Genomic DNA, 576716 nt, shown 5'->3' with positions numbered 1-576716 from the left:
TTATTTGCAAAATGGGACTCTAGATGGAGCAGTTCCCTCTATTAGGACTTTCCACTGAATTAGTGACTATGGAAGATGCCTGACAGGGCTGTGTTTGCTGTCTGTTAGGAAACAGAACCAGATGATCCGCCAGTTACAGAATCTAGCCTGACTCTCTGGGTGGGACCCACGTAAAGAGGAGAAGGCAGAAGAGAAAGAGGAGAGTGAGGAAAGAACTTTGAACAGGTGTCCAGAAACTTGGCGTGTACTGTAGTATATGATAGACGGTGTAAATTCTAGAATCTGATTTCTGAGGTTTAAATCCAGACTCTATCATCTATTAGTTATAATCTCCGTAAACCTCAGTTTTCTCATCTTTCAAATTAGGATTATAATCATACCTAGCTCATAAAATGTATTTAAGGATTAAATAAATATAGCCCTGTATGCGGCATAGCACACAGTAAGCGCTGAATAAATATAGTTCCACTACTGCTGGTAAAGATGACCTATCATCTGATAATGTAAATCCATAGCATCGGTTAGATAGAATGATGTTGAAACCAACTGGAAAAAAAAACAAACAAAACAACACTATATTGACCTCTCCTCTGAAGAAAACCATGGAAATGCACTCAACAGGCAACTTTGTACTCATTCAACGCAGAAACCCAGGGTAAGAGGCCATTCTAGGCTTGTTCTGTGAAATCATTTTCTTCTCTTCTTTTTAAACTTTCATTCTCAGTCCTTTTTCCCTTTGCTTCCTTTTTACCTCTATTTTGTGCTCTGTTTTCTAGTCCTTTGAAACCTTTACTCCTCTCCCCCTGTGAGAATCCTGTCCAGACAGACTAAGCAATCTGTTTCCTCTGGGTTTTAAACACTGGGGACCCAAGAGGGAAAAATGTTTCCTTTGGGTGGGCGCCAAGAAACGTCAGGGAGGGGGGAAGACTTTTTAATGACACAATAAGAAAGAAAATATTGAGGTTTCATTTTAATTGAACTTTTCTTAAACTCACTACTTTTTAGTAGGTGAAAAAAAAATATCAACAGATGAGAACACTGGGAACCAAAATACACAGAGCTCTGGCTTTGTGCACAGAAGTGGAAAAAGCAAAATGGGCAAATGGAAACATAATAGAGACATCTTAGGGGCAGAGCTGCCCACTAAAAATCAGAGCTGAGTAGCTCTGCCTTTATCACTTCTTTTCCATGATTAGTGAAGGTCTTGTTTGACTGGCTGGTAAAATTGGCAAGACAACGAACAACTTCATTACTTTCAATGTATTTTCCATCTGTTGGATCCATTGCAGTGCTTTGGGGAACGAGTTTATAGATTGCCACACCCCAATTAAATCTGGCCTAAGGCATCTGTTTACCATTTTGGGTGATACCAGAAATAGCTCCTCTGTCACTGTTTATTAAGTATTTACTATGTGCCAGGCATTGTGCTAACCACTGTGTTCACATGACCTCATGTAAACCTCTCAGCAGCTCTAGGAAGTCGGTATTGTTATCTCTATTTTACATACGGGCAACTTCAAGGCATTTACTTGGGTCACGTTGTGAATGAGTAGTAGAAACGGGATTTTAACTCAGGCTGGTAAGACACCAAACCCTGCACTTAAACTGGAGCATCGCATGCCGCCCCATTGGTCCAGTTCACTACCTCTGTGCTTGGGAAGGCTCATTATCTTAGGATTTTTTAAGACAACTAGTGGAGTAGCTGGGAAGAAGAACTACTTATGTATGTGCATGTGTCATATATTTCCTTAATAATGGATAGCATCATTGTTGTAGTAAATGAATCATTGTGGGACTTAGAAACATCCAATTCTCCCACTATTCCTGACTAAAAGAATGCTTCTGCTCCTTCTGAGACCTCTCTTGTCTCCGCGTTATCCAGGTTTTCCTGATTCACATCTGTGCAGATCACCAACTTTTACCTCCCGGCTGGGCCCCGGATTATCATATGTATGCCAGGTACTGAGTACAGATTATCAGTTTGAAGCATACCTGGCATATTATTGGTACTTTAGAAATGTGACCTATTATCATCATGTCACTTCTTTGAATGGGGATCATATTACCATTTGAAGAACTGACTTCTGTCCTTGCTGATGGGTTTGCCGGAAAGCACGGATATTATGAGACTGCCAAGGAGGCTTTGCTTTTTTCCAGACCACTCTGCAAAATGCTTTTACTTGATTTGCTCATTAATGCCTGGAAAAGGCTCCCTCTCTGTCCACAGATCCCTTTATCTCTTGGCACCTTCTGAGGAAGGCGAGGGTGTGTGCGCTACCCTCTCTGTTCCACTGTGATGGGGAAGATGCTTCCAAGGCTGGTGGTAACAAGAGCCACCTCCTGACTGTGGTCCAAGCTATGAATGGATTTTGTTTCTCCCACTGTGGGAAAATGCATGTCCACTGAAATCCTCTGGGACGTAGCGACTCGGAAATGCTCTTGTTTAATGTTGAGCTTAGGCCGGGGGTGTGTATGTGATGGTATCAGTCCCAAATGGATCTGCCTTTTCCATCTAGGCTGGATTTTCCATCTAGGCTGGAGGATATCTACTCATGAAGAATCGATCTCCAAACTCCACACCCCTAAAGTCACAGAATCTTCACAGTGATCAGCCTAGGAAACCATCCAGCACCACACCCCCATTTAACAGGTGAGGAAAACTGAGACCGAGATGGGGTAGGTCAACACCCCAGCTACTATCTTTCCCTTGATATTTTGTTTTACCAAATTTATCTTTCCTGAATTACAGAGATTCCCCATTTATCTCCAATAAATCTCCAAGTGAAAATTCCTCAGTCTTTATCACTTGTCTTGATAACGTATGAGGGGTGGCAGGGAGTTTCCATTTCTATATTTTTGAATATTTCCTTTTCTCACCTAACCTTTTTTTTAAATATTTTTATTGCAGTATCTTCACACACCATGCAGTACATACAAAGTATATAACCAATGGCTCACAATATCATCACATAGTTGTGTATTCATCACCATGAACATTTTCAGAACATTTGTATCTACCCAGTTTTTACCCCTACCTGCCTATGTTGGTTTGAAAAGATTACGTATCCTAGAAAAACCATGTTTTAATCCTAATCCCATCCTGTGGGAGCAACCATTTCTTTTAATCCCTATTCAGCACTGTAGGTTGGAAGCTTAATTAGATTATCTCCATAGAGATGTGACTCACCCAGTTGTGGGTATTAACCTTGAATTAGAGGGAGATGTGACTCCACCCATTCCAGGTGGGTCTTGATTAGTTTACTGGAATCCTTTAAAAGCGGAAACATTGTGGAGAGAGACCTGCAGAGCCACCAGAACCATGAGAGCCCATGCAGCCAGAGACCTTTGGAGATAAAGAAGGAAAAGGCCACCAGGGGGCTTCACGAAACAAGGAGCTCGGAGAGAAGGCTAGCAGAGGTTGCTGGGTTCGCCATGTACCTTTCCAGTTGAGAGAGAAACCCTCAGTTTCATTGGCCTTTCTTTTTTTTTTTTTTAAAGAGGGAGGAAGGGAAGGAAAGACAGAGAGAAGGAAGGAAGGAAGGAAGAAAGGGAAACATCTTCTTGTTTTATTATATTTTGTTTGTTTGTTTGTTTTTCACATGGGCTGGGGCCGGGAATCGAACCGAGGTCCTCCGGCATGGCAGGCAAGCACTTTGCCCGCTGAGCCACCGCGGCCCGCCCTCATTGGCCTTTCTTGAGTGAAGGTAACCTCTTGTTGGTGCCTTCATTTGGACATTTTTATAGACTTGCTTTAATTGGGACATTTTCTTGGCTTTAGAACTGTAAACTTGCAACTTTAAATTCCCCCTTTTAAAAGCTGTTCTGTTTAGGGTTTATTGCATTCCAGCAGCTAGCAAACTAGACAACACTGCCCCTAGACCCACCTCCTATTTATTTATTCTATCCTTATTTTTTACTTATCTTTCCATAGCCAGGATAAAGGGAATTCTCAACTAATCTTAATTCTACTATTCTTTGAGAGACATTCTTACTTTGGGAGGTCAAAAATATTAAATATTGACAATTTTATATCTTTCAATCTAACACCTAAAATGTGACAAATACAATGACTGTTTCTAGGTCTCTGTAGCCATGGATACAGTAAGATTTGTTTCTTGCTTCTTTGTTTTCTTAGTACACAGCATACTTTAAACTAACTACAATAAAGTCAAATGAGTCACTGTGTAAACTAGAAATACATAGTTGCATACCAGTGTTTATAGCAGCATCATTCACAATAGCCAGAGGGTAGAAATATTCCAAGTATCTGTCAACAGATGAACAGATAAACAAAATGTGGTATATCTATACAATGGAATATTACTGAACTGTAAAAAAGGAATAAAGTTCTGATACATGCTACAACATGCGTGAATCTTGAAAACAACACTCAGCGAAACAAGCCAGACACCAAAGGACAATTATTGTATAATTCCACTGATGTGAAATTTCTAGAACAAGCAAATTCATAGAAGCAGAAAGTAGATCAGAGGTTACCAGTGGTGGAGGAATGTGGAATTACTGCTTAATGGGTACAGATTTTCTGTTTTGGGGGATGAAAAAGTTTTGGTAAATGGATTGCATTGATGGTAGTACAACATTGTGAATGTAATTAACACTACTGTACTGTGTCCTTAAAAATGGCTAAAATGACAAATTTTGTGTTATAAAAAAAAGATTAATCAGACTGACTTTGTAAAGAGCAGTAAGACCTGCAGGGATACGGGCTAATGGTACATAAATAATCCCCTTGGATTTCAGCCTCTCGCATCACCCCTATTTGGGGGTCCCCAGTGCTGCCCTGCCTTGTCTGACACTTACACTGTAAGGCACCAGGATGAAGAAAATCAGTCTGCTAAAGAAGTCCAAGGCTGCTGCACAGTGGAACAGGGAACAGCAAATTAAACCTGCCACAACACGTAGCTGAGCTGTGTGTCTGGTGTCTGGGAATGACACAGCAACTCCGCCAGGGGACCCTTCACTTGCCAGAGGCCAGAGGTCCTGGTCCATCCTGACATTCGCTCCTGGTCTTCTGATCCAGAGCAGCTGCCCCTTCATATGTAAAAACAAGTGGAGTTTATGATACCAGTGTGTTAGTGACAGCATAACCGAAGGTGCAAGAAGTGTCACTCAGAAGACACTTCTGATTCTACATCCATGCCCTAAAAGAAAGCCCCAACCCACGAGGACAAGTGGTTGACAAGGCCAGTGTGTGACTCCGACCACTTTTCACTTAGCCACCCGGGCAGAAAATCACAGCAAATCTCCGGCCCGGTCGCCCATTCCTTGTACCAATGCATCCGTAGAACAGCCCACCGGGAGGACTCCCACAGCGAGGGGAAGGTTTTATGAGTAAAGTGATTAAAAGCTGCTTTAAGCCCAGCTTTAAAAAGTGCGAACAAAGCAGTAATTCAGAGCCAGTTTCCTCAGGAGCCCTTAGGCCATTATTTCAAGGCGGAGGTGGGGAGGGTAAGAGCGGCTCCGGGGAGGGAAGGGCAGGGGGGCGGAGGCGTGGGCTCAGGCCCACCTCGCTGTGCCATTCGCTGCTTGCGTCACCCTGGAAACCTCACCAAGACTCGGTTTCCTCACCTGTAAAATGGGAGACACCTAAGTCAGAGCTGTTTTGAGACACAGGGGTATCTGGCTCGTCAGTCTTTCGTAAAAGCTCACGGAACAGCACCAGGCAGGCAGCAGGAGGTCGGTAAACAACAATAAGAACGAACACGTCTTTAGTGCTTGTTCCGTGCCAGGCATTGTTTTAAGAACTTTAAGTGTATCACCTACTTAATCCTCTCAACAACACTAAAGCAAGCACTAATATAATCTCCATTTTATAAGTGAAGAGATTGCAGCATAGCAACAAGTTCCCGGATCTAGTAAGTGAAGGAGTTGGAACTCAAACCCAGGCCATAAGTCTGAGCCCAAAGCCTCTGCACTTCACCCATAAATAGTGGCTACTGTTAGTCCTGAGAATGATCCAAGGAGGGAGATGGTACCAACAAACCAACTTCCTTCCTTCTTCCTCTAATTCCCAACACCCCAAAGAACCTGCTTTCCTACACACCGAGAGGTTCCCAGGCCTTTTAGGAGCCCCAAACCCTACAGGGACTGTCTAAGCCAAGCTAAATTATTCTAACCCAAGAGGAGAGCATATCAGAATCTTTTCAAGTTTTACTCTGGGCGCTGAGCCTAAACTTTATTTTGTAACTGATTTACCCTACCCAAAAGCCAGCCTCTGCTACCTTCTGTGAGAACTGGTTAGACTCAAGAAATACTCGGCTGACCAACCAGAAAATTAAGAAAGTCATCAGGCCCTGAGGCCTAATCCTTAAATGCCAAACAATGTAGAACAATGAGTCACTCTTTCAATATAGAAATAGTTGTCATCCAGTGTTTACGTTCTTGAAGAACAGGTCATAGTGCAATGGTTAAAAACAAAGCCTGGTAGCCTCAGTTCCAGTCCCAGCTCCAGCTGTGTGACTTTGGGAAAGTTTCTAAACCTCTCTGTGGTACAGTCTCCTGGTTTTTAACATGGAAACAATAACAGACCCTACTTCATAAAGTTGTTGTGAGGATTAGTGTATTAATATACGTAAACACTTTAGAACATGCCTGACACATAAAAATTTATATAAATGTTAGCTTTTATCATTATTAACTAATTCTATTGTGTTTCAAGCCCAGGTGTATAGGTTTTGCAACAATGTCTCTAAAGAATAACTTTGCTGATGTTTTATTCCTTTTGAAAATAGTTTCCCTATTTTTACCATCTTGCTATCAGCCACCCATCCCCTCGTAAACTCTCTCCCCACCATCTCATCCTTTCCTTAAAAGCAAAGGAAATTACATTTAAAAGCCTCATGGAATTACAACACTCAACATGCTCATAAAAGTCAGGAAATGCAAAAGTTAAAATCCTCTGAAGACATTTACTCAGAATCACGGCTCTGATATAACATTTCAGAGGGCTCAGCATAGCTTCCTGAAGCTCTTGAGGCCTTCACTATCTGCCGCCTTCTCACCAGCTCCTTCTATCTTCCAAAATGCCTCCTATGGCCATCAGCTGGCCTGTTCACTTACCATTTCAAAGTAATACGTCCCTTGCTTCAGATTCAACGCAAAGCGAAGGTTCTCAGATTTAAGCCAGCAACAGAAACCCCTGGAGGGTTTGTGAAAACACCCCTTGCTGAGTTTCTGATTCAGCAGGTCTGGGGTGGAGCCTGAGAATCTGCATTCCTAACAAGTTCCCAGGTGGTGCAGATGCTCCCGGACCAGCCGGCAGGGATCACACTTTGAGAACCACTGCCACAGGCATTTCCCTCCTCTTCAGAAAGACATCCCCCCTCCACCTCAAATTCAAGTACATCACATCCCATAGACTCCACCTACTACACCAAAGATGGAACCAAAAAATCTGTTCATGTACATATATTGTACCTCAATGTTTTAAGAAATGAAAACAATTTTTGTTCAAACTCCAACACAGCCTCGACAAAACAAGACCTACCTCATTTCAGCTGCTTCCCTTATTCAAGCCACCCACCCTTTCTCCTACAGCCTCTCTGCCTGTATCTTTACGGAGGATGCTCAGGATTGTGCATATGTTTATGTATCTCCAGCCCTTGTTGTTTACATGCACACATTTATGTTTCTTCTTCTCCTCCGTTAAACTATGAAGTCTTTGACTGTCTTCTAATCTAAGACTCCAGAGCAATTAATGCAGAACACACATGGGGGTTAATAAATGCAGTTGACTGATCAGTGTTGACTATTTTATTGGATCTTGGAAGCAAAGTGAACAACATTGCCAGGAGAACCTTAAACTTTACATCAGAGACCAAAGATTGGCAACATTCATATAACCAAAAGATGACTGTTTTAGTTTTCCAAGCCGCTTAAAACAAATACCATGAAATGGTTCGTTTTGAACAATAGGAATTTATTAACTTACAGTTTTGAGGTTAAGAAAATGTCCAGATCGAGGCATCATCAAGGCGATGCTCTCCTCCTGAAGACAGGCTGCCAGTGACCCTTGGCTCCTCTACCACATGGCAACGCACATGGCAGCGTCTCTCCCTTCTCTTCTGGGTTTCCTTGATTTCAGCTTCTTGCTTCCATGACTTTTTCTCTGTCTCCCTCTCTCTGTATTCACTTTGTTTATAGAGGAATAGTCTCATCAAAGGGTCCTATTTACAATGGCTTTACACACGCAGAAACGGATTAGATGTAAGAGCATGTTTTTCTGGGGGTACATACAGCTTCAAACCACCACAATGACTTTCCACTCACATATAAATACATGATATGTTGCCCATCAGCATTTCAAATACTTTGATGCCATTCTCATAAATAACATTGGTGTATCTTCTTCTTATATTGATACCAGAACTGGCCATTTAACATGGCAGAAGTTGTTGCATTCTTATAGAAAATTTCAAGGAAGGGATGACTTCGAGGAATATTACTGTAGCTGCAATCAACTTGTACTTTATGGGACGTCTGTGACTGTGAACCAACTACATTTCAACCTATTCAGAGTTAAATACAGGTAGGATATTAGCCCCCAAAGCCATTAATGAGACTATTTTCCAAGAGCTAATACTAAATCCAGAAGTTATTATTATGAATTGATTTATAAAGCACATGAACTTAAATGATCAAAGGGTTGAGATCTGTTTGATCTACTGAACAATGAAGAGTTGAACATGCACCAAGTTAAAGACACAGTATATTATCAATCTTTTCCAAGCAAGCAAAGATTATCAGAAAGCCAATCAAAAATCAAGGCTACCTTTCTCAATGTCCTCTGAGGTCTAGAATATTCATTAACCATAATGACACTAGAGGTCAAATATTTACCCAATTCTGTTGAAATAAGTCAGTGTTATACCTAGCCTCAATTGATGGGACAATATGTGGCCTCTCGGTAGATTTTTTTTAAGGATTTGATGCTACATCTAACCTTCTACTGATCTTACTCTTTTCTGATCATTGAATTAAGGAGGTTTTACCTGGTGCATTCTGAACACTCAGTTTCTTTAAGCTTAAATCTTTCTAAAGTTCAACCAGGGACCAATAATGAGTTCTAATGGAGAATAAGTATAGGTTGTTTCTGAATTTTAAAGAAAAAGTGATTTCATGCTATTGTTACTTTCATAATAAAACTTAGTGACATATGGGTTGATTTCTTTTCCTGGTTTGATTCCCACTACTGCTTTTATATATCCAAATCAGGTCGTGTTTTATAAAAGAAGCCGAATTCCTGCACTTTAGCTGGACTTTTCTTACACATACCACATAATTACAGGCAGTACATTTTTCCACCTTGCAATTAATTAATCTTTCCCCCCAAAGAAATTAAGACAATAAGGGATAATTGTCTTTAAAGGTTAAAATCACATTTTTGCCACATCACACATAGATGTCGAGCCAGTCAGACCCTTGGCTTTTTGGGATGGCTTTAAAACCAAAAAGGCAGGTGTTTCACATTAAAATATGCCATGAGCAGCCAGGGCGAAGAAAATCTGGAAAATAATCCTGATTCTCCTCTGCTATTATAGAAGCCAAGTTAAAACTGACTTCAAAGGAAACTGTTCCATATTAGGACCAATTATGACAAGATGAGAATTCAATCTAATTCAGCCAGCGCTAACAACTGTGGATAATGTGAAAGTAAGAGTCAACATAAACCAGGTTTTCAAGGAAAAAAACAGTAAAGGTCAAAAGCTTTTGTGGTAATGTGCTTTTCATCTTTCAGTATTTTGCTGTGATTTATTTTCTAGACTGCATTGAGTTTCCAGTTAATAGACTCCACCTAGATTTTGGAATCAGTAAAAGCTAGTAATCAGTGGTGTAATTAAGTAAAATATGGTTCTGTTAATAAATATAGATATTTTTAAAGCTAGTGATTTACAAAAATTCTTGGTGAGAAAAATTCTTAGTAAGAAAAAAATATCTCTATATATATATATATATATTAATCTTTTTGTTTGTTTGCTAAGTTTAACTCTGTGGGAGGTTTAAAAAAAATGAATCTTAAGTGAAAAGACCTAGAAGTGAGCCCATTTTCTGCTGGCAACTTAGCATCTTTGCCAATCGGTGAAAGTTCCTTTGCCACAAAGTAAGGTTCATAGAGGGCTTTGAGTTCTTCACCTACAAGTTAACATGGGTTGTTTTAGGTTGAATCTTCCACATTTTTTTTTGCATGTCCCATATTTGTACCCTTTTTTTTCAGTTGCTGTTTACTGCAAAATCAATTTTGTCTCCATATAAAGTCTTCTCCAGTTCCCAAATATATAATTTAATCCATCAGCAAACTTTCAGAGTCTCCTCAGCTATAATATTTCTATGTATTTCTGAAGACATGTTTCTTTGAAGTTTAATGCTTTTAAGAAAACATAGAGTCTGCTCAAATTCTATGGTGTTGCTCTGGACTGCCCTGGGCTACGTCAGGCCATCCTACAAATTCATGTTCACTCCTCCACTGTGCTTGTTCTACATCCAGTCCACGAGTGTTTAGTAAGTGCTCACTCTGTACTAGATGTGGCACCAGGGAAAAAGGGTACCTAAAATATAAAGCCATCATTGCTTTTCACGGGCTCACAGTTGCATGGATGAAAGCACACTTTTCAGAAAATTACAATTCAGTTCAGGAGAGTTAGAAAAATGGTACGTGCAGGAATTTTTTAAAAAGAAGCCATCTTGAAAAAAAAGATAGCATCTTGAAGGATGAATAGGAGTTCAGTTAAGTAGAAAGGATGGCAGCAGAATGGAGTTTCCAGGCAAAGTACAGGGCAAATCAAGTTATTAATCAGAAGTTGACTAAATTAGATGACAAAATTAGAATGAGAGAGAGACTACAAATGGGGGTGGGGCCCAGAATTCTTGCACTTTATATAAACACTGAAGTGGACACTGACAGAACTCTGAGCTATCTAGCTGGGTCACAGCTCTCAGAGACCAGATTACATCTGTTCTCCAGTTCTATGTCTCTCTCCTTAGAGAGTTACAGGATTTATCTCTATGAAATTCACTTTTTTATACCAGCCATGTGCCAGTTTGAAAGGATGTATGTACCTAGAAAAGCCATGTTTTTATGCCTTTACAAAATCCTAACCCATTCTGTAAAGGCAGCCATTTCTTCTAATCCCTATTCAGTACTATATGTTTGAAACTGTAATTGGATCATCAACCTGAAGACGTGACTCAATCAAGAGTGGTTAAACTGGATTAGGTGGAGATGTGTCTTCACCCATTCAGGTGGGTCTTGATTCGTTTATTGGAATCCTATAAAAGAGGAAACATTTTGGAGAAAGCTGGAGATTCAGAGAGAGCAGAGCAGAACGACACAGTCATGAGAAGCAGAGAGTCCACCAGCCAGCGACATTTGGAGATGAAGAAGGAAAACGCCTTCTGGGGAGCTTCATGAAACAGGAAGCCAGGAGAAGAAGCTGGCAGATGACATCGTGTTCGCCATGTGCCCTTCCAGATGAGAGAGGAACCCTGACCGTGTTCACCATGCACCTTTCCACTTGAGAGAGAAACCCTGAACTTCATTGGCCTTCTTGAACCAAGGTATCTTTCCCTTGGACATTTCTATAAACTCGTTTTAATTGGGACATTTTCTTGGCCTTAGAAGTGTAAACAAGCAACTTATTAAATTCCCCTTTTTAAAAGCCATTCCGTTTCTGGTATATTGCATTCTGGCAGCTAGCAAACTAGAACAGGCCACATACCCTTTCACGAGCTATTATTTCTTTTCTTTCAAATTTATGCTCTTTATTTCCTGATGCTCATAAATGCAGGTGATAAAATGCATGCATATTTAACAGCAACTACAAAATGTTCCTCCACATGTAGTCCATTTTAACATTTATGATTTAGCTCTATCCTCTCACCTTGTGATGGTACAGAGGACTGTGTCAGTCTTCTGATAACAGCTACCATGTGCCATACACTCACTATCACCAGTTTCCTCTACCTCATTTAATTTTCCCAACAGCCCTATAAAGCATACGTATCACTTGTATCACATCACCTAGATGTGGAAATGGAAACCCGGGTAAACCACTTGCCCACAGCCACACAACCAATTGGTGGCAAGAAGCACACTTGACCCCAGGTCATCTGACTTCTAAGTCCATGGATCCAATGCTGAGAGCAGTGGTTCCAAACACCAGGTCTTGAACTGGGGCCAGGCATTAAGGATGGATATGTTCTCAGGCCTATTGCAAAATCAAAAACCAAAATAGTGACCTTTTTGTTTTTTTGCATGGGCAGGCACCAGTAATTGAACCCGTGTCTTCGGCATGGCAGGTGAGAATTCTGCCAGTGAGCCACCGTGGCTTATTACATATAAAGAATGATTCTTCATGAGACTGTTTTACTTTTTTGATGTCTATCCACTTTCTTTTACGAAATCATGAGATTGAAGATAGTGATTGGTTTCTTTACAATGCCCTTCATTACCGAAATAAGCAAAAAGTTGACACCCAAATGTCAGTTTTCTAATTTAAAAATAAATTTTGCATTCCAAGAAATTCAAAACCTAAAACTTACTCCTAGGTCAGAGAATAGTTTCCTCCTAAGGTCCATGTTTATCTTCTGTGGTCCACATCGCTGACCATTGTAATCTTCAACTTTAAATATTTCCTTGCCTGCTCTTTAAGGGCTGTGACTTCTGTCACCCAAACTTGGACCCATTTGTTAAATGGACTGACATTTACAGGAGGAGAGTAAGGGAATAGATAATACAATAGCTTTCTTCTGCTGTGGTTTCCACAAGAGTGAAAAGTCTGGCCTGTTCTTACCATAACTGGCTGGAAACATTCCACATTGGAGATGTCAAGTCATAACAATGTGGGGGCGGTGGGGAGGACCCGCTTTGCTCTCAGAATTACACAGTTCTTCTATATAAAGACATTCTTAAAAGCTGCTTGCAATATCCTACACTAATTTCCTCTGGTAAGGCATCTCGTACAAAGGGGTCTTATAAATGGTTTAAATGTGATTGGATGTAAAAGCACAGTAAACCTTCTGTCCAATGCTCTTGAGGGTGGATGCCACAAACAGGGGCTTCCTTCATAAGAGCTCCTTGCAAATAGCTGACTTGAAGTTCTGTGACCAGTAATAACCTCCTTAAAAATAGACCACTTATACCATCTGTTCAACAGCGCCCTACAAATTATACCAGGAATGCATGGCTTTTCTACCCTTGGCAGATGTCTTCCAAATTGACAAAAGGATAAACAGAGGGAGGAGGCAATGGTTGGGTGGCACTTGCTCCTTCAGTGCTGCCACCAGTTCCGCCATTGTGTGGTTTCTGTCTTCGCTCAGCATCTCACTCAGCGGGAGCAGGTCTGGTATGGGGAGAAGCAGAGCCCAGTGTCAGTATTTCCAAGCCCAAAGGAATCAAAGTTAGACCATCAAGAGATACAGACACTGCAGGACAGGATTAGTTAAGTTAAAACGAGCAGCTTGAGGACCTAGAATGAACCCTCAGAGCAGGCGTGGCCAAAGAGGGTGTTGGTTAGGGTGTCTTGGTCTTGTGTGCTGAACCAACTGCGATGAGACATGAGCACAGAGTGGTAGAGGGCTCAAAATAATGTTTTTAACATAAGGTAAATATGTATTAGGGATCACTACTTGAACAGGAGGTGAAAATGGCTTTCACTCCTTCCCTCAAAGTGTCAACTTTAGTATGCCTGCACAGGGAGAACTGGATTTGCAGAGTGGAGAGCTATCCAACCTAGCTCACATCCAGTGAGATGTGGTGAAGCTCAGATCCCATTGAGAGCTTCAGAGAAAGTAACTGGTCACACACGAGTATCAACTGCAGCAATTAACTCACCCAACTGAGGTTACACTGAGCCAGGTAAGAGGCATACTATTCATAAAAAATGGGAACGCTGACTTCTAGCTACTCCAAATCCTGGATGATTTATTGTTCTTCCTTTCAGAAGTTCTTTCCTTCAGATCCAAGGCAACATTGGAAACTATTAGAAAATACACCTGTTAGGATGCAGAGATAAAGGTATGTAGTGAAGAAAAAGAACAGATGGGAACAGAGTTGTTTGGACACTTGTCTCAGCTAAATCCAAATTCAATTCCTGAATGTTGCAATCTGCCCACAAATGATGGTCTGGCTAAAGCTTCTGGACATTTCTCTGTGATATTGCAGAACCCTAGTTGGGTAGTTGTATTCAAATGGTAAAAGAAGAGGTCTTTAATTCATTAGGTATAAGAATCATGACCGCAGGAAAACTCTAAGGAAAGAGTCTAGAAGCTTAATTGACAGTTTCCTTCAAACTTATCACACCTCTTTTCCTTTCATTCTGTTTTCCCAACCCCCACCTTTTTGTTCTTTTTTTATAACTTATTCAGGCATTTTTTTTCTTTGGGACCTACAGAGAATATATCCCTTATAAACTCAGAAAATAACTACTCTTGAAAATGTCTCAAGGCAAAATTCTTCCAACTTCAATAATCATGTAACAAACTCCTATGATAAGCAATGCATCCCATTATGTGCTTAAGAGGATACAAAACCACACAAGTACTGTTTATTAATCACCTATGCTGCATAACAAATTATCCCAAAATTTAGCAACTTAAAACAATAAACATTTATTATAACCCACAGTTTCTGTGGGTCGGGGATCTGGGTATGGCTCAACTATGTGGTTCTATGTCAGGGTCTCTTCCAAGGCTGCAAACAAGGTGGACAAAGGAGCTATGGTCATTTCAAGGTTCAATTGGAGGAGGCTCAACTTACAAGCTCACTCATATGTGCCTTTCCACGGTCCTCACCAGAGGATAGCCTGGAATTCTATAAAATGGAAGGGATGAGAATCTGTAAAGTAGTGGTGGGGAGGAGGACAAATAAGTGAGCATGCCCAGGAGAGCAAGAAAACGTGATCAAGATGGGAGCCAATCTTTTAACCACCTTGTCTTGGAATTGATATCCCACCCCTCCTGTCATAATTTATTCATTAGAAGTAAGTCAATAAGACCAACCCATCCTCAAGGAGAGGGGATTACCAGGAGGCAGGAATCCTTGGGGGTCATCTTAAAAGCTGCCTATCATACCCTGCCAGACCCCGTGTCTTGCACAAAGATAGAAATGTACAGATAACAACACATGCAAGGAAGTTCTAATAAGTTCTTTCAACAACAGTGGAAGGGAAATGCTCTGAAATGGCATGAAATGTAGAGTAAAATTTCAGTTGGGAGATGCTAAGAAGGCTTCTCAAAGAAAGCAAAATTTGAGCTGGATCTCAGGCTTCAAAAAGAGCATTTCAGGCAATCAGGACAGCTTGAGCAAGTGGTCTGGACTTGAGCATGCCTCAGAGTCATCGGAGGGCTTTCTTAAGCCCACCGATGACTGGGGCCCAACCCAGAGTTTATGATTCAGCAGGTCTGGGGTAGAACCTGAGAACCTGCAGTCAGGTGATGCTGATGTTCTCACTCCAGGGACCCCACTTTTGAGAAACAAGGGCTCGGGCAAAAGCATGGAACTGAGGGTCTATTTGGAAAGTAACAAACAGTTCTTTTTATTTGTCAGTTTGAATTGATTTGATTAGTTTCCAGGTCCTTTTAGAGTCAGTGGAAGTAAAAGGCATGAGTCTATACTTTCTATAAACTTTTAGTTCTGGGAGGGATCCAGAGACTCTAAACTCATCATCTCACCAATGAGGGAAGTGAGAGTAGGGGAGGAGTTCTAACAGACAGTAAGAGTCTCCTTTAAAAGCAGATAGTTTCTCATGGTTCCTCTATCTAAGAGCTCCTGAAAGAAATAGACTCAAGCACTTTTCCGCTGGAGTCTGAGTGCCTTTTCTGTGCAATAAGCTAAAGAGTTTGTGATTGATCCTCCCAACAGAATACTCACCCTCTACAAAATGTGTATGCCATCCTTTGGTATGGAAGGGGGACTGAAAGCGCTCTCAGAATGCCTCTCCATCCATTTATGCAAGTCTCCACTTGCAAATGGATTGATGTAACCCCTACCTTGCTTATAGGTGATGAGGAGGCTTCCCCATGCTCTACACTCTCTTAGAATCCACTGTCATTTTTCTGTCACAGTGCCTCGCGTGTACAAATCTGGTTGCCTGAACCTCTTTGCAAAAATTGGATTTGGAGTGCTGTTCTTTTTTAAAATCTAAAATCATTAGTTATAAACAAAACAAAACAAAACAGAGAATGTAAGTGCAAACTGGGATGAACCCATCTTGACCTTCTTTGGAAGGAGGGTAGTGAAACCTTGGAGTCTAGTCTTTGCAATGTGTGCACAACATTAGCTTGCTGCCTTTGTGCTGTTGTCTGGGTTTTTGTCACCTTTTACTTGACTGTACTGAAGTAAACAGTACGAAGACATTAAAAGAAGTGAGGGGACTCCCGCTTGCACATTCAAATACAAGTGTTGCAGTCATTACTACCATGCCAGACTTCCTTCACCCTCGCTGTTTGCTCAGTTCACTGCCCACCACCCTACTCTGACATGTATTCCTGCACCCCAAAACAGAAACAAAGATTCTAAGGGCAACCAAACTGTGACCCCCTTTCTGCTTGTGGTTTCTGTGTAAACTTACTTAAGCACAGGTGCCTCTTTAATTGTGACATTCTGGGAAGTCCAGAGCTCCCAGCCCACACTTTCAGTGCCTTTACCAAGTTAACCACAAATTGTTTTCTCTTCTCCCACTGAGCACCATTTAATCGCTGTATCTGGTGTACAATGGAAGCAATGAACCGCAGACAGAAGGAGAACACATCTTGTAAGCGAGCACTCGGGTCAGGACTCTGCCTTCCCCATTGCCCAGCTCTTTGTACTTAACAACTCGGCTTCAGGTTCCTCCTTTTGGGCCTCGATTTCCTCAGTGTAAAATGGAGTCATTGTTAGGCTCAGGGACTCTCTCTGAATGCTTAGAGCACCTGATTCTATTCCTGGGGCACAAAAGATGCTGAATAAATGGTAGGCATGATGGAGTGGGCAACAGATTATATACATGATTTTTCTCCCAAAGAAGCTTACAATCTTCATATATGTTGTATCACCTTGATTTTGCTTTTCATTGGCTTAGAACAACTTTTGTGTATCATCCTCTCCAGACCAGCTAAACTAGAAAAAGCCAAATTTCCCTGAACACCAGTCCAGGGTCTGGTTCTGGCTGAAAACCTCTGCTATTCCACCAGAGCACTCAGACTGCTTTTCCCAACCAAGACAAAGTTATTAACAGCCACGTTATCTTATAAGTCATTAGTAAGGAACTGTCAGAAAGAGATCATTCCCCGCATCTTTGGGGATTTGATAAGAAAAAGAGAATTTAAAATTGTTGGAGCTGAAGCCATCAACAAATGACATATATTCATCTGAAACAAAGACGACTTAAAAAAAAAAAAAAAAAAGAATCTATGGGGCACACAGACGCAGAGAGACACTTAGGCTGTAAAATCTTCCCCATCTCCTCTGGGGAGGCTCATGCTTCCGCCTGCCGTTCATCAGCCTCGATTTTGATGGGGCGATTTTTAGCCAGCTGCCTCGATCATTTTGGCACAGACAGAAATCCTTTAAAAAATGTTACACTTCATCAAAGTGTATCATGAGACTTCACGGCCATTATCTCAATGGCCGCTCTGATGTGCTACAATTGGCAGAGACACAAACGGTAGGGGGTGTATGAGAAGAAAGCTAGCGTTTCATGTGGAAAGCTGGCAAGCCTTGCCAAGCTTCTGTCAACAACTCTGCGGTCTGATCCGATGCACCGAGCGTGCTGATGATGCTCTTGTTTCTGGAGGAAGTAAACAAGAAAATGAATTCCACCGCACAACACAGCCTCTTTGTATCTTCAGAATGGTGTGACTGGACCTGGGCCAGCTACGTTGAAAGTTTGGCCATTTATGTCATCCAGGGCCCCAGAACTGATGGAGCCTTTGATTATGACTTGGACCCAGTTATAAGACCCTTCAGGGGCAGCCACTCAGCAAATAAAGGCATTGATTGGTTGTTGGGTCAATTTTGCCATAAGGGTACAGAGCATGGCTCTTTTGAAAAGCCTAATGGATTAGCTACACAACCAGTCCCACTGAAGGCCTTATTTTTTCAAGTAACTTCATGACGGTTTTCCAGCTTGGCAGGCAACTTGTCCTCCAGAGCGAGCTTCAGAGCGGTTCTTGTTATCAATAGTGGGGCTCAAAGGATTAGACACAGCGGGCAATTTAATGAAAACAGCTGTTGAAACAACAATTAAGGCAAACAATAGTTTGCATGGAAAACTATTAATTATGTAAAGTTATGCAGAAAGTGGAATACTCTTTTATTCATAGCCTTCTAAAGCTACTGACAACGTTTGAGCCTTCCATTCCATGGCTCTTAAGTGTCAGGAAGTGGGGGTGCTTGTAGGAAGACTTCATTGCCTGTGGGTTGAATGCAAGCGAGCTCAAGGCTGCCAGTTTGCCTCAAAGCGAGTCATGGGTAAAATATTCAGGAAAAGAAAAATCAGTTAATGCACACAACCTTGGGTGCCTCAGGTTTTTTCATACAAATTCAGAGCCATAATTTCATAAGTATTAGATATTCGATTTGAGCCTTAGCAGTTGGGATTCTACTTTTTCTTTTTTTGTTGTTTTGTTTTTTCACTATTTCTATCACATGCCCTTCTCAAGTCTCCTAAGAAGGCGACTGTTGGGAATTCATGGAGTCTCTTGTTATTTGGACTAAGTAGGTGATAATTACCTTGTGATGGTCCAGCTTGAACTCTAAAACATTCCTCTTCCACCTCCTTTCCCTTCTCTCCTAAAGGAACAGCTCATCTCTCTATCCACTTCCTCCACTTGCAGAGGCTTTTAAATTCATTGCTTCTCTCTTTGCAATTTCCATCCTTGACTAACAGTGCTGGGAATTGACTTATGGCCCTTTGACTACCATGTGTTCCACATCTCACTTTCCTCCCTATATGGGAATCACCAAGCCAAAAAGTCCCATTAAAAAGGTTATTAACTGTATACATAAACATTGCCTCCTGCCTACAGTTAGATTGATTTCTGGTCACTTCCAAGTAACTGGTTCTAACACTCTTTCCAGCAAAGCCAACACCTTTTATTTGACTATATTGTTTTAGAAAGGCCATTGGGAATTTAGCTAATTTCATGCTGGAATTTATTAAGTGGGATTTGACACTCTTTGATAATTCCAATAAACCATTAGTCAAGTCTCACTCCCTTCAGGGAAGGAATGAAAGTTTTATTAGTCATGGGGTCTCTATTCTAAACATGTCACCTGAATTTAGTAGTGCATCTGTGCTGAAATGCAACTGACTTTGTGATGGAATAGAACTTTCCCTGAAACTACAAGGAAGCTTCATTGACTATCAACAGTAAGAGAGCATCTTCCTTTTTTTTTTTTTCCAGAAAATTTCATTGGGTTGACATATGTATTTAGAAGTAATTCAACGAATTTAATTTATTGGCAAATGAATGTTAATAAAATGAACAACACATACACACAAACACACAGCTTCTCTTTAAAGTACTTGGTTTAATCCTTTCTCCTACCCAGGGTATAAGAATATAGAATATTCTCATTTCCTTCTATAGGTAGTCAAAAAATCTTGAAAGATCGAATCTCTAAAAGGCCCCAGAATATAATCGAGTGTGCAAATGGAATTCATTACTCTGGTCACAAACAATAATCCAGTTAACACGTATGTGTGTAATGCCTTTTTAAATCATTCTAAACTCAAAACTGCATTCATCTTAAAGTATACCTCAAAGTCAAACTTTGTTCCAGCATACTACAGTTCACACCTTGCACCAGAGATCACAAAACAGCATCAAGATTGCAAAAGCAATTATTCCCGTTATCCAGATGTGATTTTTCAATCATCCTAGGAATTTTTTTTTTTTTTTAGCAGTTCTTATTCCATGGCACTGCTCACAGCTCTCATGCTGGCACAGTGCTTACCTCTCTTCATTATTAATTCAGCTCATGGAGCTTAATTGGACAAGGCTAGAGCGAATTTGACAAACATCACAGCAGCAGAAAAAGCAATCACTCTTTCAAGATGAAAATTTGTTTGATGTCTTACTGTGTAACTCATTTACGCTCCTCAGGAGTCATGTGACCTGAATGTTAATCAGCCATTGATTGGTTTCTCTCCTTGGACAGTCACGTGACTCGAATATTAATGGGCTGGCACTCCGCTGCTGTACTGTTAGGGAACCGTGTGATTGGCTGCCAGGTTAAGATACAGGAGATAAGTGGGTGCTTGATGAGCACTTGACAGAACTTCACAGAAAATTAAGGCCCTAAAATAGCATGAGAAAGTCTTGTCAAATCAAGCATGATTATCATTGAATGCTTAAGGAATTCATCATCTGCATGAAATTGATACACTTCAGTACCAGCAGGCCCTGTAGTCAGCAGGGACTCATCAGATTTTTATTTATATGTGTTCACCAAATCACATTAATTCTGAGAGCTAAAACATGCTAAGGATGAAGGTTATTTTCTGTTCAATCTAATTTATCTATGACAATAATCATCACTAATAATGTGTCAAATTGGATTGCAGTCATTTTATGCATGCATGCTGATTTGGAAAATAGTGTTAAACCGTCCCGCAGTAATTAACAACCGGTAAAGGTATGCAGGGCCCCAAGTAATCAGCATATCTAGATGGAAAATTAAGTTTTATAGAATGGATTTATAGATACATATCCTTATTTAATTCAGAATATAAATTATTCCTGGTAAAAGCCGGCATCATTTTTATAACACCATTAAGGCCAATAACCATAGAGGGACTCGCACCCTTAATTTGTTCTATCCTTCATTTTTTTCTCTCGTTTTCCATGGTTAACTTTCTAATGGGTGTCACTTCCTTGTTGGCAAGTCCTTCTTTTAGCAGGGTTTGGTAGAGCTAAGAGAGGAATGAATATGCATTGGTTTAAGTGTTAATCATGGATGAAGGAAGCCACATCATGCCTCTTAATACACAATGCTTTGTAATTATTGGTGGGGGCTGGGAGGTAGGCAGGGGCACAATACAAAGAGGGGGGAGGAGCTAGACTTTGCCCTTTTGGTGTTTCTCTGTGATTTCTTCTCACAAAGGGACAATAGGAAATTTTGCAGATTAACTCATAAGGGATTAATGTTTCTTGGGGAATCATTTCAGCTTAAATTGCTTTAGTTGAAATACCTTTTATGGAATAGAAGGGTTTTTGTGTTTTGTGTGTGTGTGTGTGTTTGTGTGCGTATGTGTTTTAATAACCTCCTGGTTTTTAGGGCATTATTGGAGGGGCGCAATAATGAAATCTTAAAGAGATGTTTATACCCTTTGGCGAGCTCGGCTAAAACATTTGGAGAATTATACCTCCCAAATAAAGGGGGAAATATATCCGTGTCAACTGTTATTTCTTTCTCATAACCCTCCTGGCCCCCGCTCCATCCTCCTCTCTTAATCTCCTATGCCACCAGTTCTGCCCCCATTCCCTCCCCTCTCTCAGGAGCTCTTTTTATTGATTAAATGAATCTGCTCCAAAGGCTGGCTCCCAGGCTCTTTGATCTAATCCGATCTGATTTTATCCTATCGCTTCAGCAGGACATCGGGGAATTAACAATAAGCAGCTTTACCACAAGTGTTTAATAACTCGACACAATCTTCTTAGGGCTCGAGCTGTTCATGTCCCCATCTAGAACACGGGCGAAGAGCATAACAGGCTGGGAGACCCCCCCCAACCCAAGGAATTTTCATGCACTGTGAAACTAATCGCTTCAAGTTCCTCCATAAATCACACAGAGCAGATTTCAGCATCTTAACAAATTGGGGGGGAAAAAAAAAAGCAAAACAGAACAGTGGAGCAGGCTGGGGGTGGCGAGAGGACTCTCTGCCCATCAGCTCAAAGGGGGTGGGAGAGAGGCCGGGTGTTCAACTATTGCAGTGTGGGAAGGGGGCAGATGTAAAAGAAATTCTGTGCTCTCACTCAATATGTTTCTCATCTACTTAAATTCTAACATGAATAAAATAATTTGGGCAGGCTCAAACCTAACAAAGCTCCGAGCCCACAGTGACCTTATTTTTCCACCCCCCACCCCACCCCCACTGTGATGGCATCCATGTGGCTTTAACAGCAGGCCTCTTATTGTTCCTGTGACAGCTCTTAAAGGGTGTCCGAAGCACATGATTACACAAGGGTGGTGCATCGCACGTGATGCACAGGGCCGAGATATTAGGCTGACCGGTTGTGTCCCCTGCATGCCAAATCTGCTGAAAGGGGCGTCTTACAATGATCACTCAATGACAAACAGCCGTTCTGGATATGACTTTTTTTTTTATTTAATTTTTAACCCAGAGGCTGTCCGCATAGATGCATCCCTATCTCTATATTGCAAAGGCAGGACGTGTTTAATATCTCCCATCCCTCCAAAAACACATTATCACCCTCTTTTCTGAATATCCCAAGTACAGTGACAAAAGATGATTCTCCCCGCCTGGAAGGCAGAAATTTCAATGCAGTAGCTCACTCTTCTGCCAGCCAGCCAAGACAGAGCTGGGCCTCGGTGAGAAACAGGGAGGGGAAATGGGCTTGTGGAAAGTTGCTGGATTATTAGTGCCTTGGGGAAAATATCACTCCAGCTCTAATCTAAAGTAAAACATCTTTTAGTTGCTCTATTTAATACCCACTGTACATCAGAATTACCTATAAAAACATGTTTCATAGTAGAGAAACGGGCCTCTCTCTCCTCTTCTCTGTCACTGCTCTCTCCATTACCCTCGCAGTTCTGAGATTTCTCGCTACATCAACAGAGTAACGAAGTGCCCTGTTACTGAACATCTCAGGGCAGAGGGAATTTTATGGCTCCAGTTCAAGCCAGATTACTATTTCTAAGGTGGTCTCTTCTTTCCATATCCCCAGGACCCAGGGTATTTGCAAATTCACTCAGACACAGCTGGACGCTTTATTAGTTGCTTTCCTACTCAGTAAAAACATTTATTTTTAAGGCCTTCTCCACCCAATCCATGCAGCGTTTCCCATCACTCTCTCTCTCTCCAAGCCCAACATTTAGGCCCCCCCGCTCCCAAACCCTACTCTGATTTTATGATCTACTCAATATGGAATGGAACGCCAGTATGAGTGGTATTATTATTTCCTCTTTAGAAATGCCTTCTTTTCTTCCCCCCTCAGATAAACTATGTCATAAGCGAAAAATCCCTGTGAAGTTTTCCAAAGAACTCTGTGCTGTTTCCAGACCCTGGAACTATAATTATGCCTTGCGTAATTAAAACAGAAAGAGCGCATCCCCTGCCAACTGCCAGTGCCCCTGTTTACATCACAAAGAGATAGCGAAATGTACTCAAGACGGTTCCAGCCAAAGCAATTGAGAGGGCTGCCTGAACCCAGCTCTACTTTCTAAATATTGTTCCTGGGTGAGGAACGGTGAGAGGCAGGGAGAGGGAAAAGAGGGGAGAGGAACCGAGCCAGAGGCCTGTTTGCTTTTCCCGCCTGGGCATGAAGTCATCGGGTTCAGTGACTTCGGGGTTGGAGTGGACTGAAGCCGGGTTGTACATTTAGTCCAGGTGCTTTTACTGGGGAGCTTCAGATCCGTCATTCCTCAGCAGGGTGGCCTTAGGATATTCGGAATCTCTGCAACTCACACACAAAGGGTCACAGCCATTAGGCCACAACATAAACATATTCCTGACATTGAGCGGTACAAAGAGGTTTGCTGTTTGTGGCGTCGGTCAGTTCATAAGCTCTTCTTTCTTCAGAGCTATCCTCGTAGCTTTTCTGTCACAACTGGAACACACAGAGAGAGGGAGAGAGAAGAGGGGCATCGAGTCAAAAGAAAAAAAAAATCAAAGCCACAAGTTGCAAAAAAAACCCCCAAAAACCCTATAAAATAAGAACGCATTATGGTTTTGTATACTTTCGAGATGTAGCCAAACTAAACCATTAAATGAGGATTTTGTTTCACAAAGTCTGCTTACTATTCAACCGCGAACCCACTATACCAAGAATGTGGTGCCAACCAAAATATGTCAAGATTAGTAGTACTCAATAAAATCTCAAAACCAAACGACACACAAGCTGTATTTCATGATTAGAGCGCTTCCTTATGTCAAGGAACATACACATTAGCTTGTTTAAACACAGCGACGGGCTGTCAAAAGCAAAGGAAAGGGAACCCAATGTTTACCAAATCCATTCAGAAGATACTCCATGCTCCTACCTTCATAGCAGGAGGCACGGACACCATCCAACAAATCCTTGCAGCAACTGAGAAGGAGAGATGCTGAAGGGGAGAGAGACGGAGAGACCACCTCCCGTGTATAAGGTAACCACAGGAGCACAGAGCTGGGATTAGGCCCTAAAACGCTCACTCTTCTGCCAAATCACCGAGGGTGCTGACTTGAATTTGTAGAGCCCAGAAAAGCCATGTCCTTTAATCCTCATTCAGTGTTGCTGGGTGGGAGTTTTTAAGTTATCCATGGAGATGTGACCCACCCAATTGTGGGTGGTAACTTTTGATTAGGTGATTTCCATGGAGTTATGTCTCCATCCATTCAAGGTGGGATTGCTTACAGGAGTCCTTTAAGAGGGAATCGTTTTGGAAAGAGCTACAGAGCCCACACAGCCCGAGATCTTTGGAGATGCAGGAGGAAAATGCCCCCGGGGGAGCTTCATGAAACAAGAACCCTGGAGAGAAAGCTAGCAGATGTCACCATGTTCATTACAAGCCTTTCCAGTTGAGAGAGAAACCCTGAACGTCATCGGCCTTCTTGAACCAAGGTATCTTTCCCTGGATGCCTTAGATTGGACATTTCTATAGCCTTACTTTAGTTGGGACATTTTCACGGCCTTAGAACTGTGGACTTGCAACTTAATAAATTTCTCCTTTTAAAAGCCATTCTGTTTCTGATATACAGCATTCTGGAAGCTAGTAACTAGAACACCAAGTTACCCAGTAAGAGTTTCAAGGGAAGGGGGGCAGATATTACAAAACGCAAATACCTTCTCTCTTTCTCATGAGGGGAATCTTTTTTTTTTTTTTTTTTTTTGTTAATCCTAAGAACTAACACTTGCATAACACTTGTTTTTCATACATGGGCAGGCACCGGGAATCGAACCTGGGTCTCCAGCATGGCAGGCAAGAACCCTGCCTGCTGAGCCACTGTGGCCCACCCTGAATAACACTTCCACACAGCAGGCTTATATATCTATTTCCTCACTGAATCCTCTCCACCATCTTGGTCATTTATATAGTATTATCCTCATTTTATAAAAGAGAAATCCAAGTCTCAGAGAGATGAAGGGACCTGCCCAAGCAGCTACATGCAGAAACAAGGAGAGCCAAGATGTAGGGTTTCTGTCTCACACCTCCAAACCAAGTGGGAACCTCACAATATGATGCTGTCCCTCTCACTGCAGAGTCTCTTTTGTACCGAAATGCTGGAGTTTGCACAGGAATCTAAAAATGGAGAGGGGGTAATTATTTCATTCTCCCGCTGTCAACAGCAATGAGTGCTGGGTGCTTCTACCTGGCAGGGGAATGGAAGGCTGCTCTTTCATTTACAAAAATACAGTCATAAGGAATGTGATTATTTGGGAACACTTGAGACGGCTTTTAGATGAAAAGGAAATTCCAGAGCCTGCTTCATCCATTAGTTGTGTGCTCCTTCACTTGCATCAGCTGCTGTCCCTTCAACCTGGTGAGCCAGCTGCCCACCGATGCCGAGACAGCAGTGGGGGCTGCTCCCACAGGCAAACTCTTAGCTGTGGCTGCCTCCATCTTTCCCACCCATCTGCTCCTCTCCCACACACCCAGACACATCTCTTGTTCTCATGAACCCTCTCGCTGCCTCATGGAGGGGAGGTGGTCACTGCATCCTTGCGACAGTCACATAAGCCTTGGGTTGTGGTATAAAAGAAGTAGAATCCAGACCAGCATCTCATCTGACGTTTTATACAGTATGGCCACTCCTGGGTTGCCCCTTGAGCTGCAGAAAGGAATCTGGCAAAGCCTAAATGATGTAGTGGTGTCACTTCTCCAACATTCCCTTCAGTTTGATGAGAAGCTAAGCCTTTCGAGATCTGGGTGTCACCATGCATTCTAGCCTCAGACCCACCCCCAACCCCATGATGCTCACCCACAGACCCCTACCTTCGGCCACCCCTGGCAGACGACTTCCCATCGGCACAGCTATAGGGTCGTGCCTGCTGACCTGGAATACCTGTCCCTCGAGCATAGTGGCCTGGCAGACTCTGCTTCATATCCAGCGTTCAACTCAAATGTCAGGTTCCCTCCTCCATGAGGGTCTTCCTGGCTAACCACAGTCACCAAACCATTCATGTGAGATTATGTGGGAGCTGTGACACCCCTCCACTGTGGCTATCTGATGAGATGGCCTGCCTGTCTCCTGAACAGACAGCGAGTCCTGTGAATCAGGAGCCCTCTCTCACTGATCCCTCCAGCCTAGCACAACACCCCTCAGAGAGAAGGTACTCAATTCATGTTTGATGAGGAGACAAAAGGGGGAATGGAAGGAAACAACAACTATATTAACCACAATCACTGAGCCCCACTGACTGCTTGCTATGTGCTGTATTTGCTAAGTATTACAGTTTATTGACCAACTTGATCGTCCCAATAACACTGTGAAGTAGATAATATTGTTGTCCTCATTTTAATTCTGTGGACAAAGGCATACCAAGATAAGTCACCTGCCCAAAGTCTGGGATGTGAACCCAGTCATCTGCATCAGAGCATACACTTTTCAGAAAATGCTTCCATGACGGAAAAAAACAAGGAAAGGAAGAAAATAAGAAAGGAACAAAAGAGCAGAAGAAATCACTAGTTGTGAAAATTTAGACAAGCACATATCTTTTTTTTTTTTTGTAGGCTGTATGGGGGGAGGGGCCACATTTCATTCTATTTCCATATGAGTATCGCGTTATTGTAGCACCATTTGTTGAATTTTTGTTTGTTCGTTTCTTGTTTGTTTGCTTGTTTGGGGGAAGTGCTTGGGCCAGGAATCAAACCCGGGTCTCATGCATGGCAGCAAAAATTCTACCACTGAACTACATTCACACCTAGACAAGACACTTTTACTGTTTGAAACTCGATTTCCTCATCTGCCTAGCTCAGGAAAGGCTCAAGTGAGAGAATACAGACAAATGCATTATATTGCTAAATGCTGTCAACCACGGAGCTTTATTTTCAGTGGCCAGAAAGCAGGCAAGTAACTACAGGCCTATGGCTTTAAGGCTGGATTAGTGGGTAGAGACATTTTGCATGGTGGATAATCCTGAGGAGATACATTTCAAGAAAAAAGGAATGAGGATGAGAATTGGAAAGATACACTTGTCTGCTCTTCTGCCTCCCTCCAAAGCCAAAAAGTAGCACCACCTTTCTGCAGAACTCTAAGGGATGCCACTAGTTGCAATGGGGTGCAGACTACCCCTGGAGTTAGGCATTCCAGCTGCTCTCCTCGAAGGTTCTGTGAGAGTGCCCTGGCTCAGAAACCGCAGGTTATGGCCGTGAGAATCCTACAAATTAATACTATATTAAAATTTCAGTTTAGCAATCCAGCTTGGAACTTATAATCAGAGCTGGGGTTGCAATGCTACCTGCAGGGCAGAGAGACTTCTGTTCTATTTCCACCTGGATTTTTCTGTTGTCATTTTGTTAAATACTGCCTTCGATGGAGCACCATCATATCTCTCTTTTCTTCATTTCAGAAATGCACTGAGCCTGAAACAATGGGCCCGGGGCACCTGGGAAGGAGACATATCCAGCTGTTGTACAGCTGAAAAGACTCCTCTTCTTTGTAGGCTTTCAGATGACCTGCTTACCTGGGGAGCAGAGTGGTTACAGCCCTTGGAGGAAACCAAGTGTACACAGAGAGGCCATGTCTAACCTAATCCTCTCCAGTCACTGTAATCAACCCCGTAGTGTCACCCGGGAAAAGGTTCTTGATTATCTCCCTGTGGCATTATGTCCATCACAGAGCTGATAGTAAACTGATGGATTATCAAACAAGATTACAGCTTCAGCAAATAAAATCATGTTTTGTTTTAAGAGAGAAAATGCTTACTATCCCTATCTGCCTGGCTAAATATTTACATATCACAGGTTTTCTAGGGTCCCTGTTCTTTCAAATCTGATTTAAAAAAAAAAATTTTTTTTTAAACAAAAGAAAAATAACACAGAGGTTAAGTTAACAAAGAGGGAACACAGTGTGCTTTTGACACTGAGTTAAATGAACCTGCGGGAGGAAACAGGTACTGCTAAAAGGAACTAAGTAAATCAAAGCCCTCCATGCCAGTGAGATCAATGGGTACATATGACAAAAGAGAAGAGCCTTTTTCCGAATATGTCAGGAGGGATTCAAATGCCTACTTTTAAAGGGAACATAAATGGAAGATCATCGAAATATGTGTGTTTTTGTGTGTATGTGTGCACACTTGTAGGGAGAGCAGACTTGTATATTTCTCCTTAATTGCTATATTATTCCTTGCCCTGCCCCATTTTCCCCAACATCTCCATTTACAGCAAGGCCTAGGAGAAATGACTAGTGAAAGATCCCACAAGGTAGAGACCAACCTCCTTTCTGTGGCAACTCTCTGCTCTAAACCAGGGCTGCTCTCCCAAAGGAAAGGAATAGCAGAGGGATTTTTTTTTTAAGGAGCTGAATGTATTAAAATTGACAGGATCTGAAGTTACATTACTATTTGGTTTAAGACTCATAGACCAAGTGGGTGTAACTTAAAATAGGAAATGGGCTTATAAAATGCCTATCTTTTTTTAAAAAAGAGAGAGAGATGGAGAAATTGGTTTGGAAATTGTACACTGGTTGGTTAAGATTTGTTGCAGTCCCAGGAAAGAGCACAAAGCCCTGATAACAACCAACATGGCTAGTTGCAGAGCACGCTATTTTAGACGATCTGACGTCCTTCCATGACTGAGCAATCTTGTAAACATGGAAGGAACAAACAGATACGATTTGCTGCGTGTGAAATCCTGGGAAGCTTTTGGTTCCAGGGACTTTTCATCTCACATGCACAAAACAGCACTAGGCTGATTTTTATGGCCAAAGAATTTCAGTTCAGTAGACTGGGGAGGTCAGCAAATGTGGAGAGAAAGGTGTTCCTTGCCTATTCTGCTTTGTTGTCAGGGGATACCTGGTCTTTGAGGTAAGTCAACCAAAGCACTGCTGGGGTGAAAACGTGCTACCTCTCGGGTGCTTACTATGCACTCAATAAAGTGATGAGTAAAAAAAATAATTAGCATAACACATAATAGAAATGTAATGCCGTAGTCCTTTTTTATAATGGTAAGCCTTCTATAAAATGTCTCAATCATAAACTGGTGGAATCATTACTTTTCTCCTTTAATGATTAGAAGGTTGAAAGGAGAGAGAAACTTAAAAATACAAGTAAGACAATAAACAAAGCATTTCAAATTGTATACAAGTCTATCTAAACATCTCTCTCACAATCTTTATTCCTATTTCCAGAAGGATTCTTTATCTATCCTCCCAACCCTTTTTCTATGCTTTAAATATATGTACACATATAGGTATATATATATTGATATGTACCTCTACCAATATATGGTTTCATTTGTTCAATATATTACATAAATGAGGCCATAATGTCACACATGGTTTTGCCACTTTCTTTTTACCTCTAACATCTTGTGTCAAAGATCCTCTCATTTCGCTTGGCATTCAAGTGTATGGGTGTTCCATAAATTATTATGGATTCTCCCATTGATGGAAATGTAAGTTGTTTCTGATTTGGGGCTATTTTAATGAATAATGCCATAAATGTTCATGTGCCTCTTTGTGCAGTAGTGGAAATCTTGGGTTGAAAGAAATGTCTGATTTGAATTTTTATAGGTACCTGACAAAAAAGACTATCAAGTTGCACTTCAACCTGCAGTATATATTAGTTTCTATTTTCTTATTCCCTCACCAAGGCTGGCTATTGGCAAACTTTTAAAATATCTGGCAATTTGATGGGCAAAACTTACTTTCTGTTATTCCTTTATCTACGAATTGTCTGTTTGCTGTACTTCTTAGGGGGACTTTTAATTGAATTTTAGGAACTCTATATGCTATTGATAATAACCCATTTTGAGTTATATATGCTGCAACCATAATGTAGGTCATAAACTTTTTAATTGTTGTCTTTTATTCTATACAAGTTTTAAATTTTGTGTTAGAATCTATTCTTTTTTCTTAATGGCCTCTGAGTTTTGTGCCTTACTTCAAAAGGAGTTCTCCAACCATCTTCAAAGCCAGCACTGGAGAATCTTCCGCACATTAAACCTCTTTCATGCTTCAACTCTTTCTGACTTTAGGAACTGCACAGTCTTTTTAAAGGTCCACTTGATTAGGTCAGGCCCACCCAACGTTCTCTCTTTTGATCCACCCAAACTGGGGAGCTTGATTGCACTTACAAAATCACTTTTGCTATACAATGTAACATAATCACGGGAGCAATATTTCATTATATTCACAGGTTCCATGCACAATCAAGAGGGATGAGTTACACACATATGAAGGTCATTGGGGAATCATCTTAGAATTTTGCCTGCCACAGCACTTCCCAAGGGTCTTAGACGATGCCCATGCAGGTCAGAGGGCCCTAAAGCTTAAGCTTCATCAGCTTCAAGGTAAATTCATTTTTGAATCAACTCTGCATGTATTTATTTTTATATTTATATCTTTAATGCAACTGGCATTCATTTTATGTATCTAACAGATAGGACTCTGAGTTTATTTTCTTTCCGTATCAGTAGCTACTGTTTTCAGCACTAGTTTTTTTAGTCAGTCCATACTTTGTGATATCATTGGAGAAGTCAACTTTTCCATACAGTAAATAACTACATATGCTTAGGTCTGTTTCTGGACCCTCTGATGACTACTGCAATTATCTGTGTATCTCTTCCTGAGTCCATTAACACCATTTCAATTCCTATGGCTGCATGGCATGTTTTAATATTTTGTAGACCAAGTCTTCCTCCATTATTCTGTTTTCAGAATCTTCATAACCCACATTTCACATTTTCTCTATCCTTAGAAATTTTTACTATATACCAAGGATACAAATATTAATTTTATAATATGTGAGGTATAAAGAATAACAATAAAATAAATACAAATGCAACCTCCACTCTATGTTTTGTCCTCAAAATAAATTTTAAAGCCACCGAATCTAGTTACATTAAAAAACAGTTAGAATTATAATTGGGGCTGCATTGAATTTATAGATTAAATGGAGAGAACTGACATTTTAAAAGTAAGTATTCCTAAACTGGAACACAGTAGTGCTCTTAATTTTTTAGGAAGTCTTTAATGACCATCAGTTAAATCTTATGTTTTTCTTCATATAGATAGGTATATTTCCTAATAGTTTTTATTGCTTTTGCGCATAAGGTGTTTTATGACGTTTTCTGATTACTTATTGTGGCAATAAAGGGAAGTAACTGATTTTAACAAGTTGATATTGTATTTTTTATTAAGTATTCTGAAGAGTTCTAATATTTTTCAGTTGACTTTTTTGGCAATTTTTAGATAGACAATATATAAAATATAATGAAACATTTTGCCTTTTCCTTCCCAATATTACACGTATTTCTTATTCTTGTCTTAAAGCTTCAGCTAGGACCTCTATTATAAATTTAAGTAGTGGTAGTAATGACAAACATTCTTGTCTTGTTTCTGTTTTTAATGGTGTGCTTCCTTTATTACATTTCAGAATTTTGTATTTGCTCGAGATTTCTAGAAGATACCCTTTACTAAATCAATGACGTTTCCTTCTATGACTAGCTTAGAATTCATTTTGTCTTGATTATTTAAAATCACAAACAGATGTTGACTGACATCAAATGTTTTTTAGCACTACTGATATGAACAAATGGATTTTCCTCTTTAACTTTTTTTCTTTTTTTTCACATGGGCAGGCACCAGAAATCAAACCTGGGTCTCCGGCATGGTAGGGGAGAACTCTGCCACTGAGCCACCGTGGCCTGCCTTTAACATTTTAATGTAGTAAAATATTAATAGATTTCCTAGTGTTTCACCATTTATTGCAGCCCTCACATTGACACCACTTGGTAATAATGAACTCAATTCGATTATATTTGACACGGAGTTTTATATTTATGTCCATACGGTACCATACCTGGCTTTTAGTCATTTTGTGTATGTGCAGTCATTGTCAGTTTTGGAATCCCAACTCTGTAAAATGAGTTGGGATGGTTTCCATCTATTTAGTTAAAATAGGGATTAATTAGTTCTTAAATGTTTTTAAAATTCCATAAAATTGCTCAGGCCTGGTATTCTTTAGAGGGTAGGTATTTCTTGTTACCTTGTCAATTTCTCTTATGATTATTCTTCTCTTTGTGTTTTCTATCACTCTTGAAATAATATTTTCCTAAAAAATGCCCATTTCAGAAAGGCAATATACTCACAATTTTTTTTCAATTTCCTCTGAACCTATGGTTACATCATTTCTCATGTTTTGGACTGTATTTATTTTCTCTTATTTTTCTTGATCAGGCTTACCAAAGGTTAGCCTACTTCATACGCCACTTCAAAGCAGCTTTGAATTTCATGGACAAAGTCCATTGTTTTGTGTTTTTGTGTTTCCTATGTCAGTTTATTATTTCCATTCTTGTACTTTTAGATTTATTTTACTGCTTATTTTGTAGATGACTGAGTTGTTTTTTTAGAATCCTTATTATTTTCTAATAAGTGAATTGAAGCTATGAAAGTCTAAGTGCTGCTTTAGCCACAATCAACAAACGTTAATGGATAGTGCTTTCCGTGTTATTAATTGATAAATGGTTAATAGTTCCTGTTTTTACTTCCTCTTTCACCCAAGTTATTTAGAAGGGATGTATGTTTTTTTTCCAAAGGGACAGATTAGGGCTGGAGGTTCTCCTTTTGTTGTTATTATTCAATTTTACTGTGTTTTTCTCAGACAAGGCAGACTCTATGAATTCTGCTCTTTGGAATTTATGGAGCTTTTCCTGGTTGACTAATACATGATCAAATTTTATAAATGTTCCACAAATATCTGAAAATAATGTGAATTATCTCTTTGATGAATACAAGCTATATAAATATATAAAATGTGTATATGTGTTATATCAGGACTACTAACTGTGTTTTTAAAATTCTGTCCATTGGATTTATTAGTTTTTGAGAAAGTTTTATTAAACTCTCCTACTATGACTGTGGGTTTGTCCATCTTTTCTTTCTTTCTTTTTTTGCTTTATATTTCATAACTTTGTATTGTATACAATTTCATGACTGTTTCATGTTCTTGTCAAACTTTTCAGATTATTTTGTTTGGGTGTCATATATTCCAACAGCATAAAGTTGGATTTTTTTTTTTTTAGCCAGTCTGAAAGTCTCCGTTGTTTAAAGGAGGAATTTAAGTCATTCATATTCAGTGTGACTACTTATATGTATTAGTTTGTTTCTGACCATCTATTTTTATGTTTCCTATTTATCATTCTTTTGCATTTGGTATCTTTTCTGTCTCTGTTTTTTTGTTGGATTAATCTAGTAGTTCCATTTTTTTCCTTCTTTTTCACAGTGTTTAAAATATAAGCATCCTTTTTCCTATTCTTAGGTTTGCTTCAACATTTTTAACACTCAGATTTAAATATACTTTTTTTTTTATCAATGTCTAGAAATAATCAGAACTTCTATTACCCATCTCAGCAAGGCAAGACTCTTAATATATCTTCAAATCCGGCTCCACTTCTATTACCTATTCTCTAATCCTTGTCCTTTCAAGTCTCCCATTTACAGGTTGGGATTTTAGTTCAGATATTAACAGCTGTTTCTATCTTATGTATTAATAATTGATATAATTATTAATTATATAATATGAAAAGATATAACTTCAATATTTTTTGATGCACATCTCTCTCATTGCTTTATTCATTTGGTTGTTCTTGTTTTAGGGCAATGTTTTGAGCATTACTTTCAAAGACAGTCTGTGACTTATAAATTTTCTTAGTCCTTTCATGTCCAAAAATATCTTTACTTTATCTTCCCACTGGAACACTAGTTTGATTGCCAAAGAATAAAATTTAGTATTTTGACTTTCTATACTAGTCGCTGGTTTCAAAAGAGTGTGAAAGGAAAAAATGTGTTAAATTCTGCTTGAAAATAAAAGTACTCAGGGTGATGTTTAATACGTGTAAGAATTGTCTTTTTTTCCTTCTAATTTTGCCTGGCACTGAGAAGCAAAGAAACTGACACTGAAAATGTGATATGTTTTTATATGCTTCTATGTAAAATGATCTGCTACAGTGAATGGATTAACAAAATAGGAAACTGCAAAAGCTTCATAAACCACCTGATCTTTTCCAAAAGCATAGGAACTATATTCACTCATGAAGGGGTCTGATTCAGGGTAAGTTAAACACTGTTTAACACTGTTTTCTACAATAGTTTACTTTTTGGGGGGTTGGGGGGGGAGTGCATGGTCCAGAAATCAATCATGGGTCTCCCGCATGGGAGGCGAGCATTCTACTACTGAACCACCCATGCCTCCTGTTTCCTACAATAGTGTACTTTCATTCAAACGTTTAGCTATTGAAAATAGGTAATGCTTGTAAGAAGGAAACCAGACCCTGCCAATGTGTTCGTATTTCTTCAAATTTTACTCTAAAGTTCCCTGTTGCTTTTACAATATTTTCCCATTAGAATCATTGGATTTTATGACTTTAATAGACAGCATTTTTCTAGAGAAACATCTACTCATATAGAATTTTATTACAATCAGTGTTCTTTGTTACTTTTGTCAATGGAAAACTTAGTGCCTGGAATCACAAAACATAATCCAAAAGGTAAAATTTGCCACATAAATTTCATGGGATGTTATGAAGAAGGAAATGCTATCTCAGAAAGACTAGTTTTACACATTAGAACGTGTTAAATGACAAAACACATTTTATCTCTCCTTCTACTCTTCTCACCACCATCTCCTTTCCCTCAAATGTCTTTGTCATTGGAAAAGGAGGGCACTAGCTTCACAGAATCTTATTCAAACCAAAGAGAACTTTGTAACATATTCCAAAAATCTTCTGCTGAAAGCACATCCATTTCAGGTCACCCACCAGAGAGCTTCCTGAATAACTAACAGTGTCCAAAATAGAATGCACAAATCATTGTTGCTGGAAGGTCACAAAGAAGCAACTTTGTATGACATAATTTTATTAGACAAATTAATCAAGGAATGTGAATATAAGTAGTTTGTCTTTGGCTATGGAGGGAAGGTTGGGAGAGGCAGTGAACTTAAGGGGACTTAAAGACCATTTTCTGCATACTTGTGTACTATTTAAAACTTCTACAGTGAGAATATAGTCTTATTAGATATATGGCAAAAATAAGAAAAAAAATCACAAACAAAAAAATGTTAACAGTAAAAGTACCATTAAAGATGACCTAGTCCCAAAACCCTCTATTGTAAAAAAGGGAAAATGAGACTAGAGACTATAACTGATACACCCCAAGTCACAAAGTAATCCAATTTATAGGAGGAAGGGGGAAGGATGGCATAGAGTTGCTCTTAAAATAGAGCAAGGCATCCTCTCTTGAGAAAACAAGAGATGCCAGAGCCTGAGGGAAAATTCTGCTCAATTACTGGAGGAAATAAGGAGATATATCCAAATCAGGGGATATGGATCTGGGCTTCAGCCACAGACTCAATCCAAGGATTTAGAACCCGGGATATGGAAACCAGCCAAGATATCAGCATCAAGCTGGACCACCTGCTTTCTTCCAACAACTTTTAGAGATTGGGTGCTTCTTTTGTGAGTTTATTTAGTGGATCACTTTGTGGTAAATGGCCAGGGGGATGGGGTAGTAGCTGATGGCAGAGGGCTAGCTAGAATACAAGGACTGTACGTCGATTCTAGTTTCAGGACTGTTGTATTACTCCATCATGTATGAAACACCAGTATTAAGAACTTCTCATGCCCTCTGAGTAATGGAAAAGCATATACAAAAAGTTACAGACCTATGGGTAAAAGGAGTTACGCCTCTTCAACTGGAGCTAAAACCAATCACTAAGGACTGTATTTTCTTATTTCCCTATAACCCAACAGTATTATTTTCATGTGAGTGGGACTAAGTCTCAGCATATCTTTTGGGCCACTATATGGCAGCTTCCAAAATAGACAGTGTTTCTGGAGGGATCCAGAAGAGATGGAAAATTTAAGGACTTGGGCATAAATGTTTCTGGTAACCATCACAATTCCCAATCAATGTATATTTTTCTATCCGCAGATAGAAAAAAAAATGGTATCTTATAAAAAGACAAAATAATACCGTACAATTATAAATACCAAAGTAAACTGTAGTTCACATTTACTGAAAGTCTAAACAAACTTCTTGATAATTAATCTCCAGAATGTTTAAATCTGCTGCCGGCATGTGCACATAAATTATAATAAAGAATGTCAGTATGCAATTTGATTCAAAGTGCTTTTTTAGTAAAGTACATAATGATGCATGCTGAGGAGATGCAGGTATATTTAATTAGATATAATTAAAATAATGATGTGTGTTTAAAATAATGATATATTAAAAAAATTTTAATGCAAGTGGCTGAAGAACCTGTAATAAAAAGTCAAAGCAGTAACTACTTTTTGATTACCTGATTATTCACAGAGCTAATATCATTCATTTAACAAGAAATGCAGGTAATGCTACAATGATGACACACTGGAGGGCTGCAGGGAGCCATGTCAGCAATGCAGACCTCTGCTTCCCCCTCTTCAGAGTAGTTTCCTTCTCACTCTGTTCTCCTCATATCAATACTCTTCATCTAAAAGAAGTTTGTCCAAAAAAGGGCAATATATTGACAATTGTTGAATCTGGGCATCAGGTACATGCGGTTTGGTGTATTTTTCCCTCGAATGCCGTGTTTCTTTGAATGTTCTATAATTGAGGATGAGGGGGGAGAAGTTCTCTCTACCTGAGAACTGAATCTAGGCTTTATAATTTTATAATGTTTGATAACTTTGCTTCTTCCCCAGGTGTGGTAGTTTGAAGCTATTACGTACGCCAGAAAATCATGCTATTAAATTTAATCCATTCCTGTGGGCGTAGACGTATTGTAGGTGGGACCCTTTGATTAGGTTATTTCAACTGAGATGTGACCCAACTCATTCAAGGTGTGTACTAATCCTCCTACTGGAGCCCTTTATAAGAGGATAAAAGCCACAAAGAAACTAAGAGATGAAATTGAGAGAAGTTTAGAGAAAGGCCTCAGAGAAGCTAAGAAAGGAACCATAGAAAACAGAGAGGAGGCCACTGAAGCCAGAAGTTGAAAGCAATGAAACCCAGGGCAAAAGGATGAGATGACACCGCCATGTGCCATCCCACGTGACAGAGGAGACCTGGATGCCAGCAGCCTGTCTTCAGAGAAGGTATCCTCCTGTTGCTACCTTAATTTGGACATTTTTCATGGCCTCAGAACTGTAAATTTGTAACCGAATAAATCCCCATTGTAAACGCCAACCCACTTCCGGTATATTGCAACTTTGGCAGCTTTAGCAAACTGAAACACCAGGCAAAGATCATAATTTATTATTTTGACTGTGTATACACTGGTTCTACTACATGGGGCCTCAGAAATTTCCTTCCAATAAATGGAAAAACAGCAGGTAAATAAATGCACATTTCTAACTCTTAGCCCTGGTAAATAATGCCCCTATCTCAGCTTGTCTCCCACCATCTTGAGTTATTCTTTGCTGACCTTTTCTTGTTTTTCATCATTCTGCTTCAAGTTGAATCAATGAGTCATAATTACCTCATTACTTTTCAGAGCCTGGTCCTCATCCAGGATTTCCCAGAGGAACAGCTGATGAGGCAGTGCCCTCCCGTCCAGACATCTCATTTCCTTCTGTCCTCTGCTGAACTGCTGTAGCCTGAAACTGAGCTCAGTTCATCTACCGGCAGGGTTGTACAGGCAATTAGTGTCCTTGAACCCCAAGCTCCATAATTCATGGTCAGATCTAGAGAGAAGCAAGTGGCTTGGTTGACTTTTTAAATTCCTGCTTTTATGATTAAGCTTCTGTGATCAAAAGGGGAAATTAGGCAATAATACGTATAGCATTTCTTAAGGATAAAAACCGTAAGCTTTGCACTTCCTATATTTTCCCCCATACTTCTTATGTTTAATAGTTGTTAAATTAGAACCAAGTTTTCACTAGTCTGGAAACAGCTATTCTGGATTCTAATGAGTTGAATTTTGTCCCCCCAAAAGGCCTGTTCAAGTCCTAAGCCTGAGTCCAGTAGATGTGATCTTATTTCAAAATAGGGCCTTTGAAGATGTAATATTAGCTAAGATGAGGCCAAACTGGAGCAGGGGGGACCCTCATCCAATATGACTTGTGTCCTCATAAGAGAGGAACAACTGGACACATCCAGAGAGGCACAGGAAAGGAGAAGGCCATGTGAAGAGACAGAGAGAAAAGATGATCATGTAAGGAGAAGACAGATGTAGCTCCAAGCCAACGAGCTCAACAGTCACCAGAAATCAGGAGAGGGGCATGGAAGGATTCTTCCCTGGACTTTAGAGGAGCATGGCCCTGACAGCACCTGGATTTCAGACTTTTAACCTCCAGAACCAAGAGACATTAAGTTCTGTGGTATTAAGGCAACCAGTTTTTGCTATTTCCAGCAGTCCTAGGAAATTAAAACATGGTTCTTTGGAGGTCATTTGAAAAAATATGACAATTCCTCCACTAGCAGTTTTATAGCTTCATCTTAGAAGTGAATGTGAGCCAAGTGTATCTTCTCTGAAGGAACCCCCAAATTCATGGAACCTCCAGAAAACAATATACAGTGAAAATATAGGTCAAGAAACATTTTGGCATTATTTTGCTTACTAGCAATTCAATTTCAACTTATATGGGCCATGATCCTAAACTTTTGATTACTCAATGGTAATCAGAATTACCGGTTTATGAATGGATGGCATCCTTTCTTTTCTCATTCTTGTTTATGTTCTGTTCATCTTCTCATTAATTTATTACTCACTATCAACTTTAGCAAAGACGGGAGAAATAAATAAAGGTAGAAAAAAAAAAACACAAGCTAATCTATTACAATCATTTTAGTATCTCTGTATTAAGCTTATTCAGAGGGAAACTGGAAACCATTGACCAAAATATAATCTCCGGGGTTCATAGACCCATACAATCATTCTTTCCCCAGCACTAAAAGCAATGAAGGAATTGCTTTTGTATGCAACTTTAGCAAGATAACCATGAAATCCAATTCTCAAATACTGTGACTGAATTTTTATATGATTTTCCAGCTAACATGGCTTATATAAACAAGGACACTATGAATATATCTAAAGATCCTATCTGGGAGTATGAGAAATTATAGATACTCTACATCCCACAACTGTGTTTGCATTTGAATTCCTGCATGTTATATAGGTCTCAAAAGACGGGTACGTCTTCTCTCAGGAAGTCTTAACATCGCCAAGTTAGCTTTCTTGACTTTTCTCCCTATTCCCTCTCGTTTCCTTCTCACCTATCCACTATCACTGACCCAGATCTCCACCACCAGATTTATACAAGGCAGAGAATGGGGAAACACACTGAGAACAAGGAAGCTTAGGAGGAATGAAAAGAGCCAACAGAAATTTGACTGGAGCCCAAATTTGGAGATTATGCCTCAGGCTAAACACAGAGCAGCCAAATTTTAGCAGTTAGTGGAATTTTCTTCAATGTCAAGAAGCAGGAGCCAAATTTTAGAAAGTCATCATTTTCTCAAGACTTAGAAAAAAAAAGATAGGCTTGATTATGCACATATTCCTGGAATGCTTCTAAATTAGAACTGATGTTCGTTCCCCCATTGCATGGGGTTTATAGGTCAAAACGCAATCAAGTTTAGGAGCTCCTAGCTCCAGGCTACAATTGCAAATGGGGTAAATACAAATTTCCAAATCACATCTTCAGTCTGCCCCATCCATTCTCCTCTACCTAGTTTGGGAAGGCCATACTTCGACAGGCAAATGACAAGTTCATATTCTTTGAGGCACTGTAATCTAAAGGTCTCTTATTTTCTAAATTTTGAAAAGAAAAGGAAAGGTATACAGGGGGGTAACTATGCAAGAGAAAAAGGGAGGGGAATTTATATATATGTACAGTGTTACATACCATACTAAGAAGCATGACTCTCCCTTTACAGGGAGCTACAACACATTTTCAGATAGGATATTGTTGAGATCAGATTTATTTTAGAAAGATTGGAAGATGCCAATTTCTCCCAAAATAATATATAAATTTAATACAATTAAAATAAAAACTTCAAGAAGATTTTTTTAATTTGATAAAATTTTATTTTGAAATAAATTTTATTTGAAAAATGAAATGGTAGAAAAAAGTTAATAAATCACTGTCCTTCCCCTGACCCCCCCCCAAAAAAAAGCAGCAATGAGGAGGACCTACCAAATATTAAAATCTATTAGAAAGCTACTAGATTAAAAACAACAGGATATTTTTTTCTGGAATAGCCAGATTGATGGAAATGAACTGAAAATCCATAGACAGACCTAAAGTATATATAAAAGTTTAGTATATGACAGAGATGGCACCTCTCCCTGGATTGGGGAGGTAGGGAAACATTGGATTTAGTTATAAATAATGTTGCAAAAACTGGAAAAAATAAAGTTTAGATCATTGTCTCATATCTCACATCAAAGAATTAATATTAAGAATTCAATGATAGATTAAGAATTCAATTATAAATCATAAAACCACAAAACTATTAAAAGAAATTACACACAGTCAACAATACCATTCCAGGGAAATCTCTTTTAAAAATTAGATACACAGTGAGTGAAACAGATAAATATCGAAAGATGTTCAACATAACATTATTTGTAAAAGCAAAACAACCTGAATGTCTATGAAGAGGAGATTAATTAAATAAATTATAGTACAGCCATAAAATGGAATAATATAAAGCATCAAAAATGCTATAGATATGTATCCATTCATTTAGAAAAATACCCACAATCTATTTAATAAAATGGCAGATTACCAAACTGAATTATGTTCAAACATCTGCAAGAATAAAAACAAAACCAGATTGAATATGTATGCATATAATCATAGAAGAAAGTCTAGAAGGATACACATTGAGTTTTCATTGCATGATAGGATTTTGGCTATTTAAAAATGAGAATGTATTACTTTTGTATTAGAGATAAAACATAAAAGAATTTGCCTAAGCATTAGCTTTTTCATGAGGTTTCAGATATTAACTCATTCATTCAGTCATTTATCAACAAATATTTCCCAGGTACCTTCCATGTGCTAGAATTTTGCCAGTTACTGGGGAGAAAGCTGTGAATAAGGAGTTTAGTCTAGTGGCTGAGCATGCCAATTTTAAAGATAAAATTACGAACATTACAAATTGTTATCAAAAGGATGAAGCATGGAGTGCTCTAAAGGCACAGAGGAGAGTCACGGAATTCAACCTCATGGAATCAGGGAAGGGGAGCAGCAGTAGAAGTCAATGCAGCAAAGAGAAATCTAGGGTGGCAGGGGGTAAATGAGGAGAGGGAGAGAAGGGGTAAATGGTCCAAAAAGAGAAAAGAACATATTCAAAGACCCAGAGGCACACAAGGACAAGGCATAATGAGGAACTACATGACACTCAGTACAACTGAGACTAGAGAAGAGGGAGTGATTACAAATTTCAAGCCTGCAGCTCTAAAGAGAATCCAGGCCATGATGGGTCTGTGTGCCAAGATGGACATTTTGAAGTACTGTAGCAGAGCCAAAACAAGAGAGACAGAGATAGCGGGGGTGTCAAATGGGGCAGGCCACAGATGAGTCTAGAAATAGAGAGATGCTCAGAGAGGATCTCCGATATCCTGTTAAGGAGTTGGACTCCATGCTTAGGGAGATGGGGATTTATTAAAGAATTTTCAGCTGGACAATCACCGCTCCAGTTACAGCCTGGAGAAAAACTGGAAGGAGGCTGAATAAGAGACTCAGAGCTGTTCACTAAACCAAGAAAGAAGTAATGATGGACTGAATTAAGAGTAATGGACCAAAGGGACAAGTTCAAGAGCTACTTGGGAGAGAAAGTTGATATGAATTGGTGATTCATTAGCTAAAGGGACAGGAGGAGTAGGAGGTCTAAAGAACAACTTCCCTTGACCACTTGGAATAATGCCATGACATTCAGTGGCACTGGAAATCCAGGAGGAGGTACAGATTAAGAGAGAAAGGTTAAATGTGACATTCTGGATATAAAAAGGCTCTTGAAAAATCTAAATTGCCAGCTGTCAAACCCTGTTTCTGGGGGGGGAACATCAGCATGCCAATAAATCTTTAATAATAATCTTTCCCTAATTTGGTGAAAAAAATAGTAATTAATAGGTAGGATTTTCTTAAAATTAAGCTCTTCTCATATAATTACTATTTTGTTTAATTTTGGCATCTGTTTCTGCTTGTCCATAACTATTTGGCGCAAGACAATATTCTATGCTTAGTGATTGTTTGAGATTAGGCTGTGCAGGAAGCAGAGTCTGAAACAGAGTTTAATGTGAAAGATGTTCATTAGGATCAACACTTGTGGGAGGGAACTGCCATCAGGGCTGGGCAGAGGCAGTAGTCAAGTGCAATATGGGCCCCATGGCAGCCTTGGCGAATCCTACAGGGGCCCTGGAGCTCAAATATCTCACGTTGGACATTTACATCCTGTATTGGTCAGGGTTCTCTAAGGAAAGAGGACCAACAGGAGGTATCTGTAAATATGAGATTTTATAAAACTGTCTCATGCAACTGTGGGGATGCACAAGTCTAAATTCTGTAGGGCAGGGTGCAAGCAGGCAAGTTTAATGAAGGTCTTCAACAAATTCCCCAGGAGAGGCTTGCTGGCTGGAGGATGAAAATTCTCTTTGATTGCTGAAGTTATCACTTCTCCTTTGAAAGCCTTCATCCAACTGGATCGAACATCTCTCATTGTGAAAGACACTCCCCTTCTTTGATTGTAGATGTAACCAGCCATGGATACAATCAACATACTGATGATTTAAGTCCACGAAATGTCCTCACAGTAACAGTTAAGCTGGTGCTTGCTTGACCAGGCAACTGGGCACCACCACTTGGCTAAGTTGACACATGAACCTAATCATCACGGGCTACCCCTTGTCAACTCAGCAGCTGTACACATCACATTAAACCATAGTTAATCTCTAAATAGAAAATTATAACAGACATATTTTTTGCCTAAAACTACTGAACTGTCCTGTGTACAACTGGAAATGTACTAAATCGCTCCAGAATAAGGGGCAAGTCCCTGGGTAATATTCACTTTTAAACATAATATCCTATAACTTAAAATACTATGACATGAGCAATACAAATTATGTCATGTGATAAGGGATAAGCTAGAGAAGAAAACAAAGGCAATAGTTTTTTATACAAATACAAACATGTTCAAAACAAAACAAGGAAGAAATATTCAGACCATCATAGTCTTCGTTTCTGTAACTGGTCATGTGGTTGCAATTCCTATTTATCATTACCTTCTTCTACTACCCATTCCATGTTCCCTTTACCCCAGCAAGCATCTCAGCTGGCCATGCTTCTTTGACTGGTGGGGTGACCCAAACCTTCATTCCTGAAGTTTCAGAGCCATTAGCAGTCCTGCCTAGACTGGACTGTTGCAGGTTTCCATTGACTTTTATGACAGGGCATGGTAGTATTAAGAGATACTCCAGGGGATCTCTTGTATTCTGGGGAAACTCTTCTTTACCTCCATTGTATAGCTGCAGTCCTATTTTTCCTTGATAGTCAGGATCAATCATCCCAGCCAGTACAGTAATCTCATTCCTTGCTTGTTGATTCAGTGGCATGAGAATCCCAAAGTGGCCAGGTGGCAGTCTTACATTCCTGTTCAATAGAATCACTATTGTTGTCTCCTGGTAGGAGCACTCCTCCTTTTGGAACTAAGACCTATAGACCAGCAGAGCTTAAAGTTGCAGAGACAGGAAGCAAAAATTTTTCCAGTCAATCGCTAGGGCGAACTGTGAGTGATACCACTCCCATTTCCACCCCTTGATTCCTGGCTATGGGAGAAACAGCACTATTGAGTGGGCACTGATTCAGGTCAGAGCCTCCTGGAGAACACTGCCTCAGCCCTGCAAGGTACTGCCACCTAGCTGGCACTGTAACTGAGTCTTCAAAAGGCCATTTCACTGTTCTATTAATCCAGCTACTTCAGAATGATATGGGACATTTGTAAGACCAGAGAATTAAATGAACATGTGCCTATTCCCACACTTCAGTTGCTATGAAGTGGGTTCCCTGATCAGAAACAATGCTGTGTGGAATACCATGACAGTACATAAGGCATTCTTTAAGCCCACAGATGGTAGTGTTGACAGAATCACTGTGTGCAGGGAAGACAAACCTATATCCACAGTAGGTGTCTATTCCAGTTAAAACAAATTGCTGTCCCTTCCATGATGAAAGTGATCCAATGTAATCAACCTTCCACCAGGTAGCAGGCCGATCACCTTAGGGAATGGTGTCATATCATATCAATGAGTGTGGGTATCTGCTGCTGGCAGATTGGGCACTCAGCAGTGACTATAGCCATCTCAGCCTTGGTGAGTGGAAGTCCACATTGCTGAGCCCATGCATAACCTTCATTCCTACCACCATGACCATTTTGTTCGTGAGCCCACTGGGCAATGACAGGAGTGGTTGGGGCAAGAGGCTGACTGGTATCCAAAGAATGGGTCATCTTATTCACTTGATTATTAAAACTTTCCTCTACAGAAGTCATCTTCAGGTGACCAATTCACATCAGACACAAATATCTTTGTTTTTTTTTCGGCACTCAAAAAGGTTTACCCACATACATTTTCTCCAGACCTCTCTGTCACCAATTTTCAAATCATGTTCCTTTCAAATCCCTGACCATACAGCTCAAACCATTAAGCAACAGCCTATGAGTCAGTATAAAAACACACCTCTGGTCAGTCCTCCTTCCAAGCAAAATGAACAACCAGATACATCACTCAAAATTCTACACACTAGGAGGAGTCCCTCTCACCACTGTCCTTCAGGGACATCTCAAATAGGGACTGCAGTGCTGCAGCTGTCCACTTTTGGGTGGTTCTTGCATATTGTGCATAACCATCTGTAGACCTGGCCTGAGTTTTCTCTTCCTCAGTCAATTGATTATAAGGAACTCCTCAAGAGGCCATAGCTCTGGGTTGGGAAAGAGAAGGTGATGTGGCAGGAATGGGAGCCATGGCCATTTGGCCCACTTCCTCATGTAAATTACTTGTGCCTTCAGGACCCTCTCGAGCCCTATCTCATACACACCATTTCCATTTTATGACAGAATGCTGCTGTGCATGCACAACTTTATGGCTTGGTGGGTCAGATTACATCAAGCTCATGATAGGCATCTCAGGTTTCATGGCAACTTGGTGGCCCATGGTTAAGCATTCAGTCTCTATTAAGGCCCAGTAGCAGGCCAAAAGATGTTTCTCAAAAGGAGACTAATATCTAGGATGGCAAGGCTTTACTTCAAAATCCCAAGAGTACGTGTTATGATTCACCTATAGAGGGTTTTCTAGGGAAATATGGAGGTATCTATAAATATAAGATTTTATAAAGGTGCCTCATGCAACTTTGGGAATGCACAAGTCTAAATTCCATAGGGCAGGATACAAGTTGGCAACTCCAGTGAAGATCTATGATGAATTCCCAAGGAGAGGCTTGCTGGAGGTGGGGATGAAAATTCTCTTTGGCTACTGAAGTTACTACTTCTCTTTTAAAAGCCTTCAACTGATTGGATTACATGTCTCTCAGTGAGGAACACCCATCCCTTCATTGATTCTAAATGTAATCAGCCATAGATGCAATCAATTACAAGTGATTTAAATCTACAAAATGTCCTTGCAGTAACGGTTAGGCTGGTGCTTGCATGACCAGACAACTGGGAACCATCACCTGGCCAAACTGGCACATAAACCTAACCATCACACATCCATCTCAACCAACTGTTAGATGTGGGCCACTCCCAGAAGCGCATGACCTCACACAAGGTACTTTTCTGTGGCAGAGGCTATTCATGAAGGGATTGCCAGCTAAATGCTGCCTGCTGACCACAGTCCCAGCAATGGTGTTCACTGAATGCAGATCAATGCCTCCATGTCACACAAAGTGACTGTAAGGTTGTTATTTCAATATATCAAGATCCTCAGAGGACACCCTGATGGCCAGGAGCTGATGCCACTCTGAGCAAGTTTACAACCTTCTTTTCTTACTCTCTTTCAACAAACATCAACCGAGTACTTTCTCCAGGTCAGGCACAGTGTTAGACACTGGCTCAGTGATCAACAACACTGGCGCAGCCTTCATGGGAATGATGATGTAATGGGGGAGACAGTTTTTAACAAGAAAAAACACAATCTGCAATTAAAGTACTTTTCCTAGATCTCAGTGCTCTTGAAAATAAACAAGGTGAATAACCTGGAAATAGAGTAAATAGGAGCAGTCTTGACACAGAGTGCCGAGGGAAAGCCCCCAAATGGCCATTTGAAGAGTAGATCAAGAACATTTCAGACAAACTGCAAATTAAAATCACAATGAGAGACCACTACATTCCTACTAGTATGACTAAAAAAAAAAGGAAAAGAAAGAGTACTGAAAAAAATCAAGTGCTGACAAGGAGGCCGAAACTCTTGTCCATTTCTGTTTGTGAATACAAAATAGTTAGCTGTTTTGGAAGAGAGTCTTTCAATTCCTTAAAAGGTTAAATACAGAATTACTGTATGACCCAGAAATTCTACTCCTAGATATATACCCAAGAGAACCAAAGACATGTGACTATATAAAAACTCGTACGTGAACATTCAAAGAAACATGATTCATAAGAGCCAAGAAGTAGAAATAACTCAAATGTCCATCAATTGATGAATGGTAAACAAAGTGTGTGGTATAAAAATATAAGGGAATAACTTTTTGGCAAAAAAAAAAAAAAAGAAGGGAAGCACTGATACATGCTACAACATGGATTAACCTTGAAAACATTATGCTAAGTGAAAGAAGCCAGTCACAAGAGACCACATTGTATATGATTTCAATTATATGAAAAACCCAGAATAAGCAAATCCATAGAGACAGAAAGTAGATTAGTGGTTGCCTGAGACTGGAAATGGGGAGTGACTGAATATGGGGCTTCTATTTGGGGTGATGAAAATGGTCTAAAATGTTTTATGGTGATGGTTCCATAACTCTGTGAATATACTGAAAACCATTACACTGTACACTTCAAATCAGTGAAATGTATGATATGTAAGTTACCCATTAATAATGTTGGTGTGGTGGACCAACGGAGGAGGGGGCAAGCTAGCTGTGGCTGCGGACAGAGGAGGAGACCCCCAGCGTGAGGTGGCTTCAAAGGGCCGGGCGGACTGGCTAGCCGACGTGGCCACGGGGGAGACGGTGAGGAGTGCGTGAGACCTGGGCCAGGAAGTAAGAACTATGGTCCCGCAGAACCTGGGCACCTTTTGCCTGTTGCTGCTGTACCTCATCGGGGCCATGAGCACCAGGTTTTTTTTCAGTATATTTTGTCATTTTTGGTGAAACATCTTAAAATACTACAAAATGTACTCCTCCAAGGCAAGATTTCTATAAGATTTTGGGGGTACCTCGAAGTGCTTCTACAGAGGATATTATAAAGGCCTGTAGAAAACTAGCCTTGCAGCTTCATCCAGATCAGAACCCTGATGATCCACGAGCCCAAGAGAAATTCCAGGATCTGGGTGCTGCTTATGTGGTTCTGTCAGACAGTGAGAAACGGAAACAATATGATACATACAGTGAAGAGGGATTAAAAGATGGTCATCAGAGCTCCCACGGGAAATTTTTTCACATTTCTTTGGAGACTTTGGTTTCATGTTTGGAAGAGCCCCACGTCAGCAAGACAGAAATATTCCATGAGGAAGTGATATTATTGTAGATCTAGAAGTTATTTTGGAAGAAGTGTATGCAGGAAATTTTGTGGAAGTAGTTAGAAACAAACCTGTGGCAAGACAGGCACCTGGCAAATGGAAATGCAACTGCTGGCAAGAGATGCGGACCACCCAGCTAGGCCCGGGGCGCTTCCAGATGACCCAGGAGGTGGTTTGCGATGAGTGCCCTGATGTCAAACTAGTGAATGAAGAACGAACACTAGAGGTAGAAATAGAACCTGGAGTGAGAGAGGGCATGGAGCATCCCTTTACTGGAGAAGGTGAGCCTCACGTGGGTGGGGAACCAGGTGACTTACGTTCCGTATCAAGGTAGTCAAGCATCCAATATTTGAAAGGAGAGGGGATGAGTTACATACAAACGTGACAATCTGACTCGCTGAGTCACTGGTTGGCTTTGACATGGATATTACTCACTTGGATGGTCACAAGGTACATATTTCCCAGGATAAGATCACCAGACCAGGAGCCAAGCTATGGAAAAAAGGGGAAGGGCTCCCCAGTTTTGACAGCAACAACATCAAGGGCTCTTTGATAATCACTTTTGATGTGGATTTTCCGAAAGAACAGTTATACACAGGAAGCAAGAGAAGGTATCAAACAACTACTGAAATGAGGATCAATGCAAAAGGTATACAATGGACTGCAAGGATATTAAGAGGGAATAAAATTGACTTTGTTTAAAATAAGTGAATCAGCAATATTTATTATCTGCAGGTTTTTTTGTGTGTATGTTTTGTTTTTACATTAATTCTGTAAATTTGGCTTAAATTTTTCTTCTTCTAATGATCGTCATGAAATGAACAAGAGGGTTAAGAATTTATCGAGTGCATTCAGAAAAGAATGACCAGCTAAAGGTTTAATAATACCTCTCCCTTTGGGGTTTTAATGTCTGGTGCCGTCACCTGAGTTTTAGGAATTAAAGCCTCAAGAGGACTCAATGAGCAAAAGAAACACAACAGAGAGGGTTGAAGCTAATTGTTAGCTGTTTCATTCAAAATGCCAACTGAAGAAGTTTGTTTTTAAATACATTTTCTTGTTACTTTTTCTTGACTCCTGTTTCTTGTTGGTTTAACTGTACTGTTGTCTCTTCCATCTTCATTTTGGTTAATTTCCATTGATCTACTCATTTCCCACTTTGATGCCTGAGAGCGTAGTGTTGCCCTTCCATGAAGCAGGATGGATGCACAAGCATGAAAAAGAATAATGAAGATCCAGTCCCCACCCTCAATTAAACACACACTGCATCTTCTAGAAAGGATCTTTAAAAATTGAACAGATCAGTGACAGAATACTCGCCTTCCATGCAAGAGACCCAGATTCGATTCCCAGACCATACACCTAAAAAAAAAAAAAAAAAAGGACTGAACAGATTAGAGATTGGGGTAAATGAACCAAGGTTACACAAACACCTAACTGTCCTTGAGAAAATATATTTCTTCTCACTTCATTTGGGAATAGCAAAATCTTTATGGATACTTCACTCTTTCAAAAACACTTTTCATTTACACAGTCTGTTGCCCTCATCATTAGAATGCCTTTGATTCATTTTAGGACTAGGAATACCTTTGCCTCTGAAAGCGAATTTAAAGAAAAGTTGCCAGTTACATTTGCCCTTTCCCTTAGCATCTGGTTCAGATGGTATGTGACTTGACGCTTGAACGTCTTGCATTCTTCTACACTATCCAGTTATATCATACACTACTTTTCATGCACTTTTGCCTTGGCTGTTAAATATTTCAAACTGTTAAAAAAAATAATAATAATGCTGGCGTAAAATAAATACCTGTTACGGGCTCACAAACATTGAGTTTGGGATCCAAGGGGAATTCTCTATCTCCTATATATTACCTCATGGAAACTTAACTACTCTACCAACTTATAAACTTAGCTTTGGAAGGTAAGTAATCATTTACATGGTTATCAGATATGGTAGAGATAACACCAGATTTAAATGAAGGCTTTGATCTCAACCCCAGCTCTGTGGGGTATTGTGAGAAGAGTCACTTCACCTTTCTGATTACCCATCTAAAAGGCTGGGGATGATCATACTCCTCGGTAAGCTGTGGTGGAGGTTGTTGTGATGGAGGTCAAAAAACTCATACAGCTGAAAATTCTCTCCATAAAGGCCTATAGAGAAACCCGTTCTTACAGGCTGAGAAATCAGGTTTACCACTCTTCTCACAGATACCAATATTAAAGAAGACTTTGGCAAAGGGGATTACAGGCACAAAAGAGAGAAACCCTCCCTCACTACCTTTTTTGAATTCTTCCTTCTGAGCTCAGCTTAAAGCAGGGAGGCTTCAGTATGAACATGAGTTAAGTTTGATATAACCAGTGGAGTCTGACTTCTACTGCACACTATTGATCCTCAATATGCCTAAACCAATCAAAGAGAGGTGGAGCACAGTATTGCAGGCACAGGCTCTGAAGCCAGAGAGACATATTCATGTTCGTGTTATGGGATCAAGATTTGTTCTAGTTTGCAAGCTGCCGGAATGCAATATACCAGAAACAGAATGGCTTTTAAAAAGGGGAATTTATTAAGTTGCAAGTTTACAGTTCAAAGGCCCTGAAAATGTCCCATTTAAGGCAAGCCTATAAAAATATCCAAGTTAAGGCATCCAGGGAAAGGCACCTTGGTTCCAGAAGGCCGATGAAGTTTAGGGTTTCCCTCTCAGCTGGAAGGGCACAGGGCGAAGCGTGCTAGCTCTCTCTCCTGGCTTCTTCTTTCATAAAGCTCCCCGGGGGGGGGGGGGTGTTTTCCTTCTTCATCTCCAAAGTTCTCTGGCTGTGTGGGCTCTAAAGTTTTTTCCAAAATGGTTTCCTCTTAAAGGGGTCCAGTCAGCCATCCCACCTGGAATTGGTGGAGATGCATTTCCATGGAAACCATCTAATCAAAGTTTACCATCCACAATTGGGTGGGTCACATCACCATAGAAAATTAAAAAAGATCCTACCCAGCAATATTGAATGAGGATTAAAGAATCTTGCTTTTCCAGGGTACACAACAGATTCAAATAGGCACAAGATTCTCAACATTTCTGTAATTCAATGTACTCATTTCTGTTGCTGCTGTAACAAATTATCATAAATTAGTAGCTTAAAACTTCACAAGATTTATTCTCTCACAGTTCTGGTGGTCAGAAGTCCAAAAAGGTAGGCTTTATAGCAGTGACCACTTTTAGAAAAGAGTATCAAGTGACCCTGTGATGTGGCTACCATTTTAGTTAAGATATACAGATATATACCTCCTTCCTTTCAGCATAACTTCACTTTCTCTCAGCAACCAAAGAAAAAAAGAGGAAAAGCAAACTACTGAGAAGGGCTCTTTCCTATGCTCCCCATTCAAGAGTGCCTGCCAAACCAATTAATACCTCCTGAATGTTATCTCCCTGCTATGTTAATGTTATGTTAATAAATGCAATTAAGATAACATTCAGGAGGTGTTAATTGGTTTGGCAGATGTACATGAATAAGAAGCACAGATATTTTGCTTTCCCCTATTTATGGAGGCAGGAAGTGACACAGAGTTGGACAAAAGGAAACTTAATTTGCCTCCAGTCTCTTTTGATACCATTTATGCCTTTTCTGTTAAGTAATATATGGGATTTTTATAAATGCTAATTTAGAGGGTATTAGAGAGATGAAATGATTGTCAAATGTTGCAAAAACACGAAAATTGTCTTTTGTCAAAAGAATTAACTACATAGTGTTTATTCCCTTTAAAAAGCTATAGATGATATATATGTGTATATGGTGTGTGTGTATATATAATATATATATATACCACACTCTTTTTAATGTTTCTATAGCATATATGCAAATAAGTTTGCATACTAATCTATGAAGCAGATTGTTCCAGGAGACTAACTTCTAGAATATTTCTGATATAATTTTTTTCTTTAATATCATTTTGGTTTGATAATACTGCTGAAATGCAATATACTAGAAATGGAGTGGCTTTTAGAGAGTGATTTAATAAGTTACAAGCTTACAGTTCTAAGGCCATAAAAATGTGCAAACTAAGGAACCAGAGAGAGATATCTTGACTCAAGAAAGGCTGTTATCTGTCAGATGGGGAGACATGTAGCTGGCATCTGCTGGTCCTTGTTCCTGGTTCTATTGCTTCCAGCTTTTGATTCCAGTGGTTTCTTCTCTAAGCATCTGTGGGCCTTCATGTAGCTTCTTCTGGGAAAAACTCTGGGTTCTGACTAGTTTAGCATCTCATGGGAAAGCACACAGCAATGCCTGTTGAGCTCTGCATTCCAAACATCCTTATCTAAGCATCTGCTCACTCTGATGGCACTCCAAGCATCTCCAAATGTCTGCATCTCTGTCAGCTCTGAGCTCTTTCTCTTTCTGTGAACTCTCTTAAAGACTCCAGGAAACTAATTAAGAATCACCTTGAATGGGCGGAGTCCATCAAATCAAAGGGTTCAACCCACAATTGAGTGTGTTACATCTCCACAGAAACAATCCAATCAAAAGATCATACCCCAGTCAAAGTTTCCACCCTGAACAGTAAGTCTGTCCCAATAAGAGTGAATTAGAAAAAGAACATGGCTTTTCTGGGGTACATAGCAGCTCAAATCAGCATAATATTATTTCAGCAATTTAAGAGTCAATGCTTCTTTTATGATAACTTACAAGATGGTAGCTTTTAGCTTTGTGTTTGGATATTATGCACATGTTTTTTACGCACAGCATATATACATAAAACACTATACCCTACTTTGCAAAACAGAGGTTTCTCTGAAAGAAGTCTAAATTTATACAAACTCAGAGTAAATAGATGTTACATTGTCTTGCCATCAAGGACAATGTGTTCATTTCTGGAAACTGGCACTGCTAGTACATCTCTTTACCTATGGCAGCTTAGTCTTCCAGGACTTTACTGGGACACACCTGTAATAAGAGTTCTACTAAGATCTGGGATCTGAGAAGATGTCAGAGTACAGACCCAGCAAAGTTCCCTCCAATCCCAGAGGGCAAATTATTAGTGTCTATTCTGTCAACTAAATGGGGGAAATAACTGAGACTTTATTCAAGATATTATTCAGACTGGACTTAAATCGGAATTGCATTTTAAAGCACCTCAATTTTAAGACACCATCTTCTGTAAAATGAACCAGCTCTTTAATAAGGGTATTCCATGGGGGCAGGAGGAGGAGAAGAAAGAGGAGGAAAGGGAGGAAGAAGAAAGAAGAGAAGGAAGAGAAAGGCTAATTAAATTTTATATTTATTGCAAGATTGAAGTTCAATTTGAGAAATGCTAAAATGTGTACCTGCAATTAAAGAATACTGTATATTACTTAGAAAAAAGGTAAGAGTGGATAGCTAGAAATAGTCACTGCTTTGTTTCAAGTGGACTGTCTTGAGCCAGTACCTGCTGTGCAATTTCTGAGACTTCACCATTCATTGAGAAATATGTACACATTTCCTTCCAACATACTCAACTGCAGAACTTAACTGGATCTCTGTCACATTTCTCAATCTAAATTCCTTGGATTTTTAACACAGAATAATGAGAATGTGCCTAGCTTTCAACCCACAAGTTATGGCAATTTTTTAAATGATAAAGGAGTACAGTGGCTCTCTAGTGACAATAAGCTATGAGCTGAAGCTGGTTATGAAATGCCTTCTAACCCACATTCACTTGTATGTGCAAATGTGTTTGGGATATTTTCCAATAAGATAGAATCATTATGGCTCAAATTCTTTAGGTTATATTCTCCTGGCTCTCCTCCAGGCTAAGAAGGTGGAGGAACACTCTCAAACACAGCGGTGCTGACTCAGTGTCTTGGGGTGGTCCCCACTGAGGCTGTGGGATTCAGTTGTTGTTGGGGTTGCAGTGAAGCCTTGACAATCTATTTCCAGACTTGTGGCTGTCCCTTGAGATAAATGTTTCTCACACTGGGCACCTCCATCCACACTGCTCCAAGGGCTTAGGTTTTCTGAAGATGGGATCATGCAATGAAATCTCATTCTCAAAGCAGTGCCTTTTAGTCCATGGGTCAGCAAACTCTGTCTTTAAAAAAACAAAAACGAAGGTAAAATTGGGTAAAATTTTTACATCCGTATTCTGTAGCAGAGAAAGCAAATCAATTTTATCTGAGCGATTGTTAGTAGCTGTCAGAGATTATGTTAAAAAAGAATCCTGGCAGTGGCAATCATGCATTGGAAGGGTATCCTGGAGCACATACCACGTATTAGGGATCCTTACTCAATGGGTGAAACTGAGATGTAACTACCTACATGTTCAACTGGAATATAAGAGCAAACTCAAAAGCATTTAAATAGGGGAGTCTTGGTGGTATTCGAGAGCATTTACATATTCCACCTCTAGCTGGAAGCAGATGGAGGTTGGCCTTGTATTTGTCAGAGTCCTTGATTTTCATAAAAGAACTCCTAACCTTGCAAATTAGGAAGGAGTATCCTGCACTCAACTGAATCAACAACTAGAACAGCTGCTTTTCCTGTCAGGAAGGAAAACCTGAAACTTACTGATATTCAATATTAGCAGGAACTAAACAAATATTTCTTTAGTGAATAAATGAATCTCATTTGGTGATCTTATCTATTTTTATATATATTGTTAAAAACATCTATTTTAGCCTCATTTCTCCTTCCAATGGACTTTGGAAAGCCAGTGTTCCTTTCCTGAAGAGTTTGTGACCAAAGGCTCAAGTCAGGTATTTATGAAAGGAAGGCCTCTATGAGATTCCAGTGGGGTTGCTTGAAATATTTCATTGATCTTCTGATACTTTTAATATACATACCTAACTTTTCACAGTTAACTTTAGAGCTAATGTCTTACCATTTCAAGTGAAAGGTAGAAATCTTGCAAGCACATAGGTCCCCTTATCCTCCTCCTTTATACTGCAAGCATCATGTGTAGTATATCCACTTATACTGACAACCCCATCAAACAGTATTATACTTTGCCATCAGCATTCATACAGAATACAAATTCTTATTTTAAAGGATTTAAGAGGAGGAAAATACTCTATATTTTCACCTAGATATTTACCTACAGGTCCATGTTTCGATCTAGTATGGCTTCACTCCTACCCAGAGAATCTCCATAAGGCATTTCTTTTAGAGCAGGTTTTCTGGCAACAAATTCTCTTAATTTTTCTTTGCCTAAAAATGTCTTTATTCCACCATCATTCCAGAATGATATTATTGCTGGATGCTGAATTCTGAATTTACAGTTCTTTTCCTTCAGCATTAAAAAAATATCATTCTACTCTGTTCTGGCCTCCATGTTTTCTGATGAGGAAGACATTCAAATGGTCATTTCCCTGTATGTAATGCATCATTTTTCTCTGATTGCTTTTCAGATTCTTCCTAAAATTTATCCTTGGTTTTGAGCAGTTTGATTTGTCTTGATAAGGTTTTCTCTGAATTTACCCTAGTTAGGACTTGCTGAGCTTTTTCAATTTGTAAATTTATGTCTTTCACCAAATTTGTGAATTTTTCAGCCATTATTTATTTGAACTTTTTTTTTTTTTTGCCTCCTCAATGTCTTTTTTTTTTTGGCATGGGGAGGGCCTGGGAGTTGAACCTACATTTCCAGTATGGCAGGCGAGAACTCTGTCTGCTGAGTTACGGTGGCCCACCCTGCCCCACCCTGCCTCAATGTCTTTTTTGTCTCCTTCAGTGACTACAATGATTCAAATGCTAGATGTTTTGATATTGTTCTGCAGGTCTGAGATTCTGTTTATACTTTTTCAATTTGTTTCTTCATACTCCTAGCTCCTGGAAGCTCCTTTTCCTGGTCCTTTGGCTAAAAAACTGGAAATCCCTTCAGAGATGTAGCTTCCTCCCTTGCATGCAGTTGTGTGCCAATGGGTCCCCCTTTTTAAGGCAAAACAGCAAGAAAAAAAGAGGGATAATAATAATGGGCACTCCTCCCATTGTCTTCAGATCATGGGAACACTCTTTCCAGGTTTCCTTGGCCAGAGAGAAGGCTTTTCTCTCAGGAATTGAGGTCCCTGTGCGGCCATCATTTCTACCACAACCACTCCACTGTGGCTACAGTTGGCAGAGCAGCACAAAGGCCGGGGCTTGCCCTGGGACAGAGACAGGAGACGGAAAAGAGAAGACACACTCAAAAGGGTGGGATCTCCCCCAAATTTCCCATCTCACATGGGTTCCTTTTTCTGATTATCTGGCCGGAAATTTCTTGCAGGGTTTCTTGCAGGGTTACTGCTGTCCATGCCTACTGAGCCTGTCAATTTCTAGAATTTGGGCTACCTTTAAATCAAAGCCGGTAGATATATGAAGGGATAAAGTAAAAAGGAAACTCATGCCTTTGGTCATTCTTCAAGTTTTGACTTTCTTTCCCAATCTCCCTGCTGTGATTCACTTTTTAGCATCCTCACATACTTGTCTTATATATTCTGTACCTGGTTTTAACTTGTGATCAGTGGGAAAGGTAAGGGATAATGAATCTATACCATCTTAGAACCAGAACCCATATCGTCACTCTTTTCCCCGTATCTCTGACCTTACCTGTGCTGTCAAGTCCTCAAGCACTACTGCAAGGAGGTTAGAGCTCACCGCTCTGAACCAAAGAAGACCTTAATGCCCATTACTTGGCTATTGGTTCATCCAATTTGCAACCTTTTGTGGTAACCTTAACTCATTTGCTCATACTTAAATGCCAAAACCCCAAAGCATTACATACATTTCTACTGGAACCCATATACTCCTTGTACCTGAAAACTAATGTCCCCTGTAGCTCAGCTCATTTGGCCAACACTTTGCTAAGATCCTGGTCTTAGTGGCTAAGAGATTTCAAAAATAATCAAGAGGTTATCCTGGAGGTTATTCCTACGTATTATATAGATATCCCTTTTTAGTTTATGGTGTATTAGAGTGGCTGGAAGGAAGTTCCTGAAACTGTGAAGCTGTGTTCCAGTAGCCTAATACTTGAAGACAATTGTATAACAATACAGCTTTTACAGTGTGACTGTGTGATTGTGAAAACCTTGTGTCCGATGCTCCTTTTATCTAGGGTATGGACAGATGTGTAAAAACTATGGATAAAAAATAAATAAATAATGGGGGAGCAACGGTTAAAATAAATTGGGTAGATGGTAATACTAGTGGTCAATGAGAGGGAGGAGTAAGGGGTGTGGTATGTATGAGTTTTTTCTTTTTTATTTCTTTTTCTGGAGTGATGCAAATGTTCCAAAAAATTATCATGGTGATGAATACACAACTTTGTCATGATATTGTGAGCCATTGATTGTACACCATTATAGAATGTTTGTATGTTAAGAATGTTTTTTATATTAAGATTTATCAATAAAAACATTTTTAAAAGATCTGGTCTTAATTTGGGCATATTTTTCAATAGTGAAGTCAGGAGTGTTTACTCTGTAATCTACTGTTTTCAGGCATCAATGTTTTCTGGTAATTTATATTAAATTCTGATTCATGGACAAGTTAAAAGTAACACTGATGTTCCTCTAGTTCAAACTGCTATTTCACAACAGATGGATAAACACGCTACAAAGGTGACATGATCCACTGACACTTGCCCACACAGTCAATTTAATGAAGCCATATCAGGCCTTTCCTAATGTGTTCCAAGCTCTTCTTGTTATACCATTCTTTGTTCAATAAGAAGACATGTCTTTTGTGGAATGTTGTGTTGTCCTTTCCTACCTTGGGCTTTTGGTAGCAGTTCTATTTCTAAGCCACATCTCCTACTTTGTCTTTGAAATCTTGGATTTTCACTTTAGTTTCCACCAAATGATATGTTTATATGGCTCCAAATACCTCTTAAAAGGTTAGGTTTAAATGAACATACTAGAATTTGTGACTAAATTATTTGAGATATTGGTAAGAGATACTTGCATGAAGATGCCTCTATATTTTTAGAACCCTTTGCCAACTTAAATAGCTATGACCATTATACCCAAAGGATGATAGCTTTTCTGAATTTTTGTCAGGTGTCACACATAGCTCTTTGCACTTTCTTTTGAGTGCCGTTGGCCACTGAATGAAGTACAATAGAGTGAACACAGTTGGTTCCAATAGAAAATTTTCTAGAATAATAATTCACAGTATACTTTTGGGGTTTCAAAAGGCTCTTACCTCCATTATCTCTTCGGATCCTCATTACAATGCTATGGTTGGCAGGGCACATACATTTATTTCAATTATGGAAATTAAGAAAATGACACAGAGAACACTTAAGAGATCTGCTCTGATCAGTGAATGAGCCAGGTCCCCATCCTGCTCTTATGATCACAAAACTCGTATTTTTTCCCATTCCATTGTACTGTCCTCTTGTTCTTTCAAAAGTTCTATCCTCTGGATTCTATCCTTCTTGCCTTGTCAAGGATTTAATGCTACTATGTTTTCTCTCTTTTTTATACTCAATATCTCTTCTACTGAATCATCTCTATTTCTACAAAAGAATATGCTTAATATTTATTCCATTTTAAAGAGAAAAAAACATTCATTTGACCCCACATTCCTCTTCAGCTTCCACGCCACGTTTCTGCTCTTCTTCCTAGCACAGCATATATGTGCTGTTGTCATATCCTTACCCATCCACTTTAATACTCTACAATCTGGGCTCCCCCCGAATACATCATTGAAACTTGCCTTGTAAACTTCATCAATAACTTCCACATTGACCAATTCCAAAGGGTCATCTTACACACACTTTCAGCAAAATCCCACAGAGTTAACCAGCTCCTCTTTCTTTTGGAAAATACACTGCTTTCTGCTTAAGTGACACTATAATTGCTTGATTTTCTTTCTATGTCTTTGGGTACAATAACCATTGCTGGTCCTTCCTTTAATCAGCAGGTAAATGGTGAAGTGTCCTACAGCCTAGTCCTGGGCCTTTTCTTTTACCTAATTACATAATGTTAGATACTATTTATTCACTGAGGAGTCTCCAAAATATCATATTTCATTGTTTTTTTTCTTTTTCCCTTCTTTTCTCTCTATCTTTGTTTTTGTTTTGTTTTGTTTTCTTTTTCTTTTTCTTTTTTGTTGCAATTTAACAACTTTGAAATAAAGTAGCGTCTTACAAATAATGGGATCTTTTGAGTGCCGTTGGCCCAGATACAGTTGTACTACAGTTATCACTGCCTAAGCACATGTAAACGTTATTGTCATGTGGAAAGGCATGACTAATCAACACAATCCTTCAATATGTCAGTGAGGATGGAGTAGGAGTCCTGGTTATTGCCCGAAAGTCTTTATTGACATCTTCATTACTAGCGTCAAAAGTTACAGGATAGGTGTCAATGTCTTAGAAAAAATTCCTGGCGACAATAATAGACTACTGTTTTAGTTTCCTAGGCTGCTCAAAACAAATACCATGAAATGTGTCAGGTTAGACCATGGGAATTTATTAATTCACAGTTTTTTGAGGCTGGGAAAATGTCCAAATCAAGGTACCATCAAGGTGATGCTTTCGTCCCGAAGATGGGCCACCAGTGATCCTTGGTTTCTCTCTCACATGGCAAGTCACATGGCAGCATCTACTGGTCTCTCCATTCCTTTTCAGGTTTTGATGACTTCCACTTCTTGCTTCTGTGACTTTCTCTTTGCCTGAATTTCATTCTCTCCTAAAAGACTCAAGTAAAACAACGAAGACCCATCCTGATTGAGGTGGGCTACAGCTTAACTGAAGAAACCTCATCAATAGATCGTACTTACAATTGGTTCACACCTACAGGAATGGATTAACTTTAAAAACATGTTTTTCTGGGGTACACACAGTTCCATACCACTACAAGTACTCTGAAGAAATACCATATCCCCCATGTTTTTGAAGCACATATGATAATACTGTGTAAAACCACAGATGTCAATAACTCTGAGTCAAAAAATTATCCAGAAGATCTGAACTCAATAGAAGAAGTTTTAGAAATCTTAACTGATTTATTCAACTAACATTCCATTTTATATTTATGAGTTTTATATGATAAAAATTTAAGTCTAACTAATTCTAGAAAACTTTTCTCAATAATTATAAAACAAAAATTGTAGGTGAAAAGAAAGCATTGCCTCAGCTTAATTGCAGCATTTTCTTTCCTTCTTAAAGGTACATAAAATATTGGTGTGTCTTATAATGAATGTGATCTTAGATTCAATGGTATATGTTATATCTCTATCCTTGAACCCCTTTGCTAAGCTCTGAACTTGTACATCAGACTACCATCTTGATATATCCACCTAGTGATCTAACAGACAGTTTAAACTTAAATCCCAAACAGAACTCAAAGTTCTTCACATCTCAATTACCACTGAACCAGTTGCTCAAGCCCAAAACTTTGGTAACATCTCTTATTTCTCTCTTGCCCTCACACATCACATCTAATCCATCAGCAAGCCAGCTTCAACTAAAAAACATATATCGAACGTGTCTACTTCTCTCCTCTGAATTCTTATCTCCCTAAATTCGGGTCACCACCATTCTTTGCCTGCACTATGGTCACAATCTCTTTCCACTCAGTCCCCATATACACCACTACTCACTCAGCAGCCAAAGTGGTTGTTTCAGGAAGGGAAGGGGGAAGGGAAGGGAGGAAATATTTGGGTGGAAACTAGATCTGAATTTATTTTTAAAACTTTGAAATATTTTTTATCATTGTGTGCATTTATCTCTTATTTTATTCTCCTCTCTTAAACCCAGAGTTAAGCCTTATCTTAAATTTGGTATCTATCTCTCCAAGCATGTTTTCCTTTTTTTGTAGGTGTGTATATATCCCTATATATATATATATAGATATTCTGTGGTAAAAGATGATCTAACTGTATTATATTTACCACAACCGGTAAAACCTAAGGAAGTTGCTATGGGTGATTTGCCATTTAATATCTGTTTCTTCATCAACCAAAAACTCTTAACTTTACTAATCATGCTTTCAAAAACTAATATTTCTGAACTCTATTTAAAAAAAATCTTTATATGAGCCTAAATTACAAAGTAATGAAATCACTTCTGAGAATATCATATGCTTCCACACAGTATGATGGAAATGTTGATTATATATTTTTTACTTTCTTCATCTTTATGTCCAGATACTTTAAATCTCTTCTATCTGAAGCAAATAGTCTGAAATAGGAAAAATTAAAGTTTAAAATATCTTTTAAGATCAAGACAAGAACTTTATCTCCCAGGTTTTTAGTAAAAAGCAAATTTATTTTTAAAAAGAAAATCCTTTATTTAAAATTATGTAGAAAAGAAAATGTTATTTTTCAAAGCCTTTCATCTAGTCAAGTTTAAGGTAATGAAAAAAAAATTCCCATCCTTATCTGGCACTGGAGCCATCAAATTTCCATTTTATGTCAATTGGATAAATTTTCTTTCATTCTGCTTCCCACGATTTTGTCCTTTTGAGGCAGGCAAACAACTCAGCCTCGGCAATATTGTCTCCCATTTAACAATCTATTTCAGTCTTATTCTTGCCCGTTAACAATGACCTCGAGCTGCTGACACATTTTCAGCGTGTGTGTGGCTGTGTATGAAATGTTGCTATTTTTCTACACGGCTCTCCCCTTTGATCATCAACCTTGTCTTGTCTCTCACTCTTTCTTGCAGCTCTAATTGTTTTTCCTTATTTGAAACCATCTGAAAAAAAGGAGGTTCTAGGAGAATATTCTCCCTTTCAGTCCTTGCTGGCAGTTCAGCAGAAACCATGATTTTATGTAAAATCTTCCAATTTTAAAATGTTGGCAACTTTTTTAAACTTTTCATTCTAGAATCACATATTCAACTCAAAACTTCCCATTGTAACCACTTTCAGCAGTTCAGTGGTATTAATTACATTCACAATATTGTGTGTGCTATCATCACCAACCTCCACTACCCAAACTTTTTCATCACTTCAAACTGAAATTCTGTACTCCTTAAGAAATAACTCCCCAATCCTCTCACCCCCTAACCCCTGATAAACTGTAATTTACTACCTGGCTCTATGAATTTGCTTCTAATGGATGTTTCACATAAGTGAAATCATACAGTAGCTGTCCTTTGGTGTCTGGCTTATTTCATGCAACAAGGTTCATCCATACTGTAGCATGTATCAGAATTTTATTCCTTTTTACAACTGACTAATAGTCTATCGTGTATGTAGCCCACATTTCATATATATACCACATCTGTTGACGAACTGACAATTTTTAAAAATTCCTGAGTGAACAAAACAATCATTGTCCACTAGCCAAATTTATCCTACAGACCTCCAGTTTGGTCTACCATAAACTATGTACTATGGTAGGCTCCAGGTATACATATAATTAAATATAGAGTCTGTGGAGGGCACTGTGATTCACTGTCCATGATACCCCTTTGTAGTAGGTGGAATTATGCACCTCAGAAAATTCGAGTCCTTAATCATAGTTCAATTCCTGTGGGTGCGAACCCACCATAAATAGGACTTTTGAAGATGTCACTTTTATTTAAAATGTAGCCAACCAAATCAGGTTGAAACTTAATTCTATTACCAGAGGCCTTATAGAGAAGGAGAAATCCAAAAGGAGGAACAGAAACTGGAAGAGAAAGGAGAAGACAATGTCATGTAACAGGAAAGTCAAGGAATTCCAATCCTGCCAAAACACCACCAACCCCATGAGAAAACAAGTCTTCCAGCTTCCAAAACTGAGACAATAAATTCCTGTTGTTTAAAGCCATCTATTGTGTAGTATTTGTCATAGCTGCCAGGAAACTAAGACATCCTTCACAAAACAACCACCTGCTATCCCAGCTGCTGGGAGTCTCGTCAACAGAGAGCCGTCAGCTGTCAGCCTCTTCAGGATGGCATCAGATGCAGTGCTGCCTTGCCCAAGGTCATGCCCCTACCCCAGGTGCCCCACATCCAATGACTGATGGAAGCAGAGATGTAAAGGCCTGGCCACCCCACTCCAGTTTGGAACAACTGTGAAAGGCTATTCTAACTTCAGAGTTCAACATGGCTTCAGCTGAGGAAGTTGTTGGATCTGATCAGAGCTTGACTGCTCCCTCAGCCCACTTCCGCTCCCATTCCCTCCCTTCCAAAGGTGTTGATCCCAAAGGCACTCCCACATAAATATCTTGTACACCAAACTCCAGCTAAGAATCTGCTTCCTGTGGAATCCTATCTGTAACACAGTGCTCAGACTCAAGGGGCAATCTGTATGAAGAATCAAGTAGACAGATCATTTCAATACCATGGGATAAATTATAGGATAGACACACAAGCAAAGGGCTATGGGAATAGAGGAGAAGGGCATCTACCTCAATCGGGGGGTTCAAGTTATGTCTTCCTGATCTTCAGATCTTCAGATGACCTTTGCAGGTTTATTAGGCAATAGCTAGATAAAAAGGGGGGAACAAGTACTCCAGGTAGAAGAAATACTAAAACACTAAAAGCAAACACCACCACAAAAGTGGATGGTGCAAAGAGAAGGTGGCACTGGTGGGAGTGAGTTTCTGTCTTTAAGATGCAAAGCTAACCCAGAGAGTGACTTCTCAAGACTGATATTGCTTCAGAAAGAAGCTTGGAGGCAGAGGAAAGAAAGAAAGAAGGAATGGCCATTCCCAGATTCTCACTATGAAACAGTGACATGGAAACTGTGCAGAGGCCCAATTCAGGAATCATCACAGGAAGGACTTAAATTCAGGCAAGATTTGGAGGCTGAAATTGGTCTGGTAATGTCAGCAGGGATTGCGTGTAGGGCCACATTTGGACGCACTGTCAGCTCTGTGTAAGCCAGGATTTTTAAAACTCCACATATAAGTGGAATATTAATGTACAAGAATAGTTGGAAAGTTCTGGAAAAGAAATCAGATAAGGAAAACTTGTTCTACTTATGGTAGTGAATCTATGTTTCTGGCCTGCAAATATTAATGATTTGGAATAGAATGGAAAGTTCAGAAATTGATACAGTAAGAAATAAAGGTGGTTTTTCAACAACTAAAAAAAAAAAAAGCAAAACAGCAGATGGTTACCCAGGAACAGGTAGTAACAGAGTTTGGTACTAACAGTTCAAAATGTAAATTGGGGATTGACATGAGAGGAAGCTGGAGAGGAAAGTTGTAACTTAAGAGCTTGGTCTCAATCCAGTAGATAATTGGAATTGGATATTTTCCTTTTAACTCTTTGAACATTTGTTCTCTCTTTCCTCCAACAAGCTTTACAAATTGGTCTTTCATGGAGCCTATTTTCATTCAACAGACATGGTTTGAGAAACGTCATTTACTCTTAACATAATTCCAGATTCAGACATGAACTGGGGAAGTCCCAGATACTGTGCCAAACATTAAGGACACCCAAATCAATAGGCCAAATCCTTGATCTCGAGGCTTGCTCTTGCGAAGCTTATGTATGTAGCGTAGAAGCTTAGCCTAGCTGTAGATATGCCTAAGAGTCACCTCGGGAGGAACCCTTTTGTTCCTCAGATGTGGCCTCACTCTTTAGGCCCATCTCTGCAAGTGAAACTATTGTCCTCCCCACTACATGGGACATGACATCCAGAGGTGAGCATCTCTGGAAGCATGGGAGATGACTCCCAGGGATGAGCCTGGCCCTGACATGTGAGATTACAAATGCCATCTTGACCAAAAGGGGTAAAAGAAGTGTAAAAACTAAGGTATTGGTGACTGAGAGAGTTCAAATACAGTCAAGAAGCTACTCTGGAGGTCACTCTTATGAAAGCTTCAGTTAGACATTACTACTTATCATAACTTGTCAGCCCCCAACCAAAACCATTCCTGCCAATCCTAAAGAACACCTAGGGCATTATAAAAGATTCTACAGAGGTTTCATGCACTAGGGCAACTTTCCGGAAACCTGCAACCTCCAGATGGATCCCATGCAGCCTGAGACCTTTGGAGATGAAGAAGGAAAATGCCTCCAGGGGAGCTTCATGAAACAAGGAGCCTGGAGAGAAAGTTAGCAGACGTCACCATGTTCCCCATGTGACTTTTCAACTGAGAGAAAATGCCTGAACTTCATCAGCCTTTCTCAAGTGAAGGTACCCTTTTGTCACTGTCTTAATTTGGACATTTTTATAGCCTTGCTTTAATTGGGTTATTTTCATGGCCTTAGAATTGTAAACTTGCGACTTATTAAATTCCCCTTTTTAAAAGCCATTCTATTTCTGGTATATTGCATTCTGGCAGCTAGCAAACTAGAATAGAGGAGTATAACAGAGAAGATGGGATTTAACAAATGAGTATGACAGCTGAATCATTATATTGATATCTCTTTTCATCTCCAGTGTCTTGGAACAGCTAGAAGAAAAAACAAAAAATGGAACTGTAACCCATTCCAAACTTTAAAATCTTTTCTATAACTACTTGTTAAAATGTACTCAGAAATTTATTGCTTATATATATATATATAATTCACACTAAAAAATAAAAAGATCCAGACATGAACATCCACTTAACATCTCCACCTGAATTGACCCCAGGCACCACAAACTCAGTGTATCCCAACTGAGTTCATTACCTGATCCTCCCACATCTCATCTTTTTAAATTCCCTACTCTGGTCATATTAGCCCTATATACCTGTGGTAGTTAGATTCAGGTGTCAACTTGGCCAGGTGAAGGCACCTAGTTCTGTTGCTGTGAACATGAGCCAATGGTATGTGAACCTCATCTGTTGCTGATTACATTTGTAGTCGGCTAGGAGGCGTGCCTGCTGCAATGAATGACATTTGACTTAATTGGCTGGTGCTTAAATGAGAGAGTGCAACGTAGCACAGCCCAAGCAGCTCAGTATACCTCATCTCAGCCCAGACTTTTGGAGATGCAGAAAGAAATCACCCTGGGGAAAGCTGTTGGAACCCAGATGCCTGGAGAGGAGGCCAGCAGAGACCATCCTGTGCCTTCCCATGTAAGAAAGAACCTCAGTGGAAAGTTATCTGCCTTTCCTCTGAATAACTAACAAAATAAATCCCCTTTTATTGAAAGCCAATCCGTCTTTGGTGTGTTGTATTCTGGCAGCTAACAAACTAGAACACTACCCAATGTCCAAACCAGGGTCCCAGGCGTCAATCTTGATTCCTTTCTCTTCCTCACCATCCAAGGTGAATCCATCAATGTGTCCTATAAATGAACCCACCTTAATATATTTTGAATCACTTCTTATCCACTGCTATCTCCTTAGTTCCATGAAAGTTGTTACTAATTGACTGATATGCCTCCAGTCTTGCCCCTGTACAAGTTGATTTGCCAAACAGAGCAATCCTCCCAAAACACAAATCAGCTCATACCAACTTCAGCTTAAAGTCATTCAGTGGTTCCTCATTGCTGGAGATTGAATCATATCCCCAAGAAAAGACATGTTCAAGTCCCAACCACTGGTCCTGTGGGTATGAACTCATTTGTAGATAGGACTTTGAAGTTGTTATTAAAGGTATGTCCAGACTGAATGAGGGTGGGCCTTAGTATAAGATAGTTAAAGTCCTTATAAGCAAAGGGAATTGGACATGGAAGAGATAAGGCACAGGGAGCAGCCAGAAACTGAAAGTCAATGGAGCCTGGAAGAGAAAGGAGAAGTCACTGCCATTTGCACTGCCATTAAAAGGAAAAGTCAAGGACTAAGGATGGCTGGCAGCCAGTGCCAGAACACCATAGTCTTCAGGGAGAAAGTGTTGCCTTACTGACAACTCAACTTTGGATTACTACGAGCCAATAGTCTCCTGTTATTTAAGCCAAACTATTTTATATTTGTTTTAGGAGCCAAGAAACTAAAGCAAAATATACCATCTTCGGGAAAATCCTAATATGTTCTCTCTTGCTTCTAGAACTTGTAAATAGCATAGCCTAAAATATCTTTCCTGCCCATTTCTCCTCTCCTTCCTTCTACTTGGTTAACCTGTGTTAGTCCTTCAGGGTTTAACATAGGTGTTACTTTCTCCAGGAACTGTTGGGGACAATTAAGGTAGCATGTATAAAATCCACCCTCAGCGATGCTGGAAACATGCAACATGGCCGCCAGGGCAGAAACAAAGAACAGCCTAAACTATAATCAGCCTTCTTCACGGAAGTAATAGTAGCTCGCGCCTAAAGTTTGCGCCAAAAGTACTAACTATACATCTGCCCTCTGCCCTAGCAACAGCAGCCACCAATCCCAGATCACCACTGTCCCTACTAGCCACCCCCTCTCCTTCTAGAGTATATATACCCAGCCTCCTCAATAAACTTTTACAGCTTGATCAGAATATTTGTCTTGTTGCCGTTCTTCGCGTCTCTTTGTCCCATGCCATTCTTCCCTCACAGGAGTTCGAGCTTCAGTTGATCGTCCCGCGGGCCGGGACAAGGAACTTTTCTCTGACACCTTTACCTCTTCCACAAGCTAAGTGACTTGTTTACACTGATCAATCTATATGTACCTCTCTTTATCACAAGATTACAAATGAAGGCAGGGAACATGTCTTATTAATTGCTGAATTTCCAAACACTTAGCATAATATTTGGAATAGTCCTCAATATATATTTTCTAAATAAGCAAATGAATGAAACAAGTTTGGTTTCTAAACACTCACTCTTTTAGCAATGCAGGGTATAGCTTCAAGACGGAGGGTTGTTAGAAACTGTATAGGAGGTAATTATGACCTGGATCATGAAAATGGGAATAAAAATGGAGGAAAAAAGAAGCCAGATGGAGAAATATGCCTTGGAGGTGAAATCAGCAGAATTGGTGACTGGATGCTAGGGTGAGGAAAAATGTGTGGTCTGAAATGATTATTGGAATTCTACTTGAGCAAGGGGATAATAATACTTCAACTGTGATACAAAATAAAGAAGGAGGAACAGGTTGAATAGGGAAGGCATAAACTGATGAAAATTATAAATTCATTCAGGAATGAATGGGAGATCCAGGTGGAGTACTTGGAAATCTGCATATGGGATAAGTAAAGGAGTAGAAACCATATATGAGTTGGCCGGGAGGATTAGTTAATATTAAAGGACATTAAACACAGTGTCCTGGGAACACAATTTTGTTCAGATTGTACTGGATCTCTTCCTTTTGCTCCTCCAGATTCTCTCTCTCCATTTGCCCTAGGAGACTGATCCGTATGGATTACACCAAGGGGCTTCCTTGTCCCTGGTTTTGTTTGGGTTTAGTTAAATGGGGGAGACCAGCAGGTGATGGAAGGGAGAGAAGTGAGTGAAGCCTGGGTATTTACTCCCAAGATTGCTCCCTACAATTACAGCTCCTTTCAAGTGAACCTCTTCATACAACTACCTCTCCAGCTTCCAGTGACTGGACTTTGCCCCATCAGGCCTAGGAGAGGTACTGAAGCCCCAGAATTACCAGCCTAGGGTACTTTCCCAACCTTTCTTGCTTTTCCTAAATAACCGTACTTTGTAAATAAACAGTCCCTTTATTAAACTCTTCTCAATTACTCAGCTTGCCATTTATTTCCTCCCCGTGATGGTTGGTTCTGTCATCAACTTGGCCAAGTGAGGAGGCCCAGCTGTCTGGTCAGGCAAACACTGGCCTGACCTTGCTGCAAGGATATTTCATGGATGGCTGATAAACCAGAAGGCTGGTGTATTAAATCATCATTCAGTTGACTGCAGCTGTGGCTGACCACATCCGCGATCAACTAAGGTGCACCACTCACAACAAGGTAATCCAATAAGTTGAAGTCTCTTAAGGAAGAAGAGAGACTCTTTCACTGCTTCTTCAGCCAGCGAGCCTCTCCTGAGGAGTTTGTCCGACCCTTCACAGTCTGCCCTGTGGATTCTGGACTCTTCCATTTCCACAGTTGCATGAGATGCCTTTATAAATCTCATATTTACAGATATCTCCTGATGGTTCTGTTTCTCTAGAGAACCCTAACTAACACACTCCCGAAAACCTGAGTGATACACAGAGACTGCTAGGAAAGAAAAGACAGGCAAATTATCTGAAAACTTAGCTCTATTAAAGTTAGACTTAGTGGATTACCTTTCCAAAACAGTCTTCTCTGACAACTAAAGGAATAATTCCAATAGGGGAAATTCAAAGCACTTAGGATAAACAAGAAAGTGGCTGTTAGCTAGGATGACTCTAATGGGAAATTAACTTGTAAATGCTCAAAGATTAAATTCTAAAGAGGCACCTTCCAAGGGGACCCACAAGAGTACATATGAGCCACTTGTGGGTCCTATGGTGGCAGAGTCTTATGATAACATTGTAAGAGACAGTGATGCCACGGCTTACAAAATAGTTGGGTATAAAATACTGCTGGGTGGAGAGAATGGGTTTTAAATGATTGCACCCCAGCCAACACAACAGGTCCAACAGGTTGGCATTTGAACAGGGAAAGGCAATGCAGGACTAGTAGAGGAAAGTCAGTGTCTACTCCACGGAACCACAAACAAGTGATACTTAGATGTTTTGAGGTATTAAAGGTGGGGGTTTTGGCATACATGTAGAACTTGAACATTATTTTTGAAACATTAAAGCCAGTCAGTGGCCTTTCATTAGGCTCTTCAAATCATATAATACAGGCCACTGTCAGCTCTGTCCCAGTTCTGTGATATTTCCATCCATGTTTGTACCTTTGTGTCCTTTTTACTACTTACAGTTTATGATTCACTTTCCAAAATGAACCCCTAATGCAGCTTCACTTACTCAAGGCAGCTATTATCATGCTATACCTCCTCAGGATCTTTACATCACCACCTTATTCAAGGTGAACAGACTGCAAATTGGATGTGTTTTTCGGTGACTTAGCCAATCAACCATAGCAAAAGGCAGGGGGAAAAAAATAGTAGGGGCCACTTAGGAACAATTAAAAGGCAACATGCTTAGAAAAAGACCTATTAGTAATGCAAATATGCAATAATTTTTCATGATATTAAGATCATGAGAATTATAATCAGGCCATTAGCACTTTGCATTGACTTCTGCAAAGAAAGGTAGTAGACCTAGGACTGCTTATTTCATGTCAACAAAGTACATCAAATTGAAGAGAAATCCCAATTTGGAAATAACTCTCTCTTTTAACTTACTTCTCAACTGACTAACTTCTTTTACTATATTATATCCCTGACAATGTCATTTGTTCGCTCACTCAACAGATACAAACTGAGCACCTTCACTGCCAGGCATCATGGTAGCCCCAAAGATGAAAGCATTTTGGTTGCTCCTTCCAAAGAATTCACAAGAAGCCTGTCCTTGAAAGGTGACTTCAATAGGCAGTCTTTATCATCAAGTTCTCTGGAACCAAAATCTGGCTCCACATGATTTGCATTCCTTTTTTTTCCCTTCAAAAGAGAAATTTCTGTTCTGTCTTTGAATATGTATAGGAAATGATTATGCTTTCCTGCCACCCACCACGACAGTCATTTTTAGGCAAAGATATTCCATTACGTTCAATCACTCTCATATGACTTGGTGTCCAGATCACTCATGACCTTGGTTATTCTCTTCTGTGCACATACAAGTTTGTCGAAGTCCCTCTAAAAGTGAAGAGCCCAAAGTGGAAACTATATCCAAGGCATGTTCTGCAATGATCTAGGCACTGTGCCTTTTTATTTTTACTTATGCAGTTATCATTTGGCTTTTTAAAAACATGCCAATCAGCTGTGGTGCTGTGCTTTGAAATTTATAGTTTTTTTGTATATAGGTTATTTTCACACAAAACAAGAAGGAAAAAATGTCGATTGTGATGATTAAAAAAGTATTTAAGCCTTTTAGCCTCCTATATTCTAGAGCAGCTAGAAGGAAAAATATGAGAGGATATTATGGTAGCCCATGATAAACTCTGGAATCTGTCCTGTAACCACTTGTTGAAGAGTGCTTTGAAAACTATTACTTTTTCATTTCTTTGCTTTGTATATATGTTTTACCATACAATAAAAAAATAGTTAAAAAATAAACAACAACAACAAAAAAACACCCCAATCATACTGTCATGTGCATATGGACTTTGGATGCAGACCCAAGTTTGCTTTAATAGATAGTTCTGTAATCACATGAATCCTTATAAAAGCAAAAACTTCTTCCAGCTGTGGTCAAAGGAAGAGGTGACTATAGAAAAAGGTCAAAAAGATAAAACATTGCTGGCTTTAAAGATGTAGGAAGGAGGCCACAAGTCAAGGAATGTGAGTAGCCTCTAAAAGCTGGAAAAGGCAAGGAAGTAGATTCTGCCCAGAGCCTCTGGAAAGGAAAACAGGCCTGTCAAAATCTTGATTTTAGTTCATTGAGACGTGTCAAAATTCTGACCTCCAGAACTGTAAAATAATAAATTTGAGTTGTTTTAGGTCACTAAATTTTACTAACTTGTTAACACCCCTCTTCATTCTCTTCCTTATTCCTCCTTTTCTTTGTCTTCTTCTTTTCTAAATACATACTTGGAGTTGTCATATATTTTTCCTCATGTTCAATTTGACCAATTAGGGCTTATTTTGGCTGACACAGAGACCAGTGTAAGATAAGTCTGGAAAGTTGAGTCGGAGGAAATCGTCAGTTTAATCTCCTAATAACAAATTATCCTTATTTCTTCATTAATGCTGATTGCAAAGAAATGTCTCCATAACAAAGCTTTGTTAGAATTGTTATAATAACCATAAATACATGACATTTCTTTAAATAAGCTCTAAAGTTCATCTGGTTTTCACTCTTTCAAACCTATGATGTAATTCATTACAATTAGGTATGGCTTTACTGAAAATATTCCATACCAGTGCAGCACATACAATAATATTGTGGAAACTATATTTGTGAACCAGAGCCCAACTATATCACTGTTGGGGATTGAATCATGTCCCCATCCTTCGTGAAAAGAATCTTTAAAGGTTTTATTAATTAAGGTGTGCTCAATCTGAATGAGGGTGGGCTTTAATACAATATGGCTGACTGAAATCCTCATAAGAAAAGAAAACTAGACAAAAGAAGAGAGGCCATGGAGAGCAGCCAGAAGCTGGAAACCACTGGAACCCAGAAGAGAAAGGAGAAAACACCAAGTGCATTGCTACAAGAAAGAAAAGCTAAGGAACCCCAAGATTGCTGGCCAACTAAGAGTTACCAACACCAAGAGGAAGCAGGCCTTCTAGCCTCTGAAAACATGAGCTGATAAATTCCTGTTAAACCAACTCATTGAATAGTATTTGTTTTAGCATCTAGGAAATGAAGAGGGTCCCTTATCAGCTTTATGACTTTCAGGGATCACTTCCATCTCTATGCCTCCGTTCTCATACCTGAAAAAATAAGAACAGTAGACTAGATAATCTGTATGTTCTCTTTTTCTGTCTAAATTGCTGTGTTCTCTCAGAAGACAGACAAAAAAAAATCCTTGTTTCTTTGCTGAAGTATAAGCTGACTGAAGTACTGTACTTCAGTCCTTTGTTCTTGCCAGTCCCTCTACATGAAATCTACTCTCCTCCTTTATTTTTTTCTACCACTTACATGTCTAGCTAGTAATATCCTACTTTGCTTTCAAGTCCCAAATCAAATACCACTCATGAAAACTTCTTGATCACAGCATCAGGGGTTAATCTACTCTCCTGTAGGCTTAATCACATGCTGAGTTATTATTCTTTTTGTTGTAAAGTCTTGCCACTCCAACAGGCCTGCAGCATCCCAAGGATGGGGATTTTGTTCCATGCTGTTTGCCAGTAGTAGGTGTGAGTAAATATCCCAGTTGGCATGCTGTAACAAAAGTGGTGCCCCACTCCTATCTGAGGCCCATCCTCTTCTTATCTTCTGGATTCATCTTGTTAGCTAGAATGACTCGAATGGGAAATTAACTTGTAAATGCTCAAAGATTAAATTCTAAAGAGGAACCTTCCAAGGGGACCCACAAGAGTACATATGAGCCACTTGTGGGTCCTATGGTGGCAGAGTCTTATGATAACATTGTAAGAGACAGTGATGCCACGGCTTACAAAATAGTTGGGTATAAAATACTGCTGGGTGGAGAGAATGGGTTTTAAATGATTACACTCCAGCAATACAACAGGTCCAACAGGTTGGCATTTGAACAGGGAAAGGGAATGCAGGAATAGTAGAGGAAAGTCAGTGTCTACTCCATGGAACCACAAACAAGTGATACGTAGATGTTTTGAGGTACTAAAGGTGGGGGTTTTGGCATACATGCAAGACTTGAACATTATTTTTGAATATATCAAAACTGGTCAGTGGCCTTTCATTAGGCTCTTCAAATCATGTAATACAGGCCAGTGTCAGCTCTGTCCCAGTTCTGTGATATTTCCATCTGGATTCTTAATGAATCCAGAAGATAAGATGGCTTGGTGACATCCCCTCCATTTCTTTCAACTTTACCTTCCCTACCAGCCTCAGCCCATCAGCTCAACTATCTTCCACTTAAAAAAAATTCTTCCCTTGGCTCATATCCAACTCTAGCTACATACAGCCTTGGATCTCTCACTGCCAAATTTCATGAAGCTGTTTGTGGCCTTGCCCACATCTATTACCTCAGATTCATTATCTCCCACTCATGATGCTTCTGTCCATCATGGGCTAACTTCCAACAATCACTCCAACTGAATGTACTTCCCCAAGGTTACCAAAGCCCTTCAGGTCACCACACCTAATGGACACTCATTATACTTACTTTCCAGGCCAAAGGTCATACGACTGACCACGGCCTCCTTCTTGAATAATCTTTTCCATGGCCTTCTATCCTGCAGTTTTCCTTCTCCTTCCCCTTCAGTAGATGCTCCTTTACTCTCGGTTGCCAGCTCCACCTGTTTTGTTGGCTCTTACACAATTATCTTTCTTAGAGTTATACCCTCGACCTTCTTCTGCACTCTGGCTGCAGGGTCTCCCTAGAGATTCTTTCCATCCCCAAGGCTCCCACTGTCATGCAAAAGAACAAATAAGAAAGGTGCTGGCTTTGCTGTCTAGAAGTTAATATTGTAATGCAAAGAGACAGACAATTGACAAGAAAACAAAAAAAATAATTTCAGATGATGATCAATGTAATGAATGAAATAAGTAACCGGGAGGAAAGATACATTGGGAAGGGTGTTCAGGAAGGGATTCTCTGAGGAGGTTACATTTGAGCTGACAGAAGAACTGATTACAATGAGCCAGTTCTGAGACTAGCTAAGGAAAAGCATTCCAGCAAAGAAAACTAATGGGTAAGAAGATCATAGATGGAAAAACTTCTGTCCACTGAGACTGCAAGGACAAAAATGGTAAGTGATGAGGTTGACTGGGGTCAGGTCAAAGGGCCTGGTAGGCTAAAGTAAGGAGCTTAGATTTTCATCTAAATGCAAAGAACAGTTATGGACAACTACAACAGGCTTCTAAAACCTTCTAAAAACGGTATTATATACCCTATAATTCCACTGGAGTGTTCTTCAAAATATAGGTCTGATCGATCACTGCCCTGCTTAAATCTCTTTAATGGCTTCCCCATTTTAGGATCCATTGAAAGGGCATTCCAAGGGCCAGTCATACTCGGTATAGTCATGGCCCATGTCCAGACTCACCCTTGCCCTCTGCATAATAACCAAGTGGCCATTGATTCAGGTCCTGGGACACATCAAGCTTATGGCAAACTTTATATCAGCCCTGTCTAACAGAAATATAAAAAGGCACCACAAATGTGAGCCACATATGTAATTTAAATTTTCTAGTCATATTAAAAAAGTAGAAAGAAACAGGAGCAATTCATTATAATAATGTATTTTATTCCAGTCAATTCCTGTGGGTGTAAGTAGAATCTTTTGATGAGGCTACTTCAATTAAGGTGTGATCCACCTCATTCAAATGGGACTAATCCTATCACTGGAGTCTTTTATAAGCAGAATGAATACAGAGAAAGAGAGAGAGAGAGAGAACACACAGGCCACAGAAGAAGGAAGAGGAAATCAAAGAATCACAGAAGAGAAGGGAGAAACCAACAGACACCTTTATGTGCCTCATGATGTGGCAGAGAAGCCAGAGGTCACTGGGAAGAAAGCATCTCCTAGATAATGTCTTGATTTGTACAATTTCTTGGCTTCAAAACTGTAAGCCAATAAATCCCCATTGTTTATGTCAAGGAAACTAAAACAGGTATGTTACCTTTTTTCCCATTTTAAGTCTTTGAAATCCTGTGTGTTTTACACTTAGAGCACATTTCAATTCAGACTAGCCCCATTTCAAGTGCTCAAGAGCCAATCTGCAGCTGGTGGCTACCACACTGGACAAGGCAGACCTGGCCCTCAGTACCTGCTACTCCCTGTTGTGACCTCATCTAACATCCTCCCTGTCCTAGTTTGCTAGCTGCCAGAATGCAATAGACCAGGGACGGAATGGCTTTTAAAAGGGGAATTTAATATAAGTTGCTAGTTTACAGTTCTAAGGCCGAGAAAATGCCCCAATTAAAGCAAGTCTACACAAATGTCCGATCAAAGGCATCCAAGGAAAGATACCTTGGTTCAAGAAGGCTGATGAAGTTTAGGGTTTCTCTCTCAAGTGAAAAGGCACATGGCAAACACAGTCAGGGTTTCTTTCTTGGCTGGAAGGGCACATGGCGAACATGGAGTCATCTGCTGGCTTTCTCTCCTGGCTTCCTGTTTCATGATGTTCCCCAGGAGGCATTTTCCTTCTTCATCTCCAAAGGTTGCTGGCTGGTGGACTCTGCTTCTTGTGGCTACATTGTTCTGCTCTGCTCTCGCTAAATCGCTCTCATTCTCCAAAATGTTTCCTCTTTTATAGGACTTCAGAAACTAATAAAGACCCACCTAAATGGGTGGAGACACATCTCCCCTAATCCAGCTTAATGACCGCTCTTGATTGGGTTACAACTCTAGGGAGATGATCTAATTGCATACAGTATTGAACAGGGATTATTCTGCCTTTACAAAATGGGATTTTGATTAAAACATGGCTTTTCAAGGGTACATACATCCTTTCAAACCAGCATATCCTCTACCTCCTTGCTTCACCAGATAATGTCTACTCACCTCTCACAAATCAGGACGGCCTTTCTTGACCCTCTGAACCAGGGAAAATCCCCTTGCTCTGTCCTTCTAAAGCACCCTGTGATTTTATTTCATAAACCTCAGAAGCTTATATAATTATGTTTTCTCTAACCCACTATCAGCTCAATGAGAACAAGAGCCATATCTGCCTTGTCCCAAGCTATTTCTACACAGTGCCTGATTACATAAAAGTTACTCAAGATATATTTGATTAAATAAATTTAAAACAGCTTTCAAAGTACAGTCAGTTCTCATTATTTGCTGTCGTTAAGTTCTACAAACTCACTGCGAACACTGAATTAGCAAACAACAGACCATTGCAGGGGACGTAGAAGGTTAGGTTCCTGTGACCCTCTGGTCACAACAATTTTGTCATCTGATCAATAAATAACCTTGCTTTATGGTTAGATTCCTATGACCTCTGATCACAACATTTTTGTCATCAGATCAATAAATAAGTTTGCCTTATAAGGTTTAATAAGGTTTAAAGATATCTTATTTAATATAATCTGTTGATTCATTAATGATGAACTCACATCCAAAAGCACTATAACTCATGCCTCAATCAAAGTTTATGTAACACGTTTTCTCCATAGGCACATCGTGGCCATCTTGCACTGAGGGGCACTAGACAGCCCCTTCAGCATTACAACTAAGGGCAATTTTAAACAGCAAAATCTCCTACAAAGAAAGCACAAAATTATAAAAGCCATGGCACTAAATATGCCACAAAAGGATACTTGTTACAGTCTGAGAGCTAAAGCAAAAACACAGAGCATCACCTTGTGCAACCTTGGCTGTGAAAATGTGCACAGGGCAACTCAACTTTTTCCCCACTCAATGCATGTCTGCAAAAGATCGCCACGAGTATTGATTTCAGGGTTACAAATAAATCACAGGTAGATGATTTCAATTTTGAATAGATGGTTTTGCAAATGCAGGATCTGTGAATAATGAGGATCAAGGGTAATTGAAAACAGTTCCTCACCATGGGGTTTCCATTACTAAATTTGCTTAACAAATATAGCCTAATTAACAGGATTTTACTGTGGTGCTTAGTGCAAGGGATCATCTGATTAAATAGCAAAGACCAGAGACATAAGACCTCTTGGTAGGGTTAAGAGATGTAGGACATGATGTTTTAAATTAAAAAAAAAAAATTTGTTTTGATTGATTGATTGATTTTTGCCAGAGTAATATGTTTCCAAAATTCAAAAGGGACAGAAGTATACAATAAAAAGTGTTTTTCATCCATTCCTCTTTCTAAGCCATCCTCAGAGACAACTGTAGACAATAACTGTGTAGAAGACTGTTGTCATTTTCTTACATATATTTCTCCTGCCCATTGCTCATGGATAAACATAATTTCATAGACTACATTTTTCAGTTTTCTCAATAATTTGAAGAATTAAAATGCTAATAATCTTTTCTTGGGAGAGACACCCTTTGGGTTATGGTGTGGTCTCAGTCATGCTCTAGAAAATTAACGTACTTCTGTGCTCCAATTAAAATGAAGAAGCAACAGAATTTGGAATTGTAATTTTTTCATTCAATTATGCTTACCTGGGGTCCTCTCCTTAAACATTATTCATCACTAAATGGAATAATAAAATTCCTTATACTAATCTGTCACTAGCCACAAAAGGAACACAATAGAACCAAGTAAATACCCAAATCTGTCATTTTATGTGAGGTAAGTCTTGAGTATTACTGCACTCATTTCAAAGATAGGACACGTCAATACAACACACCATGATAAAGGCTGAAAGGTTATAGGGCAAACATGCTAGGCCTGCTGCCACTGATTTTTATTTATATTCCACTCCAGTATTCACAATCACAATGCCTTATATCTCTGTGGGTTCAAAAAAAAACCATCAACAGATGCTGCAAAAGAGAACCAGGCCCAGAAAACAAAATATTCTCAGGGCCTATTTGCCCCCAACCCTTCCTGTTCTCTTTTCCCCTATCTTTGGTCACTTGGGTCGCTGAAGAAGGGGCTCTGAAGGGAATCATAATTATTATTTATTTTATGATCACAAGAATTCAGGTATGAAAATGTAGTTATTTGCTAAAGGCACATTTTAAAAATCACTCAAACTTTTCATATTTGAGGTTTTTTGGTTTTTTAAAATGTATTTATTAATTAAAAAATTAAGAAAAAACAAAAACATTAACATATCATTCTGTTCTACATATATAATCAGTAATTCTCAATATCATCACATAGTTGCATATTCATCATTTCTTAGAACATTTGTGTCAATTCAGAAAAAGAAATAAAAAGACAACAGAAAAAGAAAGAAAATGGTAACAGAGAAAAAAAAAGATTATACATACCATACCCCTTACCCCTTGCTTTCATTTATCACTAGCATTTCAAACTAAATTTATTTTAACATTTGTTCCCCCTATTATTTATTTTTATTCCATATGTTCTACTCGTCTGTTGACATGGTAGATAAAAGGAGCATCAGACACAAGGTTTTCACAATCACACAGTCACATTGTGAAAGCTGTATCATTATTCAATCATCCTCAAGAAACATGGCTACTGGAACACAGCTCTACATTTTCAGACAGTTCCCTCCAGCCTCTCCATTACATCTTGAATAACAAGGTGATATCTACTTAATGCATAAGAATAACCTCCAGGGTAACCTCTCAATTCTGTTTGGAATCTCTCAGCCATTGACAATTTGTCTCATTTCACTCTTCCCCCTTTTGGTCGAGAAGGTTTTCTCAATCCCTTGATGCTGAATCTCAGCTCATTCTAGGGTTTTTCTCAATCCCTTAATGCTGAGTCTCAGCTCATTCTAGGATTTCTGTCCCACGTTGCCAGGAAGGTCCACACCCCTGGGAGTCATGTCCCACGTAGTCAGGGGGAGGGTGGTGATTTCATATTTGATGTTTTAATGGTATATTTTACAAGCTTTTTACAAAAGGAATTTAGCAAAATGAAAGCAAGAACTTCAGAAATGTCCACAGAAGGGAAGAGCTTAGAAATATCATTTCCATGAATACCTCTTAAGGAAAGAATCATAAACATGGAAAATTCCAAGCATAAAGATGTTCATCACAAAGTTATTAATAATAGCAAATAACTGTCATATGCCCAAAAGGAAAAGTAATAGTAAATAATAATTTTCAAATGATGTTTACTAAGATTATATGCTAATTTGGAAGAAAGCTTATGGTACAGAGCAAAAAAATCAAGATATAGAATTATGAATATAGTATAAAATGATTAATAAAACAAAGACCAGAAGGAAACAAACAAAATCCCGTGTTCATTAGACTATGGGTCATACTTCAGTTTCTACTGTCATTAATTTATTTAGCGGGTATTTACTGGGGGCACACTGTATGCCACGTCTGTGGGTAGAACAGTTAACAAATAGGTAAAAAAAAAATCTTTGCTCTGGAGAAGCTGACACTTCAATGGAGGATATACACTAAAAATGCATAAATAAGTATATTAAATAATATTTTTGAAGATGATAAGTGATGTAGAAACGATGCATAGAGAGAGAATGGGAAGCGCTGGGGTGGGTAAGGGGCTGAGATTTTATACGGATTGGTCAGGGAAGGCAACCTTGATGAAGTGTGTTCTAGTTTGCTAGCTGCTGGAAGGCAACACACCAGAGATGGATTGGCTTTTAATAAAAGGGGATTTATTTCATTAGTTCTTCAGAGGAAAGGCAGCTAACTTGCATCTGAGGTTCTTTCTTACGTGGTAAGGCACAGGGTGATCTCTGCTGGCCTTCTCTCCAGGCCTCTGTATTCCAACAACTTTCCCCAGGGTGATTCCTTTCTGCATCTCCAAAGGCCTGGGCTGAGCTGCGAGTGCTGAGATGCAGATGTAATGAGCAACAGATGAGGTTCACGTACCATTGGCTCATGTCCACAGCAACAGAACTAGGTGCCTTCACCTGACCAAGTTGACAACTGAATCTAACTACCACAAAGTGTTATTTGAGAAAAGACTTGAATCAGATAAGAGAAAGAGGCATTTGATGATATGGAGAAGAACCTTCCAAGCAGTGGCAACAGGCAAATGCAAAGACAGGCCTGGAGTGTTCGAGGAACAATGAGAAGTCTAGTTAGTGTGGCTGCAGTGGGGAGAGTAAAAGGGACAATAGTAAGAGAGGAACTCAGAGAGGTAACAGAGGGCCAGATGGTATGAGGCCTTGTCAGCCATGTAAGGGCTTTAGCGGTTACTCTGAGCAAGATCAAGATGATGGGCCATAGGAAAGCAGGGAGAAGTGCAATGACATGATCTGACATCTTTTAACAGCCTCCCACTGGTTGCTGTGTTGAGATGGACTGAGGGTTTGGCAGGAACAGAAAACCAGTGAGGAAGCTCTGACCATAACCCAGGAAACAGAGATGATGGTTTAGAAGAGATGCCCGCAGCAGAAGTAAAGGGAAGTGGCCGGATTCTTGATATACTTTGAAGATAGAGCCAGTAGGATTTGCAATACATAGGATGCAGGGTGTCAAAAAAAGATCTATCAAATTAACTCAACTGATATGTTGAAAGCAAGCGATATCATTCTGAACAGGAAAGTGTGAACACAAGTTTCCATCCAAGTAACTCGAAAATAAGAAATTCCAAAAGACCTATTAGAACACACAAAATAATTCTGACCACAACCCTATGTGTTTTGATACTTAATTCTTATAAAATAATTATTTTCCCTTTTTTCTTAAGATTCTTAGCATGAATGCCATAATTTAACTCATTGAGATATAAAGCGCTTCCTGACAATTAGTTCATAGAAATAGAAACCCTTAAATCCTTTTGGGCCATAACCTGCCCAGTGACATGTCCTCTGTCCCCGATCACCTGGGCTATATGCCTGACCCAGTAGAGGAAGCTATCTTCCATAGCATCCTCTCCACCATTCAGCCAAAAGTGACCGCTGAAGCTGATAAGTAAAGTCAGGTTTACTTTTTTGATTGGTATTAAAGAGTGTGTATAACCTTTGAAAGGAAAAAGTTTTCTCCTCTATTGTTGTTAAGTGGTTATGCCTCAACTCACAAGCTACCAGAAAATTCAACCAATTCTGTAAGATTTCCCCAGATCTATCTGACAGGCAAGTAAATGATGGAGGTAAGAGATATTTAACCAGAGAAATAAAATCAGTTATCTTCATGAATTTTTTTCCTCACTCTCCAGTTTCTGGCTGGAAGCTTGATGGTCTAAGGCATGACATTTTCATCACCACTCAAAAGACCATACTGTACATTCTCTGCATTTTTGTTACCTCTTCTACAACATGAACCAAAAAAGAGCCAACAGTTAACATGCTGCATCTATACTGTGAAATTTTGCATTGGTTACACATTCTCTTATATTTTTTTTTAGTAATTTCTTACATATAAGCCTTGACATAGAAATCAACTGCTGACCTCCTAAGACTTCTTTTCTAGATCTATACCAGTAAGGTCCCCACTTTGTAGGTCCTCAACAATTATCATTGCCACATCACTCACGAACATGAAAGAGCACTCAGCACAAAATAAACACTGGTTTAAAATACACACACACAAATGTGGGAAGTTGGTGGAGTAGGAAGCACCAGGAATCAGTCCCTCCACCAGAACTATTAAACAAGCTGGAAAAGTCTGAACTATTTCAAAACTCCATAGTATAGAAGAACACTGTACAGCATCCAGGAAAGAACAGGAAGAAGAGGTTGGGGAAATATAGTAAATGCCAGCAAACTGCTCTCTCTGTGCAGCTGTTAATGTTACCCATTCCCCATCCTTGCAGTAGGCAGCAGTAGGATGGTATAGCTGATGTGAGAGAGGGTCATAAAAATCCACTTCCCCAAGATGTGGTGTGTACAGCCAAATTGCTAATCACTGCTTTTGATTAGCTACTTTGGTTTGCTGGAGACTCAGTTATACAGGCAGCCATTGTTTCAACTCACCAGGGACAAAGGCAGAAGAGGAGATGTAAACACAGCACACTTTCACAGAGTTACTGAGGGCAGTTCAGGGCAGCATTGGCGGGCAGGAGCCAAGTCAAGAAAGCGCAGCTTTGGGGGTCCATGGAAGAAGCTCACAATTAGGTTAAATGCCAATTTCTTATCCTAGAAAACATGGAGCAAGAAGGCAAAGGGTTAAAATATTTAAAGCGTGGAAAGAAAACAATTGCAAACCAAGAATTTATATCCAGTGACTTACTTTCAAAAATGAGGGAGAGATTAAGACCCTCTCAGATAGATAATCAAATGCTGAGGGAGTTCGTCACCACTAGATCCTCCCTATGAGGAAAGCTAAAGGGAACTCTTCAGACTACAAGGAAAGGACACTAGACAGTGGTTCAAAGAGGCATAAAGAAATAAAGACTGCCAGAAAAGGTAACCACTGGGGTAATTACAAATGCTAAGAGCTATTATTGTATTATACTTTTTTACACGTAACTCCGCTTCGTATACCCTACAGGTGCTAAATTGCAAATGCATAAAAAGTAATGATAAATCGATGATTTTGGACATACAATGTACAAGATATAATTTGTAAAAAGTACAAAAAAGAAAAGGTGTGGGATGGTGGGGTATAGGAATAGTATAATTGTATGCTATTGAAGTTAAATTGGTATCAAATTAAATGATTCTATATATTTAGGATGTTAAATTTTAATCCCATGGTAAAACAAGGAAAAGATATGAAAACTATATCCAGATAGAAATGAGAAGGGACTCAATATGGTACAATACAAAAAAAAAAATCAAATAAATATGGAACTAGGCATTAAGGAAAGAATTGAGGGACAAAAATGGTATAAAACTTATCAAGACAGAATAACAAAATTGCAGAAGAAAGTCCTGCATTATCAGCAGAGACTCTGAATGTAAGGTTAAACTCTCCAGTTGTGGTGGTTTGAAGCTGTTTGTACCCCAGAAAAGCATGTTCTTAAATCTAATCCATTTCTGTGGATATAAAGTTATTATCAGTAGGATCTTTTGATGAGGCTATTTCAGTTACGGTGTGACTGACGTCATTCAGGATGGGACTTAATCCTCTTACTTGAGTCCTTTATAAATGGGATGAATACACAGAGAGCAAAAGAAAGCCATGGAAGCAAGAAGTTGAAAGCAACCAAGTCTGGAAAAGAAGGGAAAGACCAGCAGATGCAGCCAGGGCCTTGCCATGTGGCATGGGAGCCAAGGATCACCAGCAGCTGGAATTCATGAAGAAAGCGTTGCCTTGATGATGTCTTGATTTGGACATTCTCAAGGCCTTAAACTGTAAACTGATAAATTTCCATTTTTCAAAGCTAACCCATTTCACGGTATCTGCTTTGAACAGCCTAGGAAACTAAAACACCAATGAAAAAAGCTGAGATTGGAGAATACATTTTTTAAAAAAAGCATGACCCAACTATATGCCGTTCACATGAGACTCACTTGGAATCCAGAGATATAAGCAGGTGGACAGTGAAAGAGTGGAAAAAGTATACCATGCAAGTAATAACTAAAAGAGAACTGGGGGCAGTGTGATGGCGGCTCAGTAGCAGAATTCTCACCTGCCATGCTGGAGACCTGGGTTCAATTTTCAGTGCCTGCCCATGTAAAAAAAAAAAAAAATATATATATATATAGAACTGGGGTAGTTGTACCAATAACAGATAAAACAGACTTCAAGTCAAAAACAGTTAAAGTGATAAAATGGTCATTATATACTGAAAAATGGGTTACTTTAACAAGAAGATATAAAAAATATATGCACCTAACAGCAGATTCCCAAAATATATGAAGCAAATACTGACAGATTAGAAGGGAGAAACCAGCAGTTCGATATGAATAATAGAAGCTTACATACAACTGCGCAAGGCAAAGAAATAAAATGCATCAAAATCAGAAATCAGACAGGAAGAAGTAAAACTTTCCCTATTCACAGATGACATAAATGATCCTACATACAGAAAATCCTGAAAAATCCACCACAAAGCTACTGGTGCTAAAAAGTGAATTCATCAGTGGCAGGAAACTAGAGAAAGACTGCAAAATCCATCGCGTTTCTGTACAGAAGCACTTAGCAATCAGAAGAAGAAAACAGGAAAAAAAAATTCCATTCACAATAGCAACTAAAAGAGTCAAATATCTAAGAATAAATCTAACCAATGGTGTAAAGGACGTGTATACAGAATACTACAAAACACTGCTAAAAGAAATCAAAGAAGACCTAAATAAATGGAAGGACATTTGTGTTCACGGATTGGAAAACTCAATATCATTAAGAAGTCAATACTACCCAAAGCTATTTATAGATTCAGTGCCCTCCCAATCAAAATTCCAACAGCCTTCTTTGTAGAACAGAAAAGCCGATCATCAAATTTATTTGAAAGGGCAGGGGGCACCAAATAGTTAAAGTCATCTTAAAAAGAAAGATTGAAGTTAGAAAACACACATTTTCTGATCATAAAACTTATTACACATTCATAGAAATCAAAACAGCATGGTCTAGCATGAGGACATACATACAGACTAATGGAACTGAATTGAGAACTCAGAAATCAACCCTCATATTTATGGCCACCCGACTTTTGACATAGGAGCAAAGATCACTCAACTGGGAAAGAATAGTCTCTTCAACAAATGGTGCTGGGAAAACTGGATCTCCATTTGCAAAACAAAACAACAACAACAAGTAGGACATCTACCCTCAAACCTTGTAAAAAAAAAAATCAACTCAAATGGACTGAAGACATAAATATAAGAGCCAAAACTATCAAACCTCTAGAAGAAATCACTGGGAAGCATCTTCGGGACTTGTGTTAGGCAACGGTTTCTTAGACTTTACACCCAAGACACAAGCACCAAAAGACTAAATAGGTAAATGGAACCTCATCAAAATTAAAAACTTTTGCTCCACAAAGGACTTTATCATGAAAGTAAAATGACAATCTACACAATGGGAGAAAATACTTCGAAACCAATTACCCAATAAAGGTTTAATATCCAAGATATATAAAGAAACCTTTCAAATTAACAACAAAAATATAAGCAATGCAATTTTAAAATGGGCAAAAGACTTGAATAGATATCTCTCCAGAAAAGATACACAAATGGTCAGAAAGCACATGAAAAGATGCTCAGCATCATTAGCCATCAGGGGAATGCAAATCAAAACCACAATGAGACACAGAAAATAACAAGTATTGAAGAGGATGTGGAGAAACAGGTTCACTCATTTATGGCTGGAAGGAATGTAAAGTGGTGTGGCCACTGTAGAAGACAGTTTAGCAATTCCTTAGAAAGTTAAGCATAGAACTACCATATGATCTGGCAATCTCACTTCTAGGTATGTACCCAAAATAACTGAAAGCAGGGACTCAGACAGATATTTGCACACCAAGATTCCCAGCAGTTTTATTCATACTTGCCAAAAGATGGAAGCTGCCCAAGTGTCCATGAACCGATGAATGGATAAGCAAAAATGTGATAAACACACAGTGGATATTATTCAGCCATAAAAAGGAATGAAGTTCTGATACATGTGACAACATGAATGAACCTTGAAGACATCATGTTGAGTGAAATAAGTCAGACAGAAAGGACAAATATTGCATGATCTCACTGACATGAAATAATTAGAATAAGCAAACTCATAGAGTCAGAATCTAGAATATAGGCTACAAGGGATGGGGTGGAGATAGGAAATATGGACTTAAGGGTTAAAATGTACAGAGTTTCTATTTGGAATGGTGGAAATGTTTTGGTAATGGATGGTGATGATGGTACCACGACATTGTGAACATAATTAACAGCACTGAAATATACACCTGAATGTGGTTAAAAGGGGAAATTTCAAGTTGTATATATGCTACTAGAATAAAAATGTTTTTAAAAAAATCCATGGAACTGCACAACACAGTAAACCCTGTGTTAAACCATACAATAGTACAATTCTAAAAATGTGCTTTTATTCCATTGTAACAAATGCACCACACCAACGCAAGGTGTTAATATTAGGGTGATACACGCTAACCTTGTATTTGACGCATGATTTTTCTGTAAACCCACAACTTCTCTAATTAAAAAATAAAACAACTACATGAACAACAACAAAGCAACTCACACATACACACACTAAGTGAGCAAAGAAATAAAATATACATTCCATAAAACTCAGACTCACTCTCCTTTTTCCTAAAAGCATTTTGGAAGCTAACCTAATATATGGTATAGAGCTCTGTTTTCCAAACTTACATGATGCTTTGACCTAGTCTTTCAAGGAAACACATTCTCATGGACTCCTGGTGTCACCCTAAATTATTTTTACTATAACGACATTTTAATATGTGTAAACATAAAACTGGATATAAAGTACTTTTACCTATAGATCTTAACACTAGATAAAATTAAAGCCAAGTTGTGGGACAACAAACGCAGAACACTCCTAAAATGTCACTTAGCAATGATAATTTAATGGGATGAATGCAGAAAAGCCAATGGCATTGTGAGTGTGGGACTGCTGCCCGAGTGCAGGTCCCTCAGAGCCCAGCTTGCCTACCGCGTGGCATGCAGGGACTCAACGCTACCACAGCTTATCTCTATTTAAATTAGGCAGAACCTTCATTTGTACATCATGTGATGAAGTCATGTGGCCTTCACTTAGTGAGAACACAATATTCACAGAGTAACTGCCTGTGTATTCTTTCCTTCTTTTTTTTAATCATTTGCCTATGACAATTCGAGTGGCACTCCTCGGAACCAACAAAATCTTAAACACAGCCAAACATGCCGGCTCTTAAAGCAGGTGGCAGCTCTCTGTGTAAAAGCTGATCATCCCAATGAACCCAAATATGCTTATATTCATTTATTATTACCATCAAAATAAAAACACAAAATTAAATTCTTACGGGGAACTTGAGGCCCCTTGAGAATGACTGAAGACTTTCAAGGATCTTCAGGCCGTAATTGGAGAAATATGAATGAAGTAAGAAAAGTCCTTGACATATTCTCAAAAAACCTAGATAAACAGCCCAGCCCTGAAAACGTACACACAGGCCTGGGATATTTACCACATAGATTTGTGTCTTAGTTTCGCAGGGCTGCTGTAATAGTGCACCCCAAACTGGATGGCTTAACACCACAATAATTTCCTGTCTCAAGGTTTCAGAGGCCAGAAAACCAAAATCAAATTGTGGGCAGGGCCAAGCTCCTTCTTAAACCAGTAGGAGAGAATCTGTTCCAAATCCCTTCCCTGACTCCGGTGGTGCCATGCCACCAAATCCATGCCTTCTCTGCCTCAGTTGTCCCGTGGTGTTTTTCCACCCATCCGTCTGTTTGTCTGTGTCAAAAGTTTCCTCTTCTTAAAAAGACATCAGCCACACTGTATTAAGGGCACACCCTAATCCAGTTTGACCACATTTTAACTCGCCTATTTCAAGGCGTAATGTCCCTTTTTCCAAATGACATCACTTTCTGAGTATACTGGGGATTTGAACTTCAACATATCTTCTGGGGGGTGGGAAACAAATCAATACATAACAATTTCTTAGAAAGATTAAATAACATCATAGAGATTATGTTGTTCGTAAAATTATTTTTATAGCATGTGAAAAGATGCCCTGACCAGGTTTCCTAGAAAACAAAGTAAGAGAGTAAATGACGGGCCAACACTTAATGGGGAGCCCAGTTCCAGGGAAGCAGGAGTGAAGTAAAGGGGCGTGGGCTGTTGTTCAGTTATCACTATAAGCAGGTATCTCAACCTTCTTTTGCCCCTCTCTGGGTGCCTTAGTTGTATCAATAACACCTAGAAAAATACTAGTCTGCAATGTAGCATTTAAATTATACACTGAGTTATACTGTTTTTAAAAGAAAGCCAAACCCTCCCCTCAAATTCTTCCCATAAACCCTTAAATTCTATTCCTAAAGGCCATTTGTTCTGTGTGGTGGTTTTAGCACAGCCCTATGACCCGATTATGGTCACATGTACATGAAAGCATATTTGCAGGAACTAGGTTCCTGCTTTGAAATGCAAAACATGAAAAATGCAAACATGATTGCAACTATGTAAGCATGGTGTCTTAAAGGAATGGCCCTAATCAAGGCAAAACCCTGTATAAATGTGAATGAATGAATGCATGAATCCACTAGGAATAAGCTAAAAAGAAGTGAAATGTATGATGTGGCTAACTGCTCTTGGCTCACCGTGAATGTTAATCTCATTTAATGTGTAAGAGACAAACAGGGAAAAGTATCACTAAGCCTGTTCTATGTCCCAGCATTCTTTCTACGAGCCATTTTGTAATTTTCACTTCCAGAATCTGTGTCTGTTCTTAGATATTCAATAACCCCTCTTATAAGCTGCTGCGGTTAGGCATGAATTAATGAACACTTAATACGCAGGGTGCTGACAGTATATTGCTGGCAGATAGAGTCAGGCGAGGAGGGTGGTGGAGAGGAGGCGCGTTTCAAGATGTTACATGAAATAACAACATGGAGCTGAGTAAATGGGCCACCAATTTATGAGCCCTTCAGACCCCAACCAGGAAAATGTTCACGCTGCCCAGGGAGGGCTTCGAACATCCCACCCACCCTCACAGCCATCAGAGAGGCAGCCACCGGAGCAGATGGACCCCCATGAGGCTCTGCAGACTGAGCTCCTTCAGGTCAAAGGTCACAGTGAAAACACAACTGTTCCAATGAATTAGCCAAGGTGAGACACAGAAATAGGAGCCTCAAGGTAAAAAGTGGACATCTTGGCCCAGAACAAACCAAACCAAACCAAATAAGATGAAAACAATGAGGAGCATCCAAAAGAGAATCCAGTTCAAACAAGCACAGGAAATTAGTTTAGCTACACTGATTTGTAGTAGTTACTGCCTCTTTAGGGATTGAGGTGAATATAAGAATCTACCAATTTCCCTCACACTATAGTATATATAAGTATGAGTGTAAACTACTACAGATTTAACTTTTGTTAGAGAGTAGGCCAGTCATTTTCAACTGAGTCTTCTTTGGGATCTCAAGTTAAATAAATATATATAACCCCACACCTTCATATCTGAATTAGTTCTGTTTTTGTTTTTTTAATTTTTATTGTGGTAACATAGAGACAACTCAACTTTGCCATTTCGTGTTCCCATGTGTACAGTTCAGTGGTATTAATTATATTCACCATATAGAATTACCACCACCACCATTACCAACATTTTTATCACCCTAAATAGAAATTCCATATCCATCAAGAACAAGGCCCCGTTCCCATCCTCACCCACCCCCAGGGGCTCATAAACTTTAATCCACTCTCTGTCTCTATGTATCTGCTCTAGTTATTTCATCCAAGTGAGAACGTACAACATCTATCCTTTTGTGTTTGGCTTATTTCATGCAACACGAAGTTGTCGAGTTTCAACCGTGTTGTAGCATTGTTTTAGTTTGCTAGCTGCTGGAATGCAACACAGCAGAGATGGATTGGCTTTTAATAAAAGGGGATTTATTTCATTAGTTCTTCAGGGTAAAGGCAGCTAACTTGCATCTGAAGTTCTTTCTTACATGGGAAGGCACAGGGTGATCTCTGCTGGCCTTCTCTCCAGGCCTCTGGGTTCCAACAACTTTCCCCAGGGTGATTTCTTTCTGCATCTCCAAAGGCCTGGTCTGAGCTGCGAGTGCTGAGCTGCGAGGGCTGTGCTAGGTTGTGCTCTCTTATTTAAGCATCATCCAATTAAGTCAAACGTCATTTTTTGCAGTAGGCCTGCCTCCTAGCTGACTGCAGGTGTAATGAGCAACAGATGAGGTTCACATACCATTGGCTCATGTCCACAGCAACAGAACTAGGTGCCTTCACCTGACCAAGTTGACAACTGAATCTAACTACCACAAGCATATATCAGAACTTCATTCCTTTTTTAAGACTGAATAATATTTCAATGTGTGTACACACCATCTTGGCTCACCCATTCATCTACTGCCAGCTACTTGGGTTATTCCCACCTATTCACTACTCTGAACAATGCTACTGTGAATACTGGCACATGGATTAGGCTTTTAATTTCTGACTTTGGATCAAGACTCTGGTTACCAGGGGTGTAAATCTCCCTGGCAATATGGAACAGGCCTCCCAGAGATGAGCCAGGACCCAGCATCATGGGACTGAAAAAGTCTTCTTGACCAAAAGGGGAAAGAGAGAAATGAGGCAAAATAAAATTTCAGTGGCTGAGAGATTTCAGAGTCAAGAGGTTATCCCAGAGGCTATTCTCATGCATTATACTGGTATCCCTTTTTAGTTTATGGTGTATTGGAGTGGTTAGAGGGAAGTACCTGAAACAGTTGAAACATGTTCCAGTAGCCTTGATTCTTCATGATGACTGCATAACCATACAGCTTTTAAAGTGTGACTGTGTGATTACGAAAACCTTCTGGATGACACTCCCTTTATCCGGGGTATGGAGAGATGAGTAAAAAAATAAGGACATAAATAAATAAATAATGGGGGTGGGGGATAAGGGGTAAAAAAAAATGGGTAGGTTGCAATACTAGTGGCTGATGAGAAGGAGGGATATGGAACATATGGTTTTTTTTCCTTTTTTCTTTTTCTGGTGTGAGGCAAATATTCTAAAAATGATTATAGTGATAAACACACAGCTATGTGATGATATGGTGAGCCACTAATTGTATACTTTGGATGGACTGCATGGTGTGTGAAGATATCTCAATAAACATTTTTTTTTTAAAAAGGACGCTGGTTGCCGAGATGGCCAAAATTTTAAAAATTAATTTTTAATTAAATTTTAAAAAATCAGATAAGAAACCTTTTTCAGGACAATGTGCGAGTATACTACATATTAATGGATGTTATCTACTTCGCTTGCCTAGGACGTCCCCCTCCTTCTGGGAAGGAAACCCCTTCTCGGAGATACCCCCTTGCACAGTCCAATCATGTGGCTTGGTGGGGAGGGACAGCGCAATGTATGACCCTGCCCCACAGACTGGTATTGACTGGTCTCGGGTAGGGACCCTGCCTAAAGCCAGCACAATCACAGCAGTCCCTGTAATTTTTCTAGCTGGAATGAAGAAATAGAGTCCGTTCTCCCTTTGTATTTTAGCCTACAACATGCGAATTCAAGATCCACAATGAGAGAGAATGACTTGGAGAAGCGGGGAGGGTCAGACCTGGAGCCCCAGAGAGGGGTATCTTGATAGCACTTGGGACCCTGCTTCCAGGTTTGTTTTGTTTTGTTTTTTTAAATCTCTGACTGTTTCCTTGTCTTTCCCACAGACTGATTTTTAACCCCTCCTTCGATTGACATATCTCAGTATCCTCTCAATACGTTCCTAGCTGTTTCCTAAATGAATTTAATTTGGGTTTTGGTTGCCAGCAACCAAGGGAATCCTGATTAAAACAATATACTGTTATTTTCTCACTCCTCAAAGGATGAACGTGAAAATGGGCAATAGCTAAAGGACTTTGGGGTGATCCCCAGTTACATCTTCATTTGCACTAAACTCCCTAGGTGACTTGCCACAACGTTTAGTCTCAAGGGTTAGGCTGATATCAAAGTGAAAAAATCCTCAGTTTCCACATTGTTGCTGCACAGCAATGAAAGGGCAGTCACTATGGGAGACAGTGGGAAACAGTGAGGATTTTCAAAGAGGTCTTCTTTGTTTCATTCTTTCATTATTATTATATTTTTAAAAATCCTTTGCTTGTAAACCATTTGCTCCACAGGCAGTGCAGCTGGGGAGCCCTGGGTGGTCCTAACTCCACCAGGATGGCTGGAAGTGACTTGTCTCCTGGTCGTTGCCCCTAGCTAAATAGGGTCCAAGGCTAGGAGAAATCAAAGAAGTTGTTTTTACAAAACAGGCTTTTTTTTTCTGCATGCTGTGCAAGGACATTACAGGACTGTCTGGCTGGAAGCTGGGACGTCTGAATCAACTGTAGCAGGAAAGAAATGGCGAAAGAAGATCCTTTTGCTTAGCTTGCAACTTTCTCTGCTGCTACCACCAAACCTACCTCCAAATGAGAGTGGAGACATCAGCCCCCATCTGGCTCAGAACAACCTTTTGAATCTCTTCTTGCAGAATGGATTTGGGAGGCAGAAAGCTTTCATTTGGTTGATTGGCTTTGCCCTCTTGAAGGAAACATCAATACCACACAGCGCTGCCATCAACAGCCCCACCAGGTGGGTGATTGGCAGATGATGGGAATAGACAGCACCACCCAAAGTGAGTGAAGGCAAAATAAGACTTGACCAGCCGAGCAAACCCCCTGTCCCGTCTCCCAACTGGCCACTACCCACACAGAGGCAACATCACGAAGGATGAGTCTGGTTCACATGTGGGGGGATGAGCTGGGGTCAGGCAGGACAGGCATGGCCCTCCCAGCTGCTGTTGTTTGTGGAGCAGACTGTTATTTTTAAAAAGAAAACCTGGAATCCTCACCACTCCCCACCACTCCTCCCCAATCTCCTACACAATAGGGTCTTCCTCCACTATTTTGTCCAGCAAGAAAGTAAAAGCACTGTAGTTAAATGATTGGGGCTTCTTCCTTCTCTTTTCTCATGAATATGAGCTTTACTCTGAACACTGGCCTGCTTTTAGCCAAGAGAAATCTATAGGGCCGGATTTTTAGCGATTATGTGTATGTGGTCCTTAGCAAATGCACATTAAGAGTCACAGGAAGAAATGCTCAGAAACAAACACTTTTACAGTGGGCGTGCTCTCCTATGTCATGGCAAAAGGACCATGCCCACAGAGAGGAGCCCTGTTAGAGGTTACACGAGTTAGGATAATTTTTCAGTGTGTCATTGAGTTAGCTGAGTGAGAACGGATATTATTTTTTCCTTAATCATTAAAAAAAAAAACTTTTTCTGAGTATGAAAATCAGTCAGCGTTTTTTATTACCCGAACTCTATTCAGATCTACTTTTTATTTCTTAATCAAAGATTTCACAGTATTTGGGCAGAATCCTGCGGACTGTTTTGTAAATGGGCTTTCATGTATGCTGTTACTTCTAAAATCCAGACTTTATAGAGCCAGATGTACATTGTTCCCTTTACAGCATCTCCTAAGGAGGCAATAATAATGCTGAAATTGTTTAAAGTATTTCTGGATCCTCCTTAAACACGGCCTACAGAAAGAGCGTGTGCTTTAAAGGGAACCAGATCTGGGTTTGAATTCTCTCTTTGCCACTCATTTGCTGCCTTATCTGATAATTAACTCCTCAGCCTGTCTTTCATCCATAAAATGGGGTTAGTAATACCTACCTTTCAGAGTTGTTGACAGCTTTAAAGGACATGCTGGTATTGCATTAGAAACACAGAGAGGCTAAATAAATAGTTATTCTAAATAATGCTTTCAGAGCAGGCAATGCTCTTTTAAATATCCTCAGTGTTTACAATTTTGGTTTTCAGGATTTTTTAAATGGCTTAAGTTTATTTAGAGCTTGTCTCATGGGAAAGGCGATCAAGATGGTTTAGGTCAGAAACTGCTTCTCTCTCACGTAATGAAGCTGCTTTAGTTTTACTACTCGAAAATTGGTTCTGAAGGAAATTTTAAGAGATCTAAAAATGGTCATCATGGTTTTCCGTGGTGATTTTCAGCTTCCACTGAGTACAAACAGCTATATCTACTACTGCCCTCTCTATCCCATGGAAAGTCTCAGAGCAGAGGTCACCCAACCAGGGATGCTTGACCTTCTATCCATTTGGACGCTAGCACTTGTCACCTTCCCAGACCTGGTTTCAGGTAACACATTTCCAAGGGCTGGACTCCAGACTAGGTGTCCAAGAAAGATGAGCGTTCCTTTCTTGAGAAGCCGTTCTTACCTTCAGCTTACAATACTGGCTGAATTTATTCCACTAGACTCTTCCCAAGTCCCCAGTCCAGATGAGCTGCCATGCTGAGCCCTGTCTATGTGCTCTGCTCTCCTGGGCATGCTGATTCTCCTTCTATTTCAAATAACTTCTGCTATACAGGGGGATAACTCTTCTGTGGAAATTAAGTCAAGTTCTTATTGGAAGCAACAGAATCAAACTGGATGTTTTCATTACAAGGGGCTGGGGTGGAGACGGAATGGGGAGGTAATGCTTTAATTGCAGAGAACTTCTATCTGGGCTGATGGAAACGTTTTGGAAATGGATGGTGGTGATGGCAGCACAACACTGTGAATGTAATTAACAGCACCGAAATATCTATTTGAATGTGGTTAAAAGGGGGAAGTTTTAAGTTGTATATATGTTACTAGAATAAAATTTTTTAAAATAAAACATAAAACAGTGAACCCTATTAATACGATGGACTATAATTAATAGCACAATTATAATAATGTTCTTTCATGCGTTATAGCAAATGTATCACACTAATGCAAGGTGTTAATAATAGGTTGGTATACAGGAACTCTGCATTTTAAGCATGATTTTTCTGTAAATCTACAATTTCTTTAACTAAAAAAAAAGTAGTATTCTTAAAGAATACTGGGACTCGACAGAGGAGCAGAGAAGGTGTTCTAGCTTGCTAGCTGCTGGAATGCAATATACCAGAAGCAAAATAGCTTTTAAAAAGGGGAATTTAATAAGTTGCTAGTTTACAGTTTTAAGGCCGAGAAAATTCCCAATTAAAACAAGTCTATAGAAATGTCCAATCTAAGGCATCCAGGGAAAGATAACTTTGTTAAAAAAGGCCAATGAAGTTCAGGGTTTCTCTCTCAAGTGGAAGGCACATGGCGAACACACTCAGTTTCTCTCTCATCTGGAAAGGCACATGGTGAACACAGAGTTCCTCTCTTATCTGGAAGGCTCATGGTGAACATGGCATCATCTGCTAGCTTCTTCTCCTGGCTTCCTATTTCATGCTCCCTGGGAGGCATTTTCCTTCTTCATCTCCAAAGGTCACTGGCTGGTGGACTCTGCTTCTTGTGGCTACACCATTCTGCTCTGCTCTCTCTGAATCTCCCTCATTCTCCAAAATGTTTCTTCTTTTATAGGACGTCAGAAATTAATCAAGACCCACTCAAATGGGTGGAGACATGTCGCCACCTAATCCAGCTTAACAACCACTCTTGATTAAATCACATCTCCAGGGAGATGATCTGATTATAGTTTCAAACATACAGTATTGAATAGGGATTATTCTGCATCCATGAAATGGGATTTTGATTAAAATATGGATTTTCTAGGGGACATACATCCTTTCAAACCAGCACAGAAGGCTAGACAACCAGGGTCAGTAAATGGGCAGGAAAAAGAGAAACTAAATATTGGCCAGAGGCAGAGCCAGCATCTTGCCAGAACTCTGGTAACGCCACTGCTGCCACCACCGCTGAATGCTGGACCCCATGGCTCAACCTACCACCTCGACGCTGTGCATCAAATGCTGCCTCTGTCGTGGCTGCTGCTGTTACAGACATTCCATAGATGTGTCCTCTAGTGAGTATGCTGCTTTGCAGAAATAGTTCCTGCCTCAAAGGGATCAATTTGATTGGACTCTCCTAGGTTCTATGCCAGTTTTCTAGCTGCAAGAGACTCTGAGAAAGTATCTGGCATCTATCACAAGTGGCTAAAAACCAAGTATCCACTATACGTGTGTGTAACTAACTATGCACGAACATGGCCTCATCTGCCATGCCTGCTCTTTGAAGAGGACACGCATTTCAATGCAGTAAGTTGGCATCTTGAGGTTTTTTTAAATTTGGAACACTTTTCTGGAAAGCTATAAAAGAGGTCAAACCCTTAGACTCAGAAATTTTACTACTCAGAGTCTATAATTAGGAAATAATGTAAAACAGACTAAGATTTCTTCAAATATTATTTGTTGCATTATTATTTACTATTACAAACAAGTGGGGAAAAACTAAATGTTCAACAGAAGATGATTGTCTGCAAAATTAAGGTACATTCACATAATGGTACATCATGCAGACATTAAAAGTTGCAATTACATCAATTTTAAAGAGAAAAGAGATAAAAAGCAGGATATAAAATACCTACATAAAAGACAAAATTATATACAGAATAGTCTCAAGCATGTTAAAATATTGATAGACAGATATGTTGATAGACTGAAATTATAAATAAACCATGCTTACCACTGGTGGAGGTTATAAAAATATTGAATACTTTCTTATTTCAACCTTCTGCATTTTTCAGAAATACTGACTGTATTTCTTAGATAGCGTTAAGAACAATTTTTTTTAAAAGCCTGTTTTATTTCCTTATGGCCAGTCCTAATATAACAGTGTATCAATTAAGCTAGATCATTCAAGAATTTAAAAGATTAAGAACCAGACAACTAAATGCAATGACACATACAGTTATAAAAGTCCCTTTTATGGACAATTTGGGGCATTTGAATATGGGCTAGATATTTAATGATGTTAGGGAAGTACTTTCGGAAATGTATGCTGAAGAATTTGTTCAAACAGCCACCAAGTGTTAATTTAATTTTAAAAGGGCAACAAAAATAAAGGAAATATGGCAAAACATTAAGAAGAGAGACACATAAAATATTCAAAAAGGTTGAAAGTAACTGGATGGAAAAAAGGAAAAGAATGGGGAAAAAAGGTGGCAAATATTGACCAGAGAAAAGATGGAATTGCTATCTTATTATCAAAATGGTCTTTAAAGCAAAAGTATCTCTAGAGATAAAGACACTTCGTTATAAGTAAAAGGTCACATTCACCAGAAAATGTACCTATTCTAAATTTTTTATTCACTTACTATCCTATCCTCAAAACATATATAGCAAAAACTGAAGAAAAAATGAATCCATTCTTTTAGTGGGAGATTTTAACACACTTTTCTCAGCAAATGATAGAATGAGCAGTGAAAATAAGAGGGAAAAAATAAGCAAATCAGTAAAGATACAGAAGACTTGAACAAGGTAAACAACATAAATGACAAAGAATACGTCTCACCAACAGAAATCATACCTTTTCTAGTGTACTCGGAGCTTTGTAAAATTAACACCTACTGGCCACCAAAGAATATCTCAGCCACTTTCACACGACAGAAATCACACGCAATACATTCCCTGACCTTCGCAGAATTATGCTCAGACATCAAATAGGAATAAACAGGTTACCAATACCATAAGCAAAAAAGGTAACTAGAAAATTTACAAATATGTGGAGATTGAGCATAAAATTTACAAATATGTGGAGACTGAGCATATAATTCTAAATACTCTGTGGGTCAAAGAGGAAATCACAAAGGACACTATAAGATATTTAAAAAACTGAATGATAAAGAATAAGTCATCACCTCTGAGATGTTTTATGCCACATTCCTACTTTGCTAAATCAGAGATAGTTTTTGCTTAAAATAACAATTCTTTTCTTATCCAAAAAAGAGCTATATGTGACAAAGCAAAAAAGAAAAAAAAATCAAGGTCAACTTCCAGAAACACCAATCCTAACCTCTTCAATAACAAGGGCCAAATCTTCGGGTGAGTATTTAATTTGGCCAGCACTACACAATTTGGGCAAGGAAATTAGTCCAACTAAGAAGTTTGAATGCATTTCTACTATGCATGTGATGGTGCTAATCCAGGTTCACTTAACCAGTGCTTGTATCTGCTGGAGCAGAGAGCAAGAAATAACTAAAACCTTCTGGCTGGCTGACAACATATGACAATACAGGAAATGTCATCCCAGACAGATAAAGCAGGACAGATGAGGAAAGACACTCAAAGAACTTAAACCAAGCATTTTAGTAAGCAGCACCAGAAGGAAAGAGTGCCTTGATCGGGGATTTAGAAAGAAGACGTTGAGTGTCTCAGTTCAGGCTGCACATTTTCAGCCAGGGGAATCTGTTCTGCAAGCAGAGGCCCTAATTGGGCTCCCCTGATGGATTACTCGGTGACCTTGAGCCAGGCATTAAGCACATCTCATTTCCACCTATGAGGATGTATAGCAAACAAAATAACAAACGTGAATGTGCTTGGTAAACTGTAAAGGGCTGCATGCCTGTTACTGATGAGTGATGTCGCGGCACCGTCCCCACTGAACATTTATTGAGGTCACGGCATAAGCACAAACACTCCTGGAAAGCTTTCAAAGTAACGTGATTAGAAGCAGAGTATTCCTCACTTCTATACGATACGCTCCCCCTTCCCAAGTTCTACTTTTTTGTAAATTCTACTGCAATAAGAACATCAGCGACCGTGTATTGAACATTTCGTTGCAAAAGACTGTGGGTATAGGGCAGTGCGACGGAGGCTCAGTGGCAGAGTTCTGGCCTGCCATGCCAGAGACCCGGGTTCAGTTCCTGGTGCCTGCCATGCAAAATAAATAAATAAATAAAAAGGTCATGGGTTACTTTCCACATACTATTGCTTACTTCTAATTCACATTAACAGTGCTTCAAGGTAGAGGGTCTTCAAATTCATCGTCTGAGGACATCAGGGACAGGTGAATGGAGGGACGTTTAGTCCCAGGGTCGAAGTGAGGATGGTGGCAAGATGAGAAGTAGTACAAAATTTGAGGCTTCGTTTAAAAAAAAAAAAAGTGGAAGTGAAGAGACAAGCATGAATATTTCAAGAAAAGTCTCTGGGTTATTCTGTCTTCTTTGGCCTTTAGTGGAGGACTGCTGAGCTAATTAGTTTGGTTATGTCTTGTGAATACAGACCCTGCACTCAAATTCAGGCCTCTGTCCACAAAGCTCAGGTTTTCGTCACTATATTTCAATGGCGTATTATATAGGTACAAATTCAAATTTATTTTTATTTTGTAAACACAAGTACTAAAAGATTTTTGTAAAGAGCTTAGAAAGATATCACAAATTCATTTATTAGAAGCTTCTAACATGAATCAGTCAAGCCTCTAGAAATAACTTTGAGGTTATAGAAAATATAGGGCCTACAGAAACAAGTTAAATCACAGAAGAAATTGAACAATTCCAGAATACTGGACACTCTATGAGACAAACAACCTGGACTCTACACAAAAGCCAATATCATTAAAACACAAAATAAAACAAAATGGGTGGGGATAGAGTTCTGTATTAAAAGCAACAATATATTATTCATTCATATTATTATATATTATATATACACATTATTCACTGGACATTCACAATAGCCAGAGTTCCACCGAAAAGGCGAAACAGCCCAAATGCTCATCAGCAGATGAATGAATAAACAAAATGTGGCATATCCATATAGTGTAATACTCTTCAGCCATAAAAAGGAATGAAATTCTGAGAAATGTTACAACAGGAATGAACCTTGAAAATTTTATGTTCAATGAAATAAGCCACATGCAAAAGGACAAATATTGCATGGTTCCATTTACATGAAATAAGTAGAATAAGCAAATTCATAGAGATAGAAAATTGGTTAGAGATTCCCAGGGGCTGGGGGGGAAGGGAGAATGTGAATTTACTGTTTAATAGGTGAAGAGCTTCTGTTTGTGGCGAGGAAAAAAGTTTTAGAAATGGAAGGTGTGCATGATAACACAGTATCATAAAAGCAGTGCCACTGTATTGCACGCTTAAATGTAGTTAAATTGGCAAATTTTATTTTCAATTCATTACCACAATAATAAATAAATAAAATTTAAAAGAGAGACTCCAGAGGTAAAACAATCAAATGTGTGAACACTGACTGGTAAATCTGGAGGGGGTGGGCAATAAAAGACTTTCTTGGAATGATAGAGGGAATCAGAATATGGAAAAGACATTACATAGCACTATAAATACAGAACTGAGAGATTCTTGTTCGCTCTTGTATCCTAGGGTCTAGGTGCAGTGCTTGGCCCATGGAAGGGTCTACAAACAATTGCTTAAAGAAGAAAATAAGACAAAAAAGAAGGAAAGAAGAGAAGGAGGAAGTAAGAGAAGGAAAAGGAAGAGAGAGGAGGGAAGGACAGAAGGAGGGAGGGAACGTGGGCTGCCAGAACAAAGGAAGACCCATCCCCAACGCCACCACCCAGGAATGCCAGCAGGAGTCCTTCGGTGGAGACTTCCCAGGACATTTTTTACCACCCAGATAAATCCATTTTTTAAAGTATGTGTGTGGTGGTTTGAAGCTGTTATGCACCCTAGAAAAGGGTGCATCCAATGATCTTTTAATCCATTCCTGTGTATGCAGACCTGTCGTGGGTGGGACCTTTTGGTGAGGTTCTTTCAGTTGAGATGTGACTCCACCCCATTCAAGGTGGGTCATAATCCTTTTCCTGGAGTCTGTTACAAGAAGATAAAAGAGAGAAAAAGCCCAGTGAAGCCCCAGAGAAGCTGAGAGAAAAGGACACACCCACAAAAGCTGAGAGAGGAAGCCAGAGAAGCCAGAAGCTGGAAGCAATGAAAACTCAGGAGAGAAGGACCAGCAGACACCAGCTATGGGCCTTCCCATGTGACAGAAGTGTCCCCGGTGCCAGTAGCTTTTCTTCAGACAGGGTATCATCCTGTTGGTGCCTTCATTTGCACATCCTCATGGACTCAGAACCATAAATTATTAAGTTAATAATTACCCATTATAAAAGTCATCCTTCACACACTACATTTACTTTTCAGAAATGTAAAACCTTCATATGGTTCCTAGGACAGATAAGTCCTGAAACCCAGAGCAGCCAGTCTCTCCAAGAACATCAACCAGTTCCATCCCCTATCCTATACTGTCGACACCCCTTTCAACATGAAAAAGTCAGAATGGGCATCACCCAAATATCCCTAAAGATTGGAAGAAGGATCAAAGGAGAAGGAAGAGTTATAACAGAGAAGATAGGATTTAACAAATGAGTATAACTACTGAAACATTATATTGATATTTCTGTGGTACAGTGGTAGAATGCTTGCCTGCCATGTGGGAGACCAGGGTTCAATTCCTGGCCTATGTACCAAAAAAAAAAAAAAAAAGAGGCATTACATTGATGTTTCTGTTTAGTTTCTAGTGTCTTGGAGCAGCTAGAAGGAAAAACCTGAAACGGTGGAACTGTAATCCATACCAAAATATGAAATCTGTTCTATTACAACTTGTTCAAATGTACTTTAAAATGTATTGCCTTTTTGTATATATATATATATACACACACACACAATATATATATATCTCACAGTAAAAAAAAAGTTTTAAAAAAAAGCCATCCTATTTCTGATATATGGCATTCCTGGAGCTTTAGCAAATCAAAACAGTGTGTTTCTAGAATCATCAGATTTTAGAACAAAAAGAATGCTGGAGATCATGCACACCCTTACATAGCTGAAGAAACCGAAGGCCAGAGAGCAAGGTGAACGAGTCAAGTGGCAGAGTACTGGGTGAAGGGGGCCCCATCCTCTGAGCAGCTCTCCTTCCTTCACACTGCACTGTCTTACTTCCAGCATTAGCAAAACTATTACTCCATCTATTGTGATTTAAATGTAAACTCAATTACTACCCATGCTTAGTTACTCATAAAATTTCCTTTTACTGAAAGTAAAAGTTTGCCCTGCAACAGTTTTGATGTCAAGCTTGTCAAAGTGAAATTTCCTAAAGGACAAGAAGGTAAAAGTAAATACTGGATGTCATGAATTGCGTTAGGAACTTCAAGAGATATTTTTTTATTTCATTCTCCCAACAGTACTGTAAGGGAGGGATTATACTTTATAGACAAGGTTTATTCCCCATGACCTGCCTCTTTAAGGCTGGATGGTAAAGACAATTTCAGCTTAGAAAAAGAAGAGAAAGGGAAGGAAAGAGAAAGAAAGAAAAAAAAGAATAACAAAACTGGAATACCTCCATGAATCCTGTGAGCATTTAATAACCATTTCTTGATTAAACAGAATAATTACACATATAGTCCTGTGCTGATGAAAATTAATGAAAAGAAAAGAAAATTATGTGTAATAAAAAATTGGCTTGGTAAATTAAAATGATGCATCCAATGATAAATTAGTTAATAGGTAAAAGACCCAAAAAATAATTAGGATACAAGTATCCATAAGTTGAGAATTTATAATAGGAAAGCATATACGTGGAGCATAATTCATTAAATAGAAGATACAGATGCTAACTCAACTCTTTTCAAGCTCAGTAATATTATGAGACTGTTTGCCATTCCTCATGCTAAGTATTACCTTAAAAAAAAAAAATCCTCTCTCCCAAAATAAGAAAAAAGGGAATAAGGACTGAAAAAAAGGTGAAAGGAATGGTAAAACCTAAAATTTAAGAAAATAGTCCGTAAAAGGTTAAAGTAATACTTCTTTTAAAAAGAATGGCCTAGCATTACCGATAATGAATTAAATTTGAACCTAAAAAGAACCACATTTGTTCCAAGATTTTAAATGAGCAAAATTCTAAATGTACGTCAGGAAGGACTTTAAACCAGCATATTTTCCAGCCTCTCAGTCCTTTTTTAATCATCTCAGGATGTTAGAAACAATCAAAAGTAGTTAACACTTAACATACATTTGAATGTATTTTTCCTCTTAAAATCTTGAAGAAATATTATTTCTACCTTTATTACACAGGCACAAATGAAGTGGACAATTGAAGATAAAGTTCATTTTCTTCTGAAAGACAAAAGAGACGCAGGCATTTTAGAGAGGTACTGCAAGAGTATTCAGATAAATACTTTAATTTCAAGTTTTGCCTTGAAAAGGCTAAAAGTTTAAAACCTGAATTACTTAGGCAAGAGTTTGCCAGCTGTTCATTGTTATACTGTAATAAAACTAGAGGTTTTAATAGAGCACGACACTTAATAAAATAATTGCATTTAAAATAATGATTATAATAAATAGGCCTAACCATTTATCTTTAAAATATATACATTTTAACTGGAAAAATGAAAATCCTATTCTTACGAACTTAAAATTGAAGTGATTATCTTATTCTGTCAATTAACAAAAATTAAACTTTAAGAATTATACTCAAAAGTTTTACAGTTACATGTATTTAGAATCATGATCTATCCTTACATGTGAAAAGCATCAAAAATACCAGTTATTTGACTGCTCATGGGATTTTTCTACATAGCTATTTAATTATATGTTCAAATATAGAGTTCTAGAATCAGGTTGGACACTCATCTTCAGAGCATGGAAGGCTATGTACCTCCTATCAGCCAGGGACATCTTAACTCAAAGATGATGTGCTGTGCACGTGACATTAGGATAACCTCCTCCACTGGCATCTGACAGTCCACCCTTAGGTGAAGCAGTCTCATCTGGGGAGAGAGGGACTGGACCAAGCATCAGAACCAGGGTTCTAGTCTCAACTCTGCCATAAGGATCCTGGGTAGTACTAGTTCCCCTGTGATAGCCTCAGACTGCTCAATTGTAAAATAAGGGGACTCAACTACACCAGTGGTTTCCAAACTTGTTTAAAAATCCACAGATCACTTTTCTGCAAACAGAATCTTACATGGTATCTGTTGTGGGTTAGTTACAACAGTCCTAATTCCTGGTACCTATGCACGTGACCTTATTTGAAAATAAACTCTTTGCAGATTTAATCAAGTGAAGAGGAGGCCATGCCAGATTAGGGTGGTCCCAAATCCAATGACTGGTGCCTTTTTTAAAACTTGGAGGGAAATTTAGACAATGAGAAACACACGTAGGGAACATGACAATGTAAAAGCAGAGACAGTTTTAAGATAAATGCATTCAACAGAATTTTCTTTCTAACTATAGACACTTAAACTCATGATCATGCTAAGGACCCATGGGACAGGTCACTGAAAGGCAAATGGGTTGGGGGGGTGGTATTTTAGTCTGTAAGCTGCTGGAATGTGATATACCAAAAACGGAATGGCCTTTAAAAAGGGGAATTTATTAAGTTGCAAGTTTACAGTTCTAAGGCTGTGAAAATGTCCAAATTAAGGCATCCAGGGAAAGGTATCTTGGTTCAAGAAGGCCAATGATGCTCAGGGTTTCTCTCTCAGCTGGAGAGGCACATGGAAATATCTACTAGCTTTCTCTCCAGGAGCACTGAACAGCTTCCCTGGAGGCATTCCTTCATCTCCAGTGGTCTCTGGCCATGTGAGCTCTGTTGGCTCCATAGCTTTTTCCAAAATGGTTCCCTCTTAAGTGGCTCCAGTAAGCAACCCCACTTTGAATGGATGGAGACACATCTCCATGGAAACTAATCAAAAGTTACCACCCACAATTGGGTGGGTCATTATCTCCATGGAAACAATAAAAAAGATCCCACCCAGCAATACTGAAAAAGGATTAAAGGACATGGCTTTTCTGGGAACCATAATAGCTTCAGTCCAGGACAGGGTGTATAGGTACAGAAGGTAAATTTGATTTTCTCACCAACATGCACCTAGGGATTCAGTGGAGAAATGGCTAATGCCAGGGATAAGGCAGGAAATATTTAAGATGAGCCAAATGCTACAGAAAGTAAAGAGGGGCTCAAAGCATCATGGAAACATGTCTAAAAGATAAGCCAAGTTGAAGGGCTTCCCACTGGCCAAGCTGGGAAGATCTGAGCACCAAAATAGCAGAAATGGAATACAATCCACCAATTAACATAAGAACCTATCAGTCCATACTTACAGATAATAAAGAGTAAATTAAAAAGTAAGTAAGGGAGGGGCGGGCCACGGTGGCTCAGCAGGCAGAGTTCTCACCTCCCGCGCCAGAGACCTGGGTTCAGTTCCCAGTGCCTGCCCATGCAAAAAAAAAAAAGTAGGTAAGGGAGAAGAGAAAGCTCTTACAGAATGCCAACTTAGAACTACAGAAGGAATGATGGGTTCAATATCATCAATGCATGCCAGAAGGAGTGAGGGAAAATACAAGAAATAAGTCTCAAAGTCTCTCTCCACAGATTACTTAAATTACAAAGAGAAAAGCAGTAAATTTAAGTGGAGAAACCACCTTAAACAAGTGATCAAAGCCAACATTTTAAATATTAAGACAAACCCAAAGCATGTACTTTCAGATAGCAATGCACTGACAAGGACATAAAGTGACTTCAAAAAAATACGTAACCTGTGTCGAAATAGGAGAAAAGCTAAACCCAAACCCAGAATGAAGGACTTTCTATTAAAAAAAATTTATTGGCCCATATTTTTCAAAAACTGTCAAGATAAGAAATTAAAGAAAGGCTGAGAAACTGTTCCAGATGAAAGGAAACAGAAGAGACATGACAATCCAATACAATGGCTGATCCTGGACTGCACGATGGACTGGAGAAAAATTACCTTACACCTAATTACTGGGACAACTGAGAAGACTTGAATTTGAACTTGGACTGAGAACTAGTATTGTAGCAATACTGACTCTGCCACCAGAACTATGGCTATTAAAAAGACTGTCAGGGGAGGGGGGTGCAAGGGTAGTTCCCACCTGCCATGTGGCAGACTTGGGTTCGATTCCCCGCCCACGCACTTCCCCAAAAAAGGTCAAAAAAAAAAAAAAAAGTTCAACAAATGGTGCTGCAATAAAGGGATACTCAAATGGAAAAAGAATGAAATGTGACCCCCGCCATATAGCATATAAAACAAAAAAACCAAGAGATTTTCAGGGTGCACAGGCATTCCATGGTAGAAGGCTCACCTGCCATGCTGGAGACCCAGGTTCAATCCCCCACCCATGTACCACCACTACCCGCCCCCCAAAAAAAAGCAAGCTAGGAAAATACACTAAAATATGTAGGGGTAAAGGGGCACAATATCTCCAACTTACTTGTAAATTGGTTCAGGAAATAAAAAGAGAGGGTATGCAATATAGATAGAGTGATAAAGCAAAATGGGGTAATATACAGATAATTATGGAGCCTGGGTAAAAAATTCCTTGTACAATTCTTGAAACTTTTATATAAAGTTGAAATTATGTCAAAATAAAAAGTGGCCAAAAAATGTTAAAAAGAAAAGTTTGCTGGGACTGACCTGGGAACCCACAATGTGCTAACCCCCAACTTGAGTGTACGATCTGTACAGAGTAGGAGGTACAGGATGCAAACATGTATGACCTGCCAAGTGGATTGGTGTTTGCTGATGAGGTAAGCTTGATGGTAAAAGAAAGACTTTATGTAAAAGTCTTCTACTGAATATTAGACTTAACCTTTCTTGATATGCGAGGGAATAACTGTTGCTGAACCATCACATTGGAATGAATAGGAACAAATTCAGCTAGGTTTTGCTTTCGCCCTTCTAATTTAAAGTCAATATTTTAATAATCCCTTTGACTCTCCAGTTGGCTGCTCTCTGCCTGCAAATGGACCACTACCAATATGTAATTAAAGGAGAATAACAAATAGGAGATAGATTACACAGGTGCTGACTTACAAATGCAAATGTTGTGGCAAAAGATTAAGCTCCCAGGAGGCTGGAGGTGCATATCTTTGCTTATTGCCATCATAATTCATTAATGGTCAAAGTAACGCTGAGATCAATATTCCCTCAGTCATGAGAATGAGAAAAAATGATCACCACCAAAACAAGATACAAAGACAGTCTCAAAATGTTTCTCCCTCCATAATTAAGAAACCGGTCACAGCCATGAATTTTAAAACACAACAGATTTTCTTGGTTGCTATACATTCGAGAGGTGGCACAGCTCCAAGGAGCTTAAAAAAGAATTGCTGTTCCCCTAGATTGGACCATATGTAAATATATATATATATATGTAAAATAAAAAGGAGAGAGTTCTATATGCTTATTTTATTAGCTCTTCCAGAACAAATATTTTCCTTGAATTCATTTTGTTTTTCATTTTGGTGGTAAGGCATTGGAAGAAGAGATATTGGAACATTGCAATACCATAGAAGGCAATATAGCATGTGATATGTCCCAAGAAGCTCAGTCCTGAAATACCCTTGAAGAGAATGTACCAACTAGCCTTTTGTAAGACCCATGCCTAAACCAGGGGTTCCAATGCAGATTGCTGGGCCCCAGTGCAGGGAATCAAATTTAGTAGAGCTGGGTTTGGAACCTGGGAATCTGTATTTTAACAAGTATTGCATGGACCATTTGTGAATTTACTATAATACAGAGATGGTCATATTATCCTAGTAAGTGTACCTTATAATAAATTAAACGATGCAGAGGAAATCAAAACAATAAATAAAAAATAATAAAGAACTGCATAATTTCAAAGCAAGCAGGCAGGGTGAATGGCAGCTGTTCTTATCTGTGTGGCTACAAGGCATGCCACTTTAGCATTAATCAGAAGTACAGTGAAATTAGAAATTACATACTTTTTAATAATGGGAAGTTGAATATGACAAATTTGGTGAATGGTTCATATACTCTGGGAGCAGGCTTACCTTGGTCATTTCCTTAACATTGCACTAAGTTGGCTCCACGAGTTACGTGATTGCCTTTTTTGGACCTTACGTATGAGTTAACATCATTGAGAGTGCTTTGTGAGCCATGCTGTTACTTAAATGCATGGAAACACCCAGAAACTATTAAAATGTGGCTCTCATGTTGTTGAGGTTTAATTTTTACAGTTAGAATTTAGAAATAGCTTTTATCCTAAAATGAGGTTGTCTAAGCTTCCATTCATTCAGTGCAAACAAAAACACAATCCTGAGACTATAGTCTTTTGGAACAGAAGTTTAGAAGTAATAAAACATCAAGGCCCACATGGTCATGAAAAATAAGCTTTAAGTTTGGACTGAGTACACTGTAAAATATTAGAGATAATTCTCAGAAAATTTACAAGAGCATTAAAGCATATATGACTTTAATAATCTTATAACTGGGTTTGGATGATGAGTGGGATAAATACCATGGTTGCAAGATCAAAAACATATCCTTAAGCTACCGAGACTATCAACACCTGTGCAGTGACAGTGCCTTCCCATGACCTTACATGTAGGTCTATGAAAAATTCTTTGATGGTGTATTGGTTTGTTAAGCTGCCGGGATACAATATACCAGAAATGGAACAGCTTTTTAAAAGGGAATTTAATAAGTTACAAGTTAACAGTTCTAAGGCCATAAATAAGTCCTAACTAAGGCATCCAGAGAAAGGTACCCTTGGCTCAAGGCAGGCTGATGTGGAAAGGCACGTGGCTAGGATCTGCTACTCCTTGTTCCATGTTTCATTGCTCCCAGTTTCTGGTGCCAATGGCTTCCTCTCTAAGCATCTGTGGGCCTTCACTTAGCTCCTGCAGGATGCAACTCTGGGTTTTGGCTTGCTTCGCATCTCATGGGAGGCACATGCGACGTCTGCTGGGCTTGACCCATGTTTAAGCATCTGCTCTCTCTGTCGGCGCTCCAAGCATCCCCAAACTTCTGTGTCTCTGTCAGCTGTGAAGCGACTGTTCTCCAAGCGTCTGGTATCTGCTCTTCCAAACATCTGTGCCTGCATCTGCACCTGCGGTTTTGCCAAAACGTTTCCCCTTTTAAAGGACTCTAGTAAACTAATCAAAACCCACCTTGAAGGGGGGGAGTCACATATCCATCTATCAAAAGGTCAAACCCACAATTGTGCACTTCACATCTTGTTCTAGTTTGCAAGCTGCTGGAATGCGATATATCAGAAATGAAATGGCTTTTAAAAAGGGGAGTCTATTAAGTTGCAAATTTACAGTTCTAAGGCTGTGAAAATGTCCAAAATTAAAGCAAGGATACAGAAATGTCCAATCTAAGGCATCAGGGAAAGATACCTTGGTTTAAGAAAGCTGATGAAGTTCAGGGTTTCTCTCTCAATCAGAAAGGCATGGGACAAAGTCTGCTAGTTTTCTCTCTAGGCTTCTTGTTTCATGAAGCTCCCCTGGGGCGTTTTCCTTCTTTACCTCCAAAGGTCTCTGGCTGTGTGGGCTCTCATGGTTCTGAAGATTTTTCCAAAATGTTTCCTTAGCACATATCTCTATGGAGATAATCTAATCAAAAGTTTCTGCCCTACAATTTTGAATCAGAATTAAAAAAGAAAGAACTGCTCCCACAAGATTGGACCAGGATTAAAACATGGCCTTTCTCAAGTATATAATAGATTAAAATTGGCACAGATGGCCTCAAGGTACAAACAATAAGGGTTTAGCTCTTTTATGTTATCTTCCTCTTCATCCCAGCTCCTCCCAGTGTTGGGTCACTTTATCATTATTTTTAAGTTTTGTTTTGGTTAGTTACCCTTGTAACTTTAACAAGTCACACCTCAATTTTTTCATTCCAAAAACATGAGTCAGTATCTTGACTTCCCATAATAGAAGTGGAGGATAACAGTGATCCTACTTTCCCTTCCAAATTCCTTCACTTTCTGTGTCTGCTGCACTTTTACATAGTGGAAACTAAAGTTTGCCCATTCTGCTGCAACATAAGCAGATCACACCTCCGTTGTCCTTAGGTTGACCGTAAAAGTTTAAAGCCAACACAGTACTTACATTATTACGACTACATCAACATTGTGAACTGCCAAGCTTTTCTACACATGCAATATGGAAACCCCTGATCCACTCAAGGAGAATGTTTTTAACACCATGTACTGGTTATTTTCTTACACTTCATAAATTACTAAACATAATATGTTTTAATATTCTTCAAAATTGGATCCTAGCATTCTCACTTAGCTTTTTGTTTTTTCTGAAATTCTTAATTGCTTACCTTTTTTAATGACTAAATATACACACTGTATCATACTCAAGGTTTTCTTTGTTCTCTTAATCATACTATGCACTGCCTGGAGTTCTCTTTTGCCCCAGAGACCTTCCCTGCTGTTCCAAAATGCACGATCCTGTATCATACTCGACCTTTCCTTTCCTGTATTAGGAAGACCCCTTACATCCTCATTTTGCTGGGATACATACTCAAGTAACTTTTTAAGAAAGGGGTCCTGGGAAGTAAACGTTTGAAGTCCTGGCTATATTTACTCCAACAGTTGATTGATAGTTTGGCTGGATATGTAAATTAGTTTCCAGTTCAATTTTCCCCAGAACTGAAAGTACTGTTCCATTGTCTTCTAGCAGCCAAAGATGTTAATGAGAATTTGGCTGCTTGATTTTCATTTCTCTGTGTGCGATCTGATTTTTCTCTTTGGAAATTTTTAGAAACTTTCATTTATTCTTACAGTTCTAAAATTTTACAAAGTTGTGCTAAGTGGGTTACTTCCCCCACATATTGCAGTTGGCACTTAGGGGTCTCTTTTCATCTAAAGGCATGTGTATTTTTCTGGGAAATTTCCTTCTATAATAATTTCCCTTATATAATTTCCTCTGTTATTCCTTTCTGGATCTCATATTAGCTGTTAAACCTCTTAGAGTTTTTTTTTTTTTTTAATATGGGCAAGCACTGGGAATCAAACCCAGGTCTCTGGCATGGCAAGCGAGAACTCTGCCTGCTGAGCCACCATGGCCCACCCTAGATTTGTTTTTATATCTCCTCTTTTCACTCATATTTCCCATCAGTAGGAAAGAATGCTACTTGTACCCTAACATCCATTCTCTCCTTTCTCAACTATAACAGAATGCTGACATTTAGCTTGGCACATCGCTTACAGAATACATTTCTCAGTGTCTTTTATAGATAAATGTGGTTGATCTAGTTTGCTAGCTGTTGGAATGCAATATACCAGAAACAGAATGGCTTTTAAAAAGGGGAATTTAATAAGTTGCTAGTTTACAGTTCTAAGGCTGAGAAAATGTCCCTATTACAACAAGTTTATAGAAATGTCCAATCTAAGGCATCCAGGGAAAGATACCTTGGTTTAAGAAGGCCGATGAAGTTCAGGGTTTCTCTCTCAAGTGAAAAGGCACATGGTGAACACGGTCATAGTTTCTCTCTCATCTGGAAAGGTACATGGTGGACACAGCTATGTCTGCTAGCTGCTTCTCCTGGCTCCCTGTTTCATGAAGTTCCCTGGAAGACATTTTCCTTCTTTATCTCCAAAGGTCTCTGGCTGGTGGACTCTGCTTCTTGTGAATATGTCGCTCTGTTCTGCTCTCTCTGAATTTCCTTCATTCTCCAAAATGTTTCCTCTTTTATAGGACTCCAGAAACTAATCAAGACCCACCCAAATCGGTGGAGACATGCCTCCAACTAATCCATCTTAACAACCACTTTTGATTAAATCACACCTCCAGAGAGATGAACTAATTACAGTTTCAAAGATACAATATTGAATAGGGATTTGAAGAAATAGCTGCCTTTACAAAATGGGATTAGGATTAAAATATGGTTTTTCTAGGGTACATACATCATTTCAAACCAGCACAGTGGTCTTTTAACTAAGTCTTGGCCAATAAAATTAAGGCTGATATATTGGTGGGGCTTCTGGTAATGCTTCCACATTTTGGCCTCTTAGAATGCAGATATGATGACTGGTACTCAAGCAGACATACTGAGTCTTAAATTGCCATATAAGGACGGTGAAGCAGCAAGATAGAAAAGGCTGGGTTTCTGATGTTCCTGGAGATTACATGAGTCCCAGACTGCATATCTCCAAGCTCCTTTTATATAACAGAGAAATAATATTTTATATCTCTATTAATTATAGGGGCTGGGGTTTATTTTATGTAGCAGAACTACTCCAAAGATACCATCCCTTGCTCTTTTTGTTATACATTTTATGATAAATTTGACTTTATCTTTCACTTCTTTTATTAATTTTTGTTGTTGCTGTTGTTTCTAGGAATTGTGATTTTAATGTCTAGGAGCTATTTTCTGTTCTGTCTTCTTTTTTAAAGTATCCTATTTGTGCTTTATTTTGTTAATATCTTCTTAAATCTTAATCAAAACTTCTTGAGTCTCTCTTGAGTTGTTACCTGTGAAAATATAAAGCACAAAATGCCTTTCTGCTGCTACTACATAACTAGCAGATCTTGTCCCATCTTTTTCCTGGGAAGGAACAGTGATGGGAGGTTTGTGCCTTGGGCAGGCTGAAGCCAACAGACAGACTTCATTCTGGTATAAGCAGGTGAGGAGTAAGCTGCCGGGCTACAGGCTTCCCATTCCAGCATGAGAAGGGGTGCTCTCTGAAGAGCCCAAGCAGAAGTCATGGCTTTCTTACAGAGGGAAGAAGGGGACTTGGTTTTTGCCTGAGGGTAAAACTCCTGATGCTCTGGATGAGGGGTGGCAGGAGCAGGATACAGTGACTGGGAATGGATAAACCGTCAATCAATCTCCCTGCTTCCATCACTACTTCTTACCCTGCTTACTGCCATACCCTCACTCCCAAGCCCGAGATCCACAGGTGGAATGAACCCCACCTCGAAGGCACCAAAAGGTATGTTCTAATCTATGGCTTTTTCCTGCTTTGTTTTGCCTGTCAAAACACCTCCTTCTGCCTGTTTTACAGCTTCCAGAATGTGTTAAAAATCACTTGTCCATTAGTTCCCTTCTTTCTGGTAATGGTTCATTCTTATTTTTTCATATCCCTAAACTTTTATTTCAGAGGGGCTTCAGGAGGGAAGGGTATGGTCATCAAACTGTCATTTTAACTGAAAAAAAAAGTTCTCATTCTAAAAAGCATCAGAATAGGTTAAATGTATTTTTTTCAATTTGAAGAGGGACTTTGGATCAGTCTGATTTTGCTGCAGGAAGACATATGCCCTCAAGTGACACATCAGCCCTGGGGAAGGGAAGTGTGGGTGGGTGTCAGGGATGGTTTTCTTTACAGACAGCTGTGCAATATTATGATGGTATACACAGGAACAAATATTTGAACCTGTACATTTCGGTGCCAGGATTTTTCACCAGGGCTCTCTGAGAAGAGAAGTAATAAGAAGTTGAGAAGGAAAAATTGCACAAGCACAGCCCTCTTCCTAGGGAAGCCCCACTGTGCATTCCTATCTGATCTATTTATAGATCACACCGGATTCCCCAAAGCCTAGAATCAGCTGGTGGGATGACAGCCATGGACATTTTAGACATCACTGTGACTTAAGTATGCTTTAAAATATATGGTACAAAATGTCAAATCTATTGAAGGATCTATCTATCTATCTATTTCTCTATCTATCTCTCCGTCTATGCAAAACGATTGCAACCTTTCATTCTAGCCCATTTTCCCCATCTTTCCCAGCCTCCCTAGTGATATGGTAAAATAGTGGGATCGTGTGATCAAATCTTTCCAAAGAAATGTGAATAGAAGTGATAGTAGCTTTTCTAAGCCTGGTCCTGTTTACAATCTTGCCATAAACTCTTCTCCACACTTTCTTCTCTTCCTCTGGCTGCTAAAATGCACAAAGATAAGACCCTAGGGAAGGCACAACATGTCAGTAGAAATCTGGGTCCCCCAGCAAGCCACCAACTTGAAAACTCACCTAGAAATGTCATGGAAGCAAAAATATATTTCTATTGTGTTACGTTCCTCCACCCCAAAAGTTAATTTAAAAAAAAAATCAAGAGGACTAAATGAAGGCATATTGGAAATATCTGAATGACTTCATGATATCCTGTTGCTTTAAAAGTCAAAACCTCTTTCAGAAAAGCCAGGGGTGTTACTGAAAAACAAATAATAACAAGAGAGAGGAACCCAAATCCTCAATAAAGTAGTTAAAACCAACCAACCAACCGAGCATTTAAAAACAATCACACAGCCTGAGACTTCCAGGGGTTCACCCGAAACTAGACAGGCAAAAATCCCACAAAGTGTTTACTAAAAGATTATTACAGAACACAAATGAATCGTACATCAACCCAAGCTATGTAATTTTAAATAACTAAATAACATCAGCATAAAGAATCCATAACTCATTTTACTAGTCTTTCCTGCAATCAAGTTCTCCCCTAAACTGAAATAAAGTTACTCTTGCTACTCTATAAATCTTCTTCGCTACTGCCATCTTCCTCATCCATATCAATCAATGAAAATAATAATCATTATTAATAACTGTGCCGGCCTGAAGCAGAATCTTTGTTTTCACTACTTCGAGTGTCACATCCAAACTCACGGCCACCCCACTGTGTAGTTCTCAGTAGCATCCTTTTGGAGGGTTGTTGCTGAAAATGTCAGAGCATAGAATTAAAAAAATAAATAAACAAACCTTTCTGAAGTCCAATTGTAGGTATCGCTTTTCCCTCTCTGCCGGGCTTATCATTCCAACATAGGTAAAAATTAAATTAGTCTGGCATAATCTGCACTTCACAAAATCACGTTGATTACTAACCAGTACCTTTTGCTTTTCTAGGTAGCTGCAAATTGATTGTTTGATGATTTGTTCTTGTCTCTTCCCAGGTATCCAAGATAAACTGAAGAGTCTGTAATTACTACAGCTGTCCTTTTCCCTGTTTTAAAAAAACAGGTACTCCATCTGCCGATTCCACTTGTCAGGACCTTCGCCCATCCAACCCTCGTTTTCTAAAATAAAGGCTGGTGGTCTCGCAATTACATTTGCCAATTCCTTAAGTGCCCTGGGATGCGAGTAATCAGGCCCTGCTGATTTGAATGTACCAGGCTTTCTGAAGTGCTCTTCAATCACTTCTTTCCTCTTGTTTGCCTTTGCACCTCCAATGTGATAGCACTTAATCTGGTTTAGTATCCTTATCACTGCTGATTAAAACATACACACAAGTGAGAAACAGTGAAAGCCTTTGCTGTTACAATAGTTTCTGTTCAGTAGAAGAGTGGTCCCAGTGGTTGCATTTTGCATTCTGTAACTTCTTCCAATAGCCCTCCATCCATCCTTTCATCTTCTCTCCTTCCCTTCTTTCCTTCCATCTAAATTTCTTGAAGATGTGAGGTAAGGAGAAGGAAAAGAGAAGAAAAAGAGAAGGGATGGACTCTTTGTGACAGACACATTTACTAATCAGCAAATATCCACATGTTCCCCATGTTTTTCGGCCTGCTTATAGTTGGGGCAAGGGACATGTGACAAGTTGTGGCCGATGGGTACTTCAAAGCTATGAGTTCTCTGTGCTCTCTTTTCTCCTGTCCCAATGTCCTGGGATGATTTACAAACAAAATGCAAGCAGCCTGGAACCGTGAGTCACCATGGGAAAGCCTGGACAGCCATCATAACCACAGACGACTCTTGGCATAGCTCTGAGATTTGGGGGTTTGTTTTTGCAGGACAGGCTTCAAAAACATAGTACCAACTTTTGGATTGGTCAGATTATGCTAGGTTTTGGCAAGGGAAGAAATTAGCCTAGAAATCTAAGTGGATTAACACAATCAAAATTTATTTCTTACTTATGGTAGATGGCAACTGGTGTCCAATGACTGTTACCTCCTGGTAACTGCGCCCTTGTCTACTCATGTCCTATTCTGACTCTGTACTGGTCCCATGACCCACTTCATTTGTTTTTGTTTTGTTTTGTTTTTAAATATTTTATTGGGAAATCTTCACACACATACAGTCCATACATAGTATACAATCAATAACTCAAAATATCACAATAGTTATGTACTCAGCACCATGATCATTTTTTGAACATTTGCATCACTCCAGAAAAATAACTAAAAAGAAAAAACTCATACATCCCATACCCCTCACCCCTCCCTCTCATTGACCACTAGTACTTCCATCTACCCAATTTTTGTCCTTTATCCCCCCTATTATTTATTTATTTTTTATCCTTATTTTTTTACTCATCTGCCATGACTCACTTTAACCCAGAAAATGTAGCAGAAGCGCCACTGTGAACGCTCTCAGTCTAAGCCTTAGAAAATCCTGGCAGCCTCTGATGCTGCATTTGAAGCGGCTCACCATGTAAGAAATCAGATCACCCGACTGGAGAGAGAGGCACGTGGAGATGTGTGGAGAAGTACTGAGGTCCAGAACTAAGCAAGGAAGCCATCTTCGGTTCATGTCCAGACAAGCCTCCCCAGAACTCCAGCCCCAACCACCAGCTGACTCCAAGCACAAGAAAGGCCCCAGGTGAGACCAGCTGAAGAACTGCCCGAGTCCGGTCAACTGACGAAAATCATGTGTGAGAACAATAATTCGTTTTTAAGCCACTGTTTTAGGAGGGCTTGTTAGGCAGCTAAATGAAACATGGCACAGGTCCAGGGTGAGTGAATGAGGCTGGACTCCACACAGGTAAAACAGAACCAGGTTGATGCAGGTTGCACCATCTTATACCTGCACCACTGGGAATAAAAAACCTTCCTGAACTGCAGAGGCAAGGGAAGGCAGACTTGGGGAGCTGCATACCAGCTCATAGTCCAATGGCCAAGGAGAAATATGGGGGGATGCATAAAGATTCCATGAGCATTAAATGTCTCAGCCACAGATCTTACCACCTAAAATTTGTCCTTTTTTCCTCCTTGTATTATGACACTTTCTTTCCAGGTACCACGCAACTAGTTTTCTGGAATCTGTAAATTTGTGAGCTCCTGTGGCTCACATGGGTTGACTGCACCTAATGCCTCCCAACTCTGCATTCTGTGATGCCATGCTTATAACCTGAAATCAGCAATATTAGAAATATTTATACTTCCGAAATTGGCAAATGCTACAAATCAGGGCTTCCCCCCAGTGCTGGAGAGCTGGTTGGTAAACATTTACCAGAACACAACTGGTTGCACAGGACCCCAAAATAAACCTATTCTTTGGGTTTTCCCTATATCGATACTCATTCGTTTATTATGTTGGCAGAATTTTTTAAACTAGCCATCAATGTCTCATCTTTCTACTTCATATTTCAAATAATAGACTGAACCTATGAACTGAAGATATTAGTACTAACCCGAGTAACCTGTGTTTTAACAATTTTAAAAAGACGACAGTTTGAAGTTTTCTTATATAGCCAGAATGTGCATATTTCAACAGGCAGACATTAGGTTAACATTTGCTTTAATACAGTATCGGAAACCCTGCTATAGATTCGGTTTAGAATGTTACCTCTTTTCAGCCTGTAGCAACAAGAATTTCATCCTTACAGTAATTATTGCATTTAAAGTACGACTGGTTTACCTGCTGATTTATTCTCAGAGCTTCAGTATTTTGAAGGTCTTTAGAGTTTATAAGACTAAATTATTTCTTTCAAGCCTTGCTGCAAGAATTAATTCAACTCCCTATTCTAGTCCACCATCTCTTCCTCTCCCAGGCCTCACCCTCCACGTGCACAATCAAGAGAAAGGTCATCAAAAAGGTTCAAGGTTTTATTATGGGATATGAAGCAATAAAATTTCAAATAGCACCTTGGAGGACTAAGGAGTTAACACATCTTTCAGCAATGCCTACTTCACAGCTCTGCAGTATTGTGGACCCTGGAAAACCTGCCTTATTATTTATTAAAAGAATGAGTGGGTCCAGTTGGAGCAGAAAAACTCATTTACTGAGCAAGAGAGGGCATGCTTCAAATGCATTTGAAAATAAGATGACCATGTGAAGTGATGGCTGCACAATTCTGCGAATATGCTAAAAATCTTTGAATTGTAATACTTTAAATGAGTAAAGTGTAAAGTATGTAAATTGTATCTCAATAAAGCTGTTAGGAAAAAAAAGAAAGAAAGAAAGAAAGAAAAGAAGATGACCACATCAGAAACCTTTCATTGCAAACAGGAGATATGAACTGGATCCACGCCTAATTATACAATGAAATAAAATGTGGGATGGTTCTAGAATAAAGGTTGCAAATCATCTTTAAGATGCTGCTTACTACATAGAACCCAGCAAGATCACCTATGGAAAAGTTTCAAATTTATCAATTAAGGGCAGGAGAAAAAAGAAAGAATTCTTATCATACCCAACACAAGGCCAGTTACTTATAGCAACTTTGATAATTTTCTGGGAAATCTAAAACCTTTGATTTTTTTAGAGACTATCTCATGTCTTAAGGATCTTTTGTTTACAAGTATGACCAATCACATTTTCTAAAGATGGTCTCACTAATATATTCCATCCACATGCTTGTCTAATAATTCCATCAAGAGGTGGGATCCCCTTGAACCTGGGTGGATCTTGGTAATTGCCTTCACAAATAGAATGAGATGGAAATGACACCACATGACTTCTGAGTGAGGCCTCAAAGGCCATATGCCTTTCACCTGGACCTCGCTGCAGGTAGGTCCCATGCCTTTGGAGCCTTGAGTCTCCATGTAAGAAACCACCATGAAACCCTGAAATCACCATGATGAAGACACCACAGATAGAGTCCCATGGAGCCTCAGGTCTTCCAGTTTTCTGCCACTTAAGTCTTCCCAGCCCAGGCACCAGATATGTTTGAGTGAGACGTTAGATGATTTCAGCACCCAGCCTTCACACTGCCCTGGCCAGCACTAAGTTAAGGTAGAAACAAACTGACCCTGCTAATTCCCACTCAGATAGCAGATTTATAAGCAAAATAAATGTTCTTATTTTCAACATCTAAGTTTTTGGGGTGATTTGTTATACAACCATCGAGCTGTAACGGCAACAGAAAGCCCTTCAAGCTAGCATTATCAAAATGGTGAAGGAGGTTATAGTATAAAGATTTAGGAGTATCGAATTATGATGGTTAAGTTCATGCGTCAACTTGGGGAAGTTATCGTGTCCAGTTTTTTGGTTAAGCAAGCATTGGCCTGATTGCTATGGTGAAGGTATTTTGTGGATTTAAACCATCAGTAAGGTGATTGCATCTATGACTGATTACAACTACAATCAACTAAGGAGACTGCTTTCAACAGTGAGAGAAATCACATCCAATCAGCTGAAGGCCTTAGAAGGAAAACTGATAATTTCAGCAGTCGGAAGGAAGAATTTCCATCTCAACTTCAGTGAGCTAGCTTCTTCTACGGAATTCATAGAAAACCTTTATCAAAGTTCCCAGCTTGCAGCCTGCCCTATGGAATCTGGAATTAGCCATCCCTATAGTTACATGAGCCAGTTCCTATAATAAATCTCATAATATGTACAATATAGTATTGAATAGGAATTAGAAGAAAACATTGTTCCCCCAAGATTGATTAGGATTAAAACATGGCTTTTCTAGAGTACACAAATCCTTTCAAACAGCACAGAAGGGAAGCCCTGCCTCACACGCTTGACCATGTTCTGTGCATGACAATAGGTAGTGTATTAGTTAGGGTTCTCTAGAGAAACAGAATCAACAGGGAACACTTGCAAACATAAAATTTATAAAAGTGTCTCACATGACTGTGGGAATGCAGAGTCCAAAATCTGTAGGGCAGGCTGTGAAGCCGACGACTCCGATGGAGTGTCTGGATGAACTCCACAGGAGAGGCTCACCAGCCGAAGCAGGAATGGAACATGTCTCCTCTGAATCCTCTTCAAAAGGCTTCACTTGATTAGATTAAGCATCACTCATTGTAGAAGACACTCCCCTTTGGCTAATTATAAATGGAATCAGCTGTGGATGCAGCTGATGTGATCATGATCTAGTTCCATGAAATGTCCTCACTGCAACAGAGAGGCCAGCACTTGCCCAACTAGATAAACAGGTACCACAACTTGGTCAAGTTGACACATGTCCCTGACCATGACAGGTAGTGTGAACTGTAGTCACTTTCTTTCTATTTCCTCCACCGTTTTTCAACCTGAAGGCTCTTCTCTCTCTTCTCAATGAGACTGAGTTCTATATCGATGGGATTGAAATCCCTCTGCAGGGTTCCTCTACAAGCCTTTCACAATAACTGTGCATCCCTTCAGCGTGAGGTGGATATTTTCTGGAATGTCGAGAATGGTCTTCATTCTTGCAGTAGATGTGGCAAAGCAAAACTGAGGATTCCTGGTGAACTTTGACAATTTTCCCATTACTAAAAATTTCCCTTTGCTAACTAAGCTATGCTGTTAGAAGTCATGATGGAGGTTACCCCGGTGGGAGGGGGAGACTGGGCTGGAGTGAAGGGAGGTCTCCTAGGTGCTGGTAATGTTTATTTCTTTTTCTGGGAGCCGGATACATAAATGTATTCTAGTTTATGAAAATGCATGACGCTCCGCACAGATGATATATGCAATTTTCTATATGTGTATTATACTTCAATAAATTTTAAAATATATTTCATTAATTATAAGATATTGTTCAAATTAGTTTATCACATGCTGCTGTTCAATCTGTAGAAGTATATATATTTGTGCATATATATGTTTAGTAATGCAAATACTATCTTGTATAAATATATTTCTTTGTTACTGTGCAAAATCTATCATAACATTTTTTTTTTTCAGGATTTTACAGAAACATACCTCTCATAGAAAATTAGGATCCTAAAATAGTCGGTGTTTCAGTTTACTAAAGCTGCCAAGATGTAATATAAGAGAAATGGGTTGGCTTTTACAATGGGGATTTATTAACTAACAATTTACAGTTCTTAAGCCATTAAAATGTCCAACTGAAAGCAACAACAGGATGATACCTGGACTCTGAAGGCAGGCTGCTTACATCCGGGATACCGCTGCCACATGGGAAGGCACATGCTGGTCTTTCACTCCCAGGTTTAATTGCTTTCAACTTCTGATTCCAGTGGCTTCCTCTCTGAGCTTGTGTGTGTCCTCTGTTAGCTTCTCTGGGGCTTTTTTCTATGAGCTTCTCTTAATTTCATCTCTTATAAAGGACTCCTGAAAAGATGAAGACCTACCCTGGGGCGACTCCTCAAATGAACTAACCTAACCTAAAGGTCCCACAATAGGTCTGCTCCCACAGAAACAGATTAAAAGAACATTGCCTTTTCTGGGGTACATATCAGCTTCAAAACCACCACACTTGGCTGATATTCAAATTGAGAGGTGGTGGCATGATAAAGGGCTCTGGAGTCAGACTGGGCTCAAATCCTACCACATACTCTTTACAACCTTATAAAACTCATTTGCCCTCAGCTTCCTTATCTGTCAAATGGAAATACTTAAAATGCCTACTTCATTGGAGTGTTGTGAGAATTAAAAGAAATAATATATGTAAGGCGCTTAGAAATGGGGCCTGCCCCTAAACACTTAATAAACTCCATTATTATTGTTGTTGTCCTTACTGTTATTATTCACATCAGCATTATCATTAGACAACCCAAAATAAAAAGAGGAAGCATCTCTGTTTCTACCTTTTACTACTGTACCCACTACAACTCAACAGAACCCACTTTGGTTCAGCATATGCTTATCAAATGCCCCTAGGTGCCAGGTGCAATGCTTGGTGCCAGGTGCAGGCAGATGCTTCCAGAATATTTGTGGCTGTTCCAGAGTTATCCCATCGCAGAGCTTCAAAACTCGGGAGGCATTTCTGTGCTTTCACAGCATTCTCTGTAAGGTTCTGCGGTTCATTTCTTTCTGCATTCACTGCTAGTGCTATTCAAACTTTCACAGATTTCAGTGGAGCCAAAGGCAAATCCTCTGGGTAGGTTTCCCCAAGAGGGACCTGGCAAAGTAAAAAGGTGAGGCAGGATGAATTTGTTGTTGGAGTGGTTTTTGTTGAGGTTCTGGTTGTATTGTGTTCTGTTTTACAACAGTACCGGTCTACATGAAACAGAAATGCACTCTGTCATCTTTTATAACACTAGTATTCTTTTAAGTAAAGATAAGGAGATGGGTCAAAAGAAAATGGCTATTAAACAATACTTCAGTTCCTAGTAGAATTCTCTCCACAATGAGGTACCTATAGAAACATCCCATTGGGCAGGTCTTCGGAGGTTATTTGTAACCAAGGCAATCTGCAGTGGACAGTACTGAAAATGAAGTTACCTCCTTCTGAATTGGAGATCACCATCATCTCTTGTGACTCCTATTTTACATCTTATGTCTGGCACTGCACCAACAGATGACTGAGAACTTCCTGAATTGGAATTTGTGAACAATGCAAGGGAAGTATTACTTCTTATTAGGCAAGTCCAATGCTATAACAATTGTCAAAAGAAAAGCAAAGCAAAACAAAATCCCCAAATCTAAAGCTGTGGTTTTCATTATTTGCTCCCTCCCTTCTTCCCTTCCTAAACAAGTGGTGTGCCAGTTTGAAAGGATATATGTACTCTAGAAAAGCCACGTTTTAATCCTAATCCCATTCTGTAAAGATAGCTGTTTCTTCTAATCCCTTTTCAGCATTGTATATTTGAAACTGTAATTAGATTATCTCCTTGGAGATGTGATTTAATCAAGAGTGGCTGTTAAGCTGGATTAGGTGAAGACATGTCTCCACCCATTCAGGTGGGTCTTGATTAGTTTACTGGAACCCTACAGAAGAGGAAACATTTTGGAGAATGAGAGAGAACAGAGCAGTAGGACATAGCCACAACAAGCAGAGTCCACCAGCCAGTAACCTTTGGAAATGAAGAAGGAAAATGCCTCTTGGGGAGCTTCATGAAACAGGAAGCCAGGAGAGGAAGCTAGCAGATGATGCCGTGCTCACTATGTGCCCTTCGAGGTGAGAGAGAAACCCTGACCATGTTCACCATGTGCCTTTCCAGATGAGAAAGAAACTCTGACTGTGTTCGCTATATGTCCTCTCACTTGAAAGAGAAACCTTGAATGTCATTGGCCTTCTTGAACCAAGATATCTTTTCCTGGATGCCTTTGATTGGACATTTCTATAGACTTGCTTTAATTGGGACATTTTTTCGGCCTTAGAACTGTAAACTAGCAACTCATTAAATCTCCCTTTTTAAAAGCCATTCTGTTTCTGGTATATTGCATTCTGACAGCTAGCAAACTAGAACAAGTGGCTTCCTGAGATCAGCCTGATATATATGCCTTTTCCTTTTCAAGTACAGACTTGGGTCTTGTGCAGCTCAGGGTCTCTCCTGTCACATCCAGACAAGTGTATAGCTACTGAACAGGGGAAGCAGAGTGAAGGAAAGGAGGGAAGTAACCCAGCAGTGAGCCCACCCCCTTCCATTCAGGGGTCCCCTGCAATGCACTTTTGGTGAGTGGGAGGTGAGGCATCTTCCCCGTGGTCATTTCTAGGCAGGGTCATGAAGCGGTTAAGGGCTTGGGCTGGGGGCCAGGTCCTTCGTTTGGATCCTGGCTCAGCCACTTACCTTGAAGAAGTAATGTTACTAACTGGCTCCCGTTTTACGTCACAGAACAAATTTTCTTATTATATAAGTCAGCTAATGAACTAAGATTTGTTTGGTAGCTACAAAGTAGTTAATACTATTTTTTTTTAAATTTTTTTATTAATCAAAAAAAGAAAAGAAATTAACACAACATTTAGAAAACATTCCATTCTACACATGCACTCAGTAATTCTTAGTATCATCACATAGATGTATGATCATCATTTCTTAGTACATTTGCATCGATTTAGGAAAAGAACTAGCAAAACAGCAGAAAAAGATATAGAATGTTAATATAGAGAAGAGAATTAAAATAATAATACTAATAAAATGTATATATATATATATATAAAAAGGAAAAAGAAAAAACAAAAACAAAAGATACAAACAAACAAACAAAAAACTATATTTCAGGTGCAGCTTCATTCAGTATTCCAACATAGTTACATTACACTTAGGTATTATTGTGCTGTCCATTTTTGAGTTTTTGTATCTAGTCCTGTTGCACAGTCTGTATCCCTTCAGCTCCAATTACCCATTATCTTACCCTGTTTCTAACTCCTGCTGGTCTCTGTTACCAATGACATATTCCAAGCTGATTCTCGAATGTTGGTTCACATCAGTGGGACCATACAGTATTTGTCCTTTAGTTTTTGGCTAGACTCACTCAGCATAATGTTCTCTAGGTCCATCCATGTTATTACATGCTTCATAAGTTTATTCTGTCTTAAAGCTGCATAATATTCCATCGTAGGTATACGCCACAGTTTGTTTAGCCACTCATCTGTTGATGGAAATTTTGGCTGTTTCCATCTCTTTGCAATTGTAGATAATGCTGCTATAAACACTGGTGTGCAAATGTCCGTCTGTGTCTTTGCCCTTAAGTCCTTTGAGTAGATACCTAGCAGTGGTATTGCTGGGTCGTAATCCATTCTGCCAGTCTATGTCTTTTGATTGGGAAATTCAGTCCATTAACTTTTAGTGTTATTACTGTTTGGATAATATTTTCCTCTACCATTTTGGCTTTTGTATTATATATATCATATCTGACTTTCCTTCTTTCTACACTTTACTCCATACCTCTCTCTTCTGTCTTTTCGTATCTGACTCTAGTGCTCCCTTTAGTATTTCTTGCAGAGCTGGTCTCTTGGTCACAAATTCTCTCAGTGACTTTTTGTCTATAAATGTTTTAATTTCTCCTTCATCTTTGAAGGACAATTTTGCTGGATATAGAAGTCTTGGTTGGAAGTTTTTCTCTTTTAATAATTTAAATATATCATCCCACTGTCTTCTAGCTTCCATGGTTTCTGCTGAGAAATCTACACATAGTCTTATTGGGTTTCCCTTGTATGTGACAGATTGTTTTTCTCTTGCTGCTTTCAAGATCCTCTCTTTCTCTTTGACCTCTGACATTCTAACTAGTAAGTGTCTTGGAGAACGCCTATTTGGGTCTATTCTCTTTGGGGTGCGCTGTACTTCTTGGATCTGTAAATTTAGGTCTTTCATAAGAGTTGGGAAATTTTCAGTGATAATGTCTTCCATTAGTTTTTCTCCTCCTTTTCCCTTCTCTTCTCCTTCTGGGACACCCACAACACGTATATTTGTGCGCTTCATATTGTCATTCAGTTCCCTGATCCCCTGCTCAAGTTTTTCCATTCTTTTCCCTATAGTTTCTGTTTCTTTTTGGAATTCAGATGTTCCATCATCCAGTTCACTAATTGTAGCTTCTGTCTCTTTAGATCTACCATTGTAGGTGTCCATTGTTTTTTCCATTTTTTCTTCTTTGTCCTTCACTCCCATAAGTTCTGTGATTTGTTTTTTCAGATTTTCTATTTCTTCTTTTTGTTCAGCCCATGTCTTCTTCATGTCCTCCCTCAATTTATTGATTTGGTTTTTGAAGAGTTTTTCCATTTCTGTTCGTATATTCAGCATTAGTTGTCTCAGCTCCTGTATCTCATTTGAACTATTGGTTTGTTCCTTTGACTGGGCCATATCTTCAATTTTCCGAGCGTCATCCATTATTTTCTGCTGGTGTCTGGGCATTTGATCAGATTTCCCTGGGTGTGGGACCCGGCTGGTTGAAAGGTTTTTCTGTGAAATCTCTGGGCTCTGTTTTTCTTTTCCTGCCCAGTAGGTGGCCCTCATGGCGCTTGTCTGTCTGCGGGTCCCACCAGTAAAAGGTGCTGTGGCTCCTTTAACTTGCCAATTCGAATCTCGCAGTCGGCCCGGGAAACCGCGCGTGGAGGGGGGGTCGCCGGCCGCTGCGGCTTGGGGGAGTGCCGGTCCAAATTGCCCAGCTGGCCCGAGACGCCAAGTGTGGCGGGAGGGCCCCGCTATCCAACGTTCCCAGTCAGACTGGGGAGCCACGTGCGTGGAGGGGACCCCAGTCGCCAGCCGCCCTGGCCAGGAAAACGCGCGCCCCTCGGGTATCTCACCGCAGCGGATTCTCCCTGCCCCTTCAGCCGTTCCAGAATGGGGTACGCTGTCTTTTTGGTCTCTGTCGTGGCTCCAGGAGCTATTTCGTATTGTTTCTGTTTCTTTAGTTGCTGTTCTGGAGGAGGAACTAAAACCCGCGCGTCTTACTAAGCCGCCATCTTCTCCGGAAGTCCCAATACTATTTTTAAAGGTTGCTTATATATTTGTAAGACGTCAAGATGCCTGTAACTCTAAAAGTTAAGTTTTTGAAATTCTAAGAAAAACAATTAACTTGCCCCCACTTTTATAAGTTAAATTCCATTGCCGCACACTTTACAACACCATACAAAATAGTTTCGTAAAATCACAATTATGATTAGCTAATATTTATCTTAAATTAAAGCTATAATTATATAATTTTTAACTTTTGAGTACTGACTCTTCTCTACAAACAAAGAGACTTGAAATATACACTGATTTTGTAATGAAATAAACTGAGTTGTACTTTGAGCTCTCCTTCAGTAAAGGTAACCAAAATTAACATTTAACCAGAGTAAATGTTAATTAAATTAAGGAAAAAAAGAAGAAATTTAACCCTTTTGTGCCTCAGCTTCTCTATCTGTAAAATGGGGATAGCAACAGTATTCCCTAGAACTGTGAGATTAAATGAGCTAATACCTGTAAAACATTTAAACAGGGCCTGGCACATACTAACTACCCAATAAATAAATAGTAAAACATTATTTATATGACAGGATTATTTCCCAGACATAATTATGATACAACACCATTATGCTATATTGTCCTCGTGAAACCATTATAGGAAAAAATTACCAAATCCTTTTGCTGTTTTAGTTACTAAACCCTTTATTAGAAAATCCAAGATAAAACACCTTGGGCTAATTTTATAGTGAAGACTAAAGTGAGGTTCCAGGATTCTATTTTACCAGCAATCCTACTTCTAAGATCAGCTTTCAAAGGAATTTTCAGATCTGCAAAGACTAGGTACAAAGAAGCTCACTGCAGAATTACTTATATAATAAAAACTGGACACAACTTCTGTTTCATGTGGAACAATCTGAGAATGATTAAATAAGTTGTGGCAAAGCTATACGACAAATATTATATAGACATGGAGACGATAGCTTTTGAAGAATACGAAAGGCTCATGAAAAAATGTAAGTAGAAAAGCAGGACTCCAAACTGTGTACAATGGGATCACAATTTTTGTTACTATATACTATGTATCTTCATTTGCAGAGTAAACAAAACTTTAGGGAAATGCATCAAAACGTTAACAGTGAGGTTTCTGAGGGTAAAAGGTATTTATGCTTGGGTTTTGTTTATACTTTATATTTTTTGGTGTCTTTTACGGTTTACATGTGAAGACAAATTATTTTAACATTTGGCAAGTCATAAGACCAAAACACTGAAATAAAGAATCTTTCAGGAGATATACAGTGGATAACAGGAACTAGGGATTGGATCTGTGTTTCCTAAGCTGCTTCTAGTTTTGTTTTTTTTTTAATGTGAAATAACTCCATATTATAGAGACAGGCATTTGCTACCTGTGCTAGTTTGAGGCTGTTTTATATCCCAGAAAAGACCATGTTCTTTTAATCCATTGCTGTGTGTGCAGACCTGTTGTGGGTGGGACCTTTTGATTAGGTTGTTTCAACTGAGATGCGACCCAGCTCATTCAAGGTGGGTCTTACTTACTGGAGTCCTTTATGAGAGGATAAAGGACAGAAAAAGCTGAGAGCTCAGAGAGAAACACCCAGAGAAGCTTGGAGAGAGCTGAGAGAGAAAAAGCCCGGGAGGAGTTAAGAGAGGACCCATGGAAGCTCAGAGAGGAAACCACAAAACCTGGTGCAAAGGACCAGCAGACGCCAGCTACGTGCCTTCCCATGTCACAGAGGCGTCCCAGATGCCAGTGACTTTTCTTTGGGGTTTAGGTATCATCCTGTTGATGCCTTGAGTTGGACATTTTCACAGCCTAAGAACTTCAAATTGCAAGTTAATAAATCCCCATTGTAAAACCAACCCATTTCTGGTATATTGCATTTCAGCAGCTTTCGTAGACCAAAACCGTACCCCTGAACTTTTCTGGTCTCTGGAAAGAAATGCTATGAGAAATCTCCTAGTGTCAGTACATAAATATACATAGATAGATATGGGTGAGGGCTGTTGGGTAGGATAGAAAGGGCCTCGTAAGATATATTAGGATACAATTGGGCATTGACTAATCACAACCTTTTGTTTTCACAGCCTTGGGTAGAAGCATCCTTGGCCCAGGGCAAAACGTAAGAGAGCCATCTATCAGCACTTTGAGAAGAAGTTTTAAAAAAGAAAAAATCTGCCTTTAAAAAAAGAAAAAGATAGGTATCAGAAGAAAAAGAGGAGATCAGAAGTGTGCAAATAGCAAAGTAACACAATTCCCTAAGGCAACCAAGATTTTGCCTGTAGAACCTTGTGAGTAACCTCCAGTTCTGAGTCCCACCACCTAAGAAAGATTGCTAAGAAGAACCAGATTTGGAAATGGCTTGGGGAACAGCAGGGACCTCTAGTTTACATTTTACGCCACCTAATAACCTTCAGTCAGAGAGTTCCTGGCACTGCAGAACCTACACCCTTCAGCTGTGTGCCTGAGCCTGAGCGCTGGGAACGGGAGGAAGCCTTTCAAGAATTACACCTTGGCCTGAGAGGAAAGATTAATACAATTAAGATTATTTATGGTGCAGGAGTGATTTAATAATATTTTTCAAGGACCCAAAGGGTTTATGTAGAGGAACTGCTGTTTTAGTAACTAAATCCTCTTGGATGGACTCCAAGATAAACCAGACTTGTCTGGCTTCCGCCCTGAGCCCCTCCACCTCTTCCAGTTTCTCTTGGCAAATAATCTCTTCCACTTTACTGGAGGGCAATGGTCAAGGAGGTGACCTTCCTGGCTGCTTTATCTACCCTCATCTCCACCTCAAAATATTTCTCAGCATCTCTCTTTGTTCCTTCAAATCTCAAAGGAAGAATCGTGGGGGAGGGAAGTAACATTTATTGAATGCCTTCTACTGCCAGGAGCTTGCAGACAGATTGCTTCATTTCATTTCCACAAACACCCTGTGAGGTAGGCATAATTATCCCTATTTTACTTGTTAGGGGGTGGGGGAAATTATATTCTTTTAGCAGCTGCTGTGGGAATTCCTCTTGAGGAGGGAGCCATCTTTGTGGGAAAGTGCCTTGATCACTCTCTTCGGCTATGAAGAGGGGATGTGGGGACATGTGCGTCGACGTGGTGGGGAGAGAGGGATTTGTGGGCACTGCACTCAGAAAGAAGAACGAGGGAAGAGGTTTAGAAAAAGGCTGAGCATGGCACAACATCTCCCATCCCCAAAAGCATAACTCTTAAAATATCGGATAAGTTTACTAAACTCGTGAAATGCTTGCTGAAGGGGCTTGTTGGCCTGGAGTGAAATAGAAGCCACATGTGTTTCCCCTGAGATGGAGACAGACATCGCAAAAAGAAAATAAGCCCCACTTGACATCTGTGCCACATAAAGATGGGGAAACTGAGGCTCAGAGAAGTTAATTAACTTATACTGAAGTCACAGAGGATCACTAGTAGACACATTATTGAACTCAGTTCTGTTTATCTCCAATGCCTATGATTTTTACTCTATTCCATGTAGGAAAGTGAGGTGCTTTTCCTTCTCCAATGCCAACTTTTCCACTGGTGTGCTCCAGGCAATCATAGCAATAATAGTGAATATTTGTTAAGCACCTAGTATATTACAGGCATGGTTGTACATATTAGCTCACTGGATGTCACAATACTATACATTTTAAAGTATAATTGCTCACATTTTGAAACACGGAAACCGCTGCATAGAGAGGTTAAGACCCCCGCTTGCGGTCCCACTGGTGAGGGTGCAAGGATAGTTCAGTAGGAGAATTCTTGCCTGCCACGCAGGCGACCTGAGTTTAATTCCTGGCCCATGTACTTCCAAAAAAAAAATTCAACTAATGGTGCAGCAATAAAGGGATAGTTACATGGAAAAAGAATGAAATGTGACCCCCACTATACAGCATACACACATGAAGAAAAGAAATAGAAATCCCAGACTATACATGGTGAAACCGGCAGCTGCATCACAGCCCAAGGTCTTAAGGACTCTGACTTGCTCTCTGTCTCATCCCTTCTCAACTCCTTGAGGAATAAGTCCTCTGACTATCCCACCTTTCTGTGACTGGGTGATTCTCTGCTGGTGGACCCTGGGCCGCACCCTGGGATGGGACCTGGTGGGATTTGTAGAGGTCCAGGCAACACTGAACCCAGAAGCTGCTGTGATGGCTGCGGGTCCAAGATGCAGTCACAGCTAGGGCGGACTGTTTACCTTGGGGGTCGGCAACTCCTCTGTAAAGGGTCAGAGAGTAAATATCTTAGGCTTTATGGGCCAGATGGTCTCTGTGGCAGCTACTCAACTCAGCTGGTGCAGTGGGAAAGCAGCCACAAACATAAACAGATAAGCACGTCATCTTCTAATAATACCTCATTTATGGACATTAAAGTGTAAATTTCATATAATTTTCACATGTCACCAAATACTGTTCTTCTTTTGGCTTTTTTTAAAAAAAAACATTTAAAAAATGTAAAAACCATGCTTATTGTGAGAGTCACAGAAAAACTGAAGACAGGCTGGTTTGGGCCCACAGGCCATAGCTTGCTGACCTCTCATTTAACTAAGTCCTCCCTCCTCTAGAGCTCTTAATGCAGCTGGGATGAGTCCAGGCTGAATATTCGTTTGCTTGGGCTTGGATCCCTATTCTCCTTTGTCTCTTTCCTCTCTGCCTGTAAAAACACACTCAAGACTCTGCTCATTGCTCTCTCATTAGGAGCTCTCCACCAATCACTTTAAAAAATAATAATAATATTATTATTATTATTATTTTATTGTGGTAACATATATATATATATATACATAAATAGATATCTTGAATTTTGCCATTTTAACCATTCTGAAGTGTACCACTCAGTGGTATTAATTGTATTTACAGTGTTGTGCTACCATCACCACCATCCATTGGCAAAACGTTGTCAACACCACAAACAGAAGCTCTGTACCCACTAAACAATAAGGTTCCATTCCCCTCTCCCTCCAGTCCCTGCTAACCTCTAATCTGCTTTTGGTCTCTATGAGTTTACCCATTCTAAAGATTTCGTATAAAAGGAATCACACAATATTTGTTTTATTGCGTCTGGCTTACTTCACTTCACATCATGTTTTCAAAGTTCCTGCTATAACCTCACAACTTTTCCTGCCAAACTGAAAGAAAAGTAGTTGTCTTCTGTCCCTGGAGAAGGTAGCCACAAAATAAGACGGTAGCCACCATGGCTGAGCAGACAGACCATGGGCAAAGCGAGGCCCCAGAAGCAACATGAATAGTGTTTCTTAAAGGCTATGAAAAGATCTGTGAGTAGTATGCTTCAGATGGCCCAAATGACAGAGGGAAAGGGTCTGTTCCATAGAAATCTCTAGGTAGGGTGGAGAAGACACTGATTGCTAAGAAGGTGATTCCAAGAAAGGAACCCTAGAGCCAGAAATGGAAATACCCTTCTTATCTCAGAGAACAAGGCCAGAGGACAACAGACTCTGCGACAGTTGAAGGACAGGAATACAACTCATCCCAGGGCCAGAGAATGGCTAAGTCTGGACTGAGAGAGAAGACTGAAATTCAATGACTAAGGAAAGACAGAATCAAAATAATTACTAGCATTTATTGACCACTTACTATGTCTCATGTCCTACACTTGGCGATCCTTCACATATATTCTTACTTAGCCCCTTCAATGCACTGGTAAAATAGGCATTTAAAAAGTCTTGCATTCATTTTTCAAAAAAATTAATATTTATTGTGCATCTCCTATATTCCAGGCACTGTGCAAAATGCTGACGATAGGTGAGTAAAAAAAAAAAAAAACAGATAATGTATCTGCTCTCTTGATGATTACAGTCTAGTAAGGGGGACTGACAAGTTTTTTCTGTAGTGGGCCAAACAGTAAATAGTTTAGGCTCTACAGGCCATACTCTCTCTGTTGTAACAACTCAACTCTGCCTTTGTAGTGCAAATCAGATCATAGATAACACGTAAACAAATGAGCATGGCTGTGTTCTAATAAAACTTTATTTACAAAAAGAGGCTGCCAAAGCCCCCTTGGGGGAATGGTGAGAAAGGAGGAAAACTCAGCTTCCCCAAGTGGAGAATTCTTGATATTCTCACAAGCAGTGGAGACAACCAAAGCAATAGGTGGAGCCCTCAATCTGGGGTTTTGTTCATACGAAACTTAACCTTGCAAAAGATGGGCTAAGCCTCCTTTAAATTAGGCCTAAGAGTTTCCCCCAGAGAACCTCTTTAGTTGTTCAGATATGGCCTCTCTCTCTCAGTCAACATGACAAGTAAACTCACTGCCCTCCCCCTCTCTATGACTCTCAGGGGTGTGGAACTTCCTGGCAACATGGGACAGAAATCCTAGAATGAGCTGGGATTCAGCATCAAAGGATTGAGAAAACCTTCTCGACCAAAACGGGGAAGAGCGAAATGAGACAAAATAAAGTGTCAATGACTGAGAGATTCCAAACAGAGTCGAGAGGTTACCCTGGAGGTTATTCTTACACATTATATAGATATCACCTTTTTAGTTAACAGAGAGGCTGGAGGGAACTGCCTGAAAATGTAGAACTGTGTTCCAGTAACCATGTTTTTTGATGATGATTGTATAACGATACAGCTTGCACAATGTGGCTGCGTAATTGTGAAAACCTTCTGTCTGATGCTCCTTTTATCTACCTTATCGACAGACAAGTAAAACATATGGATTAAAAATAAATAAATACAGGGAGAACAAATGTTAAAGTAAATTTAGTAGATTGAAATGCTAGTGATCAGTGAGAGGGAGGGATAAGGGGTATGGTATGTATGAATTTTTTTCTGTTTTCTTTTTATTTCTTTTTCTGAATTGATGCAAATGTTCTAAGAAATTATCATGATGATGAATATACAACTATGTGATGATATTGTGAGTTACTGACTGTATGAATGATCATATATGGTAAGAATGTTTGTGTTTGTATATTGTTATGTTGAATAAATAAATAAATAAAGAGGCTACAAGCCAAAGTTAGCCTCAGGGTGCTGACCTCTGATCCAGGAGAGAAGGCAAATATTAAGCAAATAATCATACAAATGCATGTAAAATATCAACCATTAGTGCTATCAATTAACGGTTCCTGATAATTAAAAAAAAGCCTGTAATAGGAGGGATTTTTATGTATTAAAGCAGGTCAGAAATCTATGGAAGTGTACCTTAGAGTTAAATACAAGAGTTAATTAGACTCTGAAATCTGTTCTACAACTAAATGTTGCAATGTGCTTCGAAATTTATTGCTTTTTTGCATACGTTATTTTTCACAAAAGAAAAAAGAAAAAAAGTCAACTGTGATGATAAAAAAATATTTATTCCTACTAGCCTCCACTGTTCTAGAGCAGCTAGAAAGAAGAATCTGAGATGATGGTATGGTAGCTGTATTGGTTAGGGTTCTCTAGAGAAACAGAATCAGCAGGAGATATTGGTAAATATAAAATTTATAAAAGTGTCTCACATAACCATGGGGATGTATAGTCTGAGGTCTGTAGGGCAGGCTGCAAGCTGGCAGCTCTAATGAAGTCCTCAAAGAACTCTCAGGAGAGGCTGGCTGGGCAAAAGTGGGGATGTAAGAGTCCAAGGTCTGTAGGGTAGACCATAAGCTGGCAGCTCTGATGAAGGTGCTCAATGAACTCTCAGGAGAGGCTCGCTGGCTGAAGCAGGAAGAGTGATTACCTCTTCTGAGTCCTCCTTAAAAGCCTTCTGATCATTAGATGAAGTGTCTCTCATTGCAGAAGACATCTGCAATCAGCTGTGGATGCAGCCAACGTGATCATGGTTTAAGTCCATGAAATGTCCTCATAGCAGCAGACAGGCCAGCACTTGCCGGACCAGACAACCAGGCACCACCACCTGGCCAAGTTGACACATGAAGTTGACCATGATAGCAGCCCATGACAAACTCTGGATCTGTCCTGTAACTACTTGTTGAAGAATGCTTTGAAAACGACTGCTTTTTTTCTTTCTTTGCTTTGTATATATGTTATATTACAGAATTTAAAAAGTTAAAAAAAAAAAAGAGAGAGAAAGAGGAAAACAAGACAGTTCCAGACAGAGGAAACAAAACGTGCAAAGGCTCTGTGGCAAAAGAGAGTGGAACAAAAGTGAGACTGAAAGAAAGTTTAGGCAGTTGGAACAGAAAGAGTGAAGGTTAGTGAATGGGAGCTGAGGCTGAAAAGGCAGGTAGTGGGCAGACCATGTAAGATCTTGGGGTCTTGTTAGGAAATTGTGTCTTTATTTAAATGAAGAAACTGCTGCACAAGAAGTTAAGTGGCATCTTTAAGGCAGTATAGCCAGTAAAAGATGGCGCTAGACACCCGGTTTATTTACCTCCAGAGCCCAACTTCTGTATCTATTCACTTTGGTTTTAATTTTATCTCGTGTCTTTACAAGTTTCCCTTTGTGAAATTCAAAAATCTCTCAACTAAATTAAAAGGGGAGGGAACTTTGTTCACACCTACAGCGGAAGAACTAGCTGAGCCTGGAGACCAGAAGGAAGCCAGTAGAAAAGTCCGTTATAGAGAAGAAAGCACAGGGATTGGGGATAGCTCTGTTCCATCCAAGAAAAGAAATTTTGGATTCTCTTTTCATCTCAGCTGACCTCCTATACGGAGTCTTATTAAATGATTCTTTATACTACATGCCAAATAATGGTCTTCAAAAGAGAGCCCGCCATTGGGAACAAATGCTAAAATAAATTCAGTGTGAAATGCCAGTGATCAATGAAAGCGAGGGGTAAGGGGTATGGTAGGTATAATCTTTTTTATTTCTTTCCTGTGTTCATTTTATTTCTTTTTCTATTGTCTTTTTAATTCTTTTTCTGAATTAATGCAAATGTTCTAAGAAATGATGAATATGCAACTATGTGACGATATTGAGAATTACTGTATATGTAGAACGGAATTATATGTTAATGTTTTTGTGCTTAATTTTTTAAATTAATAAATAAAATCTAAAAAAGGTTAAAAATAAAACAAAACAAACAAACAAAAAAGATAGCCTACCATTAAAAGGAAAGAAATTCTGATGCATGCTACAACACTGATGAACCCTGAAAACATTATGCTAAGTGAAATAAGACAACCACAAAAAAGAAAAATACTATATGATTCCACTTATTTGGTAGACAAAATCACAGAAGCAGAAAAGAGATTAGAGGCTAATGCGGAGTTACTGCTTAATGGGTACAGAAACAGAGTTTCTATTTGGGGTGATGGAAAAATTTTGGAAGTAGAGTGGTGATGGTTGCACGACATTATGAATGCAATTATTGCTATCATACACTCAAAAATCGTTTCAAAAAGAAGAGCCCAAACTCCTTAAAGTTTCTTTAAGGAGAAACTCCTTGAAGTCTCTTCTTGATCTAGCCTCTACCTAATCTCTCCAGCTCTGTCATCAATACCTCATTTGCTATTTTCTCCTCTGTTAAAAATGAGATGACTTGCTGTTCTCCTAACTTTCCGTTCTCCTAACTTTCCCCCTTTAATTCCATGCTCTTTCTCTCTGCTGGAAGAGGAATTTGGCCCCCCTGACCCTGGGCCTTTGTCTTCCCTTTAAGAATCAATTTAGGAATTACTCTTCAGGTTTCGAGTTCTGTAGGAAGACTTCCCCGAGTTCCTTCCCACCCGTTGCGCTCCTCCTCTGTGTTCACACAGTTCCAACGTTCTAATCTACTGTCTGTCGCCTGTCTTCTCAACTGGACTCTGAGTGTGTGAGCTCTGTGATATTAAAAAATATGTGCTAGGCACCTGGTATTTTCCATATAGAGGCTAACTTAGTATAGGTATCCCACTTGTTTCGTCCTCTTAAGTATCCTTATATTTCTATCCTGTAGAGTCGCTAGCTCCTATCAGCAGTTCTCAAAGGGTAGTCCTAGGTCCAATTGCATCAGCATGTCCTGGGAACCTGATAGAAACGAAAATTCTCGGGCCTCGGCTATTCGAAACTCTGGGGTCCAGCAGTCTATGCCTTAACAAGCCCTCCAGGTGATTCTGATGTGAGTTCAAATTTGAGAACCACTGGCTTACAGCAAGTAATTGCTCATTAAATTCTCGTTGATTCCCTGAGGAAGGTAACCAGTTATTTTCAATCCGGAAAAGGAGTAATTGAAGAAATGACACCTAAAGCTTTTACTCAGCTAGGTTTTTAGAAAAAGAATTTTCTGACAAGGTATTCCAAAGACATGGTATTTCCACGGTATTCAGAAAAGGCTTTCTCGTATGTGTTTAAAAAGGAGATCGATTCTCCTCTGTCCAAATCCAGGTTTAGGTGTGGTCTTGCTGAAAGGCAGAGGTTTGGATGAGATAATCTTACCTCACCAGCTGCCTTCCAGCACTCAGGTTCTCTGCTTCCAGAATATTATACGTACTCTGAAAGAAATATGAGTTAGGGAGCAGGGCAATATTGTTAGGGGACTTTGGGCTTTCAATCCACAAGGAAGCATATGCTTTTTCCTCCTCCCAAGGTGAGTCTTTGCCAGCCTATACTCATAAAAAGAGATGACCAGAACTTCTCGAGCAAGGTAATTGTTTGTTTTAGGTCATAAAAAAATGAATCCTTGCTTTGTTTTCAAAGGAACACGCTCTTCATGCAATCTATACAAACTGAATGACAAGTAGGTGAGGTCCAAGTTTGGAAAGATAAAACTTCATTTGTTGATTTTTGGCCTAGAACTGAAACAATGGACAAAGGAGTGGCTTGTTGGTAGAAGCTCTATAAAACACAATAATATTAGTCATGTAAACAGAAGAAAATAGGAGAGGCTTCATGAGATAAATTACACCAAGTCACCACGTTAGGGATTAAAATATTCTGAGTAAGCAAACACTAAACAGTCCAAAAGAAAGGATAAAGGGAAGAGGGATAACTTCAGATTTAGAAAACAATGGGTTCTTCTATCTAAGCTGCCAGACAAGGGGAGTTTTTAGAGGCTGCCTAGGGGGACCGTGAGCACCGATTAAGAGCCCATTTTTCATCCCCGCAAAAATTCACTCAGTACTCAAACCACTAGCAGACAAAGCCAATACATTCCTCTTCTTTTCTTCCCTATTCTTTCTTCCCCCTTCACAACTGCAGAGCAATCATTTTGCTATATAAGTTTATGAAGGGAATAAAAGGGCTCCCAGGTTTCCAACTTTCAATTTGCATTCCCAGGATTTGTTAGCCTGGCTTCCAAGGTGTGACTCGGTCACTGTTTTCAAAGGGGGAAAGCAGCCAGCTTCTCAACGTCTGAACGCTGTCCGTGGACCGGTGTGAAAGCAACTGTTCCATAACCATTTTTACAAGAACGTTGGAACAAGTGAAGTATAGCATGTGAATCTGTCCTGTTTAAACTAATGGCCGCTGCCATATCTTGAGTCAATATTATAAATTTATATAGTTGTCTTCTTTAAAGGGAACATCTACATCTAGGAAGAAATAAAACTTTTTCAAAGCTTAGAATGGTAAACTCTCTCTTGTCCACACTTCCCATAAACTTTTCGGCAGTGGCGATGACCACAAGGTTGCCAAAAGCCAGAGAGCATTTAAAAATAATAATAATAATAATCACCATAACCAGATGAGAACAGCTCATGCCAGGTCACCAGCTGACAAGGCTCAGCATCAAAACTGAGCCTGGGTATTTTCGAAATAAACTTTTGTTGGCTTTCTTGTTTCTTTTAAAATCAATACCTATTCACTTGTTATGGCAAATTTACAAACCGCAAAAAAAAAATTTTTTTAATTAAAATAGCCAGTGATCAAACCACCTAATTAAACCATTATTTCCTTCTGAGTTCTTTTTCTGTGCACATACAAAGAGATACATACAAATATACACCATTTTTATCCAGTTTTAAATCATACTGTACACACCATGGCGTAATCTACTTTTTTTCATTTAACAATTATAACATTTTCTTTCCAATACAAACTTGACAGCAAAAGTTGTAAATTGGTGGCTCACACTGTGTTCACCTGTGGGGAGCTGAGGGGCAGGGGATCCCCTGAGAAAGGGTCTGTGATGTGCAATTTGCCGCAGTCCCTAGTGCTCCCTATTGTGCTTCATCTGAGTTTGTCAGTTACTACTTAAACTTTCACTTGCATGGTCTTTATTTTTTTAATGATAGAATTAAGAGGAAGTGAAATAATTCTTCTAAGTTTCCACATTCTATCCAGCCTACTTCACTCCCTGCTGTTCCTGCTTGACACCAAGAGTCAAGATCCTTTTTCTAAAGCACGATTTGTAAAGGCTTTAGAAAATACAGTGTTATATAACTGTTACATCAGCTATACAACCAAACCACTTTTGTTGGACATCCAAGTTGAAGTCCACTGATATTATCAATAATGCTGAAAGGAACATAATTTTTACGTGAACGGAAACGATAAGTTCCTCGAAGTAGACCTGCTCTGAAAAAGGGGAGGAATATTTTTTAAACTTCTGATGTATACTTCCAACTGCCTTTCAAAAAAGTTGTATTAAATACAACGCTACTAACAGTGAATAGCTTACCTTCTTTCTCTGATTCCCCATGCCACAGCATTACTCTACTTTTAGGTAAAATTTTTGCCAGTTTGAGGCGTTAAAACTGGTATTTCATGTATGTTTTAATATCTATTTCATAATCTTTTTTTCACATACAGATTGATAATTATATTTTCTTTGGCAACTGCCTATTCATGTGTTTGCTCATTTTTCTATGGAGATATTCATAGTTTTCTGAAAGAATTAGAAAAGTTTAATATATTAATGATATTAAACTTTACTCAATAACATATGTTACAAGATTTCCCCACAATATCTCACTGCATTTAATAATTTATCGCATTTCCTTAGTGTGCTGAAGTATTTAACGTTAATGTAGTCAAATCTGGCAATACTTTGTTTTCTTCCTTGTTAACCAAAGGAAGAAAAACAATGTTCTCTCTCTTATCATCAGGTAAAAATTTACCTACGCTTTCCTCTTGTTCTTTCACAGCTTCCCATTTTCCATTTAAGCCTCTGTTTTCCCTCTTGCCCTCTCAGCAACATTTCACCCATGTTCCTGGTGAAACGCTCCTGTCCTTTGCTCTCTCACATCTCCCTTTCTGACTCTTATCAATTTCCTGTCGTTGCTCCTCCTATTTTCAGCATCCTTTAGATGAGTATGTCTTAAATGAATGTGTGCTTTAAAAAACCATTTGGAGAACTTCCTTAAAATGCATCTCCTGCATTCTGAACTCGGAGAGAATTTTCCTGCAAAGTCATACAATGACTTATTCAGTCTCTTATGCATGTGTTTTCCACCTGTATCATCCACGTCATCTACATCTCCTACATCCTCTCTATCTGTACCTGTCTCCACATCTACACACAGGTCTACAGCCAGTTCAGTTCAATGCAATACTCACTGAACATCTCCAACTCCGTGTCTCCCGGTCACCCCAAACTCAATCTCAAATAGAATTCACTACCTCTCCACTCAACACTGCTCCTCCTCTAAGCACTAAATGGCTTTCTGACACACAAGAGGTTTCCCTGTCCCAGATCTGAATCAGCCCTTTCTCCAACGACCCCTGGTACCTTTTAGTGGATAACGAGATTTAGAAAGTAAGATCTGGGAATACTTATAATTACCTTGTTTTACTTTGAATTTTTTCCTTAGGACACAGTTCCAACAGTGGCATCTATGGGTTAGAGAAGATGAAATATTTTATGGCTACTAGTTCAGTGCTGCCAAAGGTACAGTCAGCCTTTTCTTGGGCTGTTGTATACCCTTGTCTACTCCTTCCCCAGCTAGTGTCAGTCGCCAATATGAAAGCTGTAGGTAGCATCATCCAACACTGTCCTCTTAAGATTAGAGGTTCAGGGAAGAGTTTTGACGTACAGCTCCTACTACTTTCCTCCCCAGTCCTCCAGGGTTCTCTGCTGAACAGGAACCAAATGGGGAAGGAAGAATGAGCTGGACAAATGTTATAAGGAGCTCCCACTCTCATCCCCTCCCCAAAGCAGCACATCTCTGGGTCATTTCACAGGAAGAAGTGGCCAACGGCAGGACTCCACAGCGAGGCCTCTCACTTCCATCTACACCCTCGGTCTAAGCAGCACCAGAATGTAAAAGAAAGGTTAGTCTGGTCCTTTAGGATGGCAGGGAATAAAAAAAGAGGCAGACAGAGCATGGTTTCTGATCTTTAATGAACAGTAATGGTACCCACCCATAAATATGGCCCAGATTAGGATATTATGGAGGGGGATAAAGAGAATGGGAGGTGTTCTGAAAGACAGCCAGGAAGAAGGTAGGAAGATGGGGAAAAACATGAGGGCAAAAAGCACTCCTAGAATTATCATTTGCAATGAGAGGGAGTAGAAATTTGCTCTTTGATCTACTACCAGGCAAACTCTCCAGCCAAGCCAGGCTTACACTCCCTTTCCATGGTAAAGCCCATATCTGCCCACTGAATGAATTCCTAGAGTGACTTAAGAGGCCCTTGGAAGGTACAGGTCTTGCTCTAAGTGCTTTCAATTTCCTCAAGGACTAGAAGTGAAGAAAAAGATGTACATACATAAATCACTGCAGATATTGGTCAACTTGGCAAATCTTGTACCTGTCCAAAATGTGCCAATGCTGTGCTGCCACTATCACCCATGAATTCAAGAGAGAGCTCTTTTTTTCAGTACTTTTATGATGCTCCTGGGTAACAGGAGCGTCTAACATCTCCAAATTAGATTTTCCTAAATCCAGCTCCTTCAATGATAATCAGAGGTTAGGCCTTAGTTCACAGTAATCTGTAATTTATAGGCAAGGTAGCATGCATTCTGGCTAAGAATACTGACTCAAGAATGGCTCTACTGTGCCACTCTCACTAGCTGTGTGACTTGGAACAAGCTGTTAACTCTCTGTGCTTCAGTTTCACCCATATGTAAAATGGAGATAATACTAGTGCTGACTAATGTTACTGTGAGAATTGAATGAGTACATACATAAAGCACCTAGAAGAGTGAACTCAATAATTTTGGTTAGAAAATGATGATGATAATGATGGTGGGCCACTAAAAGACACCTACCTCCAACTTGCCATAGTACCTGAACTTTCCGCCCCTCTGACCACTCCTTTAGTTAGAAATGATCTGCAAACTATGCTCCAGGTAATGCTAGCGCTCCTGGAACTGGATCAAATTTATTGCTAAAATTTAACACTGGCTGCCTTTTCCCACCTCCCTTTCCCATCAAATGAAGACCAATTTATATTAACAGATAGAACTTTCTAAATTTAAATGGTTTCTCCATAAGTTTTTTTAATGCAATTTTATTAGATACATTCACACACCATACAAACCATCCGAAATATGCCATCAGTGGCTTATAGTAGTCCCATAAGTTCTTAAACCTTTGGAACTAATGAATGCTGAGATGAGAAACAAATATTCTTGGAAAAGCTCAGAGATTATTTTTCATGAACATGTACTCAGTACTCATGGTATTTATTTTAAACTGGCTAGATATAAAATAACTATTTTCTGCTAATAAAAATTAGTCTTTATTTGTATTAAATAGTTAACTACTTAGTTATTTGGTTGTGCTTTAAGAGCATAATATTAAGGGTTAGTGCTACCTGAACAAATCTGCGACGTATCAAAAGCCTTCATGATGTCATCTCCATGGGTCCATTAACTTCTACAGGGCTTACTGACAGTAGTATTTGTTTGACCCTTAGCATATGTGGTCTTAAAGTTTTTATTATTAGTCATCATTTAAAGTGTAAGTTTTGACTTCCTAATTCCTCTCCATGCTCTTTGCAGTGAGGAATTAATTTTTATATATTTCCTGATGTCCCCAATGCCTAGAATGGAACCATATTTTGAAGACATTTAAATATACATATTGGTTAATAGCTTGTTACCTGGGAGGGATTACGCTTCAAGACTTTAAGTTCCATTAACTTCCCTGCCCCTTGCTCCCCCCACCCCCAACTCCCCCACATAAATGGGACACGGGATAGCTAAATCTTAACAAGAAAGGACTCAGCAAATGTCCACTTAGGAATGTGTCCTAGGCGGATAGTGAGAAATCTACAGCCAGAGTTTCCTGTGTAGGGTTGGTGTGACTTAAAAAGAGAGAGCTTCGCCTAGAAATTCCATGCACTGAAGGCCTGTTGAAGGTTATACCTAGCAGTATATACAAAAAAGTACAAATTATTAGTACTTTTCTGGGTCCCAAAGCCAATTTTTGAAGAAGAGGTTTCCCCACTGACTTCCTATACATTTAGAAGGACTGTTTCTCTTACTTCCTATATAGACTACTGAATTAAATCTAGCAGGGGATCCTTATTAGGCCTCTGTTGAGACTGTGGAATTATACAGCATCTAATAAGAATACTTTCTAAGAAATGTAAATGATAAAGTTCAAAGAAGGAACCTGTCAGGCTCTTTTTGTAATGGAAATAAAATTCCCAACCCTAACCTCTCCTACCCAGCAACATCTGCCTCCCACATGTCCTCTCACCATCTTGGCTGCTATCCTCAACCAAAAAGGATGATGGCAAATGAGAACATTTTACTCCTATAACAGAATTTCCTAACTCCTAGCCAAGTGCAATCATAGACCTTCTTAAATCCATGATGGCTCTAATGCATATTAATGTAATATTATAAGAACATGGCATATTGAAAAAGAGGAGTAAATTTCAAAGACACTGGCTAACAACTGATTGACTGCAAATTCTATATGTACTTCTCCATTTGACCCTGAAGGAATTGGTATATTAAGTGAAATTTAAGAAAAACTAAGTGTCACTTTCTTCTTCCCCTCCTCCAACCCTGAAGCTAGAACTGTTCACATCATAAAGACAGGCTCTGTCCATCCTTCCCAAAGAGAACTTCTCCTTAAATGGCTGCAGTGGGGGAGTGGGGACTAGCTATGTAGACCCTAGTAGACTTGACTTATTAGATAGCAATGCTGAGCATACTATATTTTGTAACTCCTGAGGATTAACAATCTGAGTAGCCAAAGCTGTTAACCTGATGGTCTAACTTTTCCTTACTGTAAAAAGCCAAATCTAGACAGGAAAATTACTTCTCTTTTTTTCTCACTCTCCTTATAAATGAAGATTTTTTTTTTTTTGTCTTTCTAAAGTAGTCCTGATTTCAAATAAAGAGAGACACACAGAAGAGGTTCTAAAGAGTCTCTCAGTAGACAGGATTGTTGAATTTAAGGATAATTGAGTTTGACTTCTATCATACAACAGCAACACCCAGCCATTAGGACTCCTATTTAACCAAGGCTCATCAATTCTCACTAAACATTATTCACAGGATTGAGACCTTGGCCATCACTAATAAAATAATGTTAAAGGAAAGTCTTCAGGAGGAAAGGACAAGTTCTTGGTTTAGAAATAATCCTAGGCCACATTCCTAAAGCTGAGTATCTAATTGACTTCCTAATTTCTGTATGTGTTTCTCAAGGTCTTTCCAACACACCACTTCATACCCATTGGGTGAGACGGCACGACCTTCACGGGGAACAGATCTGAGACTGGATTCTATTAACCTCTCACTGGTTAGCAACATTTTTTCTATTATATCATCTGAATGGGATACTCAGAGCATGCAGCTACTAAAAATGGCTTGCACTGTTTATGATTTGTTTTCGCAAAGCTCCTACCCCCAAATTGCATTTCTGTTTCAAAAAGATATGTTACTTGTGCTCTTTTATCATGACTGTGAAACAGATTATGGATGGATGAGCATGGGGGAGGAAGCCCCTCAAGGCTGGTGGCTCCTTGCCTCTCCTTGACTGAGATTCATTTATCCTGTCCACGAGAAACATGGTGATGATGTACTTCTGCACTCTGGGAACCCATGTTCCATTTGTGGAAGGGGTGCTTACCACCCGAGCTCCTGGTGACCTAGGATAGGGCTTCCCCAGGCCTCAGGGTAAAAAGGGAAGAGGAACAAGTTCTTCAGGCCAAGCATAGTGTTAAGTATTTTTTAAGTGCTACTTTATCTCCGTTAATCTCTTTCAATCCAGCCAACCATCCTGAGAGATCTGTTAACATTCTAATGTTATAGGCGAGGAAACTGAAGCTCAAAGAGAGGAAGTGGTTTGCCCCAGGTCATACAGGAAGAGGTAGGAGGGGATTCCAATTCAGGATGGGGTCCTGAGGCCGGTGCCCTTCTCATTACATCACTGTAAAGTCGGGGTGTCTGAGCAGGGAGGTGGGATGAAGGATGCAATGGGCTGTTGAGGGACATGATGGGAATGCTGAGAGTGGAAGAGGGAAATTCAAGGACAGAAAAGCGCTGGCAGAGAAGAGGGTGGCAAGAGAATTATTAAAGATGTTCTCTGAAGAGCTTTGAATTCTCCAGACTGTGAGTTCCCTGAAGACAGGACTTAAGATTTAGCATTGCAAAAACTGTAAAGGAAAGAAAAAGGTCCCTTAATGTTACCGAGCAGATTGGTGTCGCTATTTTTCACGAGAACACAGTCTGGGGGCCAATGACTTCATAAGTCAGAGGGTTAATAACTTGAATTGAAAAATTCCATAATGTAATTTAAAGCGGTGCTTTCAAATTGTGTGTTGTAACCTGTGTATGTATGTGTGTGTGAGAGGACTGGGTTGATATTCTTAAAAATGTATTTCTTACTATGACTCATGGGAAAGATGTGGGAAAGCCAATGATTTCAAGAGAGCTTCAGAAGACAGAACAAATGCATGATATTAAACAGGCCAAATGATTGCAGGCGTGTCATCAGTACCAAGACTGCATGCCTACTGTAAACAGGGTCATTCCAAACCATTAGTTGTTACAGAACTATATCCGTCGCATCCCCTCTCTTTTGGCATGGGCAGGCTCCGAGAACCGAACCCGGGTCTCCAGCTCAGCAGGCAAAGAATTCTGCCACTGAGCCACAGTTGCACCGCCCCCTCTCACCGTTTTTTAAAAATCATTTATGAAGTTATAAATCAGGGCAGTTGCTTTTCTGCCCTAGTTAAAATTAAGACGTGCAGACTCCCTCACTCCTCTGCTCTGGCTGCCTAACAGAGTTCTTTCTTCATCTGCTGAACTGCATTTGGGCTACAGAGCTGAAGGAAAGCTCACTGCTGAAGGTGGCTGCATTTCTCTGGAAGAGGACAGGAATCCAGAGCCCTGAGGCAGCCGTTTAGCTCGGTCTGCAAGAATATAAATTCTTAATGTCACAACCTCCTCTCAAGTCAGAAGAGAAATCCGATGCAGTTCTGTGGGCAACAAGCATATATGTGCTTTTCTATCAGTAGATTCAGAGGTGATATGACCTAGTAAGAGTGGGATGGGGAATGGCAGGCTGGAGGCTTAGCTCCCTACTTACCTGCCAGAGTGGCTGCTAGTGCCCTTTGGAGTGCCCGGGTTCCAGTCCCAACCCTCCCCCGTGCAACTCTGGGCAAGTCCATGGCCTCGGATTCCTTGTCGATAAAATAGGGATGATACTAGCACCTGCTTAATAGAAATGATGTGAGGATCAAATGAGATAATACAAACACGTCACGCCCTTAGAACAGTGGCTGGCATGGAACAAGTGCTCAATTACACAATGGCATGCTCAAGGGTAAGAAATGCACAGGATGAGAAGGCACTCGAAAACTGGGGCATGGAGAAAGGAATCCTCCGGTTTTTTAACATATCTTTTTTTTTTCCCCCTTTTTTAATTCTCAGTAATTAAAAATGTAAGAACGAGGACAACCTCCTCTCTCCTGCAAAGGCAAATAACTTCTCTAGAAATACTCACTCCAGTTACCTGAAGATACCTGTCTCCATAGAAATGTTAATTGAAAAGCCAGATTTCTTAAGAAAGGTATTATTCCTTGAGGCAGGCTGTTTACATTAATCAACATTTCTCTAATACTTGTCAGTGTTTTGTAACACTTTCTCAAGTGCCAATTGTAGCTTGCCAGTTCTTCTGAAGTGCGCACACTGTGAGTAGGGGGAAGGCAGAGTGGCAACTCTGTTCCCTTGGGGCTATTTCTATCTTGGTGAAGGGGAAGTACTTTTTATCATTTTCATTTTACATAATCATTGATTATGTGGATGATGGCTACAAATACTAGCCAGACTGATTAGTCACTGTGTGTAAAAGTCCTCCTTTCCCTTTATTTTTCATATGTGCAATCCCTTTAAGGCACTCACATCTCTCATCGGAAATTGTGGATTTCACCTATTCACATTCAAACAAGATTCTGTTTACTGATGCCACAGGAATTTCTCCCCTCAATAAACATAATGGTGATAGGAAAAACAAAAACATGCTAAACAGCTACGATTAAAGGGAAAAAAAAAAAAAGGAAAGATGGAACATCCCAACAGTCAACCCTCAAATAATGCCTTGTTACTTTTCTAGAAAACTATTTAGTAGGCTATGATAAATATGTGCCTCAGTGATTCTGGGTGAGCATCACATCCGTGTCCAAAGTTTAGGGCTATTTTAATTTTTTTTTTCAAGATGACTATTTAACGCTTAGTGCACAGACCTGTAATTTATTTCAGCAATATATTTCAAATATTAAGGAAATTCTAAAATCAAAACCAATGTATGGCTTTCCCTGCTAGCTTCAAGTGAGGAAAAGGCCAGCAAAACCACTACTTATAATGGGAATGAAGAAATTAAAATAAAATGTTTTTGTTAGTGTCTTATTCTTAACATATAAACAGTTTCCCTCTTTATTTTATAGGTTAAGCCAGTAATTCTAAGTTTGATGGCCCACAAAACAATGCATTAGAGGATTGCTAATGAAATGCCCTAATTTATCTAGATTTCCATTTTATATTAGTTAATAACTAATGGACATTTGGGGCTGTAGAAAAATAAACACATAAAATAGCTTAAAGAAAATAAAATAACTGAAAGAACCCGAGAAACACGGTATAATATATTGGTTTTCGGTACCACAGCTTTTCTTTGATCGGAAAAGAAAATGAGCTCACATTTTTTTGGGCTTTTTTCACTAGAAACATTGTAAGCCAATCTTTTAACTACGAATAAAATGCCATTTGACACCTGAAGAAAAAAGGCAATGGGCTAGAATCGCTTTCTCAAATATTCAAATGAAACATTTCAAACATATAGAAAAGCTGAAAGAATAGTGAAATGAATAGTTCTACACTGTCCCTAAATTCTATAACTGTCAACTTTTGCCAAATTTGCTTTCTCTTTCTCTATTTCTACAAACACACTTTTTATTTGCAGTTGCAGGTGTCATTTGAAGTTGTAAGTTTCACCATGCGTTTTCTCAGAGTAAGTACATCCTCCTGCATAACCACCATATACTCACATCTCAAAAGTAATTAACCATTTTTCCTTATCACCCAATATCCAGTACACATTAAAACTGCCCCAAGAATGCCTTCCATAATATGTTCTTGAGCCTGGAGCCAAGGTATCGCATATCGCATTTTCATTATATCTTTGTTTTTATCTCACATAGTCTTCCTCATTTTTTCTCCCCATGACACTGACTTTGTAAAGAGCCAAGGCCAGTCGTCTTGTGGAATGTCCCATATCCCGAATTTGTGTCACAACTTGTTCACGTAGGCCTAGACTTTTCATTCTAGAAACCTTGAAGGCATCTGCAAGGTGCCTTCTAACTCTCTAACCCCAGAGTTCACCGCCCTCCACCTAGGGAGGTGACCTAGAGATTACTGATTAGCTGCACTCCAGCTTTAACCCTTTAAAGAAATTCCTAGCTTCAGTAAGAAAAGTTATGTAAATGATACTGCCAAAGCAAAAGCTTTTCATTTACAAGAAAAGGTGTCGCAGTTTAATGTTGATTTCATAGCAAGCCCTTGGCCTGAAGCCAAAGATGGGTCAGTGTAGAATATATTAAGGAACCAGGGTCTGCTCTTGTTATGCAAACATGTAGGAAGCACCATCAAAGGTGCTTCCCTTTACTTCTCTTTTGTCTATATAATGTCCTTCTGCCTCTGCTGAGCTAAAACGCTCAACTAAAGGAATTTTAAAGTCTACTGTCCCAACTCTTATCAGACTTTAGAACGGGTTGAAAAAGAGGTGGGGAGTGGGGTGAGAAGTGGGCTAACTTTACTGGGTACCACGATTATGCTCTGAGCTCCAGGCACTAAAATCGAAGATACCCCCAAACACCGCCCTTTGCTTTTCCAGGACATCTCACGGGTGAATGCAGAAAGCTCTGACACAGCCGTGCTTTTTTCCTGAACTATTCCAAGGGAAGTAATTGTGAATCTATTCCACTGGCATGAAAACCCCAAATTAGGCTATATTAACACAAAGGAAATGTGCCATATATGTGTATAAGATGTAGACAGGGGCATTACCAGGCAGATGAACATGCTACAGTGGCCTTTATGGCTCCAATTCTAGGATTGTTTATGAATACATGCTACTTTGGATTAAAAACATAGACCCAAGAAACACAGACTCAAATAAACAAAGGCTGAGCCCCCGGGTTACCTGGTCGTGTTGGGTCGGCCACTGACGCAGTCTGGCCTCTTCAAATAATGTGATTGGCCAGCTGAGAAGTTTATCCCGCTGGTGCCTCAAATCCTCAAACAGTTTATTTGAATACAGAGTGAATGGCTAATCTACAAGTTTTGAGGCTTCACCAAGGTAAACAAATGGGTGGGCTGTGAAAGTAAACATTTCATTTCCTCCCAGGCTCATCCCTGTCTTCAAAATTCCTCTCCCTCGCTCCTTTCTCCACCCTCAGCCTTCCTGTTCCCAAGCTTGGTCTCTGGAATCCTATAAAAATACTGAAATTGCAAAGGAGACATTTTTAATTATAAGTACTACAGTAATGAATTCAAGTACACTCGTTTATCATAAAGGGCTTCCCCATCTGTCTCTAAAGTATGCTTAAAAGTGTTGTGTATTTGATAACATTAGCACCAAGCATCTTTCACACTTTAAAGCTCAGCGTTTCAGAAGTTCGCTGCACCCTCCCCTCAAACATCTCCCCCCCGCCCCCAGCAAGAAAGCACAGTGGTGGCTCCAGAAAGCACATTTATCTGCCTTTTTAGAGTGCCTGTGCGGTCTCTTTTCCTAATTTATTTGCACTCCAATCCTTTAGGATAGCACTGCAATAGATCAGGGAACTGGGCTGTCTACTTCTCCCCACCCTGACAGAGTGGGGAAAACAACTTCCCCAAGTCCCACAAGTTCTTCTGGCCACTATACAAATTGTTCTTGAGCATGGAGGGTTTCCAAAAGACCTAATTAGCAACTCACAGCAAACATTTCTTTGCATTAGCTAATGATCCGGCTACACTTGTAAGCAAACAGAACCAACATATCTAATCAATGCTGGAAAACCAACCAAATGCCTATTAAACATCTGGATGTAATTTTCTGGTTAGAACAAAATGAAAACACATGCAGGTCCCTTTGATCTGCATCTTAACAAAGAAATTGTTGATAAAAAAAAGCATACTGGCCAGTCAATGTGTCATTTTCATAAAGCCTGCTCGTTTCTCTTCAAATGCTCCCAGTTTAATTTAGTTGGTTTCCTGCGATCTCTAATTTTACCATATTGTGTGAAACCACAAGAGATTCTTTGGATGTGATTTTATTTGAGGTTTTACTGCTGCATGGATCTGCTACTGATTTTTTTTCCTTCTCTGCCTCCCCTTCCCCCTCCTTTTCCTTTGGTAAATGGATGGAGCATAAAAGGTTATAAAGCAATGCTGGGAACAAATTCTTCTGTATCCTACATTCTTAGGCTTAAAGAAAACCACTTCAAAAAAAGAGAGACAAATGAAGAAATATATAAGCAATATTCTAAGCTGAAAAGAAGAGGATTATGATAAGGGTAATCTTTTTTTTTAAATGGCATAATTATTTCAAATAAAAATGAAATAGGTTTAAAAGAAGATGCAAAATCTCTCTAATTAGCACACACAATTTTTCCTGTTGTATCAAGTACGTATATTACCTAATATCTGTAAGTTTTTATCATTATTTATGTTCTTGGCAACTTAAAAATTTGCTCTTCAGCAACAAATACATGAAGATAAACCCACATCGGAGACAAAATGAGCAATCTGGGTACTGCCCCAGTGAAGATGGTAGAGTGAGCTGCTTCAGGGCCCCGTGCCCCTATGGAAACTTTCAACAAACATGAGCTAGCAGAGCATCTTTGTCAAAGCTCCAGAAAACAGTTAAGGGACTGCAGTAACAGGGTGAGACCCAAACCAAGAAAAAAGTAGGGTCCTGTGGCTCCCTGGCCGGTCCCTCCTGGACCCCTCGTCAGCTCAGCACAGAGCCCGCCTGGACTCCCAGGGCAGCCCCCTGGTCCTAGATCCAGAGGGAGCAGAGGAGCCCGCCTGCATGTCTGGTGGTGGCCTGAGGGTCTCGCCGTCCCAGAACTTGCCCTGTGTGTAGAAGGTGGTTCATCAAGCCCTTCTACAGGACACTGTGGGAGAGCAGTCAGATTGCAGTGCCGGTGGCAAGGGACTGCTGGCGGTAAGACACATAGTGCAGACGGAAATTATGATAAGGAAACAAACAGGGCTGAAGACCAGGGTAACAGAAACTAAGAATTCCCCAGAGGGGTTCAACAGCAGATTGGAACAGGGCAGAAGAAATCAGAGAACTTGAAGATAAGATATGTGAAGTCATTCAGTCTGAGAGGCAGTAAGAGGAAAGAATGAGGAAAAGTGAAAGATGCCTGAGGAATCTATGCGACACCCATACACATGAGGTAATCCCAGAAGGAGAAGAAAGACAAAGGGGCAGAAAGAATATTCAAAGAAATAATGGGTGAACACTTACCAAATTTAACAAAAGACATGGATATACATACCCAAGATGCTCAACGAACTCCAAACAGGATGAACCCAAATAGACCCACGCTGCAGCATATTATAATGAAACGGTTCACTGGCAAAGATAAAGAGAGAATTCTGAAAGCTACCAGAGAAAATTGGCAGGCCATGTATGAGGGAGCCTCAGTAAGATTAAGTGCTGATTTCTCATTGGAAACCATGGAGGCAAGAAGGCAGTGGGATGGCATATTTAGAGTACTAACAACAAAAAATTGCCACCTAAGAATTCTATATCTGGCGAAAGTGTCTTTTTAAAATGCAGGAGAGATTAAGACATTCCCTGTAAACAAAAGCTGAGGGAGTTGTCAGCACTAGACCAGAATTACAAGAGATGCTCAAGAGAGCTCTGGAGGTTGAAAGGAAAGGACAATAGACAATAGGTCACAGCTGCTGAAGCGATAAAGCTCACCAGGGAGGGTAACAACCGGGTAAAGATAAATGCCAGTGCTCTTGTATTTTTGGTTGGTAATTCCACTTTTTACTTGCTAAAGGATTTAAAAGGCAAAGGTAAAAATGTAATGAGATATCAGTGGTTTTGGACTCATAATATATAAACATGTAATTTGTGAGAAGAATTACATAAAGGTGGGGGACGGTATATACTATGGCATCGAAGCAAATGAGATTGTTATAGATTTAGGATGTTAAATTTTGTGGTGAGTACAAAAAAAAATCAGAGAATATGTAAACAGAGAGACAGAAATTAGAGTGCAAGTGGCCAGGGGTGGAGGATAGAGGGATTGGAGATTTAAAGTATAACGGGTATAGGGATTCTGTTTTGGGAGACAGGAAAGTTTTAACACAGGAAGGTGGTGAAGGTACCACAATACTGCAAACGTGATTAATCTCATTGAATGATATGTATGGGAGGGGTTGGGATGGGAAATTTTATGTTGCATATATGTCTCCACAATTAAAAAAAAAAAAAAAGACAGATCAACTAAAGACACAATGACAAATGCAATACACGATCCTGGATGGAATCAAACAAGCAAAGAGAAAAAACTCATAGGATATTTTCAGGACATATGAAAAAATTACAATATAGAGTCTAAGCTTTAAATCAGTGTTAATTTCTTGAACATGATAACTGCACTCAAGGTGGTTATGTAAGTGAATATCCTTGTTTTAAGGAAATGTACATGGCAGTATTAAGTGGTAAGGGAACATGATGTATACAAACCTATACTCAAGAGTTCATAAAATGGATTGGACAGAAAGATGCAGAGAGGGGACAGAGGAGGGAAAAACAATGACGTGGCAAATGTGACAAAATGTTCAAATTGGTGGACCTGAGTTCTCTGTATGAGGTTTATATTATTTTTGTAACTGTCCTGTACGTTTGAAAGTATTTCAAATAAGTTTTAAAAAAAAATTGCCGGCAATCTTTCTGTTTCTTTTGCAGAGGATAAACAGGGTACTGCTTTTACTTCAGGGACAATTTCCTATGGAAGCAGCACACTTAATATTATTTCTTGTAAAAACATCATCAACATACGATTATGTTGAAGGTAAAGAAGATTATGGTTAACGTACTTCAAATAGATGACTAAAATTATAGATTTCATGAGTAGGACTGTTTTCTTTTAAACAGGCTGTAGGCAATCTGCACATATATGATTTATTTAAAACAGAAGATTAAGGCTACTTGATTGTTTAAACACCATCATTTATAATGCAGTTTGATGAGAGTTTTGTAGTATAATTATTACAGCATGGCAATCAGGGAGAAAATATGACCTTGAAAAGGGCAGAGCTTTCTCCCTCTCTCAAGGAGGATGCTCTGTATGAGACAGAAGCCATCGAAATGAAAAAATATTCATGCAATTAAAGGCTTTCCAATTTTAAATTCAGTATATTCATTCTTTTCTCCACATACTACATTATAAGGAAATCAGAAGGTAGTAAGGAAGCACTGGTCAAAAGAGAAATCCTCAATTTTTACCAAGGCCAAACTGGGAAAGGTGGCAACCACATACGTGTTCTGTGAAGAGCTGTATGACAGAATATTTAAAGTCAGTGTGTTAAAACTGATTTTGAACGGGGTGGGTGGGAAGAGAAGTAGCAACACTTTTGCTACTGCCCCAAAACATGTCATTTTAATGTCTCTGCTTATACTTAATTGCTAGTGTTTACCAGTAAGTTAAGATACCCATCAGGCAAAGCTGGGTAAGTAAGCCAGGGAGATGTCTCAGACTGCTATAGCTGTCCCAGAGTCCACAGGCATTTCTGTGGCACAAAAGAACTTTCTACCCAGTCCTCAGATTATGAGATGAAGTCATCACAGACTGGCCCATGTGGCCCAGCCAGAAAATAGATGAAGATTTCAAAGAACACAGGTTGCCCAAGGACAAAGCTTAGTTCCACATGGATCATATAATTTTAAAAAGTCCTGTATGTGGAGCAAACCTGCCGCTGTCATCACCAAATTAACCACGGAAAGAGAGGCAGTGCTTCTCTTTCATTCTCCAGGTTAGCAAAAGAATAATATAGTCTCCTTCCCAAATTTAATGAGAGCACTGCAAAGTATACTGCCAAATTTAAGAATTTACTACTGCCTTGCATATTGAATAAAACTACTCTATTTTTCACTTGTAATTGATAATTGGGATTGATGCAATTATAGAGAAATCAATGTCATACATATTTTAAAACAATTGCAACTGTGAACTGTATTACTTAAAATGATTCTTTCAATATTTCAGGAAGAAGTTTTCTGTAAAAGCAAATCTTTGAATGAAATACATTTATGTATGTGCTTTCCCATATGTCTCTTAAAAGTAAAATAACATGGGGCTGGCCACGGTAGCTCAGCAGGCAGAGTTGTTGCCTCCCACACCGGAGACCCGGGTTCGATTCCCGATGCCTGCCCATACAAAAAATCAAAGTAAAATAATGGGGATGTAGAAGTTATTGATACCAAAAATATGTTTACTAGGTTCCAATGTTAAGAGAAATGCTTGTCATGTAGGTCCCAATACACACAGTTTCCACGGGTCACATGGAAATAGCTTAACCGTACTGTTCAAAGTATACATTTTCTATGTGATCTATTTAGAGAGACAAAAACTGGGGACTCTTTATTTTACTTACACATTGAGTCCCGTTTATTTAAAAATCTCAAAAATCCCTTTTAACTCAAGTTTCGCTGCGTAAGAATTTTAGCCTCGTCCTTTACCCACGTCTTCCCCTCTGGCTCCGAACACAGATCAGCCCTGGGGTACCATCCAAATTATGGGGGTGGGGATGGAGGTGGGTGGGACAGGTTTTTCAGGTCTCAATGCTGGTTTATTTCATTGTCTCCCTTTGTTCCCAGGAATTGGAAACAGACTCGTGGTCATGTGGCTGCGAGACTCCTAAAACTACGATTTTTTTTCCCCCTCATCACAGCAAAGCCAGGACTTTGAAGACAAGGACCCGAGATTTCGCGCCCCGGGCAGAGTATCGCATCTGCGCTTTGGTACACTCCTGCCTTACCTAGGCATACCTTTGAGAATCCCTCCCGCCAAACGAAGGCAGGCCGACCCTTTGGCAAAGCGATTTGATACCCGCCAATAAAAAACGAATCCTACCACCTTGGGCAAAACGTGGTGGGCACCATGGTGATGTCTTAAGGGCTGGCCTACGCACGCAATGCGTTGACCATTAGGCAGTTTCCACCAGGGCACAGTCCATTCCTTCTCATGCGTTGCTGAAAAGGTAGTCTAGGAAAAAAACAAACCTCAGAGAAATTTTTGAATATGACCTCACATTCCAAAAGGGTAGCATCAAACAAGAGGCTAGCACCGAAAGACGCATTTTAACTCAAAACTACCAAAGCAGCACCCCAATAAGCAACGCGACTAGTTCTTGAGTTACTTTCGTCAAGATCTGAGGATTTTCATAAAAGAAAAAGTGAACAAGTGGCAGCATTTTTGCAAACTGAACAAGTGGCAGCATTTTTGCAAACTCGAACCCCAGTTCGGCGGCAGCAAGCTCGCGAGTCCCCCAGCCCCCCCCCCCCCACCCCGCTCGCGCGCTAAGGCGCGCTCCCTAGGCAGCCCCACGTTACTTTGATTGACAGCTGAGCCCCGCTGCTCTCCTTCCCACCGACCTTCCCATCCTCCGTGCCAATCTCTGAGTCTCGCCGCTTTTCATTGGCTGGCTTCGGCGTCCGAGGCTCCTCCAGGAACACTTCCTCACCAAGCCTGAGAGGACGCGGCTGGGTGGAGGAGGGGTGGTGGCAGGGGAGACAAGGGAGACGGCGGAGATGGAAGCAAGTGGGATGGGAGGGATGAAGGAAGGGACAGCCTGGCTGGCCTTGCGCTGCCATAGGCTCTGGGGGAGCCGCGCGTCAGTACCCCACGTTGGGCACGGCGCGCGCGATTGGCTGACGCGGGCCTTTCTGCTGCCCGAGCCCCGCCCGAGCCCACGTCCCCCGTCGGCTCTGCGCTCGCGACCCCGCCCGTACGGGGCTGGGCGGGGCCGGCTCTGGTTAGCTCCGGAGTGTGAAACCGCGTGTTAATGTAACCGGCGCGAGAGGCGCGGGCGGCGGCGGCGGGACCGGCGGCTGCAGGAACAGCAGTGGCGGATACCCCGTGCCTCGCGCCCCCCAGGCGACCGACTGCGCCACCTCCACCCCCTAAGAAGCCAGGCGAGATCTCCGCCACCAGCCGGGACCTCCGCCACCAGCCCGGACCTCCGCCGACCGGTGGTGACCAAAGCTCCACTGGCCACCGGTGCCGCGACTACTCCGGACTCGCCCGCGGAGTTTTTCCGCCGGGGAGGAGGCTGGGCGGTGGAGTGCATGCCTGCTATTCTCCCCATTCTCTCGTGGATGTCGTCCCTGGGGTCGTGAGAGAACTTTGCAGCGGGCTGGAGCGCCCTTTGCGGAGAGGCAAACGAAGGGAAGGGGAGGACCGAGGAAAGGGCTTCGAAGAAGGGTCCGGAGTGGCTAGTCCGGCCCTTCGGGGCGATCTCGCGCGGGGCGCAGTGCCCTGATGCTTCGTGGGCCCGAGGAGCCGTGGGTGGTTGCGGGGCTGCACTCCACGGAATAGCCCCGTCGGGCCAGGAGGGTTTGTGCAACCGCGGAGGACACCGAGTGCTGGTTGCACGGGGCGTGCCGAGCTGCCTCCCGGCGCGCCCTCCGCACTTTCTCCGCCTCGGCGTCATCCCGTGTTTCCCAGCCCGGGCTGAGGCTGCGCATCGCCGGGCGCGGAGCCTCCGCGGCGATCCGATCCTAGCTGTCCGCGGTCCCCTGGGAGCCCGCGAACGCCCGGCCAAAGGCCCTATAGTTGCCGGGTTTGTGTGGGGTTAACCGGAGGCGCCGCTCCACCTGCACCTCCTCACCCGCCGCCGCCGCTGCGGGGAAAATCCGGAGAGAGGCGGACTGGAGAAAAGCAAAGAAAAGCAGCCCGCCTGGATTTGTTAGCTCGGGACCGGCGCTGCGCACGCTGATCGCCGAGGGGAGCGCGGCGGGAGTCAGTACGCCCTCACCTCCCCGCCCCGGCGGCCGAGGCCCGCCGGTTGGAGCGCAGCCCCCGCGCCCTCTCCCAGGGCGCTGGCGTCGTCGCGCAATTTCTTGGAACAGCTGAGCCCTGGGCGCCCCACGATGTGGCCCTGAGCGCGGGAGCCCGCAGCGGCGGGAGTAGGAGTAACCGCGGGCGCGGAGCGGCGGTGCGCCCCTCTGAGCGCGCCTGCGTGCGTGGTCATCGCCCCCCACCCTTCCGCCCCCTGCGCGCCCCGCTTCTGCTTGGCTTCCTGGCTTAATTTTCCTCGGTGGGATTAAAGTTGGAAATTGAGCGAAGAATTGAGTTGCCCAGGAACAGAGCCGCGGCCTCCGCCAGAGCTATGTTCCCGCAGAGCCGGCACCCGGTGAGGAGCGGCCCAGTGTGTGTGTGTGTGGGGGGGGTCAGGGTGCTGTTTCCCGAGCAGTAGGGAGACGGGCGGCTGCCAGGTCTCCTCACCCCCAGGGGTGCAAAACTGGGGAGGTCCAGAGCCCTGGTTCCCCGGGGTGCAGAGTGGCCTGAAACTCCGGATCCCCCCCCCCTTTTCTTTCGGCCCCCTCCTATTTGACGTCTAGACTGGGTGGAAGGGGGCGCCGGGGGAGGCTAGGGTTTCTGTCCTGGCAGGCACATTCTCCCCAGTCCCCGAGCCCGGGGGGGGCGCCCCCCCTTTTGTTTCTTGTCTCGCTTATTTGCATGTCAATGCGGCCCCCGTTCCGGCGCTCCTGGAGGTGGCCCCGGCGACTCTGGGAACTGAGAACGTAAAGGGAGTTGTTTTTCTTCTCCGGCCCCGGGAGTCATTATCGCCCCTGAGGGGGAGGGGGAAGGCGACGACAACAATCTGGTCTGGTCCTACCCGGTCTTCTGGGAGCTGCCCCTCCCTCCGGCCGGGTGATGTGGGCACACTTAATTACGACCCGCCCTGGAAGCGGTTCCTAGCCTCTTTAGAAGCTGGGGACTGGGGGAGTGTCCTTCTCTCCCCTTCCCAGAGTGAAACGGAGAGGCGAGTTCGGGGCTTCAGTATCCGCCTCTTCTAACTTTATTTTTTGTTTATGTCCCACCCACTTCTCCCTTTTCTGACTTACTGCTTTATGTGTACATCCACCCGCACCCCCAATTCTCGGTGCCCCTCGCTTGTCGCCCCCAGACGCCGCACCAGGCTGCAGGCCAGCCCTTCAAGTTCACTATCCCGGAGTCCCTGGACAGGATCAAGGAAGAATTCCAGTTCCTACAGGCGCAGTATCACAGGTGCGTGTCGGCGGTGGCGGGAGAGTGGTTGTCAGGGCATTGGTCTCTGGTGGCCGCATGCCCCTCTGCCCAGCCGGATGGCGGCGGCTGTACTTAGTACTTGCGTCCAGGCGGTGGCGTGTGGAGTTGCAGTTAAGACCTGTCATTTCAAGTTCCCCTCTTTCTTGGCTCTTCCCGGGCCTCCTCTTCTTCTCTTGTCTCCTCCTCCTCCCATTGTTTCCCTTTTACCCTTTTGCTGCTGTTCCAAAGAATCCTTTTTCGTGTATTTGGGAGTTGCATAAGAACCGTCAATATTTGCACTTAACTTATTTATTTTGCAACAGGCTAGGCCTGAAACATTGATTCAGTCGATGCCTCAGCCCTGGAGTGTGGGTTCCTGGAGGCAAAACCAGTGTTGAAATCACTGTTTGCCATACTTGGGAATTAGGTTGTCTGAGGCAAAGTCCATAGTGGAAGGCTGGCATTTGGCTCTACCCATCATTAGTGTAGTGTGTAGGAGAAAGCACACCTGCTTTGATATCATTCTGGGTAGTTTAGGATAAAGCATGTAATTGGAGTCAATTTTATATACATCTCAGCCTTAGTTTCTTCATCTAAGGACACCTACCTCCCAATTCAAAGGATTTATAAATGAAAATTATTTGCATGGTTCCTGGCCCATTGTAGATTTTCCAGAAATGTTGCTCCTGTTGAAATTAGATGAGGCTAAGTGGTTTGGGCATCAATTTTCTTATTTTTCTGGGGTTTTCTTGTTTTTGACCTATTGTCTACTTGCAGGTGGTATCTCTAGAGCTTGAAGCATACCTGCACACACTGTGCTTACCCAACAGAGAGAACTTCAACCCACTTTGTTGCAGTAGCTTCTTGGCATATTTTGGCAGGAATTTAGAAACCAAAGGTTCCAAAAAGGGACCAACAATTGTAGAAATAGCTTTACGATAAGGTTTTCAGACTGATTTGGCAAAAACGGTGCAGCCTATGCCTGAGACTGAAGAATGTACAGAGCTCAGATTTTGATGGAATCCAGAGAAGCAAACTTTGTTGCAGGGAGGTAAGAGTGAACCAGGTGATAGGAGTGGTCAGTCTCCTGGTTAGGACGGAGGTTTTAACAGGTTTTTGGCAGTCTTGGCATCTGCGAGCAGATATGCACCAAGAAGAGAAAGGATGGTAGCTGAATGAATACCCTGAACAGTTCACCTTATTTCCTTTCCCTATTAAATGCAAGGACAAAGGTTTTGAGTGTTTACCTAGGTAGTTTATAGCTGTTTGAAATTGCTGTGTATTTTTACTTGAAGTGCAAATATGTGAGACAGATGTTAAAACAAGTGACATAATGTTTGCATTAAGTTGCCTCTTTTGTTTTTGTAGCCTTAAATTGGAATGTGAGAAACTGGCAAGTGAAAAGACAGAAATGCAGAGGCACTATGTGATGGTAGGTATCAAACGATGGACTTTTTTCCTTTTTATATAATATTAGCAAATTCATGTTCTTAGCGTTAACAAAACTTTAGTTAATAAAATGCTTAATCCTTTTTTTGTCTTTACAGTATTATGAAATGTCATATGGATTAAACATTGAAATGCATAAACAGGTAAGCTTTAGTTAAATCTCAAGCTGAAAAGAAAACCTAGTTCGTTGTTTTTATAATGCTGGCCTTGTCCCTAGTAGTGGGGGATTTGTAAACCATTTTTTCTGCCTCAGTTTCCCTTCCTGTGATTGGTCGCAGTGTTCTGCGGCAAGAATTGTTCCTTGGCAATTGCAGAGTGTTCGGATGTCTAGCTGAGAGGTGCTTTGGGTGTGTAAACCTGTCTCTATAGGCAGATAGCAGTTGAAACTCTGAACTTAGTTTTCCATCTGGATAGATTTTTAATTTCCTCTGGAAAGGTCTGGGTAACTTAGTTGCTGAAGCTTAGAATAGCTAATGATTTTGTCCTGGTTTGGAAAAGAAATGTGGATCTGTGGATGGGAGGGAAATATTCAAGTTTCTTTAATCCTCTGAAACAAGGTATAAGGCTATCTCTGGGGTTCTCCTTATGCTTTGGAGTTACATGAAGAGATATTCAGAATCAGTGGCTTATTAGCAGACATATTTTTGAAAAATTTCTTAGTTGATGCAGGTTTGGAGGTAGAAGCGCATCCTTTTATGGCCACAGCGTATGTCAGGAGTTGCTTCGGTCCTGGTGGTTTTAAAAGCATGAAGAGATTAGTGACTGGAAAGCTCTAGCTATGACTATGAGTTTGCAAGTTCCCATAAAATTCACACTTATGGCTACTATAATGGTGTATAAAAAGAGTATTGAGCTGGAACAAGGCACTAAGGACCTCATAAGAGAAGAAAAGCTAAATGATTGCTCAGCCCAAAGGACCCTCAATTGAGTAGTCATTGTCTGCCAAAGAAAGCATTAATGGCAGGGTGTAAGCATTCTGGAGATATGCTGACATTCACTTTTTCATCAAGACGCTGGTACAATAAGTCTTTTAGAAATCGATTGCCTCTTAAAAAAATTATCGTCAGATGAAGTTGCACAGTTGGACACATTTCAAAGTGCAACAATACAATTCTTACTTGATGTATATGTGCTATTTCATCTGAAACCCTTGTTTCATTAAATTAAAGAGCATGGCTGACCGGCTGGGGCACAGTGGAGAAATTGATTAGTTCAGCCTTCAGATCTTCCTTATATTCAAAGACTTTCATTAAGCAAGTGTGTTTCAGAGTTGAATTCTGCTTTTGTAACTGTGTTCTTTGATTTTTAATTCATCATAGATTTTATAATGCTAAGTTTTAATGTATATTAGATCTGTTCTCTGATACATGTTTGGAAGGAGACTGTTAAGTTCAGGGCCTTTTATTAATGATGTGATTGGGGCTTTCAAAAAGCTGATTTGCAAAGTTGATAGCTTAGTTTGGTTTGGGTTTGTACTTTTGTATTTGTATTTTTAAATGATTAGTGCCTTATTGAGGCGATTATAACTTGTTGAAAATCTATGGCTAATTTGTAGACATTTAAATGCATTATGCGTATAAGTTTAGTTTAGGGGCTCTAAGCTGTCACTTTGATCTAAAGGGCATGTTTTTGGCAACGAATATACTGGGTGAGTAGTAGGAAACCAAGCCTTTTCTTAAACTCATAAACTCAAAGGATTTAATGACCTCACCAACTCTTTTACAAGGGAATACCACTTCTGTGTGACCTGGTATGCTGGTGCTGGATTTATTGGGGGAGCTAAAGGAGGTATGATTCTTTTAGGTTCCTATAGGTTACATGGCTGGGTGACCTCTACTTTTCTTTATTGTGTAGGAAAAAGGGGTGAACAGAGCATAAGCCCCACAGTGTGCAAATAGTTTTCCGAGGGGTTTCTGTATTCCAGTGGGCAGTTGTGGGTATAAATTGTCCATCTTAAATGAAGCCCAAATGCTTTACTGAGATGCTGTGTGTAATTGGTTTTGTAATTTGAAAAATGTGGAAAGCTGAGACACACCATGTTCTCTCTAGTAGGGTATTAAGCCTCCCGAAATTTAGTTTATACTGTAAATGCTAACAGACCCTTAACTAGAGTGGTGTACAAAGCAGTGCCGTAATTCACTTTAAAGTAGCCTTGCATTTGAAAAACATCCTTCTGAATGTCACATATTAATAATAAGTTTTGAGGAGGCATTTGGTGCAGCTAGTAATCATAATTCTTATTAAAACTGGTGACGTCTGGCCCCCAGGGTGTAGCCAGGCTCAAATTGATGCTTTTTGCTGCCTGATCACCAGCCTGGCCTAAGTGCTCATTATATTGTAGAGCCGGCCTTTGGAGCTCTCATTAGATTTGACAGGAATTCTCTCTAGGGGGAAACTGGGCATTAGCGAGACTCCTGACAGGCTGAAATTATTCCTGCTTTATGGCTTATAACCAAATGCTAGCAAGGCATCATCAGGGGACACAAAAAAATTGTCATTTCTGACAACATCTTTGTTACTGAAAAAAAAAAACGCAGTGATGGGGAAAGTTTCTGCGGAGAGAGCTTTAATGTCATTAAGATTTGTCTCCTGTGTGACGATCGCCCTTCCTTCCCATCTTTCAGCAAGTTTGTCGAAGGAGTGAGTTTTAGAGATTTCAGTGTCAAATTTCTCCACCAAGTCTTCCGTCTGAAAGTATTAAAGGGGAAGTGCGTCCAAATCAAAAATGGTATAATTTTGGTTTCCTTACTTGGTTTGGTGCCCACAGTTCCATGTTTGTTTTGTGTCAACACTTCCTGATAAGCCTCCCCCTTACTTTCTCATTTGTGGCTGGTTCTAGAAAAGTCAGCGGAATAGAAATTTGATAGGATATTTAAATCTTTTATTGCAACCTCAAGGCAATTTTTTTCCAAGAGCTTTTCTCTTATAGATAGCTGCCTGTCCATTTCTCTTTGTGGATCTGTAGACTGTATACCTCTGTACAAGGGAGAGGTGAAGACTTTGTGAAGAAATTAAGGCAGTTCTAATAGGACTGAAGTGTTAGTGTGCATTAAAAAATAGGAGCCAGTTGAAGGTCTCATGCCTTCTATTTGTGGCAGCATGATCTTTAGATTTATTTTGCTGTCATATGGCTTGGTGTTACTCCATTTGATCTTTTTGGGAGTAAGAGGCACTGTGTGTACATCCATAGGTCTTATCCTGTTGTGTGTCTTTTCAGCATGCTGAAGATTTGGTGCAAAAGTTGTCTTTAGTGCCTTAAACTTGTACACGCTTAACAGTTATCAAAAGTGCTATGTCTCAGATGCAGTCCATTGTCATCCTGTGAAGTAGATTGGGTAGGTGTTTTGCTCTGCTTGGAATTGTGTGCATGTATTCAGTCTCTGGGACTTGCTGAAGTCCAAGGATCTATTGAAAGGAGAGTTTTGCTGCCTGGCACCCAAAATCCTATGCTTATTTCCTGTGCCCGCCCTACAAGGTCAGTGGCAGAGGCCACCGTGGCCATGTGTGTAGTGACCCCACTTACTTAGCTGTCTCTCTTGCTTGTTCTTGTCCTACTGTGCTGTTCAGCCTCACAGTTCATAAGAACTGGCAGGGCAAGAGGTGTGTTCTAAAAATTTGGCAATCAGCATGGTTGACTGGTCTGTGTCAGCCAGGAGCCATGGGTTGACAAAAAGTTGTAACCAACTGGGACATACTGTCTTCAGATTATACTAATATATAATTTCTCTTAGAAAAATAAATTGTTTTTTTGTAGGTTTGTTTTGTGTGTGTGTGTATGTTTAGGTGGGACTATTACATAAGCAACAGTACCTGTGAGCTCATTGCTTAGGTATGACTGTTTTACTGTTTGTGGTCTGTAAGTTTTATCATATTTTTTAACCATGTGTGTGTAGGTTCTGTCTATAGTTTGTTTGAGATTTTCTTTTAAGTCACAATTTCAGACTGGGAAATGACTGGCTGGAAAAAAGGCATTTAGAATTAGGCTCCACCAGGTGTTAATAACCTTGTAATACAAAGAGGATAGCTGTCAACAGGAACGGAATGACTTCTCACTTTATTTTCATCAGGCAGGCCTGTCCTTTGCAAGCATGAGTTAAAAGAGATAAACTCCCTGCTTATTTAGAGCCTAGATTCCAAGGTGCAAGATTAGCCCTTGTTTTATAGCGACAAGCAGGGTGGATTCTTCACTGTTGAATTGCCACACCCCTCCCCGCCAGCAGTGGGCTAGTGGTTAGTTTCTGCCCTGAGCCTGGACTAGGGGGAGGCAAGTGAAGCACTTGCCTTTGTTTCCAGACTTGGGCGGTGGAGGGCCTGCCCCCAAAACTCATGAATTGATGAATAGTTTTTGTTTTTTTTTTAGCATGGGCAGGCATGGGAATCAAACCCGGGTGTCCAGTGTGGCAGGAGACATGCCACTCCACCACCATTGCCCGCCCTAGTGAATAATATTTTAATGCAACATTTAAAAAGTTCAAAATTAATGCAGAGAAATCCACAGTGAACAAAATAAAGACAGAATCCCACACGGTCAGGATTAGAGTGAGATGAGGGAGGCCAACCTTGTGTCTCTCTCTCTCCAGAAGGAACAGGTTGAGTGTTTCTCTCTGCCTTGGTGTAAAATAGATCATTGAGATCATTCAATGAAGAAGTTCAATTAGTAACTATGGTCAAGTCATTAGCCAGTTAGTAGGGCCTGGGTTTCCTTTCTGTAAGATGAAGCGGGGGTAGACTAGGCAGTTCCTAAAATGTCTTCTCTCCCGTGGCATGATTCTGTTTCATCTTACACAGCGGGAGTGATCACATCACACCCACCAGGCACCTTGTGTGTATCTGTTAGCAGAAGGCTAAAATGTTCTCCCAAACAGACACAGAGAAAATCTGCTCCTTTAGTAAAGATTTAAATAAATCATCTTGAGCAGTGAACGAAAGCTATGTTCAGTTACTGTCTTGTGAAACCATTTTAAGTTTTCATAGATCTGAGTCTCTGCAGGCTATCATTAAACTTTCGTGGCCTCCAGAAGTGGATGAAGTAGGAAGAAACTAAGAAAAGTTGCTTAGCTCTCTTTAAGGTTTTGTTTGACTTGGTTCTTCCCCTCATTTCCCCATGGTTTACTGCTGCTTCGGATTTTTAAATTGAAACTGAAACTTTCGGAACCAGTACCTTTAATGTAAATTATTCGGTGTGACAGTTAAAAAATTTTTAGATAGGTGTTTGGCTTGTGTGACAAGATTAGGCATTTTTGCCTTCAAAATAATCCTCACAACGGGATTGGTTAGTTCTATAATAATACATTTGCTGTAGGCTTGTTCCATGCATGTTCCATGCACTCAGTCAAGTGGATGCTAGAGATTGTCAAGTTGCTTTCTGAGTCGTGGTGTGATATGAAAGGTTAAGCTAGATTGAAATTTTAATATGTTGTTCATGTGTTGCCATTTACTTGATTTAACAACAACAAAAAAACCTGTTTTCTAAAATTGAATAGCCCAGTTTCTAAAATTGAATAGCCCAGTTCATAGACCACCCGCTTGCTGTAATGCCTTTTATGGAAAACTAAGAAGTGTTGACACCGTTCTATTAAAAAAACCATAATTTAGCAGTTATACATTTCATTATTTAATGTTTACATTTTTAATAATTACTAAGTTTAATTCTGTTTACCTACTATGAAGCAATATTAAAAAATCATAACCTTGAACACAATTGCTCCTCCATTTCTCCCCAGAAACTCTCATACTAGGTGTAATTTGTTTTTAAGGGTATAATATTTTCTTCTTTTTTTTTAAATTTTTTAATTTTCTTCTTAACCATTCTTTGGCCAGTAAAAGTGTTAGCAGAAGAAGGGTGTGGTTAAGTTCATCTTTGGGATAAAGAAAAGATTGGGAGAACAAAACAAATTCTGAAACTCCTCTCAGTTGAATTAAATAGAGAAAAACAGCTGTTATCACAGTTTGATGGCTGTGCACTGACTGGAAGGAGGAGAGTTTAATAACTTGCCGAGCTACACTGGAATCTTTTTGCGGTGTACTAATAGATACTCAGAAGATCTTCACTATCCAGAAGATGAAGTGGAATCCGTTGTTTCTGAGAATAGTGGTGCATTTGAACTTGCATGTCCAAATCCTGCAATTTGTTGATCCACTGAAATACATGAATATTAGACTGGATTTGATGTTAGTGCCATGTTACTGACTAACTAGATTATTCATCTATAGTAGCTTGTGTAGCCTGTTAGTAAAAATTTTGAGCACATACCCTCAGTGTTGTTTACTTCTAAATTAAAAGTTATATTCCTTTACTGATATATTGTATGCATGCATAATAAATGGAAAATTTTAACAGAGGGGTTAAAATAAAAAATTCTCTTTCTCAGGGCACCGCAGTGGATTGTCCTGTGTTCCTTAGAGGTATACTCACTGTACTTTGGAGACCACTAACCTAAATCAAAATTCAACCCTCTAGGAACGCTAGTCCTGGAAGGAGCACATCTGTAAGAGTGCATACGAAACATCTTCAGGGGCTTGGGGCTTTTTAGGTTTCTGTCTGTTTTTTCTAATTTCCACTTCCCACTCTAGTGGTTGCCTTTATGCTTGTTATTCAAAGTCCATTCAAGAAGAATGTTGTTTTTCAAACATTCAAGAGGAATGTTATTCTCCTCTCCATTTTTACCTGGCTACCTCTTCCCTATACTTCCTTTAGTTCAGCCAAATGGTTCTCTTCTTTGTGCCTGAAACAGGTCTGGTATTTTTCTGTTTTAAGGCCAGCCTTTTTTGTCAGGTGTTCTTGCTTTCCTTACTATCCTTCAAACTCCAGATCAAGTGAAACTCCACCTGTCATCTTTAGAGCCTATCCTGTCCACTCGAGCAGGAAGTGGTGATCACTTTTTATTTGGCTCTGTTTTCTGTAATGATGTTTTTTTCCTGTGCCTCTCTTTTACTTCCAGACAAGTTGTCATGTGCTTGAAGCTTGAGTTGGAGACATTTATCTCCCCTTCCCATGCATTGTACAGAGTGGGTACTCGATATGTACTGTGTTTAGTATGCTCTTATGTGGAGTTGGAACTGTTTTTTATCCTGACAGTTTTGGCTGTTGTGGCATCTTGAGATCTTTCAGCAAGTCCGTGGAACCCAGATTAAAAACGTGAATCAAGAGTACCATCAGAAATTAAACTGATGCTAAATTAAAATGAAATCTGTTTGATTCCACTTGATATTTTACAGGATTTCAATTTGGTTCTAATCATCTCCTTTAACCACTTTTCCTCAGTCGTCTTCTGAAAAAGTGATTTACAGTCAGAATATTCACTAAGTCTTCTTAATGGAGAGTTTTAATTATAGTAATGTATATTTAGGGTTGTATTAAAACATAGAACACAAAACTAGTATGTTGCTGAGTCTTGGGCTTGTGTGTGAGTGGAGTGTGTGTTGTATGTACAACTTCCCACGGAATGCTGCTCATCTCCTAAGGGCCACTACAGATGTCAGTAGAGTTGTGGATAAATTGAATTGCAAGCTTTTCTGAAGGCATTAAAATCAACTTATTCACTTTCTTAATGATAATGATTATACCTACTGATTACTTTTTGCGTGTTTATAAACCCCACCCACTTCTCTTTAAGAAAAAATATATAGAAAAGAAGAAAAAACACACAATGGATGCCTGTACACGTACTACTTGGAGTCTATAATGAACATTTTGTAACATCTGCCTTATGATATATCATAAATAGAGCTTTTGCACAGCCCCCACATGATTAAACAAATATGGAGAAACTGTAAATGTTTGTTAAACCTTTCTTTAGCCATCAGCCTCGTTGTAGACCAATATGTCAAGGAAGGATTTTTATCTGCATTATATGAAGTCTGTCTTAACATGTGCTCATAGCATTTTCCTCCTAGGTAGGCTCGCCTTGGTGTTTCTGGCGTGGTTGTATTAGGTGATCCATCAGTAAATGATGTCGAGATGCTTTGCTTTTCAACTCTAACTTGAAAGAAGAGATTCGTACTTTAAAAAGCTGTCTCCTCTTACCCAACTCTCTTCTCTACCTTCCTTTTGACCCTTTAGTGAAACTTGAAATGTAACGTACCTTTAACATGAATACGTTCGCTGAGAGAAAACTCTTTAGGTACTAAACCGGGGAATAACTGGGCAGAAGGACTCTGATTTTGAACTTGGCATATATGGAAACTGTCTGGGAATTTGAATTGGCCTCAGAGACCTTGGGGTGGTACAAGGGGTGTGAAGTACCCGAAAACAAAACCTCTTAAGGATCCCCAGTGTATGGAGCAGGCTTGCAGGCTAGGGACCCTTCAGGAGCGAAGCCTTTTGTTCTCCAGCCCTCTTGATGCCTTGAGCAAACAGCCGGTCAGGTCAGCACCACTTACAAGGAAGGTGACCAGTCAGTGTATTGACACGAGCAGACACAATAGAAAACTGCATTAGGAGGCGAGCCATTGGGATTTGCAGTAAATATATTACAGAACACAAGTGACTTGCCGATACTGCTTGTTTAGCAGTTTGCAAGGGCAATGGCAGTATGGATTTTTGAATTAGAAGGGAAGGGCTGTTCTTTCTCTGTGCGGGAACATCTAGTTGATGGCTGGGGAGAAAATTGATTTAGAGAACAAAATGCAGCCGCCTTTATTTGTACCATTTGAAAGGCTTCTATGGATTAGGGAGTGAAAATGAAAAGGTCGCTTTCCGTGTAGGGAAGGGGGTCTTAACATTTATCTGCATCTTGGTCTGGCCTGGGAAGAATAAAGGACGTGCTGCTGAGATGGAGGGAGGGCATCCGTGCAGCCCGCAGCTACAGGTGTCGGCTCTGTTCTCAGGGCCACTGTGATTTTCAGCTTTTTGGGTTTCAAAAGTCAGTTTCTTGGTTCTTTTTTTTTTTTTGCAGAGTAAGTTGTTCCAGTCCTTAGAGCAAGCCCCCATCAGTTGCATTCCTGCCATTCTCTCGAATTGTCCTGTGGGGGCTTTCTGTAAATACTCCCAGCCTCTTTTTGTGCCGGTGTTAATTATTCCCTTCAACAAAAGAGGAGACAGGCAAGTAGGGTTCGGGGTGGCAATGGCACCTACCCCATAGGGCTCTTCCTAGAACTGTGAGTTCACATATGTGGCAGGAGTTACAGTGGCACCTGGCATGTAATAGGTACTCTGAAGGATGGCCCTTAGTGATAGCCCTCCTGTTACTGAGATCCGTTTAAAACTGAATCCCTGCTAGAAGGCTCAGAAGCCATTATACTTCCATCTCCCTCGCCCAGCCCAGCCCAGCTTCCTCTTTCCTTTCTACATCTGAATTATTCAGTTTCCATTCCCCGCCCCCCCCCCCCCCAATTACAAAGCCTTTTACTGGTTTCCTTCTGAGATCATAAGCATTTATCTTTCGGCTCAAAAGGGAATCCTTTTGTTCTTAAGGCCCCTTTTGGCAGCCTCAAGTCTAAAGAATCTAGAGGAATTAAAATGCCTAACTTAGGACAAATAGCAAACGTGTCCTTGGGAGACAGCAGCCTGGAGTAGTTAATACAGCGACCGGTGAGAATAAAGTTGTGTCAGTTTTCTTCATTTAAGGGGACGGATGAACTACCAAGAAGATTTGGTTCATTTTATTGAAGTGCATTTTGGCAGAAGAGAGTATGAGGTGCTTTAGAGATTTTTCTTATTAAGGTAACATGGAACATCTAAACTCTTACTTTGAAAAGAGAATTCGTCATCTTAAAAATAATGGTAGGGGGATGGATTTTAAGGTCAGGTTGTTGCTTTATTAGAAAGAGAGAACATGATAATCCTTGATGGGGAGTGTGTGTGTATGTATATGCACACACACATATATATGAATTTCTCTTTTTTTGGTATGAAAACTTATCAAGTGCTATGCTGATGATTGAGTAGAGTAGTCGTGTTGTTATATTTCTCCTCCATAGGCTTATTGGTATTGGGGTTGAGATTGGCTGTCACAGTGATAACTACTGTTTCTGTTGCCAATATTTGAAGAAGCCAGAGTAAAACCCACTCAGGAGAAAAGCAGGACCATTGCGGTGGGACATACTGAAAGTTCAGGCTTTTGGCTCTTATTACCAAGTATGATGCAGTAGAAACTTCTTGTAAGTATTTGGGATAAAGGAGGGCACAGCTAGTGTGGGAGTCCTGTGCTCTGGGCCAGGGGTGCCCACAGCTGCTGTCCCACGTGTGAAAGCTCAGCAGCCTGCTGACATGCATGTGCTGAGAAGCTCCATGTGAACGTCTCTTGTTTCGCTTGGGTAGGGCTTCTCACATCCTGGTATCTGTGGGGGTAGCACTAGGTTCTTGACAATCCGCTCAGGCTGCCAGTTGGCCTGCGTTCTGGAGCCTTTTCCATTTATAAGTGGGCTGGCTCTTGTACAGTGCCTGGGCAGTGAGCTCCCATGGAGCCAGTCTCCTTGCACAGCTACCCAGAAAATTGGAATTGAACCAGTGAAATGTATCCAACCTCTGTACTTTTTAGCTGACCGAAGGCCAAAATCATCCTGTAACTCAAAAGGGGAACTGCTGACTTTTGAATCTTATAGGGAACCTGTATTCCATAATTGAAAAACCTGGATGCTGTGATATTTGTGAATTAGATGAAATACAAGAAGGTGCCAAATTTTGACTTCCCAGATTCCTCCTCTAAGGGCACAAAGTTTTTTAATTGGCTATTTATGTTTGTATTCATTCTCATTTCTTAACGAATTGCATGTTAAGTGTGGCTTACCCACCTAAAGTAAAGAGCCCCAGGTAAACCAGTGCCACTGCATCAGTATAATTTTGTGGAGTCATCATTTTAGTCATTATAGGATCACAGGTTTTGGTCCTTATTTTATCACATGGTTAAATTTAAAAAACAATAAAACTGTCGTTTTCTCTCTAGCTTCTGGAGGTAGTCTTGTCACGTCCCTCACAGTGCAGAAATTGGTCATGGTTTTTATATTTCTCCTTCTCAAATTAAAGCAATAGAAAAGGAAAAGGTTTGTTTTTGTTTTTTTAGTAGACTTTGCACTGTGAGAATATTGGTATTGACACCATTTATAATTTGGAGTAAAGTTTGAAGACCAGATTCTACTGTTTGTTGCATACTGGTTAATATGGCTGTAAAGAGGAGATGAATGTGGCTACTTTTCCAAGTCTATTTCTCAGGAGGACTGTAAATTTGATTGGCTGTTACAATTCTAGCAGAATCATTCGATTTGAGAGCAATAGAAAGATAAGATATCCAATTACCCAAATGATTTGCAGGGTTAGCCAACGTTGTCATGGAGACACGGGTTGGAACAAATTAAATTTTAAGCAATAAAATAATCTTAAAGCCCGTCTGGGAACAAGAAAATTTGGCAGTGGCACTTACCTGAATTGAATCTTAGCTTGACACGATGTTGTTTGACATTGATATACTGTGAGGACCTAAACCTATGCATCGCACAACACTGCCTTAAAAAGGAGCTCGGCCAAACCAGTGAAGTTGATCTGTAGTATAAAGTAGAGGGATATTAATATTTATTCCATGGCTTAAATAATAATTAGGCTCTGGGTTCCCAAGAATATTATCTATTTACAGATTGAAATACCTTAAAACTGATTTAAGCAGCTTTAATTGGACACTTGAGAAAATATTTATGTAGCAGCAACATGTAGTTTTCTGAACTGCTGTTCCCTTTTGTGTATGTGTTAGCAGATGTAATAGAAGTCAGGTTTTTTGGTCTTTTGGTGGGAGGTGGGAAGTGTGTATATATTTGCATGTACAAGTAAGTAAAATTTTGGCACATGCCCCTAGCCCTGCAGTTGATTCTCTGGGTTAGTTAAAATTTCTTCTTTGCAGTACTGCTTGCAGACTGGAAAATTGCGTGCCAAAGTTGAGCCAGTGACCTAAAACCTGAAAAAGTGTCAGTTTCAGGCTTAGAAGTTATTTCCCCTGATTAATGTATTGTTTAACTGATTCCTGGCTTGTGCCGCAGATTTGAAAATAGCTGAGTGGCCGCCCAGAAGGAGGGCGGGTTTTTGATCCACGTCTGTAAGACAGATGGAGATGAAAATTGGTCTGAGGTCAAGCCATTTGCAGTGTTCTCACAGCCTTCGATTTTCCTCTCATCCTCACCACAGATCATCTCAAATGATTCAGTAATGACCAAAAGTGCAACACTGACCTTTTTTCCCTGGTGGATTACTGTGTTTCGCAGTCCAAATGGCAGGAAGTCTATTCCCTTCTTCCAGAAGGAGCTCAGTGTTATCGAGTCAGCCCAGCCCTGTGGGAACCAGCAAGTGCAGGCCAGTGTAACAGAATATGTGGGTTAAATTTGGTTTCCGGTGCTCTGGGAAACAAGAATTGACGTGTTTTGGAGCCCACATAATTAATGGGAAGAATACCTTAGTTAGGATGCTTTCTAAAACTCACACATAGGAGCACCCAAATTGATCTATCCACTTGTAAAATAACTGGTGAATTATAGGAGGGGTTCCTCCTGGTGGTGCCAACAAGTTAAATAAGATGGCTACTGGTTTATAAATGGTCCTCACTTCCATCACCCTCAGTTGCCTTTCCCCTTCCTTAGTTCTTCTCCCAGATTACATTTTAATCCTGTTCTGAAATGTGGCTATCATGTTGTGGAAAGAGGCAGGCCTTCTCGAGAGAGATCTTTTTTTTTTCCTCCCACATTGACTATTCCCCTGTCTACCTTCGTGGTTCCCAACCTTTAATGCCCCGCACACTTGAGATAAACCAGCACCACACTGCTTCTCCTGCAGGTGCCAATGCTCATTTGAAATAGAGCTCTTTTCCCTAACATGTTCTTCTTCTGGCTAGTCTGAGGCTTAATTGCATCCTGAAGCTTTGCAGGTTTCTTGGCTCATGATACTGATGGCAGTGAGAATCCCACATTCCAGTCGGGAAGGCCTGGAACCTTGTCCTCCTTTCCCAAGGACGACCTCTGCAGCAGAAGCTCAGTCTTGCTGGGAGAGAGAGCCTGGCCTGGGGGAACCCAGACTGTGACCTCTGCTCCGAGTTTAGGACTATGAGATGGCCTTGGCTGAAGCCTCCCTGGGGCCTTACATGCATATGTCTAGCTGGTGGCCATTGTGCTGCCGTGTCACATGTCATTATGGGCATGGGCCTCCTTGTGGAGTAGCTGCTTTCCCTAGAAATGGGGAGGAATGACTGACGGCTGTCATTTATATGTGCGTGCCCTTCAGTTGTAGCAAGGTCTTTAAAATTTGGGAACCATTGACCCATGGCAGGAAATTATCATCCTCTGGAATTGGCTAAAGATTTCAACCTGCTAAGGAAACAGTCACACCAGACTGCTGTGGCAGTGGCATCTAGTCAAGATGTGGGGAGGGGGAAATGGGAATTGCTGAATGGAACAAATGATAAGTCAGTGCTCTACAGTTTGTGCATTGGTCTTCTGCTTTGTAGTGATCTAAGGCATGGAGATAAAAGCTGGGGGTAATTACCACCAAACACAAGACATGGGCCTACATAGTGGCTATAATTAAAAAGAAATGTTTTACAATTTATTTCAAGGAAAAAGATATCACAAAATTTCAAAAAAGGAAATTTTCCTTAACCCAGTTTTCAGAGTGGTTTGTTGCGTATTTCCATCTGGCCTTTGCCATACGTAGGTATATTTTACTTTCACAATTGTAATGTTAGCCTTCATTCAGTGATGTAGTCTGCTTTTCCTCCTGCTAATCCTGCCATTGTCTGATCGTATCTAATTTCTCATGAGTCAATTTTTTCATGACTAAAACCTGGGAAGAGGGAAGGTGTAGGCCTCTTTGGGGTATGTTTCAGGGTGAGACTTGCTCTCTTTCCAGTCTGAGAACAATAGAGGACTTCTTGGTGGCGTTTAGTGATTTGCCCTGCAGAGTTTGCATTGAAAAACTGTCTGTGGTGCAAAAGTGCATTTTCCTTTAAGGCCACCAAAAGCTGTCTTTTTCCATCCTGGGACAAGTCAATACGATTTCATGTGAACAGGCACTTTCTGAACTGCGAAACAAGGGTTTTTGAAGAATGGAAATGTGCTATTTAGGAACTGAAACAGCTGCGATGCTTTTGTCAAGGATGCATCTTTACCAAAATGACAAATTAAAGCCCAAATGCTCTGCTTGGCAACAGTTGGGTCAAAACATTTAAGTCATTAATTAGAGGGAACTGAAGGGGGGAAAATTTACACAAATACACAGCATCGGAGACTCAACTTCATCTTGGAAAATGCAACTGGATTCTTTAAAAAAAAAAAAAATGAGGGCAGCCCTCAAGTGGGGCCTGCCAAGCTTGTCATTTGCAAATAAATCAAAAGACCATCATTGTAGGAATGAGAAGCAATGAATAGAGTTGCTTTGTCACTCTTTGACGGCCCCACACTCAAGCCTGCTATTAAAAATGAATGCATTCAAGAGACTCTGCATTAAGAACATAAACAATGAAGGGCACTTGAGTTGCTCTGCTGAGAGCTGCTGCAAAGATAGGAGAGCTTTCTCCGGAGATGCAGGCCTCTGCAATCTGCCTTGCAATGAGCCAGAGAATGGGAGCAATTAGTGTTGCTATCTGCCCAGGCAGCTTTCAGCAGGTTTCCCTCCCCCTCCTCTTTCCTTTCTTTTAACCCCTCCTTGTTGTCCAAGCTGCTGTGAGTGTGAAAGATGAGCAGTGAAAAGATAAGAGTCTCTGCCGAATTGGCACGGTTCAGCCCGAGAATACCATAGGAGCTGCCAAGCAAGGGGGGAGATGAAACATAAAGGTTATTATCTACCAGCAGTGGGTGACTTAGGTTCAGATTAGTTGAGCCACTAAAGGGTTTCTGCCATCCTGTATTCTCTTTATTTTGCTTTAATCATAGGTTTTAGGAAGGAATGAGATTACATTGCCATTGCCATTATGTTCCATTGGGTGGAATAACTTAAGTGAACATGCCTGAGGTTTTCCACCATAGGCAAAATGATGGGTTCCTACACCCCCAATTTGTCTTGCTTTGGTCGTGTTTTGAAAAGATGTGTGGAGAAGGCAGCCATCCTTGGGGTTGGGGAAAGGCTTAAGAGATAGGCCAGCCTGACCTCCCCACTTAACTTGTTTCTGACCTTAAGCAAGTTATTTTAACCTTTTAGGCCCTTCTCACAGGGGACATGGCCCTGATGTGGAGATTAGACAGTTGCAAATGGGCCCGCCTTGTGCTAAACAGTAGATGCAGCCACTTTGTGGTTAACACATGGCAGCAATTCTCAAAGTGTGGCCCCAGGTGCACTAACCTGGTAGCTTGTTAGAAATGCAGATTCTCAGGCCAGGACCTCCTGAATCTGAAACTGTGGGGGTGGGACCCAGCAAGTCTATTTAATCAAGCCCTCCAGGTGATTCTGACACAAGCTCACGTTTGAGAACCACTGCTCTGTTGTAAGGTGTATCGCAACTTGAAGACACCCCACTGTTTTAAATTTTGGATTTCCCCAAAATGTGATTATTTTATTGGTGTAATTCAGTTTTAAGTAGAGCCGCTACACTGGTGCATTAGAGTTTAAGGTAAATGAGCATGCATTTATTAGCTAAAGCAAAGTAAGATGTGTGGATGAGCAAGGTGATAGGATGGGAGAGAGTAAGTCTGGTGAATAGAAGATGTTGCTTAAAGGACGGTGAAGGCACCTTGGACATTGGAGATAATTTGCGGTATTTTGCATATTTAATCATTTGAGGTACACAGTTTTTATACAAACATCTTGAATTTTCTTCAGGTATATCAGATGACTTCATAAAATAGGGTTGTATTTGTGGATATGTATTTGTATTGATGCAATAGTGATATCTGCCTGCAAAGGAGAGCACTAAAATGGAGTTGGGCTGCACGTTCTGTATTTAAGATTTGCAGTTTATAATTGAGGCACCTTATAAAAATCCTCTGCTACTGTGTAAGACAGACTGCTTATATAAGGGAATTGTTGGTTAACTGATGACATGGCCCTGTTCTGCAGCCCTCTTTGGGCTATGTGGCCATTCAACTGTATTGTTTTTCAAACAAGTCTGAGTTTATCAGCTTTGTTTCTGGTCTTGAGTATGTCCCAGTTTCCCTTCTGCTTCCTGGAGGAAGGAATAGGCAGGGAATGTGGGTTCCTGTCTTGCTTTATGGTCTTGGGCAAATGATTTCTTTAGGTTTTGGTTTCACTATGTGTGGTTTGAGGATTATATGGGATCCGGGTAAATGATTTTTAGGCTTTGCTAGCGTTGTTGCTACTCCATTCCACTGTCGATTTCAAGCATGGTGGGCCTGATCCCACTTCCCAATTTAATAATAAATTTAATGGTAAGTCAAAGGTGGTATTGAAGGTCACTGGAGGGGGGAAATAGCCAATAATAATCACCAGCATACTCATTGTTTTTATTTTGGCGTATCAGCTTACCCAAATGCTTGGCCTCATACATGCTATTTTTTAAGAAATCACAGGTGTGCTAACATCACCCCTTTGTTCTTCCCCTCCTACTTTAGATGGCCCTTTTAGCCTCCTTATCATAAGTAAGTCTTTAGTGGTTGCTCACCAGGCCCATGGGTTGTGTACTGTATTTAACCGTTCTTCTAGTATTAGACACTGATTTATCAGGAGGGTAAATGCTAAGTTTTTCAAAAATTTTGCAGATGGTTCTGATGTCGAACTGCTGTTGCATCTTTGCCTAGCTTTTTCTCTTTTGCTTTGAAACGAGTGCTGCAGTGAACAGCTTCATGCATGGAATGCTTTTTATTTGAACTGTTTCCTTAGGATAAATTCCTAGCTGTAGGCAGCCTTACCAAAGGGTTTGAATAATTTCATGCTCTTGAAACACATTGCTCAGTTGCTTTCCAAGACGATTGTACCAATTTACTTTGCCATCAGTAATGTCTTCTAGTTTCCCTGAAGATTCATCATCATTGGATTTTATTAATTCTTGTTTTTCCCCCTATTTTAACTTCACCTAACTGGTACATTTTGTTTCACTCCTGGAGAATTTGCATGTTTTTTTTTCTATATTTAAGGTTGTCATTTCACAGATTCACAAACTTATAGTCAGAAGCTATCTAAACATTATCTGCTTATTTCCTTTCATGTGATTTGTTGCCCTGTTCTTGTCCATTTAGCTGTTGCCAGACACTTCTTACCAACACCCCATTTTGTCCTTTGGCTTCCTGCTTGGTTCAAGGAAACGAAAAGACCAGTTTGCCAGCCCTCAGCACAAGCGCCATGTTTTATGATCCATCAATTTGCAATTTAATGATGGTGGAGTTTCCCCTTCCTAAGCTGACTTTGGGCAGGGTGCCATTGGATTGCTTTGAGACACATGGGCAATTACTCATAAGCAGTCTTCACCCTGTACTGAGCTCCCAACAACACTCATTATGTATTTATTACAGAGTATATTACTCTACGAATCATGGAGAAGCAGTGAGCACTGGGGACCGGGTGTAAGGAGTACGAGAAGATGGAGAACCAAACTTGTAGGACTCACAGAATGCTCAGACTCTAAATTAAGATGCCAGAAGAACATGCCTTCAGTTTAAGGGCCCTGCAGAATACACCAGGGTCTGAAACTATCCTGGTCTTTGAGATAGCTGATCATATTTAACTCAGATTAGCAACTTCTAAGTTTTCTATCTACTGACATACCATTTCTTTTGGTAAAGAGGACCTTGTTCTGGGACTGCTTAGTGATGGTTTCTCTGATTGTGTCTAGGTGATTGAGTTCAGGGGTGCACAGGGATTCAGTTGGGGTTTGGCAAAGTATGCTGAATATGTCCCCTGTGATTAGTTAGTGGGATAGGGTACACTGAGGAAAATATATATCAGAGTACTCCAGAGGAGGAGGCCTGATCTCATGAACTTTACATTAACTGTAATTTTGAACACATGGGTTTAATTTACAAAATAAGTGGTAAATGTCATGGAGGATTTTGAAGGGCCTTAAAGAAAAGTTTGTGGGCTGGTGTTGTGGGGTAATGGCAGGGTCTAAGTGGTCTAAAGGTAGGTCTTGAAGGATTGGAGGAATCTTTTATAAACTCTTACAGGGATTGGAAAAATCTTCTATCTCTTATAGCACTTTATAATTAACAGTGTATGTAATATTATTTCACTTGATTTTCATGGAATTCTTTTCCTTAAATGCGATTTTATGGAGATGTATATTCACATACCATATACTCATCCAGAGTGTGCAGTATGGTTCACAGTATCATCATTTAGCTGTGTATTCATCATCACAATCGAAACAAATGAAAATAAAAATAAAGGTAAAAAAAAAAGAACACCAAAACATCCCATAGCCTCCATCCCCCCTTATTTATTTATCATTTTTCCCCCTACTCGTCTGTCTGTCCATCCACTGGATTAAGGGTGTGTCAGTCACAAGGTTTTCACAATCACACGGCCATACCTTAAAAGCTCTATAGTTATTTAATCATCTTCAAGAGTCAAGGCTATTGGATTACATTTCAACAGTTTCAGATATTTCCTTCTTACTACTCCAATACACCAAAAACTGAAAAAGGATACCTATATACTATATAAGAATAACCTCCAGAAAGACCGCGGTTCTACTTGAAATCTCTCAGCCACTGAAACTTTATACTTTATTTTGTTTCATTTCTATTCCCCCTTTTGGTCAAGAAGACATGCTCAATCCCATGATGCCAGGGCCAGGCTCATCCCTGGGAGTCATGTCCCACATGGGGTTGGGGGAGGGTACTGAGTTTATCTGTGGAGTTGGCTTAGAGAGAGAGGCCACATCTGAGCAACAGCAAAGGTTCTTTGGGGTTGATTGAGGCATAATCATAAGGAGGCTTAGCTTCTCCTTTGCAGTAATAAGTTTCAGAAGGGCAAGCCCCGAGATTGAGGGCTCAGCTTATTAAGTTGGTTGTCCCTAATACTTACAAGATTGTTAGGGATTCTCCAGGTGGGGAAGTTTAATATTTCCACCTTTACCCCAGTCCCTTAAGTGGACTTTGCAAATTTTTTTTTTACTTGGGTCTCCTGCATGGCAGGTGAAAATTCTACTACTGAACTACCCATGCACCCCTTAGATCATATTCTTGAGGCATTATGATATTTGTCTTTTTGTTTCTGGCTTACTTCATCCAGCATACTGTCCTTGAGGTTCATTCACCTAGTTGCATGCTTCAGTTTTCATGAAGTTCTGGGGTAGGTTGGTGATATTTCCGTTACTCGGACAAGGGACCTCGGATGCAGTGGTGGAAGCAACTTGTCCCAAGAACACCTAGAACTAGTTTGCTGAGATGTAAACCCATGTTGGATTTTGAAGGCCAACTCTGCTATCATAAACGAGTCAATGAGGGGAATTGGCAAGGATGATTCTAGCAAAATGTTTTAGAGAGGTTGCTAGGATCCTGCTCCTAGCTAATCATGAAGTTGTGTTCAGAGCTGGGGCTGTCACCCAGCTGGTGTGGATATCTGCTTCGGAGGGCTGGGCATAGCTCTTGACCACTGGCTTAGTGCTATTACCCAGTATAGTATCAGAGGTACCCGCACAGGGAAGGTTTATTTACAAACACTGTGACTGTTAGCAGGTACCAGACAAATCTTCAGGCATGGGCAAAAAAAAGAGTTCCAGAGTAAAAAATGCAGTTAGCCCACATTTTTGCCATTGGAGCTGTCTAGCCTACAGGAAAGGTAGAAGGAAATCTGCAGGATTATAGAACTCCTTCAGTACTGGCTTAATCAGAGTCATACCAAGTTTGACCTGCTTACAGACTCTGTATTCAGGAACAGAAGCGTGGGTGAAACACATTACTGCTTGTTTATTTGTGCTAAATTAAGGGTCTTAATCGAATACCCATGCGTTGAAGCAAGAGATAGCACTAAGAATTATTACAGGTTTTTGTGCGCCAACCAGACTATTTAAGGAATGTGGAAAACTTTTGTGAAATCCTTCTGGAATGGTGGTGAGATTCCTTGAGAATTCACCATACGCATTCATATCATGTAGACGCATTGCATCTTCCTTGAACACTACCAGAAAGTAGTTACTCTTGTTTATTGTACAGTTTACTGTGCTTCTCAGCACAGCAATGCCTAATTCGAGATAAACCGGCTTGTAAGTAGAAGAGTTGGGACTTGAACTTGAGCTTTCTGGCTCAAAATCAAGGGTTTGAGATAGGGTTTAGAGAGTCAGTAGAGGGAGAAGAGAGCTTGAATAAAATCTTCCTCTGTTGCTCTTTTTCATTTCCTCTTCAGATAGTTCATGTAGAATTTTGAGGACATGCGGTCTGGCTTTTGATGTGGCTTCATCAGTTTGAGCTTTGATCTTTAACCTTCCTCCTATTTCAGTCGTACTTAGTTCTACCTGTTCTATTGTTTAATCCAACTTAAATTATCTTTCCTTTAATCTCTACTTCTCCTTTTATTTTGTTTTTATCAATTTTGATATTATTAAATATTATTCCCTTCAGACTGGGTCTTACTGTCCCCTGGCCATGATGCAATTCTACCTTGAAACCATTCTGTTTATTAACACATATCATTATGAATTAAAGAGGAGATCCTCTTTTCTTCTCAAGCCAAAATAAATTCTAGCTAGATCAAATAATTAAGTTATAAAAAAATACAGGCATACAGGGGTACACAGGTGGTTCAGTGGTAGAATACTTCCCTTTCATGCAGGAGATCGGTGTTCAATTCCCAGACCATGCACCCCCCAAAATAAAAGAAAAAACGAAAAGAACAGACATAGGTAGCAGGACGAGAAGAAATCAAGAATGTCTTTTATAATCCTGGGGTGTTAAATCCTGACCCAAAGGCCAGGAACATAGGAGAAAATTTCTTTAGTTGGACCACATAAAAATATAAAGTTCTGTACAGCAGAAAATTCACAATAAGCAAGGTTGAAAGACAAGTGGCAAACTGGAAAAACTATGACCCAAGGGTTAATATTCTTCATATGAAAAGAACACTTACAAAAAGACAGTCATGAATAAACACCAATAGAAAAGTGCACAAAAGAAAAATAACAGTGAGCCAATAAATATATGAAAAGATGTTTAACTTCAGGAAGAATCCAAGTAATGCAAATAAAAATGAGCTCATTTTTTAATCTATTAAATGGATAAAGATTTTAAAAAGGTCAACAAAACCTAATATTGACAATGGGTGAGAGAGCAAGCACCCTCCTACACAGTTGGTGATAATGTAAATTGGTACAGCTTGCCTGCTGGACACACTGGCATTGCACATTGCAATTTAAAATATGCATGCACTTTGATCTAGCAATTTTACTTCTAGGAATTCCTCTTCAAGATCTATGTAGAGGTTATTATTTTTTTAATTTAGTTTTTTTTTTAACATAACATACAGACATGAACATTCTTACCATATGATGATTCCATTCTTGGTACACAATCAGTAACTCACAGTATCATCACATAGTTGTATATTCATCACCATGATCATTTCTTAGAACATTTGCCTCAATTCAGAAAAAGAAATAAGAAAAAAGTAAAACATTCATACATACCGTACGCCTTACCTCTTCTCCCTCTCGTTGACAGCTAGTATTTCCACCTACCCAAAATATTAAAACCTTTGTTTCTCCCATTTTTTTCTATACCCCTTACCACTCCCTTTTGTTGATAGCTAGCATTTCAGTCTACTAAATTTATTTTAACATTTGTTCCCTCTATTATTTATTTATTTTTAATCCATATGTTTTACTGTGTAGAGGTTATTTGACAGAGTTTATAAATGTGAAAAAAAATAGGTGCAATGTAGTTATCCACCAATGTCAGGAGTGCTTAAATATTAGTATACTTATTTAGTGGAATATGTTGATGAGGTACTTACATCCATACTGATGGACTAGGAAGGCATCTATGAAATATTTTTGAGAGGAAGAAGCAAATTATAGAAAGGCAGTGTATATAATGAGATCCTGAGACATAGAAGTGTCTGTCCTCATTCTGTATTTCTGTATATATAGAATCACCAGAATGTTGCTAGTGTTTGTCCCGGATAATGGATATAGGACTATTTTAACTTTCTTTTAAATTTTTGTGTCTGTGGACATCTGTGTGTGTTTTCAAAGCGAGCATGTATCATTTTTAAATTTGGAAGACCTCAAGTGTGAGTTTTGGAGAAGGGGAGAGTACCGAATGCTGTTGGAATATAGTGTGTAGGTATGGGGGCGGGGAGGGGCAATCCTTCTAGGCATCCCTACCTTTTTATGTATACCCAAATATTTGGTGCAGAACTCTTCTGTTGCAATGGAATAGGACAACTGCTCTTGCTTTCAAGGAGAGCCGTGACCTTGAGTTAGCTAAGTGGTTGGTGGCTGTGTGATCAGATGATGGGGCTGACCCAGTTCTGTTTTCCCACCTGGTACAGCTGTACCCTTTTTGCATATATTTCTTTGCCCTGTCAGCTAAAGCAAGGTCATGGGTTTGATCTCTATACTAGTCCTTTTCCCTTCTAGTACATTGTTTTCAAAATACCATCTTTAGCCCTGTCTCATTGATGGTCAGGGAGAATTGGGTTGAGTTGGCCTAAATTCAATTCCATAAATTTCAAAGACCTGGTTGCTCAGTTTGCTGAATAAGGATGGCTCTCCTACTCGTGTTGTTTGCAAAGCTCCTAGGGCTTCTGCTTTTTCTTTTACATTGCTATCCCATGTTTCTCAAGGACATTCCCTGCATATGTTATAATTTTCTGCTCATGATCCTTTTCATTGTCTCATGTTGTTGAGTAGGCATTAGTAAGCATGGACAGAAAATAATGAAATATATAAGGTTGACACTGGACCTCTTTCAAAAACTGGCCTTTTTTTTCTTTAAAAAAAAAGCAGAACTGGTTCTTCAGAATGAGAGAAAGCAAGAGGTGCTTTGCATTGCGCTAGGGTGACAGGTGGGACAAGTGGGTGCTGCCCTAGGCAGGAAGCAGAACACCATTCATTTACTCCCTCCCCTGCTCATTTGTCCGGTGTAGCAGAGGGATTGCTGTGGATTTTGAGCCGAGCAGAGACTTTTCCTGCTTTCTTTGGAACAGATGTGCCACTGGTACTCATGACATGTTTGTGTTCAGCTGAGCCAGGACCCTCATCAGTGAGCTCTCTTGCATCCCATGTTGAGTTGCGGTGAAGCTTTCTAACCACACAGGACATCCAGTTTGACCATCGCTTGGGAGTTGAGTTCTGTTTTACTTCTTGGCTTGAGTTTTAGCAAAGGTGACTAACATTTAAACCCTTTTCCAGTTGTGCAGGAGTTGGGACAAGTGAGAAGGTGGTCCACCAGCTCCTTTTTACCTTAGACCTTGTCTTTGGAAGCGAGACTGATTTGAACAGGTGTCTTTGTTCCAATGGTTTCTGACACCAATTTGAATGAACTTGCTGGAACTGCATAAATGTACCACAGTGTGCCATAACTGAATGAGTATATGAAGGAGTTTGCCATCACCATGTAGATGATTATACAACCTTAAACCATGCAGCTCCTCTAACTCAAACTACCCATTATCTCTTAAGTGACTGCCAAGGTCTGTGATTGCGTATCAGTTTTGCAAGTGTGATTAATATCTTCTGCTTACCTCAAGAAAAAAAAAATGCTAGTAACATAACCTGGAAGAACAGGTTTAGGCCCTCAAGAGTAAAGTAGTGGAGGAAAGAAGTGTTTGGGGGTATGTTATCTTTCCGGACTGATGATGAAGTATTCTAAACATTTGTGTGGCTTTGTCTTTATAGACTGAAATCGCCAAGAGATTGAATACGATTTGCGCACAAGTCATCCCATTTCTGTCTCAGGAAGTAAGTAAAACTGTTCAGCTGTTAAAGTGCAATTATGTTGCTTCTGTTTGCAAATTAGCTAGTTTTAAGATGTTAATTTTATCACAAGGAACAAGTGTGAAGAACATCTGTTACAGCTGAAGTGTGCAAACCCCCTGCTATTGCATCTAGCAGATCTGAGGGCATGCTGCAGAGGTGGTGACAGTAGCTCAACCTCAAATTAAAATTTTTTTGTGTGGCAAACTGCAAAATGACGATCAAAGATGAAGTGTGTTTTCTTTGAAGAGTAGTATACACTCCATAGCTTCTGATAATTCAAGTATCCTTTTTCTTTTAAGTAGAAAGTTTTGCCTTGGTACTGAAATTTTAAAACGACTCCACGAGGGTTGACTTTACCTGTGGAAGTAGGTATTTCATTTATACTTGTATGTTCCAAATTGGGTTAGCTTTATATCAATGTACTGTCCGTGGAGGGAGTGAGTAATGGACAAAAGGATGAAATAAGTATTCACATTATGTTGTTGGAAAGTCCCCCCTTAACAATTTAGGGGGGACTCTGTGAATACTCTGTGAAATAGACTCAAGACCATTATATTTTAGCTTTACCTTAAAGTTTTCCTTATTTTTGGATACAAGCTAATAAATGCTAAAATGCTTTTAAAAATGTGTACGAGTTGAATGTTTCTTGAGGCAGGCTGAAAGCTTATTGGGCTGGGAGTGGGCATACTTCCTAGTTGACAGGTGTATTTTCTGGTGTCTGTGTATGATGTGATGATTGATGCAGAAAGTCACTTACCATCTCTGCTGTTATTATCATAGCCGCCTCTGTCAGCATAGCATTTGTCTGATGCTACCGTTTAGATTGGTGGCCTTTTGAATCTAGTGGTTTGTTCTTCTCTCGTGCTCCGATCTCTGCTGTGGTCTCATGCTTCCCGAAGCAGACTTGTGGCTTTATTTTAGTTAGTGGGTGGAGACAGTAGGTGTGCAGGGTGAGTTTCCAACCTGAAAGGAAAGTGAAGTCCTTTCCTCTCTTGTGGAGGGTAAAAAAATAACAAAAAGCAAAAGAAGGGGAGGGATTCTCAAAGATTCCAAAAGCGGCTGGTGGGTTCAAGTCTTGTTGATAATTTATGGGGTAACTGATTGTTAGTCTTGAAATGGGTGTTTTAAATTTCCATAAACTTCATTTGCCAACTTCCCCAGAGAAAAGCAAACCCTTTCTGCACACCAAGATCATTTTCCGACCCATACCGTAAGGCCTCAGGTTACTGTCCTTGATGTCCATTTAGTCTCTCTACCATGTCAAGGCAAAAGCAGAAACTATCAACAGAGATTAAGTGGAGACTGGTGTTGGTTAGAAATAAAGGAAGCTCTGCTGTTCATTTCCTTTTCCTGTTGAATGTGTGTTCTGGTCAGGAAGCTGCCTGTATAAGTCTTTATATATTAATTAACCTGCGTTGCATGTTGCATTTGTCTTTTGTTGTCGTTCACTTAAATGTGCAAATGAAGTCATCGGTTGCCTTACTTAATGCTTTTTCTGCTTCTTGTTTTCAAAGCATCAACAACAGGTGGCCCAGGCTGTGGAGCGGGCCAAGCAGGTGACCATGGCAGAGCTGAATGCCATCATCGGGGTACGTGGCCTACCAGGTCTACCTCCTACAGTGTGTATAACCAGCTTTCATTTCTTATTCATTTGATGGCTTAATGTGTATACATACCTATTTATATATATCATTCCAGTAGCTTAACATTGACCGGTTTGAATTTGTTAAGGACAGATGGGGGGTTCAGGTACATGAGATATATAAGGAAATGGGACTAGCATAGGCGAGAAGTCAGGGGAAACATTTTATGAGGGAAAGAAAACTAGGTCTACTTTTTTTTTTTTTAAAGCAGTTTTATCCCCACACCATAACATCCGATCCATCGTGGACAGTCACTGGCCTTCAGTTTAATGGCAAGGTTGTGCTTTCATCACCAATAAGTCTACTTTCTAATGGGAAAATAAATGTCATTTATCCCGTGACACTGAAACCATCCACGCTCCATCAGTCGAGTAAAAGCTTTCGGTTAGAGTTTTACATACTTTCCTTCCTCTGTCTTATAGCTTAGGTTACAGTGAGGTTAAGATGTGCCTCAGTTATCATTTCATTACCTTTGCTTTCGCCGTTTGCTTTCCTAAGGTTTTAGAACCGCATGGCTGTTTGCTCTTTCTCTTTCTCGTGCATCCTTCATGTATTTTTAAGTGGCACACCAATGAAAAGAAGGGCTTTCTGCCATAGAAGAGGTGTTAATTGTCTGTCATAGGGCTTTCCTAGCCTTTCACCAGGTCTCTGCTGTGCATGTGGAGTTCGGTTAGTGCCCCTTGCTGGCGATGGGCTGTCAATCACAAGCCATTTGCTCTGCATTAATGAACCTGTGAGCCATGCGGTCCGTCCCCCGCATGGATCCAGGACTGTTCTCATGTTTTCTGCCCTTCCAGACTGAGCGAAAGGAGGAGTGACACAAGGGACCGTCCTTTCTGGTTTTATTCGTATGTGAGTGCCTTGAGCGGATTCAAATTACTCATTTATCAATTGATGTTAATTGCTTGTGAGAAGATGTCCTGCTGGTCTTTATAGTTCCCTCAGACACTTTGTAATGATAATTAGACATGCTGCTGTACGGATTAAGAGGGCCAGAACCCAATGAGGGCCACAGACAATGGAACCAGTTAATCCATCAGGGCTTAAAATTACATCCCAACTGGAGATGGAGAAAAAACATAAGAGTGAAGGAGATTAAAGAATGAGCCTCAGCTTGAAAACTCTCCTTTCATCAGTTTCTCAATTGCTGATCTGTAGTCAGGGTTGCCTGTAGCACGCCATTGGCAGTCAATTAGGTGAAATAAACTGGGAGGGTGACCTTCATTTCCTTTTAATAGCTTTTTCCTCCCTGAAATGGGGAGCTTCAGTGGATTTTCAGCTTAAATTTTATTCAAGCTGCTTTATTACACTTGACAGCTTAGCTCTGCATAAACAATTCTCTCCTCTTCCCCCCAGACCTAGGCTCTGCATATTTCCCTCTTTAGTATCACATTTTTGACTGTTACTTAGTGGGCTCTCTAATCATATTCAACAAAAAACACAATTACATCTGCATTTGTCTGCTGCCTTCTGTAGCCTTTTCTTATGTAATGAATTGATTTATTTCAGAGATCAAATCAAATATTCACTGGTACTTTTGCATGTACCGTGTTTGATTAGCAAAGACTAATAGCGAATTGTACTTGTAGTTCGAGCACAGAATTTTTTAACCCAAATGAACGAGGATGGAAAAGCCTGTTTTGATTAAAGGAAAACATATGCAAAGCAGTTCTCAAGTACTCAGTTAAACTTTGTGGAACATGTTTGTTTTCTGATAGGCTCTACATTTTTACATATAATTTCTTGATGATAAAACTCTTTAAATACTCAAAGGCACACTCCAAGCCCTGGTGAACTTCCTTTTGTGGACCTACAGTTTAGAAAGGAGGAAATGGTTTTGAAACAGATGTTTATAGGTAATACTTATTCTCAGTTGAATAAAAAAATAAAAATAGTAGGTCGTTTTAGAAAGGCAGATGAATCACTAATTTTATGAATGGTCTTAGTCCAGGAGAAACGTCTGAGGCTTATCAAGACATATTAGCTCTGATCACATAGCAACAGTAACTAACCCAAATCAGCACATTGAGTCCGACACAAGCCCAGTGTCAGTTGAATGAATGTCTTCAGCCTACTAGCATATGCAGTTTTTATAATTGTAATTTTTGGATCAGTATCTTAATTTATGTCAGAAGGCTCTTTTAAAGTTTGCGGTGATCAATAATTATCCCACACCATAAGTTTCATGCTCTGGCATATGCTTGATTTTGCTTGAAAGGAATTGCGTGCATCCTGGAAAATCGAAGTAGCATAAAATTGGGTTGACAATTCATTGGACCTCTGCACCCCTTCATGGAACATGCAGCGTGTCAACCTGTCTCCCCAGAGGGGAGGAGGTACCAGGGAGGCTGAGTCTGCTCCTAGGCAGCAGCTGCTCGCTGCAGAGTAAATGCAGCCACGTTTGATAGCAGCTGTCAGTATTGTTTGGGGGACTGACTTAGGGTAAAGAACAATGGGAGAGGCCCTGCTCTTAGTTTGCATCGACTTTCAGGCTAAGAAAAGAAATAGTAATTTAACGGTTTAGACATCTATTACAAGTGTGAAAGATCATGGAAGAGTACCCTTTGAAATGCAAATGAGCCGAAACATTCTCATTCCCTTTAAGGTACAATCAAGGAACTAGCTTACTGCTTGCCTGACAGGGCTAAAGATATTTCTCTTTAGCAAGTGTGGAAAAAGTTAAATCTACTCAAGGACACCAAGTCTCGAGGTGCGCTCAGCTTGTGTCCTGGGCCCGTTGATGCTGTTTTGGGAGGAAGAAAGAGATCAGGTTCTTCTGTCTGTGTTGAGTGAATTAATATTGCACATCTCTCACCAGCGTAGAAAACATGGTTTTCATATTTGACAGAAAATATTGTGTTTCTAAATCTTTTTTTTTTTCTTTTTTAACTGCAGCACTTACCTTCAACTTAGATTGCTGGTATTTAACAGAGACAAGCTTACAGAGCTTCTTACACATTTGATATTTGGAGGAACTATTGAAATATTTTGTTGGACTTTTTTGTTCTTTAAATGGCTTTGACTGATTGCAAATTTGTTGTCTGACAGAATAATAACTGCAGCCCTACTTTTTGAATTTTACTTTTTACAACCTTTTTTGCTATTATGTACATCCTTGTAACAATAAAGTACAAGTTTTTAACAATGCAGAGCTCTAAGTAGGCACAGGGTTTATTTGGTTTGACACAGCTCACTTGTGCTTTTAAAAAAAAAAAGCTGCATTGTGGAAGGAAATGTGTTCGTTTGATAGCTTATGTTTTTAGAGCAGAATAGTCTTCATACTTTAAGCAGCATTCCCAGAAACAGTTTTGCTTTTGTCTTAATTTTATAGTTTGGAATTCTATAAAAGCCTTTGAAACAAAATAGATGATCATATGTGTAACATTTTATTTGTGGACTTACTCTAAAGGAAACTCTTCAAGATCACAAAACTCTTCAAGATCACTCCCGACTTTATTATTTGGGAAGTGTGGAACTAAAAGCACATCCCTACCTGCTATGATAGACATTTAATAATTGAGTTGTAGTTGATACTGGGTTTCCAAATAATTAGCATTTCTTTTCAAATCATCTATAATTCGTATCTATCCATATCTGTGCACACACAAATTTGGGTTTCATTCATTAGTGCATAATTTATAGTCTGTGAAATGCACAGCTCTTGAAGGCACAGGTTGACTGCTTGACAAACGGGAACACCAATGTAAACCGACATTCCTCAAGGTGCAGTTTCTCTTACCCCAGGAAGTTCCCTTGTATCTCTTTTCACCTGTTTTCCCCCAGTCCCCTGAAGAAAGAAGGTTGGGTTTTGATGGAAAGGCAAAAGGAAGCAGCAAAGGAAACAGTTGCATAGTTGTATTTCCTGTTTCCCATCAAGAACCTGGACCCAGCATCTTGGTATTTGTTATCATTTATAAGAGGGTTTGCATTGTTACCTCGGGAAACGCATAGGCCTAGGATCACAGGGACATCGGTAGGACACTAGGTGCTGCCATTTATAATTGTGGCCTTGAACAGTTTTTTAACTTCTGTCTGTCGATGGATGACACCATCTAACATGCAGGGCTTTTGTGGGGATAAGACGTTGGCTGACCGCCCTTACCCCAGCACGTGGTCCTACTCCTTGAACTGCCTTTTTAAAAATTATTTTTTAAGTAGACGTTGTCCTTTAGAGCAGTTGCAGGCTTACAGAAATATAACACAGAAAGTACAGAGTTCCCACTTACTGCACCCCACCCACGGTTTTCCCTGTTAACACTTTGCATTAGTGTGGTATGTGCTACAGTTGATGAACCAGTTATTAGAATTATATTGCTAACTAAAATTCATTAGGGTTTTTGGTCTTTGTTTTATCTGGTTCTCTGTGGTTTTTGTTTTTAATTTTTGTTCTGGGATCATATCCTGAGCTGCGTTTTTGTCTGCCTGGCTTCACTAAGCGGCTGTAATAGATCCGTGGGTCCGGTTAGCTGATCCCGTGTGAGGGGTGGTTGCCCCAAGCAGCTGGTCGCCTCCTTCCCTGTCTTATCTAGTGGTTACATGGATGTCAGTGCTCCACGCTAGACCCAGCAGATGCCCTTCTCCTGCCGTTACATTGTCATGCATGAATGACTTTTAATAAGAACTCAGCAGTGGAAAACTGCTCCCATTCAGCTTCTGATGAACAAACGTAAAAGTTAGAACCGAGAGGGAAAAGTTTAAGTTTTGGCAACAGATGGGGAGGGAGAGTTGAGATGCAAAGATGTGAGAACAAGCCATCATTGGCTTCCTTGTGCAGCTCTAGAAAGAGGAAGGGGTCCAATGGCTTGGTTACCCCTGAAGCATTAAAGGGAATGTTGTGGAAGAATTTGAAGGAAGGAGAGAGAAAGACCGGAGAGACGAGAAAGCCAGATGACAGTGAGGATTGTCCATCCTGTAGCAGATTGTGTGAGAACAGCCTAGTGCCTCCTGCTAGGCGTAAAAACAAACAAACAAACAAACAAACTTGAGCAGTGCCCTGTAGCAATCTGTGTGAATTTCAGGAGTTTGGGGTTAGTGTAGGCATACTTGTTTTCCTTTCTCACTTATTTGAACATAGTCTGACTTATTTCACATGAATATAACTCCTGTCAAGGACTGTGGGTCAGATTTGTATATTCCTGCTTCATGGACAAGTATATTAAGTCTCCACTTTGAAAAAAATTGGTATGAAATTTAAAAAGTCTAGGGCATTTTGTGATTTCTAACTACATGTGATTGTGTAGGGGGATGGCTTGTACCTAGACTATTGCTGTGTCTGTGAAAGGAATGGGGCCAACTATACTTCAGAGATTGAGTGGTAGCTCTAAAGGGCCCTCCATTGTTTGAGCTGATTGGTTTAAGGATTAACAGAAGGTTGGATTATTTTTCTCCTTTGGCTTTAGCCATCAGCTATCTATGGGATTGTAGTGTGTGAAGTTTAAGAGTATGAGATTAGCTTTTTATGAGCATGCAGTTAATCCCTGGAAAGCCCATCAGTAACCGGGCTGTAAATTTCTTTATACAACAAATTTGCCCTAGAAGAATAATGCAAATCCTGCTACCAAGAACAGAAGACTAAACAGCTCCAACAAGCATGTTATCTTCAGCTCTACTAACTTTTATTAGTAACACACTTTCCACTTAAATGCCAATAGCCCAGTCTTTTATTAAATTTCCAAAGGAGAATGCTGTATTGCAAACACATTTTCTGTGCATCCTCCTTCTCCTTTGGTTGTCTTGGTTTGTTCCTGAGAAGCATCACAGTGTATGATAAATGCAGGGTGTGACCCCAGTGTCTGAGTACTTCTTATAGTCAAAATGCATTGTAGTTATTAGAAAAGTCATTAAAGTGCTGTTTATTTTTTAAAACTAAAAAGAGTTTTTTCCCACATATCCTCATAAGATTTTTTCATATTTCTTGAGAGAAAGTATTATATATATATATATATATATATTTTTTTTTTTTTTTTTTTTGGAGGGAGAAACTAAAGTTCCGGGGTAGAAAGTAGAGTTCTCCATTTTAAGAGCTACACCTATACAGTATTATTTGAGATATAACTTGCATGTCATAAAAATAGACGTTGTAAAGTGTAAAGTCATGGGTTTTAATAATATTCACAGTGCAGCCATCATCACCACTCTCTAATTCCAGAACATTTTCATCACCCGAAAAAGGAATCCCATGCTTACTAGCAGTCTTTCCCCTTTTTCCCCTCTCCCCAGCCTCTTGCAACTACCAGTCTACTTTCTGTCTGAGTTTATCTATTCTGGATATTTCATATAAATGGACCTTACAGTACATAGTGTGTGTTTTTTGTTTTTGTTTTTTATGACATGGGCAGGCACCAGGAATCAAACCAGGGTCTCGGGTATGGCAGGTGAGAATTCTGCCACTGAGCCACCGTTGCACCGCCTAGTGCATTGTGTTTTGTGTCTTGCTTCTCTCACTTAGCATATTGTTTTCAAGGTTCATCCATGTTCTTCCTCGTGGAGCATCCATCAGTACTTTGACCCATAATAGTCCCTTGTTTGAGTATACCACATTTATCTGTTCATCGGTTGATGGACTTTTGGGTTGTTTCCACTTTTCTAGCTAATAGGAATAATGCTGCAATGAACATTTGTGTACAGGTTTTATCGTGAACCTGGGTCTGTCTATGTCCAGGGGAATTGCTGGGTCCAATGGTAATTCTGTGATTAACTTTTTTGAGCAGTCGTCAGACTATCTTCCAAAGTGACTGCACCATTTTCCATTCCCATCAGCAGTGTATGAGGGTTCCAGTTTCTTCCCAATCTCACCAGCTCTGTTACTGTCTGTCTTTTTTGATTATAGCATCCTGGGGGGTATGTAGTGGCCTCTCATTGTGGCTTTGATTTGCATTTTCTTGATGGCTAACGATGTTGAGCATCTTTTTCATGTGTACCTACATGGATTTTGAAGTGTATCTACCTAAACAAGGATTATTTAAACTAATTCTAATTCAGACCTCTAAATCCCAGGGGGTCTAGTAATTGTCATTACCAGAGCAGTCATCCCGGGAAGTTGGGACAAGGTGGTCATGCAGGCTGAGTTGACTTGTGCATTTAGCTGAAATGTAGAAAGAGTCAAGATGCGTTCAGATCCTTCTCAGAGGCTTAGGCTCTTTTGCTCCTGGCTTCTGCCTGGGTGTGTGTCATCATTTTTGCTTCTGCATATCATTTGTACGTGTGCTCCTGCACTGCCTTACAGTGGGATGTTATTTTTCTTTTCTTTTTTTATTATTGTCTTTGAGTGGTTTGAGAATTCTTGGCCCCAGTGAGCAGTTTCTGCCTATTTATCACCGATGCCCCTCTTCATGGGAGAGGCCATTCACATAATGGGAGGTTTTCAGATAGCTCCTGGAGCAGTGTCCTTGATGTTTCTGCTGCCAGACAACCCTTTCCCCACTCGTTTGCTGCAGCATACCAATTTTCTTTTTCTCTCTAGTCTTCCAAGATAAGAACTGAGTGTTTTAAAGAGCAGGGAAATAGCAGAAATCAGGGAAGAATGATTTGGAGAGAACTGTCAACAAATGCTATTTTTCACGTTTTTTTTTTTTTAAGTGTTTAAATACCAAGCGCTATAAATGCCACTTATTGTCATTCTTTAAATATTAGAGATGCCATTTTGGGGCATGGATCTTAATTCTGGTTGGGTTGAGTTTGCGATCTTTGTGACATCAGTTTTGTGACATGAAATTCCTAAGATTGTAAGGTGGGTTAAATTTTAGAAATTAAAGTTGATTCGGTGATTATTGGCATGGAGCTTAGCATCTAGTGAGGGTAAGGCCGGCATTGGCCTTTATTTCCATGTTGGATGTCCTTCCCACTTGTATCGGCAGCTCTGATGATAAATCATGAGCTGCACCTGCGTTTTAGAAACAAAAATGTAGAAACCACTACACCATTACATTAAACCTCTGAATGTAAACAGCCAAGTCAATTTCATTATAGTATCATCATTGACCCAAGCTGCACTAGGTAAAATGTGAATTAAAATTCTAAATGCGTGGCTGTTGTTTGACATGAATGAGGTTACTGTATGCCTTGTGGGTTTTAGGTATCATTAACTCAGGGTTTGGTGTTTGTTTTACTTGTCTCACTCACAGCCTGTTCAGATTGTTTGGGCAAGAACAAGTGCAATTATCTCCTTATTCCCAAATCTAAACCTTTCCATGTTTCCCTTTTAGACACTGGAACACTACTATATGAAAGTTCTTTCCCCGGTTTGTAAAATAAGATCTTTTTCTTAATTGCTAGTCAGTTCTAGAAAGCAGATGCTCATTTTTTTAGTTGTGACAGGATGCTTGAATGATGGATGAGAGAGGGACAGTGAACACTTGAAAAAGTATTTTTATTTTTTAAGTAACAATTCAGCAAGATACCTGGTATACAGCAACATGAATTCTAATATATTGGGACAGAATTCCAGCTCAGATCTAGACCAGAGTTTTTCGGCCTTGGCAGTATTAACATCTTGGACTGGATAATTTTTTGTTATGGGGACTCTCCTGTGTTGTAGGATGTTTAGCAGCATCCGCTTGATGCCAGTATCCCTCCCCCCTTTCCCCCCAGTTGTGACAATGTTAAGTGTCTCCAAACTTTGCCAAATGCCTCCAGGTGGAGGGTGGCACAACTGCCCTGTTTGGGAACCACTGGTCCTTGCCTAGCCTCAGAAATCCATCTATCTGTATGGCTAAAACCCTACCATTCCTCACCAAAAATGCCTTTTCTCTCATAGCTGTACAAACTGTTTGACATGTGTGTTCTGTCTTGTGTAAATCTGCAATTGTTAACTTTTTTTAAAGCGTCAATTAATTATGTAATGATTGGATGAAAGGTTGGGTTTCCCCTCCCTGCTGTCATGTTGAAAAACATTTTATAGTTTTCCAAATGAAATGTGCAGCTTTAGTCTAGAGAGAGCAGATACATATAAATGTCTTTAATAGGAAGAGCCCTTGGGGTTTTTGTTGGAGTCTTTTGCTGACTCTATAGCAATGTCAGTATTTCTTTTGTTCTACCATATGTCTTTAAAATAGCATTCATACCTGTCCCTTTTGTTAAGATGCTGGCCCCCCCTATGGCCTCAGTTAAGTTTCATTGAGAAAACATGAGCTTCCAAGAACAAGCGGGGCAGGTGGCAAGCCTGAACAGTTTCACCCACCTAGATGTGCTCCCTCTGTTCATTTCAGTAAATGTTTTATCTTGAAAATGACACCTCTTGTTTGTTATGTGTCTCCTTAATAAAGCCAGGGGCAAGGAAGTCTTTATTCTTCCTCCCAAGCTTCCTTGGAAGAGAGAGGGTTGCAGATCGTTTCCTCAATCTTCAAATTTAGGAATGCGCTCTGGGAATTTAGGACTAGAGATGGCTCCTCGGTAGTCAGTCTGAGAACAGATGCCCACCTGTCACTGCCCTGTAGGGCAGATGGTGGGTGTGTCTCTGGGTAAGTGGTGGTGTGTGCACTCAAGAGCTCCTTGTCCGCTGGGCAGCAAGGGGCATGTGGGAGCTTCAGTGGAGAAGATGATTGTGCTCTTTCTTTCCCTTGCTTGGGACCACTTGATCCTGAACTCCCTGTGTCTGTGCTGGGGCTGTGGCAGGTCACCAGACAAATACTGTTCTAGGAAACAAATGATGGCATGTAATCCTCTTTTTGGCCATGTACCCCAGGGCAAGCCTCTGTTAGCTTTGGGCCAGTCCTCTCATCTATGGAACAAGGTGCAGCAAAGGTCCACCCTGCCCGCCCCGGGTGTGTTCTCAGCTCAAGCCTGATAACGTACATGAAAATCCATGAAATACTATTTAGGAACACTGCGTGGCGGCTTAAAGAAATAGAATGTCAGGTGCTTGTACCCATGTTTCCTGGAACCACCATGTCTTAATAGTTGGGATCTATCCTTCTTCTAAGTAGTACTCTTTCCAGTTTAATAAGATGGTGCTTTAAAAAAAAAGAAAAGCATGCAGGATGGTCTAGCTGAGGACGGAAGGACCCAATTGCTTTTTTGTTTGTTTGTTTGACTCATAGGCCTAATTTTAATTAGGCTTAGTCTCCCCTTTGTGGGGATAAGTTTCATAGGGGCAAACCCCAAGATGGAGGCTTGGCCTGTTGCTTTGGTTGTCCCCACTTCTTGGGAGAATATCAGGAATTCTCCATGTGGGGAAGTTGAATTTTCCCCCTTTCTCACCGTTCCCCCAAGGGGACTTTGGAAATACATTTTTATTCACTGTTCAAATCACTCTGGGATTTATCGGGGTGTCACCCTGGGCAAATCTACAAAATCTCATGCCCTACTCAAGGTTCCATGTACTTGTGGTGTTCAGTAAGCTGTCCACATAAGTCGTATTAGGAAATGCAGAAGTCAAAATATAAATGTTGTAACAAAGAAACATTTTTTGCTTTAATCTCACACATAAGGTAAAGTTTTAAAATAGGAATTACCATCTGTTTTCAACACCCTGCAATATTGACATTGTTTTGTTCTTCCCCATGCAAAAACATTTTTTAATGCGTACATTTAGTCACAATCATTGTACACCCAATTGCTTTTAATAACAGACAATGAGCTGTTTCTTTAAGGGACCTGAACCGCGAAAAGCAGGATAGAAGTGAAGTTATCTGTGGCCATTTAGACTGTTGAATACGCTGTTGATAGTTATTAGCCTAAATGTTGGGTTTAACTGTGTGGGCCTGCTTCACAGCTGTGGTGAACCCCTTCATTATATCCGCTAGCCTCACTTTGCAGTAATATATGAGTCTGTTTTCCTGTCCATCTTGCTAAAAGCTAACTTGGGTTTGGGGGAAAATCTCTACTTCCCTCCTTGTCATCCATGTATTATTACCTGAGTATATGTTTGCTCTGACATAACATTCCAGCTCTGAAGTCTGCTGGTGACTATTCTGGATATTTTTTGGGGGGTGGGGAGGGGTGATCGTGTGGCATCCTCCACCCTGTGGTTAAATTCCTTCGCCTCTGCTTAGCCTCTCTCATCTTCCTTTAATCATTGCTGCGCTTAATTACCCCGCTGCACTTGCTTATGTATGCATCATTGCTTCCCCCCCACCCCCCAAGCCGGACATAGCTCTTACTCTCCAAGTAATGATAGTAATTGCTGGTAGGACAGACATGTTCCTCATCCTTCTCCAAGCACATTTCTTATGGCAGGTGTCTGGTTTCTAATTAAGTGCTAATGAGCAAGCCTAGTGGTCCGTGATGCTATGACCAGCTCCTTCGGTTTTATGTCGCTAATGCTGAGCTCTTAAAAGGTGGCAGAGCAAGAATGAGTGTCTTTGGGATGACAGGAAGGTGATTTTACGCATAAAGAAATTGTTATTATGATTTCAAATGGCGAACAACTGGTTTGTAAATACTTTCCAAGAATACTGTTAATGCTACCTGCTCTGACCTCACTGCTCCTTTCCATTTTTCCTTTAACTAGAAGTGTGGTCTCTGGAAGGAAAGGAGGATTAAAAAGATTAGGTTGTCTCTGCAGAAATTTTTTTGAAAAATTTATCGTAAAATCACCATAGACACTGATATCTGGTTTTAAATGATTGCTGTTTTTTTTCTTACTCTTACGGGTGGGAGGATTCTTTAGAAGCCAATTGAAAAGGTCAGTGGTCTGGGTGGAAACTGCTGAAGCTTTGGCATGAAGGTTTAATATATTCTGTCCACGTAAAGGCATAATAAATAAAATGAGTAGTTGAGTCCCAGGGAAGTGAGCACAAATCAGAATCTTAAGAATTTTCTAACACTACACCTTAGGTATTGAGCTTTAATCGTTTTTACTGTCTCATCAAAAGCGAGTTTTATGTTGGACAGCTGAAATGTGGCCAGATTTATGGAGCAGGGGCCATTTGTTGGGTACTTTTTCATTTCATACAACATGCTATTAAATATAATATATGAGAGCAATGATACTTTTTAATGTGAACAGATTTATAACTTCTGGAATGGGTTCAGGGATGGAGGCAAAATGGTGTAATGGAAAAGGCATCTGGGAATGGGGACCTGGGTGGGACTCCTGCCACAGACACTAGGTCCCCGAGGCTACTAGAATGGTTTCCCCTTCAGACTCTGTCTGGTTTGGTTGTTGTCATCTGTAACAGAGAAGGGGTGGGGTTGAGGTGGAGTATCGGAAGAAGGAAGGGAGTAGGCAGCATTTTACCTCTCAGGTTTCTCCCAGGTTTAGCAAGCACGGTTCCCTGAGACTACCAGCGTTAGATGTGGTCCAGTGGGGAGCAGCTTCAGGGGCCGTTGCTACCTTGGTTCAGGCCCCTGCTGCCTAGAGGGAGAGCCTCTGCAGCTTCCCCGTTGGCTTTGAGCCTTGGTTCCCTTGATGAATTGGGATTGTCCACACTTCCTTACAGTGAAATAAGGTAAATGCAAGGGTTTGTGTGGAGCATATTAAGACATCCGGATGCTGCTGCTTCCTTCTTTCTGCATCCTCTTAATTAAAGATAGATTTTAGTTTTGTTTCAACCATTGCAGTAAGTTAAGGTAAGAATATAGATGTAAAATGGAGTCACCTAATAAATAGTGACCGGTATAGTGGCTGCTATATTTTAGGGTATATCTGTCCCCATCCCCCAGCCAACAGATACATTGTAACCTCTCGGGTGAGTCTTAAATTTATGGCATCTTAGACTCAAAGACATGTTGGATTTCATCCCTGGAGGCACCTAAAGGTGGAAATAACCTTTGAGTACTTAATAACTTAGCCCGACTTGCTAATAATAAACAGCTGCACTCCTAGGGGGGTGAATTATGCCAGAAAGCTACAGTGTCGATCTAGCGATTATATTTTGGGAATGTGGGGAGAGATAACTGAGTAGGTGAAAGCTTTTGATGAATGAAAGCACTAATCACCTGTTTTTCCCCCTTTGCTCCCTGTTTCTCTCTTTACCACCTTCGTGTGTGTGTGTGTGTGTGTGTGTGTGTGTGTGTGTGTGTGTTCCGTTCCCTCCATCCTCTCACGCCTACCCCTTGCCCGGATGCTTTCACCACTACCACCATTGCCATCTCCTCCTCTTCCTCCTCCTCTCTCATCACCACCACCAACAGCAGCAGCAGTTGCAAGCTCAGCATCTTTCTCATGGTCATGGACCCCCAGTACCCCTAACGCCGCACCCATCAGGACTTCAGCCTCCTGGAATCCCACCCCTCGGGGGCAGTGCTGGCCTTCTCGCGCTGTCTAGTGCTCTGAGTGGGCAGTCTCACTTGGCCATCAAAGATGAAAAGAAGCACCACGAGGCAGAGCACCACAGAGGTGAGAGGCCGGGCAAGCCAGATTAGGACTTGGTCCTGATACTCAGACAGTGCTGCAAAATTGTGTGCATCGCTAAAGAACGCCCCCACCCTATACAGAGAGGAAACAATGAGATAAAAGAGGAACTGTCGCAAAGCTTTGCCAATGAAACACAGTTCACCCTGGAAGTTTTCAGGGCTGGATGTGGGGATGTATAGATTTCTCAATCTCTATTTAGGTTGCAGGCATCTTGACATCTTGGCAACTGCTTAAGTTAATGCCAGTGGCCTGTACAATATTATGGAAAACTGTTAACTGCTTAATTGGGTAATTTTCAAAGAAAGTAATGTTGTTAAATGGGGCGAAATAAGAAGTTAAATTTGAAAGTGAATGTGTTCAAATGAAAGGTTTGATAATTGCATCTGTTACTACTTAATTTCATAGGCTTTAATTCTAGTATGCATTAAATATTGGGCAAAATTGCACTTGACTAATTTTTTGAAGAAAAGTAATTTATTCTGTCAAGAAATTTAAAATATAGGCTTTGTGTATGGTTAAACTGTAAATCTTATGTTTACAAAATACTGTAATTTTCAGGAAATCACTGTATTAGGAATGTGCAATGACATATATAAATAAAAGCCATTTTTAAAACTGTTTGGGGCTTGTGTTCTAATTATTCCCCCCTTTTTTTTATTTCTGTTCTTGCCTCTGTGTCTGAACGGGCATGTCTGTGCGTTTCTTGGTAACCTCCTCGGGAGCAGAAAGAGAACCAGGCACAGTAAGTACCAAACGCCTGCTGCACATAAAACACTCTCCTTCCTTCGTGCTTTCCCAAGTTGCTTTGCTTAAACACAGGCCCAGACACGTGTGCTTTACATTTCTCTTCCCTGATTGTTTCTCTTTCTTCTGGTTCTTCATCTTCTTGTTATTTGGTATGATTATTTTGTCCCCGCTTGTCTTTCCTCTGAAACTTGGGCTCGGTGTGAGGGACAGCATATTCGGGGACACAAGTCTTTTCTCCCAGTACTCACTTGGGAATGCGTTTGGATCGGTATGTGTCCCAGACCCACTTGAAAAAACATTTATTGCATTGCGTCCATGTTGCCTGTCATTAAAAACCATCTTCCTTTTCATTTTAAATCAGTTTTACAGGCGCGGGGTCACAATCCGTATGTGAAATTGGTAAACCATTCATTATCCTCTGCAAATGCATCTTAGTTGCAAGGTTTCCATGTCTAGGTTTCTTTCATAAATGCCCTTGGAGTGTGAACTCGAACTTAAATTTGGTTTAGGCCAGAGAGCTGAGGTTATGAGTAAGTTCTTAAGATGAGGAAGTTCGGTGTGTAGGACCATCTTTTCACCAGCCTTAATATTAACATTTTATATATCGCACATTAGATCTGTGCATTTGACGAGCTACCAGTTAGCTGTGCAGGAGATTCATGTCTTAAATTTCTCAAGTGCTATGGAACAAAATACAGTGAGGATTTCGCCTCTTTAGAGCTTGGATAACCTTACTGGTTTTTTTTTTTTTTTGCCTCCTCCGTCCTTTTCTTGGAGGTAATTTGACATGGAATGTTTTGACTATCTTAAATTTCATTGGGTTAAAAATGGGATACTAAACTTTTGCTTCTTTAAGAGTTTGGGGGAAGATATGCAAATATTTTCAAATATTTGAAAGTTTAATTTTTTTTTTCTTTTTCTACTCCTAGAAAGTAGCTACTTTTAAAATTCTCTGAGACAGATCTTAATATACTTCATATGTCTGGATGTGTTAGGAGGAGTAAGTAGGTAATGGTTAAAGAGGAGAGGTAGCTAATTTTTTAAATCATCCACCACAAGTTTTTTTTTCTAGAGAGTCTCTGGCAAAGAAAAGAGAAAACAAGTTACATCCTGGAAATAAAATATTCTACTCCAAATTTATGTAAACTGACTTTTAATTTACGGAGGTGTCTCTGTAGATCATCATCTTTCCTGCCAATAGAGTGTCAAATAAAAGAATTCGCCCTGAACCAGAGAATAGGCACAGTCACAAATGATATGTTGGGATAGCATGTGCCTGCAGTTTTCTGCATGTTTTTAATACACTGAACTTATTCTACATTTGGGACTTTCTTTCTAGTTTAACCTTTTGGTCCCAGTACTACTGTTATATCTCACCTTCAATCACTATATATTTATTTAGTGCCAACCATATATGTAAGGCAGTCTGGGAAATGTGTCTGTACTTTGGATATGCATGCACACATTATCACAAACCCTTTCTCTTAAGAACTGAGGAGACGAGACAAAATTGCTAAAAGACCCAAGATAGTATAACGACTCAGCCAAAGTAACAGGCAGTTGTAGAAGTGACACCACGGTATTTACCTCTGAAATGTCAGTGGCACAAGTGGGAACAGGTGTGCATACTTAAACTATTAAGTGCATTTTCTATACCTTCTGTGTCTCACAGCCCCCTATTTATATTTTCTCCTGAAAAATATAATCAAGTTCTTAATTCATTGAGGGACTAGAGTGGAGTGGAGGAAGGATGAGTTGCACCCTTAAAGAAGTACAAAATAGTCCTCGAGTATTTTTCTGAATTGATCTGTGTACAGTGTTTCCTGCTGGATTACTGCAGAACACTGTTTGCTACTGATGATATAAAAATGGGGAAAGTACACTAATCTGTAACCTAAACATTTAATTCACTCTGTAGAGAGGAGTGAAATTGCTGGCTGTCCATATAAGTGAGGTTTTGCTGCAGTGAAATAAAATTAAGGAGCTCTTAAGACTTTGTATAAAATTGCATATGAGAAGCAGTAGGTAATGAGTTGATGTGGAGTATTAGTGCCTAAAATATTCCAGTGCTCATCTATTTAATAAAGTGGTTTGAATTATGAAGTCTGATTTTATTTGGGCAGATCTTCTGCTACTCTTGGATTTGTTGTTTTGTTTAAACCCCACTGAAGGGGTAAGGACAGTTCACAGGACAATGTTTTTCAAACATTTTGTTCTCAGGATGTTTACGCTGTTAAGAATTAAGGACCACAAATAACTTTTGTGTATGGGGGTTAATATTTTAGTATTTATTGTTCTTAGAAATAAATTTTTAAAATAAGATAAACCATGAAAGAAAAAAACATTTAAAAATGGCTTAAAAATTATAAACCCAGTACATGTTAATACAAATAATATTGTTACTGAGAAGTATTTTCTAAAAATAAGTGTGGTACTGTTTTACATATTCACAGATCTCTGTAATGTCTGGCTTTAAAGAGGATAGCTAGATTTTCATTGGCTTCTGCATTCAATGTGTTGTGGTATGTTATTTTGTTTAAAGTACATGAAGAAAATTTGGCACCATAGAGGTTTGTAAGGGTCTTTTGGACCTTTTGTGGTCCTTGGACCAAACTTTAAGCACCACTGCCTTAAGGGGATACCAGTCTGGAATTATTCAGAAATCCTTAGCCTTATTATTCCCTTTTCTTTCTATATTGAATACATTAACATTAAGTGCAAAAGCCAGAGACTTACATAGATCCACAGAGACTTTGGGGTATGTATGGATTTTTATCTGTGAGCCTAACCTGGCTAGTGGGTAGTTCATGTTTATTTTTAATGACAAAATTATTCAATTTGCTAGTTGAAGATATCGTAGAAAAACAAATGAGCCTTGTGGTAACCTTTTTTAATGTAATAAAACTCAGGAAATGAAAGCACTAAGAAAGGAGTGACAATGTGACAACTACTTTAAGTTTCTTGTTTCTGAAAGGGTTGAATGATAAAGTTAGTAACTTTTTAAGAGATTTATTTTGTTATTTTTAAACTAAGACTTGAGTACTGTTTTTCTAATCAAAATGCTCTAATTTTTAAAAGACAAATTTACTTATCAGAGCATTACTATTTAGCAAAGAAATATCAAATAACTTAGTAAAAGTCTTATTTGTTCAGTAGTACCTAGTAGTGATAAAAAACTTAACTTTAGATATTTCAATTAAAGATAAATGGCATTGGGCAGTGCAGTGGTGGCACAGTGGCAGAGTTCTTGCCATGCCAGAGACCCGGATTTGATTCCTGGTGTCTGCCCATGCGAATAAAAAAAAAAAAGATAAATGGCATTAAATTTTAGCTGAAAGGATGACTATCATTTAAACAAGTCTGCTTGAAGGACTTGGAATTAAAATGTTGGCATACAGTTGTAGAGCTTCTCAAAAGACATCAGAACCTATGTTTAAATGCTTTTGTTCATTTAGCATTTTTATTGAGCACATGCTATGTGCCAAGCATTTTTTTGAGTTTCACTAGATACACCTGCTGCCATTTTTTAGTGATCCCTTTTAATATCACAGTTAAGTATTTGTGGAAATAATGAAAAGCCTTTATCTCTAACCCATGTGATTACTATTTAAAACATTTGGTAAAGGGAGGAGACTGGGGAATTGGGGGGAAACCCCAGAACAAAAGGTCTGTGGACCTAGTCAGGGTTCCGAAAGGTCCTTGAATCCCTCTGAAATTGTATACAGAATGCTGTGGGTCTGTGCTCTCGTGAATAAATTCTGGGGAGAGATTATAACTGGAATCAGACTCTGAAAAGGAGTTCCTGACGCACAGCAGTCTCAGCACTGTTCGTGTGTCTTAGAGATCACACAATGCAAGGCCATTGTTTAAATCAGTAAGACCACAAGCTCACGGAGGTGGGGTCTCTCAGTTATACAGTTGCTTTGTTAATAGGGTCAAGATTTAGATCATGTTTGACTGAAGGTCTGTGTTGACTCTGCCATAATCAGTTTATCGTCAACATGACAGAGGACAAGGAGGATATAAGATGCGAGGCTTGCTTTGGAAAATACACTTTACTGTTTTGTCTTTTTCTGAAAATAAAAATATCACATTAGTTTCCAGTATCTCTTTGGGACTGAGGCAGCATGAGGAGTAAGAGAAAGAAAACTAGTTTTGGACAAAGACAGAACTAAGTGGGATCCTGGCTGCACAGATGAGTGTTTTTTTCCCTTCCTTTGACACCTCCCCAGTCTCATCTGTAAAATGGTGGTAACAGTGGCTGAGTCACAGGGTGAAGGTTAAGATACCATACAAGGGAAAGTGCTTTCTCCCCTCTACCTGCAGAGAGGCAACACAACGATAAATGCACTGTGAGTCACACTCAGTATAATTGCTTGTGATTTCCTCTTGGTGTTTTTTTTTAATAAATTGTGAGAGGTGGTTGTGGGCAGAGTGGCATCTACTGTTTCTCATAAGCCCGGCCCATGAAACTGTTCCCATTCTCCTTAACTTTGTCAGGTATGTGATCCTCAAATTCATCCAAGGAAAGCAGGGAATAGGAAGAGGTGTTTTCAACAATATATTCGTGACTTAAACTTGCCCTGAGTCAAGGAATTACCTGGAAATAAAGGATAAAACTGAAATTAGTCACCTAACATTTCAAATTTTTAGGGATGGTGGGGCATCCAAGTTTTTTTTTTTTAAAAACAGTTGCCTCAGCTGATTTTCTTTTAGGCAGAAATTTAAATTGTGCTGCCTAAGAAATCTATGTGGTGAATCCCTGAGCAAAGGAAAGCCCTGGTTTCTAGATGATTGGGACCTGTGTGTACCTGCAATCAACCAGGCGGAGGTTTCTGTTTTCTATGGATGAGGTAACTCACCAGGTGGATATTGGGCCTGCCCTTTCAGGTTTTATCTCACCCTGATTACAGTGACAATAGGACATCTTTATTCTAAAACACCAAAAAGTAAGCAGAGAACATCTCCCCATGCCCCACTTTTTTTTTTTTTCGGATTTTGTTTGTGTTCTGATTAGAAAACTTTTTACATCCTTATCATCCTTTATTGTTCTCTCTCTCTGGAATGTAGGTAGGTCGTAAACTCCATCCCCATCTTTCAGATGGGGAGATGTGCATGTACCTGTAGGGAGGTATCCAGATAGCTGACACAGTCAAGTCCTGACCGGATGCTGTCTAGTTCCAGGGCCTTTTCTTGCATAAAAATGTGTCTCATCGGGTCAAGAACCAAGAGGGACAGTTACAGCTCAGTAGCTCTTATGAAACATGTTTTTAGAAAGGTTCTAAATATATATATGATTTTTGCTGTGACAATGAGATCTCAGGTTAAGGACTGAAGGCATCACAAGGATATCTAAACATAATATTTGTGGTGAGCCTCCAGAGTTTGTTTTGCATTGTCTGGAGGAGAGTTGAAGGGCAAGCTGGGGGGCATGAGAGGATGAGGAGGAAAGCATCCATCATGTGTGATTCCCCTTCCATCCAGCCTCTAACATTCACTGCTTCTGTCCATCCTCTCCTACATGGCTACACTCCTTTCCACAAGTCCTGGTGCCTGAGTCACCTGTCTAACGCAGTGCATTCCAACAACGCCAGGCTCCTAGGTCAAGCTACGAGAACACTCTTCTTCTTTCCCATATTTTGTATTAAACATAATAAAAAATAGATGTGTACCATTTATACCAGCTGTTCCTCCAGGGCACCTATTTCCACTTCCTCTGTGCTATTGACAAGTGGGGATCCCATCCTGTCAGCTATGTGGGTTAAAAAGAAAATGCCTATGTTGAAAGGGGCAGAATATGTCACTGACCAATTGGACTGCAGCAAAAATCACAGCACAGGGTGATGGCTTAATTGGTATCAGGTGTAGATGGGAAGGCACACAGATGTGATGGGGTGTGTAGTTACCTAATTGTTTTAATGTTCACCCGAGAAGTTAATTGTCAGTGTAGAGTGTGCTAGCAAATTAGGTTCCCACTGTCAGCGTAACTGAGGATAAATGAGGTGTCATGAGTTTCCAATCTGTACCTCTGACACAAACACTTTTCCTGTGGGGAGGAGAACGTTCCCAAGGGGAATCAGCATGGCAGCTAAAGAAATCCATTTGAATAATGTGCATTATTTTCACATTAGAGAAACCTGTCGTCTAGCTGTTGCTGTACCCGTGAGTGGATTTTCCTTTCACATTTGCTTCTGATGGTTTGGGGTTCAGACTCAGCTGGCAAAAGAGTTGCTCTGTGATCCCAGGATATTGAAGTCTGTAACAAGTGTTCCAATAATACTGACAGTGTAATGTTTCATTAAATTTGCTTTCTTTCATATTTTTTGGAATTACTTCCAAAATATATTAGAATATGTGAACAACCATTATAGTTAAATTGCTAAAAAAGTTAAAGTAGAGGGGTAAGGTACAAAGGCTGATTTTTTTAATCCTTATTGTGGCAGCTTCCTTAGTATTGAATGGCTGTTCAGAGCATGGATATAGAAGAAATCTTTGTCCAGAATGGTGAGCATAAAATGTAATACGAAGTCCAAATCTTGACATTTTATTTTGACTCAGCTGTATACTCTCCGAGATTCAATAGGCTCTTCTGTTTGTGCTGTACGTTCTTATATGAAAGTGTGGTTGAATAATCATACTCTGTCATAAGAGAATACATTGGCCACTGCTAACCACGAGTCTTGTATACTTTGCCAACGACTAGACAATGTGCATGCATTTAACTGCATCTGGGAAAGGCCCTGTTCTATGTGTTTCTATAAAGCGTGGTTCCACAGTCATGAAATTGTGCTCCAGAGCTTGATTCTGATTTGACGACCCCAAGGCAATACACACAAGTTGTAATATTGGGGAGATCTACCACTTGTTCTTTTTTATTTCAATTAGTTCCTTTGCTCCTGCTAATAATGGTCCTTAACTGTCCTGCGGCACTGTTAAGGCAAACAGAAGTGAACCTCAGAAACCGTATATTAATTATATGGAACAATTTGGTTGTTGTCAGTGAAGATGCCCATTGGGGTTTTATGTTCTCAAAGAACTGCAGATTTTCTTAAGGAACATTCCTCCTCAGTTGTGGAGCTGCTTTTTCTGTTCCTGCAGCTCCTCTAGTCATATATGTGCAGTACCTACATATAAATGGAGAAAAATCATGTCCGTTGGGCTAAAGGATCTTTTAGGCCCTCCTCCTGTCTCTAGAAAAGAACCTTCCAAGGGAATTTTATTTTTTAAAAGATTCGTCACATATACCTCTTTCTTCTCTTTTAACTTGGATCTTTACCCGTAAGTACACATAAGGTGTTGAAAATCATTATGGCTTAGTTCAAAGATGGAAGTTTAGTTTGTTTTGAGAGCATAATGCATTTCCAGATCTTGATTTGCTCAGACTGGTAATATCCCCTGTTTGTTGCATAACTTCTATTTTGAGTTCTTGTAGAAGGTAAATAAGATGATTTTGTTTAGTTCTTAACAATTTTAAAACAAAGGAAAACTTAGATACAGTCTGGAAATCCCAGTCCCCAGGACTTTTGTAATTGAAGTCTGCCCAGTATTTAGTGTGTGTTTGAAAAATTCTGGCAGACATTTACATTTTAGCAGCTGCAAGGTGAACTAAAACATCAGGTTTCTTGGCTAAAATTAGAAAATAGCAGTCAATGTGGTTATATGAGTTCTCATGCTGATCAAACCCCTGTTACATGGCTAAATATTTAGCAAATAAATATTTGAAAAATGAATTTTACTTGATGATTGCTGTTTGCTAGATTAAAATCTTTCATACTTTAGACTCTGAGAAGAAAACCAGAGGTGAACAGGTCTGGAGAACTCCCCTCTGCAATGATTGGCATTACGTGGAACCCGTGCTGTTTTGTATTCTACTTGCTGTGCTATATATGTTCCTGGATTTCTTTGTTGCTTCTGTCAAGGTCTTTTTTTTTTTTAATCTTAATCTTGGGTTACTTATGCCAGGATTCATGAGTAGAAAATGCAGGAATTTGAGGCTGGTTTCGGGTTGTTTTAAAGTAGGCAATAAAATTTCATTTTTTATGTGTTCATATTTTGAGGGTGTTCAGCATATAACCAAATAAATTAAGAGGCTATGTGCGTGCTTGCAGGAAGGAGGGAGGACCAGAGAAAACATGTATTAGGCATTGTGATGGCGCATCATAATGTTAAGTACAAGAGATTAAAGAGCCACTGTGGATTTTCAGTGGTAAGTATTTGGGGGCCAAGTATTCTAAGTACATAAACATAAAGTTTAAAGATCACTCTTGGTAGGGGAGGCACTTTGCCGTAATGGTGAGCAGAGCTTCTTGTTCTGAGGCAAATAACTTTCCCTTTCTGCACGCCATAGTTCTCCAGATAAAACGAGCGGGTGAGGGGGAAGAGAAGAATCTGGCTTTTAAAATAACTTTTAAAGCAAAGCAACCTTCATTTCTTTCTTTTCAAATTGCCTTTTCTTAAATGTTGCGTTGACTCATTAGATCCCAGACTAGAATAAAATAGAATCCTGGATTTTGAAGGGTCAAAAGGATATTCAGTCAATACTCAGGTATAATCTCTTTAATTCTTAAAACATGTATAAAATGGCTCATGTTAATGACCATTGAAATGAGTATTCCATGTCTGAACCCTAAGGAACGGCTATTGGATGGTTTTCTATGTGAGGCATCCATTGCTAATGGTGAGAGTTACTTTGGAGTTTTTGGGGAGCATATGAGGAAACCAGAAAGATTAGGGACACTTAGGCAGTAGTAAAAACGTTGGACGAAGTTCATTAGGCTGGAACTATTTGCTTATACCAAGAACAACAATGAAAACAGTGTTAGGGTTGGGTGAGGTCAGGAGCAACTGCACACATTAAACTGGGTTCGTGGAAAAAGGGTGAAAGGGAAGTGGGGCTGCTTAGCCTGTGGGCTGCAGTATGAGCCAAGAATTCTGGCTCCTGACCCGGGATCTCCCTGCATTTTCTAGCCCACAGTCTTTGCAGCCCTGTTTTACAGTGTCATAGGTATGAGACATTTTGTTTTGTAACTTGTTGAAGTCGGCCTGTTGAATGTGGCCAATTTTCAGATAAGCGGGGGTGCTAATTACTAGCCTTGTCCTAGTTCAGAGGAACTTTTAGAGCTTTTCAAAACCCACTCGTATTTAGGCCTCATTTACGCTGTTCAAGTGGGGATTACGATGGTAATTCATAACACGGAGAAGCGTGGGCAAGCTTGACAGTCTTAACAGTCTAGCCGTTGAAATTTTATTGTTTCTAACAAAAATTGTATTATTCCCAACAGAAAGGCAGTTTACCTTTACATTTGCAGTGCCGCTTGTTATCATTAAAAATAAGCTTTGAATGGTTGAGTAGTTGGCACTAGTTCACAGTATGAGGGCTACAGAGGTGACCCTGTGGAGAGATACTTTAACTTCAGAATTGCCATTAAACACCGACTCATTTGATGCCACCATGATCTGCTGGGCACTTGGGCAGATGTAAAGTTGACGAAGTTACAGCCTTGCCCTTGACATGTACACTTAAGAGTCTGGGGGAAGAAGAGACTTAACAGCTAAAGTAATTTAGAACAGAGACAGGTGTATTTTAATTCTTGTTACATATGCGAGCAAGCTGCTGCTCCACAGGGCTCAGCTTTTCATAGAGTGCATTAGCATTTCCCAGGATTGTTAAGTCTCATGTGACCTCTGTCAGTCGCATGACCACACCTGCGGCAGTGGTCAGAGGGGTGAGTTTTTAGCAGACATTTATAAAGGTAATTAGTTCAGTGATCCAACAAGCTCACCTTTCAGCCCCCAAACACTGTAGTAAAGACATTACTTTGAGCCTCTTTATATTGAATTGCCTTGGTTCCTCCCATCTTCTTTTTTGTAAGCCTCCTGGCATTTGTTTAGCTTGAATGGTCATGAATAAAAGACTCAGAGCTAGCTTTGGAGTCGGCCCCTGAAGTGGGCAAAAGAGGCTTCAGATTGCCTTCTGGTCCCCAGTTTTGATTCCCTCCTCCGTGTGCTTGAGCCAGGAACGCCCCCATGGCACTGTCCGTGGTTTTCACCAGGGAGCTTTTGGAGCCAGCCAGCCTGGCTGTGGGGAGCCTCATTATTACCTCTGGCCAGCAGACCCCTGGCTTTTAAAATGCACCATGAAATCTTTGCTCCTGGTGTGTACTGTCACATAAATTGTGGTCTAATTTAAAGGTTTCCCCCATGCACCGGTATTATAAGTTGTGGCCGAGAGAAATAACATAAATGCCTATTGGCCTCCTACACCCCCCTCTTAGTTCGCAAACATCTTTCAGAAATTGGGGTTATCTGGGCTTTGTGAAAGGAGGTTTTTGCACAGCTCATTCAGCATTGTTCAAGGCAGTAACACATCACTGAACAAATTGCCCCCTTGCATATGCTAATCCTGCATTTAAAAGAACTCATTGTAACATGTTCTGATGCTTTAGCCTGAGGGGAGATGGGAATTGAAGGGATGTCAGATCCTGTCATGTGACCCCAGAATATCTAAAATGCCTGTTTTCTTTGGGTCAACAGTTTGTACTCTGCATATGCCAATGAAAGTATCATGTGTGATTTGAGATTAGTCCTTACCCCCTGCTTTTGTGGGGCTTGGGGGCGCGGGGAGCTGGCCTCACTATTGAGGATTCACTGGCCGAAATTCCCACTTTGGGGCTTAAATTTCAGAGCGATTGGCGAAGAACACCAAATCTTATTTTCAACAATAAATTAAAGGAATTCAAAAGAGTTCTTTCATTGTTGCTGTGGAAAATGTGATTTGCCTGTTAGGGGACAATGCTGTTAGTCCCACCCTTTTAGCATGGCACACATTACTCTTAACAGTTTATAGAATGTGTCTGATGGAATAACCTCAAGTTTTGCTCATAGGCTGTTTATATTCCTAACCAGGAAGTCACAGTAGAGGGAAAAGTAACATCCACATGTAAACATCAAGCTCCTATTCCTCTTGGCAGTAAACAGAACAGAAGAACATTTTGATTGGTCAGGGCCAGAAGGATCGACCAGGATTGCAAAGTCTGGGCTCTTTTTAAGTGCATAAATCTCTATAAATGTTTACCATCCAGGTCTTTTGATGAGATGAACTAAATGGAATGAAAAGCTGTGTCAGTATCATATTTCTAAATAGCTATCACATCCAGCTTGGATTTTCATGTGTACAGAGGGACCTGGGAAGAAATCTTTGATTACTTTTTTTTTTTGTCTTGTAGAGTAATTCCCTCTTGGTACCTGACAGTCTAAGAGGCACAGATAAACGCAGAAATGGGCCTGAATTCTCCAACGACATCAAAAAAAGAAAGGTGGATGATAAGGACTCCAGCCACTATGTAAGTAAATAAAAGGCCTTAAATAATAATTGTTCACTTACTTACTCACCTTCCAAATGAGTATACAGAGTACCCCAGGATCTCAGTGTAATTCCATATCCCTTAAGATAATACAATAGAGAGGATAATTTCTTCTTTTGTAGGATATTATTTCCCTTTAAGACAGTCAGTTATATTTCTGTCAAGCTCAGTATTACTTTTAGTTTTTTTGCCTTAGTTATTTATCAAAGGGGATATTAAATGTGGGGCCAGCTTCATGGGTGTGTGACCTGCTGGGCAACTAGACAGGACCCTGCTCTTAGAAAGGCACTGCCCCACCTTTGTTTAATGTTCTGCTGTTGCTGCTTTCAAATTCCCAAATTTTGAACAGGAGACTTTGTATTTTCATTTTGTCCTGGGTTCAGCAAATTTTGTAGTCATCCTGCTAAAATAATCAGGGTGAAAGTTCTGGTGCTGCAAGATACCCTTTTGGAAGCTTTCCTCATAATCTGTTGAAGCTTATACTTAAAAGGCTGATCCTCTTCTGCAGTGATCAGTTGAGTAATGTTAGTCCATGATGGAAATGGAAGAAAGGTTGGAGGCATCTGATTGAAACCCTACAAGTGAGATCACACGACTGCTTTCTGACACAGCTCTCTGAGTTAAAACCATATTTGAGAGGAGCAAGCCAAGCCAAGAAGCCACTGGCTCTGTTCTCAGGGTCGTGAGCGTTACAGTTGACATATGACTTGGAGTTTCTTTGTGTGTCCCTGGGTGTCTATTTCAGGATCGATGAATTCTCAGGAACAGTATGAGAGTACTGTGCTACACTGGGCCACTTCCTTGTTGCTTTTGAAGGGAGAGTCCCCTCCCCCCATCTTGCTGCCCTGTGAGCTATGTGACCTTTAAATGATAGGCCTCTCTGTGCCTCCGGGGCTGGCTCAAGCCTATAGCCAACAATAGGAGCATTTCTTGAGTACTGAATCAAGTTAGTGCCAGGTACAGTGTGCTCTTTTACATGGATTATTTCATTTTACTCTCCTAACAGCCCTGTGAGTTTGGTAATCAGTCTCCATTTCAAATATAAAGAAACTGAAGCACAGATTTTTTTAAGTAATTTGCCCAAGGTCATAGCTAGTGGCAGAGCCTGGAGGCAGCCCTACTCCAGAATATTAGCTCTTAATCACTGTGCTAAGATTCCAGAACTGAGATCCTGACACTGGATATTTTGCTTAGAGGTCCTCAGTTCAGTCCATACTTTGCAATATAGTTTAATAGCATCCTGAGAACCACAGTAGTTGGTCTCCCTACCCAGGCCAAGCCTTTTTAGCACATCCTAATTTTCCTTTATCTGTTGTCCAGAGCATGTATGTAGTGTTATTGTCACATCACCTACTACTGTGTTAGCAGGTGCATAACACACAGAAATTTGCTCTTATTACAATTCTGAATTGTTTTCTGTGAGGCTTCTTCCTGTATCAACAAGTTATTTAATCATGACTGATTTGGAATCCTTATTTTATAACCTGCTTATCCAGGTATGTCTGGTTGGGTAGGTGGTTGGATAATGTATGGAGGTTATATTTGCAAAGGCCTCAGCCTTAGATGCCAGGGGTATGCTGTACTGTGAAGGTTTGTATTTGCAGAAGGAGCCATTACAAACCCAAGATTTAAATGATAGAATACTTAACGGACTCATTACTTCACAGTTCTGTTTTAATAAATTGTTTGCTACTTTTTACCACTTCAGTTACTACCTGGGCCATTTTTATTTTTTATCCCTAAAAGGGAACCCTCTTTAGTTTATATTCCTTACCACCACCCTTTTGTCCCCCTTGGGTTCTTAAAACCTGAAAACATTTATGCTTTTCTTTGGCTTTACTGACCTAAAAGAAAACAACTTTTATTAAGTATTCATTTTTTTCCTTTATTGCATAAAAATATTTCTTTCAAAACACTATTATTTTGTACTACTCAGGCTTCCTCATTGGTTGCAATTTTATGTTGTTGCTTGTGAATTATATGGTGCCTTATAACAGTGATTCAAATGTATTTTGTAACACGTTATCAAAGTCAGTTGGGTCTCACACACGTAATGCTCTAAGTACTTTTAGGAATAGGCTAGAAAAACATTTAAGACATAAATTTAGCGTTGAGGGTAAACTTTCGGATCTGGACTTGGGTCACTATGAATAATATTTTTATACTAATATTTCCTACCATTATTTATGTATTCTTAATTGACAATGATGACCTCAGTATAGGGATTATTTAGATCATAAATTAGGAGCCTGCTCCTTTTGGAGAATTTGCTTGGACCCATTGCGAAATCCTGCTCTTTCCATATGTTGTCATGTTACTCTACATTAAAAGGACCAAACACCTTCTGGTTAAGAAAGTAGACTATTTCATCCTGTAGGGGTCATCTGATCATTAAATTAAACAGCTTTTCTGAATCTTTTCCAAGTTCAGTGTCACCTTGGAGTTTCCTCTCATTAGCAAATTTTATGGCTTTATGAGGAGATAATAAAAGCGTTATTGCGGGTTGCCAGGGCCCTCCAAATTTTGCCATCCTACCTTCCTTATATCTCTCCAGAAATATTCTGGGCTGATTGCTAAAGAGGTTTATTCTTAACATAAGGCTGGTCTTAGTTCCGTATTCCAGTCTGCAGCTAGCTTGTTTTTCATTTTCTTTCTTTTAAAATAACTAATAGTTGTACTGTCGGGAACATGGTTCGGGTGTGTTTATCTTTATAATTATGGATAGTCTACAGCATCAGTTGGTTGGCTATCTTCAAGGTGATACATATAGAAGAGTTGTAGTTAATTGAAAATCAAATGGGAACAGTGCTCTGATGCTATAGGGATGTGTGCATTTCAGACCACAAGAGCAGTTCAGCTATTGCAGTCATTTATTGAGCCTTTTCTATCTACTGGTCATCTGCAACTTGCCTTCACCTGTATGCAAGTTGTGATTGTGTAGCTGGTATGCTGCTGCAACAGAGTTCCTGCCTGGGGCTTTGTGTAGTCAGATGAGAAGAGGAGGAAGGTGGTATCTGTTATCAGAGTTGGCCATCTGGAAGGGCCTGCGAGCACATTCCTGGTAATTTTTTAGCCTATTTACCACCAAGGGTCATAGAAAGAAAATCACCTGGGTCTCAAATCCTTTCTCAGCCATTCACTAAATGGCATTAACCTTTTTCTTCCCAGGACAGCGATGGTGACAAGAGTGATGACAATTTAGTTGTGGATGTATCTAATGAGGTAACCCTTCTTTTTATGAGCTTTTATCTTGTGTCTTGAAAAACATCCTGTTAAAAATTGAACAGTGAATGAATGAGGCAGAATCTTCATTGATGTAGTGGTCTCCTATCTTTTTTTTTTTTAACTTTTTATTGTAGTAACATATATATATATATATAAAACTTAGAATTTCCCGTTTTTTTTTTTACCACATTCAATTGTACAGTTCAGTGGTAGTAATTAACGTTCACTCTACTGTGCTGCCATCACCAACATCCATTACTCCAGCTTTTTTGTCACCTCCAATAGAAACTCAGCACCCGTTAAGCAATACCTTGTATCTTTTTACATTAAGAACTTAATGATTGTTCATGGATGGAGCAATTATGTCTTAATTGACATGAAGGTTTATTTCCTTTTTTAAAAAAACCTGTTTACGTCATCATCTTGGAATCCTAAATTGAGTGTGAGGTGCCCCTTTCCTTTCAGTGGGCAAAGTTCACCATGGTGGGGTGGGGGTGGAGGCATAATAAATTGGTTGTGGGTTTTGTTGTAGTGTTCTTTATGGTATCATCATTGGGTGTGTTTGCAGATACCAGCCTGTTAATTATAACAGCACTGTTAGCCTTTTGTGTTGGTGTTTACATCCCCAAATCTAAAGGACCGTTAGTATTCTCCTTTAATTTAGAGAATTAATGTGGAAGTAGAGTGAGTAAGGGGAACATGAGGGGAAAGGTCCGTCTGTTATAAGCTAAATGGTGACAACTTTGATTATGCTCGTTGAGGACCCTTCTTCTCCACGGGCAAGCCCAGCACATTCACCCCGGGAAAACGGAATCGACAAAAACCGCCTTCTAAAGAAAGATGCTTCAAGCAGCCCAGCATCCACGGCCTCTTCAGGAAGTTCCACTTCTCTGAAATCCAAAGAAATGAGTTTGGTAAGTATTGAGAACTGTCACTGGTCTGTTTAACTGTTTATTTTTTTCTTTATGGACCAGAAGACCCTGAAATATGATGTTTTATTCATCGAGGGCTGTATTTTGAATATTTCCAAATTAAACTCATTCTTTTGCTGTATGCCCTCCCATGGTTTTTATATGTTATCTCTCAGTCATCTATTTTGTGACACAGTTAGAGGGAGGACCACACTTTGTTGTTCATTGCCTTCTTATATTCCTGCCCAAAGACTTCTGAAACTCCCCGTTTGGAAAATGGTTCAGACCCTCTGGGGTTCTAAGAAGTCTTCATTTTCTAAGCTGTCCATTTTACTTGGTTTTAGACTGACTGCTAAAGTTGGGGCACCTGATGATTAGGAAGCTGGTCAGAATGGTCACTACACAAAGCACTGGGCAAAGCCGGCACCTGGTGCAGAGTGACAGGGTCGGGGGTAGTGCGTCCCACCCTGTAGCATGTGTTCCCTCACTCAGCAAATATTGTGGAGTGTGTCCTCTCCTTCCACTTTCACAGTTAACAGTGCCATAAGAACCTTTTAGCCAATCCTTACCCAATCTCCCAGACCTAGTGAAATTAGCCCATTTCACTGGGAATGGCTTTGTTTCCTAGGGCTGTCACCAACAACATTCCATAAACCGGGTGGTTTTCTCACAGTTCTGGAGGCCAGATGCCAGAAATCAAGATGTTGGCAGAAATCAAGGTGTTCCCTCCAAAGGCTCTAGGGAGGAATCCTTCCTTGGCTCTTAGCTTCCAGTGGTTGCTGGCCATCCTTAGTGTTCTTTGGCTTACAGCTGTATCACCCTAAATTCTGTCTTCCTTTTTGTCTGTGTGTCTCCTTTTTACAAGGACACCCTTCATGGGATTTAAGAGTCCTCCCTAATCCAGTATGACCTCATCTTAACTTGCTTACATCAGCTAAGACTCTTTTTCTAAGCAAAGTCACATTCACAGGTAATGGGATTAGGACTTTAGCATATTTTTTGGGGGGGGAGGGGGCACAATTCAACACACAACAGAGAGGGAAGCGTGAGTTACAACTTGCCAAGGCGCTAAATAGGCCATCCAGTCTCCAGAGAGCTGAGGGTTCTCTAGTCCATGCTCTTTTCTGTAACGGTGCTTCTTGGACTATGCTTTAAACACTGTATTTGAAGATGTTCTCGACTCCTGAAGGACCCCTGACTGGTGCCAAGTCTCTGGTCTGTCCTGGTAGCTGCCATAGTTTTCATGGAGCCAAGTTGGGTAGTGACACTTAACTCCAAAGGGTTATTTTTTTCAGACAAGTTCTAGGGCTTTTGCCTCTGAGATCCTCCAGTAAAACTGATGGTCCTGCCTTCTACCATCATTACTTTCAGTCCACCTGCTACGTAAAGGCATGATTAGAAAAGTGTCTTCCCTCTGACATTCTTGGTGGCTCTGGCATTTGTTTCTGTGTGACCAGGAACTATTCTTGAGGTGGGCAACTTTCTAACTTGGCACAGCTCCAAAGTCCACAAGCCTGATGGAAAATACTTTTTAAAATAAAATCTGTGGAGGAAGAAGTGTGATCATGTTCTGCATCTCTAGCTGTAGTTTTAATTCTGGCAGGAAGAGGAAAGGTCAACGTTTCTCGCTCACAAGTTAATGCTGTCAACATTGTGTGGATTTATGAAAATTGGCTGAGGGAGTAGCTAGAAGGTGCCCAGTGTCCCAGCTGCTGTTGTGATAAATTGTGTAATATGGCTTGGATTAAAAATAATACTCATTTAATTTGTTTAATGATACCAGCATGAAAAAGCCAGCACGCCTGTTCTGAAATCCAGCACACCGACGCCTAGGAGTGACATGCCCACGCCCGGCACCAGTGCCACTCCAGGTCTCCGTCCAGGCCTCAGCAAGCCCCCAGCGATGGACCCCCTCGTTAACCAAGCGGGTAGAGCATCACCTCTTATTCCTCTTTGATTTTTTTTTCCCTTTCCCAACTAGTTCTTCTGTTAACCTTGTGATGGAACTTCCCCGTGAATATTAAGTGCACCACGGCCACCCTCCTTCCTATCTCTGAGAAGCTGCGATAAGAAACAGATGTTTGTCCTTGAGTTTCAGCAGCTGTACCCTGTTCTGTCTCCTGACTATTTACATTCAGCTTTTCTTTTATTTCCAAAGAATCCAAATGCTAGGGACTTCAATAAGTTTCTGATAATTATTCCAAAAGTAAGCTCCTTACCAAACCATCGTTGTGTGTCTAAGTTAGCTAATATTGACCGAAACGGCTGGCTTGGCCGCCTAAGTGTGCTTCTTGCTTACTTTAGTTGGCTGGTTTTCTGTCGGTACATCCCTCAGGAATCAGTGGTCTCTCCTTCAGTGGAAACCGAGAGTGTTTTCACGGAGACTCCGGCCCACGAATAAACTCATAACTTTCAACTTTATCTTCCTCCTTGGGAAAGGGAAAATAGTTAACAGCTTGGGCTCAGAGGAAAATAGGCACTGGAATATTCCTGCTAAACCCGTGCTTTGGTTTACATAAATCCAGGATGGGGTTTTCATTTGGAATTGGTACCGGGGAATGGAAAGTTCGGACTGAAGGAGAAATCTTGGATTTTATCAAGAAAACCTTCTTTTGAGATTAAGTCAGGTAAACACAGTGCCTGTCCTTTGGTTCGCCCTCTGTAAATTGGGTGTAATAATGCTGCTTAATTCCCCCGATTTCCCATGCTGCGGTGTAGACCGCTGAGAAAATGTGCGGGTAGGGCTTCCTCTCAGAGCTTTTCTTTCCGGTAGAGGAGGTCCGCTCTGGGAAAGAATGGCTCCTCCTTGTAGAGTTGAGGTAATTTTTCTCATGAAGCCGTCTCTCCCCTCCCCATAATGAAAAACTCCAAAAAATTGACGCCAGAATCGCCAGGCAGGCTTGGCTCGGAACGCGTCGACTGAGTCTCGGGCTGCTCGCGTTTCCTTCTAGCAGCGGGTCTGAGGACGCCCCTGGCAGTGCCCGGCCCGTACCCCGCGCCCTTCGGGATGGTGCCCCACGCGGGCATGAACGGCGAGCTGACCAGCCCCGGCGCCGCCTACGCCAGTTTACACAACATGTCTCCGCAGATGAGCGCCGCAGCCGCCGCCGCCGCCGTGGTGGCCTATGGGAGGTCCCCGATGGTAGGCTGCCACCGCTCGGTGCTGGGCGTGGCCTCGGGGAGGGGGCGGGGGAGGGGGAGGGGCGGGCCCAGGGAGCCGCAGCCTGGATCAGCGCAGTCCTGCTGGGTCCAGGCGGAACCCGCGCGCGGCTTGTGCTGGGGCCTTCTGCGAACCCTGCACGGGCGTCCTGAGTTCCTGCATGGGCCGGTGCCTTTACCTTCTCAGCCTTCATAGACATGTCCGCTCATTGAGTCAGGACCAAACTTTTTTGTCTGTTCGTGTGGATGAAAAAAGGCAGTGTTCAGAAGCTACTTCAGTGGTTCAAGGGAGGTCTGGTTTTCTCCCACCAAAGTAGATCCTTTTTTTTTTTTTTTTTTTTTTCTGAAGGCGATGAAATGACTCGAGGAACTCAGAAGTCTTCTCATTCGTTTTGTTAAGCTTTTTTTTTTTTTTTTCAAATATACCTTAGAAGAAAATGTTTGAGAAACTCTAGCTTTTGGTTTCTCCGTCGCTGATTTTTTAAACCTCATAGCGTGGCTTATGTGTAAGAAATGGTCTCAGTGCAGCAGGTACAAATACGAAGGGTCTGTGCAATCTCACGGGCAGGGTTTTTTCTTCTTTTTTTTACTGCTTTCTGCCACTATGTAAACGGACTAATTTTTAACCAAGAAAATTCAAACTACATTTGAAGGGTAGAATTTACAGTGTAATCATGTATTAAGAAAAGGAAATAGGTTATGACCCATAAATAGCAAATAAAAGACCCTAAGTCATTTCTGTTGACATTTGGTATTGATCATGTACAATTCTTTTCTTCCCCTCTTCAAATAGCATTACTTCCAATAATTTGGGGTGATGTCAAAATTTTTTTTCCTCTTTCCTTTACTTGCAGTAGTAGAGAAGTCTGTGCACTGGAGGGCGGGTGAGTTCAAGGTCAGGTGGGCAGCTGAGGTTGCAGATACCAGCATCAAGGTCCATAAAGTAGGCAATTCATGTATGAACCCTTAAGCATTAGCTTAGGCTAGTGTAGCTCAACCCAGGGTGAATCGTGTCCCCCAGAGGATATCTGGCAATATGTGAAGACACTTTGGTTGTCACAACTGCAGTACAGTGTGCATGTACTAAATGCATGTACTGCTAAATGTCCTGCAATGCCCATGACAGCCCCCACAGCAAAGAATTATCTGGGATGGAAAATGAATTTCTAATGAAAAGTCTTTAAAGTGTTAGCAGGATGCCTATCTTGACATAAACTGAGTCTGCAATGCTTTATTTTTGTTTACAGGTTGGGTTTGATCCCCCCCCTCACATGAGAGTCCCTACCATCCCTCCAAACCTGGCAGGAATCCCTGGGGGTAAACCGTAAGTACCTCTAACTCCTTGGTTTTCTTTTAAAGGCAGGTACTTAGTCATTGGTATTAACACACTAGAATTCCAGAGGGAGCTCAGGCTTGGGTGTTTCCAAGGAGATTTCTAATGTCTTTTTCTGAGTGTTAACACTTTCTATAAATAGGCAGCTTGTAGGTGTCATGCCTCTGTCTTCTTAATGTTGGTGATCTCATGCATTCAGTTATTTCTGGAGAGAAGCTGTTGGAGATGGAGGCAAGGAGGGAGGAAAGAATTGGAGGTGGTTGGGCCTCCTTGCTTAACCCTCCTTGGGAAGACTGCTTTACTTTGCCATTTGGTGAGACCATAGCTCCTAGAGGCTTTCAGTGGTACTGTGTTGTGGGCAGTAAGCTGCCATAAACTCCTGAAATCTCAGAAATTTGAAATGTGCTGTTCATATTGCTGTTCAGTAACACCCTTTCCTTATTCTGGTGGTAAAGAGAGTTGTTTGAGGGGTGGGGTCTGTTGGATGCCAACCTCCTAGGTTGACCCCCAAGTGAAGTTTTGATAAGGGCGTCATTCTGACATACCTAAAGAGCAAAGTGCCTTTGTGAAGAAGCAAGGAAGATAGGCTAAAAGTCACAGAAGAATATTTATAATTTGAAAAATCGAGTTGATTGTTATTCCTGGATCACTTTAAAAATCACTTGCTTTCCATAATGTAGGTGATTAGAAATGGGATGTAAAAGTTTTCCGAAAATTCTCAAATTTTTTTGAAAAGTACGGTTGAAATATGAGCACTCATCTTACTTCCCAGCAAATACTCTAGCTATCCCCTAAGATGGGAGATGATACAAAGCCTTTTCAAACTTGTTAATTTTCTGAATGAGAGACTTAACGGTATATGTGCTAGGCCTTCGGTTTTTGTTGAACTTTGTATTCATGTCATTCCTTTAAGCTTTTATCTATGCTTCAGTTGCACATTGCATTATTGCGTTATTTTGAATGGTCCATTCAAATAACCTGTCATCCTTGTGTGGTTTAGATTAGAGTCTTGTTTCAAATAAACCACCAGCATGGGGAAAAATTGAATTCCTCACCCCATCACATGCTTTTAAGACAGCAGATTCCCATTACTCCACTTTTCATAGCATTATAATAGCTATTTCATGGTGATTTGTTTCATGATGAAATGAGGCTTTCATCTATTCTAGGAATTAATAGAGATTTTAAGAATTTAAGGTGACATGTAGGTGAAGAGAGAAATTGGGGGATAGGGAAATATTGCTAAATGCTTCTTAACTTGTGGCTCTCTTCCAGTTAGGTAGCTGTGAACTATGCTGGTGTTTTCTTGGGAACACCTCCTTGCTTCCAGCCTGGGTTGACCTCTGAACACTTAGGTGTTTCTGATCTGTGGTTTTTGGCACTGTAACTGTTCCCTGGCCTACGGATGAGTGAGTGAATAAGGCAGAAATGAGACTATCATGAAAGAAGCAATAATAATAAGAATTAGTGAATCTTTGGGGAGGGAATAATAGGCTAAATTGACCTGTTAGGGAAAGCCAGCTTCAAGGCTCAGACGTGTGGGGTGTATCCAGCTGTGAAGACCCCACCTTTGAATGTGCCAGGAGAGGGAGATGGGGGGGTGGGCAAAGCAGTGAGCTGCAGCGCTGATGTTTAAAGCTGTAGGGGACCGTTAACGCAGACCCTGCTCCCTCCTTGTACATGTGTGTGTATATGTGTGCACGTGCGAGTGCACGTGTTAATAGCATGTTTTAGTAGGTATCTGCATAGACAAAAAAGCTTAACCCTCCAGTGATTGACAGAAGTGGTGTGATGCTCATGATAGCCAAAATATTCCTGTTCCTTAGCATACGAGTTCCTCAGATTCCTGTGTGTTCAGCTCTCTGTAAGCGAAGATGTGACGCACCTGGGGGAAAGGACAGCGGACAGAGTGGCAGAGTTGGGAGGCCTGTGTGTCAGAGGCTTTCCTCATTGTAGTTGGTATTGCCCTTGGTCTCTGGGTGTGAGCATCACTGCTGTCTCTAAAACAGTTTTAAGTGTCTTTTATTTGGTTTTTAAAGATTCTCTTTCAAGTTTGAGATCAGCCATAGGATGTAGGAAATGGAATTAATTAATATCAGGGATAAATGAGCTTCCCCATTGTCCACGGGATGTGAACTCCTATAGTCTTACTCTCCACATGAATCCATTAAGAGGGTGTGTTGTGTTGAAATTGTCTGAGGCTGTACCTCTCAAACCATCCAGGGTGACAGACTATTTTTTTTTTCAGTCTGTCAAAAATAGATACTTTTGTAGCATACAATAGAAATGAATTGCTAGAAAAATGAAAAAAAAAATAGAGAGGAAAAGAAGTAAAAGCCCCAGTTTCTTGTTACAAGAGTCAGCAGTCATGAACTTTGTCAGGTTGCTCTATCAGAGTTTCAAAAGAGTTTCCTCGTCTCCTCCTCTTGAAACACTTTGCAGACCATACTTGAGAACTGGTCTGAGACATTTAAGAGAAATGATGATAAATCCTACCCATCCAGGGTAGGATGAAAAGGTAGTAAAGGTTTTCAAAATGCCGTTCTCTGAGAAATCCCAGTTGAAAAAATACTTCTCTTAGAAAAGTGATTTGAGTGGGGTGGATGGAAGTGACTATTCATGGACTCCTTTAAGTGAGAATTGTGTGCCAGTCTTGGTGCTAGATGCCAGACGTGCTGCAGGAAATACAGTGGACCTGGCATCCCTGCCTTGGGTGACTAATGATGTAGTAGAAACATTAAAAAAAAAAAATTCCCCGCCATGGTTAAATTTCTGTTAAGTACTATGAGAGTAAAACAGTCATAGGGACACATATAAAGAAATGACCAAAGTTAGAAGGGGAAGGACTTCCCTGGTTGGGAGAAGGTGCAGGGGAAGGCATGTAAACTAGAAGCTGAAGCCTGTGCAGGAAGGAAAGAGTTGACCAGGGAAGTAGAGCAGAGAAGGGTGGGTCACTGCAGGCAGAGTGTATGTCAGGGAGTTCAAGGGATTCACATGAAGTGGAGAGCCTACCAAACAGTGTCATACCAGAAGAATTCAGTTGGGGTTGGGTGGATCTTAAAGTCCAGACACTGTAAATGCTCATCTGTGGTTTGTGTCTCCTGTGGTGTACTTACCAAGTGACTCTGCCTCTGCTTGTCTGTGTCCAGGGATGGGGACTTGCTGCAGCCTGGAGCAATCCATTTTCCATGGCTGTGCAAAAGTTCTTCCAACCCTTAGCCAAAACCTGTCACCCTGCAACTTTTATCCATCAATCCTGGTTCTTTCCTGTCCCCTGAGTACACAGTGCACTGCTAATCCATCATCCTCATGACAGCTCTTCAGATATTTGGAGACCACCCTCTCGCCACCCGAGGCTTCTCTTTGGCTGAGTGCGTCCATTTCTTCAGCCATAACTTACAGGATGTAATTTCAGGTTCCTATGCCATCTGTTCGCTAAAATCTACTTCCAGTTACCTCTTTCTGGTCTTCCCTTTCACAAATGTTCATGGAGATTTACCATGTAAGCATAGGGACATTAATCAAATAATCACAGAATTAATGGAAATTGATAATTAAGAGCTAAGACAGAAAGAAAAACTATTCTGTGAGAACCTATGACAGGGGAGAGGGGGTGCTGACTGTGTCTGGGAGGGATCCCTTGCAGCAATGTGTTTTGAACTGCATTAACCTGATAGGGGCAAGGAGTGAACCTCTAGGCAAAGCGACCAGCAAGTGCAAAGGCTCTGTGGCCTCACCTCGTTTTTATCAAAGTGGAATAGAACAAGGTGATTCACGGTGCCGCCATGCTAGCCTCTTGTTTCTGGTATTAAAGACCTATGATCTCAGTAGGTCTTTCTAACCAACCTAACCTGGTCATTTTTCCTCCACACCAGTTTTTCCTTAGTTCCTGTCTTTGCTAAAGACTCCATCCCCATTTTCTCTAACATCACAGCCCAAACTTTAGCCTTTGTTTCTTCCATGTTAATTCCCATTTTTTGTTAAAATCATCACCTTTTTTTATACCCACTTCTGCCAATACACTTCTAGATGAATTTTCCCCTTTTTTCCATACTCTCACCCCTCAACCTTAATCAAATCACCATCAGCTTATTCGCATTATAAAGAAAATACTTTCTGATTTGGTCTATTTCTTGCTCAGAGATCTTCAAAGTTGAAATAAACTCCTGATCTGGCATTGAAGACCCTCCAGTAATAACCCCAGCCTGCTTTTCTAGCCGGTTGTCCTGTGTTCTTTACATTCTCCGTGGTCTTGCCAGTGGAGTGATGCCCTATTCCGAGATGACTCTGCCCCTTCTACCTGGAGCCACTTTTCAGTAGTCTTTGCTTCTTCCTGTTGATATATTTTCCATGGCTGCCTTCCTAGTAAAGTCTCTGTGACCCTTTCCATCATCTATGATCTCTCTCCAGAAACATCTTGAGACATCATGTGACGCTTTCTCAATTTGGCCCTGGGTTATGATCCTGTGTACATACCACATTTCTGTCTGTTCCTCCCCATTAGATTCCTTTGAGCACAGCCCCCAGTGAACAAGTGTTTGTTGCATCATGTGGGTGAGAGGTGAACCCAGAATTGCCAGGTCCTCACAGGCAGCAAGACCCAGCGATTAATACTTTTGGAAAGGACATATACACTTACCCTTTTAGAATGAAGTAGTGTTGATTGATAAGAGGTAACCCTGACTTTGTTTTCCAACCCTTTAATTGGTATTGACTGGTTAGCTTCACTTGAACTCATTTTTAGCATGAGGAAATTATTCCCCCAAGCTCTGTGGAGATCATCGGCAAGATAAATCCCACGGTTAGGTAGATCAACCTCTCCTTGTTATATTTCACACCCCCTCCCTCTAAGACTTTTTTCTGGCCATTAACACAGCTTCTCTCCCTAGAGACTACTCTACCTGCCTCCCAGGGTTGCACCTAGAATTCAGTAATAACTCAGACTGATAATAGTTTGGCTTAAGTTTCCAGGTTAGTCCTTTCATCGGTGCCACACATAATTCAGAAATCATCCACCCACTTGTTTAGTGTTTAAATAAGTCTTAAAATACCTTTTCGTCTTTTGGATCTTAAAGGGACAAGAAAATCCTAACTACATTTGGGGTGTGATTGCCTCTTAGGAAAACATGTTTTACAGCAGTGAAAAGAGACCCTTCTCAGGCTTCTAGCCAAAAGGGAGTTTCTGTAGCAAGTGGTTCCCTGCTGTTCTCTCCCTTTCCTTGTCTTGCTTCTGGATCCTCTGTTAGGGTCCTCTCCTGATTTATTTAGTGGATTTGAAAATGAATCCAGCTCATTTTTACCTGGCATGATTTGAGGGTTTTTTTTTTTTTTTTTGTCTATTAAATGCTAAAAATAACATGCCCGTTTTATGTTTTACTATAGCTCTGTGGGTTTTAGTTGAACATCTCTTTTTTACCCGGTATCACAGTTGCTTTCGTGGCTTTTTGTTTTGGTCTAAATTGGCTCTCTAGGAACTGTTTTCCCCTTGGGAAAGTTGATGCCCTCTCTTAGTGACGTTTGGTGTGACTGCTAGAAATTCTGGGGGAAAAGTTGACTGGCCTAATGCAGGCGCCTTCTTGTTTCAGCTTATTTGCCCTGCCAGAGTGACCTTTCAAATGGTCTTGATTTATAAGTGATTAGGTTGCAGTAAGCAACTTGTGGTGTTTAGGTCCATGTATTAAGTACCAGCTGAGTTCCAGGCAGTGGAGCTGGCTGGTGAAGTTGTCCCACCAGTCACTGAAGCACTCTAATGGTAGACAGACATGTAAACAGGTGTAATAGTGTGTAAAGTGCTGGAGTAGAGATTTATACCCGGAAAAGGTCATGGTAGGCTGAGGAAGGGCAGAAGTGACCTGTGCTAGGGAGGGAGATAGTGCTTTTCTAGGCACATGGCTCAAATGCAACAGCATACAGTATTTTGGGAGACTGGCCCATTGTCCCACATGGCTGGTAATTTAAGGTTCAGGACGGTCGATCCATCACGTGAAACAGGTCTTGTTGGCACCAGATTGTGGAGGGCCTGGCGTACCCTAAAGAGCTTGAAGAGTGAGTGAAGGTTTGCAACGTGATCAGGTTGGTGATATCTTTTAATGAGGCATGACATTTCAGTCAGGCATGCCAAGTCTGCTACCACTGGGGTCTTAGTCACAGACATCATCTACAGGGTCTGTGGCTCCTCGTTACTGTTTACTTGATTTTGCCACTGCCATTCCTATCTATTTCCAGCACACCCACAACTCTGTAAACACCTGTTTTACTTTGGCCACAGAACACAGCATAGTTTTATTAACAACAGCCGGTTTGCTCGGAAAACATAAACTGCTTCCTCAAAACATAGTCTTGTTTTCTGGTCCACCACTGCTAGAATTCCTGGTGGGGATGCTTTCCTTTTAGTTCCTTTTCCTTCTGCTGTGTAACCAATAAATGAAAAGTCCCTTGTTCCTAACTAGTTTTTATTTCATTCTGTTTTTAAGTCTGCGAAGTCTAGTGGGCTTTATTCTTTTAAAACTTCCAACCAGATTTCAGATATTAGACATACTCTTGATCTTTTGCTGCTTGATTTGAGAAGCTGGGTTGGGGGCAGGGGGAGTGGGGAGCTATGATTAATGAAGGGAGTTTCTGTTTGGAGTGATGAAAAAGTGTTGAAGCTGTATAAGTGGTGAAGGAAGCGCAACTTTGTGAATGCAGTTAATGCCACTGAATTATACATTTAAAAATGGTTAAAGTGTCGAATTTCTATTATATATAGTTTACCACAATAAAAAAAGCAGCAGCAGCAGCTGGGGAGGAGCTGGGGTCAGTTTTTGTGAGGCTGCCTCAGGTGAGAATGAACGAAACAGGACAGTCCTCAAAAAGGGGTCCTGGGACTTCTGTTGCTCTGCAGTTTGCCACAATCCTATCCTAATGTCCTTCTCTTTTGCCAAGGCCCCTTTCCCCCCACCTTACCCAGTCATTGCCCTCATGCTTTTCTGCTTCCCACTTGCATCTTGCTCCCTTTCTGTGCCCCTTGTCCCTCACTGCTGTGCCCGCCGGTTAAGAGAAGAGCCCTGGATTCAGCATAGACTCACTTTCCTTTTTTTGAAATCCGTGCTTATTTAATAATAACTCCTTTATAGATACATTTTTTTTTTACTTCTTTATTCACTGTTCAAATCACTCTGGGAGATACCTTCATTTTCTGAAGGCTCATTGCGGATGTCAAGTGCCTTGCATCCATCATCACTCTTAGTCTGTACAGCAACCCCTGTGTTGACCCTTACGTTTTATTATTATTTCTGTCTTACAGATCAGGAAGCATACACATAACAGGCAGCAGGTAGTTAGGCCAGCTAGTAAGACCAGTTAGTGAGCCAGGACTCGCAGCTTAGACATGCATTTTATACCAAAGTCTGGGTTAAGTCTGAGCTCCTGACTCATTTGTGGCCCTAATTTAATTTGTTAATCAGCTAGGAGTTCTCCCCTCTGCTTTTTCTGGAATAAATAGATGAATCTTAAACCTTTTTTTATTGAGGTATAACATACATACAGAAAAGTGTACAGGTCTTATGTGATGTGTACAGCCAGTGACTTCACTGAATGCTCGCAGAAGCCCCCTTGTGCTCCTTTCCAGACTCAGAGGCAACCACTGTCCTGACTCTCAATGCCACAGATTAATTTTGTCTGTGTTTGGAGTTATATAAGTGTATTCATACCACATACATTCTTTCTCAATTCAGTTTTGAGAAATATTTATAAAAACTGTTTACAATATCCATCCCCTTCTTGGTTAGTTTTGCTTTTCCTAGCCAGCCCCTCAGTTGAGAAGGTGCATTCCTTCTGGGGTGTCTTGATACCAGCCTGATATGCCGTCATTGTGGCCTTGTCTTAGAGTTAATGGGGTTCCCATAGGTGAATGCCTGATTCCACATGTCTTGTTTACGCGCTGGTATTTCCCTCACAGTCGATCCCTCCCTCGTGGAGACCCATCAGCCCATTCGTGTTGTTCTGGCTTTAGCCCGACAGGCAGGGCAGCACAGCACAGCTTCCTCCCGGGCCCCCTGGGTGCTGATGTATTCACGTGCATATGGGTTTCCCTTGGGTCCCTGCTTCTGGCGGCACCCTGCTGCCCTGTGAATCAAATTGCCTCAGTGTGATGATCACAGACCTGCTCTGTGGTGTAAAGAGTAGGACACCTGGGAGAGAAGCGGGTGTCATCAGCAACGTGCACACACATCTCCCATTTGTACTGTCTGGTTTTATTTTAATCGGAAACATTAAAATCTATAATAAGTGGGGTTTCCTGTTGAAGCACAATAAAAGCTCCTTCCCTGAAAATCTGGAATTGTTAAAAGGGCACGGGGTGTAAACTTTGACCAGCTGGAGGTGTCCACTTGGATTGACAGCAGACACAGAGGAGAAGCTAGCCTTCCCATGCCCCCATCCCCTCACAGCCCAGAGAGCTTGGGGAAGTAAATTCTCTCTTCTCCTTTACCACCGTTCTTATGAACTGTGCTCGATTCAATTCTTTTATCGTACGAAAACTCACTCAGCATTTCTCTAGCTCCACCTGGATTTTTGTTTATTTTAGGACACAAATCAGGGTGCGTGATATCTGGGTGGCATAACTTACTCTTGGATCAAAGACATGCATAGACTTAAACTCCCGAAGTCTGTGGTCTCCTCTTCAGGGGCAGCACAATGCTGTTTGATTCGGATTCCAAACATCCCATACTAAGCGGCACAGGCTCCTGTTAACTCTTTATGTTGTGTATGCATTGAGAGTCACCTTGAGGATTTGGGCCAAATTGCCATTTCACATTGATTATCGGAACCAATTTGCCAAGAGATAACAGACATGTAAATGTGTTTTGTTGGTTTGGAGGGAAGGGAAGTCACCATATGTTTGATATTTTGCTTTCATGGAGGGAAAATAATGGCATGCATTTTATTTTTAAGTTAAGAAAGTATGAGGGTTTTAGGAGCTGACTAGTGGAAATGTCATTTCTTGTATCAGTTTTCAACTTTGTACTTGCCAAGTTATTTACCAAAATTTGAGTTAGCATTGAAATGAAAATATAAGCCCTGTATTAGAGCATATGGTGTGCAGGTCTGTAAAGGAACTACAAGGTACCAGTGGCACGTTCCAGAAAGGACCCAGACCTATCCAGGGGGTTATAGAAAGGAGGAAACCAAACATACATCATTTATTGTTCATGTGCTCTCACACAGACATACAGGAAAGGCTTAATGCTGAACTTCTAGATCTCCTAGTGATGCCTTAGATGAGAAAATAAAAGCAGTGCCCTTCAAAGTGTGGAGTATGCCTAATTCCGTCAGTTGAAGTGTGGTATGAAAATATTAGCACTTCTATTTCTTTCATCTTATAAACCGTCTAGACTTTGTGCTTATTTTATAATGTTTATGATATATTAGTGCTAGGAGTTTAAACAATTCAAACAAGTTCAGTTGTATTTAACAGGGGCAAAAAGAAAAGCTTACAGCAGGCAGGGTTCTTGCCTGCCATGCCAGAGACCCAGGTTCGTTTCCTGGTACCTGCCCATGTAAAAAAATAATAATAATAAATAAATAAATAACAGCATAAAAAACAGTTTATTTCTTGCTCCCATGGAAGATATCGGTGGTCAGTGCCCAGAGCAGGTGCCATCACTCCACAATGCCGACAGGGCCTCTGGATCCTTTCTTTCTGTCCTACCTTCCTCAGCAGTTGGGCTCCATCTTCAGAGTCACCTTGTGGTCCAGAAGGGCTGCTGGAGCTCCAGGCATCACTCTCATAGTTCATGCAACCAGAAAGAGGAAGGGAAAAAATAGGATACTTCTTCCTTTTAAGTTTTCAGAACTTCCTTAAAGCGTCACCCAACAGCTTCTGTCTGTACTTCATTGCCAGAGCACAAACACTCCTGCTAAAGGGAGGCTAGGAAAAGTGGTCTTCTGCCTGAGAGCTTAGCTGCCTTAAAACAAACTGGAATTCCATGACAAAGATAGAGGAGGAGACTGTTCAGTTGAGGAAGAAACTTTGAACCTCTGTTACAAAGCCATTTGACCAAAGAGAAGTTGTTTATTATCTCCTGATTGTGCAAAATGGAGTGTGAGTGCAGACCTCAAGGTGTGCTGTGTTTAGAGAACTGTTTTGTTTGTTAGTGTTTGAAATAGACTGTTGTGTATACTTATGATGAGTTCTTAGGGACCCCATCTTAAGTTTTGAAAAGAACAATTTTAAATTACAGTAAGAAATCCTATAACTATATATGGAAGGATGTATTTCATGTTAATTTGGAGGTACATTTATTTACAGTGGAATTTGAGAAACGCTTTTTGGAATGGGTAAACAATTTTTAAATCTTATCAAAGTACAGTTCAATCTCTGCCTCTTCTGGTGCACCCTAGATTTTTGCTGTTATTTATTTTAAATGTGTTCCATCAGTAAATATTCAAAAGGAAACAGCGACAGGAATGAAATGGAGAATGTTTCATTTTCTTTGTCATTCTCACAGAGGAGCAGCTGAGAGTCATGACCGAGTCCTTTACGATTAATGCTTTTTTTCGTCTTCTCTCTCATCTCCCTTTTACCGCTGTCCTCCCTCCCCTCCCATTTTCCCCTCCTGAAGCGCGTATTCCTTCCACGTGACTGCAGACGGCCAGATGCAGCCTGTCCCCTTCCCCCCGGATGCCCTCATTGGACCCGGAATCCCCCGACACGCTCGCCAGATCAACACCCTCAGCCACGGGGAGGTGGTGTGTGCCGTGACCATCAGCAACCCCACGAGACACGTGTACACGGGTGGGAAGGGCTGCGTCAAGGTCTGGGACATCAGCCAGCCTGGCAATAAGAGCCCCGTCTCTCAGCTCGACTGTCTGGTGAGTGAGCAGGAACCAGGGCACAAGGGGTAATTTCTCCCTGGAGACTCAATAAGGAAATCGCTGTCCAGGCCTGGGTTTTTATTCCTATTATGAGGAAATGGAAGGCCATTCTGTTTCCTGTCTGAGCCATTTAGCTTCCCCCACCCTTTTCCCTTAAATGAGAAGGTTTCATTTGTTGCTGTTTTCAGTGTTTAAAACCCAGGATTGATGGATTTTTTTTTTTTTTTTAATATTGTATAGTAGTTTACAGAAGCTCTCCTTGTTTGGATGTGTATTAAAAAGATAAAGGGGTTTCCCATTTAATGGATCAGAGTGCAACTAGGCCTGGACTCTGATCCCTGCCATCTACTCAACTTTAATTTCCCTACAGCCTTCTGGTAAATATTGAATGGTAAACATTTAACAGTGTGGCATAAAAGCCTTTGTGAACAGGGCCCATGGCTTCAGGGAGACTTGGGATGGCTGGTTTAGTCTTAATTCCCCCACCTCCAGGAAAGGGTTAACCTGTCTGCAAGAGGCATCAGGTGTCGGCTAAAAAGCCAGGTCAGCTTTCCTGAACCACCCAATGCAGCTTCTCCCAGAGCGCTAAGAATAGCAATTTGCATTTTTATCAGGATATAAAACTTGCAGTGACATGTTTGCTCTCTAAACTCTAACCCTGGGATTTATGGACTCCATGCCATTTGCTCAAAGCCAACTCAAGGCCCCCCTTCCCTGCCCCAGGGTCTGAGTGTTTTTGCTGTCACAGCCCCTGCAGCCACTGCCTGCCTGCAGATGGTTAGCATTCCAAGAAGAGTATTTCCACACAGAGCAGTGGCAGGGTTTTTGAGACCCAAAGACTTTTTCAAAAAAATCAAATAAAAAAAAAAATCTCCATTTATAAAACTCGTTCTTAAATACAATCCAGCATTCTGTAGTAGTAGGGGTATTTTCTAACATTCCTCACATTTTTTTGAAGTGAAGTACGTAAAGTTCCTATAATCTTTGAATGATGAATCAGTATGAAAGAATGTTAAAAACTTCAACAACATCTATTTGGCTTCAAGTTGGAGGGTAGCAATTATTCCTTTTGGGGGATGGGGTTGGTGGGGAGTGGGACTCATTTTAGGTCCCTTTTTCTCTTTTTTAAACATTTCTTCTTTTTGCGTTTTTCACAGAGAGAAATCTTTTCTTATATCAATTTCTTCATCCTTTAGTTTAAGAGATTTAAACATAGAAGCAGCCATATTACTACTTGAGAAGGTGGCTCAGTTAAGTTCTGAGATAAGGATCCATCTGACTAATGGTAAAATAGCATAAACATGAGATAGAGAAAAGGGATGAAATCAAAACCTAGGCTGTGGGTCTGCAATATCCAAATGGTACATTATGGAGGGTGGTGAGGTAAAAGATCTATAAACTAGCTTTGACAACTGGTTTCTTCATAGAGAAAAGTAAGTGGACACCTACTGATAATTTTTTTAAAAATATTTTTATTGATGTATCTTTGCACACATACAGTCCATACATGGTATATAACCAGTGGCTCACAATATCATCATATAGTTGTGTATTCATCACCTTGATCATGTTTTAGAACATTTGTACTACTCCAAAAGAAGAAATAAAAAGAAAAAACTCATATATACCACACCTCTTACCCCTCCCTCTCATCGACCACTCATATTTCCATCTACCCAATTTATTTTACCCTTTCCCCCCCATTATTTATTCTTTTTTTTTCACTGTTTCCTCCTATGATTTATTCTTTATCCATATTTTTTTTACTCATCTGTTCATATTCTGGATAAAAGGAGCATCAGACACAAGGTTTTCACAATCCCACAGTCACAATATCTTTATAAGATCATCTTCAAGAATCAAAGCTGCTAGAACACAGCTCAGCAGTTTTAGGTACTTCCCTCTAGCCACTTCAGTACACCATAAACTGAAAAAGGGTATCTATATAATGCATAAGAATATCCTCCAGGATAACCTCTTGACTCTGTTTGAAATCTCTCAGCCACTGAAACTTTATTTTGTCTCATTTCTCTCTTTCCCGTTTTAGTCAAGAAGATTTTCTCAATCCCTTGATGTCAGATCCAGGCTCATCCTGGGAGTTCTGTTCCGCATTGCCAGGGAGATTTACATCCCTGGGAGTCATGTCCCAGGACGTACTTATAATTTTAAACCCGTCTGCTTAAGCAGGAAATTAGATATCAGGGACAGTTATGGAAGCTTTCACACAGCCTGAGGAATCCTATGAGTTTGTTTTGTTTATTATCTTGAAGGAAACATTTGTGGTCAGATCCCAATATTGACTACAGATCTCTCTCTTGCTTTATTATCATGCCCATGAAATCCAACTTTTCAAATAAAAAACTAAGGTAGCAGTTAGAGAACATGCCGTTATTATTGCTTGGTAATGCATGATAGTAATTGAATTTATTCTGTATTACAGAATAGAGATAATTATATCCGTTCCTGTAAACTGCTCCCTGATGGCTGCACTCTCATAGTGGGAGGAGAAGCCAGTACCTTGTCCATTTGGGACCTGGCAGCCCCAACTCCACGGATCAAGGCAGAATTGACATCATCGGCCCCTGCCTGCTATGCCCTGGCCATCAGCCCCGACTCCAAGGTCTGCTTCTCCTGCTGCAGTGACGGCAACATCGCTGTGTGGGATCTGCACAACCAGACACTAGTGAGGTGAGCGAGGATGGTTACCTAAGGGTCAGGGAGCTTCCCTCCTGGCAGCGCTGGGCTGAAAGGTTGCTTATCACCTCTGCTTCTCTTTGGCTGTCCCCAGGCGCTCATCCCGCACACACATTAAGATCCAGGAGCTAGTTGCTGGGGTACAAAGACAACACTGCAGAGCTCTACAAGACTGTCATCAATACCTTTTATTTATGTTCCCGTGCTTCAGAACACCTGCAGACACTAAACTTGTTTAAAGAATGCTCCTGATTTTTGGCAAGAGAAGGCATAACGTGGGTTGCGTGGTAGTCCATGGGGTCTTTCCTGCTAGATGTTTTTGGCTGTGGTTAGAACCTTGTTCAGGCAAACAGAAGCTGCTGATATACGCCATGAAAAACTCAATAGAAGGACTTTAGAAGAGGGGACTCCATGAATTTCACCCACCGGATGGTTTTAAAGTACTTGTGTTTATCTGCAACTAAGTAAGGTCTGCTCAGGGGCATTGCACCTAGGAATTTATAGGGCTCTCCTTCTGTGCTTGGAAAAAGTGCTCCTAGCCTGAGCAATTGCGGCAGCTCCTGCCATCTTGTTCCAACACCATCCCCACCCCACACACACCTGGTGCACGCAGCAGAGATGTTAAAGAAGAGTCTCTTTTAAAAGGAAGAGCTAATTAAACATCAAAGGTGAAATTAGCCTTTTTGTTTCACTTTTCATCTTTACTTGGAACCCATTTCTGTCTGTGGTAGGTTGGAAGCTTATTTCACAGGCTACCTCTAATGCTTTCAGGCCCAAGTGTCAGAGAGGAGGGACCTGCAGAAATCATCAAGACAGCACACTTGCCCCTCAAACCTGTTGAAATGCCGTAGGTGTCACTGAGCCTGCCCTGTCCCTGTGTGCAGGTGAATGAGGCAGTCATTTTTCTCTTACCACTTACCACACAGCTGAGAACGAGCAAAGGGGGCTGCTAGAGCTGGAGCAGAGAGCACTTCCAACCTTTTTAGTTTAACAAATGTTGCTTTTTCCTTTTTTAAAAAAAAATTAACAGCACTTTCAAAATACTAGTTTTAAGTGCTTTTCAAATATGGATTCATTTAATCCTTTTAACATCTTTAATGCTTTTATCCCCATTTTATAGGTGAGGAACCTGAGGCACAGAGAAGTTAAGTTACTTGCCCCAGGCTGCCCAATTGGGCATGGTGGAGCTGAGATGGGAGCCCAGGCATTCCTTTCTCTTGTCTGTTGCCTCAGTCCCTACTCTATGCTGGCTCCCATGGGGTATTTTCTATTGGGTAGAAGGGAGAGTGTTTTACATATTTTGTATGTAAAACAATTTGCACAGGCCACATTTCAGTTGATCAGTGTTCTGCTGTAAGAAACCGGGCAGTATATTATCTATTGAGTATCTTGGTATTTTCTGTGACATGCTGAATGGTCACAGGATCTACTTCCTGGGAGCCAAAGAGTAACTCTGAAATGTGTTGACTTGGGGAAGGGATGAGGAACACTGTGAACCAGCAGAGAAAGACGTTTTTAGCCAAGGAGTAAAAGCCTTTAATGAGTTACAGAGGTTACAAGTCAGAGGGTGATGCTAAGAGGAGGTCATTGGTTTTCAAGAGTTCTTTGAGGAAAGAAAAGCGGCACTTTCAAAAGGTTAAGCAGGGACTGCTGCAGCCCTGGGTGAACCTGTGGTGGGGAAGTCTTAGACACCAGCTGGGAACAATTGAGCAAAACATGCATGGGGCCAGTAGAGGGACAGAGTGGGCGTGCATGTGGGAGACCCGGAGAGGACCTGGACGGCAGCCCAAGAGCGGAAGTTTGGAATGGCTTGCTAAGGAAAGATGTTTTGAAGTAATGGTTTACATTTGTCTAACAGTTCAGCGCAATAGTGGTGCTTCCTTTCTTCTCTTTACACTCGCTTTAAATTCCAAACTCAGCTGAAAAGGTTGAAGCTTTGTGTGAACAACAAGGAGTGGGAGTCCTGGAGGAAGAAAAGGGAGGGAATCCTTCCTTTTGTTGAAATTGCCAGACCAGTTCCTTGATGGATCGTACCTGGGTTCACCATAGTGATTGGACCTTGGAGGAGGGGGTCTAGACACCTCTCATCTCTTCTGGTCATTTTGCTGCCAGCTCCCTCTTGGTCTTACATGGAAAACAGAGCCCAGGAGGACAGTCACCACCATTCTGCCCAAACTGCCGCTCCCCAACAAGCCCAGTCTGTCACCTTGCTTCACAGCAGCAGTGCTCACCAACGGAGGTTGGTGGATTGCTTTTGGTGGTGGTTTTTCAGTGAAGCACAGATTTCCCCTTAGCAACCTTATGCTCTGCTTGGAGGCAGGGTTTTGCTGAGGTGCCCATGAGTTTGCATCAGCACTTAGTTTTGTCTCTGCCCAGCACCTCTGAGGTCAGCAGGCCAGAATGACCCTTTGTTTCTGGGAGCACAGATTTCCCAGGGCTGGACTCTTCCTAATACAGAAAGCAAGGTTGAATAAATATGTGAGCTCATGCTTTCATTGCACAAAGGACATCGCTATTTTGATTCACCTGTGGAAATGGGGATGCTTCTGAATCCTGTGTTTGTCGTGTAGCCACCTCTTCTCTCACTGATTCTGGCCTTCACAATTGAAGAGGCAGACCTTTATCTTTCTTTAAGGAATACACTGGAGATTTGGAGATTTTGCATGTTGTTTTTGTTTTTCCTTTTTTACATTTTTATACATTCACAGACCTGGGCAGAATTTTTTTTTTTCTTGTTCCTTTTTTGGGGGAGATCAAAACTAGGATTCAGTTTACTCAACGGTAAAAGAAACTATCAACTGATGACAAACCCAAGGATCCTCTATGACTGTGCATCCTGTAAAGACAACAAATGCTAATTACAGTAAACAAAGATTCCTTTCCTAATAATAAAGCCTCTGAGCTCTGAATAAAGGTCTTCACATTTACCTTGACTTTTAGAATCCTGATCAACTGTGGCCTGTGCTAACCTGGAATTAATATAAGATTCAATGCAAAGGATCAACTGTGGCCTGTGCTAACCTGGAATTAATATAAGAATTCAATGCAAAGGACATTAAGTCACTACCCAAGGAAATGGCATACACATAATATCTGTATATTTTTTAATTTGGGTGATAAAAAACGAGTCACCAAACATGAAATTTTAGTCATTTCTGGTCAATATCAATTTAATTATTTCAGTTTTTGGTTCAGTGTACCTCAGAATTGTTTGCCTGTTTCTCTTTTTTTTTTTCATTAGAGAAATTATGTTTATAGAAAAATCATGCATAAATTCATAGTTTCCTTATATCTCCCTGTTGTTAGCATCTTGCATCAGTGTGGTACATTTGTTAAAATTGATGAAAGAACAGTTTTCTGTTGGTACTATTAACTGTAGCCCACATTCTGCATTAGGGCTCACTATATTGTACAGTACTGTGAGATTTTTTTGTTTTTAATTTTATTCTGGTAACATACATACTACACCAAATTTCCCCTTTTAACCATATTTGAATATATACTTCAGTTGTATTAATTATGTTCACAATGTCATGCCACCATCACCATGATCCATTACCAAAGCTTTTCCATCAACAGAAATAGAAAGTTTGTTCAATTTAAGCATTAACTCTTGGGAAGAATTTTACTTTCTAGGCAGATTTGTAAGAAAAACTAGAGGGAGTGTATTTAACTGCTCTTGGTCAGAGACCTAAAACGGCATTCCATTTTTTTGGCACTTGGATCACGAAAAAAGAAAAAGTCTGCAGGTGCTCTCTCATACCCTCCTCAGGGGATGTTGGCTATTGCACATCAGCAGACACTGAAGGCACACACACACACACACACACATACACACAGAGTCCAAAACTAACAACACAACAGTGTTTACCTTGAGCTCTGGCAGGAAATCATTATTCAATCTGGTTTGTTTTATCAGGCAATTCCAGGGCCACACAGATGGAGCCAGCTGTATTGACATTTCCAACGATGGCACCAAGCTCTGGACAGGCGGTTTGGACAACACGGTCAGATCCTGGGACCTGCGTGAAGGGCGACAGCTGCAGCAGCACGACTTCACCTCGCAGGTGACCAGCTCTGCCTACCCCCGAATGTCGGAGGTGGTTTTGTGCGGGCTGTCTTCCACCCACCCCACCTCCAGAATAATAGTAGCTAGACAGACAGGTAGATTTGAGAAACTCCTTTAAAAAGCAAAACAAAACTCCCCTGAAACTCATATTGTGGTTTTCAAAATCCCTGTAGGTTAAGACATACTAGCTGTTTTATTCCTTTAAGGAATTTGTGCACTGAAAAATGTACAGTTTCTCTTCAACTGCGTTTGATCTGTTGTACATATTCTCACCCTCTGGTGTGGGAGGTGAAAGATGATGAAAGATGATTATTTGATTCCCATATAAATAGAGCTTGAAAAATGTGCAGGGATGTCACTAGGAGTGGAGAAAAATCACAACAGCCCTGAAAGTTAATTCATTTCCCTTGCATCAGGGAGCTTGAAAAAATGCAGAGGGATCTCAGTCGATGCCCATTTTATTACTCATCCCTTAAAAAATGGATCCATGGCTGACTAGATTTATGGAGTGTGGAATAATATAAAAATGGCAACTTTGATTTTTGGATTGTGAAAGTTACTTAGATGTCGTGTCTGAATCTAGGCTTGTGTTGGGAAAGACAGTGCTTGCTAGTCTAAGTGCTTTCTGATGGTGGAATCGTTCCTTTGATCATTACTTGGTATTTATTTACTTTCTTTTAGAATAAAAATAATGCCACTCAGAAAAAATAGGACAAAGATGGAAAATAACTATACATATTACTAAATTCCATATGTCGGTTAACATATTTTGATGAGTTCCTTGTAGTCTTCGTTCCACCCCTTTCCCAGTGTAAGTGGGATATTATTTATGGTTTGCCTCTTTTTTTTTTAACTTCTTATGGAAAACTTCAAACAAATATAAAAGCACTGAGACTGTTCAAGCATATGTGCTGGTCCAGAGAACTGTACAATAAACTCCATGTGCCTCTCACCTAGCTGAAACAATTGTTAACACATGGCCAATTCCTGCCCCCAAACACCAGTTATTTAAAAGTAAGTCCTAGACTTCATGCCATTTCATCTATAAATATTTCATTTAGTATCTCTAAAATATAAGGGCTTTTTAAAAACTGTCATACACACAAATACCGTTATTTAGAAAATTCTTTAATATCATATGCGATTGTAAGTGTTCAGATTTTTCCAATTGTTATATAAAGATTTTTTTAACTATTGATCCTTCTGGTTTGGGTTGCTTGTCCTGTAGAGTTTCCCCAGTCTGGATTTAGCTAATAGCACACACACACACACCATTTTTTCCCCTCTTCGTCTTTTTCTTTTTAACTGTTAAAAGGTTTTTTTCATTGTGATAAAAGATATAAACTTGCCATTTTACCCATTTTTGAAATACACCATTCAGTGGCCGAGGTATACAGTCAGTGGTTCACGATATCATCACATAGTTGTCGCTTTAGCACCATGATCATTTTTAGAGCATTTGTGTTACTTCAGGAGAAGAAATAAGAAGGAAAAAAGAAAACCCCAAACATCCTATATTCTCTTCCCCACCCCTACCCACTTATTGACCACTAGTATTGGATTCTATGCAATTTTAAGGTTTACAATAGAGATAGGTTTACTAAGTGTGGCAGTGGAACAGAACAGAACATTCAGAAGTAGATCCAGACAAACACAGGCAATTGACTCTTTTTTCTTTTTTCATTTGTTCTATATAGTTTTATCTCTGAAACACCCCAAAGAGAACTTATACCCATTAAGCAGTAAAGGAATAGTTTCCTGTTCCACCCTCCCCTCAGTCCCCTGGTAATCTCTGATCTACCTTCTGTCTCTATGAATATGTTTAAATCTAGATATTTTGTATAAGTGGAATCATAGAATAACTGTCCTTGTGTGTCTGGCTTATTTCACTTGGCATAATGTTTTCATGGTTCATACATGTTGGTAGTATGTATCCGAACTCTATTCCTTTTTACAGCTGAATAACCCATTTGTAGAATATGCCACATTTTGCTTATCCATTTTATCAGTTGATGGACATTTGGGTTGTAGTCAGCAATTGTGAATAATGCTGCTTTGAACATTTAGTGTACAATTATCTGTTTAAATCCCTGTTTTCAGCTCTCTCTGGTACAAACCTAGAAGTGGTATTATGGTTTGTTTAACTTTTTGAGGAACCCCCAAACTGTTTTCTGTACCTCCATTCTTGTTGGCCTTTTTACCTCCTACCTTTTTTGGGCAGAATAACTTGCAAACCTTGTCCTGTTCTTTATAGATATTCTCGCTTGGGTACTGCCCCACTGGAGAATGGCTCGCCGTGGGCATGGAGAGCAGCAACGTGGAAGTTCTTCACGTGAACAAGCCTGACAAGTACCAGTTGCATCTCCACGAGAGCTGTGTGCTGTCTCTAAAATTTGCTTATTGTGGTGAGTTCATCTAAAAGGAAACTGGAAGACGTTCATGGCCTGAGTGGAAAATACTTTTTAAGAAATATGGTAGAGATCATACCTGGAAAAAATGTTGTGCTCTGAGCAGCTGGATGCAATAACTATTAATATGTCTCTAGGAGGATAGTAATGTCGTTTCGGTCTGTTTCACTATTTTGAAAAAAGTCAAAAAGCCTGGCTATGAAACTGCCTGATATTGTATTTTGACACATATTTGTTTTTTGTGGAAGGAGTCTGAGATGGGGTAGGGGAGTATTTAATTGCTACTCTAAAGTGGGATGGTTGGAAGTTTATAAAGGATTGCATCAGGAACAGTGGAAGTCTCTGTGCACTGACCAGGATGAAGAACTCAGCATAGGGGAAGGAATTATATAGCTGTGTCCAGGATTTACACTCTGGAGTGAAGATAAAGAGGAGAGAAGTTCATATTGAAAGTATTTGTGTGCTCAGACATTTGCTCACAGGATGGTTCAATCAGTAGCTGTCACTTCTTGAGCACTTGTGCCAGTGCTCTTGGTTCCGTGTGCCATATGTTGTGCTTGTAATGTTACTTAAATGAGCCATTTAATCCTACCTGGTCCCATGTTATCGTGAAGAGACTGACCAATGGAGAACAATTTTACTTACTCACTATTTGATGACCCACCCATGCTGGTTTTAATACTATGTGTCATAAATCCAGTAGCTAAGGGTGCTGACGTGGTCCCTGCCACCACTTGGACAATACACAACGTCACACAGATAATTCACAGGGGAGCCCAGATTTAAAACCTCTGCTCTTTCCACTCAGGTCATAGACCAGCACCTTGGGTGTCATTGTCCCTTCTTTTAAAAATGGTCTCAGTTTGATTAAGTCCAAGTGGCTAATTATATTGTAGGAATTTTAATCTTGCTAAAACGTCATGTTCCTTTGCTAATTCTAGGTAAATGGTTTGTGAGTACTGGAAAAGATAACCTGCTCAACGCCTGGCGGACCCCCTATGGAGCCAGTATATTCCAGGTTAGTACGTGCTTCTTACTGAGATTGGCATTTTGATCATGGTGCCCCTGGGGACACTGGAAGTGAAGAAGCCTAGGAGGGAGCAGGGGCCCTTCCTGTCTGTCTTCCACATTAAATGTGTGCCCACTGTTTTCTCTTCCAGTCCAAAGAGTCCTCATCCGTGCTTAGCTGTGACATCTCTGTGGACGATAAATACATAGTCACTGGTTCAGGGGACAAGAAGGCTACAGTCTATGAAGTCATCTACTGACAACATCATGTGATCTAATGTCTATAGTTGAATTGGGCCAAAATGTTTTGAATTTGTAGAAATAGAAAAGTTGTAACTTTAAAAGAAAAAAAAAAACGTTTCTAAACCTTGACACAAAACTACGTTGGGTCTACAAAGAGGTGGCGATGAGTCCATTACAGAAGGTCACCTACCTGCATAGACCAAATGGAGCACCAAGGTAAAATGGACAGAGGGGCCAAAGGCTGTAGGATAGAGGAACAGAATCAGCTGAACCACGTCAGCACCCGTAATTCTCTTTCCGTGTGACCTCCTGCCCAATCAATCGCGCATTGCCTGAGTGTGAGATTACCTTTCTGTTCCTTGCAGTTCAACTCACCTTCCGTCCTTTGTAGAGCAGTGGTGTCTCCAATGAACTTGTTTCCTGGTTTTGCATCTTGTGAAATGTTTCTTTTGTTTTGTTTTTTGTATTTTTGTTGAAGGTTAAACATTTGTATAAATTGTAAATATATTTGGTTTATTACAGTAAAGGCTTTAGTACCAATAACTTTTTTTCCATTCATTCTTTATTGTATTGATCACAGCTTTGAGACTCTTGATGTGGGTTTTATAAGCAGAAAGAGGAAGTTTTAAAATGCGCTTCTTATTTTATGCATATATTGGGACAGGGACTTCCACTGCCATAGAATCTAATCTATCAAGCACGTCTGTGTTATCAGAAACCCATGACTAGGAATTGTGATGAACTGTAACTTTAGTAATTGCAGTTTTATTTGGGATTACTTCATCAAGATTAATTCTTTGGTTATGATATTCTTGTGATTCAAGGTCACAAATGAAAGCTCTCTTTTTTTCTTGATGCTTCACTGGAAGACAGAATATTCTTTTCTCCAGGAAGGTGCAGTCCTTTCAGATGTGTACTCTCTCTTCACAGGCTTCATATTTCAAGAAATATAGGTGACTGAGTTTTATGATAAGATCTGTGATGCTCGCAAAGCTATTAAGAGTTCGTTAACCTGCGAAAGAAAACATGGAAAGTCAGTTGGTTTTATCTTCATTAATACTTATTTAATCTATTACATTAATTTACGTAAGCCAACCGTACTCAACATTTAACCCCATCCTTCTCATTAAGGCTTTGCCTGAAATTACAGCCATTGCTACCCATCATTAAGCTTTGGTCCTTGTCTTTGTTGACAAATTTTTACTAATTTGGTTATAACCCTGGACTTTTAATGAGTTACCATGCATGTTATCTTGTGAAAAGGGCTATGTGACTCATTCTTTATATACCTATTATTTACTGTCACATTTTAAAAAATAATTGTTAATAATTTTAAGCCAAGTTTCTTGGTTGTTTTAAAAATAGCACTTAATGAATTTTTAATGTTCTTGTTTTCTTATGATCCAGCAAGTTGTTGGCAGTTTGTCTTAATATTTTTCATTCATTATCCACTCTTTCTTGCTTTTATAGATTTTAAAAACATTACTTTGTTTGCTTTTTGCCAAAAAATATTTGTTTATGTACTGTTTGTTAAATATTTTCATTTCTCATTAATCGAGTGGTAAATCCTTAATTACTAAAGCTGATTTCTTTCTCATCTCTTCCTCATATAATTAAGTAGATTTCTATATTATAAGCTGATGACTTATTAACCATTTACCTTTTTTGTTTGTCCTCCTTCTTTACCTTCCCTCTTTTCTGTGATAAGGTAAAGGTTAAGATGCTGTAACAGAAACCCAACAATAGAGTGGCTAAAATACTTGATTCTTTTCCTACTTATGACCAGAAACCCAGGCCAGCATTGCAGCTTGGTGCTTCCAAGTTTGCCCTCACTTCGAGCCCAATAAAAGGGGACAGTGTGGAAGTCCAGGGAAAGGCACATGCTTTTAAAAACAAATGACTAAGAATTTATTGCGTCACGTCCCTACCCAGTTTCTTGGCATGGACTTCATCTTGTGGCACACCTGGCAACGAGGGAGCATAGGAAATGTGGTCTTTTCTAGACAGTCATGTGCCCCTGGAGAAGAGGGGGTGCATTTGGAGGGATTCTGAGATAAAGAAACAGTCCTATTTCCTGTTGGATCTTCTCCCGTCACGCTTCAGGTTTCCCAACCTTCTTATGTTCTTCTCCTAATGGGATTTTCTAAAGCTCCAAACCTCACCAACTTGTCTGTTATCTTCAGTCTGATGAATCCACTTCCATTTGATTTTTGTATGAGACACTGGTTTGGAGTAAAGGGTTCTGGAAGAGCTCCACTGCGTGGGGGTTTGGAATCTTGCAAAATTGTCTAGACAATTGTTTTCCACTTGTAAAATGGGAATAGTAAAACCTGTCATGGCTGTCTCTGTGGGTTTTGAGAGGACCACAAGTGGATGTATAAAGCAGCATTCTGATGGAATTTGTCTCAGAAGTGGAAGGCATTAGTGAGAGAATGATTTCTTCTTAAACTGTGGAATTAGGAGTCACTACTCCTCTTCCCAAGGAGACTGGAATCGTGATGGTGGAAACCTGGGTAAACCAAATGTTTGTATACCTCCTGGCCATGAACATGGATTACAAAGTAGGCTTCAACAGATTCAGATTCAACAAAATATTTATCAGTCACCTCTATGTGCCAAGAGCCCTGCTAGGCAGATTTCACATATAAAAGTGTTGAGAAGTGCTTGATGTTAGTATCTCTATTTAAGTAGCCAAGGCTCAGGGATGCCGTGTGTCCACAGCTTCACAGCGGGCAGAGCCAAATCCAGGTTTCACTCTGAGCCATGCTGATGTTCTTTCATGTCTCAGAACTTGCTGGGTTTTTTTTCCCCAATTTCCCAGCTTCCCTCTTCATTCCATTTTTAAATTTATTTTTAGAGCAATTGTAGGTTTACAGAAAAATCCTACAGAAAATACAGAATTCCTACAGTACCCCACCCACCTATCTCTATACACACACTCTTCCCTATTAATATTTTGCATTAATGTGGTACATTTGTTACAATGGATGAATCAGTATTACTATAATTATATTATTAGCTAAAGTCCATAGTTTACGATAGGGTTCACTTTCATTCCATTTTAAATATTTACAATGTACAAAATTCCCTTAGATACCCATAGAATATTGAGGATATAGGTTTGTGTTTGCCAGTTTATAAGTGAATTCATGTAAATTCTTTTTCCAATTTTTTCTATCAAAAAGTTTTATCTTGGGGCAGGCCATAGTGTCTCAGCAGGCAGAGTTCTCGCCTGCCATGCCAGAGACCCGGGTTCGATTCCCTATGCCTACCCATGTAAAAAAAAGTTATATTTAATATTGATTTTTAAAAAATAACTCAGTCCTTATTTATACTTGTGTGTAGGTTTCTGCTGTTTAGCTCCCATGTGGAATCAGCATTTGTTGGGTCAGAATTGAAGGTCTATTGACCGTTGGTTTTGTAGTACCTTTTTCATGACTGGATATTCCTAGCACTTAATTTTACAATAAGGATAAATATTTCATCAGTATGATAATTAACATTTATTAAGTTTCTGCTATTTGCCAGTAGTAGAGAAGGTGTTTCACCCCACCAATGGCGAAGAAATCAGACTTGATGGATAACTCATAACTTGTGAATACTATAGTAGCTCTAGGGTTCAAACTGAGGATCTCCAGAGCCATAGAACATTCAAACAATCATTTCAAAACTTGTGCTTTTGTCAACAGCACACAGAGGCCATGACTTACCCAATGTTTTCCAACAAATTAGACAAGGATCAAATTCTTAATTCCAACATCTTGTAAAACTCCATCAGGAGGCTACTGCAGGAGGAAGTCTCAGTGGTAACATTTCAGACTCTCCACTCTGTCCATGAATTGTTTCCTTCTGAAGGATGTCATTTCTTCACTCAGCAGAGAAATAGGCAGATCACCACAGTTCCAGGCTTCACTGAGCAAGATAAAATTGGTGGAAGGGTCTTCATATGCCTGGGGAACTTCCTCTTCTGGCAACAAAGCTTCTTGAGCTACACATTTTGTCCTAGCACTAAATAAACAGTTCAATGATTTGTTCTTAATTGAGTTATCAACTTTCTAGAGAAGTTGTTCTGAAATTTTAGTGTTGATCAGGATCACTGGGGGGACTAGTGAAAATTCAGATTTCTAGCCTCAGTTTCAGCATTTCTGATGTAGTAGGTCTGGGTGGAACCTAAGCATTTGCATTTCTAGCAAACTCCCAGGTGATGCTAATGCTGCTGGTTGGGGAACATGCTTTGAGATCTGATCTAAAGGAGCAATCTTTCAAAAGAGCTATCGACTTAACCAAAAACTATTAGAGCATATTCATATTCTCTGCAGACTGGAAGCCTGTCATATTTTCTGCTTTTGGGCTGAAGATTAAAAGTATGTAATGTGTACTGCTTTGAAGTCACTTGACAGCTTTGTTTTGGACAGTGTCTGGCCCCAGAACTAACTTTTGCAGCAGAATACTGTGACAGATCTAAACCACGATTATGTTCTTCCAAAAGTTACATTTTTGTGAAGTCATACTTGAAGCACTGCGACTCTTCTAAGGTTCGGAAACATGTAATGTGTAATGAATGCAGTGGCAGCTCGAAAATACATACTGAATTTATTTTGAGTGGCAATGCATAATTAAAAGGAATCATTCTTTGAAAATTGGAATATTATGTGCAAAATGGTAACCTGCTGGCTTTGTAGAATGTTATGCTTCAATTGGTCATATTTGATTCAGTCAACCAACCAATGTTTATTGAGGATGTGATCTTAGCATGTAGCAGGATGGCCACAACGCTGGAGATGAAGGTGAAATTATTCCAGCAAGAGGGACCTAGAGAAGACTCTGCTAGGGGTAGTGCAGGAGGAATGCAGATAAGGTGCTGCCTTAAAGCCAACAATAATGGATGGACAGGCAGCTCTCAACAGTCTTGCCTATGAATTACCAATTTGATGTTGACTGGTCCTTGGCTAGGACAACCAATGGTGCCATTCCAACAAGTGTTTTGAATATCTCTTCTGTGCCAGGCACCGTGCCAAGGCTTTCCATATGTTCTCTCATTTAATTGCATTTGATTACTAGGTGTACACAGGTTGTAAAAAAACATTCCTTTTTTGTTTTTATTGTTAATTTTCTTTAAATCATAAAAGTGTCAAATGGCTGGTTTTAAGTTTGGGAAATATGGCGAGGTTCAAAGAAGAAAATAAAAACCTATAAGGCACCATTTAGAAACAATTGACACATTGGTATTTTTCCTGCAATCATGAAATATACATATTATTATTAATAGCTAATATTGAGTGTTTATGTTCTAGTTTGCTAGCTGCTGGAATGCAATATACCAGAAACAAAATGACTTTTAAAAAAGGGAATTTAATAAGTTGGTAGTTTACAGTTCTAAGGCTGAGAAAATGTCCAAATTAAAACAAGTCTATAGAAATGTCCAATTTAAGACATCCAGGGAAAGATACCTTGGTTCAAGAAGGCTGATGATGTTCAACGTTTCTCTCTCAGGTAGAAGGGCACATGGCAAACACGGCAGTATCTGCTGGCTTTCTCGTGGCTCTACCAAAAGGGGCTCTCTCCAAAATGTTTCCACTTTTAAAGGATTCCAGTAAGCAACTCCACCTTCAGTGGGTGGAGACACACCTCCATGGAAATCATCTAATCAAAAGTTACCACCCATAGTTGGGTGGGTCACATCTCCATGGGAACAATCAAAATGCTCCCACCCAGCAATATTGAATGAGGATTAAAGGACATGGTTTTTCTGGGGTCCAGCACAGATTCAAACCAGCACAGTTTACTATGTGCCAAGGACTGCTATGCAGTTTATATGTGTTATCTCATCAAATCCTTAACAAAAGTCCTCCTAGTTTCAAACTCATTTAACAGGTGATGAAACTGAGGCATGCAGGGTTTTAGTAATTAGTTTGAGATTGTACAGCCAAATGTTGTTGGAGTCAGATTTTTACCTAAGGGGCCAGACTCGAAAGCCTATTCTTACTGTTCCTCCTGCTTGTCTACAGTTTTGTAACCTACTTCTTACTTCATTTCTCCCTCTAGTTAAGAATTACTCAGAAACGTTGTTATGCTATTTGCCCATTTCTTGTTCGTAAGTTATGGGAGCTGTTTCTAACATTGAAATATAATCCTTGTGAAGAAAGTGTTCATATGTAATATTTTCCCTTTATTTCTGCTTCTTTCCTTTTAATTGCTTCCTAGAAGTGGAATTTCTGCATCAAAAGATATAAAGATATTTCAGATCTTTGATAGTATACACTGCCAAATTGTTTTCCAGAAATATTAAAGGCCCATTTATGCTACCCCTAGCAAAGCATAGCAATGGCAACTTGTCTAAGCTCAACTACATCAGTATTCTTAGTCCAAAAAAGCATTTCCTGATGATAAGCCAAAAATGATAAACCATTTTCCCGTTTAGTTTTGCTCTAGCTTAGTTTCATTGAAAGGATCCTAAAGCAGTCAGCTCACTGACCATCCCATTCTCAGCTGGAATAAACTTCAGCCATTTAAAAATTACAGATTTTTGTTAACAATTCTTAAGAAAGCATTCATAGATCTTTGGTAGTTTCTTACAGACATTAAAAGTCCAATCTTCTCAAGATAGGTTCCTTTTATTTTTTCCAGAGATAACCATTAACATTTTAATGAGTGTTTTCCAGTCTTTTGTATTCACATATGTATATATCTTTAGAAAATTCATCAAGTATTCTCAATATAATTTTGCACATTGCTTTTTTCCACTTGATAAATAATATCTATCATAAACGGATTCTAATGTCAAATTTTCTCTGAAGAAAAATTTTATTTTAAAAAGAATTTTTTTAAGTGAGGAGGCATTGTCTAAAACAAGGAGATGGTCAAATACATGTCAATAAATAAGGTAGGTTTCTGATTGTATACACTTGTGTCTTTGATTCTCAATATTAAGCATCTATAGTTTTTGAGAATAATGTTATTTAAATTAATTAATTGATTAATAATTAAATGGTTCTCTGTAGTTGCATGAGTAAGAGCCTACTTGTAGCAAGAGTATAAGCTGGCAATAGCCCACTGGGCATTGTGTATTAGGAAGAGCATGGTATATAGATCCCAGTTGTGTTATGTATTTATCATTAATTATCATCTGGGCAAGTTCCATAGTCTCTGTGGATCTTCAATTGCAAAACTGGAATAAAAGCAACTATCTCACAGAGTTGTGGGAGGGATTAAATGAGATAATCATACTGAGAATTTGATGTGGTGCTGGTCACCTTGACCACTGAATTTAGTAGCTAAACTTACTTGTGATTGCCTTGGGCAGCAAGTAGATGGTCTTGGTAGACAAAAGCCTGCACGCCACATAACTGGTCGCCTGCAGGGACTCCTAATTAGTCTTTTTTAGGGGTATCAGGTTCTTGTGAAGTCAAGCCTCTGCTTCCAGTACGATCTGAACTGGCATCTTTTCCCTGGAAACAACAAAATGTTACCTTCTGAAAGGGAAATTTCTAAGGAAATTTGTAATGACTTTGCAGTATGCACAGATTGTAGGGGTATGGCAGACTTATTTCAACCCTGTTGTCCTGACACCATCAGTTGATAACTGATGTTTGCCCAATCTGTACACAGCATCACTCAGCTATGGAGGAAGATGCTGATGGGGTCTGAGGGTTAGGTTTGGAGGGAACCCTTTCTTTCTTAGAGCACTGATAAGACCTTCTCACCTAGGAGGAAGATGTGTTTCAGTAGCCGTTGAGTTCGGATGGTATGCTTGTTTGAAATTATTATGTACCCCAAGAAAAGCCATGCTTTAATTCTGATCCAATCTTGTGGGGCTAGACCTACTGTTTAGAGTTTAAAGCTTGATTGGATTTTCTCCATGGAGATGTGACACATCCAATTGTGGTTCTGACCTCATTAGATGGAAATGTGACACAGCCCATTCACTGTGAGTCTTGATTACTAGAGTCCTTTAAAAGGGAAAAGATTTTGGAAAAACCTCAGATGCAGATGCCTGGAGAGCAGAAGCAACAGAGCTGACAGAGACGCTTGGAAATGCTTGGAGTGCCAACAGAGTAGAGCCCAGCAGACGTCATCATCTGCCTTCCCATGAAATCCTAAGCAAGCCAGAACCCAGAGTTGTGTCCCAGAAGTGCTTAAAGAGGAAACCACTGACACCAGAAGCTGGAAGCAACAAACTGGAAACAAGGACAAGCAGATGCCCCCTGTATGCCTTCCCAGGTTGGCCTTCCTTGAGCCAAGGTGTCTTTCTCTGGCTCCCTTAGTTTGGATGGATTTGTGACCTTAGAACTATAAATTTGTAATTTATTAAATCCTCTTTTTAAAAGCCATTCCATTTCTGTTATATCGTATTCTGGCACCTATAACAAACTAAAACAGGTGATATTTATGTCTTGTAAATTGTTTTAGCTTTTTATTTTGAAACAATTTCAAAACTTACAGAACAGTTGCAAAACTATGTACAAAACCCATACAGAGAACTCCAACATAATTCCTATCCAGATATTCATATCCAACAACTTTAAATATTTTGCCATAATTGCCATTTTTTATTCCTTCCTTCCCCCTTCTTTTTCTTTTCCTTTCTTCTTTCTGCCATGTACGTTATGTACAGCATGTTCCTTGAACATTTAATACTTCCAAGTACATTTCCAAAGAACAAACATATTTACTCATGTAATCATTTTAAGTACAGTTATCAAGTTCAAACAACTTAACATTGGTATAAAGCTTACAGTCTATATTCCATTTTTTCCTATGTCCCAATGTCCTTTTGGGCATTTTCTTCTCTGTTATTTGATCTAGTCGAGGGTCATGTGTACATTTAATTGGCACCTCTTTAGACTTTTTTTTTTTAATGGTGGAAGCATATATAAATCATGAATTTTCCCTTCTCATCCACTCCCAAACATACATTAATCATAGTCACAATGTTGTGCTACCATAACCACCATCTATTACCAGGACTTTCGCATGCACCCCCCCAGAAGCCCTGCACTTTTTATGCATTAACTCCATATCTCTTATAATCCTATAGCCTGTACTATTCATTTCTCTAAAAAGGAGTGAGCTATAAGGCTTGCACAGTTTCCACCTGTTCCATTAATTGTCAGGGTTTCACCATTTTTTTGTTGCAAGTGGCCAATGCTCTGGGTGGAATTGGGGCATGCTACTATTTCTTTATTCAGTTTTCCTCTTGCTAAGTCTACTTGCAGAAGTACCCAGTGTAGCAACTTACTTTTACTGTATTCTTTGAGACGGATGTAGCAAGGAACAGCCAGCATGCAAAGCCACTTGCAAAAGCAGGTCAGGGGCTTCCAGTAGACCAAGATAGCAGCGCAAGACACTCCAGGGTACTACCTGTCCATGCACAGATTCTGAACAACCAGAAAAACTGGCAGCTCCATCTTCATCAAAACTCTCAGAATTAGTTAAAGGGTTGTGGTAACTGGGTAAGCATTGAGTCAAGAAAACACAGCTTTAACAATGGTAGGAGAAGCTCATGGTTTACTTGCTGACACCACAGCGTGGAGTCAGCCTGCACTCCCGTTCTGGGTCCCTGGCCCTGTTCAAAGTCTTTTTCAAAAGGAGGAGAGGGAACAATTGTTTCTTGTAAATGGAAGAATTCTGAAGGTCACAAAGAAGCACAAATCCAGGATAAGAAGCAGGCCCAGAAGAGACGGAGGGAGAGGACCCTGCACTTGGCATTTGCCTGCAGCTGATCTTGATAAACCCTGAAGACGAGCAATGCTGAACCAGTTTGCAAAGACTGAAAGGTGTTTTGCCTGGTTTGCTTGTCTTTGTTAGCTCCTGGCATTCAGGGAAATTTCTCTCATATCATTAGTTGGATGCAAATTTGACAGCTGAGGGACTAAATCCTAGTTACCATTTAAAAATATTAAAATGTGCAGTTTGAAAAAAAGGTTACAAGACAAAGAAAGAGGAGATGGATGGTTCATCAAAGGAACAAGATAAAAATCCAGAGACCAGAATACAAAGAATACCAGACTTTGGTATTCTGGAAAAAGACTTAGAAAACAACAACAAAAAAGACTTCTTATGCTCAAGGAGATAAAGGGAAACTCAGAGAAAGAACTATAGGATATCAGAAAAGCAATGAATGAATAATATGAGAATCTTAGTCAAGGAAGAAATTTTGAAAAGAACTAAAAAATATTGGAGTTGAAGACCACAATAACTGAAGTGAAAAATTCCCTGAAGGGTTTCAACTGGAGCTGGCAAAAAGAAGAATGGGTGAACTCAAAGACAAGAGGATTGAAATGATTCAAGCTAGGGACTCAAAGATTAAAATAGAAAACAAACAGAGTGTAAGCTATGTAGGGCAGCATAAGGAGTACCAATATACCCATTATGGGAGTCCCAGAGGAAGAAAGAGAAGGATGGGACCGGAGGACTATTCAAAGAAATAAGGGCAGAAAACTTCCTAAATTCAATGAAAGACATGCACATTCAAGTAGTCCAATGAACCCTAAAAAGGATAAACTCATAGAGAACCATGCCCAGACACATAGTAGTCAGTTAAATGTAACGGATAAGGAGAGAGTTCTGAAAACTGCAAGAAAAAATGTGCATTGTGCAAGGGAGTCCCAATAAGACTGAGGGCTGATTTCTCATCAGAAACATGGAGGCAAGAAGGCAGACTGACAAAATATTTAAAGTGCTGAAAGAAATCAATTGCCAATCAAGAATTTTGTGTCCAGCAAAACTATTTTTCAAAAATGAGGGAGAAATTAAGACTTTCCCAAATACATTAAGACTGAGGGAGTTAATTAATACTAGAGACTTCTAAAGACTGAAAGAAAAGACCACTAGACAGTGAATAAAAGTGACAGAAAAACCTTCATTAAAGTTAACTATGTGGATAATTATAAATGCCATGCTACTGTATTTTTTGGTCTATAACACCACTTTTTACTTACAGTTCTAAAATGCAGGTGCATAAAAAATGATAAATATGGTTTTGCACATAAAAAATATAAAGATATCATTTGTACAAGTACAACAAAGGTGGAAGACAGAGATGTAGGAATAGTGTATGTGTATGCTATTGAAGTTACATCAGTATCAAATCAAACATGGATGTCATAGATTTAGGATATTAAATTTTAGCCCCTTGGAAGCACAAAGAAAATATATGAAAAAATATGTACAGAAAGAAATGAGAACTCAAAATTGTGCAGTAAAAAAATATCAAAAATGACAGAAGAAAGTTATGCATTACCAGTAGTTAATTTAAATGTAAATGGATTAAACTCCCCAGCCAAAAGGCAGAGATTGGCAGCATGGATTTAAAAAGCATGGCCTGAATATATACTGTTTATAAGAGACTCACCTTATATTCCAAGACACAAAAAATGTGAAAGGATTCAAAACAATATGTCATGCAATTAGTTAACCAAAAGAAAGCTGGGTTTGCTATACTAATATCAGATAAAATAGACTTAAGCCAAAAAATGTTATGAGAGATAAAGAAGGTAACTATATACTAAAAAAGAGGAGGCAATTCAAATAGAACACAGAACAGTAGTATTTGCACCTAATGGCAGAGCCCAAAATACATGAAGCAAATGTTGACAGATTTGAAGGGAGAAATAGTTATATATTAATAGTAAGAGAGTTCAATACACTATTTTAAATAATGGACAAAACATCTAGGCAGAAGATCAAAAAGGAAATGGAATACTTGAACAATACAATAAACAAACTAGACATAATAGACATATAAAGAACACTTCATCCAACAGCAAAATTACACATTCTTCTCAAGTACGCATGGATCATTTTCCAGGATAGACCATATGTTAGGACACCAAACATGTCTCAGTAAATTAAAAATTACTGAAATCATACAGTGGATCTTCTCTGACCACGATGAAACGAAGCTTGAAATCAATAATAGAGGGAGAACTGGGAAATTCACCACTTTGTGGAAATTAAACAAGGCACTATTAGATAACCAATGGATCAAAGAAGAAATCACAAGGGACGTTAGGTAATATCATGAGGCAATTGAAAATGAAAACACAACATAACAAAACTTATGGAATGCAGAAAAGGCAGGGCTGAGGGAAATTTATAGTTCTAAATGCTTATTTTAAAAAAGAACAAAGGCAAATCAAAAACTTTCATAACTGAAGAATCTAGAAAAAGGAGAGCAAACTAAACCCAAAGTAAGTAGAAGGAAGCAGATAACAAAGATTAGAGCAGAAATAAACAAAATGAAGATTTTTTTTTTTAAATAAATAGAACCATTGAAACAAAGAAAATGGAAAATAAGTGGTAGAGAGGATGTGGATAAATAAAAACATTTGTTCATTGTAGGTGGGGATGTGAAATAATGCAGCTGCTGTGGAAAATAGTTGGGTGATTCTTCAGAAAGTTAAGTATAGAATTACCATATGATCTGGCACCCCCATTTCCCCCCAAAAATTGAAAGCAGAGACTTGAACAGATATTTGCACACTGATATTCACAATAGCATTATTTACAATTGCCAAGTATGGAAGCAACCCAAGTGTCCATCATCAAAAGAATGGATAAACAGAATGTGGTATATATACACAATGTAATATCATTCAGCCATAGAAAGGAATGAAGTTCTCATGTATGGAACAACATGAATGAACCTTGAAAACATCATGCTGAGTGATACAGCCTGTACAGGGATGGAAAAATATTGTTTGATCTCATTTTTATGAAATAATTAAAATAAATTAAAATTGGGTCAGAAACTCAAATAGAGATTATCAAGGGCTAGGGTGGGGGTAGGGAATGGGGAGTGAATGCTTAATTGGTATAGTTTCTGTTTGGGTGATGGAAATGTTTTGGTAATAGATGGTGATGATGGTAGTAGCACAAACTTATTGCACCATTAAATTATATATTTGTGGGGAAAAGGGGTAATGTTAGATTGTATACATATTAGTAGAAGAAAAATATTAAAGGAGAGCGAGTAAGGAAGTGTCCAAAAATTGAATTACTAACCTATCGTTCATTAAAAAAAGGGAGTACAAAGCATTAAAAAAAATTAAGAAACTCTTCATCCTTATAATTATGTTTGGTTTGTTTCCCTTAAGTCTATTTCTACATGCATATATATATATAAGCACAACACACACTCCATTTTGTATTTTGCTTTTCTCATTAAGTATTCTAATTCTTCACCCCCCCATATTTCTATCTAGAGTTCAGTATTTCTTTTTTACTATCACATGATGTATCACCTCTTATTAAGCTACTTCTGCAATAATGCACTTTTTTTTTACCACATTTGAACTCTAATAACTAATACTGCCATCAACATATTCACAGAAAATTTTCAGAGCCTTTTTCTACTTCTTTTGAGTTATATTCTTGGAATAATCTCAAGAATGGGATTGCAAGATCATAGGATGTGAACGTATTATAAGCCTATTTTTCATTTCCATGCTTGCCTTTCTTGTTTGCATAAAAACAAAATCTGTCGCCTCTATCCAACAAAAGCATCTCAATCAAGAGTTTTATTTTTATCAAATATAGGGGGTGTCAACTATCATGATAGTGTTTAATATGGCAAAAGTAAAGAAGAGGAATAAGCCATTTCCCTTTCTATAATACAAACCATCAGCACCCATGTGAAGCCTATTTGCCAATGGCCTTCTATTTTTCTTTCTGATGTTATATGAAGTGACCCATATCCTACCCCTGCATAAAAGACAGTTGATGAGAAAGATAAAGCTCTTGTTCTTTGGGTGAATGATTCATTGGTTGATTGCCTAGAGTTTTCCACTGGGGAGCAAATTCCTTCTGTGGTTTCTAGAGCTTGAAGAGACATTAGTTTGCTTTTCAATTTACATGGCCAGTCTACTGAATCCACTGCACAGCACTCTGCAATCCTAATAGCCCTGATACATAACTTCATATTTGGAATGAAAAGTGTGAACCATTCTTAATAGTTTAGTTTAATGGCCACTCTTTTCTTTCCCCTCTGGTTTATTATTATTATTATTATTATTATTATTATATTATTTTAAGCAGACAGCCATTTTAGTGCCACCACATCCCCCATTTAACAAACTCTCTGCAGCAAAAATCCTTTTAAAAACAACTATAGCTCCTTGGAAAGCAAATCACTCAGTATGAGAAAACACTGATCTATGGGGGAAAATGACCTAATGAGACCTTTTCTGGAATTATGTTTCCTTCTTTTCCCTTTAAGGAAAGTGAGTGATGGATAACAAAATGCATAAGCTGGCAGTGTGGGCCGTGGCGAGAGATGCTGGGAAGACCAGCAGCATTCGGTTGCCATTCAGCCTAAGGGCAGTTTTTGTAAGGTCCATGGCAGACCCTCACCTCCTGGATCCTTGCCTTACTTGAGTGGCTACGTTCTGAAATAAAGGAAACCTTCTTCTCTTTCTCTCTCTCTCTCCTTTTTTAAAAGGAAAAAAAACCTCCTTATGAAGTTTTAAGACACTTCCAATTCCTTTTCCCTTTCCTCCCGCCCCCCGCTTCTGCTGATTTGATGGACCTCGCCTGCGCCAACTCTTCTCTTCAATGTTGTTTGAGAGCAGCAAAGGCAGAGTTCCCGCTCTCAGCTCTGGGGGAGCAGCACCCCTGGTTCTGTTGCCAGGGAAACCAGTTTCAGATGGGTGCAAAGAAGGTAAAAGGTTCAAACATCTTACTTGAAATAATGAAATAAAAACAACCTGTAACTACCCTCCCCCCAACCTATCTAATGCCAATTTCCATGGAAACAGGATCAGAAAGGCCGCTGACAGTTAGCAGCTGACAGTAAGCTCACGCATCTCCCTAGGTGGCAGATTTGATAGCCACAAATGCCAATTTGTACAATCCCACGGCATATCATTAGGCTGGAAAGATTTTTCTTTGAGGAGCAAATAAAATAGAATCCAGCCAGCCAAGATGTCTGTCCCTCCAACATTTTAATTATCAAACATTCTAATTCAGGAAAACGATTGAGATGATTGTGACTGCTTTCCAGGATACCCACTTTGTCAACGAGCAGTGCTTTTGCCTATCGTGTTTGTCTCTCTAATTTCTGGACTAATACTTAGCAGCGTGGTGACCATCTCCTCTGGACTCTCATTTCGACTTGTATGGGATGTTTTGACTTTTGGACGATAAACTCATTATCTTCAGTAAATAGATTGTAAATGAGAAGGGTTTTTTTCCCCAATCTTTGCATTAGTGCCTAAAATTTTGTCTCAAGATCTACAATTTATATCCATTTTAGATGTTTTCACTTCTTCTAGAAGATATGGACTCTTAGGATGAAATAGTGGGAAATCTTTTCATACAACCTTACCATAAATAAGCTCACAGCTGTCCTTAGCATCTGTGGGGCAGAAACCTCCCCAGGTAAGCGAGATATTGTTAAAAATGTTCCCTTGTGGCCGTAATTCAACTGCGCATCTCCGCATGGATGATCATTTCTTAAGTAATGTGGAAAAATTAGTAACATAAGGAACTCTGAAAGAGGAACAGGGATTGCTTTAAAGGAATTTCAAACCCCCCACCTTTGCCCAGTACAGATAATCAGATCACTAACATTACGGGTTTTTAGCATTTCCAGTCATTTCATTAAAATAAAAATACTCTTCAGCTTGCCTTCTACTTTACACTCCTACTAACATTAGACTTAAATTATTCGAGTTAAATCTATTAAAGTTTAATTGTTTACGTTTTAAACTCAATGAATCATTTGCACTTAATAAATACCAATTCCTACTCATTAATGGTGGTACAAAATATATAAATATTTCAATTTTTCTAGCACTAACCTGCCTGTCTGATATAGCGAGTCTGTAAAGCAAAATGCATGTATGATGAGCCGAGTACTGTGGCCATGTTGTCCTATAAGCCACATACCTCTTAACTTAAACAGCGGAGGGAAGCTTTCATGTTAGCCACAACTCAACACGTTTTCTGAGGGAGAGGTGATGAAGAGTTGGCTGGGTGAATGACTCACATAACAGAAGTGCTGAAATGGATTTTGATGCTAGCCTTTCTCTCCTCTCCTAGGGACTGAAAAACATTAAGATAAATCACCAGTTAGCTAACATTATGACGAGCTAAGAAATATTAAACCTACCACGTTCCTTCTCCTTCTCTTCCATGTTTCCTCAAATTGACTGTGAAATGGTCTAAGCTGACATCCTACCTGGGGTTGACTAAAATCCGTGATGCACACGTGACTTCTTTGAGTTAGGCTGGGAGATACATAAATATGTGTAGAGTAGCCTTTCATTTCATTTGAACAGAAATTTCATTGTACATAGTGTGTGGTTCCTTATGTTGGCATTTGACAGCTGTTAAAAAGCAGGCTATTAAATGTCCTGGTTTGCGTAATTGTGAGAACTTTCAGACTCGCTTCTTGGCACAGTCACAAAAATATCAGTGACTATCCTGTTAGAATGGAGAATTTTTTCTTGGTAGTTCCATAGACTGTTTTATAAAATTCCTTTGTCATTGCTTAAATTCTGACCTACTCTGCTTTATGGCTATTTCAATTTGAGGAATTACAAGTCTGTAATTTGTAAGTAATTGGAATATTTTAAGTCACTGAGAGCAATATTTTGGTGATTATAGTATGTGAGGAAAATTATAGAACTAAATGCTGTTCAGACACATCTAGAGTTAATAACAATATTAGATCAGAGCCTAAAATCAGTACTGAATTGTAATTAAAAAAAATTTAAATAGGAAAAAACCACACAGACTTATTGTCATGTGTATGGGTTACTGCCTGGTACATTTGTCACTGAAATATAATGTTAGTTAAATTTATCTAGAATCCCTGGAGCAAAGCATATCCTTATCACTCCCCATAAAAAGAAAAGCAAAGAAAACTAGTTTTCTTCCAGGATTGGTAGAAAATCTTTTCTTCTCTGTCCGGGCCTGGGCGGAAGCATTTGCTACACAAAAGCACAAGACTTGACTTTTAAAAACGTAACCTTTGAAATGTTAGACATGTAAGGCAATAGCAGTTGCAATATAAAGAGATAGACAAGCCCCAAATACCAAATTGTTCAGCCTGCAAAACAGGCAAAGAAGTGCTTTTTAAAATTGCTGAAAGGTAAGAGGATATTTCAATAGTATAAAAAGCTATAACTTCCTTCAACAAACATTTACCATATGCAAAAATTCGGATAGATGCTATTTGAGGGCTACAATAGTTATTACTCTGATTAACATTTATTGAGCACTTGTTCTACAGCAGGCACTCTACTAAGTACTTCACTTATCATATTTCATTTTAAAAGAAGAAACAACAGAAAAGACACAGTTTCTGCCCTGAAGAAGTTGAGTCCAGGGCTCCAGATTAGGGATTCTTATTTCCTAATTAATTGCCCTGGAGAGGGGATTCCTGAGCAGGGTTCATGTTAACTCACAGCAACCAGGAAGGGAGACATTAACGTACACATGTGGATCACTGATTCGATTGAAATCTCCCTCCTCTCTGCTTTCTCTAGGCAGCAACTGCAAACCTAAATATAAAAGGCTGCTGAGCTACAGAGGCTATGAAGCCTCCAAGGGAGGCGAGCCAAGCTGATGATGGAGGATGGGAGCACTAACGACGAAGGATGGGAGCACTAAAGACAGAGGATGGGAGCACTCATGACAGGATGGGAGCACCGATGAGGAGGATGGAAGCAATGACGATGGCGGATGGGTACATACCTGGAGTCCAGCAAGGAGAAGGTTCCAGGAAGAAAGCAAAAGGCCTGATTGACTCCCCCCCCACCCCGCCCCGTATTTTCAGTTTTTTGGGGGTGGGAGGCCACTGCATTTTCAGCTTTATTGGGGGGTGGGGGGGGTCGGTGTCCACCAGCAGGCTAAGTCCAGTTTCTAGGTTCCCACCACTGCACAGGAGCATGTCTCTTTGGGAGTTGAAGCCAAGGTGGGTGTGGTTCATGTTAGCATAGAGAAGCATCCTCACGCTGATCTAGGACATCTTCAGAGATGCAAGCCCAGCTTTCACATCCCTCTACTGCACAAGCTCTCTCTTTGTAAGATACACATCAAATGGCCATTTCAGTAAAGGGAAGCCATTGCCCAGGTTTCCCAACAGTCTTTTATGTCATCCTAAATCACATAGTCACTTAGCATCTCTGTGCCATTCCTAGCCTTCTCAGTTCAGGTGCAGCTGACTGACATGGGACTCCCACTCAGGGTTATTATTTTGGGCTTTCTTCTTAATTAGGGAAGTTGTAGACTTAGAGGAAAAATCATGCATAAAATACAGAATTCCCTTCTACTACTTTATTAGTAATACCTTGCATTAGTCCCACTAAGTGCTTTTATGAGGTTTTCCATGTCTGTTCGTATATTCTGAATTAATTGTTTCAGCTTCTGTATGTCATTTGAACTGTTTTGTTCCTTTGACTGGGCCATATCTTCAATTTTCTTACTGTGATTTGTTATTTTTTGCTGGCGTCTAGGCATTTAATTACCTTAATTAGTTTATTCTGGAGATTGCTTTCCCTTCTTTTATCTGGGGTTTTCTTGCTGGATGAATTTGTTGTCTATCTGTTCTTTGACATTCCGTTCAGCTTTATCTGGACCTTTAGAGTTTTGGAGGGTGCTTGCAGCCGGTCCAGCTGGTCCAGACTGGGGTACGCTGTGTGTCCGGTCACTGATGTGTCCCCAGGAGCTGTTCTGTACTGTTTCTGGTTATTTAGTAGTTGTTCTGGAGGATGAACTAAAATGCGCACGTTGTTAAGCTGCCATCTTGACCTGGAAGTCACCACTAAGTGCTTTTAAATCAGTATTTCCCAACCTTCTTCGTGTTATGGCACATACAGATAAAGACCACATTTGTAAGATAACACTGGAGAAAACGGAAAAGGCCACTCTACCACTGCGAGTACCAACTGTTGAGGGGATTTTGTGGTTTCTCCAGGTGCCTCAGGGCAACAAGGGGAAGCTCTGGCTATTTGTTTTAAAAAATGCCCTTCTTTATTACATTATATTTAATTAAAGTAAATGAAAGTTGACTTTATTTCAATAACCTGTAGGAAAATTTTCAATACCCCCTGAGGTCATTAGAGACACTTTAGGCAAAGCAAAGCTGGAGCTATGAGTCTATACCAAATCATATTTAATTACAAAACTCTCAGTAGGAATAAGCAAAGGGTTTAAGAAAAGAGACAAATCTAACTCCATGAGAATTCTAAATTGTATGTTTAAAAAAAAGATTGCATCATTGCTTCTATAAACTCTGCAAATTGGAGACTAAAGTGCAAATAGCTAGTAATGGACTGAGAAAAGCTAACAAAAGAACTACAATTTCCAATTAAATCAGGAACAAAAATGTCCCAAGTTGTCAATTTAGCTGTCTCAAATTAGTTGGGTCTAAATACTATTCAGTCACACGGGGAGGGATGGAAAGTACATTTATTGAGTGACCGCTAAGTTCTACAGACATTTATTTTACCTCATTCCCTTCAGCATACATGCAGGATATATTCTCTTCTATCTTAAAATCAAAACCCAAAACCCAAAATCAAAGCAACACACAAAAAATGTTCCATAATTCAACTCTTCCCCTACCCCTCACCACAAGTACTGTACTATTTGTCTTCTCCTAACCATATCAAATATTTTCAGAATAGGTAACAGTTGCCTCCACTTCTTCACCTCCCATCCTCAATTCAATGCACTCTTTAGGTTTTTATCCCAACCACGTCACTAAAACATCTCTTGTCCTTGCCAAATCCATTGGCCAGTTCTTTGTGTTCTTGCCCAAACTCACAGCAGCTTTGAAAACAGTTGATTAGTCTGTTCTTTCAGAAATACTTTCTTTTCTTGGCTTTGAAGATACCAAATTCTTCTGGTTTGCCTAGCAGTTTTCTAGATACTGGCTTCTCCTTACTGGCACTCTCTGTTTTTTTTTTTTTTTTTTTCCTTTTAATTTTTTTCTTTATTAGAGAAGTTGTGGGTTTACAGAACAATCATGCATTCCCAGATACCACCCTACCATCAGTACCTTGCATTGTTTGGAACATTTGCTACAATTGATAGCTTTCCTATTTCTTTACTTCCCTCCAGTCATATTGGCCTGCTTTCTGGTTCTGTTCACTGTTAACTTCATTCTTCCATCTCAGTGCCTTTGCACAGACAGTTTCCTCTGTCTGTCATGAGGTCCTTTCTCATCATTCAGCTCAAGTATCATTACCTCAGAGGTTCTGTGAATTCATTATCTAAAGAGATTCTCCACCCAGGACCTACCATTCTTGTTTTGTTTCATGCTTATATTCCTATTTTAAATATTTACTTGTTTACTGTTGGTCTTCCTCCACAAGAATGTGGACTTCTTGAAGCAAACATCATATCTGTTCCAACCGCACAAACATACAATAGCCAATCTCCAAGATGGCCTCCAGTTATCCTTGGTTATCCTCCTGCTATTCTTGCTCTCGTGTCGTCACTTCCACATTGAATCAGGGCTGACCTGTGTGGTCAATAGAATACTATGAAAGGGATAGCATGGGGCTTTCTGCCTTGATCTCTGGGATTGTGTCATTTGGAGGAAGCCAGCTGCCATGAGGAGAGGCCTCCTGAGAACACCAAGCACCAATGTGCCAGTCATATGAGTGGGCAGGTCCTTCAGGCCCAGCCAAGCCTCAGTAACTTCAGCCAGCCCATCTCTGACTGCAACCTCATCAGAGACCCTCAGCCCAAGCCAGAATTGCCCAGCCAAGTTGGTCCCAAATTCCTGACCCACAGAATCCAAGAGAGATAATAAAACTGTTGTTTAAGTTATGAAGTTCTGTTTGTTATGTAGCATTAATTAATACAAATTTCTATATTGTATTCACATGAAAAGGATGCGCAGACTAGCAAATGCATCCCTTACCTTACTTAACCATATTTGGCTTCAAGGTGAAATTCACATACTACTGATCAACCAACAACAGGTATTCACTGAGCACAGGCCCCATGACAAATGCTGCTAAACTGGAGATACAGGACTAAACAAGGAAGGCATAGGCCCTGCCTTCAAGTAACTCTGAGTGTAGGTTTGAGGACAAAACAATAGCTTTTGATGTAGTTTGGGAGACAAGAGCATGTGAAAAGTTAACAATATGAAGTAGAAATGTAAGGGATGATATTTCAGAGGAAGGCAAGAGATCATAAGGTTTTCTTAACACAATTAATTTTCATGGTAGAGATGGGGTGAACCACCATGAAAGCAGGGTCTACATCTAGAAGATTCTTGGTTTTCAAACCTTAAAGTGAATGAAAGTCATCTTTAGAATTTCTTAGAGTCAGATTTATGGGCCCTATCCCCAGAAGCTTTCTGATTCCATTGGCCTGGGGTGGGTTCCAAGAATTTGCATGTCTGACAAGATCCCAAGTGATGCTGAAACTGGTTCAGGGACAACACTGAGAAGTGATCTACATGCAGGCACAATCAGCACCTCCTGGAAGCTTGCTAGCAATGTAGACTCTCAGGCTGCACCCTAACCTACTGAATCAGAATCTATAGGGTAACAAGATTCCCAGGTCATTCATGTGCAGATTAAAGTGAGAGAGGAAAGTCAAGTTTATATTCTCTTCAGCAAGCTGGGAGAACTCTGGATGCCTCTGAAGTCAGGCATGGTCTGTGTATATGAGAGAATTCTCTATGGTCAGCCCATTTCAGTTTCATTGATTTTTATGAGGCAGACCATTACTTTTCATCATTGCATTTTGCTGCAGTTTGAGTCTTCCTCATCAGTTCTCGGCAAGTAATTTCAATTTATTTTGATTCATTTCTTTCATCAGCTTCATAATTTTCCATTGGTACCTGGCCCTACAAATAATTGTGCTTGCCTGCCAATAACTAGATACAATACAACCGAGGAGAACTGCAGAAGGTCAAGGGGATAGTAGCTCGTACAAAAGCAGAGAGTCCTGGATGCTTTCTGGAAAGTCAGGAAATTTGAACTTGGGCCAGGCTTGAGAGCCCAGTGATGCTCATGCTGTTTGCGAAGTGAAAAGCAGATGACAAAATGAACATGTCTGTGGCAGTGCCTTGAACACAATTGAAACAATTCTGTTCTGACTCGAGGTGGAATGGGCAGTTTTCCACTGGTGATTATGAGACAGACATGGTGCCATCGGCTGCTCCAACATTCAGCCCAAGGAATTTCATTTCATGCCGCCTGTTCTCAGACTAAGGCCGAGCCATTTCCACAAACAGAAGAAATCATTGCATCCGTCCTGTCACGTCAGGATGCAGGGAAACTCTGTGGCTCAAATCTTCCTGTCACCAAGTTTCCTTTGCTCCTTTGCTTCTCTTGTGGTTTTTCAAATTTTATCCCATTGAATAAAATCACACATTAGCTACATTCTTCTGGGACTAACATGCTCTGCCTTCAAAAGGCATTTTCCCCCTTTCGTTCAGCAGTCATTTAGCAAACATACCTGACTTGGGAAAAACAAAGATGAATAAGACAATCTCTTTCCTCCAGGAGGGGAGACACATTTTTTTTTTTTAGAGAAGTTGTAGGTTTACAGGAAAATCATGCAGAAAATAGTGTTCCCATAAACCCCTACCCGATTATTAACACCTTTCATTACTGTGGTACATTTTGTTACAATTGATGAAAGAGTATTAACTATAGTCTCCGGTTCATGTTACATGTAGTCTCTGGTTTACATTAAGGTCCACTGTTTGTGTTATAGAGTCCTATGGTTTTTTAAAAAAATTTATTCTAGTAACATATGCACAACCTAAGAATTTCCCTTTTAACCAAACTGGCAAAGATAATTCAGTGCTGTAATTATGTTCACAATGTTGTGCTACCATCACCACCATCTATTACCAAAACTATTCCGTTACCCCAAGTAGAAACTTCGTACAATTTAAGCATTAACTCCCCATTCCATACCCCCAACCCTGCCTTTAGTAACCTATAATCTAGGTTCTGATTTATTACTTTGCTTATTCTAATTGTTTCATATCAGTGAGACCATACAGTACGTGTCCTTTGGGTCTGACTTATTTCGCTTAACATGATGTCCTCAAGGTTCGTCCATGTTGTTACATGTATCAGAAATTCACTCCTTTTTATGGCTCATTAACATTCCATTTATATGTATATGCCACGTTTTGTTTTTCCACTTATCTGTTGCTGGGCACTTGGGTTGCTATCATCTTATAGCAATTGTGATTTTTTAGACAATATTTTTTATTGAGAAATCTTCACACACATACAGTCCATACATGGTGTTTTAGTTTGCAAGCTGACAGAATGTGATATACCAGAAACAGAATGGTTTTTAAAAAGGGGAATTTATTAAGTTGCAAATTTACAGTTATAACACTATGAAAATGTCCAAGTGAAGGCATCCAGGGAAAGATACCTTGGTTCAAGAAGGCCGGTGATGTTCAGGGTTTCTCTCTCAGTTCGAGAGGCAATGGCGATGTCTGCTAGCTTCTCTCCAGGAAACTTCAACAGCTTCCCCAGGGCTTTGCCCATTCAGTTGGTTCTGTTGGTTCTGGTGGCTCTCATGGCTCTGAAGTTTTATCCTAAGTGGTTTCTTCTTAAAGGGCTCCAGTAAGCAACTCCACCTTGAATGAGAGAAGATACATCTCCATGGAAACTATCTAATCAAAAGCTACCACCCACAATTGGGTGGGTCATATCTCCATGGAAACAATAAAAAAGATTCCACCTAGCAATACTGAATGAGGATTAAAAGACATGGATTTTCTGGGTACACAATAGCTTCAAACCGGCACACATGGTGTACAATCAATGGCTCACAATGACATCACATAGTTGTGTATTCATCACCATGATGATTCTTAGAACATTTGCATCACTCCAGAAAAATAAATTGAAAAAAAAAGAAAAACTCATACGCCCATGCCCCTTACCCCTCCCTCTCATTGACTATCAGTATTTCAACCCATCCAATTTTTTACCCTTTATCCTCCTGCCCTATTATTTATTTACTTTTTTGGGGGTGGGGGTGCATGGTCTGTGAATTGAACCCAGGTCCCCTGCATGGAAGGTGAGCATTCTACCACTGAGCCACCCATGCACTCGTATTTAGTTACTTTTTATCCTTATCTTTATTCCTCTGTCTATACTCTGGTTAATAGGAGCATCAGACACAAGGTTTTCACAATCACACAGTCATATTGTAAAAGCTATATCATTATACAATCATCTTCAAGAATCAAGGCTACTGGAACACAGTTCAGCAGCTTCAGGTATTTCCCTCCAGCCACTCCAGTACACCATCAACTAAAAAGGGATAGCTGTATAATGCATAAGAATAACCTCCAGGATAACCTCTTGACTCCGAAATCTCTCAGGTGCTGAAACTATATTTTGTTTCATTTCTCTCTTCCCCTTTTTGGTTAAGAAGGCTTTCTCAATCCCATGGTGCTGGGTTCTGTTCTATGTGGCCAGAGAGATTTACACCCCGGGAGTCATGTCCCACATAGTGGGGAGGGCAGTGAGTTCACCTGCAGAGTTGCTGTAGAGAGAGAGACCACGTCTGAGCAACAAAAGAGGTTCTCTGGGGGTGACTCTTAGACATAATTATAAGTAGGCTTAGCTTCTCCTTTGCAGTAATAAGTTCCATGGGGCATACCCCAAGATCTAGGGCTCAGCCTACTGATCTAGTTGTCCCCAACTGCTGCTAGAATAACAGAAATTCCCCAAATGCGGAAGTTGAATATTTCCTTCTTTCTCTCCAGACCCCAGAGGGGATTTTGCAAATACTTTTTTATTCACTGCCCAAGTTACTCTGCAATGTATCGGGCATCACACTAACCTGCACAAACCAAAAAGATCTCACATCCTATTCAAGATTCCATGTAATTACAATGTTCAACAAAAATGACCATACAGGTTAAATTATGAAATGTGCTACCCAAAATATAAATATTGCACCAAATAAACATCTCTCCCTTTGGTGTCACACAGAAATTGAAGTTTTAAAATATGGACCGTATCATCCTTTACCCTGTATTCTGATTTATCTTAGTCTTATCCAGATCAGCTTTATTCATATCTAGTCAAAGTCTGATCCCTTTTTCAACTTTTTAAACAGTTCCTGCATTATGGGTAATGCTGACGTTCATAGCTTCAGAGCTCTAACTCTTGAGTCTCAGGTGTCACCTGAATACCCAAAGTTTTTGGGAACGACCAGGTTATATACAAACAGCTTGATATCTCAGAATTCAGAAATAACAGTTACAATTCCTGAATATGTGTGACTGCTGTAAAAGCCTACAATAGGCCCCAACCTGATAACTCATGTTCTTGACTTCAATTCATCGAGTTTGTACATTATAGCTAGTCCATATGAGTGAGGCATGATAGTATTTGTATTTTTATTTCTGCCATTTCATTCAACATACCGTCTTCAGGTTTATTCACCTAGTTGCATGCCTTACAATTTCATTCCTTCTTGCAGCCACTCAGTAGTTCATAGTATGTATTCACCACAGTTCGTTTTTCCTTCCCTCAGTCATTGTACCCTTAGGCCACCTCCATCCATTGAAAATCATGGACACTGCTGCCATAAACACCAGTCAATTGTGACTTAAAAAAAAATATTAATAGATTTTATTTTTAGAGCACTTTTAGGTTGAAAGAAAAATTGTGCAGAAAGTACAGTTTTTATAGATACCTCTTTTCCCCACCCTCCCTCTATACAGTTTATTCTATTCTTAAAATCTTACATCAATGTGGCACATTTGTTACACTGGTGAACCAGTATTGATACATAATTATTAATTAAAGCCCATAGTCTGCATTAGGACTTACTCTATGTGTTGAATATTTCTATGAGTTTTGACAAATACATAATGTCAAATTATAAAATTTATGCACAATGACAAAAGCATAAAAATAGATTATTTTTTTAAATATTGATGTCTGGTTGTTCCAGCAGTTTGTTGAATAGACTGTCCTTCTGTTGGATTGCTTTTGCTCCTTTGCCAAAGATCAGTTGACTGTATTTGTCTGGGTCTGTCTCTGGGTCCTCTCCTCCATTCCACTCACCTATTTGTCTATCCTTCCACCAGTACCATGATGTCTTGATCACTGTAGCTTTACATTATAGTCTTAAAGTTGAGTAGCGTCAGTCCCCTGACTTTGTTCTTCAGTATTGTTTTGGCTGTTCTGGGTCTTTTCCTTTTCCATATCAACTTTAGACTCAATTTGTCTATCTCTGCAAATAACTTGCTGGGATTTCGCTTGGGATTGTTTTGAACGTACAGATAAATTTAAGAAGAATTAACATCTTAATAATATTGAGTCTTCCCATCCATGATCATGGAATTTCTCTTAAGTTTTTTTTTTAGATCTTTGATTTCAGTAGTTTAATAGTCTTCTTCATATAGATGTACATATTCTGTCAGACATACCTAAATATTTCTTTTTTTTTTTTTTTTTTGGTGCTAATGTCAATGGTTTTTTTAATTTCAAATTTCAATTGTTCATTGCTGGTGTGTAAGAAAACAATTGACTTTGTATACTGACCTTGTATCTTACAACCTTGCTATAACTATTAGTTTCAGGAGTTTTTTTGGTTTTATTCTTGTTTTTCTGAGATTTTCTACAGAGATAACCATGTCACTTTTGAAGAAAGTTTTATTTGTTCCTTCCCAATATGTATACATTTATTTCCTTGCCTTGCCTTACTGCATTAGCTAGAACTTCCAGTATGATGTTGAATAGGAGTGCTGGAAGGAACATCCTTATCTTGTTCACAGTATTGGAGGAAAGTATCTAGTTTCTTGTTGTTAAATACAGTATTAGCTATAGGTTTTTTGCGGATGTTCTATATTAAGTTGAGAAAGTTCCCCTCTATTTCTAATTTGCTGAGAGTTCTTTAGCATGAATGACATTAGATTTTCTCAAATGCTTTTTCTGCAACCACTGACAGGATCATTATGATTTTCTTCTTTAGCCTGTTGATGTGATAAATTACATGAATCGATTTTTGAAAGCTGAACTAGTTTGTATACTAGACTAGTATAATTTTTTCTATGCATTGTTGGATTCAATCTGATAATATTTTATCGGGGATTTTTGCATCTATGTTTGTGAGATCTTTCAGCCTGTAATTTTTCTTCCCATAATGTCTTTGTCTGACTTTAGTATTAAGGTAATACTTGCCTTATAAAATGAATCAGGAATGGGCCTTCTGCTTTTATTTTCTGGAAGAAATTGTAAAAAAAACGGCATAATTTCTTCTTTAAGTGTTTGGTAAACTTCACTAGAGAAACATCCTGGCCTAGAGCTTTCTGTTTTGGAAAGCTAACTGTTGATTCAATTTCTTTAATAGACAGGCCTATGCAGGTAAACTGTTTCTGTTTGTATGAGTTTTGATAGATTGTGTCTTTCAAGAAATTGGCCCATTCCAGCTGCATTATCAAATTTGTGGAGATATAATTGTTCATAATACTTTTTTTTATCCTTTTAATATACATCGGCACAATTGTGATGGGTCTTTTTCATTTCTGATATTAGTAATTTGTGTCTTATCTCATTTTTTCTTGTCTAACCTGGCTAAAGGTTTTTTCAATTATGTTGACCTTTTCAAAGAACCAGCTTTTGTTTTTGTTAATTTTGTCTGCTAATTTCCTTTTTTAATTTTATGGATTTCTGCCCTAATTTTTATTGTATCTTTTTGGCTGTTTATTTAGGATTTAATTTGCTCTTCTTTTTCAAGCTTCCAAGTGTAGATTATTGATTTTAGATCCTTCTTTTTTCTAATATATGCATTCAATGCTATAAATATCCTTCTAAGCAATGCTTTGGTTGCATCACACCAGTTCCAATAAGTTATAGTTTCATTTAGTTCAAAATATTTTTAAAAATTTATTTGAGGCGACTTCTTTGACCAAAGAACACACTTATTTAGATGCATGTTATTTGATTGGCAAATATTTCAGGACTTTCCATCTGTCTTTCTGTTGTTTATTTCTAATTTAATTTCATCGTATTCTGAGAGCACGCTTTGTATGATTTATATTATTTTAAAATTGTAAAGGTGTGTTTTACAGCCCATAATGTGGCCTATCTTGATGAATATTCCATCTAAGCTTGAGAAGAATGCATATTATGCTATTGTTTGATGAAGAGTTCTACAAATGTCAATTACATCCAAACCATTGATGAATGTCAGGTGCTGTTCTGTTCAATTTCATCCTTACTGATTTTCTGCTTGCTGGATCTTTCAAATATTGAAGGAAGGGTACTGAAGTCTTCAAATGTAATAGTAGATTTATTTGTTTTTCTTTGCAGTCCTATCAGTTGTTGCTTCATGTATTTTGATGCTGTGTTCCTAGGTGCATATATGTTCAGGATGTTTACATCTTCTTGGAGAATTGACCTCGTTGTTATTACATAATGCCCCTCTTTACCTCTAATAATTTTCCTTGTTCTGAAATCTGCTTTGGTTGAAATTCATATAGATGGTGTTAGCATGGGATGTTTTTCTCCATCTCTCTCCTTTTAAACTATCTGTGTCTTTATGTTTAAAGTGTTTTTTTTTTTTGTAGACAACATATAATCAGGTCTTGTTTTTTCTGTGTTCTGATAGACTCTGTCTTTTAATTGGTGTATTTAGACCACTCATATTTACAGTGATTATTAATATAGTTGGATTAATTATCTTGAGGCTACTTCTTTGACTGATTTACTATTTATAAGTGTGTTGTTTGTTCTCCACACATATTCCCAGTTGCTTCTCATCATTGCCCTTGATCTGTGTTTCATTTTCTGTCTTGTGCTTTCTCTCTTTCTCTCTTCTCTAATTTTAATTGGGCATTTTATATGATTCCATTATATCCTTCTTTTTTAGCCTATCAATAATAATTTTTTTTGTCAAAATTTAAGGTTGTCCTAGAGTTTGCAGTATACCTTCACAACTAATCTAAGTCAACTTTCAAATAACACTATCCCACTTCACAGGTAGTACAGTACTCTGTTATAAGGTAACAGAGTCTTCTCAATTTTTTCCTCCTGTCCTTATCATATTGCTGTCACACATTTCACTAACCCATAAGGTAAAGATGATCCAACAGTTGTTGCTATTATTATTTTGAATAAACTGTTATTTGTTAGATCAGTTAAGAATAAGAAAAATAAAGATTTTATTTTGCCCTCATTTAGTCCTTTTTGAACGCTCTTTTGTCCTTTACATAGATCTGAGTTTCTGACTTAAATAATTTTCTTTCTCCCCGAAAAACTTCTTTTACTATTTCCTACAAGGTAGGTCTACTGGCTACAAACTCAACTTTTGTTTGTCTAAGACAGCCTTTATTTCTTCTTTCCTTTTTGAAGAATAATTTCACTGGATCCAATTCTATGTTGGTGTTTTTTTTCTTTCAACACTTGAAATAATTCATGCCACTCTCTTCTTGTCTCCATCTCTGAAAGTAAATTGTAATTCTTACCCTTGTTCTTCTAAAGGGAAGATATTTTCCCCTTCTGGTTTCTTTCAAGATTTTCTCTTTGTCTTTAATTTTCTGCAATTTGATATGATATGCTTAGATATAAATTTTTTGGTATTTGTGCTACTTAATGTTATCAGAGCTTTCTGATTTGTTGTTTAAGTTTGTCAGTATTTGGGGAAAATTCTCAGCCACTATTATTGCCAATATTTCTTCTATTCCTTTCTTCCTTCTGTTCCTTCTGGTATTGCCTTTATACATATGCTACATTTTTTTTGTAATTGTCCCACAGTTCTTGGATATTCTGTCCCTTTATTTTCTTTTATTTATTTTATTTATTTTAGTCTTTTCTCTCTTTGCTTTTCAGTTTGGAGTTTCTATTAATAATCTTCAAGTTCAATGATGCTTTCCTTGCCTATGTCTAATTTACCTAAGAGCCCATCAAAAGCATTCTTCATTTCTGTTACATAGTAAATTTTAGCATTTACTTTATTATTCCTTAGAGTTTCCACTTCTCTTTTTACATTATCCATCTGTTCTTGCATACTTTCCGCTTTTTTTTTTTTTCCATTAGAGCCCTTAGCATAGGAATCATAGTTATTTTAAATTCCTGGTCTGATAATTCCAAAATTTCTGCCATGTCTGAGTCTGGTTCTGAAGCTTCTCCTCTCTTGCCTCTTGCCTCGTACTTTTCTGTTGAAAGATGGAAATGATGTCTCTGGTAAAATGGAATGGGGTAAGTAGACGTTTAGTGTGAGATGTTATATTTATCTACTTTAGAGTGAGACTCTGTTTACTGTTAGTTGTGTCTTTCAGAAGCTAAAGCGTCCTCTAGTGTCCTTGCTTTGTCTCTCCTGTTGTCTTTCTGTTTCCCTGGAGACTCCTTCTTAAATAGGGGCTAAGCCTTGCAGCTCTTTCAGCTGTTATGCCCTGTTACTATACAGGAGCCCTACTGCTCTGCCAGTTACATGTGGGGGAAGAGGACTCCTCTACAAGTCTGTGATTAGAACTCAGTCTTTTAGTGAACTTGCACGCCTGGACTGTGACCTCCATAAGTCCTTTCACCCATTAGGTGAGATAAGGACTTGGAATTGCGTGTTTCCTTTCTCCCATATTGAAGGTTAGTGGGGGCTGATCCCTTCTTCCAGGTAGGTTGCTTCTGGTAAAACTCAAGTTGTTTAGGTTCTGGTAAAATAGTTTCTTTTGAGAGCAGTCTGTTGTTAAGAAGAATAGAAAGCTCAGGGTTTGTTTCAAAATGGTTACTTTCCCCTAACATTCAGAGAATATATCAAAAATAGTTACTTCCTCTCAACCCCTGCAGGAAGCAGGAGCTTATCTTTCTCTGATCTGCACAGGGAGAAACTGGTGGGGCTCCTACTGGTAAAACTCACAAATGTGTGAGAGTTCTCCCTAAGGCTGGGCCTCCCTATCTCCATGCTGGGCCCCCAGGAACTTTTAACTTTTAAACTAGCCCGTTCTCACTCTCCAGCAGTTAATTCCCAACCCCCCTCAGTCTCCAGCAGTTAACTCCCCCCACCGTGTTGCTTCCAGAGGTGGTTTCTGCTCTGAGTAAGCTGTGGTTCTGTGTATCTTCCATCCTCCTCAGTTTCTGGGGCAGTGGTTTGCCCTGTGACCTCAATTTTCCGAACCACTTAAGAAGAGTTGTTAGTTTCCAGTTTTTCTGCTTTTTCTTGTTGCGAGGTTCTTTCGATGACTTTCAAGCTTCTTATATGTTGGACCACAAGCTGCAAGTTGTCCATACTTTTTTTTTTTACCCATGGCCTAGGTTTCTTTATTTGAATTCACAGATATAAGCAGAGAGTGATAAGTAAACACAGATTATACTGCAAATTTCTTTTCACAAAGGTCACATGTGCAGGTACATGTATTAGAAGCATGTGTCTAGAATCATGGCCAAACTTTTTAAAATGCAGAAATGTAAAATTATATCTTGAAATAGGAAAAGATGGTCTACACACTTCAAAATTCAAATATTGCTTATATCAGAGATGCATGGCAGCTACAGGATTCAAGTGACAATAAGATCTCAATAAATTAATACTGGTTAAAGAGAACAAGAATATTTTTTACATCTCACTCAAAATACATTGACTTCTATAATACAAAATTTGACAGGAAATTAGGGAAAAAACCCACAAAATCTATAAATTACTTAGTATTTCTTATTACCTAAACAACAGCATGGCATTAAAAGAAAACTGTTCCTGCATCTTAATTGTCAATCTCACATTAATGAAGTCCTCCAAAAATGAAATGCAGCTAAACAGATTAAAACTCCAAATAAAAAGTCTGCAAGGCTCAGATTAAAATGTGGAATATTTCAGATGAAAGTAATAATAAAAATACAACTGGTTTGTTTCTTTACCTGAATCCAAAGTTGTTACTGAATCCAAAGTTGTTGACATTCCTTTGAAGCCTGGAACTACTGTATTTAATTTCTCTGAATGTTTTTACATCTTTTTCTTGGTAGCGTAAGTTATCTTAAGTAGCTTACAGGCTCAGTCTCCACAAAATATTTCTGTCTGTTGCCATTCTGATAAAACAAAAATTATTCTTCATTAACTTAACAGTATATGTATTTTTGCTCTAACACTTAAATACAAGACAGACATCTATTATTTTTTCCACTAAAACAAAAGAGTACAATATTTGTCTATCAGTACTGTATTTTACAAAAATTAACATTAAAAACAAAGAACCATTATTTTCATTTGAAATCACTAAGGTTCTTGAATATCTTAAGCTTCTTCCTTCTGCCTGCGTTCTTTTGCCAATTTATCCAGAAAATTCTTCGTTTCTGATAACGAGGAAGGCTGCTGCAATGAGTATTCTTTGCAACTTCTTCATTTGTATAAAAGAGTGAGTACAGTTTACAGTAAAACCCTGTCTCAGAAATCATGTAGTCTATACCAATGGGCACATTGGGCTGCTATGGCCCAATTCCACATTCATTTGGGATTGTACAGTCCTCCTTGTTTTCATCGCTTTGGCCATCACATTTCCACTTTGTATCTTTGTTGGGATTATCAGTACCCTCAGTTGATTCAGCGACTGGTTTTGTATTTTCCTTATTTTGAATTTCATTTTCCAACACTGCTTCGTTTTCTTGATCAAGTTGTTCTGTCTTGTCCACCTGTTTAGACTTTTCCTTTGCTGCTGCTGAAGTCGCATTTGCCTCTTTTTTTCACAGCTTTGTCTGAAGGCTCCTATTCCCTGTCAAAAGCCACATCACCTAAATTTGCAACATTGGTGTCCTCTCCAAAAATATGGAACAAGTCACGAATTTACATGTCATCCTTGCATAGAGGCCACGCTAACATTCTCTGCAATATTCTAATTTTAGTATGCATGTGCCGAAGTGAGTACCATACTTGTTTTTTTAAGCTGCAAAATAGCCTGATGTATTGTATAAATACTGCTAAACTTATATATTCATTCAGTTCTCTTCGATGTAGGTTCCCAAACTTTCTCAGTTCACGACAATTTGTAATGTTTTCCAAACACCCCAGGCCAAAAGAAATAATAGTTTCACTTATTATGTAGTTAAGTCCAAACAACTTAATAGAATTTATGCCCTATAATTTAATAGCTATTTAAACAAATAATACTTTTCTTTTGGTGACCGCAATTACTTACTACTGGAGTATGTGCACTGGTTTCTCAAACTTCACAGTTTCTCAAATTTTGGAATCACATTGTACACCACCACCCTCATTTCCTTGTCCATATTGATTTTTTGTGATCTACTGTTTAAACTGTGAACTAGCTCTGAGCTAGCAGTTCATGTAATATATCTGACAGTTGTTGGGTATCACTCCTTTTCCTGGGAGAATTTAAAATATCTCATGGCACCCCTGAGGATTTCTAGGGGGTGGTGGAGAATCATGACTACAAAGTCTTGTATAAATTTTGAGAAAATATACAAATCAAAAACTCCTGGGAAGCCATGTTGTCCAATCTCCTCATGGACTCATTTACTGAAGCACAGCTTGCAAATAAAATTAAAAATGAGGTTCTTTCTTTTTCCTCTGATGCTTTCATTGAAATCCATCATCCTTTCTAATTCAAACTCTACATTTTAAAGTGCCTAATAGAGTAAACCATTTTGCTGCTTCAGATTTTTTTTTTCTTCCAGCATCCAAGGTCATCTTTACAAGATCAGGATCTGGGGCTACTTGTCGTAGCCGCGCTTACACGCCGTCTCGGGTGCACTGGCAGTTCCCGCCCTTGGAGCGGCGGTAGGATCTGGAATGGCTGTGTGGGGCTCCTGGGGCCTTGCCGAAATGCCCGTCTGCCAACCCGCCCTTGCTGGGACCCGAGGGCATGGCCGCAGCGCTTAGGGGAGTCCGGGGCACGGTGATGGAAGGTGAGGAGCTTGCCTCCTGCCTTGACGATACAGCTCCGGGAGCAGCTGCTCACGCGCAGTAGACACACCTTGGGTTTGGGCACCTCCCGGATCCGCACTTCATCTGTTACGGTCCCCACAGCCGTAGCCGTTTTGTTTTCACGGCCAGGAAGCTTCATCTTCCGGATCACCCCGGAATAGATGGGGCGGCGGGTTGGTACACTCACGAACAACCGCTTCAGGACAACTTGGTTGGAGGTAGGGTTGGTTTGTCTGGCCAGAAGCCTGCACATCTTGGCCAGTAGCTTCAGGTAGACGTCCTGCTCTTGGGCTCCTTGCGCCGAAACTTTCGGTCCTTGTGGTGGATGTCAACTCCCATGATGGAGCCTCCTGCCAGGTCCGGAAAGAAGTCAGAATTATTTTTTGACATCATTTTTACTGCAACATAACATCCATTGGTAGAAAAGAACATACCTAAAGCGTACAACTTGCCGATTGTTTACATAAATGTATACCATTGACATTGGACTGGATAACCTGTGGGTGATATGCTGTAGGGTGTTTAGCAGCATCCCTGTCTTCTACCCATTAGATTTCTCTAGTACCCTGCCATCCAGCTTCATCCACCAAAAATGTCTCCAGACATTGACAAATATTCCTTGGGGGGATATTCTCTTCTGGGGGTGAGAACTACTGGTCTGTGTAACCAGCATGTAAGAACTGCCAGATTTAGCAAAAAAGAATACAGGGTATCTTGTTAAATTTGAATTTCAGATAAAAAGCATAGAATCAGTTAGTAAAAGTCTGTTCCAAATATTTAACTGGTGTCATGTATTTTATCTGGCTATCTACATCACCAAGATCAAGAGATAAAATATTTCCAGAACCGCAGAGGGCTCCTTTGTGCCCCTTTTCAATCAATACTAATACCCAGACATAACCACCATTTGAATAGGTCAATCTCTACATTCATAGGAGATTCACAACAACACTTCTCAGCAATCCATTTCTCTGTTGCTCTTTTTTTTTTTTCCTCTCACTTGCTGAACCTGAAAAAATATCCAGGACCCAACGCATATACCTTTTCAGTTTCTTTCCCCTTCCTCTGTCAGTGGCTTGGTCAGCCCCTTGCTTTGATCTCTTTCTGCTCTGTACATTTTCTCCAAGGAAATAAAGAACTGAGAACTGGTCCAGCAAGCAGATACCATTCCCCATTCCTCCTGCCTCTTTTTCAGTTCCTGCTACATATTTTCTGGATTCTGCATCACCAGAAAAGTGAGAACTGGGCTGTCAAAGACTGACTTCTCTATAGGGAAGAGAGGAGTTTGGAGGGTATTTATAGGAGAAATGGACGAATCCTCACCGGATCATAATCTCTGTGCCCTTCATAACTTCTCCTCTACCTCTGCCCCGTTAGGCTTTTCCCCTTGAGTTTACGGGATGAGACTGAAAGGATGAGATCTTGATGTCTCATCCTGAGAAAAGAACTATCTAAAACCCTCCTCCTTGTGTTGGCTCCTCTGGACCTTATACCCTCATTTTTTGACATCATTCACATCTGGATTGCTTTATTTCTCTGCACATAATACAAATGTACTGTACTTAATGCATCGGTTAAATTTTTGAGCTGATCAATGGAACATTCTGGGTAGGGTTGAATTTTCAGAAAACAAGTGAGTGTTGCTGGGAGTGACTACTATGAACTAGGTCACATTATGACACCAAGAACTGATGACATGTGCTTGGGTGGGAGTGAGGGAGGGAAATTTCCAAAGGAGGAGGTGTTACTTGAACTAAGAATTTGCTAAATGATTGCAGGTGAGGAAATGGGTTTTAAGTTAAATTGAGAAAGTTTAGAGGAAAGGTTAATGATGGGATGAGGGAGGAACAAGGGTTTAAGTCCTGGGTAGAGATGGTGGGTGTGTGGGTAGAGTGGGGTGCACGTCAGGAGAGGGTGTGGACCTAGGGACCTGGGCATTTTCTGTGGCTGACAGCCAGCAGAACCTGGTCAGGTTTTCATTTTAGACTGATTACCCTTGTGTCTCTGTGGAGGTAAACTAGACAAAAAAGTCAGCTAGGATAGCTCCAATTTTGGTCAACAGGGCCATAGTCATTCACTTCTTACTATGAATTTACAGCTATTGGTTGCCTTCAATGAGCTAGTTGACATTAACAGTGAGGGGTTTTAATAATTCAGTGAGAAGACTGAGGGACATTTTGGCATAGTGGATACATCTCAGGAGTGTAGGCTTTGCCTGTCTTATTGCAGAGGGGCTGCCTCTGGCAGCGTTCAGCCACTGACCACATGAAGTTGGCGCAGGAAGGCAGGGCTTGGGTTAAAGAAAGAGTGGAAGGGACAAAAATTACCCAAGAAGTTAGTCTGCCTGGGTTGACATTAGCCACACTGATAAATATACCAATTGAGGGACTGTTGAGCACTCTCAGAATCTAGGGTTACAAAAAGGAGATATCTCCTGAACACGCGTCCTTGTATTTATCAGCATGTCCAGGAATGAGTACGAGATTAAGAGAACAAATAGTTAGTAGATTAAGCAATCAAGTATTCTGTTGTGGCAGTCCCAGTGGTGCCTCATTTGATCGGTTTAGTAGAAGCGAGAGACAGTAGTTTACAATTGCGAGGCATAAAAGCTGCTCTCCCAGAAAGTCTTGAGTTACTGGCAGGGGAAAAATGAGTGAGCAAGCTGGAAAGGTCACAAAGGGAAATTAACCCGTAGCATTGGAAAGCTAAAAAATGACTTGTACATCCCCCGTCATGGGTCTAATTTGTTTAAAATCAAATCCATCTGTTCATTTCACACTCTTTGTTCCACTTCCTTGCTGCAATCCACAGTGGATTATTCCATTAGTTCAAAAACTGGCTGCACTTACAATAAGCTAATAACTTATTTTGTGGTTAACTGCTTCAAGATATTCTGGAATATGACCAACATTTATTCTCTTGCTCTCACTCTCTCTCTCTATCTCTTACTTATCTCAAGATTGAACTCCTTAGAGTAGCACATTGACCAGGAAAATCTTTTAAGTATCTTTCACAAAACCTACTGTTGACAGGCTCTGAAGTGACGCAGGTAGGAGAAAATGTTTTAGTCACTCTTCTAGCCTTTCCTCTTACTTCTCAAATAACCTACTGGCTCATTTACCTCCCATGCACCATTATTACAAAGGACTTCTTGGCTCGATTGGTTCCATTTATGATCTCTAAATCTTAATTTCAAATGAATCTTGCTCCTTTTCAGGAAAGAATTATCTTCTATGAAATAAATCAGAGTTCCCTGAGGCATTCATTTGGGATGCATCAATTCCCTTAAGGTCTCCTAACCCATTAAAATATGTATAGTATTTCTGCTTGACTAATGGATCATTCGAAAAAGTGATTGCATGCAAGATATACTTCAAAGAAAGGCACATGGTGTTGTTGGCCAATCCATTCATAGGAACATTTGTTGATTGGGAAAAATTTGGGGGGGCTTAATTCTTTGCCAGAGTACACAAACTAACAAAGGCCATTACTTTTTATTTGTTGAACTTAATTCTGAAGACAGAGCTGCAGTGGAATTTGTGATTTTCTCATTGCTGCTGATTAAGAATGATCGGCTAGCATTTAAATACAATTGGATTTGTACGATCTGTGGGTATTACCCTTTTTTCCTTGTTGAGTGCAAGTTATTACTAGATGTTATCTTACATTCAAGCCTGTCTTATTCTGAAGTGCTAAATATTTTGGAATCACAGGTATTAAAATGGCAAGTGCTTTAAAGCTAAGGAATGGGTGTTGAAAGATCCCAGCACACATGAACACAGTAAATTTACATGTTTCATTATTGGGGTAATTAAAAAATTCCTTAGGGCTGAATTATAGTAAAATTTTATGTATCCTTATACTAAGCATAAACTAATTCTCTTTCCCACTGGACAGTGTTAATTTAAGTAGGAAATATTTTAAACTTTATCTCATTTATTCATGCTATGAAAAATTTCAAGCCTTACTAATTTTATTCATCATTTCTTTCTTAGATTCAGTAATTGATAATGCACTTAGTATCAAAGTTTAAACATAAATGAAACATGGAGTTTTTTTTTCATCTCATCAGTGACTTTTAATATTAATTTCAAATTCTTGGAAAAAGTTAGAGGGTCTGAGCTCCTCATATCAAAGTTCTATGTAGATCATGAAACTATGCTTATAGTGGTTTTTTTTTAAGGTACATGGTCCGGGACTCAAACCTGGGTCTCCCACATGGAAGGCGAGCACTCTACCACTGAACATGGGTTTTTCTTTTAATCGAGGACTATATGAAATGATGTGTGATCTTGGACAAGTCCTTAACTTGCCTTTATCTATGAAAGCAATCTAATGAGCTAAATTATTCCCCTTATCTAATTCCTGCTCTTGAAGTAGCAAGTAAAACACCCGGCAAAGCCCTTTAACTCTTTCAGGTCACATGGGTGCCAATTTATATATTAACTGCTGCAGGGGCATTAACTTTAGGGCTCACTTTCCACTTACTTATGGAAAGAGAGAAGCGAATGTTGCATCCAAGAAGTGGTACAGAATCTGATTATAAACCATTATATCTAAAAATGGCAAAAAAGAACTGTGGGCACCTATACATGGAACGATGATAACCTGGTGCTTCTGCTGAATCCACGTGGGAACTTGAGACCTGGGAGAGGCTTTACAACCTCAAGGGCAGAGTGACTTGGGCCGTGGGGAGCAGAGCATCCATTGCCAACCTGGGACAAGGAACAGAGGAGGAGGAAGAGAGAGGAGGAAGAGGAGTGGAGGAGCTGCCTTTTTGTTTAAGCTTTCCATGTAGAGATGCCCTGCCAGAGCTGGCCTTGAAAGGGTGTACTTTATGATCACAAGCATGGCCTCTTCTAATCCTCAACCCCTGCCCCCCATAGCAGATAAGGAGACAAAAGTCCTAAATTATTTGGCTAAATTTCCATAATTTGCAAGATTTAAAGGGGGGCTTTTAATTGGATGCCAATTCCCATGCCTTTTGCGTATCTCGCTGTCATCCTTAGAGATTTGTTGTAAGTATACATTTGGTGACCATTCTACTTCTTCCCTCCCCCCACATACCTATCCCAGGGGGGTCTCGAACTAAGCTGTGCAGGATTATCAACAATTCAACAATGTAGATTCCAGTGCCTTTCCCCAAACCTATTGCTCTGGGATCTCCTTGTGTGGGAGCTCATGGATAATGACAGAAGGTATTTGCATTTTAATCAAGGGACTCTTCATTCAATTCAACTCAGTTAATCAACGTTTATTGAGGATTATTATGGGCCAAGCTTTGGACACTTTGAGATTAAAAACAGTCTTTAAGGGTCCTGATCATCAAAATAAATCTTCAGGAGAACAGCAAATAACGATGATGAAGTTTCAGATTCCACATCTGGCAAGAGATCTCGAAGATCACTTCAAGCACAGACGTCTGGAACACTTCAGATTTTTATTGCTTGAGCTCTCAAGGTCAAGCAAGCCAGGATGAGCTGCTTAAAGCAACCCTGAAATCCCAAGGCTTAAAGAGTTCCGCACCGAAACTTGTACCTTTTTCCCTCGGAGGCGATTTTGTTTAGCCCACCTTTAAGTCTACCTGATGTGGTAATAAGCTGAAAAATAAAGCATCCTAACACTGCTTTGGGAGGTAGCAGCACTATCAGCAAGAATAGCAGAGATGATGCAATCCTCCCAGTGGCTAATCTAGCACAGAGAAATTGGGAGAGGAGGACTATGTTTTTGCCTTGATTTTGAGTAATCTGTGAAGATAAGGGGCTCACAGCTTTTCCAGAGTTCTTTTTGTTTGTTTGGCTATTGATTTATTTATCTGTTTGTTTCTCTATTAAAGCAATGATTCCAGGTTTCTCTAAATTCTTTGGAGATTGGTATAATTTAGGAATGAGGTTCTTGACATGAGTTAGGAATTCTGCATTTCTCTTGGGCGTATACTCAGCTCATCACTTTTCCAGTATGGAGCCCCGGAACTCTAAGGTTTACCCCCATCTTCTTGGCCAGGAGCGAGGTGAGCAGTCACCCCAGTGTTGGCACAGTCATTACAGGATTCATAATATTGCCCGAGACATTACTGTTTGCACACTTTTCAAGTGATGATCTCAGTGCATGCAGCCCCAGGGTGCATGGATTACTAGCTCCACATTGGTTCTTTCAAATAGAACCACTTGAATAGAGTTGAGCTGGCCCTGCTGCTCATTTACCTGAACTATTTAACTCCATCTGAGCTGTTTTGCTTCTCCACCTTAGTTGACTTGTGCAGGCAAGCTATGCTTCCTACTTCCTTCAAGGGTACCTTCGCGCAACTCTAGGGCGATGTCTTGCAATTTATCTGTTCACATGCCCATCTTCTCCACTAGACTGTGAAATCCCAAGGAGCAGAGATCCTGTCATATTCATTTTCATAGCCCCAGGACTCACCATGCATGGCACAGAGTAGGTCTTTTATATTTGAGCTAATTTTTACAAATGCTGGAGCAGATACGATGGCTAGATTTTTCTTTGATTGTATTTGTTCCCATCTCTTATCTATCCTTTCTGAATCTTTTAGATTGAATATGTATTATTTACATAAGAAAAAAAATTTTAATAAAGGTAGGGAATGTTTCTATTTGATTCTATGCAACCATTTCCACTGTTATATTCAACTGATAGCTTTAAAAAAAAACATTTAGACAAAGCATAAATTAGCCTTACGAGCATCTTTTGCCAACCTTTATATTATTTTTTGAATTGTATTTGATTGTACGAGCCACACAGACCAAGCAGATACAAGAAACAGTCTCTATTTGCCGGCCCGAGAGCTGACACCTGTTGCACCTTCTTCATTTCTTTTGGTCTCTCCTTCCCGATCTTCCCACCCCATCACTTAAAAATGACCAGTTTAGCCCTAACACTGTAAACAGAAATTACTGAATGTTAATAATTTCTGGTAAGCAATTTAGGAGACATTTAAGTCATATATACGTGATCCCCTTTTTGCTGCAATTTCCAGTGAAAGTGCTACAAAGTGATATGTGGCAATAACAAATTCAGAAGGAAGGGAATATGAAATTCAGCAAGCAGCGTGAATGATTTGCTGTTAGCATGGGGCCCAATAACACTACAAAGCTATAAACTCTGTCGATCTAGATTGCCCAGTTAGGTGGCAGAGATGCAATTTGTCTTTTCTGAAGCCGCCTGCTGCTTGCTAGCTCCATCTCCTGTCACAGCCTATTAGCTCCCCAAGAAAATTGGTGGGAAATTGCCTGCAGATTGTAGGAAATTGCATCTCCAGGCCCTGGAAAAAATGTAGGATAGCACAACACTGACCCTCCCAGAGCAGCTATTAATACAGCAAAAACTGACCTTTGACTTACCGGGAAACGACTTTGCTATTTGCTGAATAAAGACTGTATTATATGTGGTTGAAGGAGGGTACAAATGATTATCCTGGCGAGGCTTGCAGCCAACCTGCTTTTGAAAGCTTAAATATTAGCAGATTTTTTGTTGTTGTTTATTTGTTTTAGGTGGTAAGGGCTAGAGTATGGTGACTGCAGGCAGACCATGATGCAGTTAGCTTGTTTTTGAAAGCACCTTTCTCCTGAATTAAAAAGGGAAAAATCAGTTATTCCAGGGAAATGCTCAAGAAATTCCAAAGGCAGAAATCCAGGAAGGAAGGCGTTCAAAGATGAGATTAAAAACCACCGACAAGCCCATCAGAGCATTGCTTTGTTTTGCCCTCTGTTCCGCTGCCTGTACATGGGAGACTTTTTCTTCCCTCCTTAAACTGAGTTTCACAGTTCCTTCTGTTTCTCCTCTCTTCTGGATTATTTTCTTTACAGACCGTCCCCGGAAGTTCAGACATCAAGATAATTCAGCATTCGAAGGGGTACATGTTGTGCATATTTTAAGCATCGTTAACTTTATGTTACAAAAATAGATAAATAAGTAAAGATCCTGACGTGGTATTTGCAGGCTTGCATTTCCACCTGGAAGAATCTGAGCTCCCCTCCACCAGCGATACTTTGGAGAGGGAGAAGAGAAGCCTCGCTGCTCCTGAAGGTGTAGGATGCCCTTATAACAGTTGTGTTCCTAAAATCATTCCCTCTGAACCAGCCCTGACCCCTCCCCATTCCTGGTTCATCCATTTTCACAGCTCTTGGAAACAAACCTTAAATGAGATGGTGGGACACATCCTCACTGCTCATGAAGCTGTAACATATAAGTCATATAGAGAAGGAGAAAACCCACTCCGGGTAAAAAAAACAGCAGTGGTAACTCCAAACTTACCTGTGATAGAAAGGATTGCCCTTCCTTTCATTTTCTCATAAGCTAAGATCGGAATTGCTCTCTGCCTTGATATAACAGTCTCTCTTCCCTTGTGAACTGCGGTGCCGCGCTCTTTAGTATTGGCACAGATTAAAAAATAGCTGAATAGGCACCTCCCAGCTTTTCCAGAGGTATGAGGTTTCCTTTAGACCTGCCGCCATCTTACATTCGGTTCTTGCTTGTGGAGAGAAGAGAAACTTCTCTTCTACATGTGGTACCAGAGAGCACTGAATTCAACCTAGAATCTTTGGGCTTTTATATATGTATTCTGCTGCTCTGATTGTATGGCCTTGAGTAATAAATAAATAAATATATATATATATATATAATATGAATATATATATATAATATAAAAATATATATATATATATAATATATATTTTACATTCCAGCACCTCAGTTTTATTATCTAAAAAAATGGATGCTTCCTAAGATCCTTTCCACATTTTAAATTCTGTGGTATAGGGTGAGAAGCTGGGGTTTGAATTGCAGGCTGAGCTACTGGTCCTAAGTCAGGCTCCCTCATCTTACAGCCTGCCCACTTCTAATGCTATGCTTGAATGGCTGACTGTTCTGTGAGAAGGGCACCTGATAAGCCAAAGAATGGAATTTGGAGTCTGCAATGAGCTAGTTTATTAATCATTCTATAGCAACCAAGTCCTTGATTGTAAGTACAGAACAATCCCCAAAGAGTGTAAGACATGGCTCCCGGGGACATACCCGACTGCCAGAGTGAGTGGAGCTGATTTGATGGAGCATAAGGAATGGCCAGGACATTGCAGGGAGGTAGGGGGTCAATATCTCATCCCAGCAGGGCTTCCAGGTGGTAGAATTTGGGTATAAAGTTGGTCTATATAACCCCTTGTTACGGTATGGGAAGGAGTAGCCAAAGATATCTAGTTAGCCTCAAAAACATGCAAAGTGAAAGAAGCCAGACACCAAAGGTTGCATATTGTTTGATTCCATTTATATGAAATGTCCAGAACTGGTAAATCTATAAAGCAAGTGGATTAATGGTGGCCTGGGGCTGGGGGCTGGTGGAAATGGGAAGTGAGGGTTTAATGGGACCGTCTCTTGGGGTGATAAAAATATTTTAGAAATATTTAGTGGTGGTGATTGTACAGCACACACCAACTGCCACTGAACTGTATACTTTAAAATGGTTAATTTTATGTTATGTGAATTTTACCTCAATAAAAGAGAGGTCTAGTTAAATTTATGAATAAAGGAATAAATGCAAGAATATATCACTATTTAAAATTTAAAATGGAGACTTTAGGCCAGGCACTATAACTTGGTTTAATACGAACCACCTGAAACTGTTCTCATCTGTCTTTGTTTCCCTCTAATCTTTGGCCGTGATGATGATTTGAGAAATGACTGGAAATTCTAATGAAAAAGGACCCTAAATAAATCCACAGCTCTGAAGGCCAATGCTAGGGCTGGTTTTGAGATATTTCTGTGCTCAGATGATTTATGAACACTTTTTCCTACAAGCCCCTTCAAAATCCGGTTCAGGTGCCATATCTTTTCTGAAAAGTCTCCAATCCTTCCCGCTGAAAGAGCCTTAGCCTTCTCTGAACAAATGGCATTTATCGACCCTTTTAGAGCTCTACTCACTTCCTATCTTGGATTACGGCTGTTTATTTTTCAGACATGGCTTACCTCCCCTACTTGAGGTCAGAATCACATCTTCCTCACCTTTGTATCCTCCCAGATACTGAGGCAGTAGGTGTTCGGTAAACATTTGTATTCTTGTTTTCTGCTCTACCTGAAATGTGCTTTGTAGGAGAATTCAATAGCAGTGCTTTCCCTCCTTCTGCTTAGCCACTGGATTTTCTTTTAGGGGTCACTTTGTTCTGGTTTGCAATATACCAGAAACAGAATGGCTTTCAAAGGGGGGTATTTATGAAGTTGCAAGTTTACAGTTCTAAGCTTGTGAAAATGGCCAAACTAAAGCAAGGCTATAGAAATGTCTAATCTAAGGCATCTGGGGAATGATACGTTGGTTCAAGAAGGCCGATGACATTCAGGGTTTCTCTCTCAACTGGAAAAGCACATGGTGAACATGGTGACATCTGCTAGCTTTCTCTCCAGGCTTCTTGTTTCATGAAGCTCCCCCAGGGGTGTTTTCCTTCTTCATCTCCAAAGGTCTCTGGCTGCCTGGGCTGTGGTGGCTCTCTCCAAAATGCTTCCTGTTTTAAATCTAATCGAGTTTCCAAACTACGGCACTGAGACGGCCGCCTCCACAAAATGGATTTGGATTAAAACATGGCTTTTCTGGGATCCATCATCCTTTCCAACTGGCACACATGCCTTTCCTGCTCTCAAACCCTGTGATTCAGGTAGGGTTGACTGCCTCCTGTGTTTGCACGCCACTCCTTAACCGTCCCCATGGCTATGCTCATTGGCATATTCTGAATCGGAGACTCTTTGCACAGAGCCTGCTGACCTGGATCCACATAAACCTGGAGCAGCCGGGGACCATTTTGTCATGGCGTGGGAAGAGCCTGCCTGGGAATCAAGCCAGCGCCATGAACAGCAGAACTGAGCAAGGGAGAGAGACTGGTTCCAGAAAGAATGTTTCGTTAACCAGTGTTCTGCCAGCCTGGAGCCAAATTTGCCCCTGGACTTCTCGGTTTCATAAGCCAATCTTCCCTCTTTTTTTTTTTTTTTTTTTTTAGTTTGTTGGCTTAAGCCAGTATGAGTTGGATTCCTGCCCTTGTCATTGAAAAACTCTTGTCTGATACACTCTCTGTATGTCTTTTTCCATGTGCAATACATCCTTCAAGGCTTGGATGAGGTCAGATGTCCTCTGGAAAGACCTTGCATCTCTTCCTATTCTTTATCCCTCTTGCATTGTTATTCATTCATTCATTCTACTTTCAACAGAGATTTGTTAAGCATTGGAATAGAAGCAGATATATAAAATGAATAAGATTGTTTTTACTTCTAGGGAGTGATATTTACAGAAAACATTATGGCTTAAACAATTTATTGTAATTTTTTTTTTCTCCTTTAATCTCTACATTAGTCTTGCGAGATGAGTATTACTTCTTGCATTTATTGATGGGGCAACTGAAGACTGGGGAACTCCAGAGGTTATAAAATTATCAACATGCCTAAGTCCAAAGTTTGAATCTGCAGACTCCAATTTGTATATCTACTTCTTCTGTTCTTCCAGAAAACTCTGTGCCTCTCACATATTTCAATGAGCTGTTTGCCTTCCCTTATAATTTATATATGTTTTGTCTCCTCCACTGAAATTTGGAGGGCAGGGTTTGTGGCTTACTTATTTTTCAAGCATCCACAACTCTTAGCATAGTCTAATCATGATAGGGTTCAAGAAAGTAGTTTGGAGAGTGACTTGATGCAGCGATAGATGAGTGAACCAGCAGCTAAGTAAGTTGTGTCCTCTGAAATCCAAACCAGAAGTCGCACCACCAGATGCAAGGGAGCAAGAAATGACAGAATGCTGTTTCTGGAGCTCATAATATGGCACACCTCCACAGCTGTGTGATTCCTCTGAGCCATCCCCTGCGGAGACATGTGTGGGGCCATCGAGACTCTGTATCAGAAAGGATTTCCCGTGCAGTGACTGAAACTTAAACTTCAGGGCCACTCCCACTCAAGACCACATATTTTCCATAAAATTTGCAAATTAAGATATTTTAATCATATTGTCTAAGATCACCCTCTCTTCGCATTGTAACTTCCCTCCGCCAATCTTTCCTTTGTAGAAGGTGGCGTTGAAATAGTCATGAGTGTTTTGGGAATGTGGCTAAAAGGAAATTGAGTTGGGGATACATTTTTTTCAAAAAATATTTATTCTAGCAAAATACGTACCACCTAAAATCTCCCCTTTCAGTCGCATTCCAATATGTAATTGTGTGGTAATTACATTCACAAATGTTGCCCTCACCCAACACGGGTCCCAAAACTTTTCCTAAATGATCCATCCAGTGCTGTCACATGAAGGCGTGGGGAAGAAGTTGTCTCCCCACCATAAGCTTGCCTTATAAAGCCCAGCATCATAAGCCTGTGAGGGGAGGAAAAAATCAAGTTAGAAACAGAGTCAGAAGCTAGCATGGAAAATTTATCTACTCATCAACTCTAAGTAGTTCAGTTCACACTGGAGCCTAGCAAATGGAAGTTCTTTCCTCTCAGCAATTCGGGCAGATTGAATTATGTTCCCCAATTCAGACAAGCTCTTAATCTCAATCCACATTCCTGGGAGTGAACACATTGAAAATAGGATCTTATGATGGTGTTATTTTCAGTGAAGCTGTGGCTCAGCTGAAATGAGGGTGGGCCTTAACTTGAATTATTGGAGTCCTTTGCGTTTAAGCAGAAGAAATTCAGACCTAGAAAGAAAGCCGTGGGGAGGAGCCAGGAAGAAAGAAGCTGGAAGTCAATAGGAAAAGAAAGGGCAGGACGTGGCCAAATGAATTGAGGCAGGGTTACTAGGGAGCCTCCAGCCAAAATGTTACAGACTAGGGGAAAAAGCAAACCTTGCTGACTCCTTGATTTTTGGCTTCTCCTAACCTCAAAACTATGAGTGAATCTCACTGTTTAAGCCAACCCATTGTGGAGAATTTGTCATAGGAGCCGAGAAAACGAAGACAGGAATATAATTCAATAAAATAGCATGTACATCAGTGGCAGAATGCTTGCCTTCCATGCGAGATATCTGGGTTCGATTCCCAGAGCATGCACTGCGTAACTCCCCCCGCTCCCCCCAAAAATAGCATGCACAGTTGTAAAGACATCATAGTTGTGTGTGTGTGTGTGTGTGTGTGCGTGTGCAATGGGAATTGAAGAAAACATAAAATTTGGTATAGGGCCTGGCAAGGGATCCATGGAGTAAGGGCTCCTGAAGCTTAAGCTTCATCTACTCCGTGGTAAATGCAGCTCTGAAAATCCTATTTCAAAAGTTTTGTCCTATGAAGAAGTGATCAAGGAGTCAGACAAGAAAGACTGGGGAAATACTGTAGAGGTGCATGAGACATTTAAACAGTTATTGCTTTTATGCTTTTTGGGATGTTTTTGATGGTGCTTTGTAAAAAATATTAAGTGTTGGGACTTGTTTTTCCATTCTAAATAAATATTTACTAAGTATTTTTTTAATTGAGGGGTCCCTACCCCCATCCCCAAAGGTAAGCGCTCAGGACTCACAAAATCTGGATTTGCTCCTGCTGGAAATAACTACCAAATGGCTTTTGTTAGGTAATTTCCCTAAACACTCGTGAAATTCAACTCCAGCGTTTCACATCCTTCTGGAGAAACATTCACTTTCAGTTTGCTTCAGGGACAAGGGAAATGACATGTTTGGAATCTTTGTGTTTTCAAATTCCAAAGTGATAAGACGCTGGCTTTCTAATTGTGTGGCAGTCTCTTCGGACACGGTGTGATAACCTCAGCTTCACCACCTGGTAGAGGACCCCTGTTTGCCAGCGAGCAGAACACAAGGCAAGACTTCTGGGCTTCGCATAAAATACTGGAGTTGTGTATTGCAGTGGAGAACTATTAACTGCAATTTATGCACAAATAGGCCGAGGCCCAGGAAAAAAAAAATTGCATTACTCCACTTCATGGGATAATGAATATCAGAGCTGCAATTATAATTTTCTGACTTCTCAACTGTACATTGCAATTTGCAGGTTTACAATCCTGTACAAAAAAAAAAACAAAAAAAACGACTGAGAACACAGATGGGCTTCTAACCCCTGCTAATGAGAGCATTACTCTTCATTGCTGGAATAATTAAGCAAATATTTAGTGGTCAAAAAACCACCCAGACTTTAAATAAAATCAATCAAATCCTAATCCCCTGGATGATGTTGATTTGGGAATTCTATTCTGAAATATGCATGTATGTAGGTGTCCTTATTTCTGACTTGAAGTCCTTATCTCTGTGATTTAAGCAGAGGAGAGTTAATTCAGTAGCATTCTGCTAGTTGAAAACCCGCATTCCCCAGGAAGGCCCATGCTTCTGACACTCAAAGGGCACAAGGTCAGGAGGGGGGTTTTCACTTTCGTGATTACGCTACCACCTTCCCCACCCCCACCCCTGAATTTTCCTTCTTCTTTATGGGATTAGACCCTTAAGTAAATTGCGCGAAGCAAGATCTAACCTACCTGACTGCCTGACATGATCACTGCTGTTTCTTGTGTAAATAACAGCAGTGGATTCAGCACTTTAAAGAATGGGAGTTGAAAGGATATTGAACATTTCTTTTTAAAGATAAAATGCACCCGTTCTCCAGAAATTGAAAGGGTTCAAGAGGTGAAAGAGAAACAAATTAATGCTATTGCTCGCGTGATTTTCATTACAGTCTCTTCTGTCCTTCACTTCTAATTCTCCTTACTCAGCTATATATTTTTCTTTTTTCTATAGAATTTATCATCTTTGAACAAACCACTGACTTTCTTTAATTGTTTCTCACTCTCTGTCTGCTGGAATGTTAGATCCAAGGAGGCAGGAATTTTATCTAGTGTAGCCCCAGCACTTAAAGTAGTACCTGACTCATAATAGGCACTCAGAAAATAGTTGCCAATTTCATACTTACTGTGTGCCAGCACTTGGAAAGGGAAAAATTAAATATGATATCATACGTTCCTCTGAGAAGCTTAACTCCTCTTTCCATGGATTGAATTTTTTTTAATTTGGTATTGAATATTTATGCCATACTTGTTCTTACTATCAGAACTTTTGTTTGGGGAGGTAATGTATTTAGTGGAAAGAGCCCATTTCCCAGACTTCCTTGCAGACTTTTTTTCACATTTCTGGCTAGTGAGATCTGAGGGGTGTCTAGGAAAGTTTTGATCCTGGTGTAGGCACACCCCACCTTTTTTTTGTATCTCCTCCTGTTCAGAATGTAGATGTGATGTCAGGAGGTTTGGCAGCCACCTGAGACAAATGAGGATGAAAAGAAAATGCTAAAGATGACAGAGTGAAAAGCTAGAAGCAGCCAGAATAGGATGGCATCCTCTTGTACTTGTGACCTGAGAAAAATAAAACCCATTTGGCTTAGGCTTTTTTTTTTGTTTTTTTAAATTTTGAATTCCACCTTTGTCATTCTATCAGTGAGTCTAATGAGGGGCTGCTCATAGAAAGAAACACAGTTTTGTAATTGAAATTGGATACACATAAAATTTCACTTAGTTCAAATTTTCTAAAACTATTTTCTCAAACAAAATGAATCTCTATAAATAAATAAGCAAGCAAATAATCAACTCAGTGAAAACTTTAACTTTCCTGTTTGCCATAGTCATACTTGATTTTTACAGGAAGAAAACAACTCACAAGCGGAGCTTAGTACTGCGTCCTCCTTTATACAGGAGACAAATTATGCAGGGACTTACATTCTCAGGGCCTCAAAATCTGTTGATGATCAAATAAGAAAATTGTGGAATATTATGCAAAGCAGATTATTTGTAAGCAAACATACACACGCTAACGTGTTGAGTAATTATGAATTACTGGTTTACGCCGGCCACACTCATAGTATAGCACAGACTCAGTCCAACTCAGTGCTCTGATACTTATGAACATGTACTTCTCTGTGCCTCAGTTTTCTCATCTATAAAATAGGAAATTAACACCCAGGAAAATTAACACACAGGAAAGGTGGTTCTTCCATTTTACATGGATCCACATTACACTGAACCAACAAAACTCCTACAGAATATACCATATCAAGTTACAACTTAGCTAACTATCTTTAATATAGTTCATGATCCCAATCTTTCAGAAAGTTAATCCCACCAGATAAATTCTACATTTTGGATGCCTTACTACCATGAACCCAGACAGTCCCAGAATTAGAGGGGAGAAAGAAAGAAGAGTGGATTGCAGAGGATTGCAGAGTGATGTGCTACAAGAAATACACTCAAATAAATCCAGATTAATTTATAATACCAGAGGACACGATATATCTACCCTATCTACTCTTGAAGATGAGGACTTGCATCTTTGCTTCCTCTCCTCTTTTGACATTAGATTGTGACAGATCATGGCTTTCCGTGTTCAGGGACGAAGAACTGAAATTTCAGATAATCAGGCTGAATTGTTCGGAAATCTTTTGTGCTAAGATAGCGACTGCTATGACTCACTCACAGGTATGTGTGTATAGGTAAATGTATGAGTGTGTCAGCATGTGCGACAGCCTGTAGGAGTACTAGATGTTTCAGTGTGACGGTATTTAGGTGGTCCTTTGTATCCACAAATCAGTCTATAATTTAATTCTCTCTTTCATTTACCCAGGGTAATCATTTTCACCAATCATTGCCATTTTGACATTTACACAGCAGTGGATTTTATTTTTCCTTGCAGGTCTGCCAGAAGCATCACACACAAAAATAAAGTATCTCTTACATTTTGGGGAAACTGCACATGCCCCTTGTGGATTTTCAGATTTGGTGCTGTGATTCTTTTTTTAATGTAAAGCTAAAACCTATAAAGAGAAATATACAATCTCTTTCTGCCAAGAACATTCAGCAGCATTAGCCGTAGGGTTTTTTTGTTTTGTTTTATTCTGTTTTTAGATGCTATCTTATGGAGAATGTTCCTTCTTAAACCTTTATAAAATTTAGAATTGCAGTTTCTTATGCTTTGGTCAGAAAACTGAAAAAAAAAAAATTGCTCCAAGCAAGACATTCCATCAAAAGTAAACAATTTAGTTATTTCCCTGTTTTAGCTTTGTAGGAGGGCTGTGCCACTAAATGCTTGAAGGAAACTGATGTTATGGGAAGCCAAATGAAAGGAAACAAAGGAAAAACAATAAGGCTGCTTTAGTTCTGATCAGTTTCATCCATCCGAGGGACTTCATGTTCCCCCCAAAAAAGAACTTTAAATGCAGTTTCTATGATTCCTGCTTTTACTTTTTAACTTCTCTTCTTTATGTTTCATTATTTGAGAAATTGACTCTGAATTTCAAATATTTTTTATCTAATTATCTTTTTTAATGAAAAATTGAAAACAAACAAAACAAAATGAAACTGATTATTCCACAGAGATCTTATCCCTTACTAAGGAAAGATACTCAAGGAACAAAAATCATCTTAATTTCCTCTTATGGGGTTATCTCAGCAATTGAGATAATGGTGGAGATGAACAGCTGCTCATTATTCTCTCTCCTCCCTATATTCATCTTTCAATTTCTTTTCATTAATAGAACCCTGCAACCCAGAATAAAAGACTATGTTTCCCAGTATTCTTTACAGCTGGTATATCATATGACTAAGTTCTGTCAAATGGGATATAGAAAGTATGCAACTTCTGGGAAATGGAGGTAACTTGTCTTTCTCATTTCTCCTTCATTCTTAGAATGTGGATGTGATGGCTGGAGACGGAGCAGCCATCTTTGACTATGAGTTGAACTTGCAAATGGAGGTCATGTAGCAGAGCAATGAAATAGAAGAAGCCTAGTACCTAAAATTGTGGAGTACTGAATCATCTGTGAACTCTTACTCCAAGACTTTCATGTGAAGGATAAATTAACGTCCATTTTATTCATGCTATTAATATTTTGGGTTTTCTTTCACTCATGGATGAACCCAATTCTAACAAATACAAAGTAGATTTTTTTTTCATATTGAGTTCTGAAGTTGCAATCTGACTTTATTTTTTAAAATAAATTCCTTGGCTTCCTGATCCAGTTTGACGTCATTCGAGAAAAAGGAGCCTAGGTTCTTTTACCACTAAGAAAAAGAAATACTGCTTCTCAGTTCTTCAGTTAGAAATTCCTTTTGTAAGTATGTATTGATAGTAAACTCTGGGTTTTTGTTTCCCTCTATTCCTTTTTTTATCGGGGCGGGGGGCAGTGCAAGGTCCAGGAATCGAACCCAGGTCTCCCACATGAAAAGTGAGTATTCTACCACTGAACCACCTGTGCACCTTTCCCTCTATTCTTAAAAGATAATTTCCCTGGGTATAAAATTCAAGGTTGACAGTTAACTTCTCTCAGCACTTTGAAGATATCATTTTTCCATCTTCTGGCCTCTATTGTTTTGAATTTGAAAAGTCAGCAGTCAGTCAAATTGCCATTTCTTTGTAGGTAATCTCTGGGGGTTCTTGAAATTGTTTGTCTTTGGTATTTGTAGTGTCACTGTAATGTGTTTAGGGTAGATTCCCTTTTTTTTTTGTATGCTGTAATGGCAGGGGCCACATTTCATTCTTTTTCCATCTGAGTATCCCCTTATTGCAGCACCATTTGTTGAAGTTTTGTTTGGTTGGTTTTTTGTTTGTTTACTTGCTTATTTGTTTGTTTCTTTGGGAAGTACATGGTCCAGGAATTGAACCCAGATCTCCCACAAGGCAAGTGAGAATTTTACTACTGAACTACCCTTACACCCCCTAGGGTAGATTGCTTTTTTTTTTTTTTTTTTTGCAAGGGCAGGCACTGGAATTCGAACCCAGGTCTTCAGCATACAAGAAGGGCAGGCGAGAACTCTCACTGCTGAGCCAGCATGGCCCACCCTAGGTTGCTTTTTATTTCTTTTGTTTTCAATTCCTGAAACTGGGTGTTTTTTTTTAATCAGTTTTTAAAATTTTCAGCTATTATCTCTAAATTTTGATATATGCCTTTCTTTATATTATCCACTTATATCACTCTAATTAGGCTTATATTGGACCTCTGACTTTAACTCCCATGTCTTTTAATCTATCTGTCATGTGTCTATCACAGAGTCTGTGATGCATTTTGGGTAATTTTTTGAGTTCTATATTAATTCTCTCTTCAGTTATATCTTATCAGATATTTAACCAATCCCTTGAGTTTCTAATTTCAATGATTACATTTTAATTTCTGGAAATTCTGTTTGTTTCTTTCCAAACCTGCTTGGTCAATAAAATTTTGTTATTATAGTGTCAATACTTTCTTTTTTATTTAAAAATAAGATACATACTTTTAAACATAATCTGATATACCAATATCTGCAGTGCTTTTTTTTTTCCTGGCGACATTTGCAATGCTTATTTTATGATTGTTTGGTGCTGAGTTTAGATTTTTAATTCATATTGCTTGAAAATTTGTGGGAATATCCTATGGCCTGGGTTTAAAATACATTTTTCCAAAGAAGAGCAGCTTGCACTTAAAGGCTAGCAAATTGGGACAGTTTAAGACAAAAATTTTCAGTATATGTATTTTTGGGGAGCCACATAGTGGAAATTCTAACATCAAATCCACATAAATGAAGCTTGCGGTTAGAAATTCTCAAGGGGAAGGTTTGCATTTTTTTCTACCTCACCTAAATCCATGACAAGAGACATTTCCCTCTGTGGAGTGCGTAGAAGACTCTCTCAAAGCGTTTATATTTAAGTGACTCAGCTTTATGCCAAATTCTCCAATCCAACCTGTCCCCTTGCTAGAGCCCCAAGTTTTACCAGTAAAATAACAAATTATAGGCCACTTGAAGATACTTAGATAATTCTAATACAAATGTTTTCTCCACCGCCTGCCTCCTTTGCTAGATTCACACCTTACTTTTCATCTCTGCCTTCAGTCCATTCCTATATTTTCCTGCCAGCCAAGCCAAGCATTGAAATGACATTTTAAATATTTTATTCAGCCTTTTAGTTGTGCCTGAAGGGATTAGTCTGCCATGTTACTAACTTCTGTTTTGTCTCATCTTTCAAAAAATAGTGCCTACTTGATCACTTTTTATTCATCAGTGTTTGTTCTTTTATTAACCTACCCTCCCTTATGTTGGGCACAGAGTTGCATGTTCATTTCCTTCTTTCTTTTCTTCTATTCCCCCTTCCTTTAATCTCTTTCCTTTCCTCCTCTCTCTATCTTTCTTTCGTTTTTCTTTCTCTCTTCCTTTTGAAGGAATCCAGGATCCCAGAGCCCAAGACACCAATGCTTTTAAAGAAGTAAAGAAAATCACTCTCCACTTCTCTAGCCAAGAATATATTGCGAACTCTCGGTTTATCAGTTGTATAGTAAGGCATACCATGGCTCACAACACTGTGCAGACTAAAATATCAGGCTTATCCAATACACATCCATTAAGCACCTTCTGTATGCAGGTGACTGGGGACCTAAACTAAAAAATGGTGCAATACCTGACCCTGGGGGCCTTACAATTCAGAGAAGCTTTCACACTAGTTCAGTCGCTAAGCATATACCTTCTGTTAAGCAGATGTGCCTCATTCAGCTTCAGAAGAGCATGTAATGATTGGGAACGGGAAGAAGAGCCAGGAAGCCTACTGATGAAGCAGACAAGCTCATGATCACCATGGGCTCACACCAGACTTAAAATATCAGGTCATGATACCCTTGGCCTTGTCTCATTCACACACCCAGCACACATTTATTGAGTGCCAACTAAGTGTCAGACACTGAGGTAGGCACTGGGCTCCATGGATGAGTCAGGTCCTGCCCTCAAGTAGTTGACTGTGTAGGACTGTAGTACAGCATGTTGAGTGCTGTGATAAGGAAAGCACCAGGTGCTAAGTGAACCTAGGGCAGGCGCAGACTTGGAAGGATTGTTAAAAGAGGTGGTCATCGAGACTCTCCTGGAAATGGAGACCCCCTTTAAGGGACCCCCGTAAGCTCAGACTGTATTTAGGGAGAGTTATAGGTTGAATTGTGAACCCAAAACTCTCCCTTTGTTTTGTGAATGGGACCTTATTTGGAGACAGTGTCTTTGCAGATGTGATCAGTTGATATAAGGCCTCACTGGGCTAGGGTGGGCTCTAATCCCATATGACTGGTGTCCTTTTTAAGGAGAAGGAAATCTGGACACTGATAGCCACAAAGTAGGCTAAGAATATCTTTATTTGCCAAGTAAAGTGATGAGGTTGGAAAGTAAGTCGGTACTGAGTACAAAATGATAGAAGGGAGAAATTGGCCATGTGAAGACAGAGGCTGAGAATGCCAAAGATTTGCTGGCAAAACCACGAGAAGCTAGAAGAGGCAGGGAAGGCTTCTTTTCTATGGGTTTCAGAGGGAGCATGACCCTGCCAACACCTTGGTTTAGACTTCTAGCCTCCCGAACTGTGAGACAATATATTGCTGTTGTTTTAAACCACCAGTGGGTGGTAATTTGTTATGGCAGCCCTAAGAAACTAAGAAAGTGACTGAACTACTCCAGCCCCGGAACTGGAATTGTGTCTGGGGGACAAACGTCATATAATAATTGCTTAAACTACAGATGAATGAAATTGCTTTTAGCCTCAAAAAATCATAAGATGCTCTTGTTATGCAGTATAGTTAAGTTCTCACATCTAAGCAGAACAGGAAGAGTCTTCTGCTTTTGAATGGGTGGCTAAACTGATCAGGGAGCTCAGAATTCAAGAAACAAAACCCTTAGTTTGTTAGAGTTATAGACATAGCCTCCTTGAATAAAAGAACTGCCTGTATTTCCTTTGCTATCACAGATCTGTGACCTCAAATAGCCCTTTGCAAAAGAGTTGGCACAGGCTATTACAAAAAGTATTATATTGCACTTCAGTATTTGAACACATTCTAATTGGGATGAGTGGAATAATGACCTAGAGATAGGATTGTTTCTACGGGCTCATTTCCCAATCACTACAATGTAAAGTGGAAATAATCGCTTTGTTAACATCCAGTCTATTAAGATCAGGCTTCACACTAGTGTCCTAAGACATGTAAATTGTTATGAGTACAAAAGTGCCGGGAGAGAAAACAGGGAATTCATAGAGCTGTCTACTGATGGGCATTTCTGGGTGTATATTGCCTCTTTTCATGAGTATTCCATTTGGCTCGAGCGGGGCTTGCAGATGACATACTACATGTACTCTTGGCTGTAGATCACAGCTGAACAAACTGCTCTGGAGTGTGAAGGGTCAGTGCAGTGTAAACAGAAATCAGCACTGACCTATGGAATCATCTCAAGACATAATAAATACCGTCTTCAAGCTCCCTCCCACCTTCTGCTGATTCAGGTATTCTCCAGCACCCTGGGGCTCGTCTTTGAGCAATATTTCAAATCCAGCAGACCACCGTACTTGGAGCAGATTTTCCAGCTGCGCTTTTAATTTTGGCAAAATAGCTCTTTCTGAAAATGTCATCATACACATGGAGCTTCATTAAGAAAGGATAAAACGCTTTTGAGAAATACTACATCAGCTTTGGCTACCATTAGGTTAGCTGTTCTTGAAGAATTCTCCTAGGACTGGGGGATAAAACAGAGCTCTTTTTTCGGACCAGAATAGAATTTCGTGGCAGAATCATTGCTTTTTTCTCTCCTTGATGTCCCCCAGCGACCATTTACTCCTTCTGTATGCCTCCCTTTTCAAAGGAGGGTGGGCCCAGATCCGTCTTGTTCCTTTCCCTGAAACAGCCACAAATCCATCAGGAGAACCTGAACTAACCAGTCCCTGCCCATGTGGAATGAAAAGACCCTTTCAGATTCTGCTTGGCTATCAGCTGGCTCACCCTCACCTGTGGAGTATTTTAAGATATTGTTGCTCATCTATAAGATCCGAGGTGATTGGATCTGCTGAGTGCATAATGTACTCTATGTCCTCTGTACACTCCAACCAAGAAGGAGAAATAGATTTAGGAAGCTATTTGAATATAAGCAAGAATGCTTTTCTATTTCCATCACATGCAAGACGCACAGAGATTTACCTGTCCAACAGGGTAGCCTCCATAAGGACAAAAACCACTCATAGAATAACATCTACCATGGAGCTCAGAGGCTCAAGTGTAAATGGGTGATAGGAGGAAAAACTTCCCCCTGCCCCAGGCCAAACCAAACAGAAAACTCAATCCATAACCAACAATAACTTAAGCCAGATGGTCAAGTTTTTATATTTCCTTGAGACTGCACACCATCTCCAGTGAACTCATTAGAATTCATTGCAGTTAGCATTTTGGCTTGCCAAGTTCTAGCCATCCAAGAAGAGGAGAGATCAGATGCTTACGATTAAACAGTTCAAAGTCAATGACATTTGGTTAAAACAACCAAAGGGAATCAAATCCAAAAGTTAAAACTTGTTGACTGGGACTTACACTAGTTAGAGGTTTGGGGGATTTTTTTGTAGACAAGTGGTCATAACAGATAAAGAAGAGAATGGGGGTGTCACGTCAAAGGAATGGTTCAAACCCACCTGTTGTGTGGCAACATTTTAAACCTCAGCAAAATTTCCCACTGAAATAAAAACCACCACCACCAATAACCACAAAAAAACTGAAGCAGTGGACTAGAATCTGTTGGCCATTAACCCCTTCAACTTGGAGCTGTGTGACGGCTCAGGGTAGGAAATCTGATTAGAAGAAACGAAATTAAAAGATAAAAAGAATAAGAAAGAAAAATGAGAACCCCAAGAAACTTGGCTTAGAGTATTATGCACATACATTTAAATTGCAGCAATTATCCATCCTGCACTAGATGCCTTTAAAAATGAAAAGCAAGGGTTTATATGATGGGCTAAAAATAATTTCAAGACCTTTCATCAGTCATTTTTACCCTACACCCACTTGAATTTCAAACTCATTGCTTTACTTGACAAATAAAGATATTCTTAGCCTACTTTGAACATTGTTTCTTCTTTGACCCCAATGATCTCCCTGTATATGTGAACTTCCCATGCTCATCCCCCTTCACTTCTTTACAGCACTGCTTAAATCTAACACATGCTTAAAACTCTTTCCAATCTGGGAGACAGAACTTATCCTTCCCATACAAAAGGTAACATATCTCTCTCGGGACATCTAAGCACAATGCTGCACATGTCAACAGTGGTTTTTGTTGGTGTGTAAGTTTGCAAGCTGCTGGAATGCGATATACCAGAAATGGAATGGCTTTTATAAAGGGGAATTTAGTAAGTTACAAGATTACAGTTCTAAGCCTATAAAATGTCCAGACTAAGGCATCCAGGGAGAGATACCTAAGCTCTGTCAGCTGGGGAGGCATGTGGTGGCGTCTGCTGGTCCTTTGTTCCTGGGCTCCATTGCTTTCAGCCTCTGTTCCTGTGGGGGTTACTTACTTTGCTTCTTCAGGGCTGGCTTTCATCTCTTGGCTTCCTTTGGCTCCCTCCAGGTTCTGGCTTTCTTAACATCTCATGGCAATGTCTGCTGGGCTCCAAGCATCTCCAATATCTGTGTCTCTGTTCTCTGAAGCACCTGTTCTCCAAGTGTCTTTATCTGCTCTCTCTGTTGGCTCTGGGGCTTCTGTCATTTCTGACCCTTTCCAAAATGTTTCCTCTTTTAAAGGATTCCAGTAAATTAATCAAGATCCAACTGGGTCACACCCACAATTGGGCACGCCACATCTCCCTGGAGATAATCTAACCAAAAGCGTTTACATACAATATTGAATCAGAATGAAAAGAAATGGTTGCTCCCACAAGATTAGATCAGGATTAAAGCATGGCTCTTCTAGGGTGCATTAACCTTTCACATCGGCACAGTTGGCATACATACTTTGCAAGCTCAAGAACTAGGTGTTTTGTAAGATTGGGTGGGTTCTACACAACTTGTAAGGGCAGTCAGTAAAAGTTGAATCAGGAAATTGCTTTCCAGTGCGTTTATTGGCACATGTACTTTGGTGGGTCAAGATCTGTCTTTTTTTGCAGTGCACGGTGGTTTTCTTTTTGTATGTATTCCCAACCAGACCAGAGTTGTTGGATGTCTCTGAAAATTGTTCACAGTTTGCTAAATATAATTGTGTTATTGTCTTGTGGCCTCATTCCAGGTTTACCAACCAAGGAAATTCCACTTATGTGGAACAGCAAATGGCTGTTCTTTCTCTTTCATTCTCTTTTCCCCTCCTTTCCCCTCTTTCTCTTTTCTCTTCCATCTCATTCCTCTCTCTCCATCTCCCTCTCTCTCTCTCTCTCTGTCTCCCTCTCCTTTCTCTCTTTCTAACAAAGCTCTCTTGTGAAGCTCAAACACATAACAGGATCAACAGCAGTGAAGGGCTGTCTTTTTCAGCCCAGAAAAACCGGACAATTGCAACTCTCGAAGCTTCGCCTCACACCTTAATTGAGGAAAATGTCAACAAGTATGAGCTGAATCAAGGTTGGCCCTGAAAATGCTGGCCCAGACAGTGGGAACTCGGTTCTGGCTTCAGGCTTTCAGTTCTCTCTGTAGCTTAATGGCTCGCAGCCCTTTCATGAGACAAACAATGTGCCTTTCTGACAGCCTGACTCTTCCCCCCACCCCTTTAAATCTCAAATTGTACTGTATAAAACATTCTGTCTCCTATCGTTCCATCAACAAGGTCTGAATAAGCCAAGCAAGTGCTCCTGCAGCCTTGGCTTATTTCCTTGACAAAAAATTTTTGACAATAAAAGAATAAGGGGAAAAAGACAGTCCAGTGTGTGAAAGACGGATCGTAAAGGCCTCTGTGTGAGGTCCTTGGCCAGATAATCTCGTTCTAAAGATCCGGGTGGCTGGAATTTCCCTTCCTCCCATCCCCCATGGAGACCCCCCTCCCCCCATCCTCCTAATACAAATCCTTAAGCATTAAGTCAGGCGGAAAATGAGTCTACTCTACATTTATCTTCCTGAATGGCAGTCAACTCCTGCTTAATCTTTCAACATATATTTGTTCAATGGATCAACAGATTGTGTAAGCAGCATGACGGTTGGGTTTAGAAATGTGTCTGCTCATGTTTGGTTTGTGCTGAACCATTGACCATTTTGTTTGTGAATCTCCATCATAAATTTTATCTCTGAGTTACCCAGCGCTAGGGATGGGGGACAAAGGACGCTGCTCATACCGGTGAAAATACTTTTTTGGTCACTGTCATTTTCCAGCAATGATAAGGCTGACTCTTTTTTATTTTGTGAATGCTCTTTTATTTTTTTAAACCTTTTAGAACAATAAAACCTCAAAAGTTGATTCCTTCTTCTTTTCTCAGAGGTGGTCTCTTACATATTCTTTTGCTGTCCTTTCCCCCATTAAAATAAAAGTAGACTTTCAGGAAACAAAATAAATGATAAAATAGTCTGAAATATGAATAAGACGGTTAAGAATTAAAAACTTTTTGAGTCTTCTACTATCCTGTAGGGACATCTTGATTCAAACCATGGTTACTTAAAAATGAGAGGAAGAATTTATTTGGGTGTTAGAAGAGTGAGGCTTTGATTAGTCAATTCATGAAAAAACTGATCTGGCCTTTTTTTTTAACAGTTTTTTTCACTGAATTTTCAAGTTATCATTCAATCAATCATCCACTGTTTGCCGAACATGTATTATTTATTGTATAAAGAAAAGAAGAGAATATAAAGCAAAGACAAATTTCCTGCCCTCAATAGCTTAAATCAAAATAGAGAAGTGAAAGCACATAAATACATATTTTTAAAAAGTATTATGAAGATTCCTAAATAAAAACAAAGGAGTAGATCAGAATATTTGCATTGTAGTAACTTAGTATACATAGGAGGAAATAGTTTTCAGGGAAGTTTATTCATTTATTTGTATATGGGTCAAGAATATTTATTGAACACCTGGAATATTTTGAACATTGGGAACACAGTACAAAATGAGATTGGTTTATTCTCTATCCACATGATGCTTAAGACTGAAATAGGAGAGCAAAGTGGGAGAGTGGATGAGGTCGGAAAGTTGATGTCAGCCATCATGCACAATCTAAGTCACGCCCAAGTCAGGCCTGAGGTCATGACTTGTTGCTTCTTATGTGTAGATTTTGCATGTCAAGGTGGAGATGAATTAGTCAAAAGGACATTTCTATATATTTTAAATGTCACATTCTTGCATTTCAAAATGGGAGCATAATCACTACTTTGAAATAAACAAGGCGGAATTTTACTTCGACCAGTAAATATTATTTCACCTTTTAAACCTATTGTTGGCATTGCATTTTAACTTATTCAGTAACCTCTTTGCAGCTATTGCATTACTGAATCCTCTTAGTGATTCCTTCAGCAGCTCAGGGAGGTGGTGTTATCCTCATTAGCAAGGTAAGGAACCTGCAAGTGCTCAAGGTCACTGTTAGTGTATAGTTATTGGGAGATCGGCACTAGCACCCAGGCCTTCTGGTTCCTAACTCTGGGTATTTCCCTCTTCCACATTTAGCTTCCTGTGGTTTAGCTGCACAATGAAGGGTAAGATACCTGATTTGAAAGCTCATTTATTGATTCTTTTTTTCTGAGAAACATCAACCAGTATTTTTCTTCAGTTCAAGATAGGTTTTAATATTTACAGGTGAATCCATCTGAAGACACCAAGACAAGTTCTTTGCAAATGGAGATATCTTGTTGTGGCAATTCAGAACTGACTGACTCTCCACATGCTTTGAATGGGGAGAAACAGCAGTAGAATAAGTCACCTAACATCTCATAAAGTACCAACAAAAAGATCCTTAGGAGGTACTAGCCTAAGAGCCATTTGGGCTTTGAGGTGTTTTTCTAGTTTTGATGGCCTTGCAATAGTCCTGAATTTGCTGCTGGTGGTCTCCTGGTTGCAGAAAGAGAAACTTGCTCAAACCAGCCCAAGAAAGGGCAAGAGGTCCTTACAAGATTGCAGTGGGTCCATCAGGAAACAGGACAGATGGGCTTCATGGGCTTTGTTGCTGTGAAGACATCAGGGACCACAAAACTTTCTTTGGTCTCTCCGTCTTAAGGCCCACAGGGTCATTTCATCTCCAATTCTCTGTGTGCATGTGTCCCAATCCACTCATTCTATATCATGCATTGTTCCCTCCAACTTACATCCTAGACACTCTCAATATGTCCTTTTGGGCTTCATGATCTTTTATTGACTGGCAATGTTGCTCTGTGTCTTTACTTTCCTGCAAGAAGGCATCTGATTGAACCAACTTCTTGCACAAGCCTGTAAGTCATACATGGCTAATTTTGGGTTGTACAAACTTTGGGTTAGGTACTTGTTCTAGTTTGCTCGCTGCTGGAATGCAACACACCAGAGATGGATTGACTTTTAATAAAAGGGAATTTATTTCATTAGTTCTTCAGAGGAAAGGCAGCTAACTTTCATCTGAGGTTCTTTCTTATGTGGGAAGGCTCAAGATAATCTCTGCTGGCCTTTTCTCCAGGCCACTGGGTTCCAACAACTTTCCCCGGGGTGATTCCTTTCTGCATCTCCAAAGGCTTGGGCTGAGCTGAAAGTGCTGAGATGAGGTATGCCAAGCTGCTTGGGCTGTGCTATGTTGTGCTTTCTCATTTAAGCACCAGCCAGTCAAGTCAAATGTCATTCATTGCAGCAGGCACTCCTCCTAGCTGACTGCAGATGTAATCAGCAACAGATGAGGTTCATGTACCATTGGCTCATGTCCACAGCAGCAGAACTAGGTGCCTTCACCTGACCAAGTTGACAACTGAATCTAACTACCACAGTACTAAACCTTTGGGTTAGTCTGAAGGTATCACACATTGCTGTGTCCATTCAGAAGAGGGCATGGACAGGGCCAGCAATGATTTGGGTCTTTTGTGAAGAGTATTCTATTTATTTGTTTACCTCACACCAAAGCTAATGGACTCAGTAGATTCTAAATGTTCCCTGAGTGTAACTAGGGTTGATCTGGTTATTTATAATAGCTGAGAAGCATAACGTAGCTTTGTTGGCACTCTGGTTTATTATGCAATATTTGATTTCATCTGAAAGTAGAGGGAAATTGCAATATTTAAAATGACCATATTAGTCAATGACAGGGGCAGAAACTAAAACGCTGCACAGTGTGGGCCATATGGACTATGGTTACTCCAAAGCTTCCTAATGTTAGAGAAGAATAAAATTATCTATTATTTAGTTATCTCTAAAAAATATAGAATCTTTGCTAATAAGGAATGGAGAATATATGTAAGTTAAGTTCCATTGTTCCTCACAGAGATTTTCCCAAAATAATACTGCCTTGAGTTGGCCTTCCCTATCTCTTCTCACCCCCTGTGTACATTTCAGGGCAGGAGTTTCCATCGTGATATGTGGAAACTCTGGGAATCCTTGAAATTCCTTAAAACGGGAGTAGGGGTTTGGGGGTTATTCCCAATATTTCAAAAACATAGGCTAACAGATACCATGTAATAAAACAAGTCAATTTAATATGTTATTGATACTTCATATTTTTATTATTTGTTGACTTATCTATATTGTTTTTTTCCAATGGGAAAAAGCATGGATAATAATAATAATTATTTTTTAATGCAGACCGAATATGGCAGCCATGAAAATGCACTCTTTGGTATTCAAAGAGAATAATTTCCCAACCGTCCCAGCTGCTGGCCTCTACCATCCATCACCATATCGACACCAGGCTCCCTTCCCCTGGGCTGCTCCTTGCCACTGGCTGAGTGTGGCAAAGATGCTAAGGAAGGGCCCCTTCTGGGAGATGGGAGACTTTTCATAATTCCTCATAGGTCTTGCTGAAATTTTCTTCACACTTTAGGGCAGATCTGTATGTACCTAACCTGCCTTGCTTTCCTCTCTCCTTCACAAGAATCAGACTTACATGATAGTTTGATCTTCCAGCATCTTCCTGCTCCCTCCCTATTATCCTTTCACATGTGTTTCCCCAATACATTCCATGAATGTCTATCTTGAAGTCTACTTGAAGGATCCAAACTTACACATCAGTTTCTTCAAAACATGAAATTCATGGTTAGGGATGGGGGGGTATGATAAAGAGAGGGGCTTATTGGGAACATCTTCTCCATCTGGAATATCTTTCTTCCTCTCTTCACCTTGCTAACTTATATTCATTGTTTATAAATTCCCTTAAATGGTATTTTATCCGGAAAAATTTCTTCTTCCTTGGATCATTCCTATCCTTATCCCAATCAAAAAGAGAGAAAGAAAGAAAAAACACATTTGGGTTCATTTCTCTGTTCCCATATGTTCTAGTTTGCTAGCTGCCAGAATGCAATATACCAGAAATGGAATGGTTTTATAAAGGGGAATTTAATAAGTTGCTAGTTTACAATTCCAAGGCTGAGAAAATGTCCTAATTAAAGCATGTCTATAAAAATGTCCAAATTAAGGCATCCAAAGAAAGATACCTTGATTCAAGAAGGCCGATGAAGTTCAGGGTTTCTTTCTCAAGTGGACGGGCACATGGTGAACATGGTCAGAGTTTTTCCCTCATCTGGAAAGGCATGAGGTGAACACAGCATCATCTGCTAGCCTTCTCTCCTGGCTTGCTGTTTCTTGAAGCTCCCTGGGAGGCATTTACTTCTTCATCTCCAAAGGTTGCTGGCTGGTGGAATCTCTGCTTCTCATGGCTATGTTGTTCTGCAATGTTCTGTCATCCTTCTCTCCTCTCTCTGAATCTCTCTCATTCTCTAAAATGTTTCCTCTTTTATAGGAATCTAGTAAACTAATCAAGACCCACCCGAATGGGTGGAGACATGTCTCCACCTAATCCAGTTTAACAACCAGTCCTGATTGAGTCACATCTCCAGGGAGATGATCTAATTACAGTTTCAAACATACAGTACTGAATAGGGATTAGAAGAAACGGCTGTCTTTACAAAGTGGGATTAGGATTAAAACATGGCTTTTCTAGGGTACATACATTCTTTCAAACAAGCATACCATAGTATCTCTATCAGTTGGAACTTTTGTTCATTAATCTTTCTCTTCTGGGACCTTTCCTTTTTTCTCCAAATTCTCTGTAGGTATTTATGAAATGTGAAGTGAATGGAAACATCAACCATGAAGTTCAATCTAACGAGGGGTTACAGAGAGTCATGAAGGATAACTAGAAAAAAAATAGTGCGGTAGTTTGAAGTTGTATGTACCCCAGAATAGGTCATATTCTTTTAATCTATTCCTTTTGTAGGCGGGACCTTTTGAAGCTAACAGATGAAATAAAGGGAAATGCACAGATAAGAGCCCCAGAGAAGGTGAGAGAAGCCACTGAAGCCAGAAAGAAGCTGGAAGCAACGAGACCCAGGAGAGAAGGACCAGCTGACTTTACCATGTACCATCCATGTGACAGAGGAGTCCGGATTGTCAGCAGTCTTTCTTCAAGAAGGAGGTATCATCTGTCATGCCTTAATTTGGACATTTTCATGGCCTTAGAATTGTAATTTGTAAGCTAATGAATCCCCACTGTTAAAAGCCCGTCCATTTCTGGTATATTGCATTTCATTGGCTTTAGCAAAACAAAACAGATGGATGGGTTTTCAAATCTTCAGACCAAAATCTCATGAAGAAAGAGGCTTGGGACTGGTAGAAAGGATGGCTTGGTACAGAGGTCTTTCTAACAGCTGCAGGTGTTGTTCCAGGAATAGCCCCCATCTTATTCTCACCACAGATGTGACTACTGCTCCCCTTTCTCATTTCCTGACTGAGCGTCATAGCTCAGGGCAGGGTGCGAAATGTGGAGAAAATGGGACCACCTCTGCACCTGCATTTCTTTGACTTGGAAATGAAAGAAGTAAGACTTTCAGTTTTGAATTCTGAACTAGTATTCAGTGTCATTAAAAAAAAAACCCTGTTATATGTAAATTTGTTTGATTTAAAGGGGAAGGGACCCTCTTTCAATGAGGGTACAATGTTCCCGACATGCTTTATAGTTTTGTAGGCTGTCTCATTTGACTCTTATAACAATCTTTGATATCATTTTCTCAATTTTGTAGATGAGGAAGTTGAATGCAGAGAGATTAATAACAGGCCACAAAGTTGTTAAGTAGTGAAAAGAGAATTGTCAAAAAGGCAACCTGAATCCCAAGATGATGGTCTTTCTACTACCTGGCCAGCTGATTTAATTCCCTGAAAGCCTTAGGGTTGAAAACTCTTGTCAGTATCACATTTATAGGCGAAGCAAAAAATTCGGTAAGGCTGCTGGCCAGTAGGAAAATGCTGGGTGGAAACAGAAGCAGAGAAGGAGAGTGGTCCAGATTGGACAGTGGTTCTGCTGACGGCAGCTTGGCTATGATGAGGGGGCAAAACCAATGCTCTAGAAGCTGTCCCCTACGCGAGCAGGTGGTTGCTCTCACATTAGAGAAGTCTGTTCTTCCCAAGAGTAGCAGGGAAAATGGTCATTTTAACACAAGCTGGAAAGCAAGTTCCTCCCGCCCTCTTTGGTTTTCTCCCCAGTCTACTCGTTTCTCCAGAATGAGGCATTCCACTAGACTCGGGGAGATGGGAAGACGTTAGGGGTTCTACAGTCTACCCCCTCCTTGTGTTCAGACAGGGCAGAACTGAGCTCAGTTGGAGCAATCCACGAAAGGAGACCTCATGTAGAGGAGGTTAAGATTTGAATAGAATTCATAGCAAAATTCACTGTTAAGGAGATTTTGAAATGCTGCCACTTGTTTTAACAATCGTCTGCTTTTTAAAAGAAATCAATCACGTGGGATTACATCGCCTTCATTTGTATTTGCTAAGCAAAGCTTGTCATCACACTTTCCTCTTATTTTTTTTTTTTATCTTCCTTGTACAATGTTCAATGATGAATTTCATCCGTAGTTTCTTTTTATCCTTGGATGATGGAAGCCTCGAATTTTTCCCCTTTCCTCTCTTTCCTCTTTACTTTAGAGGGAGAAGGAGCACTTAGAATTTGCCCTTGAGATACAATGTCTCGCAAATATTAGCTCAGGGAATAGAAAGGCTCTGTGTTGCCCTGTGCTGTTGTTTGCTGGAATAAATAATCATACAAAGGCCTTGCTCTTTTCGCTCCCCTCTCTTTCAGCAGAGTTCACACCAGGGTTATTTGCAGGTATCCTCTTGAATCCAATTGAAAGACTGAGTATCTCAATCTTGCTTTTGCTTTTCCTTTTCTACTGCTGCATCCCTTTTTATTTTTTTCTAGGTTTTGGGCCTTATTTCTTTATTCCTCTCAAACAATAAAGAACTCTTCAGTGAGTGTGTGTGTGTTTATGTGTCAGTGTGTATGTGGTATTTCCATGCTTTGAAAGCACCACTGATGGTACTATTGGTGAATTCCCACAGCTTTGCTAGCCGTAATTATAATTTGCTAACTCTCGATGGTCCAGGAAGCACATAAACGGATAAACTACCAGATACATATTGAATACATATAAAGATCGTAAATATTTACTCCCCAACTTAGAAAGCTGAATGTATAAAATGCCTTGGGATGCCTTGAGGAGTGAAGGCTGTGCCACTCTGGGCCCAGTTTTCTCAAGTGTTCATTCAAGCACCTGCTTTTTAAAACAAGGCATTACTGTTTTCGAAGAAGTAAATGCCTTACAAGCTGAAAGTCATCAAAATCCTGCCTTTCCCTGCTCATCATATATTCCATTTGGCAAGCACAGACTAAGGTACATGATTACCAACTCAATGACAATGGAACTCCTATGGAAATGCCTATTACAATTGCATTAATATCTCATTAGTTCATCATGCTAATGTTATTACAATGGTTACCAAAGGAATTGGCACTGATTGGTACCTAATTTTGAAGGGTCGTTGCCCCGAGCATCTTTGGAGAGTGAGGCTCAAAGAGAAGGGGTGGAAATCTGCTTTCTGTCTTCTTCCCTCAATAGAAAAAGGAAAAGGAATAGAACAAATGAATATTCCTGGCAAAAACACACTGCAGTGGCTGTCTGAGACTCAAGCTATAAATCTATTTTGACAGGTGCAGTCATTTTTATTATCATCTAGGATAGCATTATTCTTTTGTTTTAATGGCAAACATAGTAAGAAGACAAAATTTGCCTTGATATGAATGCATAAAAATGTGATAACAATTAGCTAATATAATTAAATTATTACTAACGATGATAATACCACTGTCTGTGTCTCTACAATGAGCATGTAGCTCTACTTATTTACATCTTTTCCCAAAGGAGTTCAAATAGGTTTCTGATTGAGTTAAACCACTCCTACTTCCCCATTCATTTGCATAAATTAAAAGAAATAAAAGACAAATTGATAGTAACATTTTATGATGAAAAGAATGTCTCGGCAGTTTCAGGCCTTGCTATTTCATTGGTAACCCTCCATGTTTAGGTAGTAAGGTGAGTGTGGCAGGTAAGGCCAGGTTCGATGACTTGGGGAAAGGCAGAAGTAGAGAGAGGAGAATGTTAACCTCCAGATCTGCAGGAAGTGCTGACATCTTACTTTCTATACGTCTCCCTCCTATCTCCCTGTTTATCTCTCAGATATATAGAGTTCCCACGGGCTTTTCAATGACATTTCGGGGATTGTCGTTATAGCAGTTCATTTTTTGGTTGCCTCGATTTTCTTATTAAAATAAAAAAAAATACAACAGAACAGCTGACAGTGAGGAGTAGGGAAGAGTTGCTGGAGGCTGCTAGAGAAAGGAGAAATTGTGACATGGCCCTCTTGAAGAGTGCGGGGTGCAAATTGTGTCAAGAAATGTTGAATCGTGCTTGCCTGGCAACACTGGGCCCCTGCTGGAGGGTTGTTCACACATGTAATGTGAGGCATCAGTGTGGTTGTGGGTGTTTCTCCCGCCATGTCCAGCTGCTCATGTGCAGGCACACTGTAGGACTGGGACCTTGTTGGGTGTGTCATGCAGAAGGAGAACGAGTGGTGTAAGAATGTTGAAGAACCATGTGAGGGGAGTATTATAATAATGAATTGTGGAATCTAAACAGAGTGAGGAGTCAAACAAGGTTGCGAGGAATGTAGCAGACAGTGAAAAGTGGTCAGAGCAGTGAATGGGAGGTTCCAGGGCGGCTGAAGAATCACTGGATTGGGATTGTGGGAGGGCATGAGCAAGAAACATAGAAGGTGGTGGGGATGTAAGGGAGATCCTTGAAACAGAACTTTCGGAGAGTGCAGTTGTTGGGAATGACAAGGTCTAGGACATCAACATGAGAGTGAATGGAATGCAGATTTTTGCCACAAGGACAGGTTAATCTTGTAATTTAATCTGATGGCCCATTTATAGAGATTGGGGGAAAATAATGGTTTGGAAATAGATAACCTGTCCCATCTTCAAGACTTGGTGGATTCTGGTGTGGGAATAAAAGCAGCCACTACTTGAAAGGGCTGCCACAGCTAGAGCAAAGAGATAAAAGCAACCTTTAGAGAGAAGGGGGCCAATAGAGGGGATTTTTATTTCCAGAGGGCACATTGCATGGAGAGGTGGGAGATTGAGTCTGATTAGAGAAGGTTCAAAGACACATGAGTGAGAGATGAATTAGGGGCACTGAACTCAATGAATGATGCATGTAGTCCTGATGAGCTTTAGGGGCAGGTGGAAATCAGATTCCTATCATACCTGAGCAGTGGTTTGTTAGGTGAGGGCCAATGGTGAGGTCAGAGATTTCCGGCAGTGGGAAGGAGACTTTTTCTAGGAATACAGAGGGTTCTGTGGTTCTCTCTTATATTGTGTCATGGGCAATTTGGGAGTGGGTAGCATAGGGAGTCACCAAAGAATGAAGAGTTCTGTTTAGAGGTTCTGATATTCTAAGGAGAATTATAAGAAACAGTTAAAATAATTATTTAGAAATGTTTCGTAATAAGATTTTTTGGGCTATTTTATTGAAAAATTATATGCATTTTTTACTTTGATAAAAAGAAGCAAGTTAATAAAAAAACAATGAGAAGTTCCTAGAGAGCATGAAAATTATTTTAAGAGAGAAGAATAAAAAGAATATGAGGGACATGCAGCAAAGACTGCTCTGCTTATTCCAGTGTACCTTTTCCTCTTTAACGACAGAACCTTCATTTTCAGCAGGGCATGTTGCTACCTGTAGACTATTTTCCCAGCCTCCCTAGAAGAAAGATGGGACCAAATACCTAACTTCTGGTTAATAAAGTGGGATGTTTTGATGGTATATTGCAGATGGCCACGAATGCCTTTGCCACTCCTTCCACTGACAGATGGCATCTATGTCCCCTCCCTTCAGATCTGGTCAGGTTCTTAAGCTGATTTCTACCTTCTATGGTGTGAAAAGCCTGAGTATGTTCAGAGGCCACATACAGGTGGCCTAGCTGAGCGTCCCAGGGGAGCCCCCAACTGCTCGTCAGCATCACCTGTGGGCAATGAGGACCCAATTTGCATGTCCTGTCCAGCTGAGCCTTCAGCGAGCACAGCTCCATCCAATTGCAACCCGCCCCCGCCCCACCTCCCCCACACCCCCTACCCCTGCCCTGGGACCTGCCCATTTGAATCCAATCTATCCACTGAGCCGTGAGAGATAATAATAAATCTAAATTGCTATGTTTTGGAATGGTTTCATACACACTAATACATAGACAAAAGAGTAACTTTGTGGTAGATAGTACTGTTGTTTTCATTATTTTCTGTTTACCCTATGAGAGGATCCGCTAGCCTTTCTCACTGCCACGTGACTTGCGGTGCCTCCCCGTGGGTGGAATAACCTTGCTTCTCAATTAATGTGTGGCCATGTGACTGACTGTAGCCAATGGACTGTTAGCAGAAGCTTTAAACGAAATTGCATCGTTCAGGCATTGTTCTCCTCTCTCTGCTATGAGGTTGAGGACTTCACCTTCAGCTTTAGTTTCCAAGAAGGAGGAAATGTAGAACAGAGCTGCAGCAGATCCACAGACAACCTGTGATGAAAGTAAGAAAAAAAAAGTTGTAAGTCCCTCATGTTTTAATGTTTGTTACCACAGCATAACCCAGCATAAATTAAGGAATGCGGTCTTTCAAAGAGAGGGGTATGTCTTTCTGTCGGCCTTCCTCCTTCCTGCTGCTTGGAATATGAACAAGAAGGTCGAAATTCATAGCCAGCTTGTCCATGGGGAGCATGCTAAGGACGCCTGAGCTGTAAGAGGAAAGAAGCCAAGTCCTTGGCTAAGGAGCTTTCCACGCCTACCGTAGATCAGCTACCCACTAGACTAATTGTTTTGTGACGAAGAACATTCTGGTTAATTTAACCCAGGAGAGAAAACGATGTCAGTTTTCCCTTCATTAAAATCTTACCATAGGAAACAAACAAAAATCGTACCATAGGAAGCTCTGTGATCTTTGGGAAAGAGATTGTAACTAGAGGGTAAAGCACTTCTTTGCTGAAATTGCGTGTTTCTCTTTAAATTACATTTCAACATATTAAAAAAAACAATAACTTGTAAATGAGATTGTTGTATAATCCTGGCAGACAAGAGGAATGGCAGACAATCAAATATGGACAAGTACCATTTTGCCATTCCAGTTTTCAAAAAGAGGAGGAGAGATTCTGCAGGCTATTGAATTATGAGCTTTTTGTTTATTTCCTGGAGTTCCAAGAAGAGGAAGTGTTTGGGTCATCATTACAGTAACCTCATTTCCTTCTTTGACAGATATATTGAACAATGGTGCCAGAGGAAATATGGCAGAGAGAGTACTCTTGAACTAAAGCATGACATTTGAAGGGCTTTCAAAATGTCTTCATAGATCAATTAGAGGAATATCAACTGTAGAAAAGATTGAGAGTGTCTGAAGGGTAGTTTCTCTACTCCCTGTCATTGTGTCAGTTTCATTATAAGGATTGGCTCCCTCTTGTGGTTATAAGATGGCTACATTGATATTTGCCATGAGCAAAGACAGAGGGTTCATTTTGGATCTTTCTAAGGAATCAGGAAACTTCTTTCCTAGATTCTAACAACAAACCTTTACTCACATTTTATTGTCTCTACTTGGATCAGGAGTCCGTTCCTGAATAAATAACTGTTTCCGGGGTTCGGTATATTCTCCTAGGGCTAGGGTTGACTTCCTCCAAAGCACTTTGGCTCCATGGGGCAGGAAGATTGTGATTTTCCAAGAATGTGGTTATTTAAAGAGAGTTGAGTAGTTACTAAGAGGAGTGTTTTTTTTTTTTTGATAGGCAAGCACAATGTTAACTGTACTTGGAAGATTTGAAGGTAAGAATTCTTCAATTCTATTATATAAAAATTTTAATTTTGATTAGAAAGGTATTCTGATGGAGTGATCAGGAATACATTAGCCATGAAATACACTGCAGTTAATCTATAAAGTGAGCCAAGGAACAGAATTGTTTAGCAATCATCTTGTGGCAGAGTCATATTGGTCAAAAATTATGATTTGATTTAATTGTAGTTAAGCATAACTGTTATGTTCATTTTCTTTACAACCTTAGAGGAGGATTATGTTTTCAGAATAGATAAGAATGACTTCCTTTCTTTTCTCTTTTCTTTTTTTAATTGCAGAAGAGCATGTATCTAGTTTATTTAAAACTCTGCATCAAATTGTTCAGGTAGACATGAAAAGAAAATAGCTGAACTGTCACTTGAAATGGTAGATTGAAATATTTAAATTCTGTGTGATCCTCAAAGTGACATTGCAAAAAATTTCTCATAAGATCCTTAAGTTTCTTGGATCATTTAAATGATCCAAATGATTGGATCATTTTTCTGATAGAGACAGGTTCTATTAGAAAAAAAAAGCTCAGAATTATTCAATAGTTGTTACTATTTTTAGCCAGCTCCACTGTTACCTGAAACATAATGTACTAATGATCATTGGTAAAAATAGTTTGTCCTGAAACTAGCTTATTCCTTATGTAAGATATTTAACTAAGAGATCAGTTTGTACAATATATTATGAAGAAAAAGAGGCCATAGAGTTTAGGTAGATATTTGATAAAATTATAGATCTGTAATTTTAGGTAAGTTGAGATAAATTCTTTTTTGCAGATAACTCATCCTTTAGGCTGTGTTTTGCAAGATCTAAATCTAAGGACTGCAAAAAGTAAAGATTTGTAAGTTGAGATCTTGCTGTTTAAAATTTTAATGCGTTCCATCAGCTGAAGATTGTTTTCTCCTAAATATAGTTGAATGTTCTACCACTCCCCTTTACTCAGACTGTGGACCATGGACCAGTAAGATTGTTATCTTCAGGGAGCTTATTAGACATGCAGAATCACCCTACGCTTGCTAAATCTGAATCTCTTTTGAAAGATTACTTGGAAATCATGTGCTCATTAAAGTTGGATCACGGATTACTAAATCTCAGTTAGGGATATTTCCCATCCACAAAGTACTGAAGGGACCTCACTGGGACTCAATATCTAGACATAAATGGGAATTTGGGTTTCTACAGGTCCTCTCACAAAAGCCCTTCAACTTTAACACAGAATTTACATTTCCATTTTCTGTGATGGGTAACACATAATGTCCCTACTAAATTCTGTATTACTTATTATTATTTTTTTTTATAAGCTGTCTCTAGAAAAAAGGCTTTGAAGTTGGGTAACCTAGGTTTGAAATCTGGGCTTGCCATTTTCCAGTATTATTTTTGGCAAGTTACCTCACCAGTTGATGCCTGGTTTTCTCATCTCTGCAATGGAAATGATATTGATCTTTTACTATTGAGAGAATGACTTGAAATGATGTGAGTAAAGTGTGTAGCACATATAAGGAGCTCAATAAATATTAGTTCCCTTCCTTTTTACTGGAATATACAGTTAATTGAAACCTCACAGTTATCTATTCTGAAGGGTTCAGGGACTACAGAAATTCTTCCCCTGTGTAGCAAAACTATAATGGGGTTCCTATAAAACATTAGATCTTAAACAGCTCTACTCCCCAAGTAAGTGATTCACAAAATGATATTTAAATAATTAAATGTAATTCAATGGTTTAGTTAGGTCCATCTGGATGCAAAACTGTACCTGCCAAAATGATAATTTGGATTTTAACGTAAGTGATCCTCTCCTGCTCTTCTTTACTCTGATTTATCAATTAGGTTTTGCTCAGTGACTGCTTCTGGGGCCTGCTAAAAAGTCTTCATCTTGCCAAGTTTCTTTGAATTCCCTGTAGTCCTTATCCAGTGAGGCTCCAAGTGTTCACTTCTCTGGTTCTTAGATTTGTGGCTAGCTGTCACCTGATGAGTTGTATGTTGACTGAGAAGCTGCTTCTGGAAGACTGGTTGTGCTGACAGCTCTCTACACCGTGGACCATAAATAGTTCTTTGCAGTTAAACCCTTACTCTCTCTTAACTCCTGATCACACCGTCCTAGGATAAGTGGATAGTGAGATGATAGCTAAAGTATATGGCAGTAGTTGAGGTTTGGGGGAAATTAAGAGTGATGTGTAGGTGAAGCTTTATGCCTCATGATGTGGTGGACACTCATGGTCCCCCTCTCCACATGGGCTGCAGGCTTCCACAATTCCTTCCCACCCAGGGAACTTGACCAAGCAGGTTCTCATATGTTTTATTTTAAAATTTAAAGAAGCTAAAAATATATAAAAGATAACAAATACCTGTATTCCCACCACCCAGAATGAACTGTTCATATCCCATTTAACCATCATTTCCTGTCCCATTTCCTTTCCCAAACCCTCCAAGGGCAACCACCATCAAGAGTTTGCTGGGCATCTTTATAAATCTCCGTAACAGTATTTATCTTCATCATCATTATCATCTATCATTTTCGTTGTCATCATCTCCACATTCATAACCAATAGTTAGTATTATTTGGTGTATGATTTAAAAATGGACGTAAGTGGCATCAAATCATGTGTGTCATTCTTTTTGAGTGTCCTCCACTCCCTGCAACATTATGCTTTTGAGATGGGGCCATGTGATAGATCCAGTTCATTTCTTTTACTGTAGATCTCATCAATTTATTTAAAATAGCAGTAGAGTTTTCAGTCTTAGAAAGGACCATTTTTACTTCTGTCTTTTAGGATTTGTATGTGTGGCTAATAGCTAGCAGCCATCAGTAGATCTGTGGTTCCTAATGGTTTGCTCATTTAAGTAATGGGTCTGTCTTTAGAGATTAGTACAATAATTAAAACAGAACTTACCCCTCTGGTAGAGTGACAAATTGTATGTTTTAGTCTTTTGCCTTCAAGACTGAGAGGTGATGTGTGTTCACTTTTGTTGGGCTCAGGAACCTAAGTGACGATAGTACAATAAACAATCTGGTAAGACCTTGAGTATCACTATCAAATTTGTAGACCATTTTTAGACATAGGCCAATGAATGATTACTTCTGTGTTTAGGCAAGTCTAGGCTTCTTCCAGCATTCACAGCCTGCCTCTCTCTTTGGTGGGCACATGAAGGAAGTTACTGCAGCTTCTGCCTGTCAGAGAAAATGTGTTTACCCTTATTAGCAAAGTCAACAGAGTGGTGACATCAAGGTCCTTGAGGTCAACTTCATGCCGCGCTGAAATGGATCGATTATTTACTGGGAACATTATCCTCCATGTAAACTGTGTTTTCTCGTCACCTCAAGACTCTTCATCTTCTGACACCATTTATTAAGAACTTACTCTAAATTTTCAAATAAAAATGTAGCTTTCTAGAGTTGTACATTGAAGTGAAATATGCTACACTGCAGTTAATGACCCTAGAAGTGGAGTGAGACTCTAATATCAGAGGGAAGGAGCCTTTAAGGAAGATCGTGTGTGTGTGTGCGCGCGCGTGTGCATGCACGTGCGTGCACACGCATAGGGGCAAACTTTTGATTGGTGAGGAAAATAAGCACAATATAAAGGAACTATGCTCTGTTATCTTTTCTGCTCATTGATGTTTCACTCTCCATTTGAATCAGGTTTTTCTCCTTACTGCTCTACTGCAATCCCAGTGAAGGTCACTAGTGACCTATTCATTGCCCAATTCCACAGTCAATTCTCAATCCTCACCTTACTCCACCTCTCAGAAGTATTTGACAGTTGATCACTCCCTCCGTGAAACACTTTCTTCATTTGGCTTCTAGGGACAATGCTTGCCTCTCCCTTGGCCCTCTCTTCTTTTTTCAGTCACTTTTGTGAGATACCCCTCATCTTCTAGACCTCTAAATGTTGAGGTGCCCATGGGTTCAGTCCTCCTCTCTCTTTACCGCTAGATGTGATCATGCCTAGCCCATGTACCATTAGTAAGGAAATGATTCCTAAATGTGCATCTCCAGTCCACATCCCTTCCTTGACCTTTTAACTTTTATGTCCAATTCACTGTCTTGACAACTTCTCATGGAAAATGAATTGGCAACTCTGCCTTAAAAGTTTAACTCTGAAATCTTGAGTTTTGTATGAAAAAAGAAATTTATTAGGTGGCAAGTTTACAGTTCTGAAACTATGAAAATGTCCAAACTAAGGCATCCAGGGAAAGATACCTTGACTCAAGAAAGGGCATATGACATTCGGGGTTTCTCTGTCAGCTGGGAAGGCACATAGTGATATCAGTTAGTTTTCTCATTTCAAAAGGCTTCCCAAGGGGCATTTTCCTTCTGTATCTCCAAAGGTCTCTAGTCTATGTCAGCTCTCTTTGTTGGCTCTTTCCAAAATGGTTTCTTCTTAAAGGACTCCAGTAAGTGACCAACCTCAAAGGGGTAGAGATACATCTCCATTGAAACCACAATTGTGTGGGTCACATCTCCGTGGAAGCAACTTAATAAAAAAGATCCCACCTAGCAATATTGAATGAGGATTAAAGTATGTGGCTTTTCTGGGGTACCCAACAGTTTCAAACTGACACACATCCATTCTGTCAGCAAATCCTATTTTTACCTTAACAACCTACCTATCCAGATTGTAACCATTTCTCAGCCATCTCCACTGCACCCGTTCTAGTCTAAATTGCTATGTTTTCCATATTGACTGTGACCATAGGTTTTGCCCCACTAGCCTTTCTTTATTTACTCTTGTCACTTGACAGACTAGTCACTTGTAATGGTTAATTTTACATGTCAACTTGGCTAAGCTGTGGTGTGCAGTTGTTTGGTTGAACACTAGTCTAGGTGTTGATGTGAAACTATTTTGTAAATGCAATTAGCTTCTACAGTCACTTGGCTGTATATGAAGGCAATTACCCTCTATAATGTGAGTGGGCCTCACTGAATCAGTTGAAGGCCTTGGGAGCAAAAAACTGAGATTTCCCAGGTAAGAAAAAATTCTGCCTCAACTTTGCAGCATCTATTTCTCTATAAGCTTCCATCCTGAGTTTCCTGCTGGCTTTCCCAATGGATTTTGGACTCAAGACTGCAAGATCAAGTCTTACCAGAATTTCCACCCTGCCTGCCTGCTTGCCTGCCTGCTGATTTTGGACTTGTCAGCCCCCACAATCATGTGAGCTGGTTCCTTAAATTAAATCTCATATAAATATGTATATGCATAAATGTATATATATGTATACATATAATTACATAATTAGAAATTATGCATACTTGTGTGTGTGTGTGTATATATATATATATATATATATATATATATATATATATCCTGTTGGTTCTGTTTTTGTGGAGAACCCTGATACATCACTGCACAGTAATGATTATTTTAACACAAAGATCTGATCATGCCATCCTCTTGTTTTAAAACTTTAGATGACTTCCCATCATGCTTGGAATGAAATAGTCCTTACATAGCTTGCCAAGCCCAATAAGATCTGGTTTTCCTTGGATCCTTTATACTTGCTATTTTCTCAGCCTGGAAAGCTCTTTGAAGGCCTTTGCATGTTTCTCTCTCACTTCATTCAGATTTCAGGACAATTGCCACTTCATTAGTGAAGGCTTTTCTGACCATCCTCTCTTAATAGTACACTTCTCCCAGCACTCACTTTTCCCTAAACCTGCTTCATTTTCTTCCAGTGTCTCCCTTTAGAACATAAGCTCCAGGAGCTCTGTTTTATTCACTGATGTATCCTCAGACCAGACATTAGCTGGCACATGCATTTGTTACATGGATTAATTCTATATCATACTGCTCCCTCTTGTATATTTTCATTGTGGTTGTAATTATCGACAAAGTGTTATTTTAGAGAATGTTATATGTGGCATATCTGGTTTTCTTGCTCTTATCCCCATCCTGCCCCTGACCAGCTATACTTTTTCATAGGCACTGAGAGTTTTTTGCTCAAGACATTAATATTTCTACAGACATTTTGGAAGTCATGGAAATTCATTCACTTCTCTATTCTTTCTCTTAAATGTTTTATTTTTAGGTTCTGTTTTTGCTCAGATTTTGTTCAGATCTGTTCATCACAAGAAATGATATATACAGGATAAATGTGCTTAGTTAGAAGAATAAAGAGATGGGAGAGAAAGTCTACATTAAATAAAAATTCTTAATCTTAAACAATGGCACATGTATGTACATGTGTCTTAAAGTTGTTCGTTATTGGTGCAATTACCAACTCAAAGGTTGCCAAGTCAAGGTTCTCATGGATTGCTTTAGCGGGTATATCTGTAACATTTGTAATTAGAAAATTATCTCTGTGTAAATGAGCACAACAATAATTTTAAGAGTGATTAAAACCAGGTGTATTTCTTTAGCAAATAATCATTTTTCTTTTACTTGATACACAGTAAACAGTGCAAACATTAGCCTTGTATATTCAAATATAATATAATTTTCACAGTTAAAAGGCAGTAAGAGCCAAGACTCTAGTTTTCTTGGTTCAGATGTGAGAGGCACTCGTGCAGTTCAATTTGGGTCTTTAGGTGACTTCATCTTGACCCCTTTGAAGATGTCTGTTTCCTCATAGAAGCTACAGAAACCAATGTGATTCCCTAAATTTGGAAGATTATTACTTGCCTTTGTCACTTCTGGTAATTACAGAGTGAATTCTTTGCTTGTCTTACCCTGATCAGCTCTAGAAACCATGGGAAGGGAAGATGGCCTGGTGAGAGATCTTTTGGGCTGAAAAAAGCCCACCCCTTTCTAAACCAGCCCTTGGCTTACTGTATTATACCCCACAGAGGCAAAGGAAGAATGGTGAAATATTAAATGTCATGATCAGGCAAGTAAAAATATTAGTTCTGCGTTGAACCAGGTAAACTTGATTGTGCATCTCCTGAGAGTGCCAAAGAGGCCAGGAGAATGTTCTGTGCCATGGCCACTGGGTGGGACAAGTCAAGTGGATTTTGGAGGCTTTCCTGATTTTGGCTGAGAGTAATCCAAGATTTTCTCCCTTTAGTCTCCTTTCTCCTCTCTTCTAGCTCTCTGGTGTCTTTAGCTCTTTCTCAATAGGATCAAGCAGGTATGGCATGAGGAGAATTAGCATATCAAAATAGCACCACCTCTGCCTTCTGGGGAGGATTTATAGCTCCTGAGGTTTGGACTTGATGGTGAGTGAGGACCTTTGACTGATAGGGCAGCTAGTACAAAAGTCTCTTATGGTCTGACAATGGACTGATCTTTTGACCATGTATAGAACACAGAAAGATTCTTGCTTCATAGCTTTTCTTTAGAAACCTACCAATGGCCATATTAACCCCTTGACCTTCAAAATTGTTGAAAGGACCAATTTTGGACCCTCTACTCAAAAGCCTCTCTCTCCACCCAGTCCTCATCCTCTCTAAAATGTCTTTCTCTTTGGTTACTGTCTCCAACATTGCTATCAGCTTTTCTCTCTGCTCCCTGGTTCTGTGAAGAAAGAAGATGGATATCAACATTAGCTATGTTAGATATTGCTTTAGAGATCCTACAACAGGAAGACAGAGAGGAGGAATTTACCAAAGGACAACAATTTCATGCTAAGGAAGAAAGAGATGTTTGTGTATAACTAAATCCACTCAGTCACTGAGAAGAACAGAAATGTCCCACTCAAAGAGTTCCATGAAATCAAATAGAATTTCTTCCTTATTTTATACACCAATGCTACCTTCTGTTACACTTCTGAACCTTGTCTTCAAGCTCATCATTATGTGGTGGATATTGTTCCATATTATTATTATGGGGCATATAGAGCGGTTAGTCTTTTCAGTGATGCCAAAATATTCTATGATATACCATAACTTTTAAAAGAAGAATCCTCCAATTTTGAACATTTGAGTTACTTCCCATCTGCCAATATGGCCTGTTTTGTTTTGGAATGCTGTAAAAAATATCTTTTACATACAACTTTGTGTATCTGTAGCATAATTTCCTGGAAGTAAAACAGCCGAGTCAAGGGTATGTGCATATTTTCATTGAAAAGATAACACCAAATCATCTTTAATGAAGAATATGCCAGTTTACATTTCCACCTGCAATATACAGGAGCGTTTGTTTCCTCACTCCCTTTGCCAACAGAGATGTCAATCACTGTTTTGATGTTGACCAACGTAATAAGTAAAATAGGGAATCTTATGGTAGTTTTAATTTGTATGTCTCTTATTAGCAATGATATTTAAAATATTTTCAGATGTTTTCAAGTCATTTTTATTTCCTGTTCTTTGAACTATCTTTTATGTCTTTTTTCAATTTATGCTTTTTAACCTTTTTCAAAAACTTAGATCAGCTAATAGTTTATTTTATTTGTATTTAAAAGTTAAAAAAATTTTTTTCAAAGAACTGGATCTTGGATTTATTAGTGTTCTCATTTCTTTTCTGATTTCTAAGTTATTAGTTGCTGGTTTCATCCCCACTACTTCTTCCTTCTGTGTGGTTGCTGTTTTTCTTAATATTAAATAAAAGAAGACCAGCAGAATGCAGAAAATAGCTGAAGGTGGGTGATGGGTTCATTATATTATTTTTTTTTTACTTTTGTGTTTGTTAGAAAAATTGTAGAAAAAATGAATAACCTCCTCAAGTTTTCTGCAAATGAATTTGAAGCCTTGCAAAGTAAATGTTTTGTTAGAAAAAATATAAATTAACAAAACAGCTATTGTATTTCCTTTTCTCTTGTTCTTGTCTTCTTTATAAAAATTAGAAATTTTAGATTTGCAGAAAAGTTACAAAGATAGTATAGAGAGTCTCCATATACCCTTCACCTACTTTCTCCCGTTGTTAACATCTTACATTAATGGGGTACATTTGTCGAAACTTAAGAAGCTCACGTTAGTGCAGTCATATTAATTAAAGAGCAGTCTTTTTAAAAATGTTTTTATCTACAAATCTTCACACACATATTGTCTATATATGGTATACAATCAATGGCTCACAATATCATCAAAAGTTGTGTATTCATCACCATGATCATTTTTTAGAATATTTGCACCACTCCAGAAAAAGAAATAAAAAGAAAAAAGAAAAACTCATACATATTCCTTATTCCCCCTATTATCCCTATTATTTATTTATTTATTTTATCCATATTTTTAATTTATCTATCTATACCCTCGATAAAAGGAGCAACAGATATAAGGTTTTCATAATCACATAGTCACATTACAAGAGTCATATCATTATACAATTGTCTTCAAGAATCAAGGCTACTAGAACACAGTCCAACAGTTTCAGGTACTTCCCTCCAGCCACTCCAATACACCTTAAACTAAAAAGGGTATCTCTATAATGCATGAGAACATCTTCCCGGATAACCTCTTGATTCTGTTTGAAATCTCTCAACCACTGAAACTTTATTTTGTCTCATTTCTCTTTTCCCACTTTTGGCCGATAAAGTTTTCTCAATCCCTTAGTGCCATGTCTCAGCTCATCCTGGGATTTCTTTCCCATGTTGCCAGGGAGATTTACACCCCTGGGAGTCATGTCTCACTTGTCGGGGGGAGGGCAGTGAGTTCACTTGCCACATTGGCTTACAGAGGGAGAGAAGCCACATCTGAGCAATAAAAGAGGTTCTCTGGGGGTGACTAAAGAGCACTCTTTATTTGGATTTCACCAGTTTTTCCACTAATGTCCCCCTTCTATTCCAGGATCCAATCCAGGAACCACATTGCATTTATTTGTCAGGCCTCCCCAATCTCCTCTGGTCTGTGACTTTTTTTTTCAATTTTCCTTGTTTTTTTAATGACCTTGATAGTCTTGAAGACCACTGGTGGCTATGTATTTTGTAGAATATTCCCCAATCTGGATTTACCTGATGTTTTCTTATGATCAGACTGGGATTATGAGTTTTTGGAAAGTTTACCACCCTCTAGGCAAAGTGGCCGCCTTGTCATATGATATCAGGGAACATACTATCTGTTTGACATCGCTGGGGTTGTGAACCTTCATCCCTTAGTTTCTGGAATGTGTGCCAGATTTCTCAATAGTGAAGTTACACCTTTTCCTTTTTCTATCCTATTTTTGGAAGTGAGCCTCTTAAGTCTAGACCACTTTCAAGATAGGGTGGGAATTAAGCTCCACCTCCTCATATCTTCCTGTAAGTGAAAATATCCACATTTCTTATTTGGAATTCTTCTGTAAGAAAACTTGTCTTTTCTCCATTTATTTATTCAACCATTTATTTATGTCAGTATGAACTCTTGGATATTTGCTTTGTACTGTGAGTTATAATAATCTAATACTATGTCTTTACTTTATTGCCAAAAAAGTTTCAGCTCTTGCCATTAGGACCCCTTTCAGTTTGATTCCTCTGCCCTTTTGACATGTCTTCATCTTTTTGCTTTTTCATCACTTCCTTACTTTCTCTACTTCAGGATACTCCAGGCTCATTTTCTCCATTGCAGTTGTAGAATCAATTATTTCCAAAGGATCACTGTTTCCTTCTATTGGAGAACAGTATTTAGAAACCAAGATTCATCTTGTCTTCTTTTTAGTGACAATTTTTTAACATTTCTTTCCCCCTCTAGTGGTTTGGAACCAAGGACTCTTCTGTCCTTTGAAACTGGCTCAGCTTGAAGTGACAAAATATATTCTTGACTTATTGAAGTCCAAATGTCTTTAATGTTTTCCACTGTTTATTTCCCAGTACTTGAAATTTTTAGATTTAGATTTTAGGATAGCTTTTCTAACTTCCCTGAGCCCACTTTTGTCATTTTCATGTCCTTTCAAAAGTACGTTAATTTGCTTTCTGAGATTGTCTGGCTGTTTCCTTCCCTACTTTTATGTGGATCTTCTTTTTTTTTATTCCTTAGATTTAATATTTGTTAGCATTTTTTTAAAACTTTTTTATTGCATATTATACATACAAAGCAAATAAATAATAATAAAAAAAAACAATAGTTTTCAAAGCACTTTCAACAAGTAGTTACAGGACAGATCCCAGAGTTTGTAATGGGCTACCATATGATCCTCTCAGATTTTTCCTTCTAGCTACTCCAGAATATAGGAGGCTAGAGGGCTTAAATATTTTTTTATCAGTACAATTGACTTTTTTCCTTCTTTTTTTTATGAAAAATAATATATATATACAAAAAAGCAATAAATTTCACAGCATAGCACTACAATTAGTTATATAAAATATTTCAGAGTTTGACATGGGTTACAATTCTAAAATTTTAGGTTTTTACTTCTGGTTGCTCTAAAACACTAGAGATAAAAGAGATATCAATTTAATGATTCAGCATTAATATTCATTTGTTAAATTCTATCTTCTCTGTATAACTCCACCATCATCTTTGATCTTTCCATTCCTCTCTTTAGGGGTTCTTGGGCTTTGACAATTCTAAATTTTTCATATTGGAAGGGTCTGTCACTAATATGGGGTAGGGAGATGGAACAAAAATCTGCTGTTCTGGAGAGGCTGGGTTAGGTTTCAGGACTTATCTGGACCAGGGACCCATCTGGAAGTTGTAGGATTCTGAAAAGTTACTCTAGTGCCTGGAACCCTTGTGGAATTTTATATATTGCCCTAGGTGTTCTTTAGGATTGACTGGAATGGTCCTTGTTGGGGGTTGGCAGGTTATAATAGGTAGCAAGGTGTTAAGTGAAGCTTGTGTAAGAGCAACCAACCTCCAGAGTAGCATCTCAGCTCTATTTGAACTCTCTCTGCCACTGCTACTTTATTAATTACACTTCTTTCCCACCTTTTGATCAGGATGGAATTGTTGATCCCACGGTACCAGGTCTGGATTCATTCCTGGGAATCATCTCCCACGTTGCCAGGGAGACTTTCACCCCTGGATGTCATGTCCTACGTAGGGGGGAGGGCAATGGTTTCACTTACAGAGTTGGGCTTAGAAAGACTGAGGCCAAATATGAGCAACAAAAGGGGTCCTCCAGAAGTAACTCTTAGGTATGCTTATAGGTAGTCTAAGCTTCTCTGCTACCCACATAAGTTTCACAAGAGTAAAGCCTCATGATCGAGGGCATGGCGTATTGATTTGGGTATCCCTAAAATTTGACATAGTATCAGGGGATTCCCTGATGGCAAGGTTGAACAGTTCCATATTTTTCTCCCATCCCTCAGGGGACTTTGCCAATAGTTTTTGTTTATCTGCTTAATATACTGTAGGATGTATCCAATACATTACATTACAATAATCTATACAGGATTAAAGGTCCTCTTCTTTATTCTGTGCTTCCTGTGTTTCAGTTATTCAGATGAGCTATACAGGTAGTTGGATTAGATTATGTACTACAGAAAATTTCAGTTCTAGACCAAATAAACCTTTCTTCCATTGGTCTCAAAGAGTGGTTCTAAAATATAGACACTGTCTTCCTTACCCCTATGTTCTGAATTACTTTAACCCCAACCTGTTCAGCTTCATTCTTATCTGTAAATATCAGGTTATATATATAAAACAGCCTCTCAAAATCCAGAAATTAGAATCACCACTCCAGACTTAACGTGTCTACTCTAAAAGCTTACAATCCCCTGTTTCCTTATAAGCATTTTCTAAAGGTGACCATACCATTCTTGTTCTTTCGTTTCTGGTTTATTTCATCTCACCAAATATCCCACATGTTCATTTACATCGTTGCATGCCTCACGACTTTGTTCCTTTTTGTAGCAGCACAACCTTTGTTAATAAGCGTGCACCATTGTTCGCCAATCTACTCCATCAGTGCATCCTTCAGCTACCTGCATTCATCAGGCATCATGTATAGGGCCCAAAGTCCACCGTCCATCAGCATTCTCAATTTTAGGTAATTTCATTGTTCTGAAGAGAAAGAAAACCAATAAACACATTCCCACCAAATAGGAAATCTAAACCTCCTCTTAACTCCTGTTCCTCCCCCATTATTAACCTCTGCTGTTGCTGTGGTAATGCTGATAGTTTCCTTTTGAACATAACTCATAGCATGCAATAGCAGTTTTCCCCCTGTACCCTGGACTTAAACACTCTTTGTACAAGAATCTTATCTTTGAAGTAGTTCTTGTGAGAACGAATTCATATTTCTAGTGTCAATCAGTGGGACACTTAGGTCTATATAACTCCTTCCAATCTTCTTCATCTTCAATGTGCTTATATTACCTATAGACCCACTGGAGAATCACCTTCACTCTTGTCTATTCTCTTACATTGGAGTTCAACCTCATTAGCTAACAGTTCACCCATCTCTAATTTCTATGTATCTCTAAGTCCCCTATATTCTGTATTAGAAGCCTCTGGTTATACCTTTATGCTGGTCATAAAAGTGAAATCATACAGTAGCTATCCTTTTTTGCAGTTTCACTCAACATTATGTCCTCAAGGTTCATCCATCTTGTCATGTGCTTCAGGACATCATTTTGTCTTACTGCTGCATAATATTCCATCATATGTATATATCATATTTTATTGATCCACTTGTCTGTTGATGGGCATTTAGTTTGTTTCCACCTTTTGGTGATTGTGAATAATGCTGCTATGAAACTGGTGTGCAAATGTCTGCTTCTGTAATTGGTTTCAGTTCTTCTGGGTATATACCAAGTAGTGCTATTGCTGGGTCATACGACAACTTGATATTTAGTTTCCTAAGGAATTGCCAAACAGTCTTCCATAGTTGCTGCCCCATTATGCATTCCCACCAGCAGTGCATAAGTGTCCCAGTTTCTCCACATCCTCTCCAACATTTATAGTTTCCTGTTGTTTAATAGCAACCATTCTTATAGGTGTGAAATGGTAACTCATTGTAATCTTGATCTGCATTTCCCTTATAACCAATGAAAATGAGCATCTTCATGTGTTTTGAGTTATCTATATTTGATCTTCAGAAAAATGCCTATTCATATCTTTAGCCCATTTTGTAATTGGGTTGTTTGTTCTTTGGTTGTTGAGTTGTATGATTTCTTTGTATAGACAGGAAATCAAACCTTTGTCCCCATGTGATTTCCAAATATTTTCTCCCATTGAGTTGGCTGCCTCTTCACCTTTGTGACAAAGTCTTTTGAGGTGCAGAAGCATTTGATTTTGAGGAGTTCCCATTTATCTATTTTTTCTTTTGTTGCTTGTGCTTTGGATGCAAAGTTTAGGAAGCTACCTCCTATTACTAGGTCTTGAAGATGTTTCCCTACATTTTCTTCTAGAAGCTTTATGGTGCTAGTTCTTATGTTTAGCTGTTTGAGCCACTTTGAGTTAATTTTTGCATATAGTGTAAGATAGGGGTCCTTTTCATTCTCTTGGCTATTGATATCCAGTTTTTCCACGTCCAGTCATTGAAAAGACTATTTTGTCCCATTTCAGAGGATTTGGGGGCCTTGTCAAAAATAAGTTAACCATAGATTTGGTGGCCTATTTCTGCACTCTTGATTAGATTCCACTGGCCAATGCTTCTATCTTTGTGCCAGTACCATGCTGTTTTGACCACTGTGGCTTTATAATAGGTTTTAAAGTCAGAAAGTGTTAACCCTCCCACTTTGTTCTTCTTTTTTAGGATGCTTTTACCTATTCAGGGTCTCTTTCCTTTCTGGATGAATTTGGTAATTAGTTTTTCCAAATTTTCAAAATAGGTTGTTGGAATTTTGATTGGTACTGTGTTGAATCTGTAGATCAGTTTGGGGAGAATTGACTTCTTAATTATATTTAGCTTTCCTATCCATGAGCAGGGAATGTCTTTCCACCTATTTAGATCTCCTTTGGTTTCTTTTAGCAATGTTATATAGTTTTCTGTGTACAAGTCTTTTATGTTCCTAGTTAAGTTCATTCCTAAGTACTTGATTCTTTTAGTTGCTATTTTGAATGGATTTTTTCCTTAACTGACTCATCAGCTATCTCATTGCTTGTGTATAGAAATGTTACTGATTTTTGCCCATTAATTTTATATCCTGCCACCTTGCTGAATTTGTTTATTCGCTCAAGTAACTTTGCTGTATATTTCTCAGGATTTACCAAGTTTAGTATCATATCATCTGCAAATAATGAGAGTTTTACTTCTTCCTTTCCAGTTTTTATGCCTTTTATTTCTTTGCCTTGTCTGATTGCTCTAGTTAGGACTTCTAGCACAGTGTTGAATAATAGTGGTGACAGTGGGCATCCTTGTCTTGGTCCTGACCTTAGGGGGACCTTAGGGGGAAAGCTTTCAGTCTCTCTCCATTGAGTACAATACTGGTTATTGTTTTTTCATATATTCCCTTTATCATATTGAGGTAGTTACCTTTGATTCCTATCTTTTGGAGTGTTTTTATCAGAAAAGGATGCTGAATTTTGTTGAAGGCTTTCTCAGCATCAATTGAGATGACCATGTGATTTTTTCCCTTTCAATTTGTTAATGTCCTGTATTATGTTAATTTATTTTCTTGTGTTGAACCATCCTTGCATTCCTGGTATAAACCCCACTTGGTCATGGTATATAATTCTTTTAACGTGTTGTTGGATTTGATTTGCTAATATTTTATTGAGAATTTTTGCCTCTATGTTCATTAGTGAGATTGGCCTGTAGTTTTCCTTTCTTATAGCAACTTTACCTGGTTTTGTAATTAATATGATATTAGCTTCATAAAGTGAGTTAGGTAGAGTTCCTTTTTCCTCATTTTTTGGGAAAAGTTTGAGCAGGATTGATGTTAGTTCTTTTTGGAATGTTTGATAAAATTCCCCTGTGAAGTCATCTGACCATGGGCTTTTCTTTGTATGAAGATTTTTGATGACTGATTGAATCGCTTTACTGGTGATTGGTTTGTTGAGATCTTCTATTTCTTCCTGAGACAGTGTAGCTTGTTTGAGTTTTTGTATCTAGTCCTGTTGCACAGTCTGTATCCCTTCAGCTCCAATTACCCATTATCTTACCCTATTTCTAACTCCTGGTGGTCTCTGTTACAAATGACATATTCCAAGTTTATTTTCTAATGTCGGTTCACATCAGTGGGACCATACAGTATTTGTCCTTTAGTTTTTGGCTAGTCTCACTCAGCATAATGTTCTCTAGGTCCATCCATGTTATTACATGCTTCATAAGTTTATTCTGTCTTAAAGCTGCATAATATTCCGTCGTATGTATATACCACAGTTTGTTTAGCCACTTGTCTGTTGATGGACATTTTGGCTGTTTCCATCTCTTTGCAATTGTAAATAATGCTGCTGTAAACATTGGTGTGCAAATGTCTGTTTGTGTCTTTGCCCTTAAGTCCTTTGAGTAGATACCTAGCAATGGTATTGCTGGGTCGTATGGCAATTCTATATTCAGTTTTTTGAGGAACCACCAAACTGCCTTCCACAGTGGTTGCACCATTTGACATTCCCACCAACAGTGGATAAGTGTGCCTCTTTCTCCGCATCCTCTCCAGCACTTGTCATTTTCTGTTTTGTTGATAATGGCCATTGTGGTGGGTGTGAGATGATATCTCATTGTGGTTTTGATTTGCATTTCTCTAATGGCCAGAGACATTGAGTATCTCTTCATGTGCCTTTTGGCCATTTGTCTTTCCTCTTCTGAGAGGTGTCTGTTCAAGTCTTTTTCCCATTTTGTAATTGGGTTGGCTGTCTTTTTGTTGTTGAGTTGAACAATCTCTTTATAGATTCTGGATACTGGACCTTTATCTGATATGTCGTTTCCGAATATTGTCTCCCATTGTGTAGGCTGTCTTTCTACTTTCTTGATGAAGTTCTTTGATGCACAAAAGTATTTAATTTTGAGGCGCTCCCATTTATTTATTTCTTTCTTCAGTGCTCTTGCTTTAGGTTTAAGGTCCATAAAACCACTTCCAATTGTAAGATTCATAAGATATTTCCCTACGTTTTCCTCTAACTGTTTTATGGTCTTAGACCTAATGTTTAGATCTTTGATCCATTTTGAGTTAACTTTTGTATAGGGTGTGAGATACGGGTCCTCTTTCATTCTTTTGCATATGGATATCCAGTTCTCTAGGCACCATTTATTGAAGAGACTGTTCTGTCCCAGGTGAATTGGCTTGACTGCCTTATCAAAGATCAAATGTCCATAGATGAGAGGGTCTATATCTGAGCACTCTATTTGATTCCGTTGGTCGATATATCTATCTTTATGCCAATACCATGCTGTTTTGACCACTGTGGCTTCATAATATGCCTTAAAGTCCAGCAGCGTGAGACCTCCAGCTTGGTTTTTTTTCCTCAAGATACTTTTAGCAATTCGGGGCACCCTGCCCTTCCAGATAAATTTGCTTATTGGTTTTTCTATTTCTGAAAAATAAGTTGTTGGGATTTTGATTGGTGTTGCATTGAATCTATAAATCAATTTAGGTAGGATTGACATCTTAACTATATTTAGTCTTCCAATCCATGAACACGGTATGCCCTTCCATCCATTTAGGTCTTCTGTGATTTCTTTTAACAGTTTTTTGTAGTTCTCTTTGTATAGGTCTTTTGTCTCTTTAGTTAAATTTATTCCTAAATATTTTATTCTTTTAGTTGCAGTTGTAAATGGAATTCGTTTCTTGATTTCCCCCTCAGCTTGTTCATTGCTAGTATATAGAAACACTACAGATTTTTGAATGTTGATCTTGTAACCTGCTACTTTGCTGTACTCATTTATTAGCTCTAGTAGTTTTGTTGTGGATTTTTCCGGGTTTTTGATGTATAGTATCATATTGTCTGCAAACAGTGATAGTTTTACTTCTTCCTTTCCAATTTTGATGCCTTGTATTTCTTTTTCTTGTCTAATTGCTCTGGCTAGAACCTCCAACACGATGTTGAATAATAGTGGTGATAATGGACATCCTTGTCTTGTTCATGATCTTAGGGGAAAAGTTTTCAATTTTTCCCCATTGAGGATGATATTAGCTGTGGGTTTTTCATATATTCCCTCTATCATTTTAAGGAAGTTCCCTTGTGTTCCTATCCTTTGAAGTGTTTTCAACAGGAAAGGATGTTGAATCTTGTCAAATGCCTTTTCTGCATCAATTGAGATGATCATGTGATTTTTCTGCTTTGATTTGTTGATACGGTGTATTACACTAATTGATTTTCTTATGTTGAACCATCCTTGCATACGTGGGATGAATCCTACTTGGTCATGATGTATAATTCTTTTAATGTGTTGCTGGATTCGATTTGCTAGAATTTTGTTGAGGATTTTTGCATCTACATTCATTAGAGAGATTGGTCTGTAGTTTTCTTTTTTTGTAATATCTTTGCCTGGTTTTGGTATGAGGGTGATGTTGGCTTCATAGAATGAATTAGTTAGCTTTCCCTCCACTTCGATTTTTTTGAAGAGTTTGAGCAGAGTTGGTACTAATTCTTTCTGGAATGTTTGGTAGAATTCACATGTGAAGCCGTCTGGTCCTGGACTTTTCTTTTTGGGAAGCTTTTGAATGACTGATTCAATTTCTTTACTTGTGATTGGTTTGTTGAGGTCGTCTATTTCTTCTTGAGTCAAAGTTGGTTGTTCATGCCTTTCTAAGAACTTGTCCATTTCATCTACATTGTTGTATTTATTAGCATAAGGTTGTTCATCGTATCCTGTTATTACCTCCTTTATTTCTGTGAGGTCAGTGGTTATGTCTCCTCTTCCATTTCTGATCTTATTTATTTGCGTCCTCTCTCTTCTTCTTTTTGTCAATCTTGCTAAGGGCCCATCAATCTTGTTGATTTTCTCATAGAACCAGCTTCTGGTCTTTTTGATTTTCTGTATTGTTTTCATGTTCTCAATTTCATTTATTTCTGCTCTAATCTTTGTTATTTCTTTCCTTTTGCTTGCTTTGGGGTTAGTTTGCTGTTCTTTCTCCAGTTCTTCCAAGTGGACAGTTAATTCCTGCATTTTTGCCTTTTCTTCTTTTCTGATATAGGCATTTAGGGCAATAAATTTCCCTCTTAGCACTGCCTTTGCTGCGTCCCATAGGTTTTGATATGTTGTGCTTTCGTTTTCATTCACCTGGAGATATTTACTAATTTCTCTTGTAATTTCTTCCTTGACCCACTCGTTGTTTAAGAGTGTGTTGTTGAGCCTCCATGTATGTGTGAATTTTCTGGCACTCTGCCTATTATTGATTTCCTACTTCATTCCTTTATGATCTGAGAAAGTGTTGTGTATGATTTCAGTCTATTTAAATTTGTTGAGACTTGCTTTGTGACCCAGCATATGGTCTATCTTTGAGAATGATCCATGAGCACTTGAGAAAAAGGTGTATCCTGCTGTTGGGGGTGTAATGTCCTATAAATGTCTGTTAAGTCTAGCTCATTTATTGTAATATTCAAATTCTCTGTTTCTTTATTGATCCTCTGTCTAGATGTTCTGTCCATTGATGAGAGTGGCGAATTGAAGTCTCCAACTATTATGGTAGATGTGTCTATTTCCCTTTTCAGTGATTGCAGTGTATTCCTCACGTATTTTGGGCCATTCTGATTTGGTGCGTAAATATGATTGTTTTGTCTTCTTGTTTAATTGTTCCTTTTATTAGTAGATAGTATCCTTCTTTGTCTCTTTTAACTGTTTTACATTTGAAGTCTAATTTGTTAGATATTAGTATAGCTACTTCTGCTCTTTTCTGGTTGTTATTTGCATGAAATATCTTTTCCAAACCTTTCACTTTCAACCTCTGTTTATCTTTGGGTCTAAGATGTGTTTCCTGTAGACAGCATATAGAAGGATCCTGTTTTTTAATCCATTCTGCCCGTCTATGTCTTTTGATTGGGGAATTCAGTCCATTAACATTTAGTGTTATTACTGTTTGGGTAATACTTTCCTCTACCATTTTGCCTTTTGTATTATATATATCATATCTGATTTTCCTTCTTTCTACACTCTTCTCCATACCTCTCTCTTCTGTCTTTTCGTATCTGACTCTAGTGCTCCCTTTAGTATTTCTTGCAGAGCTGGTCTCTTGGTCACAAATTCTCTCAGTGACTTTTTGTCTGAAAATGTTTTAATTTCTCCCTCATTTTTGAAGGACAATTTTGCTGGATATAGACTTCTTGGTTGGCAGTTTTTCTCTTTTAGTAATTTAAATGTATCATCCCAGTGTCTTCTAGCTTCCGTGGTTTCTGCTGAGAAATCTACACATAGTCTTATTGGGTTTCCTTTGTATGTGATGGATTGTTTTTCTCTTGCTGCTTTCAAGATCCTCTCTTTCTCTTTGACCTCTGACATTCTAACTAGTAAGTGTCTTGGATAACGCCTATTTGGATCTATTTACTTTGGGGTGCGCTGCACTTCTTGGATCTGTAATTTTACGTCTTTCATAAGAGTTGGGAAATTTTCAGTGATAATTTCTTCCATTAGTTTTTCTCCTCCTTTTCCCTTCTCTTCTCCTTCTGGGACACCCACAACACGTATATTTGTGCGCTTCATTTTATCATTCAATTCCCTGGGCCCCTGCTCAAATTTTTCCATTCTTTTCCCTATGGTTTCTGTTTCTTTTTGGATTTCAGATGTTCCATTCTCCAGTTCACTAATTCTACCTTCTGTCTCTTTAAATCTACCATTGTAGGTTTCCATTGTTTTTTTCATCTCTTCTACTGTGTCTTTCATTCCCATAAGTTCTGTGATTTGTTTTTTCAGACTTTCCATTTCTTCTTTTTGTTCATCCCATGCCTTCTTCATGTCCTCCCTCAATTTATTGATTTGGTTTTTGAAGAGGTTTTCCATTTCTGTTCGTATATTCAGCATTAGTTGTCTCAGCTCCTGTATCTTGTTTGAGCTATTGGTTTGTTCCTTTGACTGGGCCATATCTTCAATTTTCCTGGTGTGATTTGTTATTTTTTGCTGGCGCCTGGGCATTTAGCCAAATTTCCCTGAGTGTGGGACCCAGCAGGTTGAAAGACTTTCCTGGGAAGTCTCTGGGCTCTGTTTTTCTTATCCTGCCCAGTATGTGGTGCTTGTCTGTCTGCAGGTCCCATCAGCAAAAGATGTTGTGACTCCTTTAACTTTGGAAGACTGTTGCTGCTGGGTGTGTGGTGGAGACAGAGGAAAGGTTGTAGGTTGGTTTTAATGGCTTCAAATTGTGAAGTCCTGGGATCTGAATTCCTTGAGAGAGGGATTCCACCTGAGTTGCGTTTCACCCCTCCCGCGGGGAAGGTTCAGGTGGTAGAGAGCCCTGAAAGCAGCCTGTTTCTGCGTTCGGGGCAGTTGCAATCTGTGTAATCCCAGCGCTGAGCCCAGAGGCGACAAAACCTCCGTAGAAACAGCTGCAGAAGGCTCTGTTTCTCCCCCTTTCCTCTTTTTCAGTTAGCCCAATCGGCGACTTCCGCCTTGATCAGTTTCGCCTGAGCTGAGGGCCTATTTTTAGTAGTCAGAAGTTGTTCATTAATGCCACTATTGGTGTTAGGTTGGACTCAGTCTCTACTACTGTTGGAGACTCTTTCCTTTCCCTCTGGGAAGTCGTCTGTGGGGGAGGGGCACCGGCCGCCGCGGCTTGGGGGACCGCTGATCCGAGGCTCCCACCTGGCCCGGGAAGTCGCGTATGTGGAAGGGGCTCCAATCACTGGCCGCCTTGGCTTGGGGGACCGCTGTTCCGAGGCTCCCAGCCGGCTCGGGAAGCCACGTGTGTGGGAGGGGCTGTGGTCGCCGGGGCTTGGGGAACCATCATCCGAAGCTCCCAGCTGGCCTGGGAAGCCACGCTTGGGGGGAGGGGCTCCGGTCGCCGCGGCTTGGGGATCCGCTGTTCTGAGGGTCCCAGCCGGTCCGGGAAGCCGTGTGTGGGGGAGGGGCTCCGGCCGCCAGCCGCCGTGGCCCAGGGAAGCATGCGCCTCTCGGGGACCTCACCGCAGCGGAGTCTCTTAGCTGGTCCAGCCGTTCCAGAATAGGGTACACTGTGTGGCTTGTCTCTGTCGTGGCTCCAGGATCTGTTCTGTACTGTTTCTAGTTCTTCATTAGTTGTTCTGGAGGAGGAACTAAGACCCGCGCACCTTACTAAGCCGCCATCTTCTCCGGAAGTCGTGGCCCATCAATTTTATTGATTTTCTCAAAGAACCAACTTTTGGTTTTATTGATTCTTTGTATTGTTCATTTGTTCTCCCATTCATTTATCTCTACTTTAATCTTTGTTATTTCTCTTCTTCTATTTGCTTGGGGGTTAGTTTAATATTCTTTCTCAAATTCCTCCAGGTGTGCTGTTAAGTCCTCGATTTTTGCTCTTTCTTGTTTTTTAATACAGGTATTTAGGGCAATACATTTCCTTTTCAGCATGTCCTTGGCCACATCCTGTAAGTTCTGATAAGTTGTATTGTCATTTTCATTCATCTCCAGACAGCTCCCGATTTCTCTAGCAATGTCTTCTTTGACCCACTGGTTGTTTAAGAGTGTGTTATTTAATCTCCATATATTTGTGAATGTTCTCGTTCTTTGGTGGTTTTTAAGATCCAGCTTCATCCAATTGTGATCAGAGAATGTGCCTTGAATAATTTCAATGTTTTTAAATCTATAAAGACCTATTTTGTACTCCAACATATGATCTATCCTGGAGAATGTTCCATGAGCACTAGAGATCAATGTATATCCTTGTGCTTTGGGGTACAATGACCTATATATGCCTGTTAGGTCTAATTCATTTATCAAATTATTTAACTTCTCTATTTCCTTGTTGATCTTCTCTCTGGTTGTTCTATCTATAGAGGAGAGTGGTGTATTGAAGTCTCCTACTATTATTATTGAATCGTGTGTCACTCCCTACAGTTTTTCCAATGTCTGCTTCCTGTACTTTGGAGCTCCTTAACTGGGAGCATAAACATTTATGATTGTTATATCTTCTTGGTGAATTGACCCTTTAATTAGTATATAGTGTCCTTCTTTGTCTCTTATGATGTCTTTACATTTAAAGTCTATCTTGTCTGATATTAGTGTTGCTACTCCTACTTCCTTTTGGTTACAATTTGCGTGGAAAAGCTTTTTCCATCCTTTCACTTTCAGTCTATTTGTATCTTTGTGTCTAAGATGAGTCTCTTGTAAGCAACATATAGCTGGGTTATGTTTCTTTATCCATTCTGCCAATCTTTGTCTTTTAATTGGCAAGTTTAGTCCTTAACATTTGAAGTTATTACTGAAAAGGCATTTCTTGAATTCACTATCTTATCATTTTTATTTCATTTGTCAGATCTATATGTTCTTTTCCCTCTTTCTCTTTGTATTCTTTAAATTACCCTTAGTGGTACTCTTCAATTCTGTGCCCTCCTCCAGACATCCCTTCCTGTCTTTTGTTTTCAGGGTGCAAAACTCCTTTTTGTATTTCTTGTAGTGTCGATCTCTTGTTGACAAATTCTTTCAGGACTTCTTCATCTGAAAACTTTAATCTCTCCCTCAGTTTTGAAGGACAGTTTGGCTGAGTACAGAATTTTTGGCTGGAAGTCTTTCTTTCAGGGTCTTGAATTATCATACCACAGCCTTCTCACCTCCATGGTGCTAGTTGAGTAGTCTGAACTCAGTCTTATTTGGTTTCCCTTGTATGTAGTAGATTTTTTTTCTCTTGCCACTTTCAGGATTTTCTGTTTCTCTTCAACATTTGACAGACTGATTAGTATGTGTCTTGGGGAAAAACTGTTTGACAGACTGATTAGTATGTGTCTTGGGGAAAACCTGTTTGGATTTATTGTTATTTTTGAGTTCGTTGGACTTCTTTGACTTGTACATTTATGTCCTTAATGGGGGTTTGGAAGTTTTCCCCCATTATATCCTCAACTTCTCTTCTAAGCCCTTTACTCCTCTCTTCTCCCTTTGGGACACCAATGATTCTTATATTTGTGCACTGTGTTCTGTCTATCATTTCCTTGAGATCCAATTCAGTTTTTTCCATCTTTTTTGCTATTGCTGTTTTGAGCCTTTGAAGTCAGTTATCCTGTCCTCTATATCACTTATTCTTTCTTCTGTCTCTTCAAATCTGGCATTGTGTGCCTCTAGTATGTTTTTTATTTGGTCAACAGAATCTTTAATCTCTGTGATATCTGCTATTCTTCTATTTATTCTTTCAAATTCCTCTTTATGCTCTTCTACTGTCTTCTTGATGTCCTTTATGTCATTTGCTATCCCACTTATTTTATCAAGTAGATTTGTATGAACAGCTTTGATTAGTTGTTCCAACATTTACGTCTCCTCTGATGTTTAATTTGGTTATTAAGCAGGTCTATATCTGTCTGCATTGTAATATGCTAAGTGATCTTCTGCTGTCTTTGTGGCATGCAAATATCTTGATTGATTTACTTTGGGAGTTGATTTTTGTTAGTAGTCTAAGGCCTTGTGTTTGTGGGATGGTTGTGAAGCAGGGAGCAGGGTATGGGGTGGGACACTCAGTACGGTGATTTATTTCAGGGCAGATATAGGTCCATTTATTCCAAGGCAGATATAGGTTGGAGATATTATGCTGATGCTTGTGAACCTGGGTACCCAGTGGCCAAGGAGCTGGGAAATGCGGCTGAGGGCCGTGTGCTTATATGGTTCTAGCACTGCTGTAAAGTGCGGTTCCCAGAGCTGAAGGATGTGATTGGGGGCCTGTGTGCATGCATGGGGCTAGGAGCGCTGTAAATGGATGCACTGAGCTCAGGAGGTCAGGGTGAGGCTATGTGACACCATGGGTGGGGGTGGGGTATCCTGGGTATAGAGGTTAGTGCCCACAGCCTTTATGTGTTGGCAAGAGCCTGCAGGGAGCAGGGAGGGGGGTTAGTGCTCGGGAGGGGTGCAGGAGAGGTGGTTTGGGCTGCACTTGGGAAGGAGGTGTGGGGAAGTATGTGCACTGGAGGCTGGTGGGGTGGGGTTGCCTAGAGCATGGGGAGTGGGAGAGGGTGATTGGGTTCAGGTGTGTGGGGGGTGGAGTGAGTCTCTGGTCAAGGAGCTGCACAGTTTTAAGCACTACCTTCCTTTTCCCTGATTCCCTTGCCTTGACTCTATTATCCCTGTGCTGCCAAATTTTGATTCTGCTTCCATAAAGCTCCTCTCAGTGTGGAACCCCTTAGCTTGCCTGCTTGTTTGGAGAGTTCGTTTGGTTTAGGCATGTCCAGCACTTTGAGAGGTCATGCAGGTCCTTGCACCTGCCTGTCATTTGCGTGGACAAAGCTTCTTCCAATTTTAGTTGCTCTTCTTCTACCTGACCAGCTTGCTCTCCCCGGATATCTGTTGGCTGGTTTGGTGTCTTCCTGTTCTCAGGTCTGTAATGATCTTTTGCTTAGGCCATTTTGTGGCTATTGCTGGGTTATCCCTACACATTTATATTTTAGTGTTCATGAGGATAACTTGTCTTCAGAATTTATTGTAAGTGAATGTTTGGTTTATCATCTAGTCCTTTTGACTGTTTTTATGTGGAGATTCTGAGAGACAAAAACTATGCTGTCCCTCTGCTTCATTCTTCTCAAGGTACCTACTCTATGAATTCTAATGATGTGTTTTATATATATATATATATATTTAATACATAAATATATATGTATTGAATACATATATATATTTATATGTGGATCTTTATGTATTATAACCTGTACAATGACAAACTTTCTATGCTATGAATTATATATATATTTAAATATTGAGGTCATGAGCTCTTCTCTCCCTCCCTCCCACCTTCCCTCCTTATCTTCCTCCAGTCCTTCCTTCTTCCTTCCACCTCTCTCTTTCCTTTTCATTTTTCAGGTTTGCTTTTGCTACTTGATATCCCTCCATTTTAGAGGTAGGACTTGTATAGCACCTATAGGTGGGTTTTGTTTTGTCATCTGAGATATGAGTATATTTTTATTATATGAGATTGTTCCATTTCCAATTATTAATGACTGATTTAATATGTTGTTAAATGTTAAAGAATTTTTTTGTTGATTTGTTTCTCTGGTCTGCTCTTCTTTGGTATATAAGCTCATAATTTGGAGTGTTTGTATTCTATTTTTGTATGTCAGGGTTAGCCTATTGCTACTGTCTTACATAATATACTTAATCCTCACTAATATGCGTCATGGAAAATTAATATAACAGCAATTTTTTCTACTCCCTTTTTATCCTTGATTATATTATCTTTTTCTGCTTTCTTGGGGTTTACTTAAAATCTTTAAATACATTATTATTGGATACGACAGAATTAAATGATATGTTTTACTTCCTGCCAGTGTAAACACAATACAGTCCTTTTTCTCAGCCATTATCGATAACTTTTGTTATTACCTGGAATCAGAAGAAATTGTCATTCTTTATAGGTTAAAAATAATATAATATTTTCAGAGTCATATGGTTCAATCTAATAGTTTCATTATTTCAACATTGCTGAAGTTTATAGCATTTTGCTCTTTCTTGTAAACAGAATGCCCACACGTTTTCTTGGAACCAAGCCCACATGTAAAGTGGCAGATCCAAATCCTGGGAGCCTGTACATGTGACCCTGTTTGGAAAAAGGGTCTTTGCAGATGGAGTTAGGTTAAGGATTTTGAGATGGGGAGAACATCCTGGATGATGTGAGTGGGCTCTTCTAAGGGAGAGCGAGGGGGACAGTCAACACCCAGTAGAGGAGAAGCTGATGTGACGATAGAGGCGGAGACTGGAGTGATGGGGTGGAGTGATTCTGCCCCTAGAAGCAGGAAGGGGCACAGAGCCGTCTTCCTGGCGTCTCCAGAGGAAGCACACCCTACTGACACCTTAAGTTTAGCCCGGTGAAACCAATTTCATACTTCTAACCTCCAGAACTGTTAGGGAATACATTTCTGGTTTTTTTTTTTTTTTAAGCTATCTGGTTCCGGTTACTCTAGTCATAAGAAACTGATGCAACACCAATCCTTTTGCCATAGGTGCTCCATTCATTTACTGGCAGCCTGAATTTTGTCTTCTTTTGGATTCTTAAGGAAAAAGTTATGGGAGCTATCTATATTTCCTGAATTCTTGTATGTGATGGTTGGGTTCAGGTGTCAACTTCGCCACGTGATGGTTCCCAGTTGTCTGGTCAAGAAAGCACTGACCTAAACTTACTGTAAGGATATTTCATGACTGGTTAATAAACCAGAAGGCTGGTTTATTAAATCATCAATTCATTGCATCTGGTCTATTAAATCATCAATTCATTGCATCTGTGGCTAATTACATCTTCATCAACTAAAGGGGGATTCTTCCACAATGAGAAAGTCCAATCAGTTGGATGTAATCCATTCACTTGAAGACTTTTAAGGGAGAAGAGAGAATTTTCACCCCTTGCTCAGCCAACCAGCATCTCCTGTGGAGTTTGTCAAGGACCTGCATTGGAGTTGCCAGTCTCATAGGCCTTATGCATTTTGGACTCCTGCATCCCTATGGTTGTATGAAACACTTTTGTAAATCTCATATTTACAAATACCTCTTATTGGTTTTGTTTCTCTAGAGAACCCTGACTAATGCATTGTATATTCAATGTTTGTCTGTTCTTTTTATAGTTAAGTTATAGTTTTTCCACGTATAACATTCTTGACTTATTCTTCTTTTCCCTGTGGTCACTGCAAGTCTTGTTCCACTGTGTTCTAGTATTGCTATGGAAAAGTCTAGATAAGATTTATCTTTAGTTGATATTATTGGATGGATATTCAAAGAACTATTTTTTTAAACTTTGAATTTAGTTACTTTGTCAAAGTATGTCTGGATATTTATCTCTCTGATTCATTATTTCTTGAGGTGTGGTATAACCTTTCAATATCTAGTTAACATCTGCTTTTATTTTAGGGGAACTATTTTGAAAGAAATCATTGAATACTTTTTTCTTCTCCTCAATTCATTCTCTTTATCAGGAACAAAAATTATTTGAAGGTAGGATCTCCTCTATCTATTTCTCTTTAATCCTGTAAAACTCTATGTTGTCTGCAGTGTCTGGTCTCCTTTTTGATTGTTTCAAATGAGTCTTAGTTTCTGTGATGGTTTAATTTTTCTCTTCTATTTCTTTTTTTGAGAACTGGAGACCTCATATTTGATCTCCTAATATCTCATCATTTTTTTCTTCGATGTTTGTATCTTTTATTTGTGTTCTTATTTTAGAGAGACACTTAGTTGGTTTAATTCTCTGAGATCCTGTATATATATTTGATATTTCCTCTGCTTCATGGTAATATTTTTTCTACCAAGTGTTATTATTTTGCCATTGTTGTTCTGCTTTTCTTTTATATTTTACTATGGTATCTTTGACTGGATCATTTGCTAATCCCTTCACATTATTCTTCATCTTTAAAGGATGAACCAGATATTTTAGGTGTCTTATGCTGGCAGTATTCTGGGTAGCTGGAAGCCTTTAGAGTTCATAATGAAACTCCTTATAATTTAGGATTGTTAGTGTCAGCTAGTTGACTTTTACATCTTTGAATCCGATTGAGTCTTTAGCAGTTCCTCTAGCTTCAGAATCCCTCCTCTCTCCTGTCTCAACAACATGCTGTATTAGGAATGATATCAAATCTGTGTGTTTTGATCTCTGTCCTGGCCTATTCTGTTATTCCTTGCTGCTGAAAAGGATCTAGTGAAGCTCCCACCATCACTGCACAGTCTTACTTTGTTGCTGCAAATAAGGGATTATTGCTTCTGTCTTTAAGAAGAACTTTGAGCTCAATGCCCTCCACTTGCAGCACTTGCAGTTGACTCGTCTCAGCATTGTTCTGTACTCTAGCCTAATATTTATTAAATTTGGGAATTCTTTATCATCTTTCTCAGTTACAGGTTTCACCTGAGTTGAGGTTTGCTTTTATGCCTCTCAAATGTCTTTTTGTTTTCAGGTAATTTCAGAGGAATATAATTAAAAAATTGGACGTCTTTGCATCATTCTTTTTATTTTGGGTGCATGGTCCAGGAATTGAACCCAGGTCTCCCGCATGAAAGGCAGGCATTCTAACCACTGGACTACCCATGTACCTGCATCATTCATTTTTGAAATCAGTTATGTGAGTTTAAAATAGTATGGAGAGGATAGTTCAGAGTCATTCTTGTGAATTATTTCAGACAGATTTTAACCACTCAGGATTAGAAGACACACAGTAAAATAGGTCAAACAATTTTTAATCTAAATATGACCTGCTGTCTAATTCCGAGATAGACTAGTGCACTTGAATTAATGAAGGGTTTGAAGAAATCATAGATTTTTTTCTCTCAGAATACTCTCATTTGGGGAAATCAAGTGGTTTGTTTGAGTTAAATTTAAAAGACTTTCAAAAGATTTTAATCTCTTAAAACTATATCATATTCTGATACATAATACATTTGGGAAGTGAAGTGCTTGGACCGGGAATTGAACCCGGGTCTCCACCATGGCAGGCAAGAATTCTACCACTGAACTACTCTTGCACCCCCCTCCATGTAATTTTTATGCACATTAAAATTTGAGAACCATGGCATTACTGTCATTTGAAACCCAGCATCATCTGCTATCAATAGAAAGGAACTATACAAAAATGAAAATGGATAACAACATTATATTTTAGCTAGATACTATTGCCTGGAGAGGTTCCCAGTCTGAGGTCTGCTTGCCTTGTTAAAAAGGGAAATTTGCAAATGTTATAGAGGTGTTAAATGCATTCTAGCACCAAATGGAGGCTTCTTCTTTGGAGTATTTAAACAGACTTAAAAAAAAATAGCTTTTTTACCATGCCCTATACCATGTAAAATAGCTTCTCTCACCATCAGTTTACATATTCTACATTTTGGTAAACATTGGTACAGACCCCAGACTTTTGGTAATCTTTGATTTGCAGTACCATGCTGTTTCCTCCATATCAAGCTCCCTGAGGATCTCTTGTAGTCTGTATATAAAGCACTGGCATATTGTATATGAATATCAGTATTAGATCTCATTATTTTGATCATCATGCCTTGAGATCTTAATTTGAGTTGACTGATCAGTTTAGATCAGGAGATCAAGACTTAGGGGAAAAGGACAGGGGACCAATCATTCATATTTTTATGCTTTTATTGATCATTTAAACAATAGAATATTATCCACTTATACATACATGAGCACATTTACATATATACATGCACACACACATACCTTGACCTTAATGATGCTACCCTGCTCATAACAACTGAAACCAGTGGTCAGGAGTACTGTGCTTTGGTGGAGTGGGTTAGGGGGTCAGGAAGGGTCTGGAAGAGGGAAAACTCAGACATCTCAGGGAAGGTAAGGTTTTAACCCAATTAAATAGAGAGGGGTACGTGACATGAAAAGAAGAATGAGAATGGGTTACTAAAGGTAATAGTAAAGTATATAAATGCTTACATTTGCAGAGGAGTTTATAATTTCCCTAGAACTTTATCTCTTTAAATCTTTAAAAAAAAATATTTTTATTGTGAAATTTTCACACACTTACAGTCCATACATGATAGACAGTCAATGGCTCTCAAACGTTTTGAATCTTGCAATAACTCTGGAAGTAGGAAGGAGGAGGAAAAGGAAAATAGGGAAGGGGATGTGCATGAAAGGAAAAAACTCCTATCCTTCACCATTGTGTTTCACAGACTGCTGGATATTGCTTCTTAGTACAACCAAGGAGTTCTATATTTGAGCTTTCTTTAAATATTAGGCTAAAGGAATTAGACCATTCTTTTGAAACACTAATTGGGGCTGCAAGGAAAGAAAATATAAGCATCCCTTAAGGTTTTCATATTTGGCTTCCTATGGATGCTCATCGCTTAGGTATTTTAAGAAAGCAAGTCGCTTTCTTTGTATTTCTATATAAAGGGTATCATATGAGCATCACAGATTCTTCATTTGTGTGAATAGGTTAAAGTCATCATGGCTCACTGCCTGTCCTATTGTTAGCTTGTCCAAAGGTACATCGCAGCATATGTGAGAAGTTCAAATCTTTAGGGAAAATTGAGGTTGCATCTGATGCACAATTGTGTTGCCAACCCTAACTTCACCTTGATCATTTCAGCTCAGGGTCATTGTAGGCTTATGGTATGAAATGGTACACTCTGGCCCAATTAAAACATTCTCTGGATCCTAAGCCTCACCGAGGGGGTTCACCTGAACAAGGAGAGCATGATTGAACTTGCTCTTTTAAAATCAAGCAACCTTAAAAATATTTTAATAAAATATTAGATCTGCCTTGGTGTCCAAAAACCCCATAGCAGGTGGTCATTTCACCTGCCCCTCTGCCTCTCCCTAACCCTCTTCTTTCGAATGTGCATTCTCTTGGTACTTCAGAAACATGCTAGAATAAGTCTCACAAAGAAAATGTGAACACGCTTTGCATCAGGCCCATAAAATTCAAACCTAAAAAAAATTATGGGCCTGGGTCAAAAGAAGCTATTTCCAAGATAACAGTTGGACTCTATGCAAAAGATTTTCAACACAGTACATAGTCTTCTTTTATGACTATCAGTGGGAAGCTATCTGGTCCCCAGCCATGCATAAATCTGTCCACATACCACTGGTAGCAGTTGCTAATTGGGGAGCGGGAGGCTGGAAATGGACTGGGGTAGAACAAGCTGAGGCTGGTAGACAGGGCAGAGAAAGGAGAGAGAGGATCAGCAGACACCACAGTCTTTTCTGAAACCCTCCACCCACAAGCGTAAATCACTACCTTTTTTTTTTTGGGAGCTCAAGAAAATAAAACCATAAATAATGACTAGATGCACTTGAGTGGATTTTGGAATGGCTGGATGTTGAGAGAAGGACAGGATGTGTGCCCAGGCCAGGAGAAGGGCAAAGGAGACTGGCATTTGCTGAATATGGCAAAAAGCTGAGCAGCCCAATTAATTTTTATGAAAACTCTTTCCTCCATCCTGGCTATCCAGCACTCTCCAATGGGGGAAAAAAAATCAATACCCTTGACTCCTGATAGGTAATAAATTGTAAGTAGCCTTGGATGGGAGAATTCATAGATGTCTGGAAGGCTGCTTCCAGCAGGCTGGGATCACTCTCCAGACTTCTCCCTCGGAACTTTCTTGCTCTGGATTTGAATATTTAGTGCCACAATTGGAAAGTCTCTTTTGTAAATTTTTACTCCATTATGTTGCAATTTTAACATCTCATGCATTTGGCACTTAAAACATTTTTATAATGGTCTTTGGTTTATTTTTGGCTCAGTTTTACGGCTTTCTGCCAGCCTCAAACTTCTGCTATGTAGCTGACCCAAAATAGTTTCAAAGGCTCAGATGCAATTTGATATTAAAATTTCCTTCACACATAGTCATGCTAGCCCTTTAAATCCTGAAGCCCCCCACAAAAGTTTTTCTGGTTAGTTATTAGACTATTAGGGCATGTTCTTTCTACCTTTACTTCATTAGGTGAAAAAGATAGGATACCCATGTTGTCTGTTGCAAGTAAATTCAAATAAAAGATGCGTCTGCAGTGGGGTGCTTCCTATAAGTCAGGAAAAGTTCCAGATGCATGGAAATTGTGCTGTCATTTAAAGGGTTCTAAATATGCTATGTAACCTCAGACGTGACTGGGGAGAGTCCTTGTGAATCTTTGACCTTATACAACTATATATTATTATTTCCACCACCACCACCAATTGCCAATGATAACTATCATTCTCTGCTGACTTATGCCAAGTCCTTTACCAGCTATGATTTCATTAAAGCATCTCATGACCCTTTATCCCTAGAACTCTTTTCACCACTGTTTCAGAGATGAGGTAATTTGTGGTCTTGAGCAGTGATTTTTAAACTTAACTGTAGAAATCCCCAGGTGGAGGCATTGAAAAACCCCCATGCCTTGGCCACACCCCATACCTATTATATCAGAATATCTGAGGGAAGAGACCAGGTATTATATATATATATTGAAAAATACTAATAAAAAATACAGGTGATTCCAGGGTGTGTTCATGTTTGAGAACCTCTGACTTGGAAATATTTAAGAGATTAGCTGATGATCACCCAGCTATCAAATGGAAAAATGAAGGGACCATCTGAGTCCAAAGCTTGTACTTTTGCTGATATACTAGGCTGCCTTCCATTCTTTCCCTGGGAGAATTGTAAAATGTATGTGAAACAGCGTTTGGTTTTCTGCTCTCAAGAAGCTTGCTATCTGAGGAGAAAAAGTTAGCATTGATGATGAAAGCAAAGACCAAATTAGTGTTAAACTATGTGTTGCTGGTTATGAATTCAATCAGAGGAGCCACTCAGATAGTCAAGAGCATGAGTCTACTTGGATATGGCTGCAGTGTTTAAAAGAATCATGGAATAAATAACCCAGAAAAGCTGTACAGATGGGTTAAAAGCAGAGGGAATGATTGAAGAGCACTGAGATTATCTTAGCATCAGGATAAAGGGATCCTTTGGGAAATTACAACATCTATTCATTTATCAAACAACTTAAGCATTGTTATGTGTGGGACACTTTATATTTATCTCTTTTAATTCTCACAGTAGCCCCAAGAGGTGTTATGACCCCTACTTTATAGATTAAAACGTGGGTCTCAGTGAAGCTAGTAATGTGCTCACAGTAAGTGTCAGACTTTGAATTTGTATCCAGATCTAGCTGACTCATTAATAAAGCCTCTACGATGTGCTGGGGAGAGAGATAGGTGTGAAAAGGAGTCCTTGACCTTGACCTTCAAATCTAGTAGGAAAGACAGACATTAATCAGTTATCATACAAAAAATGTAAAAATGCAAATGTGTCACAGTGAATAAGATACGGTGCATAACAGAAGTTAAATAGGCATTAAGAGAAGGAAACAAAAGGAAGAGCATATGAGATTTTCTTATGGTGTGGGAAGGCATGAACATCAGAAAGAGCTGAAAGTAGGCCTGCGAAGGTGGAGCACAGAAAAAGAGGACAAATGTGTCCTGATGGGATTGGGGCTGAAGGGGTAGGTGTCAGTGGGACAGTGGCCAGCTGTGGTTATTGGTGTTAGTGACATCAGATCTTGTACTGAAAGAATCTCTCTGGTTGCCTTATGAAAATCTTTTGCAGGAAAGCAGAATGAGCTGCCTCAGTGACTGACAAAACATTTGTTATAGGTTATCCCTTGTAAGAAATACATTTTACGTTGTGACCCAGTATATACCACACACCCCAGAAATTAAAGTGTCAAGAGAATACTTTCTCATGAGTATCATGATCCACTCCCTTATTTTCTTTTCTATTTTGTCTTGACTTTTCTATTTCATTAAAAAGGTGCTGGTTGGCAGCCACTTAATTTATATCACAGCCTATTAATTGTAGTTTGAAAAAAAATACTGATTAGGGTATAATAGTGAATAGCTTATAACAATAGGCTTAGTGAGAGGTTTGTGGCTTTAGAGAGATCAAGAAATAAGAGTTGCAGTAGGCTGAGTGGTGGGCCCTCAAAAGATATATCCACATCCTAATCCTTGGAAAATGTGAATATTACTTTGGATGGCAAAAGAGAGTGACTATTATCTTTTATGTTAAGAGAATCCTGAAAGGTGGAGCTTATCCTTGATTATCCTAAATGCAATTTCATATATTCTTATCAGAGAGAGGCAGAGGGAACTTTGAGACAGAAGAGGAGGACACAACATGACCATGGAGAGTGATTGAAGTGATGTAGCCACAGACCAAGAAAGCTTGGAGTGACCAGAAGCTGGTAGAGGCAAGGAATGGATTTTCCTCCAGAGCCTTCTGAGGGAGTGTGGCCCTGCTGGCATCTTAATTTGGGCTTCGGGCCTCCAGAACTGGAAAATAATACATCCAGTTTATGTTAATTTGTTACTGCAACCCTAGAACACTAATACAGAAAGGAAAATGATAGGGTAGGGAAGTCAGTTTGGGATCTATCATCTGTATCTCAAGGATGACTCAACTTAATTATATCAGTTTCTGACTTGAGGAGCTGTAGAGATGGTGGTTTCGTAGGCAGAGAAATGATAGCCTGGAAGAATACTGTGCTTGGTGAGGGAAGATCATGGATTCAACTTTGGACATACTGAGTTAAAGTACTTTTGAGACATCTAAGAGAAGTTGTCCTACAGACTGATCTGGACTGGAGATGTAAAATTTTTTTGAGCTAACTTTCCGTCAGCAGGCTATTGAAGGAGGGTCATGGATGAGCTTGCCAGGAGACAGAGTATAGAGTGAGAAAGGAACGCCAAGAACCAAGTTTTGAGGAACACTCAAATTTCATTGTCAGGTAAAAGAGGATGAACCTGTGAAGAGAATGAGATGGAGCAGCTGGCAGGAAGAAAACCAGAAATGTTTAGTATCACTTGATACTTTCCACTTGACCGAGGAAAGACCATTTCAAAATGGATCAAGGGTCAACAGTGCCAAGTGTTGCTGTGTAGAGTCACAGAGGAAAACAGCAGTGTCCATTGTCTTTGTGGACCTGGTGGTCATTGGTGACCCTTGGGAGCCCTGCTATATGGATGATGGGTTACAAGTCACTCTGGAGTTATTTGAGGAAATGGAGAGGGAGAAATGGACATCAGCTTCTTCAGAGATCATCCTACCACCTTGGTGAATGAGGCAGGAAACCAAATGTGCCATTCAGGAGCAGCTCATAATAGTACTAAGAGAGCTACTGACAGTGAGGACCCTTGCTGCTCCTTCTCTTCTGCATGCTCAAGATTTTCAAGTCACCCCCAGGCTAAGTGAGTTAATTCTTCAATCTCAAACATAAGTTACATCTGCTATCAATATGAATGTCCTTGTTGGTACAGGATATAGATCAGTTGATACAGACTAATATAGATCAGTCTCACCACAATTGTGGCCTGTTCCATGATAATGAATTGATATTAGATTAATCTGAGCTGAAAACAACAGTAACAAATGAGTAGGAAACAACAGGGTAGTGTCATTTGTAATAAATTATATCTTGTATGTATAAGTTGAGATTCTTGGAAAATTTTATTCTCTCATCCCTTTCATATCAGGAAGACCAAGATCTGGTCTTTGAGTTTAAGATATTCTCTTGTTCACACAAACTCATTCAGTAATAAGGGCTATCATTTTAGAATGCCAACTATATGCCAACTATTTTACACTCATCTTATCTAATCTTCAGAAAAGTCATATGAAATAGGGGTTGTTGCCCTTATTTGAAAAATGAGGAACCTGAGTTGGTGGTATATTAAAAATGGCTGCAAATTCTTTGCCCCCTTCCTATCACCAAGTGGGGTATTTTCTCCCTTCCTTGGGTGAGCCGTTGTGACCAACTGGCTCTACCAATAACTTGTCAAGTGACATTGTATTTCCTGGATCTAACCTTTCAGAGACCTGAGAGCTTTTGCTTTTACTCTGGGGAAAGTCAGCTGCCATATAAGAAGTTTGAGCACCCTGAGACTGCCATGCAGTGAGGAAGCCCCTAGTTAGCCATATGGAGAGGCCACTTGAGGAGAGGGACAAACAGAGAGGAAAAGACAGAGACATGGTCTTCTAGTCCACTCAGCCCAGAAGACGTCTCGGATGTTCCAGTTTTCATCGATACTGTTTTACTGTTTGGACATGATCCAAGAAACCAAAACTATCACCAGAACTAGGCTCCAGACAGATGTTCAGAGTTGAATTTTCCCAGCCATTCCCAGCTCTCTGAGGCGAGCGACATTGTGGAGTAGGGGCGCTCTGTCCCTGCTTGCCCGGCACAAATCCTGGACCCACAAAACTGTTACAATTATAAGGTAGCAGTTGTTTTAAGTCACTAGGTTTCGAGGTGATTTGTTAACACAGCAGTAAGTGACAAACAGCATTTCTTTAAGAAATGTTGCCTGACATGACAGAGGAAACCGGCATCTGCCTGCCTACAGGGCTGGGGTGCTTTCTGCTGCATTGTGTGCTTTCTCTTGGGACTAAGGTGTTTTAGTTGCCATCAAGTCTCCTGCTACATTTTTCTTAATTTAAGTCCTGAGCATGCAGGAAGGGGAAAGAAATGTTTGCTCTCCTTCAACATAACGGCCCAAAGTGAAATAACAGGTAAACAAGTTCTGAAGTTAATTTTGGGCCAGGCTGATGTGAATTCTTATTCTTAGACTTTAAGATATAACTTGGCAGGAAAAGCAGAAGAAGAACCAGGAGATCAAGTCTATCCAGGGCCTGACCCCCTTGACCATTCAGTCGGTAAAATGAGAGCAGAGTTTCCTTACCTCCTGATTTCCTTTCTTTTTTTTTTTCAAGTTTAAAAATAAAACACGACAAAAGTAATTCTGCCTGAGAAAGGATACACAAGTTCTGTGCAAAACAAATACATTACCCGCTATTCCAAATGAAGTAGAAACCCATGAAGTCATTTTGTGGGATCTCTGGGAAGCAGCAGGAATGCAGCTTATGGGATGAAGGAGGGATGTTTCCTGTGGAAAAGGTTCTGGGTTAGCAAATGTATCATGTGGTAATTGCCCTGTGAATAATCATGTTTATCCCATTTCAAAGCAAATACTCAAGTGAAACTCCACATAAAAGGCCAGACCACAAGCTGGAGGATTCCCCCAGCACTGGCGAGTTTACAAAAATGTCTGTGGTCTGTGAGTATGTGAGTGTTTAAACTACACATCCTTTATACATGCATTTATTTTGAGTGATGGCTACATGCAACCAGCAGAAAGACTTACTTCATACCTCTTACCTAATGCTGAATGGGCATGGTGGATAGATCTCATGCAGGTTTTGGGGACATGGGGACAAGGAAGATGTTAATGTTGGGGTATAGAGAATTGTTGAGTATGTAAGCAATGAATAGCTGGGCATGTACATAGGTGTCGTAGATTAGAACATAGTCAGCAATTATTCACCCTCAATCCCTCTCCCTCCATGAGAAGAGTATACTGCTCCACCCTATTGATGCAGACTCGGCATTGTGAATTCCTTTGGCTAATGGAATATAGCAGGACTGAGACTGTGTGAGTTCTGATCCTAGGCCTTAAAATGCTTTGTGCATGTCCACACAAATCTGTGGGAACTCCTGGCTTCTTCCCACGATAAGAGCTGCTGCTTCCTCAGCCAAAGGCCCACAAGGAATACAAATGGAACAGGGCTTAAACTATGGGGAAACCATCAAAATTAAAATAAAAGAACCCGCGAGGGACTCACCAGAGGAAGAGTGGTCTGGACAGATAGTCAACTGTCATGACAATGCTGCCTTTTCTCTTCTGATCCTACATTCTGGAGAGAAACTGGCAAAACCTTTGCCTATTAGTGTGGATATATGAACATCCTATGAAGCACATCCAGGATTCGTTCATCAACCAGAAATGCATCTTCATGATCCTACTGCCTGCCAATGGTCTCTTTGCCCAAGCTGAGGACCAACGACAGAATGCCAAGCAGGTTCCGTAGTACTTCTTGGTGAGGCTGAATTAAAATATGGAAAATAAAAAGATCAAGCAATATTTACAGACTGACTATCATGTCCTGGAGGAGTCTCCTGGAAGAGACTGTATAGTGGTTTACCTCACTTGCTCCTTGTAAAAAAACCCCATGAGGTAAGTACTATTACAACCATTTTACAGATGAGGAAACTGAAGCATGCAGAGTTAATTAACTTACTTCTGATCACACCACTAATGGTGGGACTCTTGATAATCAAGATCTTTGGCTTTTAATCCAGTTCTCTTTTCCATTAAGATGGAAAATTTCCATGAAACTTAATTTCTGGCTTTGAAGATAGAACTTGGTGGAAAGATAATGGCTTACTCTTTTAGAAGTAGGTTTGGGGAATGCAAGGGAAGGCAGTTCAGACAGTCTCATGGGATGGGAAGAAGATAGTTCTCAAGTCCTTGCCAGACTGATAGATAAGAAAGAACTTGGGGATCTCTCACTTGGCTTCAGGCTTTTTTTACTTCTTGAAATAGAATTAGAATAGATATGTGCATCAGGCAGAAAGAGGGCAAAGGTGTGCCTTGGCCTGCAAGCCTTCATCCACCATCTGGTTTTAATCCACTGGGAAGACTCCTGATATCTGGCCCGTAGAGGCTTCTGTCTGATGCCGAGAACCTGTAAAACCACCATCAATCCAGCTCTGAGTGCACATTTATTTTTTGAGGGTATCTTTGCTGTCAGTCGAGAAGGAAGAAGGATGGACTGGGAATCAGAACTAGCTTCTGTTGCCAGCTCTGCCATGTGATTGCAGGAAAGTTACTGAGCATTTTTCAACTCTGCCTTTCTGTAACATAAGGAAAGTAGATGAGATCAATGTTTTTTAAAAACTCTTTTGAAAACATAAGATCTAGGACATAGAATGCTAATATGTAGTATAGATTAAAAATAGAACTCTTCTTCATGAAGCAAGAATAAGGTGTCCAAATCCGTACCCCTTCTAGAAGCTCCCGAGCCCCCTCGAGAAACCAAGGGTTTTGTGGAATAGCTTGAAAACTGTTAAGTGATCTCTGGGGCCTTAATAGAATTAATTGTATAGGATAAGAACTTGGTGGTCTAAGGTGACTTCTCAAGGCACTCTAAGTGTTAGCTTGAATATTTCCAAATCTTCTAGCCTTATGAAATCATCTTTTATTGTGTATTTATCTTTTTTTTTTTAAAAAACTTTACTTTTTATATTTTTATTGAGAAATCTTCACACACATACAGTCCAACCACAGTACACAATCAGTGGCCCACAATGTCATCACAAAGTTGTATATTTATCACCATCGGCATTTTGAGAACATTTTTGTATTACTTCAGAAGAAGAAATAAAAAGAAAAAAGAAATAACTCATATATACAATACTCCTTACCCCTCCCTCTCACAACCACCAATATTTCAATCTACCCAATTTATTGCCCTTGATTCCCCCCTATTATTTATTTATTTTTATTTATATGTTTTTTACTCATCTGTCCATACCTGGATAAAAGGAGCACCAGACATAAGGTTTTCACAGTCACACAGTCACACTGTAAAAGCTGTATAGGCATATAGTTGTCTTCAAGAATCAAGGCTTCTGGAACACAACTCAACAGTTTCAGGTACTTCCCTCTAACCACTCTAATATACCATAACTAAAAGGGGATATCTATATAATGCATAAGAATAACCCCTCAACTCTGTTTGAAATCTCTCTGTCATGGAAACTTTTTTTGGGGTCTGATTTCTCTCTTCTCCCTTTTGGTCAGGAGGCCTTTCTCAGTCCCATGATGCCAGGTCCCATCTCATCCTCAGGAGTCAGGTCCCGTACAAGAGGGAAGGCAGTGAGTTCACCTGCCGAGTTGGCTTAGAGAGAGAGGCCATATCTAAGCACAAATGGAGTTCTCTGGGGGTGACTCTTAGGCATGATTATCAGTAGGCTTAGCTTATTCTTAGCAGGAATAAGCTTCATAGGCGTGGACCCCAAGATCAAGGGCTCAGCCTATTAAATTGATTGCCCCACTGCTTGTGAGAATATTAGAAATTTCCTAGCTAGGGAAGTTGAATATTTCTACTTTTCTCCCCAGCCCCTCAGGGGACTTTGCAAATACTTATTTATTCTCTAACTAAAATTACTGTGGGATTTATCAGGGCATCACACTAACCTGTACAAACCAACAAGATCTCACACCCTATTTAAGATTCCATGTAATTATGGTGTTTAAGTAAACTGACCATCGTTACATATGTATCTTTTAATAAAATGAACTGGCTCAAGTCTCTGTCCATAAATTTCTCCTTCACCCTTCTCCACTCATGTCTGAAGATTACTGAGAGTTGTACTTGTCTCTTGGTCACATGTCGCTCTTTCTCTGCTTCCTCTTAATATATCTCTCCCCCTCTGTGGCTTGTCTCTTCCTTCTGCCCACATTAACTCAACATAAAGAGAAGTTGCCTTGCCTTTGGTTCTCTAGCAAGAATGACTCACATTTGGTTATGTGGGCAGTTAGTGCTCTTATTGATGGATGGCAGTAATGGAGGCTCAGGGTCACATCACCTTACGGCACAGCAGATACTTCATAATTGAATTTTAGACTCCTCTGTTCTCAAAAGACCCACAGCAGAGCTAGCACTGGGTACTTCTTTATGGATAGTCTTTACTCCTTGAAACCACTTTCCTCCAGGGTGATGAGTCCCCTCACTACCTACTTTCTTACTTCTTTTCTCTTCTTCTGATGCTGGGTCTGTGTCTCCTCTTCTGAGACATTCTATTCTCTGTGTACCCCACAGTCTTCTCTCTCTTATTATTTTTTTTGGTTATTACATAAAAAGGCATTTATCCCTCTCTTTGCTCTTCTCTCTTCTTCTAGACCATGACCATTATACTACCTAAGTAGCTCATTAATGTATTTTGCTTAACAAAAAGCAAGTCTGTTCCTCTGAGAAATTCTGCCAAGATCCTTTAAAATAATATTGTTTCCCTTTCCCACCCTTGGTTAGGAAATTCCATAAGGTATTTATAGTAAGAGGTAGAAAGTGTTACAACACTACCCTAGGTTGGTTAGAAAATTAATGTTGAAACTCATTCTGGTGAACCAACCTTTTAATGACCTAGATTGAAAGTTCTGATGACATGCCTGTCATAGCCAAGTGTATTAGCTTTTTTTTTTTTAAAAGCTGCCAGAATGCACTATGCCAGAAATGAAATGGCTTTTAAAAAGGGAATTTGTTAAATTGCAAGTTTATAGTTCTAAGGCTATAGGAATGTCCGAACTAAGACATCCAGAGACAGATAGATACCTTGGCTCAAGGAAAGCCGATGGGTCTGGAACACCTCTGTTAGCTGGAAAGGCACATGGGCTGGTACCTGCTGGGGCCTTTGGCTTCTCGTTTCAAACAACTTCTCTGGGGGCAGTTTCTTTTTTCATTTCCAAAAGTCTGGGTCTCATGTAAGCTCTGAAGCCTTTTCCAAAATGGCTCCCTCTTAAAGGATACCAGTAAGCACCCCCACCTTGAATGGGTGGGCACACATCTCCATGGAAACTGCCTAATCAAAAGGTCCCACCCATGTTTGAGTGGGTCACATTTCCATGGTAACAACTTAACCGAAAGATCCCACCCAGCAAAACTGAATCAGGATTAAAGAATATGGCTTCTCTGGGACAGAACAGTTTCAGACCAGCACACGAACCTTAAGTTGGCCAGCATGTTCCCCTAACCCTGTACTCTTTCTGTATTCAGCTACAAAATTGTCAGATGTTTCTCCAGGCCTTAATATTCACCCAGAGAAAGAAGATGTTTTTAAGTTTTTGGGGACTACTGTGGGGATATTTGTCAGTGTTCTGGAATTATTATTATCTCTACACCAAAGGAGAAAAAAAAATAGTGCAATGAATACCCATATTCTCATCACTTGTCTTGAATAATTTTCAGTTCATGATAAATTCTATTTTATCTAACTTTTGTTTCATCTTACTTCCTGCAAATAGATTGTTTTGAATCATTCAATTCTTAGTATTTCTGTATGTTTCTCTAAAGGTACATGATCATGTTACTATTATCATACCTAAATATCAATAATAATCCCTTAATATCATCACTTATCTGATCAGTGGTCAAACTTCCTGGTTTGTCTCATTTTTTTTCACAGTTGTTCAACCCAGGATTCATATATCTCTTAATTTTCTCATAATTTATAGGCAGTCCCCTCACAATTTTTTTGCCTTGCAGTCTATTTATTGAAGAAACTGGACTTTTTCTGGAGAGTTTTCCACATTCTTCATTTTGCAGATTATGCCCTCAAACTGTCATTTAATGAGCACCTCTTCCCACTCTCCCTATTATAATTGAACGTTAGATCTAGAGGATCTTCAGATTTAGATTTAGTTTTTGGACAGGACTTCTGTTTATAGATGGTGGTGGTGGTTACTTCCAGGAGGATGTACAAATTTGGTTATTCCTCTTTTATGATAAGAGCCATCAACGATCATTACCTGCATTCATTATTTTATCAGAGCCTGCAAAATGGTATTTTAATTCTATAATCCCTTCTTAATTTATAAATTAGAGTATTTCTTTAAAGAAATATTTTCCCTCCTCAACCATTTGGTTATCATGAAGTATAGTATAGGAAAGGCAAAGTAAATGCTTAATTCTTTCTTCTGCCTACTAGTTTTCAAATGATTGTATAGGTTCCTTAGAAATATATTTTTAGTATCATAGCAAACTCGGGGATTTAAATATATATGATTCATTTCAATCCATTGCAGTTATTACACATATATCAGCATGTCCCCTCTTTGGCAGTGGAATTCTCTCCAATTGGCTCTTGAGCCCTTTGACAATCACAATTGTCCTTGATAACTCCTTTTGTTCGCAAATATGACAAAATGCTCCAGGTTTCACACCACAAATGCAGAATGAGCCATTTTTCCAAGTACACCTGGTTTCTTTTGGTGGGAGTGGGTATTTAGAGACTGCGATCTGAGTGTTAGGGTGTTCATTGCCCATGGAGTGGTGATTATTTCTAGGCCTTTTCAATGGATACAGCCAGGACATATATTTGTATATTTTTAATTTTTCATGAGAAAACACATCATGTGTTTATACTGGTATTTATAGTTCATATTTAGAAATGCAAAATTTTAATCTAAAAATACTTTCTTTCTCTCATGATCCTAACGACATTAGCATAATTATTTCTTAGTTTTATCTTATACCATAAATACTATTTTCAGGATGTTAGTATCATTAACTAACAATATGATTGCTGAAAACAGTTTAAGACTTATTTTCAGTTTTTTTTCCTTAGGTTATATCCCTCCAGGGATGTACAGTTTAATTATTAGGCTTTAAAACCACTTGAAATAATTTTTCCCTATGTGGTTATGCTTCTATCTCAGTACATAATTAGGTCCATTTGTTTTATTTTGCTTTAGATGTTTAGGAATTACTTTTTAACTTTAAAATGTGTTTTGTGCTCTTGTAAAATATTTGCATTTCCAAACTCAAGAAGTCCAGCTCCTATCCCTATCCCCTGACTCTGTCCAGGTCCTACACATGACATTTCTTTCTTTTTTAAAAACATAAGCAGGTACATGCTGTGCTGGTTTGAAAGGATGTATGCCCCCTAGAAAAAGCCATGTTTTAATCAAAATCCCATTGCATAAAGGTAGAATAATCCCTATTCAATACTGTATGTTTGAAACTGTAATCAGATCATCTCCCTGGATGATGTGATTTAGTCATGAGTGGTTGTTAAACTGGATTAGGTGATGACATGTCTCCACCCATTTGGGTGGGTCTTGATTGGTTTATTGGAGTCCTATAAAAGAGGAAACATTTTGGAGAATGGGAGATTTGGAGAGAACAGAGAATGCTATAGCACCATGAAGCACGGTCCACCAGCCAGCAACCTTTGGAGATGAAGAAGGAAAATGCCTCCCAGGGAGCTTCATGAAACCGGAAGCCAGGAGAGAAGAAGCTAGCAGATAACGCTGTGTTCGCCATGTGTCCTTCCAGATGAGAGAGGAACCCTGACTGTGCTCACCATGTGTCCTTCCAGATGAGGGAGGAACCCTGACTGTGCTCGCCATGTGCCCTTCCGCTTGAGAGAGAAACCCTGAACTTCATCAGCCTTCTGGAACCAAGGTATCTTTCCCTGGATGCCTGTGATTGGACATTTCTATAGACTTGTTGTAATTGGGACATTCTTTTGGCCTTAGAACTGTAAACTAACAACTCATTAAATTCCCTCTTTTAAAAGCCATTCTGTTTCTGGTATATTGCATTCCGGCAGCTAGCAAACTAGAATACATGTATAAGTGTGTGTGTACCTGTACCCCCTTTTTGTTCTAAGATAAATGGCAGAATACCATATGTGCTTTTCTCTGTTTCTCTGTTTCTCATTTAACAATATTTACTAAAGACCTCTCTAAGCTGAAAAAACTCTGGTAACCATTGCGGTAGATTGAATTATGTACCCAAACATAGACTTGTACTTAATCTTTTAAACAAACAACAACTTTATATTGCAATAACTGATACAGAACACAAAATTTCTCATTGTAACCATATTTAGGTGTGCAATTCTGTAATATTGTGCTACCATCATCAATATCCACATCCTCTCCCTTCTCAAATACTCAAACAGAAACTTCTAACCCATTCAGTATAATTCGCTCTTCCTGCCCGGTTCCTCTCTGCCCCTGGTAGCCACAAACTACCATCTGTCTCAATGAAATTTGGTTCTTATAGGTATTTTATATAAGTGAGATCATATAGTATTTGACCTTTTGTGCCTGGCTTATTTTGCTCAACATGATGTCTTTAGGGTCCACCCATGTTGAAGAATGCCTTAGGACTTCATTCCTTTTTATGGCCGAATAATATTCCATTGTGTATCTAGGCTGTATTTTGTCCATTGATGGACACTTGGGTTGTGTCCATCATTTGGCTATTTTGAAAAATGTTGCTATAAACTTTGGTGTACAAACATCTGTTTGAGTCCCTGCTTTCAATTCTTTTGGTTATATGCCAAGAAGTGGGATTTCCAGGCCATATGGTAGGTCTATTTTCAATTTTCTTAGGAACCACCAAACTGTATTCCATAGCGGCTTCACCATTCTATAGAAGAAAACATGGGGGGGTTTCATACCTTAGATCGAGTTATGATTTTTTAGATATGACAACAAAAGCATGAGCAACAATGAAAAAATAGATAAAATGGACTTCATCAAAATTAAATCACTTGTATGTTAAAGAATGCTCTCAAGAAAATGGAAAGACAACCTACAGAATGGGAGAAAATAACCATGAACCATATATCTGATAAGGTTAAATATATAGAATATATAAGGAGCTGCTACAAATTAGCAACCAAAAGACATGTTCTTAATCTGCACTCTTGGGGGTTGAGATTGTAAATAAGACCTTTTCGAAGATGCTATTTTCATTTAAGATGTGGGCAACTAAATCAGGGTGGGTCTTAATCCCTATTAGTGGAAGACATACAGAGAAGAAACTGGAAGCCTCAGTCAGAGAAGGCCACAGGGAGAGGCAGGAAATGAGTGGAAACTGGAAGAGCAGATGCGAGGAGAGAGAAATCAAGTAGAGATGCAAGCTCAGGAACCCTGATGACTGCCAATCCCAGAACACTCCAGGTCTGAAGCACGCAAGCCTTTGGACTTCTTGTAGCCTCAAAAACATGAGCCAACAAGCTCTTGTTGCTTAAGCCAATCAACTGTGTGATATTTGTCATAGCAGACAGGCAAACTAAGGCAGCTATCAAAGATATGAAGTGGAAAAGATGAGGAAAGTTAAGATAGCACCACAGAGGACCAAGAGCCAGAAAGATAGACGCCAACTGGAAATAAATAAAAGTCATGAGGAAACAATGGTAAAAATAGTCATTTGAGCTTTCATGTACACATACATATATACCTACTACAGAACATTTAGAAAATAAAGGAGCACATAAGGAAAGGAAAGGAAAAATAGCCACATATCACCAATATCCTGTTACCGTAAAAGGATCTTTGTAAACATTTTGTTGAATGAGCTTCCATTCAAATACTCTCTTAAAACACATTTACAGTAACTGAGTTCTAATTATCATTTTTTCTAAGTTTTCTTTTGCATATGCCCAAGCACATATGTCCTTAAGCTGTGCATTGTATTTATCTAAGTTATCTAAATTGAGCAAAGAGGTGATGAACTGTGATGAGCGTTGAGTTGAAGACCTGGCTACTATAAACCCATGGAGAGCAGCCTCGGTAATGAAATGAGGGACTATCTGTATGTATAATCAGAAGACTTTCCTTTCAAGAAAAATATTTTTTTCCACTGTTGAAGTCTCATAGCTGAATACTTTAGAGGCCAGTAATTAGAGAATGGAAGAATTCTCTGGATTCCCCAGAAAATAGCTTCAGCCTTTCACATTTCTGCATTGAACAAGCAGTGTAAGACAGAGCAAGGAAGCATAAAAGAGAAAGGGGAACTTCTGTTTCCTTCTGACCCTGTAAGGACATAGACAGTGCCTGCTCAGAGGGAAATTTTCTTTGGCATTTCTTCTGTCTGATGCTGCTGCTTTGGAATCCTCCTTTCTGTTGGGATGGGCTTAGATTGCAGGGTGCAGGCTGCAGTCATTGCCTGCCAATCATTGCAGTTTCCAAAGTGGGTGGGAGGTTTGTTTAGCAAAGCCTGGTGACACTTAGAGAACCCACGCTGTTCAAGCATACTTATCACTTTCCTCTGCTCACCTCCTCATCTAGGGCACAGGGTAACCCGAGAAGCTGAGTTTGACCAGTCTTTCTTGTTCATGCTCCACTCGGTACGCAATCTGTGCATTCAACACAGAAGGGAAAGAATGGACTACAGAAGAGCCGACAGGCCAATTTGGAGCTCATCGGTGAGTGCATTTCTTCAGTGTTCCTTACGAAAGGGCAAACTTTGAATAAAACCATATATCCATAAGCAACTTTTTTATTATGGTAAAATGCACATCACATAAAATTTAACATTTTAACCATTTAAAAATGTACAATTCAGTGGCATTACATCAACGATTTCGTGTGACCATCAGCACTATTTTGTTCCAAACCTTTTTCATCACCCCCAAAAAGAAACTCTGTACCATTAGTAGCCACTCCCCACCTCCCCGTCTCCCTCAGGCCCTGGCAAGAACTAATCTGCTTTCTGTCTCTGTGGATTTGCCTATTCTGGATATTTTCTATAAAAGGAATCACGTAATGTGTGATCTTTAGTTACTGGTTCCTTTTACCTAGCATAATGTTTTCAAGGTTCACCCATGTTGTCACATGTATCAGAACTTCATTCCATTTTATGCCCGAGTAATATTCTACTGTACGTACCTACCACATTTTGTTTTTCTAGTCACCTGTCGATGGACGCTTGGATTGTTTCCACCTTTTGACTGTTGTGAGTAGTCCTGCTATGAGCAAGTACTTGTTTCAGTTCCTGCTGTCTAGTCTTTTGGATATATACCCTTGAGTGGCATGCTGGGTTATGAGGTGATTCTATGTTTAACTTACTGAAGATCTGCCAAACGGTTTTCCACAGGTCTAATATACTTTTTAAAAAAATTCATAAAAAATTTTAATCTATCTATATATATATGGATGAAATATATATATTACTTTTTTTTTTTTTTTTTTTAGAGAGGGAGGAAGGGAAGGAAAGACAGAGAAGGAAGGAAGGATGGAAGGAAGGGAAACATTTTTAAACATTTTCTTGTTTTATTATATTTTGTTTGTTTGTTTGTTTTTTACATGGGCTGGGGCCGGGAATCGAACCGGGGTCCTCCGGCACGGCAGGCAAGCACTCTTGCCCGCTGAGCCACCGCGGCCCGCCCTATATATTACTTTTTAAATCAACTTCATCCAGCTATAATTTACATGTAATAAATACTTTAAGTTCAGTGAGTTTGGACAAATATATACACTCGTCTATCATACTTTTTAAGATTGTAAATTTTCCATATGGGAGGCCAGTTCAGGAAAATTTAGGATGTACTTTTAACATTTCTCTTTCCTTTCCTCTATTCGTATGTCCCTTGCTTCTCCAAGTGTCCAGGTTTTTCATGTTGTCCTTGAATTCCCAGTTTTTCCTGACATAAACCATACTGGCCAACTGTTTTCTTTCCTAACTGCCATCTCACCATCAGATCTTACCTATTCCCTGTCCCATTCTTTCATAGCACTTAGGAAAGGACAAATCCATTCTATTGCATTTGGATGTACAATGAAGGATCCAGTATATCTGAATTTTGGATGAACATTGCAATGATGTGGGGTTTTTCAAAATGTATACTTTCTGCCCTCAACTAATGAACCATATGTTCTGGAGGGTTAGTTCGGGATGTGTATATTGAAAAGCTCCACCAGAGGATTCTGTTTAATAATCAATGGATTAATATATTGCCTTGATAGTTTACAAGTTGATACAGGTTGTTCAAAGTGTAATATTTCATCCCGAAGACCATGACTGACGATGATGTTTCTGGTACTGAGGCAGGTATATGGAGGAGACATTTTATAATAGGAGGGGGCTCTGGATGCTTTTAATTCACTCTGAGTAGGGAGCTGCTTGATTATAGGGCTGAAGCATCAGGATTCTAGGAGGCTATTTTGGTTATGGTTGAAAATAAGCAGCCCCGTTAGAAAAGCAGACTCCTGAATCTTGCAGAGACTTGGTATAAAGGCGCAGAATGAGTTGATTGGAAACTGCTGGGCTGGAATAAAAATCTTTTACTATAAAATTTACGGATCCAAAAATAACAATTACTTCAGTGTGCTCCAGGAAAAGAGAATAGACCTGTGTGGAAATCAGCTGATTTGAGAAACAAGAGTTAATATGGTATTCAAGATTTCAAGCACAGTTAACATGGCCTAAGTATGGGAATTGGCTGGAAGACTGTGAGGGCATTATTAGCTGTTCAAAGATGAGATAGAAACTTAAAAGTTTTTAGTTTAGAAATTTGTGATTTTTTGGGCATTACTTGATTCTATACTTATGCTGAGTTTATTTAATATATGTACTTTTTCAATTTTAAACATTTGTATCCTAACATCTTCCACTGATTTTCCATACCCTAAAACTGATCTTTCTTGAATTGTCACACGTGTTCCACCACTTGCTACAAGCATTTACTATGAGGGTTCGTTCACAAGGAGGAAACTTTAAGAATGTGCTACATATGCTGCATCATCTTATGTTTAAGACATCACAACCTGAAACCCACTCCCAGTGTGTCTCAGTTTCCAAATCTATACAATGGAGATGATGGGGCCAGTGAACTCATGTGGGTAGTTTAAAGATGATTTAGCTAATATTTTGGGAAGCTCATATGAAATTACTATCTCTTTATTAAGATATTAGCAATGAAGAAAAAATATCTCAGCACTGTTTCCTTTAAACACTTGTCAGAAATACTATCAAACATAGTTTATATAATTCAGGAGATAGTTTTTGCTTAGTTGATACCCTGGGCTGGGAAAACAGGTGTGTTAAGCTGACAATGCTGCCAAATTCAAACATGGGCTGAGATATGAATAGTGGTGCTAATTGCGCAGAGTAGAACTGGTAGCCAAGTAGTGTAATTGAGAAACCCACTAAACGTAACTTCACACTGGCCATGCTAAAAATAATATCCAAGTGGTGACTGATATGCTGACTTTATTTGCCTGTTTCGCTCCCGTAGGAATACATTATATTATTCTGTGTTCTCTGATTTGACTTGCTATTGAAATCTGAATATAATAGGAAAAAAAGGAAAAATATGAAGAATTTCAGCATGTAATACACATTCTCAAAATCTAGGTTCTGTTGCTGTGTTTTAGAAAGCTGTAAAGGAGGGGCTACCTGGCTAAATAATACAGTAAATAAACTAGTTCAATGTCACACACAAACAGATACTGAACAACACTTTTTTTAATTACATATATTAATTTGATAGTTTGTAGCGTGGCAAAATGAGCAATTGAACTCTTAAAATGTGAAATATATGCGTGGCGATTTGCCTTGACCATTTAAGCAAATAGTCCATAATTCCACCATAAAAGCAAGCCACAAGCCAAATACATGTTTAGGGCTACGTTGAAATGTGATTGTTGTGTGGGCCCACTTTAAAGAAAAAAAAAATGCCCTCATTCCATTGACTGTACTTTAAGATAATGGTACTTGTATTTGAGCAAATGTAACTAAGTATATATTCATTATGCTTATAGCTAGTAAACAATTATAAAACTGAAATATATGTACAGAGTAAATACCAAGAAAATTACTACACCAATGAAATCCAAATTCTACACTGATTTAAGAAGACTTAGTTGTGGATCACATTGTGACTTTGAGTCTTTAGTTCTGCATTTCTACAGTTAGACCATAGAGTGGTCATTCATTAGTTCACCGTGATTTCCTTTGGCCTTGTATTAGCACAAATGCATCATTTCTATTTTAATTCTCCCTCTTCTTTCTCCTCATTCGCCCATGTAAATTAAAATAGGACCACGTGGTACCACTGCAATAGAAAAATGCAAGCACAGGCATCAAAATTGAGTGGAAGTGCTAATTTATAATGTGATTATCTGCATGATTTATGCTTTCATAAATCTCTTAGATTATCATCACAAAGAAAACACAATTTAAACATTTTGTTCTAGGCAAGCCAGCAGGACTCTCTTCCCACCCGCAGTTTGTTCCCGATGGACTTAATTTGTGTTTGTCCTTGATTTCCTGGTTCTAAAAGTTTTGCTTTGCCACTTGACCTCAATACCCACCTCTGGCCTCTTCAGATTTAGTAGTTCCCTAGAATGTACATCTAGCATTTTGGACTGCTGAACCTTTCCATGGATTTTGTTTTTTCTGACTCCTGTAGTTAGAATGGGAACAGAAAATAGGCTGAGCAAGGAACGGCATACAGAAAAAACCCTACAGCCTTCCAGACTCCCCTTCTGGCCACTGCAGTCTGTTGGGAAGCCAAGGAATCAGTTCATATATGGAATATACCCCACATCATTCCCCTGCCTTCTTCCTCTCCCCCTCTATCCCACTTTGCATACCACAGTCTGATCAGTTGTCCTAAAATGCATTTGGATAAAGATGTTGACTTTTTCTCATTTGCCCACTGAATAGTTTATACTGCTTCACTATGCATTCAACCCCCCCTTATATTTTATCCTCATTTTACCTTTATCTCCCAAGCTCCACCACCCCTTACAGTACACCATGGTCTCGCCAAATTGGATTGCTGTTTGTTCCCTGTGCTTTCTACTTCTGTCCTTGCTCATGCCATTCTGTCTGCCTGGAATGCCTCGTCCTCCCATCTGTGCCTGCTGAAATCTGACTCGTGGCTTAATGCCCAACTCAGATGCCTCCTACTCTGTGGTGACAGCATTCCCTCATCCTCCCGCTGGACAGAGACTCCTTTTGATTTCCTGGGGATCCTTGCTCTTTCTCTCTCTGACTCCAAGTTCATCCTGCCTCATATGATCGCTTTTGTGGACACACCTTACCTCTCTCCTAGCACAGTGTCAGATTCCTGGAGGCTCAATTCACTTCTGTTTTCCCCACTGTCTAGCACAGTGCTTTTGGCATAGGAGAAACTAACTACTATTTTTTGCATACATTGGAAAAAAAGAAAACTGAAATCCAGAAAGGGTTTAACACAGCTCTAAGTAATAGATGCTATTTTATCTTCAAAAAAGAGCAAATCAACTAGTAAAGCCTGATAAATTTTTCCAGGTTTCAGCCCAGATAGTTATTTTCATGCATGATCAGTGACAAATTTGACCATTTGTTCAAAGGTAGAAATGATCATTACAAAGAATAGGCAGCCAATTCCTACCCACTAAAATGAAAAGAGACGTTTAATGCATGTTTAGGAGATCTAATGGGAAAGCAGAGCAATGGCCCAAAACTGGTCCAAGGACATGTTATTAACCCAAGAGAAACTATGTTTACAGAAGAAGCTGACTCTGGGGATCTATGAGCCCCTGTACTTTTTGGCAATTTTTTTTAACTGTCAACTTGTAAAACATGAATAACAAATTCACATTGACTTCACTGACTTAGTTTTTACTTATTTATTTTCTTTCCATGTAGCCTATATTAATGGGAAAATGAAAATACATAGAGATGCATTCTTTTACTAAACTCTGACACGAAACTAAGGTCAAACATATCATTCGGAGAAATGTTTTGGGGTTTAAATAAATAAATTTCTCCCACTTGGCCCTATTAGGATAAACACCTTTATGAATGGGCATATTTTTCCCCGATGGAATTTATTTTTCTTTGAGTCTAAATACATTGCTTTCTCCTTATTGCATCACTCCTGGTTGCCAGAGTTATAATACATTTATCAAAAGGAGGTGCCTGTCTCACAGACAGTCTTCGTTATGTGGAGGATGGCCTAGTAGGAAAATCTTAACGATGAGAAAGCACCTTCTCGGGAGCCTGCCCCAGGGCACGATGGAGCCACCACGGTGGACCATGGCGTCTATAGGAGAGTAGGTGGCGGCCTGGCGTCTGGGAACCTGACCCCTGGCAGTCAAAGGTTGTCGCAATCCTGGAGGCATCGGGAACAACACGTTGGTTTTTGTACTTAGGGTCATGGTGCGGTATCCTGAAGAAGTTGCAAAAATACTGGAAAATTCTTTGCTCTGAAAGTTAAACTTTAAGCTCAAGGAACAGTCGTAGTGATATGCAGGGTCCTGGGAGGGACAGCCCTGCCTCCAGGGCTGATGGAAGCCTGGCTTAGTGCTGTAACGTACCTAAAGGAAAAATACATTTGCCTATTAGAAAGAGGGAATGTTTTTACTACCCAGGGTTGTACAAAGAATCAGTGAGAGACACGCTGCCTGTACCGTTCTGTGCTGGTTTGAAAGGATTTATGTACCCTAGAAAAGCCCTCTTTTAATCCCAATCAATCTTGCGAGAGCAACGGTTTCTTCTAATCCCTGTGCAGTACTATAGGTTGGAAACTTAATTAGGTTATCTCCACAGAGATGTGGCTCAATCAATTGTGGGTATTAAACGTGATTAGAAGGAGGTGTGTCTCCACCCATTCTAGTGAGTCTTGATTAGTTTACTGGGATCCTGTTAAAGAGGGGACATATTTGAAGAAAATGCCTTTTAAGAATGATGAGAAAGCCACAGCAGAGCCGATCAGAACCATGAGGCTGAGAGAATCACAGAGTCCACCAGCCAGTGACCTTTGGAGATTCTGAGAGAGCAGAGAAGGATGACAGAATGACATACCAGAAGAAGCAGAGTCCACAAGCCAGCAACCATTGGAGCTGAAGAAAGAGAATGCCTCCTGGGGGGCTTCATGAGCAAGAGGCTAGGAGAGAAAGCCAGCAGGTGCTGCCGTGTTCGCCATGTGCCCTTCCAGCCGAGAGAGAAACGCTGAACATCATCAGCCTTCTTGCACCAAAGTATCTTTTCCAGGATGCTTTGGGTTTGTTTTAATCTGGGCAATTTCACAGCCTTAGAACTGTAAGCTAGCAATTTATTAAATTCCCCTTTTTCAAAGCCATTCTGTTTCTGTAATATAGTATTCCGGCAGCTAGCAAACTAGAACACCTTCTAAGCATGTGTGGGAAGAGAATATCTGGCCAAGGGCTCTTTGGCTTGGTGTGTGGTTATATTGCAAAGCCCACGGTGAGACCACTCCTAATGTGGGGATGGAACCAAGAAGCTGTAGCCAGAGTACTTTAGCTCCTATTGGTAAAACCCTTCCCTCCTGCAGACATCTGGCCATCTTTACCTGATGCCATTTAGAATTTGATTCCTTTGATGTATGCCTCCTTTCTGATTATGACTTGGCTTCCCATATAATTTTGCTTGTGATGGAGAGTTATGCCCACTTTACTTGCACAGAGAATTCTTGTTTCTGTGACAGTTATATTTCTGGAGGCAAAATAATGTATTCCATAACCTTGTGACTGAGGACAAAGTGAATGGATTTGTCTCTGGTGTTGACAAAATCTCCTTTCTGAGGCTGGGAAGCTGAGGGCCAGCCTCTGGACTCAGATCAAGCAAATTCACAAAGGAGCTGCCATCTTTTGAGGCCACTGGGGTCTCTGTCCTGAAGTTTAGCTGGATGGAGCAGGCAGAGCCCACACATTTGGACATTTGTGTGCTTTTCTCATCATTCAATCTGGCCTCTGTTCAGTTCTCAAAACTGTAGGTTCACCTGGAAGAAGAGGCTCCATTTTCAAATTTATGGAAAGGCAGTCTGTCCTTGAACTACAACCTTTGTGTTGGTTGCTGTAATGCTAATGAAAAATGTTTTAGGGCAAGCCACTTTATAAACGTTTAAAACATCACTGGCCATATCCTGAGACCCGGGGCAAAGATATTAAAATATGTGGATCATTTATCAGTATCAGGAAAATTAGAAGCTTCTAAATTAATACCTGTGCAACTATTCTGGTATACTATGCTCACCACCAAATGTATACCAAAAATAAATGCGAAGCGATCTTGCATCATTCACTCTGGAGAGCACTAATGTGGGGGAAGATGGTCAAAGTAGGTCTCTGAGAAAAACTGTACATCTGAGAAAACCTGTGGCACTCTGCCACGGAAAGAGTCTTTTTCTCTACCCCCATCCCGTCACACTGCCCTAAGTTTGGAAGCCTTCTAGTTCTCTGTCTCAAATTTCAGTCACATCAGCCTAACATTTTCTAAGATACCCTGGAAATTCTTCAAGATATTGAATTCTAGCATTGCTGTTTAGGTAGGACCTTATACTTGAGCATTTTTACATAAGCAATGAATCAAACACCACAATTTAAAACACCAAAATTTTAAAAAGCTTAATCTGATCAATCAAAACATTTTGTTTGTAATATTTCAATTTCTGCATTTTCGAGAGGTGTCTTCAGAGCCTACTGCAAAGGTTAGGAAGCCCAGTACGTTTCTGAAAATGTTGTTATTGTGACCAACAACAGCTGCAGTAATATATTTTGTCCCTTAGCCCATTTTAAAAAGGAGCCCAGTTGACCAAGAATATTGCAGAAACTGACCATTGAGATAAGCATTTCCAGCTGCCATGACAGGTTTCCAGAAGTTTCACTTCATTATCTTTGATCCTTTTATCTGGTTGTCAGTTTAGGGTATTTGGTAATGAAACTCCAGTACCCTTCTTGTCTGTGTCTGTATTTTTACAACACTGGCACCAGACTCTGTCTGCCAGAGCAATCCCACGGAGAGGATCAATTAGCCTGGTTGACTCCAGAAGGTCTGTTCAAAAAGGCAGAGCCCTGTATAAATAGGGTTAACTCTTCAGAACTTACTGGAACTTCAGCACTTACTTTGCATCTTACTGGAAGGTGTTTTTCAGAAGCCAAGGGAGTGTTTTTTATATATACACATGATCTTTTAACAGGAAAATACTTCTTATTTGCACTTGGAAAAGATTATTTTGTGGCTCAGTATGATAAGGAAAGTGAAGTCCAGAGAAGAGTATCTTTCTATAGACTCTTGTTATCTGTTGAAGGAAGCCCTATCCTTTGAGTATTTCCTATTTACTGATACCTGACATATGCTGGTGAACTTTGGCAATTATTTCTGTTACTGTGTTTCTTTCAATGTTTAGCACTCCTCTTACACTAACCTTTTGAATCTCCTCAGAAACACCAAGTATCTAGTGGGAACAGACACAGACACATCACAGTCTAGAGCCGATTACACATCATAAGCTGAAAAGGATGCATTCTCACTGATTTAACACTTAGGGTGGTGCAATTAGTATGAACTAATGTATGGGTATAGCTGGGAGGGACTCAAGTGTAAATAGGGTTTTCTGTTTCCCCATGGAATGTTTGATTATGAATCATATGTGCATATTCATACATTTAATCTGTGTTTGCAATGTCCTCATTCATGTATTATTTCATTTTGACTCCGTGAATTAAGAAGTAGATATTTTTATGAAGAAATTGAGTCTCTAAGAGGGTAAGTGCCTTGCCGGGTAGTAATGGTAAAAATAACACTAATAATACTAATGATAAGTGGATGAAATCTTTCCACTGATTGTTAGACCTATATAACTAGATTTGCTTATTTGGCATATCTAGTTTCATGTCTCTTAAGCAATTAAATTAATCCAAAATGAATTCTTGACTCTATTCCTAACTTGTTTCCTTCACTTTCACCAGTCTATACAAGTAAATAGCATCACTGTTGTCTATGTTTAAAACTGAAGCATTGTTCTTTTTTTTAAAAAAAATTATTAGACAGGTCATATGTTTACAGAAAAATGCAGAAAATACAGAGTTCCCATATCCCCCCTCTCTATTATTAACATCTTGTGTTGGTGTGGTACATTTGTTGCAATGAATGAGGAAATATTATTAATGCTGTACTGTTTGCAATAATCCATGGTTTAAATTAGGGTTCTCTGTACAGACCTATGGCTTTTTTTAAAAAAATTATCCTAGTAACATATATACAACCTAAAATTTCCCCTTTTAACCACATTCACATATATAATTCTGTGCTGTAAATTAGATTCAGAATATTGTGCTACCCTTGCCACTGTTCATTTCTAAAACGTTTCCATCATCCCAAACAGAAATTCTATACTAGTTAAGAACTAATTCCTATTCTCTCCCCCGACCTGAGCCCCTGGTAACCTATATTCTAGTTTCTGACTCCATGAATTTGCTCATTCTACGTATTTTGTAATAGTGAGATTGTACAATATTCGTCCTGTTGTGTCTGGTTCATTTCACTCAACAAGATGTCTTCAAGGCCCATCCTTTTTATGGCTGAATAATATTCCATTGTCCCTATTTACCATGCTTTGTTTACCCATTCATTAATTAATGAACACTTGGGTTGCTTACATCTTTTGACAATTGTGAATAATGCCACTATGAACAATCGCATGCACATATCAGCTCAAGTTTCTGCCAAGCATCATTCTTGATTCTTATTTCTTTTTTCACAATCCCCTACATTTAAGCCATAATCAGTATATGTCATCACTTCCAAAATATATCTTCTTTCCACTCCTTTCGATTACTACAGCCAGCACATAAAAGTGGAGTACTACCATCTCTTGCTGGGTTATAATAGTGTCCTTCTACAGGTTTCCTATATTTTACTCATCCTCACCTCCAGCCAGCTCACCATATAGTAGCTAATATGATCCAATATGTACATTGGATAATGTCCTGCTTCTGTTGGAAATCCTTTGATGGCTTCTCTTTGCTCTTGGGGTAAAATCTGTCTTCTTTTAGCCTCACTTACAAGATCTAGTTCTGTCCAGTCTTGTTTTGTGCCCCTGTGCCCCTGGCTCATCATACCCCATTGATCCTAATCCTATTTCTCACTTTACATGTTACGTTCACTCCCATTTCAGGATCTTTGTGTGATCTGTTCCTTCTTTCTGGAGTGTTCTTTACATGGTGGCTCAGATATGAGCTTCAATATTACTTGTATACAGAGTTCTTCCATGGTAATATTATCTTAAGTAGCTCTTTCCCGTTATTTCCTATTTCCTATTGTCTACTTCCTCCCTAGTATTTATCACAGTCAACACTTTTTGAACTTGTTTGTGCTGTCTGTCTACCTTACTGGATGGGGAGCTCCATGAGGCCAGTGACTGTCTTTCTTGCTTGCCATTGTATCCCTGGCTTAGCACAGTGTCTTGCACATAATAGGCACTTAATAGATAGTTGTGAACAAAAGAGTAAATGAACCACTTAGTTAAAATCTCTCATGTTAGGCATGGAACTTTAAGGAACTTTGCCTAGAGTTACACGGGGAACCCAGCCCTTTCTGTTCCTGGCCTTGGATTCAGTTGGACAATGATGTTAAGGTATTGGAAACTGTTTCTGAGGCATCATGTACTGGGTGACTAGCTCCATTTGAAGCTAAAATTTAATTTAGGAAGTAAAATATTATGACTCTGAGTTGGAATTTAAACAAGGTCTTTTAGCATATTTTTTGAATGTTATAACTCTGACAAATCTACAATCACACATTTCTGATATTTTGATCAATAAGAATAATATAAATTAAGAAGGAACTTTGCTATTAAAAGTCACAATTTTTTTAAAGGATCATTCAGTGTGGTCAATTTGTGCAATAATAATTCTTGAAAAATGACTGAGTGGGCCCCGTTTTTTCTTTTTTTTTTTTTGTCTATTTTCCCACCTGGCGCTTCCTCCTTTAGGGCTTTAGAAACACCTGCAAAGATCCTACCTGACAGGAGCATAGGATGTTTGCAAGGCACATCGTATAAGAGAAGCAAACACTTCTGACTAGCTGGGGATAAAAATGGGGATATAGGAGGTGCTGAGGCAATGTTTTCTGTGATCCAGACTTACATTGAAATCACCTTCCTGCACGGCACCTTTCACATGGATTTGCTTGGTGTAGTAGACACTTTGGCCCTCCTCCCCAATTCCATTTACAGGCTGGTGTGCCTATCTGCCAGCTGCCGTGAGGGTTGGCTGCGAAGCAGCTCAGAGCTGTATGTGTCTTGCAAGCATTTAGCTTAGGAGATCTGCCTCCTCTAGAAATGCTTGGGAGTTATGCTTCCTGCCCACCCCCACCCACCCCAACAAAAGGCAGCCTACAGCCAATGACTTTCTTATTGGTATGAGAGGCTGGGTCCTTTGATACAACACGGGATGATGCTGTGTTTCTATTCATGCTCCGAGGTTCCGTGTGTGATCAGGTTGCAGGTGAACTTCAGCTGAATGCATATCTTCACCAGACCTAGCCTTCCATCACTCCTTTGCAGGTTTTACCTGCATGCATGTCTAAATAAACTGCTTGCTTGCTAATCCCTATCCCAAACTCTGCTTCTAAGGAACCTGACCTAAAACACTTAGACTTTGGGAGCAGTTGTAAATGAGGGAATCAAGGCATTCTCTTGGTGGCTTAGAATGCTGGCATCTCTGTTATCCACAGTCCCCAGGAATGGGATATACCCCAAGAGGTCAGCCTGACCTTTCCCAGTGGTTAAGGGGCTCCTTCTATATACTTCACAACCCTCAGTCTCCAGGTCTTAAGTAGAAACAGAGTGGTTTTCTAAATACTAAGCCATCCTCCTATGTCTACCTGCCATTAATCTCAGGTTAAGCACCTCTGACCTTCATCTGTCTCAAAAGAAGTCTGTCATGTAAGAAAATAAAATGTTTGGTGCTCATTTGCACACTATTTCTTCAATTCCTCTTGTCTCCCTACCCTGTTCTATGAAACTACGCCCATCCTTCCCATCTTTTGATAAACTAGTCTGGGCAAATTTAGTACTAGAAATGCTGATTTAACTCAGAAAAGGCTGAGGAGAAAGGTTTGCTCCTTGACCCAGAGAATTCCTAGGAAGTAGAGTGATTAAGTTTAGTCATAGGCTGAGTTGCCTGGGAAGCAGACCCTGAGTGAGAAATTACTATGCACAAGGCTTTTAGGGAGTGCTTTGGGGATCCTCAGCCATGGAAGGGAGGAGGGGGAAGCAGTGGTGGGCAGAGGGAGAAGGGTGAGCTGCAATGCAGTCTCCATGGAAGCCTCAGCCAGCCCTTGGGGAGTTCTGAGGCTGGGATGATCCTGCAGAGTCACCCTTATTTAAGCAACTGAGCAAGACAATCATATCACCACATCGATGGCTCATTTGATGCAGGGTGCCCCAAGAAGACATGCGATCTTGACCATGGAGGCTCTCTTCAAGGAACACAATCTTCAAAGGGAGCTGAGAACTGAGAACTGCCTGTCTACAGCACTCCCAGCAGCTGGGGAATAGGCCCTTCCTTCCCAAATAGGAAATCTGGCTGGTGCAAATACACATACCACCACTTCTGGGTTTAGCTGCTCCTGGGACGGATGGATACATGGTCTGCTGTTCTAAAATTTACTTAAAGTGGTTTTTTCCTCTCAGGACACACTTGACTCAAAAGCTTGCTTTCGAAATATGTAACTGGGAGACTTCCAACGGAGGGAGGCTCTGTCTACCTCTAGGATATTGTAGTTGGGTAGAGCTAAGTTTGAGAATAGGCTTCTTTTTATGATGCCTTCTGGCTGCTGATCCAAGAAGGAAATAGAGATTTTGAAGTGCTGGGAGCTCTATTAGAGGGTGATGTTTTTGTCATATAAGATTATGAATTCTGTTCCTAGTATCATATGGCTTAAATTTAGCTAGGAGCTGGAATGGCTTTGTGTCTTTGATCACATACCTATTAAAAGAAAGCCCTGGGCTATAAGAGAAAGGCTTATCAGAGTTTCTCTTGGTATTCTGGAAATCTTGGAAGAAGAAAGACTATTTGAGAAGTGAGGAATTTGATAGAAAATCAAGTAGACGTGGGAGAACTAGGCTCAGGAGAGTATCAATGAAATTAAAAATGTCAGTGCATTGCCTTGATCAAATGCAAGACATCCAAATACTTTGTATTTTTATTTCCATTTTTAAAAAACCTGCATTTTCCCTCATAGTCTTTGCATTTCTTCTGATTAAAAATATGCCTAGAGGTAGAACCCCTTTCTGTAAAATGGAAATGATAGATCAACCAGCTACAATGTTTTAAAATTATGGGTTGTAAAGCATTTTGCAAATTACTACCCTTGCAGAGCACTTGAATATACTGTATGTGTTTTGAGTAGCCCATCAAATTGCTGCAGGATTTAATCTAATCTCAAAACCTTCTTTACCCCTCTAACTAAATGCCTGTTAGACCTGCACAGATTTGAAAATGAGCTAGGATGTTGCCAAAAACCTGTAAGGGGATTCTGTTTGGTGTAATTAGGTAGCACATTTGGCATTAGGAGTTTCCCAATCTTGTCAATGATCTGTTCAGAAGAAATGAAGCCTCTTCACTTTAATTTAGGCAGTGCCTCTATTGGTCAGCCACCCGGATAGGACTCATAGCTTATCATGGTTTACTGCCCTGCTACTGAAATAATTGGTAACAAGCCTCAACCACATGAGTGTAGTTCCAAAAGGGACCTGGGAAATTCCACATAGTTTCAGGTTGTCCAGGAGACAGTAGACCCTGCTCGTGGGGGTGATCTTGTCTAAAATCTCTAGACGGGGTTAATTTCCATCTTCGTTGTTTTATCGACTGGAAAATAGAGTATAGAAAAGATAGTTTTATCCTTTCACATATCCGTATTGGAGAACCAAGTAAAATACTGAAGACCTAATAAGATTTAGCTTTGCAGCAATATAAATAATTTAATCAGATTAATGACATTGTTCTACCTGAGGGGTTCCATAATTAGTGGATTATTGAAGCCACGTGAAAGTTATCTGCCATTAGCACCTGGAGGAATTCCTGTTGTCTTAGACTGTGGAATCCAGCGATATGAATATTCCTGTCACGCAAACTGTAAAGATAATAAGCCCCTGGCATTTTGTAAGCTATATAAATCCACAGATTTCACATTAAATATTTAAGGCACAGGAGGTGTTATTTGTTAGAGTATAGATAAAGGGAGTTCAATGGCTTCAGCCCTTATTTTCCCTTACAGAAGGTCTCTTTCTTTGTTGAAGATATTTTCAAGCCGTTTTTATTGCGGGTCTGTTCCTCCTCCCCCTTTTTAGTTTGTATATATATTTTTTGTTCTCTAGAGGTTTTCATTGGAATTTGTATGAGAGACATTCAAAATATTTTTTACAAAAGGTTTGACCTTACAAAAAAAGAAATTCATGCCAGGGGTGCAAGTGGATATGATCCCAAGTAACATCTCAATATATATATATATAGTGAATGCTAGAAATCAGTGAAACGACCATCCCTAAAATATTTGATAAGCAAGATTTTTCAGCCATTTGCATTTTGTTCCTTTCACTTAGCTCCTATTTAACTGTGGAAAAAAAGACCCACCTTTAAATGTGAACCTAGTATTTAGTTTTTATAGCTTTGAAAGACTTTTTGCATTAATATAACATATAAATCAGAAATTAAAAGTACTGTGTGAGACCATTTGTCTAAATTATTGGGTAGGAATCAGTGTAGTTTATGTAGAAAGACACCATAGCTGCTTTGATTTTGGCAGGACCTGCTGCTGGGATGTGAAGTGTTTCCTCATTGGGTGAAGAGGCTGCCTACTTAAAAGAATGGCTCCATTCTTTTGTTCATTCATTCACATGTTGGGTTTTGTTAGGAGAGGGATGGCATGTTCAAGTGGGTAAATTGAAGAGAAATGTATGAAGAGACCGTATGGAGACATATGGGCTAGGCTAAGCAACAGTGAAGCACTCCAGGTCTAGCAAAAGTGGAGAGCCTTTATCACACTAGGGGTGAAGGGGGAAGGAAAGGAGGTGGTTACTGGTTTTGCACAGGTATAGAAAAGCAGAGTCCAATATAAATCAACATGAATTGTCATCATCACAAAGGAATTGGTTGTCAACCCAAGGCCTGGCAGGGAGGTTGAGCTAGTGGAATAAATACCTTCAGACCTCTTCTTCCCACCCTCTGTGCCATTGAATGAACTCAGTTGAAAGCTGGAGGGCAAGAGAATCTGGGTTGCTATCAATGGAAGTCAGGGTCCCAGACTTCCTGGGCCACAGAGCAGTGTGGGATGGGTAAAGAATGGGTCAGATTGGCAAATGTAAAATATCTGGCACAATAGTAATAATGTCTGAAAATATTTGGTGGAGTTCTTCTGATAGAGGCTTTATAGAAACAACTAAAGCATTCATAAAGAGAACAACAGAATTTAAATAATGATCTGTGCTATATAAACTGGCAATACTGTTAACTGTGAATATAATATATATTTGCATATATCACAAAACACCACTCCTGCTTCTCTAGAGAATTTACAAACTCAGTAGCCAAATAGGGGTAAAGGAATGTCATAATCACATTCAGATTCTTCTTTATTTAGGCTGGCTCAGTGTTACCTTTCTCTATATTGTTACAATTCCATTACAGCCTGTATTGTATGACCTTGTACCAGGGTTTTTATATGGATTGTAAAAAACTCACTGCCTGTATTTCTGAAATGGTCCAAAGTTCATAGATCAGATATAGAGTTTTCATAAATATTCTACAGCCCTGGCTATCTTTGTTCCCAATGTGTTACTGCACAGATTCGTGCAATGTTAAAATTTAGTGAAAATTGCTCTTCAACATATTCCTAGTTTTCAATTATTTGGTTAGAGTTTCCCTTTCTCTATTCTCCACGGAGGCAGCAGAAGCACTGGCTTTTTCCAAAGAGAGAATTAAAAAAAAAATTCTCTTAGGTGAAGTACCCCCATAAAAATTTTCCCTACTTTGCTGTAACAATAGCCTCTATACTTCCTTCTGCACATCTCCTTATATTCCCCTCTGTGCTCCCTGTATGCTTCTCCATAATCTTGTCCCAGGTATATTATCTTTGCATCTTTTAGTTTGCCCTTTGTCTATTTTAATACCCTCTTTCACATGGATTGTGCATTGTGAACAGATTTCTTTCTTTCTTTTTTTTTTCAAAAAGGAGCAAGAAGATACATTTTTTGCAGAGCAATAAAGAATCACCCTTAACATTTTACATCAACATCTCCAGATTTTATTTTATGGGAGAGGTATGAAGATATAAAGTTGAGGGTAGCATTTGGGCTGTGGTTTCTTCACCACCTTTGCTATTATTTGCAAATTGTTCCATGGAGTGTGCCAGCACAGGCAACGTGGAGAAGTAAAACACCCATGGAAGATTAGTGAACTCTATATAATTCATGGGAACAGCAGGAGACCTTTTTTAACTTCTAAACATAGTAAGATGTTTTAACTGAAGCACTTTAAGATTGCCATATTATGTTAAAGCTTTAGTAGAGATAACCAATGACCTTGATGTACTTAAGATGAATTGTGGTTTGTGTACTCAAGAGGACAGTGCAATTAAAAATATTTATGTAATTGCTCTTCAGAGAGCCCTGGACATTAGCACAAGGATATAAATTACCCAAACTTTCAAAAATAAGCAGGGAAAGCAGGATATTCTCAGTGGGGTGGTCCTGGAATTTATCTATGTGATGGTTGTGTTTTTGTCATATATGAAGGTACCATGAGGACATTTTAGGCAACTGGGAAGTTACTAGTGGATTGAAAAAGCAATTGAGTTTTAATGTGGATCTAATTCTTCCCTTAGTGCAAGTTTAAGGCATATGTCATGTATTTCTACCTCCTTTTTAGAGCACTCTTCAACTAAATAACCAGTCAATGCTGTCTTCAATCTCCCTAAGTATGCTTTAGAAACTTTTGCCCCAGAATGAAAAGCTTCACTTAGTAAGTCCTTATCAATTATAGTGGTGCCTTTTGCTTCATCACTGTCTCCATTGGACACCCCTATTTTTAGAGATTTGTAATTCCAATTTTCTTGAGGGACAAATCTTGGCACTCAAGCTAGTGAGAAAGTGATAGTTATTCACTGTTTTTTCACTTGTTTCTGTTTTTTTTTTAAGTGACTTACTTCCAAACTGAATTATGGGAAAGCAAATAAAAAAGCCTGAAGTTCATGGCAGGTGTTTTTCCACTAGATTTATTTATATAACTGAAGGATCAGAATTATATACTGTCGAAAGAATGTACCCAGTTGGTACTGGACATGGGAGTATTTTCTGACCCCTTCTTGTAATCAACTAAATTTCTCTTTCTTCCTCTTTAACAAAACCTGAAGTTGTTAGAATTATGCTCAACTTCAATCCTTCTCCAATTTCCCTGTTATTTATATTTCTAGATTCTTTTGTTATTCTTTATTATCATGTAGATAAAAATAATTTTTCCACTGGAAACATCTCAGATAATTTGTAGCAATAGCAATTTTGAGTTAAACATTGAATTGTTTTAACATGAAATAATTTGGAAACTGTACTTAAATGTTTACCTCTTTCTCCTTAAGTGCATTGGGTGGGAGGCAGGGCTGATGGACTCAGCCAGGTTATCTATTGGAGCCAAGGTGGATTTTTACACAAAGGGTGCTTGTCATCCATGGTTATGGAGGTGGGACAGAGAGGAAATACTAGAGGTTGTACTCTAGGAAAGGTGCTGATATGAAGTGGGGGCAAGGAGAGTGATGGGTCAAGGCAGGTGCTGGAGAAACTGGAGCTGAGGAACAGATGCAGATGTGTGAGGTTAAGGGTAGAGATAGTATGATTAAAAAAAGGAACAGTGAGGGATTGGATATATGTTGGTTGTCAGGATAAATTTTGGAGATGTGGAGCCAATACCTCGAGCTTCTTTTTATATGTTCCAGTGTGTATTCACATGTGAATGAGTTAGATTCATTTAGGCACACTAGCAAGGGATGGACACTTTTAAATTTATTAAATATACAAAATTTCTGACTTTATTGGTGCCACCCTTTTTTAGATGATGAGTTCATATGTTATATTTTATCTTGTCAGGATGTGTACGTGTGTCTGTGTGAGCTTTATGGACTTTTAGGGGAAAAAAAGAACTTATGATATATCATAAGTTTCTGGCTGAAATCTTTCAGGAAGTATCAAAGACTTGTGGAAGCATCAGTGACATCAAAAGAGTGATTTGGGAAGGAAGCACAAGTTCAAGAATTAGAACAAGGATGAATTATGAATCAGAGAGGATATTTTGGTTTTGAGGAAGGTAATCTGGTACAATTCTTCCAATCAGGACAACTGGAATATTGAAAAAACATCTGTTTGAAGGCAAGGGAGAGCAAAAATTAATGAAGAATAATAAGGCTAAGATTTGGAAGGAGATCCAAGATCTGGGGATGAGTTTTGGCCTCCTTTCCTTCTAGCATCATTTGCCTCTTTTGAAGATGTGGCAAAGAGGGTGAACAATGCCTTGAAGGGCTGGGAGGAGGAACTGGAGTCCAGGGTCACCAAGGGGTGATTTTAAAATAACTATGTTTGTTATGTTTAAGGAGATAAAATACAAGATTAATAATTGCTGCAGAGCAGGAAACTGTAACAAAAGAATGAAATGGGAATTTAAGAACTGAAAAGTACAATAACCAAATTTATACATTCAGTGGATGCTGTACTAAACATATTAGACTCAGATGCAAAGAGAATTCACAAACTGGAAAGTAGGTCAGAAGAAAATATCTAGAATTAAATACCAAGTGATAAAAGGATGAAACATAAAGAAAATGAATAAAAGGCATAGAGGATATGACACAAGTCTAATATACTTATAACTGGAGGCTTGGAAGGAAGCAGAGATTGGAAAAAGCAATACGTGAAGAGGTAATGGTTGAAAATTTCCCAAAGTAGTAAAGGACATTGAGGTGCAGATCCAAGAAGTGCTATTCCAGCAGGATACATAAAAAGAAATTCATCTATGGGCACAAAAAGAAAATCTTAAAAGCGAACAGTAAACAAAATATTATAGTCAAGGGAGTAAAGATTATACTGACAGCTGACTGTCTGTACAAAATCAGATAGGAAATAAGGAAACAAATACAAGATCAGGTTTAAAGTCCAGGGTACTGGAACAAATGGAAACAGATAGAAAACAATTGTGGGGAGACAACAGAAATCTTGAAGTGACATAACTCAGTGGTATAAGATGGGGAGTTCTGTAAGTGCATGTGACTGCATTTGTGAACTCTTCCTTACATTTTCAGCAGTTGGGTATGTGTCATAGATTTCAGGAAATTACATTTTAGCTTAGTTTCCAGTATCTTTTGTTATTCATGTAAAAGAGAAGAAATTACATAGCGTTTGTTCCTGACCCTCTCACAGGTTATATTGGCTTACATGGGTCTCTTAATGTTATTGATAGAGAAGATAGCATGAACCAGTCCTTGTCTTGCTTAATGCAAAAGAACATGGTCAGGCACTATTTGATTTAAAGCTGGTCCAATGCAGTCACTCTCATGCTATTCAGAACTGTAAGAAAGAAAAATACAATTATGAAAAAGTACTTTAGAAAGCAGAAAGGAAACTCATCCCCCAAAGACCTGGGCCAAAAATATGTAGTTTGAACAAATACATTAAAAATACTTTGATTTGAGTGGGCCAGGGTGGCTTAGCAGGCAGAGTTCTTGCCTGTGATGCAGGAGACCTGGGTTTGATTCCCAGAGCCTGCCCATGTAAAAAAAAAACAAAAACAAAAACAAAAAAAAATTTTGATTTGTTCATCATCACCAAGAGGCATAGACTTCAAGGATTGGTCCTGTGTTAAGATTTGATTGTATAAATGGAAATTGTAATAAATCAATGACTTGCAACCATAGTTAAAGTCTTTCGCAGCTGTCAAATGCTAAAAACAATCTTTCAATATTTCCAAGATGTCATTATAAGAACCAATATGTTATATTTCTAAAATATATCTCAAATCATTTCATACCTATTTCAAACCCTTTAACAATTTCCAGATGCATCTATATGCATTTTATTGCCTAAAAAATCTACATAATTTGGCCTTGTGTACTTGATATCAGGAGGAAGAAAGCAAGCCAATGAAAGGATTATGGCAGATGAAAGGCCATAATTAATGAACATGTTTATTTTGAAATTTTGGACAGCATGATTGCCAGAAGTTGTATCTGAAATTTGAGGTCCTCTAAAATAAAGATAGACCCTATGAGCATTTTCCAAATAGATCCAGTTCAGACAGGGGCAAATGAGTAATGCCTGAATCAGTTGCAGAAAAAAGATCAGGAATTAGTGTGACTGTGTGGTCCTGACTCAGGGCCCTGATGAGGAAATGTTTGTGGTAATGGAGATTCAGGATCCAATGCCTTTCTTTGGACTTTGCTTCCTAAGACCTAAATGACATGAGAGGAAGGCTTTTCTACTTCTGTGAAAAGTGCTACAGCTTTGCTTGAAAATACTTGGCCAGAAACAAAGATGGATATGTATTTGTCTCTTAATTATATCAAGAAGTTGGTTAATCGATTAAGAAAAAAATGAGAACTTATTCAAACAGAGGACCATTTAATATAGCATCACTGTGAACAATGTTTTCTCTTTATAAACCTTAATGCTCAAAGGATCAATGTTCGAAATCGTTCTATTTTGACCATTAAACTAAGTGATAATCTCTATACTCTTTGAATATAAATTATTTGAGATACAGGGTGATGGGAAGTAGAAAGGAAAAGATATTCAAATACTCTTTGAAGACCTTGGCTTTTTACCATCTGCTTGTTGATTCATTGGTCCCATTTCTTCCTCTTGTATTTATTTGCATAGTCGTACCAGCTGCCCCCTCAAATTTGAATTGCCTAACTTAATCAGACGGGCCCTGACTGCGAACTGAGTTATAAACTGTCAGATGAATACCAAATTGTTTTTAATAAGACACAGAGTTCTGGGTGCTCTGTGCCCATGCTATAACTGTGTGTTGGCAGCTATAATAACCAGCAGTGCTCCTTTCATCTTAAGAGAGAGGCAAAAGGCATTCAAAAGAAGCCTTTGAATTTTATACTCAGAAATTCCACTCATCTGCCTAATGTTTTTTTTTTTTTAATTAGAAGGATACACGTATAACTTAATTAATCAAGCCTGTCTTAGGGAATTATGCCTTTATTAATGGTTTCTGCACTCAAGCACCTTATTGCAGGATTTGTGCTAAGCACCTGACATAAAGCAGACTAATTTTGCTTGCTTTGCTTAATGTATTGAGAAACAGAAAGTTGATCAGATTTCAAAGCATTCAAGCTATGAACTAATAATGTCCTATTTAGAAGGTTTAAAAATCCAGTGCTTTGGCAATGTAGACTTATAGTGCTTTCTTTCCAAGGCACTCCATGACAAGAAAGGGAAAATAGCTTGATAGGGGTGGGGGTAGGTGGGAGATACTTAAAAAGTGAAAAGGAAAGGAGTGGTATACTGGTGGCTGCAGTGGCAGAATTCTTGCTTGCTGTGCTGGAGACCCAGGTTCGATTTCAGGAGTCTGCCCATGCCGATAAAAAAAAAAAGAGGGAAGAGTAGAGAGGAAAAGCTCCTGAGGGAAGGGTGGGGTATGCCTTTTGAAAATTGAATTTGTTTCTTTCCATAGTTTTTGGTGACAGCATCTGAACTGATCTTGCAAAGATCCTCCATTGGACGTTTGAATGGTTGAAATGACTGGGTTGTGTCTACCATATCATAAAGACCTTGTCAGAAGTTTGAGTATGCAAATCCAGATTCAGATAGCTGATTTAATTGTATTCTGAGCTCCTTAGATTACTGGTCATCTTGATCACTTTTATTCATGACAGTGATTAAAAAACACATTATCTGGGTTGGTCAATAACATTATTAAAAGACATCATACATTGAGTCAAGCATTCCTCCACAAAGACTGGCCCCCAAATTTAATGAATCAACATTCTCATTCTCATGGCTTCAATAACATAAAACTAACAAGACAAATACATTACAGAACACACTGTGCATATTTCAGTGAAAGGGAACCTGGTTGGAACAAATGGAAAATGAACTTCATGAATTCAGGGAAACTTTCAAGTGTTACATTTGCACCAAATCATGGATGGAGGATTTCATGGAAGAGTGGTTCCCCATGAGCTGCAAAATACAAAAATTCTGCTAGTCCTCACTGCCCTAGGGAAACAGAGAAGGCAGAGGATCTGAATTCAGCAAACCATGGTGGTTAAGAGAAAGGGCTCTTGAACAAAATGGCTGGCCTGGATTGGAATCCTGACTTAGCAGTTTAGCAACTGTGCACAGCTCCTACTGACTCTTAACCTCAACCTAAAGTGAGGGTAATATTATTATCTGCTATCTACTTTTGTGATGATTGAATGAGATGATGTGAGTAAGCAGTCAATACACGTTAACTTTTTTTATTACTAATCAGTCATCAACCATATACTAGGAGAAATATTTCTTGGTGTGCTTTTATTTGACGCAAATGCGTCAATAACATTGGCTATGTTTTTTTCCAGGTGTTGGTGGTAGAAACTTCAGTTTAGACTTTGTGGCTCACCTCTGACAATTTTACAGGACTTTGATGCATATATTTTCTGTACCAATTACAAAGCTGGCTTCAGCTTCATTCTCTTATCTTGCCTACACTTTCATTCTAATTTTCTTTCTTCTTAATGAAAAAAAAAACAAGCTAAATATATAGTTTCCTTTCTCTGGAATGTTCCCCATCTCTGCTATTGCTGGTTAAGTTCTATTTATTCTTCAGATATCATCCCAAGGAATCCTCTTCTGACCGTTTAGACTAGGTCACCTCCCTTGTTTTACATTCTCCTGGTACTCTACTTTTCCTTCCTATTTCTTGTCACCATTAAAGTGCATATCCATGTCACAAGGTGGTAAAAAGCTTGTAATTTTTCCAGGTAGCAGTAGAATTACCCTTAGGGAGGGAACTGTACTTGTTGGGAAAATACTTTAATTTGATTTTGGGGTTGAAGTTGGTCTGTGCTCTGTGTTCAGAAGAGAGGTGAAATTGTCCTATGAGGTAGAGGGAGGAGAATTTAGAACTCTTGTTAAATTATTAATAACTTCAATTCTGTAATCCTTAAGTTCTCCATAAGGGAATTAAAATAGGAGGAAAATAACAGACAATGGAGGAGGTAGTGATATTGAGAAAGGTTGTAAGCTGTGCAAGGGACCCTTTTTAAGGATTCAACAGAAACCTTTGGTAATTATCATCAATCTTACAAATGCTTGGGTTAGGAGACTTTGTTTTTATGGAAACTGAATAAGGGGAACCTCTTTTTATGTAGGGATCAAAGTGATGCTTAACCAAGGCATATATCAGGAAGCCAGTGTCCAAGAAGTAAAGAGATTGTAAGGTCCTTCTCCTTCCCACATGGAATAGGCAGAAATCTTGGGGAAGGCTTCAGTTGTGGTCATGGCATTGGGGTGCAGAGGGGCACTTCAAGGCAATTCAGCAGATTCTCAAAGGGATGGAAAGTTCCAGCTGCCACATGGATTTTATCTGTTCGTGAGATTGTTTAATAGTTGTCTTTTTCCCAGGAAGGCAGAGAGCGTATCTATTTTGCTCATTTTGGTTTCCCAGCAACTAACTTAGTTCCATGTACATGATAAGTTTCAATAAATATTTGTGGAATGGATGGTGTGTTTTTTTTTTTTTTGGGTGGTTGTGGTGAGGACACAGTTTAGAAGAAGGAAAGCAGGAAGGAAGGAATGAAGGGAGGAAGGGCACAATTAAATTGTCCAAAGTCATATAGCAGGCAAGTGTGGAGGCAGGATTTGAACCTAGGTAGACTGTCCCTCCAACCTGTTCTCTTATTCATTTTATATTATAAATATAAATATTATAAATATTTAAATAATAATAATAAATGTCATATTATTTCATTTTACATTACCTATAAACCTATTAGTCCTGTGTTTATAGAAAAGGAGTTGGAGAGTCAAAGAATTTCAGAAATAGAGCTACTCAAGGATATACACCTAGAAGTTCAGGGAGGTAAGATATCAATCCCACTTAGTCTGTCTTCAAATTCTATTCTTTTTCCATTCCATTATTTTATTAGGAAAATTTCAGTTGTAAGTGACAGAAACCTAAGTTAAATGAGCTTAAACACATTAGGAAGTAAATTGGGAGGGAGTCAGGTATGGTTGGATCTAAGAGTTCTAATATTTCAACAGGTCTCCCTTTATCTGAGACAGGCTTTCTCCACTTGACTGACAGCTCAAGGCTCAAATACTACCATTTTGGCAGCCTCAAGGGAAAAAAATATTTTCCTTAATAACTCTGGCTCAGTGTTCTCTTAGAGTTGTCCAACTGGTTCATCTTGAGTGAGGCTCCACCCTGGTTAGAGGAAAGGGGTGCGTGATTGGCCAGCTTAAGTCCTATACCCAGTGCTTTGGAATATGAATCAAATGAAAAAGTGACAAATGTTCAATTCCATTTGTTTCTGATGCTATGCAAAAAATGCCAATGAATGTAGGTTTTTGGGCTATACACTTTCAACTGATTCCCAGCTACTTCATTTTCCACGTGTCTCTTGATTGGATTACTTATCCCTATGAACCTCGATTATTTTCTTCAAAAAATGGGGATGGTGATCATCTCCAGTAAGGTATTGTGATGAATAAATGAGACAATGCATACAAACTGCTCAGCACAGTCTCTAGTTTGTAGAATTACCATTGTATTTTTATTACTATTAGAATGATGAGTGGAGAAATTAAGGTGTATTTTCAAATCTATGATGGTTTTGAATGGTTGTGCATATTGTGGGATAAAAATTTTGAGATGACCATAAATTAGATAAGGAATCTGCTTACTAAACCCTTTTTATTAGCTTCACTTACTCATAATTTGGTAACTTCTTTCTTCCCATCATAAATATAGCATAGGCTTATAACCTTACACCTCTTTGAGAACTTGCTTAATCAACTGTTTGGTCCATCATATTTTGAGTCTCTAAGATCATTTTGGTTCTTTCTCTTCATCTATAATAATTTACCTTAAACTATTCACTTTTTTTTGTATGCTGTATGGCGGAGTCACATTTCATTCTTTTTCCACGTGTGTGTTTTGTTATTGCAGCACCATTTGTTGACTATTCACTTTTTTTACAAACAAAAATGACCACAGCAACCCCTGCTTTTACCCTACTTTTTAAGATGTCACTCCTTATTACCAAAAGACTTCTTGAAAGAGTAATCTACTTTTGCTGTCACACTTTCTCACTTCTTAGTTATTCCTCAAAAACTCAGTATAGCTTCTTCAGAAGTCACTTCATTTAAACTGCTCTCAGCAGAGTCATTGATACCTGGTCTGGTTGTCAGGGGACATTTTTTAGAACTTGTTTTACTTGATTTCCAAATCTGTATCTCTGAACAGACAGCCTTCTTCCCTCAACTCCAGATTGGTATATGTGAGTACCTAATGCACGTATCATGAGAGGGGCATTGCAGAGAGATGGAATAGACAACTTGGCATGGAATTTGTGCTCCAGCGTCTTACTTAAGGTGAATTCAAGGGTGGTAGGCAACAACTATTTTGTCTTGCTGAAAATCTTTTCTAGCCTGCCTCAATGCCTTAAATTCCCACCAGTAGTCATTATGTTGAACTCTGCAAGAAAAGATGCCCTCTGAAAGAAATAGATTTATGGCATTATGAGTTATTTTTAAGTATTAAGAACTAAGTTGTAGCCCTTAGAAAATGGGATATAGAAAAGATATATTTCATGTGTTTGAGATAAAGGAGCATAGGAATGATCGAAGAATGTTTCAGGTAGCATGATGTCAATATGAATTACGGCTACTGGAAAGCCCAATGAGAGAAGTAAATGCTTTCATGGATTTCACCTGCCATCCAACATCAGCAAGAAAAATAGAAACCATCACATTATCACCATTGCTTATTGAGAACTTTCTATATATCAGGTACTTATCAAATGTATTATATGCACAACCTAATTTAATCCTTATAATAACTTTGCAAAATAAATAAAAATAACCCCCTTACAGAAGACACTGAAGGTATAAGAGATTAAGCATTGGCCAGAGTTTATGGAACAGGTAAGTGGCTAGGCTTAGACTGGACTCATTCATGCATTCATTCATTTATTTGACAAAGACTTACTGAATCGACAAATACTTATTATTATATGACAGGCATGGTTTTAGTTTCATGAAAGAACAGTGATTAAAACCTATTGTTCTCATGGGGCTTATGTTCTAGCAGGTGAGAATTTTAAAAAGTTTTCACAGACTGATTGTTCATAATACCAGAACCAATTTAATTCCAGAACCAGTTTTAAACCCGTTCAGTTGATCAGCAACCTGCCTCAGTAAACATACTTTTGCAAGGCAACCTGTTGCAGCTTCTCACTTCTGTAAATCAGCCAGTGATACACGACTTACCCTAATTAAACACACACCCTGAGTGACAATTAAACACCAGTCTCACTGGTGTGACCATGTGTTTACAGACGATGTCAACTCCTTTAATCATCTGAAAATTTGCCAGTCCCTAAACTCCACGCTTCCCTCAATCCTGTCTAAAATCAGCAGTCTGATTTGCTTAGGGAGATTGTGTTTGGCCAGTGTAGCTCTCTTGCTTTTAGGAAAAGAATAATCACATTGCTGGACGAGAAGGTTCAAAAATAGAAGTTGAACTTAAACCGTGGTTTAGAGCTGAATTAAGAGCTATAATGAAAGATATCAGGAAGGCAGATAAGTAAATATTTATTGCAGAATTCAGGAATGTTTTTAGATACTTACTCTCTCAGAATCACAGATTTGTATCAACTAACTTATTTATTGTTAGCTTCCCAATTGGGAGGAAAATGGTTTAAAAGCAGCAAGAAGGAAAAGGCCAGTAGCGAATTTAAATAACTAAACTGTGATAATTAAAACGTTAACCTTGGGAAGGTAATAAAAATAGAAAATGTACCATTTAGAAGCCTTTCCCTTAAGTAATGATTGGACAAAAAATTTAAATAATTAATAGAATAAAGACATTTTAAAATTGTCTGATTTAAAAATAGATTTCAGGAAATTTCAAATGAGATTCTGGAGTAGATGCTACAGCTGAAGTGAAAGGAGCCTTGTCCTCTCTTTTTTGTAAATAGGCTTAGATTGAAATAGGGGACTTATCAGAAAAAAATAAATTGGAATGGGAAATTGCCAATTTAAACATCTCCAACATGTGGTGGGAATTTAAAAGAATTTCAGTGAAGTAAACAAGCTAGAAATAAAAACAAACTTCTGGGTCTCCAGATAAAACCACTAACCCCTGAAATAAAAGTAAGAACAAAAAGTTATCTATTCTCCAAGAATCAAGAGCCCACAAATAAGGATATCTGTAGATACTGCAAGCAAAAGGGGGTTTGGAAGAGTCAGTGCCGCGAATTTATCTCAGAAACAAAAATTCTGTCCAAAGTATGTCCGGTGAGGACCACTTCAAGGAAAACAATGGGGCCTAGCATTTCCCTGTCTGTTTGCTGAATGCGGAAGTGAAAGTAAAAACAAACAACTCGACAGCTTTCTTGTTGATTTGGGTGTCACTTTAGTTACCACTAATCCAACCACTGAGGGAATACAAATTCCCTCAGAGTACTAAAACAACTACAGAGTACTAAAACAATCTGTAACAATCCTAAATTCTTCTTGAGGGCCTAACTGGTAATTGTTTCTTTGGGACCATTATCAGAAGAGCCCTCCTTCTTCTCGGTGATCCAGCCTCTGCAGATATAATAAAGATTTACTTTACAAATGGAACTGCCAGATACAATGTACAACTGAAGGATATATATTTTTTTGCACCGGGAATCGAACCCGGGTCTCCATCATTGCAGGTGAGAACTCTGCCTGCTGAGCCACCATGGCCCGCCCCTGAAGGGTATTTTTAGAAGTCCCACAATCAAATTATACCTGATCTAGATATTAGTGGATTTACATTATATATAATTCCAGAAATAGCTAGAGATTTAGCTATAGCTCTAGAATCACCATAAGCAAAAGACTCTATGGATACTGGGGAAATAGCTGGAGCAGACTCCCTGAGAGTTCAGCTGATTCTTCTAAACCCATTCTTAAAATTCTTCAGTATTTCTTTAAAGTTGAAGCCAAGGAAGCATTTAGACCAATTGAGAGAGGCTTAATAGAAAAAGGACTAATTATTACTGGTGGTGATCTTATCACCCTTAACTCTGTGGAAAAGTGGAAAGGTCAAATGGAATATTAAACCTGAAATTATCTAAATTCTCAAATAGCCTTGAATTCCTGTGACTTAAAGTAATATCCTGAGCTCTCAGCCCTGTGCTCTCCCCTCACAGGAATTCATAAATTGTTTTTCATTGAACTGGTCACTGGCAGGTTCACATGACTAGGAGCAGCTCCATACATACATGATAGCAATCTTTTACCAGCTGATCTAGCTAAGTATTGGAAGAAGACTGACCCAATATACTCAGATTACCATCGACAGGTACAGGCTGCCTTGCCTCATCAACCACCTAGGCAGCCCTCTATGAATTTTTTTTTTTGTATGCTGTATGGTGGGAGTCACATTTCTTTCTTTTTCTTTTTTTACATGGGCAGGCACCAGGAATCGAACCCGGCTCTCTAGTATGGCAGGCAAGAACTCTTCCTGCTGAGCCACTGGGGCCTGCCCCATTTCATTCTTTTTCCATGTGAGTATCCCATTACTGCAGCACCATTTTGTTCAATGTTTTGTTTGTTTTTTCTTTCTTTTGTTTGCTTGTTTGCGGGAATTGCATGGGCTGGGAATCCAACCTCTGTCTTCTGCACAGCAGGCAAGAATTCTACCACTGAACTACCCTTGCACCTCCTTCTCTCTATGATTTTGAACTGGATGATTTAGAATACTGGGAAAGACATCAGAGAAATGCTGCTTTTTGTATCTTGCTGGAAGGCTCCTTATCAAGTATTCCTTACTGCCAATATAGCAATTAAATTACTAGGAAGGAATCCTTGGGTATGTTTCCCAACTAAAACTATCACCAGCCCAACAAGAATTGGTAAGTTATACCTGTTAAAGATCTAAAATGGGGTTCATTAGAGAATTTTTGGAAGCAGGCAGTCCCAGAAATTGGCTATTAACCTAAGAGTATCTGAACACCGTCTTTAACATACTCTTGCTTACCAAATTCTTTGTTGTTTTCCATTTTTCTGGCATAGGCTACATTTCTAACTTTTCTATCCTGTTCTCCCTACTAATGTTATGACTTGCTTAATTCTACCTTTTCAATCATCACTGCATCTCTGTCATAAGTACTTTAAAGAATTTGCTAGTGTTGCTAATTTGAAAAACTGTTGAATATATCACGTTTTGTCAACTCTTAGAAAAGAACAAATTATATTCATCTCTCAGTAATACTATTAAAGTCAATATTTGTTAATATAGATCCAGTCAACAAATAGCTTTGAGAGGTATTACTATAAGACATGGAGAACAATTTTGCTAAAACTATACATAGAAAAAGACCATGACTCAATTTGGTCATATGAATTATTGCAAACCCTCAAACATATTTTTCCTCTGATGGTTGTTCGTGGTGTTTCCTTTGTAGTAATACTGAAGATCAAATCCCTAAAATACTCAAATATCAAAAACCATGCGTTTTTCTTATAAAGAAACATCAGTTATTCTATAAAGTGACTAAGCTTTCAAAATATTCAGGCAAAGAAATAATAGAGGATGATATATAGGCATTAAAGTAACTTTATGAATAATGATACCCTTTGTAGAAAAAGTATAAATAAAAATTTTCATGTGGGAAGAAGTTAAGGGATCTATACATATAAAGAAATATATATATATATATATATATTTTGGAGGGGCAGATAGAGCAGTAACTCTCATAACCAAAGTCATGGACTGTCTACCTACAGCTGCACTAAAATTGATCACATCCCCTGGGAAGTTCCTGGATTCATATTATTATTGGGAATCAGGCTCTTAGATGTCAACCAAAGATGATGGTTTATTGTACTGTTGCACTATGAATACAGCATTTCAAAGCTATAAATCTTGAGTATTCTCAGTTGGTGATATCTCCTTACAAACTGTAAAGATAATGCTCTTCCTAAGAGTATGAACAATGACTAGTGGAATAGATTCCTAAAGTATCAATTCTATCAAGAGGAGTTGGAGAATTTGAGGTGGTCATCAAAAATTTGAAACACTTTGATACAATAGGAATGGAGCCCAAACCCAGGAGGCACATAGTTTAAATTCCTGAGACCAAGTGGACATTGGTGATAGAATAGCATGCATTATCTTCTGGTTAGCCAAAAAAGAGGAGGGTGGAATTATGTGCTATTGTAAAAATTTCGTGTTGTGCCTGGATTAGCAATAAGGGTCAAATGGAGCTATATTTAACTAAGTTAAAAGTAAAGGCAAGGGCAGGCAATGGTGGCTCAGTGGCAGAGTTCTTTCCTACCATGCCAGAGACTTGGGTTCGTTTCCTGGTGTCTGCCCATGTTAAAAAAAAAACAAGAAGAGAGTACTTCTGGAATGATAGAATAAGGGTCTCTGAAAATCTACTCCTTCATAAAAACAATAACAATGGCAAAAAAATGGTCAAAATCACCTTTTTCAGAACTCTTAAAATTAATTAAAGGCTTGGAACAATTCAAAGACCAACAACTGAATGTTAGTATGAACAGTGAGTTTTCGATGTGTTAACTTACTGTATTTCCACTTCCCTATCTATGAATTCTCTGTAGTCTTGAAAACCAAAAGCCTTATAACGATGGTAGCGGTGAAAGCCAGAAATGTGGCATTCACTGAAGGGGGTAGAACAGGATTAGAGCTTCCTCCAAAGCTCCATTCTCAGAAAATTGTCATTACTTGACCTATCGGGAAGTTCCTTGGAAATCCCCACTTGCAAGGTTCATTTTTATTTGAACCAAGATCTCACTCACTCTGAACAGCCTTTCCCTTGGATTGTTTGTCTGAAGTAATCAGCAATTGTTTAACAATGCAGCTGACAGAGGCAGGCATAGCAGTGGCGACAAACAAGGGGCTAACCAAAAAAAACCTAAGAGGAAAAGCTGTGAAGTGAGATGTCTATAGGTGGCTTTGGAAGACTTTGCCATATTTTCAGGAATCAAGCAGGCCATACACATGATCAGGGATGTGCGCATGCACAGGAAAGACCTGAGAAAGCTATCATCTGTCACCTCTGTCTGACTTTGAGGCTCGGTACAAGCAGAAAGTGACAGTAAAGGCCAAGTTATAAGTGGCCAGAGCATTGAGGGCACACCCCAACATGCCCACAGAGCCCTCCTGCAAAGGCTGGGAAACTTATTCATTCCAGGCATTTAAGGGAATCTCTGCCTAATAATTAGCTGATCATTAAGATAACATGACAAAGAATACAGACTTTACAGAATTAATTCAGGAAAGTCACTTCCAAACAAACAGCAGCAACAACAATAAGGAGCAAGAACAACTAGCTGTGAAGGGAAATCTGATTTGAAGATTTGCCATGCTCTATTATTTAAAATGTCCAGTTTTCAACAAAAATTATGAGCAATGCAAAGGAACAGGAAAATATGGCACATATATAGGGAAAAAAATCAGTCAATAAAAACTGTCCCTTGGGAAGCCCAGACATTGGTCTTACTACACAAAGATTTTAAATTAGCTACTATATTTATGTTCAAAAAACTAAACTAAACCATACCTAAAGAATAAGAAAGAGAAATCATGAGAATGATGTTTCACCAAATAGAAAATTTTAAAAGGAAAGTAATTATATATATATAATTATAAATATATATATATAAAGAGCCAAGTAGAAACTCTGGAGTTGGAAAATATAATAACTGAAATGAATAATCCACAAGAGAAGTTCAACAGCAGATTTGAGCGGAAGAAAGAGACAGTGAATTTAAAGATAAGTCAGTTGAAATTATCCAGTTTGCGGAACAAAAAGAGAATGCAGAAAACTCAGAGACTTGTGGGACGCCACTAAGCATACCAACATATGTATAATGGGGGCCATGAATAAAGAAGAGAGAGAAAGGGACAGAAAGAATCTTTGTGGAAATAATGCCCAAACTCCCCAAATGTAATAGAAACATTAATATACATTTCCAAGAAGTGCAATGATCTCCAAATAGAATAAATGAAAAGAAATCCAAACCTTCACACATCACCATCAATTTGTTGAAAGCCAATGACAAAAAGAGAATTAAGCAACTTATCACATAAAAAAGCCTCAATAAGAGTAGCAGCTGATTTCTCATCAAACAAAACCTGCGAAAATTTGTTGAAAGCAGGCTCACTCTACAAGAAACCCTAAAGGGAGTCTTTCAGGCTGAAACGAAAAGACACCAGACATAAAGAAATAAAAAGGTAATTAGTTAAGTAAATGTAAAGATAATATAAATATATTTTTTGTTTGTAACTCTTTTCTTTTCCTATCAGATATGAAAATACAACTATATAAAGCAATAATTATAAAATTGTGGTGAGCTTAAAATGTATAAAGTTGTAGTTTGACAAAAAAAAGCACAAAGAAGGGTGAGGCAACAGAGCTATCTAGATGCAAAGTTTTTGTATTCTGTGAAATTAAGTTATTAATATTAACTAGATTGTTATAATTAAGATGTTAATTTTAACCCCTAGGACAACGATTAAGAAAATAACACAAAAATATAGTAATGGTAATTGTAAGGGAATTAAAATGGCACTTAATACATTGTCTATTTAGTATAAGGAAGGCAGTAATGGAACAGAGAAACAAAAAAGACATAAATAACAAAATGGAAGAAATAAACCCTTCCTTGTCAGCAAGTACCTTAATAAAAATGGATTAAATGCTCCAATCAAAGGCAGAAATTGGCAGGATGTATTATAAAAATGTGGTCAATCCCCTATAAACTTAAAATTATTAAAATCATACAAATATATTCTCTGACCACAATAGAATTAAATTAGAAATTGAAAACAGAAGGAAATTTGGGAAATTCACAAATATGTGGAAACTAAGCAATACACTGCCAAATGACCAATGGACCAAAAAAAAAAAAAGAGAAATTAGAAAATATTTTGAGATGAATAAAAAGGAAGATACAACATACCAAAACTTATGGGATACAATTAAAGAAGTGCTCAGAGGAAAATGTATAGCTATGAAAACAAAAAAAGAAAAACCTTAAGTCAATAACCTCAACTTTCATTTGAAGAGCCTAAAAATGAAGAACAAACTAATCCAAAACAAACAGAAGAAAGGATACAGTAAATATTAGAGTGGAAATAAATGAAATGGAGAATAGGAAAATGAGAAAAAATCAACCAAGTCAAAAGCTGATTCTTTGAAAAGACAAACTAAATTAGCTAGACTTAGAAAAAAAAGAGAGAAGACTCAAATAACTTAAATGAAGAATGAAAGAGGGGACATTACCACTTACCTTACAGAAATAAAAAGGATTATAAGAGAATATTAGGCATAATTTTATGTCAAGGCATTAGATAACCTAGAAGAAAGGGAGGCATTCCCACAAAGATACAAGCTATTGAAACTGACTCAAAAAGAAATAAAACATCGGAATAAACCTATAACAAGTAAAGAGATTGATTTTAGAGAATAGCCACTGCAGTTAGGGGGAACTGCACAATTAAAAGTGGAAGGGTACTTAGTGTGTGTAGAATGGGATTGTGATAGGAGACAAAGTCAGAACAGTAATGTGGTGAATTATAGGCAAGGTTGAGTTTTGGTAGCACCTTTACTTTACATCTCAGTGGATTAACAAAACAAAAGTTCATTTCATACTACATGCCCATCTTGGGTTGGTAGAGGCTCTGCTTCACGTAATCACTTGGAGATTCAAGTTGATGGAAACTCTGCCATCTTATGTTTGTATTATTTGGAACTCAGGGACTCCTCGATTGTTACATAAGAGCATAAGTAGGTTAGTAGATGGAGTGTTGCATACCAGTTCTTCTATTCCTTAGCCCTACCTAACTCCAAAGAGTCTGGGCAATGTGGAGGAATAGACTTTTTGGTGAGTTCCATTTTATTTGACATAGGTTAGGGAGTAAGGTCTTCGAAGGTCATTGGAAGGCGTGAAAGGGATAGGCAGCCATTGGAGGATTTTGACTTACAGGTGTTAACAGACTCACTCTCTGCCTTCTGTGTTGTTTAGATAATGGCAGAAGGAAACGAAGGGTAGAAGCCAAGAGATAAAGCCAGCGGTGCATGAGATGATATTCACTGGAATCGGCATGGTAGTGTCCAGACAGAAGTGTTCAGATTCTGCTGTGTTTGGGAGCAAGGCCAATGCATTCTGCTAATTTATTAAATGTGGTATAGAAAAGAGAAGAGTTAAGGATAATTTTGTTGCTTGTTATGGTTTTTGTCTTGAACATATAGAAGGGTAGAGTTGCCGTTTACTGAGATGGGAAGATTGTAGGAAGAGCGGACTTAGTTGGGGCGGGGTGGGGAGACAGGAGTTTGGGTTTGGACATGTAAGCACGACACACCTGCCAGTTTCCAAGTGACGATATGAAGTAGACAGATGATATATGAATCTGGAGTTTGGAGGAGCTCTTAGTTCAAGATAAAATATTGGTGTCACTAACGTAATAGAATTTGAATCTAGGTCCTTTTAGTGCTAAAGCCCATTCTCTCTCTCTCTCTCTTTTTTTTTTTTGCATGGGCAGGCACCAGGAATCGAACACGGGTCTCCAGCATGGCCGGCGAGAACTCTGCCTGCTGAGCTACCGCAGCCCACCCTAAAGCCCATTCTCTTAACCACCTTTGTAACTGCTTGGAAAATTAAGGTTGTAAAAGTTTCCTAAATCTTGCGTTTGGAAAATTAAGGTTGTAAACGTTTCCTAAATCTTGCGTTTAATAAAAATGTCATTCATGTAATTCTGTAGCTTGCCTCAATGCACACTTACTTCATCTAAGATGATATCACAGTATCAGCTAACCAACATTAAGCTCCATTTTGCGATGTTTTGGTTTGGCAGTGATGCCTCACATATGACAGCCTGCAATATTTTATTTTTCTAATCTGGAGATTAGGAAGTTGAGCAAAGTATGTTTGTCCTATTTCTCCTGAAGGCACAAAATGATTTCTGAGGCATTAAATAGAAATTATTGGTCAATTACTTATAAAATATAAATCTTCTCTATCAGATTATATAATCACATTTTTTTCTTTTGAAATAATCTTTCTGTATAAAGAAACAATTTCTCCTTAATATCTAATATCAGGACTCCTTTTAGATACTAAATCAAATCCTACATGGCTGGAAAGAATTATTTAAATACCTGCTATTTGTTTTCTAATTAAAAACACATAATCTTAATGAAGAAAAGCAAAAAATAATCCTTTGAAGAGAGTGAATGTTGGACATTGTTCTACCTGTCAGAAGAAAATGATTATGCTCAGTTGGAAGTCATTCAAGAGCTGCCTGTCATTCAGTGACTGTCAAACATTTCAGGGACAGGAGACATAGAACTTAAATTTTCATAGCAGCAGAATTATTATGTCATGACTAACCAAAAATAGGGCTAGAGGAACTCTAGTTTGTTTTATTACAAATCTTTTCCAAGACATATGTTCAGAAGACACTTGAAATTTTAAATCATGACACAAAATTAATGATTCATAAATTTAAAATGTCTGAATTATTAAGAAAATGTGTATTTAATGTATTCTAGGTGTCCATAACATACATTACAGTTTCAAAAAGAAGCCATGCATACCCTATCCTAATAGAGAGATTGTATACATCCATTATGTCTGCAATAAAGGAGTTGATGACAAATGAAAGTGAACAGATGAAGAAAACTGAGGTTCTCTTATTTCTTTCAGGCCCATATCCAGGTAGGGGTTTGCCATAGTAGCAAAAATTGAATTCAGTGGTACTGAACACTCCCAAATTTAGGATTGGAAAGGAATTTAGAAAGATGTCTGCTTTCAAGAAAATCTCATTCTTAGACCATCCTGAACAACTGAATTTTTTTTTTTTTTTTTGGGCTGGCACGTTCACCAAATCCTTCTTTTGGGAACATTCTTTACCCTTTCCTCATGTCTGGAGAAGGAGAGTGGGTCACTAATCTTTAATCACTTTAATGTTCCTAACCATTTTGAGAATCTGCTGAAATCGGTGGCCACATCCTTAAGTAGGTATACATAAGATATTCATGGTTTATTTTCCATAAAATTTCAGAGCATTCACATCTATGGATAACAAGTTTCAACCTCACTTAAAGACCTTATTTGTTGACTTCAGCTAGATGGATAATATGGCTGTCTGTAGACATGTAACAATGGAGTCGATGAATAGCAAACATCTTCCCCCAAATAAAGATAGCATTTTGTAATCTGATGTCTCTATATGGTGTGATGAAATGTAGACTTAAGAATGCTTTTTTTTAATCAGTGGAAAAATACTGAAGATTTTAATGTGTTTTTGAAGTCTGGGTATGTTAGGTGCATTGGAAACATTTGGATGACATATATAAAAGAGTGCTTTATAATTTAACAGGTGGATGTTGCAGAGAGAGGGGTATTTTGTATTCCCTGAACTTCTATAAGATGACACATTTACAAATACTTTAATTTTTTTACTAAAATGAAAAAGGTTTCATATTCCTTTCCTCTGAGTTTTAACTCTAAAAAAGAAAATTTGAATGAAGAGTGAAGGGAATTTAGAAATTCATAAACAAATATTGATTGAGCATCTATATTGTACCAAGCTTTATTTTTTTTTTATTTTTTTTTATTTTTTTTTTTTAAAGGAAAGACAGAGAGAAGGAAGGAAGGATAGAAGGAAGGAAGGAAGGAAGAAAGGGAAACATTTTTAAACATTTTCTTGTTTTATTGTATTCTGTTTCTCCGTTTTTGTTACATGGGCTGGGGCCGGGAATCGAACCGAGGTCCTCCGGCATAGCAGGCAAGCACTTTGCCCGCTGAGCCACCGCGGCCCGCCCCCAAGCTTTATTTTAAAACCTGGATATGGAAGTAAACAAACAAACAAAAAAAAACAAGGTCTTTGTCATTTTAAAGCTTACAGGTTAGAGGGAGAAATGGATAATAAAATAAATGAATAGGTCAAAAAATAAAAATAAGTTAATTACCAATGATGCTAAGGACAAAGAGGAAAACATAGGATTAATAAGATGGAGATGGACCTACTTCAGAGAGGAAAGTTTGCACTGATATCTCTGAAGAAGTTTTAAAACTTTAACTTGTGTTGGGTGGAAAGTGGCCTGGAGAAGGGCAAGAGTGGAAGGGATCTCAGTTAAAAGGCTTAAAGCTTTAAAAAAATCTCAGTTTAAAGGTTAAACAAGAAAAATAATGGAGATTTGAACTTGTACTGAAGCAGTAGAGATTGATTTGTAGCTTCAAGATGTGTACTGGATAGTATAGATAGTAGTTTTAAGGTGTGTACTGAAGGTAGAAACGACAGGATTTCCTTTAAGAGATGAATCAAAGATGCCCTGTGGATCTTTAGCTTTTGCTTGATGGTGGTACCATCAAGGGGTATGGGTAAAACTGTGTCCATGCACAATAGGTTTCACTGAGCTCAAAGTGGGTGATGTAGAAGTACTGATCGTGGTGGAATCATTGTGAAGGTGGCAATGACAAGGTCTAGAATTTGTTCAAGATATGAGCGGCTGAAGAGGAATGGAGGAAAATACTTTTGAAGGTGAGAGTCAAGAAACTGGGAGTCATAGTATTTTCTGGTTCATTCAGGTGGATGTTGAAACATCTGAGAGTGATAATACGTGCAGTGGTTGAGAGCTAGGAGAGCGATGAGATTTTGGATGGTGACAGAATCAAAGTGGGGTGGTAGGTTGTATGGCCAGATGCTACAGTATTCAAGGAGTTGTTTTTGCCATTGTGGTTTAATTGGGAAAAATGTAGAAAGTGTTTGGAAGTGGCAATGGGGAGCAGAAAGAAGATCTACTAAAATTTTGTGACAAAGGTATACAGATTATGAAAAAATTCTACTTGTGAGCAGTGTTTTTAGGGAATAGTAAAGTTTCAGCAAAGATACCATGACAGCAATAATGACAGCAACTAACATTTATTGAGTATCTAAGATGTGTCAAGCATTGTTCTAAATGTGTCATAAGGAGATTAAAGGGATGTTCAGTGAGGGCTCAGAATAAAGAGAATTTGTAGATCTCATATAAAGAGGTTCAAATGGCTCAGTAAAAGGGTTTGAGAAGTAGGAATGGATCACATTGAGAGTCTATGCCTATAGATGGGGATAAGATCCCTCATGACCAGTACTGATTTAAACAGAGATGTGAGTCATGATGGGATGTTAGGACCAATAAATCCTTATAATCTTGCCATTCAAAGTGTTGTTTTATGGAACTGCAGCATCATATCACCTGGGAGATGATTAGAAAAGCAGAATCTCATGTCTCACCTCAAACCTACTGAATCAGGTGTTGCATTTTACACATTCTCAAGTGATGGATATGCACATTAAAGTTTGAGAAATACTGCCTTAAAGTACTATGGGTACCTTTAAATTAAGAAGAATAACTATTACAATTAGGAAGACAGAGGATGAAAATTTAGGAAGAATATAAATGATACATGTCTAATACTAAGAAACTTATCAGTAATAATCATTGTCTATATGATGTCAGCTTGGGCTGGGCATGAAACAAAGGCATAATAAAGGCACACTGCAGTGAACTGATTGATCATAGCCTGCCACTCTACTGGAACTGATGATTGACAGGTAATTAGGATTGTATAGACATCCTCTCCCCAGTCACAATATCACTTTGTGGTTTGAATGATTATGTTGGGCTTGAGTGGAAACTTCCCAAGATAAGAAAATTGGCCCTATGAAACTATGACAATAATTAAAAGCTTGAAAATAAACAAAATAAATGCCATTTCTAATACTGTTTCTTCTCATTGTTACTATTTTCTGAGTACTATTCTTCTCTACTTAACTTGTCATTTTAAAAAGAATCTCTCCAAGTACTAATAACAGAGTGATGCATTGTCTGTGATTAGCTTTTGTTTTTAGGGTATCTAATATAGCATTCTAGTTTGCTAGCTGTTGGAATGCAATATAATAATTCTAGTTCTAGTTTGCTAGCTGTTGGAATGCTGTTGGAAAGCATTCCATTCCAGAAATGGAATGGCTTTTTTTAAAAGGGGAATTTAATAAGTTTCTAGTTTACAAGTTGAAGGCCAAGAAAATGTCCCAATTAAAGCAAGTCTATAACAATGTCCAAATTAAGGCACCAACAAGAGGTTACTGTCACTCAAGAAAGGCTGATGAAGTTCAGGGTTTCTTTCTCAACTGGAGAGGCACAGAGGGAACATGGCGATGTCTGCTGGCTTTCTTTCCAGGCTTCTTGTTTCATGAAGCTCCCCTGGGGGTGTTTTCCTTCTTCATCTCCAAAGGTCTCTGGTCGTATGGACTCTGGCTCCTGTCATTCTCGTGACTCTGCTCTGTTGTTGCTTTCCCGTCATTCTGAAGCTTCCTCTAAAATGCTTCATCTTTTAAAGGATTCCAGTAAACTAATCAAGACCCTCCTAGAATGGGTAGAATCACATCTCCCTCTAATGAAAGTTTAATATCCACAATTGGGTGAGTCACCTCTCCGTGGAGATAACCCAGTCAAGTTTCCAACCTACATTATTGAGTAGAGAATAAAAGAAATGGTTGCCCCCACAAGATTGAATAGGATTAAAATATCACTTTCCTAGGGTACATACTGTTAGGTCGGGGGAACCGAGAAGCACACCACAACCGGAGCTGTGGAGGCTGTGTCGCCCCTCCCAACATGGCTCATGGAACCGCCCCTTCTGACCACCTGACTTCTAGAGACCCGCCCCTTCCGACCACCTGACTTCTAGAGACCCGCCCCCTTCCGACCACCTGACTTTGGGAGAACCGCCCCTTCCGACCACCTGACTTCTGGAGAACCGCCCCTTCTGACCGCCTGACTTCTGGAGAACTGCCCCTTCTGGGCAGCACCTGACCCCGTTGCTTAGAAACCACCCACGCCATCACCCAGGCGCAGATTCACTTCCCTCCATGTTGGGTTTGGTGAGCTCAGCCCTGGAGCACAGAAATACACCTGCCCGCTTTAAATTTCCCAGTCTACCGTCCTTCTTTCTCACCCCTTTGCCCCCTAAACCTTTCACATACATCCTTTCAAATAGGCACATATTGTCTCTAGGGCATCATGGGATCTTTATGAATATTTGCTTAGAAGAATAGAGAAGAAATGTTGGAAATTTTTTCCTACCTATGCCAAAAGCATATCTCAAACAATTCATATAAATCTGATAGCCTAGGTAATAAAAATTAAATAAACCTGGTTTCATTGCAAGGAGTAAGATAATAAAATATTATAGTGTGATTTTTAAATGGAAGTTGGTAAAACCCACCATTGAACTAGATAATAGTTTTAAACATTAGGTTACTGCCAAATTGATTTTTAATTACCCAGACAATTACTGAAAATAGCATAATCTTTGATTATTTTGGATTGTCAATGAACTCTCAGGTTTTCCAGGGGGGAGACTGAATTTGAAATTTGAATGTGGCACATTTAATCAAAAGATAATCCATTTATATGTAGATTTGTGTGAGAATGTAGTAAACTGGAATTCTCTGTTACTGCTGGACACTAGAATTTAAATGATTTAAAAATAGATACATGTGATTCAATGATAGAAGTGTACTGCATTGCAAGAAAGCACCATTTGTCAAGTTAAGAACCATGGTGAATATGAGGCAGTAAAAGAAAATGAGTTGAGTCCAAGAAACAGAAGTGTTAAAATACGTGAGATAGGGTATGGTAGATTGATTGTGGCAATAACCCCAATTAATATCCTTTCTATATCATGTGCTGTGTGTTTGTTGTCCCCTCCTATTCTGAATCTAGGCTTAGCCAAATGGTGTGCTTTGGTCAACGGGATGCTTTACACCTGACACACAGAAATTTGCATGATTGGGCTTGCTGCTTCTCTTCTGTCTTCACCATGAGGATATGCCCAGGCTAGCCCAGTAGATGATGACACCCATGAAATAGAGAGAGAGGTAAATCAGCCGACTTTCCCCAGCAGAGGCCCTGATATGTGAGAGAGCCCAGCCAAGATCAGCAGAATTGCCTAGCCTACCCAAAACTGACCGCCAAACATGAATGAACCCTATCTAGAACAGCTTAGATGAACAGGACACCAGTCAATTCCAAGAGTCACGAGCAAAAATAATATTTACTTTTGTATGCTCCTGAGGTTTTGTGGTTGTGTGTTAGCCAGTATTATTGTGGCAATAGAGAACTAATACACAAAGAAAGGATAAGTGTGCTTCAGTTTATTTGCAAGATATTAGATTTTTGCTTTTGCTTTAGTTTCTATTCATGAATCATGTATATATATAAATATAAGCATATGGAGTCAAGCTGAGTAAAATTCCATTAGAGTATTTTCAAATGTATGAAAAATAAAGAATAATAGGGAACGTGATAAAAGTATGAAAGTGGTTTCAATGTATACATAAAAGAGGTGTGTATTTTCAATAACATTTTAAGTTTCAGCATTTGTTTACTTATATTCATGTTGATATATATTTCCCATATGGGGAAATCTCACAGTAGTGTTATTCTTAACATATGTCAAATTCATATATGCTAAAAAAATAAGTTCACTTTATAATGAGTCCAAGGAGTTCACTTGGTAATTAATGTTATTGTAATTGATGTTATAAAATTTTACCTTAATGCTAATACAATGAAAATAACAATAGCTAAAAACATATATAGGAAATTTATAGCTAATACTTATACAGCATTTACTAGGTCCTTATGCATATTAACTCATGTTATCCTCATAGGAACACTAGGTAGTAGCTACAGTTATTTTCATATTTTAGTGATGAGGATACTGAGGCACAAGAGAGATTAAGTGACTTCCTCAAAGTCATGTAAGTACTAATTGGTAGAGCTGGAATTCAAATCCAAGTGCTGTGACTTCAGATACTACACCCTTATCATACTGCCTTTCAAATTTGCATTAGGCAGGGATATATTCTCATTTACTAAAAGGGACCTTCACCTAACGAGAGAGCGCAAATGAAGAAGAAAGTAGTATATTTACTCCAAAGAGGACGGGGTGTTTTTTTTTTTATTTCCTTTTAAGTCATTTAAGTTAGAAAATTTTTTTTCTAAGTGGGCACTAATCAGGTTTTGCGGGGGCAAAAAGTCTTTCTTCTGTTTCTCTCATTTCTGAAATCAGATATGCTAGGACACAGGAGTACATTGTAATGTGTGGCATAGCAGAATGGGGGAAATAATAGGTAGAAATACAAGAGGAAATTATCAAAAGGCAGAAAGTTATTAGGGTTAATACTTTAAACCCATGATGAGATTGTATTAAGAACATTATTCTCTAACCTAGGGTTTCTCCATATTTATTATACATATGATTTACCCTGCAGAAGTCTGAATCTCACCGTCAGAAAGAGAGTCTAGTACAATATGACTAGATTAGTGAAGAAATCTGGGTTACCAAACACTCCAAATAATTCTCATCTATACAGTCTCTACAGCAGCATTGTCCCATAGGACTTTCTGTTATAATGGAAATGTTTCATATCTGTGCTGTCCAGTAAGAGTAGCTGCTGGCCACACGTCCAGTTGAGGAACGGAAGTTTTAACTTCATGTAATTTTAATTAATTTGAATATAAATTTTATAGCCACATGTGATTAGTGACTTTTGTATTGGACAGCTCTAGAGCAGGGGTCAGCAAACTCTGGTTCAAGGACCTAATCCAGCCATACCTATTTGTTTACATATCGTCTATTGCTATGTTTATTCCATGTAGCAGAGTTGAGTAGTTGCAATAGATACCATATAGTTTACAAAGGCAGAACATTTACTATTAGGCACTTTACAGAACATGTTTGCTAATATCTGGTCTAGATAATTCTCTGGGAAACAATACCCTATAATTCAGGTTTTCTTTTGAAGGCAAAGGGAGAATCAAAGAGATGTTTGGGGGGGTAATGTGAACAGATTGATAAACAGTATCTAATTTGCATGGCTATTGTCTTAGTTTGTCAGGGCTGCCATAACAAATACCCTACTGCTTGGCTTAAACAGGAGAAATTTGTTGTCTCAGTTTTAGAGGCTAGCCATCCAAAACTAAGGTGCTGGCAATGTCATGCTTTCTCTGAAGTCTTTAGTGTTCCAGTGGTGGCTTGGCGGAAATCTAGAGCTCAATTTCTGCATCTGCCGCATGACCATCTGTCTCCTGTCTTCTACGACTCCTACTTTTGTGTCCAACTTTCCTTTGCTTTTAAGGACTCCAGTCATGTTGGATTAAGGCCCACCCTGATTTCAGTTAGGCTTCACCTTAACTAATAGGATCATTGGAGATCCTATTTACAAATCAGTTCACAGCTACAGGACTGGAGTTAGGACATGAGCCTGTCACTGAGAAGGACATGATCCAGTGCATAACAGCTGTCATGCACATTTTTTGTCACGTTATATTAGAATCACAATAACCAAGGCCCCAAATAACCAGTATTTATTTCAAATATTATTTTTTCATATCTTGACATCCTTACAAGGTAAAAAAAAAATCAGTTTTAAGGAACTTATCTCCTAATTCTGTCATCTCTATCATTTCTGAGTCTATTTCTATTAATTGATCTTTCTCAACAAACATGGGTTCTATTTTCCTTCTTTTTTGCAAACTTAGTACTTTTTGTTGGGTGCTGGTCATTGTGAATTTTACCTTGTGGAGTTTCAGATTTGTGTGTGTGTGTGTTCCTTTAATGTGACAAAATGTTCCTTACACTGTGACAAAAAATGTCCATGACAGCTGTTATGCATTGGATTATGTCTTCCTCAATTTTATCCTCATAAGGTGGAATAGTAAAGAATTTAACCTTGTTCAAAAAAGAGGTCTGGCCTTTCCCCTTGGCTTCTGGGAAGTACTCTCCGGCCCTAGGAAGGCCATACCTGATAGAAGTGTCTTTGTTTACCTGGGAGCTTTGAGTCAGCTGGATAGTAACAATGTGATTTTTAATTATTATTATTATTATTATTTACTTTGTCTTTGTTTATTTTTTGTTGTTGTAACAATGTGATTTTAGGGTGGGGGCTTTGAGCCACATCAACAGTCTTATGTGAGGTGGGGACTTGGGGCCACATGGCCTTAGCACAGCCTTCCAAAGGTCTGGAAACTGAGATCAGCCACAGGGCAGTCAACTGTGTCTATGTGACGGAACCCCAATAAAGTCTCTGGACACCAAGGTTTGGGTGAGTTTCCCTGGTTGGCAATTCTGTGCATTGTCACTTATCAATTCTGGGAAACTAGTGCTGCACATGACTCCACGGGGAGAGAACAATGGAAGCCCTGCCATTGTAGTAGTCCTGGTCTCCATCCTATGTTCTTCTTTGGCTGATTTTAATCTGTATCCTTTCCTTGTGATAAACTTTAACTGTTAGAACAGCAACTTTCAGTGAATTTGGTGAGTCCTGTTGGTGAAATATCAAAATTGAGGTTCAGAGGAACCCCCTGAACTTGTAATTGATATCAAAAGTGATGGAGATCCTGTGGACTGATCTCACTGACTTCACAACTGACTAACTTTCCACAGAGACTTACTTTTTTTTTTAGATTAGGTTTACAGAGAGACTTACTTTTAAACACTGTTACGACAGCTTCAGAATAGCCTTTATTTTAGCAACAGTTTAGCTCCACTAGTGATTTAGGGCCCATCTGAGGAATCTTCCTTACAGTCTACATATTACAAGGCCTGGTGGTAAACATAGAGCTTATTTAATTTGTTTCCCTTCACTCAGGAATCATTGTCCTATTATTTCATATATATAAGTTTTTTTTTTTTTGGCATGGGCAGTCTCCAGAAATTGAAACTGGGTCTCTGGCATGGCAGGCGAGAATTCTGCGCTGAGCCACTGTTGTACCTCCCTATTTCATATATTTTTGATGTGTTCCTAGCTGTTTATGTAGAATGCAATTGCTGTAACAGTTAATTCGTTGTGGGCAGAAATAGAAGTAAGATAAATATTTAAATGATTTATAATGCTTTCAATAACAAAATAAAATTATTGAAGAAGAGGAATATGTCTCTTTTGAATATTTAATTATGTTGGTTTAAATGTCAGTGTACATCAAAAAGTTGATAAATCTTCTTAACCAAGCCAATAAGAAAAAATTTAAATATATAATTAATTCCTCAATTTCCTTTTCATATTTATTCATGATCTGGAGGAGAAATGCATCCTCTATTAATTCTTAAACTACTTCCTAGCTTGAGTGAATTAGTCCAAAAAAAGAAAATATTCATTATTTGGCTGTAAAAGGAACTATTGTTATAGAATTGGATTGGTGAATTATAACAGTTCAGAAGTCTCTGGTGAATGTAGATGTCTTAGTCACTTTTAGTGAATCTCTTAAAAATCTTATCAGCTAATAAATAAATAAATAATAGGGGGGATAAGGGGTAAAATATATTGGGTAGATGGAAATACTAGTGGTCAATGAGAGGGAAGGGTAAGGGGTATGGGATGTATGAGTTTTTTCCTTTTTATTTCTTTTTCTGGAGTGATGCAAATATTCCAAAAAATAATCATGGTGATGAATACACATGTATGTGATGATATGGTGAGCTATTGATTGTACACCATGTATGGACTGTATGTGTGTGAAGATTTGTCAATAAAAATATTTAAAAAATCTTACCAGCAACTCTATATTTCCTGACTCACTTTTAATCGTGAAATTGGTCCTTGCTGTTCTAATGGATGCATGATAATTAGAGGTTTATGTCTTAGCTACTTGAACTTAGTAGTTAAAGTTTGACCCTGGAAGCAAATCTGAGAACTTTGGCAAGACAATCAGGTGTGACATATGCTTGTCTTGCCTATTTGTCAAAAAATAATAACTTCTCATGTACTATTTTATATCATTAGTAGTTATAAGTGTGATTCCATAATTATAGTTTGACCTTTAATTTACTTAAGAACCTTTTTTAAAAAAGGTTAAATGTATTAATGAAGTTTTTTTAGGCATAATTAACATTTCCCTAGACTACAAAATATTTAGTCATTATTTTTCTACCATCCTAATTTCTTTCCACCTTCGCATTTTTTGAAGGAGAAAATGTGATGAGATATATCACACAAAAAAAATGTCAATTAATGGGGCTTGCCGGTTTCAAACCTTCCCCTAAGCCAGTTGAAAATGATGAAACCTCTTGTGAAAGGGTTACTGTAGCTGGAATGCATCAGTGAATTGAAAACCAATGGTTGAATTGAGATGCTAGAGTCTGAGATTGAAAACCAGTGTGAGGTCATAGTAGATTGGGAGGAAGGAAAAAATTAGATACAGCCCAGGCAAAAGTCAGATCAAGGAGAAGAGTTTGTTACGAACCAAGGTGAATGATAGAATTAAGAAATTCACTTAAAAACTCAGATGACCTGATATGACTATTGACTCTTTTAGGACAATGTGTTTTTAGTGGTGGGTGGACATCCATAGAGTGATTTGTTGGAAATCACTCATAAACTAATGTTGTGATAGTAGTATATACTGTCATTTTATAATTTTATGACTCTATCTATCCAGTCTATCTAATCTATCAAATGTATAGTGTAAGAGCAGTAGGGTTTAGGGGGAAATTTCCTATTCCCTAGAGATCTCCTTTCCAACCACAACATTTTTTGTCTCTCAGAAGTGCTATGGAGGCACTATTTAAGCATATTCTTTTTTTTTTTTTTTTTTAGAGAGAGGGAGGAAAGGAAGGAAAGACAGAGAAGGAAGGAAGGATGGAAGGAAGGAAGGGAGGAAGAAAGGGAAACATTTTTAAACATTTTCTTGTTTTATTATATTTTGTTTGTTTGTTTGTTTTTTACATGGGCTGGGGCCGGGAATCGAACCGGGGTCCTCCGGCACGGCAGGCAAGCACTCTTGCCCGCTGAGCCACCGCGGCCCGCCTTTAAGCATATTCTGATGTGTGAAAACTCTAAAAGATAAATTTATTTTTGTAACAAACCACACACATATATGAACATACAGGGTTGAACCATATGAAATTGCTGATATTCAAGCAGTTTTGACCTACAGAAATGGTAATTTCATATGGTTCAATGTAGTATATTGTCATATTAATATTAGAATAGCATGTGAGAATGCTTATACACAGGGCATTTATTAAAATGGTAAGCCTATGCTGAGGCGGGGTGGCTATAGGACTAATAGCTAAAGGTTTTGATCTTGCTTTATACTTTGGACTAAACTGAAGGCCTTAAAAATCTCAAACAAGTAACCTCTTCACAAAATACAGCAGTTTCACAAACCACTTGGAGCTCTGTGTGACTCTTTTCTACTTGCTGTCTAAAGAACTACTGAGGAGTCCATTTAAGAATATCTTTCTTGTTCAAGACAAGAGTCAGAGAAAAAGGGTCAAAGATACTCCTCCCTTACCATTTATCTCAGTTTCATGGTTCTTTGGAGAAATAGATCTGTGGGTGAAAAATAATATTTAAAATTTTCCAGTTATAATTGAGAATTTTTCTATTTCTGTTTTTTTTTCTGTCAGTGCTTCATGTATTTTGAAATTGTTATTAGGTGCATACATGTTTAGTATTTCTGTATCTTCCTGTTTACCTTTTATTATCCTTCTTTTCTTTATCTTGGGTAAGACTTCTTATCTTAAAATCTACTTTGTCTAATATTAATATAGCCACACCAGCTTCATTAAACAAGAAGCCTGGAGAGAAAGCTAACAGACTCGCCATGTTTACCATGTGCTTTCCCAGTTGAGAGAGAAACTGAACATCATTAGTCTTCTTGAACCAAGTTATCTTTCCCTGGATACCTTTGATTGGACATTTCTATAATCTGCTTTAATTTGGACATTTTCACAGTCTTAGATCTGTAAACATGCAACTTATTAAATTCTACTTTTAAAAAGCCATTCCATTTTTGGTATATCGCATTACGGCAGCTTGCAACTATCTTTTTTTTTTACATCTACTATCTTGCTACTTGATTTTTACTTGAACCATCAGTTCTTTTTATCCTTTGGTCCAACTTCCCTGTCTTCTTTTGGACCAATAAATTATTTTCATTATAACATTTCATCCCATGTATTGGTTTTTTTTGTATGCTGTATGGTGGGGTCACATTTCGTTATTTTTCCATGTGAGTATCCCTTTATTGGAGAACCATTTGTTGAATTGTTTGCTTGCTTTTTTTGGTTGTTTGTTCTGCTTGTTTGTTTTTTGGGAAGTGCATGGAGTAGCAATCGAACCCATGTGTCACACATGGTAGGCGAGAATTCTACCACTGAACTACCCTTGCACTCCCCGCCCCCATCTATTGGCTTATATATTTTTTTACATGGGCTGGTACCAGGAATTGAACCCAGGTCTACAACATGGCAGGCGAGAACTCTGCCACTGAGTATTGGCTTTTTTTGGGGGGGGGGGTGCATGGTTTGGGAATTGAACCTGGATCTCCCACATGCAAGGCCAGCATTCTACCACTGAATCACCTGTGTTGCCTCTATTGGTTTTCTACCTACAATTTTTTGACTATTTTAATTTAGAGGTTACTCCAAAGATTAAAATATGTATCTTTAATTTATTATAGTCTACCTTGAATTTTTACTTTACCGTTTCACAAAAAAATAAGATTACCACAGTATAATTCTATTCATCTCTCCCTTGTGCTATTGTTGTCATGTATTTCACTTCTATATATTATAAACCCTTCAATATATTATTATTGCTGTAAACAACCAATAGTCTTTAAACAACTTTATTATTTTTTTTCAAAGGGCAGGCACTGGGAATCGAACCTGGGTCTCTGGCATGGCAGGTGAGAACTCTGGAGCAACCATGGCCCACCCATATACAATAGTCTTTAAATAATAATAATAAAAAAAAATTTCAGTATTTCCCCCAATATTTATACTTTCCGTGTACTCGTCTAGATTTCCTGTGATTTAAGGCATCCATCTGAAATAATTTCCCTTTAGTATGAAGAATTTCCTGTAAAGCTGGCTGCTGGTGGTCAGTATTCTCAGATTTTCTTCATCAGAATATATTCTTATTTATATTTATTTATTTATTTTAGAACAAGTAGGTAGGAACTTTACTAGATACACATGTAAGAGAATATATAGGCCATCTTGCAAGATGATAGAGCCAAGAAGCACTAGGCAATGTGGGGCCATTTGCTTTTTTTTCTTTGGCATGGGTAGGCACTGGGAATTGAACCCAGATCTCTGGCATGGCAGGCCAGAATTCTGCCACTGAGCCACCATCACACCATCCAGGGCCATTTGCCTTCATAGATTAGCTTTTCTCACTCCCCCTTCCCCTTCCTTGGTTGGGGCTCTTCCTCTTACCTCCCTTCTGCCCAGGGTGGTGCTTCCTGGTAGATAGTGCATTTGGGTGGGTCAATTGTTTCCACCTTTCCCCATAGATGACTCCCTCAGGTGGAAGTTATTTGGCTCTAGGTGCCTCATCTGCTACTGGGTGTTTCATGTAAGTGGGCAACCCCAGGCAGGTTGTCTGTCTAGGACACTGACCCTCTGACCATAATTAACCATCCTTGTTCAGGAGCTCCTTCATATTTTTTCTCACTTCCCTCTCTCCCTGTTCTAGCTGCCTTAAATCCCCCCTCAGAGAGTTCTTGCTCCTGAATCTTAAGGGTTGCTGAGGGACAAGGGTCTGTTTCTGTGGCTGCTTCCTGCTTGTAGGAGGGTGTAGGCTCTGCCTGATGGGGCATAGAACCGTCTGGCTATCACATTTAAGTTGACAGGGGAGGAGTCCAGAGGGGCAGTTGGAATGGCTGAAAATCTTGTCATTGGCATTAGTTTGGTGTGAAAGTCTTTTAGTCTGAAAGAAATAAATTTGGTGAGAAGTTTAAAAATGTAAGGGCTGATCAATAGCAAGAGGAGAATAGAAGTGAGAGGAGACTCATTAGCCTCAGAAGGGGGTGGGGAATTCAGGGACAATGAGAAATTGATGGGACACTAGAACGTTTCCAAGATTTCAAAGGAGAGGAATAGTAAACATTGTAGTTTTGGCTTTACTATCAACCACCCTAACTAGGAAAGAGTGGAGGTAGCCCCAGAGTGGCAGTTCAGGACAGAGTGGTTCCAATGTTAATTAAGAAATTAATCATTTTACCTGTCACACTGAGTGTCAAACAGGGTCCTAGAAGTTGATCAGGTATGAAGTCAGCAGAGCCATACGTGACCTCAGGGAACCTCAGTCTTCTTCACTTGCCACAAGCAGGAATCGAGGGGCTGTTCTACCTCCTCTTTAGAAGACAGTACAGTCCCTGGGCATGAAGCCCACATTGGTGACACCTGGGACAAGACCCTGGGAGGTCCCAGTTCTTGCCAGGTTTCGAGGTTTCTGACACTCTCTCTGGCCTCTCTGCCAGTGGCCTTCTGAGTCAGAGTTGAAGCAAGGCCCTTGAGCCTTGGAGTCACCATTTGGGTGACCTAAAGAGGACAGGATGCTGTTAACAGTGACTGCAATAAGCTAAGCCCGTTCTCTGGTCCCTTGCTTACCTTGCTTTGCCTTCTCCTCCTCCTTGGCCTTGTTTCAGTTTTTAAAGACAGAAAAAGTCATTAGTGGAAGTTTGTGATCCCATAGAGAGCTTTGCAGCTTTCTCCAAATATCAGGGGCAGACTGGCTGATGAAATGGGTGCCCAGCAAAATCTGACCTTCCTGGAAATCTGGGCTTACATTAGTAACTTTTTGAGGCTTCCTCTAGCCTCACCTAGAACAAAACTGGGTTTTCTTCTTTCTTCTGATGATTTCCCCTAGCTTATTAAAATTAACTGGCTTGGTGGCGTGTGTATATATATATATATATATTTTTTTTTTTTAAATGGGCAGGCATTGGAAAATGAACCCAGGCCTCTGACATGGCAAGTGAGAATTCTGCCACTGAGCCACCATCTACTACCCAGCATATTTTTTTAAATGCCTTTTAATGAACAGGTGTTTTTCCTTTAATGGAAATTGAGATATGGCCATAATATAAGCTACAAGTTTTTTTTTTTTTTTTTTGTACTTGTTGTTAGGTCCTTGTCTTGATAGAGAGCAATAAATATCTGGGCATAGGGAACTTCTGACTACTTTCCCTGTCTTTTACAGACTGGAGGATGGTATTATAATTGAGAGTCCTATTGGAGGGCTATACTTCCCCAATATTTAGCCTATATTGAGCAGAGAAGCTTTATATTTGGCCACAATGGGTTTAATGGAGAAGAATTTTTTTCCAATTTCCCTCATTCTTACAAAAGAGATATAATTGTGAGATAGCTGACTGTCCTATTTGTGGGCCAGTGTTGGCTGTCCACCAGGCAATATTGTGGCTAGGCAATATTGCAGTAGCCTGGGAGCAGTATCCATTTTTAAGGAGGAGGGGGAAGAAAAAGGGAGAATTTCCTACTGGATCCTTGAATCCCACATTGCCAGCCTGATATTTGAGTGCTGATCCCATGTCACCTTTATTTTTGACATATATTTTTGCTGGGTACAGACTTCTAAAATTTGGTAGTTTATTTTTCTTTCAGCACTTTTAGGATATTATTCCATTGTCTTGTTATTTCTGTACTTTTTTGTCAAGAAGTTAGCTGTCACTCCTTTTGGTAGCCTATTGTATCTAATTGTCAGTTTTTTCTCTGATTGCTTTTAAGGTTTTCTCTTTTTCTTTAGTTTACATAGTAGTTTGACTATGACGTGCTATGAAGTGGCTTTCTTCGTATTTATCCTACATAGGTTTGTGGAGCTTTTTAAATCTCTAGGATGACATTTTTCTTTATTTTTTAAAAAAAACCTTTGCCATTATTTCTTCAAATACCTTGTCTATATTATTCTTTCTCTCTTTTTCTGGGACTTCAATTAAATATATCCTAATTTATTTGACAGTATTCACATGTCTTTCATTCTCAGGTTTATTTTCATTTTTTTTCTCTTTGTGTTTCAGTTGAATAATATATATTGACCTAACTTTGATTTTACTTTGTTTTTTTCTAGTCTAAAAAAAAAACTATAAAGCTATCCAGTTAATTCATAATTTCATAATTATGTTTTTCAGTTCTAGATAGCCACCTGACTGTTTTAGACATTCCATTTCTCTGTTGAAATTCTCCATCTTTCAACTGTATTTTTCATGTCATATTTATAATAACAAATTTTGATTTAATTTCAACATCTAGGTCATCAGTTGTTCTATTTCTGTATTATGCATTCTTTCTTGAATATGGGTTACATTTTCCAGGTTATTCACATGTCTCATTGTATTTAATTGTATCTGGGCACTGGGTATTAAAGAACTTTAGAGACTGAAATAGATATTACTTTTTCTCAGAGAGAGAATATCCTTTTTGTTGTTGGACAATGAGATGAGGGACTTGGCACTTTGTTTTAATCAGGAATTGAGTTGAGTCTAGACTGGATTGCAACTTAGGTAGTTTTACCTCACTTCTTGTTTCAAATAGAAAGTAGAAAATTATTCTGAAGGAGGCTGTGTGGATGGTGGGGGGAGGAAACATGGTTTGCAATGTCACATAAAAACTGGTTTGTGGGGCTACAAGGGTTGTTCAGTGGTAGAATTCTTACCATGTGGGAGACTGGGGTTTGATTCCTGGCCCATGCATTTCCCCCCACCACCCCCCAAAAATTCAACAAATTGTGTTGCAGTAATGGGATAGTCACATGGAAAAAGAATGAAATGTCATACAGAAAAAAAAAAGAAGAAGAAGCTGGTTTGTGCAGTTTATTTGAGGACTGCAGTGAAGTGGGATAGGAAGAAAGCTATTAGCATTTACTGATGATCAGCTTTGCTGCAGGCCCTTTATTGTAATGTTTCACTTAAACTTTAGGCAAGCCTATTAGTTGGCTTTCATTTTACAGGTGAGGAAATCAAGGATCTAGGACGTTAAGTACTAATAATTGGTACAGGCTCACACAGTTATTAAGTGACTCAGTTGAAGTTCAATATCAGCTTTATATCAGTTCAAAATCTCTGCTTTTTTTTAAAAGCTTTTCTTTTTAGGAAAGATTTTAGTTTTTCTGCTGTGACTGAAGTATCTAGGGTGAATAGAGAATGCATTCATGCCACTTCTGATGACCGAAACTGTATTATCATAGATCAGACGTTTTAAACCTGGGTCCTTGAATCCTTACAAACAGAGGACAGACCTGCTGAAATTCTGGATGAAATCTGTACTAAAAATGTATATTTGGTACCTGGTCTGTAGCTTTCATCAGTCTATCAAAGGCAGGACTGCTCTATTGCACATTGTATTCTAGGTGAGTGAGGTCCCTGATGTTGTGCCACTCCAGCTCACTTGGAGCTGGGCGTGCAAAAAGAGAAGATATAATGTCACAGGTAATAAATGATATGAGGGAGTAAAACAGTACATTTGAGGAAGTGGATCCCACCACTTTGAAAGCATGGGCATTTTGACAGAGGTGATTCTGACATGATTTTTGCCCTCCTGGAGCTCACTGTTTAGTAGGAGAACTGACATGAAACAAGCAAACATGGTAAAGAGGAGGAACTGTGTAAGGCCAAGTCCCAGAGATTGGAAACATTCCAAATGGTTAGAATCCATATCAGAGCAGTAGTGTGACTGGGAAGTCAGGCAGAAGCCAGCTCTGGGGTAACCTTGTGTGCAGAGCAGAAGAGTTTGTATTTATTGTATGGTCTGATTTTTCATAAGCTTTTCAGGTTAAGGATCCATTTGACAATCCAAGGAAAGTTATAGCAACCCTTTTACAGAAAAACAGATTTGCATATATATAAAAATTTGTGGGACATCAGGAGGTTTATGAACCCTTTCTCTCAGATCGAGGAACTTTGTAGTATATGATGGGGTGTCTTTAGGGAGTTTTAATAATCAATGTTGTATAATCTTATTTATGTACCAGAAAAAAGATCACATAGCAGTTTTGGAGGGAGCTAATATTTGGATAGAGGTGCCATGTTAGCAAGCCAAGGTAGAGAAGTGATGATGACTTGAGTGTTGATAGTAGGGGAAGAGGGGGCAAGGTAAACCATATCTTAGAGGGAGTATCTGTAGGACTTGGGTATTGACTGGATATGGAGATTGAAGAGAGGAAGAAGTCTGATCTTTTCACCTTCCTTTTCTTAGGAGTGAGTATTCACATCCAGTGGTTTCAACATATTCAGGGGCTTTTCTGCCTTTCATTGTAGAGGTCCCACCAAACAGTTGATATCTGCCTCACTCCTGTGACTAAACTGTGGAAATCTGGCAGTGTCACTTCTCCTTTCTAGATCCGCCATGATTAAAAAACAGCTTCTGAGCTATATCCAATGCCTTCCTTCTCAACCAAAGATGACTCTGCTGGGGAGACAGATCTCCCACTGTTTTTGGCAATGAAATTAACTTTCTTAAGGAGGTTTTTCCCACAGGATTTGTTAGTCAAAGTATCAGAGTATTGCATCAGAGATGATTAAATGCAGCAACCACAAATTGCCTCCAATTGGAGAAGTTGGGATGCAGTTTATAGGTTTGCATGCTCTCAGCATGAATATTTCAATTAGATAAAAGCCTCATCTCTCACAGTAGCCACACATTTCTTGGTTCTGGAACCCTGCACAAATCCAATGACTGCCTTTGGGTGGGTCTTCTGATTTTATATGTAGTATTGGGGAGAGTTTTAAATATATTTGCTTTAATGAAGATGTTGGCAAATGGATTAAGCCAGGCTGGAGTCAGCAAAGCACATTTAAATTAATTATTTGGTATTTTTATTTTAAATTGTTCTCTCTCAATTTCTTAGAGCTCTCTGTCACAGTATACATTATTTGTATTTAGGGTAAAGATATAAATTCTAATTTTTATTTAAAGGAATGTCTGTGGAGTTTTGATCTATGAAGATATTTGAGTTATTTTGGAATGTGGACTAAATGAAAAATGTTTCTGCCAAGGTGCTACTGGTTTGACTTACATGCCTAAGATTTCAAAGGAATTGATAAATCCCTGAGAGAAATAAGTGGGGGAATGAGCCCATTCCCATACATGGAAATACTGCAAACCTTTTCTTCAGACTATCATTGCATTTATTGAGTTTGAGGAACAAACGTGTTCCTCAAACAAGTTTGGGTAGATGTTGTTTTTTTTGCTGGTGTTATATAAACAAAGCCTCTGCTACTTTAGAGTGAGGAATGAAATAATGGTTCAAATTATGTGACTAAGTTGTACTAGTCTAGACTCCTTAGCTGGAGGGAATGGAAACTTGCTATATAAATTTGCCCAAGTAAAATAGGGGCTTATTTGGAAGGGTTAAAGAAATTCTCACATTAGCAAAAAATCAGGAGCCGTACCTGAGTTCCTCGGAAGCTTACTAGGTTGGAATTACATCCACTGTAGCTTTGGAATCCAGCTGCTGTAGGCCATGGGACTATGTGCTGGCGTTTGGCTGTTAATGTGACTTTGCATCCTTTCTCTCTATGTGCTCTTTTTTTTCCTCTCAGGGCTGATAATAATCATGTGGGCAGAAGTTGGGAGGAAGAGAAAAAGTTGAATCCTGAGATTTGGGGAGGGCTGTGGGCAGAACGGATAAGGAGAGATTCTACTGCTGGTTCTAAATGGGTATATTGCTTCTAAATAAAATAGTTTTTATAATAATTATAGCCTCTACTATGAATGAGATACTATGCTAAGAATTTTGCCTATTCTCCTCTTATTTAATTTAATCCTCATAACAACTGTTTAAAGATGAAAGGATTATACCTGGTTTACAGAAAAAGAAGCTGGGGCTCAGAATGTAAAAGAATAAAGATTGACCTAAGGTCATAGAACAAACAAATGCAAAAACCAGGATTAAAACTTGTGTCTGTCTGACTCTAAAGACTAGACTTCTGAGCCCTTATTGCATACGGTGACTCAGCTTAAGAATTTACTCCCTTCTCTAACTTTTGAGAGAATTTTGTTCTGTACACTTGTTCTAGTTTGCTAGATGCAACACACCAGAGACAGATTGGCTTTCAATAAAAGGAGATTTATTTAGTTAATGTGTAGTTCTTCAGAGGAAAGGCAGCTAACTTTCAACTGAGGTTCTTTCTTATGTGGGAAGGCTCAGGGTGATCTCTGTTGGCCTTCTCTCCAGGCCTCTGGGTTCCACCAACTTTCCCCGGGGTGATTTCTTTCTGCATCTCCAAAGGCCTGGGCTGAGCTGTGAGTCCTGAGATGAGGTATGCTGAGCTGCTTGGGCTGTGCTACGTTGAACACTCTCATTTAAGCACCAGCCAGTGAAATCAGACATCATTCATTGTAGCAGGCATGCTTTCATGCATTGTAGCAGGCATACTTCCTAGCCAACTGCAGATGTAATCAGCAACAGATGAGGTTCACGTACCATTGGCTCATGTCCACAGCAATCGAACTAGGCACCTTCACCTAGCCAAGTTGACACCTGAACCTAACTACCACAACACTCAAAGAGGAAGGAGAGGTAAGACAAGAGTTTCCAGTTATAATATGATGAAATATGATCCAACTGTGCTTTTCAGGATAAGTTACACTAGCTGCTATAACAAACAAATCTAAAATCTTAGTGTCATCAAACAATGCATGCTTATTTTATCCCTCTCTTAAGAGTCCAGTGAAAATATTTCTGTTTGGGTGATTCTCTAAAGTAGCTATCCTGCAAGAGGTGACTTAAGAACCTAGGCACCTTTCGTCTTGTACCTGTACCATCTTTAACACTTTGTCTCTAAAGTCACTGAAGAAAGGAGAAAAGTGAATGTGAAGAAGGTCAACCAGTCTTAATTATGTGTTACTTTCATTTACAAATATTGGTAAGAAATAGACGCATGGCACCATCTAGAACAGGTATGGTGTCTGATCAGTCTCTTGTTACTTAGAAGTATCTTTAAGTTCCAAATTTATTTTTTATAGTTATACTTTTTTGCTATTACTTTCTAACTTAATTTAATGGTATTCAGAAGATATAATCTGTAAAAATAGCAATTCTTTGACATTTATTGATACTATCTTTATGGCCCTACATGGGATCATTTTTGCATAAAAACACCATATATGATTGCAAAGTGTGTATTTCATAATTTTTGGCACTGATGTTCTAAATATGTTCCGTAATTCAAATTTATCTGTATCACTATTGACGTTTTTGAAGCTTGCTTGAGAGGATTATGTGAAAATCTCTCATCATGGTGGTATATTTGGTTATTTCTCTTTGTAGTCCTGCCATTGTTTATTTATTTTATTTTAAGCTTATGCTATTAGGTATATATTTTCTAGAATTTTTAAAGATATGTTGCAATAATGTTATATAAGTCAGGAGGGGATGACCAGAATTTAATGGTTGGAACATAAATTTGGATTTGGGTACAGTCTAACTTACAAAAACACAATGACTTGAAGATCTTGGTGATTCATTTGTATTTCCTATATCAGTACTGAAGTTGAGTGGATCAGTTGGCAAAATGGCTCCATCCAGCCACTTAGGGATCAAGGTTCCTTCTAATTTGTCTGCCCATCATTCCTATAATGTTTTCCTCTGGTAGGGGCAAAGCTAGGATGTGGGCACACCTTGCTCCAGTATCATGGAAAAAGAAAGAAGGGATTTTTATTTTTCAACTCATAACTGCTTCTCCTCATCCTTCTCTTCCTCCTTCTCCTTTTCCTCCCCCTCCTTCATATTATTATTGTTGTTGTTCTTCTTTTTAAAGCTTTTTATTGAGAAATATTCATACACATACATTTGATACATGGTGTACAGTTAATGGCTCACAATATCATCACATAGTTGTATATTCATCACTATGATCATTTTTAGAACATTTGCATTGCTCCAGAGAAAGACATAAAAAGAAAAAAGAAAGCACTGATGCATACCATACCCCTTACCCCTCCCTCTCATTGACCACTAATATTTCTACCTACCCAATTTATTTCACCCTTTGTCTGCCATACTGTTTATTTATTTTTTATCCATATTTTTTTACTCATCTGTCCATACCCTGGATAAAAGGAGCATCAGACACAAGGCTTTCATAATCACACAGTCACATTGTAAAAGCGGTATTATTATATTATCATCTTAAAGAATCAAGGCTATTGGAACACAGCTCAAAAGTTTCAGGTACTTCCCTCTAGCCCCTCCAATACACCATAAACTAAAAAGGGATATCTATATAATGCATAAGAATAACCTCCAGGATAACCTCTCGACTCTATTTGAAATCTCTCAGCCACTGACACTTTATTTTGTTTCATTTCTCTTCCCCCTTTTGGTCAAGATGGCTTTCTCAGTCCGTTGATGTCAGGCCTGGCTCATCTCAGGAGTTCCATTCCACATTGTCAGGGAGATTTACACCCCTGGGAGTCATGTCCCATGTAGGATGGGCAGTGAATTCATCTGACAAGTTGACTTAGAGAGGCCACATCTGAGCAACAACAGAAGTTCTCTGGGGCCTAATTTTAAGTAGACTTAGCCTATCCTTTGCAGGAATACATTTCATAGGGACAAATCCCAAGATCAGGGGCTTAGCCTATTGATTTGTTTGTCTCCACTGTTTGCGAGAGTATCAGAAATTCTCCAAATGGGGAAGTTGAAGATTTCCTCTTTTCTCCCCAGTCTCCCAAGGGGACTTTATTAGCTAGGGTTCTCTAGAGAAACAGAATCAGCAGGAAATATCTGTAAATATAAAATTTATAAAAGTATCTCACACTACTTTGGGGATATAACAGTCCAAGATCTGTAGAGCAAGCCACGAGCTGGCAGCTCCAATGAATGTCCACAACAAACTGTCAGGAAAGACTGGCTGGCTGAAGCAGGAAGAGTGGTTGTCTCTTCTTTTTTTACATGGGCAGGCACTGGGAGTCGAACCTAGGTCCTCTGGCATGGTAGGCAAGCGTTCTTGCCTGCTGAGCCACCGTGGCCCGCCCAGTTGTCTCTTCTGATCCTCCTTCAAAGCCTCCCGGTGATTAGATTAAGTGTGACTCATTGCAGAAGACACTCCCTTTAGTTGACTGCAATCAGCTGTGGATGCAGCCAGTGTGGTCATGACTTAAGTCCATGAAATGTCCTCAGAGCAACAGACAGGCCAGTGCTTGCCTGACCAGACAACCAGGCACCATGACCTTGTTGATACATGAACCTGACCATGACAGGAACTTTGCAAATACTTCTTTAGTATCTGCCCAAATTACTCTGGGATGTATTGAGGCATCATCATACTAACCCGGACAAACCAACAAAATCTCACTCCCTGTTGAAGAGTTCAAGTACTTCGGGTGTTCAACTAAACTGACCATAAGTTAAATTAGGAAATGTACTACCCAAAATATAAATTTTGCAACAAATAAAAATCTCTTCCTTTGGTCTCACACATACTTGAAGTTTTAAAATATGGACGATATCATCCTTTACCCTGCATTTTCTGATATACACTTTCTGTTCTACCCAGATCAGCTTCATTCATATCTATAGTAAAAGTCTGATCACTTTTTAAACTTTTAAACAGTTCCTATATGGGGTACTGCTGACTTTCATAGGTTCGGAGCTCTAACTCTGAGTCTTTAGGTGTCACATAAATACCCAAAGTTTCTGAGAATAACCAGGTTATATACAAAAGCTCAGTATCTTAGAATTTAAAATTAATAGTTACACCTCTTGAATATATTTGACTGCTCTAAGAGCTTACAATCTAGAGTCCTTTACAATAGACCCTAACCTGATGACCCACATTCTTGACTTCAGTTCACTGAGTTTTTACATTATAGTTAGTCCATATGATTGAGGCATGATAATATCTGTCTTTTTGTCCTGACATTTCACTCAACAAACAGTTCTTAAGGTTCCTTCACCTACTTGCATGCCTCGCAACTTCATTCCTTCTTGCAGATGCTCAGTAGTCCATTCTATGTATACGCCACAGTTCCCCCTTCTGTTCCTCAGTCATTGTACCATTAGACCTTCTCTTCTTCCTCCTCCTTTTCCTCCCTGCCTCCTCCTTTTCCTTCATATTATTATTGTTTTTGAGAATTATTTTCTCTCAGTATCTTGAAAATATTTTTCCCTCTATCTCCCGGATTGAATGTTGCTGTTGACAAGTCAGTGCTCAGTCCAATTGTTTCTTTGAAGATATCTTTCTTTTTCCTGTTAGTTATATATACGTATTTGTTTTTGTTTACATTGGTGGCAGGGTTTTGCAGATTCACCGTGGTGTGTTTTGGTGTACATTTGTATTTATTTACCTTGCTTGTTTTGTTTTTTTTAGACCTTTTGAATCCAAATCTTGATTTTTTAGACAGCTCTAGAATAGTTTCAGCATTTTTTACCTCAACTATTGCCTCAGCCCTGCTCTAACTTTCCTCTTCATCTGGAAATGCCAAAATGCTAATTAGATATATGTTAGATACTACCACATTATTCTCTGTCTTTTAACCTGTTCTTCATATTTTCCATTTCTTTATTTCTTTGTTTCTGTACTGCAGTCTGAGTAATTTCTTCAGAAATATTTTTCCAGTTCTGTAGTTAAGAATACTTTAGTTGTATCTGGTCAACTGCTAAACTTATCCCTTGTGTTTTTAATTTCAATTATTACATTTTTCATTTTGAGAAGTTCATTTTTTTTTTCTTTAAATCTTCTTGGTCATTTAAAATAGTTTCTTGCTCATATTTTTATTTTTTTATTTTTTTTATTTTTTGCATGAGCAGGCACTGGGAATCAAACCCGGGTCTCTGGCATGGCTCTAGCTCATATTTTAATCTTTATTTATTTAAACATTTTATATGAATTTATGATAAAAAATTCTTAGGAGAGACTTTACTCCTTTATCCAGGTACATACAGGCAATTTTCCTTGTAGTCCCTTGGGAAGGGGGTTCAGATTTCCATTTGGGGTTTCAACTTTATAAAGTGATTTGAAGTTGACATCTCCCATTAAATCCCTCATTTTAGGCATGCCCTGAAGACCCTGTACATCGAACGTCAATATCATCTGTATCAGGCAAATGCTCTCAGGGTAATAGAAAGCGTCAGTGACAGGTTTGTATGTCTGGATTCTTCTTCACTTTCTGTTTGATTCTGAGTATTTCTTTCTTTCCACTCACTGATGTATTAAAATAGAATTTAAGTCTTTTCTCTTGCATTTTATGGGTTGTTTGCAATGTGAGGATCATTTGGTATATTTATTCTGCTGTACCAAAAGAAATGGAGGTATTTTGCCTTTTTTATTTTAGAGTTTCTAAAATAAAAGTTGATAATTATAACACATTCCTTGAACTAAAAGAGATAGCAAAGAATGCAGAAAACTCTATTCTTCCTGAAGTCTTGAAAGATCATTTAAATTAAATTAAAGGGCTGTTGGTATTACATTATTTGAGGTTTAGTAAATTTAACTTTTATTTCTTCTTCAAGATTTGAATATCCTCTTTATGTAGGCTGGTCAGACTGTGGATGGAATAGGGAGCTGCTTATGCAGTGGTAATTTTGTAAGTACTTCTCACTCCTGTTCCTGATGTTCAAAAAATGGATTAAGGAACCAAACCAGGGTGATAGTTCTTTGTATATCTGTCTCTTCCATTTGCAAAAATTTGAATGGAGGAATTATATGAATTGGAGAACGGCATGGATGATTCTGAGCACACTTTCTGCCCATGAGAGCTTTTAGCTACTGTTCCCACTTGGGCTTAAACAGTGGACTATGTAATTTGAAATCTTAAACTGGGGCCAGTACCTAGTCCCATAGCAGTATGAGTCAGTCTCTCTCTCTCCTCTCTTTCTCTTTCCCTCCCCCCCATTCTCCCTTTCATTCTCTCTTTCACTCTCTCTCTACCTCCCTCAATTTTCTTTAGGTATGTTATGCTGGATGAAGACTTAACCTGCTTATTTATCTGTGCATCATATATTTTATATATATAATGCATCTTTTTACTTATTGTATTGCACTTTTCATGGTGTATGTTCTGTGTTCTGACTTTTGTCTGTGTATATGTGTGAGCTTTTCTGAATCTTTTGATACCTGATCTTTCTTAATGCAGAGGAATTTTGCCTGGGGTATGCTTTTAAGCTGAAAGCTAGAAATCATTTTCTTACTTAATTACTGAAATGGCTCTTCAAATGTAATTTGATATTAAATTCCTATACTGTATTGTTGGTTTCACTTTTAAGAATAGCAACACAATGGACAAATGTTTTCCATCAAATATGTTTGATGACTGATATTTTGGTTTGCCAGTATAATGAAATGAGATTAATGCTGCCAGATTTGCTTCTTTTTTTGCCCTCTTCATTTTTGTTTAAAGAACGACTGGTTAAATTAGCAGGGTCGGAGACATGCAGCTGCTTTCTTCATGTGCTGCATAATTTTGCTCCCTTGATTTCCTGGTTTACTTGGCAAGGTTTCTACATCAATGTTTAAATAGGAAAATGTCCTGACCAACTGAAAAACCCTTGTGGTTCCTACATTCATTTATAAAGCAACACTTGATAATTTCCCAAATGGGAGAGCATCACAGTTGCTTGAAACGTATAACTTATGCTGCTCTGGGGATCAGGGCAATTTTTACTTTTAATTGTTTTTTTTCATTGGGGCTAAAGGCTGGAGCTACCTTTCAAAATTTAAAGACAAAATAATAGCTGTCTAAGTCAGGGAAATCCAATTTCCAAAATAAACAGTTTCCCAAGGAGGCTTTATAGCAATTGGCTAGTAAGGAATTGGTAGGGTTTAGGCTGGAGGAAATTTATTGATGATCTCTGACAATGTACACCCGGCTAACACTTGTGAACTTTGTTCATTTTTGTCACCTCTGAATCCATAATAATAAACTTTCACCCAACTTCCAGCCAAGACATTTCCATTTTGACAGCCAGATCAATTGGGGGTGCTGATAGAGTTTCTTTTTAGACAGGGATTAGCCCAATTTTTAAGTTTTAACTCTTGAACCAGACAATCCTGACCAGCTTGGAAAAAAAAAAAAAAAATCTGTAACTACAAACCACTTGTCTTTCTCTGTGGACTCACTAGGGGTTGACAACCACCAACTCTGTGTCTGCTGATTCCTTACCACCCTTTCCACACTCCCTTTTGCAATTGGATATTTGAGTCATTTTCTGCCTTGGCCCCTTCTCCTGTCACTGTCCTGATTAACTTGTGTCAAGGGGGAAATATGAGCAGGTAATCTTGGCCGTAGCTATGTGACTCATCTGCTGGTTGGACAGAATCAGGAACAAGTGGAAATGTCTATTGCTCTCCTCTTGGCCCTCACCAGGCTGCCCTAAGTGTGCTAGCAGGCTGTAAATAACCCTTGGCTTGTACTTGAGTTCTCCCTCTTTTAGGTCAGAGTCTTGGCAGATGTGCACGTCTTGCTGTCAACATATTATCGTGAGCCTACAACCACAGCCCTTGATATGAAAGGAGCTCTGCCTGATGGTCTGCTTCACTGAAGGTGACATGACCGTTTGCTTAGGCCACAGGGTGTTCTGCACTGCTGAGGCTCTCGGCTCATAATGTCTGTCAGCTGTGGACTTAGAAAGGGCTTAGCAATTAAATTCTGGGAGAAGATTCACTGTGGAAACTATGTGGAGCATGAATGCTCTTGAAAGTCCCTTAAGTCAGGGATTTATTATATGACACTAGGTCCATGCGAGAGAGTTCATGCTAGACAGAGAGGGAAGAGAGAGGAGAGGCAGGAAAAGGGAGAATTGTGTATTTTTAAAATTAAAATAAAAAACAAAACAAAACTCTGGTGTAGCTCTAGCTCCCAACAGCATTTGGAGGCTTTCAGGCTTTGTGGATGTCAGACCACAGACATTACTTCCTTCTTTTTACAACACAATTGAATAAGCACTGGGTAATTGGGTGGCTTGTGGTAAGCTGTAATTATAGACGAAGGTTCCATTTGCAAGTGGAAAATATTTCGACCTGATTGGATGTCTGAGGCACCTAAGTTACTGAAAAATAAAAGTAACTTAAAAGAGCACTGTCGTTCCACACCAATGCAAGGTGTTGGCATGGGGGTGGTGTATGGGAATCTGCATTTTGTGCATGATTGTTCTGTAAACCCACAACCTCTCTTATAAAGAAAAAAGAAAAGCACAGGGTGAACAACATTGGAAAATTAAGCAGAGAGTTTACACAGAAAAGATGACTGTTAAAACTTTTGATCCAGAATGCAATAGAAACTCTAAATATTGACAGCCAATTTTTTTCATTTCTGCTTGTTCTCATGTCCTCTTTGGTTACTGCAGTCTGATTAATGAATGGGCATTTGAATGTGAGTATTAAATTTGGATTGGAGACATAGACCTGTACTCTTGCTTCAGGATGAAATTTAAACGGGATGCGCTCATCATTTTTATAGAGATAGTTCTTGATTTACAAAACCTGTAATGTCATGAGTCTCATGTGCTTCTCTAGGTTTCCTTCTCCCCCCTAACCCATCTCATCTCACCCTGCCCCAGTTCTGACCTCTCATCCCTTAGACCCCTGCCACCATCATCTGTGTGAGAATCTCTGCTTCTTATCATAGAAGTTACTATGAACCTTTTGTAACTAAGAAAAGTCTTGGCAGGGACCACCACCTTGCATGTAGAATACAAAGTGAATACAACCTGCCCTGCTATTGCTTCTGGTCAGAGAGAGGTAGTGCAGGGAGGTGTGGAATGGGCTTACCTGTGCCACTGCCTCTGCTGCCCCTGGAAGAAGTTGGCTCTGACCGTCCTATACTGAGCTCTGATTTCCTGTTGAATAGTGGATTAGCAAGGGTTCTCTAGAGAAATAGAATGAGCAGGATTGTAGATATAAAATTCATAGAAGTGTGTCACGTAACCATGGGAATGTAGAGTCCAAGGTCTGTAGGGCAGGCCACAAGCTGGTAACTCCAATGAAGTTCTTCAGTGAGCTCTCAGGAGAGGTTGGCTGGACAACTGGGGGAAAGGAAGAGTCCAAAATCTGTAGGGCAGGCTGTGAAGCTGGCAACTCTGATGAAAGGTCTGAATAAACTCTACATGAAAGGCTTGCCAGCTGAAGTAGAAAGACTGATTGTCTCTTCTGAATCCTTCTTAAAAGCCTTCTGATGATTATATTAAATGTAACTCATTACAGAAGACACTCCCTTAGCTGATTACAAATACAATCAGCTGTGGATGCAGCCAGTGTAATCATGATTTAAGTCCATGAAATATCCTCATAGCAACAGAGAGGCTAGCGCTTGCCGACCAGACGACTGGGCACCACCATGACCTGACCATGACAAATAAATTCTATAGAACTCATTGTAATATATCTTCCAGGGACATCGTGGGTAAAAAGAATTGTGTGGATTGCCTTGGGAATCTGTGTACATGGGTTTTGTGGGCAAATGGGATCCAAGTTTAAACAATAAACTTAGGAAGGAATTTATGGATTATCCTTTTTTGAGAATGTGTGGTTTTCTATTGTAAATAATGCTTCCTCTTTGTCCTGCTTTCCCTTTTTCTTTAATTGAAATTTTATTACTGCTCATATACATATAACATTTTATAAATGACAGAAATTCATAAATGTGACATTATTGTATGTTTTGAATTTTTTTTCTGTTGCAGAATTTAATTTCTTTTCTTTATGCTTGGCTCCTATCTCCTTCTATTCCCCCCACTCCCCAACTTTATTTATATCACTCTCTTCTTCCATAAGATAACACAAGCTAAACAACCATGTGCGTATCCTGCTGTATTTTTCTATGCTTATAAGTTCATATGAGTAATACATCACAGACACACTTATATAATCATATACAAATATCACACATATAGTTTTTGGTCAATATCTCCCTTTCTTCTCAAAGAATTGTATTGTATATGCTTTTATGTATTTTGCTTTTTTCACTTAGCATTACCTTATAGAATTCTTGCCAACTCACCAGGTTTTTGTTTGCTTTTAAATGGCTTTTTAGTAGTTTTGTGAATGGATATATCAAAGTTTAATACAATAATCCCCCTATGGATGAACATTTACTTTTGTGTGTGCGTGTGTGTGTGTGTTTTGCTTGTAGAATGTTGCAATTAACACCCCTGCTCATATTTCCTGTTGTAAATGGTACTCAGGTACTCTAATTGATATAGGATAGATCCCTAGGAGTGAGTTGGTTCTTTCAAACATATTTAAGGATTCTTAATTTACATATAGATGTTGCTAGTTTGCTATCTCCAAAGCTTTTAATAATTCATTCACATCCTCACCAGCGATATGTGGAAATACTTTCCCTCCATATCCCTGGAAGCAATATGCGTTACCAGACTTTTTCATTTTTGTCTGTTTAATATATCCTTGTTATTTTAATTTTAATTTTCCAGACTGCTAGTTTATTTTAATGCATTTCTTGGTTTTGCTTTTCTCTGAGTTGCCTAGGCTGCCTTTGCTGCCCCAGGTTTACCCCTATTGTAAATTTATGAGACAAATTATATTGTAGATACAAACACTCGGACTGCCCCCTCCATTACAAATGCTTTTTGCAAATCTATTGTTTATCTTGTAGATGTGATGCTCCTGTATATTATGCAATTTTTGAAATGTAGACAAGTATATGTATCTTTTTTTTTTTTTTTACATCTTTTTAGTGTCCAATCTTGGTTAATATCTCTGCCCCGTAGATTGTACAGGCAAAGCTAGATTTTCTTGTAGAATTTTAATTAATTTATTTTTAACTTAAATATTAATGACATTGGTATTTATTAAACAAAATGAGAACTCTCATTTCTCGTTGAATTAAAATAGTCCATTTGTCCCATCAAATTCTCAAATATGTGGGCATCTTATTTTGGATTCTCTGTTCTAGACCAATGATCTTTTAAGTCTAGCTCATTTATTGTAATATTCAAATTCTCTATTTCTTTATTGATCCTCTGTCTAGATGTTCTGTCCATTGATGAGAGTGGGGAATTGAAGTCTCCAACTATTATGGTATATGTGTCTATTTCCCTTTTTAGTGTTTGCAGTGTATTCCTCACGTATTTTGGAGCATTCTGGCTCGGTGCGTAAATATTTATGATTGTTATGTCTTCTTGTTTAATTGTTCCTTTTATTAGTAGATAGTGTCCTTCTTTGTCTCTTTTAACTGTTTTACATTTGAAGTCTAATTTGTTGGATATTAGTATAGCCACTCCTGCTCTTTTCTGGTTGTTATTTGCATGAAATATCTTTTCCCAACCTTTCACTTTCAACCTATGTTTATCTTTGGGTCTAAGATGTGTTTCCTGTAGATAGCATATAGAGGGATCCTGTTTTTTAATCCATTCTGCCTGTCTATGTCTTTTGATTGGGGAATTCAGTCCATTAACATTTAGTGTTATTACTGTTTGGGTAATATTTTCCTCTACCATTTTGCCTTTTGTATTATATATATCATATCTGATTTTCCTTCTTTCTACACTCTTCTCCATACCTCTCTCTTCTGTCTTTTCATATCTGACTCTAGTGCTCCATCCAGTATTTCTTGCAGAGCTGGTCTCTTGGTCACAAATTCTCTCAGTGACTTTTTGTCTGAAAATGTTTTAATTTCTCCCTCATTTTTGAAGGACAATTTTGCTGGATATAGATGTCTTGGTTGGCAGTTTTTCTCTTTTAGTAATTTAAATATATCATCCCACTGTCTTCTAGCTTCCATGGTTTCTGCTGAGAAATCTACACATAGTCTTATTGGGTTTCCCTTGTATGTGACGGATTGTTTTTCTCTTGCTGCTTTCAAGATCCTCTCTTTCTCTTTGACCTCTGACATTCTAACTAGTAAGTGTCTTGGAGGACGCCTATTTGGGGTGCGCTGCACTTCTTGGATCTGTAATTTTAGGTCTTTCATAAGAGTTGGGAAATTTTCAGTGATAATTTCTTCCATTAGTTTTTCTCCTCCTTTTCCCTTCTCTTCTCCTTCTGGGACACCCACAACACGTATATTTGTGTGCTTCATATTATCATTCATTTCCCTGATCCCCTGCTCAAATTTTTTCCATTCTTTTCCCTATAGTTTCTGTTTGTTTTTGGAATTCAGATGTTCCATCCTCCAGTTCACTAATTCTATCTTCTGTCTCTTTAAATCTACCATTGTAGGTATCCATTGTTTTTTCCATCTTTTCTACTTTGTCCTTCATTCCCATAAGTTCTGTGATTTGTTTTTTCAGACTTTCTATTTCTTCTTTTTGTTCAGCCCATGTCTTCTTCATGTCCTCCCTCAATTTATTGATTTGGTTTTTGAAGAGGTTTTCCATTTCTGTTCGTATATTCAGAATTAGTTGTCTCAGCTCCTGTATCTCATTTGAACTATTGGTTTGTTCCTTTGACTTGGCCATATCTTCAATTTTCCTAGCATGATCCATTATTTTCTGCTGGCGTCTGGGCATTTAATCAGAGTTCCCTGGGTGTGGGACCCAGCAGGTTGAAAGATTTTCCTGTGAAATCTCTGGGCTCTGTTTTTCTTATCCTGCCCAGTATGTGGCGCTCGTGGCGCTCGTCTGTCTGCGGGTCCCACCAGTAAAAGATGCTGTGGCTCCTTTAACTTTGGAAAACTCTCGCTGTGGGGGAGGATCGCCAACCGAAGCAGCTTAGGGGAGTTTTGATTCAAATCTTCCAGCCGGCCCGGGAGTCTGCACGTGGGGGGGGGGGGGCACCGGCCGCCGCAGCTTGGGGAAGTGCCGATCCAACGTTCCCAGCCGGACCGGGAAGCCACGTGTGTGGAAGGGACCCTGTTCGCCGGTCTCCGTGGCTTGGGGGCCTCCTATCCAATTCTCCCAGATGGCGCGGGAGGCCGCACGTGGGGGGGGCGCCGACTACCGCAGCTTGAGGGGACCGCCTGTCCAATTCTCCCAGCCGGCCCGGGAAGGAGGGAGGGAGGGACTCCGGCCGCCAGCCGCCCCGGCCTGGGGAAGCGCGCGCCCCTCGGGTATCTCACCGGAGCGGATTCTCCCTGCCGGTTCAGCCTTTCCAGAATGGGGTACACTGTCTTTTTGGTCTCTGTCGTGGCTCTGGGAGCTGTTCTGTACCGTTTCTATTTCTTTAGTAGCTGTTCTGGAGCAGGAACTAAGACCCGCGCATCTTACTAAGCCGCCATCTTCTCCAGAAGCCCCAATGATCTTTTGTCTATCCCTAGATCAATATAATGTGGACTACAGTATAGTTGGCTTCACAGAATGGTTTGATAATCTGGCAGGACATGTCTCCCTTTCCAGCGTCTTCTATTTAAAATTTTTGACTTTTCTTTGGGATTTGTTATTACATGGAAATTTTAAAATCATTTTATCCATTTCCAAAACTCCTTAATTTATGTTTATGTAAGTATATATGTATGTGTAATTAAATATGCATATATAGGTATATTTCTACATATGCCTAATGCATTTTTTGGTAAATTTCTCCTAAATATTTTACAATATTAATCCCTATGGTGACTGTAATTCTTTTCTATTTTCCTTTCTAGTTGCATATTAGTTCCAGTAATTTTTTCCCCCAAAGTATCTTGATTTTAAATATCAGCCAAAAGATATATTTCCAATGTTCTTTTCAGTTATTTTAGGTTGTCTTATCTTTTTTAAACTTACTGGTGAAATTGAGTGCCCCTGATATTTCTTGATTTAATTTTAACAGTTTTATTGTCATCCATGATAATACTTTCTAATGGTTTTGACAGTAGTCCTTATTACCTTTAAGTGGTTTTCTTTAACTCTACTTTGCTTAGGAATATTTAATAAGAATGGCATTTGTATTTTACAAAATCTATTTTCATCATCTTTGATATCATCATTTATTTTTCATCCTTTAAACTAATGGGTGATGAACTCAGTTGATATATTTCCTGAGAACGATCTACCCTTGTATTCTTGAAATTAACCTTTCTGGGTCAATAGTGGTTTACTCATGTGCTACAAAGCTAGATTCTTTTAAATATATTTATTTAGAAACTGTGTTTTCATTTCATAGAAAAATGAGGTTTTTTTTTTTGCGCTTTCTTTACTAAGTTTTTGAAGTAAAAGTTACACAGCGTTCATAAAATGAATTGGAAGAGCTGTCTAAATTTTTCTCTGCCTAGGTTCATTGAATTAACATTATTTTATTTTTAAAATAAACATAATAAACTTTATTTTTGGTGTACAGTTCTGTGAATTTTAATATACATATATATTCATGTAACCACAACTACAACACAGAACAGTTTCATCATCTCAGAGTACGCCCTTGCCCTATCCCTTTGTAGTGACACCTCCCCCCACCAAAAATGCTGGCAACCACAGACTTGTTCTCCACTCCAGTTTTGTATTTTTAAGATTGTCGTATGAATAGAATCATAGAGTATATAACCTTTGGAGACTGGTTTCTTTTACTCAGCATAAAGCCTTTGAAATTCACCATGTTGTTACAGGAATCAATAGTTCTCTTGTTTATTCATTCAACCATTGAAGGCCATTTGGGTTGTTTCCAATTTTAGACGATTATGAATAGAGCTGCTATAAACATTCATGTGCAGGTTTTTGTGTGAACTTAAGTTTTAATTTCTCTAGGGTAAATCCCTAAGTGTAGGATTGCTGGGTCATAAGGTAAGTGTATGTTTCACTTTATGAGAAGCTGCCAAACTGTTTTCCAGAGGGTCTGTACCATTTTGCATTTCCATAAGCAATGTATGAGTATTCCAGCCGTGCAGCCTGCTTGCCAGCTCTTGATATTGTTAGTATGTTTTTTTTTATCTTAGCCATTCTCATAGGTGTGCAGTAGTATCTCATTATGCTTTTAATTTCCATTTCTCTAAAAGCTAAAGTTGTTAAATATTTTTATGTGTGTGGGCGTATTTGTCATCCAATGTATCTTCTTTGGTGAAGTATCTGTTTAAGTCTTTTGTTTCTTTTTACCTGGGGTTGTTTGTGTTCTTACTTTGGAGTTTTGATACTCTTTATAGATTCTGGATTCCAGGCCTTTGTTTGCAGATTGGTTTCTTCTAGCCTATATCTTCATTTTACATTCTTTAACCATTTCCTTCTCAGATTTGAAAAAAAAAATGGTTTAATTTTAATAAAGACCAATTATAGATTTTTCTTTTATGAATCATACTTTTGGTGTTGTATCTAAAAATTATTTGCTTATTCCCAGTAATGAAGATTTTCTCTTATGTTTTCGTCTATAAGTTTTTTAGCCTAACATTTTACATTTAAATCTGTGATCTGTTCTGAGTTCATGCTTGTGGGATGCATGAGATCAAGGTTAAGATCAAGTTTATTGTACGTGGATATTCCAACACCGCTTGTTGTGAAGGCTATCCTTTCCCATTGATTTGCTTTTGCACCCTTAACGAAATTAGTTGGACACATTTGTGTGAGTCTATTTTTTTTGACTTTTGATTCTGTCCCAGTGATCCAGTTGTGAATCCCTTCATTAATACCACAATGTTTTGATCACTGAAGCTATGTAATAAGACTTAAAATTGGGAAGTTTGAGTTCTCCAACTTTCTTCTTTTTCGTAATTGTCTTGGCTACTCTAGTTTCTTTACCATTGCATATACGTTTTAGAATCAGCTTGCATATAAATGCAAAAGAAATCCAGCTTTGATTTTGACTGGAATCGTGTCAAATCTATATATTGACTTGAGGAGAATTGATATTTTTAATATGTTGTCTTACAATCCATTACCCTAGTATCTCTCCAAATATTTTGGTCTTTGATTTCTTTTGTCACTGTTTTGGAGTTTACATCATACAGATCCTATACATGTTTTGTTAAATTTTTAACTATTTACTGGATCTTTAGGTAGGGATTGTAAAAAGTTTTTGTTTAAATTTATTTCCGACTTTTCATTGCTAATATATAGAAAACCTACAGTTTTGTTCTTGTTGTCAATCTTCTATTCTGCACACTTGGTAAACTCATTTGTTAGTTCTTGAAGTTTCTATTATAGATTCCTTGGGGATTTCTATGTAGACAATTATGATGTCTGAGTATATGGACAGTTTTTCTTCCTTTCCAATTTGTATGCCTTTATTTCTTATTGTTGCCTTATTGCATTTGTCTAGTACTTCCAGTAGGATATTGAATAGAAGTAGTAAGAGTAGATATCCTATCCTTGCTCCCAGTGTAATGCCTTTCTCCATTAACTGTAATGTCAGCTGTAAGGTTTTTGCAGACGCACATTATCATTTTGAAGCACTTTTCTTTTATTCCTAAATTGCTGAGAGTTTTTATCATGAATACAAGCTAAATTTTGTCAAATGTTTTCAGCATCAACTGATATGAGCATGCTTTTTTCTTCTTTTTGCTGTAAATATGGTGGATTACATTGATTGATTTTTGAATATCAAAACAAACTTGCATTTCAAACAAAGTTTTCTTTTCTTCTACTTTCTTTGTCTAGTTTTGATATTAAAGAAATGGTAGCCTCATATAATATATGGAAAATATTTCTAGAAGAGTGTCTAAAATTGATGTTATTTTCTAAATGTTTAGCAGAGTTCACCACCCATGAAAGCATCTGGGCCTCAAGATTTCTTTTTCAGAAGTTTTAAGTTCACTTTATCATTCAATTTCTTTAATAGTTACAGAACTATTCTGATTATTTCTTCCTCCATGAATTTTGGTAATTTATAGTTTTTGAGAAACTGCTCCATTATCATTTTTCTGTGTTATCAAATTTATGTGCATAGTGTTATTTGTAGTATTCACTTATCCTTTTTTTTTTTTTTTTCTGCATGGGCAGACACTAGGAATTGAACCTGGGTCTCCGGTATAACAGGTGAGAACTCTGCCTGCTGAGCCACTGTGGCCCGCCCTCACTTATCCTTTTAATAATGTCTGTGGGGTGTTAGTGATATCTAATTTTCATTCTTTTTTTTTACATGGGCAGTCACCGGAAAATAAACCTGGGTATCTGGCATGGCAGGAGAGAACTCTGCCACTATGCCACCATTGTCTGCCCCAATTTTCATTCTTGATATTTGCAATTTATATTGTTTCTTCTTTTCTTAGTCTCTCTAGAGGTTTCTCAATTTTGATGATGTTTTAAAGAACCAATTTTTTGTTTCATTGATTTTTCTCTAATGGTTTTCCCTTTTCAGTTTCATGGATTTCTGCTCTTTATTATTTTATTTCTTTGGCTGCTTAGTGTTTATTTTGCTCTCTTTTTCTAGTTTCTTTTTTTTTTTTCTTTTTCTAGTTTCTTAAGGTAGGAGCTTAATTATTGATTTGAGAACTTTTTTTTCTAATATAAGCAGGTATTGCTTTAAATTTCCCTCTACACACTGCTTTAGTTATATCCCACAAATTTTCAAATGTTGTATTTTCATTTTCCTTCAGTCCAAAATATTTAATAATTTCCTTTGAGACTTCCTCCTTGAACCATGGAATTTTAGAAGTGAGTTGTTTAATTTTCAAGTATTTTGAGTTTTTTCATGTTTTTGTTATTGATTTCTAGTTTAATGTAATTATTTTCAGAGAATGTATTTGTATGACTTCAATAATTGTAAATTTGTTAAGTTTAAAAAATTTGTTTGCATTTTTTAAAAAGCTAAATGTGACTGAGCTATAAACCCACGTGCTTATGTTACCTTTTTCAATGGCAGGTAATTAATAACTTTTTAAATCTACTATATGGTAACTATTTTATTAAAGTTTATCCTGTTGGGTCAATTTTGTCAGTTTAATTTTGGCAGATAAGTTTACAAGGAATTATCCATTTCTTCTAGCTTTTCAAATTCGTTACCATATACTTGCCTGTAATATTCTCTTAAAACCCTTTTAATCATTTATCTATCTGTGATTATATTTTCTTTTCCATTCCTAATCTTATGTTCTCCTTCTCGCTGTCTTTCTCTTTCTCTTTTATTAAGACTCATGAAGGGTTTATTTGTGCTATCAATTCCTTCCAAGAAATAGCTTTTGGATTTACTTACAATAGTTTTTCTTTTTCCTTATACATGTGTAACTTCCTTGTTTTCCTTTGTTTATTTTTAAGGTTCTAAGATTATACCAGGGTCCTTTGATTTTCTTCTTATTCTATGGTTATAAAGATTTTGGAGGGCAGGCCACGGTGGCCTGGCATGCCAGAGGACCCGGGTTCGATTCCCGGTGCCTGCCCATGTATTTAAAAAAAAAAAAAAAAAAAAGATTTTGGAGGCACTGTTTTCTTCTAAGTAGAGATTTAGTTTTGTCCTAAATGTGTTTTTATGGGATCTTTTCATTTACCTTTCATTCCTGGTAGTTTATTTTCCATTTGATTTTTTTTTCATTACAACTCTTATTTAGAAGTATATTTTAATTTTTTTTGGTATGCTCTATAGCCGGGTAACATTTCATTCTTTTTCCATGTGAGTATCCTGCTATTACAGGACCATTTGTTGAATTTTTGTTTGCTTGTTTATTTGTTTTGGGAAGTACATGGGCCAGGAATCAAAACCGGGTCTCCTGCATGGCAGGAGACTCCTAAGAGTCTTTAAGGCTTGACTTTCATATTTTCAGAGTCTATTATTAAGTGATATTTAAAGACATGCATATAGTTGCAATATAGGTAATGCAATTATATAATGGATATATGTATATTTATGTGTGCAAATATATTTATGATATATAAATCATAAGACATAGGTATATAAATGCATTGTAAGGTACACTGCTTGCCCATACTTTCCTCTGTTGTTCCCGTTTGTAAGATCAAGTTTGGGTTTATTTATTTATTTTGTAAAATCCTTTATTGTTTTTCTCAGGTAGTATATTTGGGTGGTATCATTTATGAATTCTCACATATTTTAATAATCTTTTACCTTTCTTGGTAAATATCTCTTTTTAAATAACTTGTTTAAATGGATCTTTTGAGATCTAATTCAATTACCATAAAATCCACCTGTTTACAGCGGATTCAATACATTTTACTATAGTCACGAATTGTGCAGTCACCAGCAAGATCTAATTCCAGAACATTTTCATAACTCCAAAAAGAAACTCTGAACTTATTTCAGTCATCCCCATCTACCCTGTACTCACCACCCAGTCCTTCACATTCTGAAATTCCTACTACATGCACCTTACATCTCCTTATCTTTTTCCTCATAATTTTCATGAATTCTATCACTAATTTGCCAGAGCCACTGCTAGGCTCTGCCCCTATATGAAAGTTGTCAAACATTCCTTGGGTTTGGAGGGGTTTGGTGCAGATTAGTGTCCTGAAATGGAGATTTAAGTTTTCTTTAGACTGTTGCCTAGTAATTTTCAATCAGATTAAAGAGTTTATAAGCATCAGATTGATATTTTAACTAAGACACAAAAAGCATGAAGATGTTAATATTTGCTCAAAGCCAAACTTATGAGATTTAAATAGATAAAATTATTATAAATTAAACCAACAGACAAGAATAGACCTGTTTTGATCTTCCTTGTGATTTAGTTTATTTCTCTTAGGGAAGTTTTCAAAACATAATTTTCACAGGTATTTATGGAATTACATGTATAATTAGGGGAATAAGAGCATTTTAGTTAAAGGGAAGCTTTGTAAACAATAAAATTTAGCCACTGATGTTCATATTTTGTTTCCTAGGAGTTTCTATGTGCTTTTTGTAATTTTATTGATATACTCACATACCATATAATCATCCCTAGTGTACAGTCAGTGGTTCACAGTATCATTATATATCTTTGCATTCATCACCACAATAATTTTTTAACATTTTCATTCCCCCCCAAATAAAAAGAAAAGAACACGAAAACATTCCATATCCCTTGTCTCCTGTGTTATTTATTTATTTATTGTCCTTATTTTCTTACCATTCTGTCCATACCCTGGATAAAGTGAGTATCGGTTAAAGGTTTTCACAATCACAAGGTCACACCATGAAATCTACATAGCTATACAGTCACCTTCTCAGAATCAAGGCACCCAGATACAGTTCAACAGTCTCAGGTATTTCCTTCTAGCTATTCTACTACACTAAAAACTAAAAAGGAATATCTATATAATGCATAAGAATAACCTCGAGTGACCTCTCATCTGTATTTGAAATCTTTCAGCCACTGAAACTTTATTTTGTCTCATTTATCTCTTTCCCCTTTTGGTCAAGAAGGCTTTCTCAATCTCATGATGTTGGTTACAGGCTCATCCCTGGAAATCATGTCCTACGTTGCCAGGGAGATGTACACCCTTGGGTGTCATACCTCACATAGTTCTGCAGGTTCGAAAGTCAGCATTCCCCTATATAGCAACTGTTTAAAAAGTTGAAAAAGAGATCAGACTTCAATTAGAGATATGAATGAAACTGATCTGGTTAGGGCTAAGGTAGATCAGACTGAAGAGTAAAGGATGATATTGATGGTATTAGTGGGGAGGACAGTGAGCTTACCTACAAAGTTAGCATTTAGAGAGAAAAGCCACATCTGAGCACCAAAAGAGTTCTCTGGGGGTGAGTCTTAGGCATATTATAAGTAGGCTTTGCTTCTCCTTTGCAGGAATAAGTATCATCAGGACAAGCCCCAAGATTGAGGGCTTAGCCTATTGAATTGATAATCTCCAGTGCTTGTGAGACTATCAGGAATTCCTCAGATGGGGAAGTTTAATATTTCCTCATTTTTCACAAGTCCCTAAAGGGGACTTTGCAAAAACTTTTTTATTTTCTGCCCAGATTATTCTGGGATGAATTGAAGCTTCACACTAATCTCTACAAACCAACAAGATCTCATTGTCTCTTGAGGGTTTCAGGGAATTATGGTGTTTGAATACTGAATATATAAGTTAAATGAGATGGTGTGCTACAGATAATATAACTTTTCACCAACTAAACATCTTTTCCTTTGGTTTTACACAGAAGCTGAAGTTTTAAAACCCAGTCAATATTATCATTTACCCTTTAGTATGATTTACTTTAGTCCTAACCAGATCAGTTTCATCTGTATCTCTGAAGTCTGATCACTTTTCAATTTTTTAAACATTTGCTGTATGGGAAATGCTGACTTTTAGAACTCTAACTCTGAGTCTCATGTGTCATAAAGATACCCAAAGTTCAAGGGTATGACAAGGTCATACACCAAGAGCTCAGCATCTCAGAATTTAGAAATAACCACTACAAATCAGGAATAGCTGTGACTGCTGTAAGAACTTACCATCTAGGCACCTTTACAATAAACCTTTCCCTGAAAACCTATGCACTCAAATTCAATTCTCAGAGTTTGCACATTATAGTTAGTCTTTACCTTCTGTCTTTCCTTCTGGTGTAATACATGCCCGTAGCCTTCCTCTTTCAACCATACTCACACTCAGCTTTGTTCAGTGTACTTACATTATTATACCCATCAGATAGTATTGTGCTGGATCTTTACAATCAATCGTGGTGAACATTCTGTACTCCTTCAGCATCAAATGTCCAAGCTCTATCCTCTTTCTATCTCTGATAAAGACAGTTATGCTGGATATCGAATTCTTGGTTGGCAGTTTTCTCAGCCTTCTCACTTCTGTGTTTTTTGCAGACAAATCTACACATAGCCTTATTTGTTCCCTTATATGTGATGGATCACTTTTCTCTTGCTGCTTTCCGAATTCTCTTTATGTTTGACATTTGACAATCTGATTTGTAAGTGTCTTGGAGTAGGTCTATTCAGATCTATTTTGTTTGGGGTATGCTGCACTTCTTGGATCTTGGATTTTATGTCTTTCATAAGAGATGTGAAATTTTCAGTGATTATTTCCTCCCTTACTCTTTCTGCCCCTTTCCTTTTTCTTTTCCTTCTGGGACACCCAGAGCGTGTATATTCATGTGCTTCATGTTGTAATTCAGTTCTCTGAGATCTTGCTCATGTTTTTCTATTCTTTTCCCTATCTGTTCTTTGCTTGTAGATTTTCAAATGTTCTGTTTTTAGTTCACTAATCCTTTCTTCTGTGTCTTCAAATTTGCTGTTGTAAGTCTCCATCATGTTTTTCATCTCTTCTATTGTGCCTTTCCATCCCATGAGTTCTGCCATTTGTTTTTTCAAGCTTTCAAGTACTTCTTTATGGTCACCCAATTTCCTTTATCTCCTTTATTTTCTGTATTTCCTTCATCTCCTTTGCCATATCTTCCCTCAGCTCCTTGATTTGATTTTTATTTGATTTAGCATGTTTGTTTGAACATCTTTAATTAATGTTAGTTTGTTCCTTTGACTAGGCATGTCTTTTTGCTTCCTAGTATGGCTCCTGATTTTTTGCTAATGTCTAGGCATCTGATTTTTTTCATTAGTGTTTTCTATAGGTCATTTTCTGTCTTTTACCTAGGGATTTTTTGTTGATTGGTTTTGTTCTCTATGTTCTCTGGCATTTAGTTACTCTAGACATCTAGCATAGCTTCAGTTTAACTGTTCATAATTTTTCAGCACTTTGTTTCAGGTTCTTGCCCTGCCTATATGGAACATTTTTTGAGGAGGGTCTCCCCAGAGAGGATCAATCCCAGTCAGATTTTCCCAGACTAGACAGACCCAGGTTTTGGGAGAAGGTGTAATCAGTATCAAGTTTCCCTAAGGAGGAGACCCAACAGGTTGTCAGGCTTTCCTGTGAAGCCTCTAGATGTTGTGTTTTTCCTTTATTTGTCAGCCTGCAGCTCCCCTCCAGCATCAAGTTGTGTGGTGCCTTTAATTCTCAGCAAACCCTGTCCCTGCCAGAAGCATGGTTGAAACAGAGGCTGAAGTAGAAGATAAGCTTAAGCTATTTCTGCTTTACAGCCACTGGGGTCTGAATTATCTGAATGAGGTCTGCCACTTGAGCTGGGCCCACCCCTCCTTTTTTGGGGGGGCGGGGGGGAAGATATGCTCTTTAGGGAATCATCTCCTTTACTTGTCTAGTTACTTTGTCTTTCAGACCTATCTTAATTCTGCCCTTGCCTGTGCCAGTGCTGACAATAGAAAATACCTGAGGCTTTCTCTAATGAACTCCTTAGAATATATATTTTTTAAATTCCTTTTCAGAGCCAATCCCTACCCTCCAACTTTTGCCAGTCAAGATTTGGAGTTGGTACACAGCTCCATGCACCCTTTCTTGATGGAGAGCCCTTTTTTAGCATTCTGAGCTTGGCTGACTCCAAATGCCTCTTTTTTTTCCCTATCAGGTCCACCTTTTCTTTGCTGGGGGAGACCTCAGGGTCTTTTCCTGCTTTCTGTGGGCTTATCTGTACTCAGATCTTTTATTCAGCAATCTAAATTTGTTAATTGAAACCACAATTGGAGCTTGGTTGGGCTACCTTTCTTTTTCCCAGAGTGGGGGCAGTTTCTCCGACATAGCCTGCCATGCCTGTGGGGGAGGGGCATTTGTAGTTTGGGGCTTTTACTTACAGTTCTGCACTGTGATCTCAGCCCTCACTTGCAGACTGGTGTACGATGTATGTTTAGTCACGGATATCCCCCAAAGCCTTGTTCCAGACAGTTCCTTACTATTTACTAACTGCTCTAGAGAACTAACTCAATTCCATACCTCCCTACACCACTATCTTGCCCCACCTCCTCTGTCTGGTTTTGTCTCTATAAGATCTTGTGTGTATCTTTTATTTTGCATGGGAAGGTTCCAGAAATCGAACCCAGGTCTCCAACATGGTGAGAACTCTGCCTGCTGAGCCATCATGGCCTGCCCTATACCTTTTTTGAAACCGTGAGGTGCTTTTAGTGGTGTAGGTGGTTTCAATGGATTATGATAATAAAATTATTAAGCATTATAATTCTTTTCATATAGCCTTTAACATAATTAAAAATAGAGAAACAAATTATATATTTTAAAGATATTATAATAGATATAAAGCAATATGTAGGTGAAATGGAATCCCCCAGTTCTGAACAAGTGCCAATCAGTGTGTTCTCAAGTGAAATTAGAGTTCACTTTAAGCTTGAGAAACACTTGTATGAAAAATTTCTACAAATTATGAAATCTAGTGTCTTCTTTAAAGAGACTAATAGTAGAAAAACAAAAAATTCTCATTTGAGGAAGAGAAAATGATGCATGTGTTTATAAGTTACAGTGATTACAAAGTCACATTAGAACTTCTTCCTCCCTTAAAAGTAAACAGCCTAGTTTTCTATAGGGCTGATCTGAAGTTAAAAGGGGAGTAAAGACTTCATTCTTTTTTTTTCCCTGTGACCTTTTAATGACTTTCATATGCCTTTGAATGGCCTTTTAATGACTTTTATATAAACGTACCTATAGCTAAAGAATATTCTGAAGGTTAAAGTGAGAAACTCCTTGGGGGGATTTTTTTTCAGATATGTTTTTGTTAAGTGCTTAACATAACTGAATTCTCAGTTCTTACATAATTTCAGAATACAGGACACATACTCTAAATGCAGGTGTATTCCTTTAGCTGCAAGTATTTATTTAACAAATTCCCTCTGCAATCTTCTGGTGTGAGACTCAGCATGACAGTAGTTAAAGATCTGTCACCGTTCCCATTAAAAACCTTATTGTTTAGGCTTTGCTTCCTTGACTGTTTCAAATTACATCGAGCTGAAACTTGCCAAAGAAGTTGTCAGCTTAGATATGACTTTGATTCTGAAAAACTGTTGAAAATAGGAAAGCCATTTATAGTAACAGAAAAAAAGGAGAATTTGGCTGGCATCAAATGTCTTTTCTTGCTGAAATATACTTGTTCATGAAGTTTTCCAAACAATCACAGTATGGATTGGTACATTTTGACACTTCAAAAATAAGCATGCTTTAAACAGGATAGATAATTAACTGGAAAATATATGTCTGCAAGTATATTAGAAATGTTTCCTGGCTTCATTTTACCAAGGGTGTCCAATATGTCACTATGATAGGACTGAAATGGCAAGATTCTATTTATATGGAAGATGAATCAGTAACAGCTACAGAAACTGCCATAAAAAGGACATTTCCATAAGAATATGCATCATCTTTTTGGTGTACTCAGGGAATTAGGTTAAAATCACAGTATTTTGTATAATGCGTAGAATCACAATAAGTAAAACTTAATTAATAGGTTAATCAATAATTAGACACCTCCAAGAATACTCTGAATTGTCCAAATCTGAGGAAATCAGCCAGAATACAGTCCTGAAAGTGAAAGAGATGGGAAAATTGGATGAAAAATTAAAAGGCATGGATGAAAGAATTAAAAGTGTCAACATTTATCTAATAGGAGTTCTAGAAGAGGAGGAGAAAAACGGGGAGAGTTATTATTTGAAAGAACTATAACTGAGAATTTTTTTCAGAGTTAAAGACATAGATCCTCAAATTTAACAACCCCATTGAGTTGCAAACAGTATTTGATAAACAAATCCATACATAGAGTATCTCAAAATTGCCAGAAAAAAGAAGCCAGATTGTTATTACTTTTCTAGGTTTTACTGATGTCAGTTCTCACAGCAAAAAGTAGATGCCACATATAAATTAAATAGTGTTTTCGAAGTCTTAGGGGGAAAACAAGCTGGAATTCTATTCCCAGCTAAAATGTCAGCCAAGAAAGACAGCAACATATAGACAAATGTAGATTTACAAAGATAGAGAGTTTATTATTCAGTTTATTATTTATGGAGTTTGTCATTCATTTATTATTCTTCTTGCTGAAAGATCTACTGATGTGATTACTTCAGTAAGAAGTAAATCAAATTGAAAAAGAAAGGGTGAGGGGCAAATAAAAGAAAAAGACATGCTGGAAAATGCAAAGTATTATCGATTTATTCTCCTGTGGTGAATTGAATTGTGTACCCAAGTCTGGATGTGTTCTTGGTCTTGGTTTCCATTTTGGTGGGTGCAGACCCACTGTAAACAGGATCTTATAAAAATGTTAGTTCAGTTAAAGTGTGGCCCAACTGAATCATGTTGGACTTTAATCCAGATTACTGGAGTCCTTTATGAGGAGAATGAAATTCAGACATAGGGAGAAAAGCCACAAGGAGCAGCCAGAAGCTGGAAGTCAATGGAACCTGGAAGAGAAAAGAGAAGATGCTGCCATGTGCGTTGCCACATGATGGAAAAGCCCAGGTCCAAGGAATTCTGGCAGCTAGACCCAAAATGCAACAATCTTTGGCATTTTGAAGGAAAGCATCACTTGACTGATGCCTAGATTATGGGCTTCTCCTAGCTTCAAAGCTGTGAGCCAGTAAAAATTCCTGTTATTTAAGCCCACCCATTGTGTGGTATTTGTTTTAGCAGACGAGAAACTAAAACACCCCCCAACTTCCTTCAAGGACATGATGATAGGAAGATGCTGTTTGGAGTTAGAGTTATACCAAGTCCCCTTCTGTTCAGGGGAATAAACATTTTGATTAAAAATAGGGTTTGCTAAAAACAGATGCTAAATTTTACAGAGTGTAGAAATAGAAAGTGGAGCCCAGCCAGCTTCTAAGCTATGTGCTGCTCTCCTATTTAAGGATCCACTCTTCAGCCTTGTCATCCATGACCAGGTTATCATAGAGGCTTGTTTGACTCCAGTTCCCTCATTCCATGCTACCCAAGAGGCAGGCTTCAGGGCTTCTATATGTACTGGCCACATTCTGAAGCTCCCCTGATTGGTCCTTTCTTACCCATCCTGTTTCCAGGTAAAAGAAGCCAGTATCCTTTAGGAAAAGTTAAAGATGTATAAACTCTTGTCAGTTATCTGCAGACACATAATGAAGGTCCAGAAGATATTTAGTTAAACCTTGTTTGCCTGAAGGATGTGGGGTGGCTTTGGAAAACGGAAAGGAAATGCTAAAAAGAAATGAAGCATCTCTAAATTGACAGCAATGATAAACAGCTGCTGTTAATTGAGTTCTACCTGTGCCTGGTACATTGCATTAAATCATCTCATTTAATTCTAAAAACAACCCTGTAGATTTTAGTTCCTTCATCTGGGGTGAAGAAACTGTTGGGGTCAGCTGTAGGTCTGGACTTTAAAGTTTCATCTAATCTGAGTGTCACTGTCCTTTAATGCATGACTTTAACTTATTAGCATATATGGTGATTACCAATATATTTGGACCTCCTGTCATCTGGTTTTGGGTTTTCATTTGCCTTGTTTTCCTGCTTTTGATAGCTAGACAAGTTATCTTTGTTCTATTTTTTTCCCCTAATGTTTGGAAGTTTTATTTCATGTTTCTATTTTAGTGTTGTATTTACCTTCAAACAATATTTTTATTGAGATATTTTCACACACCATACAGTCCATCCAGAGTACATAATCAGTGGCTCACAATTTCATCACGTAGTTGTGTATTCATCACCATGATCATTTTTAGAACAGTATCTTATATAATAAGATAATTATTTGTTCCACTCCCTGATATATCTCAATATTTTGAAATCGAGAGACAAAACAATGCACATAGGATAATAACTGGTATTCTACATTCTTTAATTGTGTTTTTCTCTTTTAATTTGGCACACATACTGTGTGACATATAGAATGAAAAGATTATAACAGAGCTTGTCCACAGTGGGCTAAGTTGTTTATTCCTTTAAGAATGTTAGTGGAATTTTTAAAGGTAATTTGTATTACTATTTGATACATATGTTATTTTGTGGTAGTGGTATTTGGGGTAGTGGTTGGCAAGTTCTCTAGGCAGGCAAGACAGAACTAAAGTGATTTTTAAAAAAGAATCATATTATGGTAAAATAAATTATAAATAGGCAATAGTATTTGAAATTCTAAAGGAAAAGTTTCCACCATTCAAGAGAATAGAAGGTAGCGTTATGTGGTATCTGGCTCTTTCTAGGCCAGAGATTAGGGGATGTGTTTTTTGGTTTTACTTTTCTGTCTTCATGTCTGAGTTCCAGCCAACATAAAAATAGATAGTCTGGCTACACACTAGAGTTGAGAAAATTGTGCAAAATTGTGAGAAAATGTTGTCCATGTGAATCCCACACTATCAGAGGAGAGGCTTCAGGGCCTCCTAAATGCAATCAGCCACATCCTGACGGCAGAACACATGCAAACTGTACAACCTTCTCCGGCCAGCTCTAGCTTCAGACTCTCCAAGCAACTTCTTGACCTGAATTGGCTTCTTATGTAAATTTCACCACAGGGCAGAATAGACTGGAGTGACATTAGTCTCTTTAGAATTGAAATTACTATCTATTGTGTCTGAGAAACGAATCTGTGCCTGGTATGTTGACAGAATCCAATGTCTGCGTCTTTAAAACTCAAGTCCCAATTGTGGGGTGAGATGCCGCCTTCTGCGACCCCTTGACAATCAGCTGTTTCAGCCGCCCCCAACCCCCCAGTGATGACCATTCTCTGTTATCACCCCTTCATTCTGTACAATTCATCTGGCTCATCTGTGTTGCATTGTTATTTTGCTGGTTCTGTGTGAGTTCGTATTTTGCAGGATGGAGATTACTTTTAACCTCATTTTCTCTATGTTGGCGTTTCCTATAGCGAGACTTTTGGGTAAGTTAAGAAGTAGGATTTACTTTGAGAATGAGAGAAAGTTACGTATCAAACCTAAAGCAAAACAGAGCTCACTTACACTCTATAATGTTCACCTGAATTCTAGAGCTCAAATGTGTCCGACAATACAAATTTCTAACCCTCATATGGCATATGTGCATTGCTTTTGGAGTGCTAGAGTTCCTGCTTTTACTTTTAAGCTTAATTGTCGAAGGCATCTCTTTTAGAATCCTCAGAGTTATAAAAGTTTAAGATCTACCCTTTGGTTTATGTGTGTGAAAAGTATAAACTTTTGGTTGCTTAACCACCAGTCATTTGGAAGTGGCTGATAATGACAGCAAATTCATAAAAAGAAAATAGCACATTCATGTGGCATTTATTCTGGAAATTGCAAGGTGTGAGAAAAGATTCAGAAATACATAACATGAGAACAGAAATGCTGACTTCCTATGACTTTCACATGTACTTGGAGGTAATAGGATTTTACTTCCCTAGGTCTAAACCAACATGCAAAGCACAAATAAGGTCTGGGGGTCAGAAAACATAAGTAGTCAGACATAATGGTGTGATTTGAGCTTCTAAGGGTGAAGGATGTTTTACAATGAGTTTTCTTAGAAAATACCTTGTCCTTTTTTGGGGTGGGGAGCATTTCAGGCAGCATTTTTTTTTTTACCCCATTGCATTAGGAATGACTCACATGACGCAGTTTATTAAAAAAATGGGTTACTTCCTACACAGTGTCAGAGTTCTCTACCATAAAGTACCAAGGTTAAGAAGAAAAGGTTGGATGTATGAATTCTACTTCTCTTTTTAGCTTTCTATCATATATTCTTCCCTGGATATCTCACAGATAAGTGATTTCATGTTTCTGCAGCTCGTACTGACATTCGCTGTCTGCACCCCACCTCTCATCATCTACAACATGGGGGTGATACCATCTGCCTCCAGGCTCCTCGGGATCAAAAGGGCCAATGCACCCAAGGCAATCTAGAATATTTTCTGGCATATTTAGTAACTACTCTAAAATTCCTCCAAGAGCCTCCATCATCATCAAGTCACAATTCCTTTGGAGAAAAATGAATTTCTTTTCTTTCCCTTCGGAAAATAGATTTCTTCTATCCAAATACCACAGGAGGAATTTTAAGGCTTGCATTTAAGTGAACACCTTATCTAAATGTGGATCTTAAACTTCTTGGAGATGTTAATGGGATAGCTTTCAGCCTTAATGAAGGCAGCTGCCATGCTCAGAAAGTTGAGCTTTAGATCTATGTGTTTGCTCCTGAGTGCTCCTGCTGTGAAAGGAGCTTGTCTTTCTTGGTAGGAGGTGAAAGGTGGGCAGTGCTATCAGGGCACCAGGCTGAGTGTTAAAGGATAATCAGGAGACTCCCAAGTCTAATCTGCTCCCAAAGGTATACACGCTGAATCACAAGTGTGTACGGCCTTGTCTCTCCACTGCTGAAAAGTGGTCTTACTAAAACATAAATCGGATCATGTTGCTCCATCTTTCATTGGTTTCCAGTCCGTACACTGCAAGATGAAATCATCATACCTTGGCCGGACAGATAAGGTTCTGCATAATGGGTCCCTTGCCTGCCTTTTGTCCAGCCTCACCTCTTGTCATTATTGGCTCCCTGTCCTCCCCGCCATAAAAAGAAAGCATGTCTGTACCTCAGCTTATCTGTTTTTTCTGTTAGGGAAAGCTGTCCCCGTGTCCTAAACAAATTCCTACTCATCCTACATGACCTAGTTCAGGGGTCTTCTGGAGAGACCACTGCCTCCTTCAAAGGATTTATATGCCCCCCTTTCTTCCATTATTTCACACTTCAGTGACAATATCTACCTAATTTAGTCATTGCCATCTTGCATCCTTTTTACTAAAGAGGGCTCCCTGTAAGCTTCAGGCCACACAGTATCTGGATCCATTGTAGGACATAATTATAAGGCCTGTGATTTAATCACACAGGTGACAGAGCTGCAAAAGAGACTGAACATGCTGCCTGATGTGTCTCCTAAGCCAAGACAGGGCCCCGACAGAGAAGCAGTGAGAGTTGTGTAGTTTGCCGTTATTTCTTTACATCTCAGTTTCCTCTTCTAGAATGTAAGATCCTTCAAAACAAGAACTGTCTTCATTTTCAAATTCCTCTCATCAAGCACAGAGCATGGCATGCTGCAAACCCATATTAATGGCTTGCAGAATAGATGAACATTTTACTGGATGTAGGAAGTGCGACACAGAGCTATCAGACATTTAGAGCAGTGCTGTCCAATAGAAATATAATGTGACCCGCAGATTTGAGTCACGGATGCAGTTTAAAATATTCTAGATGCCCTTTAAGAAAAACTGGAAAAAAAAGCAGGTGAAATTAATTCTAATGATTTACCTTATTTAACCCCAGACATCCAAACTGTTATCATTTCAACAACAGCGAGTATAAAAAATAACTAACGGGATATTTTACATTCTTTTTTTCATACCAAGGCTTCCAAATCAGTTGTGAAATTTACACTGTGCTCATCTAAATTTCAAGCGCTCTATAGTCATATGTGGCTAGTGCCCAACATTTAGGGCAGTACAGATATAGGGGGTATGATTTTAAAAGCAGTGACAGGATGGAGAAAATGCTTTTGAGCCAGCAATTTAACGATGGTTGCATGGGTGACTTCGAAGTCCTAATACTATTTTCTGCCTCATAAAATCACATTAATTTTATGTCAAAATGCCCCCCCCAAAATCCTTACAGTACATGGAGAGTGGAATGTGCACAAGTATCAGAATGTAAATGCAAATGTGGAGGTCACAGTATTTTAAAAGCTGTAGTGGAAATAAATGCAGCCTCCCTGGGGTCAGGTGTTCTTAACATGCAAATAGCATTGTGAAGTCCTGAAAGAGACAGTGTTCTCATTTATGAAGCATTATAATAACTCCAAGACCCCTCATTTCAGAGCAGAATTTCCTGAGCTCATTATGTGAAAAGGAGCATGTTGTCTGGCACGTTCTGTCCTGCGAAGCTAATCTGCTCCAAGTCCGGGAGATGTGAGCGCTATATGTTTACATGAAAAAAAAAAAAAGAATTCATTAGACATCCCCGACTGTAAATTTCTTAGGCAAGGAGCCTTGTGTAAATCACTGGTGAGGCTTTCCCGACTTTCTAGTCAAACTCGGCCGTGTGTCACTGCAAGCAGCAAATTAAATTTCGATGAGCTTGGGAAAGTAATTGGGCTGTGAATGTTAGCCATTACTCAGAGAATTGTAAATGTCTGGAAATGAAACCAAGTGATGTAAAATCCAATTAAGGTTTTGGGGTGATCAGGCCCATAGGCCTATAGAACAGAGGCAGACTTAGGTCCAACCCTAACCTTTCAAATTAAACAAAACAAAACAAACAAAAAACACCAAAAACAACTAAGGTCCGGAAGGTTTTGAGTGGCTCAGCCAAGGAGTTTTTTTTTTTTTTTAATTTTTTTTATTAATCAAAAAAAAGAAAAGAAATTAACACAGCATTTAGAAATCATTCCATTCTACACATGCACTCAGTAATTCTTAGTATCATCACATAGATGTATGATCATCATTTCTTAGTACATTTGCATCGATTTAGGAAAAGAACTAGCAAAACAGCAGAAAAAGATATAGAATGTTAATATAGAGAAGAGAATTAAAATAATAATACTAATAAAAAATATATATATAAAAAGGAAAAAGAAAAAAACAAAAACAAAAGATACAAACACACAAACAAACAAACAAAAAACCATATTTCAGGTGCAGCTTCATTCAGTGTTCCAACCTAGTTACATTACACTTAGGTATTATTGTGCTGTCCATTTTTGAGTTTTTGTATCTAGTCCTGTTGCACAGTCTGTATCCCTTCAGCTCCAATTACCCATTATCTTACCCTGTTTCTAACTCCTGCTGGTCTCTGTTACCAATGATATATTCCAAGCTGATTCTCGAATGTCGGTTCACATCAGTGGGACCATACAGTATTTGTCCTTCAGTTTTGGGCTAGACTCACTCAGCATAATGTTCTCTAGGTCCATCCATGTTATTACGTGCTTCATAAGTTTAGTCTGTCTTAAAGCTGCATAATATTCCATCGTAGGTATACGCCACAGTTTGTTTAGCCACTCGTCTGTTGATGGACATTTTGGCTGTTTCCATCTCTTTGCAATTGTAGATAATGCTGCTATAAACACTGGTGTGCAAATGTCCGTCTGTGTCTTTGCCCTTAAGTCCTTTGAGTAGATACCTAGCAGTGGTACTGCTGGGTCGTAATCCATTCTGCCATTCTATGTCTTTTGATTGGGAAATTCAGTCCATTAACTTTTAGTGTTATTACTGTTTGGATAATATTTTCCTCTACCATTTTGGCTTTTGTATTATATATATCATATCTGATTTTCCTTCTTTCTACGCTTTACTCCATACGTCTCTCTTCTGTCTTTTCGTATCTGACTCTAGTGCTCCCTTTAGTGTTTCTTGCAGAGCTGGTCTCTTGGTCACAAATTCTCTCAGTGACTTTTTGTCTGAGAATGTTTTAATTTCTCCCTCATTTTTGAAGGACAGTTTTGCTGGATATAGGAGTCTTGGCTGGCAGTTTTTCTCTTTTAGTAACTTAAATATATCATCCCACTGTCTTCTAGCTTCCATGGTTTCTGCTGAGAAATCTACACATAGTCTTATTGGGTTTCCCTTGTATGTGATGGATTGCTTCTCTCTCGCTGCTTTCAAGATCCTCTCTTTCTCTTTGACCTCTGACATTCTAACTAGTAAGTGTCTTGGGGAATGCCTATTTGGGTCTAATCTCTTTGGGGTGCGCTGCACTTCTTGGATCTGTAAATTTAGGTCTTTCATAAGAGTTGGGAAATTTTCAGTGATAATTTCTTCCATTAGTTTTTCTCCTCCTTTTCCCTTCTCTTCTCCTTCTGGGACACCCACAACACGTTTATTTGTGCGCTTCATATTGTCATTCAGTTCCCTGATCCCCTGCTCAAGTTTTTCCATTCTTTTCCCTATAGTTTCTGTTTCTTTTTGGAATTCAGATGTTCCATCCTCCAGTTCACTAATTGTAGCTTCTGTCTCTTTTGATCTACCATTCTAGGTATCCATTGTTTTTTCCATTTTTTCTTCTTTGTCCTTCACTCCCATAAGTTCTGTGATTTGTTTTTTCAGATTTTCTATTTCTTCTTTTTGTTCAGCCCATGTCTTCTTCATGTCCTCCCTCAATTTATTGATTTGGTGTTTGAAGAGTTTTTCCATTTCTGTTCGTATATTCAGCATTAGTTGTCTCAGCTCCTGTATCTCATTTGAACTATTGGTTTGTTCCTTTGACTGGGCCATATCTTCAATTTTCTGAGCTTCATCCATTATTTTCTGCTGGTGTCTGGGCATTTAATCAGATTTCCCTGGGTGTGGGACCCAGCTGGTTGAAAGGTTTTTCTGTGAAATCTCTGGGCTCTGTTTTTCTTTTCCTGCCCAGTAGGTGGCGCTCATGGCGCTCGTCTGTCTGTGGGGCAGTTGTCCCGGGAAACCGCGCGTGGAGGCAGGTATCGCTGGCCGCCGCGGCTTGGGGGAGTGCCAGTCCAAATTGCCCAGCTGGCCCCAGATGCCAAGCGTGACAGGAGGGCCCCGCTATCCAACGTTCCCAGTCAGACCGGGGAGCCACGTGCGTGGAGGGGACCCCAGTCGCCAGCTGCCCCAGCCGGGAAAACGCACGCCCCTCAGGTATCTCACCGCAGCGGATTCTCCCTGCCCGTTCAGCCGTTCCAGAATGGGGTACGCTGTCTTTTTGGTCTCTGTCATGACTCCGGGAGCTGTTTCGTATTGTTTCTGTTTCTTTAGTTGCTTTTCTGGAGGAGGAACTAAGACCCGCGCGTCTTACTAAGCCGCCATCTTCTCCGGAAGTCCTCAGCCAAGGAGTTTTGACTATAACTGGGATTAGGTTTCAGCTCTCCTGACCCTTAAATCCCAGGTTATTCCTTCTCATCTCGCTGCTTCCCCTTTTTCCCTCTCTTTTCTGTGGCTTTGACCATTTCTTTGAACTTCGCGTTCTTCAAGAAGGAGAAGGCAAAGAGAAAAGCTGAAAGCAGCCAGCAATAGCTCCTTCATAATCATGTAACATACAATAATTGCTCCTATCTCCTCTAGAAGAATAGAAACATATGATATTGTATGTAAATGTCAGTTTGGGGGTAGAATACTAATTTTCTGAGCCCCAAGTTGATGGAGGTAAAGTGAACAAAAGTAGGTCAGACAAGTAAAGGGATCTGAGGCAGGAAGTATAATTCTGCTGAAACTCAGCTTGTGGAAAGAAAATAGGTCCTGGGTATTTATTTGATTGATTAAACGAGATGAGAGAGGAAGGAGAGGAATTGCTGATGGCTCTGTGACCATCATTAATATCTGTGACCATGTGATTGTGGAAACCCTGTGACTGACACTCCCTTTATCCAGTGTGTGGACAGATGAGTAAGAAAATAAAGACAGAAAATAATTAAATAATAGGGTTATGGAATGTTCTGGGTGTTCTTTTTACTTTTATTTTTATTCTTATTTGTATTTTTTTGGAGGGATGAAAGTGTTAAAAAACTCGATGGTGATGATGAATGTACAATTGTATGATGATACTGTGAACCGTTGATTGTCTACTTTGGATGATGATGTGGTACGCAAATATATCTCAATAAAATTGCATGAAAAAAAGAATAATAAAAAAAGGGGTGGGGACTTTGAACATGGAGGGGTTTGGGGTTACTGGGAGCAGAATCCAGGGGTCCCTAAAAGAAAGCATCCTGAGGGCAGGGGGTCTCCTGTAGATAGACCAGGCATTGGAGACAGAGGTCACACTCCTGATCCGCCATTTCCCAGATGGCTGCCTAAAAGTAACTCCTTGCTCTCTTTAGAACAAGATAACTTACCTAAATTAGTTTCCAGAGTTCCTACCAGTCTAGCATTCTAGGAAGCTGAGGTGCTGGGGCAGGTGGAAATTTTCATGGAAAACTGAAGAATTTAAAAAGCAAATATGTCTACACAAAACAGGCACATTGTGTAACTCTTCCTTTGATAGTAAGAAATTTGACCTTTCTGCCTTTCTTGATGCTTAGAATAAATAATAAGCTGAAGGGAACAAAGGGGAAAAGCCAACAGAAGGAGGAAGTTTACTTCCCATTGTCTGGGAAGCTCTGCATGGCCACGCTTTCCTCCCTCCCCCTTCCCCTCCCCCTCCCCCTCCCCCCTCCCCCTCCCTCTTCCCCTCCCCCTCCCTTCCCCTCCCTCTCTCCCCCTCTCCACTTCCCTCCACTCCCCTTCCCTCCCCTCTTCCTCTCCCCTCCCCTCTCCCCCTCCCCTCTCCCCCTCCCCTCTTCCCTTCCTCTCACCTCCCCTTTCCCCTCTCCCATTATATTCTGCTTCAGAAATAAAATCATTCCTCTGCCTCCGTGTGGCTGCTGTAGCATTCATTTAAAAGCCTGTTTAAGTCTCTGACTCAGCTCTGAGGAGAGATTGAAAAGCACCAGCCTGGGGCACTCTTGATCTCCTGCTCCTCGTGAATGCGGTATTCATCACTTAGACGTAATATATTTATAATCCGGGCCGAGGCAGCAGGACCTTTTTTATTCTAAATAGATCACAGGCAGCTAGTTGTGGGGGCTCCCTGCTTTAAATCAGATGCAAAACCCGTTGTGGCCAAGGACTTATAATTCGGTTGATCTGTTTAGGTTTGATCGATTTCTTTCTTTCTTTATACACAAAGAAAGCAAAAGAGAGGTAATGGGTGAGGGGAATGTGGTAAAGGCGCCCCATAAAACCAAACTTCAGGGGAAGTGAGGATTGCTCAGTGTGACCTTTCAAGCAGAACTGCGAGGGGGAGGGAGACATCACATCCGAGGCTTAGCTCTTTCAACCCAAGGTAGTTAATTTCTATGCCACATTTCCCCCCCCCCCCGCCCCCAAACATTGATTATGAAAATCTTAAAAGAAACAAAAAACGCCAGCGAAGTCAATTGCTATCTACTGCTCCGCTGGGCAGCGGTGCTTAAAGCGCATTCACCAGGAATGTTCCCACGCATTCTTTTTGCCTCCAGGATTTACACGGGATGACTCCAGTCTCTCTGAGTCATGTCTTCTACCCTGTTCTGCCTTACTCCTCTTGTACCATTTCTACTAAATAAAGATGTAATCCCTTTCAGTAACTTGAACCGTCCTTAAAAGTCAGGATGGTCTGAGTAAAGCAAGTACTGCTTATTTTACTGAATGTAGCAAGTGGGACTCAAAGATTCCAGAACCAAACATTTGCAGGGAGGGAAAGCCATGGGAGCATTGTCACTTGAAGCCATCTGATTATTTATCCATCACAGCTGGCTCCTCCATGCTCCCACTCCACCCTCTCACCCACCCACCCACCATTTCCCCTTGTTACAAGGTGTTCTGTCTTGGAGATGAAGCAAGTGAGGGCTAAACTAATTAACTAACCAGCAGTGATCTACAGCTTCGGCACCTTGCATTCCTGAAGATTTATCCCATTTCGAATTCATTGCCATTTCCCTCCAGGGAAATAAAGATTGCTGCCTATTAAAGATGGGGACAGAAAAAGGCACCTTCACTGGAGACAGCCTGTACAAGAAAATAATACTGTAATCATTCCCTCCAATCAGCTGAAAAGGATTAAATCTTCTGCTTCTAAAGTAATGTTCCAATTGAGCCTTGGGGAAGAATAATTCATGATTAGGGAGAAGGCTGGTCTAGCAAATGCGAACATTATGTCCATTACTTAAACACACTTCCTGGGCTGACTGCTAATGTACCCAAGGGACTCGCAGCCCCAGCAACTGATAGGCGCAATGAAACAGGCAGACAAGGACAAGAAGTATTATCATCTGCATTCAACAGCACTACATAGACTTTACCACTGCTAAATCACTGCCTTTGGTAAATAGCCCAGATAACTCATTTTAATAGAAGAATTCTTCTCTTCTTTATGTGTATTAAACAACAGACTCTTATGAGCGGTGGCAGCATATTGATTTCTGGGAAAGGCCGTGTGAATACCAATTCTGTAATTTATGCTGTTTCGTGGCTCTGGCTGTATTTGTTATGCATAGTGTATTAAACATTCAATAGCTCAATTTAATCTTTGCAGCCAAATTGCACAGCACATCATGCCAGATAGTGGTTGTTTCATATACACAGCCCATCTGCTTCCTGTTCTATAATTCATTCAGCAGGCAAAGTTTCTGGCAGCCTCAGGCTACCAAAATATATATACATATATATATATATCCTTAGGGTACCAGAAGTGCTTGGCACTCAATTAGTTTTCCGGGTTTCTAGAGCTAGGCGTGCACAAGCACGGGTATGTTTCCACTTCTATGTGAATTAAAGATGGGAATAGTTTGCTAAGTTCAGTGCCCTTATCTGGAGAACTTTTCATAAACTTGCGGGGTTTCACAAAACTAAAAGGAAAAATAAAGTTAGAAATGAGACAGAAACGATCCTTTTCTCTTGGGAAATCATCCATTGCAATAAAATGAGTTTTCTTGACCATCCCTATCTAAATAGAGTGATTTATATCTTGCGGAGACCAGGCATAAAGAAAACAAACCAACAAGTACTGTAAACTTTTGGCTTCTTTCTCTGGGTGAAACACTTGGGATTAGCTCTTTTACGGTGCATATTTGCCTTCCCTACAGTCCCCTCCCTTCTTGGAGCCCTGCCCTCTCTCCCAATGTTGAATGTCGATGGTAACTTCGTCCTTTCCTCATCTCCCCTTTCTATTTGCTTTTAAAGAAGTCAATGCCTAAATGTTGCCCAGTGGAACACTGCATTTGCAGTTTATTGCAGGCTTTCTGCAACTCACAGTACAATGAAATGCCCTGATTTTCAGAGCATTTTATGGCCTTTTCTACCACACACAGGGGACACAGACCACCCTGGGTTTGGGTGATCGTTTTATACCTTTTTTGGGAAAAGTGACTGAAGAGCCCATTTTGTGGACCAGAATTATTTTCTTCTCAGGGCCGGAAGTAGATCATCTATTTCGGTGACCTCATTTCACAGGTAATAACAACCAACACTTGTGTAATGCTTCAGAGCAAGGTTAAACACACAGATGCCCACAGGGCCCAGCGAGGTTTTTCCAACAGTTGAAGCCTGTGTGGTGGGGATGGTGGGGAGCTGGAGAGCTACAGCTGATGCTGAGCTGCAGAAAATTGTCATCACACAGCGTGAAGGCCTGGTTTCCTGGTCTTCTGGTTTTCCAAGAGAAGCTGGGGATCTGGATTAAAAAAGAAATAAAAAACCTGCTGTTCTCTTTTTAAATGTTGGCATTAAGTGCTATTATATTTTGTTTTTTAAAACACTGCATGGGCCAAACAAAACACATCTGTGGTCCTGATAGAGCATATGGGCCTCCAGTTTGCAAACTCTGCTTTAGAGTTGATGCCACCCTAGTCCATACATCTTTGTTATACTTTTTCTTGTAAGAAACCAAGGTCTAGGGACATTAGTGTCTTGCTCAAGTTTTTACTTCATATTAGGGGCACGGCCTCAACGACACCTTTCGTTTATCCATGTTTTTCCCTGTGGTACAGGAACATTTGCCCTACATTTCTTTTCTAGCAAGGGTAATCTTCTCTTTGTAGCAGGGAATTCTACTTTCTCTCTGCTTTTAATACCCCAATCTTGTACTACCATCATTATTTTAGTTTGTACTACCATCATTATTTTAGTTTGAGTTACTTCCCTATCTTTCTCTAGGACTATGATCTTTGGGCAACCTGTGTGTCCAACAAGCACAATTTAGGATGTAAACAAAATATTTAATGCCCAATTTTTGTCTCCCAGGGTCCTTAAAATCTGGTTCAGCAGTGGGAATCTCCTACACCCCTCTGCACCCATTGAAAACGAAACTGCAGAAACCTTGGATTTTCTGCTCATTCTTCACTAATAGATAGATCCACTGTTCCTTTTGTTGCAAACAGACCCTTGATTTAAGAACTTGACTATTCAGACCTGAGGAGAAATCAAACTTCCAACCTGACTTAGTGCTTATGGTAGGCAAAATTCTAAGCATAACCCCAAATGACCTCTAGCTTGTATCATCCACTTCCCTGTGAGTGAGTGTGGGTGAAATCTGTGATCATAATGAGATAGCATTCTTGGGATTGAAGGTAAAAGGGAGATTATCCAGGGGGCTTAATCTAATCACAATGGCCTCTTAAAAGCTGAGAGTTTTCTCTGGCTGGTAGCAGAAGTCAGAGAGACTCTAAGTGTAAAAAGGATTGAACATGCTAGGTTGTGGTGTTGAAGATGGATGGGGTTCCCTCTGCAAGGACTAGAAATCCACAAGGGGCTGAGAGCAGCTCTTGGGCAACAGCCAAGAAATAGGGACTTGAGCCCTTATACCCACAAGAAACTGAATGCTACCAACTACCTGAAAGAGTGTAGAAGGGGATTCTTCCCCAGAGCCTCTACATAAGAACCCAGCTAGCTGACACCTAAATTTCAGCCTTATGAGATTCTAAGCAGAGAAGTCAGTTGAGCCCATGAGACAATATATGGGTGTTATTTCAAGCTGGTAAGATTTGTTATTTGTTACACAGCAGTAGCAAACTAATACAGTGTTAAATCTCCCCTTCCTCAGCTAGGTTTTCAGTGGTGAAGCCTGCCTTTTGAGCTCCCCTGTTGTCTCCCTGCTTACCCACTCCCCTCCCCACCTCCAATAGCCAGTGGCTATTTTACTGGGGGTGGGGGTGGGGAGAAGAATATATAAGGGATAGGACAATTCCTATTTGGCTGGTAGCGTCTGCCCTCTAATCCTGTGGAGGGTTTAGGCTAGCTCTTTTATGGGTGATTTTGCAAGAGTTTTGGAGGTTTTCTGCTGCTGCTGCTTTCTACATCTACCTTGGCCTGGGCTGATGCGTCATTCTAAGTGACCACTGAGTGATGTTAAGAAGTTCTTATATGGACTTGCTTTCCTGCATGATTTACTTTTGGCCAATAAGAAATACCCCTGCCTCCCTTTGCTGCAATGAATGCTGGCCTTACAGATAAAATCTCTAATGCAGTGGACTTCTGAATTTGCTACCGAGGCAGTCAACTCTGCCCTCAGCTTTCATTTCATAGGCCAGAGGAGAACTCTAGACTACAGTCTGCATTGTAGGTATGAATCAGACACCAGTTCTTCTTGTCTCCCAACTGCAGGCAATCCATTTCAAAGCTCTCTGAGTGGCCCTTTGAAGATATCCTCACTATACATGGGGAGAGAAGGCAGAATTCCCCACCTCTTCCCGTAAAGGACCTGTGGTGTTATGAGACAAGACTGTAACATTGCACAATTCTAGGGGCAATATTCATATTTCATTCTATGTGTCTAGTAGCTTCTGGAATACCCCAGAGAATTCAGAATGCAATTGCACTGGGACCCCTGAGTTGGGCAGTGGGATTCCCCTAGTGATGAAAACTTTTAAGGAATAGCTTATTTCCCCCCAAAGATCCTTCACCAATCCTTTCTCTCAGTTTTCATCTCTTTTTTATTTTCTTAAGCATGGTAGAACAGGTTCTTCTACATTGCCATTGTAGATTCTGCCTTTAAGAGCTTGTAGCTCATGCTAGCTTTGATGTGGTGTCATATGAGCCCCTGGTTAAGAAATGAGGCATGAAGTTCCTCTCTAAATAATCTGTGATACTTGGCTGTTTGAGCATCATATGAAGGGAAAGCCTCCTATAGAGTCATGTCAAGGAAGGTATTGAGGGGTGAGCTTTTTTCAGCAGCATTGGATTTGATGCCCCAGCCATGCTGCACTCTTCCTACACTCACTAGTCCAGGGGTTCTCCCCTACAGGTGGGGGGCTGTCAGTGATCCGATCCATGCCACTTGTCACACACCTTTGGAGGGCTTTGCCTTCCTGTCTCAGGCCTGAGCTGGCTAATCTACTGGCCATTTGTCCTGACCCCAAAGTTCTTTTCTTCACTGAAATGGTCTTATTCTGTGTGGGGTATGACTGGGTGTGTGTACTTGTGTGACTATGTGCCTGTGTGTTGTGTGCCTTTGTGTGTGTTAGTGCAGGTTCCTGTGTATGCCTGAGTGTGTGTGTGTATATATGGGTGGGATGGCATGTGGCTTTTTCCCATCTGTGCTTTCCCTCTTTGAATGCTGGGATCTTGGTGTTATTTCTTTCAAGAAACCCAGCCTGGCTGACATCCATGATCACTCTCTCCTGCTTTTGCTCATCTACTGCCTATACATCCTCCATCTCAGTGACTGCTTAGCCTGTGCCAGGACTAGTCCCTGGTTGATGAGCAGCAGGCGAAGCCTCCTGTTGGAGAATAAGGACTCAGATGGTGATGTGGCACAGCGGGCCATCTTCATGTAGGTCATGTGCATTGCCAGGATCACAGAGGCATCTTGTTCATGAGGCTTAAAGCAGCCCTTCTGATGGATCGAGTGAGTGCCAGCTTCACAGGTTTTGGGTGAATGTCTGCTTAACCAGCCAGTGGTTTCCTAGTCCAGAAGATCATACGTGTAGAGCTTGCCTGAAGGGCATCTGAACATTTCTCTTTTCCTATTTGTGTTTTAAACTATTATTCTGTGGTTCCCAATTAGACTGATAGTACCCTTTGTTATCTCTTCTCTTATTTATGAGAACAGGCTCTGGAACATACATTCACACTAAGATATGAATGGCTGATGGCCTAAAGTGTTAACGATCTCAGATGCCAAAGCCTTCAGTAACATAGTTTTAAAGTTTCTGATATCAATCCAGTGTGATACCAGAGCACTGGATGGTGTGGGTGTGTGTGTGTGTGCATGTGTTCAAGCCCAAAATCACCATTTCCTATTATACATGCCTAGCTTTTAATACCTTCCTTTCCTTCTTCTGGTGAGTAGTTTAATGCCTTAGTGAAAATTGAAAATTCTACCAAAGCCTAAACAACCAATGATGTCTACTCCAGGGCCTGCCAAATACTTACAGTTTCTTCCAGGAAAATCTGTCCTTTGGGTCATGAAGATATAAAAATCCTCATAGTTAATCTTCTAAAGATACCTAATAAGATACAGGCCTCATTGTTTAGTTATGTTTCGTCAACTTAATGTATCTTGAGGTTTTCTGTGTCCTCATTGTTCTGGAGGCTGTAGGGGACACACAGAAGGGTAGATGGACCAAAACAACTCAGAGTCTAGGGAGTGGCTGAAAATTTGCATAATTTTGATGTGAATAGGGGCATTTTCCAAGACAAGAGGAATGGATGGGCAACGGGAGGCTGCTAGACTCTTAAGCATTGCTCTGAGTGACAGGAGTTGTATACAGAGAGATGGATAGACTATGGGCCATCTCCCCTTCCTTTATAATTGTGTTCAGGATTTTTCCTTTCATGCTTGTTTTCCTGCCTTCCCTGCCCCTTCTTTCTCCCCTCCTTTTCTTCAACTCTTTTGGGTACTATTGCTTCCCTTCCCCCATCTCAGCCCATTCCTTTATCACCCTTTTCCTGCTGTGCTACTGGTCTCCAAAGTTGATGCTTCTAGGATAGACGAAGGGGAATAAGACTTAAAGGGGCATGCTTTTTTTTTTTCATTTTCTTCATATGATATTCTGACTTTGCAAGAGGAAGAGGAAATTTGACTTCAGATGTTAGGCATTTTGCCCCCTCTAAGCAATCACAAAGTTCACTGAGGACAGTGATCATGCACAGGGGTTGAAAGAAAGAAGAGGCAGAGGGTTGGTGATCAGAGGTCCAATTTATAGTCTACTTGTCCAAGTCTGTAGTCCAACAAAGAATTGCCGAAGGGCAACCCATGCACAAGGCAATTCATGTGGTGTGCTTAAAGTGGACCCAGAAACTTAAGATTCAGGAGGCAAAAGTGGAAATTGTGAGTGCATTGACCAAGATGGTGGAATAAGATACTCCAGGGTGCTGTTCCCCCATAGAATCTTTGAGCAGCTAACAAACACTGACAAAACTATGTTCCTCAAAATTCTGGAAAATAGGTAAAGAGTTGCAATAACTGGGAGACTGCTGAACCAAGAAAACACAACCTTAAAAAAAGTAGCAGAAGCTCAGATTGCCCTTTTTGGTCTCTCCCCACACCCTTCCCAGCACAGTGTGGAACCATCCTGTGCTTCCATTGTAGTTTCGTGCCTTATTCTAGAGGGAGCAGAGTAATGAACATTATAATGGCATGCTTGCATGTCAGTGCCAATCTATCAGGTGGCAACCTGACAGACTGAACCAGGAAATTTACCTGGCTTGCCTGAAAGACTATCAGGAAACTCATATCTGGCTTGCCATCACAAAACTTAACTTGTAAGCAGTTTGCAGAATGCCAAAACAATGTTAGAAATAAGTCATATAGTAGAGCATCCAGGAGGGGGAGAAAGTCTATCTCAGAGAGAATAGAGGGAGCATTTCAAATCCTGAAAACAGGGGAGTTCCTAAGGTGAGGAGCAAGCCCAAGCCTGGGAAAAGATACAGGTTCAGAAAAGACAGAAAATTCTGCACATCACCGTTGGCTTGACCTGATCTTCCTGATAAGAGTTCTGAGTTCTGAAGAGCAGAACTCAGTCAATACAGAGCCAATTTGAAAAAAGGGAGAAAAAACCGAAAGGTGTTTTTGTATTGGCTTGTTTGTTTTTGTTAGTTCCTGGCACTCAAGGAAATATCAGGCCTGTTACTAGCTTGATGCAAACTTAGGTAACAGAAAACTCAGGGACTAGATTCCAGAGTTAATTTAAAATATTAAAATGTACAGTGAGTGAAAAAGATTACTAGACAAAGAAACAGGAAATGATAGCCCACCCAAGGAACAAGATGCAAACCTAGAAACCATTATTGAAGAGGATGACTTAGGACTTATCAGACAAATACTTTCAAAATAAAAGATCCTCAGTATGCTCAAGGAGATAAAGGAAAACATGGAGAAAGAACTAAATGATATTATGAAAACAAAGACCAAATAATATGAGAATCTCAGTAAAGAGAAAGAAATTTTAAAAAGGAACCAAATAGAAATGCTGGAATTGAAGACCGTAATAACTAAAAAGAAAAGTTCTCTGAGTGATTTCAACAGCAGATCAGAGCTTATAGAAAAAAATATCAGTGAACTCAAAGACAAGGCGATTCAAATGATTCGGGGTGAAGAGCAGAAAGAAAAATGAATGAAATAAAAAGAGACCTGTGAGACACAATTAGGTGTACTGGAGTCCTAGAAAGAGATGAGAGAAAGGGGCTGAAGAAATATTCAAAGAAATAATGGCAGGAAGTTTCCCAAATTAAACAAAAGACATGAATATGTACATTCAAAAAGCCCCCTGAACCCCAAACACCACAAACTCAAAGAGAACAATGGCAACGCACAGAGTAGTCAAACTGTTAAAATCAAAAGACAAGGAGAGTTCTGAGAGCTGTAGGAGAAAACCAGTGTGTTATATACTAGGGTGTTCTAATAAGATTAAAATGGAGAGGTTAAGACATTCCCAAATAAACAAAATCTGAGGAAGTTAGTCATCAGCAGATATGCCTACAAGCCATGCTCAAGGAGGTTCTTCTAACTTAAAGAAAGGATAACAGATGATGGGTTGACGTGGCGCGCAAAAATCAAGATCTCCAGTGAAGGCAACCTTACTGGTATTTATAAATGCCAGTACCGTTGTATTGTGTTTTTTGGCATATAACTCCTCTTTTTACTTGTTATAGTTTCTAAAATACAAGTGCATAAAAAGTAATGGTAAATCTGTGGTTTGGGGACATACAACGTATAAAGATATCATTTGCAATAAGTACAAAAATAATAGGGGGAGACAGAGGGAGTATAAGAACAGTATATGTATATGCTAGAGAAGTTACATTGGTATCAAATAGAATGTGATTGTAATGGATTTAGGATGTTTAATTAAAACCCTATTATAACCACAAAAAATATAAGAAATACATACATAAGGAAAAGGGATTCCAAATGATATAGTGCAAAAAATCAAATAAATATGAACGTAGGCATTAACAGAAGAATTGAGGAACAAAGAAGGTATAAAATTTAAAGGACCAGGTAGCAAAATGGCAAAGACAGTCCTATTTTATCAGTAGTTAGTTTAAATGTAAATGGATTAAACTCTGTTCAAAGGCAGATATTGGCATAATGGATAAAAAAGCATGACTCCACTAAATGCTGTTTACAAGGGACTTACCTTAAATTCAAAGGCCTAAGTAGGTTGAAAATGAAAGGATGGGAAACAATATACCAGGCAAATAGTAACCAAAAGACAGCTAGATAACTATAATAATATTAGATAAAACAGATTTTAAACCAAAAATGTTATAAGGGACAAAGAAGACCACTATATACTGAAAAAGGAGTCAATTCCTCATGAAGACAAAATAATTAAACACACACACGATGGCAGAGTGCCAAAATACATGAAACAAATATTGACAGATTTGAAGGGAGAAATGGATGTTCTATTTTAATGGTAGCAGACTTCAATACACTGCTTTCAATAATGGCTAGAACATCAAGACAGAAGATCATTAAGGAAATAGAAGACTCGAATGATAACACTAAACCAACTAGATGTAGACACATAAACAACACTTCACCCAACAACAGAAGACACATTCTTCTCTAGTGCACATGGATCATTCTCTAGGATAGGCTGTGTATTAGGTCACAGGACAAATCTCAATAAATTAAAAAAAATTGAAATCATATCTGACCACAATGGAATGAACAGAAATCAGTAACAGAGGGAGAACTGGAAAATTCACAAATATGTGGAAATTAAACAACCAATGGGTCAAAGAAAGCACAAGAGAAATTAGGAAATATCTTGAAATAAATGAAAATGAAAAAAAAAAAAAAACAACAAAAAAGTCATACCAAAACTTAGGGGAAGCAGCAAAGGTAATTATAATGTGTAAATTTTTATCTGTCTGCTTACATTTTAAAAAGAAGAAAAAGTTCAGATCAGGGACCTAACCTATAACTGGGGGATCTAGAAAAAGAAAGGAAAACAAAACCCAAAGCAAGTAACAGGATCTAAATAACAAAGATTAGAGTAAAAATAAATGAAATAGAGAATAATAAAAGGTAGCAAGAGTCAATGAAACCAAAAGCCAGTTCTTTGAAAAGATCAATAAAATCAACAAATTTTTAGTTAGACTGATAAAGAGAGAGGACAAAAAGGACTAAAATCAGAAATGAAATGGGGGAACTTACTATTGACCCCACAGAAATTAAAAAGGATTAAAAAGGATACTATGAATAACCGTACACAAACGAATGAAATAACCTAGATGAAATGGAAAAAAATCTAGAAATACACAAATCATGACTCTCACTTCAGAAGAAATAGAAAATTTCAACAGATCAATAAGAAATAAAAAGATTGAATCAGTAATCAGAAACCTTCCAACAAAGAAAGGCCTACGACCACATAGCTTCATAGGGTAATTTTACCAAACATTCCAAGAAGAGTTAATGTCAGTCCTGCTTTGAACAATCCCAGATAATTGAAGAGGAGAAAGCACTTCCTAATATATTCTATGAGGCTAACATTGTCATCGTACCAAAACCAGATAAAGATACCACAAGGGAATAAAATTATAGACCACGTTCTCTTATGAATATAGATGCAAAAATCCTCAAGAAAATACGAGCAAATGGAATCATCAGCATATTAAAAGAATTATACACCATGATCAAGTGGGATTCATACTAGGAATGCAAGAGTATTTCAACATAAGGAAATAATTTAATATAAAGCACCACAATAAAACAAAAAAACCCACAGAGGATCATCTCAATGTGTGCAGAAAAGGCATTTGACAAAATCCAGCACCCTTTCTGATAAAAACACTTAGAAAACTAGAAATAGAAAGAAACTTCCTCAACATGATAAAATGGCATATATGAAAAACCCAGAGCTAACATCATATTCAGAGGTGAAAGACTGAAAACTTTCCCTCTAAGATCAGGAACAAGATAAGGATGCCAGTTGTTGCCACTAGCATTCAACATTGTAATGGAAGTTTTCTCCAGAGCATTCAGGAAAAAATAAAAAATAAAAAAAAATAATAAAAGGCATCTTAATTGGAAAGGAAGAAGTAAATCTTTCCCTATTTACAGATGAAATAACCCTATATATAGAAAATCCTTAAAATCCACAACAAAACTATTAGAGCCAGTCAGCAAATTCAGCAGAGTGGCAATGTACAAGATGAACATAGAAAATTTAGTAGTGGTTCTAAAAACCAGTAATGAACAATTGGAAGAAGAAATCATAAAATTCCATTTACAATAGTAACTAAAAGAATCAAATAGCTAGGAATAAATTTAACAAAGGATGTAAAGGATTTACATGAAAAGAAAAAAAACTACAAAGCATTGCTAAAAGAAATCAAAGAAGGCCTAAATAAATGGAAGGAAGTTCTGTGTTCATGGATTGGAAGACTAAATATTGTTAAGATATCAGTTCTACCAAAGTGCAATTGCAATTCCAATCAAAATTCCAAAAGCCTTCCTTGCAGAAGTGGAAAAGCCAATCATCAAATTTATATAGAAGGATAAGGGGCACTAAATAGCTAACACCATTTTGGAAAAGAAGAATGATGCTGGAAGATTCATATTTCCTGATTTGGAAACTTGTTACAAACTGCAGTAATCAAAACAGCATGGGGACTTCCGGAGAAGATGGCGGCTTAGTAAGATGTGCGGATCTTAGTTTCTCCTCCAGGACAGCTACTAGGGGAGTAGAAACGATACAGAACAGCTCCCAAAGCCACGACAGAGATAAAAAAGACAGCATACCCCATCCTGGAACGGCTGGCTGGCTGAGAGAACCCGTTATGGTGAGATTGCCGAGGGGCGCAGGCTTCCCCGGGCGGGGCGGCAAGCAGCCGGAGTCACTCCCTTCCCCCTCCCCAGGCCGGCTGGGAGAATTGGACAGGCAGTCCCCTCAAACTGCGGCGGCTGGCGCCCACACCACGTGCGGCCCCCCGGACCAACTGAGAGAATTGGATCGGAAATCCCCAGGCCACGGAGAACTGCGACGGGGCGGGGGGGGCCCTTCCAAACCTGTGACTCCCCGGGAACGTGCACTCTCCCGGGCGGGCCGCTGTGGCTGGTGCCCTCCCGACAAGCTTGGCGCCCCGGGCCGACTAGGAAATTCGGACGGGCGCTTTCCCGGGCTGCGGCGGCCAGCAACCCTCCCCGCGTTCGGACCCCGGGCACGCTGGCACTCTTCCAAGCCGCTTCGGCTAGCGAACCTCCCGGACGGCGAGAGTTTTCCAAAGTTAAAGGATCCACAGCACCTTTTACTGGTGGGACCCGCAGACAAACGTGTGCCACGAGCGCCACCTACTGGGCAGGATAAGAAAAACAGAACCCAGAGATTTCACAGAAAAATCTTCCAAACTTTTGGATCCAACACCCAGGGAAATCTGTCTAAATGCGCAGACGCCAGCAGAAGATAACGGATCACGCTCAAAAAGTTGAAAATATGGCCCAGTCAAAGGAACAAACCAATAGTTCAAATGAGATACAGGAGCTGAGACAACTAATGCTGAATATACGAACAGAAATGGAAAACCTCTTCAAAAACGAAATCGATAAACTGAGGGAGGACATGAAGAAGACATGGGCTGAACATAAAGAAGAAATAGAAAAACTGAAAAAACAAATCACAGAACTTATGGAAGTGAAGGACAAAGTAGAAAAGATGGAAAAAACAATGGATACCTACAATGATAGATTCAAAGAGACAGAAGATAGAATTAGTGATTTGGAGGATGGAACATCTGAATTCCAAAAACAAACAGAAACTATCGGGAAAAGAATGGAAAAATTTGAACAGGGTATCAGGGAACTCAAGGACAATATGAAGCGCACAAATATACATGTTGTGGGTATCCCAGAAGGAGAAGAGAAGGGAAAAGGAGGAGAAAAACTAATGGAAGAAATTATCACTGAAAATTTCCCAACTCTTATGAAAGACCTAAAATTACAGATCCAAGAAGTGCAGCGCACCCCAAAGAGATTAGACCCAAATAGGTGTTCTCCAAGACACTTACTAGTTAGAATGTCAGAGGTCAAAGAGAAAGAGAGGATCTTGAAAGCAGCAAGAGAAAAACAATCCATCACATACAAGGGAAACCCAATAAGACTATGTGTAGATTTCTCAGCAGAAACCATGGAGGCTAGAAGACAGTGGGATGATATATTTAAATTACTAAAAGAGAAAAACTGCCAACCAAGACTCCTATATCCAGCAAAATTATCCTTCAAAAATGAGGGGGAAATTAAAACATTTTAAGACAAAAAGTCACAGAGAGAATTTGTGACCAAGAGACCAGCTCTGCAAGAAATACTAAAGGGAGCACTAGAGTCAGAAATGAAAAGACAGAAGAGAGAGGTATGGAGAAGAGTGTAGAAAGAAGGAAAGTCAGATATGATATATATATATAATACAAAAGGCAAAATGGCAGAGGAAAATATTATCCAAAGAGTAATAACACTTAATGTTAATGGACTGAATTCCCCAATCAAAAGACATAGATTGGCAGAATGGATTAAAAAACAGGATCCTTCTATATGCTGTCTACAGGAAACACATCTTAGACCCAAAGATAAACATAGGTTGAAAGTGAAAGGTTGGGAAAAGATATTTCATGCAAATAACAACCAGAAAAGAGCAGGAGTGGCTATACTAATATCCAACAAGTTAGACTTCAAATGTAAAACAGTTAAAAGAGACAAAGAAGGACACTATATACTAATAAAAGGAACAATTAAACAAGAAGACATAACAATCATAAATATTTACGCACCGAACCAGAATGCCCCAAAATACGTGAGGAATACACTGCAAACACTGAAAAGGGAAATAGACACAAATACCATAATAGTTGGAGACTTCAATTCCCCACTCTCATCAATGGACAGAACATCTAGACAGAGGATCAATAAAGAAATAGAGAATCTGAATAATACAATAAATGAGCTAGACTTAACAAAACAGCATGGTACTGGCCCAAGGGCATACATATAGACCAATGAATTATATTGAAGATTCAGAAATAAACACTCGTATTTATGGCCAATTGATTTTTGATAAGAATGCTGAGTCCACTAATGGGGAAAGAATATCTCTTCAACCAGTAGTCATGGGAAAACTGGATATCCATATGCAAAGAAATGAAGGTGGATCCCCATCTCACAACATATATAAAAAAATAACTCAAAATGAATCCAAAAGGGGTGCATGGGTAGTTAGTGGTTAGAATGCCCACCTTCCATGCGGGAGACCCAGGTTCAATTCCTGGACCATGCAACCCGCCACCCCCCCCAAAAAAAAAAAATTAAAAAAAAATGCAACCAAGATCATTGTTGGATAAGAACCAAAACTAGGTAACTCCTAGGAGAAAACAAACCTCCAGCACCTTGCTTTAAGCAATGTGTAGACTTTACACCAAAAACAGGAGCAACAGAAGAGAAACTAGTAAATGGGAGTTCATCAAAATTAAAGCCTTTTGTGCATCAAAGGAATTTATCATGAAAGTAAAATGACGACATAAGGAATGGGAGAATGTATTTTGAAACCACATATCTGATAAAGGTTTAATATCCAGAATATATAAAGAAATCCTACAACACAACAAAATGACAAACCACACCATTAAAAAAATGAGCAAAAGACTTGAATTTATATTTCTCCTAAGAAGATATAGAAGGTGTCAAAAAGCACATGAAAAGTTGCTCAACATCATTAGCCATTAGAGAAATGCGCATCAAATTTCTGAGATACCCATTGGTGCTGTTACTGCAGAAAACAATTTGGCTAATTGTTGTCTGCTTTCCTAAGAACAGCCAAATATAGAATTTGGACTTTAAATATAGAATTACCATATATTTTAGTTTGCTAATGCTGCTGGAATGCAATTCTGGTACAGAATGCAGTGTACCAGAATGCAATGTACCATTCCATTGCTGGAATGCAATGGAATGGCTTTTGTAAAGGAAATTTATAAAGTGGCAAGTTTACAGTTCTAAGGCCTTAAAAATGTCCACACTAAGGCATCCAAATGGGAAGGCTGGTCCTTGTTCCTGGTTCTGTTGCTATGAGCTTCTGATTCCAGTGGCTTCCTCTCTCAGCATCTGTGGGTCCTGACTTACCTGCTCCAGGGCAAAACTCTGGGTTCCATCCCTTAGCTTAGCATCTCATGGAACGGCACATGGCGATGTCTGCTGGGCTTAGGTTCCTGTCTAGCTTTTGTCGACTCTTTCAGCTCCTGGCATCTCCTGGGGCTTCTGCATTTCCAAATGTCTGCATCTCTGTAGTCCGTCTTTCTCTGTGAGTTCTCTAGAAGTCTCCAGTAAACTAAATAAGATCCACATTGAATGGGTAGAGACATATCTCTATCTAATCAAAAGGTCACACCCACAATTGGGTGTGTCACATCTCCATGGAAACAATCTAATTAAGAGGCTCCATCCTACGATATTGAATCAGGATTAAAGGACGTGGATTTTCTGGGATACACAACAGTTTTAATCCAGCATACCACATGAGTCAAAAATCCTGCTCCTAGCTGAAGGGATACAGACTGTACAACGGGACTGGATATAAAAACTCAGAAATGGACAGCACAATACTACCAATTGTAATGCAATTATATTAAAACACTGAATGAAGCTGCATGTGAGGTATAGGTTTTTTTTTTTTCTTTCTATTATTGTTTTAATTCTTATTCTGTTGTCTTTTTATTTCTTTTTCTAAATCGATGCAAATGTACTAAGAAATGATGAATATGCAACTATGTGATGTTATTAAGAATTACTGATTATACATGTAGAATGGAATGATTTCTATTTGTTTTGTTAATTCTTTTTTTAATTAATAATAAAAAAAAAAATCCTGCTCCTAGATGTATACCAAAAACAATTTAAACAGCATCTCAAAAAGATATTTGCACACCAATGTTCATATCAGCATTATTCACAATTGCCAAGATGGAAGCAACCCAAGTGTCCATCACAAATGAATGGATAAGTAAATATGATATAGCCATGTGATGGGATATTATTGAGCTGTAAAAACAATGAAGTTTGATGCATGTGGCAGCACACTTGAACCTTGAAGATGTCATGTTGAGTGAATAAGCCAAACAAAAGGATAAATGTTGTATGATTTTGCAGGTATGAAATCAATAGAATAAGCAAATTCATGGAGTCAGAAATTAAAATACAGGTTACCAGGACCTGGATAGGAAATGGGGAGTTAATGTTTCTTTGGTACCTATTTCTGTTTGGTGTGATGAAAAAGTTTTGGTCATGAATGGCGATATTAGAACAACAATTATGAATTATGTAATTGAATGAGGCTAAAGGGAAATTTTAGTTTGTGTATGTTACCAGAAAAAACATAAAAATGAAACCATAGGATTGTACAACACAAAAAGTGAATTGTAATGTAAAATATGGAATATAATTCATAGTAAAATATAAAAATATTGTTTCATTATTTGTAACAAAGTTATCACACTAATACAAAGTGTTTATAATAGGGAAAAATGAGTGAAGGTGAAGGGGATAACTCTGTATTTTCTGCGTGATTTTTCCATAAACTTATGTTCCAGTTTGCTAGCTGCTGGAATGCGATATACCAGAAAAGGAATGGCTTTTTAAAAGGGGAATGTAATAAGTTGCTAGTTTACAGTTCTAAGGCCGAGAAAATGTCCTGTAGAAATGTCCAGTCCAAGGCATCCAAGGAAAGATACCTTGATTAAGAAGGCCGATGAAGTTCAGGGTTTCTCTCTCAAGTGGACGGGCACATGGCAAACCCAGTCAGGGTTTCTCTCTCATCTGGAAAGCCACATGACTAGCACTGCGTCATCTGCTAGCTTTCTCTCCTGGCTTCCTGTTTCATGAAGTTCCCCGGGAGGTATTTTCCTTCTTCATCTCCAAATTCGCTGGCTGGTACCCTTTCTTTCTCTCGTGGCTATGTCATTCTCTACTCTCTCAGAAACTCCGGCTTTCTCCAAATATTTCCTCTTTTATGGATTCCAGTAAACTAATCAAGACCCACCCGAATGGGTGGAGACATGTCTCCACTTAATCCAGTTTAACAACCACTCTTGATTGAGTCACATCTCCAGGGAGATGATCTGATTACAGTTTCAAACATACAGTACTGAATAGGGATTAGAAGAAATGGCTGCCTTTACAAAATGGGTTTAGGATTAAAACATGGCTTTTCTAGGGTACGTACATCCTTTCAAACCAGCACAACCTACAACTTCTCTAATAAAAATAAATTTTAAGTGAAAATTACTTCACCTGCTTAAGGTTGTTTTCATGTTATTATACCTTGCTTTTCAAACTGGCCTGCCAATGAATACCCTACACTGTCCGTTTTTTTTCAGCTGGAGTGAGGAAGAGTCAGTATGGAGTTTTGTTGTTGCCTAAATATTAATCCCTGCACTCATTTTCACTGGAAAGGATACTGGGTCTTGCTTTATTTTTGGGAAATTGGCACAATGTGGCTTGTATTCTCTATCACAAGGCATAGGAAAAATGACTTCTAAACTAATATCCAGTGAGGAAACAAGAAACTGGACTCCTTGATTTGGTAAGTGATTCTCCTTGTGATCATAGTAAAACGTTTCCACAGCTGCATCATCAGTCTGCTGAACCAGTGAAAGGGGAATTCAAAAAGGAATAACAAGCCTCAAAGCATGATAGAAATCAATAATAATGTTAGTGCTAATTGTTCTCCAAAATGGAGGTCCTAAACACCTTCCTTGAAGAGGAAAGACGGTGTTGACAAACTAAACTGGATTGGCTTTGTAAAGAAGTTCTTTACAATGAATGCTTCAATAAAGAGAATTCTTGGAAAAGGCATAAACTATGAATGTACCATAAGGCCAAGGGCTATAGGGAATAGTCAAATAAAGGGAAAAATGTCTGCTCAATGAAAATACTTTACACGTGAGTACATATTCACTGTAACAGAGATATCTTAAACTCCAACAGATATGTCATTCAGCAGATAGCAAGAGGTGGCAATGGCTATGTGCTTCTCTCCACCCCACCCCCTAATCCCCCCCAACCCCAAAGTAAGCCAAACTGGAGGAAGTGCAATGCATGGGAAATTTATAAATACTTCATTCCCACTTTATGTTTTCTTGTTTCTTTAACATACAGGCATCCCACTCAGGTCATTCATTCTAGCTTTAACCATGTGGTCACGCAATGAGAATCATCACCATCACCCTGCTTGACCCATTTAGTATCTCTCAGAGTAACTACACGGATTTAGGGATTAATGAGGATCGATTCTTTCTTGCCAGGTTAATTGTCACACATGAGCGAGGCTGATGTAGACCCAGCTGTGCTTAATTAGCCCACAGGCCTTAGACACCATATTTTAAAGACAGGCATGTAATGTAAGAAGCTGCCTGGCCAACACAGCCTGCTGAGATGAACCCAAACATGTGGCAAAGGCTGTTTTTCACTGGGTCCAAGGAGCGTGTTTGGGAAATGCCTGCTTCATAATACGGACATATGCTCTCACATTGGATTGGAGAAGGCTGTTGTTTCCTTCTAGGATATAGGTTGTAGAGGGAGACAACTGAATATGAATTTATTTCCAGTGCTTGCTTTGAACCAGAAGGTAGGTGAGTTTGTTATACCACACCATTATATGTGGCATATTTGTTTTTCTATATGTTGGTGAATTTAACATTCTCTAGCGCTCACTTAAAACTGTGAACTCCTTATTAGCTCTCCTAATAGTCTATGTCTATACAGTTTTTTTAAATTCGGAAGCCAAATAATAGGACCAACCTTCCTTCCTTCTTTTCTTCCCTCCTTCCATTTTCCCTCCTTCAATTAGGCATATCCTCTTTAGTCAATAGGAAAATTATTGCTAAACTCAATCCTGACCCTATCAGTTCAGGGGTTTCCTATTTTCTTTAGTTGCATGATCACCTGTCCTTGAACTATTTCAGAACCATAACCTCATCTCATACACACCAGAGAAAATTATCCAGGTGTCACAGCTTCAGTTTCAGGGAGCGTCTGGCTTGAGTCAAATTTGAGTGAATGCCATTGGAAAGCCACACTCTCAGTAGTACTTCTCTTAACGTCGACGGCCCACAGCAAATTTATAAGGATAGGGAGCTCAATGGATTTTCAAAGCGTGTTCCTAGATATATCTGTAGATATTTCTGTAGATATTTCTGGGCATTGTGGAGAAGTTCATATGTAGTCATGAGAGTATAGAGAATAACTTGTTGCAAGGCTTGGTGGCAGAATATCAGGCTGTTGACCAGGTTACCTTTTTTTTTTTTCCACATGGGCAGGCACTGAGAATCGAACCCAGGTCTCTGGCATGGAAGGTGAGAACTCTGCCTGCTGAGCCACCACCGCTTGCCCTGACTAGGTTAACTTTTGGTTCAACTGGAGTAAAGGGAAGTGAGGGGGTTTCCAGGTAAGGCTCCAGAACCTGGAAATTGATCCTCAGAAAGTTTCCTTGCAAGGGAGGTTGGAATGCAGCTAGAAAGTGCCAGGAAGTGGTGAAGAGACAAAAAGAAGTTCAAGGATAAAGGCAATGTTTTGTTATCAAAGAACAATTTTGGGTTTAAGCCGAATACTCTGTTTTTTTCTAACTCTTGGGAAGCAATTGACAGAAACTGTTCAGGCAGTTTATATAAAAGGGGCATTTGTTGGCTCACATACCTTAGAAGGAAATGTGTGCAGCTCACAGGACTGAAGTTGGAGTGCAGGAACAGGTCTCAAGGACTGGAATGAAGGACTCGATTCTACATGTTTGTTTCTCTATCTTGCCACCATCTTCATTCATCCGTCCATCTATCCATCCATCCATTTATCATCTCCATTTATTCTTTCTGCAGATAGAATTTCCAAATGGCAGGTTTTAGCAAATTCTGTTGAAAGAGCTTCTTTGCCCATCCTTCATTCGTCAGTCCTAGGGAAGAATGCCACCTGGCCATGCTGGATCATCTGATCCTTCCTTAGTTCAAAACAGGGAAATGGGGTATTATTTGGCTATGCCTAGGTCATGTGTTCATACCTTGGGTCATATTTTGAGGAGAGGAGAGGGTTGTTATTTTAGTACAATGAAAGGTAATATAGCTTGCTGGGCACTCAAAAATAATAGTTACCTATAAATTCCATTGCAATATTACCACTAATCAGCCTAGTAAAAATACTGCTTTTTGTACAATAGTTTTACTATTCAAAGCATGCTCACTCATATATTACCTAAATTTGTGTTCACAGTGGTGCTAGGAGGGGTAGGTAAAACAGATTCTGTCTCACTTTATTGATGAGAAAACTCAGGTCTAGGCTTAACAAAGGTTAAAAAAAACTAAATATTTATGCATGCATAAAAGGGTATAAAATAGCTGGAATATAAAAAAAAAACCTAGGAGATCTGGGTCTAGTCCAAGTTCTGCCACTAATGAGCATTTTTATATCAGCAAACCTCTGGACTACAGGGTTTGTTCCATCTTGTTCAGCTTAAAAATTCTGATTCTGAGAGCCAAGCAGAATCTTTCTAACTTCTGTGAAAATGGACTAAATTGCTTGCCTGTTTTCGCTTTAACACTTTGTTGATTGACCTCTAGTGCAAAAATAATTTGCTCCAGAGTTAGACTGCTCCCCAAACGAAAGACATGTATCCCCTCCCCTACAACAGGAATAGGCTCAATAAGGGGCATTTACGAGGGGCTAATTAGTCTTTATAGATCAGTTGCGACGTAACATGAAGTCTAATATTTGGAAGGTCTGTATTCTCAAGGTTTAGATAAAATAATCTGTCTCAGCAAGTTTATTTGGGGTTCCAGGTTATCTACTCTTGTAGTTCTTGGGGAGTTAAATGTTTTCCTAGCATTAACTAACCTTGAGCAAGAAGGCCCAGAAAAGGCAGCAATGCTACAGAAGGCAGTAGCAGGCTTCCATTTCTATCCTCTGGTCTTAAGTCACTTATTGGTAAGACAAGTTATTAGGTCAAGGCTCCCCAAAACTGCTGAGAGTTATTATGGGAACTGTTTTCTTGTCTACTCATCCTTATTTCCTCCTTCTTCATCATTCTGAGTCTGAACAGACAAATTTTGTGTTTGACTGTTTTTATATGCATATCTTGGATCCTAAGATCTTGAGAATTGGCAGGGTTCTGCTGGCAAAGTAATTCTCATTTTTTTTTAACTTCTCCATTAACATCATTACTCATTTGCTTTTTTGTTTGTTTAAACAATGGGAATTTATTGGCTCGCAATTTTGTGTCAAGGAGAAGTGAAAAATTGAGGGACCAGCAAGGTGATGCTTTGTCTCCAAAGATGGTGGGCATTCTGGGGCTGGCTGCCTGGGATCATTTGCCCTTGGCTTTTCCATCACAAGGCAGCATCTTATTTCTCTTCGGGGTTCTGTTGATTCCCAGCTTCTTGCTGTTCCCCATCACTCATTTGCTTTTAAATCTGAGTGACTCTAAACTTCCCCTTGCAGTGGAAACTGCCTTACTTGTATGATCATCTATATTTATGGCGAATTAAAGTTTGATTTCATTTAGAAGTCATATTATAACCCATTCTATGAGAATTTGTCACAGTAGGTGCCCTAATCTTGACAAAACCTCCCTTTGGCCATTTTTTTTCTTCTTTTAGTTTGTTTCATCATCTTTGTAGAGTAGCCCCTTCCGCCTTTACTGCAATTATATTCTGTGAATTTAATACATACTTCATTTAACATGGATTTAAGCATTTATGTGGAGATGCTTTAAGATCCGAAGAAATAAATCTCCAATAACAGAATAGTGAGGAAATTTTATTTTGGTATTTAAATAACAGGATGTGTACGTACTGGACTTGATGTTACTATTTTAACTATAATTTTATTTGGAATTTTTTTTTGTTATGATAAATGTACTACTTCCCCAAAAGATTTGATGTAGCTCATTAAAGATGTGTATTTTTAAAAGCCATCAAAAAGATATTGGTGGAGTATAAGAAAATCCCAGATCTAGGCTAGTATAATTAGTAGAATAGAGCATTACATTTAATTTTTTTTTTTTTTTTTTTTTTTTGCGTGGGCAGGCACTGGAAATCGAACCCGGGTCTCTGGCATGGCAGGTGAGAACTCTACCTACTGAGCCACTGTGGCCTGCCCTACATTTAATTTTGAACTTCCTGACAAACAAAGCCAAAAGGGCAACTCAATTCATTGTAATTTGCATTTGAAAAAATTTCAACAGAGAATTTCCTCAGGAAACCAGTCATTTAAAAAAAGATATTATATATTTTAAAAATATTTAAAAAGATACACAAAAATGCAAACACTGATGTTCAAGATGTTTGTTACAATATTATTTATACTAGCAAAAAATTAATTGGAGGTAAACATTGAGGAATGGTGGTATATAAATATACCATATGACCTCTACATATGCTGATATGAATTCAAATAGTAAAATCTCATGATGACATAAAAATCATGATGAAATGACTATTTTTCATTCTGTGAAAATGTTTATGATGATACCCATACAATGTACTATATTAGAATATCGACGGTATCTTTTTTTGGATATATAAATCACTTTTATTCACTTATAGTTTCTTTATTTTTTGCATATTTGTATTTTTCATGCAGATATGTATAACTTTCTGTGTTTTTTTTTGTTCCTCTTTTAAAAAAATAATTTCCTTCACAGGTCTTTTTAATGCAATTTTACTGAGATATATTCACATACCATATAGTCATTCAAAGTGTAGAATCAGTGGTTCACAGTATCATCACAAAGTTATGCATTCATTACCACAATGAATTTTTGAACATTTTTATTACTTCAAAAAAAATACATATAAGAATAAAAATAAAAATGAAAAAGAACACCCCAAACATCCTATACCCCATATCCCCTCCTATTTGGTTTTTGTCATTTTTTTACTCTTCTGTCCATACACTGGAAATAATGAGTGTCAGTCACGAGGTTTTCACAATCACATGGTCACATTGAAAAGCTATATGGTTGTACAATTATCTTCAAGAATCAAGGCTACTGTAGTACAGTTCAACTGTTTAAAGTTATTTCCTTCTAGCTATTAGAATACCCTAAAAACTAAAAAGGAATAGCTACATAATGCATTAGAATAACCTCCAGAATGACCTCTCAGCTCTATTTGAAATCTCTCAGCCATTGAAACTTTATTTCATTTCTCTTCCCCTTTTCATCAAGAAGACTTTTTCAATCCCATTATGTTGGGTCCTGGCTTATCCCTGGGAGTCATGTTCCACGTTGTGAGGGAGATTTACACCCCTGGGAGTCATGTCCAATGTAGGGGCGGGAGCAGTGAGTTTACCTGCCAAGTTGGCTTAGAGAGAGAGAGGCCACATCTGAGCAACAAAAGAGGTTCTCTGGGGGTAACTCTTAGATATCATTAAAAGTAGGCTTAGCTTGTCCTTTCCTCCATAGGCCTTTAATTCAAGAGATATTTGATAACCTAACATATGATGCCTTAAACAATGGTTTTATTAAAGAAAAGACATATTTTTCATGAGATCCTTAACAAAATTGATGGCATCACTTAGTAAAGTCATTTCTTTGCATTGTGAGGTCAGGTGGTGGCATCCATTGAGCACCAAGAAGATGGTTTCAGGTGATTTAATACATTTGCAAACAAAGCAGTGCTTCTGGAACTTTATGTGTATGCAAATCACTTGTAGATCTTGTTAAAATGAAGATTCTGATTTGAAGGTCTGGCATGGGGCCTGAGAGTCTGCCTTTCTAACAAGCTCTCAAGTGAGGCAATGCTTTTGGTCCATGAAGACTTTGTATAGCAAGTACTAAGAATATCAAAGGAACAATATGTAACTTGCTGGTTCCAACTCGAAGCTGTCCATCAGAGTCACCTGCAGAACTTTTAGATTCTAGACCCTCTTCGGATCTAGTGAGTCACAAGTTGGGGCAGTGGAACTTGGGATCTCTATTTTATAAAACCTGCCCAATTATTTGGGTAAGGTTGTTTCATAGAAAGGGTATGTGTGAGAGTCACTTTCTCAGCTGGCCTGCTCTATCACTCCCTTCAGTTGTGGTTTTTAAATTTTTTTTGACATGGGCAAGCTCCAGGAATCTAACCCAGGCCTCTGGCTTGGCAGGCAAGAATTCTTGCCACTGAGCACTGCCCTTCAGTTGTATTTTGATAGAAGCAGTGAAACAGCCTGCTTGGAATGCAGCCAATCTGCCTTGCCCTCTGCAAGTATTAGCCCCATACTTTGGAAAGCAGATAATTAGGTGGCAAGCTTGTCCATGTCCATGTCCACTGGTAGGCCATATTTGTTTCTAGCAACAAAGCATTAATTTTCCACAATCTACTGTAGATTTCCTCAAATACATATACTGCCAGGTGCATAATATCATCTACCTCCATGTGGTAGTTAGATTCAGTTGTCAGCTTGGCCAGGTGAACATGCCTAGTTCTGTTGCTGTGGACATGAGCCAATGGCATGTGAACCTCATCTGTTGCTGATTACATCTGCAGTCGGCTAGGAGGCATGCCTGCTTCAATAAATGATGATTGATTTAATTGGCTGGTGCTTAAATGAGAGACTCAACGTAGCACAGCCAAAGCAGCTCAGCACACCTCATCTCAACACTTGCAGCTCAGCCCAGGCCTTTGGAGATGCAGAAAGGAATCACCCTGGGGAAAGTTGTTGGAACCCAGAGGCCTGGAGAGAAAGCCAGCAGAGATTACCCCGAGCATTCCTACGTAAGAAAGAACCTCAGATGAAGTTAGCTGCCTTTCCTCTGAAGAACTAATGAAATAAATCCCCTTTTATTAAAAGTCAATCCATCTCTGGTGTGTTGCCTCCCAGCAGCTAGCAAACTAGAACACTATCAATGAGTTTAGTAACATACTCAACAAACCTATTGAAACATAGTCATCTCTTTTGTAATTTCATTTCCTCCATATTTAACTTCTTATATAGAAAATTACATAGGTGATGCAACAGCTGTTTATCCAAAGTGGACAGATTAATTATATTTGCACAAAGTCTAGGTTGGACTTTGATTATGAAATACACTGAGAAAATAACTCATATGAACTCAGTAAATAAGGTTTTCTTGGAAACTGAAAAGAAGCATGAGTTGCCAAGGAGGTTAATATTCTCTGGACGTAACGTCTAAGGGTCTGCATAATGCAACATGTGGCCACATGGAACATGTCAGTTTGTCTTCTAGAGAGCTCTGACCCTGCAAGTAATAAATGCCAACCCGTCACTCAGAACTATGCTCACACTAGTGGATATAAATATATGTACCTACATGTGCTTGCATTTGAGAGTAGTAAAATCCTGGCTTTTGAGTTTTAATAAGGCATACCTAATTTCCACATAAAAATTGAAGGTTAACCATGCTAGCATGTGGTGGGCAATTTCCATCTCATGTGCAAATTTGCTTTCCACAGACATTGCTTTCCAACAAGTTTATGAGAAGCCTGTGTAACTGCGATGTGTGGGACAGTTAACGAACAAGTCCCTATTAATAGATTAGCAGCAGCTTTGCAATGGACAAATGAGCGCCTTTCACTGCAAGACATTCTGACTGTCAGGCTTTATTTTCTTGTTACCAAAGTTAGGCTTTCTACTGCAAGAGGCAACATGACCTGGCCCCCTACGGTAATTCCTCTTCATGGTGAATCAAGGCTTGATTTCTCTTGGATGCATTTTGTATTATAATCCCTATTATGACAACCTGCTGAGCTAGTGGGTTGTATAAATGCACTGTACAGCTGTCCAGGGATGATTACAAGATGAATAATTTGACCTTCAGGCAAAAGATAAGAGTTTTCTTCCATTCTCCCTATACTCCTTGCCCCCCTTTCTCCTTGGCTGCACTCAGCTCCCTTTCTGCTTAGCCCCAGGCACAAGTAATTATTCACATTGCTGTTAAAGAAGAACTACGAGCTAAGGTTCAAGACCAAAATGATACTGATGAGCATCATTTAGCTTCCCTTTGGATTCCTTTCAAGTTTATTTTTCTCTTGACTGCAGCTGCCCAGCATATGCGGTTTCACCAGGCCACACCACATTTTCTCCTCAATAGGGACCATTTATAATCAGGCTGTAGATGGCTCAGCATTTCCTTCCCCCCGACCCCCCCCCCCCCCCAATTTCTGCTGCCCCGTCTTCCCGCTGTGTCCCATTCTCTTCCCACTTCCCCGATTCTTTTACCTCTTCCTCCTTCCCTGGTTGCAAATAGAAGCTGAAACCTGGGCCCTCCAGGGTCAAATGCATAATGTAACAGGCTTACCTCCAGTTTGATTTTCAGCCCCAGTCCCTTGGGGGATACAGCGTTATTGTTGTGGCCAGACCTTGTAGCACCACAGACTAATGGATCAATTCGGCCTTCAAAGCATCCCCTGGCCTATCGATATGAAATTCTAGCAATTACAGAAGTGGGAAGGTTGGGAAGCAGCTGAAAAACATTCCCTATTGATTGGTCGTTGCTCTAGAGTATGATGAACTTGTTTAAGAAAAATTGATCTGACAAATTGATTTTTTTTATCAGAGAATCTCATGAATACAATTTAAGTCACAATATTTCTTGCCTTGCAGAGTGTTTTTCAGGAGGAGAATCTATGAGGCAAACCAGGCAATGGGAGATATTCCCAAGGGTTCCAAAGCTTCCCTTTATACTCCTCCCAGGAGCTCCTGTTCCTTGCTTGCTCTTTTTTTTTTTTAAATGCTTGTATAGTGTTATATGAAAATTTTAATATAAGATCTCTGCTCCTCAGTGCTTTACGCACTTCATCTCCCTCATAAACCTTCTTTATGAATTCTCCCCTTCTCCCAAGCCCTTGCCCCCCTCTTTAGCCTCTAATTTAAGGTTTTCAGTTGAGCAGTAGGCCCTCAGATAGAGCAGATGCTTTCCCATTTATTGCGTGGAGAATAGGCTTCAGAAAGTGAGACTCTTAATGTTGGTCAAAGGTAGACCTCTTTCTTGGCATCTCTGAGAAATATTCAGGCAGTCATGGTGACAGACTGCAGATCCTGGGGCCATTTGCTCTCTGAGCAAGCGGCATCTGTAGCCTGTGTTTTGACAGCTGCTATGTTGGCCAGAACTGCATGCCATGGGAGTGAAGGGGTATCCCAAATCTCTACGCCTCTTCTAAATACCTCCCTCACCCCATGCATCTCTTATGGGGTGACTCTTCCCTCTCCCTCAAAGCCACCTGGCATTCTCTTAAGGACTAGATCATTGTTTTCCAAATATGGGGTGATTATCCGCACCATTTTGGGAGCATCCCAAAATACTGATTCTTGGGAAGATCATTCCAGACCTGTTGAATCAGAATCAGGGAGTGGAGTCAGAGTCTAGGAACTCATAATTTAGAAAGTCCAATGACCAGCTATGTTTTGAACCACTGAATTAGATAACAAAGTTGTATGCATGTGTGCATGTGTTCGCGATAGATAGAATTTAGTAGAAAGAAGGGAGGAGAACCCCCCCCCCCCAATTATCAGCACATTGAATTTGAATGCATGTGTATGGAGAATTAGTTGATGAGATGAAGCTGGTTGATACATAAATCCCATAGAATAAAAATTAAATGACAGTGATTTCAAGAGAGGGTTGTATCTAAGGTAGAAGAGGAAAATCTAGGAAATAAATTTGGCACAATTTAGGATTAGGTCTAGAAGAAGTTCTCCTAATGGGACTTCAAGCCTCCATCACAAAGGAAAACGAATACCTATGTCCAAAAATTCAGATAGGGAGGCCGAGTCACACCGGAGCCCACACCTGCGTTCTCTAACACGTGCAAAAGAAACTTGTTTCCCTCTAGTCTAACAGATTATATGAAAGTGGAGAACCATACCAGAACTTTGAACAGAAGAATTCAGGGGCCATCTTTAATGACGTGGTCATGTCTCACAGAGAAAAGTTCTAAAGTGGTTGAACAACAGGAGAGATGCATATGCTGCTCATTCCAAATACATCCTGGTAATGTGTTCCCAAATGATTTTCCACTCCATTATCTAACAGACCGCCTTCCCAGGTTGAAATTGTGCAGCTTCTGTGCAGCTTGCTTGGTGAGTTTGAATAAGCAGGGAGATGGGTAGAAACAATCTTCTTCTCAGATTGGAGATGTTCCATGTATTGGAAAGTAATCCAAATTTTAATGCAATCTAGTGAATTCAATTTTTAACCATTTAACACTTAACTGGTTTTCTTTTTTTCCTAAGCTCCCGCAAGTTAGACTTGATACATTGCCATAGTGCTTCTCAATCTTGGCTGTGCATTGTAATCACCTGGGGAGTTTTACAGGTTACTCAGCCTGGGTCCATCCCCAGAGATTCTGATTTAATTGGTCTGGGGTGCAGCCTTGGCAATGCTTTAAAAGCTCCCCCAGGTGATTCTGAATTGTGGCCAAATCTGGGAACCCCTGGTTTATTCTGATTCAAAGGTACCAAATTGAAGTATTTTCTTCCTATATACTAGTGGACTTCAAAGCAGACAGGGGAGTTACTTTTTGTTTTACCAAATTTGTGATGAAAACAGACTTCCTGTTTCAAGTACTTCTTAGATAGCATGTGGGCTCTTTTCAATACAGGGCCCTGCTTTCAGCAAAATTGTTAATTATAGATCATAATAAGCTGTTAGGAGCAAAACACACACATAATTTGAAAGTGAAATGAGGCACAGTACATAGATAAAGCAATTGTTTGTTTAAGAGGTGATTAGCAGCAGCAAAACAAGCAAACTGAGACTTGAACCTGAAAGAAATTACACCCATTTAGAATTGTTATACTCTTTGGTTATTTGCACACTGCAGCCTAATGCAAGGGTAAAAGTCTGGTGCTGTCAGGTTTCTTCTTTTCCATGTGTGATGAAAGGAAGGTATAGTCTGTGCCATCTTAGAACTGAGATGATATTAAAAGAATAGCCTGTCAGAAGGAATAAAGAAAGGGAAGTGTCTCCATTTCTCAAAGGAACACAACTGAGATTTAAATTGTTCCGAGCTATGATAAATTATAAGGCTTTAAAACCACTGTAATCACTGAATGAACAAAACAGTTTGCCTTGGGTAATTATGCCTTTTTGGTCTCCTTCACTTTCAAGTGATTTTCCCCTTGTAAATGTTACACTCTGGCACCGTGCACTGTGTCAAAGAGTGTTAATCTCAGTGTGAATTGCCAGGGTTGTCTTTAAGAGTAAGTGAGCCCAGAAATATTCTCAGTTCAGACCAAGTTACAGGAAAACACCATTAACATTTGAACATGACATTTGATGACAATAGCGTCAAAATCACAGCTCAACCTGGGGGTGTCACGTGAGTGAGTAGATCTTGCGGGCTCCGATTTGGCACTGGAAATTCCCAGAATGCTAACTTCATGTGGAATGGATGCCAGTTAATGAACAAGGATAAATAACCGTATTATTAGGGCAGATTGCAGTGCTCAAGATGGGAGGTTTAATAAGCAACTGAGGTTAACAGGAAATCCTTAGCTTTCTGTTGCCTGATAATGCATTCAGATTTTGCAGCCTGCCACTTGCTAAAGTAAAGGAAGGAGTCTAATTAGTACTTCTCAGTGGCAACGTGGTTAAGGGCCCAGGTTCCAATTCTACCCCATCTGATTCCAGGGTTGGCAGTAGAAATGTAAGGCTGGTCAATGCGGCTTATCTGGTATTGTTGTCTTTGGAAAGTTCCAATGTGAAACCCTCTATTTGGTGTCTTGAGTGAGGAAGTGGAGGCAACAACCAATTTTGGTGGCATTGCATTTTCAGTTTTCCCGGGCTATCTCTGTCAACCCTCCATAAACTTCAGGGGCAGAGCCTGTGGCTGCAGGTTTCCTTGGCCATAACAGAGTCAGTGTGATTATGTTGCTTGGAGAAGTAATATTAATGATAAGAGCTCACAGGTACTGAGCATTTACCAGGTGACAGTCCTCATTCTTTGTATACCATATGTATTACCTTTTCAGCCCTGATGAGCATCCTAAGAGGCAAACACTTGAAATCTCTCTCTTTGTTCAAAAGAGGCAAAGGAGCTAGGACATGGCTGGCTAACTTGCCCACAGACACAAGTAATGGAGCTAGGTTGGAACCAGGCAATTTGACTCTGGAGCACTCACAGTGAGTCACTAAAGTTATCCTGCTTCAAAGACATAAACCATTCCTTCCCTCTGTGTGTCCCGAACTCTCTGAGGTGGCACTCAGGCCTGGCTCCCCCATCTCCCCCACCTCCATCCCCCATTTACTCACACCCCAAGAATGGCACAGCACACATCTCCCCTCTTCTCTTGCCTTATGGAAGAGACACAGAAGAAAGTTGGTCTTTCTGTGACCTTGTGCTTTGTCTGTAGTTTGGTGTGTCAGACCCTGGGATTTATGAAATTGCATTGGAGCCGAGGACTTCAGGGAGAACCTAAAGATGGTGAGCACTGTAACTTCCTTAGAGGAGGGCATAACGCATCCTCTCTGAGGAACTGTGGATGAGCCTCCTGCTGGTTGTAAACAATACAGCAGACCAGGGGGTTTTAAAATCCAAGCGAGGTTGCAGCTGGAGTCGCACATGTATACCCCCCAAAGCCGGGAGATGCAATGAGTCTGATTGAGTTGCACAGAGGGATGATTGTGGCCAACAATCTTATACATGTAATTAGACTTACGAATTAGTTATGGCGATGGATGCGTCAGCGTGCGTATTTTCTGTAGCTGAACTGGCCAGATTGAGGATTGCGCAATAGACCTTGGTGAGACTGATAAACCCAGGACATTTCTTTTGGATCAGGACTTCTGAGGTTGCTCCTGGATGGGGGCTGCCATGCGGGCTTCACTCCCTTTGCTGCCTTCATGTGAGGTGCTGGTTTTCTCCCTGCATGTACAATGGCCTGCTTTATACACTACAAGACCAGCTCCTGCATCATCAACTCTGTTACAGGGTCTCCTTTTAGCCTCCTGTATCTTGTTTTGCATCCAGTCCTGCCTCCTCCCACTTCCTCCTATTTCTAATGAGCTACTCTGGGTGAGAGACTGTGACATCCAGGGGCCTCGGGGAGCAGCAGAAAAAACTGCAGGGTTGTCCACAGAGGAGTCCCACGGCCCTGACCATTTATCTAGTGACCACGTGGGCCCGATAAACAAAGCGAATCTGTCCAGCCCTCCCTCCCTCTGTGGCTTTTGGGCCTGTGTGTGCATTTCCCAGGACATTTGCAAGAGACACCAAAACTTGTCTTCATTACAGCTGTGACTCATAACCCAATTAATGGTGTCAAGAAGTGAAACATGGTCCCCTGGCCCGGCTGCCTTTTGAAAGCAAGTCCCAGCCTGTGCAGAGCGGTAACGAATGATGCTCCAGAGGACGGCTCAGACTCTGTGCCTCTAGCCACGTGCAAAAGGGAGTTCAGAAAGGCAGCGTGTAGTGTCAGCTCTCATTTGGGGGACACGAATGCACTTGATCTCACAACTGAGCGAGACTGGAAGCACGGAGAGGGAGGGTGGGAGGATGGTCTGGGCAGAGAAAGTGCTGGATGACACCTCCAACTTTTACCACAGGTCGTCCGCCTCTGCCCTGGACATCTCCACTTTAAGGCAGGCAGACCTGGAAGCCCATGGCTTGAGTTCCTTTAGGGAGACTCCCTGCCCACATTGACTGGAGAAGGCGTTTTTTCTTCTTAGGGCCTGTACTGGCGCTGTTTATCATGTGCCTTTCTTTACAACACTGTCATTGGCCTCTGGGTGGAAGGACAGCACCACGTGCCCATTTTCCATCTCCCGTCATAGAGACTGTTTTCTAAGTCAAGACATGCCAATTTTTTGGAATGGGGTGTGCTAGAAAAGGTTCTCACTGAGACCAGGGCAGTGACTAAACGCACGTAATTTTAAAAGCAGGTTTTGCCGTGGCTGAGTCATAATGCTTCTTCTTTGTAGCAAGCCATTTACTTCTTTCTGAAAAAAAAAACAGACCTCTTTACTAATCCAGTGCAGAGATGCCCCCTTAATAATACTAAATAGAGCCACCCTCTATTGTGCGAAGAGTGTCAGACCCAGCACGGGGAGCTCTGCTTCTGTGGTCCCCAATCCTCACAGCAACCCTTCCAGCGGGGAAGTATATCCCTATTTTTCAAGTGAACACTGCTTTTCATTTTGGAAGAAGGCAAGGTGAGCGAGGAACGCGGGGCCTGCTTCACCTGAAAAGGAGGATAGCGGCTCCAGCATGCTGCAGCTCATACCCCAGTTTTTCTTACTTCTTCCTCATCCCCTGAGAACTGCGTTGGGATTTTCAATAGCTGAAGCGGTCTGAATCTTAGTTTTATATTTCCAGGAAAGAAAGTGGGGGCTCCAGGAGGGTGGCTCTCATCAGGAGAAGAAATTTGGAGAGAAGAGAGGCACCCCCTGTGGCGGCACCGCAAGACACCTGCAGCATCTGAAGTGTCCCTCAGTGACCTCTCCTGGGGTGCTCTGCCTGGTTTATGGGCTCCTGACAGGACGACAGCCTGTGATGAGGAGAGAGGCCGTTGAATAGCCAGCCCCTCAGCCTTTCCCCAGGGATCCCTTTCTTCTGTTGCAGCCAAATGCTGCTCAGTTGAGAGCTCGGAAAACAAAACAGTCTTTGTTGCTTAAACTGAAATCATTCCCATGGCTGACTGTCCCAGGAGTCTTGTTGTTAACAATACTTCCTCCTCCTCCTCCTCCTCCTCCTCCTCCTCCTCCGCTCCTCCTCGCCCCAGCTCCCTCTTCTTGCTTCCCCTCTCCTCCCTCCTCCTCCCTTGCTCTCCGTGATTCTTAATCATCATACTTCTGAAACATGACAACCCGAGCAGAATCTTGCCAAAGCGAGAGGCCCTAGGGAGTTAGTACAAAAACTAAAACAAGAGCCAAACTCATTTGGAAAGGTTTGGGTTTCATGGGAACAGTTTGCTGCAGCGAGAAGGCAGGAGAAAGAAAGAAAGAAGGAGGTGGGGTTGGGGGGGCACCCAGCTGACGGGCTCCTGAGTCGGTTGCCCAAGGAGGTGTGTGGGGTGGGGGGTGGGCAGCATAAACTGGATCACTGATCCTTAAGCTATTTTAGGTCATGGATGCCTTTGAGAATTTGAGGAATATGCATATGAACCCGAGCTTTGGGAGACAATTTCTGGGGCTCGTGATCAGTTTTTTTTTTCTGAAAGGTCAGTCCAAGTACTAATGCTCTGTTCGGTTTCCGCTGCCTCCTGTTGGTTTTGTTTACTTTAGTTCTAAGCCCAATGGACTTACCATCCTTAGGAAATGCGGCCCTGTCAGCTGTTATCTTCATGGGGATATTTTCTACAGTGATACCTGGCACTAATGATAGCTACCCCAAGGACAGCACACAAACCGAGACAGTCCCAGGCAACCTGGGATGTAGCATCGTCCTGCTCATGCTAGATGATGCTACATTAGAATCTCTGGACCACCCTCAGTTTACTCAATTGTTAAAATCAAATAATCGGACTAAGTCTTCATTGTTTTTTGTAAGTTTGTTTCCTGGGTGCTATTTGTTCAGTCCTTTGCATGCATGGGGCAAAATATGCATTGGGTGATACAGTCTGGGTTCTACTGGTTGGCTGAATCAGTGTGCCCACTTAAATACCTGAACAACCACCACAACAAAAATACTTGGACTTGTGAGAGCAATGTAGTGCAGAGAACCTGGGAACTTCCATTCAGGAGGTTCTTTCCTTTTCTGAAAGAACAGGGCAGTGCTCTCATACAATGTCACCTCCTGGCTCCAGGTAACATACTGTGGGATTGAAAGCTAATTATTCAGGGAGCACTCACTGGGGACTCAGGGCTTTGGCAGGCACTTTCCCTGTCTCAAGGGCCTCTTCTCTCAATTAGAGGGGGGAAAAAACAAGCCTGCATTTAAAAATACGCCTGCTGGGAAGGCACCGAAATCCCAGAGCACATGGGGCCCAGGTGTAGGGGTAATTTGGGGGTAATTCTGGTATCAGGATTTCCCTTGTCACACTGTACATCTCAAATAAGCAGGAACCACAAGTATTAAAGCCCCGGGAGGGCTCCTGAGCAGGTGAAAATGAGTTCAGGGCAGAGGTTCTGTCCTGTCTGTGGTTGCTCTGGGGTCGGGTATTGATTTTCAGGGTGTCCATGAGCAGATCCTATTCATTCCTTTCAACAGTTTCATTTCCCCTTGCTGTTCTCGCTGAGTTCTCAGAACTGAGACTAGAACATTCGAAATGGCCGAGCCATCCTGTGTTTTGAAGTGAAAGGCCCCCTGTGAGCCAGACAGCTGGTCACAGAGAGAGCAGTGGGCCCTGGATTGAGAGCCCGGCAGATTCCAATCACTGGCCCTTGCTTGGCATGTACAAACAGGTGTGATCTTTTTGTGCTGGATGTCTCTGTTCACTCATCGGAAGGGATTTTTTTTTAAGGCAGTGGAATCCTTTAGAAAGAGGAAGTCGTATAGATTCTGCTTTTTTTTTTTTAATATGAAAGGGAAGCTGTTTCGATTGAATAAGGATTTAGGATCCAGACTAGTGCCAGCTCAGTCTCCCCCTCCCAGGCTCCACCAGCAAATAGCAAATAAAGAAATAAAGTTTGGGTGAATTTTTTTTTTTTTTTGAAAGCTCCCCGCACCAGGTCCTGCGCTGCCAGGGGAGCCAATGCTGGGTGGAAACTCATCGGCTGTCCTTGGCCAGGCGCAAACTGCCCAGGCCCTGCGCGCAGACTTCCAGCGCTTGCAAACTTTCAAATGCGATTTCTCCGACAGCTCTTTCCGGAATCTGACGTGCTGTGTTGAGTCGCGGCCTTTCCAGATCGAGGACTAGAGCCGAGAGTACAGTTTAGGACTGAAGTTGTTGGATGACGATTAGGAGCCAGCAGAGGAGCTCTCCTGACTGAATCAAGAAGCCTGGCTGGTGTACGTGACAGCTCCTGAGGCATTCACCCCCCCCCCCCGGAAAGCTCGGGATCCTTGCCCTCTGATTACCACAGCCTTCTGCTCCCTCGGCGATTCTGGTGCTCAATTTGATTATTTACCCCAGCGGGTTATCCCGGACTGTGAAATACGATTCGAGAAGGCTAGAGTGAAGCGAGTGGCCCTCCGGGAAGAGGCACCTTGGATTGTAAATCAATCTTCTCCTGATAGAAACTCCTGCGGTTAAACATTACAAGGTGAAGAGTGCCCCCCTTCTGGGACACCCTGCAGCGATTGCCATGTTAGCTGAGAATATTGTGTTTCTGGAAATGCTCGGATGGAAGATAGCGAATCCCCCCTTGGGATTACGTTTTCTACACGTGGGAGTGTCTGTTTACAGGGAATGAGTATACATGGGTATACTGGAAAGTGATTTTGGGAGTAGCCTCTCTTTTTGTTTAACAAAAGGACAGATGGTTGGATAAAATGTATTTTTTGATAATTCTGTTTAATAACTTAAAAAAAAAAAGGAAACCAAATTCTCTTCATCAGGAAATGGTGGATACTTTGTAATGCTTTGAATCTTCTCAGGGTCCTAGCACACTTAATATTTATTTCTCCTAATGTTTGATTTTTCTTTTTGATCTTTTCTAAATAATCAGCCAGATTATTTTCTGTGTGTCAGAGTTATACTTGGAAAGAATCACTGAGCGACTTGGGTTAATGAGCTGAGGTCACAGACTGTCCCCCTGATAGCATCTGAGAAAATCCAGATGCCAAATGGGCCAATCAAGGACTGAACTTAAATTTTTCAGGTCCTAGTTTTTATTTCTAGGCTTTACTCAATCCACATCTAAGGTAGTTTGGTTTTGGGTTGAGTCATGCCCCATGAGGATGTAGCATATTTCATATCTCCCAGGATTCTTCAAACTCACTTGTCAGTCTCTAAGCTCCCAAATATGAATTCTCATTTCTCTGTCACATGATTCCTACTCAGGTGTTTCAAATACTGAGGCACAAAATTAAAAGCAGCCAGGGTTTCCATAGCAGAAATCTATATGAAAGTTAATGACATGGGAGGACCTGGACTGCTAAAAATGTTAGAATCTGTGTTTACTTTGGATAAGCATCCATAATTTAGAAAGGAGGGAGCTCCTTAAGAATCCTTTCCACTAACTGAACAATTCATGTTTTACTTGCCTTCCTGTCTCTGAGCTCTTCATTCAATACATGCTTATGTTCCTACCAGTTTTCATGGCACCATTTAAGTGCTCTGAGAAGTGTAAGGCAAATCTACCCTCGATAGAGATAGAGGTATTCAGGATGTGTTTACAACTAAAACAAAAGGAGAATGGGACAAATACCCTCAAAACACTCATTTCTTCCTTCCTTCAATGAGAATTTACTGATTCTCCGATATGTGCCAAATACTTTAGATATTATGGGAATTCGCAAGTATTAGAGATGCTTCTTTCCATGTTTCCCCATTGCCTAGAGGATAAAATCCAGAGCTCTTAGGGTGGCAACAATATCCCATCTATTTCCCAGCCTGATCTCCTAGCACTAGTTCCTGGAATTTTAAGTGAACTCTAAGTTCTAGCCATTTTCTACAATTTTCAATTCACTTAATCTGCCTTACAAAGTCATGCCTCTGTTTCTTTGCACATAGTGGGCCCTTCACCTGGAGTGTCCTTTCCTCTTTTGAAAACCAGATGAATCCATTATGTGGCTTTCAACATTCAGCTCAAATTGTGCCTCCATTGTGCCTTTCCTGTACACACTTCCCAATGAGATATCACTTCCTTTTCCTTTAACCCATTGTAAATGGCAGAATGGGCTGAACTATAAAGTTTAGATTAGAGTCATACAAATCTTGGTGCAAATGTTGGTTCTATTACCTGTGAAATGGTGAATACAATATAGATTGCTGATCACTGATTTCCCAAAAAAGTCTAAGAAAATCTGTTGATTGAGCAGAGCTAAGTGTAGTAGTCCTATTGCAGTAAGGGAGAAGGTCAACTTGACTGAGTTTTAGTAGAGTCTTAAAATGGGAAAATGAGGGGAGGATGTTTATGGGGTTTAGGGCCTGAGCTGTGTGATCTTAAGGTATGTCTTTGAAGGCAGAGAATTGGTTGAGATTGGGAAGACTTAATTATAAAATAATTTTGGAATGGTAGACACAGCCTTAAAGTGAGTCTCCAAGTGCAAGTTGAGTAATGACAGTAACCTTTTAGTTGGTTCACAGTCTTATCTTGCAGGAGCAACTAGTTCTTAGAACAATTGTTTTGCACGATATCAGGAAAGTATGTTGGCTTGAATTCCCAATTTCTCATAGGGATGTTGTAAGGATTGACCGATTTTAATACATATGAAGTATTTATCACAGTGCTTATATAGCAAGTTCTCAATAAAAGGGTTAATAATTATTATTATGTAATTTTTTTATTAGAACATCTATAATGTTTTATTTCAGTGATTTGTTTTTATTCCTCTTTCTCCTTCTATACCATATGCTCCCACATACTGGGACTGTTTTATTCATGTTTTATTTCCAGCTTCTAGCGCAAAGCTTTGCCTCCTGATGGGTGCTCAATGTTTGTAGAATGAAAGAATCAATGCACTATATTAAGTGAACACATGTATGTGAGTTGACACTGAGCAACATGTTAATTAAGTTGGTGAATAGCATGAGAAGGGAAGAGATGATAAAGTTCTCCTTTCTAGAATGCATGAGGTGAGTGAAGAAAATGGAGAAATCTGACTTTTGTCTCTCTTGTGCATGCTAAGGAATAGCTCTCTTGGCCTAAAGAATATGTTTAGCAGATAACCATCCATCATTCCCTGTTTGCAGACTAAAGCAAGTGATGGCTCCATTAACTCTGCCCACACAACTTATGGAGCAAGACCTTCGAGGTTGGTTTGAATTGGGACCTGGTGCTAGCTGGTGTGGAACAGGGCAGAGGGGATGAGAAAGACAGGCATGACTGCTGACTGTTTCTCTTATTTAATGGGAATATCTTGAACTGTTGCAACCCTTTGTGCTAAGAAGGGTGAGATGACTTAAGAGAAAAAACAGTACTGTATAGAGACAAAAAATAGCTCTCAGTACAGTAAATGACACTGTTCATGTGAAATATTAACAGATTGAGTCTTTTGCGTTATCTGCACTCTCTATTGCTAGGAAAACTATACTAAGAAGACAGTGGTCCTTGTAAGTTTTGCATTTGCTTCAATCAGACTTTATGCTGGGAGGCAAAAAACCCACTGTGTGGATTATGTAATAGCTACTTGCTCTTAGTTTATACTTTTATTACAGCCCTAAGTACAAGGCATCATACTTAGTTTTGTAAAGGTCTGTCTTTTTCATTAAGGCATGCCTTCCCTATGGGCAGGATCAGCATCTTATTTCATATTGTATAATTCCCAAATCCTCTTCTTTATGAATTCTAGGATTGGCAGTGCCTGGCACATAATAAATGTTTTATCGATGGTGATAAAATTAATATACACAAGTAGAGCAGCTGAGTGGATCAAACAAGAAATTTCTTCAAAAGTCATACTAATTTTTCTTTTTCTTTTTTTGTTTGAATAATGATATTTTGTTAGAAAATGCATGGCTAAAAACAAATTTATAGGGAAAAAAGGGAAAAATTCCTTAAACTCAACACTGTAAGTACCCACTTACTTTCATATATATATACACGTATCTATATAAACAATTTTGAATCTCATTTTTTCTCATTATTTTATAGCAAAGAATTTTCACATCTTTAAATATTTCTGGGAACATTTTTACTAGCTCTGCATTTTTTCATTTGTGGGTGTGCATTATTTATTTAAATCATTTCCAAGTGTTCACTGTTAACCCTATTAGGAGCAACCTTATAACAAATCTTAATCCACAGCTCTATTTCTTTGAAAGAAATTCTACATTTCTATAAGGTATTTTTGGTTCAAAGATTAAGAATATATACTGATATATGATCTTATCAGCAGGATATGGATTATCATTTTCCTGTACGTACTTCAATGCTGGGTTTTGTCATCAGAGAAAAATTTGCTGTCAACTATAAAAGAAAAATGTAGTAATCTCAGTGTGTTTTAATTTTCATTTCTTTGATGAATTTTAATGAATATGGATTGGCCATAGATGAATACTTCTTGAAGATAGGTGATGGGTCTTATGGGGTCTATTTTTCCCTTTTCTCTTTTTTTGTGAAATTGTTCTTAATAAGAACATTAATAACTAAAGTGACCCACAGGTGGATGGCTGCTCAGCTTTTTATTTACACCTTTTGTCTTTAAATCAAGGGTCAGATAATTCTTTAGGTAAATGAAGTTTTTTTTTTTAAATCAAAGTAGGTTGTATTTTCTGAGCTGAAGCCTGGTTCAATTTCTCTCAAAGTCTTTTGGGAGTGATGTCATTGAATTTTCTTCCAAAATCTGGCAATAATTTATCCATTTTAATATTTTATTTTGTTTTAAGTAGTAGTAATATTTTATTTTGTTTTTATTTTTATCTTGTTTTTCTACATAAACTTTTTTTCATTTAATTCAGGGAAAGCTATGTCAGGATCTGCTATGTGCAATTTTCAAATGGAAAGACCACCAATTTTATTTTAATCTATTAACGATATTTTTTCCCTTTCATATACGTATATAATTTCTAAAAATATCCATAATTACCACTGTGCAAACAAATAATTATTAGGTGAAGGAACCTTACTTTTTTTCTAAACAGTGCTTTTGACTACCCAATACCTGATTTTTAAATTTAGCCACTCACTGTCTTACATTTTTTTTACTATTAAAATTTTATGTGGCTAATATGAAGTTCTACATTTAAATATTTCTTTGAGGGTGGAGAATTGATGGCAAGAGACACTTCTGTTATTCTCCAAAGTGCCATAACCATTTGGTTTTAGACCATGATGTTTCTTTCCTTTTTAAAAACACATAAACTTTTAACTTATTTTACCAAGAATACAACTCATAGTAGAATACAATTTATAATTACACTGATAAGAGATAACAATTATTAATGTTTGGTATAAACCTTTCTAGTTTTCATAAATATATATATGTATACATTTTTAAACAAAAATGGGATTATTCTGTTTTATAACCTCTCATTTTACTCAAAATAGATAATAAACAACTTCCTATGTCATTAATTATTCTAAAGCATAGATTGCTCATGATGGTTCTGTATCCCTTTGAATGGGTGTCATATTTGATTTAACATCCCCTATTTTTGGACATTGTGGCAATTTTCAATTTTTTTCTGGTATAGAGAATGCTGTTATAAATACCCTTTTAGAGAAAGATGCTTTCAATATTACTTATATCCACTTCTAGAAATTTATTTTTTAAATTTTGGACTCAAGGTGCAAATTTTTTAAGGAAAAAAGTGATTTTCAATGGGATTGCCACTATGACATGCAACGTAACTTCCAGAGGAATGAGAGGCAGGTCTGCTATGTCAAGGTCAGGGACCTGGATGGGGAAATGTGTAACTGACACATAAAATGGCAACATTTAGGTGGATAACCCCAAGATTTTGGCTTCCTGGACTCCTTTTAACCCCAGAGCCTGGAGAGGTGGCCCTGACCTTGGCAGAACAGATCTGCGAAGATTAAGCCCTCACTGGCCTGCCTAAGCATTCAAAATCTTTGCATCAACTCACCTTTAACCGCAGGAGATAGGGGCCTCTTCATAAGCTATGAGCCCCTCTCTGCTTTTCAGTTAGTTTTCAATTGTTGAACTCCCTTCAGATTTCCACTGTCCCTCTGTAGGCAATAATGCAATTTAGGAATAACCAGCCAATCCCACTGCCCATGCTTAGGCATTGTCTCTCTCCCCCTACTTTTTAAATATCTGAATCTTTTCACCAGTCAGAGTATTCTCTCCCACTAGAACATTCTTCAAGTCACTGCCCATGATAGTTTTAACAATTGGGCCTACACTTTATACCATGGACAATTTGTGCCCAATTTAGTACCCTGATGGGCTCCTCATTGCCAGCTGGCTGTGTCTTATCCATTTCCCAAACCTCAGCCTACTGCCTACCTTCTTGGATCACTCCAACTACCGACCGTGTCAATCAGATCCTCTGGGAGGCAGTCCCTGAGACTGTATTAGGAGTGCAAGAGGTCTATTGATACCGTGAAATAGAAAAGGAAGAGAAAGCAGCATTGGGCAGGGAATGCCTGCAGACCATGTTTCAGGTCTAACAAGATCTCAGCCAACCCACAAGGAAACTCCAGGGCTAAGATTTCCCAGCAGGAGTCTGGTGCTGGGCAAAGTTCATTTCCCTCCAGTATTGTAGAGTTAGGCCACCAGGGAAGGTTGTGGGCTCTTCTTTCTGAATATCCACATGAGTATACTATTTTCCTTTCTCCAGGAGATAAGTTAAATGTAATCTCACTTTGAAGGGACATTTAATTTTTCTAACCCAGTGATTCCATACTCCTAGAACTCTGCTTTCAGTCCTTGACGTGATTGTCTGGGAAGAGGATGGTCTTGCTTTGAAGGCTGAGATGGAGCCTGAAGGTGCCAGCAACTGGAGGCCACCAGCTATCCACTCTCTGTACCTGAATAGCAGGTTTTTTCATGATGGAAAATCGGAGCCACTTCTGTGGCTAACTTGTACCTCAGCCATGCTATTGATTTTTAAAAACATTTTAGTATTCAAGAATTCAAATAAGTGAGGTTCCTCTCAACATCCTTTTCTTAGGAGGCTATATTCCTCTTTAACTATTGCTTCTATTTCCTAAATAATTTGTGTCTGTACTTTTAGATGCTAATTGATGCACCCCAGTGATAGTGTGATTTGGGGGAACAATCATAAGTTCTTGTGGCCAAACTGGCTAATAAATTGAGTGATCTGGGTAAAGGATTACTGTTAAAAAATGAAAGGGGATTCTAAAAAATGGGGTTCATTTTTTTGCATGTGCTATATAAACTTAGTGTTCTTACCCACTTAAGATAATCACTTAAAAGGAAAGGATGCTTGAACATAACTGCTGGGATGATTTTTAAAAAACAAAGGAAAACAATGCATGACCCATTTGTTACTTTAGTGTCACAACTTATAGCCTTTAATTTTTTTTACATGTCTATGCTCTGTGTAAAAGTGCTAAAAGCATCATCATACAATGAAATCAAGGAGTGAAGGCCTTGCAAACGGTGAAAATCAGCGAGTCAGGAACTTAAGAGAACCTGTCCTCCTTTACAAATGGGAGCACAGAAGCTATCTGTTTAGGATCACACCTTTAGTAAGGAACAGCTGTTGCTAACACTACACAGTCCTCTAACTTCTAGCTCAGAGTTCTTTTCCTCCAGTCTCGTAGAGATGGGCCACCAGGAAGAGTTGTGGGTTCTTCTTTCTGAATATCCATAGAAGTGTACTAACTTCCTTTCTGCAGGAGAAATGTAACCTCACTGTGAAGGAATATTTATTTTTTCTGACTCAGTGATTAAATATTCTGCCAAGCATGTTTTTATGCATTTAGCATGTCTAAGACATAGGAAGTGGATTTTCACACACATTCAGAGGTGTTTCCTTGAATGAAATATTTTCCAAAGTTATCATATTCTGGTATAGTCACCAAGTGACTTTCAGGAGAAGAGAGAAGAGGAATGATTGTGATTATTTTCGTTCAACTGGTAGAATTTCATTGATAATGGAAATATCAGAAAACTCGTGTGTGTGTGTGTGAAATAGAAGGGAGAGAAAGACAGGTGAATGTTCCATGAGGCTCAGAATGCGTCTCCAGAATGGAGGAGACCTATGTGCTTAGATCTGTGACAGACTAATGAGCTCTGTGACCTGGAAACATGCATCACCTCCTTGGATTCTTTAGTTTCACAGGGAGTGCTTGGGGCAAGGTGGTTTTTGAGATTCCTTTGAGTTGAAAAATTCCTTAAGTCCAAGAGAAAATGCTGGATTTTAAATTGTGGGCTAGAATATGGCAATTTGACAGCAAAAGGCTGGCTTTTTGGCTTAGTATGTATTATGGGTTGAATTCTGTCCCCCCAATTGCCATGTTTAAGTTCCAACTCCTGGTTCCCTAAATGTGACCTTATTGGGAAATAGGGTCTTTGACGTTGTGATTAGTTTAGAGGAGGCCACACTGAATTAGGGTGCGCCCTAATCCTTTGTGACTGGAGTCCTTGTAAAAAGAGGAAATTCGGATAAGGCACAGACAGCGAGAAGATGGAGGTATCTCCATGCCGAGGAATGCCAAGGATCTCCTGCAGGCACCTGGAGTGAGGAGAGGCAAGTAAGGATTCTCTTCCAGAGGTTTCAGAGGGACAGTGGCCCTGCTGACACCGTGATTTCACACTTCCGGTCTCCAGAACTATGAGACAATACATTTCTGCTGTTTTAAGCCATCCGGTTTGGGGTGCTTTGTTATGGCAGACCTAGGAAACTAAGACAGTGTGAGACGATGTCGGAAGTAGCATTTTGTGAGTCAGAATTCCAATTATGGTTTGGAAACTGAGAAAGTTAAGTCGATGGGGCATCCACTTTATGTTCATTACCTTATTAAGGGTGGTATCAATGAAATCCTTGCCTTTAAGAATACATTCCAACGTGGAGCAGACTCTGAATATTATAAATAATCATGTGTTGAGAGAGAGAGAGAGGAACAGATTGGGGGTTGAAGGTTTAAATTTCTTAATATCACTTGGAGCTAGAAGAGGTTGGGTTTTTGTTACAAATTCAGGCTTTTCAAATGTGCCACCTGGAACATTTCCGTCAATTTTTTCTTTGTTCCCCATCAGACAAAAGGAACCCAACTGTTCACAGTATAGTGAGTTTTCAGGAAGATTATTCATTTATACCAGGGAAAGATGAAAAATGAAAACCAGGGTTTCTCAGTAGTCTGGGAAATATAATTTCATTGTCCTGAAAATTTTCAAAAGCCCCCAAATTTGGCCCAGTAAGTTGTTCACCTCAGTCACCTGTGGGACCGTTCATGCCTCAGATGGAGAAAAAGAAAACCCAAACAACCCCACAATCTGTGCACAGGGTTTGCAGGCTGCTGGTCAAAGGCACAGATTAGTTCTATTGTCTAGGACGATGCTCTCCTCACTTCTTTTCAGTGAAAACGAATTGCTGTCTTTAAATGACTCTTCTTTCCTGTCTTTTGTGGTGTGGTTTTATTTTAACCTAAACTTTAGCTCAAAATTCAGTGACAGATAGGGTGTGAAATGGACCCCGGCACACTGTGCAAAATGTACAAGCTGAATGGTGCCAGGGACTCAGGGGGACAGGTTGGCACCTCCATTAGCCTGGAATCTTCAGCCACAATGAACTGGAAATTACTGACGGTTCAGACACAATAGCTGAGCCGTCATGAGCAATTAAGGAGCAGTGGTGTAATTGACCTGATTTGAGGATGCAGGGCAGCTGAGTACTTCTCCCTGGGGCCGGCTCTCCCACGTGAGCAGAGCAGATGGCCGTCCAAGGGATTACAATAATAAGGGCAGCTGAATAGTCAAGTGACCAGTCAGGGTAACCGAGGGGACAGGGCAGGCAGATCTCTTCTGGATGGATGGGCAGCCTGTGCCTAAATGGGCTGCACCATATGTCCCTGTCTGTGGCACCCTCTGCCCCTTCGCCTGCAGTGTGTCTTCTAATGCAAAATGCCAGGGTGAGGGATGTGTCACTTCAAGAAATTCTCATTTGTGGGTACTGTGCCAAGCACTGGAAACCCAGAGCTGATAAGGTACTCAAGGAACGTATGATCTAAAGGGGCAGAGCAGACATTCGTAGAGGGGATGGTGATACATGTCCTGCTCTAAGTGCTGTCACACCACACACCACATAATGAATGCAAATGAAAGGAGAGATGATTTCTTACTAGAAAACCCAGAAGAGGTGATTTTTGTTTTTTTTACTGTATCTTCACTAAAAAATGGCTCTGTGCTTAGCATGTTTCAAAAACACCACAGAAAGATTTAGAATACACATTGGCATATGTATTTAAAATTTTATTTTATGAATAGGAAATGCATAAATTTGATTCAGAATTCAGAAGGTGTGTCGTCTTGCACTCATCTCCCCCAGGTACTTGGTTTCCTCAAGGGAGGGAGCTATTCTTACGAGATCTAGTGGGTCCTTCCTGGTATATTCCATGCGCATGCAATGTATAAATATATGTATCTATTCCTTTTTCTTCCCTTTCACAGTCCTTGACTTTTTTCCCACTGACACTATATCCTGAAAATCTCTCCTTCTCAGTCAATATTGAGGTTACTAATTTTTAAAAATGACTACGTGCCATTCCATTGTATGGGAATATTTTTCTATACTTTAGTTTCCTCTCAGTGAAACTTCTTTTACAAACAATAATCCAATGAGTATTCTGTAAATGATTAATGCCAAATATGCACAAGTACATTTACAGGAATAATTTCTAGAAGCAGAATTGCTGGATGTTTGGGTGCATTCATTTTTAATTCTGAGAGAGATGGCCGAATTGTTTCCACTGAAGTTGTTCTGCCCATCATCAGTAAATGGGCCTACCTGCTTTCTTGCTTTTCCACTAATTTAGGGTATTACCAAAGGTTTTTATTTTGGTCAGTGACATGTAAGAATGAAATCTTAAAATTTTAATTTTTGATTCCCTTATTGAGTGGGGCTGAGAATCTTGTCACCTATTAAAGAGTTATTTTCATCCTGTCTGTTCAAATTCTTTGTGTATTTCCTATTGTATTATTCATTATTTTCTTATGGAATCTTTTTTTTTTAGGCTGTAAGGTGGGGTCACATTTCATTCTTTTCCCATGTGGGTATCCCGTTACTGCAGCACCATTTGTTGAAAGTTATTTTTTGTTGTTGTTGCGTGGGCAGGCAATGGAAATCAAACCCGAGTCTCCGGCATGGCAGGAGAGAACTCTGCTTGCTGAGCCACTGTGGCCCTCCCTGTTTGTTTGTTTTGGGGGGGAGTGCATGGGCTGGGAATGGAACCCTGGGTCTCCAGCATGGCAGGTGAGAATTCTACCGCTGAACTACCATTGCACTCCCTCTTTTGGAATCTTAAATGCTCTAAGTATATTAAGGAAATGAAGGATCAGGACTTTGTGACATCACTATCAATTTTTTTCTTAATTTTAGCTCCTTTTGATTTAGTTCTTCATGTTTTTTTTTCCAGGTAGACAATTTTAAAAAAGACTTTTGACTAGTCAAATTTGTAAATCTCTATATCTAGAGCTTCTGAATTTTGTGTATTACCTAGAAGACCTAACTCCAAACTTATAAGAAAAAATTGCTCCCATAATTTCCTGTATTACTTATGTACAAAACTGATATTTGTATCTTCGATCTATCTTAAATTTATTTTTATGTAAGCATGAGATAGGAATTCAAGTAGGAAACCCAAGTATCTCAAAACAATTGATAGAATAATCTTTATTCCCATTGAAATACAATATCCTGTGTATTGTATCCTTGGTATATTTAGGTCCAGTCTTGGACTTTTAATTATACTCCAATGGTTAGTCTATCTACTCATGTATGAATATCACTAAGCATTATAATTTTACAATGTTTAAATATATGGTAGTGTAAATTCTCCTTCAGTACTCTTAGATTTTTCCTGGAGCTTCTAACTTACTCATGTTTCCTTATGGACACCATAATCAGCTTGTCTGGATTATCTTGTTGGTATTTATTTTGAGGTGGAATGTTCCATTAAATATAGGTCAAATAAGGAGAACTGACATTTTTTATGATGTCTAGTATACTTTAGCAAGAACATGGTTCTATATATTTGTCTTTAAAGGCCCTTGGTACCATTTTAAAGATTTCTTCTTATAGATCTTGTGCATTTCTTGTTATATTCATTTCCTATTTTACCTTTTGAGGAGCTATTGATTTTTCTTCCATTATGTCTGTTAACTGGTTGTTGTTTTTTCTATATAAAAGATTTTGAATTCTGTATAGTATTTTTTTAACCCAGTCAATTTATGAAATTAACTTAGTATTTGAAACAGCTTTTCACTTGATTCCTTTGTGAATTCCAGTCAATAACATCTTCAAATTATAATATTACCTTTGTTTTTCCTGTTTTTATACCTTTTCTTTCTTTCTTTCTTTGTTTTTTTTTGGTGGTGGGGGGGTTGGATGTATTTCTTCCAGAACAATAGTAAATAATAATGGGAAAAAAGACATCAGTGCCTTCTCTGGGACTTTATTGAGGAAACTTCTAGTTTGTTTTCCTATCATATGTATACATACACCCTGACACCCAAATGCAGAAATATCCATATGTTCACATTTTGAAAAAAAATAATTCTCAAGAATAGTTAAATTATGTAATATCTGTTTAGCAACTATGTAGGTTTTTGCATGATTTTTCTATTTGCAAACTAATGTGATGAATTATATTAATAGCTTTCCTAATACTGAATTTTTCTTGCTTTCTTTGAATAAACCACACATTTTCATGGTGTATTATTTTTAAAAAATCTGCTATATTTTGATGGTAATATTTTTATGATATTTGCATCTATATTTGTAAATGAGGTTGATTTGTAGTTTTTTTTGTTGGGGGTGCTATCTGTGTACCACTGTTACACTTCACAAAAAATGACTCGGATGCTTTCCTTTGTAAAATCCATTCCCTAGAATAGATAGCACTGGAGCTATGAATCTCTTGATGAAAACATCTGGGCCAGTTAGTTGTTTGTCATATTTATTCAATATCTCAGCTTCCTCATTGATCCTCTGTCAAGATGTTCTATGTATTGATGACAGCAGTGTATTGAAGTCTCCAGTTATTATCATAGAGGTGTCTACTTCTTCCCTCAGTGTTGTCAGTGTGTGCCTCTTGTATATTGGGGCATTGTGATCACTGTATAAATATTTATGATTGTTATATCTTCTTGATGAATTGTTCCTTTTACTAACACATAGTATCCTTCTTTGTCTCTTTTAATTGCTTTGCATTTAAAATCTAATTTTTTGGATATTAGTATAGCTGCCCCCACTCTTTTGTGGTTGTTGTTTGTGTGAGATATCTTTTTTAACCTTTTACTTTCAATCTATTTTTGTCTTTGGGTCTAAAGTGAGTCTCTTGTAGACAGCATATAGATGGGTCCTGTTTTTTTAATCCATTCTGCCAGTATGTCTTTTGATTGGGAAGTTTAGTCCATTAATGTTTAATGTTTTTACTGTAAAGACAGTACTTTCTTCTACCATTTAGTCTTTTGGATTTTATATGTCATATATTATTTTTTTCTCTTTGTACCCTTACTGATAGTCTTCATTTCTACACTCTTCTCCACATCTCTCTCTCCTATCTTTTCCTATCTGTCTGTAGTGCTCCCTTTAGTATTCCATGTAGAGCTGATCTCTTATTCATAAACTCTCTCAGTGACTGTCTGAAAATATTTAAAACTCTCCCTCATTAAAAAAATTTTTTTTTATTGTGTAGTGTAACATGTATACAAAACAAAGAAAGGAGAAAGCAATAGTTTTCAAAGCACTCTTCAACAAGCAGTAGTTAAAGGACAGGTCCAAGAGTGTGTCATAGGCTAACATACCACCATCTCAGATATTTTTCTTCTAGCTTCTCCAGAGCATTATCTCCCTCATTTTTGGAGGACAGTTTTTCCAAATATAGGATTATTGGTTGGCAGTTTTTCTCTTTCAGTATTTTAAATATATCATACCACTACCTTCTTACCTTCATGGTTTCTGCTGAAAAATCCACACATAGACTTATTGAGCTTCCTTTGTATGTGATGGATTGCTTTTCTTTTGCTGCTTTCAGAATTCTCTCTTTGTCCTTGACTTTTGACAATCTGATTAGTAAGTGTCATTCTGTTTGGGATTTGTTATGCTTCTTGATCTGTAATTTTGTGACTTTCATAAGAGATGGGAAATTTTCAGTGATTATTTCCCCTATTATTCTTTGTGTCCCTTCTCCCTTCTCTTCTCCTTCTGGGACACCCATAACATGTATGTTTATGCACTTCATGCTGTCATTTAATTTCCTGAAATCTACTCATATTGTTTCATTCTTTTCCTTATCTGTTCTTTTATGTGTAAGATTTCAAATATCCTGTTCTCTAGTTCACTAATCCTTTCTTCTGCCTCTTCAAATATTCTGCTATAAGTCTCCATTGTGTTTTACATGTCTTCTACTGTGTCTTTCATTCTCCTAAGTTTTGCCATTTGTTTTTTCAAGCATTCAAGTTTTACTTTATGGTTATCCAATGTCTTCATTGTATCCATCATTTCTTTGGCCATATCTTCCCTCAACTCATTGATTTGATTTTTGACTTGACTTAACATGTTTGTTTGGACATTAATTAGTTGTTTCAACTCCTAAATCACATTTGAAGTGTTAGTTTGTTCATATCGTCATTACTCCTAGTATGACTTGTGATTTTTTGTTGGTATATTGGCATCTAATTTCCTTGATTAGTTTATTCAGGAGGTCTTTTTCACTCTTTTACCTAGGGTTTTCTTGTTGGTCGGCTTTGTTCTCTATCTGGGGTTTTTTGTTTATTTGTTTGTTTGTTTGTTTGTTTTTGATGTTCAGTTCAACTTATTCTAGACTTCTAGCATAACTTCTGTTTAACTATTCAGAAAATTTCAGCTCTTGCTTTTCTGGCTCTTACCATGCCTATATGGGGTTTCCCCAGATAAAATAGACCCCAATCAGATTTTCCCAAACAAGGCAGGCTGAGGTCTCAGTAGGAGGGTGTAATCAGTATGAAGCTTCCCTGAGGATGAGACCCAGCAGGTTGTCTGCCTTTCCTGTGGGGCCTCTAGATGCTGTACTTCCTGTCCTGCCCAGCAAGTATGACTGTCAGTCAGCAGCTCCCCACTGGTGCAAAGTGGTGCGGAGCCTTTAATTCTCAGCCTCATACAAAACATTTTCTCAGATCATAAGGGAATGAAGTTGGAAACAATAATAGGCAAAGCGCCAGAAAATTCACAAATATGTGGAGGCTCAACAACACACTCTTAAACAACCAGTGGGTCAAGGAAGAAATTACAAGAGAAATCAGTAAATATCTCGAGGTAAATGAAAATGAAAACACAACATATCAAAACTTATGGGATGCAGCAAAGGCAGTGCTAAGAGGGAAATTTATTGCCCTAAATGCCTATATCAAAAAAGAAGAAAGGGCAAAAATCCAGGAATTAACTGTCCACTTGGAAGAATTGGAGAAAGAACAGCAAACTAACCCCAAAGCAAGCAAAAGGAAAGAAATAACAAAGATTAGAGCAGAAATAAATGAAATTGAGAACATGAAAACAATTGAGAAAATAAAAAATATAGCTTTTCATATTATTGTTTTACACCCTTTGCATTTCATTTTGTATATGGTTTATCCCCTCCTTGCACAACAAATACCTCCAAATTATTTTTTATATAGTCCCATTATTTCATCACTTCTTGATGCCACTTCTATCATATTCCAAATTCTAATAATTGTATGAGTCTGTTTCTGGGCTCACTTCTGCTGCATCAATATCACAGGAGTTTTATAGTGTTTGTATATGATATCTAGTATTGTCTGTTGCTTTCCAACACCTACAACTTGATTAGGATCTCCAGATCTACGATAGCAATGGTGACAGCAGGCATCTCTTTCTTCTCCCCAATTTTAGTGGGAATGCTTCTAAAGTTTTAGCATTATCTTTGTGGTAGGTTTTTTTGTTGGCCACAGGCTTTATATCACATGAATGTTTTGTCTTGTCAATATTTAATTTCTGGTGTCCCATAAGTTTTTAGTTTTTGTTTCCCTCATCCATGGTGCTGCTTTAGAACATTTATTTCTGATGTGCTATGAAATGTAAATTCCTGATTAAAAAAAACTTCACATCTTCAAGGTATTCTTATGGTTTTTAATGAGTATGCATTTTCTGGTGTCTAATGTGGTATGACTTCTGGCTGAAAGCTTTCCCACATTTGCTGCATTGATATGGCTTCTTACCTGTGTGTATCCTCAAATGTAGAGCAAGAGTTGAAAACTGAGAGAAGGCTCTCCCACATTCATTACAACCATAGGGTTTCTCACCTGTATGGCTTCTCACATGCACAGTAAGAGATGAGCTTTGAGAGAAGGCTTTTCCACATACATTGCATTCATAAAGTTTATTACCTGAATGAATTCTCACATGTACAATAAGCGATGTTCATTGAGAGAGGGCTTTTCCACATTCATTACATTCACAGGGTTTCTCTCCAGCGTGGATGTTTTGATGTTTTATGAGGTACTTCTTCTGGCCAAAAGCTGTGCCACATTCACTACATTTAAAGGGTTTCTCTCCAATATGAATTTTCTCATGTTCAGTAAGGTTTGATTTGCCACTGAAGGTTTTCCCACACTGCTTACATGCAAAGGGCTTCTCTCCCATGTGACTTCTCTGGTGTCTAATGAGGTTTGATTTCTGTATGAAAGCTTTTCCACAGTCCACACTCAAATGGTTTCTCACCAGTGTGAATCTTCGGATGGGTAAGGAGTTTTCCCTTCTGGCTGAAGGATTTTCCACATTCATTGCATTCAGAAAGCTTCTCTCCAGTATGAGTGTTTTGATGTTTAATAACATACTGCTTTTGGCTGAAGGCTTTCAACATTGATTACATTCAAAAGGTTTCTCTCTAGTATGAAAATGTTCATGCTCAGTGAGGTTTGATTTGTGACTGAAGACTTTCCCACATACCTTACAGGCAAAGGGGTTTTCCCCACTATAAATTCCCTGCTGACTGAGGTTTGACATCTGAATGGAAGCTTACCCACATTCACAAGGTTTCTCTCCAATATGATTTTTTTGATGAATGAGGATTTACTTTTGGCTTAAGATTTTCCCACATTTCTTATGTTTATATGGCTTTCCCCCGTGCTGCCTTTCCAATGTAGAGTAAGAAATGAGATTCCAGAGAAAACTTTATCATATTCAGTATATTCAAAGGTTTCTTTCTTGTATAAATTTTCTAGTGTTCAGTGAAGTTTTGTTACATTCATGGATTTCTCTCCAGTATGAATTTTCTTCTGCTCAATGAGATTTGTCATCTAGCTAAAAGCATTTCAATATTCCTTAGAAGCACAGGATTTCTCTCCAGCATGACTTCTACATTTAATGGAATTTGACGTGTGAATGAAAGAAGTTTTCCCAAATTTAGAAAATTCATATGGTGCCTCTCCAGTATGAATGCTTTGTTATCAGTGGAGTTCAAATTTTTAAACACAGGACATTTTCACACTGATTTGCACTTTATGGGGATTATTATCACAAGGGGTAAGCTGTGGCAGAAGGAATGAACAAACTGTTGATTCTTCCCCAGGCAGCTTCCTTCATGATGATATAAGTCTAAATCGCATTTCAAACTCTTACTGGGTGAGTTCAAACAGAGGGGCTGTCTTAAAAACAAAGTTCCAAGGTCAGAGGAAATATTTTTCCAATTTTCTTATTTTCATTGCCTTTTCCCCCAGTCTGTTCTTTACTGGAGATGGATGCAACTCATTCCTCAAATCTTGTAGCCTCTCTATCTTCTTAGGCTTCTTCTTCTATTGCCTGCAAGCCGCTTTTCCTGTCTTGGACTTCATTTCCCGTAAGGCCTTGCTCATCTCCCTGTTTCCCTATGCGAATTTGGCTGCTTCTTCCTGTGATTATGGTACCTCTCGGGATGAGTAGACCTTCCCTGGAGGAAGATCACCTCAAGCCTGGTAGGAAGTTTAAAGTGGAAACTCCCTCTCCTAAGCCTCCCGGGGTGCCAAGTTAAACGGGCCCAGGTCAGACTCAGAGGTGAGAGAACTCCATCTTGTCTCTGGCTGGTCTGGCTCTCATGGGGGGTGTTTGGCAATGAGCCTGAGGAACCTAGAGATATGCCCTACTGTGTATGTCAGGGGGACTCACTGCATAAGGCAAGAGATTCATCCAGGATGAATCCAGGATGATTTTATTTATACTAAGGTCTTATGAAGAGAAGAACAGATACCAATATTGCACTTACATGAGTATGTGCTCCCTATCATCAAAACTGATTGTAAATGTGCATCTATCTGTTAGTGTTGAATGTGTGCACAAGAGCCAATGAAGTTCATGTTGACTCTTTTGATTCTTTAACATATGAGAGATTCAAATATTTTCCACAAAGTACCTGCTGATGAATGATACAGTACGCAAACTATAGGCTTTAAATGCCTTGCATTTTCAAATATATATATTATATATTCTCTTTCTACCTAGAATCTCAATATATTCTCCTATGCTTGTATTTCTTTTTACAGAAAAATCTAATAGTTATTTTAAAGAAAATCCATGGAAGACAAACTCCCATAGTCTTGTGTATGCATAAAAAAGTCTGTATCTTATTTCCACTCTTGAAAGATTGTATAGCTGGGCATAGCATTCTAAGTTAAACATCTAAAACAGATGTGTTCCTTATATATTTGAAAGACATTATTCAATTTTCACTTGCCATCTCACATGGATAATGAATTTACTTATCTTTATGGGTATACATTTTTATTTCTCCAGTTCTTAAAATTTTCTATTCATTCTAGATGTTTCTCAGCTTATCTAGGCTATCTCCAAGAGAAGGATTATAATTATTTATGCTGCTTGGAATTTGGAATACATTTTGATTTGAGAATTTGTGTCTTTCTCCAATCTTGAAAAATTCTCAGCTCTCCTTTATAAATACCGATTTTATGATATTCTGCCATTTCTACATTCTTCTTTTGCTGAAATTCTTATACAACATATTTTGGAATGTGAGAATTGCCCTTTATGTTCCCTAGCTAACTTTTCATATTTTTATCCTTTTATTCCCCCTTATTGTACTTTAAATGAATTCCACAATTCTACAGTCCAGTTATTTTTGTTACGTAATCTAGTATAAGCCATTTCTTGGTCTGCCTGAATTTTGATGAAAAAAATATTTATATTTTTATATTGTTTCTATATATTTTTGCCTTCTTCATTTCCTAATTTGTTTTTGATGATATTTATACTTTAGGGTCCCTTTTTGGTACTTGCAAGTATACTTGTTTCAATATCTTTGTCCACATTTTCCTTAAAATCAATTTCATCCTGAGCAGATTCATGTCTAATTGTTGATTTTGTGGTTTTTCTTAGCATTTCTCTGTGTTTTGTAACTTTGACTGACATTCTCATTTTGAATTGGTGTTTTCTCACAGCTCTCCTCTGTGGCCATTCTCTAGGGATTTTGTGATTGCTTTTCAGGACTGCAGTCCGTAAGCAGTTTTCATAATGGCAGCTTGTAGCTCCTGCTCTTAAATGATTTGAGGAAATCACAGATCCAGTCATTGAGCCAATGGCCTCCTCAGCTCTGATTTTGGTTGAGAAACTTTGTCCATATTTTCTGACTTTCCTAGACTTGCAGGTGGCAAATAGTGTATCTCTAGACCAAGGTTTCTAAACCTTGGTAGTACTGACATTCAGGGCCAGATGATTCTTTGTTGTGAGCCTTTTGTGTGCATTGTGGGATGTTTACAGAATCTCAGGCCTCTACACCCTGGTTGCAGGTAGCAACCCCCTGCCCCTTTGCGACAACCAGTGTCTTTGCCAAATGGTCTCCAAGGGCAAAAATGCCTCTAGTTGAGAACCACTGCTCTAGACAAAGGGTGGCAATGTTTTTCAGTCCTTTTTCCAAAAGGGAAATAGTCCCACCAAACTCCTTGGCATCAAAGGAGCCTGGATCCTGTCTCTTTTGCCCTGAAGCCTATCATTGTGTTTTCCATACTTAGACAGCTGCAGTCCATGGCTTCAGTCCTGTTGAACATTTTATATTTTCCCCTTTCTCTTCCAAGAGATGTTTATCTTGGTTTTGAGAATGTTTATAATTTTCCCCATTAGTAGACAAATAAACTGTTAGCTTGGTTTACTGAAACCCCATGTAATCTGCCTAGCTCTCTTCATCATCTGGTACTACTCTCCTGCTTACCACTATCATTTAGTCACAACGAGCTTCTTTTTGTTCTTCTACCAGGTCAAGCTGGTCCCATTTTAGAACACTGCTTTAAATACATCTTTTCTCCGTTTTCTTATGGTTATTTAGATCTTAGCTTAAATATCACTTTCAACAGAGGCTTCCCTTGACTACTCAATCACAAATATCTACTCCATTATATTCTCTTACATTGCCCTGTTAAATCATCTATCTACAACTTTCCCCTCTACAATATTCTTCTATTGTTGTGTTTTATTAATTGTACACTTCCACTTACAGTAAGTGTATGCTTCTAGAGGGCCAAGACCATATATTTCTTGTTTAATATTGTATCTTCAGTGCCAGGTATATGACCTGGCACATAGTGATCAATGGTAAATATTTACTGAATATACAAATAAATGCAAAAATCATGCTGTGCATACATACTGCATGGTGTGTTCCACTAGTAAAACTCAGCCCAAAAGGAGGCTTGAAATATCACCCTCTTATTCCCACTCCCCAAAATTTTTAGAATAATTCCATACTAAATTTATTAAATGTGACATCAATCACTTTTTACCACATTTCAGAATGATTTTTATGAGAAAATTCACTAATAGTCTTAGGTGTATGATGCTGCACAAAGATAATGCTATCCCAAGAGGACAGGATTCAATACACAAATAAACTGTTAGCCTAGTTTATTTCTTTTGACTTCAGATGCTGATTGTGATGATAAAGTTAAATAAGTGCAGAAGTGCTTTTAATAGCATGGTAAAATGTTGAGAGAAGAAGATGCTTTCAGTAGTTGGTGCTGAATACTTGCTTTATTATGTTGAACTCTACATGAGAGATCAGGCATGGGGGTGTGGCCATCAGAGCACCCTATGTTAAGAGTATATACTTGGGCTAAAGTTTCATTGCCTTCTTTGGTATTATAACAATCATTAATTATAAAAAATGAGTATACGTCATTCTGAGGAGCTAGTCTGACAAACATGTGAATGCTTATTAATTAATAAGTTAGAGCATGCATGCAAAAAGTCACTGAGTTATGCTCCATGTTTTTTTTTTTTTGATATTTTTTATTTCTCTGGAAAATAATACTAATATCTAATCCCCTCTGACTTCAGATGCTGATTGTAATGATAAAGTTAAAAAAGTGCAGAAGTGCTTTTAACACAGCATGGTAAAATTGCAAATCATTACTAGGAGACACAGTAAAAGGACCACAGTAATACTGACTGAGTCAGTTTTACATTAAAGTAAGCCTGTAATTCCACAGGTGGCATTTCCTTTTTGTAAGGTGATATCATTATTTTGAAGAGCTAGAGGAGCCCCAACCCTCAAGCCTCTCCATGCAAATCATACACCATTCAGTGGGCCAGCATTTGGAAATGACAACCCTTTGGTGACTATCAGTGATGTATTTCTCCTTATTAAAGTCAGTGGTATGTTCATATACCACCAAAAGAAACTAGTTAGTTCAGTCGATATCATGAAAAATGGTGGCTATGTCCATTTTTGCTAAAAAAGGAGATACCGAATAGAGCGAATTTCTTTCTCCTTTTATTACATGCCAGTGTACATTGGCATTAATGGTAGACAGTCAATAAGGACATGCTAAAGATGAAAAAGTATTTTTTCAAAAATGTTCTGTGGAGAGGTCTAGCTAGTAAAAATGAAACAAATTATCATTTAGTAAACCAATAGTCATTTAGCATTATGGTTAAAATGTGTTAATTATGATAATTTTCTTAAAGAAGATTTATGCATTTTTAGGAAATTCATTTTAATACACAGAGTAGTTATTCTGTATCTTTGTTGATACAACATGTTGCTCTCTTTCCACAATCTTTGAAGAGATTTTGACATATGTCATAATGTAAGAGAAAAGATAAGCTGTGTGGTAGTCTTTTCTTTTAAATATACGATACAGTGTTTTTTTTTTTTTTTTAGCATATTCACAGAGTTCTGCAACCACTGCCACTATATAATTCCAGAACATTTTCATCATCTCAAAAGGAAACCCTGTACTCATTAGCAGTTGCTTTTATTGTCCTCTCACGCAGCTCCTGGCAACTGCTATTCTGCTTTCTATCTATACAGATTCACCTATCCTGGACAATTCTTATAGACGGAATCATGCTTTATATTGTGGCCTTGTGTAGTTGACTTATTTCACTTAGCATAATTGGTCTGTGATTCATTTTTAGTCGCCATGAGATTGAGTTGTTTTCAAAGTTCATTCATGTGTGAGTTTGTATCTGTACTTCATTCCTTTTTAATGGCTGAATAATTTTTATTGCATGCATACCCATTCATCAGTTTATGGATATTAGGGTTGTTTTCACTTTTGGCTGTTGCTGTTGGTGGCATATCTAAGAAACCATTGCCTAATCCAAGGTCAGGGAGACATAATCCTATGCCTTCTCCTAAGAGTTTTTATAATTTTATTTCTTGTATTTAGGTTTATGATCTATTTTGAGTTAATTTCTCTATAGTATGAAATAATGATCCAACTTCATTCTCTTCCATGTGGATGCACTATTGTCCCAGTACCAGTTGTTACAAAGACCATTTCTCCTCCATTGAATTGTCTTTACACACTTGTTGAAAATCAATCGACCATAAATGTAAGCATTTATTTCTGGACTCTTGATTCTATTCTTTGATCTATATGACTATCTTTATGTTAATACTACACTGTCTTGATTACCACACATTTGTAGTAAGTTTTGAAATGGAAGACTGTGAGTTTTTCAATAGTTCTCTTTTAGGATTGTTTTGGCTATTCTAGGGACCTTATATTTCTATATGAATTTTAGGTTCATCTTGTCAATCCCTGCAAAAAAGTCACCTGATATTTTGATAGACATAGCACTGTCTCTAAAGACCAATTTGGGGTGTATTGCTGTCTTAACAATATTAAGGCTTCCAATCCATGAATGTGGGGTACCTTTCCCTTTATTTAGATGTTTTTAAATTAGTTGTTTCTAGTATATATGTCTTGCAGTTATTTTGTTAAATTTATTCCTAAGCATTTGATTCTTTTCTGATATTATTAAAAATGGAATAGTTTTAATTTAACTTTAGGATTATTCATTGCTATATAATTGACTCTTGTATATTGGTTTTAGAACTTGTTTTCATTCTAAAGATTTGTATGAGTACTTAGAATTTTGTATATATAAGATCATGCCATCTTTTTTTCTTTTTATTTTTTTGCATGGGCAGGCACCAGGAATAGAATAATTCTGCCACTGAGCCACCTTTGCACCACCCCATGCCATCTTTGTGTAGAGGTAGTTTTATGCCTTCCTTTCCATCTGCGTGCATTTTATTTATTTTCTTGTGTAATTTGTCCCCACCAGAACTTCCAGTACAATGTGAAATAGATTTGCAAGAATGAACATCCTTATCTTGTTCTTAATCTTAGGGGGAAAGCATTTAGTCTTTCACCATATAGAATAATGTTAACTGTGAGATTTTCATAGATACTCTTTATCAGGTTAAGGAAGTTCCACTTTGAGTGTTTTTATCATGAAATGAGGTTGGATTTTGACAAATGGTTTTTATGATGTTCCTCTTTTAACATCAGCAAAGTCACTTTTAGTTGAATTTAGATGAACCTGTGAGTTTTGGCCATAATTCTACTAATGTGGTAAAAGTGTATAAACTACAAATTAGTATCTCACTCATTTTGTAGTTGCTTTGTATTAAAACACTATAATTCAGAGTCAGAGGTGATCTTTCTGATTATCACTTTCAGTATTTTTCAAACTGAGGTCCTTGAATGTCCATCTACATCAGAATCACTTGAGCTTATAATTATTTGCTGACAAATTATCCCTTCCCCCATTATGCCTTTTCTCTCTTCCAACACACACACACACACACACACACACACACACACACACACACACATCATAGACACCTGATGTTTATTTTCTGAAGAATTTGAATCAGAGAGAATCCTGATATGGGAACAACAGGTGTAGGAGCAGATGGTGTTGATACAGGTGAAGGTGGTATATTATATAGAAGTTGCCATATACCTTCACTTAAAGCCTACCAGCTGCCAAGCCCAGCTCGTAAATACATTTTTGAGTATAGACATTTTGGATATAGACATTTTTTAGTGCATTACTCTTAAATATAAACAGATATCCAAGAATTATCAGATGTTTAGGAAGGAATTCCAATCAACAGAAAGAGATGAAAATAAATAGGATAAAAGGAATTCAGAGGAAACTGACACACTTTAGGAAGCACAAAAAAGAAAAAAAAACTATAATCAATGCCTTCAGAAATATATGAAAATATGTGCTTATCCACAAGATGATTTTAAAAGGAAATGATTAGAGAAGAAAAAAGGAATCTTGGAAGATGTACTAACTCAAGTTAAAAAATTTCAACAGAATTGTTGAAAGAAAAGTTGTGAAGTTTTCTAGGAAGAAGAAAATGTACAAAGATTTGGACAATAGAAAAATAAAAGGAAGAAAATTGAGGAATATATCTAAGAGATTGACGTTTGCCTACTACAAGGTCCAGAAAAAGTAAAAATTGAGAGGCAAGAAATATTGCAAGATACTCTGTTAGAACTGAAAAACATGAATCTCCAAATTCAAAGTGCCCCTCGCTAACTACAGAGAAAATATTGGAGAATATGCAAACTCATAATAACAGAAAGTATAGTACAGGTTTCCAGAGACAGGGTGTAGGGGGAATGGAAAGTTACTACAAAATATTTCTATTTGGGGAGATGGAAAAATTTTAGCATTGTAAGGTGGTGGGGTAATGCAACATTGTGGATTTAATTAAACTCACTGAATGTATGAGAGAAAAGAAAGAGTGACTAAAGAGACAATGACAACTAGATGCAACCCATGATCTTGGATGGGATCTAACAAGGGAGGAGAAAGGCTCAAAAGGACATATTGAGACATGAAAAAATTGGAATATAGCCTGACTTTAAGCTTTATATCAATGTTAAATTTCTTGAACTTGGTAAGTGCACTTAAGGTGGTTACATACATGAATATCCTTGTTCTTAGGAAATGCTCACACAGTTTTAAGTATACATCCAAGGAGCGTGATGCATATACTCTATATGCAAGTGTTCAGAAAATGGATTGGTAGTTAGGCAAAGATAGATAGATAGATAGATAGATAGATAGATAGATAGATAGATAGATAGATGGATAGTTAGAGATCAATGGCTCAATAGATGGAGAGAGAGAAAAAAATGATATGGCAATTGTGGCAAAATGTTAAAATTGATGGGTCTGGGGTATGTTGGAGTTCTTTGCATGGGGTTTATATTATTTTTGTGATGGTCCTGTATGTTTGAAAGTATTTCAAAATAAAGAGTTAAAAAGAGAAAGGAGTAAATGAAGAAAGAGGAAGCCATAGAATAAATGGCATAGGTCTCCAACATAGGAGAAAAGTTAAGAGACATTCCAAAGATGGCAAAAGGAATATCTAGGATGATTGCCGTGCAGCAGGCCTAAAGAATAGTCAGCCTCAAGTGCAGTAGGAGGACAGAGGACTCCAGTGGGGCAATGTATAGGGAAGAAAAAAAGAAGTGTTGTATTATCAGATGTATTTCGATATCTGACTAATATCGAAAATACGATATTATTAAGAGGAGGTACATAGATTTGCAAGAGCATATGGAAAGAAAACTGTGAATTACGTAGAAATCTAAGCGAGTTAAAAATATTAGGCTATTAATAACTCAAGGAAATACAAAGAGTTGTATAGAAAGGAAATTGTAGTATACTCGTTGGTTCAGCAGTGAACAGTTTTTACACAGTCATAATGATGGAAATACTGATTACTAATTTCAGCAAAATTAAATATGACTAAATATGTAGAAAGGGAGGAGAATTGAGGATTGTGGTATAAGAGAATTAATATATTTATTATAATGTGAATAATTTCTTGAAATTGTATGAGCCAGAAATGGCAATGCAATAATATTAATTAACAAGATAGAGATAATGCCCAAAAGAAAGAGGTAAAGAATTAAAAGGGGGCATTTCTGGGATAAGGATTGGGATAGGAGGGATGGGAAGGGGACAGCTGCTTTTTATTGTGATCCTTGAAGAACGACTTAACTTGCTAAATTTCCTAAAGCTGCTTTCTATTTATAGGCTTTATAGAGCCCTTTGGCTTTATAAAATAAAAATCATATTTTAAAAAAGTCTACTATCAATAATTCAGTTATACCTACCATTTTGCAATTTAAATTTTTTCATGGAATTGTCATCATTATCATCATCATCATCTTCATAAATAACATCTGTATAACAACTTACCGACATATGACATTTTTCCATATTCATGACCTCCATTCATCATCATTAATTTAGTCAAGATAGAACATTTTTCAATATCTCCTAGTTCTACCAATAAAGAAATCAGAGACTTGCCCAATGCGAAATAACTAGTAAATGACAATTAAATAAATTGTAGACAGCAAGCCCCCAACTCAGAACTTCTGCTTCCAAATCCTGAGGTCCTTCCTTTAAGATGATGTCCCTCTGTCATCTCTCCCAGTAACAGGAAAATTAATAGTTATATTCTTATGTTGGAAAGATGTAAGGATACATGCTCAAATACCTTATCCTAGAGTCTCAAAATGTTCTCCAGTTCCAATGGGTTAAAAAAAGAATAGGCAAAAGGTATTCTTTATTTCTTATATATCTTTTTCCCTTTCTCCCTCTCTCCAAAACTTTTTGCCACAAAAACACACTGGCAATTGACGTCACAGATTTAAAAAAAAATCACTTTGGAGAACTTCATTATTTCTATTAATACAACTACTATTAATAACAACAATAACAATACTGTGCCCTTTCCCAATGCCTCTCATCCAGGGATCTCAGAGTGCTTTTCAAACATTAATTAAAAATCCTCTCGTCATCCCTCTGAGTTCCTAGGGCAAGGAGAGAGGAGGAAATTGTATCCGCTCTGACATTAATTAAGCTCTCCCTTGGCTTGCAAACTAGGTAATAGCTTTTCTTCCCCCCATTAACAAACAAGCTGGCTCTCCAAGATGATTATCACAGATGTTCACAAGTGAGAGGAGAGATTACTTCTGCTGGGCACTGAGGAGAGGGACTGATGTGTTCGCCAGAATCCGCTGCTGAGGATTTGCTTTCTAACAGTGGCTTCCAAACCTGGGCAATTGTCAGCACCACTGCAGACACTTCATAAATATACCTGTGCCTGGATCATTAACGGTCCCTAGCCCAGAATTGCTGATTTAGTAGGTAAGGGGGGGGAGACCCAGAAACCTGTATTTTTTGGGGGGAGGTGGGGAGGAGTACATGGTCCGGGAATCGAACCCGGGTCTCCCGCCAGGAAGATGAGCATTCTACCACTGAACCATCCGTGCACCCCAGGAACTTGTATTTTTAAAAAGCCCCTTATGAGGTTTAGGAACAATTGCTAATCGATGACATTTTCGTTATTGATTTCTTTATATATTCTAAAATTAGTAGATAGAGACATGTTTGTTATTAAGCACTCAAAGAATACAAATAAATGAAGCAAATATTAAAAATGCATTTCCCTTCTTTAAAATAATGCATTTTTCTGCCTTTCTTCTTCCATTAATTGCTAAGTGTGTGTACCTCAAGACCAGAGTTTATCAGGATGTGGTCCTTAGACCTTTATCTCAAACTTGTGGGTGATACAGATGTATTGCAATACATAGACCCTATGTCTAGATCTCTTTCAGGTAGGTGAAATTTGTTCCTCCCTGAAAAAAAATTGGAATCATGCCATGTCCAAGGCCATGAAAATAATGAATTCTCAGACCTCTGGGCTTCCAACTGAAAATAAAGTACCCATGGATACTCTTCTTCAGCTTCTATGTATCTTATTCCAGGTTTCATTGGGTTTTAGTGCTAGTCAGCATCTTGGGGACAGCTTAGTCCCACCCTTCAGACATTAGTAAGCTGAGTCTTAGAAGGTTTATTTGTCCACCAGCTGGCTGGTAGTGGCCACAGACTTCAAAATATGTTTCCGAGCCCAGGAGTTTTCTTCATCTCCAGAAGGACACAGAACCCCTAGCTTCTTGCCTGGCCTCAAATGTAAACTTGCCTCTTGTTTATCTTCCTATTTTCAGCCCCTTGTTCTCAGCCATATAGGGAGAAGTCTGATGTTTGGAAAATGTCACTCTCCAGATTTCTGGGAGGTAAGAAAAAGAAAAGTAAGCTGCAATAAGAAATTTACTTAATTGGCGAATTGCCTTCTTTCTCCTACTTTGCATCTCTTTTCCCCCATCCCTCTGGCTTCCACAGGTGCCATTGCTGGTGAGATGAGAGGGGTGGACAGCTAGGTGAGTAAGTGGAGGTGGCCAGTCAGAGGAGTAGAAGCATTTGGTTGTAACATGAAAGATTGCTTTCACACATACACACAAACAAATGATAGTTCTTAGTCTGTATGTTTTATATCCAAGCGTTTCTAAGCCCTTCACATTTCCTCTCCTAAATGTGTTCAGGACATTTCCTGGGCCAATTTGGTTAGCTGCCCCATTATAGGAGGAGACTTGGCGTCAGTGATTCATTTCCTATAATATAACAAGTTGTTAGTGAGCTGGAACTGGAGAGCTCAAAGGACGGGCCACCAGCTCTGAGTAACTGGGGTCCTTCTGCCTCAGGTGATGGGGTGGAAGAAGGGCTCGTGTGTAGATGGTGCAGAGAGAGGGTACAGGGCACCCTATTTTGCTTTCCCTAGACGGGCAGGAGGAGAAAGAGTGAAGGGTGCTAATCAATTGAGCAACCATCAGCGGAACTACCTTTTCTCATCCACATTCACGTTTTATATAGGAGGAAACCAAGATTCAGAGAATTAAGTATCTTTCTAACGAGTGGCAGAGCTAGCAGTGGAACGGAGCATTATTCACCTTTATCCTTTCCATGCTATTTCTTAATATCTGGCACAACTTTTGCTCACCAAAGGCAAGTGTTTCTTTACTTCAAAGTCCTTCCTTTCTACATCTACCTCACTGCCTGGCCACAGAGATTTTTCTTATGTTTTTTTTTGTTTGTTTGTTTGCAATAAACAGAATGCTCTCTCTTCTCTCCAATTACATTCGCACTAATAGCAGTGAGTTGTTCAAAAAGGACAGTGCAATCTTGAGGGTTTTTGTTTTTTGTTTTTTTAAATTTCAGAAGAAAAAACCAAAGCAAAACACCAGCGGGCTTCAGCAGGCTTGGTGGCCTAGAGTCCTGAGACCAGATTTCAGGTCTCTGCCCAACCACTGCTTTGGGTTAACAGAGGATGAGTCACTTAGTCATTCTGTGCCTTACTTCCTTCTCCAGCAAAGCATTTCATGTGTTGTCACCCATCTTTGTCAAAGGTGTGTGGTGAGGGTAACCTCAAGATTATGAGGTTCTGGGCAAATATAGAAAATCCAAATGGCAATAATATTACCACTCATTCCAAGCTGGAGGTTGGCTTGGAGAATGTGCAACCCAGCCAATGCTTACCACTTTGTGGTTTTCAACTCTGGAATGTTAGTGCTGGAAGAAATTCCTAGAGATTACCTAGTATGAACCCCACCGTTTGCAGCTGGTGAAACAAACACAGAGCGATGCAAGGATGTAGCCAAGTCATGAATTAGTGACAAACAAGGATTAGGTCCCAGATTTCCTGACTCCTGTCATGGACTCCCCTTTTCCTCCTCTGCCTTCCGCTGTCCTGCAGCTTTGGGCATGATTCTGACTCCCCTCTGGAGAGGGCGATGAAGATGCAAGTAGGCCTGGGATACAACTGCCAGAGGCTGTCTTTCAGGTTGGACACACACCATTCATTTTCAGCAGAGCAACCTCATTCAAACACAACTGGGCGAGCCAGGCAAACCAGACTGGTCATTGCCTGGAGTATGTAGGAAGATGGTGGAGAGTGTGGTTCACTGAGTACCTAAGGAGGTTTGGCACATTATCCTTCTCAGTCATCCAGAATATGAATGACCAAACCCCAGTGGTCTGATCCTGTCAGATTCGTTTTATTTAACATAGCCATGCCTCTGAGCTAAGCTATGCTCTGTACTTTGTTATGCCTGAACTTGCAGAGTTGAAATTTAATTCGGGAAGTTGGAAAGATAGTTGTTAGAGAAACTTGCATGCTGATGGGAATGATTCAGCAGAGAGAGAGACATTGCTTGCCATGGATAAATGCATGTGTTGAGAAATTGAAAGGGAAAGGAATCTTGAGAGAAGTGAAAGGGCACATAGGAAAGGTGCATTTCACCCATTACAACAGAAGGAAAGGCAGAGACTATGGGTGTAGATCCAGTTGGGGTGGGGGAGGGCGGACTTGGTTGTGGTAAACTGAGGCAGTTTCCCTCCTTCCATTTTCTCAGCTAAATATGAGACATTATTAGCTGAGAGCACGTATGCATATCTGTTTTAGGGGAACAGTGATGTTGGAGGTTTAGGAGAGAGGAAAAGAAGAAATTAAATGTACATTTTGGTAAATGAATGAATATACCATGGAAGTATACTTGGATTGTTGAGAGTTCTTTTTGACTCTCTGGCTGTGATTTCCAAATAACCCTGCTTGTGGTTTTCAAATTTAGACCTGACAGCTTGACTCTGCATTTTTTTCCCCCTGGTACTTTTCAGCTTTATGGAGACAAACATAGAATAGACAGACAGCTGGATTTATCCAAGGTTGGGGTTTACCCAGAGGGGCACAATAGAGGGTACTGGGGGCAAAGGGGTTGAGAGGTTAGCAAGTGAGTGATTACAATGACAGACTGTGGGATCTAAACAGGATCTAGAAGGGCGCACTAAGGGGAGAAGTAATGGATTGTAAAGAGATGAAGTGTCAGTAGATTAGAAGTATTAGCAAGGCTAAAGAATAGTGGAGTGGGAATATCTTATGTAATTAATATAGTATAGTACAGTATAATACTATAGAATATAAAACTACTATATTATATTAAAGCAAGCTAATATAGTGATAGATAAAATAACACAGTAATATGATATGGTAGAATATAATGTAATATATACTAAAGGCACTGGGAGGACAAACAGTGGCAGTGGAATTTTTGCAAGTGGTACATATTTTGATGAAAAGATCAAGGATGTGACCATGTGAGGGGGTGGCTGACATAAGCTGCAAGATGCTCAGTGAGTGAGTGAGGACCCAAGGGATTGCAGGGTCAGGTCTGAGATGGTTTAAACAACCCAGTTATTGATGCCTCCAAGAATGACAACTGGAGGGCAGGCCACGGTGGCTCAGCAGGTAAGAATGCTTGCCTGCCATGCCCGAGGACCTGGGTTTGATTCCCGGTGCCTGCCCATGTGAAAAAAAAAAAAAAAAAAAAGAATAACGACTGGTATAAGGTTAGAGGGGAAAAAAATCAAGTATTGAAGTTTTTAGTAAATGATGTAGAAACACCATTTGAACACTGGCAGCAAAAAAAAAGAGTGTTGGTGGTAGCAAAGTCTGAGGGTACAAATATTGAGGGAGGGTTGATATGAAAGCAGAGTAAAAGTGATTGATATATTTATTTATTATTAAAGAATGATCAGATCACTTTTACTGTGTTTGAGATGATTTTTAAAATTGTAATTCTGTAAGACAATTTTCCACTTTTAAGAATTTTAACAAATGTTATTTTTTAAAGATGCCCTTGTGTTGTCGCAATTGGCAAAAATAATACAGAAATGCATTCTGTCTAATTTACTAAACTATAAATGCCTTTAATGCAATAAGCTCCAAGATTTAATGAAATTTGGTAAAATATTTGGTATAATTAAGACATGTGGTACACCAGCTTTCTGTTGAAACAAGGCAGTATTTTTCTTCATTTAAAAAAACATACCTAATATTGTCTCTGCATTATATATGCTGTATTATTTCTCAATAATAGTGCTGCCCCACCTCTGCTTAAATTTGAAACCTTAGAAATAGGTTAGTGATTGCATGTAATGAATGCTGTCTCCTGTGCTATACAGTCACTATATATCTCCTTCTCACTAAGGTAAGAAAGTGAATTCTGTTTAATGCAGTATTTTACTTGACTAGAAAGCTGCTTAGCATGTCAGTCTCATAAAAATCCAATCTCTTTGCAATAAGGAGCAGCTCTCCAATATTGTAACAGCTACAGGGGGACAATAAAGGATGGTACAATTATATTTTCTTACCGGGGGTGACCTCTAGTGTGAAATGATGGCATTTTAGCATTCCTTGGGGTTTGAATTAACAGCACTTTACCAATTATGACAATTTCATATGTTTTTTGGTCTCCAAGACTGCAGATAATTCATCTTGGTGGTGTTTTCCTGTGTTGTTATTTGATTTTTGAAGTCAAGAAACTTATCCGTATATTTTTCTTTTATTTGTCTTCAGGTCCTCACCTAGAAGTCTTTACAATTTATTTTTCATAGGTGAGCAATCTGCCCAATATTGTTTATCTTGGCGTATTTGACATTCTCACGCTCACGAGTGGCATATTTCAAAAACCTTATCATCGTCACATTTATCCTTCCCATGCCAATTCTTAATTACTGCTTTTCTCACAAACCCAACCTCTATGTTCTGCTGGGACTTTGCCAACCATATTTCTGTTTGTCAGCTATTTCTGTTCTAGGCTGTATACACAGGGGGCACTAGAGAGGCTGGAGGAGGGAGAAGGGACTTGTTCCTTTCTATCTGCTTTCTGTTCCTGTGAGTGTGCTCCAGTGAGTGTGTTTTCAGCAAGGCTTCTGCACCCTAGCAGCAGCAGTTCTTTCCTGTAAAGCCACTGAATCTGTTTTTTTTTTTTTTTTCCAACACCAGCTAAGCAGGGCAGCCCCCCCCCTCCCCTTTTCAGAATATAAGTGTCAGTTCCTTGGGGCCCCTCTTTTAAGCTTCTGTGTTTCAATCATTTCAACCTTTCCTTCTTGCAGTTGTACCTCCTCATATGCTGCAGTTCTCCTCTTGCTTCTTTAGTTTTCTAGTTACAACTTTATACATAGTTAACAATTCTCTCCTTTAAATTTTCCCTGTTAAAAATAGCTGGTATGGTTTCTAGTTCCTGATATGACCCTGTCTGCTATTCTGTTTCAGCTTTCCCATACTTAACACCCATGCAATAAAATCCATAGATTTACTAATAGTCTGGGTCCTTACTTTCAGGTTAATAGTTATTTTTAATGTTAGAGGCAGTATATCTTAGTAAATGAGGACACAGGCTGTTGAGCTAGCCTGAGTTGAATAAGCTGCTTGAATTTTTCTGCCTTACTTTCCTTATCTCTAAAGGAGGAAGATTGTTTACCTCCCAGAGCTGTTAAAAGGATTTCAGAGATAAGGCATATAAATCATTTAGCTCAGTGCCTGGCACCAGGAAAATATTAATACATAATATAATTATCCCTTCCACATTGCAGGGATTGGGGACATGGTGCCCCTGTGATCTGGAAAATCTGTGTACATTTGTTTTCAGAGTCCCAGGAAACTGTCTAGCTGCCACTTGATCTGTAGACGCTGCCTCTCCCATTAGTTTAGCATTGCATAGGATAAACCTTTTTATTTTTATTATTTATTTATATTTAAAAAATTTAAACCAGCCTTTGCTGGCCTGAAAATTCATAGGGGGTAGACCCTTCACCTTCATTTTCTTTTAGAGAATCATGTAAGGACTCAGCCTTTTCTAGTATGATGCCAGAGTCTACTGGAATGCCTTTTTAATAACAAACCTGCACATTTCTAAGCTTTGTGTGTTGTCTGCTGGCCTTTCCATGTCATCTGCAGCTTCCAAAAAACTCCCCCCAAATCTCCATTTAATTTCTTATGCCAATCTATGATGCATGGAAACCACAATGGGGAAAGTCGCAATGTGGAAGGGATAACTGTAGCTTTTTTTTTTTTTTAATTCTTCACCCTTTTCTGTATAATCCCCAAAAGACTATATTCTTCAAACCAAATAAAACAAGGCAAATAACTCCTAAAGAAAAAACATGATAAAGCAAAAGCATGTCATCAGCTACAACAGTCCTTGGTACCAGCAGGATACAAGGTTGGGTTTCATTCAGAATGATTTTTAGTCTGTATGACAAAAAGAGTGAACCGTAATGTAAACTATGAACTGTAGTTGATTGTATGAGTATAATAATTTTGTTCCATCAACTGTAACAAAGGTATCACACTAATGCAAGATGTTTTTAATAGGGAAAATGTGTGGGAGTGGGTATATGGGAGCTCTACTTTCTGCATGGTTTTTCTGTAAATTTACAACTGCTCTAATTAAAAAAAATGGAAAAATAAGAATATGAAAAGAATGATTTCTGGGTTACTTATTAGAATTTAAAGCAATGTTGATCTAACATCCTCTTCCCCTTCCCCAGTTAAAAAAAAGAGAAGATAATAAAAAGAATTAGTTAAAATTAACTACTGATCTTGAGTTTTTCTCTCTGTCACACACACTTACATATACACACGCTCAGCTTTTCTTCTTTATAGGTTACTTATCTTCCTTTTCTTATTCATTCATCAAGTACATATTGAACACCTAATATTAGGTGGATTGGAAGGTGTTTTGCTGGATACTCCAAGGAAAAGAGAAAAGATCAGGAGGCTCTGTCTCCAGGTTGCTCATAGCATATAAGAGGAGAGAGCCAGAAGCGAAGTGTGAGATAGGTAGAAAATCAATATAGCTGTAGCAGGGCCACAATCCAAGTGCATAAGGAGTTCTGAATATGGAAACATTTGTTTCAGCTGGATGGTTAGGAATGGCACTGTGAGAGGACACTATTTGCACTGGGCCTTCTAATGTGGGTAGGAATTAGGTAGCAGTGGGTTGGATAGGATAGGGAAAAACCAAATCATGAGAAAATTAAGAAGATGAGAAAGTGTTTGAGCAACTAAGGGATGCACATAGTTCTCTTTGACTGCTGTTAATGATGTGCAGAATTAGACATTTGGACCATTAGAGTGGGGCCGGATCATGCAGGATCGTTAATGTCAGGCTAAAGAATTTGGACTTCAATCCAAAAGCATTTGGAGGTCTTCAAAAGTTTTTGAGGAAGAAAGAGAAAAATCAAAGTCATTCAAAGGAAAGACCAATCTGAATTTTTTTTTTACACGGGCAGGCACCGGGAAGCGAACCTGGTCTCTGGTATGGCAGGCGAGAACTCTGCCACTGAGCCACTGTGGCCTGCCCAAGACTGGTCTGATTTTAGTGGTGAAATCTGAGAGGCAGAGACAGATACTGGTGTCAAGGAGGCCATTTGACTGATTAGCAATGGTGTGGGTGAGAGGTCAAGGAAACTTCCCTTGGTGGAAGGGGAAGGAGACACAAGGATGGAATTCTGAATTTACAGAATTTCTCAACTAGATGATGAGTGAATGTGAGCAGCTAGAAAAAGGGAGAAACCAAATGTCTGTGGATGTTTTGACCTGAGTTGCCTAAAAGGATAGTAGTTCCATTGGCAGAAAAAGAGAAAATGGGAGGAGGACCAGGAGAAGGTTTGCTAGGGAAGCTGGGTTTAGTGGATTAGAAATGTCTACAGGACATTCAGGAAGAGTTGTCTTACGTGCTTGTGGAATACAAGACTGCAGGTTGGGAGGGAGGTGAGGATGTGAGATGCATACTGGGGGGTCATTGACATTCAAGCAGTCAGACTACCATGTGATTGATGTGACTGACCAGGCAGGGAACATAGAGAGAAGAGTGACAAGGATGGATCTGGGTACATCTATATGAAGAACAGGGGTTGCCAAATTACAGTCTGTAAGCCAAATTGGCCCATGGCCTGCCTCTGTAAATAAAGCTTTATTGGAACACATCTATACTCAGTCATTTGCATACTGTCAGTGGCTATCTTGGTGCTGTGAGGACAGAGCTGAGTAGTTGTGACACTGTGTGACCCTCAGAGCCTAAGATATTTACCATATGAGCCCTTTACAGAAAATGTTTGCTAACTCCTGATTTAGAGGGTGGGGCAGGGGTGGGGGCAGGGGGAGAGTTAGAATCCGGAGAGGACTGGTCAGAGGTAGGTGGTAGAATGCAGAGAGGACTGGTCAGAGGTGGGTGGTAGTAACCAGAGGGGACTGGTCAGAGGTAGGTGGTAGGATCCAGAGGGGACTGGTCAGAGGTGGGTGGTAGTAACCAGAGGGGACTGGTCAGAGGTGGGTGGTAGAATGCAGAGGGAACTGGTCAGAGGTGGGTGGTAGAATGCAGAGGGGACTGGTCAGAGGTGGGTGGTAGGATCCAGAGAGGACTGGTCAGAGGTGGGTGGTAGAATCCAGAGGGGACTGGTCAGAGGTGGGTGGTAGAATGCAGAGAGGACTGGTCAGAGGTGGGTGGTAGTAACCAGAGGGGACTGGTCAGAGGTGGGTGGTAGAATGCAGAGAGGACTGGTCAGAGGTGGGTGGTAGGATGCAGAGGGGACTGGTCAGAGGTGGGTGGTAGGATCCAGAGGGGACTGGTCAGAGGTGGGTGGTAGAATGCAGAGGGGACTGGTCAGAGGTGGGTGGTAGAATGCAGAGGACTGGTCAGAGGTAGGTGGTAGTAACCAGAGGGGACTGGTCAGAGGTAGGTGGTAGGATCCAGAGGGGATTGGTCAGAGGTGGGTGGTAGAATGCAGAGAGGACTGGTCAGAGGTGGGTGGTAGAATGCAGAGGGAACTGGTCAGAGGTGGGTGGTAGAATGCAGAGGGGACTGGTCAGAGGTGGGTGGTAGGATCCAGAGAGGACTGGTCAGAGGTGGGTGGTAGGATCCAGAGAGGACTGGTCAGAGGTGGGTGGTAGAATCCAGAGGGGACTGGTCAGAGGTGGGTGGTAGAATGCAGAGAGGACTGGTCAGAGGTGGGTGGTAGTAACCAGAGGGGACTGGTCAGAGGTAGGTGGTAGGATCCAGAGGGGACTGGTCAGAGGTGGGTGGTAGTAACCAGAGGGGACTGGTCAGAGGTGGGTGGTAGGATCCAGAGGGGACTGGTCAGAGGTGGGTGGTAGGATGCAGAGGGGACTGGTCAGAGGTGGGTGGTAGGATCCAGAGGGGACTGGTCAGAGGTGGGTGGTAGGATGCAGAGGGGACTGGTCAGAGGTGGGTGGTAGGATGCAGAGGGGACTGGTCAGAGGTGGGTGGTAGGATCCAGAGGGGACTGGTCAGAGGTGGGTGGTAGAATGCAGAGGGGACTGGTCAGAGGTGGGTGGTAGAATCCGGAGAGGACTGGTCAGAGGTAGGTGGTAGAATGCAGAGGACTGGTCAGAGGTGGGTGGTAGGATCCAGAGGGAACTGGTCAGAGGTAGGTGGTAGAATCCGCAGAGGACTGGTCAGAGGTGGGTGGTAGAACAACAGCAATGATAACGAAACACATCATGTGTCAAGGAGGGCAAAAAAAAAACCCAAGAGAGTTTCAAAAAGACTGAAGTAGTCAACAACATCAAATTCGACAACAGCGTTTCCCAAAAGATAGATGCACAGAGAAAATGAGCCGCAGTGGCTGGGATGGGCTGATGGTAGCTAGAACCTTTAGAACTGGTGCCTACAGGCCATAAGTATGTTTGCCAGATTTAGAAAAGAATTATACTGGATACCCAGATAAATTTGAATTTCAGAAAAGAAAGTGAATATTTTTTTTCTTATAAATATGCCCCATGCAATATTTGAGATGTAGTCATATTTTAAAAATTGTTCATTTTTTCTAAATTCAAGTTTAAGTGGATGTCTTGTACTTTTTCTGGGAACCCCAGGCACAAGCAGCCTCATTCAGGAATTGCAGAGGATTGCCTGAGCATGGTCGTCTGATAGTGGTCAGCAGTGATAGCAAGGTTGTAAGAAAAAATTAGGCATTTGCTACTCCACTGAGATAAGCAGATAGCTGCTCTATCACTGCGTTTCTATCTCAATAGCTGGAGATAGAGTTGATGAAGGGATTTGTGTTCCATGAGCCTACAGAGGACACACCAGGACAGCACTCCTGGTGGCATAGCTCTAGGGGAGAGTCCTGAACCTCAGGTTTCATATAAAATATTTTAGTCCTCTGTGCAACTGCCATTTGCTTTAAGTAATGTCTCGTGGAGCTACATAGTGCCAGATTTAACAATTTATGTGCAGTCTACAAACTGGAGTGTCATCATTATTTGGTTAGATATATAATAATTCACAGCTATTTCAACATTCCATTTGCTAGTGAAATAAAGGGGGAAGCTACTGGGTATGAAATGTTTTTAATTTACGCATAGGAACCACATTTTTCTGGGATAGTGATTCACCAGTATTTGAAGGACCCTATTAAAGTCTGATGAAGAATTATAAGTAGCCATTTCAAGCAAAGATCATGATAGAAAAGTTATAATCATGAAAGCAAATTCAAATGTCTTATTAAACATTTGGAAATATCATTTGAAAGTTCCATAGAAATCAGTTTGGAATACTGTTGCAGATTTTGTTCCTTGGAAGTAGATGCTGAGAGGAAGAGGTTGCTGTGCAGAGTCTTGACAATTGATTTTCATTGTCATAATAGTTATGTTCTATAAATCCACAGTGAATAATGAGTTAATGAAGACTGAATCACTGCTTCTTGGGGAAATACAGGGTTAAATTCCTGCACCTCCTGTCACCTTTTCTCAACTGATCAATATATAGCCTTATTTTGTGTGTTTCTTTAATTGCATACACTGCTTCCCTAGGAAATTCTTTGCTTTGCCAACTGTCTAGAGACTGCCCGAATTTAGCTCCACCTAGAAAAAGTATCCTTACATTCAGGACATTTTAGAGCAGGATTCAAGCAAAGTGTCTGATCATAAATTTAAGTGAGTTTAATCATAAGTTGCATTGGTGGGAAGGGGCCTGTTAAATAAGGTGTAAATTTATTAACTTTGAACCCACTTCTAGCAGCACTGTAACTCATTCCTGAACAAAGTTTATCCAACACATATTTTCTCTGAAAGGCACAGCACTGCCTTCTTGTGCTTAGGAACGCTAGACAGCACTTCGGCACTACACTCAAAGAATATTTTAAATAGCAAATTGCCAACAAAAAGTCCCCAGATGTGAAAAAAGTGACACTAAATACACCATGAAAAAGATGCTTGTTTACAGTTTGGAAGCTGAAACAGGAAGGCAGAATATTGCCTTGTTCGACCTCAGCTGAGAATGAATGCATCTGGTGACTCAAATATTTTGACACTTTGCATACGTCCATGAATAATCCAGAGGGCCCTGTGAATATGGAATCTGAGAACAATGAAGATCAACTTAGCAGATGTGGAAAAGAGGGGACTGGAGCAGGATTTGGCAGAGAGGCATTAGGCTGCAATGTACATAAAGTCTTGGCCAACCCCATATAGTCATCTCCCATGGGTCAAATGGTTGGGCCCTTGCACCCCTGCCATGATCAGCTGTTAGGTATGGGCTGATTCAGGAGAGGTATGCTTTTGGGCAGGAAGAGGCAGTCCCTGAAGGAACTGACAGCTGGAGGTATCTGGTCCCCACTGGGACAAGAAAAGTCCTTTCTCAAAGAGTCATTGGAATGGCACATCTCTTGCCCACCACAAATATTAAAAAATTTTGTATTTTATTTTCAAATTACTTAATAGAAAAAAATGTAATGACTTTTTTCACCACACCCATGCAGAGGCTCCCAAACCCCCCTGCAATTTATCCAGTGTGCTGCACAAATGATTATTTTCTAGCTGTGCCACAGTATGAAGCTCTGTCCCAGAAAAAGGCTGATAAGGGAGGCCTTGAATAATCTTAACTTTTATCCTTTTAGTGTCTTGTAGGAGATAGATATTGCCTGGAGTGCATACATTTGAGCCCCAAGAAATTTGAATATGAAAAGCCCTTCTCTATTTGTTTTGGCGACATTCTGATAGTTAAAAGTCATTAGTGATGCCAATTGGAATTATTCATGGTTTCCTTTTAATTCGGGGGTTCTTGGCAGTAAGCATAAAGCATTAAGAACAGTTGAGTGTCTTATGCAGGCAACAGGTTTCCAGTGTCACTCTAACTTGGCTGCAACTTTTACTGGGTTTATTTAACTCTGACCTGCTATATTGAAAGTACTTTCCCTGATCACCTGTGTTTTTAAATCTGAGCCTGAATATTGACAATTCTCAGTTGTTTCAAGATTAGAAATCTTTATTTTCCAAAGTTAGCTAAATAACAAATTACTTGGTGGGAAACTTGTTAAAAGGGTTGGGACGTATTTGAAGATGTTGGAAGTGACAGTGACAGAATATCTTAATATCTCCCCAACCCCAACCCCAAACCCCAATGCCTTACCCAGATCTACGAAATCAGAATCTATAGGATGGAAACTGTATTTTTAATAAATGCCCAGGTTTGGAAAACACAGACCTAGTGTGGCATTTAAGGCCACACTAAGACTGTTTTATGCTATATTTCTAGCTTGATTCCCCACAGTTTATCTTTATGTATTCCTGTATCCCAGTCAAGTCAAGCTGCCTATGGCACACCATTATGGAACATTTCGGGGTTAGCTGGGCTTCTGCACAGGATGACCCTCTGTTTCCCAACACTTCACATGCCCTCAGGAGTTATCCACAGGGCAGAATGTTTATATCTTATTGAGGTGCCCCCAACTTGAGTGTTTCCAGCTGGGTGTTCTTTTTTGGGTATTTATTTTCATTCAAGAATTTTATTTCATAGTCCTCTATTTGAGCATTGTTAACAAATTCTATGCTGTTTTAAATATTCTTTATCTGCTATGAATTTGCTAACTTTTCAAGTCTCCTGTTTATATCTTTGCCTTGATATTCTTAAAATTTATATTCTTAAAATTGTATTTCTATTATCTTTCAATTCTTGGTCCTAATGGTTTATCCTATTGGTTTCTTCCGCATCCATTTTGCCAGTTTTATCTGTATCTCTTATAGAAATAGCTTGTTTAATATTTACAATTTTAAATCTATTTTACTCCTAATTTCTTACTTTGAAATCTAGTATTATTTTATTAATTTGTATTTTCCTTACTTTTATCATATTTTGAATTTTATTATTTCATGTTACATTGAACAATTTAATTTCTTTTAAGGTTATTTTTTCTAGTCTTGCTTTACATTTAAAATATTTATTTTTTAATGGGTTTATTGCTTATTTAACATTTATATTTAAAATTTTAAATATTTATTATTTTTAAGGTCTTCACTGTTTTCTGTCAAATTATTTGTTGTTTTAAATATATTTTTCTTTATTACATAATTTTTTTTTATTCTTACCTTTGCATACTTAAAAATCCCTAGTTTGTGCTTCTAATATAACAACTTTTATTAGTTTTTTTTTTTGTGTGGTTTTTGATTCAGTTCTTGATTTTTGTATAATGGCTGGCAAGAATGGATGCGGTAGGGGGTGGCTTATCACAAGCAGGGCCGGCTAGATGCTCTGTGATTGTCACTGAAGACATTCTTATACTTGCATTCCAACCCTCTGACATTGCTCCCTTCACAGCAAATTCAACCCCAAGTCATGAGAAGATGTACGGGACAAGGCTCCCAACAGCAGTGATGATTTTTTTTTCTGGAGAAATGCCATGTTTTATTGCTTTCTTTGGGCATTGTACATTATTCAGTCCTAATATACCAGTTCTAAAATCCAAGCTATAGCCATCTGAGTTTAATTCTTTACTCTACCTTCTTTAGAGATAGTCTAGGTCGTTTATTTGGCCAATTCAACAGTAGTTCTAAACCAGTGCACTTAACTCAGCTCCCAAAGTCAGTAGATGCCTCTACCTCTTGAAATGGGTGAAGGATGCTTTATCAAGTCTGGATGAAGGTGAGTTGCCAGGTCAATCCATGGAGGACAGACATGGTCAACTCCTGATGGGTAAAGTTTAATTTAGCCAATGGTTGCCTGGTTTTAGAACTGGCAAGCACCTCGAAGTGGATCTGAGTCTCCTGTCTTGGAATGCTGCTTGAAGAAGTGTCAAAGCCTAAGCTTTTCTAAAAGGCTTAACCGAGTCTACAAAAGAAATGCATTTTCTTATTAAGATCAGCAAGTTTTTTCTCTTTCCTTAAATTAAACAACAAACCAACCAAAAACTTTCATAGGGATTGTAGTGAATTGACCACCTGGTTCTCTTGGGGGGCGGGGGCGGGGGCGGGGGTAGGGTGGGAAAAGGACTTGTTTCTCCAAGTTCTGCCACAGTTGGCTTCAGGTTTGAGGGGATTTTCTTCAACATATTTCTCCTTATTGAGGCACATACTTTCCGTTGGATGTATCAGTTTTCTTTTTGAAAATGTTTTACTTTGATGCTCAAAGCATAGTTAACTGTTTCTAAAGATTTGAGCCAAGATTGAAAGTGAGATTGTTGATATGAAATAACTGAGAAATGGCACGAATGCTTTCCTATGGGTCAGGGGTTGGCAAACTTTTGCTATAGAGGGCCAGATAGTAAATATTTTTGGCTTTGCAGGCGCAAAGGTTGGTGTTCAACCATTCAACCCTGTCCTTGAAGCATAGCAGTAATCATAGATAAATCGTAAATGCATGAGTGTGACTGTTTTTCAATAAAATTTTATTTGAGAATTAGGCAGAGGATTGAATTTGGCCTGCTGGCTGGAATTGCTTTGGGCATAATCTGCTGACCATTGCTGTAGACCATTTCTTTAAGGAAAGATGTGCCAACCTAATTAGAAAATTCTGCATTACCGTGACAAACTAATGACTCCAAATTATTTGCTATTCCTGCCATTGAGAGTTAGAAACTAATTATCCTCTCTTTGAATCTGTCTGGTCTTAATGAGTTGCTTGTCCCATAGAATGAAGAGGAGGTGAAAATTCACGTCTTTTGATACTAGTTCTTAAAAGCTTTACAGCTTTTCTCTGGGCTTCTGGGAACATTTTCTGTGAGCCCTAAGCCACCCCATTTGAGGTGGACTTACCTACCATGTGTCCAGAACATATTCAAGGTTTATTTCCTCACTTTGTTCAGATATCCACTCAAAAGATGCCTCTAAGAAGGGCATTCTTGGTCCAATTTATCTAAAATAGCACGTCTCTCCCCACCCTGGTCACCTTTAGTTCTTTCTTTATATTTCTCTGTAGCATTACAGATTTATTTATTTATATATTTATTTTTCTTTCTATTTTGAGTCTCCTATGCTAGATTTCAAACTCCACAAGGGCAAAGTTTTTTTTTGTTTTCTTTTGGCCTGGCACATATTTAGGTGCCAGGAATGAACATTTTTTGAATGCTTGAATCTTATAACTTTTGTTATATTAATTTCATATATATTATTTCAAATTACCTCTAGTACCATAGGGAATGAGTTAATATATAAATAATAAATAAATGAAGCCACAACTTTCTTCCAATAAATGCATCTTAATTTTCTGTTGGAGACCTTCCTGCAAGCAAGAAATATTTTCCCTTCTCTTTCTATAGCCTTTATCTCTACGCATCTAAATGGTCATTAACAGACTAAATGCCACCTCCTTCTTGAAGTCTGTCCTGATTCTTTGTTCTAATTCCTTTCCATTGTTTCTCTCTTCCTGCAAGAAATAATAGTTTTGTTCTCTGAAGACTGTGAAAAATCTCATTTATAATATAACTTTTAAAAAACTCTGTTATAATTATTTATGCATACCTCTTATTCTTCTTACTGTATCATTAATGACTTGAAGGTAAAGCCCACGTCTAAATATTTAATCCGTACAGAATCGCTATGTTGCCTCACATAGAGTGGTTTTTCTTGTATATCTCTGTCTCCCTCCCTCCCTCTCTATCTATCTATCTATCTATCTATCTATCTATCTATCTATCTATCTATCTATCTATCTTATGTGTGTTCATGTGTGTGAAAGAAAATTGGAATGGAGGCAAGTATTAAATCTTGAAAATAGGCAATAATTAGATGTAATCTGTCAGCCTTTCAGTACCGCTCTATTTCCAGTTGACTCTAAATTTGTTTTCCTTCCTGGTAATACAACTCTAAATAAGATGTGAAAATCATTCTGCAGGAAAGAATTAAAATTATTTCACTGAAAAAATATATGCAAATTAGGCAAAAGAATGAATGGTCAAGTGGTGGGTGTGGGAGGACATTACATATTCATTTACTTTCTTATTCACTCTTTGAGTTTTTGTGGACCTGCTCAATGATTTCTGATAGATCCATTCTGATGTTTTTTGGTTGGACTCAAATAGTTTTTCTTTTACAAGCATTGGGAATGACTATTTTATACTGTAGATGTTCATCCTACAACCTTACCATGGCACAGATATTTAATGCTATAGGATTATGTTCTACAGAGAAACTGGTCGTTAAGAATTATTCACAGATCTGTGCTAAATCTCAGGGAATTGCAAAATCATTATCAAAAATTAATTTTCTCCTTTGTGTGAAACATATGAATTCATTATAATGCCAATAGTGCTATCAGTTTCAATTGAAGAACCATTATTGACATTATTTTAAATTCAATAACAAAAGGAATTTTATTATGAACATAGTCTTGTTTGAGCCATATTGAAAATACATTTACACATGCTTTTATTCTCTAATTAGAGTCTTAACCAATGCGGGTTGGTGAAAGAAAGCAATATCAAGAAAAGAAAGGAGGGATAAAAACACAATATTAATCTTTAAGCCAAAGCATTCAAAATAATCTGAAATAAGTTTTTCAAACTTCTGAAATTAAACTAATATACAATATTAAAAATCACTTATACTGTGCAGTTGTCTGAGCCTGGCTCCCACTTGTCCTCCCATGACTGTGGGCTGTGTGTTTTAGGAAGGAGAATACTACAGGGTCACCCCCAGGAGTATTCTTGAGCCAAGGAAAGCAGGGCATGTGATCTTTTGATGACAATGGTTTGAGCTTAATTCAGAATTTCTCATGGCTGGAAAACAACTTGATGATGCCTGTATCAGTCTGAGGTCTCCAGATAAAACAGAGTCAACAGCCATATGTGTGTGTGGGTGTGTGGGTGTGTGTATGCATCTGTCTATCCATCCATCCATGACTCAATCTAATCTAATCTAATCTGAAATAAGGATTTGGCTCATAGTTTAGGCAGTTGTTGGGGACTGGCAAGTCCAAAATCTATAGGGCAGGCTGGTAAGCTGGAAACTCAGACAGGATTTTATGCTGCACAGTCTTGAGCACAATTTCTTCTTCTCTGGGAAGCCTCAATTTTGCTCTTAAGGTCTTCAGCTGATTGGAGGAGGCGTAACCACATTGCTGAGGGTTCTTTACTTAAAGTCAATGGATTGTTGATATTAACTACATCTCTAAAGTACCTTCACAGCAACACCTATGTTAGAGTTTGATTAAATAACTATTATTGTCTAGCCATGATGATGTCATCCTTGGTGCTTTCCTTGGCTCAAGAATACTCCTGTGGGTGACCCTGTAGTATACACATAGGACCACAATGATTATGGACTTTCTCATTGGGAACAATATATTAAGGGCCGTTCTGTTAGGTTTGAAAAGGCCCAGAGACAAACTGGTCACAGACAAAGGAATTTATTCAGGTACCAGCATGATGGGGGTCCAAAGTCAGACTTCAGCCTGATGGGAGAATAATGGAGGATCTTTTATATTTGAAGGACTAGGCGGGGTGATAAGTGATGAGGGGTTTGGGGGCGGCAGGACAGGAAAGAACCTTGAGCCATTGGCCTGGGAGAGGGAGGCAGTGCAAATTGGGATGTGGCTAGAACAGTCTGTCTCCATATCATCCAGGTTTCAGTGGGAGATGGCCTCTATTACTTATTCCCCTTGTTTGGGGTTCAAGCCTGTCATTCTAACATTCCAGCCTTTGTTTTTATATAAAAAGAAAAAAATGGGTAGGGAGGAGTATTGGGCTAGGCCAGGGAGGGAGAGAAAGGAAAGTGGAACACATTGTTTCTTTGCTGCGTGCAATGTTAGCTGGGGAGTTAGTTGGCCGTAGTAGCCAATGGTAAGGAGTTTATTGATACTAGGCTGTAACCCCCATAGTGTTAGGGGAGAGAGGGGTTTCTTTGGAAAGTGAGGTTTCTTTGGAAAGTGGTTAAGATTTTTCAGAGGGACGTGCACGCCTGGTGTGTGGCCCCCGAGGGGTGTTCAGTATCCCATACTACAGGGTTAACTGGGTTAGAGAAGATGGGGGAAGATTTGGGGGTGAGGGGTAGAGGTGGAGGAGATGAAAGGAGGAGGGTAGTGGTTTGGGAGTCGGGAATGAGGGTGGTGAGAGTGGAATGAAGTTTTGTTAATGTGGCCCATTCCAACAAGGGGTAGGGCATGCCAGTGTTATTAGGATGGCGTGTGTGCAGCTCGTTTCTCTGGTGCACGGGAGTGGCCGGGTAGTGAGGGGTTTAGAGACTAAGCCATCAACCCCCACAGTAGAGATAGAGGAAGGGATTTAAGATCCCATCTGCACCCATAGGACTGAATAGGTAGCCTCCTATTTAAAAGGAAAGAGATTGGCTACTTGCAACCGTTGTGGTTATCCTGGGCTCAACTGTGGTGACGGAAATGGTGGGGGCTTCTGATTTCAGGCGGCATCAGTCCTCAGTGGCCAGTCCCAGTAGCTCTGGGAGGGATAATCCTGGTCGGAGCTAGTGCCCTGTGGAGCTGTAGGTTGTTTGCAGATTGTCAGAGCCAGCTCTCTGGCCGGAGGCCTGAGGACAGTCTGACTTGCAGTGACTCTTGACTTCACACGCTGGACAAAGTCCCGTTGGAGCCCGGGGATTGGGGCAGTTGTGCCCTCTTTTGCGCAGTTGAGCAGGGTCCTGGTGGGAGATGGCTGGATGTGCCGACGGTTCTTTTTTGGCTGTCTTGGATAGTGGCTGCAAGTGAGGTATATTTAGCCTGATCTCTTTTGAATTTCTGTTGCTTATTTTCCTCATCTCTATTGCTAAAGACTAACAGCTGCTTTAATGAGGGCTCTCTGAGGGGTTTGAGGCCTGCCCTCAAGGTTTTGAAGTTTCTTTCTAATGTCTGGGGAGGATTGGGAAATGAAATGGGTATGTAAGTATAATTTTCCCATCCAAGTCAGGGTCTAAGTATATTGGAGGAGGGTTTCGTTGAGCTTATTCATGAAAGCGGTGTGGGTTTTCACTGGGTTTTTGAGTGACTTCTTGTATTTTATCATAATTTACTGCTTTAAGAGTGACCTTTTTTTTATGTCTTTAATAATACAAGTTAGGAGATGAGTTAATTGAGTGAGGTCAGGGGAATTGGGCTGGTGACCCCCATTAGGGGCTGTCACAGGGACAGTGGTGGGCTCGGCTGGATGACAATTGGGGTTTCGGGCATGAAGGGTGTAAGCAAAAACCGTGGCTGTGGCTCACGTGAGTTGTTTTGTTTTTTTTCTTCTGGGGTGGTAGAGGAGGAGAGAATGACATAGACATCCTGTTATGTTAGATCGTAGGAGCGGAAATCATTTGATAAATTAGGTGGAGTGAGTCGAGTATGACCTTAGATGCTGTTCGACTTGAGAAAGGTTAGAAAGGGAAAAGGGTGCCATGGCAGTGGTTTCAGATGGGCTGGGAGGGGCTGTGCAGGGGAGGGCCAGAGGAGGGCTGAGACTCTGCAGTGGAGGGAAGAGGAGAAGGGAGAGTGTTATTTTCCATCTGGGTTTTAGTGGCAGCTGCAGCTTGGCTGAGGGTGGGGGGCTGCATTGGCAGGATGGGGAGGGGAGCTAAGGAGAAGGTCTTTGGCGGCATGAAAGGAAGAGTTGAGGTGGGGGAAGAGGGAGGGGGTGTTGGTGAGGAAGACTGGGAAGAAAGAGGGGTGGGCTCAGAGGAAGTTTGAGGGGTGTACTGGGGAGGAGGGCGGCAATCAGAAGGGTCCCAATCTGTAGAGGGCTCTTCCACAGAGTGTTTTTCTGGTTTCTTGGGAGTAAGGGAGGTGAGAGGAGGGCATTCATGGAGGAGAAAACTTGGTAGTTGGTACAGGATTGACAGCAGGAAGGATGGTTACAGAGGAAAAAGAAAGCCTGAATGTAAGGACAGATGGTTTGCTGTTACACCGTATAAAGTCCTTGAGTCTCAGAGGACTTGAATGTCAAAAGTACCAAGTTCGGGCCATGGGCTGTTACTGTTTAATTTATTTTGTGGCCAAATTAATGTGGAGTAAAAAATGAGTTTTGGGGGTCAGATATCATCCCCCCATAGGGAGTGTTAAGATTACAGAGGAGGCACCCTAAAGGGGTGTCCTTGGGGGGAACAAAATGAATGCTGCCCATGGTGGTGGAGGGACAAGTTTTAAAGACCTGGAGAGTGGAGAGAAGAGAAAGGGACAGGTGTGAAGCTGCAGCTGGATCTTCCCAAGAGGGACTGAGACTCCCTCAGAAATGGGTGAGTCTAGGAATATCAAACTGGGGGTTGGGTGGGAGGCAACATCCTGTGTCCCTTGTCCTCAACTCAGGAAAAATGGGTGACAATCCCAGGACAAGGCATCCCCAGAGCTGGGGTGGGGAGTGGGGGGTCAAGGCTAGGGGACAGTTCCTTACTGAACGGGCATCTAAAGAGGTCCCAAGACTTACCAGGCTGTGGAATTAGAGCCCTATTTTGTTTGCTTGGTGGGCAGTGGCAAGACGGAGGCTCCCCACTGATTAGTTTGTCTCAGTGAAGCCTTCCAAGTTTCAGCACCAAAATGTTATGTTCAAAAGGCCTGGAAACAAACTGATCACAGACAAAGGAACTTATTCTGGCACCAGCCTGGTGGGGGTCTTAAGTCACATTTCAGCCGGCTGGGGAGGACAATGGAGGATCTTTTATTTTTAAGGGACTAGGTGGGGTGATAAGTGACACTAGGGTTTGGTGGGTGCTGGACAGGAAAGGACCTTGAGCTGTTGGCCTCAGGTAGGGAGGGAGTACAGATTGGGGCGTGGATGGAATAGACTGTTTCTATATGTCAGGTGTTAGTGGGGGATGGCTTCTGTTATTTTTTCTCCTTGTTTGGGGTTCAAGCCTATCATTCTAACACATTCCAGCAGTTATTCCACAAATATTATTGAGCTTCCATTTGCCTTAAGAACCCAGTTCTTGAAAGGTTACATCAGCCTGTTGGGAAACAAAAGAAATTAAGGAACTAGATACTTCCCTGAATGCTTTACAATCCTCTTGAGAACACAGAAGCAAGTGAGAGGGAGGTGGGATAAGTAGAAGCTAAAAAACTTAAAGATGAGTTGACATTTTAACTGAAAGACTGGAAGATGTAGGCTATTGGGTTGGGTGAGAAAGGGAGAGAGATATATAAAATTGAAGGAGCAGTATCGGCAAAGCATTAAGAGAAGTAAACAGAAGGTACCTATTATTTATACTTCCTTTCATTTCAAGTAGTGTTGAAACAAAAGCTCATAAGGACATCCATAATAGGGTCATTGTTTTGGGGAAAACTAGAAAATTAGTGTGAAGATAAAACGTGGATAAAATAATAGATGAATTCAAGTTTGAGGTTGGAACACAAAGTGCATGTCAAGTGCAAACCAAAGGGTTCGATTTTTCTCTTCTTAGGGAGGTTAGCCAATGATCCAGAAAAAAAGCCAAAACAAAAAAGAGAGAAAGCTTTGAGTGGTTGCAGTAGTTGTTAGAGAACCTCCATGTAAAAATTTCTCTATTTTACTTCTTAGGAAAAATCCTCCAGATATGTGCTGTCCAACACTGTAGCCACTAGCTAAAATATGGCTACTAAGCATTTGAAATGTGGCTGGTCAAAACTGAGATGTGCTATCATAAGTGTAAAATGCACACCATGCTTTGAAGATTGAGTATGGAATCAAAGGAATGGGCAATATCACATTAACAAGGTTTTCTATGGATTACATGTTGTAATGGTAATATTTTGAATATACTGGGTTAAATAAAACACGCTATTAAAATTCAATGTACTTTTTCAAGTGGCTAATAGAAAACTTAAAACTACATTTTTTGGCTCACATTATAGCACTGCTTCAGACTCTTTCTTAAGTCCTGTTTAATCCTTACCATTCGAACAGTTCTAACAGGTATGAATGTATTTTAAAATCTCCCAACAATTAGATGCATCATAATTAGATGCATTAGGGTGAAGATAGTGTGGAGAGCCTGATAGAAGCTTTCATATTTGTAGTAGTGAGAAGTTACTGCTGTTGAGGAGTTTATAATCATCCACTGAGATGAAACCCAAAGATGTGAGGGCACTCTTCTTAGGGAGCTATAGTTATAATCAAGTTGCATTACAGTCCCAAATGCAATGGCTTATAAATGCAAGCATTTGTGTCTCACCCACACAGCTGCACTTTGGTCAGGATTTGGCTGATGTTGTCTGGACTTGGCTCCAAGCTGCAGGTTGGGTAAAGCCCTATTCCTTGCTTCTCTTATCCTCCTTCAAATAGCAGTTACCTGAGTCTTGTTCTCATAGCAAAGGCTGGAGTGCGACCGAGCAAGCTTAATTGCACAAGTAGGTTTTAGTCTCTACTGGAAACACATCTGCTAATATCTCATTGACCAAATCAAAGAATGTGGCCACATTCAAAGTGAAGAGGAGGGGAAGTATTCTCCTTCACCAATGAGGCCATAGCAAGGCTGTGCATATATATGTGTAAACATATATATCCTCCAGGAAAGACTGGAGACCAAGAATATAGTCTACCACCTGCACCTATAATACAACACGTAAAGAAGCAGCTGAAAGGGAGGGCCACAGTGGCTCAGCAGGCAAGGACACTTGCCTGCCATGCCAGAGGACCCAGGTTCGGTTCCCGGTGCCTGCCCATGTTAAAATAAAAGAAGCAGCTGAAAGAAAATCATTAGCAAACAGACTCTCAAGCTCATTGTGAAGAACATTCTAGGGCCATGTGGTAAAAGATAAACAGTTTCGGAAAACCTCAGAAGCATTTGAAACCTTACAATAATTCTTACTTTCTGTTCTTATTGATAGTCTATTAATTGGTTTTAATAATCCACTCAGGAGTGGATCATGCGACCAAGACCTAATTGAACAACACATCTAGACATATGTGTGTGTGTGTATATATATATATATATATTTATGATAAAAGCACTTACCTACATAGCCTTAGGTAGCATTTCTGGTAGGAAAAAAATATTGCTCCATTTTTCAAATCAAGGCACTAACACAAACGAATTAGGAAACATATTTGAGGTAACACAGCTTATGAGTGGCAGTTCCATAATGACACTCGAGTCTGTCCCACTCGGAATTGTATCTTCTTTCTGCCAACTTTTGTTTCTATGAAAATAAAGAGGTAAACAATCAGATCTAATCTATATTACCATACAATATAATAATTGATGTTTCAGGTGATGACCTTATCTGTAGAAAAAGATTAAGTTATATTTTGCACAAGTAAACTCTATTTTAAAAAGATTTTTTCCCCTAAGAGTTAAAATAACATTTATTTTTTTCTTTGTAAAATAGTAAGATTCACTATGGTTTGTCCATTGTTTTTAGGTTTCTTTGTTCCCAGCACAGAAGGGATTTTACTAATTGTTTACTGAAATAATTAATTTAGAAATTTCAGTTACATGTGTCCTGGATCACCATAAAAATGAATTGATGCTGCTATAAACAATGTAGGGGTTGAGTAAACTACCACAGGTAGTATTAATTAGCAAAGGTGTCCTGGAGGAGACGCATTTGTTTGTTTGCTTTCCCAGAGGGAAAGAACAGGGACTAATAGACCAGTTAGGAAGAGGAAGTAATACCATGTTTATAGAAATTGTGGGAAGTTAGTTCTGTTTGGGGATTACCTGCTAACAGCTGGGAGCTCTGCTTTGGTGTTTTTTGAGCCCAAAATTAGGAAAACATTAGAGGTATAAACTTTCTTTTACCTTGATTTGGCCCCAATTTAGATCAATCATAGGGCACCGTGGGATTCTCTAAGGATCTGATATACTTCAGATTCTTTATCACATGGTATTAGAGCACAGACAGGCAGTGCCACTATTTCTTTGGCGTGTTGCATGAGTAATGCAGAAACATTTCCAAGGAATAAAAACCAGGGACTCATGAGAAAACATTAGGTCTTAGGGTGTTTCCTTCCACGACCACTAAAATGTTATAGAAATACTGAGCTCCATTTCTGAGAATCCTGGAAGAATGCCTCTAGTCCCACTGTTTTTTTTTTAATTTCTTCCATTTTTTCTAATTGTGGGTTTGTGCTAATAAACGAGGCCCTGTGCTCTTACAGAATATGAGACGAAGTCGGGTCATGAAGAAGGACGTCTGCCCCCTCCCAGGCCTGAGGCCACCTGCTAATGCTCCATGCATATATGTACTTTTCCTAGAAATATGCCACCCACTCCCCAATCCCTGCTGTATCCATTTTTATCAGACTATGCTTCTTTTCTCTCTCTATCCCTTTTTAAAGATAGAGCTGGTGTTTTTCTCTGGTGTTGCAGTTAGGGTCAAAGATGTGAAAACTGAAAAAGAAATTTTGAGGGGACTTTAAAACCAATGCAACTCTAGAAATGCCTGGATTTTAAAAATTAATAAATAATAATAGGGAGTTTGCTAGCTGCTGGAATGCAACACACCAGAGATGGATTGGCTTTGAATAAAAGGGGATTTATTTTGTTGGTTCTTCAGAGGAAAGGCAGCTAACTTTCCACTGAGGTTCTTTCTTATGTGGGAAGGCACAGGGTGATCTCTGCTGGCCTTCTCTCCAGGCCTCTGGGTTCCAACAACTTTCCCTGGGGTGATTCCTTTTTGTATCTCCAAAGGACTGGGCTGAGCTGTGAGTGCCGAGATGAGGTATGCTGAGCTGCCTGGGCTGTGCTACATTGTGCTCTCTCATTTAAGCACCAGCCAATTAAGTCAAACATCACTCATTACAGCAGGCATACCTCCTAGCCTACTGCAGATGTAATTAGCAACAGAGGAGGTTCATGTCCGCAGCGTCAAAACTAGGTGCCTTCACCTGGCCAAGTTGATGACTGAATTAACTACCACAGGGATGAAAATACAGACACCATCCTAGGATCAGTGTTTGGTCAAGCATTGTGATTTTAAAGAAATAGTGAGCTGTTATTGACTGAGCTTCTAGACATGTTGGCTTTTTCTAGGCCTTTCTTCTTGACCCCCCTGGATTTTAAGTTAAGCAGATTTTTTATATCACTCTTTAGTTATTTGAGAAATGGTGGGTAAAAAGAAGGAAAAGGGGTTGGATGTGAAAACCATACTGAATGTGATTGAGACTAAATAAGAAAAGCAAACCCCATAGAACAAGGTTTTCATGCCAGCATGTCAAACTTATTCACAAATATTGGGTCCTTTATTTTTTCTTACCTTCCAGCCATTTTATTTATTTTAAACATATGTATTCTTTTTTGAATGCATTTTGAGGAGATTTGACAAATGATGGCGTTGTGAAACTACAACCATGGTCTGGACACAAAACAATTCCTTCAGCCCCAAAATGCCCTTGTGCTGCCCCCTGGGGGTCAACCTGTTCCCCACCCCCAATCCCTGATAATCACAGATTTGTTCTCTGTTCTATAGTTTTGCCTTTTCCAGAATGTCATTAATTAGAATCATACAGCATTATGCAGCATTTTGAATCTAGCTTCTTTCACTTAGCATAACACATTTGAAATTCACCCATTTCTTTTTTTGCCTCTTTACATGCATCATTAGTTCATTCTCATTTTATTTTTTGCTGAGTAGCATTTCATCCAATGGAACCATGTGTCCAATTTGTTTACCCATTTACTAGTTGAAAAAAATTTACCTTGTTTCCAGTTTGGGGCACTTATGAGTAAAGCTGCTAGAAATATTTGCATACAGGCTTTTGTGTTAATATAAGTCTTCATTTCGTTTGGGTAAATATCTAGGATTGGGATTGCAAGGTTATCAGTTTCCTATTGCTGATATAACAAATTAGCAAAAACATAGTGGCTTAAGATAACAGAAATTTATTGTTTTACAGTCCTGGAGGTCAGAAATCTAAAATGTGTAGGCAGGGTCATTCCTGCTGGAGACTCTGGGAGATTCCAATTTCTTGCCTTTTCCAGCTTCTAGAGACTAATTGTTTTTCTCGGCTCATGGTCCTGCAACACTGGGAACTTTGCTTCCATGTTCACATTTTCTTGCCTTGCTCTGACTCTCCTAGCTCCTTCTTATAAGGACCCTTATGATTACCTTAGGCTCACCTGGGTAATCATGATACACTCCCCTTAACTTAATCACATTTTCAAAGTCCCCTTGGCCATGTAAGGTAACATATTCTTAGGTTCGAGGGGGTAACAGTATGAACATCTTTGTGGGAGCATTATTCTGCCCAACAGCCACAACATATAGTAATTTAAATTTATAAGAAGATGCCAAACTGATGCTTTTAGAAGAGATAGTATCATGCTATAGTTTTGCTAATATTTCCAGATGGGTTAATAATATGGAGCACTTATTAATTAGGGTGTGTTTCTGTATCCGTTTGAAATTCTTTGATTGCCTGTTAGAGAGAACCCAATACAAATTGGCCTAAGAAAAAAAGGAAAATGTTTGGCTCATGTAAATAAAAGGCTAGGGCTTACGTTTTTGCCTCTGGCACTTCCAAATTCGAGGCTGAAACATTGTCATCCTAATTTAGTTTTTCTCTCTCTATTGGATTTGCATAATTGACAGGCTCCATGTGGTGGCAAACAGAGATGCTAGCAGCTCCAGATGTTATGTTCTCTCAGGCTCAGGGCCCTGGAAACAAATGCCCAATTATGTCTGAGCCTTTTCAGCCAAGTTCTCACTGCAGGGCCTGCCTGAACCAATCACTGTGTCTTTGAATATGATGTGCTGATTGGGCAGGTCTTGGTCACATGATCTACTGGCTGGGCTAGGAACTTGATAGGAGGCACCTGTGGCTGAAAATGAGCAGCTGCTGATCCCAAACAGAAAACGGAGACTATTGTTAGAAGAAGCAGATATGGGTGGAGGCTGGATATATGCTATGCAAATTTCCACTCTGATATCCTAAATATTAAACAGAGATTTAGAATTAATTTGCCTTTAAGGAAGTTTCTCTTTTGAGTATGTTTCCCCATCTTTACTTAATAAGAAACCTGAGACACCATGCTAAATTCACTTAAACTACAAGAAATTGCTTACAGACAAAATGGACAGACAAGCAATCCAGGGTGTACTGAAACCAGCTTGTGTTGGCTCCAGAAGGCCTGTTGTGTGAATCTCTTCCCAACTCTGCATTCAGTAACATCATGTCAATAGCTTAAAAATAGGCCATGGTGGAGTATTTACACCACAGAAATTGGCACATTACAAATCAGAGCTTTTTTTCTCTAGAGAGCTAGTTAAACATTTACCAGTATACCACTGCTGGCAGCTAATAAGTAGCTGAACACAATAAATGTGCTAACACCATGTGATAATTTTAAATGACTTCAGATGATAATTGTAAGAGAAATGAGAGAAGGGAGAGATCACTGTGTGTGTGTGTGTGTGTATGTGTGTAAAGGGTATAGAACATTGAATCGGATTTTGCTCTGGAGAGAATACATGCCATTTTGCCTCTGTGGATGGTTCATTGTATAGTGTGTACTTTTGGTGTTCTGTCCAGATAAATTTTCACAAAATATTTTCCTTCTGAAAGCATCATAGTTTCTCAAATTAACTTTCGTGTATAGCATGAGATAGAGGGTAGTATTCATTTTTTTTCTAATGGCTTAGTGAAAATATCAAATGCTGTCTTCAGAATTATCCCTGAATGCTGCTCATTCTCCATTCCTTTCTTTCTTTCATTCTCGGCTCCCAGCACTAGTTCTGTTAAATTCATGAGTCTACAGCCATCATTAGAATAGAGGCCTTATGTTCAAAACCACCCGTGAGTCTGGTCTGGTGGTGAGTCTTTTTCAACCACGAGCTGTTGTGAATCTAGATGACTGATTTGGGTACCATTTCCTCGAGAGACACATGGGAGCTCCTGAAGATGCATAGCAGCTCCTAAAATACTAGCTGAGCAAGAGACATTCATTTTACCATCTGCAGAATATATGCCGATGTTCCGTTTTGAAAATACATCTGCTTTCACTCTCACTGCACCAAAACCCTGCTTCAACTCCTCTGAATGTCGTCTCCTAAGTTTTCTTCTACCCCTTCTCTTAGGGGGGTCAGCTGAAGATGAAAGATGCTTTTCTTCCTGAGAAGAGCTTCACCATTTTAAGCTTCGTAACTTATGTAATTTGATGCCAGGTTCCTTATAGGGCAGTGGCTCCAAGAGGTGATGGCTATGGAGGTGTTTTCTGCAGTTGAGGTTCTCACTGACAGTGAGCCTCCTGCTCTTCCTTCCACATGCTTTTTCATTTCTATTTTCAGGGAAAAAGACTTGTTTCTTTTAGGGTCTTTGCACTCTAATGATGCCTCTCTTGCAAAGCCTATTGAAAATATAATTTTCCTGGTTAGAATAAAGGTGTGCATTTTCATGTAAACACAGGTCTTTGTTTCTTGGTTATGACCACACTTTTATATGCCAGAGTTCTAGATAAGTCTAGGACAGGGGGCATTTTGAACACATACGACTCCGAAGTCAAAGGCTGTTAGCATATCCATGGATAAAATAAGAGCAGGGTCTTTGAGAAGATTTAACCTTCGTTCTATGTACTTTCAGGGTACATACTACAGTCTATAGGGAGGTTCAGTGAAAATACTAGGTGCCGGCATTTAGCATTTTGAGATGTTTTTAAAGGAAGCTTAAATTTATCATTTCTTGGAGTGATCTTAATAGCAGGATATGTAACTATTCGTGTAAAGTGGTTTAGAAGCATTTCGTATCGTATAGAGTTGAGCAATTATCCTCAGAAAAGGGTGGCATAGAGGAATGGGCCTAATTTTCCAGGCCATATAAATCTAGGTTTGAATTCTGGCTTAAGTAGTTACTGGTGGTACGACCTTGTGAATTTGATTCAAACTTTCTGGGTCTCAGATTTTTCATTTGTCAAATAGACATCCTGAAGCTACTATGTCAAGGAGTTGTTGCTATGACTAAACAAAGGAAGGCATCATTGCATTACCTGGTACTCAACAAATTTTACTTACTTGCCTTCTTCCTTAAAAAGGAAGACAGAGCAATTGTTAGCGAAGTTTAGAAATAGCCCCGAATTGTTTTTTAATACCCTAGTAACACTGTGTGACACTTTAGTTTTCTTTGGGGAGAAAGATGGGGCTAATAGGTTATGAGGCCTTCATCATTCACCAAATTCTGGAGGATTCACACTAGTTACAGGCTCAGGAAAGCTCAGACCACTTGTGCTGGTTTGAAAGAACGTATATCCCCTAGAAAGACCATGTTTTAATCCTGTTTTATAAAGGCAGCCACTTCTTCTAATCCCTATTCAAATCCCTGTATGTTTGAAACTGTAATTAGATCATCTCCCTGGAGATGTGACTCAATCAAGAGTGGTTGTTAAACTGAATTTGGTGGAGACATGTCTCCACCCATTTGGGTGGGTCTTGATTAGTTTACTGGACTCCTCTAAAAGATGAAGCATTTTGGAGAATGGGAGAGATTTCTGAGAGAGTAGAGAATGACAGCCACAAGAAGCAGAGAGTCCACCAGCCAGTGACCTTTGGAAATAAAGAAGGAACATGCCTCCTGGGGAGCTTCATGAAACAGGAAGCCAGGAGAGAAAGCTAGCAGATGGTGCCGTGTTCACCATGTGCCCTTCCAGATGAGAGAGGAACCCTCACTGCGTTTGCCATGTGCCTTCTCACTTGAGAGAGAAACCCTGAACTTCATTGGCCTTCGTGAACCAAGGTATCTTTATCTGGATGCCTTAGATTGGACATTTCTGTAGACTTGCTTTAATTGGGACATTATCTTAGCCTTAGAACTGTAAGCTAGCAACTTATTAAATTTCCCTTTTTAAAAGCCATTCTGTTTCTGGTATATTGTATTCCAGCAGCTAGCAAACTAGAACACCACTCAAGTGACCCACCTTTAGGGAGAGGAATAAAGCATCACAGGTTAAATGCACATGTTTTGGACTTTGGATTTAAGAGGATAAACACTATATGAATTTCTTGGAGCAGTCCATCTCTGAGTCTAACACTTTCCTTGTCATTGCAATCAGACAAATCAAAGTAAGTTCTGCTCCACAGAAGAGCTCCAGGCTTTGGAAGACCTAAAAAGAGCACCCTCTCTATTGACAGGGGTATCCTCTCCACTGAAGGCCCACCTGCCTTGGCTTGAACAAATTCAGTTTCATGGAGTAGACCAGTCCATAAGCTGCCCTATTTAGTTTTTGAGCAGCCGTAACTGTTAGGAATCCCTTTGTATTTCATCAAATCCACCACCTTTGTGCTTTCATGCGTATCATTTTAGCAATAAGGCTAGTTTCAACAATTTTGTATGTTTTCAGAGGAGTTCTGATGACTGGTTTGTAGGCTTTATTTTTATCAGGCCAGTTTGTGTGCACTAGAAAGCACAATGCTGTACGGAAGAGTTTTACAGTAGATGGGGGTATGAGTTTGGAGAAGGGAATGGAGAGGACGCTACCTGGGTATGAAACCAGCATCACTGCAGGAACAGCAGCACATAGCCCCATCTCCTGTTGGCAGGTTGAGAACATCTGTTGACAGAATGTCTAGTTCTTTCAAAGCACCTAAGGTTCAGTGATTTTTACCCCCAGAATGTCTCAGTTGAGGAAACTTTTTTGCAGTTGTTAATTATCTATAGGAGAAAACTGTAATCACATTTCTGTAGGTCTCTCAGACTTCAACATTTTCATGCTTTATATTGATTGCTCTTTGAAACTCCTGATACTGTTAAAGAAAATGCAATAGAAAGAAATGCCATTTAAATTCAGGTTTGTTAAAATGCTGGCTGTGAGAGAAATAACTCTTCCAGTGATACTGATTTCTTAATTACCATATCTGTTGCTTGTCTCTTGTTAGAGGCCCAAGAGAAGACAGGAATCCTAACAAATTTTTGGTCATTTACCAAAAGAGAATAATAACCAAAAATAACAGAAGTTGTCTTTCTGGGGAATGATTTGTTGGAGGTGACATTCCGTGAAAAGCAAATTGCTAAATGTCAGATTGGAATGGGATGCTGAATTTGACCCAGTCTCTTTAGAGGTGAATGTGGGCAATTCCCATGATTTTCTTACATAAAATCATTATCTTCAATACAATAGAATTTTACGATTGGCAGGAACTTTAAAGATAGTTCAATGTGTTTCATCTTACGGGAAAGAGAAATGAAAGAGGTCTTTAATGGATAATTATTTACATGTTTATTATATTCCAGGTGCTTTCATAAGTACTGGAATATTGTGGAAAACAAGGCAAGATTGACCAATCAGATCACATGTAGAGAGGTCACAGAACTAGTTAGTGCAGACCAGAACTAGATTAGCACCCAGCCCACCTAATGCTTTGACCATATGTCTTATTTCCACCCTTCATCAGCTCCTTCCATATCTGAAACTGCTAATTCTCCTTTGCCCTTCCAAACTGTCACATCTCGTGTCATGACATAGAAGAGTGGTTCTCAACACTTTGGAACGTCTCTCTTCTCCCTCAAATGCATATGTGAGTGTATACATGTAATTTTTCATACCATTTCAGGGCATGTGCTGTTGTCATGAAGTTTGTGAACCTCAGGGAAAGAAACTGTAGTTAGGGAATGTATGTTAGAACACTAGACACATTTAGAAAGTGATAACTTTGTGGGCTATCAGCCTTGCAATTGAGAGATTTTTGTGTACTCTAAAATTTTTACTCTGAGAATTTTATCAATTACTCAACAAATTAATCAAACTAAGATGTAACTGATAAACCATTTTTCAGTCACTGTGGGAGGGTATATAGTTTAAGACATAATCCCTATTTTACTGACAAGGAAATTGAAGCTTACAGAAATGTTAAGTAGCATGTGCCCACAGTCAGTAAGAAATAAGATTAGCATTTTAAAGTAATATTTTTTATTGAGAAATCTTCATATGCATATATTCTATACATGGTATACACTTAATGGCTCACAATATCATCACATAGTTGTGTGCTTATCACCATGATCATTTCTTGGAACATTTATATCACTCCTGAGAAAGAAATAAAAGAAAAAAAACCTCATACATCCCATACCCCTTACCCCTCCCTCTCATTGACCACTATTATTTCCATCTACCCAATTCAGTTTACCCTTTGTCCCCCCCATTATTTAATATATTTTAACCATATTTTTTTACTCATCTATCCATGATATCTATAAATATCATGATATCTATAGATATCCATACCCTGGATATAAAAGGAGCACCAGACACAAAGTTTTCACAATCACACAGTCACACTGTAAAAATTATATCTTTATACAATCATCTTCAAGAATCAAGGCTACTGGAACACAGCTCAGTTTCAGGTGCTTCCCTCCAGCCACTCCAATACACCCTAAACTAGAAAGGGATATCTATATAGTGCATAAGAATAAATTCCAGGATAACTTCTCAACTCTGTTTGAAATCTCTCAGCCACTGAGACTTTATTTTGTCTCATTTTCTCTTCCCCCATGTGGTCAAAAAGGTTTTCTCAATCCCATGATGCTTGGTCCTGACTCATCCCAGAAGTTCTGTCCCACATTGCCAGGGAGAGTTACACCCCTGGGAGTCATGTCCCACATAGGAGGGAGGGCAGTGAGTTCACCTGCCAAGTTGTTTTAGAAAGAGAGGCCACATCTGAGCAACAAAAGAGGTTTTCTGGGTATGAATTTTAAGAGTACTTAAAATTACTCTTAGGCTTAATTTTAAGTAGGCTTGGCCTATCCTTTGCAGGAATAAGTTTCATAGGGGCGAATCCCAAGATTGAGGGCTCGGCCTCTTGACTTGGTTGTCCCTACTGCTTACAAGAATATCAGAAATTCTCCAAATAGGGAAGTTGAATATTTCCTCCTTTCTCCCCAGTCCCCCAAGGGGACTTTGCAAATACTTCTTTATTCATTGCCCATATTACTCTGGTATATATTAGGGCATCACACTAACCTGGACAAACCAACACAATCTTACACCTTATTCAAGATTCCGTATACTTATGGTATTCAACTAAACGGACCATACAAGTTAAATTAGGGAATGCACTACCCAGAATATAAATTTTGCACTAAATAAACATTTCTTCCTTTAGTCTCACATAGAAGTTGAAGTTTTAAAATATGGATGATATCATCCTTTATCCTGTATTCTGATATACCTTAGTCCTATCCAGATTGGTTTCATTCATAACTCCACTCAAAGTCTGATCACCTTTTCAACTTTTTAAATAGTTCCCATATGGGGTATTGCTGACATTCATAGCTTCAGAGCTCTAACTCTGAGTCTCAGGCATCACATAAATACCTGAAGTTTCTGGGATCGACCAGGTTATATATAGACAGCTCAATATCAGAATTTAGAATTAACAGTTATAAACCTGAATATATACGTGACTTCTGTAAGTACTTACAATCTAGGATCTTTTACAATAAGCCCCAACCTGATAATCCATGTTCTCTACTTCAGTTCACCAAGTTTTTATGTTATAGTTAGTCCATATGATTGAGACATGGTAAATTTGTCTTTTTGGGCCTGACATATCATTCAACATATAGACCTTAAAATTAATATATCTAGTTGCATGCCTCATAACTTCATTCCTTCTTGCCGCTGCTCAGTAGTTCATTGTATGTATATACCATAGTTCCCCCTTCCATTCCTCAGTCATTGTACCCTTAGGCACTATCCATCCATTATGGATCATGAACACTGCCATCACAAACACCAGTTTGCAAATGTCCATTCTTGTCCCCACACTCAGTTCCTCCAGGTATATACTAGGCAATGGTGTTTTAGGATAATATGGCAGCCCCACCCTTAGCCTCCTGTGGAACCACCACACTTCCCTCCAAGGGGCTGCACCTCTCAGTTTCCCTACCAACAATAAGTAGGTACATCTCCTTCTCTAGCACTTGTGTGCTGGTTTGAAGGGGTTATGTGCCCTAAAAAAGCCATGTTTTAAACCTGATCCAGCTCACGGAGGCAACAGTTTCTTTTAATCCCTATTCAGCACTGTAAGTTAGAAAGTTTATTAGATTATCTCCACCTATTCCAGGTGCATCTTGATTAGTTTCCTGGAATCCTTTAAAAGAGGAAGCATTTTGGAGAAAGCTTCAGAATGAGGAGAAAGCCACAGGAGCGACAGAGCCACCACAGGAGGGAGCCATGAGAACCCATGAGAGCCCAGGCAGCCAGAGACCTTTGAAGATGAAGAAGGAAAACACCCCTGGGGGAGCTTCATGAAACAAGAAGCCTGAAGAGAAAGCCGGCTGACAGCACCATGATCGCCATATGCCTTTCTAGTTGAGAGAGAAAACCTGAATTTCGTCGGCCTTTCTTGAGTGAAGGTCACCTCTTGTTGGTGCCTTAATTCGGACATTTTTATAGGCTTGCTTTAATTGGGACATTTTCAGGGCCTTAGAACTGTAAACTCACAGCTTAATAAATTCCCCCTTTTAAAAGCCGTTCTGTTTCTGGTTTATCACCTTCTGGCAGCTAGCAAACTAGAATAACTTGCTTCTCTGTTCATTTTTAAATCATTTTGTTCACCCATCATACAAACCAACCTAAGTGTATAGCCATGCCTTTGCCACCATAATGTATCTGAAGACATTTCCTTTTCTTCCACAAAGAATCCATACCTCTTCCCCATCCCCACCCCCAACTGTTGACATTTACTTTTGGCATAATGCCTTTGTTACATTCAGTGGAAGCATATTATAATGTTACTGTTGACTATAGACACTAGCTTGCATTGATTGGACTTTTTCCTATATACCATGTATTTTCAACACCCTGCAATATTGACATTTATTTGTTCTCTCTCATGCAAAAACATTTTTTTTTACACTTTTTATTATAAAATGATGTATACCACCTATACATATATATATATACAAAAAAGCAATAAATTTCAAAGTACATTTTTTTTTATTTTTTCTTTTTTTATTAACGGAAAGAAAGAAAAAAAAGAAAAATAAATAAAAATAAAAAAAGAAATTAACACAACATTTAGATATCATACCGTTCTACATATGCACTCAGTAATTCTTAACATCATCACATAGATGCATGATCATTGTTTCTTAGTACATTTGCATCGGTTTAGAGGAACTAGCAACACAACAGAAAAAGATATAAAATGTTAATATAGAGAAAAGAAATAAAAGTAGTAATGATAGTAAAAAACAACAACAAAAAAACCCTATAGCTCAGATGCAGCTTCATTCAGTGTTTTAACATGATTACTTTACAATTAGGTATTATTGTGCTGTCCATTTTTGAGTTTTTGTATCTAGTCCTGTTGCACAGTCTGTATCCCTTCCGCTCCAATTACCCATTATCTTACCCTGTTTCTAACTCCTGCTGGACTCTGTTACCAATGACATATTTCAAGTTTATTCTCGAATGTCCGTTCACATCAGTGGGACCATACAGTATTTGTCCCTTAGTTTTTGGCTGGACTCACTCAGCATAATATTCTCTAGGTCCATCCATGTTATTACATGCCTCATAAGTTTATCTTGTCTTAAAGCTGCATAATATTCCATCGTACGTATATACCACAGTTTATTTAGCCATTCTTCTGTTGATGGACATTTTGGCTGTTTCCATCTCTTTGTAATTGTAAATAATGCTGCTATAAACATTGGTGTGCAAATGTCCGTTTGTGTCTTTGCCCTTAAGTCCTTTGAGTAGATACCTAGCAATGGTATTGCTGGGTCGTATGGCAATTCTATATTCAGCTTTTTGAGGAACCGCCAAACTGCCTTCCACAGTGTTTGCACCCTTTGACATTCCCACCAACAGTGGATAAGTGTGCCTCTTTCTCCGCATCCTCTCCAGCACTTGTCATTTTCTGTTTTGTTGATAATGGCCATTCTGGTGGGTGTGAGATGATATCTCATTGTGGTTTTGATTTGCATTTCTCTAATGGCCAGGGACATTGAGCATTTCTTCATGTGCCTCTTGGCCATCCGTATTTCCTCTTCTTGTAGGTGTCTGTTCAAGTCTTTTTCCCATTTTGTAATTGGGTTGGCTGTCTTTTTGTTGTTGAGTTGAACAATCTCTTTATATATTCTGGATACTAGACCTTTATCTGATATGTCATTTCCAAATATTGTTTCCCATTGTGTAGGCTGTCTTTCTACTTTCTTGATGAAGTTCTTTGATGCACAAAAGTGTTTAATTTTGAGGAGCTCCCATTTATATATTTATTTCTTCAGTGCTCTTGCTTTAGGTTTAAGGTCCATAAAACCACCTCCAGTTGTAAGATTCATAAGATATCTCCCTACATTTTCCTCTAACTGTTTTATGGTCTTAGACCTAATGTTTAGATCTTTGATCCATTTTGAGTTAACTTTTGTATAAGGTGTGAGATGCGGGTCTTCTTTCATTCTTTTCCATATGGATATCCAGTTCTCTAGGCACCATTTATTGAAGAGACTGTTCTGTCCCAGGTGAGTTGGCTTGACTGCCTTATCAAAGATCAAATGCCCATAGATGAGAGGGTCTATATCTGAGCACTCTATTCGATTCCATTGGTCGATATATCTATCTTTATGCCAATACCATGCTGTTTTGAGCACTGTGGCTTCATAATATGCCTTAAAGTCCGGCATTGTGAGACCTCCAACTTTGTTTTTTTTCCTCAAGATGTTTTTAGCAATTCGGGGCACCCTGCCCTTCCAGTTAAATTTGCTTATTGGTTTTTCTAATTCTGAAAAATAAGTTGTTAGGATTTTGATTGGTATTGCATTGAATCTGTAGATCAGTTTAGGTAGGATTGACATCTTAATTATATTTAGTCTTCCAATCCATGAATATGGTATGCCCTTCCATCTATTTAGGTCTTCTGTGATTTCTTTTAGCAGTTTTTTGTAGTTTTCTTTATATAGGTTTTTTGTCTCTTTGGTTAAATTTATTCCTAGGTATTTTATTCTTTTAGTTGCGATTGTAAATGGGATTCGTTTCTTGATTTCCCCCTCAGCTTGTTCATTACTAGTGTATAGAAAAGCTACAGATTTTTGAATGTTGATCTTGTAGCCTGCTACTTTGCTGTACTCATTTATTAGCTCTAGTAGTTTTGTTGTGGATTTTTCCGGGTTTTCGATGTATAGTATCATATCGTCCGCAAACAGTGATAGTTTTACTTCTTCCTTTCCAATTTTGATGCCTTGTATTTCTTTTTCTTGTCTAATTGCTTTGGCTAGAACTTCTAACACAATGTTGAATAATAGTGGTGATAGTGGACATCCTTGTCTTGTTCCTGATCTTAGGGGGAAAGTTTTCAATTTTTCCCCATTGAGGATGATATTAGCTGTGGGTTTTTCATATATTCCCTCTATCATTTTAAGGAAGTTCCCTTGTATTCCTAACTTTTGAAGTGTTTTCAACAGGAAAGGATGTTGAATCTTGTTGAATGCCTTCTCTGCATCAATTGAGATGATCATGTGATTTTTCTGCTTTGATTTGTTGATATGGTGTATTACATTAATTGATTTTCTTATGTTGAACCATCCTTGCATACCTGGGATGAATCCTACTTGGTCATGATGTATAATTCTTTTAATGTGTTGCTGGATTCGAGTTGCTAGAATGTTGTTGAGGATTTTTGCATCTACATTCATTAGAGAGATTGGTCTGTAGTTTTCTTTTTTTGTAATATCTTTGCCTGGTTTTGGTTTGAGGGTGATGTTGGCTTCATAGAATGAATTAGGTAGTTTTCCCTCCACTTCGATTATTTTGAAGAGTTTGAGGAGAGTTGGTACTAATTCCTTCTGGAATGTTTGATAGAATTCACATGTGAAGCCGTCTGGTCCTGGACTTTTCTTTTTAGGGAGCTTTTGAATGACTAATTCAATCTCTTTACTTGTGATTGGTTTGTTGAGGTCATCTATTTCTTCTTGAGTCAAAGTTGGTTGTTCATGTCTTTCCAGGAACCCGTCCATTTCATCTAAATTGTTGTATTTATTAGCATAAAGTTGTTCATAGTATCCTGTTATTACCTCCTTTATTTCTGTGAGGGCAGTGGTTATGTCTCCTCTTCCATTTCTGATCTTATTTATTTGCATCCTCTCTCTTCTTCTTTTTGTCAATCTTGCTAAGGGCCCATCAATCTTATTGATTTTCTCATAGAACCAACTTCTGGTCTTATTGATTTTCTCTATTGTTTTCATGTTCTCAATTTCATTTATTTCTGCTCTAATCTTTGTTATTTCTTTCCTTTTGCTTGCTTTGGGATTAGTTTGCTGTTCTTTCTCCAGTTCTTCCAAGTGGACAGTTAATTCCTGCATTTTTACCTTTTCTTCTTTTCTGATATAGGCATTTAGGGCAATAAATTTCCCTCTTAGCACTGCCTTTGCTGCGTCCCATAAGTTTTGATATGTTGTGTTTTCATTTTCATTCGCCTCTAGGTATTTACTAATTTCTCTTGCAATTTCTTCTTTGACCCACTTGTTGTTTAAGAGTGTGTTGTTAAGCCTCCATGTATTTGTGAATTTTCTGGCACTCCACCTATTATTGATTTCCAACTTCATTCCTTTATGATCCGAGAAATTGTTGTGTATGATTTCAATCTTTTTAAATTTGTTAAGACTTGCTTTGTGACCCAGCATATGGTCTATCTTTGAGAATGATCCATGAGCACTTGAAAAAAAGGTGTATCCTGCTGTTGTGGGATGTAACGTCCTATAGATGTCTGTTAAGTCTAGCTCATTTATAGTAATATTCAGATTCTCTATTTCTTTATTGATCCTCTGTCTAGATGTTCTGTCCATTGATGAGAGTGGTGAATTGAATTCTCCAACTATTATGGCATATGTGTCTATTTCCCTTTTCAGTGTTTGCAGTGTATTCCTCACATATTTTGGGACATTCTGGTTCGGTGCATAAATATTTATGATTGTTATGTCTTCTTATTTAATTGTTCCTTTTATTAGTATATAGTGTCCTTCTTTGTCTCTTTTAACTGTTTTACATTTGAAGTCTAATTTGTTGGATATTAGTATAGCCACTCCTGCTCTTTTCTGGTTGTTATTTGCATGAAATATCTTTTCCCAACCTCTCACTTTCAACCTATGTTTATCTTTGGGTCTAAGATGTGTTTCCTGTAGACAGCATATAGAGGGATCCTGTTTTTTAATCCATTCTGCCTGTCTATGTCTTTTGATTGGGGAATTCAGTCCATTAACATTTAGTGTTATTACTGTTTGGGTAATATTTTCCTCTACCATTTTGCCTTTTGTATTATATATATCATATCTGATTTTCCTTGTTTCTACACTCTTCTCCATACCTCTCTCTTCTGTCTTTTCATATCTGACTCTAGTGCTCCCTTTAGTATTTCTTGCAGAGCTGGTCTGTTGGTCACAAATTCTCTCAGTGACTTTTTGTCTGAGAATGTTTTAATTTCTCCCTCATTTTTGAAGGACAATTTTGCTGGATATAGGAGTCTTGGTTGGCAGTTTTTCTCTTTTAGTAACTTAAATATATCATCCCACTGTCTTCTAGCTTCCATGGTTTCTGCTGAGAAATCTACACATAGTCTTATTGGGTTTCCCTTGTATGTGATGGATTGCTTCTCTCTCGCTGCTTTCAAGATCCTCTCTTTCTCTTTGACCTCTGACATTCTAACTAATAAGTGTCTTGGGGAACGCCTATTTGGGTCTAATCTCTTTGGGGTGCGCTGCACTTCTTGGATCTGTAATTTTAGGTCTTTCATAAGAGTTGGGAAATTTTCAGTGATAATTTCTTCCATTAGTTTTTCTCCTCCTTTTCCCTTCTCTTCTCCTTCTGGGACACCCACAACACGTATATTTGTGCGCTTCATATTGTCCTTGAGTTCCCTGATACCCTGTTCGAATTTTTCCATTCTTTTCTGGATAGTTTCTGTTTGTTTTTGGAATTCAGATGTTCCATCCTCCATATCAGTAATTCTATCTTCTTTCTCTTTAAATCTATCATTGTAGGTATCCATTGTTTTTTCCATCTTTTCTACTTTATCCTTTACTTCCATAAGCTCTGTGATTTGTTTTTTCAGTTTTTCTATTTCTTCTTTATGTTCAGCCCATGTCTTCTTCATGTCCTCCCTCAATTTATCGATTTCGTTTTTGAAGAGGTTTTCCATTTCTGTTCGTATATTCAGCATTAGTTGTTTCAGCTCCTGTATCTCCTTTGAACTATTGGTTTGTTCCTTTGCCTGGGCCATATTTTCAATTTTCTGAGCGTGATCTGTTATCTTCTGCTGGTGTCTGGGCATTTAGTCAGATTTCCCTGAGTGTTGGACCCCACAGGTTGTAAGATTTTTCTGTGAAATCTCTGGGTTCTGTTTTTCTTATCCTGCCCAGTAGGTAGCGCTCGTGGCACACGTTTGTCTACGGGATCCACCAGTAAAAGTTGCTGTGGGTCCTTTAACTCTGGAAAACTCTCGCCGTAGGGGAGGTTTGGCAGCCGAAGCGTCTTGGAAGAGTGCCAGCCGGCCTGGGGGTCCGAACGCGGGGAGGGTCGCCAGCCGCCGCAGCACATGAGAGCGCCCGACCAAATTTCCTAGTCGGCCCGGGGTGCCAAGCGTGGCGGAAGGGCGCCAGCTGTCGCAGCCCGGAAGAGTGCACTGTTCCCAGGCGGACTGGGGAGTCACGTGTTTGGAAGGGACCCCCTGGTCACCGTTCTCCGCAGTCTGGGGATTTCTGACCCAACTCTTTCAGTTGGTCTGGGGGGCCTTGCGTGGTGGGGATGCCAGCTGCCGTGACCTGAGGGGACCGCCTGCCCAGTTCTGCCAGCTGGCCTGGGAAGGAGGAAGGGAGGGACTCCGGCCACTTGCCGTCCTGCCCAGGAAAGCCCACGTCCCTCGGTGTTCTCACCGGAGCTGGTTCTCTCAGACAGTCAGCCATTCCAGGATGGGGTACGCTGTCCCTTTGATCTCCATCATGGCTCTGGGAGCTGCTCTGTATTGTCTCCACTCCCCCAGTAGCTGTTCTGGAGGAGGAAAGGTGAGGGCGGCAAGGCTGTCGAGGCTGGTGGCAGAGGAGCCGGTGAAGGTGGGGGAAGAGGGCACCGTGGTGGTTGGAGAGCCGCTGGAGCAGGAGGGGGAAGAGGGGAGAAGGAGGGCGGGCGGGTCGGCTGCTGCAGGGCATGGGCGCCGCGCAGCGGGCCGGCGGAGAAAGAGAGGGGAGAAGGAGGGTGGGCGGGTCGGCTGCTGCGGGGCCAAAAACATTTTTTTATTTGTACATTTAATTGCCATCATTGTCCTCTCTAGACAATCCTAAATTATACCATGTCAGTCTTTATCCTCTATCTTCCCTTCAGGTTTCATACATGCCCCCAGCCCTTCTCTCTATCATACTCACATTCAGCGTCATTCAGTGTACTTATATTATCATGCTGCAGTCAGGTTGTATTGTGCTCTCCATTTCTGAATATTTACAATCAGTCCTGTTACACAACCTGTATTCCTTCAGCACCAATTGCCCAATTTCTACCCTATTTATATCTCCCAATAATCTGTGTTCTTAATTTCAATTTTCCAAGTTCATTCATTAATATTAGTTCATATTAGTGAGAACATACAGTATTTGCCTTTTTGTTTCTGGCTAATTTCACTCAGCATAATGTGTTCAGCGTTCATCTGTGTTGTTACATGTTTAATGACATTATTCTGTCTCAAAGCTGTGTAATATTCCATTGTGTGTACATTCCACAACTTGTTTAGCCACTCATTCATTGATGATTGCCAAGATGTGGCAATCATCAATTGCCATATCTTGGCAATCATAAATAATGCTGCTATAAACATCGGGTGTCCAAATGTCCATTTGTGTCCTTACCCTCAGGACCTCTGAACATATACTTAGTAATGGGATTGCTGGATTAAATGGTAATTCTATATTTAACTTCCTGAGGAACTGCCAAACTTCCTTCCAGATAGTTGTACCATTTTACATTCCTACCAACAGTGGATAAGTGTGCCTCTTTCTCCACATTCTCTCCAGCATTTGTTGTTTTCTGTTTTTTTTTTGATAATGGCCATTCTAGCGGGTGTCAGATGATACCTCATTGTGGTTTTGATTTGCATTTCCCAAATAGCCAGTGAAGTTGAGTCTCTTTTCATGTGCCTTTTAGCCATTTATATTTCCTCTTCTGAGAAATGTCTGTTCATGTCTTTTGCCCATTTTTAAATTGGGTTGTTTGTCTTTTTGTTGTTGAGTTGAAGAATCTATTTATATATTCTGGATTCTATACCCTTATCTGATATGTGGTTTCCAAATATTATCTCCTATTGTGTAAGCTGCCATTTTTCTTTCTTGACAAATTTCCTTGATGCACAAAGTGTTTAATTTTGAGGAGTTCCCATTTATCTATTTCATTTTTCAATGCTCTTGCTTTGGGTGTAAGGTCTAGGAAACCACCTCCTATTACAAGATTTATAAGATATTTCCCTACATTTTCTTTTAAAAGCTTTATGGTCTTAGCTATAATGTGTAGGTTTTTTTTATCTACTTTGAGTTAATTTTTGTATAAGGTGTGAGATATGTATCCTCTTCCATTCTTTTGCATATGGTTATGCTATTCTCCCAGTACCATTTCTTCAGGAGGCCACTCTGTCCCAGGTAGGTTGGCTTCACTGCCTTATTAAAGATTAATTGTCCATAGATGATAACATCTATATCTGAACACTCTATTCAATTCCATTGGTCAGTATACCTATCCTTATGACAGTACCATGATGTTTTGATCACTGCAGCTTTGTAATATGCTTTAAATTCGGGTAATGTGAGACCTCCCACTTCATTTTTCTTTCTCAAGATATCTTTAGCTGTCTGGGGTATCCTTCCTTTCCAAATAAATTTGGTTATTGGGTTTTATATTTCTGTAAAGTAAGTTTTTTGGATTTTAATTGGTATTGCATTGAATCTATAAATCGATTTGGGTAGAATTGACATCTTAACTATATTTAGTCTTCCAATCCATAACATGGTATGCCCTTCCATTTATTTAGGTCTACCAGGATTTCTTTTAGCAATTTCTTGCAGTTTTCTGCATACAGGTCTTGTGTATCCTTAGTTAGCTTTATTTCTAAATATTTTCATTCTTTTTGTTACAATTGTAAATGGGTTTTTTTTCTTGATTTCTTCAAACATTATTGATTTTTGGGTGTTGCTCTTGTACCCTGCCATTTTGCTATACTCATTTATTAGCTCTAGTAGCTTTGCTATCAATTTTGGGGGATTTTCAACATATAGTATCATATCATCTGCAAACAGTGAGAGTTTTATTTCTTCCTTCCCAATTTGGTTGCCTTTTATTTCTTTAATTTATTTATTTGGTCTAATTGCTCTGGCTAGAACTTCCAGCACAATGTTGAATAACAGTGGTGCTAGTGGGCATCCTTGTCTTGTTCCTGATCTTAGGGGGCAGCTTTTAGTCTTTCCCTGTTGAGTATGATGTTAGCAGTGAGTTTTTCATATATTTCCTTTATTGTGTTGAGGAAGTTCCCTTCTATTCCTATTCTTTGAAGCATTCTCATTGAGAAAGGATGCTAAATTTTGTCAAATGCCTTTTCTGCAACAATCAAGATGATCATGTGGGTTTCTGCTTTGATTTTTTTATATGATGCATTACATTAATTGATTTTCTTATGTTGAACCATCCTTGCATACTTGGAATTAATCCCACTTGGTCATGGTGTATAATTCTTTTAACGTGCTGTTAAGATTTGATTTGTAAGTAATTTGCTGAGGATTTTTTCATCTATGATCATTAGAGAGATTGGTGTGTAATTTTCTTTTCTAGTAGTATGTCTATCTGGCTTTGATATTAGGATGATGTTGGATTCATAGAATGAGTCAGGTAGCTTTCACTCCTCTTCAACTTTTTTGAAGAGTTTGAGTGGGAATGGTACTAATTCTTTCTTGAATGCTTTGTGGAATTCACATGTGAAGCCATCTGGTCCTGGAATTTTCTTTTTTTGTAGCTTTTTATTGACTGATTCAATCTTTTTATTTGTGATTTGTTTTTTGGTGTTGTCTATTTCTTCTCAAGTCAGCGTTGGTTGTTAATGCCTTTCTAGGAAGTTGTCCATTTTCTCTACGTTGTCTAATTTATTAGTATATAGTTGCTCATGCTCTCCTCTTATTACTCCTTAATTTCTGCAGGGTCAGTGGTTATGTTGCCTCTTCCATTTCTGATTTTATTTATTTGCATCCTCCCTCTCTCTCTCTCTCTTTTGTCAACCTTGCTAATGGGCCATTGATTTTCTCAAAGAACCAACTTCTGGTTTTGTTGATTTCCTTGATGGTTTACATGCTCTCAATTTCAATTTATTTCTGCTCTGTAATTTCTTTTCTTTTGTTTGCTTTGGGGATAGTTTGTGGTTCTTTCTCTATTTCTTCCAAGTGAACAGTAATTCCTTAATTTTTGCTCTTTCTTCTTTTTTAATATAGGCATTTAAGGCAATAAATTTCCCTCGGCACTGGCTTTGCTGCATTAATTTCCCATAAATTTTGATATGCTGTTTTCATTTTCATTTGCCTCAAGGTATATACTGATTTCTCTTGTAATTTCTTAGTGTCTTTTGATTTTATATGTCATTTCCAATTTTTTCCCTCTTTTTACCTTTATGGATAGTCTTCATTTCTACACTCTTCTTCAGACCTCTCTCTCCTGCCTTTTCCCATCTGCATCTAGTGCTCCCTTTAGTATTTCTTGCATAACTAGTCTCTTAATCACAAATTCTCTCACTGATTGTTTGTCTGAAAATATTTTAATCTCCCCCTCATTTTTGAAGGACAATTTTGTTGGATACAGAATTCTTGGTTGGCAGTTTTTCTCTTTTATAGTCTTAAATAGATCATTCCACTTCCTTCTCACCTCTATGGTTTCTGCTGAGAAATACACACATAGTCTGATTGGGCTTCCCTTGCATGTGATGAATTGCTTTTCTCATTCTGCTTTCAAAATCCTTTTTCTCTTTGACATCTGGCAATCTGATTAGTAAGTGTCTTGGAGTATGTCTATTTGGATCTATTTTGTTTGGAGTACACTTCACTTCTTGGATCTGCAATTTTATGTCTTTCATAAGAGATGGAAAATTTTCAGTGATTATTTCCTCCATTAGTCTTTCTCCTCCTTTTCCCTTCCCTTCTCCTTCTGGGACACTCACAACTGCTTCAAATTTTCATTCAATTCTTTGAGGCCCTGCTCATATTTTTACATTTTTCCCCTATATTTTCTTTTGTGCATCAGATTTCAGATGTCCAGTCCTCCAGCAGTTCACTAATCCTTTCTTCTGCCTCTTCAAATCTATTGTAGGTTTCCTTTGCTTTTTCCATTTCTTGTATTGTGCCTTTCATTCCCATGAGTTATATGATTTGCTACTTCAAACTCTCATGTTCTTCTTTTTCTTTGTCCAATGTCTTCTTTATAGCCTCCCTCAACTCATTGATTTGATTTTTGATGAGATTTTGCATATTTGTTTGAACATCCAGAATTAGTTGTTTCAATTCCTTTATCTCATTTGAATTGTTGGTTTGTTCCTTTGACTGGGCCACATCTTTGATTATCCCTAGTAGGTTTCATTCTTTTTTGCTGGGATCTAGGCATTTGATTTCCTTAATTCGTTTATTATTGAGGTTATTTTCACTCTTTTACCTGGGATCTTCTTGCTTAATGGCTTTGTTCTCTATCTATTCTTTGACATTCAATTCAACTTATTCTATTCCCCTAGCATAGGTTCTGTTTAACTGATCAGAATTTTTCAGTTCTTTTTTTCCATTTTTTGCTCTGCCTATATGTAGCCTTTATTTTTGGGGAGGATCTCCTCAGATATTATATACCCCAGTCAGATTTTTCCAGACCGGACTGACCCACGTCTCAGGAAGAGAGAGTCACCAGCATCATTTTTCCTTAAGGGTGAGGCCCAGCAGGTTGTCATACTTTCCTGTGAAGCCTCTGGACTATGTGCTTTTACTCTCCTGCCAAGCAGATGGTGCTTGTCTGCCTGTGGGTCCCACCAGCATAAAGTGATGCAGCACCTTTAACTTCAGCAGACTGTCCCTACTGGGGCATGGATGAGACAGAGGTGAGGTTGTAGGTTGGCATTAATTACTTCAGTTTCCTAGTTCCTGTTACCTGAATTTCATGAAGCAGGAATTACATTTGAACTTGGTCCCACCTTTCTCTTGGGGGGAAGATACACCCTTTAGGGAATTAACTCCTTTCATCTGACTAGTTACTTCGTTTCTCAGACTTAATCTGTCCTTGCCTGGAGCCTGAGAATCCTTGCAGTTCTATCTAATGAACTGTTACGGAGCAGAAAACAAAACCAAAACCAAAAACGAAACAACAAAAAGCCTTTTCAGAGCAGGACCCCCACTCTTCAGGTTTGTCAATTAAGAAATTAAGTTGGTATGTGACTCTATGTCTCTCCAGGCCCCCTTTTCTTGGGGTCCAGCCCTTTTCCAGTATTTTATGCTGACTGAAAAAGCCTCTATTTTTTCCCCTATCAGCCCTGTCCCCTCTCTGCTGGGGACAAAAACTCCTAGTTCCTTTAGTGTTTATTCCAGGTTTATCTGTACAGGGGCCTATTTTCAGTAGTCAGAATTTGTTAATTAATTCCATAAGTGGAGCTTGGCTGACCTAATCCCTTGCTGCTAGTAAAGTCTGTCTCCTTCCCCTCAGGGAACCAGCTTGCAGTGCTCCTGGGGGAGGTCACTGGTCTCTGTGGCTTGGGGGACTTACAGTTCTGTTTGGGGACTCAGTGTTCTGGCTGGTCCAGACTGGGGTACGCTGTGTGTCCAGTCACTGATGTGGCCCCAGCAGTTGTTCTGTACTGTTCCTGGCTACTTACTAGCTGCTCTGGAGGACAAACTAAATCCCACACCTCACTAAGCTGCCATCTTCCCCCATGCAGTTGAGATTAACATTTGAACCCAGGGCTTCAAACTCTGAGTTTAGAGCTCTTTCTTCCCCAGAGAAACTACTTTGAAATGACAGAAAAACTTTACAGGGGAGAGATACTTTTTAACTGTGTAGCAGACTGCAAGTATTGTAGGAGATCAGTAAGGGCTGGAGGATAACAGAATAGCATCATAGATGGGAAATCCATCAAAGAATGGGTAAGATATGGATAGGTGAGGTAGGATAAGTAGGATAAAATAATTAATTTTAATTTCGTTTGACTGTTTTTAGAATAATGGAAATTAGTTTGACGTGCCAAAGAGTAAAAATGCTTGTAAAGAATGCCTACTACTTCAAATCTAGTTTTAAGTAGAGATGTATTTATTTAGATAATTAATGATTTTCTTTTTCTATTAGTATATGATATTCTAAGATAGAAAAAAGAACAAAGCATTTGGGATCTGGTCGATTTATCATTCATCTATTTATTTATTACTTTGAAATAATAAATAGAAAATAATCAACAATAAAAAGAATAAATCGCCCTTGCTCTCAAGGAACTTAGATTCTGATTGGGCAATTATGGCTTCGATTATACCTGAAGAATAAAGAATGTACACATTTTTGATAGGTTTTTCCCTTTTTAATACTTTTCTCAAACTACAGTTGCTAAATAGAACTAGCAAAATTAAACTGATATTTTTTACAATGCCTCCCAAATACATCTTCATTAGAGACAGGCAGATATCACTCTATAATTTTAATTAAAGGATTAATAGCATGGTATGTTACCTTTGAATGTACTAGATTTAATCTGTGATTTTTATTTTATTCAAACAACTAAATTGGTCTATAACTTATAATGACCCTACTGAGAGAAGTTTTAAGTTCTTAACTTGCGTTGCTACAAAGCCCTGTCAAGCAAATGTCTCTGTGTGTATAAAGGAATTATAGCCTGTATTTATTGAGTCCCATGTTAAGTGCTTTACAAGAATTACCTTCTTCAGTCTCCATAACAGTGACATGCTGCCCTGCTATTACCGCCATTCTACAGACAAGAAATCCAGCAAAGGAGGTGAGCCATTCCAGGAATAAGTCTTGAACAATTGTACTCTATAAAACTCAAGTACACAGAGTTTAATGGGAGTGATAAACAGCTTTCCTGTTTGTCTTTTGTTTGTTTATAATTCAAAACAGGGAAGCGTTGAAAGTGCTGAGTTACTTTTGGCTCACCCCCTACATTTGAGCTTACAAACTACAGTACGAGGTAGGTGTTTCTTATGCCAACTTGCTGGAATTCTTAAGCTAGAAGATCTAGAATGTCCATGTTTATGCAAATTCTGGACTGCTTTTAGTCTCTATGATGGGAAGCCATTCTACCATATAATAAAAAGGAAATTATGCTAATTTTAATAGTATAATATATTAAATACATGATAACTCTTTGCATCTCAATGACCTTGCATCATTACATGCCATTATGTGAAATACAATGTATCACTTCGTATCATCACATTGTACTAATTAATTGTTTTTCCAGTTTGCTAATGCTGGCAGAATGCAATATACCAGAAATGAATTGGCTTTTACAGAGGGGATTTATTAACTTACAAGTTCGCAGTTCTAAGGTCATAAATATGCTCAAATTAAGGTATCAACAAGAGGATACCTTCACTCAAGAAAGGCTGATAACGTCTGGGGTTTCTCTTATCGCATGTAAAGGCACATGGCTATGTCTGCTGGCCCTTTGTTCCTAGGTTTCGTTGCTTTCAGCCACTGGTTTCACCTACCATCTGAGTGTCTGTCTGTCTCCAAGCATCTCCAAACATCTTTCACTTGGTTTCATCTTTCTGCTCTCTCTGTCAGCTCTGAGTTCTCATAAAGGGCTCCAGGGAAGGATTGTGATCCACCTTGAATGCATGGGGTCACAGCTCCATGTAAACAACCTAATCAAAAGTCCCACTGAACAGTGGGTCTGCCCTCACAAAAATGGATTAAAGGAATTGGCTTTTCTGGAGTACGCAATTTTTCAAACCAGCACACTTGTGAATTGCTTTTCTCTATTCGAAGGCAGTTTGGCTTCCTGGCAGCTCAAGGAGGTTAAGTACATTGGCTATGCAAGTGAAAAAGCCAGGATTCAGGTTTAAATGATTCCAGAAACTCTTATCTTTCACTGTGCCTTGTGGTTGTCCCAATTCAAGACTAACCTTTTCCCACACCCATTTATCCAAGTTTGAAGAAATAGCAGATTATACAAATGCATGTTTTTGAAGGGGTTTTTGTATTAGATCATAAATCTATTGGAATTACAGTGTATCTAAGAGCATAAAGAACATACCTTGGGGAGTTATGGGCCAGGATAAACTGGATATATATGACTAATCCCTATTACCTAGAGAACCATCAACTTTTCTGTGGTCACTGAAATTATTTATGGAAACTTAGCCAAAAAAAAATGCAGGGGGACAATCTAATATATATATATAATAAAGTGTTAAGATGAGAGTTTCTGTTTTGAACAAACACCCAAGAAAACAGATAGTGTTAAGGGTTAAATTATATCCCCCATATCAAAAGATATTGAAATTCTAACCCCTGGTGCCGCAGAATATGACCTTATTTGGAAATAGGGTTATTACAGATGAAATCAGGCAAGTTAAAATGAGGTCACATTGGGGTAGGATGGGCCCTTAATCCAGTTTGACTGGTGTCCTTATAAAAAGAGGAAATTTGAAGACAGACAGACAAGGGAGAACACCCTGGCTTGCAGCAAGCCACCACCAGAGGCCAAGAGAGAGTCATGGGGCAGACTTTTCTTACAGATTCAGAGGAAACATAGCTCTAACAACACCTCAATTTCAAACTTCTGGCCTTTAGAACTGTGAGACAATAAATGTCTGTGGCTTGAAGCCACCCAGTTTGTGACACTTTATTATGACAGCCCTAGGAGACTAAGACAGGTAACTCGTATTCCCACCTTCCAAAGTGAGTGTGAGTCCACTTAGCCAGAGCTGCTAAAGAAGATGGTCAAAATCCGGTTTCAGTCTTCTGCTTCTGGTCAAGATGACAAAACAGAGACCTGTTTTACCCTCCCACCTGAAACAACCCAGAAAAGAAAAAACATAAAAAAAAAATACATGCAACTATGGCTTTTAAAACATAGGACATAGAACAAAGGTCAATAATCCTTAAGAGACAGGAAACCCATGAGGCAGGCCCAATGATTGTCCCAACTTGCAGCCTTGATTGTCTCAGGGCTGCAGAACAGCGACAGGGGACTGAGGTGGAGCTCAGTAGGCTCCCTGAGAAGAGCCAGAGTTGAGAGTCCTGGAAGATCAAGGTGGCTAGAGGCCAGAGGATAGAATCCTGGAGAGCAGAGAGTTGTACCAGGAATGAGACAGTAGGCCTGCAGAAGCACCCTCCCCCTTCCCCAACATTAAGCTGAGTACTGACCATTGCAAGCAGGTATAGAAACTATCTGAGGCCAGGTTTTAGAGGATTAGAGGGAACAGTAGCTGGCACTCACTCAGGGCAGGGAATAGTGCCTGGTCCTGCTAGCCATGTTGGCAAACCTCATGGCTCATGGGGCTTAAGGTAGCACAGTCAGAAGAGCCCTGTCTCTGTAGTGGAAAATGATTAGTTCTAGATTGACCATTTTACAAATTTTAAAATCAGGACCCAAGAAGTCCAAATTGTTTCTAAGTTACTGAACCACAATGAGATGTCACCATGTACCTATTTGAATGACTGAGAAAAAAAATCTTATCATACCAAATATTGGCGGGATTTGTAGGAACAGTAACTTGCATACACTTGCTGGTTGGAATGTAAAATGGTACGGCTCATTTAGAAAACTGGCAGTATCTTATAATGTTAAATATATCCCTACCATAAGCCTCAACTATTCCACTCCAGGTCCTTAGAAGTGAAAGCTGTGTCCTTTGAAAGTCTGATACATGAATGTTTTAGCAGCTTTAAATATAACAGCACTGAAAAGGAAGAAATTCAAATGTCTATCAGCAAATGAATGGATAAACAAACTGTATTATATCCAGTGGAATACTATTAAGCAGTATAAATGAATGAACTATTGAACATGAGTGAATCTCAAAATGCTTATGCCGAGTGGAAATAACCAGATAAAAAGCAGTACATACTGTATGGTTCTATTTATATACAACTCTAGAAAATGCTACCTAATACAGTGATCATTTACTGAGGAACCAGAAATAAGAGGTAGAAATTACCAAGGGGCATGAAGGCAATTTGGGAGGTGATGGATGTGCTTTATCTTGATTGTTCTGCTGGTCGCATGGGTGGGTATTTATGTCCAGACTTTCCAATTGTACACTTTAAACACGCACAACTTGTTGTATGTCAAGCTTACCTTAGTAATTTTTTTTTTTGTATGCTGTATGGCGGGGTCACATTTCATTATTTTTCCATGTGAATATCCCGTTATTGCACCACCAGTTGTTGAATTTTTGTTTGTTTGCTTTGCTTGATTGTTTGTTTTTTTGGAAAGTGCATAGATAGGGAATTGAATCCAGGCCTCCTGCATGGCAGGCAAGAATTCTACCACCAAACTACCCTTGCACCCCCAGTAAACTTATTTTTTAAAAAAACAAAAACAAATATGACCTCAGCTGATAATCACTCCAGGCTGTCAAAGAGGCTAAAGATGCAAAGAGAGAACTTCTTTAGAATTTATTGTGGGTTTGCTCAGAATCCTCCTTTCCACTGAGGAACAGTGGGGGTATCTCAAGGGGGGACTTCAACAACAACTCATTGAGGGAAACTGTGGATTGGTTTCTAGCTCACGTCTGGTACACTTCAAGGGTGAAGGTTGGCTTAATGACCTGGATTGACAGAGTGCTAGGCAGTGTTGTGAAGCATCTGCTCTCCTACAGACTTAGGGTCAAAGCTGTGCATTTTTTCTTGGGCCCATCCTATAGCATATTTACCTAAGAGGTCTGGGGCCTGATATAGTGAGTTTGTGTGTGTGGGGGGGAACCCCAAGATTCACATGCTGAAGAGAGACTCCTAAGCAGCCATCTGGACAGCACATCACTCTGATCCCTTATGAAGTAGGAGTCTCTAAAGAATCCCCAGTGAGTCCCTTGGGAGATGTGTGCTCTCAAATCCAAGTTGACTGAGAAAACTAATTCTGATTTTTACTATTGTATTAAGGTTGAATCTATTAATTCAGATCTAACACCTTTTTTTTGGGACTAAAGGGACATGAGTAGTTTATATCAACTAAGAGTGAAAAGATCAACCATGTAATTTGCCCAACGTTTAGTCTAAGCCCAAGAATAGGATGAGCATGAAATAGGTTTGAGGGGGCATGAGGACTTTTGGGATGACTTTAAAAATATAATTTTATAAATTAGCATTTCTGAAACTTCCCTATCATAGAAAGAACCAGAGATCTTGTTAAAATGCAGATTCTGATCCCATAGGTCTTGGGTGAGGCTGCATTTCTCACAAGCTCCCACATGATATAGTGCTGATGGTTTGAGGACCACACTTTGATCAGTGAGGTTAAACATGATGGAATAAGCCAATGGCTGAGAATCTGGGTTAAAATTCTGGTTCTGCTGCTTGTTGGTTGAATGACTCCAAACAAGTTATTTAACATATCTAAATTCCTCACATGTAAGATGGGAGTAGTTGCAGACCATAAAATGGCCATGACAATTAAATGAAGTGTTTTTTTTTTAATGAAAAGTAACTAATGAAAGGTAGCTAAAAATAAGAAGGGTAGAGGGAGGGATTTCTAAGAAGTAATTTAGCCCAACTTCCCATCCTTGTAAGGATCCCCTTTGCTATCATTGGACTGGGAGTTACTTGGCTTCTGTAATTCCAGTGATGGGAAGAGTTCATGGGAAGGCCATTTTTTTTTGAGGCTGCTCTATTCATTTCAAGGGAATTTTACCATTTGAATATAAAATCAGCTGCTACCAAATAGTCCTGGCCCCTTGAAACAACACAGATGAAGAAGGCTCCAAACCCACACCCCTCACAGTGCTTCTTCAATCCCCTTTTAGCTACTGTTTCACACTTAACCAAGCCAACAAGGTCATTCACAATTACTATATTCTCTCTGATAGATATTGACCGTCTTTAGTAATGAAAGCCTCAGACTGAAGTCTCCATATGTAGGAAACAAGCATGCCCCAAAACAGTCACACAACCTTTAGCAAACTCAGTGCACTCTTAGTCCTTGTAAGGGTGTCAGTGGTAGTCTGCATGAAATAGTCATGCAGAAGAGGCAATATTCCAGTGGTAGGAGTCATCTAGCCTTCTAGACAGAATAGGGACAAACTCTCTGAGAAGCTGCCCAGGATACAAAAGTTGAGATCCTGGGCCTGGTGTTTCCTTTTCGAAAGTATAGGCTACTGGGCTATTATATCCTGTTGCTTCCTATAAATGGAGCAGAATTTTAATATATTCATCAATTTGAATAGTTCTTTGTTTGCTTGTAAGGAATAGAAACTTTTACCCACTTTAGGTGAAAGATGATTTATGATTCAGGTATAGGGATGTTTCATAAAATCCAAGGTTGAAATCACAGCTGAGGTTAATGAGAGACCAGAGCTGGCAAATGTCAACCTTCAGGGACTAAGCCATTTCCATTTCCTTGGTCTGGAATCATATGACCTTTTGTCCATGCTTCCTTGGCAGTTTGCTTCACACTTTCCTCTTTTGACAGAATGTATCTTCTATTTCACTTTCCTATACCCTATCAAGGCTACCCCCAAACTGTACCTTTAGCCCCTTCTATGCTACTTTGAGGCCAGGGCACTCAACTAACCATGTTTGGTCTCTACCCCAGTTCCACATTCTGAATATGAGAAGTTTATTGACACAACCTGAATCCATTGTCTACCCTTGGTCCAACCAGTAGCAGCTAGAGTGTAGGAACGTGGAGAGCCCAGGGCTCATTTTCTAGGGGGTAAGAGAGTGTACCCGGCTTACCCCCTAGAAATATATTTTCTCTAATTTTTCCATTTAGCCTACTAACCATCAGCAATGTTTTGCTTACCAACAAATTTAATAAAATGCATCTTATGTCTTTATTACATGTAATTGATAGTCTGAATTAGGATTTTACTAGAGACCAAGATATCTTGTTTGTCATGAGCAATCATCCTTTTGGTTGATTGTCTTAAGCAATATCTTTGGATGCCTCTATAGAACCAGCTATATATATTCTTAGGATCCACCCACATATCTCTATTATGTCAAAACAGCTATAATGGATGCCAGTGACACTCTCCTAGTCTTAGTTTGATAGTCCTGTGAGGGGAAAATGATGTTAGATCAACAGGTTTTAGCATCAGAAAGAGTATATGTAGCAATGGAATAAACCCTTTTCTTAAAATCATAAGTCCTTGTCTCTGCCAAAGACTATTTGGTCTTCCCTAAGTCCTCTTCCAATCTACTTTTCAAATCTACAAACCAGTTCCTTTTTTTAAAAAGACAATTTTATTGAGATATATTTGCGCACCATAAACTCCATCCAAAGTATACAATCAGTGGCTCACAGTATCCTTATATAGTTTTGCATTCATCACAATACATTTTCAGTACTCCAAAAAAAGAGATAAAGCCAAAAATAAAAATCAAAAGCATTCCGTATCCCTTCCATGATAAGGGGTATATGTCCCCTCTTATGATTATTTTTTCTTTCTTTTATTACTCATTTACCCATACACCGGATAAAGAGAGGGAGAGACTGGCACCTCTGGGTTGCAGGGCTTATCTGGCCTAGGAACCATCTGGAGGTCTTAAGTTTATTTTTTCAGAAAAACATTTATAGAGATTTAGATCCCAGGATACTCTTTAGGGTTTTCAGGAATACTGTTGGTTGAGGCTTGGCATACTGTGGCAATTTGTAATATCTGGCTGAAGCTTGCATAAGAATAACCTCTAGAATGACATCTCGACTCTATTTGAACTCTCTTAGTCACTGAAACTATTTTGCTTCATTTCTTTTCCCCCTTTTGGTCAAGAAAGCTTTCTCAATCTCATGATGCAAAGACCAGGCTCATCCCTAGGTGTTATGTCCCACATTGCCAGGGAGACTTAGACCCATAGGAGTCATGTACCATGTAAGAGGGAGGGTTGTGAGTTTATTTGAAGAGTTGGCTAAGAGAGAGACGTCATATCTGAGAAACAAAAATGCTTCTCTGGGGTTGACTCTTAGTCATAATTATTTTCTGCCATTGCAGAAATAAGTTTCATAAGAGTAAGCCCCAAGATCAAGGGCTTGGTTTATTAAATTGGGAGTCCCTAATGCTTGTGAGAATATCAGGAAACCTCAGGTGGGGAAGTTTAATGGCTCTACATTTTCTCTCAGTCCCTCAAGGGTCTTTGCAAATACTTTTTTATTTTCTGACCAAAATACTGTGGAGTGTATCGGGGGTATTACATTAACACATACAGAATAAGAAGATCTCATTCCCTATTCTAAGTTTCATTTAATTGTGTCATTTAAATAAACTGACCAGACAAGTACAAACCAGTTCTTTCATAGTCATCTCGCGAATATAAAATGAGATATTATATGTGGAAGTTATTTGAGGATCTTTTAACGTGAAATATTAATGTAAGATAGTGGAGAAATTGAGAATGGTCCTGCTGAGGGCTTCTTCTATCTCATCTCCTTCACTCCCTTTTTGGGCCATCATCACTAAAATATGAGAAAAGGTGGTGAGGAAATTATACACCCCCACCACATGTCTCTAGAGATATGGGATCCTCTGTTTACTTTTGTCCTCTTTCATGTATTTAGCTTATCAACTTGTATGTAATTGTTTTTTAAAGCAAGAGGAAGATGGTGTGTTGGGGATAAAAAGGGCAATCAGAAGGATTTGAGAAAGGGGGTACAGCAAGGTATCGATTTATGTACTCAGAATATCCCAGGGCCTGGTCACAGTTACCAAAAGAAAGGTCCCAAACAGAGGACCCAGTGTTTCCCCACAGTTCAGACTGTTTTTGAAAGACTGATAAAATAACAGCAAGGTAAAGTGTTTTTGTTGTTTGCCCTGAATTTAAACTCTCACACCTTTAATCTTGCGTGCCTTATGGACAATGAGGATCATTAGCTTAAATATTATGAAAACTACATGCCATTTAAAGCAAGCACTTTGACTCGTAATGAGCTTCATTGCATTTAAGATCTTTTCTAGTGGCATTTTATTGACCATACAGCCCAATTAGGTTTGTAAAATCATGTCAGGAAGATCTGCCATACAGGTCCTCTGTTAATAGCCCTTGCAAGTCCATTAAATCTGCAGTATATTGCTGTTTGTATGGGGAAGACAGGAAATTTGTATATTGCTCATATAGTAACTCTTACTTTCAAGTCTGGTGTTTTTCAGAATACTTATAGGCACAGCAACTATCAATTTGGCTAGCTTTGGTCATCCCCTTCCTTGCTAGAACTTCAATAATGGAACAGAGTGTGGCTGGGTCATCTTGGAAATCTGCCGGAATCATTTGGAATGAAAACACGTTTCAGTGCTGGCTTCAATAGAAACACAAAGTTTCTACATGAAAGCCTTTTGCTTTCAACTTGCATGGATCTGTGAGAGGGAGGCTGATTTGTCACAGACCTGGTAAAGCATTCAAAGGATGTCTGTCAAAACAAAGGCAGTGTGTTTCTGTATGTGATGTCACCTGAAGCAGCCTTGTAAAGCACCCCAGAGACTGATGACTTTACTTTTGGCCTTTGCTGCAGGCTCCAGAGCCTGGCCACATGAGGTGTTGGCCTAAGGTCTTCAGCCTTTTCAACAGGCCGTAACTGAATGAGAAGAGATGTTGCTGGAAGCAGGATGTATAAGACTCTCTGAGGCTGGTTTCAAAAAAAAAAAAAACAAACCCACTTCACAAACTACCTCTCACAGATCCATGCAAGTTGTATTAGTTCAGATAAAGCTTGATGCTTTGCCACATAAACTGTGAAATCTTAACACAATAGAACTTTATTTCTTGTGCTTGTAAAGCCTAATTGGGGAGGGTAGAAAGAGTGCCCCAAAGATTCTTTCAAAGACCTAGCCTAAAGAGGCTTTAACATCTTCTACACAGAGTTTTCACCATTGCCTGGATATTGACAGCTGACTTGTGAGGAAAGAGAGCCAGTGGGGGATCAGGTGGAAGGTTTTTACTGTCAAGACTGAAAGTAGAGGATGTCAATTCCTCTCACAGTCTGTTGGTCAGGACCTAGTCACATGGCCACGGCTAACTACAAGGAGGCTGGCAATGGAGTGGGCTTGTGTGCTTGGAATGAAAAGGAACTTGGTTTGGTAAACAGCTGGTCAGTCTGCCACATAACTCAAGCAAAGCAGGGGATTTATGACCAAGCATTAGGAGTTCTCATATAATCCTAGGTCTTCAAGAACGGACTAGTTCTAGAAACGGGAAGCCTGTGCTCTCTCCATTGATTTTCTTGTGCCACAGCTTCATTCTCCTCCCTCCCGCTCTCTCCCTCTCCCTATTCCGCACGCCACCTCCCCCAGCCCTGCAGATGAATTTTCAACTTGTCCCTTTATCCACAGGTTAGAATAAGGCTGACTCACAAAGATATTTTCACGCTATGGTCTTGAATGCAATGTGGAGACGAACTACTCCTTTCTGAATTTCAATGCCAAATTTCTAGGCAAGACAACCTGATTGGCCCAGCTTGAGTTAGGTGTCGTCCCAGTTCCAGTCAGCTGAGGCCCAAAGCCCAAACATTGCTTCTAGACCCCCCTCCACCCTCTCCTGTGACTGTGTCGAAGGGGAAGAGAATCTCTAGACATGGAGGGTTTTGAGATGGACCACAAGCACCATCCTTAAAATATCAGGTTTCGGAATTTTCTTAGGCATTTTTAGGCACAGACCATGGGCTGAAACAAGGCAAGAGGTGAAGTTCTTTAGACTAGAACTCTGACATCTCCACCTCCCTCTTCTATCACTCATTTTCTTTGCGTTTATTACTTGGTGGTAGATCTGTATATCCTGACTTAGCGAATCACAGTGTCCCTCATGTCTTGGGAGAAGGAAGAGTCGTTTCCATCTATGTAAACAGGTAAAAAGTCTAGTTTTTATTTAGAGTGTTTTTCCTTTTCTACAGTGCCAGTTTCCGTAAGCTGATAAAAATTACTGACCTAAATATTAAATTTTTATTATTTATCTATTGTTTCCTAAATATTAAGTTAATGAAGTGAATGAGAGACTGGAGAAGTTATAAAGGATCTTCAGGGTTTTTGTTATCCTGAAGTCTGTGGTATTCTGTCACTATTATGGAATACTCTATTTCAAGATTCATCTTTTTTTTTTTTTTTCACATGTGCAGGCACCGGGAATCAAACCCAGGTCCTCTGGCATGGCAGGCAAGCATTCTTGCCTGCTGAGCCACCGTGGCCCGCCCCTAAGGTTCATCATTTTTAAGGTGATGGGGGCAGGGGGAGAAATATATCCAGAAGTAAATATTTCTCTCTTTGGTTTTCACTGTGGTCATGTAAAACAATTACTGTAGAGTGGTGACTCGAGATTCCTCTTGACAATTCACTTAACATCTCTGAGCCTCGTCTGTAAAATGGGCATAAGACTATGTAGTTCAGGGATGTTGGGAAGATTATATGTAATAATATATGTGAAAAAGCTTTGTAGGCTTTAAAATGCTATACAAGACTTGACCATTCATGAGTTTTGTGCCTTTTTTTGAGGTGGCTGCCCCCACCAGGTGGCTTCAGACATTTTATTTGTCTATGATACTTGGTATTTTCTCATGACCTCCCAGTTCTCCAGTTGGGAGCCAGTTCCATTCTCTGCCTCTTCAACTCAAGATCTTTAACCCCACTCCTTTGAAGAAACGCTCATCATAGCAGTCTAGTCAAGAAGAAAGAGAGGTAGATAGATGTTGCTTCTAAGTTTTCCTCTAAATAATCAAGGCATCTTTCTTCATTCAGTGGCTTCCTAATTTCTGCAAAATAATCCAAAGATTAGGCTACACAGTCAAAAGGAACAAAGGAAGCAAAAGCCCAAGCTCTGGGTTATGGTAGAGTTTATTAGTGCTTATCCATTTCCATTTCTTCTCTCCTTTGTGCTTCCCAGCTCCCCTGGAAAGATTATACATCCCTTCCCTAGGGTCATTTGATTAAGTATAACAAATGAAATAGAGGTATTTAAGAGACAGTTGCTACTTAATGCTCCCTCTTCCTCTGCTGCAATGACCCTTCTCCACAGAGATCAGAGGGGACCTGGAAAAACTCTGATGGTGCAGGATAGTGACAGGAACAGTGAAGCTGAAACTTGAGGGTAAGAGTGGAAATGGAGGACCTTGCCTGCCTCAGATCAAGCAGGAACCCTAGGGAGAATGCTTCCAGGAGAGTCTAGTATCTGCGTAACCCTGTTTTAGTCAGGGTTCTCTAGGGAAACAGAACCAACAGGAGGTATCTGTAAGTATGATATAAAAAAAAGCGTCTCACGCAATTGTAGGGATGCCGTAGGGCAGGCCAGAAGCTGGCAATGACAATGGAAGTCTTCAATGAATTCCCCAGGAGAGGCTGGCTAGCTGAAATAGAGACAAAGTTCCTCCTCTGACCGCTGAAGTCATCACCTTTCTCTTAAAAGTCTTCAGCTGATTGGATTAAATCCAGTTGTTTGGACTCGCTCATTGTGGAAGGCACTCCCCTTAGTTGATCTTAGATGTAATCAGCATAGGTGCAATCAACTGACTGATGATTTAAGTCCACAAGATGTCCTTGTAGTATTGCTCACGCCAGTGCTTGCTTAACCAGATACCTGTGCACCATCACTTGGATAAGTTGACACATGAACCTGACCATCATACATCCCTTCCCCAGTCTCCCTGGAGCCTTCACCCTCTGTGCAAACCATCAATTACATATGGTAAATTACTGAGCACTAGTCCCTGGGCAGACAAGAATGAACCACACACATGCTTTCCCATCAGGAAGCACACAGTTCGGTAGAAAAGACATTGCTCTTAATATAATGAGGTGGTTACTACAAGAGTGGTAAGTCCAGAAAGCCGTGGAGCATAAAGGAGCATCCTCTAACTCAGTATGAGAGGAGGTAGTTACAGAAGACTTCTAGAAAGAGGTAGCAAGTAAACTGAATCTGGAATTGGTTGGGCTGTGAAGAATTTGCAAGATGGGATTTTGTTCTCTTTGTAGGAATACCATCAGAACAAATGTGGTTGGAGAATTTCAATTTGGAAATCTAATTCATTTCTCACTAAATATCATTATATATGGTGGCCACTATAATTTTATTTGTAGTGAACTCTTTGCAGTAATTCCAAGAAAGTGGCATGGTGGTTATAAGCTCTCCTGCAGGGTCAGACAGACCTTCATTTCAGTGTTGGTTTAGTCTTTTTTTAACTGTATGATTTTGGACAAATTACTCTATTTATTTATGCTTAGTTTTGTGTTGTTGTTTTTAAATCTGAAAATGTGGATAATAATTTGTGATCAGGACTGAAGCTTGTATCTCAAAAGCTTGACAGCGTTAACAATGATGTGGTTAAATGGACTATTATAAATTGTTTTAAAGGCCTTAATTCCCACTCTGACATTGTCTTGCTGTAAAAGTACATTCCAGGTTCCAAGTAGCTGATCCAAATGAAACACTGGGGACCCAACTACTTAGCAGGAAGATGCAACATTTTTTTAACAGTGTTAAATTATTGCTGTTATTTCCTAGCTCCTTCTGAAGAGGAAGCTTGTCAGTGGGCTACAGGCAAGTTTTGCACATAAGAATATAGTGCTCCTCTTATAGGCCCTCAGTTACCCTATCTGGAAATTCATAACCAGTAGAGTTCCTTTGTTCTTTTGTCTTTGATCTTTGGCCTTGATCAAAGGTACTTCCTTGGGAAATGTTTCCAGATATGGTTTCTGAGTAGGCAGTCAGTCCTCACATCTATCTTTGGAGTTCTCTTCTTCTGTCTCTGCCCTCAGGACCTACGGAGGAGGGTGCAAGGCTGGGCAGACATCCAGGTACCCCTGAAGGGGAAATTTAAGGGCAGAGGCAGCTCCAGAGAAACTGCTGCTTCTAGGACTTATGTACAGGGCCTAAGCATCAACCGTATTTAAAGCTGAAGCAGATGCCTCTTTTGCTTCTGATTATTCAACAGGCCATTGCCTTGCAAAGGACAGGGAGAGGGGGACTCTACTCCTTGGTCACTGAGAGCTCAAGAAACTTCCAAAGCTGTATAATCAGGCACTTGAATAAGCTCTTAACGAGGCTGTCAATCTGCAGACCACATACCTTGACAGAAATGGGGATATGCTAAGTGGAAGGAATTAATCATGATTTGTGGATTGGATGGTAGGTCACTTGCCTCCTAATGTTTGAAAAAGAACGAGGAGCTGAAAATGATCGTCATTCGAATTACTCGTGTCAAGGTAAGTAGATATTAAAATATGTGACCCTTCCTGACAGCTTCGGGCTGCTTTTCAGAGAGCTAAACCTATGGGATGGTTCAGTAATTAATGTCAAGGAGCTGTTATAAGTTGACATCACTATGAAAAGCACAGAGTCTGAAAGGAGTGCATATATTTCTGAAAAAGATATTCTTCAGGAGATTTTAGTGGGCTGAGGTGTTCTTTCCAGGTGGTGTTTTATGATGTCACGTTAATCAAGAAGTGTTCGTGGAGCTGCCACACTTGCAGAGGTGCTAAATTGCAGGCCTGTTCTCTTCTCTGGGCATAGGCCTGGGAATATGGAACGTGGGGGTGTCTAGTTAATTCTACCTACACTCGTTCTCCCCTAGGTTGTTTTTAAAGGTGAGGCCTGCAAAGCAGATGACAGAAAATGTGTCATACTTCATTCCTTAGTGTTCCCAGGTAGTAATTTCTAATAGGAAAAATACTAAGACAGTCGATGACAGAATGAAGTTCTGATTTTATGTTTTAAGATTAATTTTAGAAAATGGGTAATGGTCTCTTTTTAGCTCTCTGGCCTGCCTCTTTTTCAATTTATTTTTTATTTTTTTTCTCTCTGGTGCCTTTTAGCCTTAACCCTCAGTGACCTCTTACTGAAGGGAAGAGAATGGAGTTCTGTCTCTGTTCCCATTCCTTCTTTATTGTCCAAATCCGTAAATGCCCCCTTTGTGGTCCTCCTTTTTCCTACATAGAAGCTCTGATGGTAGATGTACTGGGCACATGGTTCAGAATCCTTTTATCAGCCAGTATAGACAACCCCAGCTGCTTTTGAGTGCTGAGGCTAAGGGCTTACACTGCAGACCGTCTCTGAGGAATCACCTCCTCTCAAGCCCAGGCAATACTGGCTGCTTCCACCCTCCCCTTTCACATGATGCAGGACATAACACCTTTCCCCTGTGTTGTAAAGTTTGGACAATGCTAGGCTATTACGTATTGCTCTGTGGATCCAGCCACTTCCTTTTTAGCTTATCCTGCTTCCCCACTTCTTTGCTCAGTTTTCCTGTGGAGCATGTCCTGTTTCTAGGGAACTTGCCCTAAACAAGTCAGTGGTCCAGCAGGTTCCAGCAGGGTCCTTTGAGAATATTTATCAGAGTAAGGTAATTCACAGATCTCCAAAGTTATTTACATTTTAGAGCCCCTTATCAGCAGTTATTTGTCTCTACTTGGTGAAGTTTCATTTAGAATTCATTTAGAATTCTTGGGGGAATCCCTTTTGACCCTACCTATCTTTCGTAGAGTAACCTATTGGCATGTTTTGTTAAGATCACAAAATGACTACACCCTGAATGTCAGCATCATGAAAATATTTTTTAAATGTAAGGGATTATTAAAAGGTCCAAGAAGGTGTACTTATAAGAAGTGATCCTTCGAAAACCTTAGGAGGGAATGAATGCTATGTAGTAAAGGTAATTTTGCTCACATTTATGGGCTAGATGGCATCTTTTGCACTTTGCCCTTTGTAAGTTGTGTGGGACACTGCAAAGTGGAAAATGGCAATCATTACAATACAAATGGGAAATATATGAAAAAGGATTGATGAAAAGATGGTAGGGTAATTAACTGACAGTTTTCACACGGATGAGGCACAATATCATACCAATGCTGAATGCTTACACATGTTCCAAGTTAATGTTAACGTGTACTTCTTTATAATACAAGGATCTTAGAAGAGCCATAAGGAGATGTTCCCAACAGAGAAAGTGATTTATCATTAAAGTGGTGAATTGGGGAAATTTTTCTTTTTTTTTTAATTTGTTAAACAAAAGAACAGTATTGTTGGAAAAGATGTGAACAATCTAGAAGAATAAAAATTAGAGGATCCCTTGCCTTTTACCTCCTATTCTATTCTTATTTTACCAGGACAAGTACCATACACTATACATGTCCTCCCTGTCTTAGTTTCCCAGCTGCAAAGACAAATACCATACAGTG

General features: G+C 39.4%; 1 protein-coding gene, 3 long non-coding RNA genes, 1 other non-coding gene and 3 pseudogenes across 15 annotated transcripts; 4 read left to right on the top strand and 4 right to left on the bottom strand.

Moving 5' to 3' along the window:
- The first annotated feature begins 47398 nt into the window (after positions 1–47398).
- On the top strand, positions 47399–48741 carry LOC143657125 (dnaJ homolog subfamily B member 11-like; annotated as a pseudogene).
- A 105804-nt stretch (positions 48742–154545) lies between these two features.
- Positions 154546–240410, top strand: TLE1 (TLE family member 1, transcriptional corepressor). Of its 10 annotated transcripts, none has more exons than XM_077148500.1 (21): positions 154546–155904; positions 156682–156782; positions 158151–158214; positions 158330–158374; positions 181928–181990; positions 183523–183597; positions 196729–196930; positions 197674–197690; positions 208921–209037; positions 212227–212280; positions 213045–213197; positions 214978–215122; positions 215720–215821; positions 216146–216336; positions 217601–217677; positions 228291–228540; positions 230984–231231; positions 235157–235304; positions 237561–237711; positions 238656–238732; positions 238875–240410. In XM_077148500.1, the coding sequence occupies exons 1-21, from the start codon at positions 155881–155883 to the stop codon at positions 238980–238982; spliced, it is 2412 nt and encodes an 803-aa protein (XP_077004615.1). In that variant the 5' UTR covers positions 154546–155880; the 3' UTR covers positions 238983–240410. The 10 variants fall into 10 exon arrangements, with proteins under 10 accessions (XP_077004615.1, XP_077004612.1, XP_077004614.1 ...); XM_077148497.1 differs by having other exon boundaries at positions 183523–183627; XM_077148499.1 differs by having other exon boundaries at positions 154547–155904; positions 196726–196930.
- On the bottom strand, positions 239525–274400 carry LOC143673685 (uncharacterized). The gene is made up of 5 exons (XR_013170521.1): positions 274129–274400; positions 270786–270953; positions 254854–255009; positions 246250–246413; positions 239525–239977 (listed from the first exon to the last, which is right to left on the bottom strand). It is a non-coding gene; the product is annotated as an uncharacterized LOC143673685 (long non-coding RNA).
- Positions 271681–271786, bottom strand: LOC143675320 (U6 spliceosomal RNA). Its single transcript, XR_013171551.1, has one exon. It is a non-coding gene; the product is annotated as a U6 spliceosomal RNA (small nuclear RNA).
- Positions 272608–273144, bottom strand: LOC143673684 (large ribosomal subunit protein eL18 pseudogene; annotated as a pseudogene).
- Positions 274401–274527: 127 nt separating the features above from the next.
- LOC143661466 (uncharacterized) lies at positions 274528–290761 on the top strand. Its single transcript, XR_013164616.1, has 3 exons — positions 274528–274583; positions 289118–289236; positions 290444–290761. It is a non-coding gene; the product is annotated as an uncharacterized LOC143661466 (long non-coding RNA).
- Positions 290762–309411: 18650 nt separating this feature from the next.
- Positions 309412–393175, top strand: LOC143661475 (uncharacterized). Of its 2 annotated transcripts, none has more exons than XR_013164621.1 (3): positions 309412–309539; positions 386876–386967; positions 392973–393175. It is a non-coding gene; the product is annotated as an uncharacterized LOC143661475 (long non-coding RNA). The 2 variants fall into 2 exon arrangements; XR_013164623.1 differs by lacking the exon at positions 386876–386967 and adding an exon at positions 357720–357856.
- Positions 393176–501434: 108259 nt separating this feature from the next.
- Positions 501435–502336, bottom strand: LOC143661455 (uncharacterized; annotated as a pseudogene).
- Between the last annotated feature and the right edge of the window lie 74380 nt (positions 502337–576716).

Source organism: Tamandua tetradactyla, chromosome 2 (genome assembly GCF_023851605.1).
Source record: "Tamandua tetradactyla isolate mTamTet1 chromosome 2, mTamTet1.pri, whole genome shotgun sequence".
Taxonomy (NCBI): Eukaryota; Metazoa; Chordata; class Mammalia; order Pilosa; family Myrmecophagidae; genus Tamandua; species Tamandua tetradactyla.
Note: the sequence above shows the minus strand (reverse complement) of the source record. Positions and strands in the feature narration are given on the sequence as shown.

Excerpts from the sequence above, each read along its gene's own strand:
- TLE1 (XM_077148496.1), top strand. The coding sequence starts at position 155,881 with ATGTTCCCGCAGAGCCGGCACCCG. Across the intron at positions 158,375-181,927 it reads ACATTGAAATGCATAAACAG|ACTGAAATCGCCAAGAGATT; the intron begins GTAAGCTTTAGT and ends TTGTCTTTATAG. Across the intron at positions 181,991-183,522 it reads TCCCATTTCTGTCTCAGGAA|CATCAACAACAGGTGGCCCA; the intron begins GTAAGTAAAACT and ends TTGTTTTCAAAG.